This window comes from Pan troglodytes, chromosome X, assembly GCF_028858775.2.
Source record: "Pan troglodytes isolate AG18354 chromosome X, NHGRI_mPanTro3-v2.0_pri, whole genome shotgun sequence".
Taxonomy (NCBI): Eukaryota; Metazoa; Chordata; class Mammalia; order Primates; family Hominidae; genus Pan; species Pan troglodytes.
The window spans coordinates 15,833,155-16,376,431 of NC_072421.2; the positions used below are offsets into that span (position 1 = coordinate 15,833,155).

A 543,277-nucleotide genomic window follows, 5' to 3' on the forward strand; every position below is an offset into this window, starting at 1 on the left:
GGAGGCAGCAAGTTTGGGACCTCCCAGGCTGGTTCATGTGATAAGGGAAAGGGCTGTGTGATGTCCAGGCCTAAACCTGGCACAGCCTCCCGGTATCACACTGGGACCTCTGACCTACAGACTGGGCTCCACCTCCTTTCCCAGACCTACCAGGAAATTAAGCAGGGTGTTTTTAGGACCCAGTGACCAGTACTCTGGGATTCATTGAAGAAAAGAGAAGGTGGAGTGTGTACTGATTAACAGCCCTGGCTTGGCCATTAAACTCCGGCTTCACCACCTACTGACTTTGTTAAGTTCCTTAACCCCTCTGCACCCCCATCCATAAAATCGGGATAAGAACTGTGAGGGTTTGAGGGAAGGTTTATAAATCACTAATGCATCATGCCTAGCTTTCAGCAAGCCATCTAGAATGGGAGCTATTATTCAGTTGGTTTTGATGCTGGCTTGGTCTGAGGCTGAAGCCCTAATGCTGGGCTTTTATCATATTATGAAGGCTGAAACCTCATGCTCCAGAGTAGACAGCTGAGCACATCTTAGACCCTCATTTCTGAGCCCCTAATGTCTGCTTAATGGCTGGCCACTGTGACCTGGTACACGGAGTATCAGCCCATGTCAATTAGCCCCATTATAAACCCTGAAGAAATAAGCCATCCTTTCCTGGTCCCTTCCTCTTGCCTTCCTCTTTCATTGTAACATGAATTGTGCTAGCAATGGGCACCAAGTAGCCAGCATGTGTACTGAATAAAAGCAAGGAATATGTAGTACAATGACAATGAGATTGGTTGACAATAAATATGTGTCGTTTGCAATCTAAAAACAGACAAAATGATCATTTAAAACAGATGGGTTCATGAGTTTATGTCCATCATTCATAAAGGTAAGGTCTATTCAATGCCACTTAACCAGCTTTGATGATAGAATTTATGAGGTTGTACCAGGTTGGAATGATAAAGCACTCAAAGGTATATGCCACTTATAAATATAACCACATCTAGACTCATAACAGATTATTTAAATATAATATTCTTTTTGAGCATGGCTAAGTGAGGTCATTTGAAATTTTCCTAAATTGCTATGAGTGAAGTGGTAACGGTATTTTTCCCATCTGTAGGGATGACCATCTATTATATGGACTTGCAAATTGATTAACTGCCTGGACTATCTAAGAAGAAAAAAATGCTGTTCTAATAATTGTTACAGTTCTGGGTTAAACTCGGTGGATTTGACTGAGGGAAGATTAACATAAGCAAGGGTCTGATACATTTTATATGAGAAACCATGCTATTTTCTAAACTGGTGCTTTCAGAAAGAAAACCATAGCAAAACGTCTACAGCTCCTCACCCCTTAGTGGATGACTCTGACCAGAGCGTAACATCCAAGAAATCAAGTATCTTTACCTGTCACATTCCTTACCACCCTGGTGCCTAGAATAGTGCCTGATAAAGACATGGGAATTCATCACATATTTTCTAAGTAAATGAACTAAATGAATTACCTAGTGGCAGGATGTTGATGTTAATTAACTGCGTAAATCCTAAGCAGTACATGTAAATATGATCAGATCAATTTTTTTAAAAGTAGGAGGTAAAGTTCTGTTAAAAAGAAGTAGGAGAGGTAACGTTCTGTAAAGTCACATTTGAATTATTGTGTACATAGGAAAAGAAGGAAACCCGGTGTCAGTGGAATCTATCACTACAAAGTTTTCATTCTTGAATGGAAATTTCCAGAGCTTATGTTGTAAACCATTTTATGATGGGTCATTTATGAGGAGCAAACCTTTCGCTTAAGTGACTATGTGACAACAGTGCCATCTGCTGGGGAACTAGCTGTGCATTTTAGACTAATATTCTGGAGTCTTTCATATAGCAAATTAAAAATTACAGAAAAATTATATTGGAAATAGATTTAGAGATCATCTAGACCATATGTAATCTTACAGGTAAGGATTTGACTTAAGGAGTTACAATTTTCTTTCGATTGATGCAATGGAGCCCCAAATTCATCTCTCAGAGAGATAACTGAAACTACAGCCATCATTACTAAATTATACCAGTGTTCCTGTAAATCTGAAACTGAAAGGCAGTTAAAAATCCATTCATCGAGCCTCCAAAGAGCACTGTCCAATAGAAATCTGTTCAATGGGGCAATGGAACTTTCTTCTGCAATAATCTGTACCTGCACTGTTCAATACAGTAGCCACTAGCCATTTGTGCATATTTTATACCTGAAATGTGGCTAATGACACTGAGAAACTGGATTTTTAATTTTACCTAATTTTAATTAATTTACACTTCTAAATAGGCACATGGCTACAGCAGGGTTTCTCAACCTGGGCACTACAGTATTAACAGTTTGGACTGGAAAGTTCTTTGCGGTGGGGGTTGTCCTGTACATTGTAAGAGGCTTTGCAGCATTCCAGACCTCTACCCACTACATGGCTGTAGCACCCCTCCTCAGTTGTCACAAACAAAATGTCTCCAGTTATTGTTAAACATCACTGGGTAACAAAATTAACCCCAGTGGAGAACCACTGAACTAGTTGCTACTGTATTAAGCAGCAAGGTTCTAGAATATGCTTAATATGTATAGTGTTTTGGTTGAAGAAAAGAACTGGCGCCCACACTATGCTAGGACAGTAGTGGTTTTGTTGTAACAACAGGGAAGCTTAAAACAAATTAGACAAGCCAAGAAATATGTTTCTTTATTTTCATTCCCATATAGCAGAGATGGAACCAGGACAGTGATGCTGGAAAATCCTGCCTCGATCAAGTCATCACATAAGTTAATGTCAGAAAACCTGTATTTGAATTTGACTCCTCTATCCTTACTCTGGAAAATTGGACATCTTGACCCAGTTGCTGTGAGGGCTAAATTAGATGATGCAGAAAGTGCTTGGCATGCAGTAGATATGCAAAACAATAACTTATGACACTCTCCAAGCAGGGAAAAAAGTCTTCATGCCTTCTAACTAATAATACAAACGTATGCAGTGTCTTTCAACCCTGGCTTGAGTTTAACAAATACAAATTGAATAGAAAAAATTAGTCAAACTCCATAAACAAGTTTATAACAAATACAAATCTAATCGAAAAAACTAGTCAAACTCTATAAATCCAACTTGATTTTAAAATTCTAGTGGCTACAACACTCAATAATGTTTTCACATCGTTTGTGAATCCATTCCCTAGATGCATTTAAAGATGTAGGAGAAACTGTTTCAGATCCTCTGGGAGGACGAGTTTGGTTATCTTATGATGCTGCTGGATTCCAAAACACTTCCGAATTCTAAGGCGGCATAACTGCATCAAAGAAGGGGGCCCTGGAGAAAGATCATAAGACAAGTCATACAATGGTGCTATTGATCTAAGACTCCTTTTTTTTAAAAAAAAAAAAGCATCCAAGATAGAACATTGTTATAAGGAAATAATATTGAACTATTTAAGACCATTTTCTGGGGTTTTTTTGTAGAAGGCATTTTTAGGCTATGTTCTCTCTTTTCCGGTAGCTAATTGAAATAAGCTTGTTGTGTTTTTAATTTAGAACAGAGTGAAAGAAATTTAAAGCTTAGCCTCACTAATGGAGGCTTAAATAAGCTAACTTGGGAATTACACAGCTATACAAAAATTCCAATAATACAAATAAAATTTATGTTTAATGGTGTTCTTTTATCTTTAAAAATAAGGGCATATTTCTAGATGCAAACATTTTTATTTTATAACTTGAGCAAATTAAGGTACTCAAAAATAATGAGCTCACAGTGAATCCTAAGAGTATGTGAAGTCGTGTTTGTTTTTACATCCTGTATTCAGAGCTATTCCAATGCTTCAATTCACAGGTGAAAAGTGAACTAGCTAGCACAAACCTTGCTTAGGGAACACCCAACAGTTTACATTTTAGGACAGTGGTTCACAACTGGGAGGAGGCTCAGGGAAGGAAAGGAGGAGGAGATCATTTTGCTCCTCAGGGGACATTTGGCAGTGTCTGGAGACATTTTTGGTTGCCAAAACTTGAGGAAGGGTGCTACTGGCATCTAATGGGAGAGGCCAAGGATGCTTCTAAACATCCCAGAGTACACAGGACAGCCCCCAACTGATTCAAAATGTCAATAGCGTCAAGGTTGAGAAACTCTGTTATAGGGCAAAAGGATGGGGAATGATTTTCCCTACCCCCCTACCCCTGTTCCTGCATCAAATTGTAATGGGAATCTTCTTTTGGTTATTTTTTAAAAAGCAAAACTATATACCCTCAAGAACTCCATACAGCCGTAGCCCTCAATCCAGGTAGCACTTCAGACTCACCTGGGGTGGGGGTACATTCAACTACATGGACGCTGAGTCCCCCCAACCAGGGATGTTGCTTCAATTATTGTTGGGTGAAGCCCAAGCATCTGGATTTTCTAAAGGCATGTGCCCGAGGTCATCTGAGTGTGCGGTCAGGGTTGTGAATACAGCCAAAAGGATACTGTGGTCTCTATTTTCCTATAGCAATACCACCAACTACAGGATCAACCGAGTTAACTTATCTCTCAAGGTGATGCAGAACAAGGAGAGATGGAACTCGACACATATACAATCAAAAAAATACTTGCAGTATTTTAAACCAGGCCCTAACAGAAGGGCCCTGTTGGAGTAAGGCACCTATGAGATGATGCCCAGTATACTCAAAACATTTAAAAATGAACGGCTTCCCAGTGTTCTCAAGGCACATATTAACGAGCAGCAAAAAGCACACTGTGGGGAAACTGAACCTAATCTAACCTCACTAAGGAATGTTGAAACATGTGACTGATCATCTGTGCTAGAAATGCTGTCAGAGGCAACCGTAGGAGGTACTGATAAAGCATTACAAATAACAAGATCTCAGAGCAGGCCTGATAGAGAATTAAGAAAAGCGGGATGTCACAGGAAACTCAGTGTATTAATAACTACTGATGCCAACTGAATGCTGCTGTTTACTACAAGTAAGACAATGTAAAACAACTGTAGCTTCAAGTCCATAGACACAGAGCTGAAAACCCACTACAGATTTGCAGTCACTTGCTGGCACCTGCAAATATTCAAGGGGTTTGCTTTGCTCGGTAATAAAACCAGCTAATTGTATATTTATGAATTGGCATATTCCTTTGGGCCTTGATTTCTTTTTTCCCCCAACAACAACCATTGATGTTTTGTTTTTTGTTTTTTGAGACTGAGTCTCACTCTGTCGCCCAGGCTGGAGTGCAGTGGTGTGATCTCAGCTCACTGCAAGCTCCACTTCCCAGGTTCACACCATTCTCCTGCCTCAGCCTCCCGAGTACCTGGGACTACAGGTGCCTGCCACCACGCCCGGCTAATTTTTTTTGTATTTTTAGAAGAGACGGGGTTTCACCGTGTTAGCCAGGATGGTCTCTGTCTCCTGAACTCATGATCCGCCCACCTCGGCCTCCCAAAGTGTGGAGATTACAGGCGTGAGCCACCGTGCCCGGCCAGCAACAACCATTGATGTTTTAAAGCCAAAGTGCACTGGGTGAGGGGGGATGGGGGCTGCGGTCGTGCTGGGCTGACAGTCATTTCTAGGTTTTAATTGAGCAAACACTGCTTTAGATGCTTATCAAGGGTGAGGTGGCAATATTCTTAAAATCTTTTCCCTTTTCTCAGAAAACGGGAAAATCTTACCTTTCCTAACACCCACGCAAAGCCCAATTCAGAACATGGTTGGGTTTTACCAACATTCTCCTGTTGCCATACCATTGAAAGAGGACAGTAATTGAATAAATTCCCTTCCCCAGGAAACGGAGAAACAGGTGGACTGAAGCAAATGAATGTAGGGGCACCCAGAGACAGAAACTGCTGTGAGCAATCCACAGGTCTAGTTTTCTGCACTTTCCTGACCCCATTTCTTGTGGGCTCCGAGCCCTCTGAGAGGTGACTACACCAAAACCCCAAAATTGACTCATGGAGGCAAAACAAGTAGTGATTCTCTCCAGCAGCAAATGACACCTCATAAACTAGTGGGACCATAGGCCACACTGTCACCGTGCAAAACATAAATTCAAAATTAAAGTAATTACTGTCTCTAGGAATGGCTTTGGGAAATAAAGCAGAAGGGAAAAGCCAGGAGAGGCAATTTGAGAATGCTATGAGGTTGTTTGATGGAGGAGGGGACATATACATCCTACATTAACGTATGCCCTACGTTATGACTGAGGGGGACCTGAGGCACTTTTGCCTTTGTGAATCCCTTTCTCAGTGAAAACAATTAAAAATTCTATTTCACAACTGTGTTGGTATAAAGATGATTACAATCCATGTTGTTCTATTCATTTTTTATTCTGATTGTTTAAAAATTAAGATATTTTTATGGGCCTCGTAGACATAGAACTTTTTCAAAACAAGTAATTATTAAAATGCAGGTAGAACTGCTCCATGATTATCCCACTGCTTAACTGTAAGGGGCCTCTACTGGACTGTTCCTTGTGCCTGGAGTCAATCTTTTCTGCCTGACCAGCACTGCTCAGGAGCATAGGCCTTGTTTGGCATGCCCCCAGGCAGGGACTTGACTGCAAGTACCCTGGGGCAGTGAGAGTAGGAGGAAGAAGGATTCCTTAGCCCACTTTACAGTTCTGCCCAAAGCCAACCTTACTGCTCATCATGTGGGGAGAAAATAACTAGATTGTATAACATCAGAATCCTTCTGGTAGGAAGGCCTGCTTCAAAGTCCCAGAATCCCTAAGACTTCAGAGTCCACACTCCGGTAAGAAAAGAAGTACTGAGCTGGTTTCTCAACTGCCTCTGAGCCCATGAAGATTGCAAGAGGTGGCTCCCCAACTTGAGGTGTCTTTGTTCCCCAGCCCAGCCCAGGCCTCAAAGCCCTACTTCCATACAGACTGCTCAACCACAATATTTCGTTGTTCGAGTTGGGAGTCTCAGTTCTTACTTATAGAGAAGTGTGGACTTATCATTGGTTAATTTATAATAGTAAATATCTTTGGATTGGTGTGAACCCTAAACTCTTAAACAGCTGCATTTTAAGCCCAGAAACGAAGTGTCCAGTAGTCTGGCCCATCTGTGGTTCAACAAGATATCCTGGGGCCTCTTACAACCCCAAAGAGGACTCTGCTGCCTCATTCTAAAGCATGTTTTAAATAAATGTAATACTAAAATTTTAAAACAGTATCTTAATTTTTAAAAAACTGGCCTACCCCATAATGAATATTAGATCATCCCAAAAACCTGTATCCAATATGCTAAATAGCAGGACAGTTATTTACTGTACTGTGACCAGTACTGTATCTCATTGAATATTGAATTAGCTCAACTTCCCAGATTTGGTGATGTCAGAGAATGATCTTTTTATAGGAATGGGAGCCAGAAATTGCCAACTACCTGCCTTCTACTAGAGCCTCAAGGGATGTCAACAGATTAGGGCTTAGGTTTTGGCAAAGAAGCACCTTCTCTCTCCAAGAAGAGCTGGGCCAAGGGGCTCTCTGGAGGCACCAGCTCCACAGGACGTTTGCCTTCAGCATTCTTGGCCTGGGTGTCTGCTCCAAAATCCATGAGCAGCCAGGCCAGCTCTTCACTGGCTGTCCTGGCCACTGCATGAAGTGGGGAATCCTGACCTTTCCCTTGGTTCACGTCCGCTCCTAAACAGTCACAAGAACAAAAAAGAGTCAGCAAGGAGCAGAATCCAACCATCGGGGCTTTTCAAAGCCCCGAGCCCCAAATTTTCCTAACAAGAGGGGATCCATATTGAGCACAGCAATCCTGGAAAAATGGGAGATGATGTGATTCCATTTAATAATGTGGGGAAAATCCCACCTGATAATGTTATTGAATGTACAGCATGAGGAATATAGCATAGAAAGTTAAAAATTTGCCTTTCAGCACTGTACATAGATAGGCATGATGCATATAAGAAAAATCCTAGTGACATAAAAGCTCCACATTATTATTAATGGAACCTAAGTATTAGCCAGTACAGCCTGACGGAGAGACTAGATGGTGAAATCCAGCCTACACCAAGCAGCCAAACTCACCTGGTGTGCAGCTGCCACAGGGTGTAAAACTGGACACTTGGGACTGGTGATTTGGACTTTGAAAAGCAACCAACCAACTCATGGGGGTATCCCCTGGATTGGACTGGCCAATCCCAAGATCACAGGGAAGGTGGCAAAATTCTCCCTTTCAGGAATAAGGTGGATTTCTAGGACTGTCCCCACCCAATTCCACTCTTACACTCTTAACAAATCCCCACCCCAGCCCAGAGCCTAGCTTTCACTGTGACATGTGGGAACATGTGGCTTTGCCTGAGCTGCCATCCCTCTGGTAAAATGAAAATCTATGTCCACTCAACAAATGTTAACTGATCTGGTCTTGTATTGTTCTTGACTTTGTGAGGGATATCAAACATGGCCCTTTCCAGGCTAGAGGCTTAAAATCTGCCCAGAGTAGCAGAGGTGGGGTGGGCAGTGGGGGAGAGACAGAGATTGCATCTCTTAATTCATAGCAATGCCTGCCAGATGAGTAGGAGGCAATAAGGACTGCAACAACATTCATTGGGAAACAGATTACTGAAGCCTTAAAGAATAAATAGGACTCAGATAATTAAAGAGGTGATGAAATGGTGTTCCAGGTGTTGAGAAGGGGGCTGGACAACAGCAGGGAGGTGAAAAGAAATAAGGGTACATAGGCCTTTTCAAGGAAAATATAATATTTGCAATGGGGCAAGTTCAATATCTAATCAAAGAGAACTGGTTAAGGTCCCAAATAGGAAGATTCAACACTAATCCAACAGCTTTGCAAGTTATGCAGGGCTTAATAATGTGACTGGCCAAATGGAGGGAGACAGAGGAAAGGGAGGAGAAACTAATAATCATTGAGGACCACCCTGAGAAGAGGCATCATCATCATCATCATCATCATCATCATCCTCCTCCTCCTCATCCTCGTTACAAATGAGAGAACTACAGTTCAAACAGTGTGAAATAATTCCCCAAGGGAACACAGTCAATATGAACCCTGACCTTGTCCAACTCCATTGCCCACACTAATTTCTCTCCTACAGCAGTAAGATGTTTAAAATACATTTAATTTACTTTTCGTTTTCTTTTCTTGTTTTGGTTTGCTTTTTGCTTTACCTGACTCCAGAAGCTTCTTGACACAGGCTCTCTGTTGGTTTTCACAAGCCAAATAGAGTGGAGTGCCCAGGTGGCTGATCTTATGGTCAATGTTGCCCCCATAAGCTATAAGAGAGTTGACACACTCCACGTGGCCTGCAGCCCAAAGCAGGAAGAAAAACAGTTACAATAGAAGTTCCCTTAGCTAGAAAGACATTGCCATCCCCATTTTGCATTAAATTTGGCAGCAGCTTATCCAGGGGACCAAAAGCTATTTCCTTCAATTAGAATCAGGAGTGATTTTATTTTATTTCATTTTATTTTATTTTAGAAACGGAGTCTCGCTCTGTCCCCCAGGCTGGAGTGCAGTGGCGCAATATCGGCTTACTGCAAGCTCCGCCTCCTGGGTTCATGCCATTCTCCTGCCTCAGCCTCCGAGTAGCTGGTACTACAGGCGCCCGCCACCACACCCTGCTAACTTTTTTGTATTTTTAGTAGAGATGGGGTTTCACCGTGTTAGCCAGGATGGTCTCAATCTCCTGACCTCGTGGTCCGCCCGCCTCAGCCTCCCAAAGTGCTAGGATTACAGGCGTGAGACCAGGCCCGGCCAAATCAGGAGTGATTTTAACCACTGCTGTCAGTTAATGGTTTGACCATAGGATGCAATCTGCAACTACGGTTGAAACTCCATTTGAGTTTACTAGCCACGGTAACCAACCAGCAACTATCCACCTTTTTCAATTGTCTGTGGCTTTGTAGTTTGTCTAAGTACAGAAATTGAAGTGAGAGCTTGGGAGAGATATGGAGGAACAGGACCTGAAGGTGGAACTGAAGAATAAAGGGCACAGTATGGGCCACGGGACAGGGAAGGAAACTTACAACCTCTCCAAAGGCAGGCCCGGGAGAAACAGGCCACAGCGGGTATAGGCAAGGCTTAGAAGAAACTGCCAAATCCAACATGAGCAGGGCCCAATCTGAAAAACTAGGTGAAAGCTGAATCACACTTCCTTGGTCCAGGATGTCATATTTTTGACATTGCTCCTCTACGTTTCTCTTGCTGTATTTTAGTTCTATGTATGCAGCGAATATGATGAGTTAAGATGTTCTCAATAAATAATATTAATGCTTTGGGAGATCATTATGAGTGGGTTGGTCCAGTCAAATGGGAAGCCATTCTATGAAAGCCACTGGAGAAATAGAAAGCCCTCTGGCAAGGTATGGTCATTACGATGATGATAAATATTGGAGAAAATAAAAACTTGTGATTTTATGAGCTAAGACTATCAGAAAAATTATGGCTTTAATGAAAAGAATTATCCCAAACTGTATGCAACATCAAATACTTTCAAAAATTGAAAGCTTATTTCATTTGGCAAACTTAAGTGTCACTGAGACAATGTTCTTTAAGGCCCTGAAATAGAAGAATATAATTTGTTTTACGAAATAACTTGATTTCTATAAGGTCACGGGTATAACAACGGATTCCACAAATATTGATGGATAGTCTACTATGTGCCAAGCCCTGTTTCAGTAATACAGCAGTGAAAAACATTCAAAATGCTCTAAAAGGGAGGCACTCAAACTTACTGTGTACCAGAAAGCAGTTGGAGGGCTTATTAAACAAAATACAGATGGCTGAGCCCCATCCCCAGTTACTGATTCAATGGGGCTGGAGTGAGGCCGAAGAATCTGCATTTGCAGGCCAGGTCATGCTGATGCTTCCAGTCCTGGGACTCCATTTTGAGAACTACTGCTCTAAAATATATCTCCTTTTCTTTCTTTCTTTCAGCAGTAAGATGTCCCTTGAAGGAGTGGGTAGAAAAAAAAAATTCTCAACAGATTTACCTCTCCTAGCAGCTTCATGGATGGGGGATGCCAGATCACTCTCAGGTTGAACGCTGGCTCCGTGCTGCAGAAGCAAATTCACACAATCCCAGCTGCCGCTGACACAAGCATTAAACAGTGGAGTGTGCCAGTCTGCTGTCACACCATTCACCTGGTAAAAGAAGCTCCAGAATGAAGACAGGAAGGGGGATGTTTTGGGTTCAAATGTGGGGTCCACCACTCTGAAGATGTTATTTAACATCTCTGAGCCTTAAATTCCTCAGCTATAAAATGGAGAAATAACTACCAAATTCCACAGGTTTTTGTGAAAAATGGAATTAGGGAGTGGCTATAAAGCATCGAAAATGTTACTCAATGTTCTATCTCCTCCATGCCCTCCCCAGGAACATGAACTTTGAAACTAGTTAGGATAATTTCAATCGCTTACAAACTAATCCCTATTTTAAACTTCTTTCCTAGACCCATCCCACACCAATTCAATTTCTTAACGGGTGCAAGAAGATTACTCTTGCTGCTGTGAGGAAATTGTTGAAATTATTAGCTGTGTAATTTAGTATATTCTTAAAGTATAATTTAGAAAACTTTAAAAAACTTGACTTTCATACAAATATAGAATTAACACATACCCAAGATTTTATTCAACTCATTCATTAATGAGGGAACCAGTAAGATGGTAAGGCTGGCTCAAAAAAACATTTGGCCAGGCGCAGTGGCTCACGCCTATAATCCCAGCACTTTGGGAGGCCGAGGCAGGCGGATTGCCTGAGCTCAGGAGTTCGAGACCAGCCTGGGCAACATGGTGAAACCCGGTCTCTACTAAGATACAAAAAATTAGCCCGGCATGGCAGCATGCCCCTGTAGTCCCAGCTACTTGGGAGGCTGAGGCAGGAGAATTACTTGAACCCGGGAGGCAGAGGTTGCAGTGAACCGAGATCACGCCACTGCACTCCAGCCTGGGCGACAGAGTGAGACTCTGTCTCAAAAAAAGAAAGAAAAAAGAAAAACGTATATAGTCAATGGACTGCTGAAATATATTTGCTAATAGATACAAAACTCCGCCGGGCACGGTGGCTCACACCTGTAATCCCAGCACTTTGGGAGACCAAGGTGGGCGGGTCACCTGAGGTCGGAAGTTCGAGACCAACCTGGGCAACATGATAACATGATGAAACCCCATCTCTACTAAAAATACAAAAATGAGCCAAGTGTGGTGGTGCGTGCCTATAATCCCAGCTACTCAGGAGGCTGAGGCAGGAGTATCACTCGAACCCAGGAGGCGGAAGTTGCAGGGAGCTGAGTTCGTGCCACTGTACTCCAGCCTGGGCGACAGAGCGAGACTCCATCTCAAAAATTAAAAAAAATAAAAACATAAAAACTGGTTAATGTCCTATAGGGCCATAAAAGTATAATCTTTGAGGCTATCTTTTCTAATGTTGGAAATCAGACAGAAATTTCGAAGTTAATGTCTAACTTCACAGTGTTTGGGCTATAATTAAATAGTGAATAGAAAAGCCAAGTGCGGACACATTCTTGTATATCATTAAATGATTATCTGGTGAATCTTTTAAGCAATGATATTGTGAAGACAACGAATTCATTCTCAAACTCTACTTCCAAGCAGGGCCAGGACCAGAGTGAGGCATAAAAGTTGCCCAGGGTAAAAAATTTAAGGACATATTCATTTTTGGAGTCACACAAATAGTGCAGGACCCTGAGAGTGAGCACTTCTTTCAAGTTTGTACCCTAGGTGTCTCTTGCTTCACCTTGACACGTTCCCTGTTTCCAAGTTTTGAATGTTTTCTTAACCCAAATATAAATCTGGCAGTGCACTCACCTCTGGCTCTTTACTGATCTCAGGACAAAGCCCATTCTTTTTTTGGCATGGACAAGGTTGCTTATGTTCTGAACCCTCTCACCTACTCTACTGTCCTGCCCTAAGGAATGACTTCAAGATATAAAAATTGCTCACTATCATTTCTGGGACTTTGCATTTGCTGTTGCCAAAAGATAGCAAGCCCATAATTTTCCCCAACCCACCATTCAGTTGCCTAACACAAAACAGGTCCATTTTTGCTGCTCTTGCAATCCCTGCTACCATGTGAACAAGTCCAGGTTGCCAGCTAAAGGATGAATGACCATATAGATTTTCTGTCTCCTCAGACATCCTAGCCATCCCAGGCAAATGTGTGCTTTCCACAATATTTCATTACCTTCTGGCCATAACAATGAAGACAGAAGTCTAATAACTATTTATTAGTAGTGTATGATAAAGAAAATGATATAGACTGTAAGCGTGACTAAAAATTTAGTATTTCATCCATCCATCACTAAAGCAAACAAGCCTGATGAACATAATTTTCTTGAAAAACAACTGTCTTCATATTTCAAATCAGTCTAATCAAAAGTGCTGGAAGTTATTCAGAAGGGATATACATAGTCATTTTTCATTCTTGGTTTCTAAGATGTTGTTTCAGCTGCCCTTACCTGAGCTCCATGCTTTAATAAAATCTTCACACAAGAGAGATGACCTCCAAGACAGGCTTCATGGAGTGGGGAAACATGATCTGCCGTGATGATGTTCACAGCCCACCCCTGAAGGAGGGGAAACAGTCAGAGTAAGGGATGCAAAGCAACAGTGCCCTGGGGCTGCTTTTCAGCCACCATTCCAGTACTATGACAAAGCTGACCTGGCTCAAAGTCAGATGTTACACTAAGGTGTTTATATTGACTTTAAAAAAAAAAATGCCACACTACTGGTGGGAGTGTGGTATGGTATAACCACTCAGGAAAACAGTTTGACTGTATCTATTAGAGCTGACAATGCATATGCCTATGACTCAGCAATTTGACTCTTAGGTATATATACATCTAGATAAATATACAAGAATATTCACAACAGCATTGGTCATAATAGTCAAAAACTGCAAACAAACCAAATGTCCATCAACAATGGACTGAATTAATTAACTTTGGTATAATCTTTCAGCAGAAAGATTACACCCAACAAATCACAATGGCAAGCACTACAAGGGTGATGCTTGCAAAAATAATGTTGAGCAAAAGAAGCAAAATCCAAAAGCATACACACTGAATGATTACATCAATTTAAAGTTCAAAATTAGGCAAAACTACCCCATATTGTTTCAGAAGACATAATATATAGAGTAAAACCATAAAGAAAACAAGGAAATCAGGATAATAGTTACTCCTGTGGAAGAGGGACAGGATTGTGTTCTAGAAAGCACAATAAGGGGAGGGATGGGTGAGTCTTTGGAGGAGCCAGCATTGTGCTATTTTTCCATTTCCTGACCTGGGGAGGCAGTCACATGGCAATATTCTCATCATCATCACTTTTTATTCAACTGCACACGTGTTTAAGTTCTTTTATGCTTATGAAATTTCTCAATTTTTTTAAAGTCAGCGTGGCCCAAATTGCTAAGTTTTAACAAGCAATTATTAAGTTTTAACATATTCACAAGTGGCTCTACCTTGTGAGACAATTAAAAGGAAATTTTCAAACTGCAAGGGAAAAGAAATAGACTGCTGCATGTACCTTTTAGGAAGCCTAAATGTACTTTCTTATTTTAGGAAATTAAAATGTACCTATTAACTAATATAATTGCTCTTTAAACATAAGTATTTAGTAACACACAGGATGTAATAATATTTGTAATAAAAATATCAGTTTCACCCAATTTTTTTTCTCAAAAAAACCCTCCTTTTCCTGACATTTAATTGTTTTTCTTAGATTTCCTAGCTCTATCATAGTTTTGACAAGGGGGTCAACAAACAGTAGCCTACAGAGTCAAATCTAGCCTACACCTGCTTCTGTAGCTAGGAATGGTTTCTACATTTTTAATGGTTTAAAAGAAATCAAAGGAATATTTTGTGACACATGAAAATTTTATGAAATTCAAATTTCAGCATCCATAAGCAAAGTTTTATCAGAACACAGCCATGCCCATTCATTTACATATTGTCTACAACTGCTTTTCTGCTAAACAGCAGCAGAGTTAGGTACTTCCAACCTTCCAACAGAGACTGCATGGTTCGCAAGGCCTAAGATTCTTTTTTTTTTTTTTTTTTTGAGACGATGTCTTGCTCTGTCGCCCAGGCTGGAGTGCAGTGGCGCGATCTCGGGTCACTGCAAGCTCCACCTCCTGGGTTCACGCCATTCTCCTGCCTCAGCCTCCCAACCTAAAATATTTACTATCTGGTCCTTTACTGAAAAAAATTTGCCAACTCTTGGCCGGGTGCGGTGGCTCACGCCTGTAATCCCAGCACTTTGGGAGGCCGAGGCGGGCGGATCACGAGGTCAGGAGATTGAGACCATCCTGGCTAACACGGTGAAACCCCGTCTCTACTAAAAATACAAACAAATTAGCCAGGCGAGGTGGTGGGCGCCTGTAGTCCCAGCTACTCAGGAGGCTGAGGCAGGAGAATGGCGTGAACCCCAGGGGGCGGAGCCTGCAGTGAGCCGAGATCGCGCCACTGCACTCCAGCCTGGGCGACAGCAAGACTCCGTCTCAAAAAAAAAAAAAAGAAAAAGAAAAAAATTTGCCAACTTTTGTCGTGATCGAAGAAAAGAATATGTCATTTCTTACTTTACTATTCATACCTAAGACTTAAATGTCCAATTGGCAGGAGAAAATATCTTATTTTCTCACAGTCATCACACTTATAGAAAGTAGCTTTGTCAATGCCACAAGAGGGGTATGATTGTCACATGAAGCAAAAATCATGCAAGTGTATCAGACACAAGTTGGGGGAAGGCAGGCCGAGGTACAGAACTTGGGCAAAAGGCAACCATAAAAACAACCAATAGGAAAATGTGCATACTCCTCCAGGCACAACTGCCATTGTAAAACCGGCATTTAGACCAGGCACGGTGGCTCATGCCTATAATCCCAGCACTTTGGGAGGCTAAGGCTGATGGATTATCTGAGGTCAGCAGTTTGAGACCAGCCTGACCAACATGGTGAAACCTCGTCTCTACTAAAAATATAAAATTAGCAGGGCGTGGTGGCACATGCCTGTAGTCCCAGCTACTCGGGAGGCTGAGGCAGAATTGCTTCAACCCAGGAGGCGGAGGTTGCAGTGAGCCGAGATCGCGCCACTGCACTCCAGATGGCAACAAGAGCGAAACTCCATCTCAAAAAATATATAATAATAATAATAATAATAATAATGATAAAAATAAAACCAGCATTTAGGTGTTTATACATAAATCCACGTAAATGAAATACAACAACACAGCTATTCGTAACACAAACAAAAAGTTTTCACCACATATTCACATTGCAGAGAGGTTCCTTCTGTAAAGTTAGAAACTCATTTATAGTTCATCATCAAGCTACAGTTCTACCTTAAATTAACTGTGATTTGTCTAAATTATTAACAAGTCTGAGTCATATAAAATCATAAGGTAATTAACCCATTACTTCACAGTGTTCAGTCCACAGTCAGTTCTTAGTTTTTAAAAAAAGATTGAATGGCTTAACTTTAATATATCTATTTTCAGTCGTCAACTACTCTTAGTTGACAAAATGTACTTCTCTTGAGCCTTGACTTTGGATGTGGTCATGTGACTTGACCAGTGGGATGTTAGCAGATGTGACATGAACAGATTGGAAGTATTCTTGCATGGTTGGGCTTGTCCTGCTGTGCTCCAGCGTTTTGCCAAGAAAAAATAATTCCTCAGGTAGCCAGTGGTCCAAGCAGGATGAAAGAGATGTGCAGCAGGGCTACACCCAACCCATAGCTGGGAGCCAAGCCCAGCCAAGCCCAGCCTAGATGAACTGACACAAACACACATCAGCAAGAAATAATGGTTACTGTATCATGTCACTGAGTTTTGGGATGGTTTGTTATTGAGTTATGGGGTGGACTGACCTAGGTAGGTATTAGAATACTCATTTTATGAAAGCAGAAACCGGGGCTCTAAAAAGACATCTTACACAAATAATGTGATAGAACTTGGAGATATGGTTCTGGCTGATGTTTCATAAACACAAAAATACTGAATGTAAATGAGTATCTGTCCAATTTAAGAAGTGATATATAAAAGCTGCAGTGATCATTTTTCATGCTATCAAAATAGGGTAAATTTCTAATTTTATCTGAGAAGTAGCCTAACTTCTTTTAGCTAGAATTAGTGTTATAATCTATTTATAATAGACTGCTGCTACCAAAAATGGCTTAAGATAGTGGCTTAGGATAGTATGAAATTTTTCTTTAGAAATTATTTTCTTATAGGAGGACTTCTTACTCTAGATAGGTCTATGAAATTGGATTTTTTAAAGCACATTTATTCTCACTCAGCTCTATCTGAAATTTAGCATATCCTTCAGTTCAGAATGTAGACAACAAACCACAGTAGTAATAGTATTATGTAGGGTTATCTCCAATAGAAATTACAGATATTTTCTATTGTATTACAATTGCTGTAGACATCTAAAATATCTCAAAATCTATACTCATCCTATTTAGACATTATGGTAGTTACTAGAATCACCACTAGGTCTTCTATTTAATGAATTAATTTAAAAGTCCCTATGTTATTATGTCACACATTTGTTTTAATATTTTGATAGGTTTCTTCTGTATTGTATTTTCAAAAAGCTACCTGGCTGATGAGGTTCCTCAGAGACAGCTGATGTCCATGGATTGCAGCTTCATGCATAGGAGACCAATCAGACACAGCATCTGTATGGAAAGAGGGGAATGGGTTATATCCTGCTAATGCACTTAGACCCAGAGGCTTATCCTTGCCCATCAATAAGAGCCTAACAGGCCCTGGATGGAGGGAGACATTAGATTCACTCAACCAAAATTCCCATCAGGAATTCAGCATTTCTCTTCTTTATTAATATTTTTTGTGCACAGTTTGTTTGAAATGTCTGGATAGCTTAGGAAAGAACTACAGCCAGTCCTCAAACTAAGGACAAAAGAGGTGGATTGGGATGACAGATTACTCTATTTCTATTTACACACTGGTTTCAAAGGCAAATGGCCCATTTAGTTAAGCGAGAGCTTCACTAATTACCAACATTAGTGTGTTAAGCTGTAGCTGCCAGTCTAGTTTCCTGCATGAAATACAGACTTTGGCATCTCACCAAACAGTGTTCTGTATTAATAGTAGTAATCATGTAATTACATACACCATTAGGTTTGGAATCAAATCTAAACAGAACCATATCTATTTATAGATTATCTCCTGTCCTAATATTAAGCACAAATCAGTGTTCAGTCTCACCTTGAAACAGGGACATTATTTACCCTCAAAGGCAGCATGCCAAGGTGGTTAAAGAAAGCTCTTAATTCAGACCCGCTTCACCTTTTCTGACCTGTGGGTCCCGGGAAAGGCCCAGTGCCGCAGTTTCCTTCTCTGTAAAGTTACAAGTTGAGCATCCCTAATATATAATATACAGGTTGAGCATCCTTAACCCAAAACTCCTAAATCCAAAATGCTCCAAAATCCAAAGCTTCTTGAGTGCTAACATGATGCCACAAGTGGAAAATTCCACATCTGACATGTGATGGGTTGCAGTCAAAACGTTGTTTCATGCACAAACTTATTTAAAATATTATATAAAATTATCTCAGGTTATGTGTGTAAGGTGTATATAAAACATAAATGCATTTCGTGTTTAGACTTGAGTACCATCCACAAGATAAGTCATTATGTATATGCAAATATTCCAACATCTGAAAAAAACTGGAAACACTTCTGGTCCCAAGGATTTCAGAGACGGGATGCTCAACCTGTACTTACCATGGCTCAACACATACTAGCTACTATTATTATCCTGCCCTAACACTAAATAGAGAGTCTTAATTATACCTCATCATCATTGCTATTTAAAATAGCAAATTTACACCAGGCATGGTGGCTCACACCTGCAATCCCAGCACTTTGAGAGGCTGAGGTGGGCAGATCACCTGAGATCAGGAGTTCGAGACCAGCCTTGCAACATGGTGAAACACCATCTCTAGTAAAAATGTAAAAATTAGTTGGGTGTGGTGGCTCACGCCTATAATCCCAGCTAGTCGGGAGGCTGAGGCGGGAGAATCGGTTGAACCCGGGAGGCGGAGGTTGCAGTGAGCCAAGATCATGCCACTGCACTCCAGCCTGGGCGACACAGTGAGACTCTGTCTCAAAAAAATAAAATAAAATAGCAAATTTATTCTACAGCCACATAGAAGGAAAACAAATTCTTAGGAAAGAAGCCTGAAAACCCAATCCCAACCCATTAAATGCTTTCCTCTCTCTTAATTGAATATAACTGAATGAGGCATAGATCTGATTTTTTTCTCATCTCAAGCTTCATCTGATTTCCAGTAGAAATGTGAGGGAGGCGTGCCTGAACCTGCTTCAGCTCCAGCTCCACCTGCTTCGCCAAACACACTACATACAAACAAGGTAGAAAGGTCTGGTGCCAGTTATGCCTTGCACGGAAGCTAATAGCTCCTAAAAACTGAGAAGACCTGGAGAAGGAGGATACTTAACTATCTATACCTTGCAAACTAAAAGGCTATGAAGTATCCTTTGTACTTAACACATGTTGGCTTAACACTTTGTACTTAACACATGAGGCCCGTCTGTCTGCCACCTGAAGCCATCAGTGCCCTGGAAAATCTGTATTAGTAAGCAAATTACCATTCTTCCAGATGGATTCATTAAGCATTTAGTACATAAAAGGAAGACAAATGAGCCCATCTACATACCGCCCATCCAATGCTTTCCTTCTGGGGTCACTAAAGGTGCTTGAGACAAGGTACATCTTAAGTGAAATGGCTTTTCGTACCGTCAAAACCTCACGCTTAATAGATACTCAATGTCCTCACGGCATTCTCTGAGGCTCCTAATTATTTCTGGAATAATACTGCTGATTCTAGGGCTTGGAAGCTAAAATTCGGACTGCAGACATGGAAAGATTGATCTCCAAATTAGAATTAAAAGGACAGCTAATTCCACCCTGTTGGTGCTGATAATGCCAAATACCATTCACACAAAATCTTGAATGAGAACAAAGAGCCACAAATTGAGAAAGGTTTTGAAAATCAGTTTTCAATAGATTTGCAAATGTATCCTGATGGATCACCATATGTATGATGATTAATCCACTTTTTTTTCCAAGTGCTCAGCTGCTAAGAAATACAGCTGCCACATTCCCCAACCTCTCTTAAAGCTCCCTAAGATTATTATTGTCGACAGCCTAAACAGTCCAGGCAGGTAAATTGGGTCCTAATTTGTAACTGTTCAGATTTCATAAAAATGACGCATTTATCAAGTGTAGCCACAAATGGTCTTACTTTCTGCTCATTCATCATGGGACCATTACTCTTTCTATTTGGGGCAAATAAAGAAGTACGTACTTCTCCAAGAGAATAACAAAGGCTATCTGAATTTGCACCTCTGCAGAATGTAGTGTTTACAGAGCAGAGACAGCTTGTGTCTTTGAGAAGTACAGAGTGTTGTCCTGGTACACGTAGTGAGGGGCTGACAATGTGAATATCTCTAGCTAGCTAGCTAGCAAGCAGCTGTATTGAGATATAATTCACATACCATACAATACACCCATTTAATGTGTACAATTCAGCAGTTTTCAGTATATTCAGAGCTATGCAACCAACACCACAATCAATTTTAGAACATTTTCATCACCCCAAAAAGAAACTCTGTGCCCATTAGCAGTCACTCCACAGTTCTACTTCCCTCAGCCCCTGGCAGCCATGGATCTACTTTCTGTCTCTATGGATTTGCCTATTCTGGACATTTCATATAAATGAAACCATACAGTATGTGGTACTTTGCAACTGGCTTCTTTTATTTAGCATAATGTTTCAAAGTTTCATCCATGTTGTAGCGTGCATCAGTACTTCATTCCTTTTTTTTTTTTTTTTGGCCAAATAATTCCATTGTATGGATAAGCCACATTTTATGTATTCATTCATCAGCTGATAAAAATTTGTGTCATTTCTACTTCTTGGCTATTATTAATAATGCTGCTATAAACATTCATATACAAGTTTTTGAGCAGATATATGTTTTCAATTCTCCTGAATATGCACCTAAAAGAATTGCTGTATGATATGGTAACACAATGTTTATTTTGAGACTATTTTCCAAAGTGGCTGCCCTACTGTATGTTCCCATCAGCAGTATATGAGGCTTCCCCTTCTAACATAAAGTCATTTCAGTTCAGGGTTTGTTAATCCTGTCACAGTATGCCTATGCTCCTGCCCAGAAGAAAAATGTGAGTCCCTGTAAAACTAAAATCCATCTCAAATTTATACAAGGACTTTGACCTCAGCAGGTCTCAGAACAAATGAGTGATTATGTGAAAATTTACAGTAGTGACAATTAATAATTTAACATTTTTCTTTGTGTGTAATGTTCTGTTGGTTTTTTGAGACGGAGTCTCATTCTGTCACCCAGGCTGGAGTACAGTGGGGCAATCTTGGCTCACTGCAACCTCCGCCTCCTGGGTTCAAGTGGTTCTCCTGCCTCAGCCTCTCAAGTAACTGGGACTACAGGTGCACACCATCACACTCAGTTAATTTTTGTAACTTTAGTAGAGACAGGATTTCACCATGTTGGCCAGGCTGGTCTCCAACTCCTGACCTCAAGTGATCCATGCGCCTCAGCCTCCCAAAGTGCTGGGATTATAGGCATGAGCCACTGCGCCTGGCCTAGTTTAACATTTTTCTAACATTCAGAGAGCATAGATTGTGTGTATGTGTGTGTGTATTAGCAATCACCATAATTTGCAACACGGATTAGTCCACACACACTCTCTTTTACTCTAGAAAACACTGAAAAGATAGCTGAGTGAGACATGTCTCTTTAGGGATCCAAATGAGTGTCTGTCTGGTGGGCCTGGGAAATGCTTCTTTCTTCATGGTTTTCCAGAGCCCACACCCCAAGCAGGCAATGAGCTGTAGGCTCAACACATGCCCAGTTAAACCCAAAAGCAGTTGCCCTTGCTTTCCTGCTAACTGGCAGCTGAAAAGGGCAGAAAACAAGCAGGAAAGGGGACCTATTTTCCTGCCAGAACATGGACAATGCTCATAGTAGGAGACTATCTAAAATTCATGAAGGGGAGATTCAAGGTCACGACATACTTTTCCACTGACCCCACCCAAGTCTTTGATACTCAAGGGTCATTAACTGTATGTAACACATTATCCAAGTCCTTGGCATATATTAAGGGCTCTTTCCCAACACTGGTTCAGCCATGGTCTATTGGTTTTACTGCCAAAAAAATACATGCCAAATGAGGTCACTGGCAATGCCATGGATCCGGTACTGTGGCTCATGGGTAAAATGGGGCAGGCAGCTCTTGTAATGAAACCATTCCACAAGTCCTCCAAGTAGTGCCATTAAACTTATCTTTCTTTTAAATTGTACCCTCATCAAACCTGGAGCACATTAGGGAGGCTGCCATTTCATTTTTATTGTAATTTGTGGAACATTTTTTTCATTTCCATTATTTCAAAAGAGATTTAAGATGCACTAATTGGTACATGCTGAAAATAGCTATTACTGATGTTCTGAGAACCCCAGTGAATGCTGGGCAGTAGCATAAATCTACTCATCCTGAGAAACGTTTTGCAAAGTCAAGGAGACAAAAAAGAAGTTGGGTTGCTCTGAGGGGACAGGAGTATTTGCCTTCAGTCTTCAGGACACAATAAGGGTGGATTCAGTGGCATGAACCAACCTGCCAGAACCTGGAAAGGATCTGGGTGCTGTATTCACAATTATTGTGGACCTTGGTTTGATCCCAGGACAAACAGAAAGAGGAGAAAAAGAAACAAGAGGCTTACAGTCAGAAACAAACAGAAAGGCCCACTGAGGCAACTCTTGGGCAAGTCAGGCCTGTCCACTGCAGTTCTTTCTCCAGTTCCATCATCCAGCCTCTCCTCTCCTCTTTCTTCTCTCTCTTCTCTCTCTCCTCTTTCCTGTCTCCCTCTCTCTTCTCTCTCTCTCTCTCTTAATATAAAGCTGCCTTCTCCAACGGGCCCTCACATTATCACCCATTCTGTCTCAACAGGCAGGTTTTCCCCCAGAAAACTCACCCCTCCTGAGGTGCCCCAATATCTAAAAATTCACCATAAGACAATAAAATTGTTTTCTTTCAATACCTGTTCTAGCTTGTCTTCTGTTTAAATGTGAATACTCTCTACAGGGTGGGCTCAATTTTGCAAGGATAGAAATATCTCTACAGTTGTCAGTCTTCAGGCAAAACCCCAAAAGATAGACACTAACACTGGGAACAGTGATTATCTGCTTGGTGGAATTATGGGTGGTTAGTTTATCCTTCAATGTATTTTCCTAAGTTTCTATGAGTAGGTATAAATTAGCCTCCTAGGGATACCATAACAAAACACCACAAACTGGGTGGCTTAAAACAACAGAAATTTGTTGTCGCCGAGTCCTAGAGGCTAGCAGTTGGCTAGAAGTCTGAAATCAAGGTGTGGACAGGGCCATACTCTATCCAAAGGCTCTAGGGAAAAATCCTTCCTTGCCTCTTCTAGCTTCTGGCAGTGGCCATCAGTCCTTGGTGTTCCTTGGTTTCTAGATGCTTCACTCCTATCTCTGCCTCTGTTGTCATATAGCATTCTCCATGTGTCTCCTCCTTTTCTTATAGGGACTCTGGTCATGTTGGATTAAGGTCCATCCTACCCTACTCACGACCTCATCTGAACTAATCTTAACTAATAAGGTCACATTCTGAGGCACGGGGGTTAAGAATTTAACCATATATATTTTCAGGGTACACAATTTAACTCGTAACAAGCTACTTTCAGGAAAAAATTAAGACATTCTTTCCCTGCTCCTTGAACAGGAGAGTCTAACATGAAACAAATCTCTATAAAGAGTTGGTTGCCCATTTTTATAGCCTTTCCTCCCTCCCTACCCCCAGGGAAGTGGGCAGAAAAACGCCTGCAGGTGGAGGTGGGAGCAGCAAGATGATCCACACCTGGGCCCTATTTTCCCCTCTAACTTGGCCTTGTGCAAAGGGACAAGCTTCACCTGAGCTGAGTTTCTTGGCACAGCTATTTGAAAACAGCATTCTGAGTGTTCCGCATTCCACACTTCACCAAGGTTAAGACCTCAGAAGCATAAACAAAAGCAACCAACTACAATTGAGGTTTTACCCAAGGGGCAGGACTGATGCAAAGCAGACGGAGAATGACTCCACTTAAGTAGGGAGAGGTGGAAAGTCTAGGAGAGCTTCATGGGGGCAATGGCTCAGCTGGGTGTAGAAGGTGAGTAGCAATTTGCCAGTCAGATTCACAACAGGAGGTAAGAGACCAGAAGTATCCAGGCACCTACCCTTGTGACTTCTACTTCTTTGAAAACTTCTCTTCCCTTAGCACCTGTGTAATTACAACATCCAGAATCTCTTTCTGCTTCTCTGTCCAACTTACTGGTCCTACTTCATCAACTGGAGGCCTGTCCCAGGGTTCCATCCTTGGTTGACTCTCAGCTCTTAGCCATTGGACAATTTCTCCCTTCCCTAGGTTTCAACCACAGCCCCTCTGTAGGACATTCTGAGGTATCTGGCTTCTAACCTGTGATCGTTCCTAAGTCTCAGTCCCATGTCATCATACTGTGCACTGGGCATCATTGTTAGCACTATCATGTCCAAAACAGAACTCTGTATCCTCCCCTCCTCATCCTGCATCCAAGGCAACTTCCTTTCCAACTTCCCTCTTATCTAGCTTATCTGACATTACTTTGGGCTCGAGAACCTTATAATTTTGCCTGCCTTCTGTTAGTTCCAACATTTAATCAAGCAACATACGCTGATTTATCTTTCCTTTGAAATCATCGCCCTTTCTCTGTCATTTCCAAAGTTCGATCCAAATGTAAGTTTCATGGTTGGATTAGTGCAGTGGCTTTCAAAGTATGGTCCCTGACCAGTACCATCCATTTCACCTGGGAGTTTGTTATGAATGCAGATTCCTAGGCCCCCACCCCAGGCCTACGACTTCATCAAAAGCTGCATCATCTGCATTTTTTTTTTTGAGACAGAGTCTCGCTCTGTTGCCCAGGCTGGAGTACAGTGGCATGATCTCAGCTCACTGCAACCTCCGCCCTCCCAAGTTCAAGCAATTCTCCTGCCTCGGCCTCCTAAGTAGCTGGGACTACAGGCATGTGCCAACACACCCAGCTAATTTTTTTTTTTTTTTTTTTTTGAGACAGAGTTTCACTCTTGTTGCCCAGGTTGGAGTGCAGTGGTGTGATCTCGGCTCACCACAACCTCTGCCTCCCGGGTTCAAGCGACTTTCCTGCCTCAGCCTCCCGGGTAGCTGGGATTACAGGTATGCACCACCATGCCCGGCTAATTTTGTATTTTTAGTAAAGACTGGGTTTCTCCATGTTGGTCAGGCTGGTCTGGAACTCCCAACCTCAGGTGATCCGCCTGCCTCGGCCTCCCAAAGTGCTGGGATTACAGGTGTGAGGCACTGCACCCAGTCAAATTTTTGTATTTTTAGTAGAGATGGGGTTTCACCATGTTGGATAGGCTGGTCTGGAACTCCTGACCTCAAGTGATCCGCCCACCTCAGCCTCCCAAAGTGCTGGGATTACAGGCGTGAGCCACCGTGCCCAGCCAGAAGCTGCATTATCTGTATTTCAATAAGCTCTCCAGGTGATGTAGAGGCACATGAGAATTTGAGAACCACTGGATGAATGCAACCATCTCCCACGATTCCAACACAATCTATCCCAGCTGTGGCTACCATGTTAATTGACCTACAGCCTTATTACCAGGTCTCTGTTCTAGAACCACCAATGGCTCTCAATTCCCTGCCTCATGAAGCCTGACCTCCTCCACTTAGCTCTTCAAGCTTTATCTGCCACTCCATCTCTTCAAACTTGTTCTCACTAGACTCCCTAAGACATTCACATTTTGCACTCTAGCTGTAACAACTTGTTCACTTTACAAGCACCATGCCTTTGCGTATAACACCTGCCCACTCCCACTCACCCACCCTGACCCCACCAGGGTTGTATTAGGAACTTTAGAAACCCTGAACAGTTGGCTCACGCCTGTAATCCCAGCACTTTGGGAGGCCAAGGCGGGTGGATCACGAGGTCAGGAGATTGAGACCATCCTGGCTAACATGGTGAAACCCCGTCTCTACTAAAAATACAAAAAATTAGCCGGGCGTGGTGGCGGGCGCCTGTAGTCCCAGCTACTCAGGAGGCTGAGGCAGGAGAATGGCGTGAACCCAGGAGGCGGAGCTTGCAATGAGCCAAGATCGTGCCACTGCACTCCAGCCTGGGCGACAGAGCGAGACTCCATCTCAAAAAAAAAAAGAAAAAGAAAAAGAAACCCTAACAGTGAAAAGTGGCTGGTGCCTCTCTCCCATGTGGAAACAAAAATAAATACAATACTTAGCTATAAAATAACGGTGCAGAAGTCAACCAAATTACCGATTCTTTCCCATAATGATTGGTTTGCTGTTTTAAAAATATATTTATCGGCCGGGCACGGTGGCTCACACCTGTAATCCTAGCACTTTGGGAGGCCGAGGCGGGCAGACTTCCGGAACTGAGCTCAGGAGTTGGAGACCAGCCTGGGGCAACATGGTGAAACCCCGTCTCTACTAAAATACAAAAAAAAACACCCCAAAAAATTAGCCAGGCGTGTGCCTGTAGTCCCACCTAGTCCCTGCCTCTCCCTCCTGAGGCAGAATTGCTTGAACCCAGGAGGCCGAGGTTGCAGTGAGCCGAGATGGTGCCACTGCACTCCAGCCTGGTAACAGAGCGAGACTCCATCTAAAAAAAAAAAATATATATATATATATATATATATATATAATTACATATATAATTCCTTGTAAAAAGTGGCTGGGCGTGGTGGCTCACGCCTGTAATCCCAGCACTTTGGGAGTCCAAGGCAGGCGGATCACGAGGTCAGGAGATTGAGACCATCCTGGCTAACATGGTGAAACCCCGTCTCTACTAAAAAATACAAAAAAAAAAAATTAGCCGGGCATGGTGGCGGGCGCCTGTAGTCCCAGCTATTCAGGAGGCTGAGGCAGAAGAATGGCGTGAACCCGAGAGGCGGAGCTTGCAGTGAACCGAGATCGTGCCACTGCACTCCAGCCTGGGCGACAGAGCGAGACACTGTCTCAAAAAGAAAAAAGAAAAGAAAAAGAAACCCTGAACAGTGAATACTGGCTGGTGCCTCTCTCCCATGTGGAAACAAAAATAAATACAATACTTAGCTATAAAATAACGGTGCAGAAGTCAACCAAATTACCGATTCTTTCCCATAATGATTGGTTTGCTACTTTAAAAATATATTTATCGGCCGGGCACGGTGGCTCACACCTGTAATCCTAGCACTTTGGGAGGCCGAGGCGGGCAGACTTCCCTGAGCTCAAGAGTTGGAGACCAGCCTGGGCAACATGGTGAAACCCCGTCTCTACTAAAATACAAAAAAAAAAAAAAAAATTAGCCAGGCGTGTGCCTGTAGTCCCACCTAGTCCCTGCCTCTCCCTCCTGAGGCAGAATTGCTTGAACCCAGGAGGCCGAGGTTGCAGTGAGCCGAGATGGTGCCACTGCACTCCAGCCTGGTAACAGAGTGAGACTCCGTTTAAAAGAAAAAGAATATATATAAAAATATATATAAATATATATATATATATATATATATTTAAAATTCCTTGTAAAAAGTGGCTGGGCGTGGTGGCTCACACCTGTAATCCCAGCACTTTGGGAGGCCAAAGGAGGCCAATCACTTGAGGTCAGGAGTTCAAGACCAGCCTGGCCAACATGGTGAAACCCCGTCTCTACTAAAAATACAAAAATCAGCTGGGTGTGGTGGCGGATGCCTGTAATCCCAGCTACTCAGGAGGCTGAGGCAGGAAAGTCGCTTGAACACGGGAAGGTGGAGTTTGCAGTGAGCTGAGATTGCTCCACTGCATTCCAGCCTGGGTGACAGAGTGAAACTCCACTTCAAAAAAAAACAAAAAAAAAGAAATTCTCTGTGAAAAGTGATTTTTGATGCCACTCTTGCTTTCCTAGTTCTCCAAACTCATGCTCAATACATCTGCTGATTAATCCAGTTCTGCCTTTGTGGATCTAAATCCCACTCACCATTGAGTACTCTGCTCATTTTATAAGTGAAATTGGATAAATGAATGAATGAATGAGCAGGCTAGTCTACTCAGTCAAAGGGAAAGCGTTTTGTGTTTTATTTCTTCCATTTTTACCTTTTTGGTACCTGTATATAGTAGATTAATAAACCCTGACTGATGGCCGGGCGTGGTGGCTCACACCTGTAATCCCAGCACTTTGGGAGGCGGGCAGATCACCTGAGGTCAGGAGTTCTAGACCAGCCTGGCCAACGTGGTGAAACCCCGTCTCTACTAAAAATACAAAAATTAGCCGGGTGTGGTGGCGGGCGCTTATAATCCCAGCTACTCGGGAGGCTGAGGCAGGAGAATCTCTTGAACCCGGGAGGCGGAGGTTGCAGTGAGCGGAGATCTCGCCATTGCACTCCAGCCCAGGCGACAGAATGAGACTCCGTCTCAAAAAAACAAAACAAAACAAAACACCCTGACTTCAGGGTCCCTGTTTATTGCCCCTTTGATCAACAGGTGCTGTGGACAGTATACCAGGTATATATTTTTTTCTTTTTTCTTTGGTACGGAGTCTCACTCTGTCGCCAGGCTGGAGTGCTGTGGCAAGATCTACGTGCACTGCAACCTCCGCCTCCCGGGTTCAAGTGATTCTCCTGCCTCGGCCTTCCGAGTAGCTGGGATTACAGGCACGTGCCATCACACCCAGCTAATTTTTGTATTTTAGGTAGCGACGGAGTTTCATCATGTTGGCCAGGATGGTATCCTGACCTCGTGATCTGCCCGCCTCGGCCTCCGAAAGTGCTGGGATTACAGGCATAAACCACCGTTCCCCGCCTATATATACAGGCCTGAACCCAGGAGGCAGAGGTTGCAGTGAGTCGAGATCGCGCCACTGCACTCCAGCCTGGGCCACAGAGCAAGACTCCGTCTCAAAAAGAAAAAAAAAATTAATAAATAATAAATACAGCAATTCAGCAGGGCTGCTGCAACACCAGCTTTCCCAGCTCTGGGTGCTGGGGCTTGTCTCCGTCACAAGCCCCCAAGGATCTCAACAGGGTGAACAACAGTTGCAGAAAGTGAGCTGTTGCCTTCACCCTCACCCTGCTGCTCCCTTTGCTCTCCGAAAGTTACGAACTTTGAGTTTCCTTCCCGATAAACTCCAAGGCTTCCTCACTGATTGGTCTCAGTTTGGGAAAGGACGTGACATCAGCAACTTTGCAGACTTGGGGCTGGAGAGTTAACCAGTATATTACTAACCAATATACTGTTATTTATAAGAACCTGTGTGCAAATGCCTAAACCCATTTTTCAGAATCCTTTCAGCCAGCAGGCACCTGCTGAATGCTCACCAAAGTGTGTATTTGTGGGATTCTGTACATTAGCACAGACACCACTTGACAGATGAGAACAATACCTGTAAGATGATTCTCCAATGTTTTAAGTAAAACAAAGTCTCTTTTGTCTCTTTTGAAAGTGACTCAATCAGTGCTCAGTGTTTGAACATCATTTATAAACCCTGCCCCACCTAAATGCCAAACACCTAAGACTTACAAATTAAAAAGTTTTAGCATTAAAAATTTTCCTATTTATAAGTAACTTTCAAACCTCCAATTTAATAAATAATGCATTTGACCCACAAAGAATGATTCCTGGGAGCTGAAATTTTCACTGGAGAATAATTTGTGACAATTGAATTTGTCTTGTCTGTAGGATTCTGCAGAAAGAAGTATACACATTTTTGAACAGCTGTGTAAAGAATATATACCAGTGAGCTGTGGACATCTGCCCAGTAACAGTCCCATGGACACCTCACACAGAGCCACTGAAACTGCCCAACCCTCCTCTCCTAAGCACATTAGCCAACCTCCCCAGGGCTGATTCCACTGCCCCTATGACTCACCGCCCATCAATGGGTTTGAAAGAAGCCTGATGCCAGGAAAGTCCCTTGGCCCCGCGGGCTTGCTCCCATCCATGCCCCCTTGTTTGCCATCCATGATGCTCTCTCCTAAGCGAGCAAGCTCTGCGCTCCACTTCAGTTGCTCAGCAAAGTCCAAACTCCATGCTCCCCCTGCTCCTGAAAAATTCCAGTTCTGTGGCTGGCTGAGTTGCACACGTTCTGGTCAAATGGTCTGCAGCAAAGCACAGAGCAGGCAGGGTAATCTGAGTGCTACCTGTGATCAGAGAGAGGCACGCGCTCGTGTACACACACACACACACACACACACACACGTTTTACCTAACTGGCTGGAGGCCCGCCAGAGGCCACAAGAACCCTCCAGCCCTAAGTCTGCGAAGTTGCTGATGTCACGTCCTTTCCCAAACTGAGACCAATCAGTGAGGAAGCCTTGGAGTTTATCAGGAAGGAAACTCAGTTTGTAACTTTTGAGAGTGAAGGGAGCAGGGTGGGGGTGAAGTAAACAGCTCACTTTCTGCAACTGTTGTTCACCCTGCTGAGATCCGTTTGTTACATGGTAGCTTGTTATGGAGACAAGCCCGAGCACCCAGAGCTGAGAAAGCTGGTTTTGCAGCAGCCCTGCTGAATTGCTTGCACAGTAACATGCACAGCACGCCCTGGCCATCTGTACATGTGCTTTCAATTGTGCTGGGAGTTTCTTATGGGAAAATGTGTCTATATGTTACAAAAAATGTACCTTTGGAAAGAACCATTTGTTCCTTTCAGCTGCAAGAATTTCACTAAATGTCCTACCTCACCCCTCCTCCACTCATTTTAACTTCTAAATAAATAATGAACGGTTGCAATTGGAAAAATAGATTGCTAGGTGGCCTGAGATGTGGAAGAGACCTGCTATCTTTTCATTGTGAATTACTAAAATTTATTTTGTTAACGTTTTGCTGTTTTTGCTTATACAAAACATTAGGGGCCGGGCGCAGTGGCTCATGCCTGTAATCCCAGCACTTTGGGAGGCCAAGGCGGGCGGATCACGAGGTCAGGAGTTTGAGACCAGCCTGACTAACATAGTGAAACCCCGTCTCTACTAAAAATACAAAAAAATTAGCTGGGCCTGGTGGCAGGCGCCTGTAATCCCAGCTACTCGGGATGCTGAGGCAGGAGAATCGCTTGAACCCCGGAGGCAGAGGTTGCAGTGAGCCGAGATCATGCCACTGCACTCTAGCCCAGGCGACAGTGCGAGACTCCACCTCAAAAAAAAAAAAATTTGGATGTACTGTGTCCATGTCTTTTCAGATAAACCCAGTTGCCTCACACCCCTGGGTGCTACTTCAGGCTGACAGGCACCTCTAGACTCCCACCATTCCTCTCTTCCAGGTAGAAGAGGATTTTTCATCCCCATGGGGGAAGGCTCTGAGTTAAGTCTCAAGCATAGACTGGCTGTGAAGTGATTGCAGATTTGTCTTAATGCCAAAGATGAGGCCTAGATGTTTTAGATTTACGGAGTCTCAGTTAAAACATTTGGTGGCTGTTATTAACAGTTTGAGGGGTGTAATTCACGTTTTTAAAGGCATTTATATGCATACACATGTATGCACATTTATCAATTTACATTTTCCACATAAATGTACCTATATTATTCTTTTTTTTGAGACAGGGTCTCACTTTGTCACCTGGACTCGAGTGCCATGGTGTCATATCGGCTCACTGCAACTTTCACCTTCCCAGCTCAAGCAATTCTCCTGCCTCAGCCTCCTGAGTAGCTGGGATTACAGGAGCGCACCACTGTGCCCAGCTAATTTTAGTATTTTTAGTAGAAACAGGGTTTCACCATGTTGGCCAGGCTGGCCTCAAACTCCTGATCTCACGTGATCCCCCTTCCTTGGCCTCCCAAAGTGCTAGGATTACAGGCGTGAGCCACCGCACCCGGCCCCTATATTATTCTATTATTCTATGCTTTTTACACTTATTTTGTCTGGGAGAGCTTTCCATATCAGCTTTTATAGCTATGCTCCTGTCTTTATTCACTGTTGCATAGCATTCCATATTGTGCCAGAAGTATTTAATTATGCTCCTAATGATGCAAGCAGAATGTCATTATTTCTGTTAGTACTATGAAAGGACTAAAGTTCATATTTTTGTACATGTGGCTTTGTGCACATAGGCAAATATTTCTAGAGGAGAGATTCCTAAGAGTGGAAATGCTAAGTCAAAGGCATACTTATGCACATGTAATAAATTGTATAAAACTGAAGACACACACAGGAATGAGTACAAGTAAAACCAGGGAATTGAATAAGATCAGTAGATTGTATGAATGTTGATTTCCCAGTTACAATATTGTACTATAGTTTTGCAAAAAGTCACCATTGAGGGAAACTGGGCAAAGTGCACTGGAGATCTCTATGTGATTTCTTACAACTGCATGTGAATCTGTAATGATCTCAATACAAATTGCACTTTTTGAAAAGAGGCTGCTCATTTAAAATTTGGATAAACACTACTAAACTTCCCTCTATCTCTATTTGCAGAATTAACTGAGAAGGCCATAAGCATACAAATTCTTTACCACTCCATCAGGAAAGATCTGAAGAATGATACATTTGTTTGGCAGAGAGTGAGGAATTGATTCCCAACACAGACTGGATGAGGAGTTGAACAGAAGGGCACAATGGGGAAACTGGATACTATTTCCTTTCCTTCCCAGTAAAATCTTTGTACTACAGCTTCTTTATTTACTTTTAATTAAATTCCAAGTAGATAAGCCTTTTCCATATTCAAAATTAAGTTCCAAAATGACAATAAAGAAGATTTCCAGGTTGTTTCCCTAGTACCTGGGAGGGAATTAATTCATCAGCCTTTAATCTTCTCATTTTATTTATGATGTTGATCAACACCAGTGAATAGGAGGATTGGAGATGAATTTTTAAACTGTTTAACAACAGTTCTTTACAAGGGGAGTTCATGCATTTGTGGATTTGTATGAGGATAAAGTTGAATCACATGTGTATGAGCTTTGATTATGGAGAAAAGTTGGCTTACCAACAGCCATAAGAGAAAAGCAATCTTACCAACTTCTAGTCAGCCTTGGTGTGTGTCAGTGTGTGTGTCTGGATGTTCAGTGAAATTGGCACAGGTTAGGTTAGAAAACAGAATGATCGTTGCCTGCAGCAGATGATAAGGCCACAGTCATTCCTCACCAGGAGCAGTGTTCACACTAGCCAGGGCCTCTGCCCCACCCCTCACTTAGATGTCCAAGGCACACCTCAGGTATGGTTTAGGAGATTCTTTCCTCCCCAGTGTAGCCGGCTCAAGTCCAGCTGCTAAGAGGCTGAAAACTTAAGAAGCGAGAGGTATGGTGAAAGGAAATCAACTTTATCTAAATGCTGCTGAGAGGTGAAGCCAGCTGGAATTCCTGGGTGGAGTGGGGACTTGGAGAACTTTTGTGTCTAGCTAAAGAATTGTAAAAGGACCAATCAGCACTCCATAAAAACCCACCAATCAGCACTCTGTGTCTAGCTAAAGGATTGTAAACGCACCAATCAGCACTCTGTAAAAACGCACCAATCAGTGCTCTGTGTCTAGCTAAAGGATTGTAAGCGCACCAATCAGTACTCTGTAAAAATGCACCAATCAGCACTCTGTGTCTAGCTAAAGGATTGTAAATGCACCAATCAGCACTTAAAAACACGCCAATCAGCGCTCTGTGTCCAAAGGATTGTAAATGCACCAATTAGCACTCTGTAAAAACGCACCAATCGGTGCTCTGTGTCTAGCTAAAGGATTGTAAATGCACCAATCAGCACTCTGTAAAATGGACCAATCTGCAGGATGTGGGCGGGGACAAATAAGGGAATAAAAGCTGGCCACCTCCCCAGCCAGCAGCAGCAACCCGCTCGGGTCTCCTTCCATGCTGTGGAAGCTTTGTTCTTTCACTCTCCAGAATAAATCTTGCTGCTGCTCACTCTTTGGGTCTGTGCCACCTTTAAGAGCTGTAACACTCACCGCAAAGGTCCATGGTTTCATTCTTGAAGTCAGCAAGACCAAGAACCCACTGGAAGGAACCAACTCCGGACACATTACCAGTTGGAGAATGGCCTGCCTTTGAAAGACCGTTCCAACTTTTTGGGCTGAGTGAAGGGGTTTATGCAGGAAAAAGGTGTGGGAAAATGTGGGAATATCAAGGGAGGGAAGAGCTCCGTGTGCCTCTTTCCCATGGCTATCTTTACTAATCGCCAGCCCGGAAGTCCAGTTTGTGTCATCCTCACTTCTGCCCAGTAGTGGTGGGCTAACTGTTCATAACTCCCCCAAGCAGGAGGATTCTGCTGCTGGGTCTCTGTGCCTTTTTTTTTTTTTTTTTTTTTTTTTTTGCTTAAAAATTGACCCCTGGAATTTCTAAGCAAGCATATAAGTAGATAAGTGAGCACTGTTCACAAAAGTGCCTGGTGGAAAAGAGAGAAACAAAGAGTTTCAAAGTATGTTTCAACGCTGAAAGCAAGAAAGAAAAAAAAAAGTTTTAAAATGCATTTTGAGGCTGGGATGCTCAGTTACACTGAGACCTTGGGGGAGCCTTCAAAGTCACTTCCAATCAGTCAAAGTTGGTCCAGGAGCTGAAGCTTCTTCTTATTTCAGCTGGCAATTTTTCTAGCACAAAACCTTTAACACCTAAAAGGTATACATCTGCTCTGACAACGTGGAATACTCTGCTTCTACTGCTTTAGAGAGAAGTCAGTCAGTCCTACTCCGCCAAGCAGTACAATAAGACTCAAATAAGAATGTGTTTTTTAAAAAATCTGGCATTATGCAGTATTCTTGAGGAAACAATCAGGCGGATCAAAATTGAGAGATAATCACATAACAATGGGACTGGACTCTTCAAAAATGCCAATGGCATGAAAGTCAAAAGCGGGGACGGGAAGCTTTCTAGATTAAAGGAGAATAAAGAGACTTGGTAACTACGTTCGATGCATGATCGATCCTCAAAGAGATCCTGAATGGTGGAACATGACAGAAAAGATATCATTAATGCCACAAGTGTGAGAACTTAAATCTGGATATACAGGATAGTTGTGCATCAGTGTCAAACCTCCTGTGTGTGATCACTACACCACAGTTCCACAGGAGAATCTCTGTGTTCTTAGGAGATGCACACTGAACTGCTCTGTGCTGAACCATATGGGAGCAAGAGGCCAAAAGGGAAATGTATGCCTTTATGCATATTTTGCACCAAGTATAAAAAGTTAATGTAAGCTGCGCAGTCAAAACACGAGTATGTATAAAGCCTGCGTTGCCCAATCTGTTTGCATGGCATTGTCACTCCTCAAAAACCCAGCAGCCACATATCCCAGAACCAGAGGCTGATTGGAAACACTATTCTCATTGCACAATAATGCAGGGACATAAACAACAAGAGCCTGTCTTGCAGGCTATTTTGGCTATCATGGGCTTTTTGCCTTAACATTGACTTTTCAAAACAGTGCACTAAAACATGCACATCAATGACTTTTTTTGCCCTCTTAAATTTTTTGCCTCACTCACCTAATCCTGATTCTAGCCCTGGTGAAGGATCATGATGCCCACAACTTACAAATCGTTCATTTTTTTAATATATGGATATGTGTTAATCATATATGAGTTTACATATATGGGTGTGTGTGCACATGTGCATTTATATATATATATATGTGTATACATTTGTATATGCATATGTATGTGTACACATGCCTGTATATGTATATGTGTGTATATATGCATGTACATGTATATACATACATGTACTTGTATATATGTGTGTGTGCATACACACATACATAGAGAAGCAAATGTAGCAAAATGCTAACAATTGGTGAATTGAGGTGATGGGCATACAGATATTAATTGTTTTATTGAAAATTTTTTGTAAGCTGGAAACTTCAAGATATAACAACGGTGGGAGAAGAAAAATTAATAAATGGAAATTAAGACCTGGTGTACATTTGTTTACAAGCAAATTTGTTAAAATAAGAAGCTACTATTTCAAGTATGATCTGTGTATTTGTCCTGGTACAGGCTCTGCTAAGGGAAGGAGATGATGTATTCCATATGCAAATGGAATATATCCATGCAAGTGCAGCCCCTGGCAGTGATAATGCAATGGGTAAAAACGTGAAGTCCTGCAGTGTGGAGAGCATCCTCCCCGACAAGTTGTGGTTATTCAGCGATTCATCCCTCACCATGGCAGCTTCAGGCGATGTCTCTGAAGTGTCAGCTATTCTCTTTGCGTTCAATTCATAAAATCTTCTCAGCAATGAGCATTGTTACTGAAAAAAGATTCATGTACAAACCTCCTGTTTATTTGACAAAGCAATATTAGAAATAAAAGACAGGAGAATTACTTTGGGAGAAACAGTTCCTTAATCAAATGTGAACCAAAATTAGAGACGTTGGATTACATACCTAAACATTTAAATAATTTAAGGAATTTAGAAGGTGTTGAGACTTAAATCTTCAAGTGACATAGCAAGCTTATTTTTTATTTTTTATTTTTATTTTTTGAGACGTAGTCTTGTTCTGTTGCCCAGGCTGGAGTGCAGTGGTGCGATCTTGGCTCACTGCAAGCTCCGCCTCCCGAGTTCACGCCATTCTCCTGCCTCAGCCTCCCGAGTAGCTGGGACTACAGGTGCCCGCCAACACGCCTGGCTAATTTTTTGTATTTTTTAGTAGAGACGGGGTTTCACCGTGTTAGCCAGGATGGTCTCGATCTCCTGACCTCGTGATCCGCCCGCCGTGGCCTCCCAAAGTGCTGGGATTCCAGGCGTGAGCCACCGCGACCAGCCTATTTTTTTTAAATAAAAGGTAAAGGTAGATGATGGACTGATACAGTCATATAAGTAATAGCTAGCTAAATAGATGGTAAATACATATATGTCTACATAGACATAGTCAGATGGTTTATGGATAGGCAATATTGGGTATTTGGTTATGAAAATATTCATTCCTTAAAATGATTCATTGTGTATATATTTTAAATTATTTTAAACTATTATTTTAAATAGTTTTTATATGTAAACCACACTTCTGGAAATCTAAGAAATACTTCAAACATTTTTGAAGATTTATTTTAAAATGAGGTTGACATCAATGTTATCTATAATAGCAAGAAACTAGAAATAATTTAAGTATCTGACAATATGGAAATACTTAAGGAATATGATATATTTTAAAAGGTTGTCCCAAAGGGTTTGAAACAGAAAATCATTACAATATGGTTTATGGGAAAAGCCGGAATCATAGATACTTTTATAATAGGATATCTATGTTAAATCAGGCAAAGGAATAAAAAATATGATGCACTGAAAATACTGAAAAATCTTAACAGTAAAAGTTAACTAATAAATATTATATACATATGTGAGTAGTTAGTTATTCCAAAATTCAGTCACCCTGCCAGGGACCTTGCCTAATCAGCTTATCTAAAATAGTAAGCCTCTTTCATCACTCTTTAATCTGCTTTACTTTTCTTTTTATCACTTCCTGATATGATATTATATTTGTATTGTTTATTCCCTGTTGTCCTCACTAACACATGAGTTTTTTGGAAGCAAACAGCATGTCTGTCTTTCACAATGTTCTACAGTGTCTGGCACATAGTAGATGCCGAGTAAAAAATGTATTAAAGGAATTAATTGAGAAGCTATCTTAGGGCACTTCAAATATGACTGAAATTGTAAAAATATACTGTTTTGGGAAAAAAACATCCCATATAGTGTAAAAAGTGAAATAATCTGTATTAGTATCTAAGAACCCCAAACCGCAGGCAAAATGGAAACCGAAGGGTTAATTTGATCAGGTCTGTCCGCCCTGCTTGCTTTTGGTGGCTTGCTTTTTGTTATTTCTTTTCTTTTTTCATGAAGCTGAAGGCTACAGTAGTTGAATGCCACCCTGCTGAACTCTGAAACTTAACCTTCACTGGCTACTTTATAAATAACATTCATAGTTCACCACAGTAATGATTGCTTCAGTTGTTTTTCAGGAACTTGGGCCAGCTCCTGTCCAGTTCAAACCAGTTAAGGCCACTGGCTCTTCAACTAGGCCTCCACAAGTGCCTGAGAAATGGCCTTCTGAATGTCAGAAGACCAAAAATGCCACCCTCAGATCATGCTAATGCCACTATTTTGGGTTTATATGTCCTATGTAATGGCATGAACCCTGGCTATGCTTGCACAGAATAAACCTGTTACTTTTATCCCCACTGTCAATTACTTTTCCCCATGCCTTAGACCACCCCACTTCCCTAAGCCGTAAATATAGCTAAGGCTTATCTTTGGGAAGGTGGATTTGAGCGCTGTTCTCCTGCTTTCTTGCTTGGCAGCCTTGTGAATAAATCTTTTCTCTTTTGCAAAACCCGTGTCACAGTGATTGGTTTACTGCATGCAAGCAGAACAAACCTGGATTTAAAGTTGGTAACAAAATAATGTCATAAAAACCAGATGATTAGTCTGATGGTCTAAATATAGCTTAATGGATTAGGCCTTAAAAGGAACTTAAAGATTACCTCTTGTCTAATACATTCATTCATAAATTGTAAGACATCGGCACCACTCTAGGATTCAGGGACCTGGACAATCAGATGGATTCTGGTGAATGGTTGTTAAGGATTTGAGTGCCACCTCCTCCCCCAACAGAAATACAGTCCTACCAGTGTTGGGAGGTCCATATAAATGATTTGTGGCATCCACGGTCTGCAGTTGCAGTGGGCAATGGAACACTTTCCTGGGGTCACAGACTGGTTGAATGTCCTAGAGCCTCCCGGGGCTTAACACAGTACTCAGACATTCAGCAAGATCCCAGATGACCAAAAAAAAAAAAAAAAAAAATGCACTCGCGAGAACACTTTGAAGGAAAGCCTCCAATTCCTAAACGTTCTATGATAGGAACAGACTGTCCGTTCTTTCCTCTTTGATCGTTCCATGGCTAATGATGGCTCAAATGGCTCCTCATCCTGTTTCAAATCCATCCTTTCTTTCAATCAATTTTCCATCTTTAACATTCTTATGACTATTTATTTGTATGTTATTTGATAAGTTTACTATTCATTCCCTTTGCTAATATTTCTGTTCATGAACCTATATTATTCTTATTGATTTGTAAATGAACTCTTTATATGTTGAAATGTAGATATCAGCTGAGATCATTCTGCCCTTCAATATTTGGGGCACATTGAATTGTACCTCCTTTCATGGCCATTGGACTTACGCTGTACCTTCCTCAAGATTTGTGAAAATTGACTTTCCTAAGGTTTGCAAACACTCTTCAGTTTTTCTCGTCACATCTCTCATAGAAGGAGAATTTGATCCCACCTGAAACAGGTAAGTTTACATATTGTTTTGCCACCACGTCATGCAATACATATATTATAGCATGTAGAGCCAGATAAATAATCTAGGTTCTTTCCTTAATATCTTCTAAAAAATGCACAAGGTATCATATACATTTTAGACTTTACTGAAGGTTTGGGTAATATTTACATCCTTGTTCACCAAAATTCTCCACTGGGAAAAGGAGAAAGCTAAGGGTGGGATCTGACAGTCTCCTTTGCCCTAGAATATTGACTTTTGATCTGCTATAAATGTCACATACAGTTTTCCTCTATTTTGGTTTGCCATTTCATTTTATATATGGCATTTTTTGCAACATAATTTTTGATGTATTCCAGTTTATCGGTATTTTCCTTTAACCTTTCTGCCTTTGATATATTTCAAAAATGCTTTCCCTTTCATATATATTCATGTAATTTTCTTATAGTATTTTTATAGCAGTATTTAATTTTTTAAACTTTTTTTTAAAAACAAGATTTGTTTTGGAAATATGATGTAAGATCAAAATGTAACCTTTTCCCCCCAGATAATTAACTAATTAAGATTATTAGATATTCCAAAATTGTAAAAATTAGAAAATGATCTAGAGTACTGTTAATAGAAATGTAATGTGAGCCACACATGTAATGTAAAATGTTATTATAGTCACACTAAAAAAGTAAAAAGAAAGCCAGTGAAATTAATTTTAATAATATATTCTATTTAACCTAATATATTGAAAAGATTATTTCATTGTGTGATCAGCAAAAAAGTTTTTTCGTTTAATTTTATTTGGTATGTAATAACTGTATATATTTATGGGGTACAGAGTGATATTTTAATACCTAGAAGTAATCAAATCAGGGTGATTAGCATATCCATCACCTCAAACATTTATCATTTCTGCTATGAACATTCAAAATCTTCTCTTCTAGCTTTTCGAAAATACATAATAAATTATTGTTAACCACATTTACCCTACAGTGCTATGAAACACTAGAAATTATTTCTTCTATCCAATTATAATTTTGTATCCATTAACCAACATTGCCCTATTGTCCCCTCCCCACTACCCTTCCCAGCCTCTAATAAGCATAATTCTACTCTCTGTTTCTGTGAGCTCAATTTTTTTAGCTTCCACATGTAAGCAAGAACATATGGTGTTTATCTTTCTGTGCGTGACTTACTTAACATAATGTCCTCTAGGCTCATCCATGTTGCTGCAAATGACAGAATTTCCTTCTTTTTTAAGGCTGAATAGTATTTCATTTTGTATATATACCACATTTTCTTTATCCATTGATCTGTTGACAGACATTTAAGTTGATTTCATATCTTGCTCTTCTGAATAGAGCTACAATAAACATGGAGGTGCAACTACCTCTTCCATACATTGATTTCCTTTCTTTCTGATAAATATCCAGTAATGGGATTGCTGAATCATACCTGACAACAACAAAACAAATAATCTGATTTTAAAATGGGCAAAGGATCTGAATAGACATTTCTCCAAAAAAAAGACATACAAATGGCCAACAGGTATATGAAAGAATGCTCGACATCACTAATCATCAGGAAAATGCAAATCAAAACCACAATGAGGTATCATCTTACCCCAGTTAGAATGGCTATCCAAAAAATAGAAAATAACAAATGCTGGTGCAGATGTGGAGAAAAGGGAATTCTTATACACTATTGGTGGGAATGTAAATTACTACAACCACTATGGAAAACAGTATGGAAGTTTTCAAAAAATTAAAAATACAACATCAAAAGCTATTAATATTTCAAAACAAAAAAATAAAAAATAAAACAAAAAAAGAAGAGGCAGGTGGACCAGTTGAGGTCAGGAGTTTGAGACCAGCCTGGCCAACATGGTAAAACCCCGTCTCTACTGAAAATACCAAAAATTAGCCGGGCATAGTGGCAGATGCCTGCAATCCCAGCTACTCCAGAGGCTGAGGCAGGAGAATCGCTTGAACCTGGGAGGCAGAGGTTGCAGTGAGCCGAGATCGTGCCATTGCACTCAAGCCTGGGTGACAAAAGCAAAACTTCGTCTCAAAAAAGAAAAGAAAAGAAAAAAGTTCATGTATTTCATATTCTTTTTTTTACTCAGTCATTAAAATGTAATATGTATTTTACACGTGCAACACATCTTAATTCAGCCTAGCCACAATTCCTGTGCTCATTAGCCATATGTGGCTAGTAGCTACTGTATTGAATAGCACAGGCTTAGAGGTTGCAATGAGCCAAGGTCATACCATTGCACTCGAGCCTGGATGACAAAAGTGAAACTCTGTCTAAAAAAGAAAACAAAACAAAGTTCATAATATTTCATATTCTTTTTTTACTCAATCACTAAAATGTAATATGTATTTTACACTTACAACACATCTTAATTCAGCCTATCCACAATTCCTGTGCTCATTAGCCATATGTAGCTAGCAGCTACTGTATTGAATAGCACAGGCTTAGAGAAGGGTTTCTCACTCTTGGCACTATTGACATTTTGTACCTGATAATTCTTTTTTTTGTTTGTTTTTCTTTCTTTTTTTTTTTTTTTTGTTTTGAGACGGAGTCTCGCTCTGTCACCCAGGCTGGAGTGCAGTGGCGTGATCTTGGCTTACTGCAATCTCCGCCTCCCGGGTTCAAGTGATTCTCCTGCCTCAGCCTCCCAAGTAGCTGGGACTATAGGCACCTGCCACCACACCTGGCTAACTTTTGTATTTTTAGTAGAGACAGGGTTTCACCATATTGGCCAGGTGGTTCTCGAACTCCTGACAGTGCGATCTGCCTGCCTCGGCCTCCCAAAATGCTGGGATTACAGGCGTGAGCCACCATGCCCGGCCAGATCTGATAATTCTTTGTTGCTGGCTCCTGTGCACTGTAGGGTGATTAGCTGCATCCCTGATCTCCACCGTCTAGATGACAGTAGCAATTCTCCCCCAGTTGTTGCAACTAAACATGTCTGCAGACATTGACAAATGTCTCAGTGGGAGTGGGGCAAAATTGTCTCCAGTTGAGAGCCAAAGGTCTAGAAAAATTGGGGGAAAAAAATACATGTGTGAAATGAGTCTTAGGATGATCTGAGAGGGAATTTTCATTTTAGAACTGAATACTGAACCATGACAGTAATACTTACAATAATTAAAAGTCTATCCAGTTCCCATGTTCTAAATTCACAAAAAAGAGAAAGAATAGAGGAAGAGGAGGGGTGACAGAAGGAGAGAGAAATGAGAAGAAGGAGAAGACAGAAAAGGAGAAGTCTCTTTTTATATACCTTTGTGCTTATTTTGGGCCCCTATCCACAGAAAAAAATATTGACCCAGCATTGAGCCCACTTTGGTGGCTGGCATCAGTATGTAATTATTTCAAAAACCCTGAGCATCTTGACTTTGAAAATAAGCCAGTGCTTGGGTTGCAACATGCCTCAGACAATACCTGTGGGTTCAGGTTGTTGGGGACACCCAGTGTTCTCAATCCTAGAACTGCTTACTTCAAATAACAGCATTTAATATCAGAAGCAATAAGCAATAGATGCCAACCTCTGGGTGCACTGATCTCTTCCAAAGTCTCTCTTATCAACCAGGACCGCAGTAACTGGAAGCCTCAGTTAACTACAATGTTTCTGAAGTCCTTAACTTTATATATGTATATATATATATAAAGTCTATATAAATATATATAACTTTATATATAAAGAACTTTGAAAACATATATATATAAGCTTTATACATATATTAAGGACTTTGAAAACATATATATGAACTATATATATTAAGGACTTTGAAAACTTTAAATATATGAGTGCATGTGTGTGTGTGTATATATACACGTATATATATATACGTGTATATATATACAAAAAATCAAAATTATACCAGATTTATTCAAGGAAAGAAAGAAAAAAAGTGGGGAAGGGCTGAAGGAAGGAACTAAATCAAGAACATATCTTGGAATACCTAACATTTGTTATAATCTTATCCACCTGAATTTATATGTGTCTATACAATATTCAGAATGTTGACTTTTAGGTACAAGAAGATCCCGAATCATCAAAAAACAGCCTATTGTTTTCACTCTACTTCACAGTTTTTTTAAGTTTCTTAACAACAAGAGCTAAAAGCTAAATGGTTTCTACTTGCCCCTTGGTTAATGAGAACATTAAACTAACCAGGAGTTTCCACTCCTCAAGTGTTCTAGCTCATGGGGGATTTACTTCGACTGAGCTCATTTAAAGATACTAAGAGTCTAAGCTGTTGAGCTTCTACATTAGGTACTCTAGGTACAGCAGACAACAATCTGTGTCATTCCAAGTATCTTCCCAGGAACACTTAGGACTATTGGTATAGGAGGAATCGTTCGAGTGGCTCTGGCAGATGTAGCTTGTGGATGGCTTGATGACATGCTCGACCGAGACACTTCCGGACACACAGGCGGCAGAGCTGGGAAAGAGCAGGTGGGCCTGAGAGAGAAATAAAAATGGTGTTAACTTCATAGTGGTGGGAGGTGGGGTGGAAGGGGGAAATCAGAGAACTGGAAGAGGCGGAAATTTTCTAAAAGCAGAAGAGAAGCTGGATCTGTATAGGAACTATAGAATGAGGTAGCAGACACTAAATACAGACAGCAGATCCTGATTTGCCCCTCTGGAAGGGATGCATTTCTTTAAGTTAATCTTCCAATGGTACTTGGATTACCAATGTTGAAGAATGAAGCTAACCAGAGGCAAGTTAGGAATGAGGTGTGGGGTCTAAAGGGAATGCATCTCATTCATGTATTGAATGTGCCAATGAAAGTGATACACGGGGCCGGGCACGGTGGCTCACGCCTGTAATCCCAGCACTTTGGGAGGCCAAGGTGGGCGGATCACGAGGTCAGGAGATGGAGACCATCCTGGCTAACATGGTGAAACCCCATCTCTACTAAAAATACAAAAAATTAGCCGGGTGTGGTGGCACGCGCCTATAGTCCCAGCTACTCGGGAGGCTGAGGCAGGAGAATGGCGTGAACCCGGGAGGCGGAGCTTGCAGTGAGCTGAGATCGCACCACTGCACTCCAGCCTGGGAGACAGAGCGAGACTCCGCCTCAAAAAAAAAAAAAGAAAGAAAGAAAGAAAGTAAGTAATACACTGGCCAAGGAGAAAATGCAAATGGAAGGACTGAACACGCAGGACTCCAAGACACAGCCACAGAACAGAGGGACAATACGGAAAGGGTGTCAGCGGGAAGTTCCACCTGTGTGGTGACAGAGGCAGTGTTAGGAGATGTGCCAGGGGCCAGATATTCAGCCCTCAAAGTACTCCTGGACCTACCGGCTCTAGCTGCCCATGAGGTGGTGCTGGCTGGGTCTCAACTTAAATCTGAAGAGGCCCTTTATTCTTGCAAGGATTCCAGCTCAATAGAGATCTGCAAGAAGGACTCAAGTCAGACCCTATTGTTCCCTGAAACTGAGTCTCATGGACTCTCAAGGAGTCTCACAGAATCATCATGCCCATGGCTTTGAATGGCTCTGAATCCTTAAGGAAAATCAGCTGATGAGAGTCCAGAACATGGTTGAATAGGATGAATGAGCTTTTGGCTGCAATACTAGTTGCACAGTCATTATTTCCTAACCTGACTGTATCAGTAAAGATCTCTTCAAGAAAACCTAATTACTGGTCTACACAAAGTTTTCCTTTTCAAAAAAATCCACTGTAACAGCATCTCACACCCCATGAAAAATGATGGACTGCATATGCGAATAGCCAGGTTAACATTTGGCTTCACATTGCCAAGGAGCATCCATGAGATAGAAAGCTACCTGGAGGACCAAACAATCGATCTTAGTTAAAATCTTGGGAAGCAAGAATAGAAAACTTCTTTACCTGTTGTCCTACTTAACCTCCTCTGCAAAATGGTAATGTAGACAAATTGTCCAGTGCCCAGAGACACTGACAGGAGAGTGAACTCTGATGTAGTTGGTATTTAATCTTTCTTTTTTTTTTTTTTTTGACGGAATCTCACTCGGTCGCCCAGGCTGAAATGCAGTGGTTCAATCTCAGCTCACTGCAACCTCTGCCTCCCGGGTTTAGGCAGTTCTCTGCCTCAGCCTCCCGGGTAGGTGGGATTACAGGCGGGTGCCACCAAACCCAGCTAATTTTTGTATTTTTAGTAGAGACAGGGTTTCACCATCTTAGCCAGGCTGGTCTTGAACTCCTGACCTCATGGTCTACCCGCCTGGGCCTCCCAAAGTGCTGGGATTACAGGTGTGAGCCACTGCGCCCAGCCAGTATTAATCTTTCTAGAGCAAGTGGCTATATTTATGAAGACAAAGGACAGAGGAGCTAGGCCCTGTCCAGGATATCCAGGTCTACAAATCCTAGTCCTAGAAACATTTTTGATGGAAGAAAATAGGAAATGTGAAAACTTCTATAAACTATAGTCTCTGCTAACAGTTGGAAAGTACCTGGTATTTCCAAGCTCGGATCTGCTAAGGAAGATCATAATTCTTCTGGTGAAGATTCAAATAAAAGAACAATGATTAATGATCTAGACTATTGAAAATAATCCTGGCCAGGCACGGTGGCTCACGCCTGAAATCCCTGCACTTTGGGAGGCTGAGGCGGGTGGATCACCTGAGGTCAGGAGTTCAAGACCAGCCTAGCCAACATGATGAAACCCCATCTCTACTAAAAATACAAAAAATTAGCTGGGCGTGGTGGCACGCGCCTGTAATCGCAGCTACTCAGGAGGCTGAAGCAGGAGAATTGCTTGAACCCGGGAGGCGGAGGTTGCAGTGAGCCGAGATCACGCCACTGCACTCCAGCCTGGGCAACAAGAGCAAAACTCCGTCTAAAATAATAATAATAATAATAACAATAATAATAATCTAGACCAGTGGTACGCAAAGTGTGGTCCTCAGACCAGCACCATCAACATCACGTGGGAGCCTGCTAGACATGCAGAGTCACAGGTCCCATCCTAGACCTCCTGAATGAGAATCTGTATTTTAAGGAAATCCTCAAGTGAACTGATATGCATGTTAAATCTTAAGAAGCACTGATTTAGAAAAACTATTCCTAAAATGGTTAAAACCAAGCATTCTACTTGGAAGGTATATATGATGGAGTGGTTTCACAAAATGGAACTGGTGAGTGAAATAAGACCCTCCTCACTGAATGTTTCAAAAGATTCAGGGTTGGGGCCTTATGACATTAAGAGTGCACATTCTGATGGCCAGGTGCAGTGGCTCACACCTGTAATCCCAGCACTTTGGAAGGCTGAGGCGGGCGGATCACAGTGTCAAGAGATCGAGACCATCCTGGCTAACATGGTGAAACCCCGTCTCTACTAAAAATACAAAAATTAGCTGGATGTGGTGGTGCACGCCTGTAGTCCCAGCTACTCAAGAGGCTGAGGCAGAAAAATCGCTTGAACCCGGGAGGCAGAGGTTGCAGTGAGCCGAGATCGCACCACTGCACTCCAGCCTGGAGACAGAGTGAGACTCCATCTCAAAAAAAAAAAAAAAAAAAAAAAAGTGCACACTCTGGGGTCGGATGGCTCAGAATCCTACCTAATTCTATTATGTAGCTAGCTGTGTGACCTTGTCAATGCTTTTCTTTTCCCATTTGTACCTGGCATAGCAACCAGCTACTACCATATAAAGTTCCCACTGCTCTAAAGTTTTAAAAATTCAGTGAGATTGATCTATGTTTCAAATTTAGCCCAGTGCCTGGCATACGTAAAGCTGAATAATTATAATGATCTTTAATATTCTTCAAGCACACAAATAATCAATATAGGCTCCGAAAATATTTTCTTACTGTATAGACATAAGAGGTTCTCTTCTGAATTGGTTCTCTTCTGAATTTCAGATGCTCGCCTTACCTCTTCTGGCATCAGTAGTTGCTCTTAATGCTCATGGTGGAAACGGGAATGAAGCAATGAAGAATGCAGACCCACCTACTCCCTGATCTGGAGAACAGGCAAACAACCTCACCATTTAGTCGGGTTTCTGAAATACTCTGTGTCCTCCCCTACAGACTCTGACTCAAGTCTTTTGAATTTGCCATCAGATTGTCTCCCAATATTACAAAGCAGAGTTTTGGTTTGCTCAATCATACGCTTATGCCAGGACAGAAATGGAAATTCAAGATTTTCGGGGTATAAACAAGGTTTTCTGGTTTCTTTTTTTTGAGACGGAGTCTTGCTCTGTCACCCAGGCTGGAATGCAGTGGTGTGATCTCTGCTCATTGCAACCTCCGCCTCCCAGGTTCAAGCGATTCTCCTGCCTCAGCCTCCCAAGTAGCTGGAACTACAGGCGCCAGCCACCACATCCGGCTAATTTCTGTATGTTTAGTAGAGACAGGATTTCACCATGCTGGCGAGGCTGGTCTCAAACTCCTGACCTTGTGATCCACCCGCCTCAGCCTCCCAAAGTGCTGGGATTACAGGCGTGAGCCACCACGCCCAGCCGGTTTTCTGGTTATTTTCTTGTTATGTAAAATACAAAGCAACACTCTGGTTATATGTAAATGCCCTTTGGTTGTTAGTGAATATAGACAGCATATAAAATCCCAGAAGACAGGTCAGTGACGGCAGGGCCTATCACCTCCCACAATGCCACCTTCAATTAAAAAGAGAAAAGAAAAAGGAAAAAATGCTACAGATGAGACAGGAAGGGGAGAGAATGTGCTTATGGAAGAGGAATGGATACCCAGCCCTTGGTTACCTTCACGGAGCAAGAGCGCCTGCTCCACGCTGCTTTTTGGAGCCGCCAGATCAAGCGCACTTTTGCCCTGAGCATTTCTACGCTTCAGGTTAGCTCCATAGTCGGTTAGCAGGTGGATGACCTCCACATTGGACTGCCTCGCTGCAGCATGGAGTGGGGTGTCCAGCCACTGGCCATGGTCGACACTGGCTCCTTAACAAAACAGATGGCCACAATTCAACACTAAATGTAATGTAAAGCACAATGAGCTTCAAATATAGTCATTGCATATAAAGACATTTTAAGTACCATGACATACTTGACAAATGTTTGAAAATATGCAACTCAAGCCTAGAACCTCAGCAATGCCTACTAAGACTACTTGAAATTCTTTGGTGAGAAAAGTGAATTTAGATAGTTTTAGTCATTTTAAATACTTGCTTTCCCATATAAACTGTGTGGCATACAAAATAAAGTATTTGAGGCTCCTGTTACATAGTTATTATGTTTTGGGACAAAAGATAAAGCTAAGTTTATTTAGTATTTATATTATTTGGGGCTCAAAAAATGATTTCTGAACTTACTATAGAGAATAGTAAATGATGGGAAATAAAAAAGACAAAAACTTCCTCAAGATAAAAATTCACAACTAAAGGTTTTTACTAAATCTCCACCTTTATGTCAGGGGCTAAGTTTGTTGAATCTTTAACCAAAGAATAGTTTCAAGATATTTCATTTTTCCGGCCGGGCACAGTGGCTCACACCTGTAATCCCAGCACTTTGGGAGACTGAGGAAGGTGGATCACCTGAGGTCAGGAGTTCGAGACCAGCCTGGCCAACATGGTAAAATCCTGTCTCTACTAAAAATACAATAAATTAGCCGGGTGTAGTGGTGTGCGTCTGTAATCCCAGCTACTCCGGAGGCTAGGGCAGGAGAATCGCTTGAACCCTGGAGGTGGAGGTTGCAGTGAGCTGAGGTCGCGCCATTGCACTCCAACCTGGGCAATAAGAGCGAAGCTTCATCTCAAAAAAAAAAAAAAAAAGATATTTCATTTTTCCACGGACTCTCGGTTTCTGTATATGCCTTTTAGAATTGCTTTTAAAATGACTAGATACTGTAGCAGGATAGATATAAACTAGCCTGTAGCAAATGTCTGTTGTTTTTACTGTCCAGCATCTTCCTGGCAAGCATACCTAGATTTCCCAAAGGGAAACCACCCTCTTGTTAGTTTCAGTTCTCGTGTTTCCAGTGAAGCCTAATAAATGCAGAGTAGGCTGAAATCTAGGCCTAAACTAATCAATATATTGTATTCCCTTGGCCCCCATGAGGGGTTCAAAGATGGGCATGTGACTTAAAAAGAGCCAATGCTCTTTCTTGCTGCGTATGGATAAGGAGGGCTGTAAGCCCAGGTATTGCTGGCAGCTATCTTGTGACAACCAGGGAGAACAGTACCAGGTAAATGGAGTTAACATCAAAGGAAGCAGGACTGAGAAATACAGACACTCATTTCTCTAGAGAAGTTTTGTTTTTAGCATTCAAACATAAAATGCTAACCGAATATTTTTCAACCATGACAAGAACTTCATCTTTGAAGCTGTAGAAAATCAACAAAGTTAACAGGTTTCTTCATGAAAATAATTTTGGAAATTACCTAATTCTAGAAGTTTCTTCACACAGTCTACCCTCTGGTAGGTGCAGGCCACATATAGGGGAGTTCCGAGCTGAGGCACCTCATGGTCAATGTTAACATTATTTGCCAGCAGGATCTCCATGCACTCTCTGTGACCTAGTGGAACACAAGATACCCTCACTCAAGTAAGGGACATATTAAATATTAACAGAATTATAGGATTGCTTATCTGAAATGGGCTTTAGAAATAACCTAGGTTGGCCGGGTGTGGTGGCTCACGCCTGTAATCTCAGCTTTTTGGGAGGCTGAGACTGGCGGATTCCCTGAGGTCAGGAGTTCGAGACCAGCCTGGCCAACATGGTGAAACCCCATCTCTACTAAAAATACAAAAATTAGCTGGGCATGGTGGCACACACCCATAATCCCAGCTACTCGGGAAGCTGAGGCAGGAGAATCGCTTGAACCGGGGAGGAGGAGGTTACAGTGAGCCGAGATAGCGCCACTGCACTCCAGCCTGGCCGACAAAGCGAGACTCTGTCTCAAAATAAATAAATAAATTAATTAATTAAATAACCTAGATCTCTTTTTGTAGCATAAAAACATTTTTGTGTTTGTTTTTGGAAATCTTAGGTAGAAACCACCAAAATAATACCAATAAAAAGAGGAGCATGCCCATGCTTCCCCACTCCAGCTCCTCTTTACAGCCCAAGTTAACTTTAACTAAACTAAAGGCTCCAAGTAGCACAGTTGAAATCACTCTCCAGAATGATGCCACCATTTTACAAATGGAAGTGACAAGACCCAGAGGGACAAACGACTAGGCCTATTATTACTCTGAAAAGCTAGTGCTCAAACCCAAGAGAACCCTGTCGCCTCTCCATTACAAATCTCTCATTCTCTTCTTTATCCATGCATGTGAGATTGGATATATGGCCTGCAACATTACTTTGGTTAGTCTGAAAAATACCTATGAGAAAGAATAAAGAAGTCTTAAGTATAGAATATATTTAAATACACTTTCATATTCAGTGGCTAACAACTATGTAAGCAAGCATTCTCTTTTGAGAGTTTGCCCAATAAATAGATAGACATGATAAATTTGCAACCTGTGAATGCTTTGTTCAGGAGAGAGTGCTTCTGAGGTATTGATGGGAGCTTGCCAAGAGTTAGTTCTCTTTGAAGATTTAAATATCTCCCTAAAAAATCATGTCATTACTAATTAATTTAGCCAACCTATTTTTTGTAGATAACATAAAAGTAAGCTTCATTTTAGACCTACCTGATTTATCACAAATTCTAAATTAAGTATAAATATGCATTAAAATGTAGAAATCAGGACTGTCAATTCAAACTATTTGTTCACATAATTAAATATTATACCTGAATTACAGCATCAATATGTCAAGGTATTGACTCAAACTATGACTCAGCTTGTTCATAGAGGTTTAGAGCTATAAGAATCCAGAAATAATATCTAGTAAGTCCCTAAAACTACTTGGAAAATACAGGGTATTTAATACATATTTTTGAATAATTCTTGTCTTTTTTTTGAAGAACAAGAAACAGCCTAGTTTGAGTTAAATTTAAATATTCTCAGAAAGTTTTAAAAATGAATACAGAAAAGTTAAATAGCTAGCACTAATACAAGTGTATAAAATAATGAATTTGCTAATCATGCTTACATTCTGTGGATATTTATCCTTAACATGCTTTTACAATACAGAAAAATATACAGAGACACACAAATTATGTGTTTATTATAAGCACATATATGTTTTATAGGCACATAGATACCAAAAGCTCCAAATATAATCAGTCAAGCACTGCAGACATACTTAATTAATTCAAACCATTCCCAGTACTTATCAATTTTTAAACATTTGTATGGAAATACAAATAATATTAATTTTTACTTCAAAAATTTACTTCAAATCAATATTAAATTTTTAATAAAGACTTTTTGTAATACCAGCACTTTGGAAGGCTGAGGTGGGTGGATCACCTGAGGTCAGGAGTTTGAGACCAGCCTGGCCAACATGATGAAACCCTGTCTTTACTAAAAAATACAAAAATTAGCTGGGCACTGTGACAGGTGCCTGTAATCTCAGCTACGTGGGAGGCTGAGGCAGGAAAATTGCTTGAACCCAGGAGGTGGAGGTTGCAGTGAGCCGAGATTGTGCCATTGCACTCCAGCCTGTGAGACAGAGCAAGACTCTGTCTCAAAAAATTTAAAAAAATTAAAAAAAATTAAAAAAAAAAAAAAGACTTACATGGCTGAGCACGGTGGCTCATGCCTGTAATACCAGCACTTTGGGAGGCCGAGTCAGGTGGATCACCTGAGGTCGAGTTCGAGACCAGAGTGGCCAACATGGTGAAACCCCATCTCTACTAAAAATACAAAAATTAGCCAACTGTGGTGGCGGGCACCTGTAATCCCAGCTACTTGGGAGGCTGAGGCAGGAGAATCGCTTGAACCCAGGAGCCAGAGGTTGCAATGAGCAGAAATCATGCCACTGCACTCCAGCCTGGGCAACAGCACGAGACCCTGTCGAAAAAAAAAAAAAAAAAAAAGAAAGAAAGACATATCATTTCCAAAGTAGTTCATTACTCTACAACTTAAAGGACTTACATGATGTTTGGGAAATGACTAACATCAGCTATTAATTAATAAATATGTATTAAATACATTTAGAACATAAAATACATAGATAAATTTAGATTTGGGTCTTTGTATTATCATTTAAAGTAATCCACTGGAAAAAATTGGCAAGTGACATGTTTAATAACCTGGAACAAATCTTTCACTTTTGCTTTTTGAAATAAAATATTTCATCTCCAGTTACACCAGCAAAGATCACTATTCTAGAGTGTTTTAACTTCACCATTGTATTTCTGATCTCAGTATAAGAGAACAACTCCCTCACTTGCTATCATCAAAATGTTGCTCTTTGGGTGTGACCTTTGACAAATGGCCTTCTCCTTTCAGTGGCATCTTCTCGGTTCAGGTCTAGTCTGTACATACAGTCTTTAAATTCCTTAAATTTACTATTTTCCTTCACTTGGAAATTAACTGACAACACAAGAGTCTAGAGTCAGCTTCAAGATTACCAATGCTATACTTTGGAAAGTTGCAGCCTTTTCTTTTCAATAACTATGACCTTGAAGTCATCAGCCCATCTAGATTGTGTAACTTATTATGAACAGTTATATTTACTATTCCATTAGAGATAGTATCAGCCTTGGCTTTCAGATACTTTCATAGTTTATTTTAGGTTAGTGGTTGGTATTTTATGGGCTTTAGAGGATAAGCTATTCTTGCCTACTAAGGACAGAGACATAAGCATAGTACAATTCAGGGAAGTCAGAACTACTGCCTTGGCTGTACCAGCTGCCACCAAAACACCAGCAAAGAGGATCTGGAAAGGCCTGCCAATAGACCATCCCCAGGAAATGGGAAATTGGAGTCAGGAAAGCATTCTGAAGTTATAAGTAGGGCTCTTTTGTGCCACACTGGTATTTCCTGAAGATTTAGGCAAATTGAAGTTACTGCTGTGGGATTTCTAGGCCACACATATTCTAATGGTGAGGAAGATCAGGGTCACCCTTGAATGACTAACACTAGACCATTGATTCATACAGATTGGAGTGAGCCCATCAATGTTTCACATGCATTGTGGTGGCTCATTTACCTCTCTTCACTGCCTCATGGATGGGCGAGGCCAGGTGCACCTCGAACTGGGCCTTGGCTCCGAACTCCAGCAGCACATTGACACATGCAGCACTGCCGCTGCAGCAAGCATTGAAGAGGGGTGTGGCTCCGTGAACTGTCACTCCATTGACCTAATGATGGGCAAAGAGAGACCCAGAGGATTTGTTATTTCACTCTCACCATCTCCAAGTATGTCTTCCTATGTATTTGCCTAGAGGAATTCCCCATGCTGGTGAATAAGTGAGGGAACTCCACATCTTTACAGTATTATGAAACCTCATGAAGTTATTGGGTGGATTGAGCGAGTTACTATATGTAAACACTTAAAACATTACATGTCACCCAGTAAGCACTCAATAAGCATTTGCAACAACAATTATTTCCATTTTCCATTTTCCATTAATATGACTCCCCTCTGAATCATGAACAAACATGGCAGGCTGTGGTCCCAAAATCCATGCTTACAAAATCCTTGGCAATTCTCCACAGATCTACTGTCTTTCTTGCCACAACTTCCTCTCTGGTCTACTATAATCCATGCAAATTACACATGCCAGCTGTTACTTCTAGAGATAGCATGACCAAGCCAAAGGGACATAGAAAATAGCCATCAACATTTTCTTAATCCAGTCTATCATTGTTGGACATTTGGGTTGGTTCCACAGGAAGGGGAACATCACACACCGGGGACTGTTGTGGGGTGGGGGGAGGGGGGAGGGATAGCATTAGGATGTAAATGACGAGTTAATGGGTGCAGCACACCAACATGGCACATGTATACATATGTAACAAACCTGCACGTTGTGCACATGTACTCTAAAACTTAATATATATAATAAAAAATATAAAGTATTTTTATTATATATAAATAAAATATAAATAAAAAATATAAATAAAAAAATAAAAAATAAAAAGTATAATAGAAAATAAAAATAAAAATAAATAAATAAAATTAAAAGATTAAATTAAAAAAAAGAAAAGAAAATAGCCATCAACATGGTGTCTGCAACCATCTTTGGTACCTTGTAGGGATGTGGGAAGCACATGAGAACCAGCAGAGCTGGGAGACATCTTTGTGTATCAGCAATAGATTGGAAAGAACATCGGGAACCGCAGGAGTGGTAGGGAGCCTCTGATGCCATTGAAATATAGGACAGTCAAGTTTGTGATGTGAAACAATTTTGCTTCAACAACTAAGAATGCACGCTTGTGATAATCAGGATTCTAAATGTCCTTGCTTTGGACACAAAAAAAGACTTGTTTCCAGAGTTGCAATATAACCCGTGAAACAGGGTCTTGCTCTGCTATCCAGGCTGGAGTGCAGTGTCATGATCATAGCTCACTGCAGCCTCGAATTCCTAGGCTCAAATGATCCTCCTGCCTCAGCCTCCTGAGCAGCTGGGACTACAGGCATGCACCACCATGACCCACAAATTTAGAAAAATTATTTGTAGGCAGGGTCTAGCTATCTTGCCCAGGCTGGTCTCAAACTCCTGGGTTCAAATGATCCTCCTGCCTCAGCCTGCCAAAGGGCAGGGATTACAGGTGTGAGCCACCACACCCAGCCTAACCTCCGTTAAATTGGAAAGTTAAAGATAATATGCTAAGATGGCAGAGACAGACAAGGTCAGGGGAAAATGTGTGTAAATTTATATTGCTAGGGGTTTCTATATTTTTACTAAAAAATATTTGGTAGGACTAGTTTGATTTGTGTTTTACTAAGTTTCATCCTCACCCTCAGTCTAGGAAGTTGTCTTCTTATGCGATTTCCTATAAATTTCTCTCTTAGTTCACGTCAACAAACATTTATTGAGCATCTACTAGGTGCTAATGTTTTGGAAACAATGATAAGACAATTGCCTCTCCTTGAGTGGGCTGAACAATCGCCTCTCCTTGACTAGGCTGAATTCCATTAGGGAAGACAAATACAAAAAGAATTTTTTTTAATTTTTTTATTTTTTAGATGGAGTCTTGCTCTGTTGCCAGGCTGGAGTGCAGTGGTGTGATCTCGGCTCACTGCAACCTCCGCCTCCTGGGTTCAAGAGATTCTGCTGCCTTAGGCTCCCAAGAAGCTGGGACTACAGGCGTGTGCCACCATGCCTAGCTAGTTTTTGTATTTTTAGTAGAGACGGGGTTTCACCATGTTGGCCAGGATGGTCTTGATCTCTTGATCTCATGATCCACCTGCCTCAGCCTCCCAAAGTGCTGGGATTACAGGCGTGAGCCACTCTGCCTGGCCAAAAATAAATCATTTTGAAAATATAATAAATAATTTAGATGACTATGGGAGTAGGACAAAGGAGAGGATAGACTTGGGAAAAACTTAGAAAGTAAAATTAGCAGGAGTTTTTAATTAATTAGATAGGGAGATGAAAGAAATAAGATGACTCTCAGGTTTGCAGCTTGGGAAACCAAGAGGATGTTTCTTTCACCAGGCCTCTGAAACTAGGAACCCAAGATGAGGAGCAGGTCCCAGAGGGAAGAACATGATAAGCTCAGTTACAAATGCACTGAGTTTGAGGTATTCATGGGACTGCCAATTGTGGGGGACTTTCTACTGATGGACCAACTTTCTCTTATTTCATTTCTCATTCTGATTTAAATGTTAAATGGTGTGCTACAGTATTTATTGGCTGTTTCTTTATAAAATTGACAAAGACAAGGAAACATGTCTTATTCTTCTCTTTGTGCCCAACAAAACCTCCTCTCTGACCTGATATTGTCAGCAGTCTGCCTGTGACTCCAGTCATCTAGCTTGAAAGGAAATGGCTCTCACACAGCCTTCCTTCATCATTACCCATGAGCTGACTAAGTGGTAACTTAGAGAAGCACTACCTAATGAAAATGCATGACCACTTGGCAGGGCACGGTGGCTCACGCCTGTAATCCCAGCAGTTTGGGAGGCCAAGGCGGGCGGATCACCTGAGGTCAGGAGTCTGAAACCAGCATCGCTGGTTTCACTAAAAATACAAAAATTACTGCACTAAAAATACAAAAATTAGCTGGACGTGGTGGCGGGCACCTGTAATCCCAGTTACTCAGGAGGCTGAGGCAGGGGAATCGTTCGAATCTGGGAAGTGGAGGTTGCAGTGAGCCGAGATTGTGCCACTGCACTCCAGCTTGGGCAACAGTGTTAGTGAGACTCTGTCTAAAAATAAAAAGATGGAAAAACAAAAACAAAAAAAGAAAATGCACGACCACAATGGCATCAGGAAAATTAGTTTTCACAAGGAAGACTTTTATATTCAGTTCTACATGTAGAAACCCGATTTCCATATAAAATGTTTTAAATTGTCATTAAGCACTAAAAACATTGCAGCTCATAAAGTAAATAATGCAAGGACTGAGTTAAACAACAAAATTAGAAACAAAGAACATCCGGCAACTAAACACAGAAGATTTTTAGAAGTTGTGATTTTATGATTCTATTCTGATATCTGTATTATATATTGCACCTCAGTCACCCTTTGAAAAAAGTTTGGAAATAAATTTAAAATAAGATAAAGTTCAATTCTGTAGGTTTCCCCCAATGTATTATTTATAAAAGCTCGTTCATTTTGATAATTTTGCTCAATAAAAATAGTTGTTCATTTAAGGTGTTGAATTAAGAGTGTTTTCTATTGTTCTTTAAAATCTTGTTATTAAGCCTCATACAGTGTTAGTGGGATTATAAATTAGTACAACCATTATGGGGAACAGTTTGGAGGTTCATCAGAAAACTAAAAACAGAGATACCATATGATCCAACAATCTTACTGCTGGGTATATACCCAGAAGAAAGGAAAACAGTATATCCAAGAGATATCTGCACTCCCATGTCTGATGCAGCACTGTTCACAATTGCAAAGACCTGAAAGCAACCCAAGTGTCCACCAACAGATGAATGCATAAAGAAAACATGGTACAAGGCCGGGCGCGGTGGCTCACGCCTGTAATCCCAGCACTTTGGGAGGCCGAGGCAGGTGGATCACAAGGTCAGGAGATCAAGACCATCCTGGCTAACACAGTGAAACTCTGTCTCTACTAAAAATATAAAAATTAGCCGGGCGTGGCGGCGTGTGCCTGTAGTCCCAGCTGCTGGGGAGGCTGAGGCAGGAGAATGGCGTGAACCCCGGCAGAGCTTGCAGTGAGCGGAGATTGTGCCACTGCACTCCAGCCTGGGCGACAGAGTGAGACTCCGTTTCAAAAACAAAACAAAACAAAACAAAAACATGGTACAATAAAGATTTCTTAAGGTCAGCAACACAGTTTTAAAAGGTTCCTGTGAGTTGCCATGTCTGAATATTTACACACAGGGGGGTAAGCTGAAGAGAGAGGAGTAGCCTAAATGATGGAATACGGACATGGATAGAACCAGCCCAGCCCTTACCCACAGTGGGTAAGCCATCTGGAAGGTAAACTATCATTAAACATTAACAGATGCATCTGGCCAGACAGACCCAAGTGGGCAGGGGCAGTACTCACGTGTGCACCATTTTCCAATAAGGCTTTGGCACAGGCCACGTGACCTCCAAGGCATGCCTCGTGGAGAGAAGACACCCGGTTAATTGTCACAAGGTTCACATTGACACCCTATAATTTAGAAAGAAGAGAGTTTATTTATTTTTTACAGACTGGGGTCTCACTGTGTTGCCCAGGCTGGTCTCAAACTCCTGGCCTCAAGTGATCTTCCTGCCTCAGCATCCTGAGTAGCTGGGATTTCAAGTGCAAGCCACCAAGCCCAGCAGAAGAGAGTGAAATACTGCATTAGTGATAGCAATGAAAGCAATGTTGTTTCACATGTTTCTGACATTTTCACAGTCTGTGGGTGTAATATTAGTACCATAGAGAGAGAAGTAGAAGTTACGATCAGGGGAGCCTAAAGACAGCATGACAGCCTCACATTCATTTATCCAAAAGAATGTTAATTCTGCATTCTGGAGCAGGTAATGTACTAGGACCTGGGTCTTCAAAACTTATGACATGGGTCTCTCTTCTCCCAGAGCCTACTGGGGAGGCAGAAATGAAAGACAAAAGAGCAAGAATATTGCTATACTGGAAGCATGTCCAAAATTAGTTTGGGAGCATAGGATATCCTTGAATCTGGCTTGGGGAGTAAGAAAAACCTTGCAAATGAGGTAGTATTTAGCTAAGACTTGAAGCATAAAATGTTTCAAGCTGTGAAGACCAAGAAAGAGTATGCCATTAGGAGAGAATAGAAACTGCAAATTCAGGAAGCAACAGGAAGTTATTTCCTGTTGCTTCCTGTTGCTTCCTGTGGCAGGGCCACAGTCGGATTTCTGGAACAGAAAGAACCCACAGAAAGTGGAAGCAGGAGATGGGAGGAGACAAAGGAGGACAGTAAGCTGGAGCTAGGTCATGAAAGGCCTTGATTTCCAAACAAGGAGGGCATGTCTCAGAGGAAATGGAGCACCTATGAAGTCTGCTAGGCTGCGGAGGGTCTGGAGCTAATAGATTAGCCTTTTTAGAAGCTTACTGGTAGCAGCATGGAGGGTTGATTGCAGGAGTAGGGATGTAAGACCAAAGCAAGGAGAGCCACAGAGATGTCACTATGAGTCTAGGAACAGGCTGGCATGGGCCTGCTGTGGCTGTGAATAACAGTAGGTATGAGGTATAGATGATGGAGTGCAGACAATTTCAGGAGGTCAAGCTGGATCTGGAACAAAACAGTAACTCCCAGGCTTAAGAGTAAGTAGACTGTGCTCCTAGGATTCATGTGCTGTGGAGTAGCAGCACTGCTTCAGCCATGACTCCACTGTGTGCAGAGGTCTCTGAAGTCCTAGAGTCCGGGGCCAGCGGACTTCTCCTAACTTTCATTTCCTCACCCAGGTGTGAGTGCCTCCACCCTGTCCTAACACATTCTCCCTCCCCATACTACCATGTGTCCCCTTCCTTGTCCTGGACTCCATGTGACAGATGACAAGGTCAGCCTAGCTGCTGGACAACTCTGACTTCATAACCTGATTTTAACAACTTGGCTCTTACCATTTCCCTCCCTCTGATGATCACGTTCTATCTGCAAAAGTGTTGACAAAAACAGTCAAACTCTAAAATATTTGAAGAGATTTATTCTGAGCCAAATATAAGTGACCAATGGCCTGTGACAAGCTCTCAGGAGATCCAGAGAACATGTGCCCAGGGTAGTCAGGGCACAGCCTAGTTTTATACATTTTAGGGAGACATGAGACATCAATCAAATACATGTAAAATGTACATTTGTTTGGCCTGGGAAGGTTGGACAACTCAAAGTGGGGGCCTGGGGCTCCAGATTATAGACAGATTGAAAATTTTTCTGATTGGCAATTGGTTGAAAGAGTTATTATCAATAGAAATGTCTGTCTGGGTTACAATAAGGGGTTGTGGAGACAAAAGTTTTATCATGTGGATGAAGCCTCCAGGTAGCAGGCTTCAGAGAGAATAGATTGTAAATGTTTCTTATCAGACTTAAGGTCTGTGTTGATGTTAAATTCTGGTCATCTTTTCCTGAGTTCCAAAAGGGAGGAGGGTATAATGAGGCATGTTCAACCCCCCTTTCCTGTCATGGCCTGAACCAGTTTTTCAGGTTAGTTTTGGAATGCCCTGGCTGAGAGGAGGGGTACATTTAGATGGTTGGAGAGGGGGTGCTTAGAATTTTATTTTTGATTTATAAAAGGAATTAGGTCCCTGGTCTGTCCTTCCCAGCTGAGTCCTGCTTTTGATCCTATGCCTTGTAACTGACCAACTGAAAGCTTCCAAAACCCAATGCCATGACCCTGAACCCCAAACTCCTACTTACACGGCCACCATCTCCTGCCAGATCTCTGGCTGCATCCTTGCTGTGGCCAGCAGCTGTGATTTCCCAGAATTGTCCCTTCATCATAAGGCCTCTTTTTGACTCCTGAATTCTGTCTATTTTCATGTCCTGAATATGACATCATTACTCTAGATCTGTGCTACATATTTCAAACTGGGCATCTAATAAGAGTTAGAAAAAGTCTTTTCATTTTTCTTTTCCTTTTGAGAAAATAAGAAAAAACAGACTAGTCCACAAGGTGGCAGAAGTGTGCTAGAAAAAACTGTTACGGTGCAAAATCTCAGAATCCCTGAAATTGTAGAAATGTAATGCTGGAAAGGCCTGAAAGATCATCTAGAGTAGATCACCTCAATTGTGCATGAGAAAATGGAGGAGTAGAATGTTCAAATACTTTTTAAGACTGGTTGTCAGTGACAGCCAGCAGTGTAACCAAGAGCTCCTGAATCTTGGTTTAATGTTTTACTCACATTTACTCACATTAGCTTAATGTTTTACTCATATCGGTTTAATGTTTTACTCACATCGATCATATTATCTAAATGTAAAATAAAGTTTATAAAAGTAGACAAATACATTTTTTAACAGTGTATAAGAGTAAAGAAGTAGGGGTGTAAAAGAAAAAGTTGAACTTTTGTATAAAGAATGCCCCCTTACACATTTAATCATATTATTGAAGCTAATATGCTTATTAAGTATAGTTAGTGCAATGTGGGATCCTGGAACAGAAATAGGACATGAGAGGAAAAACTGGTGAAATCACAATAGTGTGCAGTTTAGTCAGTGGTATTGTATCAATGTTAACTTCGTATTTTTGACTAATGTACCATAGCTATGTAAGATATCAATATTAAAGGAAGTTGGGTGAAGGGTACAGTGTATATGGGAACTGTCTGTATCCTTTTCAACTCTTCTTTAAAATTATACAAAAATTTAAAAAGCCTATTAAAAATATACCAATGAAAGTATTGAGGTGGGAGACTGAGAGAGAAGAGGTGGGTGCAAGACGTTTCATTGTGCACCTTTTTAATTTTATTTATTTATTTATTTTATTGAGACAGAGTTTCACTCTTTCGCCCAGGCTGGAGTGAAGTGACGCGATCTCGGTTCACTGCAACCTCCACCCCGCCAGGTTCAAACGATTTTCCTGCCTCAGCCTCCCAAGTAGCTGGGATTATAGGTGCCCACCACCACACCTGGCTAATTTTTGCACTTTTAGTACAGATGGGGTTTCACCATGTTGCCCAGGCTGGTCTCGAACTCCTGACCTCAGGTGATCCACCCACCTCGGCCTCCTAAAGTGCTAGGATTACAGGCGTGAGCCACCACATCCGGCCAGTCCACCTTTTTAAATAATTGTAATTTTTGAACTATGTGAATATATTACATATTAAAAATAATCAAATCACATCCAATTTAAAGTACTTAAAAATAAATAAGCAAGTGATTAAATCAGGTACAAAGTTCATTTGATCATTGCTGGCAGTGCTGATTTCCATTTACCTCTACTTTTTAAGAAGTAACACAACTCATAAAGGAGAAATCAAAAAACAAATAAATGAAAAATACATACACATGCACACACAGACAGAGAGAGAGAGACAGAGAGAGAGAGAAAGAAAGAAAAAGAGAGAGAGAGAGCAGTGCACCCAGTGGTTTAAATTCAAAGTAGCAAGAAAGCCAGATGATTGCCTAGTTGTGGAAGAAAGACATGATGGCTTACCTCCTCTGTATAAATGTAGACCCTAAAACATACAAAGCAAATGGAGCCTGCACACTTTCATTCATTCATTTCACAAATACTTACCAGGCCCCTACTCATTTTTCAAGGTGCTGGGGATGTAGTCATAAATATAAATAAAGTAGCCTTCATAACTAAGACTTCAATAAATGTTCCCTGGGGAGTCAGATTTACCCATTGTCAACCTATTTTAATGCTTGTTCTTAAAATAATGTATCATTGGGATAGGCAGCCTCTAAGATAGCACCCAGTAATCCTGGAATCCAGGTATTGCCTCCCTTGTATAATCCCTGCCCCTTGAGTGTGGGCTGGACTTGTTGACTCATACCTAATGAGTAGAATATGGCAGAAGTGACAGAATGTCACTTCGGAGATGAGGTTATAAAACAACTGTGACTTCCTTCTTAGGTACCTCTTGCACTCTCTCTGAGAGAAGCCAGCTGCCATCTCATGACACAGCCCTGTGGAGAGGCTCATGTGGCAAGGAATTGAGGTTTCCCAACAACCACGTGAGTGAGTTTGAAAGCAGATCCTGCCCGCCTTGAGCCATGAGATGACTGCAGCCCTGGCTGACACGTGGCAGCCTGTGAGAGACCCAGAGCCAGAATCACCTAGCTAAGCTGCTCCCTGGCCCACAGAAACCATGAAAATCCAAGTTTCTGTTGCTTTCAGCCATTATGCTTTGAGGTCATTTTTTAGGCAGCAATAGCTGACTAACTTAGCTTCAGGACTGCTGGTGCTAATGCATGCTGGAAGAGCATGAGGTGAGTTAGTGCAACAAACATTTGAGAGCATTCTCTATCATTCCTCATAGGGAAACTTCTTATGAGGTAAAGGAAGGCCCAGAGGAAAAGGAGGGAACTGGGCTGAAAATGAAGGAGCTCTCCAGGAAAGGAGAGGCAGGAGGAGGAGAGGCAGTGAGGTATGAGAGGACATACGTGCCTCGAATGGCAATGGTGGGACCTGGATAGGGTGAGCCACACCTCTGCTACAGCCAAAGCTAATAAAGAATGATGTGTAATTACAGCATAAGCATGAAGGATCAAGTCTTCAGTTCACTTACTTGTGCAATTAAAGTTTTAAGGGCCAGTAAGCGCCCCTGAGCTGCAGCTTCATGAAGTGGGGATCGATCAGCCCAGCAATCTGAAACACAAATCAAGCTCGAAGTCAAGGCCTGGAGACTTCTTCCTGTAACTTGTCCATGCTGCCCACCCACTGTGAGAGGAGGTTTGGGGGAAGAGGAGGGAAGAGGAGGGAAGCAGGTATCACGCATCAGGCTCTCTCGTCAGCCACTTTCAGCGAGACAAGCTACTGAATGTTAAATTCCTTTACGGTTTGGTGGTGCGTGCCAAGAGAAGGAACAGTCAATCTCTCTGGCTTTTGGGAGGCAATTTTAATAAGCAATAGATTTAGTTCAAAAATATAGTGCCCAGTGCTTGAATCCGATAGCTCTATGTAAGGCAAAATGAAGGGCCAAGAAAGTCAATGAGCTTCCACATTTTTATCCTTCCCCTGCCTTCCACCTTCATCCACACCCTAAAGACTCAACAGCCTGTGTATTATGAAGGAGACTCTAAGGCAGGGGTGTCCAATCTTTTGGTTTCCCTGGGCCACATTGGAAGGAGTATTGTCTTGGGCCACACATGAAATATACTAACACTAACAATATCTGATGAGCTAAAAAATAAAAATCACAAAAAAATCTCGTAAGTTTTACGAAAATTTATGAATTTGTGTTGGGCCACATTCACAGCCATCCTGGGCCACGAGTTGGACAAGCTTGCTCTGAGGGATCAGTGAAAATGTTTTTTTCCCCAAATTCCCTAGGTAATTTTATCTGCTTCATTTGATAATGAAGACATATCTATTATACTGCAGAATGTCATTTTTCAGACAATTTAATCTCCCAAAAGTTTTTCCCTAAAAGCTTTGTTGTGGGCAGCTTAGTGTGATGACTGAGCATGGGCCAGTGGAGCCAGACTGCTAGGGTTCAAGTCCTACCTTGATCACTTTCTCTGCCAAATTCAGCAAGTTACCAAAATTACTTGAACCCCAGTTTCCTTACTGGTAAAATGGAAATATAATAATCTGATATTTGTCAAGTGCATTGGTCTCTAAGTAGGCCAATCAAATACAACCACGATGTTAAGTGCTCCAGACATTGTATGATTAATAAGTAGGCACAGTAGAGCAGTGCCATAAGGAACAGCCTTAGAGCCGCCTTCCAGACATATTTTTCTTATAATTGCTTATCTGCAAACAAGACTAACTAGTTTAAATGAGCATTTGAGAAGTAACCCCCCATTAAACCTGCCAAAGGGCAATCAATTGTTTTGGAAGAAAACCTACTCCAGTTTGCAAAATGTAGGACTTTTTCACATCATGGTTGTGCTTTTCATGCACTGAATAGAATGTAATATAATTTGGATTTAACACAAAGGCTCCTCAACCTCTTGTGGGTGATCCTGATGGTGTTAAAAACTCAGGTTTCCATACCTATAAACTTGGTGAAACGAAAATCCCAGCAAAAATGGAATTGTGTGAATTTGAAATAACTGAAGGCCTTAAGGAAAGAAAGAATTTTTCCAGTGGATGAGAATCAGGGTTAGAAACATTTCAATAAGCCCTCCTCCTACACTGAAACTCAATGTATGAACTTCTCTCACCCTTTGGGTTCTGAAAATGGGGGAAACTTGAATGCACTTTACGAGGTTGGATTGATATTGGAGCAATTAGCATGAAAATGTGATTTTCAATATATCTAGATATAAAAGTAAATTTAAATGTAAAACATAGATGTGCGTATATACGTATTTTTTTTTTAGCATGGTGCACTGAGAAAACCTGAACCTGGACTCCTTAGAGAAATGTTGATCCCAGGTCTGGGCCAGGTAAAATACAAGATGGGCCTTAAACATCTTCCAAGAAAGTAAGAAAGTGCTGGCCAGGCTCACGCCTGTAATCCCAGCACTTTGGGAAGCTGAGGCGGGCAGATCACGAGGTTAGGAGTTCGAGACCAGCCTGGCCAGCATGGTGAAACCCTGTCTCTGATAAAAATACAAAAATTAGGGTGTGGTGGCACACGCCTGTAGTGCCAGCTACTCAGGAGGCTGAGGCAGAAGAATCGCTTAAACCCGGGAGGCAGAGGTTGCAGTGAGCCAAGATTATGCCACTGTACTCTGGCCTGGGTGACAAAAAGACACAGATGCTGGCTTGATGGGGCTTCCATTGGCCAAATATGGGAAAACCTGATTATCAAAATAAACAATAAGAGATTATATCTTATCAAATAAAATGGTAATCTAGAAGTCCTCACTGATATAAATGAATATATAAAGACAGAGAAGAGAAAGTGCTTCCTTATAATAAAATCCCAACTTAGAAATTGAAGAAATAATAGAATCAGCTTCAACTCATCTCCCTGCAAAATAATGACTAACTAGAAAAGGAACAGGGATAATTTTATAGAACAGAATTGTAGACATCACTTTGCCCAAGTGATCAAAGTTAACATCAGCAAAGTTAACACCAGTGATGGAACAGATTGTCATCTGATGGAATGCGATGAGCAACATCATGTGCCATAAGAAGAAACATAATGAGAAGAACACACCACCGCTTCTGTGATATTTCTGCCCAAAATGCATAACCAAAATCTGATAAGGAGGAAACTGTGCACCAACCCAAACTGAGGGGACATTTTACAAAATAATTGGAGAGACTGAGGAACAGTTCCAGATTGAAAGGGATGATGAAACGCGCTATCTAAAGGCAAGACACCTGATCCTTTTGCTATAAAGGACATTATTAGGACCGTTGGCTAAACATGAATGGAGTCTCTGGGTGAAGAGAAGCAGGAATTTTTTGTACTGTTCTTGTAACTTTTCTGTCGGCTGAAATTATTTCCAAACATTTTAACAAGAAAAAAAAAGATTAGATAGATAGATAGAGAGAGAGAGAGAGAGAGAGAGAGAGAGATAGATAGATAGATAGATAGATAGAATGAATCACTGGTGATCCCATACTCCTGATATGAATGTGTATTGCTTTTTATAATAACAAAGAAAAACAGATAAAAAATTTTCCAAAGAAAATAATTATATGCAATAGACATCATCAATTTTATGTTTTTTGACTTTTATCTTAAGTTCAGGGGTACATGTGCAGGATGTGCAGGTTTGTTCCATAGGTAAACTTGTGCCATGGGGGTTTGTTTTACAGAGTATTTCATCGCCCAGGTATTAAGCCTAGTATCCTTTAGTTATTTTTCCTGATCGTCTCCCTTCTCCTACCCTCCACCCTCCAATAGGCCCCAGTGTATGTTGTTCCCCTCTACGTGTCCATGTGTTCTCATCATTTAGCTCCACTTATAAGTGAGAACATGTGGCATTTGGTTTTCTGTTCCTGTTAGTTTTCTAAGGATAGTGGCCTCCAGCTCCATCCATGTCTCTGCAAAGGACATGATCTCATTCTTTTTTATGACTACATAGTATTGCATAATGTATATGTACCACATTTTCTTTACCCAGTCTGTCATTGATGGGCATTTGGGTTGAGTCCATGTCTTTGTTATTGTGATTAGTGCTGTAATGAACATATGCATGTATGTGTCCTTATAACAGAACAATTCATATGCCTTTAGGTATATACCCAGTAATGGGATTGCTGAATCGAATGGTATTTCAAAAACAGATAAAAATTTTTAACATGAGCATATATTGCATTTGTATTTACCCTTGTCTTTAGTTGGTTGAAAGCTGACAAGTAGAATATTTTAAACTCTCTTTGAGGCCGGGTGCAGTGGCTCATGCTGTAATCCCAGCACTTTGGGAGGCTGAGGCAGGAGAATCACTTGAACCCGGGAGGTGGAGGCTGCAGTGAGCCAAGATCGCTCCATTGCACTCCAGCTTGGGTGACACAGTGACACTTTGTCTCAAAAAACAACAACAACAACAACAACAACTCTTTGGATATTTATAATTTGCATAAACTGGAAATAATGAGACAATGTATGCATATAATTACCAATTAGTGAGGCTTTTCCTCTAATACATCTGCATCTCATTCAATATGAAATGTACTTCAGACATGTTACGCTCTTGCCTAGTTGCTCTTGGAAGTGAATGCATGCACTGGGGTTGGTAGGACAGTCTTTACCCATGGCTGCCAGCTCGGCACCCTGACCAATGGAAGAGGCAAACCCATAACTGTGGCTTTGTCATTTCATTGTTCTGACAATAACCAGTCAACCTGAGTCACTCGAAGGTACTGTAAGTATTCCATTTAAAAATAAAAACAGGATTTAAGTGGCAACTTGCAATTAAAAGAGTTAACATGGGTTATCAACATGAATGTTTTCATTATTTCTAAAACTTGTCTCCAAGTGGGCTGTGGTGATCCTCATTTTCTAGTAACTTTCCGTTACTTATCAGTCCCATTAGACTCAACTCATATACACAACATGGATAAATCTCACAAACCTAATGTTGCGTGAAAGAAGCCAGACACAAAAGAACATGTACCGTGTGATTTGGTTTCTATAAAGCAGCAGTCCCCAACCTTTTTGCCACCAAGGACTGGTTTCAGGGAAGACAATTTTTCCACAGATGAGGGTGGGCAGGGGATGGTTTCAGGATGACACTGTACCACCTCAGATCATCAGGCATTAGATTCTCATAAAGACAGTGTAATCTAGGTCCCTTGCATGTGCAGTTCACAATAGGGCTCACACTCCTATGAGAATCTAATGCCACCACTGATCTGACAGAAGGCGGAGCTCAAGCAGTAATGTCCCTCACCTGCCGCTCACCTCCTGCTGTATGGCCCAGTTCCTAACAGGCCATGGACTGGTACTGGTCTGCGGCCTGGGGGTTGGAGACCCCTGCTATAAAGTACACAAGGAAGGGAAACTTGCCTTGGGTGTTAGGAGTCAAAAGCACCCCGAGGAGAGGTGAGGACTGTTTGCAAGAGGGCATGGTGGGGGCCATGCTGATAATATGCAATTTCTTGCTCTTAGGTGCTGGTTCCTGACTGTGTTCACTTTGTGAAAATTCATGTGGTTGTTCACTTACGATTTGTGCATGTCTCTGTATTTACATCATACTTTCATGAAGAGTTTCTAAAGTAACACAGACTAGCCCTCTTTCTAACTGTAATCTCTGATCCTCTTCACAGCTCCTGGCCTTTTCCCACTCCCAGGGCAGGGTATGGCCTTCTCCAGCCCACCCAGCAGCTGGAGACAGAAGGGCAGCATGTTCTTCACATGCTTCCCACCTCCTTCTTCTAGGGTCCAACCCTCTAGTGCCTTGGGAGTGGGGAGAAACAAGAGGGACAGGAAAGGGAAACGGGATGGGAAGTGTTAACTGGAAGAGGAGGCTGGTCCTGCTTGATCAGTCTCAACTTCAGGCCTCACTCCAGGTCTGTGGCATGCCCTTCACACTGGGGCTTACACCCATGCACCTTTTCTACCCATTGGCATTTGGCCACCTCTCCTAGTGTCTGTCATCACTGCAGCATCCTCTGATGTCCCCAACTCCGATCCTGTGCCTCTGAGATCAAGGTTAACAAGCCTGTGGTGCCATCTTTCATTCCACCAAGAAAGAGGGAATGGTGGTTGTCCTGGGCTTCTCCCTCACCACATTGCTGCTTTCCAATTGTCTTCCTCATACTCATCTGGCATGGGGGGTTCAGCAAGTTGTCTCTCTAAGCAGATTTCCAACTTGAGAGTGAAATTCCAGGCTCCCCTCCTTTTGAATGCTCCTTATCTAAACTTGTATTGCTCCCAGAGTACCCATCCCATAGCTTCCAGTGAAGGGGAGAAAAGCCTTGCTTTGCTGAATGGTAACACCCCAAAATGCATGACAACCACTGCTCCACATGAAGCTGTCTCATGGCTAGGAAGTATCAGAAATAGGACTGAAACCCTAGTTATGGGGACTTTAGAACACACCTTGTTCTGGTTTTAAGAACTATTGGTTTTTAATTTCTCCTTATTCTCGTGGTAGATTGACTTGTCTTGGGTTGCTCTGACATCCACCTCCTCTCTATAAATCAGGGGTCCCTAACCCCTGGGCCATTCCGTGGCCTGTTAGGAACCGGGCTGCACAGCAGGAGGTGAGCAGCAGGTGAGCAAGTGAAGCTTCTTCTGTATTTTTCTTTTTTGAGATTGAGTCTCGCTCTGTCCCCTAGGCTGGAGTGCAGTGGTGCAATCTCGGCTTACTGCAACCTCTGCCTCCCAGGTTCAAGAGATTCTCCGGCCTCAGCCTCCCGAGTAGCTGGGACTACAGACACACATCACCACTCCCAGCTAATTTTAGTATTTTTAGTAGAGACGGGATTTCGCCATGTTGCCCAGGCTGGTCTTGAACTCCTGACCTCAAGTGATCCACTTGCCTCGGCCTCCCAAAATGCTGGCATTACAGGCATGAGCCACTGTACCCGGATGCTTCTTCTGTATTTACAGCCACTCCCCATTGCAAGCATTACCTCCTGAGCTCTGCCTCCTGTCAGATCATCAGTGGCACTAGATTCTTATAAGAGTGTGAACCGCACATACAAGGGATCTAGGATGGGTGCTCCTTATGAGTCTAATGCCTGATGATCTGTCACTGTCTCCCATCACCCCTAGATGGGACCATCTAGTTGCAGGAAAACAAGCTCAGGGCTCCCACAGATTCTACATTATGGTGAGTTGTATAATTATTTGATTATATATTACAATGTAATAATAATACAAATAAAGTGCACAATAAATGTAATGCACAAGAATCATCCCAAAACCATCCCCCTACACCCTGGTCCATGGAAAAATTATCTTCCATGAAACCGGTCCCTGGTGCCAAAAAGGTTGGGGACCACTGCTATAAATGGTGTGAAATAAACCAATTGTACCACCCTAAAAGTAGAGATCCAGGGCTGGGTGCGGTGGCTCACGCCTGTAATCCCAGCACTTTGGTAGGCTGAGGCGGTCGGATCACGAGGTCAGGAGATCGAGACCATCCTGGCTAACATGGTGAAACCCCGTCTCTACTAAATGTACAAAAAAATTAGCCAGGCGTGGTGGCGGGCGCCTGTAGTCCCAGCTACTTGGGAGGCTGAGGCAGGAGAATGGTGTGAACCCGAGAGACGGAGCTCGCAGTGAGCCGAGATCACGCCACTGCACTCCAGCCTGGGCGACAGAGCAAGACTCCGTCTCAAAAAAAAAAAAAAAAAAAAAAGTAGAAGTCCTTTTTGTTTCCCAACTGGAAACGAAGTAACTCTCAAGAAAGTAGCCTTTCTAGTTCCATCATTTCCCAGAACTTGCTTCAAAGGACCTTCAAGGGTTTTCACACAGAACCCTTTTCCAAAAACTGCCACAGTGGGGTCTCCTGCTTTTCTATCCTTGTTCCCAACAGAGTCTCTCACTCTTACCATTCTCATTTTGCAAATTGGAGCTAATTGTGAGAAATTGAGGATAAAAGTTACTTGGCAGCTTGGGAGTTTTTCCATTCCCTTCAGGAAGTATGCAACTGAGCTCTCCAAATAAATGAATGCTTAAGTAGGACTCAATCATTCTCTTCTAAGGCAATCTATTTTTAGTTTTTTGGCAGATCGCCCATGTCACAGGGCTGCAAACACATTATGAAGATAGTTTACTCTACAAATATGTTTGCTTATTCCTGATGAGGTGTACGGAAAATGTTCAAGTACTTTTTCATTTCCCCCTTTGAATTTTTCTCAGAATGTGATTTGTATCTCAGACTGTTTGAATGACAACTTCACAACAACTTCTAAAACCGTATATATTTCAATAACATTGGTTCAGATGGAGTACAGCTGTCTAAGTTCCAACCATTTGAGATAAAAAACGATTAAACTGTTTTTGTAATTTTTACTCTAATTTCAACAAGTATTTCAGATTACTGTTTTTTTATTTAAAAAGATGACCCAACAGCCGGGCGCGGTGGCTCATGCCTGTAATCCCAGCACTTTGGGAGGTCGAGGCAGGTGGATCACCTAAGGTCAGGAGTTCGAGACCAGCCTGGCCAACACGGTAAAACCCTGTCTCTACTAAAAATACAAAAATTAGCCAGTGTGGTGGCGGGCGCCTGTAGTCCCAGCTACTCAGGAGGCTGAGGCAGGAGAATCACTTGAACCCAGGAGGCAGAGGTTGCAGTGAGCCGAGATCACATCACTGCACTCCAGCTTGGGCAATAAGAGCGAAACTCCAACTCAAAAAATAAAAAATAAAATCATATGAAACAACATCTTCTGTAGCATTTATTAAGGAAAAGAAAATTCATAAGGAATTTTAATTTTGAACCAAAATACAGGCAAGAGCCTAGCAGAATTAATGGTATTTTATGTGAAACAAAGGTAACTGGGAAAATAGAATATATTTCCTGAGATATCTAAAATATTGTAATAAAACTGAGTTAAAATAAATATTCTCCAGAATGTCCAGTCCTAGAGAGGAGATGAGACACAGTGAGCTGTGTTAGACACAATTAACTATGTTGCAGTGTATTAGAAAGAAGGCTCCTTTGAACTCTGAAGGGTGGGAGAGCTGAGCTAAAGGAGACTGGTGGAAGGTAGAGCCTCTGCCAAGGACTGGTTGTCCCAACCTAGGAAAAGCCAGCAGGCACCTGATATGCAACTTAGAGGATGGTTAGGCCAATGTTTGTGGAGACAACCAGCAAAACTAAATAAGAGCAGAAGGCTAGGTCGAGGTTTGGGCAAGAATGAAACTAAGGCGATCCTATTGGAATGGAAAAGACAGGAAAAAGGATTCAGAATGCTGAGTTACGCAGAGGCATAGCTGTCAAATCATGGTCAGTCCATCAACAAGTGATTTTAAGCATAAAACTTAGAATAGGACTGATCTTTTAGACACAGCTTAAAATAGCACCCCCCTTTTTTTTTTTTTTGAAAGAGGGCACTACAGTTCTACAACGTCTTATCTGCACTTGTAAAGTTCCTCCAATTCTGAAAACCAAGCTTTACCCCAAATTTGATGCAAACTTGTTTAGCAGCAAAGCATGGCCAGGACTTAGGTTAAGCAATTTATTATTTGTTTTATATTTCCATCTAGTGTGAATACCTACATGTTCACTATAGAAAGATCAAAATGTTTGACTGTGGGAGGCAGCTCCAGGCCCCACCAGAAGTGCTGTGCAATAGACAGTATGCACATTGTATGATCTTTCTAACATTCAAAAGCTATTGAATTCTGAAACATGGCTGGCTGAAGGGTTATGAATAACAGATGATCAATCTGTATCTACACTATATTTTCTTTCTTGATGACCAAGTCACAGTACTAAACATAGCTTAATACAAATTAGCAAAGCTTGAAAAATCATACAATACATCTCTCCTGAGAAAGTGCCTGCAGAAATATCTATGGACTGAAGGTGGGATCCAGTGATCCATCTGGTGCTCTAGGCATAACACCAAAGGCCAAGGACAATGTATTAAACTTTAAAAAAGAAAAAATATATACATATAATAGACAAAATAAACAAAGAAGCTTAAAAACCAAAACTAATAACAGTCAACCATGGCTTAATTCAACTATGATGAGTGATCAGCAAATGTAATAGTTTAAGCCACAAAGACATATAAAATAATGTATTCCAGACTATGAAATCCACCCCCACCCGCCCACTGCACAAAAAAAAAAAAAAACTTTCCAAAAGGTTTTACAGCACAAAGAATGATATTTAATGAGGCATGTGGTGTTAAATGCAGCTTCCAAAAAAAAAAGAGTGCTGTGGACCTACAGAAGTCTAACCTGTGTGCTGGCTAGGTTTTTCCTGCCCTTCCTTGCTTTTGACATTGCTGACAATAGTTTACAGAAATAGCATATGCTAGCAGACTCAAGAAACTTAACCTTGGGCTGGGACTTTTGTAAGTCAATTAGCTAATTTACTGATTAAATGTCATATATTTTCCCAACAAACATTTGTCTGACCAGTGCAAAAGTGACCAAAAACAAAGGTGATTTCTGGTTTGAGTTTGATTTCTGGTTTGAGTTTAACACTTTCACAAAATTTTGTTCTTGATTTTTAATACGCCTAACTTTAAATATATTGTTATGGGATAATTTAGGAATTAGAGAGACTGAGGGGTTGAGGAGGATTTATTGTTTAGGTGTATTGGCCTAGTTGCATCAATATTTAAAGGACTGGGTTTTGAATAAAGAGTTGTTATTTTTAAAGTATTTTGTGGGGCGGGGGAAGATTTGTAATAATATAGTATCCAACTGTTAACAGTAGTATCAAAAGAAAAAACACAGAACCATGTGAAAAATACTGGTCCAGGCATGTTATTGCCTACATTCTTATAGAAAGACTTATTTAGCGGCCGGGCACAGGTGCTCACACCTATAATCCCAGCACTTTGGGAGGGCAAGGTGGGCGGATCACTTGAGGTCAGGAGTTCGAGACCAGCCTGGCCAACATAACGAAACCCCATCTCTACTAAAAATACAAAAATTAGCTGGGCGTGGTGGCGTGCGCCTATAATCCCAGCTACTCAGGAGGCTGAGGCACAAGAATTGTTTGAACCCCAGAGGAGGAGGTTGCACTGAGCCAAGATCGTGCCACTGAACTCCAGCCTGGGTGACAGAGCAAGAATCCATCTCAAAACAAACAAAAAAAACCAGAAAGTCTTATTTACCAAATCTTGGTAAATTTGGGGGTGGGGGGATTCGTGTATATGTATACACACACACACACACACATACATATATATATGAAAGAAATAAAACTGGGAAATTAACATGCACCATTCCCTGCCTCTTTAACAATAATTGAAAAATGTTTTTGACCTTAGAATACTATGCTACTTGCAAATTAACCTATTTTAAGAGATTGAACAAGTAAAGATATTTGCACTACAGAATGAATGAACTGTATTTAAGAGATTTGTATTCCAGCTCCAGATTAAATTCAAACCATGCTTACATGGGTTTTGACTATAAGGAGGTTTTATACCTTTTTTAAGAGTGCACTTGAGGCCGGGCGCGGTGGCTCACGCCTGTAATCCCAGCACTTTGCGAGGCCGAGGCGGGCGGATCATGAGTTCAGGAGTTCAAGACCAGCCTGGCCAACATGGTGAAACCCTGTCTCTACTAAAAATACAAAAAAATTAGCTGGGCATGGTGGCGTGTGCCTGTAATCCCAGCTACTCAGGAGGCTAAGACAGGAGAATTGCTTCAACCAGGACCTGGGAGGCGGAGGTTGCAGTGAGCCGAGATGGTGCCACTGCACTCCAGCCTGGGCTACAGAGCGAGACTCCATCTCAAAAAAAAAAAAAAAAAAAAAAAGAGTGCACTTAATTAAAGACCACAAAGACAGAAATAATGTGCAGGTGCAACAGGAGAAAACATTTTTAACATGTTCTTGCCAATATTGACTTTGTTGGACTTCATCTAATTTAGACCAGAAGAATGATTTATCTATGAGAACACCAAAACTATTACTGAAAATTTTAGAAAGCCCTTGCCCAAATTGACAAATTAAATTAGAAGATAACTTTTCAGATCATGCTTAACTTGAAACTTATCAGAAGCATTACTTTTTTTTTTTTTTTGTAACTAGTCAAAGTAACATACCTCCCTGAAATGTGTGACAAATATAATCCCCAAAAGAAATCTCTTTCCATGGTCCGGACCTTCTGATACTTTCTGAAACTTCACAATTCTTCTCATTTTCCCCAGTTAATTGAAGCATTCTGATGCTTCGTCCTTGGAGGTCTTATTTCTTTAGATAAGACTGCTGTTGTCTAGTGTCTTCTGAGTTGTCTAGTGTATTGGAATCACATAAGACTATTTTGAAAGAGAATCCTGGATGCAAATTGAAATGGATACTAGATAAAGAATGATGTAATCCTGGAACCCCTGCAAACACTAAAAATACACGGGGAAATTCTGAACTCTGTTTATGAATAAATACTCCTCTATTAAGTGACAATCCCAGGAGTGACAGGGATATCTGACTCATTTACTTTTGTAGCATCTCACCACAATTAAAGTAAATCATTTCTTGAAAGAAATGGACACTATTCTCTACAAAGCATGAGAATTTAAAATGTTTTGCCCAAATCTTGGCATTTCATGTTAGAATAAACTTTGTTTGGAGTGCTTTGCATGCTACCATATAAAATGGGTTTAGTGAAGAGCTTTTCCTGACAGTGACAAGTGGTTAATCAATTCCAGTTGCAAATGACAGCAAAAAAAATACACATAGCTTGCCACGTTTGCTGCTTTAATTATAATTTATTAGTCATTCTATTTCCTGAGAGAATTTAGTCTGGTTAGAATGCCCTTCATTGTTAAAGTTTGCTTTAAAATATTAAAGAAAATAATTATATACAAGTGATTACTTTGGCTAGTAGAAATGAAGTTTCTCAAAATACTCTTAGTAAGCCACTACCTATTTACTTCTTAAATAACAACTGCTACAAGATCTACGAACTTGCAAAAAATAAAGCTGAAAATCCTCCACAAATTGATGCAGCCAACAGCATTTGCTACTTTAAGTGACAATTTTTCAAACTACCCACTTAAAATCAAAGTATAAATATAATCTGCCTTCCAGAAATACTAGTCATATGAATTATCTAGGAGGGATTTTCTTTAAATATTAGGAACAAATTCATGTACTTTTACCTGAAATTCCACCATAGATCTCTTCTGCTATCCTAGCCGCTTCTTTTCTATTTCCTTTGACGATATAGAAATGGGTTAGGAGAGCCAAAAAAACTTTAATTAAAAGCTTAAAGAAAAAAAAGGTAGCAAACATTGTAATAAAAATGTTTTTAAAGCCATAGAAAACAGGACCATCTTCCATTTTGGCTTATGCTCTGTATAGGGTCCTAGGACTGTAAAATTTCACTGAGTTATAATTGGTATCATATGACATCTATTTTAAACCTTCTAGCACTCAGTGCTCCTGTTACCGAGAACTCTGTAGGTTCTAATCTAACTGATTTGGCGACTGCATGTGCTGACTCCACAGCAGTGTTAAATAAACTAAAGAAACTTCCTTCTAACCAGAAACATCCAATAGTTCTAGAACTACATGACTCAGTACTATCTAACAAATAAGATTCATTTCCAAACATTTTATATTCCTAAACCCCTATTTTTCCTATTTTATGTTAGAAAGCAGGGTTGGAAAGATAGAAACTTCTCGGCTTCCACAGAAACAAAGCAAGTTATTTGACATACAAAAGAAGTGCAAATATGCTGTATGTTCTAAGTGGGAAATACTACTCCCTGGAGCATTTCATTTTCTCTTAATTCTGAAGTTTATAGAGGATTAAATCCAAATCTAAAATAAGACCAGTTAAAAAAGACCATTTACCTGGCCGGGCGCGGTGGTTGACTCCTCTAATCCCAGCACTTTGGGAGGCTGAAGCAGGCGGATCACCTGAGGTCAGGAGTTTGCGACCAGCCTGGCCAACATGGCGAAACCCCCGTCTCTACTAAAAGTACAAAAATTAGCTGGGCGTGGTGGCAGGTGCCTGTAATCCCAGCTACTCAGGAGGCTGAGGCAGGAGAATTGCTTGAACCTGGGAGGCGAAGGTTGCAGTGAGCCGAGATCGCGCCACTGCACTCCAGCCTGGGTGACAAGAGCAAGATTCTGTCTCAAAAAAAAAAAAAAAAAAAAAGACAATTTACCCTAAAGCTGTATGTATGTATGTATGTATGCATGTATGCATGTATGTATGTATTTAGTTTTAAGATGGAGTCTTACTCTGTTGCCCAGGCTGGAGTGCAATGGTGCGATCGCGGCTCACTGCAACCTCTGCCTCCTGGGTTCAAGCAATTCTCCTGCCTCAGCCTCCCAAGAAGCTGGGATTACAGGCATGCGTCACCACGCCTGGATAATTTTCATATTTTTAGTAGAGACGAGGTTTCGCCATGTTGGCCAGGCTGGTCTCGAACCCCTGACCTCAGGTGATCCACCCACCTTGGCCTCCCAAAGTGCTAGGATTACAGGTGTGAGCCACTGCACCCGGCCAAGCCTGTATTTAATAAAAGGCCTATCTTGGATGCCTCTCCAAGTAAGTGTCACACTAGAAGCATCAGACTACTCGCCATGGTAGTTCCATCTGGGACAAGGTCCCATGGCAAGGTTCCCTCCTGATCATTCACTTGCATTTCAAGCATTGGTAAAGGTGGTGCCCATTTCTGAAAAATGTGGGCTATCCTTGATCATGGAAGAGTCATAGTGAAATGGACAAAAGAGATGCCCTAGGTTCTGGATGAAGTACCCAAATATTTCATGAATCAACCTTCTCTAGTTGGGCAATTTTCTCTTATCAGCTGGCCAACACAAGTGAAATGGGTTTATTTTTAGTTTTCCTCATCACTCTAGGTCTCTGCCTTCATTCTTGGCTATGTTCGATTTTGTAAATTTTAAAAATCAATTGAAAAGACAAGCCAAAATATAGTTATACAAGTGGCCTAATAAATCTTAACAAATGATTTATGCAAAAATATGGGAATTTCTCCTAGCATGCAGGCAAATTAGAATGACTGCCTGGTTAAGAACTGTTTCACTACATTAAAAAGCTGACATGTAAGAATACAATCTTGAGTCACAACATACAGCTCATCGATTTCAGTGTATCAGAGCACTATAAAGACCTTGAGTCGTCTTAACTCTCAAGGAACAGACATTAACATAAGATTTACTTTACTGAGCTTATATTACCTGGTAGAATGCCAGTGTATGAAAATACATGAATACAACTCTTTTAGTCCTTTTCATTTATCTTTCTTCAATTATACTCTAAGTAGGCAATCATTTAGTCATGTCAGACCAGTGATGTACGTTGTTCTATAACATTATTCAATCTTGTTTTGGTCTTTTCATTTAAAACATGGCTGTCCTATGTTTTACATGCCAAAAAAGTTGGCCATGAAAAGCTCAACTTTATTAAGGTTCAAATGGGTGTCTATACTATTTCTGAGAGACCATCTTTTTTTTTTTTTTTTTTTTTTTTTGAGACGGAGTCTCGCTCTGACTCCTAGGCTGGAGTGCAGTGGCGCAATCTCGGCTCACTGCAAGCTCCGCCTCCCGGGTTCACGCCATTCTCCTGCCTCAGCCTCCCAAGTAGCTGGGACTACAGGTGCCCGCCACCATGCCCGGCTAATTTTTTGTATTTTTAGTAGACACGGGGTTTCACCGTGTTAGCCAGGATGGTCTCGATCTCCTGACCTCGTGATCCGCCCGCCTCGGCCTCGCAAAGTGCTGGGATTACAGGCGTGAGCCACCATGCCCGGCAAGACCATCTTTACTATATTTGAACATTACATTTGTGATGGGCATAAAAGGCTACTGATATATAAGGACAGTTGATTCATGCTATCTTTCACAGATGAAATCATCAACAGCACCAAGGTTTCTCAGCCTCAGCACTATTGACATTTTGGGACAGATACATCTGTTGTGGGGGATGGCCCAGAGCATCGTGGAATGCTTAGCAGCAACCCTGACCTCTACTCACTTGATGCCAATGCCCCACCCCACCTAGTAGTAACAACCAGACATTGCCAGATGTCCCCTGGGAAACAAAACTGTCCCCCCAAGCCCTAGTTGAGAACCACTGAGCCATACCCAAATAGAAATGATAAAGGATAAAAATCAGTTCCCCCAAGTACTAAAGGCTACAAATCAAATTCTACATAGAACTTTTTCATAATTTTATATTAAAAAATCCAGCCACAGGATGATACAATTTAACATCTAGCCACATCCATTTGGGAATGCAGAGATGGATAAAGAGGCTTTAAAATTACTTCACAAAAGTAAACACAGACCTATACTACCCTGACTTTGCCAAAAATAAGTTTTGGCATAAGATAAATCAAAACATAAACATAGGTGACTGCTTTCCACTGCTTCCCACAAAAGGAGTAGGAGAAACTAAATCAGGGATGTCCAATCTTTTGGCTTCCCTGGGCCACATTGGAAGATTTGTCTTGGGCCACACATAAAATACACTAACAGCAGATCATGAGATCAGGAGTTCGAGATCAGCCCGGCCAAAATGGTGAAACCCCATCTCTACTAAAAAATACTAAAGTTAGCCAGTGTGGTGGTGGGCGCCCGTAATCCCAGCTACTCAGGAGGTTGAGGCGGGAGAATCATTTGAACCCGGGAGGCGGAGGTTGCAGTGAGCCAAGATCGTGCCACTGCACTCCAGCCTGGGCAACAAGAGCAAAACTCCGTCTCAAAAATATATAAATAAATAAATGAAAATACACTAATAGCTGATGAGCTAAAAAAGAAAGAAAGAAAGAAAGAAAGAAAGAAAATCACAAGTCTCATAATGTTTTAAGAAAGTTTATGAATTTGTGTTGGGCAAAGTAGAAAGCATAATTATGTAGCTCACATACACAGTATAGTTTGTAGATATTTTCCTTGTCTCACGTGATAATGCTAGGGCAGTGAAAAACAAGGGCTTATTTGGGTAAGGGAACAAAGGCACAATTGAACTCACTATTCCATGAGTGAGACAGAGAAGATATTCTAGAAACAAAAAATGACAGAGTAATTCATCGCCCAAAGGGTATTTCTTGTTTTACTAATAGACCAAGCAACACATCCAAATTGCACTGAAAAAGAATGTGTCAGGGGCAGGGATAGCCTGTTCCACTAGTAAATAATAGTCTGTTCATAAAATAAGACAAACTCAGAAAATTATCAAAATGTCATTCTGGTCTTTATTTTTGGACATGTAGCATGTTTTAACAAATCAGTTTTTCATAGGCAACCTTTTGAAACATCAAAAGAAATACAATATATTTTTCACAAATTTCTCATCACTGTAAATTCACTTTAAAATCAACGTAAGTAGCAGGGTAGAGCAATGTGTTTCCATATACCGACCAGTGCAAACTGACAGTTACAATTAAGGTATCCAGAAAGGTTGAAAATTAAGATTTACGTGAAACAAATTTACTTCCATTTGTTAAAAAAAGAAGAAAAATAATAATTTGCAAATCACATGTTTTACAGGCAAAGGCAACTAACTTTAGATCTTATTTCCATCTCAAATAAATGACAGTTTAAGAATTAAATGACAATTTAAAAAAAATAAGCAAAAATATAAGGAAAAAATGGTGGCGTGCCTCTAAAACCTGTTGAATAGAATAATGGCCAAATATTACAGTTTCTCACTTTCCTATGAATACTGGCACTGTTTATTTCATGTTTATATGTGAGTTTCTATGCATAAAAATCCCAATAAGACTGAATAGTTTAAAGATCAGTCCATTTTTCTCCAACAAAACCCCTAACTTCTAGATTTTAAAAATTGCACTCTTGCTTTTGCATTTTAGTACAAACAAAACACAAATATATTTCCTTTATATCAGTGCAACCAGTTAATAGGCATGTTATTTTTTAAAAAGTAATAAATTTTGTGAATGTTGTCATTTTTAAAAATCCTATACAGAATCACAACACTGTCAGAATCTATGTAGTGCACCCACAAGTGCCTCATTGTTTTGAATTCACAGTCCTTTTCTCACAAAAACCTTAAGAGTTCAAAGAATTCATAATACACACCATGTGGATAATTTGGGGTTAAAAAACCCATGGCTCTGGGCAACAACAATTACAGTTAATAACATCCACCCACAAAGACTGTTTCTAAAATTTTCAACTTAGTTTGCTATAAATAAACCATTCTGAAGTAAAGCCTTTTCCACACTGACAATACTTATCAGACATCAGCGAGGCCACAGTGAAGGGGAGTGACTTACATTAAAAGGACAGGGTAGCAGCTGGTTTTGGGATGGCACACCTCGTACATTCTGCTCAGAAAACACGAAGGCATTTATAGAAAACTCAATTATGCACTGAAAAATGTGGAGGGTTTCTCTGCACTATCAACAGTGATATCGGTCCCCAGTATTTAAAAAGCAAAAAATACCTTCAAAAACACAACTGAAGATGGAGGCTCTACCTAGGAGAATGCATACAACAGGAACAAAGTACTAGTAGTGTGTCGGTGATATTTTTCCTGGCATTAACTGGCATGAGCATTTTTGGCATGTTGGATATTGATCTCATATCAACCACAATTACGATGAAGTAAGCCATCTGAATGGTAAACAAAGAGTGAATGCACCCCTGGTCCTTAATGGCGGGAAGCATCTAGTTCAACATTCTACACAGAGCAGGGGTTCAAAATGTGCTGGTAACTGATGGACTATCTTACTCAAGGAACCTGTTAATTATATGTAACACCTACTGAGTGAACCTAATAAATGTTCAAAGACATGATTTAGATTCCTAATAAATGTATATGAACATGATATAAAACAGTTCATATAATTGTTGTAGTTCCCCTAAAGAAAACTTGTAAACATCTGGTGAGTGTCTAATGGTGTAACACTAAAAACTGGCCAAAAAATGCCCAGAAAACGTTTGGCCCTTCAGCACCCAAAGCTCTCAAAATATAATGTTAAAACATCTCTGCTACAGGGATTTCAGTAGTCTGAAAAATTTCATACCTGAGTGGCTTAAATGTTCTCTCCTAAATTTTAAATAAGTGCAAGAAGTTTCTACACTCAGGAATTGCATAAATTTTTATCTTTCCTCAACAGAAAATATTGAATGATATAGAGGTAGCATAACTTACTAAATTAACTCTAAAAAAACAAAAACCCCCCAAAAGCAAGGTTATTTTCCATAGTCTTTATAGAACTATTACAAATGTTTAAAATCTTACAATCTAGGCTTCCTTCTACCTGGTTTCGGATATCTCATTGTTCTCACCCCCTCTTTTACTGTGAGAATAGTTATTAGTCCAGGCACCCCGTGGCCCAGTGGCATCTATTGCAACATCAATGATAGAATCTGGAGTCATCCATCTCAAGAAAATGAGGAAGAGGAAGTTGAAAACTGCCAACAAAGCAAAGATGTAGCCTGTTACTGGGCCGCAGTGAGAAATAAGTCTGTCCAGTCGTTTGTCCATTGGCAACACAGCTTCCACTGATACCCGGTCATATACCTGGAGGGAGAGAAGCCAAGTGTGAGCACTTTCACCTATCACCCCATCACCTGTCCCATGATAAACAATGACCCGATCCTGCAGGAACATTTTATAAACAAATACAAACAAAAGTTGCTTGTGTTTTGTTGTTGTTGTCATAGTAATGATATCCTTAATGAACTTAATCACGATAATTATTGCCATTTGATTCAAAACTTATTGGGTACTTATTCTGGGCAAGACACCGGGCTAGAGGCTGTGTGATACAAAGAATAAGCCACAGTTCCTCTCCCCTAGGGAGTCACCATCAATTTTAGCCAACTACTAGAATTCCAAAGTCCCGCAAAGTCTGAACAGCTTTTGGGGTCACCACTGTAGGGTCAATATTTAATTCAGCAGTGACTTCAGCAGTACTGAAGCAGGATTTGCCTTTGAAGATTCCTTGACTAAGCTGAGATGCTCTCACCGGCATCTGGCAGACATCAACCACAAGCAGAGAGCTACAATCTAGCATACTTCTGGGAACACAGAGGCTCCTCTTTCAACAGCCACATGAGGCTGTACATGTTGCTGAGCATGGATGGTGAGGACATGCAGAAGCATTTCATGGATTTCAAATAAAAGAAGATAAAGAGATGGGGGAAATTTCAGTAGATAGTATAGGTCAAATGCTGGCAAATGAAATAACGTTTTTTGCTGAGCAAGTAGGTGGCTTGCTTTTTAAAACACTGCTAAGTACTAAGCTCTAAAATATCAAAAAACGAAGATCTTTAAACATACTTGTTCAGAACACATCAAATGGGCCAACATTCATATTTTGTAATTTGAGTATTACTTGTGCTTAGTCTCATATATTAGACCTTTAAACCGTCTCCTTTTGAACTCAAGAAAGTTATAACATGCAGTGCATGTTGTACAGGTCAACAGCCCTTGAAAGGTACGGCATGTTTTCATCGAGCTCTTTTACCCTAAGGACATTCTGAATACAAACATTTTAATCAGAATTATGTTGAGAATTATGCTGAGACTGGTGAATTGCAATTGAAAAAGTATGTTTACAGCATGAACTCCAAATTAATTTCATGATCGATTTCCTAAATAGCACAGTTAAACTAAGAAGGAGGAGTTGAAATGAATTAAAATGTCATAGGGTTAAAAGAGTAACTACAAACTGACTTTTCTGTCCAGCTTTATTTCAGATCAATTAATCTACTTATAGTTTTAAGTGATAAAATAACAATTTACTATTATGAAGAGAATGTTAGCGATGACAATCCATTATAGGCAAGGATTTACTTTTTTCTAAAAGTGTATTATAAATCACCATAGAATTAAAAAAAATACAGATGCTGTACTATTACTTTAACCAAAAGAAAAATGTGGTTACCAAAAAAATCCCAATTAGCCCCTTTACTATATGCTGACAAACCGTCACCACAGTTCTTTCCCTGTTAACTTATTACCTACAGTGGCTCACGCTTCTGGGGTTTATACGATGTCAATCAAGAAGGTCAAGTCACAACTTAACAGTGCCGTGGTTCTCAAAGGGAGTGGAGATCAGGATGGTATCATCAAAATAACCTGTCTGACCAAATATCCCTGCCAATTATACCCCCAATTCTATCTCTGCTCCTAAAGGATAACATTGGAATCTAGGGAGTGGTTGGGGAGGCAGGGGGACATCAAGATGGAGTAGAGAGAGTCTGAAAAGGCTGCCCGGGGACTCTGACATGTACTCCCAACAGGTAAGCACTAGACTCCAACTTTCCATGTTTCATATGGGGGAGATAGTACAAGACTTGTAGAAGGTCAGAATGTCTCAAAATGCTTCAGTCAAAAATGTTTGACTGTCGCAAACATCTCATGTTTCAATGGAAAATGTATAAGACAATTTTTAGAGATAAGTTTTTAGAACTTCCATTCAAATATGAGTTCATCTTATATACTGGAATTCATCATTCAAACCAAGTAAGAAAGCCTTACAGTAAAGAGCTATTCTCCTCAGCTCCAACTTGCTATCTACTCTAGGCTAAAAACTCATTGCTCCACTGAATATCACGTTGGTAGCATTACTCTAAACTACTACCTTCTCCATGTTCCACCTGGTTATCTTTCTGGTTCACAATTTCTACATACTAAGAAGCTGAGTTGTTTCTGTTCAGCTTGTTACATGGTAATAAGAGGTATGAGGCAGAGAACATCATGAAAAGGACGTAAAGGATGAAACTGAGAATGAAAGCAGTCCCTAATTCAAATTCAGGAAGCATTTCCCACAACTGTAATCTCCTACCTAAGGGTGTTAATCTATTTCCTATACCTGTCCTTTTGGAAATTCTCTGTTGCTGCTTTTTATTTGTGATTTTTCCCACGTTTGTCACGTACATTTTGAATTCTAACTTACTATGTTCTCAATCAGCCCAAAGATGCAAAAATCCTTTTCCTGGAGAAAATCACAGTAGTTAGCAAAACGGCTACAAGAGGTTTAGGAAGTAGCCTGAATTAAATATTCACAAGTTATAAAGTTGCTGCCATCAGCAAAACCATGCATTTCCTAATAGAGATGTTTGCTTTAGAATTATCAACAGCTTCAAGAAAATATCTAAGAGTAGATTTAATACTCGTCTTGTCTCTACTCATTGTGACTTTTAGAAAATTTTGTAACTTCTTTATGCCCAGTTTAATGAGGGGGCTAGACTGTATTACTGCTATTTTCAAATGTCAAACGCAATAATTTGACCAGACACTTAGCCCGGTGTGTGTACCAAAATCTGTTTCTTTTCATCTGGAAGAGATTTCATCAACTTAAGCAATAGAACAAAAATGGTAAACATCTATGTAAGAAAAAGCAAATATGTACGTGAAACATCAAGTAAGAGTTCAGACACAATCTTTTCTCAGCATGTGACATACCTTTTCAGTTCTTTCTGCAACATTCCTCCAGGTGTAGAAAGTCTTTACTATGTTATGGATGTTTTCTGGAGCTGGCAATGTCCCTGACTTCAGTTGGAAAATAGCCTTTTCCAATCCTTCACACAAAGATTTTACTGAAGGCTCACATAAAATAATAAGGTTTTCTGGAAGCACCTCAGGAATTCCACCAACTCTGGTACTTACAACCTTAAAAAGAAAGAAAGAACACATACTCCACCATAATCATACCTCAGGAAGATCAACAAAACCAGTTAAAACATTATTATGGAATGTGTCTCATTATTTTTCAAAATACACAGAAATCCCAACCATGAATGCCCTCAAAGCTTTTTACCTGTAAACCACAACTGGCTGCTTCCACGATCGCCATGCAGAATGCTTCAGTAAGGGAGGTATTCAGAAAAATATGTCCTTGAACTAAGACATTTCTAACATCCTTGTGTTCTAAAGCTCCCAAAAGACGCACCCTGATTTTTTAAATGAGAGGGGAAGAAAGAAGGGAGTGAAAACTCATGCTACAAAAGACATTTAATTTATAAACCAAGTCTGCTATTTATATTACACTTAAATTCTTATTGCTGCTAATGTTCTCCACCTCAAAAGATTAGTATCACCAAACACTGATCTAATAGAAACAGCCTTATAAAGCAGTTGGGTTAAAACTCATACAGCGAACATTATTTCTAACTTTTGTTACACATATCAAACTTTATCTTCTCCAAAACTAGTCTGTATGTAATAATATTAATAAACTTTGATAATTTAATGTTAAAGTGCCATTTGTAAACAGGAAAATGGCCTTTTTATTAAAATTGATGCTTTACACGTACAAGCCTTGTGTTGTGTAAGTTATTGAGGAAGAGACTTGTCCAAATCTGTATGTGCAGAGCAATTTACATGATTTGAGCCCTATTACTTAAATCACTACACAGTATGGCCTGGAAATCTGCAAACGCTTCCAGTTAAAGCAGCTGTTTTTTGTGCCTTTCATGGTGCCTCCAACAATGGCCCCCCAAAGTCAAATAATATTGGGCTAATGGAAAAAATAAAATTGTGAATTAACTAGGTTTCCTATTTATATAAAAATTTTGAAAACAGTCCTTGCATTAGATTTATATCAATTATATGTATATCAATTACATGCAGGAGAAGCAACACATCTAAGGTACGCATGCAGTTAAAACCAAATAGAGATAATTGACATCTTCTCCCTCAAGACAACATGAAATTCATCAATACCTGTCATGCAGCTGGTATCTTTCCCGAACTTCTTCCAAAATGATTCTCTTTGGTCCCTCTCCTCCAATTATGAAATTTAAATCTGGATATTTCTGACAGAGTTCAGGTATTATACCACTAAGCAAATCGATCCCTGAAAATATAAAGTTGAATGTTGGAGATATTAATATTTAAACTTAAAAAAATTCACCAGAACGACTGAGAATCCACTCATTTTGAAAAGTATTAGCTATGCACTCCATAAAGGAGAGAAACTCTCTTAAACCTTTTCCAGGAGTGGAATTGTTTGCAAACTGGCAGTGGTCCCCCAAGAGTTACAATTCTTGAAGACGTAGACCTTGACATGCATTACCTTCCACACACCCAAAATATGGACTATTCTGTTTCATCTCAACAGACTATTCTTTAAGTTATTCACTTGTGTTTATACATTGCGTACTTCTAAAAAAGGTACATTTAAGGTGGCTAAGGTTTGAGTTCGTTTTCTCCAGAGCAGGCAGCTGATTGGAGATCTGGGTCTTTTCCCAGCTTTTTTTACCAGTAAGCCCATTGATCGTGGGGAAGTTTCATGATCTATAAAATAAAGATACCTATGTACCTAAAGTCTCTTTCAGCTATAAAATTCTATCAGTCTGTGATCCCACTTACTGCCACAGGAAAAGGCTAAGCAACGAAATCTAACTGCTGCCTCCACTTTGTTTAAAATGTGGCTGGTACAGAGAATTTTGCAGTGAACGCTACATTATCGCAAAATTTAAGTTCAAACCAGCTATAGCCCACTTTCCTGGAATGAGGGTAAATGAAGGCAGCAGGGCATCAACTGTTAGATCACTACAGTCCATAGAACAAAAGGATGCATCTTGGCTCCTTTTTTCTCCAAAATGATTTTCTTATAATATATAAACACAATCTCAGGTAATAGAAAACAATAAAGTAAATTATGCCCTATTAGTCTGAAAAAGTGAGTGGCTATCCAAAGTCCCAACAATGTCAACACTATTTAAGAATCTAGTTCATTAACAATTACAAAACGTACATATTCAAAAGTAAGAGTAGGCAGGGGGCGGTGGCTCACGCCTGTAATCCCAGCATTTCGGGAGGCCAAGGCAGGCGGATCACAAGGTCAGGAAATTGAGACCATCCTGACTAACATGGTGAAACCCCGTCTCTACTAAAAATACAAAAAATTAGCCGGGCATGGTGGCGGGCGCCTGTAGTCCCAGCTACGCGGGAGGCTGAGGCAGGAGAATGGCGTGAACCCGGGAGGTGGAGTTTGCAGTGAGCCGAGATTGCGCCACTGCACTCCAGCCTGGGAGACAGAGCGAGACTCCGTCTCAAAAAAAAAAAAAAAAAGTAAAAGTAAATATAAAATAATCCACCTAGAGCTAAGTTTATTAATTTTAAAAATGCACACACACATAAGAATTGTATTTCTTAATCTTCCACCCCAAATAGGCAGATCAGTTATAAAATAGATGACAGGAGAAATGACATATATATATAGGGTCATTTTTATTAAATAATACAAAGTAGAATCCATTAAGTAAACTCTGCTAGTACTTTCAAACTATTATTGTATGTATCAAAAATTCCCATGCAGCTTTTCTGAATATGAAGGCTTCTCATTAAAATCATAGCTATCTTTGTTTCATGTCTACTAACAAATCACTCAATTGGATTTCTAGATAAACCAGAAGGTAGTTTAATGACTTTTAACATTTAGTATCCTACAATTCCTTCAATCCATTTTCTTCCTCACCCTTTTCTTTCTCATACAAGGTTAAGAGCCCATTCTTCAAACAAACAAAAAACAACATACAGCAATAGTCATAAATGATAATAGCTAACAGTAACAGAGTGCTTGCTATGACAGGCAATATACTTTAAATTCATTATGTCATTTAATCCTGACAACTATCTCATAAGAAATGGAACTGATTACTATTACCAATGATCTATATTCTTATTCTAAGAATAAGGGCTTTTCCCCACCACTATAAAAAAATTTATTCTGGAGCCTCTAAGAAGGGTATAATGCAATGGAACCTAGAGACTTTCGACTGCCATGTGAACACAAAACAGACAATGAAAATCTCTGATCCAAACTGCTTTTAAAGCTCAGTCTAACAATATTTTTAAGAACCTTCTGATCTACACCTAGGATATGAGTGGCTGGGCATGGGTGGAGGAAGAGGAGAACTTAGCTCCAGAAAAGCTGAACTCGTGTGTCATCTCTGTTACTTACTGTGTAACCTGGGTGAGTTACTTACCCTCTCTGAGACTCAATTTCATGTAGATAACATCTACCCTACAGTTGTTGGGAGGGTCAAATGAGGTATTGTACCACGAACAGGCTTTATCAACTGCAGAATACAAATGTAGGTTGTCATTACCACTACAGAAGGAAGCAGGCGAGCGTGCCTACACATGCAGAGTGCTGGTAAATCCTGACTGAGAGCAAAACAGGCTTGGAAGAGAAGGCTCAGGAAAAAGACATCCAAAAAGCCTGGATAAGGAAAACTTTGATTTATCCTCTCTCTCACTTAAGACATTCCAGTGGGACTTTGATATCTGGTCCAATAAACTCCTGAGGAAATTAATTTGTTAATAAGGAATGGACCATTAATACAACTACTCACTTTTGGGCTACAGGCATGGCTGTTCCTTTTCAGAATGTTACTTTCTGCAGGGTGCCTGGCATCTGGAGAGGGTTCGATAAATAACTGTTCAATTACTGAATTGAGTACAGGAAAGGCCATACCATCACTCCATTGGTGGTTAGCTCAGCTGGTTAAAATACCACATTAGGGAAGTAAAGGTAACAGGTTTAATCTTTGCATGGGTAGTTAGTTTTGCTGATCCTTGATCACACATGTGTCATACTCTTTCTCAGCTAGCCATCTCAAGAAGATACGCTATTTGGTTAAAAAATAAATTAGGTACAATTCCTAAGTTACAAAAAAACACATCACTAATGTCCCAGGAGGAATTCAGAATACAGAATGCCAGTCGGTTCACATGTTCCTGATTAAAGAATGAAAGCATGTCATTGCCTTCAAACCAGAAAATGAAGTTCAGGCCAAGTTTCCTTGCCAACCTCCACTTAAATGGACTGCTGGGTCAATCAAGGTTCTCCATTCCAAACGTAAACTGACCAAGGCCCACATCTAGATTTTAGGCCACTCCCTAGCACACTGGCACACCACTGAATTCAGTGCTTGTCAAGAATCAGTTGTTTGTTCACACATCTGTCTGATGTCAGTTGTACTTGTTATCGTCGTGTTGAGTAATTTAATTATCATATAAACTGACAAAAAGAGTATCCACAAAAACTAAGCTGAACAGTTTGAAAAATCCAATAAAGGAATGTCACAGAAAAAAGTTCTTGGCAAATGAGGGGTGTCCTAAACTACTGTATAAAATTGAAAACAAATTAAAACTCCTGAAGCATATCAGTTCATACGCCTTTAAGTTCTGACCCCACCCAAAAGAAACTCAAAGTAGCAATGGTAGATTATGTTTTATGAAGGAGGGTGTACAAGATGCAGCTGAAACCAGTGGCCCAGCACTCAAAGCCTGCAATCCTACATCAAACTACGGGCAACTCAGTGTGTATTAATATTTTGAGTTTAATTCAAATATTAACTATTTAAGGGGGTATGTATTTATGTATTTTTTTTAATGATTCCCTACTATAAATGACACTTTTGATTAGTGGACAGGTTTTCAAATAGCACTCAGAAGACACTGTTTTTTATAACCAGACTGTGTCAGACTTTTAGTAAACAAGCCTCCACACATTCAACTGCAGTGTCCATTAAGTGCTGTAGAGGTACAAAAAACAGCCTCCTTGGCCAGGTGCAGTGGCTCACGCCTGTTAATCCCAGCATTTTGGGAGGCCGGGGCAGGTGGATCACGAGGTCAGGAGTTTGAGACCAGCCTGGCCAACATAGTGAAACCTTGTCTCTACTAAAAATACAAAAAATTAGCTGGGCTTGGTGGTGGGCGCCTGTAATCCCAGCTACTTGGGAGGCTGAGGCAGGAGAATCGCTTGAACCTGGGAGGCAGAGGTTGCAGTGAGCTGAGATCACGTCACTGCACTCCAGCCCGGGGGGTGACAGTGCGAGACTCCGTCTCAAAAAAAAAACCCAAAAACCTCCTTGATAATAGTGGACAGTTACAAACTAGGCTAATAGTTTATAGGAACTATCACTGAACCCTTGCGAGGTTCCCAATGTTGCTTACATTACACGAATGAAAAAACTGAGACTTAGAGATGTTAAGCTACTTGTCCTCGATCACACAGCAGGACAGACCCATCATCTGATCCCAGGACATCTAATCCCCTTTTCTTCATCACTTACCTGCCAATATGTTACTAATGTCTTATACATGATGAAATGAAACAAGCAAGCTACAATACAGTAACGTGCAGAGCAAGCCCACTGATTTTCAGTATATGTACGTACACATAAAAAAGACAGGAAAGCTATAAATCAAAATACTCATTAGGGTATCTCTGAATAATACAGTTACAGCTGATTTTAGTTTTCATCTTTGTGCTTTTCTTAGTTTCCAAAATATCTGCAATGAAAAGACATTACTTTGGCAATCAGAAGAAAAAAGCCATCTGTGAGCTCTGCCCTTTACTTCTTTTTTTTTTCTTTAGAGACGGAGTCTCGTTCTGTCGCCCAGGCTGGAGTGTAGTGGCACGATCTCTGCTCACTGCAAGCTCCGCCTCCCAAGTTCACGCCATTCTCCTGCCTCAGCCTCCGGAGTAGCTGGGACTACAGGAGCCTGCCACCATGCCCAGCTAATTTTTTGTATTTTTAGTTGAGACAGGGTTTCACCATGTTAGCCAGGATGGTCTCAACCTCCTGACGCCGTGATCTGCCTGCCTCAGCCTCCCAAAGTGCTGAGATTACAGGTGTGAGCCACCGTACATGGCCTGCCCTCTACTTCTTTACCACATGTGCAGGGCTGTTTTAATTTTTAAAAAGACCTGAAATTTAACAGCATCAGGTTATTCTTATTTTTAGTAACCATTAAAACATCAAAGGTTGGGGGACAGCATTCACCACCATCCTGAAAAATCTCTCTTCTTGGATATATAAACCAATATTAGAACTTTCTTTGCTATAATTTATAGCATTATAAAACCATAAAACAAAATGAAAAGCCAAACAATCATTATATACAAGTATTCAACAGCTTTCTATAGGGAAAAAAGTCTACAATGCAATTATAGCTATCATTTCATTACCTTTTCTGTAAACAAGTCTGCTGACAACAACAATAGTTATACTATCATGCCTTCTAAATGGGTCTGGAGTGAAGTCAGTAGGATCTACAGCATTAGGAATGACGGACACTATTTCAGGATTCAGTGCTGCTCTTAGTACAGTATTTTCCTTACTAGTATAAGACACACAAATGATGTGGTTTGTATCACAAAGAGACACGGTTAGAAGCTTGTTTGTAAGCACCGAGCTGACATCAGCAAATCCAAAAAGGGAATGGTCCGTGAAGACTGTCTGAAGCCCCATTGTCTTGGCGTGGAAGAGAGCATCATGGGCCATAGCAGAAAAAGAACTATGTGAATGGATTATCGTGACTCTCTCCCGAACAAATATGTACCTGAGCAATGGCAGACTGTGAAAGAGGGTCGTGGCTGTAGACTGGTTGTACATGACTTTCAGAGGCAAGTAATAGACTTTGAGGCCATTGGTGAGGTAACGGATGCCTTTTCGATTTCCATAAGCATGGGTGACAATTATAACCTTATGCCCTCTTTCAATCAGGCACTGAGAGAGCTGGTAAATGTGGCTTTCCACGCCTCCCATATTTGGGTAGAAAAAGTCAGATACCATGCATATATTATGGGTACGGGTTCTACATGTGTAAAGACTTCCAGGGCTAACCCGAGAGAGTGTAGCTGAGGCACGGTGGCCATTCCCAGCTCCTCCTCTACAGGCCATGCTGAGACGGTTTAGACATCAGTTCTTAGAGCAACCCAGTTAAGAGATGTGTCCTCTATTACCTGAAAAAGAGTAAAACAGGATCTCAGCTCAGAAACAAAACACATTCCATATTACAAATCCAGATATAGATACTGTTTTAATGTTAATGTAAATTTGTTAGCTTTCCCCAGAATTAAAAATAAAGCAAATCATCAATTTACTCATTTGACATTTACTTGCTTGGCATTTACATACAACAAAACTAGGTTCTACCATGTCTTAATTTTGCCCTAAAAATACTGCTACATGTAACTTTAAATAGTAAGTTTGTTACACCACAGCATATCATGGTTTACCATGTTAACAAACCAGTCTCTTCCAATAATTAAGTATATATACACACATACATACACACATTTATATATTTCCCCTTTACTCTTATACTTTACCAGCTTCTATTAATACTTATTAAATGGCCACTATACATCAGCTACTACATGCTAAGACTCTTCTATATCTTATTGCAGCCTCACCAAAACTCCATGAGTTATCAACTCCATCTTATAAATGGAAAGTCTAAAGCTTAAAGGGGTTAAGAAATTTGTTCAGTTATTCAGTGCTTAGAGGTAACACAATGTAGCAGTCTGATTCATTAGCGGTCATGTCTTCCGGTATTTATGCCCTTCTATAGTATAGTCCCTTCCCGTTGCATTTGGACCTGGTTTAGCCCATAGAAGGTAGTGAAAGTGATGTGCAAATTTTTGGCCTCGGCCTAAAAAAGGTGTGGTGGTTTCCAAGGTGTGGTGGTTTTCACTTGTGCACTCTTAGATATCCTAAGCCAAAGTGTAAGGAATCCATCTACTGTGCTAGAGGGGCAAGGGAAGAGATAATATGGAGAAGGAAGAGCTCTGAGACTACATGGAAAGAGCCAGAGGCCCAGCCAACCAGCCAACTTACCAGCTAAATGCAGCCTCCTAGTGACCACTGGCAAGACCAAGAGAACCACCCAGCTGAGCCTAGCTCACTGCAGTATCATGAAACATACCAAAATGGCTATTGTTTTACATCGTCTTGGGGTGGTTTGGTAAAAAATAACAGACAACTAAAACAGGCCAGGATCCAAACTCGGTTATACTGGTCCACTGCCTGTTTTTGTAAAGTTTTATAGGCTCATAGGTGTGCCCATTCATTTATGTGAATGGCTACTTTTGTGCTACAAGAGCAGAGTAGCTACAACAGAGACCATATGACCCACATAGCTGAAAATATTTACCATCTAGTCCTCTACAAAAGTTTGCCAACCCCTGCTCTATAGCTTAGCCACTGATTTAATTACTCTCAAAGTTTTGCTAGCATTACCTTTGTGGTTTACACTAAAACACACCCAGAGCTCGAACTATCTTTTTGAGAGCACCTTTTTCAAATGTCACCAGAGCACATGCTGCACACATGTTCTCCTTCCTTATTCAAAGAGGGTGATTATTTAGGCCGGGTGCGGTGGCTCACGCCTGTAATCCTAGCACTTTGGGAGGCTGAGGTGGGTGGATCACCTGAGGTCAGGAGTTCAAGACCAGCCTGGCCAACATGAAGAAACCTCATCTCTATTAAAAATACAAAAATTAGCTGGGCGTGGTGGTGCCTGCCTGTGGTCCTAGCTACTCGGGAGGCTGAGGCAGGAGAATCGCTTGAACCCGGGAGTCCGAAGTTGCAGTGAGCCGAGATCGCGCCGCTGCACTCCAGCCAGGGTGACACAGCGAGACTCCATCTCAAAAAAACAAAACAAAACAAAAACAAAAAACAGAAACACAAAAACCAAAGAGGGTGATTATGTAACTGCTCCCTTCACTTTTTAAACTTTTCTATCAGTTATGCAGGCCTTTCAAACTCAATGAGTGTCCCTCCCTTCAGTGCGGTGTCTAAAGATAAAGGCTAAACTAGAGATGGGCTGTATCTGGGACCATTTTCTCAATTTAAAGTGCGAAATGTTTATCTCAGGGGTCCCCTAAAGCTTTATTAATGTGAAATGCCCACTCAATATTTAGTACTACTGTACATTCTTAGACACCTAAAGCTAAAAAGAATCTTGGATATCTAGTCAAAATCTTCCTCAGCTTTACAAATGAGATTTCCAAGGCTCCAAAAAACAAACAACTATACAATGAGAAGCCATCCTAAAGCTCTGAGTTTCCGGTTTCACCTGCAAACTCAGAAAATGCCAATTAACTGTATGTGCAAAGGCTTAACTGTCTAGTCTCTCCAACAAATTCATCTACTTTTTTTTTTTTTTTTGAGACGGAGTCTCACTCTGTTGCCCAGGCTAGTGTGCAGTGGAGCGATCTCGTCTCACTGCAGCCTCTGCCTCCCGAGTTCAAGCGATTCTCCCACTTCAGCCTCCTGAATAGCTGGAATTACAGGCGCACACCACGACGCCCAGCTAATTTTTGTATTTTTAGTAGAGACGGGGTTTCATCATGTTGGCCAGGCTGGTCTCGAACCCCTGACCTCAGGTGATCCGCCAGCCTCGGCCTCCCAAAGTGCTGGGATTACAGGTGTGAGCCACCGTACCCGGCCTCATCTACATTTTAAATATACTCTCAGAAAGACCCCAGAAGTGTTTGTTGACCTGAGTTTACTAATTAAGATTCAATATTACCAAATATTGAAATTCCCCAAGTTTGTACTTTTAGGTGGTTTAACTAACATTTTCTTACTGTGGTCACCTAAACCCGAACTTCCAGTTCTACCAGTTTTAAAAGATGAACGATAGCAAAAACAGTGAGTAATGAACCAAATGATATCATTTAAAATGTTGTCATTAGCCTGCAACGTTCTGTGAGGAGTCTGCCCACTTCCGCCAGGTTTTCAGTCCAAACATCTTTGACATAAAAGTTCATTATGCTGCACAATCGCAGAATCTTAGCTCTTAAAGCCGAAATAAGGCTTGGAGCTCTAGTGAATACCTCTCTCGTTTTACAAATGAGAACCCAGACAAGTTGAGTGATTTGTCCAAGGTTCCCACCCAGCCACTTAAAGTGGCAAAGACATTACCGTAAAATTCTCGACCACGACCAACGAGCCCTGGGCAATCATTAGCAGTAGAGGTTCCTGAAGAACCTTAGGGAGACCTGGCAGGAGTTGTGGGTCAAGAGAATGGTACTTCCACCGACAATTCCTGGGCACTGTCTGAGCTTCATTCCCTGATTCCCTGAGAGGTCGCTGGGGAAACGCTCGGGCCAAGGAGGGGATACCCCTGCTCAGACAGCGACCCCGCTGGGTTCATGGCGGGGATGGCCAGGCCCAAAGAGAGAAAGAAAACAACCAAAGAGTGGACGTTGGTCTCAGGCCCGGGGTTCCGGAGACCCCAGTCCCTCGACCCACCCGCCTGAGCCAAGGAACCCAGCGCGTCCGCCCTAAACGCACCCTCAGCCCCAACCTACTCTGGAGACCCTCCGACCCAACTTCCGGGCTTCGAACCGGGTCGGTTTCACCCCCTCCACCACCCGCCACGATCCCACGCGCGCAGAACAGCCCCATCCGAAAGCGGCCCAGAGCGCTGGAGAGGGGCGGCGCGACGCGCACTCACCGGTGAGTTCCATGGCCGCCAGTGTCCGGACCTCCCGCGGCTGCAGCCGGAGTCCCTCCCTGCTGTCCCGCAGCACCAATCTAGGGCGTCCGCGCCCAAGGGCCGCGCCCCCGAGGCAGCCAATCACAAAGAGGCGCTGAGGTCACGTCCGAGAGAGACGCTCTGTCGTCCCCACCCTTAAGCGCGAGATGTAACGTCAGCGCGCGCCTGCGCCCGTCTCCTAGAAGCGGCCGACGGTAGGGTGGGTGCTCACCCTGGTTTCTTGGTTACAGCGTCTCTATTCCGGACGCCTGCGCGCTTGCTTCTGATTGGAGAGACTTTTTGTTTGTAATCAGCTGTGCCACGGCAAAACCGTGCCGGTTCTTACCGCTTTGGGACGTTTGCCAGATAAATAAATAAAAATACACAAAAAGTCAAAACAGATGAAACTATGAAGTTTTAATTTCAGATAAAGCACAAATGATGTTTAATACAAGCATGTACCAAATATTGGGGACTTCACTACACATTCGTTTTTTATCTGACATGTAAATTTAACTGGACATCTTGTTATTTACATGGCAACTCTACACTCTGAGGGAAACATACGAGGTCTGATCTGAAATATCAACTCCCACTCGACTGGTTCAACTAGTTACGATGGTGCTTGACTAGGAAGCTAAAGAATCAGTGAGAGTGGTGTGACGGTCATCCATGCGTCACAGCTGGTACTTGGAATCCCCCATCCCTGCCATACGTGCGTTTTCGAGAAGAAATTCCTTTCTGAGTACCATCACCGCCACCATTACTGGCACCCATTTTATTAAGCCTAGTGTAAGCCTATTCATCCCTGAAAATGTCTGCTCCTTTCTGATGCTTTCCCCAAGCCTCCAGAGAATGAAATACTCTCACTTTTTAATTTTAATAGTACTTTGGCCACATGCTGGCCAAAGTATAACATTTATCAGGTGATATTCAAGTTGTTTGCCTGATTGCATTCTCCCTCCTCACCCTGATCCTTGATTACTTGTCTCTTGAGATCTCACATGGACTTCTTTCTGAAAACGGAAATTGTATTTGCTTGTTAAATGTCTGCCTTCCCTGCCAGATAGTAAACTGAGGCAGGATCTGTTCTTGGTAATGGATGTTGAGGAAGTTTTAGTTTAATACATGAATTTCTTTACCCAATGTCAGCACACTCCCTGACACATATTAGATGCTCACAATAAAATGTATTGAAAGTATTTCATGGAGTGTACCTTATACAAATTACAGTGCAATAACATCATTGAAAGAGCATTTTAGTTGTGAGATTTGAAGCGAATTAATGAGTTGATGAGTAAGACTAGAGTAGCAATCGATACTTTGCCCTGTGTTAATATTGATGAAGCATCGGAGAATTACAGTGATGAAGACTCAAGGACACTTAATTAAGCTTTATAATTTGTAGTTGGTTTCACAGATAACAGCGACATTACCAGGTAGGTACAGCATTTGGCCTCCTTTTCATTTTTGTAATAGGTTTTAAGACAAAGAGTGGGGGTAGAAATCCTGGAAGGTATAAATGAGGGTTAAGCCTCACTTATTGAGCCCCTGGTTTGCCCCTGCCATAGTTCTGATCACAGTACACGTTTGAAATTCCACCATGAATCTTTTTTCAAAATATAACAAATATTTCTTATTTTTATCATCAAACATTTACTGGATGTCTGCTCTGTAAAAGGCCTTGTGGGGAATACAAGAAATATTAAGCATAGTCCCTGTGTTTCAACAGCTTTTTATTTTTTCTAGCTTTTCCTATACATGTTATCAATAGTCAAAAGAAATCCACCTTTCTTAAAAGGTTCTTTGTGTTTCAAATATAGAATAGGCTGACCTTTATAAATAGATATTAATAGAGGCACACTGTTGCTGAGTCTCTGTGGGGGAGGGCGTTGAGGAGCCTGCAGGCTGTTCCAACAAAGTCTGAAAACATTGAACATTTATTTAAAGCTCCAGCTTCTGTCCTAGGCACTGAGCATTAAAAGATAAATAAATCATGATTCCGACTCCCAAGGGTTCATAATCTCACCTGGGTACATGACTTCATTTATAGTCAGTTAAGTAAAGGTCTCCATTTAAGGCTATATTCTAAAAAGTCAAAAGAAATTTGTAGTAGCAAGATTAAGATATAAATCTGGAGATGATTCTAATTATGGTGTCCTGCCTTAATGTATGGTCTCAAGGTATGTCTTGAGAGAATTTTCTCCGGAACCACTAAAATTAGACTAAGATACTTACATGCATTGTATTCTGATTGCACTTAATAAAATATGAGGGCAATTGGTACCAGTTTTAGTATTAAACGACCTGAGATGATGAAGATGTAAAATAAATGTAGATATCATCTTCCCTTGAAATTCAGTTTTTGCAACTTCATATGTAAATTAGCTCTTTGGGATAATCTTGGAGTGGGAAGGCAACAAATATGTCTTGAGAACCTACTATCTGTGTACAAAGCACGATGCAGAGAAAACCTGGCATGAGCTTTACTTGCAAGGAAACAATACAGAGTTAAGGCATATGTAAATATCTACGATAAAAAGCAGGAAGTGATAAATGCCATAAGAGAAATATAAGAAAAATATTGGGAGTTCAAAGGGAAAGAGTATTTCTAGCTGCCAGCATTTAGCTAGAAGAATAAGTAGATGGTGTCATGCAACTCTTGGGAACAGGATAATTCCAAGAACAACATGAATGAGGTACAGACAGGTGCTGTCCAGCAAACACTGCTTTGTAATCACAAAGGAAAAGAGAAGGGAAAGTGGGCAGACAGAAGAAGAGTGGCATTATCAATGAAGGTTAGAGCAAACTGGTAGAAGATATTACTAAGGAAAATGGGCTTGATGTTGAGGCGGACTTCCAGCCAAGATCACATTTTCAATTAGTATTTTGAGACTCCTAACTCCTGATTCTGCTTCAAATATAACAATAAGTGATACAATATAAATGAGAAAATTTAATGTTTTACCTGTGATTTAAACAAGAAGATAAACATTTCTGTGTATCAGAAACAGAACCAATATGCAAAATGGTGATCAGGAACAAAGCCACATAGGTCCTGGATTCTGTATGTGGCAGCAGGAAGATGTGAACCAGGGTTCAGCCCCTGTAGAATAATAGACTAACAGGGTTCCATGTGTGGCTTGATACAGGACCCAGTTTTGTGAGAGACTGTTACAACGGTGACCTTCAATAAACCAGTATTCCATATTGGCAGCCTTGTCTAATCCTCTCCCACATTGGCTCTGGGTTTGGGCATGTGACTGGAATGGCCAAATGAGATGCCACAGATGCTTAATAAGTGTTTATTTACTGGGATGCATCTTGTTGGAACCTTTCCTCTTGAAAGCCAATGACCATGCTGTGAAGCTCAGACAAGATATTGGATAATGGCAAGCCACATGGAGAGAAGCCCTGAAGAATGAGAGGTCATCTTGGGCATTCCAGCAGTAAGTGAGTTCCCAATTTAATATAACCACTGGAGTGACTTCAGCCTATACTATGTGGAAAGAACCACTTAGCTGATCCTAACTAACCCACAGAATTATGAGAAATAATAAATTGTTATTGTCTCAAAACATTAAGTTTTTGGGTGATTTGTTACATAGCAATAGATAACCAAGCCTTGTTGCTTAACCATCTCCCCTACTTGTGAATAGACATTGAAAGAAATTTTTGCCAACAGTCTGAGGATATAACTTTGCTAACAGAACTGAGCCAAGCAACATAATTTGCAATTTTCCACTATCACTGCTAGTCTGGGGGATATAAGCACACACACACACACACACACACACACACACACACACACACACACACACACGGGGAGAGGAGAGAGTGAGAGCGAGAGAGAGAGAGAGAGCTCTCAAGATTGGTTTATAAACCAAAATTCAAAAACAATGGAAGATATATAATATTAAGAAAGACAACACACAAATGTAACAATGGAAGAAGAATTCACTCTAGACGCAATTCAAATAATTTTTGAAATGACATTTTTAAAGGAATAAGAATTTGGAAATAAAAACATGCAGAAATTAAACAAACACCAGTGGATATAAAAGAATCAATTAGATACCTTGAACATGAAGATGTTACTAGCATTTTTAAAACTCATATTGATAAGCTTTAGGCTACACACTGTTGAAACAAAGGTTAGTGTGGTGGAAAAGAGTAACTAAGGCAGTTACTTCTTTTTGATGCAGAATATGAGATGAAATGTCAAACCACAATCAAAGCTTTGACCTAGGAAGATTGTTCCAAGAACTGGAGAAAGGGAAGGTGAAAGAGTGGCACAGCTGGAGAAGAGACCAGTTAGGCTGTTCCAGTAGTCCAGAAGCCTCCTTGCAATTTAAAGTAGGGGCTGCAGATCAGCAACAGCAACTGGGAGCTGGTCAGAAATGCAGACTCTCAGATTCTCCAGACCTGCTAAATCAGAATCTGCAATTTAACAAGATCTGGAATGATAGTATGCACATTATAGCTTAAGAAACTAGCTCTAGACTAGAGGCAATGAGGACCTGATGTTTTCTCGTGGCAATAAAAAAAAAAAAGAGAGAGACAAGGAAAATCACAGGATATTGGGATTTGTTTGAGTGATGTCTTCCTTTTCGTTTTAGCACCCTTTTTTGAAGACCGTCCTCCAGTAGCCTCCTAAAGAAGACTGCATGGGAGATCAGGGGATTTTCTAAGAACTTTAATGTCTGAAAATTTATTTTTCAGCCCTCCAATTTTATTGATAGTTTGGGTGCCAAATAGTAGGCCAGAAATTATTTTCCTTCAGAAGTTTAGCAGCATTGCTCTAGCCTGCTAGCTTTTGGTGTTGCTATTGAGAAAACTAATTTCATTCGGATTCCTGGCCCCTTGTTTGAAGTTATCATAATTTTTCTTTACTCTGGAAACTTATACATTATCTCTTAGTCTCCCGTGTCCTGAAATTTCATCATTTTGTGCCTTGGTATAGGCATAGTTTCACCTTTTGGACTAGGGACTCAGAGAGCCTTTTCACTTGCCAACTCATGTGCTTCGAAATTCTCTTGAATTTTTAAATTGTTGATTACATCTCCTATTGTGTCTCTTCTCATTTCCTGTAACTTCAGTTATTCTGATGTTAGACCTTCTTATCTTTTCACTTTTAATTTCTTATTTATTCTACTTCATAGGAAATTTCTTCAACTCTGTCTTCCTTTTTTGTTCTATTGAATTTTCAATTTATTATAATAGTTTTAGTTTCCTAGGGCTCAATTATGTCCTCTGACATTTTCTTTTTTAATAACACCTTCATTTTATTTATTAGTTGCACTGTCTCACCTTCTTCCCTCATCCCCTGGCTATTAATGATTTGAAGTTTTCTTCTGTTTCCTCCAAATTGCCTTTTTCTGTGTGTTTTACTCTCTGTCTTTCATGTTAGAAATTTTCCCTGGAGGTCTGGGAATTCATGCTTGCTTGCTCATACTTAAAAGAAAGGGACAAAGGAGCTGATCTGAGGTCTGAGCCCAGGAATGGGGCTTGTTGACCTCTTTGGGCTGTTCCACTTGATAGTCCCTCCCCCAGCTAATTTCAGTCCTTTTTAGGTCTTTTCTCTTAGGCTGGTAAGATTCCCCCTAGAGAAATACTTTTCCAGTACAGATCCAACTGCCTGAATTGTGGTTGCACCTAGTATGTACGCGTTCACTTAATCCTCTTGTTAGTTCAGCACCCTGCCCTCATGGATGTCAGGCATCCCCCATTCAGGATGCTCTCTCTTTTACCTTAGCCAAATGACTAATAACCCATCTTTTGCCTGGGCTTGGAAGGAGCAGTCACTCCACCACAGGGAATGTGGGAGAAGATTTGGGATCAAACTGTTTCTTATACAGATTTTTGGAATGAACCTCATTTTAGCACCCCTCTCATCCCTCCCACTTCTAGAGGTGCTTGGGACACCCACTTCTGAGCCTTTTGGGAATTCATCTTTCCAGACTGTTGGCTTAAATTATTTTTTTTTTCAGGTCGGCCACATCATTTACAACTTATCTACGTGCTTTTCAGCTTTCAGAACATTGTTGTTTCTGTTGACTTTATCATTTACCCTGTCCTTGCGGGCTTATGCTTTAAAAAAAAAAAAAAAAATCCTGGTCCGGGTGCGGTGGCTCACGCCTGTAATCCCAGCACTTTGGGAGGCCGAGGCGGGTGGATCACAAGGTCAGGAGATCGAGACCATCCTGGCTAACATAGTGAAACTCCGTCTCTACTAAAAAATACAAAAATTAGCTAGGCATGGTGGCGGGCGCCTGTAGCCTGTAATCTCAGCTACTCAGGAGGCTGAGGCAGCAGAATCACTTGAACTTGGGAGGCAGAGGTTGCAGTGAGCCGAGGTTGTGCCACTGCACTCCAGCCTGGGTGACAGAGTGAGACTCTGTCTCAAAAAAAAAAAAAAAAAAAATCCCCTTACTCTTTAGGAGTATTTACTTTACCCAGGGCATTGGAAAAAAGAGAAAAAACAAACAAACAAACAAAAACTAATATGTTTATGCACTATCTCTATTTAGAGTCCACGCCATCAACACTAACATTTTAGAGCTATACCACAAACATAACTAGAACCCATCAATAAATGTATCCATGACTTTATTTGAATTGTGGAAACCTGAAATTTAAATCATTGTAACTTTTTAGCTTCATTGGGTTGCACACTACACAATGACTCAAATAAGGTGAGGCCAGTTGATTCCAACAATCGATCAAGGCCAGGTAAAAGTGCCATTTCTTATAGGGGTTCAAGAAGCAGTCTAATTCATTATATTTAATGTTCATTGATGACGTGATAAAATAAGAAATATTTTTACACAAGCGGTTGGCTAACTTTTTCTGTAATGGACCAAAGAGTAAATATTTTAGGCATTGCAAGCCATACAGTCTCTGTCCCCAACTACTCAACTCTGCTGTTGTAGAATAAAAGTAGCCATAGACAACACATCAGCAAATGAGCATAACTGTGTTCCAATAAAGCAGTATTTACCAAAACAACAGGCAGTGAGCTGAAAGTGGCCTATGGGCCATAGCTTACTGACCACTGTTTCAGAACAATATCAGTGATAAAATTACCAAAGGCAGACTTTCTTTCATTAAGCCATTAATAAGGGTCAAATAACAGAATTTTTTTGCTCCTTTTCATTTCATAAATATTTTGAGAATAGATTAAATTCCTTTCTAGAGTTGCAACATCTGAATAATTCAGACATGCATATAATTTAGCTGAGTTTGAAAAACATGAGCTATGTAAAATTACTCTTCACTTTTTAAAGAGATAATTTCATTGGCTGGCCACAAAATCAATGTAATAATTTATTATTTATTAAATATTTATTGAGTACCTAATATATGCAAGACATTGTTCTCACACTGAGGATTAAGACTAAATTAGGCAAAGTCCAGCTCTTGCTGACCAAATCTATTAAGCTCACAATTTTCACTGAACTATGGCTTTTCTTAAGGGCATTAAAACGTAATGTTTGTATAATTTCCTTTATCAAGTCTCTCAGACAGTATTTTAATCTTCATTCAACTCTGATCATCATGCTGCCTAATCTGTTTCCATCTCTAAAGGGCCTCCTGCCACACTGTTTTAGTCATAGATTTGTGACGTGTGCTGTCACATTAATAATTCTCTGGCCCTGTGGCGTAATCAGGGACATCATGCATTGCTGGCATTTATTGTGTTTGCTTAAAGCTCTTGGAGTTTCTCACATACTTTTATTTTGCAACAAGTTGAGGATTTTCAACTCACGTTCCAGGGCTGTTAGTATGACAAATATTCCTGTGCAATGTCTAGTGAACTCTAAGAAAGCAACAGGCCAGTTACCCCACCTCCGCCCTCAAGGACCAGACCCATCCTGACCCAGCGTCAGGGATCCAAGTGCAGATCTTGATGGTAATTGGGAATTAAGGAGGAAGAAGAGGGAGGGGTTTTAGAAGCACAAAGCCAGATCACATTGAGTTTTGGCTTAGCTTAGAATTCCCTATGATAATCTCCATCTAAATGGCAATTATGAAGCCAGAGGCATTTCGAGCCAAAACATGGTTTGAGTTGGTTTTAGGACAGATCCAAGGATCCAGTATAAGCCAAGAACATCTCAGAGGTCCCAAGCTTCTGAGATTTGCTCAGTCTTGCTTTTTTCCTTCAGAATAATTCCTTTGAGCTATAAGGTACATTGTATTGTTCAATTTCTTTTTTCACTAATCGTAACTCTAATGAAATTATCAATTCTGAGATTTAGGGAAATGAGATTATCATTTACATTTGACAGATGAGAAAACTGAGGCTCGATGACATTGTTCAGGCTTACAATGTGTTTAGGTGGCAGAGTCTGTCCTTAAATTCAGGTCTTTTCTCCTTAGTGATACATCCCCTCTTTTTACCAGTCGAGGATAAGCAAAGTAACTCCTTTAATTGTGTGGTATCCTTGAATTGTCTTCTGCCCCAGATCTCAAAGGAATTTAAGCAAATATCATGGAGAAGTTGGGAGTGGTAGAAACTGAACGAAAAGGCAAAGCAAAGAGTCGAATGCCAAGTATGTTTTAAAAAACTAAGTTATGTGCAAGCATTTTCAGAAGCCTGATTAAAAATACAGTAAAATGAGAAGGAAGAAGCCTGTTGACATCAAGGTCATAAAGTGAGGGCAAAAAGAACAGTGGCAAAAGAGGAGTGACTGGGTTGGCACCAGTAAATGACAAGAGCAATGACAATGGCAGCACAGTGGGGAGTGGTTCCAAGGCCAGGTGAAGGTTAGCTCATGTCCCCAGGGCAGGGACTGAGAGTTAAAGCCAGGGAAGCATCAAAGGACCTGGAGCCCCAGGCTTCAGAGAATTTCAGTGAATGAAGGGAGAATTCAGGAACTGCTTAGAAACCCTGGCAGAGGAAGGGTAGGGATTTGGGCCAGGATCAAACAATGCCACTACCATGGGGCTACATTTGTTTACTATTCCATTGTTTATCATTGTCTTTCTCCTTTTGATTGTACTGTTCCAGGGTGTTCTGGCCTGAGAAAGTTGGGTTACACAAATTTGATCAGGACACCGTTTCCAATCATAATGAGGTCACAGTATGGTGGGGAGATAAACAGGAACACTACTATTTACACAAATGTGTTGTAAGTACCATAATGAGTTGTGTGTGTCTATGTACATATCTATCTATGCAAGATACTATGCAGGGATTAATTTTAAGTTATTTAATACATAACTTAAATCTGCTAATGCTGCTAAATTCTGTTATGGCAAAATTTCAATAAAGTCTACATCATTAACAAATTAGATGTAGGAGTACTTTGAGGAAAAAGGCTTTATGTGGCTGGGCGCGCTGGCTCATGCCTGTAATCCTAGCACTTTGGGAGGCTGAGGAGGGTGGATCACAAGGTCAAGAGCTTGAGACCATCCTGGCCAACACGGTGAAACCCCGTCTCTACTAAAAATACAAAAATTAGCTGGGCGTGGTGGTGTGCATCTGTAGACCCAGCTACTCGGGAGGCTGAGGCAGGAGAATCACTTGAACCTGGGAGGCAGAGGTTGCAGTGAGCCAAGATCGCACCACTGCACTCCAGCCTGGCGACAGAGTGAGACTCCGTCTAAAAAAAAAAAACAAAACAAAAAACAAAACAAAACAAAACAAAAAGTGATAGCTGTAGAACAGAGAGAAGAACTGTGTTGCCATGAGAGTTGGGGTGTCCATGACACTGAGATTTGAGTAAGTGCAGAAACTTGGAGCCAGAAGTGGCTAGAAGAAATGCAAACTCTCAAAGAGGTCAAGGGCATGGATGGGTTCCCCTCTGCCATGGGATGGGGATCAGGTCAAGTTCAATTTAACCTCAAAGCACAGAGTGATTCGCAGTGGATTCTTGGGTCACATTTGCTTAGCCTCATTTAGGATCTTAACCTTTCTGAGAGCTATTCCCTTGGTTTCCCAAAACTGAGGTCCAGTGTTTGTGTCTCTTCCTGCACCTTCCACTTCGAAATTCCTTTCTTTCTTTAAAACACTTTTTCTTTAGCATAAATATAGAGTGGAAACATATTAAATAACATAAAATTATATGGCTTGAATAATGGTGTTTATTTTCTTTAAATACACTTAAATATGAAACATCAGATGGTAGTTCCTTAAACTGGAAAACTATAAGCTGGACAGTAATCAGAAAATCAGTACTGATCATACGAATCAAATTCTGCATAAAAAAGAATCAGAATAATTCACAAGAGTTGCGATTAGCAAAGGACTCAGAGACTACAGTTTTCCTCATCTGCTCTGAGTAATCAGTCATATGACACCTGCCATTCCATGACCAGCACACCTTTCTCATTCACCAAAAAACAAAAACAAAACTAAACAAAAGGATTACATGGGTCCCCTCCTCTCCATTCCTTGGTGTGCAGAGGCATCTGCAGCTAGAAGACATCCATCAATGAACCAGGGACTCCTTAGCTGGTGTGAATGGAAGGTTGGTCTGGATTCACTGTGGTGCTGTGTAAAATGGATTTTTTTTTTAACACCTGGGAAAAAAACAGTGACAGCAACTTGGCAAAGCAGCATGCTGTTAAAAATGACAGGGATGGGGAACTTGGAACTCTGAATCAAGGATTCTTTCGGCTGTGGGGCCCCTGGGCAGCCCTTTTCTCCTTTGGAAACCGGCAATGCTTTGCACATGCTGTTTTGCCACTTGCACATGGTCTGGTATGAAAGGGGCATCTGTCCTCACAGCTGTTGCAAAAGAAAATAAAGATGAGAATTCAGAATCAATGACTGGATTCAAAAGAATAACTCTGCTCTGATTTGATTAAGTTTTCCAGACATGTATTTAAAATGTCAGTATAAAATCCTGCATGGTTATCCCACATGGATTCAAAATCTACTAAAGTGAATCAGTAACCTCCAAGTGTTCTATTCATGAATAAATTACTTGCTATATAAATCCAATGATATTCCCTCCATTAAAGAAAAAAAACAAACATATATAGACATATACAATGAGAGATTGAAATAAACAGGTTGATGATCTGAAACCTCCCCTTCCTAAAATATTACTATTAAGCAATATCCTAATAACTGCTTAAATTTTACCAATTTCATTGTTGTTTAAGAGCTCTAAACCCCGGGTGGGCGCGGTGGCTCATGCCTGTAATCCCAGCACTTTGGGAGGCCGAGACGGGTGGATCATGAGGTCAGGAGATCAAGACTATCCTGGCCAACATGGTGAAACCCCGTCTCTACTGAAATACAAAAATTAGCTGGGTGTGGTGGCACGTGCCTGTAATCCCAGCTACTTGGGAGGCTGAGGCAGGAGACTCCCTTGAACCAGAGTCGGAGGTTGCAGTGAGCCCAGATCGCGCCACTGCACTCCAGCCTGGAGACAGAGCGAGACTCCGTCTAAAAAAAAAAAAGCTCTACACACATAATAACAGGCAGGATTGATTTTCTTAATTTCATGATTAATCATGACTCGGTATACTCTTGCTTATTCCTTAGCTGCTAAACCTCTGTTCTATTATCCAAAAGGGACTCAGGCACCAAGGGGAAAAATTAGCTTACTAAGGAATCCCACCAAATTAAAATGGCATTTACGTTAAATGTCATGAGTAAAGGCAAGACAACTCAAGGCATTTACCTGCAGGTGTCTGGGTGAAATAGCTTGTGCTTCTGGCAGCAGGTCTCCAGACTTTCTTTGCACTCAAAGCAACTGCAGTTTTTGGGGTGCTGGATTAGATCTTTGGGACATGGTGTTTTACAGACACACTCGCAACGATCTTCGTCAAACATCATGTGTGGCCCACAGAGAGCTGGTTCCTGGAGATAAGAGTGGTCTAAAGAGAAACAGAAACGTGTTGGTCAGATAGTTGTAGTGTGGCAATTGGATCACCAAAGTTGATTGTATCTTTTATGTCATCCGTAAGTAAATTGGATTCACCCAATCTCCTTCCTATAGATTTATGCCCCTAATTTTTTCACAGGGTGAGGAAGATTAACCTCTGATTTCACAATACAAACACAGGTTTGTGTGTTTTCTTAGGTTTGTGATTTTTAAAATATCATAAGCTGAATATTTTTCATAAAATATTTTTAGAGATTTTTATGTTGATGACTTGTTTAAAATGCAAACTTCCACAACCAAGTATTAGTAATAAAATATAGGATGTCTAAGGGTTATGAGTCTAGCTGTCTCCATTTTTTGGTGGAGATTAAAAGGAGAGACACACAAAATAATTGGTGTTGTAGAAATACACCTCAGACATTCCAGGCCAGGCGTAGCAATAGCAATGCATGTCCTCACTGCAGATCATAACACTAGTATAAAAGATATAGGAGCAATAATGAACTTTGATTCCACCAACATCTGCTGGAAGATACATTCAAGTAAAGGGGAGGGTCTGAGAAGTTTTTGACATACTCATCTGACAAATATTTCTTCTAGAAGGTGTATAAAACAATTGAATAGCTACTACTCCAAATCCATTTCTGACTAACAAGTTGAAATTCATTGCAAAATAAATGGAAGAGACAGAAACTTTGGAAGAACTTGACTCTGTCCCTTTAGCATTCTTGAAGGTTTTGGAGGGACGTACATGTTTAGTAGTTTTCTCCCCAAATCTGCTTCTCTCCCAGTTTGCCTCATTTAGGGAATGGTGACATCATTCTTGACTCACCGGCTCTGGTAAGTCTGAGCATCACGTCCGCTCAGTTCTGCCTCTCTAAATTTGTTCTTTATTTTCCATCCCCACTACCACTGCCACAATTCAGTCTGTACCTTGTGTTTCTTGTGTAGATGGCTGTCGCTCTGTCACTCATCTCACCGCCACAAGTTTTATCCCTCCAACCTATTCTTCTTCACATGATTAACAAATGCAAACCAAATCACTTCATTCCACTGCTTTGAATGTATTAAAAGGTTCCCTTCCCACAATAAAAACCAATTTTCCCACCAGGACATACAAGGCCCTCCATGAACTGGATCGTAATAACCTCACAGACTCATCTTCTGTTTCTTGCTTTCATATATCCTGTGTGTTCCATTTATACCAAATGACAGCACTTTCTGTTGCCCTGATATTCCAGTGCCTCCCAGTCCCATGCCTTTGGCCTTGTCTTTCCTTCTGCCATCCCTTTTCCCTGACATCTTTCCCAATGTCTGCAGGTTTAGCTAAGTGTCCTTATCCTGTGCATATTTCCGTCCGATTCTTTCTTGCACTGATTACATTTGTCTGTTTACTTGTATGTTTCCCCCATTAAGTAAAATGTCCTGAAGGAGAAGGAGCAGGTCTCATTGTTCTGATATAAAATAGGCACTCGATGGATGTTTGTTGGGTTTATTTGGTGTAATAAAAGGGTCCTGAAGCAGGCCGATGTATGGAGCTTCTGGGAATCCCATCCAGCATTCCAAGCCATTGGGTTAAACCATATGTTCTTGCCAATATCTGACTTTAATGACATATCAAAATGAGAATCTCGTGCGGTTCAACTTTATAGTTTAAACTGTTCTGTAATGGACGACGTTTGAGAATGGGTGCTGGAAGGCTAAATCTGAGAAGTCTCCATTTTGAACTTTGTGAAGAGGGAAAATGTGAGCTCTGTAAGTCATATGCCAGTGAGGCAGATGCCGCTTTGGGGTAAGACAAGAGTAACTTGTTAAAGGATAAAAAGGCTTTTTAAAAATTCGCAATGATCACTAGGTGGCAGCAGAAGTTCACTAAGAATACTTCAGACAGGCCCAAGGCCATTGTTGGACAGGGTTGTTTAGGGAAACACAATCCACAAGGTGTTTGCAGAACTTCAGCGGGCTGTTTGGCAGAGTCTGTGCTCACATCCTTATAGCCAAGTTAAAAGAAACAAAAACTGGATGCAAGAGAACTGGTGGTGGAACAGCAAGTAGCTGAGGGTGATATCTTGAAGTATTATGTATTGATTTCCGTCCCTAGAGAGTCTGATGATATGTTCTGTTCTCAGCTTTGTTCCTTTTACCATTTTTATCAATAAACTGATAGAATTTTTTCAAAATAAATTCTTGAAATTGTAGCTCTCTTCAAGAAGGAAGGGATATATTAAGTATTTTAAAATACAGAATTGGGACCTCCTCAATTTATTCTTTTGTGTGTGTGTGTGTTTGTGTATATCGTTTGTTTTAACAATTTAGAGCAATGACCTGACTCTAACAAGACTCAATTAAATTAGACTTGGATTCACTAACCTAAATGTGCTCATCTGGGCAAGAGAAGTCACTGTAGAAAAGGCAGTTGGCTTAACAGTCACATGTGCGGAAAAAAAGTATAGTGAGCAGTAAGCTCAGTAAATCCCATCAATTTGATGGGGCCACTGGAGAAATGAATGTGAACTTGATCCACATTGGGGACTTATAGGAGATGAGAATGAGAAACAATTGTGATCCAGTCCACCCTGCGCCTCTCACTTACATCATTGCTACAACTTCCCAAAAGGTTTCCTGCCTCCTTCCCTGCCCCGAGTCAACGCATCCTCTTCTACACTGTTGCTGATATGATTTTGTTAAAATTCTAATGGGTACTGTCACTCTCCTGCTTGAGCCAGTTGTGTGGTTTCCCTTTGTCCTTAGTATCACATCCAAGCTCCCACGCAAGAATTACAAGGTCCTTCTGCTTTGCCCCTGTGAGCCTGTCCAGCGTCTTCTCTCACATCTAACCAGCCCCTTCCCCATTATGTCCCCACCCATTATATCCCCACCATGCTGAACTTCTTCCAGTATGTTCTCTCACCTCCAGCCCTGAGTGCTCATATACCCCCTGCTTAGAACAGCACTTCTCTTCTTCCCTATTCTTCTTACCACCCTCTACACACGTGTACTGGCTGAGTGCCTTCCCAAGAATTATCTCCAGCAGAAATAAGCTGCCTCACCTAAGGCTACATCCCCTCTCCAAGGCAGCCAATGAACGGTCTACAGGGCTCAGCCTCTTCACCTCGATTTAAGACTTACCCCCGCAGGGGTTCCCAGCTTCAACTTCCCATTGGCTTAGGCTGATGCCTCTTAGCAACTGCGCTGTGGTCTGCTGCCTCTCTCTTTACCCTTTAATGCCTTGTGCCTGCCTACAAACCTCCTCCGTACAAAACTGTCTCAGAGGCTTTGTGCCAGGAAATCCTCAGCTAGAGCCTTTAAGCTCTAAGTATATTGCCCTTCCCACAGTAACTTACTTTCTTTCTCTTTCTTTCTTTCTATCCTTCCTTCCTTCCTTTCTTTTTCTTTCTTTTCTTTCTTTCTTTCTCTTTCTTTCTTTTCTTTTCTTTCTTTCTTTCTCTCTCTTTTCTTTTCCTCTTTCTCTCTTTCTTTCTTTCTTTCTTTTTTTGGAGGCAGAGTCTCACTCTGTCATCCAGGCCCGAGTGCGGTGGCATGACCTCGGCTCACTGCAACCTCTGCCTCCCAGGTTCAAGAGATTCTCATGCCTCAGCCTCCTGAGTAGCTGGGACTACAGGCGCACATCACCATGCCCAGCTTTTTTTTTTTTTTTTTTTTTTTTTTTTTTTTAGTAGTAGTAGAGATGGGATTTCGCCATGCTGGCCCGGCTGGTTTTCAAACTCCCAACCTCAAGTGATCCTCCCATCTCGGCCTCCCAAAGTGCTAGGATTACAGGCATGAGCCACCATTCCCGGCCAACCCCACAAAAATTTTCTAACACTTTTAGAACATGAGTCACGTGGAGAAAGAATTAGATTTGTTTTACATGGTTCTATAGGGTAAAACCTGAACTAATGAGTTGATGCTCTTGAGCTGGGCTGTCCAACAAGGTAGCTATGGGCCATATGTGACTATTGGGCATGAAATAGAGAGTCTAAATTGAGATGTGCTGTAAGTGTACAACACACACTGGATTTCAAAGACTTAGCACAAAGAATGTAGGCTAGCTCATAAATTTTTTATATTGATTGCATGTTGAAATGATAGTACATTGGATAGATTGGATTAAATAAAATATATTAAGATAAATTTCACTTGTTTCTTTTTATCTTTTTAATGTAAAATGTGAGTTACATATATGACTCTTATTGTATTCCATTGGGCAGTCTGGTCTGTTCTGGAGAGAGATTTCATTTCAGTATAACAACAGGAGTGTGCCCACCCCTTGGTGCTGCCTCACTGGATGGCGAATCTCCAAATAACTGATGTATGTTCTGGTAGAGGATGGCTGAACACTTGGTGGGAAGGGTGTAAAGAACATTCAAGATCGGCATGGGCATTTAAACCACATAAATATTAAATTTCCCCACATGCTCTGGGCTGAGCTTTCGTGAAAACATTTAGAAGGAAGCTGAGAGGCAGAAGAATGGAGAGTAGGTTGCTATTTACAGTTTATAGGACAGATTTCTTAGAGTTTAGCCCTTACTGTTCTTGCTTATAGATTATAGTTTAAAACAAGCAAGGTTAAAACTGCATGACTACTTGTGACTTTTTTTTTCTTTCTTTTTTTTTTTTTTTTTTGGTGGAACCATGTAAAGCTCTCTGGAAAATACATTAAAATGCATTCATTTTCAAGCAAATGTTCATCACCCAAAGTTACAGAATTACGGATTATGAGCAATGACAATTTGACTATATCTCATTTTGCTCCCAGCTCCCCTTAGACCAATAGCCATATTTTGCTTTTGCTTTGCCCTAATTCCAGAAAAATTTTCTCTTATTCCCCATTTCTTTTTTCAAATTACTGGCATGTTTTCATATGATGCAGCTGACAGAAACCAAGTCCAAAATTACTTTATGTTCCTGTGAGACTTTTATACAAATAAATTAGTAAACTGCAGTTGACTAGTATTTAGCTCTGAAGCAGCTTTCATTCAAGTTTAACATCCCCTTTCAATTTCAGTGTTTCAGGATGCTCCAACCACTCTGGGCTTTTCTTTGAGATTAAAAAGCAGAGTGATGCATTGATGGACTTACTATATGATTATGGTACAGAGGGTTCTGGAATCTGACCACTTCTATCACTCTCAGCTGTGTGACCTTGAGGAAATTACTCGATATCTTGGTGTGTCCATTTTGTAATTGTAAAAAAAGAAATAACAATAGTACATTACAGGGTTGTTGTGAGAATTAAATGAGTTAAAACATATAAAAGATTTACAACATTGTCTGGTCATACTAAGTACTCAATAACGGTTGCTGCTATTGTTGCTACTTTTATTATTACTGTTATTATTTTACTACTACCATCATTACCTTCTGTTCCAGCAAGTGGATTTTCCTCCTGTAAAACACATTTACATTTGTTGCTATCCCATAGCATGTCAATAGGACAGAGTTTCTTGGAATGGGAACAACTAGGAAAAGAAAACAATGAACCAGATTTAAAAGCTTTCAAGGATAATCAAAACTTTGGAACATTAAATAAATTCCTGAGTAGATAATAGTTAAGATTTTTTAAATTTATTTTTTGCTTTTTATACTCAGTTTGGAGAAATAAGGTTTTGAGATCTATTGCACAGCATGGTAACTATAGTCAATAATAATAATGTATTTTATATTTCCAAATTGCTAAGAGAGTAAATTTCAAATGTTCTCACCACAAAATGATAAGGATGTGAGAAGACTTAAGATTTTAAAGGAGCGGGCCAGGTGCGGTGGCTTACGCCTGTAATCCCAGCACTTTGGGAGTCCGAGGCGGGCAGATCACCTGAGGTCGGGAGTTCGAGACCAGCCTGACTAATATGGAGAAACCCCATCTCTACTAAAAAATACAAAATTAGCCGGCCGTGGCGGAACATGCCTGTAATCCCAGCTACTTGGAAGGCTGAGGCAGGAGAATCACTTGAACCTGGGAGGCGGAGGTTGCAGTGAGCCGAGATCTCGCCATTGCACTCCAGCCGGGGCAACAAGAGCGAAACTCCGTCTCAAAAAAAAAAAAAAGATTTTAAAGGAGCTTAATTTGTATTTATGAACTGCATCTTACTAGATAGTGATTCTGTAATTATAAATATTCTATGTGGAAATGTTTAGAAACTAAACTGTAATTTTGGAAATTGTAATCTTCTTAAGAAGGTATATGTTAAAACTATGCAAATTATAGCTGTCAACAGTTTATTTACGAAAATTAAATATGTTCTAACATACCTCCTAAGATTATTTTCTTTTCTTTTTTTTTTGACGGAGTCTCCCTCTGTTGCCCAGGCTGGAGTGCAGTGGCGCGATCTTGGCTCACTGCAAGCTCCACCTCCCAGGTTCATGCCATTCTCCTGCCTCAGCCTCCCAAGTAACTGGGACTACAGGCACCCACCACCACACCCGGCTAATTTTTTAAATATTTTTAGTAGAGACGGAGTTGCACCGTGTTAGCCAGGATGGTCTCAATCTCCTGACCTCGTGATCTGCCCGCCTCAGCCTCCCATACTGCTGGGATTACAGGTGTGAGCCACCGTGCCCAGCCTCTAAGATTATTTTCTTTAAAATAAAGATAAAAGCATTGGCCAGAACAACAGGAACATCTTGAGAATAAATGTTGCTTTTCTACAAGTTTTCTTTTCTGCTGGAGAGAGGCGGAGGTGTCTTCTTGGTTCAATGTTAACTAATCACCAGCTTACTCTTTTACTTGCCACTCACACAATATATTTATTGCTTTACTTTTGCAAAGTCTAAGTATCTAACTAATGATCTTTTCATTCAGTTACCCTTTACTTGTTTCTTTATATTAAATCCTTTTTTTTCTTCAAATAAGTGATCCTTACCTTTGGTTTTGTCGTTTGTCTTATAAATAATCACAAAATTAATCTCAAGAGAATTTCAAAGCCAAATTAATTTTAAGTCATTTTAATTTAAAATAAGGGTTTTCCATTTGGTAATCTTAAGGGGGAAAGATTAGAAAGTTGCAAAACTCACGTGCTGCTAGTTTTGTCACTCCCCAATGACCCCAGGAATCTTCTTTGTTTTCTCTCATTTCAGGATGTAAATATACAAACAGCCTGAAATAAGTTTTATTTAATGCTTGTTCTGGAACATGTGCTAAATTTGAGGTTAGAGCGGTTTTACACCTGCAGTAGACTATGCATATTAAGAACAAACGTGTCTACAAGTAGACATGACAAGCTCATACCACTGAGCGTTTTGGTCCTACCACAATATATATCTAACATCTAATAAAAATATGTATTTGCCAGTTATTACCAGTAGGTTCAGGTTAGAAGCTAAAATATGAATAATTTGAAGATAAATTGATAACTCTACATTAATGAAAAATCCTCTACACACAGTTTTGGCAAGGCAAAAATAAGCATAATCCAGTATAAAAAAAAAAAACAAAAGTGCTTACCGATCTTCTTCAGGGATCTGGATGGATCTTCTGATAATTGAGTATGGATGGCGGGGGGCTGTTGGCAAGCACTTACAACCTGTATGATTGGCAACTTTAACAGGCACTAATTCAGGTACTGATGTCAAAGGCACTGATATCTCAAAGAGCTACAGCAGAGAAAGATAACCACAATATTTTTTTTAATTTTATATATTATTTTTAAAGTTGTTCTAGTCTGAATTTTTGCCTTTGTCATTTATGGCAATGACTTTAGCCAAGTTGTCCATTAAGAATGGAACTAAACAGTCTCATCTAACTTTATGAAGTGTTTAAGTTTGGTCAAATCTTTTAACTTTTTGATCATTGATACTCTTGTAAAATGGTACTGTTAATCCCTGCTCCTCCTGCTTTAAATTTGAGTGTAAATCGTAAGGTTAAATGAGATTAAAGCTATGCAGTTTCTTTAGGATTTTATTAGAATAGATTATTATTCAAACTATTTATTCATCCCTTCTCACACCATCTCTATTGAAGAAATATAGTTTCCTGTCTCTTGACTTTTTATTTGGCCATGTCACTTTCTTTGGCTAGTGGGATGTTAGCAGACATGACAGAAGTACAAATTTGAACTGTGCATGTTTTATGGGGCTTGTTTTCTCAAACTTATGCTGTAGCCATGAAAAGAACATAATCCGGCAGGCTTGCTGGTCCAAGCGATGGGAAACATAGAAGTTGACTTGGACTCACACTGCAGCTTAGAGTCAAGCCCAGCTGAATCCACCCTAAACTAACTGAACCTCAGATACATAAGTGAGAGTAAATCATTGTTGTTTGGAACCACTGAGTTTTAGTGTGTTTGTTACGTAGCACTGTGTATTAATAGCTGACTGATACAAGATCATCATGCCCAAACAAATAATTATAGCTAACATGTATATCATTCTTTCTACGCTTTCCATAGGCCAGGCCCTGTTGTAAGTGCTTTCATGTTAACTCATTTACCCCTTATAACAACATTATGGGGTGGGTTTTTATTATCCCCATCTTACAGGTGAAGAAACAGATGTACAGAGAGATTATACAACTTTCTTGAGTGGTTCTATGATGTGTGGATGAGTTTGAAGTTGATTTTAATGCATTGTCCATTCAATCACCATTCCACGTAGTCCTTACTACATAGAGTATTCATTTGTTCACTTTGTTTCTAAGAGGTGGTTTGCCAAATAGTCCATAACTTTGGGGCGAGAGATAGTTTTTTAAAAACTACTATTAAAATGTTCAAAAATGCATATTTGGAAGAAAAACTGCTGTACACTTACACTTAAGTACATTGTATGAAATTAATCATTTGTTGAGTACAGCAGTCAAAATAAAGTACTCAACTATTAAGTGGAAGCAATCCATTAAGGTTGTGTTTATTCTGACATCTCAATATGTAATGGAACTTCCATGAGTCTCAGTGAGAGTGTTTTTGTAGTGTTTACTTTGCATAAACTTCATCTTCTTGCACAATTTTTTGGCTATGCTCTAGGGAATCACATGATCATGAACTAAACCCTCTTACGTTATGCAAGCTTTTTTTCTACTAAGAATTGATGCTTAGCCCTACTTGGGTCATTTTTTTTTCCTAATTGTCAAATAGTAGAGGTTAAAATACACACAAGCTCCAAGATTCTCTAAAAGAATTTAGAAAAAGAAACTCTGCAGTTTAAAGGATATTTTAGAGGGTGGAGGAACAAAATTAAGGATAAGTAAATCTATTAACAAAACAAATCAGCATTAAGAAAATTACCTAACATGGATATATTCAGTGCATGTAATTTTCTTGTACTACCTCTTTTTGCAGTTAAAAGGAGAATAAACCATATAGGCAAACTGACAAATAAGTATATCAACATTCAAAGAATTTGCAACAGATACCAAAAATAATGTAGTTTGATGTACAGTTTTTTAGTATTGCTTTCCCAAGTTTGTTACTGCTGCTCTCATATGCGACATTTATTAAAAACATGGTAACCAGAGAAAGGAAAACTTACCTACTAAGCAAAGGGAGTTTTATAAGATGAAGAGGGCTGAATTATTTCTTTCATGGGGACTGCAGAATTATTTCCAAATGTCTTTTGTGCTAGATATTCTCTCTTTGCCCCTCCAGAGACACCATCCTCTCTCCTTCCTTCCCCATCAGGCTCTGTGCCCCAGGACGCTGCTCTCCATGGGCTACATCTATAAACCCTCTTGCCTCTCCCAGCCCCTGCCCCTACTCCCTGCCAGGCTAAGAGTTGACAGTGGCCAGTCCAGAAACCCTCTTCTCCGCTTTCCCTCTGGGTTCCCATAACTGCTCCCTCCCCTTGTCTCCTCAGTCGAAGGGTGGGGAAATCTCACCCTTTTTGCTAGCTTCAGGTGCTTCACTGTCCCATCCCTCTTTCCCCAATTCTGCCCACAACCTTCATTAAATTTTTCTCAATCACTCCATTTGAGCAACACAGAAACTGCCATCAGCTATCTTCATTCCTTTTAACATCCTGTCCTAGTAACTTCCATATGGTTTTCTGAGTCTTGACATCATAGCATCAGAGAGACAATAACTGATAAGAGTTCAGGCTCTGGCCTCCCACAGACCTGGGTTTGAATCCCAGCTCTGCTATTTATCAGCCGTGTAAACTTGGATAAGTAAGTTACCTCTCTGAGCCTCAGTTTCCTCATCTATAAAGGAGCATAAAATACCCTCTTGATTTGTTTCAAAGATTAAATGCGATTATGCACATAAAGCATTTAGTACAGTGTTTGGCAACAAGGTTGTTGTAGCTATCAACACTATTATCATCAGGGCTTTAGGGACGGCAGGCTTGCTGATGTCCTCATACCTGTTTGGAAATGTACGAGGTGCTGGTGTTCATACAGATAAGGCTCTCTTCATTGCAACAGCCACCACATCGGAACACGTTCACACAAGGGGGCTTGAAGAATGTGTTGGTACTCTTCCCCAGCTCACTGGCCACCTCCACGCACGTTTCTCTAGGGCTGCACTGAGTTCTTTGCCATTCTTCATCTATAACTGCAGAGAGAAAGAAAGCTCACTGGGGCTAGCAGGTGGAATGGCCCTGGTGTGCCAACATGTGCCAGGGTTATGCTGAACACAGTCATTTTCACATTTCTACTGCTTGTTTCTTTTACTAGATGGATATTTTTTGTCAGTCCTTTAACCAAAGATTGTTTGCAGAGAAGTTACAACCAATCTCTGTGCTCTTTCCCATTTATACCATACCTTGTAGAATATAAGTATTTTATTTCCCTTTGAGGTAGAACACCATGTCCTGTACATAATTACATTGAATACATCTGGAGAAGCTGGCTAATAGGGAAGTAAATAGAAGCGTGTAAAGAAATAACATGTAAATATTATTTATCAAGCAATTTACAGGATACAGCTGGATAGCATTTCTTCTGCTTTAAAGCCAGGTGTAGGTAGGTTTTAGCATCATCAAGAAATATGTTTCTGTTGGTTGCTTAAGTAACTACAGTAGGATTTAAACTTGGCAAACGCATAAATGGAAATTGAAGTGAAACTAATCCTTACTCAAATCAGAGTTTTCTCATTTGCAAGTGCCCGATACTGATATTTATGGAAATGATAAAATAAGCCTGTTCTTATTACTGGAATGAGCAATCCTTTGACCATAGTTAATTTGAAGGTAACAAAAAAAGAAGCCTATGGGAATAAAAAAATTATATACTTTCTTGTAAAACAGTACTTGCTTTTCTCTCATATTTTTTAAATTAGATTTTGACCCTTTGATACTTAATGCTGCATAGCCTTTCTACAGGTGTTTTGGGGGAAAGATTCAATTTTATGATAAAGACAACACAAAGACTTCCTTGTAGCTTGCCATGGAACTGTAGAGTTTATTTATTATGTGTGGGGTTGTGGTGCTGGTGAAAATCTCTTGTGGTACGCAGCTTTGAAACTAACCCCCAGTGGTCCCCATCTCCTGATAGTCATGCCCTTGTGTAAATGCCTTCCCCTTGTGTGTGAGCTGAACCTAGTAACTTGCTTCTTATGAAGAGAATACAGCAAAAGTGATGGGATACCACTTCCATGATGAAGTTAAAAAAGATTGCAGTCTTGTTTCTACTTATTGCAAGCTCCCTTCTTTCTTACTCTGTCTCACTTTCTCACACACACACACTCTCTCTCCTTCTCCTTCTCCACTTGCAGGCTTTTTTTTTTTTTTTTTTTAGCTTATTTTACTTTAAGTTCTGGGATACATGTGCAGAACGTGCAGGTTTGTCACACAGGTATGCATGTGCCACGGTGGTTTGCTGCACCCGTCAACCCGTCATCTAGGTTTCAAGCCCCGCATGCATTAGGTATTTGTCCTAATGCTCTCCCTCCCTTTGCCCCCCACCCACCAACAGGCCCTGGTTTGTGATGTTCCCCTCCTTGTGTATATGTGTTCTCATTGTTCAACTCCCACTTATGAGTGAGAACATGCGGTGTTTGGTTTTCTGTTCTTGTGTTAGTTTGCCGCCATGTTAGAAAGGTCCACACGACAAGGAACTTGAGGCAGCCTCTGGCCAATAGCCAGCGAGGAACTAAGACCCTCAGTCCAACAGCCTGTGAGGAATTGAGTCCTGCAAACAACAGCTGACTGAACTTGAAAGCACACCCTGCTTCAGCTGTGCCCTAAGATGCCTGCAGCCCAAGCCAACATCTTAACTGCAGCCTCCAGAGACATCTGAAGCAGAAAAACTGATCTAGGCCATGTCAGCATTTCTGGCCCACAGAAACTGAGATAAATATTGTTTTAAGTAGCTAAGTTTTGTGGTAATGTGTTATGCAACAATAGGCAAACTCTCCTTTATATTTACTGCATTTTCAAGAACTCTCCTGAGATTATTCTGAATTCCCATATAGGGGAATAGAAGGAATAGAGAAAACCTCTGTTTGAAGTATACTGATACAATATTACCATTTGAGATGTGACCCTAGTCCCTAAATTATTCCCTTATAACATCTTCTCCATTCCTTTCTCCTTTTTCATCCCTTAATACCAATTTTTTTCATATGTTGCTTCTTCAATCACTGAAAACATAATATGAGTTGTCTGGAGCACTGCATTATACTACACAGTCTACCTAAACTTTGTTTTTTTTTTTAATTTTTTTCCTCATAATAAAACATTCTATCCTGAGAAACTTTTTGTTTTTTTTTGAGACAGGGTCTCACTCTGTTGCCAGGCTGGAGTGCAGCGGCGCGATCTCGGCTCACTGCAACCTCCACCTCCTGGGTTCAAGCGATTCTCCTGCCTCAGCCTCCCAAGTAGCTGGGATTACAGGTATGCGCCACCATGCCCAGCTAATTTTTGTATTTTTAGTAGAGACGGAGTTTCACCATGTTGGCCAGGCTGGTCTTGATCTCTTAACCTTGTGATCCGCCCACCTCAGCCTCCCAAAGTGCTGGGATTAAAGGCGTGAGCCACTGTGCCCAGCCCCCAAGAAACCTTTTTAAAAATTTCTGATTATTAATATTTATATAAAAAGCCTGAAGGCTGAACACATGAGAGATAAATTACTCAGTTAAGTATTATTATGGTTATTATTTAATTCACTATAATTAATCATGAATCCTTGAAAAAACAAGAAACCAACCTATGAAAATATTCCCAATTTAAAATTCTACTTAAAGGTTGCTTTCCATTTGCTTTTTCTCTTTTTATAAAACTAAGTTTTGAAATTGGAGTGGTAAGCTTTTAATCAAAATCATATGCAATTATGACCAACATCACTGATTAAAGGCTTCATAACTCTACTATTCTTTACTGCTTCCCAGCAGGACTGCTCTGCCTCAGGAAATTACCTTGAAATCCACAAGGGAGAGTTGATAACAAATTCTAATTGGTGTAACATGCTGATTTCATTATTGACTGCTTCTAACTTAGTAAATAACTTTAGATGATCCCCTAGAAATTACGAGATAAATTCATAGGGTTTGCAAATTCCGTGATATTTTAATGGTTTTCTCCTTAGAAAATGTCAATGTCATTGACTTTTTTAAGATCACCTAGTCTTGGTTTTATGGTAACGTTCATCTTCATGAAATAGCTCCAGGTTCACCTCAGGCCTTCAGTCAGGTAATCTGGTTAAGGTCTTTGACCTCTAGATGAGGTGCCAACCCTTTGTTCTCATGAAGGCTATATTAATTCACCACATAGAAACATCTAGAGCTTCAAATTTCTGTCTGAAGTGAGCTCGAGGCTATGGTTCCTACCACATCAACTCACTTAGACACACAGTCATACACATGAACACAAAGAATCCTCTTCACACTCATGCCCAAGGTGCTACCAAAGAATATGTCCCCATCTATGCACAGCTCTCCCCACAGCCAACAACAGAGGTCTGTGCAACCCCAACATCTTTTTACAAATGGGAAAAAACAAATACAATTTTAGGTAGAAAGAAAAAAATAGTTTTGGCCTAGTGGTTAATTTGAATTATGCTATATATATAGTCAGTTACCAGGTAATCATGTTAATCAAATCTAGAATGCTAGATCAGCAATGCTGTAGCAGCTTCTTGTGTTGTTTTGACATGACATCAAAAAATTAAGTGCCTAATCAGAAACCACAGAACTTTACTTGACAAGCATTTTATTCATTATGACAGTACCTACTCACACTGGTTTTCTTTCTTTCTTTCTTTGTTTTTTTTTGTTTTTTGTTTTTTTGTTTTTTAAGATGGAGTTTCACTCTTGTTGCCCAGGTTGGAGTGCAATGGTGCAATCTTGGCTCACTGCAACCTCCGCCTCCTGGGTTCAAGCGATTCTCCTGCCTCAGCCTCCCAAGTAGTTGGGATTACAGGCATGCACCGCCATGCCTGGCTAATTTTGTATTTTTAGTAGAGATGGGTTTTCACCATGTTGGTCAGGCTGGTCTCGAACTCCTGACCTAAGGTGATCCACCTGCCTCGACCTCCCAAAATGCTGGGATTACAGGTGTCATCCACCACACCTGGCCTGATTTTCTTTTAAAGAATCTTCATACGTTACTAGGGAACGATCATTACCCTTATTTCAAATTATGTTATTTTCTAGTCTGGAGTTTTGATCATTTTGTCTTGAGAATTTTCTCCCTTCATTATTCTCCTAGCAATACCAGTACCCAATATTACAACTCAGTGTCTAACTTTTACTTTTCACTTTTACTAAAAAATCACACAACTTTGCAGAAATAAAAAAAAAGCTATACCTAATCTATTGGTTCGGGGAGGGGGTGGTTTTTTTGAGACAGGATCTTGCTCTGTTGCCCAGGCTGGAGTGCAGTAGCATGATCATGGCTCACTGCAGCCTCGACCTCCTGGGCTCAGCCGATCCTCCCACCTCAGCCTCCCAAGTAGCTGGGAATACAGGCACGTACCACAATGTTCAGCTATTTTTTTCTATTTTTTTGTAGAGATGGGGTCTCGTCATGTTGCCCAGGCTGGTTTCAAACTCCTGGGCTCAAGCGATCTGCCGTCCTTGGCCTCCCAAAGTGCTGGGATTACAGGCATGAGCCACCATGCCTGGCCATCTTTGGTTTTTGTCTATGTATGTATGGCAGTAGAATACTCCTTGTGGATGAATCCCCAGGTTTTATTTTCTAAGTAAACCTGATGATTGTTTTTCTATTGAGAACAATAGTCTTCCTGGGTTTTCTTTGCCCCCACATCCTTGAGTTAAATTTATTTCTATATTTTGAGATGTTCTTTTGTGTTTTTTATCTCAAAATCATATTGAATATATTTCTCTGTGAAGTAAACATTAAAAAATCAAGATTCTGCACTAATACTGGAAATCAAAGACCGACTTTCATTCTCCCTCTGACACGTGTCTGCCCTACGCAGACTTTTGGAGAAAGTAAGTGTGTTTGTCACTATCTGATAAAGAGAAAGAATTTGTCTCCACATCCACACACCTACCTTTTAGTGTTTCAATGTCATAGAAAGTTGCCGCAAACCTAGTGGACCGATGGGATGCTGAGCGAGAGTCCATACTGGTAAAACTTTTGAGCCTCAGCCTGCATCTCCACAGCTTCCAGTCCTCAGAGTGAGTAATTCGAAGTAGTTCCTCCAAACTAGAAGCAGCCCTGATCTGCTGTTCAGATCGTTCTAATGTGGACTGAGATGATCGCTTAAAAAAACAAAAATACCAGTTTAAAAACAAGTTACTAAATTTTAAATTTGTCATAATAATCTTCATTTCTGACACTTAGAAGTGTAAATACATCTGTAATTAGAGATACTATTGAAATGTATGCCAGTGCCTAGGAAAAAGGATATCTTCTAGTATTTTTGGTTTACATTCTGCTCATTTTTGATTGAATCAGAGGATTTACTTATTCTTCCTGGGTTCTCAGAACACTTACAAAGAAAATTGTAGTGCATTGAATGGTGGGCCTCAAAATGATATGTCCACATCCTAACCCACAGAACCTGTGAACATTACCTTAATTTGGACAAAGGATCTGTACAGATGTAATGAAGTTAAGGATCTTAAAATGAGATCCTCCTGGATTATCTATGTGGACCCTAAATACTGTACAATGACAAGTGTCCTTATAAGAGACAGAAGAGAAGACAGGGACACAGAGGAAGGCCATTTGAAGATGGGGGCAGAGACCGGAGTGATGCAGTCACAAGCGGGGGATTGCCTAGAGCCATCAGAAGCTGGATGAAGCAAGAAAAGATTCTCTCCAAGAGTGTTTGGAGGGCGTGCAGCCTTGCTGACCCTTCCATTTTGGAATTCTGGACTCTGGAGCTGTAAGAAAATACATTTCTGTTATTTTAAGCCACCAAGTTTGTGATAATTAGTTATGGCGGCCATAGGAAACGAATAGATGTTTATCATATTATTTTTGTGACAGTAGCTACTGACAGTTGTTTTCATCTCTGTTATTTGTTTGAGAAATTGATCCACAAAGGCCTGGGTAACCTGACTACAGTCACAAAAAAAAGATATCAAGCCCCTGATAACCTGAATTTTCTTACTTCTAACTCTCTTTGTTTTCTTTTAAAACCTACTATTTCAAAAACATGATTTTCTTCTGACAAAATACTTTTCTGGGGTTTTACGCTCTAGAAGTATAAGAGTTTAATATTCTTATAGAGTTATCAAATACTCTTCTAGAGTTTGCTTTCCATACAGTTGCATGAACTGTATTGGCGGATACAGTGCAACTGTATTGGATGGGTTTGTAAGAAAAAAAAGACTTGGTAGATAAAAGATTTTCAGTATGTAGCCTCTTGTTCAAAATTGGGGGCTTAGTTATATAAATAATGATATATGCATACAATGAATTCTATGTGACCATCAAAACAAAGGATGTAGAGGTATATTGGGACAGAACGAATTGAGATCCTTCCTGGAATGTGCTGGAGAAATGATAAGGTGATCTATCTATGGCTAGGGCCTCCGATTTTCTCTTGCTGACCCGGTAGTTACTAGATGTTTGTTTTGCTGGATGGTTGGAATATGCAGGCTGAGGCCATTTGTAGAGCTGGGATGAGGGAGGAGGCAAAGGACCAGTGCTGAGAGAGGAGGGTGGAAGGGAAAAGTGAATGTCAGCTGCCTGCTGCAGGGCGAGGAACAGTGAAGGAAAACAAAGATGAGCAAAAGGGGCTGTTAAAAGGCTTTGCATTGGGTAGTGTGATGTACACTCTCCTCCACTGAGCCTCAAAAGCTGTAGTTAAAATCTACATCATGCATTAGCATTTTAGGAGGAGAAATTTTTTTTAGACATGCTAGTGGACACTGAGAGTTGTCCAAAAATGGGTACTCAGAAGAGCAAGTGTGGTCTAAGTCATGTGTGATTCAGCTATGATATAACCTCTTTTAAAATTACTTATGTATTTTTACTTATGCACTTATGTACATCATATATACATACTTATATGGATATATGAGGAACATCTGGAGACATATACATGAAAATGTAAACAAAGGTTATTCTTTATTTATTTATTTTCGAGACCGAGTCTGGCTCTGTCATCCAGGCTGGAGTGCAGTGGCACCATCTCCGCTCACTGCAACCTCAGCCTCCCAGGTTCAAGCGATTCTCCTGCCTCAACCTCCTAAGTAGCTGGGACTACAGGAGCCTGCCACCATGCCCGGCTAATTTTTGTACTTTTAGTAGAGATGGGGTTTCGCCATGTTGCGCAGGCTGGTCTTGAACTCCTGGGCTCAAGTGATCTGCCCGCCTTGGCCGCCCAAAGTGTTGTGATTACAGACATGAGCCGCTGCGCCTGGCCAACAATGGTTATTCTTTAGATCAAGAGCTGTCAAACTATGACCTCCCAGCCTAATTTAGCCTGCTGCCTGCCTGTTTTTGTAAATCAAGTTGTATTGACACACAGCCATGTCCATTCATTTACTTATTGTCTATGGCTGCTTTCATACTACAAAAGCAGAGTTGAGAATTTGAGACAGAGACCTTCATGGCAGTTTCAATCTGAGGCCACTTGTCTTTTTTATTCTCAATTCTTTAATATTCTCAGCCATTATCATTTTCATTATTCCACCTATAATATTGCCTCTACTCTCTTTTTTGAAAAATGTTGGAGGCTTTTAATCATCTTACATGTCTCTTAAATGTGCTTTTATATTTAGCTATTTTTTCCTCTTCACCTCTCTCTAATGTGTTATGGGTAAATTAATTGGTTCATCTTTCCAATCACCAACTCTCCAATTGTTGTGAGTGTAGAGTTTACTTTGTTAAGGTTTTAATTTCAATCACCGTATTTCTAATTTCAAGCATTTCTACTTCATTCTTCTTCCTATCTACTTTCTGTTACATTTCTGTATATTCTTCCTAGTTTGTTTTTTTTTTTTTTTTTTTTTTTTTTTTTTTTTTTTTTGAGACCGAGTCTCATTCTGTTGCCCAGGCTAGAGTGCAGTGGCGCGATCTCGGCTCACTGCAAGCTCCACCTCCCGGGTTCACGCCATTCTCCCTCCTCAGCCTCCTGAGTAGCTGGGACTACAGGCGCCCACCACCACGCCCGGCTTATTTTGTTTTTGTATTTTTATTAGAGACAGGGTTTCACCGTGTTAGCCAGGATGGTCTCGATCTCCTGACTTTGTGATCCACCCACCTCGGCCTCCCACAGTGCTGGGATTACAGGCGTGAGCCACTGCGCCCTGCCCCTAGTTTGTCATTTTAATTTTATGAATATTATTTCTTTATCTCTTTGAGGGTTGCAAATATATTTAAGTATTTCTTCAAATTATTTTAGATTTTAACTTTATAGGTATGACATATCCTGATTATTCATTTTGTTGCTGTCATTCTTAGTAATAATTATATTAACGTGATTTGGAATTTTGGTTAGTAGTTCCATTTTCATTCAGAGATTCATTTTTCTTTCTCATTATTCTTTCTCCAACATTTAGAAGTTTTATGGTTGTACCCCATAATTCCCTGGGTCCTGAATCCGAATCTTGTTGAGTATTTATGATTCAGGGATCAGCTCAGCTCACGTCCTAGTTGCAAGGAAGTATCTGCTTCCTCCTTTGCCCCGTTAAGTAATTTCATAGAAGTCACAGCTCCAGGCAGCAATGAGCAGTAACTCTTCCTTCCTCTTTCATGGATCTGATGTAGTGCACTAAAAGAGCCGATTTCCAACTGAAGCTAAATTTTTGATGGCCCCTGTCTTCTAGCCCAGATCCATAAGTCCTGCAGCTTCAGCTTCATGGCTTCAGTGCCATTTCTGTAAATGATTGTCATCTGCAGATGTTTGCCATCATTCAATCAATTTTATATTCTACGGACTAAGAACGATCTGAAAATATGAATCTACAAGGTTATCGCACTTGGGAATCCAGATGTGAGTGTGTGTCTGTGGGTGCATGTTTTTAATAAAAGCGGGAGAATTATAAGCTGGGGGAAAGAGGCAACAGACAGGAAGAAAGAAAAAGCACATGCAGGAGAGCTAAGGCAGGACCTAGAGGGGTTGTTTTGACATAAGTGCCAGAGATAAGTGGATGTAGTGTGACTAGATGAGAGGATCACTGTCAGAAACAAGAGGAAAATACAGAATGACATGGGTTTGTAGATGGCAAGACTGCCTGGGAAGCTCAGTGAGCTCATACCTGTGGTTTCTCACTTTTCTATAAAGTTTGAATCAAGGCAAAATTGTGGGAGTGAGAGGAGTGGGGAGCATGAGGATCATAGATCGGGTTTGTGAAATTGGCTTGCCACAGCTTCCTCATCTAAGAAATCTGGAGATGAAACTGAACAATTGCTAATGTCTCTGGCAGCTTTGAAATTCAATGCTTCTCCATTAAGTCTTATTTGTCAATAGTCTCTCTTTTCCTGATTATTCATTCTCTTCTAGTTGGACAGTACTCCATATACAATTCAGTCTTCAAAATAAAACTTTGTGACAATGCTGCTTCCACGTGAAAATAATGAAACCAAGCAGCTTTTTAAAGATTTTAGAGTTGAAGCATATTGAAAGGATTTTTATGTATTGAGGCAAATTTCACTCAATACTATCCAAAAATACAAGGCCAGGCATGGTGGCTTACACTTGTAATCCCAGCACTTTGGGAAGCCGAGGTGGGAGGATTGCCTGAGCGCAAGAGTTCAAGATCAGACTGGAAACATGGTGAGACCCTGTCTCTACTAAAAATACAAAAATTAGCCAGACATGCTGGTGCATGCCTGTACTCCCAGCTACTCAGGAGACTGAGGTGGGAGAATCACCTGAGCCTGGGGAGGTCAAGGTTGCAGTGAGCCATGATCTCGCCACTTGCACTCCAGCCTGGGCAATGGAGCAAGATCTTGAAAAAGAAAGAAAGAAAGAAACAAAGAACGAAAGAAAGAAAGAAAGAAAGAAAGAAAGAAAGAAAGAAAGAAAGAAAGGAAGGAAGGAAAGAAAACAAAGAAAGAAAAGAAGGAAAGAAAGAAAGGAGAGAAAGAAAGAGAAAGAAAGAGGAGAGAAAGAGAAAGAAAGAAAGAAAAGAAAGGAGAGAAAGAGAAAGAAAGAAAACAGGCAGATGTATGGTTTTATTATAGTTCTTACAGGATTCAATTCAATCTTAGAAATATTTTTAAACTATCCAACTGTGAGAACTCAGGAGAAAATATCAAATCTCTGGATTGAATTAAAGTAATTAAATGGCTCATACAACTTGCCTCATCATAAAAAATGCAGTGTTTACTCAAGTACTCAGAGTTATTTAAGCTTACTTTCAACCCCAGAATTTAAAACCTAGTTTGAAATAACAGAAATTGCAGACAGTCATTTTGCTATTTTAAGTGGAAGTACTAACAATTAAACTTAAGTAGAAACCTGACAACTAATTCATCAAGGGCATACATTTTCAAAGGGTTCAAGAATGGTTGTTTGTTTCCAATCGGCTTTCTGCACTGGTTGATTTTTGTATAATGAACTTTATGTTATCCACTTGGGTAAGACAAAAATAACAATTAAAAATGTGTTTATCCCAAATACATACTTAAACCATTGATTTCAGTGGTTTTAATTACTAAACCTTTGCCAAGTAAATTGCTCCTAATTTCTTCCTATTTTCTGATGGAAGTGCTAATCAAAATCAAAATAATTAAAAGGTTTTCATCTAGAGGAAGAAAGTGAATGAAGCAGGGTTACCAGATCTCTGCTTTTTATTACAGCGGCAGCTTTTTTATGGTAATTAATTCAAGACTACTAGCAATTTCACTCTTAAATAACAAATCATTCTCTAATTTCTTGGCTACCACAAGCCAGCTTCTAAATTGGGAGGCTTAAAGTCTTTTTAATAAGACTTCACCATCATTTGAATGTATGCTCCTTTCTGTGGTACAATTTCAAGGGTAGTCATTTCTCCTTTTGCTAATTTCTAAGTTCACACAGCATTCTCCCCTGAGGAAGCATGAGCATCTCCATAGCTTCCTAAGTATTAATTTAGGTCATGGGTGACCAAGATGGCAGGCAAGATATTTGGAAAGGTATAGTGGTGGGGTTTGTAGGAGAAACTTAGAAGTGTCCCATGTTGTGAGGAAGTCAACGGCCTTCTGTACTCCTACCAATTTCATCTCTCAATTTCCAGCCCCTCTCCTTCACCAAAAATACATATCCAGTCAAGTAACACATTCAAAGAATGAAGAAAGGCATAATTTGGGGATATCAACGAGCCTCAGTGGAAAAAAAAAACAGCAAGGGGTTCACTTTGGTTGGGCATAGAGCAAGTTTAGAAGTGGGGAATCTGGCAAATAAGTTAGGAAGAGGGGCTGGTGAAATGAGATACCACTTCACACCCAGTAGAATGGCTATAAACAAAAGGACTGACAATACCAAGTGTTGTAATGGATATGGAGCAACAGGAACCCTCACACATGGCTGATGAAACTGTAAAATTGTATTGTTGCTTTGGAAAAGAGTTCAGCAGTTCTCTAATAAGCTAAATTTATTATACAACCAACTAATTCCAATCCTAAGTTTCCAGCCCCTAGAGACAGAAAATAGATTATTGGCTGCTTGAGGCTGGGAGTGAGAATGGAGGGTTCATTGCAAAGGGACATAACGGACCTTATATGGATGATAGCTATACAACTCAGTAAATTTCCTAATATACTTGAATGAAATTTTATAGTATGTAAATTCTATATTAATATAGTTGTATAAAATTTTTAAAAAGAGGAAGGACTGGAGGCATGAAGACCAGGCTACTTTGACCCAATTTGGGAGGCAATGAAAAATGTTGCATAGTTGAACAATGGAATATTATTGGACATCCATTTTATCAACTTGCTCTTTCGTTCATTTCTTCTTGTTTTGACCTTAGTCCATGCTGTTTCCTTTGCCTGGAATGCCATTCACTCTTTGTCTAACTAAATCTTTCTCAGCTTAGATGTTACCTACTCAGGGAAACCTCCTCCATAACTCCCACCCCTGCCTAGGTCTGGTCCGTCACATGGATTTCTAGCACCCCATCCTTGTCCTTCACAGCGCTACCAGTAACACTAATGAATTGTGTCATTTCTTGTTATCTGCTTGTCTTCCCCACTAGGTTGTAAAAACCACCTGAGCAGTAATGGTATCTGTCTTATAGCAATAGTAAGAGCTGAATAAATATTTATTAAATGTATGAATAAACAACTTGATTCACCAAAAGCTATAGAAAAAGTAACCCTGAGATTATTCATGTATTCAAAACTACATCACTACATCACTTGTCTTTTGAATATCTTCTTTCAGTTCTCATTCCAGGTCCAAAATAAATGCCACTTCTTCCATCAAGCATTTTATGAAGTCCCTAACTTAGACTATATTATTTATGAACACATTGTATTTCCCTTACTAGACTGAGATCTCTTTGAGGGTAGGATATGTGTCTGATTCATCTTTTTAAAGTAATAAGCACGTAATACATATCTGATGAAGGAATTTATAAGTAATAAATACATACATGTATCTGACAAATAGCAATTGGGCCCAGGTTTGTGTGGTCTGTTGCATATTTTATATGTAGTACTGCCTCTCAAAACTTAATGTGCATACCTGGGGATCTTGTTAAAATGCAGATTCTGACGCAGTGGGTTTGGGGCAAGACAGGATGCTGCATTTCTTTTTCTTTTTTCTTTCTTTTTTTTTTTTTTTTTTGGCTGAGTACAGGGAACTTTATTGGTGGTACATGACAAAGTGGGGCTCCCTAAGCCCTTCCCTCTTCAGGGGGTCTGCATGGAAATTGTGAGGAGAGGAGATCCTCAGTGTGGTGGGGACTGAGCGTGGCAGGGATTCCCAAGCAGCTGAGGGCCTCTCTCTTTCTCTCACGCTCTCACTGGGGCTGATGGTCCTGGGGTGTTACTCCTTGGAGGCCATGTGGACCATGAGGTCCACCACCCTGTTGCTGTAGCCAGATTCATTGTCATACCAGGAAATGAGTTTGACAAAGTGGGGTCTAACAAGTTCCCAGGTGATGGCAATACTGTTGATTGGCTGACTGCACTTTGAGAAGGGTTTAAAGCAGGGGTTCACATTGTTAATTTTAAAGCTAGCAATCTATAAAGTGCACCAGGTTAACTTGAATAAAAACACTATCACAGCCAGGTTTGCCAGTTTGCAGAAACTATCTAACTCTTCTCTCTCACATCAACATTTGTAAAATTAATGTTATAGTGGAAAATAACATGCAGGTTAAACAAGAAAATTTTTATCTTTTTTTCAAGAATATAGCTGGCAATCTTTAAGAAAGATGATATATCCTAAATAGCTTTGCAAGTAATTTTCTTTTTTCTTTCTAGCATTTGATGTCTAGATAATTTTGGACATCTTTTTATTAGACCATGTTTCTGTCTTAATCTTAAACCTGATAACACTTGATTTGCCTTCTATAACCTATTTATTTCAAGCGTTCATATTTGAATTTCTTTGGGAAGAAAGTAAATCTGATGGCTCACTGATTTTTGAAAAGCCTGAATAAAATTGGAAAGGACAGAAAGTTAGGAGAACTGACTAGATAAACTGCTACAGTATGAAATTGGTATTACAGGAGGGAAAAGTAAAATTATTCATTACCCAAAACTGACTTCTTACAGCTAGTGCATTGTGCTCATTCCAAATTCAGCAGCAGTTCTATCAGTAGCGCCATTGAACCTGGGTATACTTATGATTTCTTTCAACGTTAAAAAGAAACATAGTGTTGCTCTTTTTCTTAAAGCATCAGTGAAATTATGGAAAATTACTTAAAAAATGAATACATCATAACAGTAAAATTTATTATGAGAGCACGTAGTATGTATCTGTAGCCCTAACACACGGGATGAACATTTTACTACTACCCAGATTTGTGTTGAACGAAAACATCGTGTATTGGAAAGGAGAATTCAACAATTAACTGTTGAAATTGTGAGATTGATGCTTAAAAAGATTTACACCTATTTACAATTTGGGGACAAAAAGGCAGGCTTCATTTTTCATATGTTTGATGAAAACTGGCTTAAGATATTTGTAAATAGAATCAAGAGCAAAACTGCAGAAACTTGCACATTGGAAAGCGCAACAAGTTCCTGTGATTGCAGTAAAAATATTTACTATTCTAAAAAAATGAGAATTGAAGACTTAGCCAGTCAGATGAGGTTTTTCATGAACCCATTGTGGAAATTATTGGATTAACTGAGCCAAAGTGGTTATGCGTTCTCCATCTATTTAGTTAGCACTTTGTATCGTTATATACAATTTACAATACATGTATAACTTGTAGCTATAAACATTTTGTGCCATTAAAGCTCTCACAAAAAAAAATAATAAAGCAGGGGTTCAAAATCTTGGCTTCTTCTTGAATCTACCTGGGAATAAGCTTCAAAGAAATACTGATGCTCGAATCTTAAATCTCACAGATTCTCATTTTTTGGGTCTGGGATGCAGCTTTGCCATCAGGATTTTTTTTAAAAAAACTTCCCAGGTGTTAGCCTTAGAGGAAGATAGGTGAGGGCTATATAGGAACTCTCTATATTGTCTCTCTACTACTAATTTAGGGCATGAGAAATGCTGTTTTTAAGTTACAAGACCCAGGTTAACTCCTGAACTTCATACAAGTCCACTAGTCTTCAAACGGTCGATGCATGCTCAGAAATAGTCTTAGTCTTTAAATCTATTTGATGTATACCTTGGGTTCAAAATATTTGTATGAGTATCTTGCTGACCTGGATTTGTAAATCCTTTTCCTATCTCAAGATACCTGACCATTTGCAGGTCAGCTCCCAACCTGTACGACTTTTTCAAGGTTGAAGATCAACAATATCGCTTTTCAGGCTAAATAGCATGATGAAGTTGGCTGCCTTATATGATGCCATCCTAAATGACAGACTAAATTGCCTCTCAAATTCCCCAAAAGCCAAACCAACCAATTTTTCAAAATAAAATTAAAGATAATAGGTACTGCTTTAACCTACTGAATTCAACAAAAAAGTACAAATTATAATCCTTTCAAAAGGCAACCCTAAAAGGTATTTGAAAGAAGATATGAGAATATAAATATACATGCCAAGTGGAAGAGGCTTTGGTTTGGGAGTACCTAGCCGGTTCCAATGCTGGTTTTGAGCTGTAAGGCGATCAGCAAAGAAGGTTTAAGGGGGGACCCTGGCTACTTTTCTCAAAGAGCTTCAAAAAGCTTTTCTTGAGCCATTCCAATCCCATGCTATTAACAATCCTCCTGTTCTATATATATGGAAAAGGAGGCCAGCTTTGCTAGATTCATCCCTGGACCTCTAGAGAGCCATGGGTCTGAGACTATCCTTCCAAGGCTTTAAAAAGCTGTTGGTGCTATTTTCTTTGTCAAATTGTGTTGGCAATATGCCTTCAGGAAGCTTGGTGATAAAACGGTGTGATGAATAGAATTTGTATATTTAGAATACCCAGAAGCTTTAGGGTGAGTTATGGAAGGGACACATTTTACACAACTTTCCCTAGATTTGCTTAAAAATTTACAAGTGTTCCCTGGGGGGCGTGGTTCTCTTCTTACTCACCCTGGAGTTCAGGGACATTGCAGTCAGCAATTTCCCTTTGCAGTGAGTTTGGGGAGGTGGATTCGGTTGCAATACAAATAGTTCCATGTTCCCTCTACCTCTTAGCAGCTTCTTCTGTTTCACTGGAAGAGCATTTTGCATTTCCTGTTTAACCTGATGGTTCAAGCTCAACCAAAACCACCAAATTTTTCCTGGTTTTGGGGTCCAAGTAGCAATGTCTCACTCCACTCCCGGCCTTCCTCAGCAGATGTTCTCCCTCCCCCACCTGTCGAGGTATCTTCCCAGATCAAGTTAGATTTGTGAGTCTGAGCTAAAGGTTTGTGACTTTGCCTCCCATAGCTCTCAGTTGGAAATAACATTCCCCAAGATGAAGCTTTGCCTAATATAGTAAACCACTCTGTCATCTGGAGAAACAGCTTACTGGAAAGAAAAAGCATAGATTTGAATTGTTCAAAACTGGCTTTGAATGGTATAACACTCTGGAAAATGTGTTTGCAGTTTCTTATAAACATATGCTCACCATATGACCCAACAGTCCTACTTCTGGGGATTTTACCCTTGATAAATGAAGCCTTATGTTCACATAAATACATGTACATGAATGTTTGTAGTAGCTTTATTCACAATAGCCAAAAAACTAGAAACAACTTATGTGTCATTCAATGGGTGAATGGTTCAGCAATCGATGGAATACTACTCAGCAATAAAAAGGAATGAACTACTGGGACACTGGTAGAATCTCAAAGGCAGTATGAGTGAAAGAAGCCAATCTCAAACTGCTACATACTGTATGATTCCATTTATATGACATTCCCAAAAAACCAAAATGACAGTGAACCAAAAATACAAAACGACAGTGAAGGAGAACAGATCAGTGATTGCCAGAGGTTGGGAGGCTGGGAGGAGGGTCTGACTATAAAAGGATAACGTAAGTGAATTTTTGGGGGGTGATGGAATAGTTCTGTATCCTAATTATGGTTGTGGTTATATAAATCTATACATGTGTTAGAATTCATAGAACTACACACCAAAAGGGAAAAAATCCATTTTACTCTATAAGTTAAAAAAATAAGCTGTCTTTGAATCCAGGCACTACCTTTTCTTTTTCTTTTCTTTTTTTTTTTTTTTAGCTATTTGACTGAGGATATGATATTTGACTTCCTTAAGGCTTGGTTTCCTCATTTATAAAGCAGCATTGTTAATAATAGGTCACCTCATAAAGCTCATGAAGAGATTATATGTGGTCATATGTAGGAAAGGGTCAGGTATATGGTAGGCACACAATAAATGTTGCATTCCTTTCTTTCCTTCCTCTTTCCTTTCTTTCCTTCCTCTTTCCTTTCTTTCCACACTTAGGTGTGTCCTGTGTGTTGGGGTTTAGAAGTCTGTGTTTTAGGGTCCCTGATATTCCTTAGAAGCCGGACAGGTGAGCTTGAAAAGAGCAAGACACGGCAACTCCATAGTAAATAAACATTAAAAAATTTTTTAAAAGACAACTTTCCCAGTGTCAACCAAAGACAAACTTTTTCTCTCCACCTTGCCTCCATCTCCTTTTTAAAATGGTTCTAGGAGGTATTTTCAGATAGAAGATGAATTTTAAGGTATCTGCTCAGGCTTTAAATGTCTTTAGAAGTGTGTAAAGAAAAAAACAACCCACATTTTACATTTTGATGTTTTGTTATTAGGGTCTGACTTTACCTAGAACAGATGACACCTGATGGTATAGGGTGTACTAACTAGGGCAGGGAGAACGCACACTTGCTAATAATTATTACTGTAGCTATGGCTGCTGTGGCTGCTCAGATGGAACCTGCCAAGGGTCTGATCTTGCTTCTCTGAAATCCAGAAACCTGGCCATTTAAGGTTGGGGTGGGCTCGTCTTTCATTTCAGAGGCCTCATGCTACCATTGGTGGTTCTGGTGGCTCTTTTCTTTATGCAATTCTATATTTAAATGAATATATATGAAATCCAAGTTGTTTAATTAAACTTAGACTGAGGAAAGGAACTACAAATGCAGGAAAAGAGTGTGTGTGTGAATGTATGTGTGTGTGCGTGTGCATTTGTGTGAGTGTGTGTGCATGGCTGTCTGGGTTTTTTAAGGACATACTAGGGGACTAAATGCCTGGGACCTCCACATCCTCCAATTTGATGAAGACTGCTTGTGGTTTTCTCCCAGCCAGATCATCTAGCACTGGGGGAGATGGCCATGCCCTGCCTTTATGTGTTTGAAATCTGTGCTCCACTCAAATGCCTCTGTTCTCACTTGACATAACTGTGCTTAGGATATGTGGGGGCAGATGGGTGTGGGATGGGCTTGAATGGCAAGACAACCCCAGACCCTCTAGAAGTATGCTCTGAATAACTCCAAGGGGTTTCTGAGGTCTGTTACAGTCTATCACTGATCTCCAAGATCAAGGGCCCAGTGTGCCACCCAAAGCCTTTATGGTGATTAGGCTATTGTTAAAAACAATTTCATTTCCACTCCTGACTCTCTGAGGGAGGGATATATTTCCCAGCCCTACTGACCAATGAGACATTACAAGACATGATGCAAGGAGAGGCTTGAAACTCACCTATGATTGCACGTTTTTCTATTTCCACCATCATTGCAAGCACATGCTCCTGCTAGCCCACTGATCAAAGGAGGATGAGAGACACCTGGGGCTGACCTGCACCAAACCTAAGCCTTGAGCCTTAATCCTCTGACTCCCAGCTGACTTGGAGACATAAGTGAGAATAAGGTAGTGATGTTTTAAGCCACTGAAATTTGGACTGCTTTGTTACACAGCATTATTGTGGCAATAGCTAACTGCTACAGCCCTATTCCAGCTAAAGTATAGCATAATCCATTGGATGGGAAAAAGGATCCTTATGCAAAACTTTATTGTCCCTTCTACAAAGCAGCCTTGCTATGCCAGCGGCAGTCAGCCCAGAATACCCTCTTTCACATTTCTTCCCTAAGGATCTAGTGTCCCATATCAAAATCCACTGATCTCCTCTTCCTCTTCCTTATCAACATCCTCTGCACTCTCTAAGATGCCCAATCATCCCTAGTCTTGCTGTGACAATGTACTTATAAATGAAGCACACCATTGCAAAGTTGTTTTCACTTTTTCATTCCACTCTGTTCTTTTTGTGCAGTTTCTTATTTAGGGTGTTTTTTTTAGCATATTCATTCAATCAAAATTACACTCTTTCTAACACTCTCCATAATGGAACAGTAAGTAACAGCAAGAATTTGCCATAGGGACATTCAACACATGTTATTTTCTCTTTCCAGAAGCAATGTTAGCCAAACCTAGATTTCAGGAAACCAATACTCATCTCCAATATGTGAGTGTTATAGTTACTTAGGAATACTCAGTGAATGACAAAAAGAGAATCAGCATAAAAATTTACATTACTAAAGTTTCAGGCATAAAATTATCCTTCCCACTGGCCAAATTGAACTCCCTGACTGTTAGTAAGACATGCAAATACTTAAGACATCTTTATTTTATAAAAACATCATTTCCACTCATATGTCTGGCACATGGTAGACATTCCACAAATATTTACTGAGATGAATATGTGTCTTTCCTTTTCCCAGGGAGAAGATGCCTCCTGAGAAATAAACCTGTCTTCCTTCAGCACACTTTACCCCATTGACCAGCCATGGTTGTTTCCCATCTTCACTAAAGTTGTTCTGAATGTGGTAATGTGATTTCCTAAGCAAAGTATACGTTCTTCCGTGCATTAAAGGAGGCATGACACATGACAGAAATCAGTGAATTTTTTTTATTCCATCTCCTTCTACTCCTCCCAAGTTGTCTCAATACAATTCATTTTCCAGCACTGCTGTAAAATTGAGAATGTTTTTGACATTCTACAGTCAAAGGTGTGTTCAGAAGCACTTAGAAGTCACCAATGTGAAGAACTCACCATGTGTCACAGTCATTAATACGGTTTGTCAAATATTTCTATCTCTCTGCCTTCTGAGCGCATGGTGGGATTGCACTTCCTGGCCCTTTGTGGCTAGATGGGGCAGTGGGTCAAGGGGCTGCAACTAGAAGTAATATGTGTCACTTCTGGGCCAGAGAATTTAAGTGCCAGGGTGAGGCGCTCTCAGGCTCTCCCTCCCTCTGTCATAGTGATTCCTAACATTCAAGATCGGATACTCAGCCAGCTTCATCCCCATGTGGATTTGACCCCAGATGAACCAGGCTGGTCATGTGGTATAAGCAATAAATAAGTCTCTGTTGTTTATGAACCACCAAGATTTTGGGGGTGTTTGTTTTCACAGCATATCCTGGCCTAACCTGATAAAGTATCTGACCAGAGTATTTTGCCATAATTTACCATGATTTTACAAACAACCTAGCATAAAATGAAAGCATAGGTAGCATTTCTAAGGATCTCAGGGATGAAGGAAAACATCAAGATGTTGAAGTTTTGTCCAGACCCCTGTGCAGCCAAATGCTACTTTGCTCATCTCTCTTTCTGTTACCAACAGGCTGGAATAATGGGCTCAGATGACTTCCTTCTATACCTCTGGCTCCTAAAAGGGAACGCCTTATAGGATGGCTTGTGCCTGGAAGGACAGTGGAGAAGTCTTTGATACATCCACACAAACCCTATCCTACGCCCACAGGAAAATAGCACAGGGTGAATATACTGCCTTAAAAATGCTTTAGAATTTTTTTTAAATCATGAAGTCAGACAAGCCATCATGAGAGTAGATGTTGGAGATGATTTAATGCAGTAGTTCATATCCTGATCCTGGATATCTAAAAATCCTGAGGTCTAGTTCATCAATCAGTCAACAAATACTGTTTTTAGTATCTACTCTATTACAGGCTTTTCACTGGTGATTGGGATGCTGCAGTAAACAAGACAATTAAGAGCTCCTTTTCTCAAAAACTTGTATTCTAGTAGATGGCGACAAAGCAATAAATGTATACACAGGCAAATAAAACATGTCAGGTATGGATGTGTACCATGATGAAGATAAAATAGTGTAATAATTTATATATAACACAATTGCCAAACCATGACCCATGGGCCAAATCTAACCTGCAGCCTGTTTTTGTATGGCCTGTTAGCTAAAACAATTTTTTACATTTTCCAATGGTTGAAACAATTTTTTTTTTAATTTCATGATGCAGGAAAATTACATAAAATTCCATTTTTAGTGTCCATAAAGTTTTATGGGAGCACAGTCACACCTTACATGATCTTCTCTGGCTACTTCTCCAACCTCAACAACTGCACTTCTGGCCTCCACTCACCCCACCTCCAGCTGCACCGGCTCCCTGGCTAATACCCAGACATCGAAGCCAACTTGCTGCGCCCACCATGGCCACTGCACTGATGGTTGCCTCTGTCTCTCTTATTACCTTCAGGACTCTGTAGAGACATAACTGAATCAGAAAGGTCTCCTCTGATTTATTCAGTACTGTATCCGCTCCCCCTACTTGACTTTCTTCATAGCATTTATCACACCTGACATGTTACAGATTTGCATATTGTCTGCCTCTACCCATCACACTCGGAATGCAAATTCCAAGAGAATTGAAACATTGTCTTATTTCCTGCTGCATTCCCAGCCCCTAGACTTATTTCCTGCTTCATTCCCAGCCCCTAGATCAATGCCTAGATATATAGGTGCCCAATAAATACCTGTTGAAAAAAATAAATGAATGAATTGTCAAATATTGGAAAGCTCTAATGAGAGACAAGGCAGATTCTTTATGAACTAGGACATCACAACCAGCTAAGGCTTTCATGATGCAGTAGCAGGGGGCCTCAGGGTGTGTTTGCTGTATAATGCCCTAGTGTCTTGGTAGGGACTGCAAGAACTAGTGGCAAGGAAGACAGAAGAGTGAACTTACCACCAGAAAAGCAAGGGAAGAAGAAATGCTTCCATGTCATCTTTGTCTCATCTCAGTCACATTCCCAATTATATACAGTTTCCACTCTCTCTGTTCATCCTAAGCTGTAGAAAAAAGTTGAGCCTAGAAATGTTCTCAGAAACAATTTTACTGTCATTTGTGTGCCTATTTCTGTAGCACCTCTATCCAATTGTGGTAATAATAAATGTATCTGGGAGTCCCAGATCTTATTACCTCAAGTTCTACATGGAATCATGTGTGTGGGCAAATACTATATTCTCATTCCAGAAATTGTCTCTGGGATTTATAGTAAAGGTTTATCCACAGGTCTAAAACAGGATTTTTATGTTAAGAAATAAGTCATACAAGGAAGTACTATATTGAAGATGTAAGATATTGAGGATTCTATTGTATCCTGGGTACCAATAATACGCTATAGTGATATAAAAGTTTCAGCCACCAGTTATAAGTGAGTAACTGGATTAAAACAGATGTGTATAGAAGCATATAATTCAACACACTTAACTACAAGGTCATAAATAAAGAAGAAATTAATGGGAAGTATTTCAGATGTCTTTTGTGCCAAGGACTGTGTCTGACAGAAAAGTGGACAAAAGCTTGCTGGGCCATTTGACCAACATCAAAGTCAATGGACTTCCCTGTACATGACTTTGGAACTGGAAATCGGGCAGGGAGAAGGAGTGGGACTGCTTCCTGGAATTAAATATGGAAAATACACCTCAGTCCTTGTTATTTGATTCACTGTAGAGACAATTTCAGGAGAAGGCAAGTAACACAAATGTAAAGAAGTCTTGTGAGCCATGTGGCTTCTCATGAAAGAAGTATCCCACATTCCTGTGGATCTTGGACTGATTCTAGTCTTACACAGAATGTGAAAGACTCCATCACCCACCAATATTCTTCTACCAGTGTAATTAAGAAAGAGGGTGGATAAAAAAAGATAGTACACAGGGAAGATAAAGCAGAAAGAAACAAATTCTGTCAGAAAAAAGTTGTGAAAGCCTACTATGGCCTGGTATTCCTTTGTTGCAATAGTGACATGTCTTCATTAGTGACATTGAAAAGATTTATGAAGGCTGGCTTTCCCCAGCATCTTCAGAAGACTCACAGAATTTCTGGGGACAAGAATTGTTTATTAAATAAACCAGAAATAGTGCTGGCCAGAAGGCCAAATTATTTACCAAATGTCCAGAGTGTCTACCACATTGTACTTAGGGCTGTCACATACAGATATGTCTATATGCATGGAGCACCCTAGAGTTGTGCAGTGCACATCGTGTACAACTGTATATGACTGTCTGAGCTGTATTAAAAAGCTGGAGAAAATAGAAACAGAAATAAATTCCACATCTAGGCCGTAATCTGATTATATTAATGAATGATGCATAGGTACTGGGTTAAGCTTATTTCTAGAGGAAAACGTGTTCTTCTTAGACTGAGAAACTTAACAGCTAAATAGTATACACAGTGGATTTGAAATCTTAAGTTGAGATTTTCAAACAGATTTGTCTCAGTTCACATGTTCCATGCACTGCTGACTCCAAACAGCTATCCTTGCAAGCACAAGTGGTAAGACTAATGAAATTAGGAGGCCTTACACCCAAATGGCATTAAGCACAATCGTCCAGAGCACTAGTAGCTATTTCATGATTGCTACAGGAAAAAAAAAAATCTTCACAGATACCTAGAACTATCGTAGAGGCAATGCTAGTCTAAGCTGGAAAACTGGACAATCTTCAAAGCCAGAAAGTGAAAACTGGGCTGGGGGTGGCTGGAGGACAACCTAGGAGCAAAATTGGCATCACCATCCATTCTGGAAAAGAGGTGGTTAGAAGAGGGGAGGGTGAGGAGAAAGAAATACATATGGACCAAGTACCGAGGAAGACCATGAATTTCTTATAATAAATAAAACATTTTATTTCAAAAAGTAAAAAAAAAAAAAAAACAAAAAATTCAAATACCACCACCCTAAACCATTACCACCATGAATACGTTTTCACACTACATTTTAATTTTAACAAGAATAACTTTAACATTTAGAAACATTATTTCCTCTTAGATTTTCTTTTCTTAAAAGTTGGGGAAAAAAGAAAACTATAACCAATATTATATATCTCATTATCCCTTACCACTCAGTCATATCTATGCCAAAACTTCTGTTTAGCTATAGGCAATCCTTTCCTTCATATCAGAAATAATTTTTTTTTTTTTTTGAGATGGAGTCTCGCTCTGTCGCCCAGGCTGTAGCGCAGTGGCGCGATCTCTGCTCACTGCAAGCTCTGCCTCCCAGGTTCATGCCATTCTCCTGCCTCAGCCTCCCGAGCAGCTGGGACTACAGGCGCCCGCCACCGCGCCCAGCTAATTTTTTGTATTTTTAGTAGAGACGGGTTTTCACCGTGTTAGCCAGGATGGTCTCGATCTCCTGACCTCGTGATCCACCCGCCTCGGCCTCCCAAAGTGCTGGGATTACAGGCGTGAGCCACTGCGCCCGGCCCATATCAGAAATAATTTAATTGAGCGAGGGGTAGGGTGGATATAAGTTCAGTATATGTAGCTTCACTTTTTAAAGGAAATTCTGATATATTCTGAAAAAAAAATTGCTAATCGTATTAGTAAGCATAGAATGAAAAAATTGCTAAGCATATTAGTAAGTATATAGTGCTGCATCCTCCACGTGTAACAACTTGTTTTCTGTCACATGCAAATTCAGCTGCTTTCCTTCGTTACTCCATTCAACAAATTTATATATTAACAGTACATTCAAAGCTTTTAAAACTTCACAGTACCAGCCGGGCGCGGTGGCTCACGCCTGTAATCCCAGAACTTTGGGAGGCCAAGGCGGGCAGATCATCAGGTCAGGAGATCGAGACCATCCTGGCTAACACAGTGAAACCCTGTCTCTACTAAAAATACAAAAAATTAGCCCGGCATGGTGGCACGTGCCTATAATTCCAGCTACTCGAGAGGCTGAGGCAGGAGAATCGCTTGAACCCGGGAGGCAGAGGTTGCAGCGAGCTGAGATTGCATCACTACACTCCAGCCTGGGTGACAGAGCGAGACTCCGTCTCAAATAAATAAATAAATAAATAAAACTTCACAGTGCCCAGGACACCTGAGACATTCTTGGTGCTTGTGCTCTTTGAAAGAGCTGAGCAACCTAAAGAATAAGACTTATGTCCAACAATTCAGTCTCCTTTATTATACCATCAGATAAAGTGATGTTTTACAAGGAAAATGGAAATATTTTAAAACTCGAGGAGCCCAGCACATCTAAAGGATTTCCGTTTTATGAACTTACGAAAAAGCTGGACAGTCGGAAAAGTCTTACTTGCTTCAAACAAGTCAGACTGTTTTCTCCTGTTACCTATGCTTACAGTCAGATTCCCATTTACCTACAATCTGGCCTTGAGATCCAATATCAAGGCTGGTGGCAGTAAAATGGAGCCAAACACTGTGATTTCTCCCATGTAAATTCGGAATTTGAAAAGTTAGAAAAGTGCTGGCTGCCAGACAAGGTGACTTCCCACTCACCTCCAGCTCAGTGTTCAACATTTTTAAATATCAGCCCCCACCCTTGCCAGGCCACCAACGCCAGCCAGGAGCCTTTGAAGACACTTTCCCCGTATGCAATTTGAATGTATAACGTATTTTAAACTACATACCATATGTACTGTATGTACGTCTGTGCGTGATGTATCAAAAGGGTAAAACTTTTTCATCCCTCCACGAACCAATTTTCTCCTGCTGAGGGCGATATCACCCCTGTTGAAAATGCATGTCCTAAACAACAGCTACAAAAACTCAAACTCACATTTAATTGTCTTTTCAAGGCCAGAAGTTCCTAAATCAATAATGATTTAGCACCACTTCAGTCAAAACAATTACATCCGAATCATTTTCAAAATAGAAGCTTAAAATATACATAATCCATGAAATGCATAAAATTGGGCTAAGTATTGTTCCAGCAGTCAGCAACATTCTGGTTAATTTTTTGCATTACTCTCTGTTCGTTAAGCTCTATTTGATGCTTGCTCATAGAACCAAAGATTTGATTAGTGTTGAATTTTACACCTTTCAAGAAGCGAAAAAACCAAACACTCTCTGAGAAAACATTTTTCTGGATGGCAGCAATTGGTAATTTGCAAAAGCAGATAGAAAATGTTCATAGAAAGCACTGCAATTTTCAATTTACCAAACGAATAAACTAACCTCTGCTGCTCACAAAGACCTGAAAATAAATGGCCCACAAAGTTATCAGTCATAAAAACAAATCGGTGTTTCATTAAAAAACCACTGTGCCATCTGCATATGCAACCGAGGAGAAACTTCTCCATCCAAAAAGATTCCAGACTGCTCATGTTCTACCATAACTTCAAAAAACAACCAACCCCCACCCCAGCATTTTCAAATACTCATGGCCAGAAGTTTAATAAGACTAAGAAACAGAACGGTCACCAAGAAATGCAGGATATATCCTGTCCAGTCCACTACTAGGATGGTTCTGCATTTTTATATTGTTTCAAAAATAGTGAGGGCAAAGAAAGTCCTCTGTATGAGCCAATAAAAAGAACTTCATCACATTACAAATTGAGCTCACCTACCTTCACTGGTCCATGTTCATTACTGGAGCCCTGCACCAGCTGGACGTACAACATCATGAAAATATTCACCACTACCCACTCTCTGTACATTTTGAATATTTCAATATCCACTGATTACTAAGCAGTTGACATCAGGCAGCTAGAGAAAATTGTTTCAAAAGGCATTCTCCAGAAGGAAAGTTTGAAACCTCAAAACTTCACACAGAAAACCAAATAATCAGTTCTGATCAAAATCCAATGAAATTATTTCAATTAGGCAAGGTACGCTTTTTTTGCACAATCTTAGGGGTGGGGAGAGAGAGATGAAAAAAATCAAAATGTTCTCATGCTCCAAAAATAATCAGAAGGTGGACATGTCTTCCACCTGAAATTAGAAAGCACTCTAAATTTACTTCATGTCCAGAAAATTAAAAAAATCTCTCCAACATATGCCGCAGGTTCTAGTTGCTTTGTAAGGAGGTGGTGTGGCCACCAATGCTTACAGCTACAGAAAGCTGGAACCCAACTCTGGATTGAAACTTTTTTGCACAACCTTCATGGAAGCTTGCAGAAGCATGTGTCTTAAATCTGACACAGATTTTGGCAGAAAATGCAGAGAAGTCTTGGCTGTAATCCTGTTGCGTCCCTACCAATAGCAGGGCAGTTTTAAGAACTGACTCAAATGTTCAGGGCTGCCGTTATTTTAAAGCAGATAACCTGTAACATGAAACCCCAGCACATAGCTTTGACCTTTCTATCTCAGTGGGATTGCTTAAGAAGGGACCTCAGATGCTCATGCATCTGCTGCCAATGACACACAGAAAGCAATCAAATATGATTTTTAAAACCTGCACATGCACAAAAATAATAAAAACATCCATCCATACATGCAAAAAAAGGCAAACATACATACACAAAACGACTTTTTAAACAGAAGCTTAGTAACTTAGGTATCTCAAATGAAAAACACTGATTTTTAAAGAAACAATGATTAGGTTTATTTGCATGTGCCAGGAAATATCCTACATTTATTGTTACAAAAACCATGTTATCACGTTAGTGTGGAATTCTTTAGAAGCACCGGCTAAATAAGCTTTATAAATGGAATGCCTTCAATGGCTCAATCTCAGAAATGGCAAAATTCTAGGACACATCGAGACCTGCTCTTCTGCTTTCCACTAGTTCCCAATCTTTGATTTCCAGGTTTTGGCCCTTTCAAACCCATTTTTTGCGTTTCTGAAATCAAGAATAGCTTGAGAAATCTCTTCATTGGTGTTCATCACAAATGGACCTAAGGCAGAAAGAGACATTCAGAAAGTTCTGGGTGGCAATATTTTCCTCTACCACTAGAAATGATATATATTTCTGTAGTTCTTAATTTAAAACAAAATCCAAGCACAACCGAAGAGTAAAAGTTTATTTTCACAGTGTTCAATCCCCAAGGACTGTAAGATGAGTTTCTTGACTAGGATTCTATATGATTATTGATTATAAAGATGAAACTTCAGATAAATGCAATGGCATCTCACCCATTCAGTATAGGTTTCTCACCAGCAACGGTGATCTTTTTTATTAAAAAGAGTCTTAGATTTGGTTCTATTACAACCATTTTTGTAGTTATTTTTATAACATTAGCTGATGTCAAGAATTGAACCCATCTGATACAAAGAACTGACAAATCTTATCATAGCTTTGGTGTCTAAGCAGCATATAAGGCTGTATACTTATTTGAGGATTCTAAGTCATTTTTTGAAAATCAGCAGCATCTATTGACAATAAACAGAAGATTATAAAAATTTCAAGTCGAAGAGCATCATTTTTTAAAAGTTTTCTAGGGGTTGGCAAATGTTTGCTAGGAAGGGCTAGATAGTATGTATTTTAGATTTTGTGGGTCAAACAGTGTCTGTCTCAACTACTCAACTCTTTCATCAAAGTGCAAAAGCAGCCATAGATAATGCAAAAGTGAATAGGTATGGCTGTGTCCCAATAAAACTTCATTTACAAAAACATGCAGTGGGCAGATGTAGCCCATCGACCATAGTTTGCTGACCCTTTTGTCTAATTGCTGGGTCTGAACTCGGATTTTGCTAAAAATGTACAAGAAGTCCTCCCCTAATCTACCAGGAGGCAATGTGTGTTTCTTCCCCTTTCTTCATATATTGTAGGGGCAGAGAGGCACTGGGCTGTCTCACCCCCATGATCTGCTAGATGAACAAGGCCAGCTTTTATATGGCATTGACAGTGTCTTTAGAGCAGTTGACAGACTTGTTCACTCAGTGTATGTCCTCATCCAGCCTGCAGAAGTTCCTGACATTCCTTTTATGGAACTGCCTGCTCTAAGGGGCTTTCTCTGGGAGATTCTGATTAATATATAACTGTATTGCTTAGAGAAAATAACATATTCAAACTTCTTAACCATTGTTATCATATCAACATGGATTTGGTGATCACTATAATTTAAATCTTCAGAAGGAAGACACAGGATAATATGTCTTGATGATGCTGAAATCTTTGGAGAGGATGTGGGGAATAGAATACAAGTAGAAAGAAAACACCCAGGCATCTAAATCCATTCATTCAATTACCTATCTATTACGTACTGAATGCCCATTAAATGACAGACATTGTGCTAGAAGCTAGAGACATAAAGATGAAAGACAAATAAATGGCAGACTCCCTCTCCTCAAGGATTCAAATCTATCACACAGATATGAAAAGAAATCATTACAAAACTGTTTGAAATATGGAAGGATAAAAGTGTAAAAACTATAAAATCAACACAGAAAGGGGGAGGAGGAGAAATCCAGGAAAGGATTCACAGAGGGAGTGATGTTTGAGCAGTCACACACGGAGGAAAGGCATGTCCAGGCTTAGTATGCTGGAGGAATACTGGAGGGGATAGTGGTACAGTGGTGGAAGGAGGGATCAAAGGGGGAAAGAATGGCGATCTGAAATATAGGAAGAAACCAGACCCTTCTGGGCTTTGGATGCAATCTACAGGAAGAAGTTTGGACCTACTTTTGCAGGTGATTATGAATCACTGTAAGGTTAAGTAGGGAGTAATATAATATGATTTATAATTTTTAAAGAAGACTTTGGCATCGAGGTAGAAGAGCAGGTATCTAATTTGGGAGGCTGAGTCAATGGTGGAATTGTTAAGGGTATTTGAGATACAGGACGTGGGAGGCTTTGGATGGAGCAAGGTGTTCGGTTCTGGATATTTTTTGTTTTGTTTTTCTTTTCTTTTCTTTTCTTTTTTTTTTTTTTTTTTTTGAGACCGAGTCTTGCTCTGTCGCCCAGGCTGGAGTGCAGTGGTGAGTGGTGCGATCTTGGCTCACTGCAACCTCCGCCTCCCGGGTTCAAGTAATTCTCACACCTCAGCCTCCCCAGTAGCTGGGATTACAGGCACGTGCCACCATGCCCGGCTAAATTTTTGTATTTTTAGTAGAGATGGGGTTTCACCATGTTGGCCAGGCTGGTCTCAAACTCCTGACCTCAAGTGATCTGCCAGCCTCGACCTCCCATAGTGCTGGGATTACAGGCGTGAGCCACCGCGCCCGGCCCAGTTCTGAGTATTTTAACATAGAAGTACTAGAGACAATAAAGTGGTTTCCCAAGCAGAGGTTTTTGGTACATTGTTGAAACTATGGATCTGGAGCTCATGAGAGAAATTTCATCTGGAAATGGAAGTTTCGACTATATCAGGTAGGAAAGAAAAAGAGAGTTAACATATGCAGAATAAACAATAAACCCAAGAGGTACCCTGGGGAAGACAACTTTTTAAAGGACACGCAGGGGAAAGGGAAATGCAACTTGGAAGATGGGAGCAGGTACTGAGTCAAGGACCAAATTCTTGTGCCTCATAATTTTGCTATGGTTGGGACTTGTGGAGCAGTACTCCCATCCCCCAACTATTTTCTGTAAGAATGGTGTGCTTCTAGGCTTCCATTTTGACACTTTCTGGGGTAGTCTGCCATGTTTCTCAATTTATAACGTGCACATGAATCAGCTGGGAATCTTATTAAAATGCAGATTCTGATTCAGGAGGTCTGGAGTGAGGCCTGAGATTCTGCATTTCTAACTATCTCCCAAGTGATGCTGATACTGCTGGTCCATGGACCACACTTTAGGAAACAAGTATAACCTCTGTTATACAGGGAAGCATTGGAAGCTTAGAGTCCCCTAAAGCTAACTGATGAAGCTTATCTCCTCAAATCTTCAAGGAGAAAACTGAATCCAGAAAGCATGTTTTTAAATTGATCAACTACAAGGGTTGTGAACAAGAAAATTATTTGATAGTTATCTATAATTCTCTTTCAAATTATAGCTTTCATCACTTCTCTAATTAAGCCTCTGAAGCCCCCCTCTTGTATAAAATGGTGTGTCTAACCTCTTGTTATGTAGAACTTTGGTAGAGTGGAGCGAACATAAGACATGGGGTCAGGAGACTACGGTTCGAGTCCCAGCTCCACTGCTGACAATCACTTTCCATTAGAGAAGCTACAGGGCAGAGCAATGGACGACCAGCATGGTAAGAGGCAGAAGGGCAGGGTGTTTGGAAAACAGACAGCCTGAGTGTGAATCCAGCTATGTAACCTTGAGTAAGCCAATGAACCTTTGACCTTCTGCTTCTTCATCTGTAAAATGGGCATGAGAATACCAACCTCATAGGGTTGTTTTGAAGGTTAAACGGATTAACATTAGGAAAGTGCTTTAACCAATGTCTAGGAAATAGTAAATTCTATGCAAGTATCTGTTAAGTAAATAAATAAAATATCTGGATTTTATTTTCCTCATCTATAAAAGAGGCATGACTACATCATGGCTAAGGTTATTTTCTATCCTAACATTCTATGATTTCCTGTGCTTAATCTGTGGATGAATAATTAAGGACACACGATGATAAGAGGAGAAAGGGTCTTAGGTAATTCATGAGATCTGTGCAAGTTCCCAATCAAGAGATGGTTGTGGCTGTCTTTAAACACACATAAGTAAAAGAAAAACTTAAATGTCTGAGTTTTTAAAAGTTAAAAAATAAAAACAAAATGCTTTGCTTCTCAGTAACTGAACTTTCAAGGGACATATTTATTTTGTCTGATTACTCTGAGTTTGTATGTGCAGGCATACCTAGTGTCCCTGTGTTCCAAGCCACTGGGAGAGGATCCACACGACCCCAGTGTAGGGTGGCTTTGAGCAGTCCCACTCCTTTGATCTGTCACCTAATTCAGTTAGACTCTTGCTTTTCATTATTGGTACAGAGGAGATTGCCTAAAATAAGACTTCCATCTCACACGTTTTTCCCACCTAAATGTTAGTTACTAGGAATAAAGATTATGACCCTACTCAGTTTGTCTGAAGGCTTTTTCCAGAAAAACAAACTATAATATTGCAGTGCTTTTCAGTTGAGAGAAAAGGAAACAAGAACCACAAACCTTTGGAATGGAAATCGGATGTGTACAAAATGGCTGTCAAATGCTACAGGCAAGGCAGGGTACAATTTAATGTTCCCCCTGAAGTAGTTAGTAGAACAAAAAAGACTATTTTTAAAGCAATCCGTGTTCTTTAAATTCATGAGCAGCTGGGGTTTATCTGCAATCATTGTGTGTACCTGGGAATTCATGCAAGGCAGGGAAATGCAATGGGATTTTAATGCATGTTGAATTTAATAATTGGTGAAGTGGACATATGTTTTGTAAGCATTTATCTAAATAATAAAATGGGTTTTAATTGCTTTTAGATGTTCCTCATTTAATCAAACAACAATGATATGAAGAAGTCAAAACCCAAAGAGTTGAAGTAATCGTTATGGGTACTTAAGCCAGGATTTTCTGCCTCTAAGTATAGTACTATTTCGGCTATATCAGTTACCTCTACTCATTTTTTTAAATAAACAAAAAATAACAACTATTTTCTTAAAAATACTATTCCTAAGAGTTTCATATTTTTTACTAAAAATGCAATAGACTACAGGACAGTATTGAAATCACCTTTATTTTTGATAAAGATAAAAAGGATGTTAAAGTTCCCAATAGACTGTAGACTCTTTTTTCAAGTTAAAATTCCCTATGACATAATACAAAAATACTATTTTTGTTCTTCCCACAGTTCCAAACTCAATATCCTATACATAATAGGTATCTAAGAAATGTTTCTTTAAAAAAAAAGGGATGAATAAACGTCACATATATATTTCCCTCTGATGTCAGAAAAATTAAACAATCCTCAGATTTATAGATGGAGAGACAGGACAAAAAAAACCAGCTATTCTTCCCAACAATAGTATACATGTATACTGTTTTCAAAGAAAAGGAAAATCAGCCAAGAAAATCATTGTCATTTTGGTCTTACCATGTTGGACAACTGGTTCTCTTAATGGCTCCCCAGCAATTAAGACAAAGTGGCTTCTCTTGGGATCCTAAAGTTAACAAAGAAAAAATCAAACAATAAACAGGCTTATTTTCGAAGATCAAATTGTGAACAATTTGAAATTGACATGCTAGCCAAATAGGCGATGTTCCTAATTCTGAATATAATTTTCAAAAATATTTTCTGTGCAACACTCAATATAGGCATGTTTATTTCTTATGTTGTTTAGTAGCAAGTAGAACTCAAGAATAAGTCCAGGCCACCAAAATATTAACATTCTCAAATTTAAGAAGGAGAACTTAAATTAAGATTTCTTTAACTGGAAATATCTTCATGACAAACCATGTGATTAAATGGCTTATCATGGGATTTATGATTTCTCAGTTACCATATAATTTTTAAAAGGGAAGATTAGTTATGCAAATCCAAAATAAGATTTTATTACTTTTGAAAATTATTACTAATAATGTAAAATATGCCCCGGAAATATTGCACTAAATGGAACCTTATAAAAACAGAGCATCCAAGGGACATCTGCCCAAGCAAATTTCCCTCCAAAAGGGTCCTATTACGTTAAAGTCTCTAAAAGTTTTTGCTTAGAATTAAGGATTCAATTTTTTTCCTGAAACTGGAAAAAATATTAACCATAATATCCAGTGCTAGTATGGATACAGGGAAAAATACACTTTCATATATCGTTTGGGAGATTTTCAATTGGTGCAGTAATCCTTCCAGAGAGCAATTTGACAATATGACTCAAAACCCCCAATATTGCTAATGTCCTCCGATCCAGTAATGACAGTTTTAGCAATATAGTGTAAGGGAATTTCACTGTCGTAGCACTATTTATCACAGCAGAAATTGAAAACATTTCTCCAAAAGTGAGGGGTTGGTTAAATAATTATATGTTTATAAGAAAAACTATCAAGTGGCTATTAAAATTCATTTTCTCAACAAATATTTAAGTGTGTAATAAAATGTTCATAATGTCTTGTAAGTTTTGTAAATATCACAAAATGGTATGTATATACTATGGATTAAAAATACCAAAATATTAGCATTTATTATTTCTGAATAATGAGAATTAAAGCAAATTTTATTTTCTTCTTTATGCTTTTCTGTATTATTTTCAAATTGCTACAAAAATTCGCTAATTTTAAAAGTTAAAAGGAAACATAAAATATATATTTTCTAAAGTTTGTGTTTGGGGAATTGTTTTGTAATCAAATGCATTTCTGGTTTAACAATCATTAGATCATTTCATTATATAAAACTAAGTATTTTAAGCAATTCACATGTTATAATTGTAAGAGTCCTATCTATCAAAATCATATGTATATCATACATATATACACTTTTCAGTAATTTTATTTGTTAGAAATGGGTGTTTGATTTGAAATTAAGGAGAACTGTAGTTCCATCAGAAGTGAATTACATATGTACTTAGATACACTTCTATGTGGTGTTTTGTGCCCTGGTAACTTAGTTAAGTTGAGACAATGTGGCAGTTAGTTGTAACAGGTAGTCAGAGGTGCTGCTAGACTTTAGCTTGTCCTCATCCTCCTGCATGCCATGTCCAGCTCTTCTTCCTGACTGCTAATTCTGCTAAGAACGGCCGCAGCTCCATCCCTAGACACTAAGCTGCAGAACTACAGACTTCTCCACTAGACTTCTTTTGTGGCCTCATTTTAGTGCCTGAATATGCTTGGCATTCCAGATTAACTGGTTGGTGACTTCTCTGATTCCCCAGCTTCTGCTTTCCTATCTTCATTTCCACAGCTCCTCCCATAAGCAAATGCTCCCTCTCTGGGAAGCTGTCTTGTGACTGCCCTCTCGCGAGGAATCCCAAACTAGCCAAATGGAGGGGCCACCTAGAGCAGAACTGAGGCATCTCTAAACAACAGCCCCAGCAGAGCCCAGCTCCCAGCCTGCCAGCCACATGAGTGACCCCAGAGAAACCGGCATTAGAACTCCCCACCACATGGAGAAATAATAAATGATTGTTATTTTAAGCCACTAAATTTTAGCGTGGTTACTCACTAATAGATAACTGAACATTATATATCTCTTTTCAGGCTACTTTTAGGTATATCTTATTTAGAATAAAACAATAAACAAAGCCAAAATGATTACGCACTTTAAAATGAAGCCTTCAAAATTTTTGAAACTTCACCCCAATTCTAATAATATAGCATATTTCTAAATATGTAAGTCAATATTATACTATATCATACTTCTATTAATGCAAAGCTCTTTAATTAGAAATTATTGTAATGTTACTAGTTCCAGAAGATTTATTACTGGATTCAATAAAATTAATAATTAATTCCTTAATCTTCCATGTATTTAATAAAAACTACCGTATTTCACATGACTGAAATTTGTTTCCCTTTCCTGCCTTCAACTTAAAAAATAAATGGGACTGTAGGGTAGAATGGTTTCTTCAAAAGTCTTGATTTACTCCCTACAATCTCAGGGCTGGGGTCATTTAATACATCCACTCAATTATGATGTTTTGATCACTTCTTTACATTTTAAAAAGTCTCTGTTTAACCATTGCAAGGCCTATATTTATTTATGTACCATCACTTTACTTATCCATAACCCAACTAGCTGTCAAAATATGCAAACATGAACCTAGATGACATTTTCTTTCCTTAACTTGCCTTCTTTGGTGAAATCTAATAATCTTTCCAGATATTCCAGAAAATACAGTGATGATGTAGCTGAAAGTCTCAGTTGCTGTTATCTTGAAAAGTCCTTGTCTATGATGACTTTGTCTATGGTGTCAAATGATGAAAATCATGCAAAAGCCAAGAGAATTAAATACCCATTTAAAACCCAAGTCCTTGCATGGTTCTAAATGCCTTTATGGGATTTGATTTTAAAAACCCATACAAAAGTAGCAGAGGTCCACTTACTACTTCACCCCAACTAACGTTCACCATCTTTTGGCACCATGTCTTTTGCTTTGGTGCACCTTTTCAGAGTTTCTGGTACAGAGTTAAGCTCTTCTGGGTTTACTTAATAATTTACTTTCTTAAGTTGCTCTTGTTATTCCATAAGTATTTTTGCCAAGATATGTCTCGAGTTCTGCTGATACCAACAATAAATGATCAAAGCCCAGATGAAAGTTTTATGGTTCACTTAATATGTTGATAACTTCTAAACTATGAGTAGCTACTCAGTTTGATCAACTATAAATATAAAACTCAAGATGGCAGTAGGACTCTGAGTATGAATCTAAGGCATGGGTCCCCAACCCCCAGGCCATGGACCAGTACCAATTGGTGGTCTGTTAGGAACTGGGCTGCACAACAGGTGAGTGGCAGGTGAGGTAGTGAAGCTTCATCTGTATGTACAGCCACTCCCCATTGCTCGAATTACCACCCCAGCTCTGCCTCCTGTCAGATCAGCGGTGGTGCTGGATTCTCATAGGAGCACAAATCCTGTTGTGAACTGCACATGTGAAGGACCTAGTTTGCAAACTCCTTATGATAATCTAATGCCTAATGATCTGTCACTGTCTCCCATCAACCCCGGATGGGACCATCTAGTTGCAGGAAAACAAATTCAGGGCTCCTACTGATTCTACATTATGGTGAGTTATAGAATTATTTCATTATATATTACAATGTAATAATAATAGAAATAAAGTACACAATAAAGGTAATGCGCTTGAAGCATCCCCAAACCATTCCCAGCCACCCCCATCTGAGGAAAAATTGTCTTCCAGGAAATTGGTCCCTGATGCCAAAAAGGTTGGGGACTGCTGATCGAAGGGCATGTTTTTGCATCAATAACATTGATTATAGTGATATATTACCTGAAAAAAATTACCAGAAAGAAACTGTGCTTTAGCATGACTTATTGCATGCATTTGTTCCTACCAGACTTCATTGTTTATACTTCTTGGGCCAATTAAAAGATCAAACAAGTAACTGTTATCAGCTTAAAAATGTAGTAGTTTATTTCATCATGAACTTTTACACTAAACAAGCAAAAAAGTTTTCTCTAGTTTTAACAGGATGTTTTGTTTTATTTCTGTCTTTCAATGTTTATTTTAATCAAATGCTATATATAGTCAAATGTTAATCTTTATTATATTAATGAGTTTTCCATGAATAGTGCCAGTTAAAAAGCACTGTTACAGTGAAGTATGGCTTTGATGACAGCCAGTGAGGTATTGATTGTCTTCCTTGGTCCACTACGGGTGAGTTTGCTAATCCATGAGGCTTAAGACCTTCTCAATAGTATACCACTATAAACATAAGCCTAAGGGTGAGATGGAGCCTTTCATATCAAACTCTAGTACTCCTGATCGTGGAGCCATCAGGGAAACCATCATCTTAAGAGAAAGTCCAGAGTACCATCAGTAGGTCAAAGCAGCACAGGAAGCCTTAGCCCTTGAAACAGAAGCTATTCTGGGATGACTGGTACCAGTCCAGGATTAAATGTCCAGAGTAGTCTGGAGTTGATTCCAATCTCTAAGAACTCTGAAAAAGTTCTAAGATGGAACAGGGAAACCTGGGGCAGAAAGAAGCTGTAGTCTTTTGCATCATCCCTTCCTTGTCCTCCTCTCCTGTCCTGGAGATTGGCCACTATAGGAGATACTGCCCATACTACTGGTCAACCAGTAGTCAAATGGGTGTGATAGTGGAGAACACAGAAAGGAAGAGTAGTAAAAGTGCAGGAAGAACAGAGCCAGAAAAAAAGCCAGGCAAAAAATCAGCTTCTCATTCTTGACCACAGTTTAGTGGAAATGGGATTGGCGTGGCACTGGGCAGTCACATCTTCCTTCTTTATCAAATCCTCAGGCTAATGCTAGGTTCAAGTGAGGATAACACTAGCTTGGAGCGTGAGTGAGTCAGGGTCTCTTGGAGCCTTCTTCTACCTGTAGAAACTGTTATGTGCCCTAAGCCTTCAGGTCTACTGTATAAATCCTTATTAGGTAACATGTATGTGGTATGACTATCAAATTAGATATTTGGATTCATAAACTTTCCAGTTACCATTATTGAGCATCTACAACGTAGTAAACCAAACCTTTTCTGTACAGGGCCAGAGAGTTTTAGGCTTTATTTGTCACAACTACTCAATTCCACTGTTATTGGATAAAAGAACCTATTGACAATATGGAAACGAATGGGTGTGGCTGTGGTCCAATAAAACTTTATGAAAAAGGTTTGGATTTGGCCTATTGGACATAATTTACTGACCCCTATGCTCAATCTGGACTAGACTTGTAATATATGTAATCTCAAATATTCTTTCTAACAATCACTTGCAGTTGGCAGTATTATTTTAATTTTGCAGACAAAGAAACTGAAGCTCAGAGGGCTTTACAAACGTGTCCAAAGTCACAACAGCTAACAAGCAGTAAAGCCAAGATTCAAACCTTCAGAATTTCTTTTCTGCTGTAATCTAAAGGGGACTTTCTACTATTGTGTGGATATAAGTGACACATGCTGCCTTTAAATGCTGATTTTTTAATATCAATTTTTTCATAGAAATCTTTCTAAGGTTTTGATGGCTCAGGCTATGCTTATACACAGCAACAATTACAGAATTGCACATAACAGAACGATGCCACTGGAGCCAGGAGTGCTGCTTGCCAGTGAATTGATGGTTTCAGCTGACTCTTTTCTATGTTGGCTGCACCTGTTCTTCTGACTCCCTTCATCACTTCTTTCTGGTGTTCTGTTTTAGCTTCCAACTCCTTATCTGCAATGTGCTCTCTGTGTGTTATAGGAAGAACTGAGGTTGCCAAGTTAAACCAGATAATGTTACAAACCATTCTGATATTAGTAGGTTCTGGCCTATGTGTAGCTTTCATGCCTCTTTCCTGTATTGGATTGAAAGATATAAAATAGACATTTTTGTCGGTCAAAAGTCGCAGTTTCATGTGGCTCAGTCTAATATTAAAGGGCACTGACCCTGACATATGCATTTTTCTAGTGCTCATGAGGTTTTTCTTCCGTTTACCTCACAGTTCATGGTGGTGCTGCAGATGATTAAAGCAGCAGTAGATTGCTGCCAGAAAAGTGGGCTAAGATCTAATAACTCCTCAAATCCACTGTGTTCTATAACAACAGGCAGGGTCAGAAGGCCAGAAGTCAGTCCGACTGCCTCGGCACTAGTCATCCACACACTAAAATAGTTCTCAAAGTTTGTTTTTTTCAGGAGCTTTTGCACAATTTTCTCCTCAATCCTCTTTATAAGAATGACATAAAGCAGTCAGATTGACTAAACAGACTCACAACATGGTGACTGAATTACTCAAGGGAATGAAATAGACATGAGAAAGAAACTTGGAAACTTGGGAATAAAAACCTCCCAAGACTCCTAAAATATCAGAAACTTTACTTAAAGAGCAGGGATTCATCACAAAAAGACTATGAAATGCATCCTATCTTCCTCTCAGTTCAAAGTGGGGATTCTTTTTTTTTTTTTTTTTTTTTTTGAGACGGAGTCTCACTGTGTTGCCCAGGCTGGAGTGCAGTGGCACAATCTCGGCTCACTGCAAGCTCCGCCTCCCGGGTTCACGCCATTCTTCTGCCTCAGCCTCCCGAGTAGCTGGGACCACAGGCGCCTGCCACCATGTCCGGCTAATTTTTTGTATTTTTAGTGGACACGGGGTTTCACCATGTTAGCCAGGATGGTCTCGATTTCCTGACATCGTGATCCGCCCGCCTCGGCCTCCCAAAGTGCTGCGATTACAGGCGTGAGCCACCACGCCCGGCCAAGGTGGGGATTCTTTTCAAAGGGCTCTATGTGAGTATGCATGTAGATTTATATTTCTACTTCTATAGGGCTGATCTATTTTCACTTATGCTAAAAACAAAATAAATCAATTGTATAAAGAAAGAAAATTAAGAGACAACAAAGATGTGTTGCTTCCAGATTCAAATTTCCAGGGGTAAACAATAGGGACTTTATATGATTTCTGAAGATAAAGAATCAATAAAGATAAAACTTTAAAATAAACCCATAGAAATAGCAGAAATTAATGAAAAGACATGATAAACTTCTGGTATAATTTCTTCTCCAAGGAAGAGAGAAAAACTTTCAGTTATCCACAACATTTAGGCATTTTCTTGGAAACCAGTAGAAAGTACATGTTAAGAAAGTTAAAGGAAAATAACATACTTACCTTGTTCTCCACCTGGACACTGTCACCTTCTCCAAGCACTGCTGTGTGATGAGGTTCTATTTTTTGTTGTGCATCATCGGGCCCTACAAAACCAATGACACACTAATTTAATACCCATTATAGTACATTTGTTATATGGTTACTTATTTGGTTAACTATATAGCACCACAACATTTATTTTAATTTGAGAAATAATGGACTTAGTAATTTCCTTGAATCTCTTGGTTAATTATATTTGCTATTATTAAAGCCTGAAACTAGTTTGTTTTCAATTTTGAAAAAGGACAAGGAGATGAATCCTGCGTTGTGTTTCCATTTACACTTTAATTGATAAGCAAAGTCCTTGGCATTATGTGCTCATGTTTCCTTAGGTAAATTATAAACTTTATAAGAATTAAAAATAGTTAGAAAAATTATCAAATGCCATAATTAATTCATTTCCACAAGTATTAATTGAGTACCTACAATTGCCTAGCACTATGGGACAATACAGAGACATGCAAAGTAGATTCCTTTCATAGAAATAATTCAAAATCCTGCTGGAGCAAACTAAATCTATACACACAAAATAATCAGAGAATAATTCAACTGAAAAATAAGTAAGTTGGACAGCTATTGAATAATAGCTATTGAACTCTGAATAAGACCCTTGGGTGGGGGTAGGGGGGAGGGATAGCATTAGGAGATATACCTAATGTAAATGATGAGTTAATCGGTGCAGCACACCAACATGGCACATGTATACCTATGTAACAAACCTGCATGTTGTGCACATGTACCCTAGAACTTGAAGTATTAAAAAAAGACCCTGTTCTAAATGTTGTGGGAATATTCAGGACAGATACATTTCCATCTCTTCTATACTGAGGTTTACAAATAAAATAATACAAATGAAAGTGTCTCTTAAAGGCAACGATAAATTCATAAGCAAAGTTCAATAAGAGAACAGGGGTGATGGGGGCTTGTGCAGGTCTAGGGACCACAGATATTTGTTGTGGAGGAGGTAAGACTTGAACAGAGCTCTGTAGGATTAGATAAACCACAAGAGGGAAATCTGGGGAAAAGGGCATTCTAGACAAGAGAAAAGATTGCAGTGAAAATTCTACCATTCTTGGAACAGTCTTTTGGGAAGAACGATGGAAATGTAAGCTGTCTTCAGATCAGGGAAAGCCTTTAAACCCATGTTTATCTGTATAAAATTGACAGCCCTTGAGGAGGGTGTGTGTGTGTGTGTGTGTGTGTGTATGTGTGTGTGTGTGTGAAATTACCAGATCTGTGTCTTGGAGAAATGACTCTGATGGCAGAATGTGGAGTGAATTGGAGGGGACAACACTGAAGTTAGGATGACCTGTTAGGAGTTTGCTGTAACAGTCTAAGTGAAAATGAATTACACTCTGAATTGAGAAAGTGGCAACAGAAAGATAGGGATGGATTTGACAGGTGGAGTTGAAAAAGAAATCTAAAGGATTTGGCAACAGTTGGAGAGAGAAAATTCTAACATGATTCTCACTAGGAGCAGAAGAATGTAGTGACTTGAAGATTGCAAGAGTGGTTCTGCAAGAGAAGGCTACAGACTGGAGAGGCCAAAGTGCACCACAGAAGGCTGTAGAGAGGGGGTGAGATTTGGATTAGGTCTTGCAGTTGGGAAAAACCCTGATATGTTAATGGGCAGGAGAGAGAAGGTTTCAAATTGAATGAGCAGCCCATAAAATGTCTTGGGAGATACACCTGCATGCCCTTTTGGGATGTAAATAAGGGCATTCATGTGACAAGTTGGAGCTGAATAATCAATAAGGAAATGCTTATTTAAATGAAAACAATAGCTTGAGCAATTATTATGTAAACAGAAACATAATTTGTGGATTTTGGACATATTGGTTGGAGTCCAAACAACTATATTTTCTAGAGAAGACCTTCTCACCTCCACTTTGGAAATAACCAATATGAGGCAGCAGGGTTCATTCTGATGCTTGCAAACATGAAATAGGATTCTAACAGAGCAGGAGTTCTTAACGTGGAGTTAATGTCCTCCCAAGGGGGGTCTATGGATACAATTCAGGGCATGGGTGGACTTTGATAGGAGATAAATTACATGTTTACTTTCACTAACACCTAAATTGAAACGTATCTTCTCCTTCAATCATGAATGTAGCCAACAAGCCACAGTAGTATTAGCTGGGCTGATGACTTTGTCTCCAGCAGAAATCATAGATATTTTCATATCACATTATGGTTTTGTAGATATCTCAAAATATAGTTTATGTTAATTATTACTTAAAATTTAGAGCAGGCCTGCTACTAGATCATGTTATGTCAAATGTCATTAAAGAAGCACACATATAGCTATATCCGAAACCTGTTCTTTTAACATTTTCATAACTGTACTGACTTTAAAAACATTATTTGAGGAGGCAGGAGGCTTCGCAGATGTCAGAAAGGTCCATGGCAGTAAAAAGATTAACAACTTCTGTCCCAGAGGAAGTAGTGTGATGGATAATGTTTAACAGTTGGCTTTCAGGAGTAAAGGGGAGAACTAACCTGATTCCCGTAGTGTGTGCCAATATCTGTGGTGTAAATACTCCCACTGTGGCCAATTTCAACCTACTAATGTGAGGCCAGGGAAGGCACACAATCAGCTCCTGCAAGCTAGCAAGAGCCAGCCCCAGCATAATACTAAAGGTTTCTCCTCCATCAAAGATTTAGGTCAACAAACGTCATGGAAACAAATGATAGAACTCCATTGATTTTCCACTTATGCAGGGATTTGGCAATAAAAGAGAGGTCTGGGAGTTTAAAAAAAATCTCATTTAGAGTTGAGTAATATTTTTAACTGTGATACAGAGCAGCATTTCATTAAGTGTGCTTTACTGAGATCCCCTGGGAGCAATGAAACATGTCTTTATCTTCAACTAATTCATGTATAACACCCATTACCCACGTGGTCCACTCCTGGCCCATAATTTTGTCATGTAGGATGTTTCGTGATACATATACCAAAACAGTTTATAAACCCCTTCGCTATGTTTTAATGGAGTGAGCTGGCAAAAGAGTGCTCAAAAATAATGCTGAATTGGTATTTCTCTGCACCCCCTATCAGGGGAGCTTGCTTGACTATGGTGTTCATTGGTCTGTGAGGAAATCTTAATTCAGCAACAAAAAGTTTAGCTTGTCTAAGGGGCTCTAACTCTAATTGTATGTGGGATGCAATTTCTGCCCATTCTCTTTGCAATCTCAGTGTTGATACTAAAGAGGTCATTTGAAATGCTCCACTCTAAGGTAAATATTTATTTATTTATTTATTTATTTATTTATTTATTTATTTATTTATTTATTTTTGAGACGGAGTCTCTCTGTGTTGCCCAGACTGGAGCGCAGTGGCTCAATCTCAGCTCACTGCAACCTCTGCCTCCCGCGATTATTCTGCCTCAGCCTCCTGAGTAGCTGGGACTACAGGCATGTGCCACCAAGCCCGGCTAATTTTTTGTATTTTTAATAGAGATGGGGTTTCACCATGTTAGCCAGGATGGTCTTGATCTCCTGACCTCGTGATCTGCCCCCCTCGATCTCCCAAAGTGCTGGGATTACAGGTGTGAGCCACCGCGCCCTGCTGTAAATCTTTATTTTTATTTATTTATTTTCTTTTGAGACAGAGTCTTACTCTGTTGCCAAGTGTGAAGTGCAGTGGTGTAATCACAGCTCACTGCAGCCTCAACCTCTGGGGCTTAAGTGATCCTCCCACCTCAACCTCCCAAGTAGCTGGGACCACAGGCATGCACTACCATGCCTAGCTAATTAAAAAAATTTTTTTTGGTAGAGGCAGGATCTTATCATGTTGCCCAGGCTGGTCTCAAACTCCTAGGCTCAAGCAATCCTCCCATCTCAGTCTCCCCAAGTGCTGGGATTACAGGCATGAGCCACTGCGCCTAACCAAGGTAAACCTTTCTTATAGACACTGGAGTCAGGGTTCCAGGTTAATAATAACTGCAAGTGTACTTTTAGCTTCTGTATTATTACATGAAATGTTTAAAACAGGGTCACGGTCACAGAAAGCAAAGATTGATTCTATCTTTATTTCCAGATCATTTTTATGTTATTCGCCCATCTGGTTATCTCCTGAACCTAAAATAAGTCTCAAAATATATATCTTATTGTTTCTGACTACTTTCAATGATAAATAGAGCCAAGTCAGATAACAAATAGTTTCCACTGGGAATCACTGCCAAGAATGTTAAATCTAATAGCACAGTTAAGGAAAAAATTAACTGAAAACAATTTAATTGCAATTTTTTTGCCTAAATAGTCATAAAAGGGCGAAATACTTCAAAACCTATTGTAAAGTTAGTGCTGCATCTTCAGTGTCTGATTAATTGCTGTACAACTTTTCTGCAAATGCCAATTTTTCTTTTCCTTTTTTTCTATTTATAAGAATTGCTGTCCTATTTATTCTCTGTTCCATACACTCTAGTACTTCTATCATAGGTTTGATATTATCAATTTTATATGTATAGTTGAAGCCTTCTTATCTGATGCAATTGAGATTGTTAATTGAAAAAGACAGTCAAACTGCTTCAAACATTTTATTTTAAATGAAAGCATAAATGTGCATTTGTTTGTAAATGTTTAGAAATACTCCTGTAGCAATTTGGGAGGCCAAGGCAGGAGGATTGCTTGAGCCCAGGAGTTCAAGACCAGCCTGGGCAACATAGGGAGACCCTGTCTGTACAAAACATTTTTAGGTGTGGTGGTGCACACCTGTCATCCCAGCTACTCAGGAGACAGGTGGGAGGAGTGCTTGAATGCAAAAAAAGAAAGAAAGAAATACAGTTAAGGTGGGTTTACTGACTTGATTGAAGCATTTTCTTTTAAAAGCATACCCATAATGCACCACCCATTAGATTATTAGAGTTTCCCCAAATCTTTCACAAATTCAAAGGCATTTTCTTATTATTAAATTTTTAATTTTTGTGGGTACATAGTAGGTGTATATATTTATGGGGTATATGAGATGTTTTGATTCAGGCATGCAATGCAGAATAATCACATCATGGAGCATGGGGAGTATCCATCCCCTCAAGCATTTATACTTTGTGTTACAAACAATCCAATTACACTCTTGTAGTTATTTTAAAATTTGCAATTAAGTTATTATTCACTATAGTCACCCTGTTGTAAAATAGTAGATCTTATTCATTCTTTCTATTTTTTTGTACCCATTAACCATCCCAACCTCCCCCGCCCAGCCCCCAACTACCATTCCCAGCCTCATGAACTCATGGTAACCTTCTTTCTACTCTCTATGTTCATGAGTTCATATTGTTTTGATCTTTAGATCCCACAAAGAACTGAGAACATGTGATGTTTGTCTTTCCGTGTCAAAGGCATTTCCTTTAGCAATTCACTTTTACAAAGCATCTGCCTTAGTTGTTCTGGAAATACCAACTCTCTTTTCACATTTATTTAATTAATTTACAACTGTTTAATTAAATTACATAATTTCAATTATTGGTGCAACTAGCATAAATGGACTGAGAACAAACATAGGTGCCTTTAAGTCCACTACAACTCAGCTGATGGGAGCAGCTATGAGCAGGCAGACCAGGGAGGAGCGGATCATCCTGGGTGTTCAAGCACCTTCCTCAAAGTATTCACCATAGAATGAAGAGCACTGGGCAATTCAGTTAGTTGGATAAGTGGAGGTCAATTATGAGGCCTGCTGGTGCACATTTGCGTTTCCCCGCCTTTACTGCAAGATCCAGAGCCCGTTTCAAACTGCTTAATATCACCCAAAACCAGAGCACAGAAGTTTGTGCTCAAAACGTTAGCACAAACTAAGCGTGAATCATTAGTTATTTAAATGAATTCAAAACATTTTACTGCCTTTGTAAGCCAGTTCATTTCACTAAACACAGACAAATGTTTTTAGATTTCTAAATATTTTCTAAGCACCAACAGTATACTTGATATCAGGCCTTCTAGGGGACTAGAATTCAAGCTGATAAACTGTACCAAGCTACAAGGATACAGGATGTAAACTTTTCTATCCTTTTGATCTCTGCGTTAATGTGTAAAGTAATTTTCAGCACAGCTGCAGGGAAGAGATTTGGTACTAGTATCTGTGGGATCTACTGGTTTTCTGACAATGTATTTTTTATTTTCTTTTGACTTTTTTTTTTTATCATATGATACACAGATTCCAGCTGTGGGCTGGTCAGAGAACTTTTTGCCTTAGCAAAAGATTGTTGTCAAAGGTCTCTCCCTCTATTGCACACTTTTTAAAATTACTATTCAATAGTCAGTTTAGAAGGCTCTTCATTGTTGGAAAAAGCAAATATATTAAAAATTAAGAAGATCCTTGAAAAGCATAAAGTGAGTACTTTCAGATGAGTCTCAAATGAATACTTTCTTTGAATAAGAAAATGAGAATTCTACTAGTCTTATTTTAGCTCTGTTAACTCTTTTTCTTCAGGGTGTCATTAGAGGACAATTACATAGCCTCACAATACTTACCTTTACCTTTAAAATGACTGACTTACTTTGACAACTAGTTAAACATCCAGAATTTTCTTTTTTTTTTTTCTTTTTTTTAGACAAGAGTCCCGCTCTGTTGCCTAGGCTGGAATGCAGTGGCACAGTCTCGGATCACTGAAACTCTGCTCTCCGGGTTCAAGTGATTCTCCTGCCTCAGCCTCCCGTGTAGCTGGAATTACAGGCGTGCATCACCACACCCGGCTAATTTTTGTATTTTTACTGGAGACAGGGGTTTCACCATGTTGGCCAGGCTGGTCTCAAACTCCCAGCCTCAAGTGATCTGCCTGCCTCAGCCTCCCAAAGTGCTGGGATTACAGGCGTGAACCACCATGCCCGGCTGTGGAGCATTTTCTAATGTTCAAAACTCCACCTGTTTGTAGTCAAACTAAATTTATCAATGTCTTTTAAGCACTTCCTGTAATCAGTTAATATTTTAATAGCCCTCCTAAATTTCCATTTTATGCAGTCTCCTCAGATTATTTCCTCAACCCAAGTTGCAGCCCATTTATTCCAGCCCGATACACCAAGTATATATATATTCATTACATCTACTTCAACTGAACATGTTTGACATTTCGAAAAAGACAATTCCTTGCTTATCACTTCCTGCCATCTGTGGTTCGTTGGTGCCAACCTAGTTTTATAAGCAAGACAAAATTGAGGCAGTGAAGTCAGAAAACATTTTCTGGATTTTCTCTATTGATTTTATAAGTCAGTACATATTCAAGAGCTATTTCTGTTTCGTCATTTCTTTTTCCCTGATGATTTGTTCTTGCCCTTTTGTTTTTCTCATTAACCGCCCCCCCAATTAGGGTGTTGGTAGGAGGAAGGGAAGGAGATAAAATTCAAATGAGGTCATTTAGCCAGCCACTCACTGGTTAAAGCACAGTCCCAAGAGGCCAGTTGTGTGAGCTGGATTCTCTTCACAGTCCAGTTTATTCTAGACAGATGCAACTTTGCTCCAAGGCTACAGACCCATCCCCTGCCAGATGTTTTGCACTGTGGCCCATGGTCACGAGGGGGGACCAGGTCAGTAAATAGAAATGACTCAGGAAAATCCTGCCTCATCTCAAGAAAAACAAGTGGATGTGTGGGTCATTCTTACCCCGAGAACTGCAGAGCATTTCACTTGTTAACTCCTCAGGCTAAAGGTCTGTCAGGAAACAAGGCTCTAACTACTGCTTAAAACAGGTTTTGGCAATTACTCGTTAATTTCTTTCCCCTTCATTCCCTGCAATTCATTTAAACCAAAATCAACTGTCACCTTTGGTAGAGCCCACAGGCTAAGAAAAATTTTCACTATTATAAATGGTTGAAACAAACTTAAAAAAAGCCTTTCATGACACATGAAAAAACATGAAATTCACATTTCAGTGACCATAAATGAAGTTTTATTGGAATAGCCACCCAATTTGTTTATGTATCATCTGTGGCCGCTTCTGTGAGACACGGGCAGGGCTAAGTAGTTGCAACTGAGACTATATGCCTTGCAAAGATGAAAATATTTGTGATCTGTCCTTTTACAGAAAGTTTGCTTCTCCCTGCTTTTTCTCATTCTGCACAAACATTTCTGTTATCCTTACCACCTTAAAATTCATGTGCTTTCTTCATTTCCATTTGTGTAGATTATTTTGTTGCTCTTGAAATCATAAATCGGGAGCACTACATCCATAAAAATGTTTTTTTCTATTTTTATAAAGCACTATGTTTTTCTCAGGATTTTCAGAAGATCATAAAAACAAATGATATATCATCTCTTCCAGATGGTTAATATAGTTTAAGCTGTGTACATATAAACTTATGATACTACTACAAGACTTTTTTTCACACTTTCTCCAGTGCTAAACTAAATGAATTTTGCTCCTGACCCCTAATTGAAATGCTATTCACTGAAAAGGGAACTAAGCCCATTTGTACTTTATTAGGAATAAATTCAAAATGCATGAGTTTGCATTACAATTATTTTCCAGAAGAATAATTTCAGGCAATTGAACATCCTTTTTGGAGAATAAAAGGAATGGTTTAAATAGCTCTGGGTGTGGCCTTCTATCCCTGAGCAGATGTTATCTGTCAGCCAGCTGCCTGGAGCTGGGAGTGTATTGCCCAAGGAGGTGGCCATGTTAGGGCCCCAGAAAGTGCAGTGCTGGCATCCCTGCAGGAGCGGGTGGAGAGCACCCAGCTGCAGAGGGTCTCAGAAATGGGGATTCTTGGCCTGTACCTTGAGATGCCCCACCCCATCCACACCACCCATAACCGTCTGTGGGGATGAGGAGGAGAAAACGAGGGGCTGGTTCTCTGGGCTGTCTCAGAAGTATAACTGGAGATGCATATATTCTGGTATAAGGAATTTATCTGGGAGATGATCTCAGGAAACAACAGTCCAGAGTCAGGAGAGTTAGACAGAAAAGGGAAGACAGACAACGAAGGGTATGTCATCAAGCACACTCAGGTGGCTTGGCTGTAATCCCACTGGGAAACTAGTAAATGGCTTTTCACACAGGCTTCAGAGTTATCCTGCCTGATGGGTGAGGTAGCTTCTGGGAATGTTAATTCTCCAGTACTTTCATGCTGCCCTGATTGGTTTCAGAGAAAAGCCTTCAAGCAAAGTGACACAGATACTGGCTATTATTAGTTGGTCAGTGGGCACTCAGGAAGTAAGGGCCCAGAGGTGTGGGTGGGGTACCAACATCATCTGCTATAGCTGTTTTCTCCCAGTGCTACCAAGAGCCTTTTACGGGAACCCATGGCTGCTTTTAGGAGGATGGGAAGGGGAGGAGGAGACCCAGGCAGGAACCAGGCTGCTCTGCAAGCCCCTCTCTCCCACCCGCTCTGTCCCTTCTGCTGCTGGGTTCGCTAAGGGATTTAGACTTGAAAAGACAAGTTAGATGGTGCTATCTCTGCATTGTCATTGGACAAAAGGTATGGGGTGAAGCGTGGAGAGCAGGATTGAGGAGACCTTGATTCTGGTCCCACATCTACCAATGCGTAACCCTGGTAAGTTAAACAACTTTCTTAGATTTCACGTTCCTCATCTATAAAATGAGCATTGGTTAGGTCTCAAACATCTTTTCTTGATTAGACTCAACAAGCAACATATATACAACCCTCAGAAGAAGAGAAAAAAGCCACTTTTGAGTTTTCTCAGAGGAAACTAGCATTGCAAATTCACCTCCTTCCATTTCCTTCTCCCAGGAGATAGGCAGATTCCTGCTCCCCTTGGAGTCCACTGTAGCTCCATCCCTTTATCAGTATGGAGGTTGCCAACGTCTTAGCGAGGTATCAAAACACATAATGGTGCCTGGACTTTCATCTGTGCACAGGATGTGTCATGACTGGTGTTCATATTCTCTTCCCTCACTGAATGTTCTGTAAGCTGAAAGGCACCCTGCCCTGGGCATACCTGTGCTGGGATATAGAGAGGGCTAGTGCGGGAGAGAAGGTGGCATAGTATTCAATTACATAAAATGGTGTCATCCTACCTTTTCTCCCTTCAGTAGTTTAAATTAAATTGCAATTGAGCCCTAAGTGACACAGCCATAACTTACCAATATACACATCTCCAGATATCGTGTAAATGAAGCTTGTCCACCCTGGAAAGGACCAGCAACATTAACATGTTAGTGTCCATAATGCCAAAAGGAACAAAGACATATACGTATTACAAACACAAAGATAAATTTGGAGACGAAATCCTTTTTTTCCCTTTAGATAGACATTTTAAGATTTAAGTTCTGTGAACTGTTTAAAATATACACTGACACTCATTCTCTTTCTCACACACAAACACAGACATACCCCTAAACCTAAATGACTTGGTCCCAAATATTTAAGAAGCACCCAAAGTACAGTGTACAATTCACTTGGCTGTGTATCTATAGGCTACAAGCTGTATTACCAAACAAACTATTCCTTCCAGTTGTAATGTTATGATAGTAACTGCAACACTCCAGTCTGGCTTTATCTTCCATTTGTTGTGCCTCCAGTGTGTCTGAAGTGTGAAGCTGATGCTAGAAATATGCTTTTTTTTTGAGCTGGAGAGCAGTGGTGCCATCTCAGCTCACTGCAATCTCTGCCTCCCAGATTCAAGCGATTCTCCTGCCTCAGCCTTCCTAGTAGCTGGGATTACAGGCACACGCCACCACATCTGGCTAATTTTTGTATTTATAAAATTATTTAGTAGAGATGGGGTTTCACTATGTTGGCCAGGCTGGTCTCAAACTCCTGACCTCAGGTGATCCGCCCGCCTTGACCTCCCAAAGTGCTGGGATTACAGGTGTGAGCCACCGTACCCGGCCTGCTTTTTTGTACTTAGTTGCATTCTAGTTCCAGTGCATTCTAGTTGCATTCTGGTTCCAGTGAACTCCTTCTTTTATTCTATCCTAACATAGAATATGCATCAGTTCCAGGGATGCAGGAATACATAATCTTAGGGATATAAATGGGCTCCAGGATGGCCTGTGAACTCCCTGGAATTGTTCACAGTTTTTCAAGTGTGTACACTTTTCTGGGAAGAGAGTACATAGAATTCACCAGATTCCTACCATGACCCATGGGGCCAAGAAATCAAAATCACTCACAATAGGCTATTTGCACTCTCAGCACCAACACTTGATTTTCATGGATGTTTATATATTGTACCCATGGCTCAGAAGAGATGCTGTGTTTCCACTGAGAGATATGAACCTAGAAAAGGCACAGTCGAAATGGAATCATGATATCCCTCCATGTGCCTTCAGTGGAAAAGGAGATCTGGAAAGAGAATGCAGGGCACAGTTCAATGCTGGAAGGACAGAGCCCACACTGGAGTCTCTGGAGGAGTCAGCGTGATGACAGGGTAAACAAAGGCGAGTGCAGAAGGAGCAAGGAGGCCAAAATATGTTCCAAAGATATGACTGTCATGGCAGATGGCTTGAAACATTCAACTGGATACAAAAGAAAAGCTATAACTGAGAAAACATAAATTAAGTCTCACTAAGAAAATCTGAAGGATGGCAAAACAAACACACATGAGCAAGTGCCAGAGAATATTTTCCCATCCCCCTATTTCACAGTTTTTCCTCTCTGAGATTTTACTAGAATGAGTTTAAGCTCTCTGAAAGTAATGTTACTTATTCATAGCTTACTCGTTTTTCTCCCTTTTTTTTTTTTTTTTTTTTTTTGAGACGGAGTCTCACTCTGTTGCCGAGGCTGGAGTGCAGTGGTGCGATCTCCGCTCACTGCAAGCTCCGCCTCCCGGGTTCACACCATTCTCCTGCCTCAGCCTCCCGAGTAGCTGGGACTACAGGCGCCCGCCACCAAGCCCTGTTTTTTTTTTTTTTTTTTTTTTTTGTATTTTTTAGTAGAGACGGGGTTTCACCATGTTAGCCAGGATGGTCTCGATCTCCTGACCTCGTGATCCACCTGCCTCGGCCTCCCAAAGTGCTGGGATTACAGGCGTTTTTCTCCCATCTTAACCCACTCATATTTAGTCTTCCGAGCTTTGTCTACCATCATTTACTGAACATCTACCATGGGCATGTACTTTAGAGGAAGATACAAAAATGAATAAGGCATAGCCGGGGTGTGCAAATTGTGCACCTTTGGCAGGGGGAGGTCCATGGTAGATCCTGAAAACACACACTAATAATTTACAGCCAGATCCCATGTCTTATCTGGATGGGCTGGCTCTGCTGGAGCACTTCTTTCTTTCTTTTCTAATGAATGCTGAGCTTTTCTACTTCTATTTAGCCTGACTTGTAATCATACTCTACAACCAAACCCCTTTCTTCTCTGCTTTTTCAAAAGTTTCGCCACAATTGTTTTTCTTTTTCAGAGCACCAATAGCTTCATTTTTTCTGATTATAAAAAAACACATTAATTTAAAAATATTTTAAGAATATGAAAGTGTGGGACATCTAAACTGAAAATCTTTCTGCAATCTTCATTCCTACCCTGACATAAATATTGTTAGCAATTTGGTATTTGTGCTCTCAGTTTTTTTTTTCTTTTATGCACTATAAGTTATTTCCTTAAAAACTAGAACTAACTCAGGTTGGGCGCGGTCACTCACGCCTGTAATCCCAGCACTTTGGAGGGCCAAGGCGAGCAGATCACGAGGTCAAGAGTTCGAGACCAGCCTGGCCAACATGGTGAAACCCCATCTCTACTAAGAATACAAAAATTAGCCAGGCGTGGTGGCACGTGCCTGTAATCCCAGCTACTTGGGAGGCTGAAGCAGGAAAATTGCTTGAACCTGGGAGGCAGAGGTTGCAGTGAGCCGAGATCTCGCCACAGCACTCCAGCCTGGGCGACAGAGCAAGACTCTGTCTCGGAAAAAACAAAACAAAACAAAACAAAAAAACTAGAACTAACTCAATATTCTATTTTGGATACCTTTCCATGTCAAAACATAGAGAAGTAACTCATCCTTGGGAAAAACTGCATGCATTCCATTGTAAGGACATGTCATAATTTATACAACGAATCCTCTATTCACAGTTTAAAGGTATTAAAAAGTGGTTACCACATTTGACAAAACCTCAAAACTCTCAATAGTTCAACCAGGCTTTTATTTGAGTTCATTTTGATTGTTCTAATCTCATTTCTCCTCCACCTGCTTTGCTTCCTGTTCACCCTCCAAGCAGAAATCTAGTCCACAAATAATTGCCTAGATCTGTTTTTTTTTCCTTTTTTATCTTTTTACATGATCTGGAAGGACCAAACATTTGCTTAAAGGAATGGCCTAAGTCAATTTACTAAGTGCGTTCATATATTTTTACTCCTTGTAAAAGTCTTCTGCTAGGATATAGTGTCCATCTTTGCCAGTAATAACACAATTCATGTTGCTGATTGGAAAGCACAGAGTGTTAGAGGGCATGGAATAGAAATGAAGGCAATTTACTTTTTTCTTTCTTTTTAGCATGATGCCCATCTGCACTTGCTTCTGTTAATTTGTTTAATTTCCACTAAGCTTTGTTTCTTCAGCTTGCTGCAAAAGAAAACAAATGCCAAATTTCATGAATGCTTACTATATGTTTAACAACAGCCACAGAAGAGATCTCTTGTCAGATTTTCAGGTCCTTCTCATCTTTCTTTCTTCCCTCACCTCTCTCCTCCCACTTTTATGTCCTGCACCAAGAATTGATGTCATCCCCCAATTTTTATTGCTTTGTCAGAGTTCACACCCTGCTACATTTTCCTTTCTCCTACAAATATGGTCTGCAAGCTACTGTCTCTTTGCAGCTGAAAAGCTCTTCCCTTCCCTTGGGCAGTGATGAATAAAATGAGTTGGGAGGGAGGTCACATTTTCGTTCTGGCCTCCTAGGACAGTTAAGTCAGCAACGCATTTTAAGTCAGACCTCCTTTAGCCAAACATTAAAAACCCAAAACTTTAAAAAAATATGTAAATCATTTTCTGTGGCAGTTGCTCTCATTTCCAGGGAGGCTCCTAATTCTTGCAAACGTCCCCAGTGAGAGCTTTCCTCAGCCTACATTCCTTGCCTTAACCCGGGTCATTTTCCTTCTGCCTCAGTCTTGGAGTTCATTATTCCAATGAACTTACAAGTATTCCTTACACCTGTATGTGCAGAAAAAATAGAAAAACACGGCCTGGTGACACACCAACACCATTAACAGAGATAAGGGCAACTGGGCTAAGGAGAGATTGCAACCCTTCACAAACTCTGGATCACATAATTGCCAGACCGCAAAGCAACCCTGGTCCCTAAGATCCTCCTCCCATACCCGCAACCTCCCCCCCGCCACCGGAAGTCCCCACATCAGCTTTGGCAGGTAACTCCTTCATCTAGGACCTCAACCCTGGCCTCCTAGGACAAGAGGCAGACCTGCCTGGTTCTTCCCTCCCGCTCCTCCTTCCACCAAATTCTTTTTAATTTTTATTTTAAAATAATTTCAGACATATCAAAAAGTTGCAAAAATACTACAGAGAATTATTGTACACCATTCACCTAGATTCCCCCAAAGCTAACATGTTAACATATATGCTTTATCATTCTTCTTGCTATAAATATATGTCATTCTTTTTTTTTCTGAACTATTTGAGAGTAATTTGCAGACATGTAGCCCCTTTACCTTGAAATAATTTTCAGTATGTATTTCCTAAAAACAAAGATATTTTCTTACAAAAGTATAGTGCACTTATGGAAATTATGAAATTAACATTGATACAATGCTACTATCTATGTACGGATATTCAAATTGTGTCAGTCATCTGAGTAATGCTTTTTATGGAAAAGGAGAAATAAATTTCTAGGCCAGGACCCAACCTGCGATCACACGCTGCACTTAGTTGTCATGTCTAATCTTCTTTCATTTGAAACAGTTCCTCAGTCTTTTTCTTTCATTAAAAGTACAGACCAGTTATTTTATAGAATGCCTCTCAGTTTGGGTTTATTTGATGTTTCTTCGTTAGACTGAATTGTTTGCTAATCCCTGTCCCTCCCAGATTTAGAGAATTTTCATTTATCTTCAATACTTTAATTTTTAATTCAGAAGAGCACAAAGGATGAAATAATGAACATATATGTTTGCCATACTTATTTCATAACTATCTTTTCTTTAAGATAAAAACCATACAGGTGAAAAAAAGTCCCCTAACTGGTTGCTGCCAATCCATTTTCTACACGCGTAAATTGCACCTTTTTAGAATCTCCACTTAAAATCCTTCAATGGCTCCCTGTTCTCCCAGGACAAGCCCAAACTTCTGACAGACAAACTCTTCTCAATATGGTCCTACATTTCTCCAGTATCATGGCCTCTCTGCCTGCCCCGCCTCCATATTTAATTCTATCCATGCAACTCTCTCTTGGGGAGTGGGGAAACAAAGCGCAGCAGCAAACCTTAAAGGAGGCTTTGTGGAGAACCACGGAAAACAAACCAACTAAGCAACCATGAAACAGCAACAAAAATGAGCACACACCATTACAGGCAGAAAGTTCCTGTTTCAACATCAGTGCATCACCCTCAGGGAGATCTAGGACCAGACTCTTCATCTCTTCAAGCCTGTTTGCTGGTTTGTAAAATAAGGAATGAATACGTATAACACAGAGCTGTTGTGATGAACACAGTCTAATGAGGAAACATCAAACATACTGTTTCTATTGTATGTCTGTATAAACATATATAAATGTCCTTATACATCTGTACATACATATGTGTGTTATATGTTTTTAATCTTCTCTACACAATGCCAGGCACTTAGGAGGTATTTAACAAATATCAGTTCATTTTCCTGCCCCTTTCTTCTTTTTCCACTTTCCTTCAAATCTGTGCATGTGGAGACATTACACAATTCTGATGAGGCTGTGACCCAGGCCAGAGAAGGGTCGTTGCTATGGAGATGGCCCTAAGCTCCCTGCTGCACCCCCCTCACACCAAGCCAATTAGTCTCTTCGACTGCGGAGCAAAGCTCAGCAGGGTCATCATTTCCCAAAAGAAGTCTACATTTTTGCGACGTCTCCCAAAACGTCCTCATCAAGAACCTCATGGCATTAAGGATGCTGTCTGTGTCCCACCAAACACTGCAGACTAGAATTGGTGACATAAGTTGGGTTGTCTGATCATACAGCAAGTGACAGCTCACCGTAAGATCTACTAGCTTGCCAAGAATAGGCATTTAACCCCCATCTTATAACTGAATATAAACAGCAAGATAAAGAAATGTCAACTTTGTAACTCCACAATCTGAGAAAGAGATAGGTTATTACCTGAACTTGTGAGAATTCCATTGGAAAAAAATGAGAATGCCCGTTTTACCAAATTTGATGAGTGACACCAATAATAAAATGCCAAACTATATAACAAAATGGTATACACATCAAAACACTTGAGACAATTAGTTTTCCAGAATAAAATAGACTCAGAATGCACTTTATACATTATAGAACGATCATACTACAGGCTGTTTATAAGCCATGGGCATATAACATTAAGAGCCATCCCTCAGGATCCCGTATTTTAAGTAAGCACAATTGTAGCCTATAGGAGAACCCTGTCTTATGGTTTGGTCCACATTCATAATACTGAACACTCATTGCATCAGAAGCTAACAGGAAAGCTAAGAAATAAATGAAATTTAACATTTTGAATGAGAAATATATAAGCAATATAAGCTCTTTAGAATGTAAACTCAGAATACAGCCTTCTGCATGCCCAGAATGAAGCCTAGCCCGCTGGAGGGCAAACCCTGCTGATTATTTTCTTGCTAATACAATAGTACTACAAATGTATTAGAATGCCCTAGAAGTTTATCCTGTTCTTTAAAAAAAGTTTAAAATCGACACATAATAATTGTATCCTGCTCTTTAGAGACTAAGTGCACAATGATGCATTGAGGTTTTCTCATCAAGACATTTAATAAAGTTTTTAACTAAAGTAATATATGCTACTACTATTTCTTGGTTTTATTTGAACAGAACTTGTCTCCTCTTCAGACACACAGTATTCACAACTGATTTTTAATTGCTCAGAAAAAAAATCAGAAAATAATTCAAATAATGTAGACATAATCATAAAATTCTATTTTAGCACTCTAAAACAGAAACTAGTTTAGGCATTCGAACTTAGATTGAAGCCACGTTTATAGACTATTAAGATCTGAAATATACAGAACTTTAAGGATTAAATACATGTTCAAAAAATAATAGAAACCTGAAATTAGCAGGGAATGTCATAAATAACCCTAAGATTACTTCAGGATGTATTTGGACACCTAACTGTTTTTAAGAGAAAGAGGCCTTTTTTTAAAATTACAGACAGAGTCTCACTTTGTTGCCTAGGCTTGTCTCGAACTCCTGGCCTCAGTCACCCAAAGTGCGTGGATTACAAGTGTGAGCCACCATGCCCAGCCTGAGAAAAATATTTTTTAAAAGCCCCTGTAAAATATGAAAAAAATACACCCCTGCCAAAATTGAAACATATTTAAATTCTTAGAATAGGTTTTTAGTTTACATTGATCATCAATTTAATCTGTTTTCTCCTAAAGGTGACATAACAGAAAAACACAACACAATGAGATGATATTACTCATTTAAAATTTTCAAGAATAGTCGTTTTTCTAACCTATGTGCAAAATCTTGGATTTATTTACCAATATGCCCAAGACACTACTAATAGAGTACTGTTCACTAAAGGTCCATGTTTTTGTTTGGTGCAGGACAAGATGGCAGTTAAGAGTCCTAGCAGAAACTCAGTCCCATTACTCACTAACTAATTGATATTGAGTAAGTTACTTAATCTCTTTGTACCTCAGTTTCCTCATCTGAAAAATGAGGTAATCATAATCCTTACCTCACAGGGTCGTGAGGATTACAGGTGTTAATTCTTAGGATAGGGAAGGTTCTTAGAGCAGTTTCTGGCAAAGAGTAGGCATTTAATAAATGTTAGCTATAATGATTGTTATTACTATATGATGATTCAGTGAACTGTGAACCCCTTAAAATGTTCATGGCATTCTCCATCATGGATTTTTGCCATTTTTTCCTCTGTTTCAAACCATGTTTTAAAAAATGTAATTGTATCTTACCATACATGAAAACCAATTTCATCAAAGGATACAAAATTTCAGTTAAATAGTAGAAATAAGTTCAAGAGATCTATTGTATAACATGGTGACTACAGTTAATAACAATGTATTGTATTCTTGAAAAATGCTAAGAGAGGGAATATAAAGTGTTCTTATCACAAAAATGATAACTATGTGAGGTAATGTATGTTAATTAGTTAAATTCAGTCATTCCACAGTGTATAAATACTTCAAAACATCAAGTTGTACAAGATAAATACATACAATTTTATCAGTCAATTTAAAAAATAATTAAAAAAACCATTCCAGGTGAAATAAATGTATCAATATGAAAGGCAAAACAACAAAGCACTTATAGTAGAGAGTACATTTTTATGATCTTGAGTTAGGGAAAGATGATTAAAGAAGCCACAGAAAGCACTAATCATTAAGGAGCCAATTGATACATTTAAGGCATTTTTACTTATTAAAATAGAGAAACATAGTATAGAAAGGTTAAAAAAAAAGGCAGGAAAGACATTTGCAATACAAATAACTGACAATGACTAGTATTCAGAATATATAAAGAGCTCTTACAAATCAATATGAAAAAGACAATCCAGTCAAAGGAAAATGATGTTAAACTTCTTCCTGAATAATTTGATATTTCAGGCTCTGATTCACGTTAATCACTGTTCTGAAGACCTATAGATTTACATCCATAACTGTTACGTATATATTCTAAGTATGAAGGGAACTGTGATTGAATAGTCTAATATACTGCTGGGAAGTAGAGAGCTCTGCAAAAAAATTACTCATGAATTAAATCGGCTTTTGTGTTCTATGAAAAGACTCAAAATGTAAAATTCTACATGAATCATTCATGTTTGGGGCATTCTCCTTAAAAGTAGGGAAAGACTATGAAAAAACAGGCAAGAAGCCTGTGGAAAAAATCACTATGCATTTTTCGAGGTTTACTCCAGTCATTTTTAAAAGTCACAAATGAGAGAGAGAAAAAAAATCACTACTTGTTTTCGAGTCATTGACCATATGGAAAAATGTGTGGTACTTCCAACTAAGATCATAAGTGTGGAGGTCGACTCTAAGACGTCTGCCTGATCCTGCCTCCCGTATTGCCCTATGTAATTCCCTCTCTCTGAGTATGGGCTGTGGCTAGAGTCTTGCGTCTAACCAGTAGAATATAGCAAAACTGATGCAATGTCACTTCTGAGATTAGGTTACATAAAGTCTCTGGCTTCCATCTTGCTCATCTTTGTGCCTTCTGATGAACTCAGAGGCCATGTTGTGAGTTGCCCTATATAGAGCCCCATGTGGCCAAAAATAGAGAGCAGACTCTAGCCAGCAACCCTTGAGGAACTGAATGCTGCCAGCAACCACATGAGTGTGAGCTTGGAAGCACATCCTTCCCAGTCAAGCCTTGAGATGACCACAGTCCCAGATGACACTTTATTTATTTATTTTTTTCTGAGACAGAGTCTAGCTCTGCCACCCAGGCTGGAGTGAAGTGGGTGATCTTGGCTCACTGCAACCTCCACCTCCCAGGTTCAAGCAATTCTCATGCCTCAGCCAACCCCCGCCCCCCTCCACCCCCAGTAGCTGGGACTATAGGCCCGCACGACCATGCCTGGCTAATTTTTGTATTTTTAGTAGAGATGGGGTTTTGCCATGTTGGCCAGACTGGTCACAAACTTTTGGCCTTGAGTGATCTGCCCACCTCAGCCTACCAAAGTATTAAGATTACAGGTGTGAGCCGCAGCACCCAGCCCCCAGCTGACACTTTGATCGTGGCCTTGTAACAGTACACAGCTAAGTTGAGAGACATTGCAAGACAATACATGTTGTTCTAAGGCACAAAGTTTTGGGGGTAATTTGTTATGCAGCATATAGATAATTAATACAATAAGATTTATTTAAATGTATACTAATGTGACTTACCAAGTAGCTACTGTATGTATGGCATTAAAATCTACTTTTTAATCAAGGAAGATGTAGCTCCTTTCCTTTTTTTTCCCCGTAAACACAGAAGCAAAAATATATTGGTGTATCAGTTTCCTATTGCTGCTATAACAAATTACTCTAAAACTTAGTGCTTTAAAGTAACAAAAATTTTTATCTTACAGTTCTTGAGGTCAGAAGCCCCAAAATGAGCCTCATAGGTCTAAAATCAAGCAGGACTCTATTCTTCCTGGAGGCTGTAGGGGGACATTTGTTTTCTTGCCTTTTTCAACTTCTAGAGGTTGCCACTAATCCTTGGCTTGTGGGCCCTTCCATTTTCAAAACCAGTAATCACATCACTCTGACCTCTGCTTCTATTGTCATATGTCCTTCTCTAACTCTGACTCCCTGTCTCCCTGTTTCTCTTATTTAGATTCTCATTTATGACACGGGGTCCACCTGCATCATCCAGGCTAATCTCCCCATCTCAGCAGCATTAACTTAGTCACATCTGCAAAGTCGTTTTTGCCATGGAACATAACATATACACAGATTCTGGAAACTGGGACGTGGACATCTTTGGGGGGACGTTATTTTGCCTACCACAGAGGGGTAGACTATATGGTTTCTAAATAAATTTTGTTTATTGATCTACATATACTGTAAAGGAAAAGTTATAAGGTGAGGAAAAGCAAAAAGGTTCATAAAATCAAGTTTTTTCCATAACAGCTCTCCATTTTTAACATTCCAGATCCTGCCTTTAAGTATCTAGAGGCAAAGGTGCTGTAAAAGGAAATGAGGAAAATAAACAGAGTGGCTGTTGAGGGCCAAACTGTGATACAGTCAGTCAGAAGACAAGGGGGACATGAGGACAAGAAGGCACATGTTTCTTGGAAAAGACTGATATTTTCCTAGAAATATAGATTTATGTCCTTCATAATTAATGGTAACAAACAGTGTTATGTGTAAATCAGTTTACAGCAAAAGGAAAGTCAGATTGCCTTGTGCCTTGCAAGAAATGGTAAAAGTCACCATTAAAAAACTACTTACTCGTATTTTAGCCAAGATCTAATATGAAAAACGTGTGGCCAATGTGAAAGGAATCTGGTACTGTCAGAAACTCGACAAATTAGATTCTTTGTAAGTGATGCACCGTCCAGCTCAATTCCTGATATCAACTGCCTTCCAAATCATCACTGCATGAAACATCTGTTTTCTGCAAGATTAGCACAACCCAAGAGAAACGTGCCTAGCCTGAAGGAAATAAAGAGATGGTAAAAATCGATTCAAATAGTATTTATGGGAAGGAACTCAGATAAAACCTAGTCTGATTCATGAGAAACGTTTTCAGTCTCCCTTAACTGGATTTCCCTTGGAATATATGCATTTTCCCAGTATCAGGGAGAGGATGGTAGCAGTGTATGCTTCTATTGCTATCCAATTAGTCTGTTAATGATAAAACCAAGTCAACATTAAATTAGTTAGACTGCAAAGCTTATGCCAAAAGCCAAACATAATCCAGACATCCATGTCAAATCCCTTTACCATGAGTAACAAAACAATCAAAACATTATAAACAAAACATGTCCAGGACCCAGCCAATGGCCTACACATTTCACGAAATATTTGATACAACAAAGCACCCAAATAAAAAGAATTTAGACAGTCCTTGGAGTTTATGATGGAATTTGACCTGGAAAGGTGGAAAAAAAAAAAGACAAATGGTGACCTTGATTTGAATTACTTCATAATAAAATTTATACAGCATAATTTTACCATCCAGTATGTCTGATGACAGGCAGCCAGGACTATCAAAGCTGCAAATAATGAGTGCTTTATAATACTCGAATTAATTGTTAGGCACTAAACAGAGAAGCCTCAAACTTTGTATTTGTCACCTAATGCAGTGGAAGCATGGATAAGTCTGTGTGTGTGTGTGTGTGTGTGTGTGTGTGTGTGTGTGTGTGTGTGTAAGACAGAGAGAGAGATAGGGGAGGGAGGGAGAGAGAGAGATACAGACAGACAGACTGAGAAAGAGAGAACACTATAACTAAAAGTGATGTATTGGAAAAGAAAGGATCTTTTGCTTCATAGCTGGGTTCATAACGCACTTGTTTAAAGTGGGTTTACAGACGCTCAATGCTAAATGTGCAATTCTAAGCTATTTCCTGTTGTATCCCTATAAAAATGTTTTTGAGGCCGGGTGTGGTAGTTCATGCCTGTAATCCCAGCACTTTGGGAGGCCGAGGTGGATGGATTACCTGAGGTCAGGAGTTTGAGACCAGCCTGGCCAACATGGTGAAACCCCATCTCAACTAAAAATACAAAAAATAGTTGGGCGTGGTGGTGGGTGCCTGTAATCCCAGCTACTCAGGAGACTGAGGCAGGAGAATCGCTTGAACCCGGGAGGCAGAGGTTGCAGTGAGCCGAGATCATGCCATTGCACTCCAGCCGGGGCGACAAGAGCTAAACTCCGTGTCAAAAAAAAAAAAGTGTTTGAGGCTGGGCGCAGTGGCTCACACCTGTAATCCCAAATTTGGGAGGCCGAGGTGGGCGGATCACCTGAGGTCAGGAGTTCAAGACCAGCCTGGGCAACATGGTCAAGCCCCGTCGCTACTAAAAATAGAAAAATTAGCCAGGCATGGTGGCATGCACCTGTAGTCTCAGGTACTCGGGAGGCTGAGGCAGGAGAATCACTTGAACCTGGGAGGCAGAGGTTGCAGTGAGCCGCGATCACACCACTGCACTTCAGCCTGGGCGACAGAGCAAGACATCATCTCAAAACAACAACAACGACAACAACAACAACAACAAAACATGATTGAAAACAAATCTCAGGTTTAAAATTCATGATGACAAAATAAAATGCAAATACAGCTTTGGAAACTGACAGATATACATTCTCTCAGGAGGCAATATAAGGTGATGTCTGAGAGCAGAGCAAAAATGAACATGAACCATACACTTCCTGCTAGTGGGATTGTGGAGAAACTGGTATTCTATATGCTGCTAATAGAAAGTGTGACCGCCTCTTTGGATTGCAACCTGACAATGTCTTTTAAAACTAAGCATGCATAGATCTGGTGACCATCCCTGGAAACCTGTCTCATCAAAATAAATTTCCACATGGGAAGGCAGATACACAAGGTATTCATTGCAGACCAGTTTGCTGTAGCCAAGCACTAGGAACAAAGTGAATTCCCATTGATAGAAAATAGCTAAATACATCATAGTATGTATTTAGATGATGTAGAATATCACTGTTAAAAGGAGCCACCATTAATGATGAGTGCCTGTAGTCCTAGCTACTTGGGAGGCTGGGGTGGGAAGATCTCTTGGGCACAGGAGTTCGAGGTTGCAGTGAGCTATAATTGTGCCACTTTACTCCAGCCTGGGTGACACAGAGAAACCCTGTCTCTTAAACAAAACAAAACAAAAGGAGCTATCTAAGTAAACTTGGAAGGATTTCCATGGGTATTTTTCAGTCAAATAAATAGGACGTAAAACAGTAGTTATGATTCCATTTTATTAAAATGACAAAATAACCTGATATTTGCATATATGTGAATGCACATATATGTCAGTGTATAAAAATAAGTGTGGAGAAAAATACAGCAAGATATAATTCAAGGATATATCTGTGATCTATATAGTGAGGGTACTGGACATAGATAACGGAGGACAAGGGATTGGAGGAAAGCAACTCAAAAGTAAAAAGATAAAAGCACTGCACTAAAAGGTTAAAGCACACATACACTTAATGTTATAAAAATCACGGATAGTGAAGGCTTATGTTTAAGCAAATTAATCTAAAATTTTTCTGTACTTAAATAGCCAGAATGGAATCCAAAATTAGTAGAAGGAAAGAAATAATCAAGATCAGAGTAGAAGTAAATGAAATTGAGACAAAAAAATACAGAAGATCAATGAAGTGACAAGTTGGTTTTTTGAAAAGATAAATAAAATTGACAAACCTTTAGCTGGACTAAGAATAAATGAGAGAAGACCCAAATAAATAAAATCAGAAATGAAAAAGAAGACACAATAACTGAGACCATAGAAATACAAAGAATCATTAGAGACTATTATGAACAACTATACGCCAAGAAATTGGAAAACCCAGAAAAAATTGATAAATTCCTGGATACATACAACCTACCAAGATTGAACCATGAAGAAATAGAAAACTTCAACAAAGCAATAACTAGTAATGAGATAGAAGCCATAATAAGTCTCCCATAAAAAAAAAAGCCCAAGATCTGATGGCCTCACTGCTGAATTCTACCAAACATTTAAAGACAAATTAATACCAATCCTACTGAAACTCTTCAAAGAGACTGAAGAGGAGGGAGTACTTCCAAATTTATCCTATGAGGCCAGCATTACCCTGATACCAAAACCAGACAAGAACGCAACAAAAAAAGAAAACCACAAGTCAATATTGCTGATGAACATAGATGCAAAAACTCTCAACAAAATACTAGCAAACTGAATTCAACAGCACCTTAAAATGATTGTTCACCATGATCAAGTGTGATTCATCCCAAGGATGCAAAGATGTTTCAACATTCAACATACACAAATCAATAAATGTGACACATCACATTAACAGAATCAAGAAGAAAAAACATCATTATTTCAATAGATGCTGAAAAAGCATTCAATAAAATTCAACATCTCTTTATGACAAAAACCTTTAACAAACTGGGTATAGAATGAACGTACCTCAAAATAATAAAGGCCTTATTATGACAAACTCACAGCTATCACCATATTGAATGGGAAAAAATTGAAAGAATTCAGTTGAAAAACTGAATTCTTCTGAGATCTGGAACAAGAAAAAGATGCCCATTTTAACCACTTTTATTCAACATAATACTGGAAGTCTTGGCCAGAGCAACTAGGCAAGAGAAAAAAAAAAAACAAAGGGCATTCAAATAAGAAAGGAAGAAGTCAAACTAGTCTAGTTCACAGATTACATCAAATTACACTAAGAAAAACTTAAAGACTCCACCAAAAAAAACCTATTAAGACTAATAAACAAATTTGGTAAAGTTGCAGGATACAAAATCAACATACAAAAATTAGTAGCATTTATATACACCAAGAGTGAACAATCTGAAAAAAATATCAAGAAAGCAATCCTATTTACAATGGTTACAAAAAAAGATTATAAAATACCTGGGAATCAACTTAACCAAAGAATTGAAAAATCTATACAAGGAAAACTATAAAACACTGAAGATAGAAATTGAAAAGGACACAAAAAAATTGAAAGCTATTCTGTGCTCATGGATTGGAAGAATTAATATCATTAAAATGACAATACTACCCAAAGCAATGTACAGATTCAATGCAATCCCTACCAAAATGCCAATCTCATTCACAGAAATGAATCCTAAAACTTATATGGAACCATGAAAGACCCCAAATAGCCAAAGCAATCCTGAGCAAAATGAACAAAGCTGGAGGCATCACACTGCCTGACTTCAAATTATACTACAGAGCTATAGTAATCAAATCAGCATGGTATTGGCATAAAAACAGACACATAGATCAATGGAACTCATTTTTGACAAAGGTGCTAAGAACATACACTGAGGAATAGACAGTCTTTTCAATAAATGGTGCTGGGAAAACTGGATATTCATATGCTGAAGAATGAAATTAGACCCCTATCTCTTGCCATAAACAAAAATCAAATCAAAATGAATTAAAGACTTAAATTTAAGACCTCAAAATATGAAACTACTACAAGTAAACATTGGGGAAAATCTCCAGGACATTGGACTGGACAAAGATATTTTGTGTAAGACCTCAAAAGCACAAGCAACCAAAGCAAAAATAGACAAATGATATTATATCAAGCTCAAAAGTTTCTGCACAGCAAAGGAAACAATCAATAACATGAGGCTGGGTGCGGTGGCTCACGCCTGTAATCCCAGCACTTTGGGAGGCCGAGGCAGGCAGATCACTTGAGGCCAGGAGTTCAAGACCAGCCTGGCCAACATGGTTAAACCACATCTCTACTAAAAATACAAAAATTAGCCAGGCGTGGTGGCACACACCTGTAATCCCAGGTACTTGGAAAGCTGAGGCAGGAGAATTGCTTCAGCCCAGGAGGTGGAGGTTGCAGTGAGCAGAGGTCACACCACTGTACTCCAGCCTGGGTGACAGAGCAAGACTCTGTCTTAAAAAAAAAAAAATAGTGAAGAGACAACCCACAGAATGGGAGAAAATATCTGCAAACTACCTATCTGACAAGGGATGAATAACCAGAATATATAAGGAGCTCAACAATTCAATAGCAAAAAGAAATCCAATTTAAAAATGGGCAAAAGCTCGGAATAGACATTTCTCAAAAGAAGACATACAAATGGGCAATAGGTGTATGAACAAAATGCTCAACATTACTAATCATCAGAGAAATGCAAATCAAAACCACAACGAGACATCATCTCACCCCAGTTAAAATGGCTGTTATCAAAAAGGGTGGTGAGGATGTGGAGAAAGGGGAACCCTTGTATACAGTCAGTGAGAATGTAAATTAGTACAACCATTATGGAAAGCAGTATGAAGGTTCCTCAAAAAACTAAACATAGAACTACCATATAATCCAGCAATTCAACTACTGGGTACTTATTTAAAAGAAAGAAATCAATATATCAAAGAAATATCTACACTCCCATGTTTATTGCAGCATTATTCACAATGTACAAAACGTAGAATCAACCTAAGTGCCCAGTAATAGATGAATGGATAAAGAAAATGTGATATAAATATACAATGAAATATTATTCAGCCATAAAAAGAATGAAATCCTGTCATCTGCAGCAACCTGGAGAGGACATTCAGTTAAATAAGCCAGGCACAGAAAGACAAATATTGCACGTTCTCACTCTTACATGGGAGTAAAAAAGTGGATCTCATAAAGATCTCATGAAGACTGGTGGTTACCAGAAGACATGAAGGGTAGGGGTCTGGGAGGGATAAAGAGAGATTGATTAATGAGTACAAATATACAATTTGATAGAAGAAATAAGATCTGGTGTTTGATAGATCAGTAGGATGACTATTGTTTACAACAATCTTTGTATATTTCCAAACAGCTAGAAAAGAATAATTCAAATGTTTCTAGCATAAAGAAAAGACAAATATTTAAGGTGATGAATATCCTAATTATACTGACTTGATCTTTACAAATTATATGAACGTATTAAATTGTCACATGTACCCTGAAAATATGTACATCTATTGTGTTAATTAAAAAAATTATTTAAAAATAGACCAGACACAATGGCTCATGCCTGAAATCCCAGTGCTTTGGGAGGCCAAGGCAGGAGGATCAACTTAAGGCCAGGAATCTGAGACCAGCCTGGGCAACGTGGTGAAACCTCCATCTCTACAAAAGAATTAAAAAATTAGCTGGGCATAGTGGCACACATCTGTAGGCTCAGTTACTTGGGAGGCTGAGGCAAGAGGATCACTTAAGTCCAGGAGTTCAAGGCTGCAGTGAGCTATGATCATGCCACTGCACTTTAGCCTGGGTAACAGAGTGAGACCCCACGTCTACAGAAAAAAACAATTATAAAAATTAGCCAGAATTAAAAAAAAAAAAAGAACAAAATAGGCCTTAAATACTTGGGAATTTTTAATTATTCTTTGGATTCAAATGTCAATCTAAAGGTAACCTTTACATAACAACACCTATATCAAGCAAAACCTGTATCTCAATCAAGTATGCACTTGTGTATAAGTAACACAGGTCCGAATTTGCCTTCAGGAACACTGTGAGTCAATAGGAGCTGGAAAGTCAGGAGACAGGGATATTTTCCTTGCCCTACCTCATCCAGTAAGTGTTTGGGTGGCCTTGAGCAAGTGACCCATCTTTTAGGCCTTCCACACCTGTAAATTGAGTGGTATGGCCCACAAGGTCTGGCCCTAACATTCTGTGAGTTCTTTCTGATTTTCTTTTCTTTCTTTCTTTTCTTTTTTTTTTTTTTTTTTGAGATGGAGTCTCGCTGTGTCTCCCAGGTTGGAGTGCAGTGGTGCGATCTCGGCTCACTGCAACCTCCGCCTCCCGGGTTCAAGTGATTCTCCTGCCTCAGCCTCCCAAGTAGCTGGGACTACAGGCGTGCGCCACCACGCCCAGCTAGTTTTTATATTTTTAGTAGAGACGGGGTTTCACAATGTTGGCCAGGATGGTCTTGATCTCCTGACCTCGTGATCCACCCGCCTCGACTTCCCAAAGTGGTGGGATTACTGGTATGAGCCACCGTGCCCGGCCTCTTCCTGATTTTCTTAACTTGGAAGGTCCCAGCAGTATTTGTCAATTTAAACACAATTAAACATAAACAAGAGTTCATAGAACTTTGTGCTGAGTTTCAGAAACAAGCACATTCCAGAGAAAACAGCCTCTTGTTGGTTTTTTCTTTTCTTTTTTTTTTTCTGACATGGCTACTAAACCCCAGAACCCATCATACCTTTAGGGATAGGTTGGGAATGTTTGGCTCCTGGGTCCAATTTGAAGTCCAAATATAAGGTTGGTGTGCGAGTGTAAACCTTGGACTGAAAAGGAAAAGGAAACCATCAGTGTTTTTTTCTAAGAATAAGGTTCTTCTTTCCTTCAGCTGGCCCTTCTGTAATAGGCCTGGGCCTGGATCCATTATATTTATAGTTCCTCCTAGGGAAGTGTTAAAGCCGAGGTGGGCTGCTAAAACAGCCCCTCTTAAAGGTCTTGGTCTGGAAGTTAGCCCTCCTAGCTTTACAATGTGGTTGACAAGCTAATTTCAGGATGACAGCTGTCTCCCTACAGCCAGTTCTCAAATATAGTCCAATAGTAACATTTTACTGGCCAATAGTTGCTCCAACTTTCCCACCTCCAGTCTTCCACTTGATATGGCAGGTTATCTCACAACCAAATGTATGTTTCTTCCCCATGTCTCAAGAAAGCCATTTCCATTTTGAAATTTAAAAATGCGGCCTGCACATATTTTTTATTTTTTCTTACTTGGCCCTCTGGCTAACAAAAATGGTCCGACACTGCTCGCTTGAAAAAGCCACAACTCCAAATGTAAGAAAGGCAAACTTTTGCAGGATTTTCCATTATAAACAGTAACTTTTATTCCATCAAGAGTTAAGCAGAGTTTCTAATTTAATATAATACCATCCTGAATCATTGGCATAGACTAAAATTCAAGGGATTGGAACTGTTGCTACAAACTTTATGATGTCTCATTGTTTATCACAAAGCTCCAGTGGTTCTAGTCTACTTTATAAACTTAAAATGCATATGAAAATGAAAAAGCACATAACCTTAAGCTTGGCATGGATGTGTAGTAACTGTAATTTTCATACACTGCTGGTGGGACTATAACTTGGTATAAACACTTTGGGAAGCTGCTTGGCTGTGTGTAGCACAGACGAATATATGCATAATCTATGACCCAATATTCCAACTCATAGGTGTATACCTAACAGTCACCTAAAGACAGGCACAAGTACCTTAATAGTGACAGAACTGATAATAGCCCCAAACTGGAAATAGTCCAAATGTCTTTAATAATAGAATGGATAAATGAAATGTAATATACAGTGGAATACTATACACCAAGGAGAATGAATGAACTCAACTACATGCAACAACTCAGGTGAATTTCACAGGCATAATATTGAGCAAATGAAGACAGACACAGAAGATCATACACCGTATGATTCCATTTCTACAAAGTTCAAAACAAGCCAAAATTAATTTATGATGTCAGAAGTCACAAAATTAGTTATCTTGGGAAGGTTAGCAACTAGAAAAGGATTTTAAAGGGGCTTCTGGGGGCTGGTAATGTTCTGTTTCTTAACCTGGCTGCTGCTTTTATGAGTGTGTTTACTTGGTAAACATTCTTTGAGCTGTATACTTGATCTGTGTACTTCTCTGTGTATACGTTATATGTTAATTAAAAGATTACATTCATTAAATACATGCATTTTTAGACAAAAAGAGAGAATCTGGAGCCCAGAATTATTTACTCTCCTTGATAAAGGCATAATTTTGTGGAGAATAATGATGCAAGCTCCATGAGGACATGAACATTTCTGCCTTTGTTACCACTGAATTCTCAGGGCCAACCCACTATGTCTGTCAAATGCTAGGTGTTCAATAAATATTTATTGAATGATGTTTCATAATGGAAAACTCCATGTATAGTAATACAGTTATTGACAGTAGATATATGTATATATGAAGATATATATGAATATATGTACTGACAGTACATATACACACACACACACACACACACACACACATATATATACTGTCAATAACTGTATTACTATTCCATATACTGTCAATAACCGTATTACTATACATGGGATTTTACATACATATATACATACATATATACACACACAAGTGTGTGTGTGTGCATATGTGTGTGTATGTATACATATATATATATGGGGTATTCATCAACATCTTCACCTACATGTAGCAAAATGCTTCTCTTCAGGACAGGTGAATTTGGTATGGTCAAAATATATGTCTGTACATTAAATTTTGAAATAAAGAATCGTGAGTAATCTTGACTATCAAAAGATTTTTTTCCTTTCCTCTGAATGTCTCCAATTGAAGCTTTGGGGTTTAAAATGCTCTGGTAGACTTTTGCATGGCTTAGAAGGTCAAGCTGCATTAATACAGCTTCAAAGACTAGAAAAGCAAATTCCCCCGTGTATACATAAATGAAACCAGAAAGACCTGTGACATCAAGTGCAACCTGAGGCCAAAGATTCACAATCAATCAGAGAGCTTGAAACACACATAAAAGAAGGGCAGCACACAAGGGGCACAGGATCTGATTCTCTAGGATCATTAGGTGTATAAGGCACCATCTGGAAAGGGGCTGGTTTTGTCTGATGAGGACTTCTAAAATTACCTCTAAAAAGATTAAGGGTAAACTTCATATAATATCGAATGACTCCTCTGTTCAGGCAATATTTCGCTGTCCTTCAGATAAAGATCCCTGTTTGGTTTAAGCATCTTTTTCAATCTCTGCCTCAGTGGCAGATGCAGTATCCCTTCCAACAGAGAAGAAATGCATCACAAAGAGGTTCTTGCTTTAATTTTTGCTAGCACTCTCCCAGAATGTGGCCATAAAAATAATCTTGAACTGGAAGTCAGGAGTCTTTCATGCTGTATTGCTTTTTCTTTTCTTCTTTCTTTACCTTTCTTTCTTTCTCTCTGTCTCTCTCTCTCTTTCTTTTTTAAATTTTCTTGTAAAGATGGGATTTCGCCATGTTGCCCAGGCTGGTTTCGGACTCCTGGGCTCAAGCCATCTGCCCGCCTCGGCTTCCCAAAGTGCTGGGATTATAGGTGTGAGCCACCGTGCCCAGCCAGAGGTATTGCTTTTTCTGCTGACCAATGAAACACTTATCTTCTGGGTTAATTCGCTCATCTGAAAATTTTGTGAGGGTACTTGCTGTTGTTTAAGTCTATTTCTGGTTCTGAAATTCTGATTCAGAAAAGTAATGTTTTCCTCCACCCTCTAATTTTTAAAATTCTCTTCCAATTTCTCAGACTAGAGCTAAAGAGAAGTGAGAATGTGGCTGGGGTGAGGGAGGGCAACTAGAGCTGTGGAGAGTTGGTGGGAAAGCTCTGGTTAACTCGCTGTATTCTTGCCCTCAACTTCAGTCATCAGTCTGCCCTCCTGGCTGGCTCTTTTTCCTTCTTCCTTCCTGTCTCTTGCTTCTCAACCTAATCCATATTGTTCAAAAAATAGTAGCTACCTCTCTAAGATTGCAACTACACAGGCAGAAGCACACATGCAGGTGTATTCACACTCACACAGAACGTTCTATATTCATTTATGTATTCATCTTAAAAATTTTAAACAGAAACCAATGAGAGACTTTAATAAAGCCACAAAATATATTCTATCGTCTCACAGTGTGAAAAAGTCTAAGAGGAAATTTTTAATTCATTTTGCAGATGTTTTTCACAACATCTTTAACCTAAAACAGGATTCCAATTCTAGTATTCTTTTCATATTGGGAACTGGATCATTGAGGGTGTCAATATAACATATGTCTTGAATAATAAACTATCCCAAAGCCTTCAAAACTGAATGTATATTATTCTATTTAAAATAATCTATAATGAGGCCGGGCGCGGTGGCTCACGCCTGTAATCCCAGCACTTTGAGAGGCCAAGGTGGGTGGATCACGAGGTCAGATGATAGAGATCATCCTGGCTAACACGGTGAAACCCCGTCTCTATTAAAAATACAAAAAATTAGCCGGGCGTGGCGGTGGTCGTCTGTAGTCCCAGCTACTCGGGAGGCTGAGGCGGTAGAAGGGCGTGAACCCGGGAGGCAGAGCTTGCAGTGAGCCGAGATCCTGCCACTGCACTCCAGCCTGGGCGGAAGAGCGAGACTCCGTCTCAAGGGAAAAAAAAAAAAAGGTGACGATGTCAGCCTCAAATGTACCTTGAGCAAACCTGGATTCCATCTTTCCATTACATACACTGCTGATTTTCAACCATAAAGAAATCTTCCTATTAGGCACATTGTTTCCTGTGTTGTTTTGTTTATTTTTATGTATAGTATTAAACTATTAATAGAACCTCAAAATAGAATGATAATTTAATTAAATCATTCTTTTTTGGTTAAAACTTAGCTATCAATGAATCTATTTCCACAAGAGTCAAACAAATTGGTCCATAAGAAACTAAAAGAAAATATTCCCCTATAAATCTGTTGCAGCATGCACAGAGCTAATGCACTCAAATTCTATTAGTGAATTTGTTTTTTTTTTCTGTTTCAGTTCTGATTAATAATGCCTGCAGAGGTACTAATATCCAAAGCTCTTCCCCTTTCGTCTTTCTTTCCATTTCACAATCCTGTGTTGAAAGTATTTAGGAAACTTTCCTTTAAAGTTTTAGCCTATATTTCAAAAGCCTAATGGCTTAAAATATTATGGTTCAAATATTATGCAGGGAATATTTCTAGAAGGTAAGTAATTCAATTCTTCATAAGAGATTAAGGGTAAATTTTGGCTAACCTACAACAGGGCTGCTACCAAATCCAGGAAAACCTTGTCTCTCCTTCCCTATAAATATGTCAGAACCAAACCCATAATGAGTCTCAGACACCACTCCAATAATGACCACAAAACAACCAAGACAAAACAAGGTCTATAAAACCACTTCCTTCCAAACTCCAACTACCTTCATCTTATGTCCTTCAAAGACTTCCCATTTACCCTGGCTTTTGGTAGGATACCCTTGTCAAGCTGGCTTCCTTCCTCTGCTTTTATTCATAAATGTGATCTTAATTAGGAGATGAAATCACTTCCACATGGAAGCTATGTGGCTTAAAAACATCTCCCCAAGAAAAAGAATGCAGCATGCTACGTTGCTATGTATGAGTGTGGCAAAGGAAGTATCTTGAATTTTGCCATTGCTCCTTTGACAGATAACTGCTGCCCATTGATTCCCAAATGCTGCTGTTTTTACCACCATCTTTGACTCTCCCTAAAAGCAAGTGGCAGCAATGTAGTGTCATAATGCTTTGTGAATGTAATAAATTGTGAATGTAATAAATGCATTCACAGTTCTTTGGGGGAACTATTTCAAAAGCTCTTTATGATTTAGTTATTTTTCAGGAAATGCACTCAAATTGTCAATCTTACTATAATATGTTGCTTAAGGAAATTACTCTAAGTAACCATATTAATGAGTGCCAATCCCCAATATCCTATAAGAGAAAGAAACAGTGTTTCTACTTGTTCCTAGACACGCACCCCCCATTTTGGACAACTCCCCTAATATTGGACATTGTGTTTTATGGGGTTTTTGTGTGTCATTGTTAACTTTTGACGAATCTCTTTGCACATAAATCTTTGATTACATTTCTATTTTTTTCCTTCACAGTGAAATTATAGATGTAAAGGTTAAGACATTGTGGCCAAAAGCAAATTGTTCAACATAATCATCTGGTTAAACAGCAATTTTGCTGAAAATCTCTACTGCTAGTCACTGCTTTTCCTAGTCTTGGTAATTTTGCTACACCACAGGGCAGCCTTTCAACTCTTTATGTGCTCTAAATTGTTTTTTCCCCATCCAGTCTCCTATTGTTAGAAAGTTAACATATTCCAACAGATCTCCTATTGTTGCACATTTTTTTCCTTGTCACAAACATAGAATGGAAAAATTAATTGCTGAAAAAAGGTAAAAGTTAAAAAATAACCACCCCCCCCGAAAACCTTTGGAAAATGGACAAAAAGTAAGGAAACAAGCTTAATCTGAAGAAAAAAGTTTAAAGGCACCACCTCCACAGTATAAATACCATTATCTCAACAACCCACATCTAGCAGTATCTGTTCTTGAACAAATCATCATCTGATCACTTGTTATACTAACTAACTTGCTTTCATCCAAATTGGTTTTGTCAAATCACTTGGTAACTACCTTTAAAAAGTGCCCATCTCATCAAAATGTTGATCATCTTATTTTTTTTCATTGTAGTTCATTTAAAAAGCAGAAATTGGTATCTCCTTACTCTTTAAATTTGACTATTAGTTTGGGTGATATTATTATTATTAATTTTAAAATAATAGTAACTATTATTAATATAAAAATAGCAATAACTAAATATGTTGAGGGCTTAGTATGTACAAGGCACTATTTTAGGGGCATCGTATGTATTAATTAAGGCCACTTGCATTTCTCTTTCAGTAAACTATCTGCTCATTAACCTATTTAACTTTTCATTCATTTATCAATTAATTTCCTCATTCAAAAAATATTGGTTGAGAATCTATAATGTGCTAGTCATTGGATATATATTGCTGAATAACAGTTCTGCTCAACCCTTGTGAAGTATTACTTTCTAGTGAAGAAGATAATTTAGAAAATTAAATATAAAACTTTAAAATGTGGTACTTGCTAGAAAAGAAATAAATAGGATGCAGAGAGAGAAAATAAAATGAGGAGAGTAAGGGAAGTCCTCACTAGGGAGATTACATTAAAGTGAAGACTTGAATAAGAAGAGTTGAGGGTAAGAGATTTCTGGGCAGAAAAAAGAGAATAGCATGTGTGAAGGCCATGAAGCCATAAAGAGCTTGAAGTATTCAGAAACTGAGAGGAGAGCAACATGGCAGACATAAAGTGGTTGCTGGAGCGAATGACATAAGTTTAGAAAGTTAGGAAAGATTCAATCAGATATAGGCCATAGTATGGCATTTGGGATTTCTTTAAAATACAATGAGAACACATTGAAGAAGAACCAGATCCAATTTTCATCTTAAAGAGATGTCTTAAGCTACTATATAAAGAACTGGAAGGGAGTAAGAATAGAGGAGAGGAGACTCCTGAAGAGGATGCTGGAGTAGGCCAGAGAGGGATGGGAGAGAAATAGGTAGATTTGAAATAATATATTTGGAGATAGAAAGGTTTTTGCTGAGGGACTAGATGCAGTGCGTATAAGGATGGCCATCATGTTTCTACTTTGAGCAGTGAGTGATAATGCCATTTATTAAGATGGAGAAGACTGGAAGAGAAACAAGTTGTTTGCTGTCAAGACAGGTGAGGGTGGGGAGAACAAGACTTCAACTTTTGCTATTTTAAATTTGACGTGCCTGGGCACCATGCAAATGGAGATGTCAAGTTGGCAGTGGCAGATATGAATCTACATAGAGCTCAAAGGGGAGGCTTGTACTGTGAATATCAATCTGGGAGTTGTCAGACTATACATGGTATCTAAATCCATGAAACAAATAAGCTCACTTAGGCAGATGCTCAATGAAAGAGAAGACTCAGGACTGAGATCCAGGGAACTAAAGTGTTTAAGGGTCTGGCCAAGAAAACGGTGTCACCTGGAGAAAGGAAACTGAGAAGGAGCAAAGAGCAACCAGAGACACAAGAATGTATTATCTCAGAAACCAAAGAAAGAGAGGCTGTGGAGAAGGACAAAGCAATCAAGCCATGGAGAGGAAGAGCTGACATGAAGAAGGAACCAAAGAAAGAAGGAGAAGGAGAAGAAGAAGAGGAAGAGGAAGAAGGAGGAGGAGGAGGAAAGAAAGAAAGAAAGAGAAAGAAAGAAAGAAAGAAAGAAAGAAAGAAAGAAAGAAAGAAATGAGGAAGGAGAAAGAAGGAGGAGGAAGGAGAAAGAAGGAGGAGAAAGGAGAAAGAAGGAGGAGGAGGAGGAAGGAGAAAGGAGGAGGAGGAGGAGGAAGGAGAAAGAAGGAGGAGGAGGAAGGAGAAAGAAGGAGGAGGAAGGAGAAAGAAGGAGGAGGAGGAAGGAGAAAGAAGGAGGAGGAAGGAGAAAGAAGGAGGAGGAAGGAGAAAGAAGGAGGAGGAAGAAGGAGAAAGAAGGAGGAGGAGGAAGGAGAAAGAAGGAGGAGGAGGAGGAAGGAGAAAGAAGGAGGAGGAAGGAGAAAGAAGGAGGAGGAGGAAGGAGAAAGAAGGAGAAGGAGGGAGGAGAAAGAAGGAGGAGGAGGGAGGAGAAAGGAGGAGGAAGGAGAAAGAAGGAGGAGGAGGAGGAAGGAGAAAGAAGGAGGAGGAAGGAGAAAGACGGAGGAGGAGGAAGGAGAAAGAAGGAGGAGGAGGAAGGAGAAAGAAGGAGGAGGAGGGAGGAGAAAGAAGGAGGAGGAGGGAGGAGAAAGGAGGAGGAAGGAGAAAGAAGGAGGAGGAGGAGGAAGGAGAAAGAAGGAGGAGGAAGGAGAAAGACGGAGGAGGAGGAAGGAGAAAGAAGGAGGAGGAAGGAGAAAGAAGGAGGAGGAGGGAGGAGAAAGAAGGAGGAGGAGGGAGGAGAAAGAAGGAGGAGGAGGGAGGAGAAAGAAGGAGGAGGAGGGAGGAGAAAGAAGGAGGAGGAAGGAGAAAGGAGGAGGAGGAAGGAGAAAGAAGGAGGAGGAGGAGGAAGGAGAAAGGAGACGGAGGAGGAGGAAGGAGAAAGAAGGAGGAGGAGGAAGGAGAAAGAAGGAGGAGGAAGGAGAAAGACGGAGGAGGAGGAAGGAGAAAGAAGGAGGAGGAGGAAGGAGAAAGAAGGAGGAGGAAGGAGAAAGACGGAGGAGGAGGAAGGAGAAAGAAGGAGGAGGAGGAAGGAGAAAGAAGGAGGAGGAAGGAGAAAGAAGGAGGAGGAGGGAGGAGAAAGAAGGAGGAGGAGGGAGGAGAAAGAAGGAGGAGGAAGGAGAAAGAAGGAGGAGGAAGGAGAAAGAAGGAGAAGGAGGGAGGAGAAAGAAGAAGGAGGAGAAAGAAGAAGGAGGAGAAGGAAGGAGAAAGAAGAAGGAGGAGGAGATAGAAGAAGAAGGAGATAGAAGAAGGAGGAGGAAGGAGAAAGAAGAAGGAGGAGGAGAAAGAAGAAAGAGGAGAAAGAAGAAGGAGATAGAAGGAGAAGGAAGGAGAAAGAAGAAGGAGGAACGAGAAAAAGGAGGAGGAAGGAGAAAGAAGGAGGAGGAGAAAAAAGGAGGAGAAAGGAGGAGTAGGAACGAAAAAGGAGGAGGAAGGAGGAGGAGGAAGAAGGAGAAGGAGAAGAAAGACAGGGAGAGGGAGAGGAAGGAGGAGAGGGAGAGGGAGAAGGAGAAGGAGAAGGAGATTACCACCTCTGGTTTGGCCACATGGAAGTCAGTGGTGACTGGTTTCAATGGACCAGTGTGGGTGGATGTCAAGTTGAGAACATCAAGGAGGTAGGACAGTGGAGATGAAATGTGCAGACACATCTTCAGTGATGTGTGACTGTGAGAGGGAATGGAAAATTGGCGGCTATGAAGTCAAGGACGTTTGGTGCTTCTCATCAATTTACATGAGAGATTTGTTTTTGTTTTTTTTTTTTCAATAAAGTAAGGTTATTATCTCCCAGTTTGTTTTTGGCCTTTAATTTCATTTACAAGGTTTCTGACATGGGTCTAATCTATTCATCTTTTCCTTCCAATGCTTTTAAACCTGGAAAGTCTTTCCCCATCCAAAGATCATATAAATGTTTGTGTATATTTTTCTAGTTCAAAATGTTTAACATTAAATTATTTAATCTATGGCCGGGTACAGTGGCTCAGGCCTGTAATCCCAGCATTTGGGGAGGCTGAAGCAGGCAGATCTCTTGAGGTCAGGAGTTCGAGACCAGCCTGGCCAACATGATGAAACCCCGTCTCTACTAAAAACACAAAAATTAGCCAAGTGTAGTGGCGGGTGCCTGTAATCCCAGCTACTTGGGAGGCTGAGGCAGGAGAATCATTTGAACCTGGGAGGTGGAGATTGCAGTGGACTGACATTGCATCACTGCATTCCAGTGAGACTCTGTCAAAAAAAAAAGAGAGAAAGAAAAGAAAAGAAAAAAAGAAAAGAAGAAAGAAAGAAAGAAAAGAGAAAGAAAGAAAGAAAATTATTTAATCTATGTGGAATTATTTTGACAATTAACTGTGAGATCATGAGCTCTAATCTGGTTTCTTTTTATTAAATGGTTAACCAATTGTCCCAGTTGACTTATTCTTCTTTTCCTCAATTGATGATAATCTTCTTTATCCCTGTTAAGTTTGCATATATATTTGGGTCTAGTTCTGGTAGGTTCTCCTTCTACCACTTACAAGGAAGAGCCTCAATGGAGAAAACCAAGTGTTCACTTAATTTACTAGCTCAGGAGTCCCAACTAATAGAGTAAGATCTACTCCATGAGGAGCTCATGTCATCATCTAGTACAGTTCTTATGGCTTCCCAATGTCCTCATCTTCCTTCTACCACCTTCCCACTCTCGTGATCTGTTGGGCTTTGCACTGGGGATAAAAATGCATCAGCACAGACCTAGTCTCTGCACTACCATACACACTCAGGAGACTCACTGCCAGATCCCATTGCCCCTGCATGGGGAGCCATACTTTCTCATTTCTCCTGGAGATGGTAAGGCTTTGAGGAAGTGAAAAGTAGATTTACCATACTGTTTAAAGCAAACTTCTAACTCATTTTTAGAATAGGCTGATGCTCTTCAACAAAATGATGTCTTCTGTATCCAATCCAAAGCACTTTGAATTCTGAATTCTTGATTATTTTAAACAATTCTGATAAGCAATGGGAAAGATTAGTTTCCATCCCCAGTGCCAAAGGTATCGTGGGAAGGATTAAAACTCTGTAATCATATTTTGACATATACATGAAGTGTTACACAAAGAGAAGACAAGGAACTCTTAGGCAAAATGCCAATGACTCTTTGTAGGGTGGGAGTTAGAGACGGCCAAAAAACATTTTTAACTTCTATCAACCATAAAAGACTGTGGACAGTCTTGAACATCAAGCTGTCTAGCTGACCAAGAATTTTAAACATAGCCAAATTCAGTCTATAGTATTCTTTTTCAAGTAGCCCTTTAATCAGTAGTAATACTCTTGTCCTTCTCTTTCTCACCTTTTATTTATGGGAAGAGTAGTGAGGGAAGAAGGACTAAAGGGGAAGAGAATAAGGATGATGACGGGGACTCACAGTACTGAAATTTAACCAGAGACATGTTAATTGTGAAACTGGACTTTGATTTCTTCACCCTTTGAGTCAGCATCCTTGCCTGAATTTGGGTTACAGATGTTCTAATTTCTTGGAAAATTAAAACCAGAAAAAGAACAAATTCCCATGTCTTGTATAAATAATCCATCTACAACCCTATAAAGGCAACAGTATAATAAAACCACAAATGGCCCCCAAATAGGCTAACACAGAGCCTTCCTATTTGTTAACTCCAATCCATGGGTAATGTGTTCCAAGACTGAGTCACAAATCTATTAACCAATGCTAGAATATTCCTCACAAGGCTTCTAATATTTATTAGTTACATTTGCTATTTACTAAAATATTTTTAAGAGTTCTTGTAGGAAAGTGCATCAAGATGTAACACGGGAAACTCATTGGCAAAGATTTCATAGAGCTCTGGGTATGGATACTTTCATATAGATATGTTTCTTCAATTTTATGATTAAAATTAATGAAGGGGGAATTTATTATGGTCTAGGGCTTCTTCTACGTGATCATTTGCAGGATGTTCTGACACAGACAGGCAGGGGTGTCTGCTTGTACAGGCATGTGCCTGAAGGTACCCTTTTGGTGTAGAAAGAGACATGGTCATTTTGAAGCTTCCTTCCATGAAAATGAGCTAAGGCATTCCCTAACTGGAGAGAGATACACTCAGCAAACTTATGCATCAGGGCTGAATGGTGTGATAAGGCAGGGGAAATGTTCAAATAAAATGGGACAAAATTCAGGAAACCTGAGTTTGGGTCTGGTCTTCTTTCACAATGAGCTGTGTGACCTTGGGAAAGACTTTTTGCCTAGTTGGGTTTCAGCTTTCTCATTTACAAAGTGGTGGAGTTGGAGAGCTTATCTTTGGGGTCCATTGCTGCCTGACATTCTGATTCAAATGAAAGTACCAGAAGAAAATGGAACAGTAAGTGGTGGTTGGCTTTGAAAAGCATCTCATTCTATCAGGAATTCTAGATTCGTGTTGCCCTAAGAACTTTGTTCATATATTAACACACCATTATGGCAATGGAAGAGCTGAATGAATGAATTGAAAGTTTTCTGTACAACTATTATATAAATGGGCCAGTGAGAGCCCCTGTATACTAGGTGAAAATGGCCCCCATGTTGGTTACTTCCTTACACTAGGATAGGACCATTAGCCCAAAGAACACTGATGCCAAACTCCAATTTTCGCACATCAAATTGCTTTAAATATATTCCAAAATGAACAAAATTTTAGCCATTTAGAGCCTACCTACTTCATATAGACTGTGAAACTATTCCCAACATCTGCTAGCCAGAAATAAGATAAACTATTACCAGCATCTGCTAGCCAGCTATAAGACCTCAAACTGCTAATGTCCTTCAGAACTCTCTAATCCAGAGAAACCTCACCTTGCTGTTGAGTGATATCACCTGGACATGTAAGCCTCCTCTCTGATTTCCCCTACTCCTTCAGGTCTCTTGCCCTATTTCCTTTCTGAGGGGTGGCCTTGTGCCACTGTCTCTGGAAAATCTCCAGCTATGAAGAACTTTCCCTCTTACGCAACCTTGTCTGAGCACTGCCCAAATAAAGTTTGTATGTTACTGCTTCTCATGAAACTGTCTCTTCCTTGATCAACTCCCCAATCCCCAAATTTACCACATCAACCCATCTAAATACAGTATTCAAATAGGTCCTAAAAGTATTGAATATGGCCTCCTGTGTATCCACAAACAAGAGGAGAAGTAGTTCCCTGCTATTCAGCACCAGCTCAGAAAAATTGAAGAATTGACCAGATCTGCTGAAAGGCTGGAGCACTATGCAAGGGATCAGTATATATCCCCAATTCAGGTCAGGGATCATTCATGAATTCCTGTGCAAATAGGGAGTGGTCAGATCCTTGGCAAAATGACAGATGGGCCAAGGTTTTCCTTTTGAACGCTTCAACATGTATCTCTCCTCTTAAGCCTTTTCAGTCTTTAAAAGTTTCCAAGACAAAACCTTCTCTCAACAAAAAATCTGATTTCTATTGGGCTGTGCCAAACTGGTGAAGGACCTATGTGAGCATGTGATTAAGAGCACAGACCCTGGAGCCAGACCATCCAGTTAGAATCCCAGTTCTGTCACTTACTATATGTGTAACCCTAGGCAAGTTGCTAACCTCACTATGTTTCAGTTCCCTATCTCATTGTGAGAATTCAATTGCACACATTTTACATGCCTCCTCAGAGTCGCTCAGCCTCATTATAGCTCCTCAGCCCTTGGCCTCTTATGGAGACCTGTAGGTGCCATCATTGTTGCAACTGTTGACATCGCCAGATGCCTTGGCCTGTCCTAGCCGACTGTCAAGTTCTGACATCGTCTTGATTGTCCTCTCAGTGGTGGGAGTTCCAGAAGCTCCAGAGTCTGGGCTTGACCTAAGTGACCTACGGAGGCTCTGGATCCTCTCTTCATGCCCACACTTGGATACAGATCCAAGCCATAGAATGGGACATGTGGCCTATTCAGAGGCTGTCTGCAGGGGCCGGGTGACACAAACCGGAAGGGCAGGGAATTAGCTCCCCATGGGCAAACTTTGACCAAATAGGAATGGAAGATGTGGGGCAACAGACAAATTCTTGCTCCCTTAGAAAGTTCTGAGGTACAGCTTTCTGAACAGGCATCCTACATGGCCAAGAATCTGTCTCACTTCCCTTCTCCTTCACTCCCACTGCCCTGGGATTGCAAATAATACTTGCCTTGGGCTTTGTTTTCCAGAGAACCCAAGTTAAATCAGAATTAAAAGAATTGACACATATAAAGAACTCAGAACTTCACTGTCCAATACAGTTGCCACTCACTGCATGTGGCTATTGGGTATGTGAAATGTGGCCAGTCTGCACAGATGTGCTGCAAGTGTAAAATACACACTGGATTTCAAAGACTCGGTAACAAAAAGTGTGAACTATCTCATTACAATTTTATATTGGTTACATGTTGCAATGATAATATTTTGGATATATTGGATTAAATATGCTATTAAAATTAATCTTACCTGTTTTATTTTACTTTTTAAATGTTTACTATGAAATTTGAAGTTACATGTTGCTTCCATTATATTTTTATTAGACAACTCTGACTTAGAACTTAGCACCTCATAAGCCCATAAAAGATGTTGGCCATTTTCATTTCCCATCCCAAGAATTTCTAGAGATTTGCTGTCAGTAAAGACTAATGATAAAAGGGAATGTGGGAAAAGAAAAGATAGATAAGGGAAAAGGAAATAAATATTTATTAAGTACCCTCTATGTTGCTAGGCACATTAAATACCCTACAAAAACCTCAAGGACTGTGTATTATCATCCCCACTTGGCAGATGAGGAAATAAAAGCTCAAAATAAATTTCCCAAGGTCACAGATATATTAAACAACAGAGCTGAGATTTGAACCCAGGTGTGCTTGACTCCACAGCCTATGCTCCTTTCAGTCCCTCATACTGTTGAAGGATGGACTCTAATGGTACAGTTTTAATAACATGACAGTGAGATTTTCTGTCATATGTTGGGCTTTTTAGAATCCCTTAAATCAGCCACACAGGAGGTCACCTACACCAACCAAGTTAAAAGCTGGTGTTAGACACAAATTTCTCTCTCTCTCTCTCTCTCTCTGGCCCTGGGTTCATGGAATTGAATTGGCTGTACACTATATTCCATGGCACAGGGTCATCATACATCCATGGGCACCCCTCTTGCTTTGTGTTATTTTCCTCCATCATCCCCCATCTCAAGACCATTCCCCATTGGCTCTCAGTTGAGCATATGTAATGGACATCCTTCCAATCTACCCACAGTGTATTTATTTAGATATATGGGTGTCCTTGAAAAATGAGTAGTATTGTGTGCTAAACTGCTTTCTTTTCTGATTTATTCCTCATTTTTTTCCTGAGAGCTAATAACTACAAGTGAATACAGCCCACTGCTTCTGGCGGCTACACCATATTCCATCATATGTAACCACCATATTTCACTTATTCATTCTCTCAGTGGTGAACACCTATATCAACTCTGACTCCTTTCTATTACTCACGATGCTGGGATGACCACTGTCATATGTCTGCTTGGTGAAGTTTTGATGGAATAAATACTAGGAATGAAGTTTCTGGGGCATACCCTATATTCAGTGTTAGCTTCATTGAATAATGTCAACTTGCTCTCCACAATGAACACAGTTACACCCACTTGCCAAACATGAAGTTTCCATTTCTTCCCATCCTTGCCAGCACTTCACAGTACCCAACTTTGTATTTTTTCTTAATTTGAAGGGTGTCAAGTGGCAGCATATTATTCAAATTTCTATTTTTCTGCATATTGGTGAGAGGAACATTTCTTCATATTCTCATCAGCTTTCCATAGTTGAGTACAGGATTTTCTTAAGATCTGGTGCCTGGAGTTACCACCAACACAAGCATACAACTTTACACAAAGGAGAAATGTCTCCCCCCAAGAGAGTGGAGACGGTATGGATACACGGTTTCGTTCTCCCAACTATGTTAATGCTCTGAACTGACCAAGTACATCAATTTTCTACAGATATGACTGCTCTAGGGCTTGGAGATTTGCTTGTGCAATAAAATTTCATGGAACCAAAACCGGTATTGTGATAAATGTGTCTTTTATTACCTTTTGGGACTATTTTTAAAGTGAAATGAATGAGAATTGAGGTTGAATGGATTCAAGTTTGGCAGACCTAATGGAGCCACATCCAGTCCAGGGGAGGCAACTCAGGCTACGATGCTCAGAAAGAAAAAAGAAAATCCTTATTCTACCCAAGCAAAGCAGGGTTAAAATTGGATAAAGATGCTTTGGCATCTTATTTAGAATGCAATTTTAATTCCAGTTTATTTTAATGTGATTTATAAGGGCAAGGGGTTTTAGATCAGAACTTTACTTTTGTCTTAGAAGTTTGATGATAGGAGAGGTTTATGTTCAAATTTGTGATATTTTAATATTTAGATAAAATGAAATGTGCAGTCTAGAAGACAGATATGCCTTGGTGTGAATTTAACAAAAAACTCTCCATATACATTTCACATCATTCTGGGGGTAAAATTGATCCTAGAGAACAGAAGTTAGTTTTTATGTGAGGGGGTCCACACTGATAAATTTCTCATCTCTTTCCTTGAGGAGGCAGTCATGGCTAAGCGTCCGACTCTAATATGTTAATAGAAAAAAAATCAGGGAATGTTCAAAGGAGCCTCCAGACCCCTCCCTAATATCCCCATGAGGCAATACTGCCAGCTGCTCTCTGCCTTTCTCACTAATCCCTGAGGATGAGGGGGAGGCAGGAGGTGGGATCCAGCTGGTAAGAGTAATTCAAGGGACTGAGTATGCTCAGCTCAGGCCCTTCTGAGCTCTTTTTCTTTCTCTTTCTCTCTTCTTCTGTCAAGAGGTAAGCCTGCCTCTGAAGAAGATGCCTGTGACTGTATGTACACCTCTGCCTGGACGTGGTTAATGAAGCCGGGGAAGTATTAAGAAGCCCAACACGTCTCAGATATAAGTCGTGTGCTTTTATCTAGATTTTACTGGTAAGAAAGATGATATTTGGATCCCTATCTGGCCAACTCCTCAGTCTCCCTCTCGATTCGTTCGGAACTTGGGAAGGAAAGAAAGACGTACAGGCATACCTTGTTTTATCACACTTCCTTTATTGTGCTTTGTAAATATATGTATTTTTTTTTTTTTTTTTTTACAAATTGAAGGTTTGTGGTAACCCTATGTTGAGCAAATCTATGGGTGTCATTTTTCCAACAGCATGTGCTCACCTCACATCTCAATGTCACATTTTGGTAATTCTTGCCATATTTCATTATCACTTTTTCATTATCACTATATCTATTATCTGTGATCTTTGATGTTACTATTGAAATTGTTTTGATGCACCACAAAACTGTGCTGACATAAGACACATCGAACTTAACTGATAAATGTGTGTTCTGACTGCTCCCCCAACTGGCCGTTCTCCATCTCTCTCCCTCTCCTTGGGTCTCCCTGTTCTGAGACACAATATTGAAATGAGACCAATTAACAACCCCACAATGGCCTCGATGTGTTCAGGAGAAAGAAAGAGTCATATGTCTCTCACTTTAAACAAAAAGCTAGAAATGATTAAGCTTAGTGAGGAAGGCATGTCAAAAGCCGAGATAGGCCAAGAGCTAGGCCTCTTGCACCAGTTAGCCAAGTTGGGAATGCAAGGGAAAAGTTTCTGAAGGAAATTAAAAGTGCTACTCCAGCGAACACACAGATGATAAGAAAGCAAAACAGCCTAATTGCTGATATGGAGAAAGTTTGAGTGGTCTGGATGGAAGATCAAACTACCCACAACATTCCCTTAAGCCAAAGTCCAATCCAGAGCAAGACCTTAACTCTCTTCACTTCTGTGAAGGCTGAGAGAGGTGAGGAAACTGCAGAAGAAAAGTTGGAAGCTAGCAGAGGTTGGTTATTGAGGTTTAAGGAAAGAAGACATCTCCATAACATAAAAGTAGAAGGTAAAGTAGCAAGTGCTGATGGAGAAGCTGCAGTAAGTTATCCAGAAGATCCAGCTAAGATCACTGATGAAGGTGGCTACACTAAACAACAGATTTTCAATGTAGATGAAACAGCCTTATATTGAAAAAAGATTCCATCTATGACTTTCATAGCTAGAGAGAAGTCGATGCTTGTCTTCAAAGCTTCAAAGAACAGGCTGACTCTCTCTCGTTAGGGGTTAATGCAGCTGGTGACTTTAAGTTGAAGCCAGTGTTCATTTCCCATTGTAAAAATCCTAGGGCCCTTAAGAATTATGCTAAATCTACACTACTTGTGTTCTAGAAATGGAAGAACAAAACCTGAATGAAAGCTATTCTGTGTACAGCATGGTTTGCTGAATATTTAAGTCTATTATTGAGCCCTACTATTCAGAAAAAAAAATATTCCTTTAAAAATATTACTGCTCATTGACAATGCATTTGGTCAACCAAGAGCTCTGATGGAGATGTGCAAGATTAATGTGGCTGCTAACACAACATCCACTTAGCAGCCCATGAATCAAGGAGTAATTTCAACTTTCAAGTCTTATTATTTCAGACTTGAAAGTCAAAATTACTCTTTATTATAATTCATATTAACAATTAATATTCAATAATTTAATTGATATTAATCATTATCAATTAATTATTTTATTAATTACAAGCATAATAATTATAATTATAAATTTCATAAGGCTATAGCTGCCATAGATGGTGATTCCTCTAATGGATCTGGGCAAAGTAAGCTGAAAACCTTCTGGAAAGGATTCACTGCTCTAGATGCCATTGAGAACATTTGTGATTCCTGGGAGGGGATCAAAATATCAACATTAATAGGAGTTTGGTAGAAGTTGATTCCAACACTAATGGGTGACTTTAAAGGGGTTCAAGACTTCAGCGGAGGAAGTCACTGCAAATATGGTGGGAATAGCAAGAGAACTAGAATTAGAAGTGGAGCCTGAAGATGTGACTGAATTGCTACAAGCTCATGACAAAACTTCAGCAGATGAGGAGATGATTCTTATCAAAGAGCAAAGAAAGTAGTTTCTTGAGAGGGAGTCTCCTGGTGAAGATGCTGTAAACATTGTGGAAATGACAATAAAATTTTTAAAATATCACATAAACTCAGTTGATAAAGCAGTGGCAGGGTTGGAGAGTACTGACTCCAATTTTGAAAGAAGTTCCACTGTGGGTAAAATATAATCGAACAGCATTACACGCTACAGAGAAATATTTTGTGAAAGGAAGAGTCAATCAGTGCAGCAAACAACATCGTTGTCTGATTTTAAGAAATTGCCACAGCCACCCCAACCTTCAGCAACCACCACTCTAATCAGTCAGCACCCATCAACACTGAGACAAGACTCTCCATCAGCAGAAACATTAGGACGCGCTGGAGGTTCAGATGATCATTAGCATTTTTCAACAAAAGTATTTTTAAATTAAGGTATGTACTTTTTTAGATATAATGCTATTGCATACTTAACAGACTACAAAATAGTGTAAACATAACTTTTATATGCACTGGGAAGCAAAAAAATGTGTGATTCACTTTATTGCAATATTCCCTTTATTACAGTGATCTGGAACTGAACCCACAATATCTCTGGGGTATGCCTGTGTTATTTTTTGGTCTTCTCAACCTCAACTCCCTACATTTGACTTCCACTGAATTTTAGGCCCTCTTCAATAAACGGGTCTGCTTTTGTTTGGCTGACAGACTTTGTCAGTTAAAACCTACGAAAACACTTAATGACAGTCACCAGAACTCTTGCTCAAAACTTCTTTTGGACTGACATGTAACAGATGGCCTCAAATCCATATCTGATGCTGGGAAAATCCACCAGCCAAGTCTTGGTAGTTACCTAGAGACACTCAAAGTCTCCCAAGGCAGACAAAAACAGGTGGGTACTGACTCCTGACAAGCAGAGCTGCCACAGCCAGGAGTGGAGGCTGCTGAGGAAAAGAATCTGGCTGGGGGACTCAATTGGCAGAAAACCTAATGAAACAGAGGCAGGGAGCAGTTTACAAGAAATCTGTTTGGTGGAGACAGGGTGGAAAGGCCCAAAAATCAAATGTTAAAGGAACCAAGATGGTGCAGAAACAGTGCCGGGTTTTCTCCTTCCTTTTCACTGCCCAGCTCTCCCTCTGTCCTGTGTATCGCTTCTTTGTAACTAGAGAATAACACGTGGGGGTGGGAGGTTGGGTGGGGAAGCCAGTATTGTTCTTAGAGCCCAGAGATGAGAAGAAAATTAATCAGAGGCAGGTGACTGAAGGCAGTGGGACAGAAGAGCCTTGTTCTGGACATCAAAATGGCTTCCTTTAAAAAAGAGGCATTTAAATTTCTCTAATTGCTATTTATAGTTGATCTAGGGTAGAAAAATTATGACCATCATGGTTTCCTTCCATAAGGTTAAAAACGATCATCTTGAACAATGAGAACACTTGGACACAGGGCGGGGAACATCACACACCCGGGCCGGTCGGGGGGTGGGGTTCTGGGGGAGGGATAGCATTAGGAGAAATACCCAATGTAAATGACGAGTTGATGGGTGCAGCAAACCAACATGGCACATGTATGCCTATGTAACAAACCTGCACGTTGTGCACATGTACCCCAGAACTTAAAGTATAATAATAATTAAAAAATAAAACAAAGAGAGCAAGGGGGCTTTAAGGTTTTACGAAAAAGAGGTAAATTGTCATTGTTTTATTTCTCAACAAACCTGGAGGAGCCAGATCTTAATCAGTCCATATTGTATTCCAAACATAACAGCCATATTAACACAAAAGACTCCATTAGATGGCATCGTGAGAGCATTGTGCTTGAGTTTTGTTGGCTCAGGGAGGGAGGTAAAAGGTAAAGAATACAGATGAGAAACTAGCCCAGGTGAAACGTCATCTGTATATTCAAGATATTTCTTTTTTTTTTTTTTTTTTTTGAGACGGAGTCTCGCTCTGTCGCCCAGGCTGGAGTGCAGTGGCACGATCTCGGCTCACTGCAAGCTCCACCTCCCGGGTTCACGCCATTCTCCTGCCTCAGCCTCCCGAGTAGCTGGGACTACAGGCACCCGCCACCACGCCCAGCTAATTTTTTGCATTTTTAGTAGAGACGGGGTTTCACCATGTTAGCCAGGACGGTCTCTATCTCTTGACCTCGTGATCCACCCACCTCGGCCTCCCAAAATGCTAGGATTACAGGCGTGAGCCACCACACCCGGCCTATTCAAGATATTTCTAAAAACAAAAGAGAATAAATTTGAAAAGTTTAAAAAAACTAAGAGAGAGAAACACACAAATTACCAAATTTTACATAGGAAAGATAAGAACTTTTCCAATTTTCATACTTTAGAAAATGAATGTGTGTTTTGAAGGCCTTCTTAAAGCATTGGTTTATACCACTGAACACTGTTTCTCTGTGCAGAAACACCTCTACTCATGCTGTCTCTTTCTGCACCATCTAGACCAGGGGTGGCCAAAATGGATTCCCTGGGCCACACTGGAAGAAGAATTGTCTTGGGCCACACATAAAATACACTAACATTAATGATAGCTGATGAGCTAAAAGAAAAAAAAATCACAAACAAAAATCTCACAATGTTTTAAGAAAGTATACAAATTTGTGTTGGGCCATATTCAAAGTTGTCCTGGGCCGCGAGTTGAATAAGCTTGATCTAGACATTCCACCCTTCTTCACCAGGTCAGTTTTCTCCTTTAGACTTAGGCCTGTTTTGTTGGACCTCCAGATTGGACTGAGCCTCCTCCTCTGCTTTCCCATTAGCCTGCCATGATTTCTAGTGTGCTGACTCACCACAGTATACTCATGCTATCAGTTGATATGTCTTTCCCTTCAACTGCATCCATCCAGCCCCCTGATTTTTTCACCTTTTCCCCTCATACCTCTATAGGGTCTTGCATGCAGCTGGCCCTCAGTAAATGTTTGCTGAACTCATCTCATTTTACTAAGCCAAAGGAATACTGAACAGCCCCTGGATCTGCAATGGATGGCAAAAAATGATTCCCTGTGATTTTTATGACAGAACATGCTGTTCCTTTAATCGTTACTATCAATGATTTAGAGCTCATTTGAGTTGAAATGTGTAAATACTTGGCTATCTTGGAGTACATAAACCTGTCCACAGGAGTAGAATTCCTTTTCAAAACAGATTTATTGAGATATAATTTACATACTATAAACTTCTAATGCTTCCAGTAATCAGAATTTTATCTGAACCCGAATTTGCTCAACACATTTGAGTGTGAGTTTGATCAAATTATTCAAAAGCTACATGATCCCAAGGATTTCTGCTTTGGTCAAAATAAAGTACTGTGTTTGCAGCTATCAACAGCATAGCTTTATATATGCTGATACCAGTTGTTGTTTTTTTTGTTGTTTTTTTTGTTTTTTTGTGAGATGGAGTCTCACTCTGTCGCCCAGGGCCCAGGCTGGAGTGCAGTGGCATGATCTCGGCTCACTGCAAGCTCCGCCTCACGGGTTCACACCATTCTCCTGCCTCAGCCTCCTGAGTAGCTGGGACTACAGGCGCCCACCACCACTCCTGGCTAATTTTGTTTTTGTATTTTTAGTAGAGACGGGGTTTCACCATGTTAGCCAGGATGGTCTCGATCTCCTGACCTCGTGATCCGGCCGCCTCGGCCTCCCAAAGTGCTGGGATTACAGGCGTGAGCCACCACGCCTGGCTGCTGATACCAGTTTTTAAAATACTGACATCCACTTTATTTATATCCATAAGAGCTCAGCTTTTAATGCAACATGCAAGAGTCTCAAGACAGCTCTCTGAAGCTGTCCTGCATTTTTTTTCTGTGGTTAGAAAAAATATGTAATGTGTTCCTGGGAAAAGACATACTATATCCTAAAAGGACAAGTCTTGATGGCCATAGAAGTGATTACAATAATATGCTAAAGTGACCACTAACCTTTATTGAAGTTGACACCTTGGGTTTTTTTAATAGCTTTTATTATGCTCTTAGTCTAAATTTCCCTGCTAAGTTACAATCCTGATCACTAGGGCCAACAAAGTATGAATGGCACAGGGTGTTACTTCTGGTTTAAAAGTGCACCTATCCATTCTTCATTCACTGGAAGGAGAGGGCTTGTCGCCACGACTGGAATGTACTTCTTAGGGATTAGGTCAGCAGGGACATCTTGAATGAATAAGAACATCTGGCACCCTTTGTGCACACCAAGAATGGTATTTCTGGGGTGAGTGGGCTGCCCTGGGCAAGAGGAAGCTTTTGTCCAGCTGATTTGAGCAGATCCTGACCACTGTTTATTTGCACATTCCTAACTGCAAATGAAGTGCCAACTATGGCTGCCTACCACAAGACAAGTTCTTTGAAGTTGCTGGGTACATTTCTTTGGTGTCTTCCTATTTACTAAACAAGACTAGCAGACCTAATTGTGCCTATTCTCAACAGTGAATCCAAGCCAAGTTTTGCACTTGTCTGTGGAATGTTGCTGATCATCTGCTCAGGCTACATGGCCTGTAGCAGGCACGTCCCGTAGAATGAACTGCTTCATGAAACCTGAGATGAGATGGACTGCATATAGCATGCTGGGGAGGCCACTGCACCTTAACCTCATGCCCTACTATTTAAAACCTTGTGAGAGAAGGATGCAAGAATATGCATACAACAAACGTTGGCCTTAGGCAAAATCCAGAGGTAGACAAACTTGGGTTTTTCTCCATCCCCATATTTTGCATCATTTCCTTCCTCTTGCCCTGCCATAACTCCACAAGTATCTGGTTGCCTATGCAGCCTGCATCAGGATGCCTAAATAGTTACTGCACTCTTACTATCCAAGTCTTTATACAAGCCATTACAAGACGTGATCCCTGCCCAATCTTTCTTTCCCTTGCTCCATCCACACAAGCAGAATTGATTCTCCCTATTCTGGAGTATCATGAGATTTTCACATACTGCTGTTTTCGTATTTCCTGTGTCACATTATACTTCTGCTGTTTGCCGGTTTCTCTCCCAAGCTAGACTGTGAGCATTTTTGAGGACAGTGGTTGTATCTTATTCACATTGTATCTCCAGGGAACTGCATGATGTACACACAGCAGGTGCCTAATAGGAATTAAGGGGAAATGGGACATGTAAATTAAATGCCGTCAGCCCAAAAATCTCATGAGTTATGAAGACAGAATGGCTGTGTGAATCTGGGCAGAAGTTGAGATGCTTGTCGGCCAGGACAGCTGAGAAGGCTGCACCAAAGAGAGGGGACCTGGGTTGGACCTTGGTGCATAGAAGCAAGGAGATGAAGATGGGGAAATCCTCAACTCCTTTTTTTCTACAGTATTTTGCAGAATTCTTTCTCCCCAAAATGCTCTGCTTCCTCCCTTGCCCGGTGTCAAAAAGAGACCAGGAAGCTCTCTGATTCATGCGGATATTTCCTTTACTTTCTCCCCCTATCTATCCATTAAAATACAGTTATAGAATGTCTTAAAAGGGGAATTTCACCAGAATTCATTAGGGTGATTGTGAATTTCTTAGGTGGAACTTTTTAAAGCACTTCTCATAGCATTGAATTAAACATGAACCATAAAAAAATCAATGGAAATAATCAGTGGAGAATGGAGTTGTTATCAGAAAGAAACATAAGTTGCATCATCAAAAATCTTGGACTCCTAAAATGATAAAATCATATTGTTTCCAGAAACTGCCTCAAAGAAATAATGGCCATCCACTGTTTTAAAATGTCTATTTAATGTTGAATTTAACATTGAATATTACAGTATTTTTCTTAGCTCTTTTATATTTGTATCCATTTTTCTTATACTGAAAATCTTGATTTCTATAAACATTAACAAATTTACTAATTTGTTTTATTTCATAATACACATTAACTTGTTATGAAATTATAAAACCAACACTAACAACAAAGACTATGGAGTAAAGTTTAAAATATTTTTTGCTGTTCTTTTTGTCTTTAGAATATATCCCACTAAAATGTACAGCCAGGACATCATGTTTAAAAGCCCTTCAAATAAATGTTTTCTCTGTGTGGTTATGTTGCCAATATCTTTATACCAATTTTAGATTCTTCACTTGTTTCTATTCGTTTTTGATTTTAAGACTTGTTTCTTTTTTCTTTTCTGGTTTAACTTGATATTTTAAATATGTAAGCATTTCTATCTTTCAAAAGTAAAAATTAAAAGACATACTGAGGGAAGTTTCAGGTCCATCCTTATCCCTGCTACCCTCACCCCAAAGGGAACATTTGTTAAATATCCAGTTTTTAAATCTATCACAGAGCGCTCTGATTTATAAATACAATAAATTAAAAGAGAGGTCTTTGGAAGGGAGAATTCCTTCCCAAGCAAGTGTTGTTTTTCCTTTGCTTGCTCTCTGGGACAGCTGGAGCCTGTTTACTAAAGCTCCCTATGTCAGAAACCCAGTGCCCCTCTCACACTCTCTGCCATTAGGAGAGTATCTGTTATTTTTCTTTTTTTTAGCTAGATCCATGAACTTGCTGGAATATTTCAAAGGCAAAAAAAGTGTGCGTGTATATGTTACCTGTTTCCATGATTTAATAGTTTTTTTTTAATGCTGCTTCAAAATATTGTTCTCCTGAGCTTGAGAAGAAAAGAGCAGCCTCCTGTGGGAAGAGTCCAGCTCTCTCCACATCACACAGTGGACGGAAGCAAATGCAGGAAGGCAAGTGAGGGAGGAGCTCCTTAAATGTGCCCAATATAATCAAAGAAGTCAAATTTCCCCTGAAAATGTTCTGAGTTTACTAAGATGCAAAAATGTTTTAAGTTTACCTTCCAGTATTCTGATTGCCCAAAACCCACTGCCGTTTGCATGTGCTATAAAAGAATTCCCCTAAAAGCCACATAAAATATATTTTTAATCAAGTTAAGGTAGAAGGAATACTGACAAAATTGCATTTTGGTGATAAAGTGTTTCAAATAACATCCAGCCCCTAAAAGTCTCTTGGATGAAAGCAAAACCTGGAAAATGTGGGCAGCTATTTCTCTCTAGTTCTGGTACAGGAAAAATCGTGTGTGTGCACCAGTGGCTTGCACACACAGTGGCTTGCACAGTGGCCAGGAGACTCCATCAGCTCTCCAAATCACAGGGGATTATTACAGGCTTGATTATAAATTACTTGTCAACCCACAACCAACACAGGCCAATTAGTGGGCAGGTTGCTCGTTGACTAGGAAAGAATTGCCCGAGGGACATGGGGTCTTCCAATGCTTGTACAGCTAAACCGGCAAGGGAGGGGAGATATCCACAAGAAATGCCTAGAAAGCCGATAAGTATATCCACTATTCTGGAGCTCAAGCCATGCCCTGAAAAGCCACATGGAAGAAGCTAAAGCAGATAAGAAGACACCTGCCTGTGGACTTCCAAGGGGAACCACAAGCCTCTGAACCTTTGTTTACCATTATTGTCACTGCTTGAAGAAACCTGCAAGAACAATTTGGGTCCTGCAAAAGAGTTCACATTTAAAGAAAAAAAAAATATCAATCTGGCTTTTATTTCCTTACTTCCTAGTCCCTTAAATAGTTTATTTTAACATATAATTTAGCTAATTTTATTGTTCTCTTAACTTTTTAGTAAGCTCATTTTAAGCTTATTTCACTCATTCTTAATCCCTATATTGTCTATCTTCTTACTACTTTACCTTCATTTCTCTTATTCCAGAATCCATGTATATTTTAATGATTTCATTTACTCATTTGAAAATATTTATTGATCATCTGTTATGTCTCAGGCATTGTTTCCGGTGCTAAGTGCACAGTGGTATGATCTGAGTGAATTACATGAGATGTTTAGCAGGCATTTTTGAAAATTAAATTTTTTAAAGTTTGGTTATCATCCAACACATGAATATACAGACTGTCCATCAGAAGAAAGATTCTTTTGGTTACATTTGTAGGCCACATGAAAACTGCCCAAAGATTTTGTATGGAAGTGAAAATAGCAACCACTTGTAGAGGGCTTACTCTGCACCTGTTCTAAGTACTTTACAAGTAATAGCCAACCTAATCCTCCCAGCAACCCTCTGAGCTGGGTCATTATAATCTTCTCCATTTTACAGATGAGAACACTGAGGCACAGCAATCTTAAGTGACTTCTTCAGAGTGAGTCAGTGGTGAGCTGGCCTTGAACCAAGGCCATCTGGCTCCAGATTGCCTTTCTCTAACCCCAGTGGGGCTGAGGCCTCCTCAAGGTTTGCTTCTGACAACAGAATTTAGAGCAGCAGGAGGCAAGTAGAGGCGTGTTTTTGGAAAAAGAATTGTGTTCCAAAGAGAGCTGGCAATAATATTGCTGATTAGTTGTCTGATAAGGATGGAATGGGGTTTGGAGAATTTCATACTTTCATGAAATAAACATGTGATTTTGACCTTCCAAAAGTGACAGGAACTATTCAAACTATCCCATTTTAACCTTTTCTCCCTGTTCAGCCTGCACTTTAGACCATGCTGTCCTGGCAGAATCTTGTTCTGTCTTGGCTTTCCAAGGGTTGAATAAATGCTCAGACACATACAACCTGGGAAACAGGCATACAGCTACCCTTGGTAGTATCAAAAAGGCAGTTTTGTTGCTCATAAAAGCGACAGTATCTTATTCAAAACCCCCCTCACCTTTTTTGTGGATGTCGGGACTGAGGTCCAGAAAAGCTAAATAAGATTTGCCAAAATTCACAGTACTAGATCATTTGACATCTTCTATAGGAGCTTAATCAAATGATTTCTCAAGATGGGTAAACTCCTGTGTCTTGGATCCCATGCCCATTATGCATGTTCCAAAGAGTGGTCCCCAGACCACAGTATTGGCATCACCTGGGAGCCTGTTAGAAATGTAGACTCTTAGACCCCATCTCAGATGTGCTGAATCAGAGTCTGCATTTTATCAAGACCCTCAGGTAATTCACATGAATATTAAAGTTGAAGAAGTGCTGGAATTATTGCTAATTCCATTTTCTAGATATTTTAGTTGCAGAGATGGAAGTTGTTGTTGACTCTGTATTGGTTATAAATACACTAATCTCTTGAAATATATATTCTCAGCCTCACCTTGTAATTTAACCTAAAATTGTCTTCCTGATGCGAAACAATCTTCAGTTTCTTTTTATGGTAGGTCTAGACCTTTTAAGACCCAGTCATTCCTTGTTAATCAGATATTAAGGCTTCAGATGTGCAAAACTATGTTTCTTATGAGACCCACAAAGAAATCGCCAGTTGCTCCCTATCTTTAAAATGACTCTTACTGGTGTCCTTTCTTGAGTGCAGGTTAATAACCCTTCCCAAATCACAGCAAATCCCTTTAGCTTAGATGGCAGACATAAATCTCAGCCCAGCTCCTGTTCAAGTTACCGTAAATTAATCAAAATAATAACTGCCACTTATGTGATGCTTACAATGTGTCTGGCACTATTCTGAGAGTTTAATGTATAAAAAGTCACTTAATCTTCACAAAAAATCCTATTTAATAGATGAGACACTGAGGTCCAGAGAAAGTAACTGGCTTGCCCAAGGCCACACAGCTATTTCATGGTAAGGATTCTAACCCAGGCATTCTATCTCCAGAGTCCACGCAGGTAACCACTGCACCACGCTGCCTCTTGAAATCTAAATTAATGCTGCCCATGGTTCCAAGAAGCGTTATTATTAAAATTCACTCGTAAGAAAGACTGATCATTTACTTAGGAGAATATAATTCACTTCAGAGATTTTATTCAACAAAAATAAATAATAGAAGCTGGCAGGTACTAAGACATTATTTTACAAAGTTAAAACATTACCTGTGGTCTCTTATCCTTGGCTGTGATTACAAGACCACATGGTCTGCTGCTTGAAAGTGCTTTACTGGCTCCAACTTTAAATTGCCTTATGATTTCTACAAATGAGAAGTAGTTGTAAACTCTAAGGATTCGTGATATCACTGGCTTTGCTAATCAACTAAGTCACTGGTCTGATTTCTCTTTTGAACTGCCGACAGTTCAACTCTTTTTCTAAATCAAATCTTATGGACAATCACAATATATGAAATCGGGCAAAGTCTTCTGCTTTGGTTGAAGCAGAAGGGGGCTTCTTGCCCTCTACTATCCATCTCACTATCCCCTAAAGGCATGTCCCTAAAACCTCAGAGTCCTGGAAACAGGGAAGGAAAATACCATGTGAGATGGAGTGAGCAGCTTCATATCTGTATTAATTCAGCTCCCTTTAGACCGCTCTGCCTGATACTATACTGAACAATATCTTTTGCTGCGACACCAGGAAGTCCTCACAGGATCTGAACCCTCTTCTGCAGAGCTCAAGGGAAAGAAACTCTTCACAAACAGCTGAAAAGGGCACTCACTGACCAATGCTTGGCAAAACAGAAACGAGTCACAGAAACACAACAAAGGGTCTTTTCCAATGGCAAAGTAAGCAATAGGTCTGCCAGGGGTGTGGACAGCAGTCAGGTATGCTTAACTTTGTGAACTTTGATTTTTTTGTCGTTGTTGTTCAATTACTTTTGTTTGCACTAGAAACACAAAACAAAATCATATACCTAGGCAGGGTACAGGTAAAAAAAAAACAAAAAAACAAAAATAAAAACAGTAAAACTTTGGTTATAGTTCAGGAAATACAAAAACTGGTAAGTCCCAACCAATAACCATGACCAATCTGTTAACCATCCCATGCATCCCATTGAGTGGTTGGTTAGTAGCCACTGCCAAGCCATTATCCCTGATGGTACACATCAAAAAATTAAAATTTACAGAAGTTAGTTTTAGATAGTTTTAAGTGCTGGTTGTGCACTGGGAGAATGGCAGAGTAACTCCCATTATCTTGATGCACTCAATGCCAGGTTCCATGTGTAGTACCCGATGTCAAGGCTTCTCCCAGATCCCCTCAGATCCCTTTTAACCATTTCTGTGCCTCCACTTCAAAGTTAATGGCCATAACCAATGACCATTGGGTAAGGGAGCATGAAAGCCCGGCTCCCTTGCCAGGGATGGGCTCGGACATCTCTGAGGCACGTTGATCTTTCAAAGTCCCTTGCAGGATCAAGGTAAAGCCACCCTCTTTAGGACTCTGCCTGAGATGGCATCCTTGCTTCACTTCCTCCCCTGATTTGTCCTGATTCCTTTTACTGTTCTCCTAGGAACGCTTACTTAAAAATCTCTTGGATGGGAATCTTCATCTCAGGGTCTGCTTCTGGGAAACCCCACCTAAGAAAACACACTACCTCAGATTGGTTGGTGTGAGGAATCTTATTCTCCCCAGGAGCAGTTCTGGTGTGCAATTAACATGGCATTTGCCGCACCCCTTTCCTCCCACAAATATGTCCATAATCTTTAGCCTAAATTGACTTATTTAATCAAAAAGGTGAGACTATAAACCCAAATAGTATAAAGTCCCAGTTGAAAAGAATGTACAGGGCATGTCATGTATGGGTTGGACAAATTGTCAAGTTAAAATTTAAAAATAAACTTTCTGCAATGTAGTAGTGTGCTTTCCTTACATTACTAAGTTGGACATAAGTAATTTACATAAATCTTTGTGAAGTGGAGTTTAGTCTTGCTTTTTGGTTGTTTGTTTCTTAAAGGTAGCAATCCTGCTGTACTAAGGAGCTATAATTTAAAGCATAAAATTGCACTATAAGTGAAAGGAATTAGGCTAAATCAGCACACATATTAAGACATACTTTGAAAATTGCTCCTCGACCAAACTTTATATGAGCTTGCTTTCTTGTAATTTTCCTAACTCTATGGGTTTGTAGGCAGGAAAAATTTCTGAGTTTTCTTAGGTTGCACTTATTCTGACAACTATGAATCAAGTCCATCCCATGGGACATGAATTTTGGTAAACCTAGTGAGAGCTAACAATCCAGAAGGGGCCAGCCTTATGTCACTGCATGCCTCAGGTTAAACAGACACAATAGCCTGGCTTACCTTTATTCCCAGGGCTTCTCCAGAAATGACAGCAACTGTCACACCATCCTTACTGGGTTTAGGGATTTCTTCACTTTTCAGTTCCTGGTACTGAGGCTCCACCATCTTCTCTGAGCTCCTCAAATTAACCCACAGTTGTAGGCCATGGGCTGGCTCCTCTGAGCAAGGCATCTCAGCGTGCAGAATGCCCCGGCCCGCAGTCATCCACTGCAAACACAAAACCAACAAGAGGGAAATGTAACCAAGCTCCTAATAAGTCTATAGGTGGAACAATTACAACACCATCACTAAGTGAGACATCTTACCAGTGCTGCTATCAGAGCCCCTGGGCATCGAGGGGAATAATAAACATCAGTGACAATTGCTGGGGCCCTTTCCAGTTTTGCAAATGCTTCCTGTGCTTCCTCACTTGAAATCAACACATCGGAACTGGAATTCCCACAAATGGAAGAATGCTCTCTTTGACTTCCCTGAGTCTTAGATTAAGCTCTAAGATGGGGAGTTGCAGGAAGATAGTATACTGGGCTGTGTTCTCAGGAGATACAACTTAAGTAGTGAAAAAAGCAGGATTGGGCAGGGGGAGAAGCTCCCCAGCAATGCAGTTACTACAGAGGCTTTAGCCAATCCAACAGGGAGCTCTGGAGTTGAGATGAACCTTCAGAATTGTCCCGACTTGAGACAATGTGGCCAAGTTTTTATATCCCCACATCAGCAAACCATTGACTGTGGGCCATCCCCAAGTGGAAAGCACAACTTTGGGTGAGGCAATTCCCTGCTGCAGAGGGCAGTTCCTAGGAAGGGAAGCCGTTGTGAGCCATCAGCAGCCAGTGTTCCCAGACATTGGAGGATAAATATGTGGGCCTACAAATACATTTGGAGGTCCCCAGTATCCACTATACTGTGGATGGTTAACTTGTATCTGTACTTGCTCAGTTCCAGTAATGGAACCCTCGCTACTTGGAGAAACAATTATTGCCTCCACTGTTGTGCAGATTCTTCAAGTGTTTGTTCATGTCTGTATTAAAAGCAGATTAAGGACCAGCCCCAAAGACTAAATCTTGGAATCTGGAGATGAAGGTATGAACATCATAGATGCATTTCCTACCTGTCTTAGTTTGAGTTCTCCCACAGAAGTTGTGAGACAAAGACATGTGCAGGTTGTTTATTTGGAAAGTGATGCAGAAAGCACAAGTGAGAGAGTAGGGAAGAGTGAGGCAAGGGAGAAAGCCAAAAAGAGTTGTTAATGAGAAGGTTATATCTGTGGACATCTGGAATTCAATCCCAGATGAATTCCATATATGGTTCCACTGGGAACCATATATGTACTTTGAAATTGTTGCATGGAGAAGAGGGGAAGCTAGGGTATTTAGACTCTAATTCCCACCCTTCACTGACCAAGAGTTCCCATGGGAGTGTTAAATCACTGACACATATGGTCTGCCCACATATGGTCAGTGAGGGCTGGAGAAAGCCCTCAGACAGAGTAACAGCACTTGAGATGGTACTGTACACATATGGGGACCATCACCACCTGAACTCACAGTTGGCCAAGGGGCTATGAGGCAGGCCATCAACAGCATCTTCCACACAGCCCTCATCAGGAGAAAAATCCTTAAACAAACAATGTCATGCATATCATTATTGCCATTATAATTGTGCTTGCGCTTCGAAGAATGACAGGGTTCTGTGAGCACGTGAAGTGCCCTGCTCAGTTCAAGGCAGCTTATCTGAGGGTGCAATCTTCAGGCTGAGATCCAAACAAGGAGTAAGAATTAGCCAGGGGAAGGGGAAGAGGAAGAGGATTCCACAGAGAAACAACAGCATGTGAAAAAGAATCTGAGACAAGAATGAGCATTATTAGTTGAAGGATCTGAAAGGAGGCCAGTGCATACTTTAAAGATTTTTTTCTTCCATGAAGTCTAGATTTCCCTCTACTCCCATTTGAAAAGGCTTGTTAAACCTTCTAATGTAGGAGTTGGCAAACTACAGCCTGGGGGCCCAATCTAACCTGCAACCTGTTTTTGTAAAAGTTTATTGGCACACGGCCATGCCCATTCATTGACATACTGTCTATGTCTGCTTTCATGCTGCAATGACAGAGTCTGGTAGTGGCAACAGAGGCCATATGGTCCCCAAAGCCCATTTGCCCTTTATAGAAAAAATTTGTTGACGCTGCTCTAATGCAGTATAAGGTATACCTAAACACCCTCTTATGCTGCATTTCTTCTGTCTAATGATAGTTTTTGGTGTCCCTCAAAGACATCCTCCCATTTTTAAGCATTTTCCTTTTCCCTTTAAAGTTCATTTCTTCATATTTTCAATACCTTGGTTATCCTTTTTAGATATGAGCTAGTTTGGCAATACTTTACCTAAAATGGCCTATATATTGGATCTGGAAGGGGAGAATGGGGTTCTCTTTCCATCCTCATCATTTACTAGCTCTGAGGCTATGGGCATCTGTTTTTAAAAACATCTTTAAATCCCCATTTCCTCATTTTTAAAAATGAGATGAGAATAATATTATGGTTCTTTTTGCTGGGCACAGTGGCTCATGCTTGTAACCCAAGCACTTTGGGAGGCCAAGGCGGGTGGATCGCTTGAGCCTAGGAGTTTGAGATCAGCCTGGACAACATAACGAGACCCCATCTCTACAAAAAAATAAAATTAGCCAGGTGTGGTGTTGTGCACCTGTGGTCCCACCTACTAGGGAAGCTAAGGTGGAGGATCGCTTGAGCTGGGGAGGTCGAGGCTGCAGTGAATAGTGAATGCACCATTGCACTACAGCCTGAGCAAGAGAGTGAGGCCCTGTCTCAAAAAGATAATAATAATACTACTTATCGCGAAGAGATCATGCATACAAAAACTCTGAATAAACTGAAAGACACTATGCAATCATCATCCTAATCAATGTGAAGTTATAGTGGTAGAAGAAGTGTTGACCACTGTCTCACACGTATGGCTGCTAGGCAGCTCCATGGTGCAGATGGCAGAAGTCACCACTTCCACGATCAGGACATTTCCAGTCATCATATGTATCTTTGCAAGCAGCCTTCATTTCATGTTCTGCTCCAGTGAGAGGTTACTATTGACTTTTCGCCATGACTTTTTTCTTTTGCTTTTTTGTCTTTAAATTTCACTTTCATTGAAATATTATGATTCAAATATGTGAATTTATCATTCCTCAAAACATATACATATAAAATCCCAGACAGTACCTGGTATAGAGTTTTGACTTACAAAACTGGCAAATATGACCCAAGTATTTTGGGGGATTTTAATTGTAACATATCTCAGACAAGACTAGGATGATGGAGGGCTCGAGGTCATTGTCTTAAGTGATAACACCTAACCCTGCAAATGAGTTGGAAGATAAATAATACATTGTCTCAAACGCAGCAGAGAGGTCTAGAAAGATGAGGACTGAAACAATCACTGAATTTGGCAACTGGGACATCACAAGTGACCATTACCTGAATAGCTTCAGTAAAGATTTGGAAGGGGCTACTGAGAGGCCAAATCTGATCTCAGTAAGTACAAAACGAATGAAAGATAAGGAAGTTGGGATATCATTCCTGATTACTCTTTTGAGAAATGTAAGAAAAAGACTAGGTGGGAGCTAAAAAGTGATTGAGGGGTCAAGGAAAGTGTGAAAGAAGAATATAAGAGACCTGTGTGGTTTCCAGGCCGAGTAAAAGAATCTGTAGAAAGGGAAAAGTCAAGAATATAATAGAGAGAGTGTGGAAAGGGTGAATGTACTGGAAGTGGGCAGGATCAAGCATGTGCACCCAAAAACTACTAAACCACCAGCAATTCCTTGTCCTTGGCCATACCTGCAAATCTCCTGGGTTCATTTTACCAGTGTGTCCACAGAAGTCTTCATGGGCCATGCTGCCCCCTTCCAGGAGGTAGGATACCTTTGAAAAACAAACAGGAAAAAAAGTAGATCCTTTGCCTATTTTTAAATTGGGTTATTATTTAATTATCCCTACTGACTTGTATGAGTTCCTTGTATATTTTGGAACTTAATCCCTTATTGGATAATATGGTTTGCAAACATTTTCTCCCATTCCGTGAGTTGCCTTTTCATTAAAAAAAAAAAAAATAGGCAAAGGACTTGAATAGACACTTTCCCAAGGAAGACATACAAATGGCCAACAGGTATATGAAAAGGTAGTCAACATCGTCAGAAAAATGCAAATGAAAGCTACAATGAGATATCATCTCACATCTGTTAGGACAGCTACTAGCAAAAAGTCAAAAGATAACAAGCGTTGGTGAGGGTGTGGAGAAAAGGGAATCCTTATACATTGCTGGTGGAACGGTAAATTAGTATAGGCATTATGGAAAAGAATATGGAGGTTCTTCAAAAGATGAAAAATAGAACTCCTATACAACACAGCAATCTCATCCTGGGTATATATCCAAACAAAATAAAATCACTATCTCAAAGAGTTATTTTACACTCCCATGTTCATTGCAGCATTATTCATAATAGCCAAGATATAGAAATAACTAGAGTATCTGTTGACCAATAAATAGATAATGTGGTATATATACACAATGGAGTACTATTAAGCCTTAAAAAATAAGTAAATCTTGCCATTTTCAGCAACACGGATGAACCTGGAGGATATTATGCTAAGTGAAATAAGCCAGACACAGAGGGACAAATACTGCATGATCTCACATAAACAGAGTAGAAGGGTAGCTACCAGGGGTCAGGAGGTAGGGAACATGGGAAGATGTTGATTAAAGGGTACAAACTTGCAGTGACAAGATGAATATGTTCTGAAGACCTAAAGCACAGCATAGTGACTAGAATTAATAGTAAGTATTGTACACTTAAAATTTCCTAAGAGAGTAATCTTCTGTGCTCTCACCACAAAAATAGGTAACTATGTGAGGTAATGGATACGTTAGCTTGATTGTGGTAATCATTCCACAATGTATACATACATCAAATCATCACGTTGTACACCTTGAATATAAACAATTTTTATTTGTCAACTGTACCTCAATAAAGCTTGAAAAAAATGAAAAAGAAAAAGTGTTATTGGGTAGCTGTGAAGACGTGTTTGCTTTTTCCACAGAAAATTTGTTGAGGAAAGTGTCAGGAGCAACTAAGAGGAGTAAACTGAGATAAAGAATCTCTGTGACTGGGCCACATTAGCCATACAATGTCTTTGACAGAATTTCACCTAGGTGCCCCTTCCTCCTAGCAGATGCATCCCCGAGCCTGCCAGAGCTCACAGCTGAGTGAAAAGAGCCACCACTCACCCCTTCAGCCCAGCAGATGATGGTCCTGGCATGGTGGGCCCTGGAGATTGGGGTGAAAGAGAGACAGCTCCTGTTGAACCAGCAGGGTCCCTGTTACCAAGGCTTGTTCACACAGGTGTGTGGGATGGCATATGTGAGGTCTCCACACCACCAAAAAGCTGCCTCAGGAAATCCAAAGGAAACATATTTCTGACACCAAGCACACAAACTCACTAGGTGCTCAATAAATGTTTATAAAATATGTTAAATGAATTCATAGAAAATAAGTCAACTTTTCCAGGGACATGTCCATACTAAATCTAAAAATGGAAAGAAATTCTATGCTGCCCAATAGAGTAGCCACTAGCGACATGCAGCTATTTAAGTTTAAATTAATTAAAATTAAATAAAATTGGCTGAGTGCGGTGGCTCACACCTGTAATCCCAGCACTTTGGGAGGCCAAGGTGGGCAGATCGCCTGAGGTCAGGAGTTCAAGACCAGCCTGGCCAACATGGTGAAACCCTGTCTCTACTAAAACTACAAAAAAATTAGCCGGGCGTGGTGGCAGGCGCCTGTAATCCCAGCTACTGGGGAGGCTGAAGTAGGAGAATCACTTCAACTTGGGAGGCAGAGGTTGCAGTGAGCCGAGATCGCACTATTGCACTCCAGCCTGGGCAACAAGAGTGAGACTTCATCTCAAAAAAATAAATAAATAAATAAAACAAAAACAAAAAAATTAAATAAAATTTAAAATTCAGCACCTCAGGTGCACCTGCCACATTTTGGGTGCTCAAAAGCCCCATCCGGCTAATGGCTATCATATTGGGTAGTGCAGATTATAGAACATTTCCATCTTTACAGAAAATTCCCTTTGATAGCACAGGTTTAGATAGAATGAATTTGAAAATCAGTAGTCAACTATGGTAGGCATTTTGTGTAGATAGAAAAACCTTCCCAGGACTTTCTGCAATCACAGTACCTTTTGGTAGAACAAGACTTGCATCAACTCTAAAAAGCAGAAGAAAAGTAAACCCTTCTTATTTCATTATTCTACTAAAGGGAAAAATCAAGCAACTCTAAACTTCTCATTTTAAGGCTATAGTGATTAGCAAATAAAGATTAAAAGATACCAAATAATTAGTAAGAATTTAAAATTACCTCAGGAACATGGCAACATTGTTATTTGAAATATATAATTTAGCACTTAAAGCGTAAAATGTTGTGTGTCAGGACATGGGCTCTTTTTGTGTAATCTATTTGGATTCGACATCCATTTTGTATGCATTTGGGAAATTTATCTGTTAACTCCTTCAAGAAATACCTAAATCCACAATAAAAAACAGAGTGGAAATATTGTAAGATATAAAGAAGAAAGAAAAACAAAAAATGCCCAGGAGGCAAGAGAAGAGAAAATATTTATGAAGTTCTCAGCATATACATCAGATATTGCTGTTTTACACAAACAAAATTGTTCTTTCCTCCTCTATACAAGCACTCATCGAATATGTCAAAGCCAGATTGTTTTTGTCGTCTATGTTTTTGCTTTATCCTAAGGCATAAAAAGTAGACCTAAATAGTCTTTTTTCACATGAAAATTCAAAAATTTGTTTTAAAAATCATAAACAGCAATGGTTATTATTTTGCCCTACATATTTGTATATTTAGGACATAATCATAAGATATCAATTCAAATATATAAAACCTATGATACAATAATTTTAAAATAATATATTGAGAAGGTAAGTGCACCAACAACATTCATTGAACAAATACTCACTGAAGTCCTATAATGTCCTAGGTACTGTGTTGGGAGATAAAAAATTGGAGAAGACAGATACAGTAATTGTCTTCATTAAGCTTATATTCTCATGAGGAAGACATATAGTAAGTAGGACTGGTAGAGTTGAAAGTAGAAATTGAGTTTGCAGAGCCAAGCCCCCTCCTCTCTCCCTCCTCTTGAGAGTCAGCCTATCCACAGAAAGCAAGTGTCCTCTTTCTCTTTGTCTCCGTGAGAGGGACTAGCACCCGTGGTGGTAGCCTACAGGGGTCTAGCACAGCTGGTGAGATCTGAGTAAGTCTGCCTTATTTTCAGGTGCAGTATTCAGAAGCCCACCTGCCCGCAGATATAAGCCACCTTCTCCAGTATCAGCTTTATCAGAAATAAAGGTATTTTTGTCTGCCATCTTTCTTACTCCTTTATCTTCTCAATTGGTTGAGAATTCAGGCTGGGAGAACAAGTTATTATTTATTATGCCTCCTAATACCTAAACTAAAAGCAATAAAAGCCTTGCTACTGTCATGTTGTTGACGTTTTTATATTGCAGATTTATAATAAACTCTCCTCTTCCTGAGCTAACTTTATTGGATGCCAGTTCTTGAATCAAAATATTTATAGAGCACATAATACAGTGCAAATCAGGGCTGGCTGACACAAGGACTCTCCACGTTTCATCCTGCAGAATAATATCATTGAGGTATACTGTGAACAGAATAGCCTAGGCAGGGCCTTTACCCCAGCAGGTCACAGGTAGATGGCTACAAAAATTAGAGGTTCTAGGTTTGAAGTCTAAAACCCCCATCTGGGAACTCGCTATGGTAATGGCAACAATGCAACACTGGCACAGGGATAGAAGAGACCCATTTGTATGGGAAATTAATATATGAAAGTAGCAATTTCAAATCAGTGGGGCAAGGATGTATTTCCCAGTGAATGATGTTGGAACAAATGACCATATGAGAAAAGACAGTAATCCCCCACTACATACAAAAACATGTTCCAAATGGATGAAGGATTTAAATGCAAATAGTATACTTCTGAGATTTAAATCTAAGGAAACAAAAAAAATACAAGATTTTCTGCACAATTCCATTCTCTGCAATATTTACTGCAATAGCAAAAGACAGGGACATTCTGGATGATAGGTTAATAAGTAACGCAACTAAATTACAGTGTAGCCATATAAGAGAATACTGTGCAACCGTTAAAAAGTGATATAGATCTTTATTTATTGACACAGAAAAAAATGAAATATTATTTAATTGGAAAAGCAGGTTACAGAACAGCAATTCTATTTAAAGGGGACAAATAAAACAATGTATTTAAATGGACTCATTTAAATAAAATTATCAAGTTGTGTTAGTATGCATGGAGGTGCCCGGATGAACATACATCACAATGTGAACAGTGGTCACCTCCAGATAGTAGAATTTCAGATATGTTTCTTTCCATTTTTCTGACAGTTTGAATTTTCTGTAATAATTAATTGACTTTTATACAATGGAAACAACTTTTTTGTTTTGGAAAAAAGAAAGATGCTGCCGCTAATCAGTGGATGAAAGTAAGTGATATAGTTTATTTTACATAGACGCTGATGAATATCTTGTTCCCTGCTTAGGTGAACTGGGGCTGGATAGAAAGGCAGTGAGACACAAGGAGAAACACTAAGAATCAGAAGAGTAGCTCCATATTACATGTAGGACAATGCAGCTCCGACTTTAACATGTGTTACTGTGTGGAAAAGACCTGCATTTTTTATAGAGAGCGCTTATGTCAGAATAGGAACAAAGCATTTAGGATCTAATACAAAGCTTAAAAATTTAAGAGGACAAACAAAAGTTTCCAGATTTCAAACAATCAGCCAAACTATAAGGAGTGGTGTCTAGAATTGCTTTTCTTTTCCTGCTGCACATGCATTTTTAATTAAAATAATTGCATGAGAAAGGCAATCTCCATTCTGTTTGGGCTGAAGCTCCCTTTTGGGCTCTCAAAGGAGTCCCTTTCAAATCATATTCTTTTCCATCCCCAAATATTTTTCAATTATCCAAGCCTAAGGGCTTTCAGGTTGCTAACCATCTAAAAATATGTCAAGCAACTTTAAAAAGTAAATTGTGGTGAGTATGACTCATTTAAGGATGAAAAATCTAAGTGGACATCAAGATTTTTTTTTCCAAATTTGATTTTAGGAAGCAATTTCAACACTTTTTTTAAAAGATTCAGGAAACAGTTATCCCCCCTTTCCTCTACTTTTGCAGTGTGGATGCTCCTTTCCCTGGTTATACAATTAAACCTCGTTGCTCCTATCCTAAATATCATAAAATCGGAATTAGAGAAGTCTGGTCAATGAAGTTTTATTGAATTCAAAATGCCTATCTTTTACTACTTAAAGCAAAAAACATACTTTCAGCCTTTGGGGAAAAAAAAATCAGAAACCAAGGAAACCACTGACCTTTTACTTATTATAACCTTTTATTTGTTTTTTTGCTAAGTAGTGTAAATGCTAGACTGAGACTTTACATATAAATTAATGTCTGTAGAGGATTTTTTAAAAAACTGAAGCAGTACTTCTGAGAGTTGACACAATCCAGATGATTTTTTAGGGCATTACATAATCACAAACACCTGGAGAATTGCCGTGGGTGGCTGACGAATTGTGAGTGTTATGTTTAAACTCAAGAGTTGCATGTGTCTAATTAAGTAAGAAATTTGTAATCTGAAACAGGTGTTTTCTTAAAGCACTTGACGTGCTTCTTGGTCCTGCTTCCTCTTTTCCTCCTTCTAATTCTTTCCGTGGGTCTTTACTAAATATTTTTGCTTCCTTGTCAGTTCTTATTTCCTTGTGTGTTTGTGTTTGGGGGCAGAAAGACAAAACACCCAATAGTGATGAAAGAAAAGTGTCACTTGCCATGTGAAGTTTAGGAAAGGTGTACCTCAAGGAGCTATAAATTAATTCTGAAGAATTACAACGCAAGAGATAATATAGTTTGTTGTTTCTTTCTGGCTGGTATTTAGAAGGCAGAGTCTGAGTACCTCATTCACTGTTTGGGAATAAGATGCAAGACCTGTTCTTTAAAGCAAAATGTTTATATTACAGGGAAAACTATGTTTTCCTTTAATTTCCATTTGCTTTAAAATGGTGGCTGTTTTTTTTGTTTTGTTTTGTTTTGTTTTGTTTTTGTTTTTGTTTTTGTTTTTTGTCTACTAGTGGCTTGGTAGGAAAAAGAGAAAAACAAAACAAAACACGAGTTGAGGTCATGGCTGATGAGAGATGCCAGCAAGGAACATATTGCATAATAGAAGCTGCTAACTGGTCTTCAAGGATGTCTGAATCCATACAATTAAGGACTCAAGTTATTTTACAAAAATGTTTTCATGACTTGAGTAGAAACCGGGAAAATCACCCAATTGACTAAATTGACTCACCCAATCCCAACCCCACATACGCACCTTCACAAGTTCCAAAAGGTGGTTTTAACAAAAAGGAAAAGATAACCAACACGGTTCAGGTATTCGGCCAATGGATAAATCCGAGTATTTTAAAGCTCTACCAGGTCCTGCCTTACATTTCCCTGCCACCACCCTGCAGAAGCACCAGTGCTTCAGAGACTCCCGCCACTCTGCCCCCTGCAGGTGTGGCCCTGTCTCCAAAAACTACTCCGGCTTTGGGGCTCTGGTGCAAACCTCGGGTTTGCCATTTACCAGGTTTGGTATGCAGGGTGAAGTCCCTTCACTTCTTGGAGGCTCAGTCTCCTCATGTACAGCATAGACCTGGGAGGTGAGCTCTCCGAGAGTGGTAAGGACTAAGTGAGTAATGTGTGCAAAGCACCTGGCCCATAACAGGTGATGGGTAAGTCCTAGAGTTGGCACAGCCACCACAGCTCCGTGGGCAGAGATCCCATTCGTGGATCTTCATTCACGCTTCCTGGAATAGTTCCCCCTACCCCCTCCAACAGTCTCATAGTTCACCTCCTCGCTTCACTCTGGCCTCTGTTCAAATGTTACTGCCTAAGAAAGGCCACCTCCAACCAGCCCATCTGGTCTAATTTATCAATCAATTATGTATCCTCCAACCATGGTTTGTTTCTTCTTCCTAGCTTTTTCACCATGGGACACTATATTATGTAATTATTTGTTATTCATTTATTGTCTGTCTTCATTAAGAGAATGTAAGCCCCATGAAGGCAGGGACTTTTTTAACTTCCTTTTTTAACTTAGCTACTATGGTGCCTAGCATACAGCTGGCACTGAAGATTTGTTCAATGAATGAATGAATTGATCAATCAATCAATGGATGGATGGATGAATAGCATCTTATATTTGCATAGCATTTCAGCATTTACAAAGCATCTGATCCTGGAAATATGTGATCACCTATATATTACTGATGAAAACATCGTGGCTTAGTGAGATTAAGGTTACAGTTAACAATAGCAGAACAAAGATCTAAAACAACATTATCTGTCCCTGAGAATAAAACTACTTTCACTCCCCCACCCCCATGCTGCCTCACAAATGCTGACAGCATATTGCCAGTAACGTATGTGCTGGGAGCACAGGGCTTGTCTCAGAGGAGAAATCCCATGACAATTGCAATAGGAGCCAGAACTGCAGGGATTTCACACAGGTAACAAGGGGACTTTGCCAACTTCAATGGCTTCAGGCAAACTGGCTATTTCAGGCAAAGAAAGGGTCCTACTGCTAATATACACAAAGCTGAAAATAGGCCTCATGATTTCTGAGTGAAGGGAGTAGGTTTATGGAAGATCCCAAAGCTACAGGATCCTGAGATGAGGTGATCATGAAATCCTTCTTTGATGTGGGTATCAAAGAGTTCTACCTACCATCTAACTACAAAGAAAAGAACAACTGACTTATTTGTCTCTTATTTTTTTACGTTGTTCCCATTCTCAAGTCTCCCAAACCTATTTTTTTCTTTCACTCTGATTAAAATTTCTGACATGGACATCAAGGTTCTATGATAATCATATTCCCAAACCTAACTACTCAAAAGAGCTGAATTACAAACTCCCTCAGAAACTTCCAGCTGCTTCTAGAACCCCAGGACCAGGCATGCCCCTTCTCCTTCAAACCCAGATCAGGAATAAATGTTTTGGGGAATCTCTTCAGACAAGCTACGCCTGGGTCGCCATGTAATCAGCAGCCCAACTTCTTAACTGGCACCACCTACATCTGGCAAAACTGTGCTCAAGATGTTCATTTCCATTGTTTTAATTTCCATGTTATACTGAAGGGGCCTGAAGGGAATGGTTTGCTAACTTCTATGACTACCCAAATTTCCACATAAACGGGTAGTCGGAACTATTGTTGCTTAAGAGAGCCCTCTGCTGACACAAATTATGTGTGCTCATTCTTTTCCTAAAATCAAACCTCACCAAACCAGACCTATGTCTTGCCAACAGATCCACTGATTACTAAATATGTCTTGTAGCACATGCATGGCGTCTCTGCTTAAAGACTGTGTGTCACTGTGGCAGGCTGCCATCTAGTCATTAAGGGATCAGCTATGTTGTGGCATAGAGGGAAGTTCTTCTGCTTAGTACAGTCTCCAGTTAAAAGTTGTTAAGGCAGACGCCTAAGAATGAAGTGCCTGAAAACACTTGTTTGCACATATGGTCTTGGGCAGGTTTGGGACTCACAGGGGTCTTACAGAGGAAGAGGTTTCAGAGACTCATGTCGATTTTCCTTTTAATATTTTGTTAAAATTTCATTATAACAATATTTAATTAAGCAGCTGACACCTTTTTATGGGTACATTATTATTATGATTCCCTGATTCAATTCACTGTAGATTTAATTTCTCAAACTTTGAGTGAGTGTGATCATTGAACTTGATGTTATTGGGCCCCAGGCCCCAGGATTTTGGACATCAAGAAGCAATAAAACATTTTAAAATAAAGGGGTCTGAGAGAGGGATGCCAATTTTTTGCCTTCCTTAGTCTTTTAAAAATAAAAGTTAAATTTTGGAATAATTTTTAAGTTTACATAACAATTGTAAAGATAGTATGGAGAGTCCACCCAGCTTCTTCTGCCATTAACATATTATATAACCTCAGAACATTTGCCAAGACTAAGAAACCAATGTTGATACACTGCCATTAACTAAAGTATATCACTTATGTGGCTTTCACAAGTTTTTCTATGAATATCCATTTTTGGTTCAGGATCCATGTCATCATGTCCCCTTGGTTTCTTCCATCTGTGACAGTTTCTCACTCTTTCCTTGTTTTTCATGAGCTTGATAATTTTGAAGAGTACTGGTGAAGTATTTTATAGAATACTCCTCAATGGTGGGTGGTGGTGCCAACTTTTAAATTCAGATTGTGAAAGGTAAAAATTATCTACTATGGTCATCATTTCATAAAAGAAAGGCCATTCTAACAACCAAAAAAAGGAAGAATAGCAATATCTGAATAAAGAACAGTCTTTTAAATAAAATAAATTTATCTCTAGGAAAAGGCCCACTACTTTGCTAATCATTCCTCCCTCCCCTTTCTTTTTCTTTCTTTTGTTCTGGCCCACCCAAGATAAAATGTCATTACAAACTCACAAACAGGAAGTCAGGAATCACCTAGAAGGAACACAGTGGTCATTGCTTCCATACCTTCAGGGAGCTACCACTCTAGCAGAAGATAAACCACTAAAATATGCAGACAAGAGAAATGAAAGCTAAAGAGAAGTACAAGCAAATCTAGAAGAAAGATTGATTGTGACAAAGATTCCAGAGGAATGAGGGAGTAATTCGTGGAGGTGGAATCCTCCCAGGTGGGTCTTAAAAAGAAGAAATTTGGGGGAAAAAATTAAGGTAGGGTGGGGAGAAAAGGTATACAGAAAGAGGGAAAAATTAGGTTGTAGTAAGTTATAAGCAACTGAAACATGAATTTATTATCATGTTACTACTAGATCATGAACAGTGTTGCAGCTATAAGAAGTAAGGTAAATGATTGTCCTTAAATAGCCAGGTACAATCAACCTAACCCATTTCCTCATTATACTGGAAGTTCAGAGGACAAGTGAGAGCACTATTTTGGACTTACAGATAGGAAAATTCAGATCCCTGGACCATGAAAGCATAGGTCCCACAGTAAGTGAGTGGCAGAAGGAGTATGGGGTGTTTATTCATAGTTTTATGGTCTATGTCACCTGAACAATCTCATTTCTAATGGTATTAAAAATCTTTTAATCATCTGAATGTGTCAAAGTATTGAGAAAATATCAGATATATAGAAAGGGAACTTTGTTCCAGAAGGAGTGGTAGCAAAAAAGAGTCGACAAATGTGGGCCTGGGATCATATGGGCCCACCAAATCTTGCTCTGTATGGCCTGTGTGAACTTCGCAAGTCACCGCCTCCCTGAACCTTAGTTTCCTCATGTGTAAAATGGGGGAGATAACAATTTTTACTTTTCAAGATTGTTTTGAGGCTTACAGGTAATGTATCAACATATGAAGCTTCTCATATATCAGTAGTTAATACTGTTGCATGGCAAATTTCCTTCAAGTTTAATCCCGTGTAGTCAGGCCTGTGATTCTAAGAGTCTGTTGATTGGATGACTCTGAAGCAGCTTTGTTAATAGTGTGGACAATTTGCATGAAGCTTTTTATCATATAATGATCTATGTTAATTTACTTTGGACTTATTTCTCGTTTCACTTGAAAAGCTTTATTTTATATTTGGTGATATAAAATAATGTTTTAATGATTGGCTTATAGTCTTTATTACATTTCCCCCCACTCAATTTTTCTTTCTTTCTTTCTTTCTTTTTTTTTTTTTTTTTTTTTTTTGAGACAGAGTTTCACTCTTGTTGCCCAGGCTGGAGTGCAATGGTGTGATCTCAGCTCACTGCAACCTCCACCTCCTGAGTTCAAGCGAATCTCCTGCCTCAGCCTCCCGAGTAGCTGGGATTACAGGTGCCCACCACCACGCCCAGCTAATTTTTTGTATTTTTAGTAGAGACGGGGTTTCACCATGTTGTCCAGGCTGGTCTTGAACTCCTGACCTCAAGTGATCCACCTGCCTTAGCCTCCAAAAGTGCTGGGATTACAGGCGTGAGCCACCGCGCCCAGCGCACCCCGGCCCCCCACCCCCCCAACACTCAATTTTTCTACTTAAAAACTCTTGGAATGTAGCCTTTAAGACATGAATGGTTTTTGTTTGTAATTGCAATGTGGTGTGGGTAGGATGTATAGGGAAATTTGTTGGGAATTTATTTGGACTACTTTCAAAGAATATTTCAGTTAAATTTCTACTCTCCCTCATGTGACCTACGCTTGTTAACACAGACGAGGCTTTAATTCTTTGCTGTGGGAAGTGGCCTGTGCACTGTAGGAGGTTTGGCAGCATCCCTGGCCTCTACCCACTAGATGGCAGTAGCACTCCCCAGTTGTGACACTCAGAAATGACTACAGAAATTGCAAATGAGTCGCTTCTCGGGCTTTTGGCTAAGATCAAATGTAGAAATTGCCATATGACCCAGATGGACAAATCACCTCCAGTTGAGAACCACTGACATAGACAGCACTCCACAAAAAGCAGAACTTTTAGGCTAAAGATGGTTTTATTTTAACGTGATTGTGTTAAGTTGACAGTTTCAGGATGTGAAATATTGTTCATTCATCTATAGCTAGAGATCAAGCTTGGGCTTCGAAGCTTGGGCCTTCCCCAATAATGGCCCAACCTAAAATTTTAGACCCTATAATACTCCTCCACCTCCCATCCTTCCACATCCCATTTGTAAGCCCGATTAGACGACTCACTGTTTCTACTATATCCCCATACCGCGACTTTCACCTTTACCTCCACTATCCAGAGAGTCAAATCTTACTTATTGGTTAAGGCCTTACTAAATGGGCAAATTTTCCCTGAAGCCCTCCCAGATCCTTCTGTTAGAAGGGATAGCTTCTGCCTCAAAACATGAAACTTCTTCAACTATACCCATCTTGTTCCTCCTTAATTATTTTCTAACTTTCATGCAATTTGAAAGTCCTCTGCCTCCACTTCTAAACTCATGAGTGCACTCACTATTTTAATATCCTTTCAGCTAGGCAACGTGTTGTGGAGGAGAAAGTTATCCTTTTGATTTAAGGCACTCCTAAATCTCAGGCGCCCCTCTAATGGTGCACAGATGTTTTCTAGAGAAAGTCCTCATCCCCATTACACAATGGCATATATTATTAGCTTATCTGGTTGACAGGAATAGAACACAGGTAAGGTTCACTTTATCTGGAGAGGGCAAACCCAAGTAGGAGGCCTCAGCAAGAGTTCCTGGAGAACAAGTGATCATCAGGACCTTCACTAACCATGAGGGCACAGTTCATCTTTAAATATCTGAATGGCTGGTATGCGAAGAAGGAATTTTGAAAACATGAATTTCTTAAATAATTAACAAATACAACTAAACATTCTAAAGGTACAAAGAGAAAAAAAGGGTTCAGCGAAAACCAATAATCTTGTCCACAACTTTCCCTTGTCACCCACTAACCTTCCCTAGAGGTCACATTACGAGTTTCTTGGGGGTCCTTTCAGAGATAATCCAGGCAAGTCTATGAATAAAGGTGTAAATGGAAACAACCCAAGTGTCCACCAATGGATGACCGGATAACAAAATGTGGTCTATCCATACAATAGAATATCCATACAATACAATAGAATGTTAGTCAGGCATATAAAGAAATATACATGCTACAAACTGAATGAACCTTGAAAACATTATGCTAATGTTGAAAGAGACCAACCACAAAAGGCCACATACCATATGATTCCTTTTATATAAAATAGTCAGAATAGACAAATAAATAGAGACAGAAAGTGTGGTTCCTAGAAGCTGGAGGAAGGAAGAATGAGAAAAGACTGATAATGAGTTCAGGTTTACTTTCTGGGCTGATGAAAGTGTTCTGGAATCAGCAGTGATGGTTGTGCAATCCTATAAATATATAAACCACTACTTTTTAAAAAGCTTTGTAAATACATATTTGTACCTGTTATGATGTGTTCATTTTCTCTTTAAACACCATCTTCTTTGGATACTATAACATGTATTTTGTAATTTTATTTTATTTGCATCAGGATAGTCTGTAGAAATAATCATTCATTATAATAATCCATCTTCCCCACAATAAACTTGGCAATAAGCCATTTAAAAAAGAAAAAAGGCATAGTTTTTGCTTTTTATATAAATGCTACACTATGCCACAAGAATTGTGCACCTTGCCTCTGTCACTTTCCAAATATCATCAAGATTGTTCTATATTAGGACCTATCAAGCCATGTCATTCTCCTTAATGACTGCATGGTAAGCCATGCTATTGGGCACATATATTTAAAGTACTGGTTCTCAGCCAGGGGTGATTTTGCCCTCTCTCACACCCCCAGAGGACAGTTGACAATGTCTGGAGACTTTTTTTTATTGTCACAACTGGGTGTAGGCAGATGCAATTGGCACCGAGTGGGTAGAGGCCAAGGACGTTGCTAAACATCCTGCAATGCGTGGAACAGCCCCCCCATAGCAAAGAATTATGCATCCAAAAAGTCACTACTTGTGGAGGTTAAAAAAAACAATCTAAACAGTTTATGATTGACGAATATTTAAATTGGCTACAATATTTGTCTTTATAGATAATGCTGCATAACATTCCATCTTTCAAATATATAATAATTTTCTTATAGATAATTTCTAGATATATAATTATTCCTCTACTATTTTGAATACTTTTTTATTTTTATTTATTTATTTATTTATCTATTTTTGAGACAGAGTCTTGCTCGTTGCCCAGGGTGGAGTGCAATGGCGCAACCTTGGCTCACTGCAACCTCCGCCTCCCAGGTTCAAACGATTCTCCTGCCTCAGCTTCCCAAGTAACTGGGATTACAGGCGCCTGCCATCACACCCAGCTAATTTTTGTATTTTTAGTGGAGACAAGGTTTCACCATGTTGGCCAGGCTGGTCTCGAACTCCTGACCTCATGATCCGCCCACCTCGGCCTCCCAGAGTGCTGGGATTACAGGCGTGAGCCACCGCGCCCAGCCTCTGTTTTTTATTTTTTAAAAACTGTACCAGAATAAACATTTGTTAATAAGCCTTTCTTCTTTGGATTTTTCCCAGAAATACAGTCATAGAAGTAGGGTTACTGGGTTAAAGGAGAATAACTTTTTTCTAGGGAATTATATCGGGTTCTTACTGCCATTATGAGTACGATGCTTTCCCCTGTTAAAAGAAAACTTCGGACAAATTAAATTTAACAGAGTTTAACGGACCAAGAAAAAAAAATGATTAGCAGATCTGGCAGTCTCCAGAATCACAGCAGATTCAGAGAGACTCCAGGGATGCCACGTGGTCAGAACAAATTTATAGACAACAAAAGGAAAGTGACGTACAGAAATCAGAAGTGAGGTACAGAAACAGCTGGATTGGTTCAAACAAGTGTTTGCCTTGTTTGAACACTCAGCAGTGTATGAGTGGTTGAAGTATGGCTGCTGGGATTAGCCAAGACCCAGCTATTGTTACTGGCACATACTTCTAAGTTAGGTTTTCAATATTGTCTATCTATTAATTTAGGTTATGGTGCGTCCACAAGGACTCAAATATAGAAATACAGAGTCCTTCTCAAGCCATATTTAGTTTGCTTTAACACCACCATTACATCTGATTATTGCTTTTAAGCAGGAGAATTATTGATTTTTCATAGTTATTTTATATCCAGCCATTTACTAATAGGTTTTGGTTGACATTCTTAGTACAGTGGTGCCAAGGGGTGTCTTGAGAGTAGAGGTGGCTTTAGCTTCCTTCTTATATCTGTTACCTTCACTCTCAAATCATGCCAAATGAATATATATGCTAAGATTTGTGTGCTTCACTGTAATCACAACTTCAGGACAAATCCTGAGCCTTCCTCCCTCCTCCAGTCATATCACCAACCAAAGCCACATTAAGCCACTGTGAGTTTCATTCTTATTTTATTACCTACAAATAATTTTTCTCCTCCTTTCCAACACTGTAACTCTTACTTATTAATAGCTTCAAAGTTTCCAGAACCATATTAAACTGTGATGGTACTGGTAGACAGTCTTGTCTTCTTTCTCATATTAATAGGGAATATAGCTAATATCTCAGTGTTAAATATAACAAAAGATGCTCCCTGAACAATAGAGAGTCTTTATGATATTGAAAAAGTATCCTTTCCCGGTTTTCCAAAATGGATGTTGAATTTAATCAAGTCTTTTTTTTTTCAGCCTTGATGGTACGGTTTGCTTTTGAAAGTGGTGCACAGCAAGCTAGAAAAAAAAAAAAACAGGCTATGTGGGAGGTGGGAGGTTTGAATCAGGTCATAAGTTTTAGGTGTGAATCACCAGGACCTTTCCCTTCCTCTCCTGGGTATTGTTCAGGCATTGCATGCAAACACTGTCAGCTACCAACAAGTAATTATGAGCGTGGCTTTTCTGATGGGCACACCCTTGGAAACAGGGTGGTTTTGTTCTCGTGAACAAAATCAAAGAACTTGCTGAGGCTTGTAGTGAAAAAATTTTAAAAACAGTTCTCAGCCTAACTGAGAACACAGTAGACAAGGCCATCCTAAAATGTCCCTGAAAAGCAGGCAGGATGGTTTTCTCCTAATAGTTCCTAAGTTTAATTAAACAGGAGTGACCAATCATCTCAGTTTGCTAAGGACTGAGAGGTTCCTGGGGACAGGAGCCTTTCAGTGCTAAAACCTGAAAAGTCCAGAGGCTATCATTTAAGGATGATTTCAAAAGGCACAACACATGTTTCTTCCTAAGCTAGGTGAGAGGTTCATCAACGGAGTCTGATCTATAAGTACCTCCTTTTTCGAGCTAAACTTTAGCAGGACTTTCCCATGTCTCTGATTGTTCTTTGTTTCTGATAACTGAAGTTGCCCTAAACAAATCACAATATCAGGCCTGACCAGAAACAGGGTAAATGCAAAAGTATTTCACCTTTTACCACTCAGGCCTTTTGAAAAACAATCCTCCCCAGAAAACAAACTCCTGGTAGGAAAAACTGAATGCATTTCTCCTTTTGTGTTGTGACAACCAGCTGTGCCTGTTCCCTAGAGTACGCCTTCTCAATTTTCAGGCAAATTTTTAATAGAAAATATATAGCTATTCAAACCTAAGAGTTAAGTTTAAAAATGGCTTAGCCATTAACCCAGTAAAATTGGGTTTTCTCTCTTACTTATCTCATAGAATCGTATTTCTGATTTGGAAGATCTAGACCAGCATTTCTCAAATTTTAATGTGTATATCAATCATTTGATGATGTAGAAATGTAGATTCTGATCCAGAGCTCTGAAGTGGAGACTGAGGCTACAAATGATAACACTGCTGGTTCATGGGTCACATCTGAGATAATGAGAATTTTATAGAATAATATTTTCCACATTTCTTTGATCATGTATCACTACCAGTTAAAATAAATGTGAGTGTGCACTCAAAATATGTATATTAGTTACATTTTATACTTATGTGTTAGTAAAATTTCATTTTTATTAAAAAATAAATAAATGGGAGCTCCAGCACATCACTATTTTGAGGACCTTGATCCTGATAACACATCAAGTATGTGACCATTCAGTACATGCTTATGTTGTTCCAGTGCATGCTTATATTAGTTATTCTACCTTTGCATAACTAATTGTTACAAAGTTCTTCCTTCTATTTTGTATCTATGCTTTGTATTCAAAAGTTTACCTCTGAAGGCATACAAAACAAGCCCAATCCCTCTTAACACTATTGCAATTCCTATCACTGAAAATGATCTGACTTCCTTAATATATGAAGACCTTCTATAAAATAATAAAAAGAATACCAGCAACCCAGCAGGAAAAAAAAGCCAAGAATATTAAATATGTATGGTGAATGAATGTTTTAAAATGAAAAGAAAATCAATCTCGCTCAAATAAGAGAAATATAAATTAAAACTATCATAAAGCATTATTTTTCACTTGTAAAAATGGCAAAGGTAAGAAAAGTCGAATAAATACATTTATGTTGCTGATGTTGAGGGAAAACAGGAACCTTCAGAACACATCACTGTGGTGATATCAGTTGGTACAACCATCGTGGCAGATGCTTAATGAGGCCATTAAAATTAGTTTTTTAAATAATATTTTTTAAATGCTTATAGTATAATACTAAGCTAACAAAAAGATGCAAAACATAATGTGGTACCAGAAAAAAGTACTGAATGAAAATATATCAAAATAAAAACAATAGCTATTTCTGGATGGTGAGCTAACATCACAGGTGATTCTAAATTTGTTCTTTATCCTAGTCAGCATTTTCAAAATTTACAAGCCTGTATAATTTAGAAAATGCTCCAGGGAGGTGATGAGAGAGTACAAGTGGGGCTGGCTTTAAATTTCAGCCTTTTAAAGCTCACATTAAGAGATAATGGCTTACCACTTGAGTCTCTGGCTTACCTACACTCCTGAGGAAAACTGATACAGTTGATTCTCATCATTTTTATAGAAAAAATGTTCTATATAGTTGCCATGATCACTGAATTAGAGAATACTAGACCATTGCTCCTAGGATAAATACAGGATTGTGTTCCTGCAAGCCTCTGGTCACAATATTTTGCTCAGTTGATCAATACATGACTTTGTTTTATGTATGTAAATAAAGACACCTTATTTAACAAATATTGTTGATTAACATTGAACTCTAGGCCAAGAGTGTTACAACTCATACCTGAATAAAGTTTATCTAAGACACATATTTTCTCCTTAAGGCACATTTCAGCCTTCTTACACTTAGGAACACTAGACAGCATTAGTGTATTGTGTGTGGGAGCCATTTTAAACAGTGAAATTACCCACACAAAGCACAAAAGTGTGGACAAAGTGGCACTAAATACACTGTGAAAGGTCACTTTCTTGTGAAACAAGAAAAAAAGAGCATCGCTTCATTCAACCTCAGCTGGGAATGTGTGCATTGGGCAGCTCAAATTTTTTGCCACTCTACACATGCCCACAAATTACCACAAAAGCACCACAGGTACTGATTTGGGGGTTACAAATGAATTTTAGCAAGTAAATGAACTGACAAATAATTACAGTTACAGTTTTAAAGAAAATTCTTAAAAGAGCCAAACACTAATATTCTACAGCTGCACTCCTTGAGGGAGTTGCTTAAAGCTGAGTACCTTATAATTTATAAAGCATTCCCCCCCCAAAAAGCATTTTCCATAATGGAAATGAAAGTAATATATTTAATCATTCATTTTATTTAATATATTCATTGTCTTCAACTTTTTATTATCCAGTTAAATTCAGCCAGTAGTTACTGAGTATCTCCACATAGAGAACACAGAGAATGATCTCAGCTGAAGCAATTTATGATCCTCTTGGGTATGTGAGGGGAGGTTGAGGCAATCCCCAATTCTAATGCAAGACAGATAGAATACAATCAAGGTCATCAAAAAGGCATAATGTGCATGAGACTGGTAAAAATATAATGCGATGAGGACCAAATGAAGGAGAAAGTGCATCCTCTTGGGATTGTCTGCAAAATTTGATGGAGCTGGTGATATCCGAAAAGACCTTGAAGGATTAGTAAGGTGGTAAGTGGAGCTATGGGATGGAGCACAGAAGAAGTAGCTCGAGCAGGAGCACAGAGTGGAGACATCTTCCAGGAACAGGGTCAGAATCCAGTATGAGTGTAGGGTAGGTGAAAGGAATGGCTTCCATTATTGCTGCAAAGCAAGCCACAGCGCCTTCAACATGTTAGCAGAGAAGGGAACTGGAAGGCGAATGGCTAAATGAGGAAGGGAAAAGAGTCCAACTACCCTGATCCTACCTCCAGAAACTTCTTGGTTCATTATCCTTTTACACTGTGGTGGTGCCCTTTCCCAAACATCTTGAACCTCCTTAACTAGACTGCATATGAGGCAAGCAGGGATCATGCCTCACCCTTCTTTAGCCTCCCTCCCTCTGCTTTCTGCTCACACTTCCCAACACACAACACACCCTAACATACAAAAGATCACCCTACACCAACGCCTGCATATCGCCAGCCTTCAATAAATATTTACTCATTCACTAATTGGGTTTACAAACACACTGAGCCTTTAACAAGCCCTGGTCTCTTCTCTACTAATGCAGGTTGTTCTGGTGAGTAGATGGTTAAACATTGTAACTAGGAAGTAACGATCCCTGAGCTTCCACAGAATATATGTGTGTGGACAATGAGAATCTTTGAAAGTGCCACAATATTATGTTACACATTTTATTTCTGTATCTAACTAAAGCTGAATATTAAGTGTTCAGTAGAATCTCTAAATTTTGCAATTAAACTAGTAAATGTATATGTATGTCCTTAAAATCCTAATTTTTAGGCTATGTTATATTTGGGCCCCTTGATTCTATAATTCCTTAGAAGTTAGTATAAATACTCATGTAGTTCTTAGATTGTTTTTTGGAGTTTATAATATTACAGGAGGTTACACACATCTGAACATTCTTGGGTAGAAACAAGATAGAAACAGGTTTTTTTCTTTCTTTTTTTTTTTTCTAAGACAAGGTCTCACTCTGTTGCCCAGACTGGAGGGTAGTGACATGATTAGAAACAGGTTTTCTATATAAAAAAGTATTTTAATCACAAATAGTTTATTCTATCCCCAATGAATTATTTTAATTACAAAAATATTTTAATAAGCCAACTTATTAACTGCACAAATAGGAATGTTTTTGGTGGCATAAATTCAAAGAATACTAAAAACAGTAAATATTTAAATTTGAGTATATCTTATGTAAAATAGCCTGCAACTTATAAATGAATTTTTAGCCTATTATTTATTGCTTTTAAAATTGAATTTTCTATTAGAAGAAAGAGGTATGTTTCAAAATACACACTTCTGCAGTCAAATTATTGTACTTACTGTTTCAAAACCTCGATGTGGATGATCAGGAAATCCTCCTGGTCTACCTCCTTTAAATTCATCAAACAGTAAAAACGGATCCAGATTTTTTAACTGAAATAAAAATAAAATTTGCAGATTAGTTATGTCTTTTAAGCCATACTACCAGGGGCTACATTTATTAACAGATCTAGCAAGCCTCATTGAAAACTACATAGCCAATGGGCAACTTTTTACAATGAAAATTGCTTTCAGGAACAACTTCTTATACACACTGATATGGTTTGGCTCTGTGTCCCCACCCAAATCTCATCTTGTAGCTCCCATAATTCCCATGTGTTGTCGGAGCAACTCAGTGGGAGATGACTGAATCATGGGGACAGGTCTTTCCTGTGCTGTTCTTGTGATAGTGAATGGGTCTCACGAGATCTGATGGTTTTAAAAATGGGAGTTGCTCGGCACAAACTCTCTTTTTTTTTTGCCTGCTGCCATCCATGTAAGATGTGACTTGTTCCTCCTTGCCTTCCACCATGAATGTGAGGCCTCCCCAGCCACATGGAGCTGTTTGAGTCCAGTTAAACCTCTTTCTTTTGTAAATTGCCCAGTTTCAGGTATGTCCTTATCAGCAGCATGAAAATGGACTAATACACACACACACACACAAGGATTTACGGATTGTGTTAGAGAGTTGTCATTTTATGAGAAGCGCAAAGAGTGGACAAACATTTCATAATCATCTAAGATATAAATAGTCAAGTACAAACAAGATGTATTCTGTATCCTAAACAGATTCATAATCTTACAGGGGAACAGACTAGAAAATCAATTATTGCAACAAGATGATAAATGCTTTGGAGGAAGACAATTTTACACATATGAGAGTGGGAAGGGATCAAAGAAGGTCAGAAAACTCAGGAATATGGCACTTAATCTCTGTCTTGAAGTACATGGTTGAGTTAATCAAGTAGATGGGAGAAAAAGAGAAGGAAAGATATTCCAGGTAGAAAAGCAGAAAAACAGCTTGGCATGCTTGAAGAACTAAGGGAAACTAATCTGTTGGGGCAAAAGATGCATATGGAATTATGAGATACATGGGCAGACGATGGAGGACAAGTCCTAAATGAGTTTGGATTTTATCCTGAAGGTGATGGGAGTTTTCATCAGAGTTTGATATGATCAGATTTAGAAGGATCACTCTGTGGTAAAGGAAGACAGGAAACAAAGAATATCTAGAAGGTTATCTCAAATAGTCTGAGCAAAGGCAAAGGCCAGAACTAAGGCAATGGCAGTAGTGATGGAGAGTGGTTGAGTGACTGGGTAGATATTTATGAGACAAAAAGGAAGAGCATTAACTGACTCCCAAATTTTTAACTATGGTATCTGGGAAGATGGTAGGGCCATTCAGCACTTAAAGAACATAATAGAAGAAGCTGCCTTGAAATAGCTATGATGACTTCATTTTAGGTCATACTGAATTTGATATATCCATATAAATGTTATCTGTATAAATAGAACTATTAAGTGCACATTATATTATGCAAAGGCTAGCAGACAACTAAAGATCAATCTCAAGCTCAAATGAGAGGTAGAAACATATCTGGTTGTCATCAACATATGTTTGTGATTGTCTTGCTTATTCTTGACCATGTTATTTTATATAAATTTTAGGAAATTTATCAAATTCTATGAAGAAAAATTTTGAACATTTGATTGGAATTAGTTTTAATCTATGGATCAAATTGTGAAGAACTGACATTTATATAATATTTAGTTTTCCTCAATGTTTCCTCAATAGAACCATGGTTATCCCCATTTATTTAGGTCTTTAAACATATTTCAATAAGGATTTGCAATTCTCTCCATAAAGGTCTTACATATTTTTTAAAATTATTTTTCTAGCTAACTTGTATTTTTAATGGAATTCTACTGCAAACAGCATTTACACATTATATTTTGAACAGTTTGCTGCTGGAAATTAGACATGCGCTAGGCAATTTTTGAACCCTGCTAAGCTCTTATTAATTTTAATGATTCATCTGTAGCTTCTTTTGGGTTTTCTTTGTAGATGTTCATATCACCAGTGTATTTATCAATAAACTTTTGCTTAATAGTTCACACACAAAAAAATTGTCTTGCATTGGATTAAAGCCGTGGCAGACTGCAATTTCTCTGGGTTTTTATGGGCCTGGCTGGCCTTGACATGTCTTCTCACTCTGGGATTCAAGCTGAAACAGCGGCCACTATGGAGGGCATTATGTTCTCATAGCCAAGGTCGGGAGCAAAAAGCAAGTCAAGTCAACCATTCACAATCACATTAACACATCCCATTGGTCAAAGCGTGTGACATGGCCAAGCCCAAAGTCAGGGAGGAGGGCACTTAATCGCTCCCTATGTGTCTCATGGGTAATGTACCTAAAAATGGATGCGGATGTAAAATCCTATTATAGAGAAGGAATGAATATTTGGTAGTAACATTTCGACCAACACCCATTAGCAAATAAGAAGGGACTTTTTTTTCATTTTCAATCGTTATATTTTCTATTTCTTTTTCTTGTATTTTTACAAGCGAGCATCTCTACAACAGTCTTGAGTAGAAATGGTGGTGGTAGACATCCTTGTCTTCTACCTGATTTTACATAGATTGCTTTATAAAGTTTTATTGGTAATCTGGTTGTTTAATGCAGGTGTTTTATAGATTCCCTTCATAAGGTTAAAGAGTTTCCCTTCTACTTCTAGTTTACAAAGTTGTTTTTTAAACATGAATGGATGTTGAATTCTGTCGAATGTCTTGTCCACACCATTGAGACACTTATATGATTTTTTCTCCTTTAACCTCTTAATGTTAATAAAATACACAAATAGATTTTCTAACATTAAACCAAATTTGCTCTCCTCAGATAATCCAAACTTGGTCATGATATATTATCTTTTAATACATTGTTGTATTTGGTTGGTTAATTTTCTATGATTCTTGCAAACATTCTCATAAATGTGATGTAATTATTCTTTCACTGGCTGTCCTCGTCTGGTCCTGATAGCAAGGTAATGTCAGCTTCATGAAGTGATTTGAGGAGCGCTTCCTTGGATTTTATCCCCTGGAGAGTTTGTGCATTATTAGAATTACTTACACCTTGAATATTTTGTAAAATTTGTCTATAAAATCTTCTGGTCCTGCTGTCTTTGTTATAAACTTTTAAAGTATTCATTCAATTACCATTATGGCTATGAAACTATTCAGATTTTCCATTTTTTCTTTCTTTCTTATTGTTTTATACTCTAAGAGTTTCAGCAACCTCTTGGCAGCTCAGCTAATTAAGTTATTTATTTCAGGATTTCTACTCTGTCATATTACTAGAAATTAAAGTATGCAACTTTCTCAGTCTCCGGTTTTATCTTTCTTATTTTAACTTTCTATGAAAAAAACACGCACACACATATACATAACATATACATTATACATATACATATATATATATATATATATATATAAATTCAACAAGCTACTGCAAGTTTTTTAACCTAACCAATTCTCAATTTCTTCATTTGAAAATGTGGACTGCAACCCATATAAAGCTGGGGCACTTTGTAGCCTATCTCAACCTGGTGTTTCATCCAGTCCAATATTTAAAAGTAATTGAAAATAAATTCAAATTATTTATTGAATCCTCTCAAAAACACCAAAAGAGGCTTCAATTTAAAGATATGCTTAAAATCCCTCTTACCCCTCTCCATGTATATATCTGTCTCCCATGATTCCATTTTCTCTCACTCTAACTCTTCAAATCACTTCAAACCATCTGAAGACACCTCTTTCCTTTTCTCCTCTCCTCTCACCTTCTGTATTTACTCTTTTCTCTTCCACTAGTAAGTCTCTGCCCTTTCCAGTGAAAATCAACCAAGCAAATTTGTTTCCTTTCAGTCTTGTCATTCATTTTTCCACATCGGCTTATTAAAAGTCCAGGAACAGAACTGGGATTGGTAGGAGGAGAGGTTGAGAATTCTCATACCTTATTATACATTGCTTTCTCCTCACATGATAATATATACCTTGGAAGATTATAAGGATTGAAAACAATGAATGTAGCACACCTGGTCCAGTGCCCAAAGCACTGTAGGTTCTACATAGATGGGTGGTATCTATTATACTGCACCAGTCCTATAAATATCACAGCCATCACTTCCCTAGGTACAAAACAAAGTGTTTGAAGCTCTAAGATAACTTTTAAATTCTGTGTTGTTGTGGTTCTATTAAAATATGGGTAAAGACAAGATAAAGAAATACTTATTGTTTCTTTGTATCGAAGAGTTTTATATGAGCAAATATGCCCTGCTGTCAAACTGTGAAAACCAAGAGGTTCTCTCTTTTTAGTCCTACCCTTATCACCATCCACCACCCTCAGAACAGTAGTTATTCATTATTATCAAGAACTTGGAGCACTGATGTAATGAATACCTAAAACTGGAAGTAGCCTTGGAACTGCTTAAACTTAAAGAGTAGAGGCTGGAAGTCTTGAAGTCATGCTAGCAAAAGCCTACATTGCTGTGAATGAACCATTAAAAGCAACTCTGGTGAGGGCCCAGAAAGAAAAGAGGAGAGCTGTAGATACAGTCTCAATTTTCTTTTCTTTTCTTTTTTTTTTTTTTTTTTTTTTGAGACAGGGTCTCATTCTGTTGCCCGTGTTGGAGTGCAATGGCATGATCTCAACTCACTGCAACCTCTGCTTCCTGGGCTCAAGCAATGCGCCCGCCTCAGTGCCCCAAGTAGCTGGGACTACAGGTGCCAGCCACCATGCCCAGCTAATTTTTGTATTTTTTGTAAAGACGAGGTTTCACCATGTTGCTCAGGTTAGTGTCAAACTCCTGAGCTCAAGTGATCCACCCACCTTAGCCTCCCAAAGTGGTAGGATTACAGGCACGAGCCACTGTGCCCGGCCTCAATCTTCTTAAAGAATACCTAAGTAATCCTGAACAGATCGTTGTAGAAATATGGACAGTAAAGGCCATTCTGATGAAGTCTTAGACAGAAACATGTTATTGAAAACTGAAGGAAAGATTACCCTTGTTATAAAGTGGCAAATAACTTGGTTGAACTGTGTTCATATCCTAGTGTTTTGTGGAAGGTAGAACCTGTAAGCAATGAAATTGGATGTTTAGCTGATGCTATTTGTACACAAAGCGTTGAGAGACTGGGTTCCTCTTGATGGCATATAGTAAAATGCAAGAAGAGAAAAATAATTTAAAGGCAGAATTGTTAATCAAAAGAGAAGCAGAACTTAAAGATTTGGAAAATTTTCAGCCTACCCATATTATAAAAAATGAGAAACATGTTCAGGAGAAAACACCAAGGGTGTGGCCAAATGACCATTTCACCATTTAATAAGGAGCTTTGTCAGCCATCAAAACAGAAACCAGGACCTATTGTTCAAGACAATGGAAGAATGATCCCAATTTCAGTGCCAATTTTCTGTCTTAGTCTGTTTGAGTTGCTATAACATAATACTATAAACTGGCTGGATTATAAACAACTGAAATCTATTTCCCACAGTTCTGGAGACTAAGAAGTCCACGATTAAGGCACCAACAAATTTAGTGTCTGGTGAGGGTCCAACTTTCTGGTTCAGACACAGTGCCTTCTAGCTGTGTCCCACATGGTGGAAGGAGCCAGCTAGCTCTCCAGGGTCTCATTTGTAAGGGCATTAATCCCATTCCTGAGGGTTCTGCCCTCATGACCTAACACCTCCCAGAGGCCTCCCCTCCTAATACCATCATATTGAGTGTTAGGTTTCATGATAGGAATTTGGAGTAGGGAAGACACATAGATTCAGACCAAATCAGTACTATTTGTCATATTTATTGCCCATTTGATCCTTCTGGTCACCAATCCATGAAATATGAACACACATAGGAAGAAAGTCAGCACAAGAAAGAGACTGAAGAAGCTAGGGGGCTGATTGAGGTAAGAGTCAGAAGGATGAATTGATTATCTTGCCAGAAAATTGGTGATATGTGTAAGACACACTTTCCCTCCAAAAAGTAAGAATATCTTGCATTAGACTGTTGTACTAAAGTGTTATTTGCAGTACTGGGTATTAGTCCTCGTCAAACTTCCTAACATTCTCTAAACATTTAGCAGGAATTCAATAGCATGTAAAATAAACATGTGTTATCTGTAGACAAGATCTAATTTACAAAACTCTGATTTTTCTAAAATGTTTTCACTAAGTCCCCAATTCATTCACATCTTTCTCTCTCTACATATCAAATTGACAATCTTTTAACGTTTTTGAGCCACATGAGAATTTCTTTTCATTCAAATAGTTCTAAATCCTTTAGCTGCTGAATTCAAGTGGCAGCTTCCAGTCTACTTCTTTTAGTCTCTTAAGGCCAATCAGGCCGGGCGCGGTGGCTCATGCCTATAATCCCAGCACTTTGGGAGGCCGAGGCAGATGGATCCCTTGAGGCTGTGAGTTAGAGACCAGCCTGGCCAACATAGTGAAACCCTGTCTCTACTAAAAATACAAAAATTAGCTAGGCGTGGTGGCTGAGGCACGAGAATTGCTTGAACCCAGGAGGCAGAGGTTGCAGTGAGCCGAGGGAGACAGAGTGAGACTCTGTCTCAAAAAAAAAAAAAAAAAAAGGTCAATCAAAACTTGTGGCCACCACCCCTCAGGCATGTGGTACTCCCATAATAAAGCCTGGAATTTTATTTACAACAGGAAGCACTGGAAGTAGCTACCAAGAATAATAGTTCCTTGAGGATGGGGCCGATGCTATGCTTTTTTATGATGCTCCACTGAACTTACAATAATTCTGTGTACATAAAAGGTACTCCATAATATACTGAGTGGTACTTGTTTTAGGTCCATGGCATCTCTTGTAGCTAGTTGTGTTCATATGATTGAATCTAGCTACAATGTAGAAGTTGCAGGGTGGAACTTTTAGGAAAATTCCTTATAAGAGGAGGATGGACAGCAGATGAGTATCATTTTGCCCTTCCCCTCTTCCTCCGTTCTTTGCCAGAGGGTAAATGGTTGCCATTTCCCTAACAGCTGTCTTGGACTATAAGGCGATGCACTAAGAATGTACTAAGAATTATGACCTAAGATAGAATGAACACAGGTTCCTGATAAGAGTGGAAGGCCACCCTGGAGTGCCTATTTTGGCACTTTACAAAAGAGAAACAAACACTTACTTATGTATATCATTGGTTTTGGATGATGCTTTCTGTTACACACAGTTGAACCTAATCCTAACTGATATAAGGGAAATAATTCCTATGGTAGTAGCCAAGAATCAGGTGATTCTAGGTCAGCCTACATCAAGACAATACGGGAGCAGCTGAAGGAACAGGCTCCTCAAGATAGACTCCAACACCTCAGGCTACCTTCTGGGTTTACTCGGCCTCTAGACTGGAACCTGGGGATAACAATGAGAAGGCAGAAGGAAACTGCAGCACATATCCTAGACTGAGGTCTAGATACAGCCTTGAATGGACTTGAGCTGTGACTATATGGCCCACTTCCTTGACTCAATATCTAGAGACCTTGATAATGAAAAGCATCATCTACACAGGCTAAATCAGTGAAGAACAAGATTAGTCAAGGCTATTTGATGATATTAAGGGATTTTTAAAATTTTTGTAAGTATGATAATGAGATTGTAGTGTTTTTTTTCAAGTTATCTTTTAGAGACACAAATTGAAATATTTATAAGTGAAATAAAATAATGGCTGGAATTCTCTTCAAAATACTTTGAGGGGAGAAATGGATGATAATATGGATGAAATAAAACTGCCATGAGTTGATCATTGTGGATGCAAGGAACATGGAGATTCGTCATACTATTTCTCTACTTTTCTATGATGATTGAAATTCTTCATTAACAAAATAAAAATAAGAGTGACCCATGGAGAATCACATTACACCGAGGAGTGTCTGGTAGCAGGAGTGGGCATAGAAGCAAGTGCAGATTAGTAGTGGATTTCCCTCCTGCTGGGAGCACAGAGGAACCACTCCCTAGCACCTATGCTACTCAGCCATTCAAATTCCAGTCTGGCTAGGCTGGCCCATGTATAACTGTGATGAAGGGTGTGGGCCAGCCCCACTCCATCTCTTCCTTGTTATTAAATCACAGAAAGGCTCAGTGACAGCATTGTATATTCCTCTTCTATCTCCACATTTGCAGTCAAAGGAGTCAAAACACTTGCGGCTGTGAATATTGAGTGCTGTTGTAGACACTATGCTAAAATAGCTCTGGGTCCAAAGTTTATGAGATATTTCTTTAGAGACAGAAGCTTTGGTGCAGAGTTTGAAAAATAACCTCTTGGTCAGGCGCAGTGGCTCAGCCTGTAATCCCAGCACTTTGGGAGGCCGAGGTGGGCGGATCACCTGAGGTTGGGAGTTTGAGACCAGCCTGACCAACATGGAGAAACCCCGTCTCTCCTAAAAATACAAAATTAGCCAAGCGTGGTGGCGCATGCCTGTAATCCCAGCGACTTGGGAGGCTGAGGCAGGAGAATCACTTGAACCAGGGAGGTGGAGGTTGCGGTGAGCCGAGATCGTGCCATTGCACTCCAGCCTGGGCAACAAGAGCGAAACTCCGTCTCAAAAAAAAAAAAAAGAAAAAGAAAAAGAAAGAAGTAATCTCTTGATGTTAGACAGATGCTTTCATTCTCTGCTGATGGGAGGGTTAGGGAGTCTACCTTTCTGGCAAGTTGGTAGTATGTAGAGTGCAAAAATAATATGGCAACAATCTAAATGGTCAAAAATTCACGAGTAAGAGAATAATGCAATGCTTATACATGGGATATGGCATAACTATTAAAATGATGTTTATGAAGAATTTATAATAACATGGGAAGTCCTTATGCTACCATTGTTAAATGAAAAAAAATTGGAACACAAAATTGTTTGTTCTATATAATCCCATGATGTAAAATATACAATTATATGGAAACAAACAAACAAAAAGACCCTTTGTCTCAACAGTAATTAAACCAGGCTGATGGGATTAGGAATGATTCCTATCCATTTATTTTTCCTTAGGGTAGAGTCATACCTGGGGTACAGGAGATCTGAATCAGTAAAATATGGGGATCTGTAAAGCATAAGTTATCAGCCATGGACTTTTACCTGGCACCACTGATAGAACTCAGAGGGGTTGTAAACTTGGACTGCTAAAAAGTTATATCTCTATTGTCACTAACCTCTACTAATTTTTTTGTTTTTTTTATTGTGGTAAAATATACATAACATAAAATTTAGCATTTTAACCATTTCAAGAGTACAGTTTTGTGGCATTAAATATATTTACATTGTGCAACCATTACTGTCATCTCCAGACTGAAATTTAACTTCTTCAATTATGAATGTAGTCAATGTACCACAGTAAATTACCAGTACCTGTGACTTTGTCACCAATTGAAATCAAAGTTATTTTCATATCACATTACAGTTGTTAGTAGATATATCGAAATATTGTTCGTGTTCTTCACAGCTTTGAAATTCAGCAGTTACTAGAACTGCCACCAAATCGTGTTATTTAATGTAAAATTACCAGATTATGAAATAGTTTTTAAAATTGTTCTTAACCATGTTTCAGTATAAAAGTTTTCCTTGGTAATCCTATATATTTTATTTTAGTAATCCTATGTATTTTATTTTATGTATTTTAAAACATTGCTTTCAGAAGAAATTGATAGGTTTCATCAAACTGCCAAAGGGATTCACAGGACAAAAACAATAAAGAAATTCTCAGCAGATGTGTTCCTGACAGATTGGCTAATTAAAGTGTTAGTTACCCTCAATATATAATAGTGGCTTAGTAACAGGTGTGTTTGGGGCCCCAAAATTCTTTCCAATTGTTCTATTGGTGATATAGCCTAGTAGAATATGATACCACCTCCATCTGCATCTCCCCAACACTCCCTGTGCATTTAGCCGTTAGAATAATCTTGTTTGCAGGTATCCTTCAGAAAACACTGTTTGATGGACCTCAAAAGACATTCAGGTGCAAACAGGAAGCTAATTGGAAAGAGAAATGGCCTGATGGGGCTGATGGAGAGTTGTGTTGACAGTTTTTCCTCTGCCTCAGTGGCCAATCAACATTACGCTAGGTGAAATAAGCCAGGCACAGAAAGACAATTACTGCATGATCTCACTCATAGGCGAAATCTAAAAAAATCAAACTCACAGAAGCAAAGAGTAGAATGGTGGTTACCCCGGCTAGGGGATGGGAAGATATGGAAGGAGAGATGTTGGTCAAAGGATGCAAAATTTCAGTCAGGAGGAATGAGTTCAAGAGATTCATTGCACAAAATGGTGACTATAGTTAATAACAATGTATACTCGAAATTGGCTAAGAGAGACTTTAAGTGTTCTCATCACAAAAAAATAAGTATGTGAGGTAATGAATATGTTAATTAGCTTGATTTAGCCATCCCACAATATAGACACCTATCAAAACATCATTTTGTACATCATAAATATATACAATTTTTATTTGTCAATTTAAAACATAACTAAAAAAAATTGAACCCATCAAAAATGTAGATCAGCACTCATTGAGGAAGGCCAGGAGTTTTTTAAAACCCTATAAATACATTTCAAAGATTAAAAAGTTGAGAAAGTAACCCTTTTAAAGCTTAAGTTGAGCAACAAAGTAGCATGAAAATTATCAGAGTAGAGTTTAAGAGGGACAAACCAGTCTCACTTTTCAAAATGGAATCCATCTCTGTAATGTATTTCTTCTATTAGAAAATGTTTTGGGGATCTGATATGGTGCTAGGGGCTGTATTCCCTGGGCTATGACCACCATCTGATACCTTTCTGTGCATATAAGACTTATTTCCCCCACAAATCCCAAATTTCCCATATTCAAATGAAAACATCCTCTAAAGTTGAAACACATCTACCTAATCTATAATCACCTTCTCTGAGAGCTAGACCCATCTACACGTGTCCCTCACCAGACGTCTACAGAGTTGGGTCCCAGCAGTCTCTCAGTGAATCTAAATCCTTGGCAACGGCAGATTGGCCAGCAGTGGAGGCCTGATCTATGCTGAACCAATCAGATTCTCTCTCCTGGGAATTTGGAATTGAGAATCAGAGTTACTCCCTGGTGCTTTGAAGTGTGGGCAAATAAACTTAGGGGCTGTGTGGTGGGCATGTTTGGCGATATGCATGCTGAGGCAGATAGCATGTCAGCCCAGGGTGGCACGCCAGTGTGCAGAGAGAAGCAGAGACATTTCCGGAAGCTCAGCTGCACTTTCTGCCCAAGACCTCTGTATTCACATTACAGAAACCCACTTTGGGCTGGGGCTGGTTTGCCCCCAATTGCAAACTTTAAAGTTTGCACTTATGCACTCCACAGGCCAGCTCACGACTATCTTGGCCCCCTCTTCCCAAATCACCATCAACATCCCACCAGTCCCTTCTGAAAAGAAAACAAGGAGCGGCCACCCAACTAGCATACCTCGGGTCGGCCAATGCTTCTCCGGACCCTCGCTCCAACCCCTTCCGACTGCTCCCGGCTGAGCACTGAGAGAGTAACTTTCTTGGAGGACCCCATATTGGAGTCTAAAAAGAGAGTGTTCTGATGCTGAGCTGTAGAGGATGGAGGGCTAAAGGAAGGACAACAAAAAAAAGAAGTCATAAAGGAGGGAACATCCAAGGACTACAAAATAAATGATATTAAGATTAGATGCGCAAAATAGTAGCAGCTACAATTTGTTGATGTCTTACTATGTGCAGGGCCTGGGTTAGGTGATTTAAAACAACCATAATGATGGTGAACATGTATGCATACCTACTAGGTGCCCAGAACCCCACCAATTATTTACAACTATCTCATGTAATCCTACAGTCATCTTGTGCGAAGGTTAGCGATACAGTCATGTGCCTGCCACATAATGACATTCAGGTCAACATTACACAGTCAACAATATATGGACTGTATGTATGACAGTAGTCCCATAAGACTATAATGCCATATTTTTACCGTATCTTTTCTATGTTTAGGTATGTTTAGATACACAAATACTCACCATGGTGTTGCAGTTGCCTCAGTATTCAGTACAGGAACATGCTGTATGGGTTTGTAGCCTAGGAACAATAGGCTATACCATATATCCTACTACACACCTAGGTTATACCAGCTAGGTTTGTCTAAGTGTACTCTAAGATGTTTGCACAACGACAAAATCACCTAACAATGCATTTCTCCGAACATATCCCCATCGTTAAGTGAAGCATGACTTTAGCAGCTCTGTTGGCCACTTACTAAAAATCTCCAATGAACACTTTGTCTTTCTTACTTCACTGAATTCTCTTGATCTTCCACCCCTTCCCCAGTGCCACTCATCTGTCAGCCTCACTGGTAGCACCCATGAGGTAGTTGCTACCAATGAGGCTGACAGATGGGGGCAGGTTTGTGTGGCGCCTTAGAGAAAATGGAGAAAAACAAAGAGGTCCCTAACTCTTACCAGAACATGCTGAAGATCTTGGCATTAAAAGAGATCTTCGAGGGTCATTGAATTCAAAGACCCATCGATTCCTGAAGTTCAGGGCCAACATTTTGGGCAAGAAATCTTTCAGCTTACTCATGAAGTCTCCTAGAGCATAGGCAAGTCACGGACCAGCTGTTCTTGGCAATGTATCTCATATTTCAGGACTTACCTATAGCCAGAGTTTGTTATTCGAAAGTTTTTTCCTCTTTGGGAGGTCTAGGTTCTAATGGACTATCCCAGAAGGAATATAATCTATCCCTATTCCACTTCAAGTGTTTGCAGACAGTACCCCCAATCCCTTAAATCTTTTCTTCAAGTGAAATATACCCAATTCCTTCAAAGATTCCTACTGAAACGAAGAGAGGTGCTTTGGCAAAAAGCAGACTCTGGAACCAGACAGCCTAGGTTTGCATCTCAGCTTCACCACATATCAGCTGTGTGACCTGAGGTTTTCTGTGGCTCAGTTTTATCTGTAAAATGGAATGATAAGACCGCCTACCTCAAAGGGGTGCAGTTAGTGCTATGAGAATGTTAGCTGCTGTTATTCAGAAGGGCTCTACTCCACAATACCCTCCACTTAGTCAAGGCCTACCCTAAAATGTATCCTCCCTGAATAGTAATCAATAAATATTTATTGGGTGATGGGTTGCAAGGCGCAGAAACGAGCTTAATACTCAAAGCAGTACAGGCCGGTCATCACCTACATCGAAGCAACCAGAAAGTATCTTTATCCCCATCTAGATTATGTCTGGGTCCTTCCAGACTCCTACGATTAAATTGTATGCATGTGAACAACTGATGAGGTACTTAGATCTCAGTGCTTTGCAGAAAGAAAAGCCGTCTACCATTTTCACCAAATTTCGTAGTACAATTTAAGTATCTCTTGTTATCTCCCCTAGGAGTCTAAAGTGAGTTGGGGAAGGCAGGATTTTGCAAACTGACCGCCAGCATTCCCTCACCTAGTGGACCCCTGCAGGAGCCCCAGGTACTCACGCTGCGGTAGCGGCACCTGGAGCCTTAGCGGCGGGGGTGACGCGAAGAGCCGCCGGGAGCGAGTGCAGGGAGGGCAGGTTAAGAGAGTGTGGGTCCAGTCGCCTCACCGTGACTCAGCGCTTCGCGGCCGGCGGCCTAGAGGAGGCGGGAGGCGGGAGTCTACGGGTCTCGGAGGCCCTGGGGCTCCGCCCTCGGGAATGTCGCTCCGCCCTACGCCTCTCCCAGGCCAGCTTGGCGGCCCTTTGGCCTCCCTGCCTCTCGTGCCGGGAAGAGATGCTCACTCGGGTAATTTAGGCGGCACTTGCTGTGCTCCAGGAGGAAATGTGTGGCCCGGGCAGGTGCTCTGATCGGCGCTCCGGTCGGTCTTGTGGGAAATCTGTTTTTAACTGTAGTCTCCCTGTCACCCAGCCGGCGGAGCTTGGCGGCACGGATTCCAGTGCTGCCTCCACCGCTGGGAGGCACCACTTGACATGACCTGGGGCAGGTGGCTCAGTCTCTCTGTGCCTCTGGTTCCTCCTCTATAAAATGAGGATGGTGATGATAATAGTGCCAGCCTTATCGGGCTGAAATGAGAATTAAATGAGCCTGTCACATTCTAAGCACTACAGAATCGTTTGTTCCATAGATAAGTTGCCTGCTGTTTGTCAGTTAGAATTGCGAGAAAAGGAGTGCGGGAGTGGGGACGGGCAGCCATACGTCTTTATTCCTGCCTGAAGAGAAGGCACACTCTAGTGGGGAGATAATTGGTTAAGAGTTTGTATGATGTTGGAACACAGTGGGCAGGCGTTGGAGAGTTTTCCCAGAAGAATGAGGAGCTGGTACAAGCCAGTGAGGGGATCTAGTTGATTACTAGGATTATTAACTAGTGGTACAGGCATAGCTGCAGTTTCTATTCTCTAAACACCAGAAGGCTCATTGCCTGGTTTTGAGAAAGGAAAGACAGTGGTGTCTCTAAAATAAGGTTGGAAAACTTTGTCTGTGAAGACCAGATAGTAAATACTTTGACTTTGCAGGCCATGCACATTCTCCAGTTTGCCTTTGTAGCAAGAAAGCAGCCATAGATAACATGTAAATAAATGAATGTGGCTGTAGTTCAATAAAACTTTAATTATGAATACTGAAATATAAATTCATAAAATTCATACAATTTTGAATTCATATAATTTTTACTTGTCATGAAATGTTATCCTTCTTTTGATCTTAAATGTAAAACCACTTAAAATGTAAAAACCATTCTTAGCCCTCTGGCTATACAAAAATAGGTAGTGGGCTACCTACTTATTTTGGCTGCAGGCCTAGTATGCAGATCCCTGCTCTATAAGAACAGGTTAGTAGAGGAACGAACACTTTTCTCTGGGCTTTTAAAATATCAGTGGGGCTTAAACCCGTCCTCATCACCTTACTTAGGCGGTTCAAGGCTAGCTGAGATAATACACATGAACATTAAAAGTGCTATGGAATAACAAAGTATTGTTTCTTATCGTCATTGTAACTAGTTCTGCAACTGTCTCCTCTACCTCTGCAGCTGTAATAGGTGTACTAGGAGTGAAGGTTTCTCCTCTTTGTCTCTCAGAAGCCAGTTACAGGTAAAAGCTAAGTCCAAGGGTGTACATGGTTAGAGCAATGCAGGAATTCCATTTACAGGCCCCTGCAGAAAAAAGAAAAGAAAAGAAAAAAGAACAAGTCTGAAAAGGTAGAAGACTTAAAATGAGGAGAAACAAAGGTGAGAGAGGGAAGAATTCTTACAAATGAACAAAGGGTGTGTAATGTTTCACTGTAACAGGGTCCTGTTTTGAGATGAGAAATGTGACCCTGTATATTAAGCTTTGAGCACTTTTCACACTGTCATTGACATCCAGATCAAGATGTGGAGTAGGCGGCTAAATATATGAGTGTGTAGATGGACTGTTGATCACCTTTGGAATCTTGGGAAGCATAAAGAAAACTCATGCTGATATGACAATGAACAAAGCCTTCCCTAAATGATTCCAAATAACACCATTATAATCTTTAAAGACAACCACATTATTTAGGTACCTTGACTCTTTTCTTTTTTATTCACGAATTCCATTTTCCTCCTCTGTAAAACTTATTGAATTTCTTTTCAAATATACATATTATAGAAGTACATGGGGCCAGGCGCGGTGGCTCACGCCTGTAATCCCAGCACTTTGGGAGGCCCAGGCAGGCAGATCACCTGAGGTCGGGAGTTCAAGACCAGCCTGACCAAAATGGAGAAACCCTGTCTCTACTAAAAGTACAAAATTAGCCAGGCGTGGGGGCGCATGCCTCTAACCCCAGCTACTCGGGAGACTGAGGCAGGAGAATTGCTTGAACCCAGGAGACGGAGGTTGCCGTGAGCCGAGGTCGTGCCATTGCACTCCAGCCTGGGCAACAAGAGTGAAACTCAGTCTCAAAAATTAAAAAAAAAAAAAAAGTACATGGACATCTTAAACACTTCATTATTTTTGTTTCTTTCTTCTTCAAGCCATCAACTCAAAAATTCTTTCTTGTAGATTTTGTTAATTTGCCCTTCAGGGCAGTGTAGCTGCTATTCATTAGATGACAAATGTCTCTGAAATATTCCATATTATAAAGACTCAGACTCACTGAACCCAGGAAATCAGTTGGCTCCAAGTCAAGGACTGATTATTTTATAAATGCTAGTTTACGAAGGCCATAAATACACTGGGTGGTTAAAGACATCCAAAGATATCCAGAAAAGATGAGCACATGTGACTCCCATATCCAACCTCATGAGAGCATTCTGCACAGACACGGTCTGTTGCATCGACCAGTGCTCTGACCAAGAAGCTACATGTGATCAGCTGTTGCATGAAACTCATAATTGTGTTTTTCTCTATCTTTCCCTTGGGTTTTTGGCAGTGTCTCCGAAAAAAAAAAAAAATAGCTTATGACCCTTTCCTTTGAGCCACAGAACTTTCTAGAATCCATCACAAGCAAAATACTCTCAGGCCTGAAAGGCCAATTCATCTCTGAACCAGGAAACTGGAGAAATTTAGATGAATGATTCCCCTGATACTTACCTCAATTACCCTGATAACCTTTCTCAGTTTTCAGCTTTCGTAAAGTTTTGTCTTCTGGCTGAATGGAGGCCGCTTTCTAGATCACAGTATTGGAGTAAAAATTAAAAAATAATTTGAATAACTAACAACCTCTAGTTAATGTTATGTACATTAACTAGTGTTTATGGATTAAGTGTACTGATGTCCGCAACTTACTTTGAATGCGCCAAAAAATAACAATAGCAGCAATAATAATAGGAATGACAACAAAGTGAATTAATGGATGAATAGAGAGATGGATAAACAGATTGATATATGACAAAGCAAATACAGCAAAATGTCAATTGTAGAATCCAGATGGTGGTGTATTGGTGCTTTGACTTTTTTTAACTTTTCTATATTTTGAAATGTTTCATGATACAGTCTTAGGAAAAAAATAATTTGAGTCACAGTGGGAATCAGAACTAGAAGGATTCCAAAACGTTATACCCCTTTGTCTACTTTCTTTGCTTCCAACTCTAGCACCTTGTACACAGTAAATGAAGTGACTCTCCTTTGAATGGAGCTGTTAAACTAAATTCCAAGCTACAAGATCACTTCCAAAGCTGGCAGGATGCTTCCAGAGTATGAGTTGGTGATTTATTTTTGTGAAGGCCAGATAGTAAGTATTTGAGACTTTGTGAGCATACAATCTCTGTCTCAACTATTCAACTCTGCCGTTGTAGACTGAAAGCAGACATAGACAACACTTGACAGTTTGCCAAGTAGAGGATACCATCAATGCAAAGGCCGTGGGGCAGGAATAGTGGCTGTGTTCCAATAAATTTTATTCACAAAAACTCATGGGGCTCATAGTTCACCAACTCCATGTAGACCACAAATACTTACCTCCGACTAGAAAAACAGGAGTAAGATTGACAAAATGCCAACAGTCTATGTAAAGGTTTCATGGGTGACAGGACAGGACATGGGTGATAACAAAAGGAAACAACAAACATTTTTGTGTCTACCTCCACCTCCTACTCGCCCATTTCCTTTCATTAAAAACAGGGCAGTTTTTCCGGCACTGAGCCTGAGGTTTGATATGCAAGCACCCTTAGGAGAGGTGACATGTTAATCTTCAATTCTAGTAAGTGTGAATAATTCACATCTGATCCCAACTTACAAGCAAATTATTTTAGCACCAGAAGGAATACATGCAGGAGGTAATGGAGTGATGTCCCCAAAGAAGAGATACCCATGAGCAAAGTTCAAACTGCAGAGATAAGCTGTTGGAGCCCTTGTGGTCTCACTCTTTAGTGAGGAGAGACAAATAATAAAGGTAATAAATAATTAAATTATGTATTATGCTATAAGGTGATGAGTCCTGTAGAAGAAAGAAAACACAGAGCAGAGTAAGGGAGATTGGAGTGCTGGGTGGAGGGTACGGCTGTGATATTAAACAGGGTGGTCTGCGTAGGGCTATTAGGAAGATGCCATTAGAAGCAGAACCTGGAAATGAGGACACGAGCCAGTCAGATATCTGGGACAGTTTGCCAAGCAGAGGATACTGCCAATGCAATGGTCCTGGATCAGATGTTGCTCAGAATATTGGAGGAGTAGAAAAGATGCCAGTTTTAGGAGTGGTAAGATGAAGTAGAATAATCATGTGATGATGTTAGAGACAGTCCTAGGGGACCAGAACAGGGGGACAAGCGAAGAGTTCAGACTGGAGAAGTGCTAAGATGTGACTTACATTTAAAGAATCACTCTGGCCACTCAGTGGAGAATAGACTGCAGGGGCAAGAGTGGAAGAAGAACAGTCAGGAGACTAGTACAATATTCCCCCTGGGGGTGGTGGCAACTCAGACCAGTAGGTGGCAGTAGAGGTATTGAAAAGTGGCCAAACGGGGTACATTTGAGGCTAGTGCTAACCTTATTTCATGAAGGATTGAACGTTTGGTGCAAGAGAAGGGTAAAAATTAAGGATGACTCCATATTCTTTAGCCAGAGCAACTGGAGGGGGAGAGTTCCTATTAGCTGAGAAGAAGAAGACTGTAGGAAAAACTAGTTTTGGGGGTGGGGGGGTGGGTGTGAATCAGGAGGTCAGCTTTGGACAAGTTTTGACATATATATCAGATATCCCAAGTACAGATGGACAAGTTGACAGTCAAACATAAGTTTGGAATTCAGGGAAGAGGTCCTGGCTGTCATAAGCATATAGATGGTGTTTAAAGCCATGAGTCAAGTGAATTTTCTAAAGTGAGAGAAAAATACAGGTCAGCCACAAGCCAGAAGGACTCTGATTATCTCATTTTCTTTCTTCCTCTCTCTCTCTCTCTCTCTCTCTCCCCCCTTCCCCCTTTCTCTCTCTCTCTCTGACAATGGATTCTACCAGGTTCTTTTTTATTTTAAAAATGTAAGCACAAGTAAACAGGCTTGTTCACATCATGAAGTCAAATTATCCCATGCCATGTCCCTTTAGCTGTGGCCGGCTAAAGGCTTGCATGAACAAGCTTAGGAGAAAATTCCTAAAATTCTAACTGAGTAAAGATGACAATGCAGAGTATAATTTGAGTAAATGAAGTCATATTATCGTAATAGCAGGTTGCCAAAAGTTAGGATGTAACTAAACTCATGGAAAATACAGAGCCAAAGAAACAGGAGAAGTGGCAGAGGAAGTGAATGAATAGAATAAAGTAAATAAATCTGTGACATTTTGCCTTAGAGGAAACCACTCCTCCCAGCTGCCCTTGGGTGTTTTATGCCCCAAGAAAGGATGGAAATCCCAAGAGATTGTGCCCAGGTGTTTCCACAGTTATACCAACTGTATTAGTCCATTTTCATACTGCTATGAAGAAATACTCAAGACTGGGTAATTTATAAAGGAAAAGAGGTTTAATGGACTCAGAGTTCCATATGACTGGGGAGGCCTCACAATCATGGTGGAGGGTGAAAGAGGAACAAAGACATGCCTTACCTGGTGGCAAGCAAGAGTGCGTGTGCAGGGGAACTGCCCTTTATAAAACCATCAGATCTGGTGAGACTTATTCACTGTCATGAGGACAGCACGGTAAAAACATCCACTCCCGTGATTCAATTACCTCCCACTAGGTCCCTCCCACAACATGTGGGGATTATGGGAACTACAATTCAAGATGAGATTTGGGTGAGGACACAGCCAAACCATATCACCAACTCCTCCTTCCCCTACCCTAAGTTTACTTTTTATTCTAGAATCGAACTTTTGCCATATTACCGTATATAAGTTGTGAAGTAAATACAAATCGCCATGTGGAAAAGGAAATTAACTAGCAGAGTGTAGAATTAATTTATTTGGCCAGGTTGTTGTGCCACTCTTGCCCTGCTTCACCCTTAATTTTTTGAATGACTACCTACTATATTCCTAAAGAATGGAGAGCTACTTGGAATCCATCAGTGACTTTAATTTGCTATTAGAATGTAAGTTACAATCTTTTGAATTCTTCTGAAGGACTCCTTTCCCTTCCCAAAATTCTAGTTTCCAAACTGAAATATTAAAAAATATTTCTGCAAGTTATTTTTCCCATACTCTACTGTAATTAAACCACTATTTGTGGTTCCCCACACACACACACACATAAGCCCCTTGAAGATGTGGGCTGCCTCTCTTCTGTTTGCTCTTGTGTCTCCAACCCCTAACGGAATGCTCAGCGCATGGCAGGTTCTCAAATAAGACTTGACTGAACGAATTAATAGAAATGATGCTAATTCCATGTACACTCAAAAGAATACCTCTTTGAAAGCCAGTAGCTTCACTCTCCTCTGCCAACCCAAGACTTCTTCACATCATAGATACTTACAAATCAGTTACAGTAAGCAACAATTTATAAGTAAACACAGTGTGTCAATGCATGCCAAAAGGATGATTACTTTTCTTGGCTATCCATAGCAGGACATAAAATATGTCCTTAGATTTGTTACAGATGGCCAGCCAGTATGCACCAGAGAAAATAGTGGAACGGGGGAAGCCAAAAGTTGTGAGTCTGTCATAATGATGTCAAGTGACACACTTTTTCATTGCGATCTAAGTGTACCATACCTTAGCAAAAACAATCTATTTTCCATTTCTGGATTTCTTAATAACTTAAACTATATAAGTAAGCTCCTTTTCCATCATATGAACTGTTCTTACATATTCTCTGGCCTTCCTTTGTCCAAATGTTGAGCTGAAGTTTTCATTGCATATTCTCTGTGCACTTTGCATTACCTAATGGTTTCCTGGCTCATGTGAGAGAAGTCAGCGTCAGCAGTCGGGTTTTGCCGAGATATTTTCTTGTCCTTTCCAGCATAGAGCTCTACAAACAAAGGCAGGGTTATCACATGTACCCGAGAGCTGCCTGGGAAAAGTGGGAGCTATAGTTATCAAAATTGGAAACTTTATGAAGTATGCTTTTGTCTCCGTTTTTGTTGCGTTCAATCAGATCAACAAGTGTTGGCTAAGTGTTGAGCGTGGTTTCCTGTGGGATTGTGTAAGGCTCTGTAGGACAATAAACGTGTTGGGGGCACTGAGTAATGTAGCCATTTCTGACCCGGCAGCCAGGAAAATGTGAAACAATTTGCTTCTGGAAACAGGACAGCCGGGGCTGTGTTCCTGCAAGAGCAGACCAACCACCGCGGCGGACCCAGGCAAGCACGGAACAAGCTGAGATGGTGCGTTTAAGCGGCAGGTGGCTACTCAGTGTCGTATACTATGGGGAAAATAGGTTTGGTTCCCGGTGTTGTGGGGCCTGAAGTTACAAACTTTGGGAAGCTCACTTTAAGAAAAATAGTACAACATTTTTAATATGAAATTGCCAGGGCTTTCTCTGGGACTTTAGATGGGACCAGGTAATTTGGAGGCCAACGGCTGAAACTGCTATAATTTCACTGTAAATTCACTCCTCGCTCAAAATCTCAGTTAGGGAAGCTCTCAGGTTGTTTATGTATCACCACCAGTTCTATCTAGCTTTGTGTGTATTCTCTGCTAATTTTCTCCATCCGCTTCTTTAGGTATTGCCTTTCCATAGCCTTTCATATTGGCCTCATAACTGCTTCCAAAGAGACATAGAAATGTTCCTTATACTTTCTTTAACTGTGTTTTTATGATGTTACTTTAGCTACAAATATTTGCTCTTAGGTTCCTGAGGTCTCCCTAAATCAAGTGCTTTGTGTATTTTAGATGGAGATAGACAGGTGGGAGGGAGGTGAACCATGCAGTTGTACTCATATCCATATAATTTTGAAAGATTTTGTGGGCCACAATGATTTCATTGGATTTGAAAAGGAGTACAACTTTGTGGTCCATGTAAGTGCTTCTCAAGCTTTCCTGTGCACGTGGATCACCTGGGGATCTTGCTAAAATGAAGATTTGGCTGCGCGAGGTCTCGGGTGGGAACTGAGAGTCTGCATGTCTAATGATCGCCCGGATGATGCAAGTGCACGGACCACACTTTGAGTCACATCCAAGTATTTATTTGTAGGAAATATGGTGGCACAAATACACAGTCAATAAGGGGATGGTTTAACCTCATTTTATGGCAACTCGTCTCAGGATGGAAAGTCTGCGACAAACCTACTATGTATGGACTGGTGTTTGTTGACATGGCAATACATGAGGAGGTCTTCCTGCCTCCCATTTTCTCCTATACCCAGGAGCTGGGGACAGAGGGATGAGAAGTAAAATTTTATCATTAAGGATCATTATTATTTCATTGTCTTTAGTTTTTTAACTTTTTATGGTCCTTTTTAAAACTTTGCCTATGGAGTGATCAGAAGGGACATAAGTTTTTAGAATATCTACTAGGGTGTTGGGCATTAGGCTACCATTTTCTCTTGACTACTTATAACCCTTCGAAGTGGTTATTGTTTCACTGCCTTTACAGATGGGGAAGCTGAGGTTTAGCTGGGTTAAGTAACATGACAGATTCCATAGAGACAGAGCAGGGATTCGAACCCAGCTCGGTGCTTTCACTTGCACTAACCGGCATCATGAAAGCAGTGTTACATGTTTAATTCAGCATGAGATGCTAGCTCATGGATTTATTACTTTTTGCTTTTCTCCTAAGGAAGGTGCCCAGAGAGAGTGCCCTAAGCAGAGGAGAGGGAGCAGAAAGAAAGAGGTTACTGAAAAGAAGAAAAGACTTAGAAAAGCTCTATGGGGCACTGAAGATTAATCTCACACCTAAAGCAAAACTTAGCTCCAAAAAGACTAGCATTAAGATTCTTGCCTTCTTTGTGAGAAAATGATCTTCCCAAAGTGTCTGGTTTTTATACACTCATTTTGGACCAATTAAGGTATGATGCTCCAAGATGCTGAGAATTTGACTGTCAATGTTAAAAGATTTCTGTCCATATCATGCCAAGATCAACTTTAACTTTCCCTCTCCTGCATAACATCATGTGAAATAAGGATCTGTCAGGTTCTGTGAAGCCAGTATTTGTCTTTGGCCAGCATCCTAAGACTTTTTGAACCACTTTACTTGATTCTCAGTCAAACTTTTTGTTCTTGTTTAAACCTACCATCACATTTTGTTCAGTTATTTAGCACGAAGATAAGCGGGCCTGGCATTTGGACAAATATTTGAAGATCAAGTTTGTCACAGGGCCCTCCAGTTTCCCTTCCAGATCCCACCCCACTTGGAGCGTCTTCCCTTTCTTTCCCACCCTTCCTGCTCTACTGCCCTCCCACCACATGTATTATTTTAACATCTTGACACCTACCAAAATCTTTAGCTATATGGCATGTAAAGTAAGAGAGGATAACTAAACCAAGTCAAAGGGTAAGGAATTGCTATCCTTATCTCTGAATTTTAAAAGATAAATCTTTAAAGACACCACCCTGAGCCAGTCAGGGAATACACTTCCTGGTTGAGGGAACTATCCAATGGCCACTTAACTAGATAACCCTGTCTCCCTTGGTATCCTGTTTCCTGCTCCCCTTCTGTACCACTGAGAATTTATTCCAACTTTTGAGGTTGTATGTTCTTACCTATTTTCAGAATGTGGTTTCAAATTTTGCTATTTAACACTGCCTTTCAGCAGGAGATTCCTATTGAAAGATTATAGGTAACATCTTTCTGATATTTCCAATAAAATGTCTCTTGCACTGGTCTGTTAAGACTCAGATTTATGGGTAGTTTCACCAAACTATGTCCCTTAGCAAAGCTGTAGTATGTTTGGCTGAACACACAGATATCTCCTACTCTGTTTACTGCCATCATGGAGTGGATGGTGTACAGGTATGACACCTGAAGCTGGCTCCCAGGGCCATGCCTCTTAGGTCACTGGTTAACAGTACTGGCTAAGTCACTTAGGCTGCTGGGGCTCAGTGTTACATCTGTAAAATGACTTCTAGGTTTCCTATAAGATTTGACATCCTATGACTGCCTTCCTGTATTTAGGTTAGAGCAGTCTCTGGTTTAGGAGGGTCACACAGCAGGCATGTCCTTCTCTAGCATTAGTAGCGTGATCACAAATATGGGATGTGGAGTTAGACTGCCGGGATTCAAATCTAGCTCCACCCACTAGCAGTGTGACCTGGGCAATTTATTTATCTATTGCAGCTCCATAAGCTATAAGCAGGGAATGATGTTACAACTTACTCTATAGGGTGAATGTGTCACAACCTATCCCATGGGCTGGGAGTATCACAAAATATCCCATAGGGTGGGGGTGTTCTGGCCTACCCCATAAGGTGGAGGTGTCATGACCTACCCCATAGAGCAGTTGTGACCAGTAAACTCTAAACAGCCTGGCACATAGTGAGCCCTCCTTAAGCATTGGCTAGGATCATTATCATAAAATCACTCTCATCCTTCAAAGTCTAATTTCAATGTGCTCCCTTCTAAAATACCTTACTTGGCTACCTTAAGAAAAAAACAACTTTTCCTTCCTTGGACCTTTCATAGCAAAGCGAATAGCCTCTACTCTAGCACCTACATTTTTTTCCCCATCTTTTCTTTTTTAAAACATAGTTGGTACCCACAATGTGCCAAATACTTTCACCATAAGGTTTCTCATTTAAGTCCCGTAAAGTAAGAGAGTTGTTACCTATCTCATTTTACAGATCAGAAAACTGAAGGTTAGTGCAGGGAAGGGGCTTGGCCAGGGTGACACAGTTTACAAATGACAGTTCTGTAACCTCCTCCATGCGTTCCGAGTCTGCCACCCCACAGCAATCTTTCATATTAATTAGTTATGCAGCCCATCTCTCAAACTTGTTCATCGTCACTCAGGGCCACGGACAGCTGATCTTTATTTCTGGAACCAGTCACTCAATGTTGGACACACTGTAGGCTCAAAATCAAGCATGCCAAATAGAACTGCCGACTTGAACTTCTTACTCTCATGACATCATTTCCTTATAAATCCTAAAAAACGATAGTGATTACAAGTCATGTTAATTCAACACACAGCTTTTATGTATGTAAGAGGTTAACGAATGGCTGCTGGCTTCCTTATAAGAAATACTATATTGATTTCTGCCAGGTTTTTGTGTCTCCTCTGTGCCTTAATCACTTTCTAGTTTCATCTGTTTATGGAAATAGGCAGCCTGGGCTATTTGGTAAGCAAATTGATAGGTCTATTCTATGTGGGTGGTAATATGAGAGTCCACCCAGATCCCACTAGCTCTTCTATGGAAATAGATTTCTTGTTAAGACTGACTGGGTTTAGGATCTCATTTTACTATAAAAGGTTTTTTGTTTCACCTTCCCAACTGAATTTTCCCTAAATAAGCATAAGAAGAGCAGGGTTTGCTAGTTGTTGGACAGGCATTTGACTTAACAGTAAGCCCTGTTTATTTATTGTCAAAATACGAGGGGAGAAGATATTGCATTTCTAAAAATTAATCATCAGCAACTATCCAACTATCTTTCTATATCAAGAGAGACCACAGAAATGTTTTCAAATTAGAATTTAGGCCATGTAGAGGAGAAAGGAGAAGTATAAGGAAGGGACAGAAGTAAATAGAAGGAGAAAGGCAAGTCCAAGCCTGAGCAGAAACCAAATGGTTTATCTTAGAAGAAACTGATCTGGAAATGAAAAAAGCTTGAGTCATCAAGGTGGGGTCCTTCAAGACTGTTAGGAAGGCTCAGTAGCCCAGCTTAGGGAGTGGAGCTTTGAAGGACTGTTCCTCTTGGATGGGTACCTCAAAAACGTGTGGCTTCAGGTGTTTGTTACACGAGAACAACATATTACAGACTCAAGTGCACAGTATGTGAACCCATCTTTGAGAAAATAAGCATATGTACATAAATATTTGAAAAGAAAAACATCTAGAGATGAGCTGTGTTTTTCTTTTCCCTGTCTGTATCTCTTGGCTTTATAGAATAAACATATATTGCATATGAATCTTAAAATGAAAGCAAAAAATGTATAAAGGGCAGGATTTTGAAATGAACAATTATGTTGAAATTTCACAAGTTATATTTCATCAGATGCAACAACGCTTGTAAACCCTTGGAGGTTTACTGGAGAAGGTGCTTGAGGGCTCAATACCTTCCTTTTTACTCAATGTTCTTCCTTTCAATACACAGAGGCAACTTTGTGAATTTGTCAGTGGTCTCTGTGACTCATCTTATTAATTTTTTATATAAAATTCCAAAAATTCTCACCTTTAGTGTGATGCACATAAAAGTTTTATTTTTCTTTTCTTTTTCTTTCTTTATTATTATTAATTTTTTTTGGAAGACAGGGTCTCACTCTATCGCCCAGGCTGGAGTGCAGTGGCGTGATCCTCCTGCCTCAGCCTCCCTAGTAGCTGGGACTACAGGTGCATGCCACCATGTCTGCTAATTTGTCAAAAACATTTTCTAGAGACAGGATCTCACTATGTTTCCCAGGCTGGTCTCAAACTTCTGACCTCAAGCGATTCTCCCTCTTCAGCCTCCTAATGTGCAATATGCTGGGATTACAGGCATGAGACACTGTGCCCTGCCTAGGTGTGAAAGTTCTATAGACAGAAAAATATGTATACCAGCACATAGTACTGGGAAAGACTGAATAGCACCTTGGACATTGGGATTTTTACATTTTTAATACAGTGTTGTTAATGTCACAAATCGATTCAGCATCTAAAAAAATTAAAAAGTAAATTTTCTATTCAACTAATCGGATCTATTTAATTAGCACTCTGCTTTGAGGAATGATGTTTCAGCTGTGGATATAAAAAATTGACAAGAGTTTTCACAGTTTTCTCCTTCTGCTTCATTAGTAAAATACAGAAATATAAAAGGCAAAAGTACCCTACAACTATGTCCAGTGTGATATTGCCTCCCCAAAGGAGGCTTTCACTCAAAAAAAGTAGACCCTCATTGTTTCCATAAGTCTCCGAGCAAATTCTCTTCCGGCCACAGACTTTGGATGTAGAAAATAAGCTTATCTGGGCAGGTGGATATGTAGAGTTTGCAATGGAAGCAAAGATAAAAGGAAGGCATGCTACTCTTACCTCCATAGGCTCTACTCTACCCTGATCTCTGCCCTGTCTTTGATCACTGGGCAAAGAAACCAGTGACCATGGCAAATAGCACCCATTGTACTCAGAAGAAACCCATTATACTTTTGTGAAAGAATTATCCTTTTTAAATAGCTAAAACAATATCCCAGGGAAAAAGTAACTAAGACTTTATTATATTGAATGGATAAGATTTCCACTACTTCTGTCTAAAAATCAAATAATGCCCTTGGAGGACATTTTAGGAATTAATAAATAATCTTTTGTTCTACGTAGTAAATAATAAAAGCTGGTTTTCTTAATTCCACTTTGAGAGTTGTGTGGTCTATGTTAGGAGGAAAGCTGGCTGGAGCCAACCATGGTTAATTCAATGCCAGGCTGTATTTCTTAGTCTCCCTTTCATTTCACTCTTCTGCCATAGTGGGTCCATCATACTCCCAGGCCAGTGAGAAGTGCCCTCTAGTGATTGGATGGGTTCGCTTGGCGCCCGCCTCCATGCAGACAGAGCAATGCCTGTGTGGGTGCTTCCTGATCAAGACTGATGAGTGGGATGCAAATATCTTCTTTTTAATGCATGACCCTGGCATAGCCAGAGGGAATATGAGTGATGGTGCCTCAAAGCAGTAACTTTTTGCTTAGAGCTTGAGAGTCAAAGTTAAGGACCCACACGTATACTTCGGCTCTAGCGAGTCTAAGGTGAGTAAAGCCTTCAGATTATCAATAAAGAAAGATTTTAACTATTGGGCATGTGAATTCAAATAACGATGCAATTTCACAAAGCAAAGAAGAACATAAGAAAGTTTGTTTCTCTGGCCTACTGCTCAACATTGCTACTTTTCATGATCAGACCTGATATTAGACTGAGGGTTGAAGTAACTGTCTTAGTAGAATTAGAAAATTAATGCATTTATTTTTCAGAAATACCTTAAGTTTTAATGTTTTACATGATTTTGGGATAAAAAGGAAGAGTCTTTTTACTTTGTAAATGTACTCATTTTTTCAGTTCTTTTAAATCTCTTTTGATAGCATCTGTTAGTGCACCCTCATACATTTTCCTCATTTTATCTTATCTTAGGCATTTACTTTGATTTTAAATTCTCATAGATATTGAAAATTATACCTGTGTAATTTATGTTAAAGATCTGGCCATGATCAGGGGCTGCAGGTGTTATTTACAATAATGTCAGTGTCTCATAGTGGTTTGGGTAATTTGGTCAAATTACAGGCCGTTACTTCATAAATTGTGAGCTGTCTGGAGTTAAATTTTCTGAAGTTTTATTATATCCAATTCAATTCAACCAACACATATAGAATGTTTAAAAAGTAAGGAGCATTTTGATAAGGTGGTCTGGAGAATGGGGCAAAGATGATGAATTTAATATCCACAGTGGGAGGAGTCAAAAGTATAAAGTGCTTTTTAAAAATCAACATATTTATAAAACCCAAAGCAAAGGCAGCAGAAAAACTGTAGCTATTGTGTAATTTATTCTATAATCCTACATCAGTCTCATTTATTAAAATCAGCATTTATATTATCCCTTAATAGGAAATCGTTGAGGAAAAGATATGAAGGTTAAAGAGAACTTACCTAGATGCTGCAAATACTCATTTTAATTATTTATTTTGTTTAGGATGATAATATGGATACAAAATCTATTCTAGAAGAACTTCTTCTCAAAAGATCACAGCAAAAGAAGAAAATGTCACCAAATAATTACAAAGAACGGCTTTTTGTTTTGACCAAAACAAACCTTTCCTACTATGAATATGACAAAATGGTGAGACATCATGTGTTCCATTATTTTTATACTATTTATTATTTTTCCTAAGTCTCCACAAAGTACTTGATCATAATGAAAGAATATCAGGTTTCTTAACTTACACAGTGAAGATCCTCTTCTATCCACTTATCACATGACCTTTTCTTAATGAAAGTATAATGAATTCAAGATAAAGGATTTTAAAACATTAGTTAACTTTACTAAGGCAAATTATAACTTTAGAACAGTGGTTCTCAACTGAGGGCATTTTTGCTCCCCAGGTGACATTGGGAAAAGACTGGAGATAGTTTGGGTTGTTCCAACTGGGGGATAGGAACAGTAAGTGTTAAAGGCATCTAGTGAGTAGAGGCCAAGAATGCAGCTAACCATCCCGCAGTGCACAGGACAGTCCTCACAACAAAGAATTACCCAGCCTTAAATGGCAATAGTGCCTTAAAACAATGCTAGAAATAAGACTATTCCTGTACAGTTGAGAATTCTACTATAGTAAAAACACTGAAATACTGTCATAAGACTGAGCCAAAATGAAGATGCTTTGCAGAAGTTAAATCTTGATTTTCCTGAGTATATTAACCACATGGTAGGTGATTTGAAACACATTTCAAGATAATCAAACAAGATTATTAACCACTGGAATATATGTGTTTGTGTCCAGACTCAAGGAATAGATTATGTTGTCATTGGATTTTGACTATTACAGGGTAATAGGAAGTGACTCTCCATTGCCCACCCCCCACCCCAATCTCCCTCTCAGGCATAACTTGAGCTTTATGCCTTTCCTTGTGCACCATGATGTATTGCAGGAAGTATCTTACATTTTGTTTTTTAATTCAGAAAAGGGGCAGCAGAAAAGGATCCATTGAAATTAAGAAAATCAGATGTGTGGAGAAAGTAAATCTCGAGGAGCAGACGCCTGTAGAGAGACAGTACCCATTTCAGGTAAAGGGAAGAACGACATTGCATTGGGTGGATAGTTCTTCCTTCAATTTTTCTATTGTGAACTCAGTATATCTAGGAAAAATAATGATATTTCAAAATAATCTAAACAAGGCTTGGAATATTCCCACATGGGAGTTGGGCATTTTGCTAAAATTCTGTCCACCAATCTGCCTTCCCTGGAGGGAAGGGAAGGGAAGCAAGACAGGAGCGTAAGTCACAGTGACCTGACCTGCCTCAGGTCTGATCATCTCTTTTAACAAACATTGCTGAGTATCTCCGATGTGGTACACAGTAGTAGGCATACTATGGGGAACAAAACACTGCCCCTACCCCAAGGCATTTACAGGGAAGTGGCAAAATAGACTAATACACAGACCATTACAAAGCAGTGAGGGTGAGAGTTAAGGTGGAGGTCAGCAGAATGCATCCATGGAGTCCCAGGATGTGGAAGCTTCATTCCTCACTCCAAGAGGCTAGAGAGATATTCTATTGGAGGTGACACTCAAGTTGAGAAGGACAAGTAAAATTTAACCCAGCAAATATGAGAAGGACAGTGGGACAAAGGAAGCAGCAGGTGTCAAGGCACTGATGAGTGAAACAGTATGACACATTTAGAGAGCACTAAGTAGTCCCTATGAATAAAGAAGCCCATGTGACAGTGAAAGAGATAGCCTGGAGAGGTGACCATGCTAAGGAGTTTTCATTTTACCCTGAAGTATTTTAAACAATGGTATGGTATGTAGTGTATGCTGGTAGTACCTTTTGGAAGTGGCCTAATCTAAGTCATGCCCTACTTTTCTTATAGCATAAAAACTTACATTTCTGATCCAAAGGTAGATGGATTGTCTTTCAGATGGCCTGACTACCCACTGCTAGTATTAGGAACCTGTGGCCAAAAATGAAATACAATAATCCAGTTGATTAACAACCCATACTTCCCATTTGGAAAAAATATTACCAGGCCAGGCACAGTGGTTCATGACTGTAATCCCAGCACTTTGGGAGGCCAAGGAGGGAGGATCACTTAAGGCTGGGAGTTCAAGACTAGCCTGGGCAACGTAGTGAGACCTCATCTCTACATAAACATTGTTTTCATTAAAAAAATTACCCAATTGGGGGAAACCAGGGGAGGGCATGCTCATGGAAGATGCTGCAAACTCACCTCATAGAGGCATAGTGCTCAAAAGATCACAGGCTTTGGAGCCCCCACAGAGTTCCTAGTTCCACCACTTATACTTGTGCAACTGTAAACACGTACTCAACTTCTATTTCTCACAGAGTTGAAATAAGATTAAAATACTGAAGTAGCTAGGAAAGAGCCCAGCAACTAGTAAGTGTTTAACAAATGCTGTGTATATTTACCAACAAGAGTTGAATAAACTAGAGAAGGATCTGGAGAAGATATTGTAATCTTCAAACGTTTAAACATTTGTCTTAAGAAACAGAAAACTATATATTCTGCAGATTCCTGGGGTGCCACATGATGAAACAGATGAAAGTAACAGGGAAACATATTTTTACTCAATGTAAGTATGAACTGTATAATGATCAGAATATATGGATATTGGCAGAGATGACATAGCAGAGTAAAGAACATTCCATCCCTGAAGGTATTTTTAAAGATAGAGCAGTTAAACATTTTCCAGTGGGCTGTAAGGAAATCATGCACTGGGTAGGCAAATGGACCAGAACAATACTAAGACACGTGTAATGTCTAACAAATTAATGTCCATAGTCCAGGGTGTCCCTGATGAGAACTCAGTGTTCACCACTACTATGAGGTACATCATCGCTGTAATTTTCCAAAGTATAGGAGTGTCTGGGATAAAACAAATTGATAACTGGAGGATTTTTTAAGAAAATTTTTTTCATCTAATTCCAGAGCTGATGTATACTGTATAAGCAAACTCAAGGTTTCTTTTGGATGACAAAAAATTTGCAGGTGCACCAAAGTGAAGTATGGTGCAATTATATATAAACACACCAAATATTTTCCTTTCCAGATTGTCTATAAAGATGGGCTTCTCTATGTCTATGCATCAAATGAAGAGAGCCGAAGTCAGTGGTTGAAAGCATTACAAAAAGGTAATTCAAAAAAAGAAATGTTGAAAGAGAAAGGTCAAAAAAAGTCATAACAGAGAGTCGTTTTTTGAGGCTTGGTGGAGGAAAGACATGGCAGTAAAAAGACTCAATGCCAAGAGACAATCTACTGATTTTCCTACCAACCTCAGGGAATGTGTCAGACTCATCCTCATTTTTGCTTTCTCATTGTTACATACAGGAAGCCTGTGGATTGGATTCCCTGGCCCGCACAGAGCCAGTATTGTGCCTTCCCAGCAGCTTAGGGGAAGCCAGGCCACCTGCTCTCCACTCAGTTTGCTTGCCTTTACCATGGGGAAAGTCTAGGTCATCATGGGGCTATGTCAAGTCCTGTAGCTACCACACTTTTGATGTTTATAGAAAGTTACATCTAATACTTATACTGAGCATTTACCATTTGCCAGCTACTTTATCAAATGCTTATAAAACATTTTTTTAGGTAACCCTCTTGACAACTCTATTGAAAGGGGTAATATTATTCTCCATTTTTCAGACAAGTAAAGTTTTTAAAACATGGCCACTGTCATAGATACAGTAACGAGGGACTCAGAACTCAATTACCTAAACCTGATTTTTTAACCAATACATTGTAAATGCTAGGCGAAACTGAAGATTTAATGAAGCTTTTATTCAGTGATGTTTAGGCCGCCCTGGTAACAACTTTTAGTAGAAGGGAGAGAATCATTGTTAATGATTTGGCACTATAGTATTTCCCTCTGATATTTTCAAGATGGGTAATGGTGTGAAGACAATATTTAACTCAAATGAATGGCTCCATTTGTGAAATTTCAGGTATTATGCTCCTAGATGGAGGAAGATTTTATTTTATTTTATTTTACTTAAGTTTTAGGTTATGGTTCTTTCTTGGTACACCCCAAATTACACACAGTTACTCCACTTTGATGCAAATACACCCTTCTCACACATAGGGCTTAATTTTTCCTTTGCATAAAAAGGTTTAGCAACCCATTCTGCGGGTAGCAAGTGGTCCATTGGGGGACAGAAGCTTCCCTCTACCCACCACCAGCTAGCTCATTGAAATGAGAAAGGCAACCCCTCTAGAGTTAGACACACCTGCAGCAAAGTCCTGCTTTGCTGTGTCACCTAATAAAATCATCTACCATCTCTGGGTTTAAGTTAATCCTGACCTGTCAAATAGGAGATCACATTTCTTTTCTCCTAGAGCAGTCACGAGCCACAGATGAGACACTCATAAATATATTAAAATATCTTATGCACAAACATGAGTCACTGTGGTTACTGTAGGGCTTCTAGGAGGAGCTCTAAGATTCGGCTTCCCATTTAGTCTCCTTTGGTGGAATTTCCTGAGCGGTAGGTGCTATGTCCTATGTACAGCTCTTGGTCATGCCCTGCTAGATCTCATGTGTCTGAGCAGCTCATGTGAAGACATATGAAATGTAAAGGAAGAGCAGAGGAAGAAGCAAAAACACATCTCCTAGCCCCTCATAAAACTGCAGAGTCCCCATCACTACAGCTGCCATATGCACAATAAGTGGTTTGTCTCTATGCACAGTAAGTGGTTTGTATCAGTTAGTGATGTTTTGGGCTGCAGGTAAAAAGACATCAAACAGTTGCTGAAACAAATCCACTTTTGTTCTTCTCTCACAGTAACAAATGCAAAGATAGGCAGTCAGTCAAGGGCTAGTGCAGCAACTCAGTGAAGTCAGTAGGGATGCAGGCTCCTCCTAGCTTTCTGCTCTGTTATCCTTAGAAGCTGCAGGAGAGATTCCAAGCCTTCCCAGAAGCCTCCCTGCAAACTTGTGCTTATGTCACATCATCCAGAACTATATCTGATGGCCATTGATGTGTACAAAGGAGGCAAGAAGACAGTATCTTTTTTTTCCAGTCTCTGTGCTGGAAGATAGTGAGAAAGAAGGTGCGTGGGATTTGCTGTCAAGTTGGCCAACCAACCTGCTGCAGGAAAACAAAGAGGTTCTCCTGCTCAAATATTCTCCCCTACAAAGTTTCATTGTGCTATAATGGCTCCTCCTGCCTTTTGTGTCTATTATTTGGCTCAAGCATTATAAACTGAGGTAGACATTTAAGACAGAATTTTCCAGATATTAACCTACACTTGGAAGGTTTGGGCTGATTCAGTGGTAGCATAGGAGTGTGTGTCAATTATCATGGTTCTGAATTCAGCTAACCAGATGTGGAAAAAATGTGCTCTTCCTTCCAAAAATTAAAACAGAAGGGGGTTTTGCAGAGGAGTTGGCACCTGTACATCGTAATGTAGTAGAAAAAGCCTGAGGCTGAGTCTCAGGTCTGCTATTTATTAAGCTTGTGAACTTGAGCAATTGTACTACCTCTCTGCACTTCAGTTTACCTAACTCTGTGAGAGATGTAATAACAATAGCTACCCCTCAGGTTCTTGAATCGATTAAATTAGAGGACATATGTAAAGGAAAATACATAAATGTAAAGTCCTATGGATATATGAATATATGAGTTCCTCTTATTGTCGTTATTAGGTGGTGAGACTGTTGCAATGTAGACTTTTGGATTTGGTTGGAAAAAGAATTAGTTACCCAGGAAACCAAATCCATGTAGTAAGGAAATAATAGGAATCCCAACACGTGGAGGCCAGAAGCTTAGAGAGCAGGAAGGCAAGTAATGTGCCCAAGAGATTGCAATGGCCATTTGGAACCAAAATCAGAAACTTACGTTTTATAATTTTAACTCTTTTTGCCTTTTGTGATTTCTGTCATAATTTCCCTTTAATTCTCATTAGTAAAGTTTTTTAATGCCAGCATTTTCAGCTAAACTGAGCTAAGTTAAATTAAGGGAATGATATCACTAAAGCCTACTGTTTATTGAACACCTACTTACTCTGGGCCAAACACTGCTGGGTGCTTTACATACATTATCTAACAGCCTCCCAATGACCCAGCAAAGTAATTATTATCTCCATACGCTTCCTTGAGTCAGGACTGTAAGGATAAGCATAACTCTCCTGGGATCAACATAAGGAAATCTCAAGATGAACATAAGGTCAAGAGAGAAAGAGTTAAAGGCACATATAGAACCAGCCCTTCTCACCTAGATACTCTTCTTAAAATATACTAAGATCTTGTAGGTTTCTCTGTTGTATTTCAAAAGAGGCTAATTTGTTATAGATTACAGTTTCATTTATTTGAATTATACATTGCCCTATTCCCGTGGCTTTTTAAAATATGCACATATTCCTAGGAAAGTAGCCCCATAAACCATTCATTCCTTAGTATAAACATGTCAAAGTCACAGAAGTCAAGGAAGGGATGAGAAGCAGTTCTAAATTAAGGGAAACTAAGTGCCATGTTTGATTTTGAATTGGATCCTTGATCAGAAAAAAAGTGAGTGATTATAAAGGCCATTATTGGAATAATTAGAAAAATTTTAAAGATGAAATATATTTTAAATAATAAATGCAGCCATAAAAAAGAATGAGTTCATGTCCTTTGCAGGGACATGGATGAAGCTGGAAGCCATCATTCTCAGCAAACTAACACAGGAACAGAAAACCAATCACCGCATGTTCTCACTGATAAGTGACAGTTGAACAATGAGAACACATGGACACAGGGAGGGGAACATCACACACCAGGGCCTGTTGGGGGATGAGGGGCAAGGGGTGGGAGAGCATTAGGACAGATACCTAATGCATGGGGGGCTTAAAACCTAGATGATGGGTTGATGGGTGCAGCAAACCACCATGGCACATGTATCCCTATGTAACAAACCTGCACGTTCTGCACATGTATCCCAGAACTTAAAGTAAAATAAAAATTAAAAAATTTAAAAAATTAATAATAATAATAATATTGTATCAGTGTTAAATTTCTTGAGTTTGATAATCGTATTACAGTTATATAAGGGAACATCCTTGTTAATATAAGTTATGTGCTGAAGCATTTATGGATGACATTATTTAGGTCATACCATCTACTACTTCCTCATAAATTATTAAGCACAATATAATAATGATTTTAAAATTTAAAGAATAATACATATGTACAGAGAGAAAGAGATACAGCAGATGTGGAAATCAGTTAATAATTGGTGAATCTAGGTAAAAGGCATATGGATGCTCATTGTATTAATCTTATTCTTGCAACTTTTCTGTACATTTGAAAATTTTCACAATAAAAAGTAGATGGAAGTGTATGTTTATCCAGGCCTTTTTCTTTAGAACCTTTTGCTAAAATTTAGCCCCACCCTTCCCCTTCTGCCACAAGAAAACACCATGTGTTGTAACCCACTCACTTTCTTTACAGATATATCTCTAAAATCCTAACATCAAGCTGATCTGTATATGCATTTTACTAGTTATTTTTTCTTCAAAAATGATATGTAATTGTGTTGTTCTCAACATACTCATGGTTAGACTTTTCTTTTTTCTTTTTGGCTTATTAACTGTTGAGTGAAAGACCTATATCCTTCCGGAACCATTTGCTCTTACCTTGGTTGCTGGCCAAATGGGGTTGTTATTGTTCTGTGATAACAGCACTTACTGAATGTTTCTCCTCTTGGATCAACGTTTGCTAACGTCTTGTTTTCTTCCTGTCTGCTCCTCAGAGATAAGGGGTAACCCCCACCTGCTGGTCAAGTACCATAGTGGGTTCTTCGTGGACGGGAAGTTCCTGTGTTGCCAGCAGAGTTGTAAAGCAGCCCCAGGATGTACCCTCTGGGAAGCATGTAATGTGTGATTCCTCTGTTGGACTGGACGTTGGGTGGATAGTGCTCCATTAGGCTAAACCTGCCAGAGGCCAGAAGAGCTTGCCAGAAAACAAGATGTGCCAGATTGGTTGGCATCATGAAAATTCAGCCTTGCAGATGCTATGTGACAAATGAAATCTCATTCTAGGGTCAATTGAGTCATGGCCATTAAGATAATAACAATATTAACATCTGCCATTCTTTCATTTCATGAGAAACATTTTAAAAATTTGAATCATTAATCAAGCAATGAGCGGTTATTTCCTCCCATAATTTTTCTTGGTTCAAGATAAACTCCAAAAAGGTAGAATATGTTAGATATGTCATCATAGTTTAAACAGCTAGGTTTCCAGTTTGGTAAGAAAACCAGCTCGCTCTTCGTATAAATAACGAAAATCACAAACTGAAAAAACAACATTATTTAAAAAAAAAAAGATATAATTTAAGTAACACTTTTCATCACCATATATACTAAAATGATGGTCAAATTTTAAAATATATATTTAAAGCAGTTTGCCATTCTCTATATGTGTGTTAATTTCTTAATGACATGAGAGAAGGGGCTGCTTTACGTGAAATCAGATTCTATCCAGAGTTGTACTCCCAGGGAAACAAGAGGGACTTATATGTATTTAAAGTTTATAATTATTTAACATAAAGTTGTTGATAAATACAAAATAGGATAACTTATTTTGGTAACAGTTTTACCAGCCTGGACAAAATATGCCTGGATTACAATGGCTTTAAAGAATTGAATGAGATCAGCTACAAAATAGAACTTCATGAACTAGAAAAGATACAGGCACATAAAATATTTTTTAAATTCACTTCATAACAGTATTGATACCCAACAATCATGTTAATGTTAATACTGGTCATTTTACCCCCAAAAAATCAATTAATAAATATTCATTGTGTTTTCCATCTTAATTAGACTATACAGTGAATATTTATTAATCTCAACTACATCACATTGCTCTATATACTCATGAATTATAGTTATTTAATGAACTATACAGATTGGTTGCACATGGGTCTTCGCTCCACTGTAAGGGACTGAGGAGTAATGTCTCCTTATGGTATTAATCATTTTCCCCAGTGGTTTTGTCTATGGTCTATTTGGTCTATTATCATTACCTAGCAGGTCAGATTCCAGCTTTGACAATGCCCTAACTTTCTGGAAGGAGCAGGAAAAAGGCCAGAGAGAGCACTGCCTTGGGATTGCCTTCCTAGGCTCTGTCTGGATGACACTCACCATGTGTTCTGGGTGCCACAGGTGCTGTGCCTCTGAGGAAAACTACAGAGTGTAGAGGTGTTGCAGCTCCTGAGCAGCTGTAATACTGTCTATCTGTCCAAGTATAATTTATTCCCTTGGCTTCTTCTGCTGAGCTACTGGGAAGTCCATGGGCATAACAACTAAAAGAGAAAAAGTTAGGTGTCTTTATTTCTTTTTGTCCAAGATGCCTTGATCCATCCTCTTTCCAGGATACATGGCCTACATAGGAGTTGGGCCTTATATAGGAAAGCTACAGAATCACTCCAGATGTTGTGTCTGGATTCACTTAATCTGGAGTATTGCTCACACAAGCTGGTTCATTCTTTTAATTCATAACATTGAGTGTTTCTCTTTGTTTTGTTTAAAGTTCCTTCTGATATTACTTTGTTTTAATGTTCAGATGCTAATCTGCATACTGCAGTCAATGAAGAGAAACACAGAGTTCCCACCTTCCCAGACAGAGTGGTAAGTCAACATTTTAAAAATGTTTTTCATGGTCAGGCTATATTAAATAAACCAAGAGTTGCCAGATTCAAGACTAGAAAATGTGGAATTCATTTAGACTTCTCAGCAAAGAGAGAAAAACCATGAGCTCTAGATAATAGCTATGGGTGGTATTGAATAGTGGATTCAAATATGGAACCATTGTAATATCTCATATTTTTGCATTTCATTGTTGTGTCTTTTCCTAGCCAGTAAGCCCATAAATAGTCACCAAAAAAAAAAAAAAGAAAAAATGGGTGCATGCGGGAGATGTCCTTAAGATGGCATCACACATAACAGGCAGCTGTTATTAGCTGTCATTCTTTCCTTACCATCAACATGGCCAAGACTGCTTTGTGGAAGTATCCTGGTGTTGAAATGAAACTCAATAGGACAAAAGCAGAAAACAACATAATTCTTTCCCTCCATTATCCCTTCAAAGCTATTCAATGGGCTTTCTTCCCTGCTTCCAAATAAAGTCTTTGCCAGATTCCATAGTTTTGCAGTCACTCTCAAATGATAAAAATGTCCCCATTACTTGTAATCATGAGAACAGCCTCTGAATTGTTCCATCCAGTGTTATTATCACATGACTGCAAACATCATTCTAAGTTAAACATCCGTCACCTGGCTTGGGCCTGCATCACCTGGCAGCATGCTTTTGGGGAGGGATTTTGGGGGGGCTGAGATTCATGGCCCTTTCAGAGTTAGTTCCAAGGAAGATGAGGTCTAATTAAAAAAAGACACACATAGCTGTTTCTATCATGATTTGGTGGTGGTGGTATCGGAGTGAGTTTTCCAGCACTGATTCTTTATCTCATGGGAGACTTTTAGGAATTTCCTACTGAAGGGCAGATCCATATGTAGTTTTATGACAGGGGAGAGATCTTGATCCTCAGCTCTTGGATTTTCAGCCCTCAATCTTTCAAGATGGCTGTCAGCCAACTTTTTCCCAAGAGTGGAGTTGGCCTATAAGAAAACAAACAAAACCTTGATTGCTCTGGTTAATTAAGCTGTATGTAGCTCTCTCTCGAAGTACAGGCTACTGCTGTCTTTTTGCTCTACTCTCTTGGGTTCATAGCCACAGCCTTCTGTTTTTAGGGTTCCCAGGCAGGTGTGAGCCTCCTCAAATGCCACGATACACAAAAAATGGCTTCCCATTGGTTCTCTGGAAGTTCACCTGAAAGCAAGGGGACATCTCCACCCATCTATTGGATCTATGGTGTCTTGGGTACTTATTTTCAGCTACACACATTCGCACACACTTCTCTCTTTCTAAGTAAAAGCCACATAATTTTCGTGAATCAACATGAAAGACAAAAATAATCCATTATTGTAGTAGACTGAATAATGTCCCCCAAATTTCATATCCATGCAGAACCTCAGAATGTGACCTTATTGGAACTAGGATCTTTGCAGACGTAATTAGTTAAAGATCAAGATGAAATCACGTGAAAGATGAGAGTGGGCCATAAATCCAATGACTAGTAAGATGAGAGGACACAGAGACATACACAGAGGAGAAGGCCATGTGAAGACCTAGGAAGAGATTGAAGTTATGTTACCACAGGCCAAGGAACACCTGTTTCTTAGTCCATTTGTGTTCTACTAAGGAATACCTGAGGCTGGGTAATTGATAAAGAAAAGAGGTTTATTTAGCTCACCGTTCCGCAGGCTGTACAAGTAGCATAGCACTGGCATCTGCATCTGATGAGGGCCTTAGGCTGCTTCCACTCATGGCAGAAGGGAAGGGGAGCTAGTGTGTGCAGAAATTGTATGGTGAGAGAGAAGAAACAAGAGAGAGGGAAGGGAGATAGCAGGCTCTTTTCAACAACCAGCTCTCATGGGAAATCATAGAGTGAGAACTCATTCACTACCATGAGAATGGCACTAGGCCATTAATGAGGGATTCGCCCCTATGATCCAAATACCTTCCATTAAGCTCTACCTCCAACACTGGAGATCACACGTCAACATAAAATTTGGAGGGGTCGAATATCCAAACCATAGCAACTTGGAACCACCAGAAGCTGGAAGAGGTAAGGAAAGATTTTATCCTAGAGGCTTCAGAATAAGTATGGCAATGCTGAAATGTTGATTTTGACTTCTAGCCTCTAGAACTGTGAAATAATAAATTTTTGTGGTTCTAATCCACCAAACTTGTAGCAATTTGTCATGGTAGCCCTAGGAAACAATTATAATGGTTAGGAGTTTTTACTTTGTTATTAGCAACATTGCTGTTTGGGTTTGAAAATATGTTTCAGTCCTGAAGCTTGAAAAGTATGGCCCTCTAAAACACCTAGGAGAAACGCCCAGATTAGGCAAATCTATAGAAACAAAGGGTGATCAGTGGTTGCCTGGGACCAGAGTAGGGATGAGAATTGACTGCAAATAGGTATGAAGGATCTTATTGGAGTGATGGAAAGACTGGGCTGTGGTGATGGTTATACAAGTTGATAAATTTACAAAAGTCACTGAATTCTGCACTTTAAAAAGGATGAATTACCAATAAAGTTTGTTTTTGACAACTCTAAGAGCAGAAGATAATTAAGAGCCAGAAACCATTGCATCTAGTCTCCAGCAGGGAACTTTTTGGCCAATATATTGAAAATTATCAGCTAGGCAAATCAGTGGCTAAGGGTTCATAAGCCTGTTTTGATTATAAGCTTCCCAAATGAACCAGGGATCAGAGGGTATCATGTAAAGTATGTTTCTCTTTGTTTTGTTTTTTACCAGAGTATTCAGTAGAGGGCTTATTTTCTGAATGGAGGAAATAAAAATCAGCTCTGTAGTTGTTCTGTTCAAAGAGATTTCCTTAAATGATTTCCATTTAAGGAACTTCCCAGTGCATTTTTCTTTGGACATAGCCCACTTCACAGCTCATAAATAACACTGTCCTGCATAATTAAAATTTCCAGAATGTCAAAGCCTTAACTCCAAGTAAATGAAATTTCTGAAAAACTAAAATATAGCATGAAAAAATATTAAATGCATCTCTTTCTGTCACACACGCACACACAGACACACACACACATATTGTGAATTTTTAACTGAAATATAACATTAACATAGAAGAGCACACAAATCCTAAGTGTTCAGCTTGATGAATTTTCACAAACTGAACAATTCTGTATAATCCACCCTCAGATAAAGAAACACAACATCACAGAACCCCAGGGACACCCTGATGTTCCCTTTCAGTCACTACTACCCTCCAAAAGTAGTTGCTAACCTGATTTATAACATCATAGATTGTTTGCCTGATTTTGACTTTTATATGACTGGAATTATAAAGTGTATAGTCATTTATTGTGTGTCTTCTTTTCTTCAATTTGTGAGATTCGCTTATTTTTTTAGTATGTGATTATATTTACCGTCATCATTGTATAGAATTCAGTTGTGTGAATATACAACTGTTTTGGTTTCTTATTACTGTTCTAACAAATTACTACACAAATTTAGTGGCTTAAAGCAACATACATTTATTCTCTTATAGTTTGGAAGATCATATGTCTAAAATGGGTCTGCACAGCTGTGTTTCCTCTGGAAGCTTTAGGGAAGATTCTGTTTCCTTGCATTTTCCAGTTCCTAAGGGGTACTTACATTTATTGGTTCCTGGTTCCTTCCCCTGTCTGCAGAACCAGAAGGCTGCAGCACCTCTGCTCTCTAACCTCTGCTTCCATCCTCACAGCTCTCTAATCTCTGACCACCTTATCTCCCTTTTATAAAGGCCATTTTGATTACATCAGGCCCACCCCCACAAAATCCAGAATAGTTGCCCCATCTCGAAATCCTTAATTACAATCTGCAAAGTCTCTTTTACCACGTAAGGTATTCACAGGTTCTGGGAATTAGGACATGAACATATTCGGGAGACCATTTTTCAGCCTTCAACAACCACAACATGTTTATTATTTTATCCTCTTGATGGGCATGTCGGCAGTTTCTAGTTTTTATCTAATTAAAATAATTCTGCTATGAACATTCTTTTACAGGTCTTTTGGTTTCCCTGTTGTGTATATATACGTAAAATTTATGAGTCGTAGGGTATGACCAGATGCACATCCAGATTTACTAGATTCTGCAAACAAATTTCCAATGTTGTTGTACCACTTCATACTCCAACCAGCAAAAGTATGAGTTCCAGTTGCTCCATATCCTTGCTCATACCTTTCTTCTTTCCTTGCCTCTTTCCTTCCTCCCTTCCTCCCTCCCTTCTCTCCTTCCTTTCTCTCTCTTTCAAGAACTGATATACTTAATTGTCAGTTCCCGGTACCTGAATCTGTGCCTCACTGTGATGTATTAAAATCTCTTCCCCTCCAAAGCTGAAGATACCTCGGGCAGTTCCTGTTCTCAAAATGGATGCACCATCTTCAAGTACCACTCTAGCCCAATATGACAACGAATCAAAGAAAAACTATGGCTCCCAGCCACCATCTTCAAGTACCAGTCTAGCCCAATATGACAGCAACTCAAAGAAAATCTATGGCTCCCAGCCAAACTTCAACATGCAGTATATTCCAAGGGAAGACTTCCCTGACTGGTGGCAAGTAAGAAAACTGAAAAGGTAATCCCCAGCTTTCAGATGGGCTGCCCAGCATGTAGAGTAAACACTACCCCGCTGCCGTGGACCTCAGCCTCAAAGCTGTTGATCCAGGTCTTAGGCTGTCCTCTCAGAAAATGTTCAGTGCTTGAGCCAGAAGCCTGGGGAAGCAGTGGCCCCACTGGGGCTGAGAAGCATAGATTTTCCATTTAGATTATCCAATCTAATGATCTCAGTAATGCCTGATCATTGTATTCCCTTCCCTTTCTCCTCCTTCTCCCCCCAAATATCTCCACATTCCAGAATACAGAATCTTTAAAAATCTATCCTTTATATGAAAGAGCTTAGGATGGGCTTACTTTTGTAATGTGCTCCAGTATCACTAGCCAAATGGCAAATAGCATTTCAAGCAAGGCCATGGCCTGTCTTCTTGGAATGTACAACCTCACCTCTCCTGACCTGATTAGTCTTCTCACAGTTTTTAGCCTAAAGATTCTATCTAAAGCCAGAATTGAAAATTCCTTGAAGGCAACATGTAAATTGTGTATGTATGTATCTCTTGGTATGGCACTGAATTTGCCCTACACTTGATGCCCAATAAATGTTTAATTGAATTGCAAGATGACCATATGGAAAGGGTCAAGTGACTCCGCTTCCTTATTTCCTGTCTCAGACCTCCTTCCTATCATGTTGTCTACTCTCTGCCATCTTCTCACTCATTTATCAGCATCCCTGCAGGGAAGTTATGTCTGCCTTTCCCCACAATGGATACAGAGCATCTCTCTGACTCACCATGTATCTCTTTTCTTAGTTATTTTTCCCATGTCCTTTTATTCCTTTGTTCTTTCCATCCTCATCGTTTTTGTCTAAAGCCAATTACTCAAAGTTTCAATAATACAGAGCCATACGGAATTTGAAATAATGTAAGTGTGTTCTTCTTGATTTTTTTTTCAATATACTAAGCCATGGTCCCTTTCATTCCAAAGTGGAGCTAGAATCCTAGTGTATTAATCTATACCTGGTGCCCAAGGCATGGGGTTACATTTGTGTGCCTGCAGCCCACCATTCTTGTGGAAGGAGAGGATCAGTAAACCCAGTTGCAAGGAGAGTGAAAGTCATGTTAATTGTGTTCCAGGTCCCCTTCCTGACAGAAACTCCAGTGATTCATCGAGAGAGGTGTGAGGTGAAACTGACTGCCCTGTTTTCAAATAACCAGGAAGAACTGTCGATTCACATGGGGTTGCTGCCATTATAGAGTTTTTGACACTCCTTTAGATTTGCACCTCCTTAGGTTTAGTCCCAACTGTGGATTTTCCCTAGAACTTCAGGAAGCTAGTTATTTTAACAAAGGATTGATTGATCACCTCTTAGCATGAGCAGCATTGCATCTGCAAGTGAATTATAATAATTGCTAAAAGGTCTTCATGGAGCTTGACTTTTTAAAGTGCAGCCATGATTCTTATCTCATATATGGGATAATACTTTTTATCAACTTTCTGTCATTCTTACAATCTTCCCTGAGCTTCTTTTTAATCTACTTTCTGTTTAGTAAGATAATCTATGCCCCCATTAAATCATTCAAATATTACAGAATATTCCATTTACATTCCCCTAAAATGTTTTCTATGCACATGTGGCCATGTGCATACAAAAGCAAGTAAGTTCTCATGATACAGTCTTTGTCATTTGTTCTTTTCACTTGACATCTTCAGCATTTTTCCTATTTGAATACATGAGGATACACCTGACTTTTAAAATTTCATTTTCATTTAATTTTGGTGAAATATACATAACATAAAGTTTACCATCTTAATTATTTTTGAGCATACAGTTCAGTAGTGTTAAGTACATTTACATTGTTGTGCAAATTGCCTGATTATTTTTAATGTCTGTAAGTACCAGTTGTATAGATACTAGGTAAACCTAAGTGATGCACTATTGATGGACATTCTCTAAGTGTTTTTAGAAACAACAAGGCTAAATAAAAGCTATTCTAGTGGGCAAGGCTCTTTGGGAAGGTGGAGAGAGAGGCATTTTAGAGTTTAAGGGCTTTATCTAGGCATTCCTTGAAATAGAGCCAGGGGAGCATTTCCTTGCTAAGGAAGCTTGTTTCTATGAACTGTGGTTTTGAAAAAAGTCTGGACTATGAAGGCAAACAGGAAATAGGTTCCACATTCCAGATAAAACAGCCTTTAGACTTTGAGAGGTAGGCACTTCTTCATGCTCTGCTTAATACCCCAAATAAAAGAGATAAAATGATCTATGGCAGAGGATGATGAAAATCCTCCTGATCCATCTGTGTCCAGAAGGAGTAAAAAGATCAGCATTTTCAAGAATTTTAATTGTAGTCACAATAGCTAAGAGGAAAATAAGTTATTTTAAAATATATAAGTGACAGAATGCTTGCATATATATAAGAAAATCAGGGCAAATCCAGTCAAGATGATTTATTAATCTAGATTTTCCATTGTTTGGGGTAATTATGAGCCATTATTAACAATTTTCTTTTGTTTAGAAATGTTGCCAGACTACTGCTTTTATTGGAATGCCTGAAAGAACCAAAATGTGAAAGTAACTCATTAGCTTAAATTTCCCAAACAAGTGAAATGTGTGGGTCAAAATGTCAAATAAAGATAAAACATATCTGAACAAAATTACTTTTGTCATTTAAAATTTATAAGTAGACATATGTTTATAAACTTATAAAATGTCTCTTTTTTGCAGTAGCAGCAGCAGTGAAGATGCTGCAAGCAGTAACCAAAAAGAAAGAAATGTAAATCACACCACCTCAAAGATTTCATGGTAAATCAAATTCAGATATTCTTCTACATCCAGAATATGCTTCCATTTTCAGGAAAACTAACCAAACTTGCAATAATTTTGCAGCTAGGCTTTCTACTTAAGGTAAATATAAACCAAAAAAGTCTATGTAGTTTGCCTCTCTGAACCCTGAATGGATGGCTTTTGGGTTCTAGTTTTTCTTGCACTGACTATTCCTAGCCAGCATCCAGTAGTAGCACAAACATTAGTATACCTGACCCAGGCATCTCTAGCAGGGAAGAAAAGCAACCTAGAGTTGAATAACTCTTCCATAAGAATAGCTATATACACAACCCAATTTTTTTTTAACTTTATACTACAGCCATCTCTGAAGGAGTCTTCATCTATTTCATGAGCCCACTCTTTGGAAAAAGTCAAAGAAATATAAGTTCTTCTGGGGGCCTCCTGGGGATCTCCTGTATCAAAGAACCATTCTTTCATTAAAACTTGGCATAAGCCCAACTTTTGAATGACTCTCTCTTTACTGTTGCTGTGTTGATACCTTGCCAGGTGCAGAAGGAGAAACCTAACAATCTAAATGTTATTTAGGTGGATAAAATCAGGGTGGGATTTGATATTGCATGGCTATGCACTTGGATTATTTCTTGGTGCTTTTTTGCACTCACGTTTTTCTCAACTCTTCTTAAGGGAATTCCCTGAGTCAAGTTCATCTGAAGAAGAGGAAAACCTGGATGATTATGAGTGAGTATTGAAAGTCTTCTGGGTTCTTCTAAAATTAGACATAGATACTTCTACTCTCTTCCTCAAAGACATTAAAACAGATGGCTGAGACCGTCTCAGGAGGCTGTATTTACATGGGTAAACTCACGTAATGTTCTGGGTCATTTATCTAGATGACAGGTGACAATGAGCTGGGTTGTTACCAATGAAAATATTTTCCCCAAAACTGGATTATCTAAATTGGATGCAAATACTCATTGGATTTATCATATGTCCAGCGTCACCTTCATTTCACTTTATCTTTGTAGATGTAACATATAATGTTTCTGCTCATTATTTCTTTCCTGGAGACCTCTAATTAAGGTGATGTTTGAAAGCTCTTATTAACATTGAGTAATATTTTTGGAGAAGTTGTTAATGATGCAGTAATTTTACAGGGTAGCACAAATGAGACCTTGAACATGGCAATATTTATGTCGACAGATCTCTATTCTTAGGATGACCTTGTCATTTTTTTTTTTTTTTGGAGACAGAGTTTTGCTCTTGTTGCCCAGGCTGGAGTGCAATGGCATGATCTCGGCTCGTTGCAACCTCCACCTCCTAGGTTCAAGCAATTCTCCTGCCTCAGCCTCCCGAGTAGCTAAGATTACAGGCGCCTGCCACCACGCCCAGCTAATTTTTGTATTTTTAGTAGAGACAGGGTTTCGCCATGTTTGCCAGGCTGGTCTTGAACTCCTGACCTCAGGTGATCCATCTGCCTCGGCCACCCAAAGTGCTGGGATTACAGGCGTCAGCCACCTCACCCAGCCAACCTTTTCATTTAACATCAAAATTGGGATACTTTTGAAAGAGAAAAAGTGCACTATTAAAAATTATACCCGTTAATAATAACTTAATTATACATTTTAAAATAACTTAAAGAGTATAATTAATTGTTTGTAACTCAAAGGATAAATGCTTGACGGGATGGATACCCCATAATCCATGATGTGATTATTATGCATTGCATGTCTGTATCAAAATATCTCATGTACCCCATAAATATATATACCTGCTATGGTGAGCCGAGATGGCGCCACTGCACTCCAGCCTGGGCGACAGAGCAAGACTCTGTCTCAAAAAAAAAAAAAAAAACAAACACAAACACACACACACACACAAATATATATATATATATATATATATATACCTGCTATGTGCTCACAAAAATTAAAATAAAAATTACACCTGGACATTTGACATAAACTGGACTTCTGGGCAAATAAGAACGTGTGGTCACCCCAAATATACTGAGAAGGTTGGCCTAAGTGGCTATTAAGGTTCTTTCCAAAATCTAAGGGTCTATCATTCTACAAATAGGGACAAATAATTGTCTCCTAGATGTAAAGATTAGTGTTAAGAAGAGGTGGGAATAATTGAGCATATTGCATTTCTCAGACACTTGATACCAAATGGCACAGAATTCACTTGGACACTAGGATTATGCATATTTCCAGTTCTGTTTTTGTACAAGTGTTGTATTATTGATTTATTGGTTACATGTGAAACAAGAGCTTTTACAAAGTACATGCTACTGTTTTCACTCCTCCTCTCATCTCTAACCCAGCCTGGTCCTAGCCATACCTGTTGCATTGGGGAAGATGTGCTGTACCCTCCACATCTTTGGGCATGGTCTCTTTATCACCTTCTAGCTCTCTTTCGGCTTTACTTTCTTCCCTAACATCTATTCTCAGGAAAGCATTGATGGAATAATTCATACTAAGACATAAAAGACTGAGAATGACCAACGCATGGCCATTTCCAAAGATAATTGCCCTTTAATGAAACACAAAGACTTAAACCAATGGGAGTGAACCTCTAATTTTGGATTGTACTCTTTAGCATTTAAATAAATTAGAAGTCTTTCTCTGATTGGGTAAGCCCAGATATGACCATTTAAACAGTCTCTATTCCCATCTTTTCTGAATGCAAGTGGTGTGTGAGAGACAGACATTGAGGAAGTTCTCAGGGAAGACTTGTCCTCTTCAAAATCAAAAAGATACCAAAAGGAGCTCGGGATTATAGGGCTATAGGATCTGGGACTCAGTCACCTCACGTTGTGCTTAATGCTCCCAGCTTCCTATTCTATCAGTGTCATGGGAGTTTTTGTTTTATGGCCATAACTTCATGAGCAATTCCAGTCAATTCCATTAAAGACAGAAGCACTAAGCCCTGAGATTTAGATAGAAAATCGTGTGTTAAGACTAGGCCTGGCCAGGTACGGTGGCACATGCCTATAATCCCAGCACTTTGAGAGGCTGAGCTAGGCAGATCGCTTGAGCTCAGAAGTTTGAGACCAGCCGGGGCAACATGACAAAACCTCATCTCTACGAAAATACAAAAATTAGCCAGGTGTGGTTGCCCATTCCTGTAGTCCCAACTACTTGGGAGGCTGAGGTGGGAGGATCACTTGAGCCCGGGAGGTCGAGGCTGTAGTGAGCCGAGATCATACCACTGCACTCCAGCCTATGTGACAGAGTGAGACCCTGTCAAAAAAAAAAACAAAAAAAAAAACAAAAAAAAAAACAAAAAAAAACAACCTTAGGCCTAGGACTCTGCTGCTCTGTCATTGAATACTGAAATATTATTTAAAACAATAAGAGGCAGGCCTCAGCAAAATTATGACACAGGCAACGTTTGTATGTGTGTGGGAGGTATAATGTATAGGGTACATAGGTTATATCACCTTGCCTCTCCAGGCCTCTCTCCTGATTCTTGATTTTCTTCCGCCTATTCCCCTGTAGGTATATATCCTGTATCACAGCCCCTGAAGGGCCTTTTGATTAGCTAGTATTACCTTAAAATGTTGACTAATAAGAAAAACGATCAGTTAAAATTTCAAGTGTTAGTTATACAGTATCCATAATGGTAGAGTTAAAAGAGACTTTCAAACTTATCAAGATCAACCCTCTCCCTAGTTTTATAGGTAGGGAAGTCCAAGGTCAAACAAGGCCAAATGGCTTGTTCAAAGTCATACAATTACACATAGGGAAGTTATGCCTAGAACCCAGACCTCCAAGCTGGGTGACCTAAGGCTCTTTCTATTTTATTGAGCTGTCCACCAGCTGACATCCCTTCCCAAAACTCATACAGAGATCATACAAAGAACCACTTCCCATCCATTCCTGCCAAGTTCTGAGCTACCTTCTACATTGAATTTCTCCTGTAACTCCTCCCTTCTACCCTCACCCCCCTCTTGTACTTCTTTCCTCTGCAGATGTTATCTTCTAGCCAGTGGGGCCTCCCACTCACCCAAACCCATGCTACATCCCACCTCATGCCCTACTTTTACTCATTTCCTAAGTAGGACATTCTGTCTAAAGCCCAAAGGCCACAGACATTATTGCCCTCACATGAGAAACAGCTCTTGGCCTGTTGAGCTCCACATATAAAGTAAAAGCATTTGATGTGAAAATAGATGTTATAATCAGATTATTACAAGGAAATTATATGATTGGAAGACAAGGGCTTTCATCCTTGGCAGCCCTGACTTTCCTCTTGGAATATTCTTCATAGGTCTAATCTCTAGCCCTTACTCAAAATGGTAAAATGTAGGAAAACTTAGAAGTCACCTAGAAGAAAACCAAAGATTCCTAAATGCCAGCCCATTTAAAAATTAGATGTGCAGACTCCACCCCAACATCAGAATTTGGTAGTGGGGACTTAAGCATTTGTATTTCTGAAAAGCTCCTCAAATCATTCTCTGGAGCAGTTAGGCTTGGAAACCCCTGAGGTAAGCCAATGCCTCATTTCACAGATTAGAAAGTTGAGTGTCAAGCTATACAATCTAAAACTTATTGATTCTCACATATAATTTTTTTTCCTTTTGCAGCTGGTTTGCTGGTAACATCTCCAGATCACAATCTGAACAGTTACTCAGACAAAAGGTAAATAGTCTTGTCTTTAAAACAGCCTCACAGAATCTCTTTGCATTTTGGGGTCCAGAGGTTGATGCATTTCTCATAGAAACCTTCCTGCTAATTATATAGTCAAGTCATTGTAGTGTTGCTTGTCCAGTCTGTGGGTTGCCTGACTCTTCATGTCTAGCCACTACTTCTGTGTCCATTATCTATTGCTGCATAATAAACCACTCCTAAATTTGGTGGCTTGAAACAGTGGGATTTATGATATCTCATGATTCTGTGAGTCAGCTGGGCCAGCAGTTCTTAGGCAGGTTTTGCTTAGGGGCACTCCTGTGGCTGCATTTGGGTCGTGGATTGACTGGGGGCTTGGGTTTAGCTGAGGCAGTCAACTGGAGTTCCACAGTTCTTCCCCAAGCAGTCTCTCCATGTGCCTTACTTGGGCCTCCTCACAGCATGGTGATCTCAAGGCAGTAGTTGAAGAGGACGAGCCCCACAGTGCAAGCACTTTTCAAGTCTCTGCTTTTGTTGTGTTTGCTAAGGTCCCATTGGTCATAGCAAGTCACATGGCTCAGCCTAGAGTCAGTATGGGAGGGGACTGCTCACAGCATGAATAAGAGAGATGATTTATCGGAGGCCGTCAATGTAGCCATTAACCTCAGCTCTGTCACTGCTCGTTAGCACCTAGACCAGAGTATAGCAGATGTGATACAGAACATGTTTATCTGACTTTATTACTAATTGATATGGAATGCCAGTAGCAAACTCTTTTGATTTCTAAAAATGACACTTTGATATAGCTTAACCTGATAAAAACACTAAACATTACACTTATTTCTTTGAGGGGTGCTAGTGAGAATGTAGTGACTTCATTTGGTGTTTTGTCACATTCATAGTTTATAATCTGCTCTTTCTGAACTTTGATCTGCTTAGAATTAGCACAAATCATTAAGAAAGACAACTTGAGTATAGAACTTTATCAACTGATTTATTCTTGATCTTTGGTTTTCTAAAACCTTCCAAAGGCATGATACGGTGATACACGGTTCTAAATTGTATTTCTTAAAGATGAAAACATTAGGCTTGCATAAGCACAACACCGAGAAAAGTAAGTGATAGGGTTAAATATTAATTGGAGAGGAAGAGTTCATACACATACACATACACATAGAGCAGATCTATAAAGAGACTGAGTGAGAAACCTGTGCCCTTTGTGATATATAAAGTCAATCTAAAAGATTTGTTTTCCAACTACCTACCATGCAAAATCATTTTCAAGAATGATGAAAATATTTTCTATTCCTTCTATATTTTCCTTCCTTTTCAGGGAAAAGAAGGAGCATTTATGGTTAGAAATTCGAGCCAAGTGGGAATGTACACAGTGTCCTTATTTAGTAAGGCTGTGAAGTAAGTATGATAAGGATTAATTTCTTTTCTCTTTCTGCATATATTCTTTGAATATGCTGGTCACAATCACATTTTGGGATAAGACTGATGGAATTTTAAATCAAAGTATTTCTATTGAATGTGACCATTTGTAGTTGCCTCCACCACTCTCACCCCACTGCCCCACCATCCTTGCCCCACTACTTTCAAGAGGCCATTCTCTGGCTAATCCTCTCCTGCCCCCCTCCAGGCAGTAACAGAGTGCCCAGAGCACAGCATGCCTCAGTAAATGTTTATTAAGAGACTCTCGGGTGATTCCCTTTCATTCAGGTCTAAGCCTGGAAAGAAAAAAAAAATAGCAATGGAGCGTCTATACTCTCAGCCCTAGCCACCTGCTGAGCAAAGATGCCTACTCCAGTGTCCAGTTCTTAGTAAGCCCTTCCACTGGGTGCAGAGTTAGCAGAAGGTTGACTCAGTGCTGCTGTGTTCTCTACACAGCTTCCTTCCAGGGCTCTGTCCTCTTTGTGTGACTAAAAGTTCTTGTTTGAAGCCAAACTTCTAGATCCAAATCCTGGCTCTACTATTTCAATAGGGCTTTGTGACATTGAGCAAGTTTCTCAGCCTCTGTGCCTCAACTTCTTCATTTGAAAGGGGAACATAATGATTGTTATGTTCTATGAGTGGAGTGAGTTAATTAATCTATTATATCCAGAACAGTGCCTGACACATAGTAAGCACTTAATAAACTAATAGTACTTACTATTATTGTTGTTGTTGTTGCTGGGGAAGAGTAGTTCTACCTGCTCCACTCCCTGTATCCTAACACTTGGGCATAAAAGACACCCCACAGTCATCTCATGCAAATCATCATCAAAATCCTCCTCCAGAGTTTTACAAGCCACTTTCTTATTGGTAGTTAGCTCTTTTTTTTTCCTTCTAATCATCCTCCAAAGCAAATGGGAAAGCTGTTTTAATTTATACCATATTGCAGATGAGAGGATTGAGGTTCAAAAAGAGCTTATAAAGACCTACCTGGAGCTACTAAGTGACTAATTTGAAGCTGGGCTTCCAATAGCCAAGTCATGTTTCTTTATCTACACCTCTGTGTTTACACTGAACCCCCAATGTTTTGAAATGAGAATCTGGTCAAATATTGATTTGGATCTTCTTTTAAATTTCTATGTGTGCAACTCTTTTTTAGCAGCTAGATTGAATGATCGTCTGCCTTGGTGCCTTCCCCATGTGCCCTACCCCACAGTGCATATATGTATATTTATAATAATTAAGTAATAAAAACGTTATTTTATTTTGAAATTTTTTACAGAGTGCCTACCTACACTTGAGATAATAGGATGTACCTGAATTGTCCCACAGCACTTTCCAATGCCAGAATCCATGTCCCCAGTGTATCTCATATATTATTTTGCACATGGTAACACCTGGATGCTGGCTAAAGCCAACCCAATAAGAATCAGGAGAATACTTTGTTGACTGAGTATCAAAAGTTTTGTGGCCTTCTGGCCCTGCAGTTTCAGCCAAACCTGGTATCAGATGTCCTCGTAGTTGAGTTTCTTGACTACAGATTCATTTTTTAAGGTAGCCAAGTAGATAAATCAGCAAATAGATAAAGAATCAAATGAATACAGAAGCCCTCTTTTATGAAACTTCATCAATGGCCTTGAGTGAATTGTATGCTGACACCAAAAGCTGATTAAACATTTGCAGCAAAGAGAAGAACCATTTCTCCTTTTGTACTTGCAATTTTTACTCGGTTGATGCTACAGCAACAATTTTTTAATTTTTTTAGCTTTTATTTTAAGTTGATGGGTACATGTGACAGGTTTGTTATATAGGTAAACTCTTGTCATGCGGCTTTCTTGTAGAGATTATTTCATCACCCAACTACTAAGCCTAGTATTCAATAGTTATTTTTTCTGCTCTTCTCCCTCCTCCCACCCTCCACCCTCAAGTAAGCCTCAGTGTCTACTATTTTCCTCTATGTGTCCATGTGTTGTCATCATTTATCTCCCACTTACAAGTAAAAATATGTGGTATTTGGTTTTCTGTTCCTGTGTTAGTTTGCTATACAGCAACAATTTATTAACTGTTTCTTATATGCCAGGCATAACCATATAGGGTAGCTAGCAAGTGATAGAACTAAACTCAAAGCCTGGTTCTGGACCACTATGTCATTGTCTACAATCTAAGACAGGTGTATTATTCCCGATTAGCTTAAATCAACGTGCATCAATTCAGCATTATTGTATAAAAGCAGAGGAAAAGAAAAAAGTGTTTTATGTGGAGAAGGTACAAGTTCACATGAGGAATTAAAGGACATCCTCACCTACTTCATTCTGCATGCCCCAAAAGAGCCTCCTCCCATGTTTTGGGGTGAGGATACCCAACAGCCTAATCACCTTTATCTCTCTCATTTCCACCTCCATTATTATCCTATAAGATAATTTATGTTCAGAATAATGATCCTGAAGAACTACAAGCCTCTCTCGATCATCAAAGGAAGATTCCAGTTTTATACACTTACTAAGGGAGGAGAAGCCTGGAAAGTTGGAATTTTACTGTACATGAAATCTATATGTGCACCAAAAGATACATTGAGTTCAGAGAAGAACTCTCTTCCATAATTACTTTTATAGTTACAGCAGATGTCAAGACTGAGAAAAACACCAGATGCCAAGCCTGAGAAAACCTCCCTGACTTCCCTCTCCAAAATTTGCAAATGCATCTAAAATAATTATTTAACCCTTGCTTAATCAAGCTTTAATTGTTTATTTTAAATGTTCTAACATTCTTTCTGTTACTAGTGATAAAAAAGGAACTGTCAAACATTACCACGTGCATACAAATGCTGAGAACAAATTATACCTGGCAGAAAACTACTGTTTTGATTCCATTCCAAAGCTTATTCATTATCATCAACACAATTCAGCAGGTAACTTATTTTAGTTTTTCTTTTATGGGCCCTTGTTGTAAAATAGCAATTTTCCTGGATACTACTGATCCTCCTAATATTCTTAATTATATAGGGAACCATGAAAGTAGGAAAAAATCCTCTCAAGTCTTTTGCCTATCATAATTTTTAGCTTACATTCCCAGGAATATAACATGATTCTCTCCTTAATGCCAGAAAGAATGAAATTGAGTAAACTGGGTGACTTAGAAAGAGAAATTCTCTTTATAAAAATATTTGTAGGGTTTTTCTGTGTATAGAAGCAAGAGGATTATAAATTTAAAATATTATAGAAATATATACATATCGTTGGATCATGGACCAGTTGTCTATTATGACAGGGTTTTTTGCATGCTGACACTAGCACTTACTAATCATTACATATATAAATAGAAATTATATATTATGTATATACATTACATTTTTACAGAGATGAGATCATTCTACACATATTGCTCAGCTTGCTTTCTTTACTCAACATGTCTTAGAAGTCTTTCCACGCAAACACAAAGAGCTTACTTTGGTCTATTTAACAGCTGTGTAGAATTCTATCATAGTTACCCCATAATTTATTCACCTAGCCCTCTGTTGATTAGCAGTTGGATCATGTCCAGTATTTTCACATTATAATGGATGTTTCAGTGCACAATTCTGCATGCATAGCTCTGTCCATCTATATGAGGGGTTCTATAGCCAAATCCCTAGAAATGGAATTTCTGAGACAAAGGCTAAGAATACTTAAAATGTACAGATTGCCAACTGCTTTTCAGAAATGTACAATCCTACTAACAACATTTTCTTTCATCCTCACCAACACTGGGTGCTATTAGTCTTCTAAATTTTTGCCTAATCAACTGGTGGAAATACATCTAGAAATACCCTCTGTTTTCTAGAATAGTGCCACTTAAGAGCAGTGACTGGATGAATTTCCAACAGTGAGTAAAAATAAGCCATAAGCTCAGCACTTAATTTGTGCTACTTTATATGACTTGATTGCATGCATGTAGGTGAATTGGCCTCACTTCTGGCTTTCATTTTGGCTCTTACTGATGTTTTTCCTTTGCCCCAATTTCCTCAATTGTTTATTTTAACCTGTAGTACCTCAGAAGTACCTTTTATAAAAGGTATTGCACAAAGAGATGCACAGGAAACTTCACAGGATATCAGAAGGAAATATTAAGATGTTTGTTTATATTTGGATTTTTATCTCATTCTCTTACATTTTCTGTTTGTGAGTTTATTTTTATAATTCACACCAAATATATATTTTATAGAAATGTACTAATTTTTACATTTTAATTAATTAATTTAGTTGATTAAAGGTAAAAGATTTTAAAAGTTTGGAGACCACTCATATAAAAACCAGACAAATATATAGAAAAAGGAAGGAGGGGAAAAGTACATGTGTGATAGGTCCCTTGACTTGGAGAGCATTCCACATTTAAAGCAAAAAACATATATACGTATATTTTAATGGGTTCTTTCAAGCCACTATTAAATTTTATAATTACTTTAACCCAGTTTTACCATAACTAAATATAAACAATTAAAATGGCTTGACTACTTAATGAAACTTAGTAATAGGTTCAGTTTTTAAAAATTCAGATGGCTTATTATTTTTACCCTTCTGTATTGTTTGAATTTTTTGTCAAATGTATGTGCTGTGAGTATACATATTTTAAGCATAAGATTGTAAAGAGATAGCAAAAAAGAAGGGGGAGAATTTTAAAAGATTACATCATGCAATTAATTTCTATGGGATTTTCAAAAATCACATACAGTGTTTTATTCATTTAATTTTCGCTTTACATTAAGCTAATTAGTCAAGTTAAGCACAACTACAACTGAATGGATTCTCTCTCTGCATTACAACATTCTGAACTCTTTGCTTTTTCAGCCACTTTGGAGAGAGACTAGTTGTGAACCAATGTTACATAATGTGATGGGATATGATATAATGATGTGATGATATGATCCTGATTCCATTGCAGGCATGATCACACGGCTCCGCCACCCTGTGTCAACAAAGGCCAACAAGGTCCCCGACTCTGTGTCCCTGGGAAATGGTATGGATACATACTTGGGTTCTTAAACTCCATTTTCCATCATTTTTTATTGAAATATATGGTTAATTTACTGCCAAAAAAAAAAAAAAAAAAAAAGGAGGAAAGACAGGAAGGAGGCCTCTGTTCAGATTGTATCAGGAAGGATTTTCTTTAAAAAAAAAAAAAAGTCTGTCCTCTCAACCTAAATCTGTAAGCTTCTAGAATCACCAAGAAGAGCATCAATTTGTTTTCTTATCAGACCCCATTATTAGCCTCCAGCACACCATTGTCTGTCCTATCTTTTTCCTGGATTTTGTGCCCACTGAGCAGAGCCAGTATTCAACTTTGTGTGTTAGGACGATCACATCCACTGTGATCACAGTTTAATTTTTTTATTAAAAAAAATCTGACAATGTTTCACCAATCTAAGGACATCGAGTACATTTTGATGCTGAGCCTCTCCAAGATGCCTCTGATTGGCAAATTGTTTTTACTCTGAGCCTTCTTGTTAAATAACTGTAGCTACTTCAAGAATAGTGTTGCCCTGGTGCCATTATCACGTAGCCACAAGACCACATCACTAAGGGTTTTTTTTTTTAATTTATCAACTTAAAATAAAAAATCTTGTTTATATTGTCACTGTGAAACTCCCATTGGAGAAGAAATCACTTGGGAAGCTGTTAGCCCCAAAGCTTTCTATGCTCGTCCTAAAGAATGTCCGTCTTGCCTTGTTAGGAATCTGGGAACTGAAAAGAGAAGAGATTACCTTGTTGAAGGAGCTGGGAAGTGGCCAGTTTGGAGTGGTCCAGCTGGGCAAGTGGAAGGGGCAGTATGATGTTGCTGTTAAGATGATCAAGGAGGGCTCCATGTCAGAAGATGAATTCTTTCAGGAGGCCCAGACTATGATGTAAGTTTTTCCCAAGGAATGGCTGTTTAGCCCTCATCATGGGAGGGCATTAGCACTAATAGGCCTGCTGTTAACTTTGCAAGGCCTAGAGCAAAAGTCCACATACTGTATCATAGACATAAATATTTAGAAGTTATAAATTGAACTAACAGACTATTAAATCAAATCAGTCTTATGCTCCTACTTTGACAAATATACCTTCATAACAACCTGAAAGGCCATATTCAAATTGAGAATTCCCAAGACTCTACAAAGAAACCAGCCTCTGGCCTGTGGTCTTCCAAACTCCACCCCTCCTGCTTCTCCCCTCACACCCAACTCCGTCCTGCAGTATAAGGGGCCTCAGTAGTTATGTACAGACACAGCATTCAGTACACACAAGCTCCCTCTTTGTCTCCCGCAAACAATTATCTAGTGGCTAATGATCTTGGCTAGGGGTAGTGTGCTTTACCCTTAAGCGGACAGACCCCTTAAGGAAGAGTCAGCACAGGTCCTGAAAGAGGCCTCAGGACTATATGGTCGGGTGATTTCAGAGTCCTGGTGCTCTAAGGGTGGCAGAGAAAGGGACATATAGGGTCGGAGTAGGCATGTCTCCTTGGCCCTGTGGCCTCCTTGCCCTGTGGGGAGGTGCATGGTGGGATGAAGAACAGAGTGGGGCTACCACCCAGAACTAATGCAGTACTGAAAACTAATGCTCTACCAACAATATCCTTTTCCTTCTTGGTACCTTCAATACAGTCTAACACTCTTCCTAATGTGTCTCAGCTCCCAGCACAACAGCCTTCAATTATTGGCAATACATATGTATTCTCTTTCCCTCTGTGTCTTCTCTCTCTCTCTCTCTTCCCCCTCTCTCTCTTTCTCTCTCCCTCTCTCTCCCTCTTCCTCTCTCTCCTTCTCTCTCCCTCCCTCTCTCTCTCTCTCCCTCTCTCTCCCTCTCTCAGTTGTATATAATTCTCCCTCTTCTTGTCAACATAGTAAATCAGACTTTGTAGAGTGACCACCATTCAGGTTTGCTGAGGTCTGGGAGGTTTTAGCACTGAAAGTCCTGTGTCCTAGGAAACCTCCCAGCCCCAGGCAAACCAGGACAGTTGGTCACTCTACTTTTAGAGAATCAATCAGTATGGTATGAAAAATGATGTTATAGTAGGTCTCTGGTCAAAAATAGTTGAAATAAAAAAAATTCCTAGCCTGCTAGAGATTGAGAGCACTTTTTAAATTTTTACTTAAACAGTTATACTGTACAGTGTTTACAGGCATTTCTCTAAGCACTTTACAAATATTAACTCACTTAATCCCCATAAGAAACCTATGAGGGTTGTACCATCGTTATCTTAGATTTACAGGAAACCGAAGCACAGAAATGTTGAATAACTTGTCCAGAGTCGGCAAGCTAGTAAAAGTCGAAAAGCAGAGATACAAACTCAGGCAGACATTCTAGGGTCCATTTCTTTAGTTATTCTTTTATGAAGACCAAAGGAATTAGGAAAGTCAGAACAATCACTTTTACCATAATTGCAAAATTATTTGGAAGCAGAGATGCTATGTGAATATAGGCCTTTGGCCCTAGCTGGCTTCATGGGCATATGAGATCTGCACAGTTGCAAGGGCCTAGAAATACCTAGTACCTAGAAGGTACCTAGAAGGGCACAGTACCTAGAAGGGCCCTGTGCTTGGTTTAATGCTCTGCTGTTGCCATCTTGAAGTAATACTTCATGATTTTTAAACAAGGATTCCTGCATTTTCATTTTGCATTGGTGCCTGCAATTATGTAACTGGTTCTGCCTTCAGCGATTGGACTGTCATAAAACTGGGAAGGGGGCCCCTGATATTCTCCTCTTGTAAGACAGGAAAATCTGGCAGAAACTTTCTGCCAGATTTTTCTCATGGTTACAGGCTCATGATGTAACCTCTGTGTCTTGGTGTAACTTTAAAACATATTTTTGCCATTACCAAGCTGGTATCCATAAAAAAATCACAAGAAGTCATTTAAAAACATCACCTAATCATAAAGAAAAATGTCAAACTGTGCCACAATGGGAAAAAGTCTAATCCCAAATGTAGGGGTCAAGCTGAAGCCTATCATGTGGGGAATATCAGTTAATATGGCGCCCTCACCTTGAGCCACCTGGGCAGTGACTGAATTTGTTCAAAGAATATTTCTTTATTGGGTGATGGACCTTTGTGCCATCACAAGCTTTCCCTTTGAAGGGAGCAGGGTTGAGTACCATGCAGGTCTCCAAAACTGCTAAAAGATGAATACTCCCAAGCTCATCAACTTAAGTGACATGATAAGCATTGTCCCTATAGTTAAACTAAGAAGGAAGAAAATAACTAAAAATTTAATAAATTCTTATTAAAATATTTAAAACTTCACATGTTAAATTTAGATTTCTTTACACATTTGAACATTACAGAATAATCCTGTAAATTGTTAAAATTGGATTAATCATATAAGAACAAGTTAATGAGCTTGTAAAAACTGAGTGTCCCTTCTCAAAAGAAGACATTTATGCGGACAACAAACATATGAAAAAAAGCTCATCATCACTTGTCATTAGAAAAATGCAAATCAAAACGACAGTGAGATACCATTTCATGCCATTTAGAATGGCAATCATTAAAAAGCCAGGAAACAACAGATGCTGGAGAGGATGTGGAGAGAAATAGGAACGCTTTTACACTGTTGGTGGGAGTGTAAATTAGTTCAACCACTGTGGAAGACAGTGTGGTGATTCCTCAAGGATCTAGAACCAGAAATATCATTTGACCCAGCAATCCCAGTACTGAGTATATATTCAAAGGATTATAAATCATTCTACTATAAAGACACATGCACACATATGTGTATTGCAGCACTATTCACAATAGCAAAGCCTTGGAACCAACTCAAATGCCCATCAATGTTAGACTGGATAAAGAAAATGTGGCACATATACACCATGGAATACTATGCAGCCATAAAAAAGAATGAGTTCATGTCCTTTGCAAGGACATGGATGAAGCTGGAAACCATCATTCTCAGCAAACTAACACAGGAACAGAAAACCGAACACCGCATGTTCTCACTCATAAGTGGAAGTTGAACAATGAGAACACATGGACACAGGGAGGGGAACATCACACACTGGGGCTTGTTGGGGGGTGGGGGATAGGGGAAAGATAGCATTAGGAGAAATACCTAATGAAGATGACGGGTTGATGGGTGCAGCAAACCACCATGGCACATGTATATATATGTAACAAACCTGCACGTTCTGCACATGTATCCCAGAACTCAAAGTATAATAAAAAAAAAATAAAATTTAAAAATCAACTTCTGCGTGGCAACAAAACAAAATAAAAACCCTATGCAAACTAAAAGACAAATGACAAACTGGGCAAAATTATTTGTAATTCATATTATGGACAAAAGACTAATCTCCCCAAAAAGGCTAATACCTCCAAACTCATTAACAACTACACTAATGCACTGTTTGTTTGTACAATGGATCACTCAGAGTCAGCTCAGAATCTAAGAGTAAAGTACATGTCAATCCAAAAATGTGTCCAAATTCACTGAAATACAATGTAGAACAGAAAAGAAAGAGTAATTGGAGTTGCTAAGTACTTTCAAAAGGCTTTATGCTTAACCGTGAAGACAGTAAAGAGAGTAAAGCAGCAGTTCGGGAGCCTGTCTGGAGAAGTAAAGGTGATATGGCAGCACACTGCTAGAGACTCCGCTAGACATTTAGCTTAACCTATGCATCTCACAAATGGAAAAAAAAAAAAAGATAGGTGAGAAAAGATATCATGAGAAAGGTAATTAAGGTAGAAGAATCACACTTTACAAGAAGGTTTGCTTGATTTCTTTTAAGCTCTAGGCTAGTACAAAATTTAAGATTGGTATTACTTAAATTAGTAAGAAACACTAAAGGACTCTTCAATTCGCAAGATTAAACACTTCCATCTGGAACATCTGATTACTAAATAAATAGCCCATAGCTACATTACGCTCCATTTTCTTCTACTTAACTTTATCATTTTAAAAAGGGTGCTGGGAAGAGGTACGGTAAAACCATCTGCCATAATAAAATGAAAATTATCTCATTAAAAAAAAATCTGAGTGTCCATGCCATCATGACCTACCAGAAGTGCTACCTCATATGGTTAGTATTTTATAAATTTGTTATTCAAAAATAATGAAAACAATAATGTAAAATAATTTTTTTAAAAAAGAAAAAAATCAAACCTCATCTAACTTCATTTAGCCTACATTCTTCGTATTCTAATATACTTTTTTAGAATGAAATATTTAGATGTGAAAGTTAATAAAAGAGAAATGATTGTTCTTAGGGTGTGGCTTCCTCTAAATAAGTCATGGACGTTCCCAGGATGCCATGAGACTAAACAGGGTTTCCAGTGCAACAGACCATTGCTACCCTGATTCTCTGTAGGAAAGTTGAATACAGCATTCACAAACTGCTAAATTGCTGCTGAAGTCACCAATGTCTGATATGAGATAGAAATTTTTTTTGCCTCCAAAGATAATTGTGCTTGAAATATAAGATCCTAAACTTTTCCCTCTCTTTCTCTGTTCAAGTGAAAGAGGGTAGGGGTGGGAATTAAAACAAACAGAAATCTGAGAGCAACTCTTTTTCAGTACATGTAGAAAATGGAGTGTGGAGCATTGAACTTTGAAAATCGGTTATTTCCAGGAAACTCAGCCATCCCAAGCTGGTTAAATTCTATGGAGTGTGTTCAAAGGAATACCCCATATACATAGTGACTGAATATATAAGCAATGGCTGCTTGCTGAATTACCTGAGGAGTCACGGAAAAGGACTTGAACCTTCCCAGCTCTTAGAAATGTGCTACGATGTCTGTGAAGGCATGGCCTTCTTGGAGAGTCACCAATTCATACACCGGGACTTGGTAAGCAAAGCCATTGGAATTTCAAAGAAAAGAAAGCAGTCCATGGCTCCCACTTCTGGAGATGGGGTCACTGGTAGGGAAGGCAAGAAGGGCACCATCACTTCTACTTTGCTCACTTGTGACTTCTTTAAGCAAATGACATTTTTACAAAAATCAATGTAAAAATATTTGAAGTATGGAAAGAACAATGAGAATAAAATAAGCTGTTAAGGTCTACATAGCTGTGTTGTCGTACGAAGGAGAACAGATGGAAAGGAAAGACTTTTGCCAATTTAGTGTCTCTCAAAACCATTAAACCCAAATTGACCTTTATTTCAGGAAGGGCTTAGTGTTAAAGCAGCCATTTGATACAATAACTGAAAATGAAAAAAAAAAGGAAATAGAATTTATGTGTCTTTGGATCAGAATGAGAGTGGGGAATGCTGTGTTTGGTATTCACTGGGATTTATCTTTAGAGATTTTCTTGGGCTCAACAGTAGACCTGCATTCACACTAGGCCAGCACGTTCCCTAAGTCACAGGTGCAGCGTTTATGCCTTCAAAGTATCTGTGAATGCACGGTATCTGGTGGTGGAAAGGGAGATTCTAGAAATTTCTCATCTTTCCTTGATAAGCTAAGGTTCTGTGTTTAAAGTGTAATATCTTTTCATGTTGTTTGACAAGGATGGATGCTTGGTTGAAAGTACTCATGGGAGAACATTTTTATTTTGAAAAACTGAAAATTGCAAAGGAAAGAAAAGACAACTTTAGAGCACTTGGGGGTTGTGCTAGGTAATCTTAGATTTTGCTGAGAATTCTACTGAAAAGGAGGAAAATGTCAGGAGATTCTTGGTCACTTTCACTACTTGGTGATTTTGTTTTTCCTTTAAAGGCTGCTCGTAACTGCTTGGTGGACAGAGATCTCTGTGTGAAAGTATCTGACTTTGGAATGACAAGGTAAGCCAATTCCAAAAGGGCAACCAGTGAAAGGGGGATTTCCATTCACATTTGAACACCATCATAATTGAAGGCTTTGTGGGGATATAGAAGGTGCTCTGAATTGGGGGCTTAGAAACCTAAGTCCCTCCCATATTGCCTCTAACTACCTGTGAAACATGTTTCACCTCATTCCTTTACTTATAAGATGGGATTGTTCTTCAGAAATTATCTGACATCACTTTTAGTTCTTTCAACAATCTGATACCTAAACTTCTAAATAAATTCCATGAAAGATCCTAAATTTAAATACAATATGTTACAGCCACATTATTGGATTTTTTTACTTTCTTTTAAATTTTTTTATTTTTAATTTTTGTGGGTACATAGTAGGTATACATATTTATGGGGTACATGTGATGTTTTGATACAGGCGTGCAATGTGAAATAATCGCATCATGGAGAATGGGGTATCCATCCCCTCAAGCATTTTGGAGTACTACTCAGCCATTAAAAAAGAATGGATAAATATTTATAATTTTTTAACTCAATCAAGGATCTGCTAGCTGTTTTTGTCTGTCATTAAAAAAAAAACCTGATGTTCAAATGGGTAGAGCACTCACACTAGGAAAATTTTTGTTGTCACATCATTAGATTTTCTGCATCACAAAGTAAGGCATAAAACTAGACTCTGAGATTCTCTTGATGGGCATTCTACCACCATTTAATGATGTGGAACAATTATTTTGATTACGATCGTTTTTTTAAAGTCTTCTTTTACCTTAATCCTGTATCCTAATACTATTTAAGCCTCAGAGCAAATTTTCATAGTTTTGCAAAGAAAACGAAGACATACACATTAACCTTTCTATTCAACATTTATTGAGTGCCTACTGAATACCTCAGTCCTGCAGGAGATACTGAAATGAATAGGATAGTCCCTGCTCTCAAAATGACCACAGTTTAGTCTAGAGAGTAAGTAGATATCCCTGACATTGAGACAAAATATAACTATAAAGTTGTGCTGACTCAATATGTAATTCTGAAGGTGAATAATGCAGTTTAAAAGAGATCTGAAGAGTTGACAAAGGCCAGGTTAATATTTAGCAAACATTGCCCTAAAATGCCATAGGAGGATCTGTTTTTTTAATGTCTTCTCCAAAATTCAGTGTTAGGGGATGCTTTTTGACCCTTGTGGCACATACCGTGGAAGCTATGGTAATTCCTCTGGGAGCCCTAAATATTGGCAAGATGTCCTTTTAGCTGTGTACTAGCTACCGTCACTCCAACCACCATACACTGAGTCCCCTACACTGACCCTCCAAACATGTAGCTTTCTCAAGAGCAAGAAAAAAAAAATCTGCTGACAGGTTCTTAAAGCAGGGAGAAGCTCCCAGGTCAAGGGAACTGATCCCCACCTTTACTCTAAAAGCAAGAATATTGGCTGTTATGCCAGCATCCAGGGAACATGCTTTCACGTTCTCTGTAGCTTTGGAAAAGGGAGACTTTTCCAAAAAAAGATCCAAAGAAAAAAGAGATCTTGCTCTGAGTAAGAGATCCTGGAAGCCATGTACCAGCCCTGTTGGTTATGAAGCTCTGTGGCCACATCAATTAGATGCCTGTGACTTCATTTGCTCCTACTAGCTTGAAGGAAGGTTTAAGCCACGAGCATCCCCAAACCAGGAGTGCCAGGGTAGTGTCTGGGTATCTGGTAGTGTCTGGGGAGCTGAGGGGTTCTGGGGAGAAAAGTATGGAATGTACTGTATGTAATCCTATGAAAGTGTAGTTTATTAATATTATTGTTAATATTTAGAAGGATGATCTTCCCAGCCAGCTATTTTAAATTACAGTGAGATCTCTAAAACATTTGGTGTGTAAATTATATCCAAAATTCCAATTGCCATAACTCCTGTTGTTCTATTTTCTCTAATTAAGAGTCATTATGTGTTTGTTTTTGTTGTGGTTTTTGTGGGCAAATATATGATGTTCTCTTTTATTAATACTATAAATAATATGTACTTATTATAAGAAAAATAGCATTAGCGTAGAAAGTAAAAAGTAGAATTGTTAGCAGCAGTGAATCCGTAAAGGTCTGCAGCAACTCAATTCTTGCCTCCTCAAAGGAAAGGATTCATCTGAGGGGCATAAGGCAGAGAGAGAGACTGAGGCAAGTTTTTGAGCAGGAGTGAGAGTTTATTAAAAAATTTTAGAGCAGGAAGGAAAGGAAGTAAAGCACACTTGGAAGAGGGCCAAGAGGGCAACTTGAGAGATCCAAGTGCCCTACTTGGCCCTTGACTTAGGGTTTCATACATTGGCATAATTCCAAAGTTTGCATCTTTTCTCCCCTGATTCTTCCCTTGGGGTGGGCTGTCTGCATGAGCAGTAGCCTGCCAGCACTTGGGAGGGGCCGCACGCAGTGTGTTTACTTAGGTTGTGCGCATGCTCATTTGAGGCATTTTTCTTTTACCAGTCGAGTATTCTTAGAGGAAGGTCATATACCAGTTAAACTCCATTATTTTGCCTCTTATTGCGCATGTTTGACCCCAGTTGCCCAACTCCTGAGATCATATCAGGAAGCTGTTGATCATCAGCTTCAAGTATTTTCTATCTATTGGGAGACTGCCGTTCCCTGGCACCAGCTGCGACCAATTATTATTTTAGAGAGACGGTTAACAACTGCCTGACTATTACCTGACGGTCACCTAATATTCCTGGGTTGGGGGTGGGGGATCTCTCCTGCCCTGCTCATGTCTGCCTAGCTACCTATTCTGACAGAATCTGTCCCTCATTTTCAGTGCTAGGAGTAACCACTGCTCAGATGTTTGGTGGGTATCCTTTCAGACCTCATTCTTAAGTGTATCCAATCATATACACAAATATGCACATTTACTACTTGTTCCCACACACAAAAAATGGAATCACATTATACACACTTTCTTTTGCACATAACCATATACCATGAGCACCTTTTTATTTTGGTGAAGAGTTATCTCATTTTTGAAGGGCTATGTGCTATTCTATTGTATGAGTGTGCCATAATATATTTAATTACTCCTCAACATTGGGAACATTGAGGTTGCTTTCATTTTATCATTATTACAAACAAAGAGTTTAGTGAACATTCTTCAACATGTATTTTGGTCTTGATATCTCCATAGGATATTTTTGTTCATCATTATTCATAACAGCAGAAGATTAGTAGCAATTTACCTGGTTAAATAAATTATGTTTAATTCCTTCCATAAGAAGAAATAATAAGAGGGAATGGTATTCAGCCATTAAACATGATGCTGCAGTAGAAATGTAACCGTATGGGGAAATGCTCATGATATACCATTAAAGGAAAAATAAAAGCAAATCTCAATATAACAGAAACCCTATTTTGTTCAACTTATATATGTGGGAAATAAGATCAGAAAGTACAAAGAAAAATGTATTTTGAGTGATAGAATTACAGGTTATCTTTAGGGTGGGTTTCTGAGTAATTTTATCTTTACTTTTTTGTGTTTTTCTATATTTACCAAACATTTTGCATTGAGGTTTTGCTATATTCAGTTAGATATTATTTTTTAAATGCTTACAAACCATAAGCAGCCTCCAGCTAAGCCCACACATTGAAAGGAAGCAAAAGTTCCAGAAAACTGAGGCAATCGACTGAGACTCTGGGTGGCTTCCGTGTCCTTCATCAGCCTGTACCACCACGGCTTAAGGTCTGTGTTGATGTGTTTTCCCTGGCAGGTATGTTCTTGATGACCAGTATGTCAGTTCAGTCGGAACAAAGTTTCCAGTCAAGTGGTCAGCTCCAGAGGTGTTTCATTACTTCAAATACAGCAGCAAGTCAGACGTATGGGCATTTGGTAAGGATGTGGCCACATACGACCTGGCCCTGTTTCATAAGCTTACTTCCACAACAGGAAACCACAAGAGTAGCAACGTCCATTTTTAAAGGGCCCTTGAACACTTACGAAGTTACACATATAGCCTGAGAGAAGCAAGCTGTTGAAGAAGGTGATTTATGTTCTTGGGTTTGGTATTAGGATGTCTTCTACACATCTTGTAATTTACATCCTGCTAGCACTTTCTCATAAAATCAAAAGGGATAAATCTACTCAGAGGTTGAGGTGGAAGGATTGTTTGAGCCCAGGAGTTCAAGTCCAGCTGGGGCAACACAGTTAAGACCCTGTCTTTAGAAACATCAAAGGCGATGAAAGTTTTTCCAGTGAAGATTTCAAATAGTTTTTTAAAAGGAGTCATTGAAAGCTAAATCTGAGTTTTTGCTGAGCCCCAAACGTTGAAAAGACATCAATTTTCTGCATGAAAATAATGGGATAGCCATTCCCTTCTGCGCTGACCAATTCTTAGTGTAAACACCACACATGACTTGGTACTTTCTTTGACTCGTGCCTAGTTTCAAGTAGTCTCCTCTCTGTTAAAATTTATATTTTAGATTGGGATTGGCAAACCACAGCCCAGGACCAGGTCAGTTGGTTTTTGTAAATAAAGTTTTATTGGAACACAGTCATGCCCATTCATTTATGTATTATCTATGGCTCATTTTGTGCTACAACAGCAGAGTAGAGTAGTTGCCACAGATACTGCATGTCCCAAAAAGTCTAAAATGCTATGTGGCCCTTTATAGGATAAGTTTGCTGACTCTTATTTTACTAAAATATCTATATTAAAATTTAGTAAAGGTCATTAGAAAAGGGAAACAATTCTTAAATTGTGACTACATTTTCTGATATTTTTTCTATGTTGTGAGAATATCAAGGCTATTTTCAATCACTGTCGGATGGACCCAGGATAAGTAATCCAAATGTGACTGAGACCTATTTCATGCCTTAGTTCATAAGTGTAATTTGATTTACTGCTTGTCACCTACAAGACTGCCTTTGAAAAGGGGAAAATTTAGTTATTTATTTCTCTATGTGACACAATTTTTAAAACTAACTATTCCCTTTGTAAAAGTGGCATTGTTCGTTGTTTTAAAAAAAAGATAATCAAATACACACAGAAAAAGAAAAAAAAAAACACAAAGATAGCATTTTGGTGAATACTTGATGCCATGTTGTACTGATTAACTTTTGTACCTTGTTGTCAAAATTAGTTTTGAGGCTGAGTGCGGTGGCTCATGCCTGTAATCCCAGCACTTCGAGAGGCCGAGGCGGGCAGATCACTTGAGGCCAGGAGTTCAAGACCAGCCCAGCCAACATGGCAAAAACTCGTCTCTACTAAAAACACAAAAATTAGCCAGGCATGGTGGTGCACGCCTGTAACCCCAGCTACTCGAGAGGCTGAGGCACGAGAATCGCTTAAACCTGGGAGGCAGAGTTTACAGTGAGCTGAGATTGTGCCACTGCACTCCAGCCTTGGCGACACAGCAAGAGGCTGTCTTAAAAAAAAAAAAATTAGTTTTGATAATCATGCATCAATTATAAGTGATAGCAAAAAATCAATGCCCTAATTTAATAATTACAGCTTGTTTTTGACCAAAAAATAGTATTACCCAGCTTGATTATTTACCGTAAGCCATAGAAGTTGGCCCCAGATATTTTCCAGCTGTTTATAAACACTAAATTCATTCTTAAACAATACATCCCAGTGAGGATACCCAAAATGAATCAGGGCCTCTGATAGCAATTCCCAAAAAAGAACCCCACAGACATTTTGAAATAAGTGTGTAGCCTTCCAAAGAGAAAGTTATGAGGAAACTGCATTCTTTTGGATTGTTGTTTTAGACTGTGTGATTTAAAAGAAAAAAGCAGCCATAAAATTTATAAGGTTGCTTTATTATAAATATTTGAAACTGGCTGACTGTTGAAATTTTCTGACCTTGGCCAGCACAGCACAACCGCCACCATTTAGAGAGCACTTGAAACATCTCAGTGCTCTTTTAAGTGCTTTACGTGTTTTATCCTATTTAATCCTCACAGCAAGTCCATGAGGTGCAAATACCCCATTTTATAGACGGAGAACCTGAGGCTGAGAGGGGTTGAGAAACTTATCCCACCTGTAAGTGACAGAAGTCAACTTCAAAGGCCATGTCTAACTGATCCCAAATGCCATCCTCCTGACCACCATGACCAGAACCGAGATTTCTTAACCTGGGGACTGCAATTTCCTGGATGAGTTTTGGGGGACTGTGAACATCCTGAAACTGAACACAAAAATGCTGTGTATTCACTTTCCCAAAGGCGGCCAGTGGCTTTCATCAGATTCCCAAAAGGGTGCCTGGCCCATATGAGATTAGGAACCACTGCAGCAATAGAAAGGAGAATGTTGTCAATGATTTTATCTCGAAATTTCCACTGAAGTGTAATCTGATTGTGCAATAAATTGTTGCACGCAGCTGCCAAAGCCGAGAGACGGAATGGGTGAGGACATCAACCACTCATTCATAAGGGTTGGGGCAGGGGCTCGCTACACAGGTAGTTGTCACTGTGAGGCTGACAACTCACACTTCACAGGACTAGCGCAAGAATTGTGTCTTGGCCCCAAGAGGTTCCTCCGTGGCTGCCCTTGCCATTCACCCACTTTCCAGCAAGCACAGATGTACAGGTATCAGGGAACATGGGGAAGAAACCCCAGGCTCCAGAAGCAATGGCACAGGCTCACCTTCCAAGCTCTGCTCATTTCGCTGGGACTCATTTCCCAGGGATCCCTCACTCTGACCCATAGCCTTCCTGACCTGTTGTGTGAAACTCACTCCACAAACCCTGTACTTTCTGATAACAGCTCTCTTCCTTTTTTATCTGGGCCACCTCTTGGTGTGGTGCAGGGATCCTGATGTGGGAGGTGTTCAGCCTGGGGAAGCAGCCCTATGACTTGTATGACAACTCCCAGGTGGTTCTGAAGGTCTCCCAGGGCCACAGGCTTTACCGGCCCCACCTGGCATCGGACACCATCTACCAGATCATGTACAGCTGCTGGCACGAGGCAAGTGTATTCTCTGGGTGGGCTGGAAGGGGTCTCAGGCACATCCGGGGTGATTACTGCATCACCACTGGGACAAAGCTTTTTTGAGGGAAAGCAACTGGTACAGAGCAGGAGAGAATGGTCCTCAGCCCCTGCCCTAAAATGTTTGTAATCTAAAACATGCGGGTGCCAAACAATTTACTGAACAACTTACATACAGCAGTGTTCTAAGAACACTACAAATATTAACTTACTTATGCATCAGGAAACACACTGAGGTAAGTACTATCATTGCTGAAACTAACAGAAGAGTAAACAAGGACTCAGAAAGGTTAAGTGACTTGTCCAAGGTCACATAGCTAGTAAGAAGTAGACTAGCTAGTGCCAGCGTCCCTGTTCTTAACTGCAACACTATGGAGCTCCTCAAGTAGAAAATAAGTAGCAGAAAACATCTAACCACACGTAGAGAACACATAATGGACACTATCCCGTCTTCTCTCCCCCTGCCTCCCAAACACTGAATAAAAGCATTCCATGCAGGTAGAAGATAAGGGTATCTTATGGGGAAGACATGGAGCTGAAGCTTCAGGGGATTAATTTGCAAAGCATCCACTAAGTTCATAGAACTAATGGAGGTTGTTAAGGAAGTATGAGGCTCCATTTGTGCCCTCACTGAACTCAAAGTCTTAACACACACACACACACACACACACACACACACACACACACACACACACACAAATAGGACTGAAAACACCAAGCAGTTTATAATTATGTGCCCAAATTAGAAAGACAAGGTTTTTGCCATAACTTTCAATGGCAAAAAACGTGATTACTTTTGCACCAACCTAATACAAGAAGCGCTCAGAGGAAAGAGAAACCAGCTTCCTGAGAGAAAGCAGCTTCTTGAATGCATTGGTACCTGAGCTGAAGCAGGAAATCTCTACAAAATTTCCTAAGTATGTGAGTGGAGACATTGTAAAAGGGTGTCCAGGTGAGAACAGCACAAGCAAAGGTGTGGAGGCAGGAACGAACATGGCACGCTAGGCTGGTGCTATCGTTGGAAGGGCTGGAGATAAGTTTGGAAGAGTAGGTCTGGTTCAGGTTCTGCAAGGTGAATAACAAGGAGACAAGTGAGAGTTTTGGTTTTTGTAGGCGATGAGGAGCCACTGAAGACTTTTGAGCAGTAACATGATAAAAGGAGGCTTTTGAGAACATTATTCTAAGAGCCCATGTTCATAATCATTATATGGTACTTCCTCAATGGCAAAGGGCCTAATGCTGCATTCATTTATTCACTAGTAAAAGGCAAATTGGTGTAATGGTTAAGCCTGTGGGTTCTGGCATCAGAATACCTGGGTTGAATCCTGTCGTGATCACTTACTTGTTATATGACCTTGTACAAACCTCCTATTATTATCTCTGTGCTTCACTGTAATGTAATGCTTACCTCATAGAATTTTTGGGTGGACTGAATGAATTAACATTATAAAGGCCTTAGGACAATGCCTGGTACACAGTGCTGTTTTTCTGTTATTAATATTGTGTGTGTGTGTATATATATATATATATATATATATATTTTTTTTACAAAGCACCTATGCACCAGGCAGTACGCTTGGTGCTAAGAATAAATTGACACACACAACTTAAATAGTTTCTAAACTCTTGTACCGGAGCCTAGAGTCCCACTTTGGAAGAGTTGCTCATTGCATCACATAACAATATTTTTCGTTTAGCCTTAAATTATCACCTGGAATATGAGCACTCTGTAATTTCCCACCCTATGGCATTTGGAACAGTATATAAGGTTTCCACACCTTTTTCTACCCCAAATGTTGACTATGGGAACTATGGATATGGACAGAGATATGCAGACTACAGTGGCCAACAGAGCACTTATGGCAAGGCATCTCGAGGGGGTGGCAATCACCAAAACAATTACCAGCCATACTAAAGGAGAACATTGGAGAAAACAGGATGAGATGTTAAAGTAACCCATCTTGCAGGATGACATAGAAGATTGGTCTTCTGTTGATCTAAGATGATTATTTTGTAAAAGACTTTCTAGTGTACAAGACACAGTTGTGTCCAACTGTATATGGCTGCCAATTAGTTTTCTTTGTTTTTACTTTGTCCTTTGCTATCTGTGTTATGACTCAATATGGATTTGTTTATACACATTTTATTTGTATGATTTCATGTTAAACTTCAAATAAATGCTTCCTTATGTGATTGCTTTTCTGTATCAGGTACTACATAGCTCTGTAAAAATTTAAAGTAAGCAATAATTAAGGCACAGTTGATTTTGTAGAGAGTATTGGTCCATAGGGAGAAACTGTGGTCCTTTATAAATAGCCAGCCAGGGTCACCCTCTTCCCCAATTTGTAGATGTATTCTATGCTCTTAAGGTTTCATCTTCTCCCTGTTAACTGAGGTTTCTACCACATTTTTGAATAATGTTCTTTCCCCTCTGGTTATCTGAAGACTGTCCTGAGAGGAAGACATAAGTGTTGTGATTAGTAGAAACTTTCTAGTAGACCATGTTTCTTCTGGATTGTAATAAAATTGTTAGTAGCTCCTTTTGCTTTGTTCCTGTCTCTAGAAAGCCATCTTTGAATCATTAATTACTTTGGCTTTAATCAGTGGTCACCTAGAAAAAGCTTTGTAATCATAACACCATGACTTTAATTCTTGATAAAAATTCAGATGCACACAGGAAGTCTTAGCACTGTAAAACTGGTAGGAGCTATGGTTTAAGAGCATTGAAAGTAGTTATAACTCAAGGATTTTGGCAGAAAGGTATGAGTTTGGTCAAAAGTTAGATTAAAATTTGAAATAGCAGCAAAATAAGATTTAGTTGTATTTTGTTTTCTCACAGCCACCACAAGACTGAACAAAATATTTTCTGTTTGGGCATTCTGAGGAAGCTGTATTACAGTTAACTGTTAATGCTGTGTGAGTTTAGAAAAAGTCTTGATAGTAAATCTAATTTTTAACACAGTTAGTGCATGAACTGAGTAGTTAAACATTTCCATATTCAGAGAGGAATAGTGGAAAAGGTATCTTAGGTGCGTTACTCAATCCAAATGTGACTGAATCATTACAGTGGACCCTCATGGTGCATTGAAAAGAAACCGTTTTATATCCAGGTTTCAGAGGACCTGGATAAATAAAAGCTTTGGATTTTGCATTCAGTGTAGTTAGTTGGATTTTGGGACCTTTGCCTCAATGTTAGCTACTGGGATTGGCATATGTGTTCACAGGCAGAGTAGTTGATCTCACACAACGGGTGCTCTCACAAAACTGGTGTAAGTTTCTTATGCTGATGAGCCCCCGCTTTTTTTAAATTTGGTGCCTACAACTTTGTTACAATGATTGTACTTGCTGGGCTATCAAGTTAACAATGCTGTTGGTCTTTTTTGCTGCTGTTTCGCTATTTGTCCTTACACCTAGGCCAAGTACCAATGTTAGCTGTTGGAAGGGATTCTGTTTATTCATTCAACATGCAACTATCTAACTTTAGGGAATGGAAGGAAGTTCATTTTTAAGTTGTGTTGTCAGTAGGTGCAGTGTCTAGGATAGCGAATCCTGTAAGTTCAAATTTATGATTAGGTGACAAATTGACATTGAGATTGTCCTTTTCCCTGATTAAAAAATGAATAAAGGCTTATTAAAGAAACAAACAAACAAAAATATTGTGTCTAAGATTATCAGGCAGCACTAGAGGGTCAGACTAGGTCTGGGTAGAGTTGGTCACAACCAGGCTGACTTAATGCTGTCACCTGTCAGATGAAGAAGAGCAGACAAGGGTTTTTCAGTTGAAGCCCAGAACCTCCCTGGCCCTCCCTACTCTAGCTCCTGGGAATATGACTGCACCATAGGATGGACAGGGGCCCTGAGTCGGGAGGAACTGCCTTCTTCTCATGGTTGGTTCATAAAAGCATGTGAATTGTGGCAGAATCTGTGAAGAGGGGTTTGCACTGAGACGACAATATCCAGTTAAAACATTGCACCTAATGAGCAGAGCTTATAGATTTGGGTTTTCCCTCCTTTTTTAGATTTCATTTTGTGACTTTCTCAATTCATAAAGAGATTGAAAGAACATTCACAATTTTCATTAGATTTTGATTCATCCTTCTGGTATTTCTGTATGCAAAAACAAGCATATGTATAGATGTGTGTTTTCTTGCTTCCCTTTCTCTCTTACAAAGAAAAAGTAGCAGATGAACTTCTCCTCTCCATAGGCGTTGCCTCACTAGCAATGTAAGAGGGTACCTATTTTCTTACAACCTCACCAATGGAGTGCATTGTCAAGCTTTTTGAAGAATTCTTGCCAATCTGATAAGTGAAAGCTTGATGGCATCTTAGTGCAGCTTTAATATATATATCTTTCATTATGAGGTTGAGCCTCTTTTCATGTTTTTAAGGGTCATTTTGTATCTTTCTGAACTATCTGTCATGTCTTTTTTCTTTTTTCTATCAGGTTTTAAAGATCTCTTTACAAATTAGGGAGAGTAATACTTTAAGTTATCAGCATTATTTGATTGAGGGTGGGTGGGGTTTCTTTTCTTTTTTTGACCATGCAGAAGTTTTTCTTAATATAGCTGAATATATCAATATTTGTTTTCACTGCTTCTGGAAATTGTCATAGATAGGCTTTCTCATGCCCAAATTATAATGACTTTTGCCCGGATTTTCCTCTAGTACTTTTATGATTGCATTATTTTCCATTTATGTTTCTGATATAGTTTGTGTTTGTTATGGTATATGGTATTAAATATGGCTCCAAATATATAATTTTATGTGACTATTCTGTTGTTGGCAGCCCTATTTATTAAAAGACCATCTTATCATCAGGAATGAGATACCACCTTAATGGTGGTGAAATGCCACCCTAATATTATACTAAATTTCCATATGTACTTGAATCTATTTGGAGACTTCCTCTTCTGTTCTTTGGTCTCTTTGTTAATGTGCTAGCACCACACTGCTCTGATTCTGTAGAGACTTTATGATATGTTTGAATACTAGGTAGGCTAGCACCCCTCATTGCTCACCTTACTGTATAATTTCTTAGCCATTTTTACATATTTTTTAATTCTATAAACCAAAGAATCAATTTATTTAGCTTGAAACAAACTCATTCATATTTTTGAGGAGATTGTATCTAGTTTGTATTTTAAGTTGGGAAATTTGACATCTTTATGATACTGACTTGTCCTAGTCTAGAACGAGGGAAGCTTTTTTTTTTTTTTTTTTAAGACAGAATCTTGCTCTATCACTCAGGCTGGAATGCAGTGGTATGATCTAGGCCTACTGCAACCTCCACCTTCCAGGCTTAAGTGATTTTCATGTCCCACCCTCCCGAGTAGCTTGGACTACACTTGTGCACAACCACAGCTGGCTAATTTTTGTATTTTTAGTAGAGACAGGGTTTCGCCATGTTGTTCAGGATGGTCTCGAACTCCTGGCCTCAAGTGATCCACCCACCTCAGCCTCCCAGAGTGCTGGGATTACAGGCGTGAGCCACTGCGCCTGGCCAGGGATGCTTTTTTATATAGTCAAGTCTACATTTGCATTTTTCAGCAGTGTTTTAAAGTCGTCCCCATTTTAGAGGGGCAGACTTTTTTAGTGTTTTATTTTGGTGGTGTTGCTATTATAAATGGGGTTTTCTCTTCCATGATAACTTCTAAGTGGTTACTGTAGGTATATGTGAAGGCTATTGATTTTGTATGTTAATTTTATATCCTGCTCTCCTAGTGAATTCCTTTATTCTTTAAGTCTGTTCTAACATTGATACTCTCAGATTTTCCAGGTATACACTAAAATGTTTGCAAATAAAGAGACTTTTTCTTTTCCAATTATTGGGGCTCTAATTGTTCTTGCTTTCCAATTGCATTGGTTAACACCTTCAACATAATGTTAAGAGTGATTATTATAGTGAGCGTCCTTGCCTTATTTCTGACCTCAATTGAAATGTCTGTTGTGTTTCCACATTTTAAAAGTTGCTAGCTTTAGGACTTAGATGTAAATATTTTATATATTTTATCATTGATCATAACTCTCATCATCTAAAACATTGGGTTTCTTGTTGTTTTTGTTTAGCTTCCAGAAAAGCGTCCCACATTTCAGCAACTCCTGTCTTCCATTGAACCACTTCGGGAAAAAGACAAGCATTGAAGAAGAAATTAGGAGTGCTGATAAGAATGAATATAGATGCTGACCAGCATTTTCATTCATTTTAAGGAAAGTAGCAAGGCATAATGTAATTTAGCTAGTTTTTAATAGTGTTCTCTGTATTGTCTATTATTTAGAAATGAACAAGGCAGGAAACAAAAGATTCCCTTGAAATTTAGATCAAATTAGTAATTTTGTTTATGCTGCTCCTGATATAACACTTTCCAGCCTATAGCAGAAGCACATTTTCAGACTGCAATATAGAGACTGTGTTCATGTGTAAAGACTGAGCAGAACTGAAAAATTACTTATTGGATATTCATTCTTTTCTTTATATTGTCATTGTCACAACAATTAAATATACTACCAAGTACAGAAATGTGGACATTTGTCTTAATATTTCAATGTTTTCAAACTTCAGTAGGCATGATAATCAAATGCAGAGTTTATGAAAAGATTCCTAGAAACTACCTCCATAAAACCTGGCGGAGGAGGTCTGAGTGCAGCCTGTGAATTTGTATTTTTAGCAAACTCCCAGATGTTACTGAAGCAGTTGTTCTGAACTGCCCTAGGGGACCTCATTATATGGTGGGGTATCATTAGGTGGTCCATTACCCAATCCAAATGGCACAATTCTCGTCTAATATCCAGATTAGTACAATGACTCTTTATGTCATGTATAAAACTAAAGTTAAATAATATTAAACAATACATTAAATATGTTCACATAAAGCAAATTTTTTAAGATGCTAAGGTACAATTTCTAGAATTAATTACATTGTTGCTTTCTAATCATCTTTTTTATTTTATAAGTAGACAGTTTATTTGGGTCAAGTTTAAGGATTATAACCTGGGAGCAAAGACTCAAGTTGCCTGGAATCTACACTTTGATTAGCAGCAGTTGCAAGAGGAGTTGTAAAGACAAAAACAAAGGGACAGAGAGTGGGCTGATACAGAGTTGTTTGTCAGAAATTTTTATTTATTTAAAGAAATAACATTGGTTATTGATTAGATATATATCATTATGGTTTAGGGTATGAGATATAGTGTCCAATGTGGTATTATTAGTTTAATATATATCTACTTGTGGCAATAGTGAACAGTTTCAAGAGATGAATACATAATTTAAAGGGGGAGAATGACATAACTGCACGTTCATTTCAATGTCTGAGTTTGATAACCAAAAGTACTTTCATTTTTTAGATAAAAATTTTCTATTTCCCAAGTCTCAAGACCTGGATACAAAATGTAGAGCTGCAGATTTAAGGCCTGAATGGCTGGAGTAGCAGGTGTTACCTGCACATTTGTGAACATTTTACCAAGAGAAAAAAGGGGAAAGTGGAGATTCTCATGTCTACATGTGTACTCAATGAACACATGTTACTCTGATTAGGTTTGTGGGCCCCATGGTCTCCGAATCAGTTTCAGGTCTGAAGATAACAAGAGTCATTGAGGGAGATAAAACGATTGATTGTTGCCCAGTGAAGTTGGTAGAAATTAGGATGAACTATGTATGACATGGTGCTGTAAATTCTTCTACTTGTGGACTAATTTTGGTGACCATCTGTCTAATCATCTTAAATCCTTGAGTTTGGGGATCTGGGGCTTCTGGCTAGTTTGATAACTGAAGTTTCTATTTCAGTCTGCTATCTTAACACAAAAATACAGAAGTACTATTTTAGCTTCTCATGCCTATTACTAAATAGTATTTCACCTTTAAAACAGTACCTGCGGATGCCCTTCTTCACGGCCTGCTACTGAACCCACAGGTTTTAACCTCTTTCTGAGTATTCCATTGTCTTTTCTATAATGTCAAGAAGGGAGAGACAGATTCTGTAGAGGGCACCATTACAATGAAGAGACACCCCAATTAAACCCTGCTGCTATTTTCCAGAGATCAGTCAATAATCTCTCAGAGACACTTATATCCTCTCTCATCCCACTCTGTCCTTCAGCCACCAGCTAGTTTCAATGCTCCCTCTTGCTTGTTTCTTGACATTTCATTAATAATTCCTTCATTTCAACACAGAATTGACACTCGTTAACAGTCTTCTATTTTTTACAGAGGTACACAAATCTCAATTTATAATTAAATGTAACTCAAAATAATCACCAGGGCATTTGTATATTTTATTTTTGTGGGGTTTTTTTTTTGTAGTGTTGACTGTATGCTAGGTTCTTTCCTACCCAAGAGAAAAGAAAGAATAGGTGACCCAAACCCTCTTTCTCAATGGACCCACAGTCCGATGGGGGTGCCAGCCTTTCCTGCACCAAAGACTGTTTCCCCACTCAGAGGATGAGCTCATGCACAAGCTGCATCTTTCTGGTCTCCCTCTTGAAGATTTTTTTTCCTTTCTTCTTCTTATTTTTGTATATTTACCTTTTAAAAATAATCCTCTTTATAATAAAATACACGCTTGTTGCAAAAATTGTTTACTATGAAAAGAGGCCAAAGCCCTGCTTAGAAGCCTAGCTGCAAAAATCAAGTCAGGCAGCAATTTAAGGTACCACTAGAGGTTTATCAGAAAACAAGTCCAGTGATGCTAGGAGGAGCCAAGTAAAAGAACACTATTCATAGTATTTCAAACGTGCACAATGATTTTTTAATGCTGTATAACTGTGTTTAGCGGTGATATGCAGAATTTATTGTTGTTATCTTAAACCAAGTGTCTGCCTACACTCTTTTGGCAGTGAAGAAAAAGGAAGACTATGTGGTAAGAAACTTTCCCAAAGGGCAGGCTGCAGAGCAAGTTCAGATAAATCACTTGCTAGGTAAAATCCAACAGATGCTCCCTCGTCTTGCTGAGCATTTTCTGACCTACCAGAAGTCAAACACAAAGTCAAGAGGGTCTGGCAAAACTCACCTCATATCTACTTGAGTTCATTAAGATTCCAACACAGTAGATTTAGCAAGTTGAGTTTCTCAGTTTTTATTCTATCTTGAGAGTGGGTTTATGAGGAGGAGAGATTGGACCTAAGGCCCCATCTTTACCTAAATGTGGAGGGAGGAGGGTCTCAAATTAGGAAGAATAGTTCATTGAGAGACACCAGAGAAGAGGAAGCTAGCACCTGCCCTTTCTGGCCTGATCACTATGTTTCTCTGGTCTGTGAGCTCCACAATGGCCCTTTTGCATTTGCAGTTTCATTTAATCCTTGCTTCCGTATAGCTGAGGGTTTGGCAAAGTTTGTCTGTAAATGGCTTTGTGGGCCATGCCGTGTCTACTTCAACTACTCAGCTCTGCTCTGTAGCATGAAAGCAGCCCTAGACAATATGAAAATGAATGGGTGTGGCTGGGTTCCAATAAAACTTTATTTATGGACACTGAAATTTGAATTTCATATCATTTTCATTTATCATGAAATCTTATTCTAATTTTTTTCAACCACTTAAAAATGTAAAAATCACTCTTAGTTCACAGGCCAGACAAAAACAGGTGGTGGGGTGGCCGGGCGCAATGACTCAGGCCTGTAATCCCAGCACTTTGGGAGGCCAAGTCAGGCAGATCACCTGAGGTCAGGAGTTTGAGACCAGCCTGGCCAAATGGTGAAACTGCATCTCTACTAAAAAATACAAAAAATTAGCTGGGTGTGGTGGCTCACACTTGTAGTCCCAGCTATTCGGGAGGCTGAGGCAGGAGAATCACTTGAACCCAGGGGGCAGAGGTTGCAGTGAGCCAAGATCGCGCCACTGCACTCCAGCCTGGGCGACCGAGCAAGACTCCGTCTCAAAACAGAACAGAATAAAACAAAACAAAAAAATGTGGTGGGCAGGATTTGGCCCATGGGCCATTGTTTGCCAGCTTCCGTCCTAGGCCCAGGCACCGGTCCCTCTTTGTAGAGTCTCCATCCTTTCAGAGGATGCTGCTACACAGGAGAAGGACCACAAGCGTTACCTGGTGGGCACAGTGAGGACTGTTCTGGAGAAAACCCCAAAATTAAGTTACGGAAATAAGCAGGTTTTTCTTTCTGTGTTACAGTTGGACACTATGTCACATGCACATGGGTCCTTTGCCATGTCTGGGGAGGCTCTTTTGAAGGTGTTAGATGATGAAATTGGTTCCTGCAGAAATTATTCTTGCACTGTGTTGAACCACTTCATAAAGATCTTGTGGCAACTACAAAGGATGTTTAGATAGCAGTAGCTTGACAGAAGATTTTCATGATGTATTAGAGAAGATGGGACATATGCAAGATAAAAGAAAAAACTGTCTATGAAATGGTTGCTTAGCCAAGGAGTAAATTATATTGTATGTTGCCCCAAGCTGTGGGCCCAGTGAATGGCAGGATGATGCAGATGGTGATGTGAAATGTTGATTGTATCTCGTAAAATAACAAAGAACTCTATCTCTGCTACCTGGGTATCAGATAATTAAGACATCAAAGAGCCTCAAATGACCCTTATTTTGAGGTTATTTTATAGATTATGAAAGTCATCTTCCCTTCACTTGGCTAATTGATCCACCATTACCATAGAGAATTTATGAAGTACAAAGTCATTGTAACATTATGCTGGTCACCACATAGAATGAGTTAATGCGTAGAGTTTAGATATGTTAATCTATTTAATCTAGTTTTAACCAATCTTCACGTATCTAAGAAATGCTGTGCTCACACTGGGGTAGTGACTGAGAAATATAAAAGCAGCATCAGGTTTGGTTCCTAACCTGATGGTGTATACACTCTGTACACAACTTTTTTGGGACTAGTTTTACAATTGCTTTGTACAATAAAGCAATCTGAGGATTTGCAATATATCACGAGACATTTGGAAGGCCAGGAGCCCCAGACACTCAGATGATAACTTTGTTCATAGAACTGAAAAGCAGACAAAACGTAAAGAAGCCCCAGCACATAAGTAAGCATAAGGAGTGTGTAAATCTAGCATTTATTGAGTGTCTGCTTTGTGCTCAGCACTACTCAAACACTGTGAGCAAATACAAAAGATTTAAGAGACTGGGTACCCACTTCAGAGGGTGAACATACAGTTGGAATTTCCATTCACTCCACAGTTAGAGAACAGTAGAAATGAGTTTCTATCAGGCATGCTCTGGGAGTTCACGGAGGCCCCTGGCTCTAGTTTTGTGTTGTCAGGGAGATGTTGATCAAGCAGCTTGGAAGTGAAAAAGCAATGTCCTCTACCTGTTCCCTGGATTCTTCTCTCTTTAGACCTGTCACCTTGAAGAAAGCATGATCGATTCCAAACATAACTGTAGGCAAATCACCATAGTACTTGAACTGAGTTACTGTGAAGAAAGCATGTCATCCTTGACAATGGATTAAATGAAAGTGAGCTAATGCATGCCATTCTCAATCCTTGCAGCTACACCAGTTCCCAGGCACTGTCCTTACAAGTGATCCATCCATATTCCATACAAGGTCCAACACTTGCTCCAATATTGAAAACAATATCCTTGTTTTCAACTTCAGAAATTCAACGACATTTACATTTAGATTATCCCTGAACAGCCTGTGAGACCAAATACACACTTTCCCTAATATACTCTAATACAAAATCCTTATTAAGAAACAGAACAGAAGTCAAATCCAGAGACAGAAATAAATACTGAAAGCAATGTCAATGAAGATGCTCTCTCCTTGGCCATGTTGTCTTTGGACAATTTTTTTTCTGAACAGAGTCATAGTTTTGACATTTAATGATATCTTTATCATCTTATATTTTCTATACCATGAAATTAACATTTACATACAACAAAATCACCTCAAGAGGAAAAACATAGATTTTTCTAAAAGGAAGTCTGAACATCATCAGTGTTTTGGAATCCTGGATTATTTTCTCCTTTGCTAGTATCGACGGAGGCATAAGGATTTTCTTCACTTCTTGCTTTATTTTTCCTGTTAAATAGAGCAAGGTTGCCTTAATATACTTATGTTAAAATCAATCGGACTGATGAAAATCAAAAAGTTTCAGGGCAATCTGTGTTAAGGAGGCTGGGAGGGAGGAACAGGAAGTTTCATAAACTGTTGATGTGAGTATAAATTGGTACAGCCGCTATTGAGGGCAATTTGGCAATATTTATCAAAATTAGCAATTGCACGTATGCTTTCACCCAGCTTTCCCACTGCTAGGATTCATCTTAAGGGTATATTGGCATACTCAGGAAATTACCTATATTAAGCCATCACTTTTTTTAAGTAAACACAAATATTTGGAAACAACATAAAAGTTCATCAATAGATGACTGTTTATCAAAATTACAATCCATTCGTGAAATGGGAAATTATACTGCCAGAAAAAAGGAGAAGTTTTTTGTGCAACTAATGTGTAATGATCTCTAAAACACATTAAGTGGTCTGGGTGTGGTGGATCACACCTATATAAATAAAAATTTTAAAAAAACATCAAGTGGAAAACAAAATATGCAGAACATTGTTTATAGCCTGCTAACATTTGTATACTGAAAAATGAGATATACATATGCACATACACACATATATACACACTAAAAAAGTATATATTTGTATACGAAAAAGGAGATATATATATGTCCGAGAAAAAAGAAAAAAAGACTATATATATGTGTGGTGTGTGTGTGTGTGTGTGTGTGTGTGTGTGTATCTCCAAGGAAGTGATAATTTTGTTTGGCTTTGGGAAGAGAACTTGGAGGCAAAAAGTGATAAGGAAGACTCTTCATGTTCACCTTTGTATTTTTTAATTTTAACCATATGAATGTATTACATATTGAATGCCTAATATTTTAGATGGAGCTATTTTGGAGAAACGAAAAATCTCTATAGTGAAGAAAATTGAGCAAAATAGACTAGCAAATATAGAGATTCAATCAAGAATATGTTTAAACAACCTGAGGTGTGCATAGAGTTTTGTTAGGTGCTATAAAATATTAACCTTCATTCCATAAGCCCAGCAAGAGTCAATTTCTTAAGGACAGAAGAAAAACATCTAGTAGCAAAGCAAGACTAGAAATCAGGTCTCTAGTAATTTAAATCCTCAATGAACTTTGATCTTCAGTTCAGGAACAAATTAGAACGTGCCTAACCATGAACTAAGAGAATGACATAGAGTCTGAGCTACCCCATGAGAAATAAAGCTGAGTAAAGAGTAGCAGTTTGGGCAGGGCACGGTGGCTCACGCCTGTAATCCCAGCACTGGAGGGCGAGGCAGGCAGATTGCTTGAACTCAGGAGTTCAAGAAAAGCTTGGGCAACAATGACAAAACCCTGTCTCCACAAAAAATACAAAAATTAGCTGGGTGTGGTGGCACACCCCTGTAGTCCCAGCTACTCAGGAAGCTGAGGTGGGACGATCACTTGAGCCTGGGAGATCGAGGTTGCAGTGAACTATGATTGCACCACTGCACTCCAGCCTGGGTGACAGAGCAAGACTCTGTCTCAAAAAAACAAACAAACAAACAAACAAAAAAACCAAGAGTAGCAGTTTCAAAGAAATCTCACAGCCCATTCTTGAACAATTTCACGGTTCAAACCCATCAGCAATCCAGTCTCCAGCAATCCAGTCCCCACTTTTAGACTGAAAAGGATTCAGCAGTGAGAGCAGTGAAAACCATTCCCTGAGCCCACCCATACCTGCTGAGTTTGCAGTGCCTCTTTGTAGGAGGGAAATGACACTGTGGCTGGGATGGAGTTTACTAGGGCATGCTAATAAATCCCAGGCCAGATACTTACTGTGTGGGCTTACTAGGAAGATGAACTGCTGATGACATCTAGTAAATTTCTAGGGAATGCATCAGAGTATTTAGTTGCAAAATTGTCCAACTAAGTAATTGGTCTATACAATCTACCACTTACTGAAAATTTTCCAGTTACTGTTCTCTAAATCTTTCTATTTTTGGATAGTTAAGTCTAGGAAAGGCCACTTACTTCTTTCGATCTCTGATCCCAGTGAAGATCAGGATGACAATGCCAACCACTATCACTCCCATCACAACTCCAAAAACAATCAGCCATATGGAAACAGGGGGCTGGTTAGGAGGTCCAAGTGTTGGCTGTATCCCCAGGAACTCCAGGCTGTTGTCATTCAGACGGAAAGCATCATTGATACGGCTCCGGGACTTCCTATTTGCAAAAGCAAAAAACAGCAAAGGGGACACTTAGACAAAATAAAATTGCATGTAGTTATTTGCTGTTTATATCATTGTTCCTGAAAGGATATAATAGAGCTTATCATAAGAATATACACCTAGCCAGGCATGGTGGCGCATGTCTGTAGTCCCAGCTACTTGGGAGGCTGAGGCAGGAGAATCGCTTGAACCTGGGAGGCAGAGGTTGCAGTGAGCCGAGATTGTGCCACTGCCCTCTAGCCTGGGTGACAGAGCAAGACTTCATTTCAAAAAAAAAAAAAAGGAATATACACCTAAAATCATAATAAGAGCAAAGTAAATAGGTCTAATTAAAGATATAAGTCTTTGACAATTATGCATCTTTCATGCCTTGCAACCTAGATTAGGTTCATCAACAGCTCCACTGGAAAATTGAGTTGCAAGTGTGGAAATGTATAAATGGTTGGCATTTATTCATTTGTGACTGCTGTGTTTAAGGGCAAAGTTAACATATTTGGCAAGAATTTCCCTTCTGTCAGAGTACATCTACAATGACTTTATATCAAATAATGGAAACGGATAATTGGATACACCTCTTCTATTATACAAATGAATCAGGTCCTATGACCAAGTCTCTATAGTAATATTTTCCAAATAAAAGGTATTGGCATTTGGAGGTAGCACTGGGGAGGCACATAAGAAAGGGACCTTTGCCAGTTTCTTCAGCACTGGGATGGGAAATGGCTTACTTTTATGGAGGCAAAAGGATAAAGATTGTTTAAAGAAAAAAAAAAACCAATGATATGGAGAACATTCTGGATCAAAGACCAAAGTGTCTGGCATCTCATCTTCCTACCCTTGGGTATAGCCCAGGTCAGGAGGTCAGAGTCCACCAGAGAGAGAGAGAGATCAACGCAGAATTAGTCAGGTAACCCCTGGCAACCTCAGCCAGAAAAGATCTGAAAAGAGTCATCCTGGAAGCAGAGAGTCTGAGGTCCCCTGTAGCTTGCAGCTGAGTATCCAGGAAGGCTGAGCTTTTTCATAAAGATCTCAGCCAGAAGTTTTTCCCAAGACAGACACAAGTCTTCTGGAGGAAGTGAGTGAGTCTCTGGGCACAGTTGGGTCATACACTCCAACCAAGCCAGATTTTCTAGGCACACCCTGCCCAGCAGGTCTTAGATCTGCTTCCGAAGTTAAACAGGACTCTGATGCAGCTCGAGAGGGCCACCTAGTGAGCTGCCCAGAAGCAGTAGGTATATTAAGCCTTTTTATAATGACAGGAAACCATCTGCAAGGTCAATCCATTCTTCACTCCTGCTGTCTGTTGTGGGAAACAATTGAGGCAAATTGGACAAACTGTTTCTTCTAAACATTCATTGCAAGTCCCTCACCTAGCGTAGAGGCCAAGCAATATGTAAGGAATCCTGTACTTGCCTACGTTGTTTCAGGATTTGGGCAGTTAAATGAATCCTACATCAAAGTCCTGAGAGCAAATGATGGCAATACCTGTCCATGTCCCTTCTGCACTTACTATTTTCCATGCGTTCTAGCCAGACTTTCTTCAACCAGCACCTGCTCCCCTTTACCAGAGAGCATTCTCAGACCACAAGATCTGCCCTGCCTACAGGGCTGAAATGCTGGGGAATTAATGCCACCTGGAAGCAGTTCTCAGCCAATAACTGATGGGAGGTGGTAAATAAATACCCCAGCTTCCTCAGCCCTCTGATGGGACGATTCAGGTGCACATTCTACACAGTCTCTCCACATTTCCCAGCAGGACTGAGCTCTAGTTGCCCATAGTGGTAACTTGCTTGATAACATGTAATCTATAGTTTTCCTTCCCTTTTGTAAGGGCCTACATCTGGCGGAACTCAAATCAAGATTATTCCCTTGCTGTGGGATCCTTCTGGAATTACGTGGAGTTTGTAGCATGAGGTAACACATGTAAATGACTCAGAATAATGCTTGGCACACAGGAAGAACACACAAAATACTGGTTATTGTTGTTGTATTTGGTAACCCCCTCACCCTTAGATGAAAGTAAAATGTCACCTGATGGCCTTTTCAACTTCAGTTCTAGGAATGATGTCAGACACATTTTTAGGTGCAGTGACAAAGAAATTAAAGGAGATTCTTGGTTTCAAATTAGCCACTCGCACATCCTCCTCCCTGTTGAGAAACAAAACAAACATCTTCACTTGTGGCACAGAGGACACAATAAAGAGAATGAAGACTTCCCCTGCTGGTGAAAAGGAGATTAGAGAGAGGATCACAGGAAAGAGAGACATGGGGGAGGGCAAACTATGAGAGGATGTAACTGTCAAAAAAAACATTAATGCTGCCCAAAGCACATGAAATCAACTACATAAAAATTGTGATATCAAGTTTTGGCACTATTTGTTCTGCCTTTATATAAAACCCACATCTTTTTCAATGATAGAAAATTTCCAAACTGAAAACAGCAGGAGAATCAACAAGGAATAATCGGTGGCCCAGGACTGTGGCAAACAATGTGGTGGGCAGAGATGGCTGAGTACCACACACAGATTTACACCCACAACCTGGTCCTACCCAGCAGAAAACGTCGTGTTGCACCCATGGATGAAGGTAATGAGTGGGGTCTACCATATGATGTGACAGGACTGTGCTCTCACAGCTGCCAAGCGATCCTAGCACAAAATAAGGTAGATCATGTGGCTCATAGCCCTTGAGTGACTACCCATCTAACTCAGAATAAAAGCCAAAGTCCTTAGAATGGCCTTCAAGGCCCACATGACCTTTTGTCTCTCCCTCCTTCCTCTATGCCCTAACATCGTCCTGGCCATGTCTCCACTTGTCTTCTAATCTGTTCCAGCCACACTGGCCTCCTTGCTGTTCCTTTAACAGGCTGAGGATATTCCTTCCTCAGGGTCTGCACCTGCTGTTTCCCCCAGCTGAGACACTTTCCCCATTGTCTGCATTGCTGGCTCTCGCTCTCGCTCTCTCTCTCGCTCTCTCGCTCTCTCGCTCTCTCTCTCCTGCTTCATATACTTGTTCAAATATTAGTGACATCTTTTCTGACCATTTTGGTTAAAATTGACCTACCCCCTGCCCAACACACACACACACACACACACACACACACACACACACACCAGCCCTCCCCAGACCCTTTTATATTTTTCTCCTAGCACTTAGTACCTTGTAACTCTATATTTCACTTACATATTACACACATAGACACATACACAACATAAATACTAGAATATAGGTCAATGAAGGCAGGAAGTTCTGCCTTTTTTTTCTTTCAGTGCTGAGGGTGTATGAGAGCATTCTGAGAAGAGAGTGACAGCTGTTTAGTAAGAACAATACTCTTGCAATTTACCAGTCAAATAAGGCACGATCAGCCCTCTATGGAGTCACCCAAATTCCACAATACCAAAGAAGTATAAGTTACTAGGAGATTTTTATCAATTTCACTTGAAGAAAAGTTTAGGCACAGTATCTCCTCAGACTCAAGAGTAAGAGAAATCCTAGTTGGAGTAATTTGAGAACCCAGCAAATCAACTCACCCAAAAAGAATCATCTGATTTTTTACTTTTAAAAAGTACTGCCTCATAGCATATGCAACAGATGATCGGAACAGGTACATTTCATTGTCGTTCCATTCATACTGCAAATTCAGAAGAAAGACACTGCTCAGAGGGACTCGTAAGACACATTTATAATCTGATACTCCTCAAGAATTATTCTTAATATTCCAGAGATTCTTGCTATTCATTAAGCCAGTGACCTTCAATGTAAGTGTGCATCCATATCACCTGAAGGGTTAGTTAAAACACTGTGTGCTGGGTCCACCCCTAGAGCGTCTGATTCAGGAAGCCTGAGATGAAACCCAATAATTTACATCTCTAACAAACTCCCAGGTGGTGGTAATGCTGCTGGTCAGGCAACCATGCTTTAGGAACCATTGGGTTCACGGGTCCTTTTACTTTAGTTTGATATAAACTGAAATTAACACCTTGAGTGTAGGTTTACCGATGGGAGTCAAACAAAAGTTGTGGGTTTTGTAGCAAAATGTCTGTACCTTGTGGACAAAATCAGTTTTTACTATTTTTATGGTACGTTCTCAGAAATGTACTTATCTATAAGTGTAAAAGAAAAACTTGACGTTCAAATGAAAAATAACACTTTGTAAACAGCAAGCTAATCTGTTTGTTCTTGATTTCCAGTGCTAAACAAATAGCTTATGTTTGCATAGCTTTTAAAGACTTAAAAGAAAGCATTCACTCTTTCCTCCAGTAGCTGGCAGTAGGAATCAATGAATGGCACTAGTTGTATGTTTCTCCTTTCCCTTTAAAAAATTATAATATTTCACAAAAGAATTGTTACATTCACTTCAGCTTGGTTTCACTGAGGTTTAGAGGAGTTCCTTTAATAGTAATAATATTATTAATATTGTTACTAATAACAGTCTGGCTACTATCTCTATAAATATAAAATATAAAAGATTTTAAAGGCTGAGTTCTCAAAATAATGCCATAGATCCATTGGAATTCACCATGAAATAGTTTGAACTGAGCAGATATTCTGACCCTGTTGTGTAGATGCACTAAATATATGATCTCATTTCATCAAAACAGATTGTTGCTCAGTGAATTGGCCTCAGAACATTACAGAATCAAACCCCCTGAACACTATTTACCAACCCTCACTGCATGGAAAGAGGATGAGTATAAATGTCAAGAAAAAAGATAATTGAAAATATCCTGATCTGCCGAGACTAATTAAAATGTATTAAGCCAAGGAAGAGCTAATAAAAATATGACAGAGAAATAGTCCCACAATCACCCAATGATTATTATGAAATAGGAACTTGAACTCTTAATGATTGGAAAGAAATGCACTTCCATTTTCATTTTTTCTTTCTTGAATGTTAATCTTTTTACTCCTGAGTTATTTATGTTTTGATGTCTTAACTATGAAAATTATACTAAAAGTGTTATTGAATCTTGGACAATGTTTAACTTTTCAGGAAAGGTAAGGGGGTAGAAACACAATCTTTGGATCTATCCAATGCAGACAACAATTTGCTGTAGCATCTTGGACCATTTTATCCAATAGTCCCAGATTGACTTCTAACCCGGCAAAGCCTTCAGGGTGTCATACCCACTGTCAGGCTTTTGAGCCCCATCTACCCGAGACTACTCTTTCCTCTCCTCTTTCCCAATCAAAGCTACCACTTCCTCAGACTGGATCATCTGAGACAGGTGTTAACGACAGAGCAATAGCTAAGTAAATAATTCACATTAAGGTGTAAATAACATAATTTCCTGTAAAATATTTTGTTACCCCCAAAATGCATTTCCCTAAATAAGTGGTTCTCAAACTTTGCTGTGACTAGAATCACCTGGGGAGCTTTAAACACTCTTGATGCCCAACTCTTGACTCCATACCCCAGAACAATTAAATCAGAATCTCTGGAGGTGTATAACCTAGGCATTAATATTTTTTAAACTTCCCATGTGATTCCACTGTGCAGCCAAGTTTGAGAAGCAGTGTTCTAAATTAGAGCTTCCCAGTCTTGATTGTACGTACAAATCACCTGGAGGCTTGCTAAAATGCAGATTCTGATTAAGTGGTCCAGGGCTAGGCTTGAAATTACGCATTTTTAACAAGCTTCCAGGTGATTCAAATGCTGCTGGTCCATGGGCCACACTCTGAGTGAAGCCAGGATACAGGTGATTGACTAAAACAAAACAAACTAAAAAAACCTAACTGTACTGCTTCTAAAAACAAACTACCTTTCAAAATATAACCATATTCTCTTTCTAGAATAAAAGTAATGGTGACAAGAGTCAATTGAAAGGATTGGTATCTGATATTTAAGGATTGATACAGATATTTTCTCATTGAAGTTCATAACACCTTCAAGGCAATAAGAAGTAGGAATAGCTTATCCAATAAGGAATAGGTTACTTTAAAAACCCAAAGCCAAAGGCCAGAATCTGGAACTTATAGTTTTGAAAAGAACCACATGGCCTCTCTTCTTTCAGTTCACACTGAAATGGGTTTATTGTGTCCTATTTAAGTGAAGACTGTGCACTCAAAAATAACCAATTCACTGTCCAGAATACTCACTGCTTTATCTCCAAGAGCTGATTTTAGGCTTATCCTCACTTTGATGCTTTGGTCTGCATCTGATTAAAGAGAAATAGCAGACTGCTGGTTACAGACGACAGATTGCCCACATGTGCTTATTTCCTTTTCCTCCAAAGATCCCACTAAAGTGATAGTAAAGGGATCTTTTAAAGGTATCAACAGGCTTTTGGAAAACGAGAAATGATGAGACAGGGGTAACTGCTTTCTCAGGGACAGGAAGCCATGACCTAATTTGTACACAGAGGAGGCACAGACCCACAAAGAGCCAAAAAATCCAAAAGAGGTTTGGAATTCAAGCACAGGTGAGGGTGGGAAAATAATACTGGGCTGAAAAGAAGAGGAATGGAAGTCAGGGTGTGGTTAAAACCACTTTGGAGAACAGTTGATCCTCCTACCCCTTGTGCCCCTGCTTGGACAGTCTGTTGGAGGCTATGCTCCAGAAAAACAAGAGGTAATCCAAGAAAGAAGACATGGAATCTAGGAAGCAGGGATTCAACCCAGGAGAACAACAAATGTTGGGAAAGGAGAATATAAGACTCCAAGAGGGAAGTCTCTAGGGAAAAAAAATGAGACTGAAAAGAATAGATATGTTGAAATATTTGGGAGAAAAACAAATACAACGTAGATAGCAAATTAGGTAAGCCGAAAAATTCAGGCAAGTAGAAACTTTGAGACAAACAACAAGCCACATAAGAAAGGACCCAAAATAATACATTACTTGGCTCTTCAGGCATAGTGATGTAAACATGGATAACTGTTTTACTAAAAATCATTATAAGGCCTTATTGGAAGAGCAAGAAATGGAAGTGGAAGAGTAGACCAAAACGAAGGTTTAAAACTGAGCAATAACAAAATAGCAATATAAAAAAATTATTTAGAAATATGAAAGTGACTGCCAGAAAGAAGAGATAATAGCATTAAAATTGTTTTAAAAAAAAGTATTTGTCTTTGGAAAGCAGGATTCGAGTACAGTTGGTTGGAGACAGTTATAATATGTATTTTAAAGATGAGACTAATAAAACAGACTTGAAAGAGTACACACTCTTGTATGTGTATGCACACATGTGCATGCATCTGTGTGTGTTTGTCTGTACAGTTGCTTTCACTATGTCTCATACATAGGTGCTCAACAGTTGTGATTTTTCTCCCATAAAATGGCAGCTGTCACCATAGCAGAGAAAGAAGCAGGTACTATAGAGAAAGAAACATTCTCAGCTGTGTCACAAGTCCTCATGAGACTGGGGCCAAAGGAGACTAGACGAAGTAGACAAGGAATGGGTGTGAAACTTGTCAACTGGGTGTACTCACATGGACTCCAGTCGGTACTCCATCCCACAAAAGAATTCTTGTTCTGGTCTTTCAGCCAGGTAAATAAGGGCTCAAAGTAGTTGAGCAGTGGCCTTACATTCATGTTCTTTGCTCCTACAACATTTTCCAATGCTAGGGTCCAGGGTTCTGATTTTCCAAGCCTCAGCATATTGCTACACAAAAAAAGGGGGTTCAGGGCCTTTTGAGGGGTTCCAGATGTACATATATTTACATCTATGATCTATGGTTTCTTCTCTTTGACTTGGCTAAATTTGCTTCTGGCAGATAAGAAAAGAATGCATATTAACAGATATATTCCTCCCTAAACCGCTCTTTCCTTCCAATTACCAGGAAGAGAGGGCTGTAGTTATGATAGGGAGAAAAGAGGTGGCCCACCCAATTGTTGTATGGTCTAGGTTCCTGTCTGACCACAGATTAAATGTTTGGTTTGTAAATGAGGACATTTTGAGGCCATAAAATTTTCTTTTTAGAACAAAGAAATCAAATTCAAACCTAGGCATGGAAATGAGTAATACTGAATACTAGGAGAGGTTCAACATTTTGAGGTATTTCTTACAACAGTTTCTGTCCAGCTTCTGTAGAGTTTGAGATGTCACATTTGTGCAGAGGGCCTTCATGTTTAGCTGCTTGACAAAGTGCTTCTTGAAACTGGAATTGGTAAAGGGTCCTTGTGTAATATCTGCACAGGAGACAAAGAAACAAAAAAGCAGTCCCGTGTTTACTTACTGTCTTAGAGTTATAGATTAGGGCATATATTTAAATCTGGAGCCCAAGTAACCAAAGAGATACTGATCAAATCTCTGAAATCTCTTTCTCCAGACATGAACTCTACACTCATCATAACCTATTTGCGTTTTATGTATCTGTTGATAAACATGGCAATATTACTCTGTTAAATGTTAGCTAACATTTGTTTTGTGTTTTACAGATTAATAGCCCTTTCACATAAATGATGCAAATCCATCCTTATAACAGGTCAATAATATTATTTTCATTTTACAAATAAACTGAGCTCCAGCAAATTCAAGGACTGGGGTTACTAGGTGAAGAACATATGTTTTTGGACTTCAAGTTAAAAATTCTCTATCACAATGTACAATAAACTGCCAGTAACAAGAAGACAAAACTACTTTTTATTTCTCCCAATGATACTATTGATTGCTGATGACGGGGACAAGATCTTACACAAGTTTAATTTAACCCAATAAATTGTGTTAGTTTAAATTGAATTGAAATTGATCATCTATACAGACAGTTCCCAACTTACAACGGTTGGACTTTTGATTTTTCGACTTTACAATAGCGCTTTCAGCTGTATATGTTAATGGTAAGTACCCAAAGTTTTTCACTTTCAGCACAGTATTAAATAATTACATGAGATATTGAACACTTTATTATAAAATAAGGTTTGTGTTAGATGATTTTGCCCAACAGTAGGCTAATGTGAGTGTTCTGAGCATGTTTAAGGTAGACTAGGCTATGCTTTGGTGTACCATAGGTTAGGTGTATTCAGCGCATTCTTAAGGTATTTTCAACTTATGATGAGTTTATTGGGATGTAACCCCATTGTAAAGCAAGGAGCATCTGTATTGAGCTTGGTAGTTATGGGTGGAAATAGAAAAATTATAATTATCACTTCATTTATCCCTACTTTTTGTCGTTATTAGCACAGCTGTCCACAAACCCTAGAAGTTAAACAGAAACAAGAAAACTGTAATTTACCGAATGAATGAGTAATCATTAGAAACATGGAACAGAGATGCGGGGTCACAGTATGTTTCATCATGGGGCACAGGTTCCACCACCCCAACTATCTCTCGCCTTTGGGGAGAAAAGAAAACAATACATTAGCTATGGATCACCCATCACAAGCATCACAAACAGGTGGGCATAACTAGTGCAGTTTCATCAATCAAAATTTTTTTTTTTTTTTGAGACAGGGTCTCACTCCGTCACCCAGGCTGTAGTGCAGTGGCATGATCTTGGCTCACTGCAACCTCCGCCTCCCAGGTTCAAGCGATTCTCCCATCTCAGCCTCCCAAGTAGCTTGGTTTATAGGTGTGCACCACCACATCTAACTAATTTGTGTATTTTTAATAGAGACAGGGTTTCACCATGTTGGCCAGGCTGGTCTCGAACTCCTGGCCTCAAGTGATCTGCCCACCTCGGCCTCCCAAAATGCTGGAATTACAGGTGCCACCATGTCCAGCCAATCAATGGTATTTATATTAGAAATGGTTGTTGGGTGAAATAGAAACAATGTAAAAAAAAATCACCTACAAAAATAAAAAATAAATAAAATTTTTTTAAAAATCAGACAGTAAAGCTCATTATGTAGTTATCTCTTAGTTTTAATTAATTCAGCCAGAATATACCCTTGGAAAATAGCTATGTCTTCAAAAGGCTAATTTAATAACATTCATAAAGTGCATTGCATGGCCAAAAATGTACAGTGAAAGCCCTAATAATTCCTCTCAGGCACCACACTTCATGTACTCCTGGCAGAGAGAATTTAATAAAATTGAAATCTTACTTATTCTCCACGCCTACCTAGCTCAAGTGTTCCCTCCTCTGTGAAGCCTGGCCCTGATCCCATCCACCTTCTGGCAGAATTAACCCCTCAATCTCCTTTGCCATTTATCTCCCCGTTTTGTAGTTATTCAACTATAGTAACTTCCTGCCCTAGAGACTTGAGCTCCTAGAGGGTGGGGCTGTGTCTTGGTCTTCTCTCTAATTCCAGTGTCAAAGATGGTGCCTGACACTACGGAAAGAATTAATTTATATTTATTGAACAAAGGAACAATTGATGCATTAACGAATCACTCTAAGGATCTGATTCCATGTGCCTTTAAAATAAGCTAAGAGGGATCAAAAGATTAATCCAACCAGAAAAAAAGGTATCAAAATCATGTATTTGGCTTTGATTAAATGGAATACATTTTTCCTTTAAAATTGCAGGATCATTGTAGACATAACTTCAGTAATATTTAAACACTGGCAACAGTTCTTATAGGTGCTGCGTCTTTCCTCCCAAGTACGATTTATGTTAACAGAGAGAATCTTGACAGAAGAAGTGTACTGTTTTAAACCTGTGCATGTGGAACTGCTTGTTACACATGAGTTCTTCACTTCAAAAAGAAAATATAAGAAAAATAAAGAAAGAAATAATTGACCAGGGTCTATGATGGTAAAAAGAAGATAGATTTCTTTCTTTTTTCCATTCTCTCCCTCCCTCTCTCCTTTCTTTTTTTCCTTCTTTTTCTTTTTCTCTTATAATTCCTTCATCCAAAAACCTATTTATTTCATACTTGCATGTGACAGGCACAGTGTGAGGCACTTGTGACACAGCAATGAGTAACGTAGTGCTGCAACCATGGAAATGGTCACTGTTGCCCAAATGTGTCAGGTTCTCTCTAGCTTGGAATTCTCTGTGTTCCCCTCTACACCCACACCTTTCTCAGGGCTTAAATGCCTCTCCTCATCTGACACCCCCAGTTGGGCTTTGGATCTCCCCTGGACACTAACGGACCCTGTACCCTCCCATCACAACACTACAAATTGCAGTGGTTTAATTTTCCACATCCTGCCATAAACTAAACGTTTTTTGGGGTTGAGGACCATACCTGAAATTATTAACATTGGATCCCCAGTGCTTTGCCTAAAATGTGGGGTCACCGTTTTGTTTAAAAGGCTGGATAAAAGAATATGTAAAATGAATAAATTGATCACTTTCAACATAATATCATAGTTTAATGAGTAAGCCAATACTTAAGAATATAGAGTATGAAGTAGTGTCACCTGACCCAAGGAAATTTTATCTGAGGAGATGGTATCCAAATGGAGACTAAACTATAAAATATAACAAACTAAAAATACAAAAAGTAGTTAGTTAATGTGTGCCTCTGTGTGTGTGTGTGTACACACCAGTCAAATGCTTTTAAATACACAGCAAACTCATTAGAAAACATTTTACTGATTGCATATTCATTGACTTACTTCATCTCCCACCACTTTTTCATCCACTGGTCTTCGGGAATTTCCCCTTTAAAGACCATCCACCTCCACTTCTCTAACATGTAAGTAAATGGCAGAGTCCCAACAATCGTGAGTGCTTGTTTGAGCAGGAAGTTTATTTCTGTTTCTGAAAGTAAAATAGAAAAGGATAAATATTACGATGAAGATGACAGTGGATGTTTTGTGTTAAAGAGAATTTTCCTAACCTCAAAATATTATTCCTCAAGATGTACTTACTATAAGGATACATGAGAAAAATTGACAGTATTCATAATGATATGTATATATTTATTTTCTCAGCTAAGGGATTTGGAGTAGGTTGAAGCCCTGGAACAGAACAGGTAAATAAAACCCAAAGTTACTTCTAATCCTCATTTTCTTCATTAGTTTCGGTTTCCTCCCTTAAATACCTCTGATCAGAGTCCATTAGAGCTATTTCATCCACTTTCCCAGTCACACTGTTTATTCTGGAAAGCTCCATGAAGTCAGTGACTGTTAATGTCTCATTTAAGACTGTATAACTTAGTCCCATGTCTGCTACGTGATGCCTTCTGTGAGTCTTTGTTAAATAAGCAAATACTAAACAGATTCAGTGAAAAGCCTGTAAACCAGGGAGGGGAAACAAAACAAAAGAGCCCTCCTGGAGGGCACTATCCACTGGATGGTGAAAAGTACAATGTACTTTAAATGTAAGGATATCTTCCTTACCAAGAATTTAAAATGCTTTAACAAATCATGTTATTTCATTTTATCCTTTATTAGTGACATAAAGAGGCAGTGGAGTTCATCTCTAGTGTACGAAGGAAATGCATTGAAATGTAAGCAGGGGATGTTATCTACTTTTCACATCACTGTGTCTCCAGTGTCTAGAAAAATGTCTTGCACACAGTATGTGCTCAACAAATATGTTTGGAAGAAGAAAGAAAGAGAAAGAGGGAGGGAGGAATGGAAGGAATAAAGGAATTTATTTAATATTATTCACAAATCGGGCAGAGTCAAGAAAAAAAGCAGGAGTTTTCCAAACCGGTGGTTTAACCATGTCTAATACCATCTTTAAAAAAAAAAAAAAAAACTTTTATTTTAGGTTTAGGGGTATGTGTCCAGGTTTATTATATAGGTAAACTCGTGTCATGGGGTTTGTTGTACAGATTATTTCATCACTGATCTAATACCATCTTAAGAAACATAGTCATCAACCATTTTTACCTGCTGTCAGGGAATATTTAAAAATAACAAAATATCTGTTCATTGACTTGAATTAATGATATTTTAAAATTAGGAAGCAGGTATGGTTACTGTTAACTACCTTTGTTTGTTACTGTCTTCATGGGAGGATGCTGCTACTGGTCTGTAATCCACTAGGACTGTGCTTACAGTAACTATTTCAAACATGATGATAGGCTTTACGCTGGCTCACTCCCAGGCCCTTGTGGGATCACCAAGTATCTGGAACCAGAGATCAAGGCAAAGTGAATTGTCTACTCAAGGATGGAGCTCATGACCTTGACCTCATCGACCAAATGCTCCAGACAGAGGAGCTGATCTTTATGTCACAAATAACTAAAAATAGGGGAGAGAATATACGGAAGAGAAGAAGGTATTAGGCTCTATTTGTCCTCCATTTATGAGGAAGAATCAAAAGCCATGGCATCCTCACTGAAGAAATTGGATCTCCTGAACATTTGTCATGTTCCATCAAGTCCAAGGCATCTAAAAGGAAATGGGCTGCCTCAGGCAGAAATGTTGAAGGATAGCACAGATCTAAGGGGATGTTACAGGGGAAATTCACGCTTCAGCAGGATGAACAAAATGTTTCAATCCCTTCTAATCTTGATATTAAATACCTGTTCTTTAAGAATTCCAAAATTTAAAGCTACACTTTGCTTTGCATAATATTATGGAAAAGACTTTAGATTAGGGCTCTTGTTCTGGTTCCGCCACTACATTGCGTTTTGACTTCAGGCTACTTTCCCTCTCTTGTCTTCAGTTTACTCCTCTATAAAATGGTTTTTAGAATCTATTCCAACTCTAAAGTTTTGGGAAGTTTTTACCTAGAACCAGAGGGGTCTAGTTAGAATGCTGACACTAATTGGACAAGCCATTTCAGTTCTGTGAGACTGTTTCATCATCTTTAAGAAAAAAACTTCTGTTAGATATTTCACAGGATCCCAAGTCCATTCATTCAGTTACCTCTCTTATTCCCTTTTCAATAATACAAAACCAAAAGTTGACATGTTCTGATATATACTTAAATTTTTTCACCAGTAGTAATTTCCAGTTACCCATAAATACCTCATACCTTATGTGGCAAAAAGTAAATATTTCCTACATAAGATAATAAATACCTTTTCCCATATCAGGTTAAAGAACCTCCAAAACAAGCCATGAGAAAATGTCCATACCATTGTCTTCTTGAAAATCGGGTGACAGAAGACCAATGGATTTTAAATGCTTAGGTGTGGCTGCAGAAAGTGACATGATTTCCCCAACAGCTTCATGGAATCCTTCATTAGCTCCATTTCTTAGCAGAAAAGGTTGTGCAGCATATGCCATATCATACTGGATATGCCCCATCTCATGATGAGCTGTCAGGAAGTCGTCCATTGTCACCTTTGTGCACATAAGGATCCTGCATGAAAATGGACAAGATGAAAATGAATCTCACTGACTTTCATTTAACCATTACAGTGGAGTTGTATGGGGTTTTGGTAGCATGAATCATCTTTCCAAGATTTATTCACCAGTGAATCTTGAGTACCCACCTCTTATGTCCTAGAGACAGTACTAGTTGCTCGGTATAAAGCAATGGGCACGGCTGAATCCTGTTCTCTTGCTCATAGACTAACAGGAAGACAGATAAGCAGAGTTCTCCGCTACAAGAACTCTGAGGCAAGTACTCTATAAGTGATCAGTACACACAGCCTTGAGCATAAAAATGAGTGAATGTAGGCACAGTTCCCTAGAAGCACCAAGAAGGGCATGACTGAGGATACAATGAGCAATTTGGACCTTAATCAATGTGCAGGAGTTTGCCTGGTAGATGACATGGAAGTTGACGTTCTAGTGCTCAATGAGAAAGGCTTAGGGGCAGGGGGGTGGAAATGTGGCATTCAGGACACTGCACGCTGTTTGGTATTGTCAGGATAGAGAAATAGTAGAAGGGGCTGCAAATTGAAACTTGGGAATCATTAGCATGTAAGTTGGGAAATAGATATGATGGGCCATGGAACAGGAATAGAATGCAAGAAAAGAGCACCAAAGATAAACCTTTAGAAGGTTCAAGTCCTAAGGAGTGGGGAGAGGAATATTATTCAGGGGAGACGGAGAAAGTACAATCAGAGAGGTCAAGGAAATCTGGAAAAGAATGACAATGTGGAAGTCGGTTAAAAAAAAAAAGCATTTGAAAGACAACTTGTAAATCTTGTCTAATGCTGCTATAGCCCAGTGGGATAAGAACTGCATTTGGCAATGAGATGGTGGTCCTTTTTAACTTAGCAAGAGCATTTTCATTCAGGTGGGTGTAGGGGTCATACATCAGTAGATTCCTAAATGCATTTCATACCACTTGGATCATGTCACCACCCCCTCCAATATCCTGCGAGGCCTCCTCATTGCTCAAGAATAAACTCAGCCACCTTTTATACACCAATATGACCCTGTAAACCAAAAACTATTTGAGATAGGTCTCAATCAATTCACAAGTTTATTTTGCCAAGGTTAAGAACATGCCCAGAAGAAAAGAACACAGAATTCATAGAAACAGTCTGTGGTTTGTGCCTTTCTCCAAAAATAATTTTGAGGGCTTCAACATTTATAGGAGAAAAGTGAGCTGGAGGGGATAATGGGAGGGCATGGTAATCCACACATTGCAAGAGAAAGGGGGAAGGTAAGGAAATATTCAGTTATGTATTCATCTCATGCTCAGTAAATCTATTTTCCTTTCACAACCCCAACCTACTTTTCTAATTTGGTTTCTCTCTATTCTCTTTTGAAATAATTATAAAAATAACTACTATATATTTACTGCCTACTGTATGTAAGATTCTGTGCTTGAAAACTTACTTATACTTTCTCATTTTTAAGCCTCATTCTAGTACTGGCATCAGTAAACTATGGCCTGCTGGCCAGCCATTGTTTATATAAATAAATTTTTATTGGCACACAGCCACATCCATTTGTTTGTGTATTGTCTATGGCTCTTTTCATGTCACAAGGGCAGAGCTGAGTAGTTGTAACAGAGATCTGCAAAGCTTAAACTATTTACTATCTGGCCCTTTACAGAAAAGGACTGTAGATCCAATCCCTACCCTAGTCAATGCTGGCGCGGGCCTGCCAAGACTTTATCCACCATCCCCTAGCTGCCTGAGTCACAGCTGATAAGGGCCTACAGCTGCTCCCTTCACTGCCTTTGGCTAAATGGGGGTTATGCTCTCCCATACTCTGGGGCAGTCCACAGCCAAAGACTGCCTAATATAAAAGGCTAGCCCCCTTGTCTTGAGGTGTGGCCTAGTCTGTGGCTCAAGTTATGCTCCAGAGAGCTTCATGGGATAAGGCTGAGGCCAAGTTTCCAGTAAAGATCACATCCTTACTTACCTCCCTCCTTTGTCCCAGCCTGCTTCCCTCATTCCCCTCTGCCTCAGAGCTCTCCTCAATGAAGCACTTGTAAAACGATCTCCTTTTCAAGCTAGGGAATCCAACCTAAGGCTCTCACAAGCCTGCAACCTGGGAATTACTATTCTACTTTATAAAATAAGGAAACTGAAACCAAAGAAAGTTAAATACCGTGTCCAAGGTTGCATAGTCATTAAGTGACACACCTAGGATTCTGAAGCCTGCGCTCATTCTGCCACATTACACAAACTCTCCTTCACTTATTTCTCATTCTAGCCTAACTTGCCGACTTCAGTATGCAGGTCAGGTCCTGCCTCTCTGTATTTGATCCTGCTGTTCTCACAGCTTGGGTCCTCCTCCCGACTCTGTGTATCTGAATCCTTCTTGTCTTTCCAAACCTAATTCAAATCCCACTTGTAAAGCACGGTCTGATCCTATCTCCTATTGCAAATGTGGTCAGTTTTCTTCCAGTTCTCCATAGAGCATGCCCTGTGTCTCTCTTACGACATGTACCACTTTCTCCCTTCGATCCAAGCTTATTTATTCACCTATTCTGTCTCATTCACAAGAGTGAAACATGGAGGGGAAGATCAATGTGTGATTCATATGTCCATCTTCCAAAAATCTTAGCACCAAATCTTTCCTGATATGGGTGCAACCATCCCCACTACCATACAACGCCAATGGATGCATGATATTTCAAAGAAAGCAGATTGTCCACAGGTTCAAGATAGAGCCTACTGGCAATCCTCTTTTCCTGGGAAAACCCAAATGTGCTCTCCTGGACTCCCAGCCTTAGTTCAAGGAGAATTAACTTATCTTTTCTGTGCTCAGAAAAGCAGAGAAAGAATTCAAGTTAAACTTCAGCCTGCCTCTGTTGTCTCCCATTTAGTATTAGTTGTGTAAGTATCAGCCCCACTACCTGAAGTCGCCCTTCCCCAGGTCCCAAGCTGTGGGATGGCAGACTGCTTTCTGAACATTTCCTGGGTCCGTTAGCATGGAATTTTCCCAGAATCCTTGAGTCATATTAGGAAGACCAACAGATACAAAGAACTTCTCGGCCTCCTTGAATATTCTCTGTGCATCCCAGGCCTGGGAAAAGAGAACAGTATTAATTCCAGCATCAAAACAACAGCATTCTTAAATTAAATAAGCCAGGCACCGAAAAACAAATACCACATGTTCTCACTTATGTGTGGAATCTAAAACAATGGAACTGGTAGAAGCAGAGAGTAGAATGGTGGTTACAGAGGCTATGGGGTGGGGGCAACGGGGAGATGATGGTCAAAGCGTACAAAGTCTCAAACAGGATGAATAAGTTGGTTTTATTTTTTTGAGATCTACTGCACAGCATAGTAAATATAGTTAATAATAGAACATTGTACATTTTGAAATTGCTAAGAGAGTAAATTTCAAATGTTCTCACTGCAAAAAAAGTATGTGAAGTAATTGATATGTTAATTAGCTTTATTTAATTATTTTTCATTGTATTCATAAATCATGAAATCACCGTGTACCCCATAAATATATACAATAATAAATGTCAATTTACAATAAAATTTTAAAATGGAAAAAAGTGCTAATGTCATTTTTAAAATAGCAGCATTATTTCTGTTGGATATATACATTGGCATAACCTTTCCAAAAGGTAATTTGATAACACACACGGATAGCATTTGAAATTCTTCTCTTTGTCTCAGTAATGCTGTCTCTAAGGAACTAACCTAAAAAATTATCAGAAATTAGATTCAACAATTACATTGAGAATTATTTTTAATAGAGAAAAAAGTTGAAACGACCATCAGAATGGTTAAATAAATAATGATACCTTTGAAAAATAGAATAATGTGCAGCCACCCAAATTATATTTATGAAAAATTTTTTGGTTTATATCCAAAAGACAGGCAATAACAAATGCTGATGAGGGTGTGGAGAAAAGGGAACCCTCCTACACTGTTGGAAGGAATGTAAGTTAGTACAACCACTATGGAAAACAGTTTGGAGGTTCCTCAAAAAAGTAAAAATAGAGCTACCATATGATCCAACAATTCCACTGCTGGGTATATACCCAAAAGTAAGGAAATCAGTATTTTGAAGAGATATCTGCACTCCCATGTTTGTTGCAGCACTATTCACAATAACCAAGATTTGGAAACAACCTAAGTGTCCATCAGTAGATGAATGGATAAAGAAAATGTGGTACACATACAAATTGGAATACTATTCAGCCATAAAAAAAATGAAATCCTGCCATTTGCAACAACACAGATGGAACTGAAGGTCATTATATTAAGTGAAATAAGCCAGGCACAGAAAGGCAAACATTACATGTTCTCACTTATTTATGGCATCTAAAAATCAAAAGAGTTGAACTCATGGACATACAGAGTGGAAGGATGGTTACCAGAGGCTGGAAAGAGTAGTGGGAAGGTGGCAGGGGCAGGTGAGGATGGTTAATTGGTACAAAAAAAAAAAAAAACAGAAAGAATGAGGCTGTGTGATTTGTGACTTTGGGCAAATCATTTACCTGAGCCTCAGTTTCCTCACCTATAGCATGGAGCTGTCACAATACCTATCTTGAGTCAGAGATGACAATAGAAGAGACGGGTGTAAAAACCCTTTAGAAAGACTAAAAATCTACATCAAGATGGCCCTATACTGCTGCTCAACTTCAAAGTGGAGCTAGAACAGCTACAAGAGTTTAGAGGCCCTTGCAGTTTCACTTTTTATTCTGCAGTGGACTTTTCCCAGGAGTATGTTATGTATGTGAAGATGTTCATTGCATTGCTTCTTACAGATGTAAAACTATTAACAAGCAAAGGTTCAACAACGCACAAATAGTAAATTATGGTGCAATTATCTGAAGAAATTTTATAAGGCAAATAGAAATATGATTAGATATTCTACTCAGAAACGCAGAATTTTAGTTGAATGAACAAATATACATAATTATACCTATAATACCATTTCATCAACAGAAGGGAACACAGAGAATTTTTTTTTTTTTTGAGACAGAGTCTCACTTTGTCACCCAGGCTGGAGTGCAGTGGCATGATCTCGGCTCACTGCAACCTCTGCCTCCCGAGTTTAAGTGATTCTCCTGCCTCAGCCTCCTAAATAGCTGAGACTACAGGCGCACACCACTATGCCCAGCTAATTTTTTTTTTTTTTTTTGTATTTTTAGTAGAGACGGGGTTTCACCATGTTGGCCAGGCTGGTCTCGATCTCCTGACCTCGTGATCCACCCACCTCGGCCTCCCAAAGTGCTGGGATTACAGTTGTGAGCCACCGTGCCCGGCCTGATAATTTTTTAATTTTAATTTTAAATTCAGGGAGTACATGTGCAGGTTTGTTACAAGGGTATATTGTGTGATACTGATGTTGGGTTTCTATTGGTCCTATCAACCAGATATGAACATAGTACTCAATAGGAAGGTTTGTATTTCTGTGGGATCAGTTGCAATGTCACCTTTGTCATTTCTGATTGTGCTTATTTGGATCTTCTCTCTTTCTCTGTTAATCTAGCTAGAGGTCTTTCCATCTTGTTTATCCTTTTAAAAAACTGACTTTTCATTTTGTTGATCCTTTGTATGATTTTTTAGGTCTCAATTTCATTAATTCTGCCCTGATTTTAGTTATCTCTTTTTTTCTAGCTTTGGAACTAGTTTGTTCTTGTTTTTCTAGTTCCTTTAAGTGTGGTGTTAGATTATTAATTTGATATCTTTCTAGGTTCTTGATGTAGGCATTTAGCACTATAAACATTCCTCTTAACATTGCTTTTGCCACATCCCAGATATGTTGTTGGTATGCTGTGTCTCTGTTTTCATTTGTTTCAAAGAATTTTTTGATATCTGCCTTAATTTCATTGTTTACTCAAAAGTCATTCTGAAATAAGTTGTTCAGTTCCAGGTTATTTCATGGTTTTGAGAGTTCCTCCTGGTATTGATTTCTATTTTTATTCTACTGTGGTCTGAGAATATGTTTGGTATAATTTTAATTTTTTGAATTTATTAAGACTTGCTTTATGACTGAGCATGTTGCCAGTCTTAGAGTATGTTTCGTATACAGATGAGAAGAATGTATATTCCATAGCTGTTAGGTGGAATATTCTATAGATGTCTCTTAGGTTCAATTGGTCAAGTGTCAAGTTTAAGTCCAGAATTTCCAGAATTTCTTTGTTAGTTTTCTGCCTCAATGATCTGTATAACACTGTCAGTGGGGTGATGAAGTACCCCACTATTATTTTCTGGATGTCTAAGTCTTTTCCTAGGTCTAAAAGTGCTATGTTTATGAATCTGGATACTCCGATGTTGGGTGCATATATATTTAGGATAATTAAGTCTTCTTGTTAAATTGAACACTTTATCATTATGTAATGACCCTCTTTGTCCTTTTTTACTGTTGTTGGTTTAAAGTCTGTTTTATCTGATACAAGAATAGCAGCCCCTGCTCTTTTTTGTTTTCTATTTGCATGATAGATCTTTCTGCATCACTTTACTTTGAACCCATGGGTGTCATTACACGTGAGATGAATCTCGAAGACAGTAGAAGGTTAGGTTTTGTTTTTCTCTCCAATTTGCCACTCTCTGTCTGTTAGGTGAAGCGTTGCTGTCATGCTGTTGTTAGCTGGTTGCTTTGTAGTCTCGATTGTGTAGTTGCTTTATGGGATCTACGGGCTATGTACTTACTTGTGTTTTGAGGAACCTAGCACATTTAAATAATTAAACCAAAGTAGTAATAAAGATGTTACTTAAAATTGTTTTAAAGATTCTTGTAATATTTTTAACACTAATAATTTTTTAAATATGCAAAAATCCCCTCATAATATTCTTGTTTTTACTATCCATAGAGATTACTGGCTGGTTACTTAGCAATGACAAACTTTGGAACGAGTGATACCAACCAGTTGACAATTCTACATCTTACCGCTTAATGGAAAACTCAGGTAATCTCCATTTCAAATACCTTTCAATGAGATCAATACTACACCTGCAATTCAAGGTATCTGAGGCCATTGTAAACTGCTTTTCCATGAAAATATAGCTACATAAGAAATAAATTTCAATTAGCTTAAATTTTTTATTTACATGGCTTCACATAAAAATAAAAATAGAAGGATGACATAAAAATAAATAAAGTTGAGAATTTAGATTTAGTTTTTAAGGGCTCTTTTTCCTACCTGGTCCACCATTGCATCAGTAACATCTATGTTTGGTTTCTGTCCAAAGGGAACTGTCAAAGAGTACAGATTTGTCCAAAATCTACCCCACATATCACCTATTTTTAAAAAAGAATCTGTTAGTATATGACAACACAGCAGAAATGTAGACATAATTTATTAAATATATGGACCATCATTGACACTGTAAATTAGAAAGAGATTTCTATAATCTACCATCCATGGTACAAAATATTACAAATTAAGCTGTTAGTAATTCCTAGTGTTGGCTTCAAAAGAGATCATATAAGATCATCATTCAGGAACTTCTACTAACTGGTAACTAAATTCCACTTTTATTCCTATATTCGTGTACTTAACTTGGTGACTTTGTAAACATCTCAAACAAATGTTAAGTTGTATTCCAAGGCCAGGGACCATAAAAAAGAAGATGTATCTAGAAAAAGTCAATCTAAGAGCAGGACCAGAATCCTGGTGCCAAAAAAATGGGGCAACAAACTTCATGAAGAGTACTCCTGTAATCCCAGCACTTTGCAGAGCTGAAGCAGGCAGATCACTTGAGATCAGGAGTTCGAAACCAGCCTGGCCAACATGGTGAAGCCCTGTCTCTACTAAAAATACAAAAATTAGCTGGGCATGGCAGCTTGAGCCTGTAATCCCAGCTACTCAGGAGGCTGAAGCAGGAGAATCGCTTGAACCCAGGAGGCAGAGGTTGCGGTGAGCTGAGATCAGCCACTGCACTCCAGCCTAGGCGACAGAGCGAGACTCTGAAAAAAAAAAAAAAAGTACTCCCTAAACTTATATTTTAAAACATAAAATTTAGTAGTGATACATGTGAAGTCCTATGCTTAAATTTTAAAGAAAAACCTATCCATCATAAAAACATATATGTGACATCAGGCTAAAGCACAGTCCACATGTAAAAGACCAAAAATGAGCCAACAAACAGTATGACCTGGCTTCTAAAGCATAAATGTGAACCTGAGCGAAATCAATAGAAGTATAGTGTCTAGAACAAAGGTAGTCATGGTACCATGTCTTTCTTTATGCTGGTCAAACCTCATCTGGAGTAACTGTTCATCTCTGAGCATGATAATTGAGGAAGGACATTGACAAAGTATAGCTCATCGAAGGGAGAACAATTATAGAAAAGTGAGGTTTTAAGGAATGGTTGATAATGTATAAGATATTTAACTTGACAAAAGAAAATAGGGTAAACATGACAATAACAATAATAGTCACTAAAATGTATTGCACCAGGTACTATGCTGTATCTTATATGATGGTTCTTTATGAATATCTGGAAGGTCATCTTGTAGAACAGGAATTGACATTCTGGGTAACCTCATAGCATGGAAATAGGACTAATGAATGGAAGGCATCAGAGGGGTGTTGCTTAAGTTCCACATAAGGTAGAATTGTATTACATTGGTTCCATGTAGCAGTAAATTAGTCTATATTGGAATGAAGAAATTATCCCATCACACCAGACAGGTTTAAGCAGAAACTGAATTACTAAATAATGCTTGCCATTGACATTGTAGGAAGGATTTCCATATTACTTTAGAGTTAAAAGCCTCCACAGGTCCTTTCTCCACATTCTCTCCTGCTGACAGACACGAGGTTTGGCTGTGGAGATTAGCTTCCAGCAACTTAGTTTGACTACAGTAGAAATGCTATGTATGCATGGCATGAAATTTTCAAATATTTATATTTTATTTGGCCTCAGCTGCTGCGGTGGGAGAGGTGAAGATGGTCACTTTCATTCATTCTTCACTTATACGATTCCAAGCCAAGCACTTTTCAGCAAGAGTAATTGGTGAAGTCTAGAATGAACTTAGGAAGCTTTCGCCCAAGCTATAACCTTCTGTTACCCCTGACCACCCCCAGCCAACCAAGCTCTGACAATATGATACTAAAATCTCAAATTCCACCTTAAGAGCTTAGCCAACCAACTTGAATACTAAAAATTATTTTCCCCATTTCCACTCTCATTTGAGCCTGTAATTCTTTCTCTAGTTATCTTAAATAACCCCTTTATCATTTGAATTGCAGCCAAAATAATAACTCTTTATGTACAAAAAAAGTAATACAATAGAGAATTGTTTAAAATAGACTTTTGGTTGAAGAAAATGCTTTCAAAATGCGATTTCTACAATGTTACTAACCACTTACAGATTTTTTCAAAAATTTTATGTTAAGGCTCACTCAAAAAGGCAATTTTATTGTTAGAAATAACAAAGAGCCAAGTACACGAAGAATTCATGGGGCTTCTTACCAAGCAAATGAGCAGGGAGGCATCCAATTGGACTGATATAGGATGGATAGGCATTCATCAACTTTGCCCTCACATAGGCATGAAGATGTTCATATAATGGTTTAATCTGAAAAGCCCAGGAAGAAAGTTTAAGACAAAGAGTAACCAATTCTAATTTCCATTCCACAACACTAGAAATAGGAGATTCTTTAAACAAGTAGAATTTCCCCAAATTATAATTCTTCTTCTCTCAAATTTCTGGAAAATTTAAAAGTATTCCTTCTTCCTAGAACTTGATGATAACTCCACTGCATAAACCAATAAACATACTTGGGAGAACACAGGTCCCAAAATAAAAGCAGATGCAAAAAATATATATTCATTTTTAAGATTGTTACCTACTTCCTTTGTTTTTACATTGAGGTATAATTTACATACTATAAAAGTCACCCATTTTCAAGTGTGTAGTTCCATGACTTTCAATAAATTAAAACTACCGGGAAACCATCACCACTATCTAGTTTTTTAATATTTCTATAACCACAAAAGGTTTCTTGTAGTCAGTTCCACTCCTATCTCTGGCTACTCTGAGTATATCAGAGTCTGTTTATTCATTCACTAGTTGAAGGACAGCTGGGTTTTCCAGTTTGGGGCTATTATGAATATTGCTGCTATGAACATTTGTGTATGTCTTTCTATGGATAAGGACGTATGTTTTCATTTATTTCATATAGAAACCTAAGAGTCATGGTAAGTGTGTGTTTAACTTTTTAAGAAATCGCCAAACTGCTTTCCAAAGTGACTGCCCCATTTTACATTTCTTCCTGCACTGTAAGAGGGCTCCAGCGTCTCCACATTCTCCCCAATACTTGGTATTGTCTATCTTTTTAATCATAGCTATCCTGGTGGGTGTGGAGTGGATTTTCATCATAGCTTTAATTTTCATTTCCCTAATAACTTTTTATTTGCCATTTGTGTAATTTCTTTGATGATGTACTTATTCAAGTCTTCTCCCCATTTCCTTTTTGGGGAGTTGTTTGTCTTACTTCCATTTTTGATAGCTCTGCCAAACTATGGCTGTGACAAGGTAACTCACATCAGAAGTTTGAAGGTTCAGGTAAAGGGGAGGCATGGCGCCAAAATGAAGGAAAAACATCCATGGGACATTTCTGTTCACAAAACTCTCTCTTCCCTATGAAGACTAGCTTACTCAAAGTAATAGTATCAATTGTCCTGAGGAAGAAAGCAAAGTCTATAGCTCTGCTAACACAGGAAGACAGTGCCAGCCCCAGGTAGCTCAAGAAGATCATTCCTACTTATAATCTAAAGGACCATTTCTTCTTATAATACTTCATTCTTATAGTCTTTCTATTGGTAATTAATGGTCAGTGACTGAAAGAAGGAGGAAAGCAGCGCAATTCTGATCATCTGTAGGGGCTGTCTTATTATTCTCTAAAATCTTTCAAACTCTAATATTCCATAACTTTATGAGGCCTGGGAATGGCTGACCAATGTGTTAAGAATGAGCCAGAATGCCTTTAGTCACTGTCCCTCTTTCCCATACACTGCGCCACAACTGTTTCTGTGTACAGTTCCTTGCTTACCTCTTCAAAGGTATGTTCCACATCTTCAATCAACTGGCCGCGGCTGTAGTCATAGCCATCTACCCCATTTACTTCATAGTCTCCTCTCCAATAATCTCCATAGTCCTCATAATCTGTTTGTTTTTTTTTTTTTTAAAGAGAAAGGGAAGAACATAAGGGAAAGAAAGAGAGAAAGCACAATATACATAGATTAGCCTTGCTGGGAGGTTAAAAGAAATTTAAAGGCTTATCACATTTTTATTGTGATAAACATCAACTCAAAGGGATGCAAATGAATAATAACAGTAAGTAATCTCTGTTTAAGCACTTGCTCTGTGCCAGGAGTTTAAATGTATTATTTTATTTAATAAGCACAAGAACCATACAAGATTGTCATTATTATAATTCCCACTGTGCAGAGTAACAGCCTATGTTTATTTTTAAATAAATTTTATTGTGTATATTTAAGGTGTACAACATGATGTTATGAGATACTTATATAATAAAATGGTTACTATAGTAAAACAAATTAACATATCCATCATCTCACATAGTTAAGCATTATCACCCCCATGGAAGAGCAGCTAAAATCTACTCATTTTGCAAAAATCCTGAATACAAAACATTATTACTAACTACAGTCCTTATGTTGTACATTAGATCTTTAGACTTGTTCATCCTGCATATCTGCTACTTTGTATCCTTTAACCCACTTCTCCCCATATCCCACCCCGCTCCACCTCACGCCTGGTAATTACTATTACTCTACCTCTGTATATTTGATTTTTTTGTAGAATCCACTTTTGAGTGGGATGATGCCATATTTTTCTTTTTATGTCTGGATTATTTCACTTAGCATAATGTCCTCCAGGTCTATCTATGTTGAGGCAAATGACAGGATCTCCTCTTTTTTAAGGCTGAATAATATCCCATTCCATATACCTAACACAGTTTCTTTATTCATTCATCCCTTGACAAACACTTAGGTTGTTTCCCTATCTTGGCTATTGCGAATAATGCTGCAGTGAACATGGCAGTGTAGATATCTTTATGAAGTGGTAATTTCATCTAATTTAGGTATATACCCAGAAGAGGGATTGCTGGATCATATGGTAATTCTATTTTTAATTTATTTAGGAATCCTCATACTATTTTTCCATAACAGCTTCACCAGTTTATATTCCCACCAACAACCTGTGCTTAGAGTGGTTAAATCACTTGTCCAAGATCACACAGCTGGTAAGCGAAAGAAGCACACTCCTAGTCTCTTAACCCTGGGTGTGTACTCTCTTGATACATCAGTTTGTATCTTTAGCTTTAAAATATGTGACTGGATCTCTAAGTTTTTAAATTCTTCTTTTGTTCAGGGCCTTTTATTTTTAGATCAGACCCGACTCATCTTAGACTTTGCCACAGTGAACCTGTGTTTGTTTGCAAATTATATGTATCAATAGCATGTTTCTATGTGCTTCCTTTAGTATCTCACCATCAGAAAACACAAGCTTGTGTTAGGATATTAGCTAATAAAGTTTGTAAACATAATTTAATAATTTTTATTTTTATATTCACATTGGCAATTAATGATCAGGAAGATGAGGAGAGAAATAAATATTTGGATGAAAGGACATGCAGGATATTGTTTTAAAAATGGTGATAAGCTATTGTCTCCAGCTTGCCTAAGGCTTAAGAATACTGAATTTAAGTGGCAGTGAAAGAAATGTTAAAACAACAAATGCGGGAAAAAAATTCTTCCTTACTCAACCTCAGTGGGCAGTAAATCATCAAAGCAAAATGTGAATCATGATTCCATGACTTCAGCTCACTATTCAGGGAAGAGAATAAGTTAAGAGATATGGAAATTCCTTCCTATGTTAAGATTTTTTATGACCGCATAATTTCAGATATAATTACAACTGCAGAAAATAATACATTTCCAGCCTAAACTAATCTGATATTTTTTCTTTCTGGGGTATCACCCTAAGGTAGACACACAAATGACCTTTGAAAGTGAACTGTGGGGGCTTTAGACAAAAGACAGTGACTCTGTCTTTCATCCTGAGAAATGGGATCCCCCCCTTAATCCCCAGACTCCCTCAGGAACTTTTAGGGGCCTGAGATCTTCCTAGATTACTTATAATTCATAATTCCTGGATAATTTATTTTAGGCCTTGTAGTTGAGTCTCATTCTTGAGCTTCTTGAATTGTAGAATGCCAGTGCACCTTTTCTTTTTCCCCAGTAATTTCTTTTGAAAACAGGTAATCTGAATTGTTGAGGACATGATTGTTAATTGAGGGGTATCCCTGATATCAAAGGGCAGGCTTGGTAATGCAGAAGAAATAGCCCTGCGGCCACACAGAGAGCTTCAGGACCTCTACAGATCAGCAAACTTACGATTTGCTCTTGCCATCTCATTTTTCAAGACCACATACTCTTCATATAATGGCCTCAGCTGCTTGCCGACCTCAGATCTCCAGCTTTCCCAAGCCCAGAGCCTCTCATTGTAGTCTAAACTGTTTGCCATTATTTCATTCAAACCTGTTATCCCAAAGCACACAAAGACAAGAAAAGATGCCTTTGTAAAAATTTTATTTGTAAAGAACTACATGAACTTTAAAGAATTAAAAGTAAGGTTGGAAGACATCAGGTCATAAAGTGGTTAAATAAAATCTCATGATTCATTCATGCCCTTGCCCTTATAGTTCCAAAATATGTCTGCAGAGAAAATAAACCACTGAAATGACTTACTTATTGACTTGATCAAATTAAGTAAATGTGATACAATTTACAAGAAAGTTTTACTAAAAGTTAAAAGAGCATCTATGTGTTGAAACACACATATCTGCAATCATTTTTAAAATTTGAGAGAAAAGTAAATTTCATAATCACTACTCAAAATTAGTAGCCTACCTGGTTCAAGTAATAAGCATTCTTGTGGATTATTTGGGTTACAAACTTTTCCAGTACTGTAGATGGCGCTCATTGTATTTAGAATTGTGTTCAACTGCAAATTTAAGATAATAAACAATGTTAACAATGGAAATTTTGCTGAAGAGAATGCTAATATAAAGATATCCTTTTGACCACATGATTTTTTGATTACTCAAAATACAGTAATTTACTTCTTTGCCGTGTATCTTTCTGTATGTGGAGAAGGAATAGCCCAGTTAAGTTTCCCCACTGTCAACTAGCACAAAGTGCTATAAGCACATAATAAATATATATGGAGTAATTGAAATAACCAGATCTACCAAAACCCAAAGAAGTTTTCTTATCTACACATACACAGAGAAGTGCATTTTTTGTTTCATTCAGCATTTATTGAACCTGTAATATGTCCTACACTCTGACAATTCTGAAGTGAACAAGTCAAAGACCATAAAGTCATAGGACAGTGAGGCAGCCATGAAATCAATAACTATTAATACATAACAGAATGACAAGTGCTATAACTGTCACCAAAAAGTGATGCGGTAGTATAGGAGCAGGGAGAAATTAATAACTAATAACCTGGAGATTCAAGAATGGGTCCAAAGAGAAGGGAAGATAAGAGCTGTGTCTTGGAGAAGAAGTAGGCACTGGTCATGTAGAGAAGGGAGGTAGAGGGAAGAGTCTAAAAGATGGAAGGAGGTTGGAAAAGACAAGGCATTCCCAGGGGACAGTGAGATGTTGAATGAAACTGGAGCAATGGTGTTCATTAGGGGAAATGAAAGACATGAGAATGGAGAGACGAGCAGGGGCCAGATCACGAGGGACCGTCTATGCCATACCAAAGTTTTTAAACTTTACCCTGCAGATAAAGTGAAGGTGATAAAGTGAAGCAGTGCTACTCCAGGTGTAATCCGTGGACCAGTGCAAGTGACAAATAGTTTGTTTCCATTCTGTGATAAGTACAGGAATTAAGAGAATAAAAGTTTACAAACTTTGGAGAACAATTTGATATTTCCATGACATCTAAGCATGTAATCAATGAACTTAAGCAAGTATTGATCTGCAATGTATTGGAAATAAAGGAATAAAGGAGGGAGAAAGGAAAGACGGGAGGGAGGAGAGAAGGAGGGAAGGAAGAAGAGAAAGAAGGAAGGAAGGAAGGAAGGAAGGAAATGGTTCTCTCCCTCAGATTGATTTAAGAAGCACTGGATTAAAGGATCTGTTTCTCCTTCTCCTATTTCCCTTTGGTTCTGCCTTGAGAGTCATCCTAAAACATGAAATAGATCCTATGTTTAAAACTTCCACACGATCCCATAGTCCAAAGGAACAAACCTAAATTCCTTACCATGGCACAAAACCCCTCATGGTCTCTCTCTACCTCTTCTTCAATCTCCACTGCTTCCTCTCCATCGAATCTAAGCAACCTCGAGTCCCTCCTCTTCCCAAACACTTTAAGCTCTTACATGCACTTCAGTGGTTTTCGGTCCTGGCTACACATTAGAATTATCTGGGGATTTTTTAAAAAATAGAATTTCTAGGTTCCACCTAGGCTAGACCAGACTGTCTATATGCGAATGGGCAAGGTTTCCTATAGTGTCCTTGTTGGGGGAAAAAATGGAGAAACATAGAATGGATAAAGTAAAGTGCATTGATAATTAGTTGGATAATTGGACCCAAAGAATGCAGAAAAATAAATGTTAACTTGTAGAAAGATACATTTCACATGGTTTTATCTTTGCCTTTTTGATGCACTTTTATTTTTATATTCACAGATTAGAACATACAAAGTTCCAGAGGACAAGCAACTGAGAAAGAAGACTTTCTTTTTAAATAGCTAAATATTTTAGGTTAAAAACATTTCAATAGGCTATATCAGAGGTCTGCAAACTGTGTTCTGCAGACCAAATCCTGTCTGCTGCCTGTTTTTGTAAAGTTTTATTTGAACACAGCCATACTTGTTCATTTATATATTAGCTACAGCTGATTTCCTGATACAACAGCACAGTTGACTAGTTGCAACACAGACAATACCTAAATACACAAAACCTAAAATATTTACTGTCATCTGTTCCTTTACAGAAAAAAAAGTTTGCTGTTGACATTGTGGACAAGATCATTCTTTGTTGTTGGGGGCCATCCCATGCATTGTGAAATGTTCTGCAGCATCCCTACCCACTAGATGTCAACAGTATCCCCATTTGTGGCAACCAAAAACATCTCCAGACATTGTCAAATATCCCCGGAGGGCTAAATCACCCCCAGTTGAGAACCACTGACATAAACTAACTGTATTCTTCAGGCTGCCTGATCCTTCAGGAAGGTGACCTAACACTAGGGGGTGTCCATACACACCACAGTGCCAGGGACAATCTCAGTTTAACTCTGTGTTTGAATACAATTATTACCAGTGTCTTTCACTCTCAAAGATTCCAGTTTGAATAATAAATTATATGGGCACCTTACCTAGGCATAGAGAGAGATTTTTCTAACATCAGCATTACTATTTTTTCAAATAAAGGCAGCTGCGGGTGATATTAATGTTTAATATTTCCCAAATATTTCAACTCTTGGGATCAATGCTAAAATGTTCACAAACGTACCCGTTTGCTCTTGTCTTCTGAGAGCACTGAAGACCCATTTTGCTGAAGAGCCTGCAGCTGAAGCTTGACTGTGAGATTCTGAATTTCTTGTAGTGGATACATTTGGGCAAGTGTGGACTGTTCCTTTAAAAAGGCAGACCATTTGTCCCCAGCATTATTCTGAAATGACAGAAAAGAAAATTGAAGTTGGAATGGCATTGCTTGAAGAGATAGAACAGAAGATATAGTCCAAATAATATCTGGTGAAACATTTAATATTTCCTGAGTGATTTAGTCCTCTACTCCGCTGAAGGTCAAGGTTTAGGTTAAGAGTGACCAGGCCACTTTTGACCACTCTCTCTCTCTCTCTCTCTCTGGCCTATTGCCTGGTTTTCCCAAGGGTCTTGTCCCCAGAACTGGAAATGAATTCTCACAGATAATCCACATTGTGGGGCCCTGGAATTTATAGCCTTAGTGCTGTGACATAGATGAGTTGGCCAAGAATTCAAAGACGAGTGCTCTAAAAAGAGAATCCAGTAGAGCTCAGAGTGGACTTAATGAGAATACAGCCCCCTAATAACAATGGAAACCATAAGAAATGAGAACCGGTTCACAGTAACCTCCTAGCTGCCATGACTTAGCCCAGGGATTTTGATCTTAAGTTAGGATTCCCAAAAAAGGCTTCCCAGAAAATGGCCATTGGTAGCCATGGTGATTTTCTACCAGCAAAAGAAATCATCAAGCAAGTGATGATGCCAGGACACATTTCCCCCCCTCCTGAATCTTGAACATCAGTTGGAAAGTGGACTTCTCCAAACTACTGTAGTGTAGTCTTTTCTCAACGTACAAATTCATTTCCATTTACCAAAGATCAAAATGAGCAACTACTTGGTATATTGTACTGCCCTAGACCACACAAAAGAGATAACATTTGAGGAAAGTAAGAATTCTGCTCCTGGACTCAAGTACCTTAGCCTCTCTGAGCCACAGTTGTCTTATCTGCAAAATGAAAGTAATAATAGGACTTACCTCCAAGGACTGTTGTAAGGATTCGAAGAAGTAACAAAAAAATGAAATGCTTACAAGAGTGCCTAACACATCCTAATCATTCAACAAATGTTAGTTATTTTATTATTTATTTATTATTATGTTATGATTTATTTTATATTTTGTTATGTATAGGGGAAAAGTCGTTGTCCTTAGATTGCTTTCCATTTTATCAGACAGATAAGATATGCATTATAAATGTTTCATTAATGAAACATAAGAGTATATAATAATGTATAAATTATGAGTGGGCCAAGCAGTTTCTGTTACAAGAAAGAGGAAATTCATGCAGGTGACCATACTTGGCCAAGCCCTCATGCAGAAGTTGCAACTTAAGACAGACCTGAAAGTAGGTAGCAGTCAGATGAGTAGAGAATACTTTGCAAAATAATTTACCTCATTTGATTTTCTTAACAACACTATGAGGTAGAAAATCACTCTCTCTCCTTTTTTGTACACACAGAAAGCGGCTGAGAGAAATAAACAGTGGAGCTGGCAATCAGCCACCAGCATTTGATCCTGGCCCTGTGGCAGACAGACTCTAAGAATGCTCCCATGATCTCTGCCTTTGGTGGTCACACCCTTGTGTGATCCCCTCCCCATAAGTATGAGCAGACCTGTGATTTACTTTCAACCAATAGCATACAACACAGGTGACAGGATGTTCATGTTTACATTACATAAGATTTTAACTTTAATCTTGATAGAAGACTCTCTCCTTTGCTGACTTGTTGCAGCAAGATGCCACGTTGTGAGCTACCCTATGGAAAAGGCCACATGGCAAATAATTAAAGACGGCCTCTGAGTAATTGCATTGGCTTGGAAGTATATCCATCCCCAGCCAAGCCTCAGAAGAGACCATAGCTCTAGCCAGCACCTTGAATGCAACCATATGAGACTTAGAAGCAGAAGAGCCAGCTGAACTGTGCCTGGACTCCTAGCCCACAGATACGGTGGGATATTAAATATGTGTTGTTTTAATCTGCTAAGCTTGTGGTAACTTTTTACACAATAGATAACTAGTACAGCTCCCACAGGTAGAACTTCAGGCATGATTGCACTTTCCAGGCCAAGGAATTTCACTTTTACCCTCTGAGAATTAGGCAGTCACTGAGGGTTTTGACTACGCATGTGACATGATGGAAATGGTGCACGGAAGTGGCAGTAATGAGCCACACAAGAGACAGAGAAAATAATGGCAGTGAAAATGGAAAATAGGCTGTGTGTAGTGGTTCATGCCTGTAATCCCAGCACTTTGGGAGGTTGAGGTGGGAAGATCGCTTGAGCCCAGAAGTTTGAGACAAGCCTGGGCAACAAGGCGAGACCCCATCTCTGCAAATAATACAAAAACTAGCCAGGTGTGGTGGCTCGCACCTGTAGTCCCAGCTACTCAGGAGGCTGAGGTGGGAAGATTGCCTGAGCTTGGGGAAGTCGAGGCGCAGTGAGCCATGATCGCGCCACTGCACTCCAGCCTGAATGACAGAATGAGAATCTGTCTCAAAAAAAAAAAAAAAAAAAAAAGGAAAGCAATTTCTTTCTTTACTGAACACTCACAATCTCTCAGAAACTGCTTTTTGATTAATCTTCACAACAACCTTGTGAGGGAGTTGTTATTGTCTCAACTTTACAAATAAGGGAAATGAGGCACACAGCAGGTAACTTTCCCTAGGTCACACAGCTAGAAATTAGAAGAACCAGGGCATCAACCCAGTGTTTACTTCCGAAGCTAATGCTCTGAACTATTATCCTACAGGTTGTATTTGACACATTCTAGTCTTCTCTCTAACATGCAGGAGTGGGAAGAAGTGAGCTATGGGAAGAGGAGTTTGGTCTGCAGCACAAACTCATCTATGCAACCCACCTGACTCACTTCTCAATCCCTACCTGGCTTCACCCAATCCAGATGATTTACTGTGAAGCAAAATTTCTGGTAAAACTTTCATACCAAATTATAGGAATAATTTTACTCTCTATCTATGGGAAATAACTCACTACCTCCCAAAGGCCTCAGTCTTAGAACATTGTTTATCATACTACATGTAGGAATTTTGAGGCTATCCAATTTTATTTTAGTTATCATTACCATCCTACATGTGTTATAATTATATCACCAAAAAAAATCACTTTGTGTTGCCTTGCATTTTGGCCCCTGAGGAGGTATTATTCCTTGCCAAGCTATTCGTTTAATATCATTTACAATTTATTCTGTATCCTTACCCTAGGGCTCCCAAGCCTAAATAAAACAGATAGCTTAGTAGTTATGCAAAGAATCAGTCAGTTCATGCATACCTATCAGATAATTTAGTGGTTGATAGCTATATTTAGACTGAATGATGAATGGAATGAAGCATATATAGCAGCTTACATAGCCCCAGGCTTGAAAGGAACCATTACAGATAAAATTGGTGGCATTCCACACTACCTCTGGGCAAAGGCAGGAGAGAAGCAACTAAAACTGCAACAGTTTCTGTAGCCATACAAGGGAGTTTTGGGAGTAAGGAACACGTTGTTTGAGATAATCACAAGAAATTAAAACAGTCTCTAAATCCCATCCGTAACTGCAATGGATAGCATATTCCCAACTTGAGAGAGATCCTTTGTAATTTCAAGGACTGTAGGCGTAAAATCCTAGATTATATTTTAAAACATTCAAAAAGATACTCTGCTCTTTTTGGCCCTAACTATATGCATAAATTAAATACATGATTTATCAGGCCATAGGTCTGGTGGTCTTTACCCAACTTGTGATAATTGTATTTAAACTATTAAAATCCTTTTGTAAGAAGTTGTTTGAGATTTAAAGTATTGACAACTTATTTTCTCTTTTTCTATAGCTCACTATCACCTAAACCAGGCTATATACTTTTAGTAACCTCTAAACCATTTCTTCCCCTGTAGGTGTGAGAGTTCCATGAAGACAGAAAATGAAAAACTGAATGGAATCTTTAGCATCTATCCAGTACCTTGGAGCCCAAATCTCCCAGGAAAACTTTCACCCTTGGCTCCCATATGCTGGCTCAATTTCCAGATAGAGCTGTCAAAACCGCATCAGGTTCAAAGACAAAAGCTGCCTTGGTTACTTTCTAAATATGCCCAGGTACTTGCATATTAAAAAAAAAAAAGTCTTCCATTTAACAAAATAGGTAATGTAAATTATAAGAATGTGAATTCCATAACTCAAGCTTAGGATTTAAGAAATTATTTTTTCTTTATTTTAGATTGGGGGTTTAATATTTTAACATTTAAAATTTTTAATCTGTATGAACATTTTTATTTTTTCCTAACTTTATCTCATGGGAAAAAAAAGTGCTCGCCCCTGAATTTTATTTTATGTGCTGCACAGTGATCTTCCCCGACTTGTACCTGTGTGTAGGTGTTCATGTGTATTAAGGGGCATGGGACAGACTCATTAGAGACAGGGATGAAATTTCCTTGGGTATATACAGAATAGCAGTTTAGAATTACCCTGGTCTGAGTTCACTGTGACTCTATCCCTGGAGACAGGAATAGGTTCAGAAATGGGGCATGCCCAAGACCCTAGGGACCCTGGCAGCAGGGGGGCTGAAGAAGCTCTAGAGACCACGCAAAGAGTAAGTGTGGTAGGCTAGGTGCAGTGGCTCATGCCTGTCATCCCAGCACTTTGGGAGCCTGAGGCAAGAGGATCGCTTGAGCCCAGGAGTTCAAGACCAGCCTGGGAGACAAAGTGAGATCTCATCTCTACAAAAAAAAATGTTAAATGATGCGAGAGGATCATTTGAGCCCAGGAGGTCAAGCTGCAATGAATCATGATCATGCCACTCCATTCCAGCCTGGGCAACAGAGCGAGACCCTTTAAAAAAAACAAAAGTATAGGCCTCATGCTCTCTCTTCACAGCTTCTGGTAACTCACCAAGAAATAGCTACAACGTGTCCTTGCTTTTGTTTTTTGGCCAGGAATTGCTTGATCCTGAAAGTCTTGTAAGAAAACATGATGAGAAATGGTCAACCACACATACCACAATGGCAGAGAAAGGGAGAGAGCTTTGGAAACCTGTTTTAACCAAGCTTTTTTTTCCATATCTCTATCTGATGGACCTCTCCACACTTCTACATCAGCAGCTTTATGACACTATACTGATCAAGTTTGGATGCCTTCTATTATTTTGAGGTATATTCTCACAGCTTGACATAAGGATCACCACTTAAGGATACTGTTTTGGGATCTGTGAGAGAAGAAATTCCTAAATCCTTGCACTTGTTAAAGCATCTGGCTTTCCCAGAGCATTCTGATATTTGTCAGAACTGGTTTAATCATAGTTTTTTTGTTGTTTGTTTTTGCTTTTGTTTTGGAGGGCTCTGCCTGGATTCTGTGACCTTTTGGAGTCCCTTGGAGGTCTGTGACAAAGAGGAAAGGAATTCCCAAGTCCAGCCTCACCCAAGCCCTGATTAGCTTAATTACTAGTTCTTTCACTAAGCCTCCAGTTGCATTTTTCAGTTAATATATCATTTGTAGAGAATCTTTAGATATTCCTATTGATATTGTAGGCTAAAGGAAATTATTAACTCAATAACTTATGGCATTTCCATGAAATGCTTTGAAATCCTAACTGTGATGAGAATTATGGTGGTAACTTTATAAAGAATATTCTCTTGTTTCCAAGCATCTGGATTGAGACCAGTGAATTATTTTGTAATGATTTTCTGAATGAACCCCAGGGTCAATTAAGTTTAGTTATCTGGGACTCCAAAATCCGGGATATGGAGGCAAACATCCAATCTCACAACTCAGAGCATTTTTTTTTATTTCCCTTTTCAGTTTCATGGGCAGTAATCTAATCTTTAAGAGGCAACAAATAGCCCAATAGAGCCATGAGAACTCACCATGTTTTGGACATTCTCTTCAGTAATATTGGTGTTATAATTCCAAGAAGCAAGTGAACTTTGATAGAACAGGTCTTCGGCTTCGTGGTTAAACTTGTCCAAAAATGTCTTGGCCTGTTCCTCAATGGTGGACTGAGCAGCAGTTACAGCAACAAGGCTGAGAAGGAGCCAGGAAGAGCCTGACATCGTCCCCTGTGAGCCAAGATCACATCCACTGAATGACTTTCCCTAGACTAAAACCTCCTCATGAGATTTTCTCTCTTATCAGCCTTTGAACTTGGGTTGGGCGCTGAGCAGGAAAGACCAAAAAAAGAAAAAGAAGAAGAACACAGTAAACAATCTGCTGAGCCAATATAAAGTTCATCCTGGAGAGGACAGATATGTAACAGATTTTAGAATAATTTTTTAAAGTGAATCAAATAAGAATACGTTATTCTTTAATCCTAGAGAACCTTACCTCTCCTGTCACTTTATGGCCAAATCAAAACCGGTACTTTTGGTTAATATTTTCCTAGAAAGCTGTTAAAGATACACGGAAAATGTTATAATTTTACAGTGACCAAAGAGGTCTAGAACTAGGGATCATGAAGATAATGTTGGTGTTTGTATGGTTTTCAGACAATTTCATTAATAGGTTATCTCACATTTATTTTTATTTCAAGATCATATTCCCAGAAACTCTCTACTTGGGCAACATTTTCCCTTCCAAATACATGACTTTGCCCTTGTCTTTATGGAATTCATATTTCTGATCAGTTTTTGTTTTTTTTGTTTTTTGTTTTTTTTTTGAGACTGAGTCTCGGTCTGTCGCCCAGGCTGGAGCACAGTGGCGCGATCTCGGCTCACTGCAAGCTCTGCCTCCCAGGTTCACGCCATTCTCCTGCCTCAGCCTCCCGAGTAGCTGGGACTACAGGTGCCCACCACCACGCCCAGCTAAGTTTTTGTATTTTTAATAGAGACGGGGTTTCACCGTGTTAGCCAGGACGGTCTCTATCTCCTGACCTTGTGATCTGCCCAACTCGGCCTCCCAAAGTGCTAGGATTACAGGCGTGAGCCACTGTGCCCAGCCATTTCTGATCAGTTTTAATTTCCATGGCCATTTTTTAAAATTATGACTACTCTCCACTCCACAGGTCAACTCTCCTGATCTGCCTTTGCAAAACTTAAAAAAGCTCATTTCCTATTTCTCACACTGGTTCTGTGGCTGACTTATTTGAGTGCCTCCTTCTCCTTCACTTACCTATTCAAAACTCAGTCAAGGTCACGTGGAAGTAAGAAAGCCTCCACATGGTATGAAATCCAAAGAGTATCTATGTCAACTCCTGATCCTCTGTAGCCATGGGATCACAACAACATAAAATTCAAAGAGATTTTAGTGGTTATCTTGTCAAATTTCAGAAGCGAGCTCAGTGTCCTCATTGCCAGAGTGTATGTATGAGTGCCACAGATCAAAGAGAGGAGCACTTTAAATGGCAGGGTTCAAGGGCCTACTTGACGATGATTGTGAAACTCTGACACAGAGAAAATATTTCTTCACCCAGAAAAGCAAGTCTTCCAGGTTCAGGTGACATTGCAATAATCAAGCCTTTAAAAAAATGTCCGCTGCTTTTCCTTATTCCAAAGTTGTGTATATTATTGTAGAATAGGAAAAAAACAATTATAAGTAACTATTCAAAGTGCTTTGTGTTATAATATCTCATTTGAGCATCACAAGAAACCTATAGGCAAATATTTTATCACCATTTTATGAATTATGAAACTAAGCTTAAGTAAATTGCTATATCTCACTCAGCTAACAAATGATGGAATCAGAACATGGATCTATGTATTCTGATTCTAGAGTATAGGCTCTTAACTAACTTGTAGTCAACAGTCTAAAAGCAATAGTGGAGGCATAGATAAAATGTGACAGAGGGCCTTGTGCCTCAGTGAAGATGACAGATTTAGTTACACTGCATCAAAAAGAGGTGGACTCTTACTTCCCTTGATGTGAATCAAAATATACTCTCCTTTTAAAAAATAAAGCAGCTCACAAATATAAGTAATAATAATGAAGAATTTTAAATGAAAGTGAGATGAGGGTAAAAAAAAAAATCAGTGCAGAAATTTCAGAAAAGCTCCTCCCACATTCCAGGAAACCTAGATCCACTCACTCCTTGCACACAATAGGAGAAAAAACAGGCAAGAAAGAGGACAGCACACGAGTATCTGAAGAAAAGGTTGAAATGTTACTGTAATAAAAGCGGAAATAAATTTCTACACAGGTAAGTTCCTAAATGAAACACGTGGGTTTAGTGGAAAAAATGGGAGTAGTCCAAATTCAATTCGCTGAGGCAGAAAATACGATTAACTTGATCAAACTGAAATGGAGAAAGCAAGATATAAAATCTGAAAGCTAAGAATAAATGAACAAGGAGCCTGGGACAGCAGTGAGGCAGGCAGGAAAATGCTAGAAGCCAAGAAACTTTGAGAAGCAAGGGAAAAGGGAGAATAGTCTACAGTGATTCTGTAGAAAAACTAGCCCAGAATGGCCAACTGCAAGCACTGACTGAATTATTGGAATTTTTGTTCACACTTTTTTGAGAAGATATCAATGTTCTGATAGTTCCCCAGAAGCGTTCTCTCTGAGCCCATTCCGAGAATGGAAAGAATTCACTGAAGACTCAGGAGATGAGACCCAGAAAAACAATTGGTCTAAAGGAATGTATTGTCTTTGAGAAAAATTGGAGAATCAGAAAAAATTAGAAGACCAAAGATGCAGGAAAGATGTTCTATGTTTCAAAAAGATTGGGGGAGGGGGTGGATTTCATAATGGTAAAGGGAAGTTTGACCTTAACACCTAGTAAAGCTATAAAGTAAATTTTTTTTTTTTTTGAGACGGAGTCTCGCTTTGTCACCCAGGCTGGAGTGCAGTGGCGCGATCTCCGCTCACTGCAACCTCCGCCTCCCAGGTTCACGCCATTCTCCTGCCTCGGCCTCCCGAGTAGCTGGGACTACAGGCGCCCGCCACCATGTGCAGCTAATATTTTTGTATTTTTAGTAGAGACGGGGTTTCACTGTGTTAGCCAGGATGGTCTCGATCTTCTGACCTCGTGATCTGCCCGCCTCGGCCTCCCAAAGTGCTGGGATTACAGGCATGAGCCACCGCACCCGGCCTAAAGTAAAATTTTTAGAATGTGATTTGCACTTGGAAAAATATATCTCTGGTCCATTAGGAATCCACTAGGAATAAGTCAGATGCTGCCTGCCCTATCTCCTCTCTGATAGAATACAATAGTAAAAAAATATATCCAAAGATGTAGTGTATCTTCCTTTTCAATAAGGGATTTAACAAAATGTAAAATGCTATGACTAGACCCAAATGTCCCCTGAAACAATTACACAGTACAGGATTAGGCAGTCCTCTGGTAAACAACAATTCATGTCCAAAACAACAAGAATCTTGCTTCAATCATTGTTTATTGAATACCTACTATATGCCAAACACTATTCTAGATATTGAATGTAAGCTAATAAATATTGCATTATATGAGGTGAGAATAGAGGGAAGACAAAAATAGTGATAAATGTCATGACTTATAATAAGCAAGAAATGGAGGATAGAGAATTATGGGGTGGGGAGAGGGATTTTCTATAAGGAGGGCCTCTCTGAGAAGGTGACGTTTGAGCAAAGACCGGAAAGAAGTGATGAAAGTTGTGCGGATCTCTGGGTGAAGAAGTTTTCCTAGGGAGAGGGAGCAGCAAGTGTAAAGGATGTAGGCAGATTTCAAGAACATCAGAGGTCTTTGTGACTGGAGCTCAGTGTGCAGGGGAAAGTGGCGGGAGGTGAAGTCAAGGAAGAAGCTAGGGTCACACCAGGGGGGTCTTAAAGACAATTAACTGTGAGACTTCAGCTTTACTCTCAGCAACATGGGAAGACACTGGAAGGCTTCAAGCAGAGAAGTGATCTAGTAGAAGCTTTAGCAGGGTCACTTTGGCTGCTGCTTAGAGAATGGACACTAAAGGGGTAAGGATGGAAGCAGGGAGGCTAGTTAATGAGCTACTGCAGCAGCCCAGTCAAGCTGGTTGAATAAAAGCTTAGTATGAGCTTCAAGATCCAACTAGGAGGCCCAGTAAAAATTACTGGGCCTATAATTACATCTTATACTATATTAGACTTTGCTAATATAAGCATTAGATACAAAATAATCTAGACTATAACATTCATTTCTGTGAACCACAATTTTAGAGACACACAAGAGAGCATCCAGAGGAAAATAAATAGGAGAGCAGATGGATCTAAAATAATATAATTTGGAGAATGGTTTAGATATAGAAGAGAAGACAGGGTGGACAGCTTTCTTCCATCATGGTACTGCCATTTAGAAGAAGACTTAGCATAGTGGATTTACTCTGCCACTTGTTAGCTGTGTGACCTTAGGCAGGTAATATCCTCCCTGCACCTAATTTATTTCAAAGCCAATGATAGTTTTATATCCATTTCATAGGGATGTCATATTACTTGAATTAATACATAAGAACACACAGAGTAATGCTGTAAGCCTAGTAATAAAAGCCACAGAAAATGAAAGGAGCTGTGTAATAATTAGAGAACTTCCACACTGGAATGTTTAATCAAACCATCTGCAAGGTCATCTTTCAAAGACACTGCAGCAGACAGAGACTGGCTGGGAGTTTGACTCAAAGGTCTGTTTGGACTATAGGATCCTGCATTGTAGGAGAAGTCTGCTAGTTTGTGCTGAAACAGCAGGATGGAGGAGCTCACCAATGGAATGAGTAGAGTCATATATGAAAGGAAAGGGGAGTCAGCCAGTAGTCTACATGAGCCCAGCCATAGAGAACCTCTCAGCGTGCTTTCATCACCCAGTCATGGTCAGGTCCTGGTATAAAACTTCCTACATACAGAGAAGAGAAAACTTGAGTCTGTCACGCTATCTTGAGGAAGAAGGGGAAAGTCATAAATGTAAATGACTCCCTCTCAATATTTACAGATGTTGTATTTGTTGGTTGCATATGCTTTGTACCTGGTCCTGTATATAAACTCTTCACAACAACTTTACAGGTAGAAATAGTGAGATCCATTTTATAATTAAGGAAACCAAATGTTCCCATGATTAATTCAAACTTCCACAACTGATAGGCAATGGGGCTACATTTTGATCCCAGATTGCTTAAGAGACCTTTTCTCTCCACAGAGTCATGGGTTCAGTTATCTGCTAACTTCATGCATGTCTAATAAGTCCTCATCAATCTGTCATATTCTGAGAATAAGCAGGTCCCCATAAGCAAAATTAAAATGTACTGCTTTGATTACACCAGTTATACATTTTTAAACCGTTTTAGTTAGAAATTTTTCTTCAATATATTCCATCCCGATCGCGATGCTGCCTGGACATTAGTTTAGGGTTATATTTCAGATGACTCAGTGTCATCATCTTAAATAATATTTACTGGCTAAGCTATAATGTGACAATGTCTTCAAGGCTTTACATTAAATGACTCAACAGCTTTATTGCTATTAATTCTGCTGTTTCTGCACATTCTGAGTTCACAGTCACAGTATCAACTTTCAGTAGCCCTGCTCTCCACAAGTCCCCTCCCTGTTTCTGATCTGCTATCTGCTAAAACCTAAATGGAAACTAGATAACCATGGAGTTCAACTAGAAACCTCCCTTTTCATAGGCTGAAATCTGAGGGTGGGTCTTTATTCTGCTAGAGCAAAGTACATAGACTTTGAAATCCATATTTCCCTTACTGTTCAACTTTTTATATCCTTCCAACTGAGTCACAAATGCTGAGGTTGCCAAATAGCTATAGGAGAAACCTCTTCCAGTTCCCCAAGTTGGGTGGATAACTTTGGTAAACATCAGAAAAGAAAGGATGTTTTGTTCAATTTCTTATTGATTAATACTGCTGACAGAACAAGGAAGGGTATCAGGAACACAATGCATAGAGAAATTCAAAACTTTGCATGGTCAAGAACTATTTGCATTCAGTACAATTGATTTTGACCACATGTTTATCACACAAAGTGAATTTATAAGTGCTTTATAGAAAATAAATAACTAGTTGGGCTTTCAGCCCAAAGGAAAAGCTAAAGCTCTTTCCTGTTTACATTTTTAGTTGCATAGCAGTCCCTTTTTTCCTAAGTGTAAAAAGTAAAGTAGAGGTTCCTCTTCAAAGACTTTCCTCCCTGTCTAATTACGAATAAATAATAGCTTCTCTTAGAAGCAAAATTCATTCAAAAACCTGTGCTAACATTCTTAAATATCTGCTAGCCATAATAAAAAAAAATCAATGTACTTTATGTTCTTAGCTCCCACAATTTAACCTAAATATTTGCCCTGGCATCCTTAATACTGGCCCAAGCAAGCATTAGGTCATAGCCTGTTCCTCTTCCTTATTTGAAGGGGTTTTTACCTTTCTCAACATTCCACAAGTTACTTCCTCCTTCCTTTGTTCTCCTCTGCCTTTCCCTCTTTTAGAAAGTTCTAAGTTGCTAGCCAGTCAAGACAAATACAAAATGTGAGGTCCCGTTCCAGCCAATAAGAACCAGACACAACAGTAGGGTAGACGCGTCAAGTTATAAATAACCATATCTCCTTTGTTCGGTATATTCTCGTAACAAAACTACTGGCAAGTGGACCCTTTCTACAGAAAGTATAAAAATAGCCTTACTAAAAAAAATAAATCTATGTTCAAATACTATTTATTTATGGCACCAGAAAACAAACATTTCAAACACTAAAGATACAGCAAAGATAATCTTCATTAACCAAACTGATAAACAGTTTCAATAGACAGAGTTCAAATTTGTGAGAATAAACATTGGATTCCAAGAAGGTTATACTGATTGTTACTGGCCTGAATTTATGATAGTACAGTGCTTGCCACAGTAACCGTAATTTATTTTGATACCTATACTGTACAAAATATCAGATAGCACTAGAGCAAGGAACTCACTAGTATAAATTTACATCTAAGACTTTAGAAGCAAAACATGAGCATTTATCCTAAGTGAGATGGGATGCATGGTAGAATTTGAACAGAAGAGTTACACGATATCACTTACATTTAAAAGAAATCCTGGGCCTGGCACAGTGGCTCACACCTGTAATCCCAACACTTTGGGAGGCCACGGCGGGAGGAGCTCTTGAACCCGAGAGTTCAAGACCAGCCTGGGCAACATGGCGAAACACTGTCTCTACTAAAACTACAAAAAATTAGCCAGGTGTGGTGGTGTGTGCCTGTAGCCCCAGCTACTTGGGAGGCTGAGGTGGTAGCATCATGTGAAACCAGGAAGTTGAGGCTGCAGTGAGCCGTGATCGCACCATGGCACTGCAGCCTGGGCGACAGGAGTGAGACCCTGCCTCAAAAAAAAAAAAAAAAAAAAAAAAGGAATCCCTCTGGCCACTACATGAAGAACAAACCACATATGGGGCAAGACTACAGTCAGAGAGACCACTGAGGAAGCTGTTGCAATAATCCAGATGAAATATAATGGTGGCTTGGTGGTAACAGTAGAGTTGATGAGACGTGATTGGATTTTTAATACATTTTAAAAGTAAAGCAAACAAGCTTTGCTGGTGAATTGGATGTAGGCTATGAAAGAAAGAGTCAAAGATCACTCCGGGTTTTTGGATTAAACAGCTAGAAGGATGAAATTAACATCAATTTAGATGAGAAAGATTGCTGGTAAAATAGGCTTAAAGGGAAGACTGAAAGTTTAGTTAAGTTTATGATATCTATTAGCAACCCAAGTGTAGATGTTGAGAAGGCAATTGGATATACAAATCTGGAGTTTGGCAGAGAGGTCAAGGATGGAGATACAAATTTGAGAATTGTCAGCTAGAGATGGTTAGTCAAATATTGTCTTTCAGCTAAAACTAAAAAGAAAACATCTTACCTCTTCAAAATCCCAGTGTACTGAAAAGTATTAAAGTCTAGACCTCAGGAGGGAAATTGGAAGGATAAATAGTGGGGGACAGTTACTTGAAACAACTCTCCTTAAAAGAGACATCTGTGAACAGAGACCTCAGAAATAAAACCACACATCTACAACCATCTGATCTTTGACAAATCTGACAAAAACAAGCAATGGGGAAAGGATTCCCTATTTAATAAATGGTGCTGGGAAAACTGACTAGCCATATGCAGAAAACAGAAAGCCGACCCCTTCCTTACACCTTATACAAAAATTAACTCATGATGGATTAAAGACTTAAATGTAAAACCCAAAACCATAAAAACCCTAGAAGAAAAACTAGGCAATACAATTCAGGACTTAGGCATGGCAAAATATTTCATGACTAAAACACCAAAAGCAATTGCAACAAAAGCCAAAATTAACAAATGGGATCTTTTTTTTTTTTTTTTTTTTTTTTTTGAGATGGAGTTTCACTCTTGTTGCCCAGGCTGGAGTCCAATGACTCGATCTCGACTCACTGCAACCTCCGCCTCCCAGGTTCAAGCGATTCTTCTGCCTCAGCCTCCCTAGTAGCTGGGATTACAGGTGCCCACCACCATGCCCAGCTAACTTTTTGTATGTTTTTAGTAGAGACGGGGTTTCACTATGTTGGCCAGGCTGGTCTCAAACTCCTAATCTCAGGTGATCCACCCACCTCAGCCTACCAAAGTGCTGGGATTACAAGCGTGAGCCACCATGCCCAGCTCAACAAATGGGAACTAATTAAACTAAAGAGCTTCTGCACAGCAAAAGAAACCATCATCAGAGTGAACAGGCAATCTACAGAATGGGAGAAAATTTTTGCAATCTATTCATCTGACAAAGGTCTAATATCCAGAATCTACAAGGAACTTAAATTTACAAGAAAAAAACAAACAACCCCATCAAAAAGTAGGTGAAGGATATGAACAGACAATTCTCGAAAGAAGACATTTATGTGGCCAACAAACATGAAAAAATGCTCATTATCACTGGTCATTAGAGAAATGCGAATCAAAACCACAATACGATACCATTTCACACCAGATAGAATGGCAGTTATTAAAAAGTCAGGAAATAATAGATGCTAACTAAGCTGTGGAGAAATAGGAACGCTTTTACACGCTGGTGGGAGTGTAAATTAGTTCAACCATTGTGGAAGACAGTGTGGCGATTCCTCAAGGATCTAGAACCAGAAATACCATTTGACCCAGCAATCCCATTACTGGGTATATACCCAGAGGATTATAAATCATTCTACTATAAAGACACATGCACACGTATGTTTATTGCAGCACTATTCACAATAGCAAAGACTTGGAACCAACCCAAATTCCCAACAATGATAGAATAGATAAAGAAAATGTGGCACATATACACCATGGAATACTATGCAGCTATAAAAAAGAATGAGTTCATGTCCTTTGCAGGGACATGGATGAAGCTGGAAGCCATCATTCTCAGAAAACTAACACAGGAACAAAAAAACAAACACCACATGTTCTCACTCATAAGTGGGAGTTGAACAATGAGAACACATGGACACAGGGAGGGGAGCATCACACATTGGGGTCTGTCGGGAGGTGGGGGGTAAGGGGAGGGAGAGCATTAAGACAAATACCTAATGCATGCAGGCCTTAAAAACTAGATAATGGGTCGATAGGTGCAGCAAACCACCATGGAATATGTACACCTATGTAACAAACCTGCACGTTCTGCACATGTATCCCAGGACAAAAAAAAAAAAAAAAGCCATCTGTGGAATGAACAGGAAGGAGAAACGGGAGTTTCAGGATCTTGGCCAGAGCATTGTAGTCCTCACTGGTTTATGGCAAAGTAGAAACATCTCAGAAGAACAGGGTGGTTAAGTTGAGGCAAGGTGCCAGTTCTGGAAAGTCAGCTGACATGACAGATAGTCAAAGTCAAGGGCTTAGACGCAATCCAGGTCAAGGCTGCAACACTGGTGGGCATTTAAAGCATAGAAGACTTATTGTGGAACCAGCTCTGGCATCTCAGCTAGAGTCTGAGGGTGACCGAAGAATTTTATACTTTGGTCAATGCTTCCTAATTGACTCTAAATATCTTAGAAAACCCCTTTATTTTATTGGCCTCCACCTCAGTCTATGGATTGTGTATAAGAGTCATGTTTTCTGATCCAACTGGAAATGTTCAACAGTAGTTGTCTTCTTGAGGTCTAGCAGGCTCATCTTGGACACCTCATTGTATTCCTCCCTCCTCGTCTTCTAAGGGATTTGTCTGGTCTGAGCCATCAGTGGAGCTTGGTCAAGGTTAGTTACAGACTCCAACCTCAACCTTCCTATTCACTCGTAGAGTCCCTTCTATCAAGTTGGAAGAAGAGACCTCACAGAGAACTAACAGAACAATAACTCAATAGAGCCAGTTTTACTAAGTCCAGCATTGGTCCCAGGAATGCTGGTCAAGGCTATAAAGTCCCAATTTTACTAAACACTGTTTTTGCCTCCTGTCAATCTGACGACTTGAATTTTTTTAAATATTATGATTCTCTTTTTTAATGAGTCAAGAGTAAAGTTCAAGCTACCCAATCAACTAATTAAAATTTATCCTCCCTATCACCACTACATACACATATAGTGGCACTATTTATACAACTTCCATCCTTTATTTTTTTTCATGACACTTACCACCATCTGCTACACGGTACTCATAATTACATGTTTTACTAATGTATTCCTTTATTATCTGTCTCTCCCCACTAAAATATAAGCTCCAAGAGGGCAGAAACTTTTCTCTATTTTGTTCACTGCTATATCTTCAGCTGCTTAGAAAAGTGGCTGGTGCATTATAGGTACACACAATAAATATTTATTGAATACAGACATTGTTCAGCAACTCAGTAGTAAGGAGGAAGAAGAGGGAAAGCTCAGTTGTCTACCCTGTGTGTAGCATAATTCATTTTCATATGGCATATTTCATCTGTTTCTTTGCCCATCCACAGAATGTGATGGATAGAGATTAGTATCAACTGAAAAAAAGGTGGAAAAATTTTCTGGAACAAAATGAGATTTGGAAGCTATGATTCAAGTTACTATGGTAAAAGACGTGAGAGAAAAACAGCATGATTACTGTAAGTCAGGCATTGGGCTAAATGCCTTACATGTGTTGTCACTGAATCCACCAAATGACCCTGTAAAAATGGTATTGTTACTACCTTCTTATAGATGAAGAAAATGAAAGGCCCAGGCGCGGTGGCTCAGGCCTGTAATCCCAGCACTTTGGGAGGCTGAGGAGGGTGGATCACCTGAGGTCAGGAGTTTGAGACCAGCCTGGACAATGTGGTGAAACCCTGTCTCTACTAAACATACAAAAATTAGCCGGACATGGTGGTGTGTGCCCGTAGTTCCAGCTACTCAGGAGGATGAGGCAGAAGAATCGCTTGTACCCAGGAGGTGGAGGTTACAGTGAGCCAAGATAGTGCCACTGGACTCCAGCCTGGGTGGCAGAGCGAGACTCCATCTCAAAAAAAAAGCGGGGGTGGTGAGAGCATAAATGAAGTTTACCTCAATCAAGCTGCTGCTTCTCCCAAGGTCATACTATTATTTACTAAGTAGCCAAGCCAAGTGTTGAACACTGGTTAGTCTTTTCCCTGAGCCAGATATCTCAGCCCACAATTAATGTTTTAGGCAACAAGAGAAATGAGGACACTCCAGCATTGTATGAAAAGAACCATATTTATGTTGCAACTACCATGATGCCAAAGCTCACTGATGACTGAAAGTGGGTGTCAAGGAATGAGGTAACAGCAATGGAAATCCCTCCAGTTGGTTTCATTAATAATTTTTATTTTATAAAAATGTATTCTGAAATTTATTCACCTACTTTTTATTTAATATGACATTAATTCTTCACTCCTACCCAATGCTGGCCCATCTGTGGCCATAAACTAGAACTGATTTTCCCATAGTTGTGGTTATCAGAATCCCTAGATGGTGAGATGTGGGATATTGTTCTAATTGGGATATCAAAGTGGAATATTCCATAAAATAATAGTATTGTAGGATATAAATATAAAATGGCCTATAAAAATAAGCATTGTAGATCAAGATTCAGGACATGTAAACACTCTTTAAAGTGGGTCAGCAAAACATAGGGCTGGTAATTCTAGCACTGCTAATTTATTCCACAATCTGGAGGGCTCTGAACTCAAGAGGTTAGAATGCTATCAAGAGTCCATGCCATTCCTTGAGGAGCTGCTATTTATTAAGTGTGGTCCTAATAACCAGCCATTAACTTCAGCAAAGATGAGATAGTCAAGTAGTCACAGACACATGCAAAGAGGCCAGAATACTGGCTAAACCGAGAAGCTGTTTTGGCAGCCATGGTGGATGCATTTTTTTCCCAAACAATGTATCAAGAGAATTAGGATAAGATGATTATGACTTGGAGTTCTCAGACATGCCACTCCTGTTAACAAATTGTTATATTAGTACATCACAAAAATAATATGCCAAAAGTCCTGAGAGAGAGAAAAAAATAATGATTGCAAAGACAGAATGGCATGGCAGAATATATGATAATTATTCTACAAAGTATAAAATTCTCTTTCCATTTGTGCCCCTCTATGACACACAATGTCCCAGATAAGAACTTATTAACACCAGTGGTGCATGAGAAATTGTAAGCTTCAAGGCTGGGAACTACTTTGGAGACATCAGATCTCTGGAAAGGTAGAAGGACCCGGGTGAGGCTCAGAGGGAAGCTTGCTGGTCTGGTCTATAGTAAGAGAAGGGATCTTAATTGGGGCTTTGAAGTTTTGCTCTAGATTATTCTATAAGACGGGTCCCCTGCCCAAGGATGCTATTGTTTATTTGATTGAAGGACTCCTTTGTTTTCCCTGTATATAGAACCTAAGCAAGTGGTTAGTGAGGGAGATGTGGGGGAAGATATCAGAGGTCATAGAACCATCTCATTTCCAAAAATTACAGACATAGGGAATGCGTAAGTTACTTTGTAAATTTTCAGGTGCTTAATATCTGAACTTCAAAGAGGACCAATCTGAAAGTCAAAAGTCAAAGGGTAAGGGCTTTAATTTTATGCCACATGAATACATGCACTTGAAATTATAAGAACTTTTCTGAGGTCTTATCGTGTATCATATTTTAAATAAAAATCCCTTGGTTTTTGATGATGCCAGAGATGTAATGTCACAATGATAATGTCACAATGAATATATAAAAACTAGAAGCTAAGTTGTGTAAGAGCTTTACTCCTACTTCATTCTTTGCCACCAAAGACCCTCCTAAGATTTACCAACTTGTCTTCAATCCCATCAGGAGTGTTCTTTGGCTGCAAAATATGTTCAGTGCCTAGAAATTACACAGTGCAAATTCTAGGGAAGCCTTTCATCTTTTCTGGGGACAGTCAAAATGTGGTAGGTCTTAATAATATTAATTTGGATTCAATGCAGAAAGGAATTGGGGCCCTGTTGCCTTGAAATTTGGATATTGCCATCATGCTACAAGATGTTATTTTTAGATCTTGGTGATTACCAGTGTTTTTCAACATTGGTTGAAAGGCAAACAAGGACTGAGCAACCTCTACAAGGATGAAGTAATGAAGCAATTATAAAAATTGGAAATTTGAGAACATACCTGGAGGAACTCTCATGGTGAGTGTCTTTCTGTGCTTAGCCTTTTCACTGGATTTGGTAGTTGGTATTGTGCAAAGCTTTTTTGACCTTCCTAGATCATCTTTATGAATTTTGCCTCAGTCTTCAGGGGAGCTTCCATGTTAGTACCAATATCATGCTGATGTCTCTACCTACTGACTACATATGAAATAACCAGATAAGAGAGGACAAGAGGAGGAGGAAATTCTGATAAGAGAGGAGAGAGTTCCCCAAACCACTATCCAATTTTGTATAGGTATATAGACCCCCCCAAGTGGTGTTAACAACTATTTACCCAATTTATGGGTGGATGAGAAAATGCAAATCATGTAGAACATGTAATTTATGGCTCACACATCCTTGTGCTATTGGGAAATTTTATTCAGATGGCCCAGATAAAAGATAATGTGAATAAGCTTTGATCTATAAAATTATAAGACCTTTTATGATTTCAGAGATAAAAGAGGTCAAAGTGGGCTCAAGGAGTCCGGCAGGCTTTCTGACGGAGATGAGACTCTGAATTATAGAGACTACTACTACCTCTAGCAATAATAATATCCAAACTTTGTTGAGTGATTATTATGTGCCAAACAGAGTTTAACTGCTTTACATGTGCTCCCTTATTAAATCCTCACAAAACCCTATGAGGTGAGTAATAGCATCATTCCCATTTTTTAGACGAGGAAACCGTAGCACAGAATCAAGGTCACACAGCTGGAAATCAACGGAACTGGGATTTGAACCTTAGCAATCTGTCCTCAGGCCCAGAATCTTTGTAGTCAGAAAGGGCTTTTTGAGAGAATTCTTATCAGAGACATGAAGGAGAGGGACAGTTAAAGCATAAGGAAGCATAAAAATCTTTGGTTCCATGATAACATCAAACTTGCATGAATTACAAATATAGTTTGTCCTTGCATTTCTTATACTGCATTTTTTCTTTTTGATTTTCACTGAAAGGAGACAACTGGTGCTCTATTCTATCTTGGTAATAGGCTATGTTTTTCTCAGTAGGGTCAGAATATTCAGGATAGAGAGTAATTAGAGATCACAGACTCACAGATGACAACCTCAGTTGGTATGGCAGTAATTTGTGCTCTTCAAAGCACTATATCAGAGATATAGAACAGGGGTTCTCAACCAGGGTGATTTTGTCTCCCAGGAGACATGTTTGGTTATCACACTGAGGGGAGAGTACTACTGCATCTAGTTGGTAGAGACCAGGGATACTACTTAACATTATACAACATGCACGACAGCCTCTCACAACCAAGAATTATTTGGCCCCAAATGTCAAGTACCAAGATTGAGGAGCTCTGATCTACATAGTGGTAGAAATATAGTGTTCTCAGGAACTAACGTGTGTGCATGATTCCAGCTCCCCACATCTCAGTCAGGGCCAAGGAGAATAGTAAATCACCTATTCCTAGTAGCAAAGCTCCCAAGGCATTCAAGCACGAAATAGCTAATCCTTTTGGACACGTATACATATGTATAAGCTGTGGTCTCCATAACAAGTAGAAGAAATCAGAAATAGGCCAGGCACGGTGGCTCACACCTGTAATCCCAGCACTTTGGGAGGCTGAGGTGGGCAGATCACTTGAGGTCAAGAGTTCGAAACCAGCCTGGCCAATATGGTGAAACCCTGTTTCTACTAAAAATACAAAAATTAGCCGGGCTTGGTGGCACATGCCTGTAATCCCAGCTACTTGGGAGGCTGAGGCACGAGAATCGCTTGAACCTGGGAGGCAGAGGTTGCAGTAAGCTGAGATTGCACCACTGCACTCCAGCCTGGGTGACAGAGTGAGACTCCATCTCAAAAAAAAAAAAAAAAAGAAAGAAAGAAAGAAAGAAAGAAATCAGAAATAACTAAATAAAACATAAAATATCAGTCCAGGTAATTAGCCCTGACTAGAACAAAACAGTGGGGATAACTAAAACTTCAAGTATTTACTACATTCAGGGCACAAATGTACCTTACCTCACTGAGTGTTCACAACCACCTTAGAGGAAGTTGTTAATTTTCAAATCCTCAGCAAGGTTAGTAACTAGCTCTGTGTCATCCAGTAAGAGAACTGGGGTTTAATCTGTCAGTGTGTTTTCAATTGCAACCCCTGCCTCTTTCTATGGGATGTGGTAAAGGTTCCGAAGAGCTAGTAAGGTTATTAAAGAAGAAAATAATTATCATTTTAAAAAATAGATGAAAATGACAGAGTACTTTTGCCTTGAAATTTGTTGACGTCAGTACATAGGAGATATTGCCCAGATAGCTGTTTCTTGCAAGAAAAGAACTGGAGGAAATGTACTGAAAGAACACAGTGAAACCCCATGTTTAGTCTTCAGGGAGAATCACTTCACAGTTTGAAACATTGACGCAGACTATTGAAGGATGTTGTGTAATCTGCGTCTCTGGAGGGTTTATAGAATAGATGCTCTGCTGGGGAGGGTTTGAGTGTGGCCCTGACCAAGGGCAAGGACATGGGCTGCCAGGGCTCCACTCAACTGCTTCTCTGGTAATAATCCCTGACCACAGCCCAGTGTGGCCTCTTCCCCCGCCCCTCCACCATGCCCACTCCCACTTTGTGAGGAACTCAGTTCAATAGGCAGTCTAGCCCACCTTGCATTCCATCTCTAACAGTCTGATCTGGTAGGTCCTCTCTCTTTTCATTCCCAACCCTCCCAGGACTCCATCTCTCCAAGCCCTTTATAATGTTAGTTTTGAAGTGTTAGATCAAATTGGTAGATATATGGGTGTTCATTGTACTGTTCATCCAACTTCTCTTTATGTATGACAACTTTTATAATGAAAAATAGTAGGGGGTTCACAGGGGTTGAGAAAAGATTGTGTGGGGCCTGGTTACCATTTAAAGACTTTGGCTTCTACCCTGGGAGAGATGAGGAGATATGGAGAAGTTTGAGTAAAGGAATGATATGGTCTGGTTTTCTGTTTTAACATATGTCAGGGCTTTCTTTCTCTACTTAAACCTGGCTCAATACCAGGAGGATGAGGAGTGTTGTAGTTCTCGACATAGTCTTGCCAGAGTCTCTGAAATATGTCCTGCATTACTCACAAGAAAAGCATAAACAGCCGGGCACAGTGGCTCACGCCTGTAATCCCAGCACTTTGGCAGGCCGAGGTGGGTGGATCACCTGAGGTCAGGAGTTCAAGACCAGCCCGGCCAACATGGTGAAACCCCATCTCTACTAAAAATACAAAAATTAGCCAGGCATAGTGGCATGTGCCTGTAATCCCAGCTACTCAGGAGGCTGAGGCAGGAGAATCACTTGAACCCGAGAAGCGGAGGTTGCAGTGAGCTGAGATTGCGCCATTGCACTCTAGCCTGGGCAACCAGAGCGAAACTCTGACTCAAATAAAAAATGAAAGAAAAGACAAAAAGAAAAGAAAAGCATAAACAAGAAATGGCTTCAATCAAGGTATAGCACAGGAATAGCCAACAAACAATTGACCAGAGTGCTATGTAAATGCTAAGGCACAACTATAATCTGCATTTTAAAATGTCCAGTTGTGAAATACACCCAAATTGTCTAAGATTCTGATTTCTCTCTATGCCACTGCCCATGGTTCTGTGTTTGGTTTGGATCAATACTCACTCTGGCAACCACACTGCACATTATTCAGTCATGAGTTTGCAGACATTCCAATCCCAGTTCTTATTCTCCATTGAGTATACACCTGGTATGGTGAAGATGATATCTTCAAGTTATTCCAGGAAGAGGAGTTGATGACTGCCTTAGTCCATTTTGTATGTCTATAAAGGAATACCTGAGGCGGGGTAATTTATAAAGAAAAGAGGTTTTGTTGGCTCATGGTTCTGCAGACTATGCAAGCATGGCAACAGCATCTGCTTCTGGCCAGGATCTCAGGAAGTAAAAGCTTTTTGGATCCCGACCCAAATGGTGGAAGGGGAAGGGTGAGCAGGAGTGTCACATGGCAAGAGAGGGAGCAAGAAAGAGGAGGAGGAGAGGTGCCAGGCTCTTTTTAATAACCAGATCTTGCGTGAATTCATTACCATGCGGGAAGGCACCAAGCCATTCATGAGGGATCTGACCCCATGACCCAAACACCTCCTACTAAGCCCCACTTCCAACATTGAGGATCATATTTCAACATGATATTTGGAAGGGACAAGCATCCAAATCATGTCAATGACAAAGTATTTTTTAAATGGGCATAAGGTAAAAATAGAACAATAATAATTTAAAATAGAAACAAAAACAATCAATCACTATGAATCCTATAACACAACCTATGAACATTTTTAAATGCTGTATGATTTCAGGCAACATATTTAAATTCGCTTAGCCTCTGTTTCTTCTTTTGTTGAATGCAATTAGTAATACTTGCCTTATCCCTTTGGATGGAGATCCAAAGAGATATGATATCCATCCAAAGGGATAAGGCAAGTATTACTAATTGTAGTTAGAGTTAAATGAAATAATGAAAAACAGTAAGAATTAATGAATAAAATGAGGCCTGTGAACAATACAAAGTAATATTGAAACTACTCAAGTCCACAAACTAAAGGAAAAAAAAGATTTATTTAGGAAACATATTTTACTTTATATATAAATATTCATATCCTCAATGACTAAACCTTGGAAGTTAGATAACCTATCCATCTGGAAAGACACATAGATCTCGCAGGAAGGTGGTAGAAGGGAATACGTAGATTTATCAGGTATCTATTTGAATTCTTAGCACAAAGATAAAAAGAACTATGAAACTATGAAAAAAACTGCCAAGTACATTGATTTCTAACCCCCCACAATACCCTCAACTTCCCACCTCTCTCCCCACAAAAGGACTCTAGCATAATCCTTGGGGAGGTTTTGTAAATTGTGTTTTGTTTGCTGATCTATTGAAATGTGCTGTGTCAAAGCAATGCGTTCAAAACTGTAACCTGAGGCTTTCTGCAACCATTGCACTACTAAAATGAACCTTGGTATTCCCCCTTTATAGCTGTACAGATGATAATCTAGTAAATAAATATAATATGTGATGGGAATTTAATAAGGGCCTCGATCGCTCTTGCAATGATGGCAGAGACATTAACATTGGGAAACCTCTATCACTTTTGAGCAAGCAGATTTTAGTTCTTACATTCATTGGTTTAAATTTCCTTTAGCTCTAAAAAGAGCACATTATATCACCTGGAATTGTCCCAAATGAAAGCCAAAAGGCTTGTCATAGCAATAAATTGTTCCCCTGCTGGCTTATGGCTCTGTCCTCTCAAGGACCTTTGAGTTCTTGCTTACAGGAGCCCCAAGCAATGAAGAAATAGAACAGGTGAGTCATCCCCCACATACCTGGCAGATAAGTCAGAGGCACCAATCCTCAGTATAAGAGAGTCTAAGTAGCATTAGAATTTGACCAATCCACAAAGTTTTACCATATTGACTAGTTAATTTAACAAAATAGCTTGTCCATCCATCAGATAAACTTTTTTTTAACTGAATTGATTGGGAAGCCAGTTGATTCAATAAATGTCAACTGGTGCAATGATAGTCATGGTCAGAAAAAAAAGTAATCATTTTAAAACATGGTCATCATTACCTGATTGGATGGAAGTTAATACTGGTGTAATTAGCTTTTCAATCTCTCTTGCACGTGCTCTCTCTCTCTCTCTCTGCAGTTTGTTTTTTGCAACTATACTAGTAGAGTTTTGCAGTGTCTTGTTTAATTTCTTTGTGTTGAAAATTCAAATAGATACATTACGCTCCCTAGCAGAGCAGATCAATGTGTGGTTGCATTTTTCCAGATGGATAGGTTATCCTACTTCTAAATATTTAGTCATGATAGGAACAATTATATATTCATATAGCAAAGTATTTCCCTTAAGTAAACCCTTTCCTTACTTCTTTATGGCCTCAGGTTGAATAATTTCAATATCAATTTTAATAAAGAAAAACTTCACTTACAGATCACATTTTCTTTACTAATTTTATGGTTTAATATTATTTCATTCTACTCTCACAATAACTCTTTGGGCATATAGAACAACTATTAGTTCCTTTCTAAAGACAGTCTATTGATATCAAATGGGAACTAGTTCTTTCACTGGATTGCCTTCTCTCCGCTTTTATGAAACCTTGCTCACCTGGGGCCACTCAGTTAGTAAATGGTACTGTTAGGATTAGAATTCAGACAGTGCAAGGTAATGCTGTACATATGCTGTATATTCATCTACTCCAGTGGGATCTGGGATAGCATCCTATCATCAAACACTTGAATATTTCTGCATTCAGTAATATGATGGTATCATTTACTACAATAAATAAAGACCATTACACATAATAAATGAAGATCATAAAGAGCATTATGTCTGCTCAGGTCAAGTGTTGCCACCAAAGAGTTTTTAGAGGTTTTTGGATTTTAGAGTTGCATATAAGGGATTGTGGATATGTTTTCCTCTGGTCCTCATGCTCTTTTTCACTATGTGAAGCAACCAGTCATTTAATATTCAAATAACTACCTACATACTTTTTTTCTCTTACTTCAAAGCTTCTCTGGATAGCAATCAAGCTATTGGTGGTCAGCAGACAGAACCATTAACCCCAAATATTTTTTCCATTGTCTTCATTATGCACAAAATGCAATTCTGTTCTTTCTTTCACTACTGAGAGCTCAACTACACTTCACACAATATTACTCATAATTTTTCACCTGTTTCTTTCTTTCTCTTTCAACTTTTTCCCTAGCTTCTTTAGAAATGGTCCGGGAGAGAGACAGAAGAAGTAAAAGGATGAGGCCATATCCCAGAAGCCAAGAAGGCAGATTCTGTCGAAGAGGGTGACAGGGTGCCCTACACTGTAAAATGCTTCAAACAGATTTAGGAGAGTGAGGACCAAAAAGCTGTGACCTTGACAACCAGAAATTCACAGTGACCTTTGAGGAAACAGTTTTCTCAAGATGTGGAAATGGAAGTCAGAATGCAAAGAGTTGAGGAGCAAGTGCATGGTGGTGAAGCCAACCTATTTTTTAATTAACCAGGGTCAATGTACTTTAAAAGTCTTCAGAATGCCTGTAAGTTTCCTTTACTAGTTCCATGTACTTTCTTGTTTTCCCATAAAAATCTGGATTTGTGGCAGAAGAGAATGAAAAAAATTAAAAATTAAAAGCGCTGCTTTTCCTTAAGCACTGACAAAATACAATAAAAGCTGATTCTTATTAAATTGTGTTCTCTTTTGCTTGTTTTCATTACACTGCTGGCATTATAACAGTTTGTATTCTAATATTTTATGTATAGATGTGCAATATTTCAGATATATTGTGAGATAATATGTTACTGTGATTTGGCCTGATGGCTGTATCAGCATAAACCTATTTATATAGGGAAATATCTTTCCTAAATTCCAAAGGATTGACCAGCAAACTAATAGCTTGAGGCATTGCCATTTTGTGGGTCAAAATGATTATATAGCAGTAATTTTATATAGTTCTACCTCACAAGTTTTCAAATGCAACCTTGAGACAAACTGAATATTGCCAAATACTTCATAAATCATTAAATGTGGCAGGCTATGAGCCAATGGCTTAGGATGACAAATGGAGTCCAGGGGACTCCAAGAACCATTAAGACATGAATCTTAATTAAACTTTTGCTAAATTTTGCAAATAAGGGCCACCTGTTCACTGTAGCAAGGCACTGGACAATGGCACCTTCCAGGCTTGCTTGCCTGTGGTGGCTAGCGCTCACCTCTGCTCTATGCCATGCCCAAGAGTTCTTGTTCCACCCTTTCCAAAGGTCTTGGGTATGCCCTAGCTCTGTTGTTCTGGGATCCTACTGCCAGATTGGGTCACAAGACATCAGAGAGTTGAAAAATGTACCCTCTCTGGATCTGATTAAATGTCTTCTTTCATCCAACACCTCACACGCATATTTATGTATTCACCAGTTTTCAAAAAATATAAGTGATATCAAGGGGTAATTATGGAAAAATTACATCTAGAGACACAATTGTCATTTTTTTATTGGCCAAACTCTCCCCTACTGGCCTGTACCACTATAAAGACTTGCACAAACTACTTGCATCCCCCTACTGCCCCTACTGTGTTATAATAATTTTTTAAAGATGAATGTCGTGTATTATAAATTGGCTCTTATTCTGTGCTCAGAATAAAAGTCCTTTTAGAACAATGTTATGAAAATAAAGAGCAGAATGACTCAGTAAATGACACCTAAAAATTATTCATTCATTCAAGCCAAAATTTTTTTAAAATAATGATATTCTTAGTAATTAACTTAATTTTATCATAATTAATGAATGGGTCCCTTATAGGACATTCTTTCTCTATATTATCTGAATCTAGCATGGTGTCTTCAATAAAGTAGTGGGACATTCAACACATTTTTAAGGAAGAGAAGAAGAAAGGAAAGAAAATGTGCATTTACTCATGTAACTAAACTTGAGAATATTTTATACAGGAAAATAAGATGTAAAATGGGAAACAAAATATTATGCTAAGGGGCCCCATGAATTGAAATAAGGACTGAGAATTTGGGCTCTGGGTTTCTTTTTGCTTTTTGGTTTTTAATCTGTGTCCTCTCCTATTCCCTATTTCTCATCCAGGAATGATGATAAATGTACATAATCTGTGTAGTGATACTCGTATCTGGAGTCTGATCATTATCATTCTATATGCAATAACTTGCTTAATTCTTTTATATTATATTTTCTAATGGTTAGTTCTTGTGAAAAACATAGATGATGAAACTACACCAAAAAAAAAAAGTTATCTGCATTTACATTTCTTCTGTGAAGCAAATCCAGATATCACCATCCCAGTGCATTTTCTTTCTGTAGTGAATTGATTTTCTGTCCTTCCAGTTTCATCAAGCAGTTTTTGCCAGGAACTTGGAAACTGGAATGACAGCTATATTTCCACTTCCTTTACAACATTTTGTTTCCAGTACATATCACCTCACAATATGTTCCCTCATGGCACATTACTGGATCATTAAATTAAAAGTGAGAGGTGTGGTTGATGATTGACTGCTCTCTAATTACCCAGAGTGTTTGTCAAAGGCAGTAGGCAGGAGATATAAGCTCTATTTTGCTGTTACATTGATTGTCAAGGTTACAGAACATCTCTGCTAGCATAGAAAACTTTTCCAATAAGGATATTTAGTGGAACAGACCTTCCCCCAGTGGAATACATTCCCTCCGCAGCAGAATAAATAGTGAAGAAAATGGTCTCGTTATCAAAACAGGTTTGTCTCATGCCTTCAAAATAAGAAACATCTAGAATCAGTGTTTCTCAATCTTCTTTTCATTATTGTGGCCTTTTAGACCTTTTTCTTAATAGTTATCCCATGAAATTTTAATATCTTAGATATAGTTTATCTGCTTACATACTCTGATCATTTGGAGGACTACTGATATCATCTGGACCTGTGTCCTCATCAAATCTCATACTGAATTGTAGTCTCCAATGTTGGAGGTGGAGACTGGTGGGAGGTGGTTGGAACATCAGGGTGGATATCTCATGAATCATTTAGCACCATCCTCTTGGTCCTGTTCTCATGAGAGTGAGTGAGTTATCATGAGATCTGGTTGTTTAAAAGTGTGCAACACCTCCCCGCTTGGTTTCTCTTTCTCCTGCTCCTGCCATGTGAGACACCTGGCTCCCCCTTTCCCTTCCACCATGATTGGAAGCTTCCTGAGGCCTCCCCAAAAGCAGAAGTGGCTATGCTTCCTTTATAGCCTGCACAGCTGTGAGCCAATTAAGCCTCTTTTCTTTATAAATTACCCAGTCTCAGGTATTTCTTTACAGCAGTGAGAGAATGGACTAATACAACTACAAACCACTGTAATATCTCGAATTTTTTCTCCCCGCCAAGAACAATTTACACCCTGTTGAGAATGCGTATCTTGGATTATGCTTCCTAGCACACACTGATTGAATTCAGCTGATGTTTCACCAGTTAAAGACTTCTCTATGCAAAGTCAAACTACTCTCCTGAAGTACACCACTCGAAAGAGCGTAAGATAGAGAATAATTATTTAGTAACTCATGTCTTGTCAACCAACAGGTCAAATCTCATTCCTTTTCTAAAAATAAGGAAGCCTACTAATATTAAATACCATATGGTTCCCAAGTCAAAATGGCGTTCAAGTCAAAAATCTTCTACCCACATATTCAAACTCTTCCACTTACAGAGAGAGGGGCAGGCTTTGCTCCCAGAAGGGATAAAACTATGAGCTTGCAACAGCTACCACTTCATGTGCTTGTTTATTAGCACACATTTATTGAGCTCTGACTACATAGACTTTCAGCTTCACGAGGGCATGGATTGTGTTTGGTTTTGCTCAACATTGTAGGATAAAGGAAAGAAAGAAGGGTCCAACAATGATAGACTGGATTAAGAAAATGTGGCACATATACACCATGGAATACTATGCAGCCATAAAAAATGATGAATTCATGTCCTTTGTAGGGACATGGATGAAGCTGGAAACCATCATTCTCAGCACACTATCGCAAGGATAAAAAACCAAACACCGCATGTTCTCACTCATAGGTGGGAATTGAACAATTAGAACACATGGACACAGGAAGGGGAACATCACACACCGGGGACTGTTGTGGGGTGGGGGAGGGGGGAGGGATAGCATTAGGAGATATACCTAACGCTAAATGACAAGTTAATGGGTGCAGCACACCAACATGGCACATGTATACATATGTAACAAACCTGCACGTTGTGCATATGTACCCTAAAACTTAAAGTATAATAATAATTTTAAAAAAAAGAAAGAAGGAAGGGAGAAAATAAGGAAACGGAGAGAAGGCACTCTACTAAGTGACTTGAACACTACCTCTAAGAGTATTATATTTAGTGTGAAGATACAAACATATAAACAAGTATAAAAAATGAAGCGTTATAGTCATTATAAATAAAAATGTGTAGACATAATCAAATTACAAAGCAATAGTTAATTCTAACTAGTTGGAGGTCAAGGGCAAAGTGAAGTGCGTTACAAAAATGTTATGAAGACAAGACTGCATTAGGACTTTTGTGGGCCCTAAAACACTCTTGCCTTTGTGGTCCCCTTCCTCTATAGAAAATATATTGAAAAATAATAATTACAGTACAATGAGATGAGTATAATTATCTGGCTGTTCTAGCAGCCCATATCCCGGATGTCTGGCAAAGACTTCCTGAGATCAAAATGTTTATGTGAGAAAGACCCTAAGAACAAGGTACAAGAGTGGCTGAGAGGTAGGGTAGAGAAAACAGCCTGTTCAAAAGCTGGGAAGTGAGAGATCTATGTATGACTGGATGGAAAAGAGAGAGAACTTGTGAGAGATGAAGATAGGGAGGGAGGTGGAGATGGAGGGGGTGTCAAACTTTAGCAGGCCCTGTGTTAAGGGGTCTGGCTTTAGCCTAAGGATAATGATAAGCCATTTAAAAGTGTCTGTGTTAGGAACTAACAGGACCAGGTTTACATTTGGGGCATTCATTCAGGCTGTATCACAGACAATGGACCAGTAGATATTCTAAGGGGACTTCTGGGCTCCCTCTTCTAGGCCAATACACCCATCCCTAGCAGCTAAGAATATTGGCTATTGAAGGCTCACAGCTGAGTCCTTCAATGGGAATTGCATCCAGCCACAGTGAACTGCCTTTTTCAAGGATAGACCCTCTCCCAGAAGGCACCCACAGGCATGCCTGGCCAATGTGGAAATACAAAGGCCCTGCTCCCTTAACTCAATCAGGAATAGCCACAGCTCCTGAGCTTCCTGAAAGATTGGCTGAGGCTTCTGTTGTAACCATGTTTCTGGTTGTTTCTCCCTCTGCCTAATCCTACTCTATTTGTTACCTGTTGCTGCCACAAACTTAAGACCTTAAAAAAATACACATTTATCATCTCACAGTGTCCATGGTCAAGAGTCTGCGCACAGCCTAACTGGTTCTTCTGCTCAGGCTGCAAAGTGTAGGTCAGACTGCATTGTCATCTGGAGATTTGAATGGGGAAAAATCTACTTCCAAGCTTCCTCCAGTTGTTGTCAGAATTCATTTCCTTGTAAGACTGAGGATCCCAGCTTCTTGATAGCTGTTGGTTGGAGGCTGTCCTTGGTACCTAGAGGTCACCAGCAATTCCTAGAGCAAGCTTGTCTAACCTGTGGCCTGCGGGCCGCTTGCAGCCCAGGGCAGCTTTGAATGTGGCCCAACACAGATTCGTAAACATTTTTGGCGAATTTTGTTTGGCTCATCAGGTATTGTTAGTGTTACTGTATTTTGTGTGACCCAAGACAATTCTTCTTCTTCAAATTTGGCCCAGAGAAGCCAAAAGATTGGACACCTCTGTCCTAGAAGCTGACCACAGTTTCTTTCACATGGGCTTTCCCAACATGGCCACTTACTGAATCAAGACAGCAAGAAGATCTCAAAAACAAATCTGCTAGCAAGACAGACTCAGATATAATATAAAGTAATTGCAGGAGTGTGACATCTCATCACCTTTATTGTATTCTATTCATTAGAAGCAAGCCACAGGTACCATACTCACTGAAGGGGAGGGGATTCTATGAAGGCATGAACACCAAGAGATGGGAATGATGCGGGCCACCTTAACAGCTGTCCGCCACACTTTGCCTTCCTCACTTCTTAAAGGTGTATCTCCTGAGCGCATGCCCCAATAAACCTGCTGTATGCAGCTACCTATCTTAGAGTTTGTATGCAAGGAGGCACACTGGAGGCAGGGAAGTGAGTTAGAGACTACTGCTGTAACTTTAACTATGGGTGATAGCAGTGGGAAATTGAGTAGCAAATTTTATTTTCATTAATAAATGTATAATCATTGTTCCTAGAATTTAGAATTATTCATGGCCTATCTGGAAATAGAATCAACCTAAAAACTACAAGGTGTCTTCAAACAAGGATACACACAACAAAAATAATTCATTTCTATGGTTGTAGAGCAGATTAAAGATAACTAATAAAAACAAGACTATGTTCCACAGTGTGAAAATAAATTCCAGACCACAATCAGTCACACAATCAAAAAGAGATGATTATTACTTTATTAAGTTAGCACAGATTGGACTTTTACAAATTGTAGAAATGGTCAACAAATAGAATTGTCCTATTAGGGGTTGATATTCAGAAAATATATAATCAACTGTTGGTGTGATAACAGGATAAAATTCCACCCTGTATATCAGTAATTCCATTTTTATCCATCCATTTACAATAATTACTTCTCACTTTTGTTTACTTAGTCATATACAGAGTGATATAAGTGATCGTCAAAAAGGATCCATTTTCAATGATTTCTACACCATATTATATGTATTCTCCACTGGAAAATTTATTTTTCCTTAGGTCTTTGAAGTGTGAAAATATATACATACGCCTGATCTTATTTCTAAAAATGCTTAAATCAATAACTACAAATACCACATGACCACATTTATACACTATATTGTCAGAAAAATATTTTAGAATATTTTGAGTCGTGAATAGCTTATGATTTCAGTGGTGTTGGTGGGTATAATTGATTGCTTTTCACTTTCAAGCACATTCAAAATTTATTACAAAAGAAGAATGGTGAAACAAAATATATGATCTGCTCTTGGTATTTCAGGATGCTCAGCAGTCACACAGAAACAAATGTTTAATTTCTTGAGGAAGCAGAACAACAGCCCTTCAGAGAGGGGTGAGCCTCTCATCCTCTGTCATGAAGGCATCATTAATATGCCCTCCCTTCATGTCCAGGGGATCAGAGGGGATGCCATTTTCAATTGTGATCATGTTTTCACACTTATCTTCAGCGTCATCCACTTCAGATGGTTCTTTGTTCTTTCTAAAAGCACATAAAAAAGAGTGATTGGCATCTAGAAGGACCATAACCATGGTTGCATATGGTCTTCTGTACGAACATGGAGAACAGGAAGGGGAATAGGAACCTTAGAACAATGAAATAATTTAATGATATTGTGTAATTTTCAAACAAATTTCAAAGACCGTAAAGAGTTGGTGAGGTGAAAAGATACTATCAAGATGAGAAGTCTGTATAGATGACATATACATAGTGATCAACACAAGTGGTCTTATTCAGAATACTAAAATCAATATAGATGAATATGTATATGAATGAATATGAGTGTATATGCACATATATACACATAGACACTCACACACACAAATTGCATGAAGTAATGTGAAGAAAATGCATAGTAAATTCGCAAGTTTAAAATCCATCTCTAGGAGAACTTAATAACAATTGAATTGCTAAAAGTAATAAATTCCTCTCATGGGATTTGACAAATTAATGGTCTGAAAATGTTGAGTGAAAATCAAATAGAAATGAGCTATCAGAAAGAAAATTAACATTACTTTGTAGAAATTAAGTGCTATAAACTTCAAATATTGCTGCTTGGCTCTACTCATTACAAAATAATTGTGTTAATTTGCAAGTCACGATTTTGGAACTCAGAATACATTTTCCCTAATTACTTTACAACTTGTAGTTATAATTCCAGGTCACTCCAAAAATTCCATATGACAGGATAAATTCTTGAGTTTCTCATAGTTTCACCCTTTGTAGACCTTGCTGACCCCAACCGAAGTAATATGCAGATCTGTAATATTTCTTTGGAGTGTGGAAAACAGTAGACTCAAATTCAAAGGTTTTTCCTGTCTTTTGTGAAAGACTAAAACAATGAGACAATTATGCTTGATATCATGCAGTAAAAGAAAAAAGAGAGGTGGGTGCCTCTAGGCAACCAGAAGAAGGAGGGGTTTCCCTAAGGCTTATCACAGGTTGGATGTTGGAGCACCACTCCATGGTGACACCACGGAGGCATGATGTTAGGCATGAGGCTCCTGGACTTGCAAAGGATTCTCTTGTCCCACGAATTTGTGGAAATGCCAAATAGCAGAAAAGAAGAGATTATCTGGCTGAGATGTTGGGCACTGCAGTGGTGACCAGGGTAGAGTCCCACCACTATGAGAGTCCCTTAGAACGTTGGTGAGTCTCTGACAGGTGAGGAGATGGTGAAGGTGCCCCAATGATGACCGAGATGGAATTCCTATTAGTCCTGCGTGAGAATGTGCTTTAAAGGATATGGTGCACATGTACCCTAGAACTTAAAGTATAATAAAAAAAATTTTTTTTAAATCATCTTTCCCACCCACATGATTTTCCTGACTCCATTGCTGTCCTCTGTATCATTTTCCCCTATCAGTTTTATTGAGGTATAATTGACAAATAAAAATTGTATATATTTCAAAAAAAGAATATGGTGGAAGAAAGTGGAGAAAAGAGAAAGCTCTTTTTTTATAGAAGAATGCCAACGAATATAGAAAGAGTAATAGGAACAGAAAATCACCATATAATAATAATTGATTCTGATGAGGATTATCAATGGATACTAAACCATTATGTGAGAGATGGTTGGAGAACAGGATATTCACATGGTTTCAAGATATCACCCCCATAAGCAAAATATTAATTATAAAAGGACACTTGTATTTTGCTAAAAGAGAAATCTAGTGAAAATTTCCAACAATGAAAGAAACTGACAAGTCTCTCCTGATGTGATACACTGAGTAGATCACATATATGTTTTTCCTGTGTTCCAGCCCCGCCCCCTCCAATTTGTTTTGACCTGAATCTCATAATAAGGAGCCTAATCAGAAAAGTCCAAATTTAAAAATGTTTTGCAAAACAGCTGACCTGGACTCAGCACAGAGTAGGCATTCAACTCTATGGGTAGATGAATCAATGAATGTAGATTAATGGCTGACTGGCTGGATAATAAATACATGGATGGACAGAAGATGGGTGGGTGGCTGAACAAATGATGAAAGGTGGATGGACAGATGGATAAAATAATCAATGAATGTAGTTCAATTGCTGGTTGGCTAGATGATATATTAATGGCTGGCTGGCTGAATGGATGGATGGATGGATGGATGGATAGATGGACAGAAGATAGATGATAGATTGAACAATTAGATGTATGTATGTATGAACTAATGTTGTAGGTAAAGTTACTCAGGCAGTAGCCCTAGGTAGACCTTGAACGGGCTTTACCACAAGAAAGAAAGAAGGAAGGAAGGAAGGAAGGAAGGAAGGAAGGAAGGAAGGAAGGGAATTTTACACACAAGAAATTTCTTGTATCTCTTGTATTTTAGGCTTTGCTGATGGTTTATTAAATAATTTCAAATAGTTGTTCATTTAAAACAAAGGTAAAGTAGCATTCCAATTCTGTAGATCCCAATGTCATCATTTGAAAGTATTTTACCATTGCATATGCCACCATCAAATATCATAATTAAACACAATAGGCAATCACTGAATTGCAGATGCCACATTTTAAACATTTATTAATAAAACTTCTGGCCCAATGCTGGGTTGAAAGTCAGGAGTTGTGGTCCTAGAGACCTAGGGAAAGATAGGCTGCTATATTTTTCCATCCTTGGAGTGAAGACACCACACTGGTCATGGCAAGCATCAGCAATCAGCAATCAGCATGGGTTGGGGTGGACATAGATTTTAATGTGATGAGAGGATCCTCCCAGGTGAAATTACCCACCAGAGGATTAGAACACTTTGGTTCCTCTTCCTATAGATAGGTGTATTGTTCACTTTCCACGTCCTCCAGAAAGCAAAGGAAATCAACATTCTATAACCATCAATCACATCACTTCCATTCATAGTATCCAACATTCACTAACAGCTACATTTTGAGCGTCTACTATGTGTATGGAAGAGATACAGTCCTTGTCCTAAAATGAACTCAATGAAAGGGAAAAATGCCATACATACTCATCCTCCCTCTCCCCATTTTAATGCTTTATAAGAGAGAGGAATGTTTCTTCTAAAGATGAAGCTGTAAGTAGCAAATGTCTATTTATAAATCATCATTTAAAATGGCTATCTCATGTAAATTCCCCCAAAATCACTCCTCACTGGGCTTGGAGTGAATGATAATTTTCCACAACAATAAATAGATTGTGGACAGCCAAATTTTACCCTGATATTTGTATATGTTAAGTATGAAACCTGTATTACAAACATTTTAGTAAATGAAGCATTCTGAAGTAGGTGGCAATGCAATAGCAGTCTTAGAAATAATAATTGCCAGGGCCTATTTTCCAGTTTCTTCAGTTAATAAAAAAAGTATTTATGGAGTTAGAAGAAAAATAACAAAGAGCTAGACGTATGTGATGATCATTATAAGGAATCTCGCTTCCCCCTTCCCAGCAACAAGGAAAAATGATTCATCAGGTATCACAAAAGAATGGGGAAAAACTAAAAAGGAAGATGTAAACAAATGAGGACAAGTTTTTCTTCTTTAGAATAAGAATAATATCTCAACCAAAAAGATTCCAAGGGGAATTGCTGTAGAAATTTATCAAACTGAGCTGTGTCAGTGGCAAATTAGGTGCATATTGTTCTTTTACAACCATAGATCCAGTTGCAGAGTCCTGGCATTGCTGGGCTTCACCAATTGCAGTGTCAGGAACTTGCTGCTTGGTGGACATGATAAGCAGCTCAAAGGCTATCTAACAGTAATATATCACTTTGTCACATTTCATAGTGTTTGCTGTAATAAACTGATTCACTACCTGTGCATTGCTTTTACTAAGAATAATAAAACTTAACTATCTTTCTGGATCATTCTGATTTGATGTTCTGCTAAAAACATGAGTTCTTTTTCCTGAAAACTAAAATTAAGTGTTAATTACTTCTGCTATTCCTGCAACGTCAGGGGGTTCAGGAAGAGGATGAAAAAACTGATTAAAATTCCTGGAACGAGCTCCTAGGAGCCTTGAGAGTGAATATCTCTCATATACCTCATAAATATAGAGAGAAGAGGGGCAAAAGAGGGGAGAAAAGAAGTATCAGGTGTGGCCCTCAGAGCTAGGGGATGTTGAGGAACAGAGTTTGCTCTGTTCTAAGATAAAGTAATGGTGCCAAAAGCAGGAAGAGCATTTCTGTCCCTCTTCAAACAAAATAGAGCTGACTGCCGAGCGTGGTGGCTCATGCCTGTAATCCCAGCACTTTGGAAGGCTGAGACGGGCGGACCACCTGAGGTCAGGAGTTCGAGGCCAGGCTGGCCAATATGGTGAAACCCCATCTCTACTAAAAATACAAAAATTAGCCGGGCGTGGTGGCGCATGCCTGTAGTCCCAGCTACTCGGGAGGCTGAGGCAACAGAATTGCTTGAACCCGGGAGGTGGAGGTTGCAGTGAGCAGAGTTCGCACCAATGCACTCCAGCCTTGGCAACGGAGTGAGACTCCGTCTCAAAATAAATAAATAAATAGAGCTAAAGAGGCTGGGTGTGGTGGCTCGCGCCTGTAATCCCAGCACTTTGGGAGGCCGAGGTGGGCAGATCACAAGGTCAGGAGATCAAGACCACCCTGGCTGACACGATGAAACTATTAAAAATACAAAAAAATTAGCCGGGTGTGGTGGCGGGCGCCTGTAGTCCCAACTACTCGGGAGGCCGAGGCAGGAGAATGGTGTGAACCCGGGAGGCGGAGCTTGCAGTGAGCCAAGATCTTGCCACTGCACTTCAGCCTGGGCGACAGAGCAAGACTCTGTCTCAAAAAAAAAAAAAAAAAAAAATAGAGCTAAAGAGCCAAGACCCAAAAATAGCCAGAAAGACAATAAAAGACAGACAAATATGATTTTCAAACAGTACAGAATCAATTATCGGGGAATTGAGACCGTCCTCAGAATTGCTCTGGATGATTCTGGGGGTAAATAGGGTTACTGGAATGATTTGAGTGGGCATTGTAGCACAGTGAGATTGATGGACTTTGAAATCAAACCTATCTGGTTTTAAATCCTGTTACTATTACTTTCTAACCATGTGACTGTAGGCAAGTTGCTTTACATGTGCCATATAATAGCAATGATAATGCTAATGATAATATTAAGTATTTATTACATGGTAGAAATCAGACTAGGTGTTTTGTATGCATCATCTCACTTAATTCTTACTGCAATATTATGCATATTTTATTATCACTGTTTTCCAAATCCATCGTTTTAACCACTCAGCCACAACTACGTGCCTCATCTCTGTTTTTCAGATGAAGGAACTGACACTCAAATACGTAGAGTAACTTGTCTTTCAGAATGAAACAATATTGGTGAAAGGAGTTGACCTAGAACTCTATTTACTCTCTCCAGGCTTTACTCAACACACTTACATTAGATTTTTATCAGGTATGTATATTTAAGAACAGCCAAGAAAAACATTTGTTATATTCGCTATGACATTACTCATTTTATTTACACCTGTATTTTTAAGACTATTCATTTAATTAAGACTTTATAAGAATGTGGTTTCAGGATATAAAAGTGTTGACTGAGCCACATGCGCTTGTGTGAAAAACAAGATCTGTGGAAATCCAAATGCATTTTTATTTACTATTGACCTTATGGGAATATAAGTATAACTAGAAACAAACCAAGCAAATTTACTAATGACTCTACTCAGCTGGGAGCATTAGCTAGGGTTCTATGTCCTAAGTCTTTGACCTGGCTTTGCTACTATAAGATTACAATCTCCTTTTAGGCAAGGACCATCCATGTTATTTATGTTTGTCTCATCCACAATACATACTATAGCTCCTATCACAGAATGGATGGTCAATAAACAATAAAATATTCTTACTTATCTGGGCTTTGGTTTCTGGAGGGTTGGATTTGGATCATTGTTAAGGACCCTTCCTAAGACCCAGTTGTGATCTTAGATACAACTAAGGTCTAACATTATAACAGTCTATTTATATACTGGATTCAACATCAATTCTAGTATGTACATGTAAATCTGAAATTGTGCTGTGTCCATGACTGTCCTTGTAAACTACAAAGTTCCAGGTTATATAAAATTAGCACTTTATAACTGCTTTTTATGGTCATGCTAGTAACTTATATTGATATAGCACTTTCTAGCATGTAAACCACTAGGTATATTCTCTGATTTTGTCTTCTCATCATTACACTATTTAAGAAAATATTATCATCATTTTCCTTATGTGACCTGCTCAAGGACACAGCTAACAAATGCCAGAGCCTGAGACTGGAACCCAAAACAAAGAGTCTTAGTTTAGGGCTCTTTCTATTAAAACACACATCACATTACCAACTTCATCACCATCACCATCACCATCATCACCATCACCATCACTATCGCCATCATCATTATCACTACCATCATAAAATTGACCATACAACTAACACACCTACTTCTAGCCTGTGGCTAGACACTAAATCTAGTAGAGACATTATTGTGAAGTATATGCAGTTCATCCTGGTTGCCTTCCCACTTGTTCTGCTCCCTAATTGTTGCCCCAAATTTTCAAAATCATTCTCAGTAAACTATCGCAAGAACAAAAAATCAAACACCGCATATTCTCACTCATAGGTGGGAACTGAACAATGAGATCACATGGACACAGGAAGGGGAATATCACACTCTGGGGACTGTTGTGGGGTGGGGGGAGGGGGGAGGGATAGCATTGGGAGATATACCTAATGCTAGATGACGAGTTAGTGGGTGCAGCGCACCAGCATGGCACATGTATACATATGTAACTAACCTGCACAATGTGCACATGTACCCTAAAACTTAAAGTATAATAATAATAAAAATAAATAAATAAATAAATAAAAGAAAAAAAATCGCTTTTCCAACATCTTTCCTTCAACAAATCTCTCATTTTCACAAACTGCTATTCTCATCTAGAGGGCAATAGAGAAGCAACCTCTTCTAGGTATTTCACAAAGAGGTGGCAGCTGTAATGGTGTGCTAGATCTGGCTGGTACAGGTTTTCAAGGGCTGATTGCTAAATATTCAGAATTTTTCAGCCTTGATGGGAAATTGGCAAATGCTACAAATTAGGGTATTTATTCAGAATTTTTCAGCCTTGATGGGAAACTGGCAAATGCTACAAATCAGGGTATTTATTCAGAATTTTTCAGCCTTGATGGGAAACTGGCAAATGCTACAAATCAGGGTATTTTTTAGAGAGCTGGTTAACCAATTCACCACTATTGTGGTGACTAGTAGACCTCATAGAATTATTTGCATTTTTAAAAAGTGTTTATTCAGCATGGTAGTGGCATCAAAACAGACACATAGACAAATGGAACAGAATAGCAAGGACAGAAATAAATCCATGCACTTATGGTCAACAGATCTTCAACAAAGATTGCAAGAACACACAATGAGGAAAGAACAATCTCTTCAATAAAAGGTGTTAGGAAAACTGGATATCTCGATGCAAAAGAATGAAACTGGATTGTTGTCTCACACCAAATACAAAAATCAACTCAAAATAGATTAAAGACTTAAACCTAAGACCTGAAACTATAAAACTACTAGAAGAAAACATAGGAGAAAAGCTCCATGACATTGGTCTGGGCAATGACCCCAAAAGCACAAAAACAAATTCAAAAATAGACAAATGGGATTTACATCAAAATGAAACGTTTCTGCACAGCAAAGGAGTTAATATCCAAAAATATATAAGAAACCCAAACAACTCAATAACAAGAAAACAAATAACCCAATTTTAAAATGGGGAAAGGATGTCAATAGAAAATTTTCAAAAGAAGACATACAAATGCCCAACGGGTACATGAAAGAATGCTCAACTTCACTAATCATCAGGGAAATGCAAATCAAAACCACAATGAGATACCACCTCATGCCTATTAGAATACCTATTATCAAAAAGACGAAACATAGCAAGTGTTGGTGAGGATGTGGAGAAAAGGGAACCCTGGTACACTACTGCAGGAAATGTAAATTAGTACAGCCATTAAGGAAAACAGTATGGAAGTTCCTCAAAAAATAAAAAATAAACTTCCATATGATCCAGCAATCCCACTCTGGGTATATACCCAAAAGAATTGAAACCATTATGTCAAAGAGATTTCTGCACTTTTATGTTCAACCCAGCACTACTCACAACAGCCAAGGTATGGAATCAACCTAAGTGTCCATCAATGAATGAATGGATAAAGAAAATGTGGTACAATGAAATACTATTCAGCCTTTAAAAAGAAGGAAATCCTGACATTTGTGACAATAAGGATCAACCTGAAGAACAGTATGCTAAATGAAATAAGCCAGGCACAGAAAGACAAATGCCACATAAATAAGTTGAATTTATATGTTAATTATTTGATTTAGCCATTTCATAATATATACATATATCAAAACATCACCTTATATGCCATAAATATATACAACTTTTATTTGTTAACAACACCTTAATAAAATAAAACAAGCATTTAATAAAATCCCAAGCAATGAGTTGGTGAATTGGAGAAGTTTCTACAGTATGATGGAAAATACCAAGATATTGTCCACAATATCTTGGTGGAAAAGAGATCCTTTCCCAGCACCTCTTAGTCATAGCAATGGCTTAAGCCGATCTTGGATAATAATAATTACTGTTTATTTAGTGCACACTATATCCTAGGTACTTTATACACATTTATGTCAGTCAATCCTCATGAAAGCCCTGTGAAACATCATCTCCCTGTTGCAGATGGAGAAACTGAGATCCCTGGAAATCAGGTGACTCAACTAAGATTATACAGGTAAAGGGCACAGCTGGTATTTGAGTTTACCTAGTTTGGGCTCCATTGGTTGCATACTTGCCACTCACTGTCCCTGAATAATTAATATAATGGTGTTATTGGCAAAGATAACAGAATTGTTAAAGCTTTGCTGAGAAATTTCCTCAATAGTAAGTTTAAATATATATATGTGTGTTAGATGACTCTGGCACTCTTCTCCATAGAAGCAGAATGGTGACTTAGATAATCCCATGGTCCCTCCAGGTCTTCTAAGTTTAAGATTCTGTACCACAAAAACTATGTTCATTATTATCTAATGTATGGATTAGATTGTTGAACATTCCTTTGACTGTCTTCCTCGAAACTAAAGGTTTTGGGGGCAACTCCTATCTTTTCCATGATTAGAAAGGGCTTTCATTGCAATTTTCAGGGCTCTCCCCACTTCAAACTGCACCCTCTCCTCACATTTGAAGCAACATTTTGTCCAGGAGAAACCCACCACAAATTGTGTCAAACTTAAAACACAACAAACAATTTATCTTCAAAAGGTTGTCGTAATTTTCCTGACTATATTTGCTAATTATTGATGCTCTCCTGGTTTACACAAGAGATGTGCCCATCTGCTTTCCCAGTTTGAACATGAAATAAATTTGTAAAGGCAAGGTTGTGACAACAGCTTCACTTCTCCCAGGCAACAAATTATGATGCTACACACCCAATTATTATATTACTGCAGAATCTGCTCAGAAGGAAAGAGATAGCTGATCCCAATACAAACTAGCTGAAAGGCCAGCAAATGGCAAGATCATAAAATAATAGTAACAGCTAACACTTATTGAGCACTCACTGTGTGCCAGATACCACTCTAAGCACTCTATGTATTAACTCTTTTTATCCCGCCAAGTTAATTATTTCCAGTACAGCTCACTGTCACTCTAGAAAAGTTATCTATTCACAAACAGTAAAGATAAACTTAACCAGCTTGAGTCTAGCACCACAAATTATATTCTCCTAAGCTCAGTTTCCCTGACTCACTGTGCTTCCTGATATCCATACAGTTAATGGATTATATACAAGGGCAGAATCTAAGAGATAAATACGTTGAGTCTAAGCAATCTATCTCCAGAGTCCATTCTTCTAACTCCTACACTATACTGTACTAGTGAGGAAATTAGAAACCAAGTAGACGGAGTGAATTCACTAATGTTACAGTTGTTAGAACACAGAATCAAAGCATCTCAAGATTAATACAAAACAAAAGTATTAAACACAGGTATTCAAGCATTGCATGAGAATATTTCTCAATATTTTCAAAAGAAAAACCAAAACGGACATCTTGTACCAAGTCTCTTTGCATTACATGCCATGCCAAGATCATCAAAAAAATCAGGTAAGTGTAACTTGATCCTAAATCTTTGAATTTAATTTGAGGACTAGACATAAACCATATTTATTTCATAGAATTTTACTTATCATTTGTGAATAAAATTACAAAGCCCAAGATTTAAAATTATTACCTTCTGTTAGTTACTAGGGTGAAACATATGGAAAGTAGTAAACTTCAAGAGGAGCAATTAGCCAAACACATCCCACATGTCCCATGTAAGAACCAACACTTTTAAAAACCATGTCCCTGTTATTTTCAAATGCATGTCACTGTAACTACCACTTACCAGAATTATTCTTCCTTAGTATCAGAAAGGAAGGTTTACAAGCATTAAAGTCTAGTGAAAAGCTGAGGATTTTTCCATCTTCCCCCCTGGATTAGAGGTACTGGTTAACAAAATCATGCTGAGAAATCCTGTCTCCTCTTCTTCTCCACTACCTCAGTAACTTCCCCACAGGTCTTAAATTCCCTCTTGAAGCAGTATCAATAATTTAGACATCGAAGTTTGCAAATGCCTCCAGAATCTAGGTAAACGAACTCAAGAAGTGAAACTCTACCTATAAATTGTTAAATTGAAAGCTCTCAAACTCAATGAATAAAGATGACCTGAGTATTCATTAAAATGCATCCCTTCAGAGATTCTAATTTAGTGGGTCTGCAATAGGGCCAAAGAACCTACATGTTAAACAAGTGTTCCAGGCGATGTCTGATGCTGAGAGTTGATTTAAAGGCCACAAGCAACACAGCTCTATTCAATATCATAGGCACACAAGGGATGAGTGTCCATCAAAGGGAAGGAAGTATAAAACAGTACAAAGGCATCTGGGACAAGATGGTAGCCTGCATGCACTGGACTAAGAAGAGGTAAGCCAAGGTAGGGAGGCATGCAACTATGAACCTCCTGGCATTTGGATGTGGATGACTACCAAAGATTAACTCTGCCTACCCAAAAAGTCTGTTTAGCTCCTTACATCTAGCTTACAAAATCACAACACAGATATTAAAATCAAGCCTGGATATGAAACATTTATGTGGTACAGAATAGAGGGAAAGGTAGTCGTGGAAGGAGCCTAGTTAAGTAAGGGACACTGGACTCTAAAATATATCTAAAGAAAAGAGCATAAGTGATATTTTTGAAAATCACCAATTTTTTCAAATTTTCAAATTTAAGGCATTATCTTCAGCCAGAGGAAAATCCTCTCCTGATTTTTCCAAGTCATGAGGAAATAAGAAAATGCTCTTTCAATCACTCCTTTTAAATATCTTACCTTCTACGTTGCCAGATCCCTGATAAAATCAGTAGTGCAATTGCAACTATGACGATGCAAAATATCACACCAAATATAATAATCCAGATGGGCACAGATGGGTCCATGGGTGGTGCAAGTGTGGAAGGGATTTTTAAAAATTCCAGAGTTTGGTCATTTAGAAAGAAGGCATTGTTGATCCGGTTCTTGTTCATTCTAAAATGCAATGATAATTAAAAATAAACAAAATAAGACAGAAAAGAAAACTATTAAGACAAAGTACAAACCTGTTTCTCCATGATTATAAATATCTCTATAAACAAAGCATCCTCCTGGCAGGAGACTTCAAGTTGACTAAAAAGTTTGCTGAGGGCAATCATGCCATAGTTTCTCTTAAGTTACAACACTAGCTGCCAGAGGGATACCCATGTATCCACTGCTGCCCCCATTGTTGTGAATGTCCAGAAGTCCTGAGCTTTGAGCTCTGTCCGCCATGTTTTATTTCCTGAGAGGTAGTAAGGTAGACGGAGGGACTCGTCTCTGGAGGCAGGGCTCTAACCCTGGACCAAACTGAGGACTAACTAAAACAGAGCTAGGGGGTGGCGGGGAAGCAGCTTTCCATCAGACATGCCCACCAGTGTGCCATGTCAGTTTACCATTGCCATGGCAACACCTGGGAGTTACCACCCCTTTCCATAGCAATGATGTGATGACCCCAAAGTTATTACCCTTCCCTAGAAATTTCTGCATAAACTGCTCCTTAATCTACATGTAATTAAAAGTGGGTATAAATATGACTGCAAAACTGCCCTGAGCTGCTAGTCTCTGCCTACAGGGTAGTCCTGCTCTGCAGGAGCAGTCACAGAGCAGTAACATCACAGGAGCTATAATACTGCCTCTTCAGTAAAGTTGTTTTCTTCTACTTCTGGCTCTCTCTTTTATTTTTTTCCTGGGCAAAGCCCAGAATCCTCATGGGCTAAGCCTCAATTTGGGTTTCACCTGTCCTGTGTGAGTAGCATCTAGATTAGAATGACAAAGCTCTATTTAAGGTGGCTTACATAAATATCACAGCCCCCAAAAGTAAAATTACATGTAAAATATGGGTGATGAATAGGAGAAGTAAAGAAAACCAGAAGCAAAAATGAAAACATGAACCAGGAGTGGCTTCAAATTCACCAACTTGATCTTGATATTTTTTTCATTAATTCAACAAACATTTGCCAAAAACTTATTAAATATCAAATACTGTGCTAGATGCTGGAGATACAACGTGAAATTAAAGTACCAAGGAGCTTACGGTCTAGAAGGGTGACAGATCAGTAGATCCACAACCACAGTGTGGTACAAAATGTTCTGTGAAAGAGGCAAATATGGGCACAGTGTGAGCAGAGGGAAGGGCCAAGTACACGATTGTGAGAAGTCAGAGCTGCTTTGCTGTGGAGGCCATTTTTGAGCTCTGTTTTGAGGGACAAGTAGGAGTTTTTAGACCAAAGTATGTGGTGAGCACAGGAATGGAAACAAGGTAAAGTAAGACTTGTTCAGCAAATTGCAAGTAGTTCCATAGGACTAAAGACATTAATGATTTAGGAGTTCAAAAGCTTAGAAAAATGTTACTTTTCCTAGGAAATATCTGCATTTTTAGTGGTGGTGGCAGTTAAGGAGAGGTTGGTAGCAAAGACTTATTTAATTGAAACCAAATAAGTGAATTTCTAACTGTAAACTGGAGAGTCCTTGGAGATATTTTATGACCTTTACTGAATTCATATTATGCAAGCTGCCTTTGTCTACCTCTAGAGCAGCCCTGGAAAACAGAAATATAATGTGAGCTTCGTGTGACTTAAAATTTTCTAGTAGCTGCACTGAAATAAACAGATGAAACTAATTTTAATAATGTATTTTTTTGTCCAATATATCCAAGAAAATGTAATTTCAACATGTAAACAGTATCAAGTTCACTTTGCATGTTTGTTTGTTTGTTTGTTTTTTGAGACAGGAACGATCATGGTTCATTGCAGCCTCAAACTCCTGGGCTCAAGCAATCCTCCTGCATCAACCTCCCAAGTAGCTAGGACCACAGGTGTGTGCCACCACACCTGGCTGTGTGTGTGTGTGTGTGTGTGTGTGTAAACAGGGTCTTGCTATATTGCCCAGGCTGGGGCTCCACATTTTATTTTGTACAATGTCTTTGAAATTTGGCTTATGTTTTATACTGTGAGCACACCTGACTTTGAACTAGCCACATTTCAGGTGCTTAATAACCACATTTGGCTGGTGGCTACGGTACCAGACAGCCCAAGTCTACAGCCTGATAGTATGGCTTGAGAATCTCTGCAGGCCAGCACCAGGCTATCAGGAAAGACCCCCTTTAGTAAATAAATAACTATGCTGTGGCATGATTATTCATGGATGTGAAAGTGAACTCTAGCCAGATAATCTACAACAAGGGATTTTTATCCAACAATGGAATATTTTATTTTGTCATAACCTAATATTGAACATCTGAGAGCACAAACTTTTCCACAAAATAATGAAACCCACTGCTAAGATATAACTCAGAGAAAAATGAGAAGTTGCTCTGCATTCTCATTCTATCTTCCTAGTTGGTTAACCCTTTGTTACTTGCTCACTCTAGGCTTGGAATGTATTCTATCATCTCATAGACTGACTGGAAGTTCTAGCTCAGGTACATATTAAATCTGCTCCACCACTGGAATCACCAATTGGCATCAAACATCATGTATATCTTTCAGCCAAGAGTGGTGTTGAATTAGGCCACGCCCTCACAAAAGAACTAAAACAGACATCTTGGAATTAGTTGGTCACTCCTTTACCTCATACTATGTATACTCTGTATTGGTAAAAAGTCCAGTACTCTTTTTTGCCCATTTCAATTATTTTACTTGAAATGAGAATTTTGTAATTCTCATTCTGTTGGCTATCCCCACTTCCTAAACAGTTTATCCTGCTAGGACCTTTGAAATAGACATTTTGTGAACAAATTCACGTGCTTCCTGGACCTTCACCCTAAGCACTTTGTGTAAAGGAATGACCAACCAATTCTAAGATGTCTGTTTCAGTTCTTTGTGTACTCTGGTAAACAGGAAAAATCACTGGATATGGTGGCAGGATGCCTAGGTTCAAGTCCTCACTTTCTCTTTCTAGCATGGTGGCCTTAACAAATCAATTAATCTCCCTGAGCCTCAGTTTCTTCATTTATAAAGGAGAGATAATAGTAATTACTGAAAAATTATTGGTGTTGGCTGGGTGCAATGGCTCATGCCTGTAATCCCAGCACTTTGGGAGTCTGAGGCAGGAGGATCGCCTGAGGCCAGTTCAAGGGCAGCCTGGGCAACATAGTAAGACCCTGTCTCTACAAAAAAAAAAAAAAAAAATTTAAATTAGCCAGGCATAGTGGCACATCCCTGTAGTCCCAGCTACTCAGGAGGCTGAGACAAGAGGATCACTTGAACCCCAGGAGTTCAAGGCTGCAGTGAGCTATTATCATGCTACTGTACTATAGCCTGGGCAACAAAGCCAGACTCTGTCTCTTAAAAAGAAAACAAAAAAAAAACTGTTGGTGTCATTATTAAATGCCACAGATGCATAAGAACATTCCTTGTGAACCAAAAAGTGGTATGCAAATATTAGGTGGAACTAGTATTATTTTGCCCAATCACTTAGATTCTTCAGCCTTGAAATTCCTATTATTTGCTCTCTAAACACCATCTCCTTTTTTTCACTCTATCCTTCCTTTGTTGTATAGTTTCCTTTATTTTCATCCAATCCTGATGTGCCCTACTAATTCCCTGACATAAATTCTCATTCTATTGGCTATCCCCACTTCCTAAATAGATTCTCCTGCTAGGACCCTTGAAAAAGACATTTTGTTGTGAACATATTCATGTATTAATACTTCCCAGACCTTCACCCTAAGCACTCACTCTTCCTCCTCCTATCAACTGAAGGACTGGTTTAACCCAGTGCCTTCATTTTCCTTGTAGCCCTCACAGATCACAAGACATGAATAAAATCTTTTTTCACATGAAATATGATATTTATAATTCTTACTCCCTAAGTGGTGAGAGTCTTAACAGTATTCTTAGTGGCCACAGTGAAGAAGCAATTTAGTTCAAACTTTCTTGTTAGGGCAGATTCAACCATTTCCAATCGGTATAAATCCTCAGTGCCTTTGCTTCAGCAAAAGAAATAGATGATGTTCACAAAAACCTTTGACATTTGATTATATACTCATTATCTTAAGTGTTAACATTTTACAGAGAGCTAATGAGTTATTCCAGTAGGTATTTATCCTTGGTAAAAAGAATAATATGTATTTCAGTAACTTGTAAATCTTGTGTGGGGAGAGCTACTTTGCTTTGTTCTAGTTTATTTCCTGAGCTCATTTTTTGAGTATATCTTTGCCCAACATCAATCACATGTGGTATTTGAAGTTTTGACACATACCAAAGGCACAGTAATTGAAAGAAATACAAGTTGCATCCTCCTAATTCTTGAAAGTCTCGAATTCGTTTCACTTTTGAGTTTCTTACGATCATAAGGAGGGGAGGAGTACAACTGTCGGGAAGTCGGGAAAAATTGTAAAATACTTGAAATGGGCAAAACAGAGTACTGGACTTTTTCCTGATTGTCCTGCTGAGAGCACCTTTCTAGGCAATTTCCATCTCTTACGGTCTTTGAGCTACTTTGCAAATCCCTAAGTTCCTGAAAACTAACATAATGTAAATGATTCTTGTCCATAGAAAATCAAATGAACTGTGTCTAGTGGAACATAATTGGTTACTGCCTGAAAAATAGACTGATGCATCCTTCTGTAAATGCATTTTGCCATTCCTCACTTTCTATATGTGGGTGGTTCCTTGAAGTCTCCTTGAAAAAGAATTTAACATCTTACTAGTGCCCTCATTAACTAATGAGATAAAATTTTTGATAGTAATAATGTTTAGTTTGCATGAGAGTCATGATTTTACCTTTTTTTAAAAAAAATTATATTTTTAAAGTAAAGACTATATATTGACTGAAAAAGGTAAGCTATTGGGTCCCTAACTTCTGCTTACTCAATGCTGGTGGTACCACCACCCCCTCCAGCTGTGACAATAAAAATGTCTCCAGACATTGCGAAATGTCTCCAGATATTGCCAAATGTCTCCTTGAAGGCAAAATTGCCCCTGGATGAGAACTACTGATCTATACTCATCTCTAACAGAAACTAACAAAATGAAATCTTTGTCATTTTAATAAATAATTCATGTGTGAAACAGATAAAACTCTTCAATATCTATTTTTAAAAACAGTTGAATTAATCAGCAAGTTGATTGACTAATAGAAGGCATATTTAAGGGTGATTACCTTATGGCTGATTGCACCTCAACAGCAGGAAGGGTGTGATTTTTTGAAGGGTCTGTAACCACAAACCAGAATGATACCCTCTGGGTTACATTGCAAAGTAGGACATGGGAAATTCTGCAGACAGTGGAAAGAAAAAATACATGAGAAGATTATCATACCAAATGGCATTAAACCGTTCACTCTGATGCCACTACTATCTTAAGAGACATCTTAGCTATGTTTAAAAAGTCATTTCTACCATTATGAAGAATGATCTCAGTAAGAAGAAAATTATATAGGAAATTCCCATTGTTTCAAAATCATATACTTGGGGATCATTCCTTATAGGGAATAATAGGGAATCTGCCAAAAAATAATAATAGTCAGTGGAGAGCATTAGGGATCTCATTCTCCATCACCGGTTGGTGACAGCCCCCGTTTCCCCAATGCTTGGCCCTCTCTGAACCACAGAAACCTTTGGTATTTTCTCATTCAACTCTTTTTAGTGCCCTGCCCATTCAGTCTTCCACCTCTCAGATCCAGAGAGGATCTGCTGCCCCCTCATGATTCAGTACTTGCTCTGTCTGCATCTACTGTCTCTCTTCCACCCCAGCATCAGGGCCAAGACAAAAGGCACCTTCTGTGTGTGCTTTTGAAGAAAAAGTTCTCAAAAACAAGTTTCTTTTACATCGCCTTGAACAAACCTCCAACTTAAACACTATAATCAATTCACCAGCAGTCTTTGAACTCTTTGTTTTGCAGTTACAGACTTTTCAACTGCAAATTGGAAATGTGACTCACTCTCCTCTGTATTACAAGTGAAAGGGGAGAAATGACAGTAGTGTTCAGAGAGAGACAATCTATACATGGATGTACTCAGGCTGGAAATTATAGGAAAGTCCACATAAAATCAACATTGCCAATGCTAAAACAAAACCTGATGGCTTTCCCAGTTTACTTAAGAGCAAAATTGCAAAAAGCAACATTAACATCCATCCTAGAAGAATCTGATATGAGTAAAGGATTTGTTTAGAGCATCCAAGTGTATTGTGATCATTTTCACACTGATCAAAGAGAGCACCCTTCTGTCAACAGGTATCTGCAGTTTTCAGGACCTGGCAGAAATTCTTCTATGTTCTGTTTTTAAAGGTCAGGTACAAAAGTAGAGGCAGCTGCCAGGCCCCTCTGCCCAGAGCTGAGTGTCTGGGACCATGAGTGGGAAGGACTGAGGCTTGAGCCTCCTTGGTCCGCCAGACAGCATGGGGCACCACCCGCCCCTTCTGCAGCTGCGCGCCGCAAAGCTCTGGCCTGGCCGTGGCCTCCTGCCCCATGCAACACTTGGTGGCCAGACTGTACCCGGCACATGGCGCCTCGTGCACTTTCTGACATTTTGATACCAAAGGTCGCTGGTCACTGAGCCCCGACACTATCTCTGGCCCTGACCGCAGATTTCGGAAACTTCTGGCAGCCCAGTGTCTACTGGAAGGCCCAACCCACTGCCCTGCTCTCATGGGCAGCTACCTGAGCGGCTTCCTGGGCTGGCTCTGGGCCAGAAAGCCGCGCACCCACCACCCCCCACGACCCCCGCGCCAGAAGCACTGGGCCCTACTGTCCAGGCCCTTCCTCAGCTCCCAGGTCCAGGAGAACTGCAAGGTCACCTACTTCCACGGGAAGCGCTGGGTCTGCATCCAGCCCCTCCCCACCACTCCTCCCAGCTGGGACTACGCCCGCATCCGCATCCGGAGAGAGATGGTGCCCGCCCGCATCCGCGTCCTGAGAGAGATGGTTCCCGAGGCCTGGAGGTGCTTTCCCAACAGGCTGCCGCTGCTGAGCAACATCAGGCCTGATTTCTCTGAGGCTCGCCTGGCCTACATGAAGCGGTGGCTTTGGACCGCCGCCACCCCCCCCACCAGCCTATCCGCAGCCTGGTAACCATGAAAATCGCCCCGCCCGAGCGCAGAGGGAGCCCGATGCCCAGGCCATCTGCCTTCGGGTCTGTGATGAGAAACGGAGTGGCCCATTCCTTTGTGCCCGGGTCTAGGCCGCTGAGCAGAGCCCCCACTCCCGGGCAGCGTTGTCTCAATCCTTCCTGGCGGCCGCCTGCCCTGCTGAGGATATGTGGCCGCCAGGCGCCCGGTCGCCGCAGGAGCGCTAGGCCTGCGGGTAGCACTGCCCTGACGCCTCAGGCTTGCCTGCACCTGGAAGGAGCTTCGCCAGGTGGGCCATGAGCCTCTGAGCACACCCAGCCTGCTGCCCGGCTCCAAGAGTCAGGCCCCTGCCACCACCTCCTGAGCCTCCAGCCCTCAGCACCTTCACCCTACTGACCACGGTTCTACCCCCACACCAGCCACCGGCCCCACCGAGGCACTTCCCACTGCTCCAGCCGACCACTCAGCGAGCCCCAGGCCCACCTCTCCTCTCCCTTAAAGCCCTTCCCTTGCCCTTGCCCATTCGCTCCTGCCTTCTCCCTGGGGACAGAAGGCATGCTTCTCCCCAGTTTCCGCAATAAAATATTTGTTGTTAATAATAATGGGTGTCTTTATTATCATAGAGTTTGTCATATTCTTTCTTTCAAAGACGACACCATGGTTTCTCCAGCTTGGCACTACTACTTGGGCCAGATGGTTCTTTCCTGTTGGTGGGGGGAGGGGGGAGGGGAAGAGGGAGGGAGGAGCGGGAAGCTGTCTTGTGCATTGCAGGGCCTTAGCAACATCCCTGGCCTCTCACTTCTAGGTGCCAGCAGCACACTCACAGTCCTATCAAAAATGGCTCCAGGCGTTGCCAAATACTCCCTGGGAGGGTAGAGAGGTCAAAAGTCATACTGGTGGAGAACCACTGAGGAACAGTGACCTCTACTGGCAGAAACAGGCAAGCCTAGTCCCCCAAAATGTGCGGTTTTCTAATACATATCAAAGACGTAGGGACAAACCAAATGAAGTGGCGCATGCTGGACAGAAAACATTTTCACCAGTTTTCTAGAATGCTTGGGGTGTGAATGATTCCTGTGGTCTGGTCTTACTAGCAATCAGGAAATGCAAAATTGTTACAAATGAGCTACTATTTTAAACGTTTCAAATTGGCAACAATTTAAAAGTTAAATAATAGCAAGGGCTGGTAAAGACGCATGGAATTGGAATCCCAGGTGACGCTGTGGAAGCAAGGAGTCCAGCCACTCTGGAATGGCACTTGGAAGTGATTCCCAGAACAGAAAACGCAGCTACCAGAAACCCTGTGGCACACATACACAGACACTGGTGAGGATGTTCTTTGCGGCACTCGTCACCATAGCAGAGAATTGGAACAACCCAAATGTCAATCAGTACGGGACTAAAGTAAATATAGTATATGCTGTCGAGGGAATACTGTTCCACAGATTAAAGGAAAGAAATAGCCCAGGGTTTCTCAACATCAGTACGATCAGGCCAGATAATTTTATGTTGTGAGGATACCATGTGCTTTCCAGGTTGTTTAGCAGCAAATCTGAGCTCTATCTACCAGGTATCAGGACTACCTCCAGTTGTGACAATCAAAAATGGCTACAGGTGTTCCCAAATATCCCCTGAAGGACAAAATCACCCCCCTGGTGGCAACCATTGAGCTAGAGCTACATATTTTTTTAAATAAAAGAATAAATCTCAGCCCGGCACGGTAGCTCACGCCTGTAATCCCAGCACTTTGGGAGGCTGAGGGGGGCAGATCACGAGGTCAGGAGTTTGAGACCAGTCTGGCCAGCATGGTGAAACCCCATCGCTACGAAAAATACAAAAATTAGCTAGGCATGGTGACGCACACGTGTAATCCCAGCTACTCAGGAGGCTGAGGCATGAGAATCGCTTGAACCCGGGAGGCGGAGGTTGCAGTGAGCTGAGATCGCGCCACTGCACTGCAGCCTGGGCAACAAACAAGACTCCGTCTCAAAAAAAAAAAAAAAGAATAAATCTCAAAAATACACCACCAAGTGAAAAAGATAAGAGGTAAAATATTATGCGTAGTACATAACATTTATATAAATTAAACAAATACCAAATAGAATTTCAGGCATAAAAGGCCAGAAATCATGTAAAGAGTCATTTAGTTACTTTGCCTGTATTATTTTTTCCATATAAAGCCTCTTTAAATACTGTTCAAACATGAATTTCATGGTATTCCCCATTAGAGAGCCATAGAATACAGCTGTAAACAAAGCAAAATCCTTTATCTCATGGAGCTTGCTAAGGAGGTGGAGACAAAAGATAAACAAGTAAATAAATGCATACACTGTGGAGGTGTGAAGTAAGTACTATAAAGAAAAAAAAATAAAAGGAAGGGCATACAACTCCATCAACACAACTATGGCCCCAAATACTTTCCTCTGTCCCCATCACTATGGAACTATACCATGAATTCAAGTTCTTTAAATTTATTCAAGTTTCCAATGGGTGGCAACTCATACTTTAACACATTACCTCAGCAAATAAAATGAAAATATTTTATCTACTTAGAAATAAAGATTTCCAAAAGATTAAAATTTTTGCTGGAAATAGTAAACCTTACATTTTCAATAGAGACAGTTATTGTTAGATAGAAAAAGTTCCTGGACTGAAACTCTAAAAACAAAGCTTTTATTTTGAAATTTACTACCTGCCAAATGGTGGTCTTGAGACAAGTCATTTCACTGTCTATGAGTTACTAGGAAGGGCTTGAGCTCTTAGTGTGTCAATGGGGGTGTGCTGTTGGCATTTTGGGTGGGAATGTTATGGGTAACTGTCTTGAGCCATTCACCACACTGATTATCTCTCTTCCCCACCCTTTAAATGCCACAGCACTCTGCAGTCATAGATATAACCCCCATACAGATCCCATTTCCTTATACTCCATGGACAGGGGGCGGTCAGTACCAAGTAAGAAACACTTCTAAATCCCTTCAAAAGTTTCAAGGTCATGAAAACAAAGGAAGACAGAGAAAGTGTCACAGAGTGGATCAGACTAAGGAGAAATAGATTCTTAAACAGAAAAAGGACATTAGTAGAAAAAGTGAACCAACGTGAATTTCTTTGTTTGGATAAGTCTACCGTGGTTATTTAACATGATATCATAAGGGAATTGGGGTTAGAGCAGGGTTTCTCAATAGCACTATTAACATTTTAGCCTGGATAATTCTAGGTTTTCGGGGACTGTCTATGTTTTGTATGATATATAGCAGCATCCCTAGCCTCTACATACTAGATGCCAGTAGCACATCCAATTGTGAAAACCAAAACGTCTCCAGAAATTGCCAGATATCCTTGGGAGCAATTGCAGGGAACCCCCCCACCAAGTGTTGAGAACCACTGGTACGTAGGGACTCTATATATTAACTTTGTAACTCTTTTGTAAATCTTTTTAATTAAATACACAGACATATACATACATATAAGAGCAAAGCAGTTATTTAAAAAGTTGCCTGGGCACAGTAAAAGTATCTACACGAAAAATAAAAACTAGGCAACGTTTTAATGCTTTTGACTAGCTTCATTGATAAGGAGATAACAGATTTAAAAAATTTGTTTGAAATTAAGAAAGCTGTATTCAAATGCAAGATACTGGTACCCACCAGCATAAGGATGGTATTAATAGTTACCTGAATTTTTAAAAAATTCTTTGTTATACATTCAGATGTAAAATTATTTATTATGATGACTTCCATCGTACTAGTTTCTTAAGCATCATTTCTCTAAGATTGATATAAAGAGAAGACGTAAATAGTTTTGGCTGTTTGTGGTCTTCTTCAACAGGACAAGGTTGTGTCCTTCCTACATGATGTTTCTGCCCAAATATGTAACTCGTCTCAAGATTCTAAGCAAACAAAAAGGTAACCTAATGTTCAACAAATGTCACCAACAGATATATAACTCTACAGACGTGTTTATATTTTGTTCACATACAGGCAGTTGAACTAAGAATTAATAAGCCCACTTCCCACAGTAGCAATGTTGTGGGAAGGGGGCCAGGGGAAAGCCTAGCCCTGCTCTGAAGGCAGCAAAGGCTGTATATGAAGATGGAGACACACTCTGGGCTGATACTTCCTACTTGCTTGGATGATGCTTTCAGAAACTAACTGATGTCTTGGCCTCCCCAAGAGTAAGAAACCGAGGTCCAACAAGAGCTAACACCGAGGCAACAGGGAGCTGCTTCTACTCTGGCCATTGTGTGCCAAATCCACCATGGGAGCATCCTCCTATGGGACTGAGGCGAAAAAGAGAAAGAAATTGTGGGCGGGGGTGGGGGTGGTTGGGACACTGTTTTCTTGCATCCACTGCACCTCAATAGACAGGCCTCTGGTTTAAGAGTCAGGATGTTAAACATGCTTCATTCACTCACAACTATTTACTAAGAGCTAACCTTGATTAGCCAATATGGTTAGGGATATGGTTAGGAAAAGAGTTCCTACTACAGCGGCCTTCAGATTCCGTGCCCCATCCCATGCAGGAATTTAGTGATGCTAAGACTCTTGAAAACCAAGACCAGAGTCTTGAGCCCACCAGAGCATTAAATACCAAAGTGGAAGCCAGTAACCCCCACGGTGGCAGAATTTGCACATAGTTCCATGCCCTGTGTGAGAATAGACCCAGGACATGAGGAGGACAAAGAGCTTCTAGATTTCACATGGCTTGTCTGCATTCTTTGTCAGGAGGGTCTCTAATCCCTGCCCTGATTTGAACTTCATGATCTCCAAGCAAAGAGCACCTGTTTTAATTTGATCAGTTGCAGGGTCACTAGGGAGATTATCAAATATTTTGTCCATTTGCAGCAGATTTCTCTTGTGCCCTGGGACATGAGGACATGAGTCCCAAGTCTGTCCTGTGCTGTAAGCCCCCATATTCCTGAAGCTTGGCCCACGTGGATTCAGTAAGTGATTGGGGGGAAAAACGGATGGATGAAAGAAGGTTAACATCTCAGTGCTTCTGACATTATTCCCAGAGAGACAAACTGAGGAAGTAAATTGGTCCAGGGCTGTAATAACAGAAAAGAGAGGCAGGGAAGGAAGGAGATTACTTTCCCGAAACTTTGTCTACTCACCTACAAATACTCAGACAACAAAACAAAACACAGAACTCTCTGGCAAAAGAAGAATCCTGAATATACTGTAGATGAAAGTAGCCAAGAAGAACTGTAAATGTGAAGGCAGAAAGTTGGTGCTAAAAAGGAAGTAACATGAAGAATGACTGCACATAGTTCTGTAATTTATGTATTAAGGAACCAAAGGATACAAATTTCTTCCAGTTATAGATTATGTGCAACTAATGTGACTTCTCCATGGCCTTTCTTCCAAATGTGACTACATTGAATGTCCTCCAAGATTTGTACAGAATGAAAAATTGATCAACAAGCATTTCTTGAGCTAAACATGTCTTTTTAAAGCACGTTTTGATGTCATAAAGAAACTGAAATGCCATTAGCACAACTAAATAAAAATCCTACATTTTCAAGATTTTAAATATGAATGAGTCCAATGGAATTATTTTTTGTTGTTGTTAGAGCAACTCAGCGAAACAAAATTCTAATTTATTGTTCATCATATTGTTTCACACATATGTCAAAGAGGCCAAAAAAATAAACAGCAACTTTACAGACAAAAAAAAAAAAAAGGCAGGGAGGGGAGTGAGAAACCTTTTATCTTTGGCCTTTTTAACCATCTCATACAAACTTATAGTACCGCTAAGTTCATATACAAAAAAGACACTGGAACACTCGGAATAAGATTTTGTTGTTGTTGTTGTTGTTTTTGCTTTTCTTCAAGGTTTGTTTTTTCTTTGAACTGTATCATGAACATGGTCACACCACAAGTAAAGTCAGAAGTAAGACAGAGAAAGCTCTGAAGGCTGGTTTGATCATTTGAAAGCATTAAAAATGGCTGACCCCTAACAATATGTACAAAAATATACAATGAAAATAAAAAATATTGCCAGGTACAGTGGCTCACGCCTGTAATCCCAGGACTCTCGAGGCTGAGGCGGGCAGATCACCTGAGGTCAGGAGTTCGAGACAGCCTGGCCAACATGGTGAAACCCCGTCTCTACTAAAAATACAAAAATTAGCCAGGCATTGTGGCAGGCACCTGTAATCCTTGCTACTCGGGAAACTGAGGCAGGAGAATTGCGTTAACTGAGGAGGTGGAAGTTGAAGTGAGCCAAGATGGCGCCACTGCACTCCACCCTGGGTGACAGAGCGAGACTCCATCTCAAAAAAAAATAAATAAATAAACAATGTAAATAAAAAATATGAACAAATTTTTTTCTTGAAGTACTTTTAAGGAAAAAAGCTGAGCTTTGGAAGTTTGGGGTTTTTTTTCCTCCCCTGTTGCAAATTTTTGTGGTTTGGGTTGGGTGGTGAAGAGTGCTTGCCCGGCAGGCCTCTCTACTTCAAGATGACTACACTTAGATTCTGAAACAGGGTGAAGAGTGAATGGATCACGGTGGCCTTTTCTCTTTTTTTCTTTTTTTTAATTTAACTTTTCCTTTTTTGCTGTCTAGTCATCCTCATCAGTCTTCTGCTTCTTGGTATCAACATTGTCATCCTCAGCATCTTCAACTGCCCATTTGCCCATAGCATCCTCAGCTGCCACAGCTTCATCTTCATCCTCTTCCTCACCATCACCTTCTTCCTCCTCCTTTTCCTCCCCATATTCTTCCTATTCTTCTTCTACCTCATTGTCAGCCTCCTGTTTCCCATTTTCCTCATTAGCGTTCCCATTACCAGGACCATCTCTTCCCTTCTCTGCCTCCTCCACAACTTCTTTCTTCTCCTTTAAGACTTTGGTGATGATCTTGGAGCTGGTGTCCACAGTTGCAACTGACATGGTGGGGCACACCAGTGACTAATGCAGTGGACTAAAAAGAAACCGAGAGTTTGGGGACTGGCAATAATGCAGAGTCCGAGAAGGGCAGGTGTAGCTGCAGCAAGCTGGAAGCCAAACCCAAAAACAATGCAAATATGGCTTTTCAGAGCAGCCAGTGGGCTGGTGGAATTATTTGAATTCACTTTAATAATCATTTTGACCAATTGTTTTTACCAAGAAATTATATTAATTCATACATAAGTAACTTCTTTCAGCAAATCATGAAAAAGAGGTAAAAATGTTTACTCCTTTTCCTCAAGTGTGGAAAGCCCTGGTCTGAAGGTTTCTCTAAGAATTGGCTCCACTGCCATTTTTCATCAATGGCGCCAGACAGGGCCAACTGCCTCCAAAGAGTGGTAAGAATCTGGCTCTTGTTTCTGGAAATCAAAAGGACTAAATAGGCGCTGGGCTGCTGTTTTACAAGCACAAGACCGTTAATCCCCTTACCGTGGATACAACAGCACGTTGTTCCTTTTTAGATCACAAGACTTATCCTTGAATAATTAGGCAGAGGGAGAAATCCATTATATATTCTACACCATTTAACTCAGAAAGAGAAAGCCTTGCCTGAGTTAGACTTTATCTTTCTTGCTAAAAATGATAAATTATCTAAAAGTTGATGTTTGAGTAAACTAGGCATATTAAGTTTCCAGTTGACCTGGGAATTAGACTAAACTTTGGATTAGATTATAGCTTCCTTAGAAATTCCTTTCAACATTTTAAAATTCCTGTGAAACTGTTTTAGTAAATCTGGCCTAAATCATATTTTAAACAGTTGAAAACACTTGGTTGCCATCTTCAATCCAAGTTCCAGGAAAACCTCAAGTAACCTCAACTAATGAAACCAGAGCTTTCCCTTAACTTCATTTTTCCATCTATCTCCCATTCTGCTCCTAAAAAAATACAGCAATAGCAAAAAAAGCATTTAATATCAGAAATTGTGAATGATGATTTTGAAAGAGTTGTCTTGTTGCTGTCACATTTGATCTATCTTTCTACAATGTCTACCAGGGCTAGGTTCCTGGGTGTGGACCTGGTGCAGTGTGGGACCTGGTCTTAGTCCTAATTCGAATCTCAGTGCTCAGCACGTAGCAGGCTTTCAGTAGAGGTCACTTAATCCTGTGGCTCCAGCCACAGCAGTGTAGTTCCACGGGCTGGCCTCATGGACAGCAGTGAAGGAAGAGGTTGATGTTGCTCACACTGTTCCCTTTGGGCACTCTGTCAGCTCCTTCTTCCTCGCCTCTTGACAGCATCTGGGGCAGATGGTGTGGCTTTCCTGTCACTTCCGGCTGCTAAGGCATCCAGGCCAGTCTAACCAAAACTGCCTTCCTGCCTCTCACCTACAGCTGCTCTCCTTCCAGCAGTTCTGGCCAGAGCAGGGACCTGAGTGGTGGGCTCCAGCCATTTCCTCTGGGCTCCACTCCCTACTCCCTCCCTGCCTGTGTTCCCCTCCACCATGCTTCATTCTCCTCGCTTAGGGACAGGAAAGCAAGATGATGGGGGCATGAGATAGATAAGGAAAGGCCAAATTCTTCTTCCTGGACCTGGGTCCTTGCGGTTCCCCCGCTTTGAGAGGTCTTCTGTGGTAGTGGGCATCCAGATGCTCTCCACTCAGAATGCTCCTGTGGGGCCTTCAAGGGCCCCTCCAGGGACCTCTGCACTGCATCTTCCCCTGACATGGGTGACACGCTCTGACTGATTTCCTCCACCCCGCCTCGGCTCTGCCTCCGGGGTGTACACCTCCAGCCTCACTCTGCTGCCTTGCCTTGCTCTGTCTCACTTAGGGACATGGGCCCAATAGGCAGTAACTCTATCGTGTTCCCTTCCAAAGCCTCTGCTTGACCCCAGGAATATATTAAAGTGCAGACTGCTCAGAAAACTGCTCTCTCTCTCCCCAGTCACAGGCGCTCAAGCCAGCCTTCCACCATGAGACTTCTCTGGCTAAGAGGTAGCCACCAGTTTCTGTTCCAGATACACTCTCAGTGGCTAGGGACACCATCATATTCTCTAGAACTCCAGCTACTGCTACTCTAGTGGCAACTTGACGGAGTCCTGAAAATGTCTGCAAGTTGGGGAGCATCCCTCCAGAAAATACTATGCCAGTCTCCCTTCTTAAAGACAACTGTATCCTCTATGAGCACTTCTCTACCTGACTTCAGGTAGGTAGGGATGCAAACAAGAATATCACTCCAACACATCATCACTCGTAAGGAATGGGGACCAACTCATCAGCATGAACTCAGTTGTCAACACCCTAGCTGGCCGCACTGGGGAATCTGCACAGGAACCCATTCCCAGCCCTGTTCAAGTCCTAGGGGAGTGGAAATGCCACAGCCCTCTCTGCAAGCCCACACCCTCAGCCTCTCTGATCCCCGTAGGGAATCCCTGGTTTCTCTTCCACTGCCTGCCTGCGGTGATGGTAACTGGACTAGATCAGCTCTCCAACAAGACATCACTTCCTTTTTCATAGCCACGCAAGCTTCTACTGTAAGTATATGCCAATTGTACGTTTCCAAATAGGAAGAGGCATGCTCAGGAGACAATGAGCTCTGTATCATTGGTGGTGACCAAACTTGATATAAGAGATGTTGTAGATATCACCCTGGGTAAAAGGTGGGATGAAAGTGAGACTATTCATTATTCTGTTAATTACTTGAATATCTTTATTTTTAATTCACGTGATTTGGTTTATTTTTGTGCTTTACAGTTTTCTGCAATATTAGTGGATAAACAATGGTGGGTGGGGGGAGACAATAAACAGCCAGTCCCAAAACTTGGATCCTGAAGCTATCCTGGAAAGGAATATTTGCCACACTCCTTCAGTCTGCCCACATTGGCACCAAAAGATTTCTGGAAGGCGGCTACTGGTATCTTCCATCCACCTGCCACACTGGAGAGAAGCAGCCTCTCCGCAAAGCTATTTTCAATCCAATCTTGCATTATGTGGTGCCCTTTCCCATAGCTCTTCATGTAGGGGTGCAGCTTCCAATATGGCAGTGCATGTGGAATCCAGGCCAGCAGCTGAATTGCATCTTAAACACATCTTGCTCGCCAATTCATCCCCTTGATAGCAGTATTACCAGGACTCATACTGCCTGACTCTTTACAGAAAAATGTGTACTGACCCTCAGTCCAGTTTTGCAGTTTTGATTTTTACAACTGACACTGGCAACAAAAGCTTCTACTTTTCTTGAAGGTGCCATTACTTGCAATGGAAAAAACCACAATTACTATTTCACCAACCCGACATATATCCTGTGTACCCAATTTTTTTTTTTTTTTGAGACAGAGTCTCACTCTGTCACCCAGGCTGGAGTGCCAGTGGCACCATCATAGTTCACTGCAGCCTCAAACTCCTGGGCTCAAGTGATCTCAGCCTCCTGAGTAGCTGGGACTATTGGTGTGTGCCACCATGCCCAGCTAATTTTTGCATTTTTTGTAGAAACGAGGTTTTGCCATGTTGCCCATGTTGCCCAGGCTGGTCTCGAACTCCTGGGCTCAAGTGATCTGCCTGCCTCGGCCTCCCAAAGTTTTGGGATTGGAGGCGTGAGCCACCGCACCCAGCCCCAGTGCCCAATTGTAAGTCAAACAACCTTTCAAATAAACCAGATCAGATATTCATAGACTCCTACAATGCTCCAGATTCTGAAGGAAGATATTTTAAAGGTAAACTCCCAAAAATCAATCTGAAATGTTATATACTTAAATTAAAATTTCCTAAGAATGGAAACACTTAATTTAACTTAGTCATGTACTAGGTGAAATGTGATCATTTAAAGGAACTAATAGTGCCATGAACACAGCAATGTATAAAACTTGCTTACAAGAAGGGCTAGAAGAAAATACAAAGAGAATATTTAAGAGGTTACCATTGTGAGATAACCAGTGGCTTTTCTTCTTATTTTTTTTTCCTGTTCAACTTTTTGTAATGTAATCACCTTATTTTTATTGAAAAAAGTTATTATAAATAGTTGTGAAAGAATGCTGCAGTTTAATGGCATGAAATACAATATATATAATTTTAAGATCTATAAAACAGGAGTAGAACTTAGGGCAAAGTTTTGTTTTATTATATACCTTCTTTTCATTTTTTGAATCACGTTAATATACTATTTTAAAACATATATTTAAAATATACATGTGTGTATACACAAATGTATATGTGTTCATTTTGCTCCCTCAAATTCCACTCTTCTGTTTCATTCTTTATATTCATATCCCATGCATCAGATATTGTGGATGTGAGGGAGACCAATTAATAGTAATCATCTATACTGGGCCTTGAATTATTATAGAATTAAGACAAAAAGATTGTACAGATGGGAGACCAAAATAAAAGGTTAGGTTGGAGGATATGACTTTAATCAGCAGGCAAAATTTCTCCCTAATTTAAAAAAAATCCTGAAATGAAATATATTCACCTCCATTGTCTCAAGTAGAGCATAAGTGAGGCAGGTATTGTCCTGTACTGGAGTAATACACAAGATATTTAACCCTTCATATAAAATGGCACCTACTAAATGCTCCTCAGCTGCAAACAGCAAGTACAACCTTAGGGTGTATGCACCTGTGCATGCAGGGCCTGGTTCTGTACTTAGCTAGAGAGTTGCATGAGAGACGTCTGCTATCATCTGGGGACGGCTACCTCACAAGGAGAAAGGAACCCATGCCCAGATTCTCCTTCCAGCTCACCAATCACATAAGTCATTTTACCTCTCAAGGGAGGAGTGAAGAAGGGAATAGAGAAAGACCAGGAATGTTACCCTCATCACAAATAGAGAAAGAAGGAAACATCATAGAGAAGATTCCTCCAGAAGAACAGACAAAAAATATAAAACGATTAAAAGTCATATTAAGTGCTTTTAAGAAAATAAACAAGGTACTATGATAAATACCAAGAGTGGAAAGAACTTATACACACTTAGGTTATTTTCAAAATAAGAGTAAAATTCTTTGGTATGTATCTGCAAGAAAATTATATATATACATATATACATATATATATATATACATATATACATATATATATATATATACACACACACACTAGAAATGTAGAAAGCTTAGGATATATAGCTGCAATTTTGAGGGATATTTATCTTCATATTATCTATTAAACAAAGAGCATTGTTGGAACATGATATAAACTGTAAGATGAGTTAGATTATAAAAGTTATTTTTAAGTTTAATAAAAGTGTGAATCCCTTTGAAAAATTAGCTTAATAAATTATTTTCAAAATCAAGGTTTGAAATAATGCACTATCTCAAATAATACTGTAAATAATCAGTTAAGATTTCTCATTATTTGCTTACTCTGTTGCTTCTCTGTTGGGAACTTTTCTCATGGAGAAAGCTACCATCGCTTTGAAGAGGTATTCTTCATTGGTATCCCAGGCATACTGAAAAAGAAGGAAAACAAAGTGTATGGGGGAAAATATGGCCCATTGGTTCTACTTGTACCCACAGTGGCTCTCCCTCTCTCTCTCTCTCCACACACACACACACACACACGCACACACACACACACACGTTTCTCATATATTAGATACTGGAGACCACGATAAATTATATCCCCATGTTTGGGGTAGGGTTTCTTGGACATTCTAAGTTTGGTGTGTCTCCTGTTGCACTATCTTCCTAAGAACCTGCAGCATCAGTACCCAGTCAACAAATAGGGCATTTGGACATTTCATCCTGGCCATGTATAGTCCATTTTCATTTCCTTCCTCCCTTTCTCTTTTCCCTCATAAACTCCCTCCCAGTTGCCTTTATTAACATCAGTACAATTTTTAAAAAATTTTCTTAGCCAGAAACTTTAGTGTGTGTGCGTGCATATTATGGGCTGAATTTTTGTCCTCACCAGAAAAATTTCATGTTGAAGTCCTAACTTGCAATACCTCAGAATTTAACTCTATTTGGAGACAGGGTCTTTGCAGTGATGATTAAGTCAAAATGAAGTTGTTGGAGTGGGCCCTAATCCACTATGATTGGTGTCCTTAGAAGAGGAAATCTGGACACAGAGGGAAGATGATATGAAGACACAGGGAGAAGACAGCCATCTACATACAGGCCAAAGAGAGAGGCCTGGAACAGATCTTTCCTTCACAGCCCTCAGAAGGAACCAATCCTATGACATCTTGACTTCCAGAACTGAGAGAAAATAAATTTCCGTTGTGTAAGGCACCCAGTCTGTGTTACTCTGTTATGGCAACCCTAGCAAATTAATATAGTATATTTGACTCACTCTGCTCCTTAATGCAGTAAATGCAAAAAGCCTGAGGCAAAAAGAAACTGAGCTGTTTAAGGACCACCAAGGAGGGCAGCAACTAAAGCAGAAGCAGGAAGGGAGAAAGTAGCAAAAGCTGAGGGGAAGAAGTTGGTGAGGGTGGGGGGTTGGTATATCACAAGGACATTGTCAGGATTGGGGTTTCACTCTGGGATGGGGAAACATATTTTATCGTTACTGCCTTTCTCCTCTTTGGTGGCAGGGAGGATAGTAAGTAAAAATAAATGACTCCTAAATAACAACAACAAAAAATGTATTACTCAGTTACCTTCTCTGGGTAAGGTTTATGACTGTGCTGTACTTTTTCCTTTCTCCTAAATATTTTCATAGCATATTCTTTTTTTGGAAGGGAGGAGGGATGGGGTCTTGCTGTGCTGTCCAGGCTGGTCTCAAATGTGTGGCCTTAAGTGATCCTTCTGCCTTGGCCTCTGTAACACAGAACCTTAAACTTTCTTCAGTTGCTTCTTCCACTTCACCATTTTCTCCTTCAGTCCTACCTTATGTAACTCTGCTGTAAGATGTTACCATAAAGAACAGAAAAGGGGGACAGGAGTGATGGCTCAAGCCTGTAACACTTTGGGAGGCCAAGATGGGTGGATCACTTGAGCCCAGGAGCTCAAGACTAGCCTGGGCAACATAGTGAAACCCCATCTCTACCAAAAAAAAAAAAAAAAAAAAATCAGCCGGGCGTGGTGGCATGCACCTGTAGTCCCAGCTACCCAGGAGGCTAAGGCAGGAAGATTGCTTGAACCTGGGAAGTGGAGGTTGCCGTGAGCCAAGATCATGCCACTGCACTCCAGCCTGGATGACAGAGTGAGACCCTGTCTCCAACAACAACAACAACAAAAGAATGGAAATGGAAAAATCACTTTTCTCATATGCAAATGTTAAATACTGCATTTTAATGTCAACTTTAGATCTTATTTGAAGTGCTCCTTCAATGTTTTGATGTGAACTTTTCATTTGATATTATACTATGAAAGTTTAAAAGTAACTGATTGGTGGCATAGCTCTTTGTTTTTGATAATGCATTTTTTTCCAAAATTAATTTTATTCAGAATAAGAGTAGCTATGATCTAACCTAATAATAAATGAATAAAACATGAAGAAGAAATGGGTCTGATTAAAAATAGTGCAGAAACACTATTAAGACAGGGAAGGCTTATTAACAGAATGCAGACACAAGGAATAAGCCTGCTCAAGAACAAATGAGAATAATAAGCTCAGTGCAGAAAATGAAAATAAAGATGTTAGCCAGCTCTCCCTGGGACATGAATTTCAGTTGCTTTTCAGATCTTGGGGACAACTTGACCTGATCTCCTGTCCTTCCATTTGTTCATCTCAAAAACAAGAGCATAAGCTGGCTGGGTAGGAGTCCAATTTTGGTCACAGAACAAAGGTCCAAGCTACTTAGATCAGAACAGAACTGATGCAGTTCTAGATTGGGTTGGGTATCCTGCCAGTGGAACCAACTTATCTTGGGCAAGTGTGAAAAGGATTGAAAGCTTGTGCATTGGACGTAGTGTATTTCTCCCAGGGCATTCAAACACTTCAAAGAGAGAGCCTCCGCTTATAAAAGGAATTGAGCACATATATTAATGAGAAAATGTACAACTTAAGAGAGGATAAGGTAAGAGTTACTAAAGCTAAACATTTGTATACTTTATGATCCATTAATCTACTCCAGGGTAAATACCCCCAAAAAAGAAGGCATATGAAAAATACACATATAAGAATGTCCATAGCAGCTTAACTACCTGTTGTGCGTATACTTGACATATAATAGGTGCTCAATGTGAAATTGAACACATCTTTATATGCCACGTGTGGCTTCACAGACCAAATGGTACAAATTAATTGCATATATTTATCTATCAGTTTAGATTCCTTGGTTCCTCATTTCAATAACATGTGCCAGGACCTTAAATGCCCCAGCTCACCTTGCTTTTTGCACACATCTAAGAACACTCAAACCACGGCTAACCCCACATTTTAGGTAAGTAACTGGTATAACTAGAGAAAATTACAGAACAGGGTTAGTTGGTTTAACTCTAAATTCATGATGACCTACACCCAAATTGCCTGGGAATTCACCATCAGTTCTCTTTCTCATGGGTCACATAACTATTTCAAACCTCTCTCTAGAGAGAGAACTGATGGTCAATGCTTTTTTTTTTTTAACCATTTTTCCCAATGGTTTCCCTCAAACCTCACTCTCACTAAATGGTTTTGCTTCATAATTTATAGATACATCTCATCAATTTCAACTCTCCCAACCTCCTGACATCAAGATACAACACTTCCTCCATAGACACATGTCTTAGCCGCCTCCTCTCCTGAAGTGCCAGACAGAACTATGCCTATCAGAGGCCATTTCCATCACTTATATTAGGAATGCTTCTCCTCTGCCCTTCTCAGATCTAAACAATATCAGTTCCCCTCCATTCTGTGTATTTAGCTCTGACCGGAGTCTGTTCATTGTCTTTTAACCAAGCTCAAGACTTTCTCATTAAAGCCATAGCAAAGAGCTGTTGTTTTGCAACAGCAAAAACAAATCATTTTACTCAGTCTTCCTTTCTTCTACCTACTGCTATCTCTTTCCTGCCCTTCACAGCCAAAATTCTCCCAGGAGTTGTCCACACATCTGTTTCAACATGTTCACCACTCATTTATTTTTTAACTCCCCACTATCTGTCTTCCAGCTCCTCCACCCCACGAAAAGAGCTCTTTCTAAAATCACCATTGACCTCCATATTGTCTAACACAATGAACATTTTTCAGTCGCCTTCTGGCTTGGCCTCTCAACAGCATTTGATGCTCTTGAACACTCCCTACATCTCAAAATGAAACTCCCTAACACAGCCCACATATTCCTTGGCCTGCCTGCTCCTCTCTCTTTAAGCTCATCACCTGCCATGTTCCTCCTCACTGCCCCAATTCCAGATATTTCTGCCCTCTTTCTAACCTTTACTCTCACCAAGATCCTTCCTGTGATAAGCCTTTGCACATGCTGTTCCCTCTGCCTTTCCTTCTTTCATTTCCTGTATCACTTCAACTCATGCTTCAGACGTCACAGTAAGTGCCAGGTATTGTGGGCCTTGACAAAGCTGAAGTGCCCTTGTACTTCTTCCCGTAATACTTGTCAAGATTGCACATTTGCATTTGGTTTACTGAATATTTAATAGATGACCAATTCTACTACTACTATAAGCTCCACAAGGGTAAGGACAAGCCTTAATCACCATTACATCCCAGCATTCAGCATCGTACCTGCTATTAGAGGATACTGGGATGGCCAACCCTGCACACTAGTAGAGACAGTGTATTCTGCACGCAGACTGCCTGGGCTCAAATCTTACTTCTGCCACTTGCTGACTTGAAATATTGAGCATGTTACTTAATTTCTTTGAACCTCAGTTTTCTCATCCATTCAGTGGGAATACTAATACCTGTACTACTACCTTTCTCAAAGCATTGTTGTGAGGGCTAAATGATTTGATACGAGTAAGGTGCTTAGAAGAGCCCCAGCTAGAAAGTAAGATAAGTTCTCAATAAATGCTGGCTGTTATAACAATCATTACTCATTGAGTCAATAATAAAATACCAAATTGATGAACTGGCCTGCAAACAGAATACCTCTAAGTTTCTTTAGCACTCTTTTTTCTGTTTCTAGCCTGAGGCATCTTAACGTCACCTTCTATTGGGGAAAAAATTTTGCAGACCACACTAGGAAACTGAAACTAGAATTAGACAATACTGTCTTTTTAATTCAATGATCTTTACCATTCCTATAGCCACATGGGCCCTATGACTATTTTTTAAACTTCTATTTCATGAGCATATATTTCATATGTTACTTTGATAATTGAGAATAATTGAAGAAACTTCATGTTCAAATTGGAAATTTTTTGTGCTATGAAAGACTTTATGTGGGTAGAACTATCCCTTATTTTCAATGGTAGAAAATCGAGGCTAACAAAATTCAAATGACCACAACGGTGAGGAGTAGACCCAGTCCAGACCTGAACGACTGACTCAGGACACTTGGCTTCACTATCCCGAGTTGAGATGCTGGTTTTTTAAGTTGTTTTGTGTGGCACAAAACTTCACATGTTGCCTAGCATACACTACTGATTAAATACTTTAGGCAAACCTACTTTATTAAAAATTCATATTATTCTATAATCTATCTTTAAGAAATCAGATTTGAGGTCTTTAGAAATAATTTATTCAAGATTAAGGTAACTATGCAGACAGGCCCATTATTAGAGAAAGCACAGTGTTATTAGCAAACAAAATTTAAAAAGAACACTCAGGTGCTCCACTTACTGCTTTATCTCCCAGAGCTGTTCTGATACTAAGTCTCACTTTAAAAGCATTTTCTGCACCTGCCAGAAAAGAAAAAAGAAAGAGCAGTATATGATGATTAGGATCTGCCAAAACAGAGTCTGAAAAATCCTAATATGTAATGCAACTCAAAGTAATGGAACAAAGAACTACAATTAAACAGCCCCAAATACTCCTGGAAGTTTAACCTAAATCATCTTAGATGGTTTAATATTTTCTTTCAAACTCATTAAACACTCACTGCCCCAACTTTCAAGCCACAACATGTCTGCAGATTTAGAAAAATAAAGAGTTCTTTCAGTCAATGACTTGTCAAACATGTAGAAAACTGTTCATCTATTTTTAAATTTCAAGGCTACATACCTGGTTGACAGAGTTCAGCATGAATAGCAGACACCAGAAAAAAGAGCAGCCACAACATTCTTTCAGGGTGGAAAACACAAGGCAAAGTGAGAAAAAAAAAAATCCACGCTGCACTTAAATCTGCCTTAGCCATTCTGTGACCCGGATTAGAATATCAGAGAAACAAGCGAGCCACCACCTAAAAGGTTTAATGATTAACACCCATCATTTGGGTTAATACTTCCATAAAAACAGCCCATCTCTTGTCAGTTATTTATGAAAACCTGTTTGGAAAACAGATTAGTTGTTTTCCCCACTCTGACTCTACCTCAAAAGAATGTCTTCTTTGCTGACTCAAAGTTGGAATCCTCCCCGACCCCTTCTGCGATTCTCTGGTTACGTGTATGATGGGAAGAATTGAGTCCTGTCTAGAGGTTTTCTTGACATGCACTTCCCACCTTTTCGAGGCTGAGATACCTGGTTCATAGATAGGCTATCTTCATTCAGGAAACAAACGTGACTCCCTTCTCTCTGGTAAACAAAGGGTGCCCTCCGTGAAGGGCCTCACCTGACTCTCACCACAGCGGGTGAACATCCCAGGAGAGCTTCGGAGCTTCCTCTTACCTACTTAAGGTTAGAGGGTGGGAGGAGACAGAGGATCGAAAAACTACCTATCGAATACTATGCTTATTATCTGGGTGACAAAATAATCTGTACACCAAACTCCAGTGACACACAATTTACCTATATAACAAAACTGCACAGGTACCTGCACATTCACACATAGGGAATGATTGTGTTCAGCCCTGAGGTCTGGCACTTGAATTAAATCAAAGTTAATGATACAGAGCAGCACTGTCCAAGGGACATTCTGTGTCGATGGGAATGTTCTGTGTCTGTACTATCCAATATGGCAGCTACTACAGGTAGGAGGCCATTGAGCACTGGAAATGGAGCTAGTGTAGCTGAGAAATGGAATTTTTGTTTAATTTAATTTAAGTAGGCACATGTGGCTACTGACTACATTGGTCAGTACAGGAATACAACAGTAATTAAAAGTTACCCACTCTGAAGTACCTTCACTGGGTTATTTCTCTAATCCTCAGACACTTCACAATTGTTATCATCATCTCATACGGGAGGGAACTGAGGCTCCAGCGTTGAAGTCATTGGCAGCAATGGGATGAGTGGGATGGGTGTCACTTTACCAGCTAGGTTGACTTACACTTGAACCCTGTCTCCACCACACCCAACTGCTCTGTGTCTCTGGTCACCATTGGTCAAAACTGGAATTGATCAAATACCACAGTCTCACTGATAAGTGGGAGCTAAACATTGAGTACACATGGACACAAAGAAGGGAACAACAGACACAGGTACCTACTTGAGGATAGAGGGTGGGAGGAAGGAGAGGATCGAAAAACTACCTATCGAATACTATGCTTATTATCTGGGTGACAAAATAATCTGTACACCAAACTCCAGTGACATACAATTTACTTATATAACAAACCTGCACATCCACCCCTAAACCTAAAATAAAAGTTTTAAAAAACCCTGAAGTTGCAACAAAGCCTCAGAGATGCTCTGAGAATTAAGATAATGAGTGTAAAAGAATCTTTCCCCGGTGGGCATTCCACAGATGCCAATCGACGCCCTGCCCAGAGGTTGATGTCAGGGCTTTCCTCTCTACCATGCTGCCTCTTCATAAATTCAGTCCCCAAATTCCACCCCATTCCTCAAAAGTCATGAATGGCAGAATTAGATTGGGTGACTCTGGTGTTAAATAGAAACATTGGATTTTCAAAGCAACAACGAGGAAAATATCAACAATGAGACTTCTGCAGCACTTTGAGAAACACATCATTTCTCCCTCCTTGCGAGGGTGGTATTTTATTGTAAAGGACCCACATCCGTCAGCTAAATCCAACTGAGGAAGCTTTTTCTCATCTCCTTCACCTTGGTTGTAAGGACACGGAGTCAGGAAAAGCTGTACTAAAAGGAGAGGGAGCCACAACTTAGTCCAGCCATCCTAGCAATGTCACTGTATTAGGTGCAGTGGAAATTTCCAGAAGGAAGAGCTCACCTAGCTAACATCTGAAAAAAATAAAGCCAGACTAGATGAAGTCATCTTGGGAAATGTTAAACTAGATAAAGTCATCACGGGAAGGAAAAGTCAATACACATAGAGATTGTAACAAAGCATTTTACTTACATCAAGGAAGAAAGCTATGCTAAGAACATAGAAATCTGCTTCAGCGGCTGGGCACAGTGCCTCACACCTGTAATCCCAGCACTTTCGGAGGCCGAGGCAGGTGGATCATGAGGTCAGGAGTTCAAGACCAGCCTGGCCAAGATGGTGAAACCCCATCTCTACTAAAAGTACAAATAATTAGCCGGGCGTGGTGGCAGGTGCCTGTAGTCCCAGCTACTCGGGAGGCTGAGGCAGGAGAATTGCTTGAACCCGGGAGGCAGAGCTTGCAGTGAGCCGAGATCGTGCCACTGCACTCCAGCCGGGGCAACAGAGCGAGACTCCATCTCAAAAATAAATAAATAAATAAATAAGAAATCTGCTTCAGCTTTCCTTTAGCCTTACACTTCATAAAAGTATCAAGTGGCTTTCTTTGGCTTTTACTTAGTCATTGATGTAACTAGGGTTGAAGACAATAGAACACTGAGTCTTAGTGTAAGTCATTCATTTGAGAAGACAATCTCTTTTGAATGATGGTTTCTCAATGTTTGTTGTATCATCTTTTTAAAAAGAGCAATAGAAATTCTTTTTAGAAAATACAAAGCAGCACAAGGAGAAAAGTAAAAATCACCTGTAATTCCATCAGCGTCAACGAACGACCAATTGTCAATGTTTTCTAAATATTTGGAACATATCTTTCTGCCTTGTGCTTTCTTTTTTGTGTAAATACATGTACATTTCTTCTTAAAAACAAAACTTGGGTCATGCTATTATGCAGCTTTGTCATCTTTGTTGAACTTAACTGTGTTTTGTTGTTGTTTGTTGTTTTTTTTTAATAGAGACAGGATCTTGCTCTGATGCCCAGGCTGGAGTGCAGTGGCACCATGTTAGCTCAGTGCAGCCTCAACCTCCTGGGCTCAAGCAACCCTCCTGCCTCAGCTCCCAGAGTAGAAACACAGAAATCTTCTTCAGGTTCCTTTAGTCTTGCATTTCTTAAAAGTGACAAATTTCTTCATAAGCTTTTAGTCATCTATGTAACTAGAATTGAAGACAGTAAAATATTGAGTTTCAGTCAGTGTAAGCCATTCATCTGAAAAGGGAAGACAATCTCTTATTTCATTATGATTTCTCAATATTTGTGTTCTCATTTTTAAAATGATTGAAAAAAGCAATAGAAATTCTGTATAGACAATATAGAGAAGCAAAAAAAAGTAGAAAACATCCATAATACTACCAGAATGGATGACCAATGCTAATATATTTTCATAGTTAGAATGCGCCTTCCTTAGCCTTGGATCTCTTTATATGTTCTTGTAGGATGTTGTTTTTTCTCACTGCAGTGGCACTATCAGAACAGAGTAATACAATGATGGGAATAAGACGCACCCTTGTCTTCTTCTTTACTCTAATAGGAATGCCACTACTGCACGGAATCTGGCAAGTGGCTTTAAAAATGATGTGTCATGTGATACGAGCATTATATTTGCAATTACAAAAAATTATTTTCCTCAGTAATTGGTGTTGCATTTTATCAACTGCTTTTCACTATTAAAATTTTTACCATTTGGTGTATTACATTAATACATTTTTCACATTGATTCAATTCTTAGATAAAACATTTTTTAAATTTATTTTTAGTATGCTGCTGGAATCAATTCCTGGTTTTTCCCCTATGATTTTTAAACCTATTTTCTTAAAAGAATATCAGGTAGGTTCCTTTTCAAGTGCTGATTCTTGAAGCGTTTTTTTCCTAGCCTTTACCATCTTGAAAATGATACAGAAAGATTTCTAACATTGTCTATGTTTAGAAATACATATAATGTACAAGAAATAAAGAGTTCACAGATGAAGAATCTGGACCATGTGCATTTTAGAGGAAGAGTTCTTCAAAATTTTTCATTCCTTACATTATCATTTATTTCAGGTTTTATACCTCTTTCTGAGTCCATTTTGGCTGTTTACAATTTCCAAGAAAATATTCTGTTAAGATTTTCTAGTATCCTCATGGACTTTATAGAGTATTTCCCATAAAATATCTACTTTTGTCGCTATGTTCTCTTTATATTTTCTAATACGTGTATTAATTTTCTCATTTTGATTATATTATCTACTGTGTTGTTTAATCAAAGAAGAAGATCTTGGACATAATTTGCAATTCTTTCTGTTTTTTGATTCATAAATCTTATTTATATTGGTTACATACTGTAACAAATTCATTGTTAAATAGTTTGATGGAGATCTCAGTAAAATAAATGGAAAACAGAACTAGATACTAGGGTTCTTGCCTCTCAGCATATTATATTTTCCTATACTTTTCAAAGTCTTGCACAAATTTAGTGCTTGTCTTGATGTACAAGTTTTAAGTAGTAAGTTTCCAGAGCCTTCATATCTGTATAAATTGCTTCATAAAATGCTCATTTCAGCAATTTCACATATGGGAGCTTCATAACTTATTAGTAACCATGGTAATGATGACAAATAAAGCAGTTGAATCATTCTGAATATGTTACTATTTACTTCCAAATGTTCAGAGTTTAGAGCATGTAGATTTAAAAGTTCAGATTACTGTTGCCATGAGCCACACAAAAGGGCACTGAGTCTCCTGAGATGGGAAAACGAAATTGATTTCTCCGTGTTTTTTATACTCCACAACACTCTTGAAAAGCACTTTCTGGGCACATAACTATTGATCTACTGCTCTGGGGTAAACAGAATATGAGATCACATGAAAAGAAAACATGTGTCGTTCTTTTGATTCATGCAAGATCCCTTAAGTTCACTAGATTCGTATAAATACGTGGGCGTATGTAGGCTCCATTCACCTCCAATAAAGCAAGAGGTGGAGATGACCAATGTTTCTTTTAAAATTGACCCTGGTTATTTTGTTTCATTATCAAAAACAGAAATTTAGTAAATATATAGCTCCTAAAATTAGTAAACTGTAAAACCATCTCAAATGTGACATTATTCTGTATATTTTTATTGGATTTTCAGAAATGTTATCTGGCTGTGACACATTAAAAGAAATCAATTAAAACTTTTAATAATTGAACATAGAAACTTTGTATAAGATTTTAAAACTTCACACTTTTTGCTGCTGGGCGTGGTGGCTCATGCCTGTAATCCCAGCACTTTGGGAGGGCGAGGCAAGCAGATTGCTTGAGTCCAAGAGTTCAAGACAGGCCTGGACAACATGGCGAAACCCCCTCTCTACAAAAAGTACAAAAATTAGCCAGGCTTGGTGGCATGCACCTGTGGTCCCAGCAACTTGGAAGGCTGAGGCAGGAGGATCACCTGAGCCCAGGGAGGTTGAGGCTGCAGTGAGCCATGATTGTGCCACCACACTCCAGTCTGTGTGACAGAGCGAGACTCTGTCTCAAAAAATAAAAAAAACAAAAACCAAAAACAAAACACACACACACACACACACACACACAAACCCCTTTGGAAGTTTTAATATCTTAATTAAATGGCTCTACTCAATGATTTCCTAAATGTTGTAGAATTTTAATAAATGACATCCTTCCTTGTTTAAATTGTAATGAAATGGATATACTATATATAATAAATAATATCAAGATGTTTGTATTATTAATAATTTATACAATGTTTTCAGTATAATTAGGTAACAAAAATAATTTTATTCTCTTTAAATTGTCAGTGTTAAGATGCATGGAGAGACAAAGTATTTTTGTCTATTGTGTGTAAGTTCTATTTTAACTCAGTGGTTTTCGATTGGGGGTGATTTTGTGCTCCAGAGACACTTGGCAACGTCTGGTGACATTTTTAGTCGTCATGAATGGCAGATGAGAGGATTCTACTGGCATCTAGTGGGTAGAGGCCAGGGATGCTGCAAAACACCCCCACAAACTTTAAAAATGTCATTTAGGTAACTCTTTTCTTCTTGTAGTTGAGTTAATGGAAATAACCCACACAAGGAAGAACAGAAGAAAAAAGGGAGACAAATGTGTGTGTGTGTGTGTGTGTGTGTGTGTGTGTGTGTGTGTGGTTTCTCTAAGGCTAAGAATGTAAAAATATATACATTGCAATGCATTTCATGGTACTTAATTTCCAGTCACAAGCTTATTAGAACTTCAGTTTATGATTCAAATTAGTCAACTCAGTTTTCTTAAACTATCATATTCATGGGCTATGAGAAATGCAAAAATGAACCAAATATAGTCTCTGCCCTTCAGGAACCTACAATTTTGTAGGACACAAAAGTAAATCACGATGGCAATAGATGCACATACAATTGTGAACAAAATGCTATAGGAACACTGGAGAAAGAGAGGATAACAAGTTACTGGATTTGACAAGTCAATTATAAAACTGTTAACAAAAGAAAAATAGAAGAAAGGTTTCTCAATGATAATCAAGATAGACCTGGAACAATGGCAAGATGTTTAAAGATAAAACATGAAAGCCCACAGGATACAAGTTAAGGAAATCTGAAAACAAACACAAAGGACAGATACAGGATATGGCCAACAGCAGGGACTTGCTGGTAGAGTGGTTCAGAGGAAGATGGGGGAGAGAGCATCAGTGTAGATGCATCTGAAAAGCCAAGTTGGGTTCTGATCTTAGAGGTCAGAGAGTTTGGATTCTCCAACAATGGTCCTGAGAGGCTAATGAAGATTTCAATGTGGGAATGGCTTCATTGTAAATGACACAGAGAAGGACAATGGGAGATGGGAAGGACATTCCCTGACAGTGAGTTTCCAATGTGCCCTTTATTTACTAATCACAGGCTGTTGGACTGGCAGCCCACTACGTGCCCATAACTACAAAAAACAGGAAATTATTTTTCATTGGCCATCTTAATAAAAAGATAAATGAGCTTATTTTAATAATAATTTTAGAATATAGAACAGATGATGTTACAATCTTTTGGTATGCTTAATTTTATGCGCGCACACACACACACACACACACACAATTTCCAGTATCCTTGGTAAGCAAGAAACTCTATAATGTGGAATATTTTTGTCTCCATCACATATATCCCCTTTTTAAGATGAGAAATCATATTAAGCAAGGATATTTGAAAAGCTCATCAAATTTTGTAGGTTAATCAGTAGCCATAATCATTATGAACTTTGTCTTATTCTTCACAAGTTAACATTTTTCTACTTCAGAGAAAGTTAATCACTACCGTTTGGAAATAAAAATTAATTCAGATCAACTGAGTGAGTGTAATTCTGCCAACTTTATGCTCCTAAAGTAGCAATTTAAAGGACAGTTTCTTAAATGGGAAAAAAAAGTATGTGTGTCTGTGTGTTTCATCTTGTGCACGGAGACCAATGCTTTATAATGGGTCTCATGTAGTTAAAGCAAGACATTTCTTTTACAGGTTTAGCTGGTTCCACTGTTGCTCAGGTGTAAGAGTTTTCTCATGATTTGGCAAGTCAATTTTCTCTTTTTACTAGGCTAACAGTATTGCAGCCATGGTCTATGAAATAGTATTTTCCATCCTTAATCATCAATTTGCCCACCAGTTGGAGGTCACCTAGTCACATTTAGCCCTGACAACAGGTACTTCTTTTGCCAACCTCTATAAAGGGTGTGGGGGCGGGGGCGGGATCAGACCACATAACTTTTAGGTTATATGCTCTCATTAATATTAAAGACATATGAATTAATCAATATCTCAGAATTTCTGATCCTACGTTTTGGCCAGTGATGACCCTGAACCCTCTACTGTCTGAAATTCATCAAAAGTCTTATGAGAAATGTTTTTGTGGACTGCCTAAAAGATGTGCACAAGAGATCCCTATTACTACAAATCAGAGATGACAGGTTGTTTGCAGCCATTTGCTCATCCCACACCCATGACAAACATTTTTTATCTATTTCAGAACTTTTTCCTTCTGTGCATGGACTCAGCCACCCCAACTGAGCTATTCAGTCAACTAATATGAATAAATGGGAGTTGACATGTGAGTTGAAACTTATGTGCCATTATGGGGAAAGATTATCTAAATGCTACCCTGAATTAAACCAGACCATTGTGGGGCTGTGTACTCAGTCGAACAGGAAATTTTGGATGGTTCATGAAATTGATTCAGTGCCCTGTGCTTTGTGATTATGCCAACAGTTTCCATTGAGGGAATGTGGGTGTAACAACTTATGACACTTATTTCCCACGTAGCTCACAGCGTCATCATGATGAGGAACTGGGATTTGCCTTGGGGCTAAAAATTATTTTTAAAAAAACAAACAGTGCTTCTCAAAAGCAAACAAAATCCTGATTGATTGGTTTTTATGAACACCGTAAAACTTTAAAATACTTGTTATCTCCTGTTTTCTATGGAAGCTTAGAGTGAGATCTCTTGCCCACCTTCAAAAACTGTTGTGGATCTGAAAGTGTGCATACTTGAGTGTTAATCTTACCATTGGCTACATTATTTATTCTCCCTCCATGAATTTCCCCTCTGGTTCCTTAAACTATAATACTTATTTTATACAGTGTTGCCTATATTTTGGTACGCGGCCTCAAATCATCTGGGAGAAAATAATGCTATAAAAATCAATGCAGTAATTTACACAGGCTGCACTTGATCCCATTTCCGGTGTGTTTAATTTTTCATGCAAAAAATGATTAGCATTGGAAACATTTTATATAAATGAGATAGAGTTCTCAGAGCCAGGATGAGCTTAATAAAAAATGTTTTGTTGAAAATTGTCTTTTACTCTGTGCTCCTTGTAGCTCAATATTGTGAAACTTCCCACTGTCTTCAAAGCAGAAATGGATGGAAGGTGGGAAGAGAAAGGAACTTTTACACTTTATATGTGATCATAAAATCTTGATTACTGGCATATGTAGAAGTGTATATAGTAAATCTCACTGCCATGGATGGAAAAATTGTAATCCTCTATACAAGTGAAAAGGGAATACTTTAAATGAAGATTGAGAATTTATTGTGAAGGGAGCTGTACTAACTGCTATGAAAGTGGCTTCCTATGTTTGCTGCCCCAAAATACTCCTGCTAATTAGAACAACAAACCAGCACTTATCAAGTCCTTTTCCACCTATCAACTCCTTTATTACACCATCTTTAATTTTCTCAATTCTTGTGCCATCTAAACTTGAGTTGGGGAAGCTCAGTCTGTAATCTCTTTGACTCTTGTCTTATTTCTTACTGGAACATAGTACTTGATAAATCTGTCTTGAATGAATGAATGAATGGCTAATGGAAAGTGTCCATCCTCTAAGAATGTCCGTTCAGAAATTTCTGGACAGAAAAGCTGGTAATAACCTCCTCACTTTTTTCCTGTGAACCCAGAATTGCGAATGGAGGGAGTAAAAAAGCGTAATCTTGGAGCAGGGGGCTGCAAACAGAGGTCCGAATGTGGTGGTGTCTCGACAGGACCTAGAGAGCATTAGGGCACCAAGTGCCTAGGAAAAGTCATCAGGAGGACACATCAGGAAGTAGAGGAGTGTGCTTACTCCATGTATCTCCCTAGCATTTAAAGTCCGCTGACTTTAAACGGGCTGGAAGGAACACGGTTCCAGTTTATCTCCATATCGGGTTAAAGGACATGAAACCTAGCTAGAAGGAACATTGCTCCACCACTGGCCCATCAGTTCTGTTTCCTACTCGGTTTTTGCTTAACGAGTTGTGGTGTTTAGAGTTGGGAGATACATGGAGAAAGTCACTTTTTAGGAGAGGATCAGAGATCCGCAGGCTCATTTCACTAAATGCCGCGGACATCTGGTTCCAGGACCTGGACAGTCCTCTCCGGAGACTGGTGGGCCCCTCCAACACCTCCGTGGCTTCCCGGGATCAAGTATCGCACCTAAAAGGAGCGCAGAGGGCGTGCAACTGGAGGGAGAGGCGTGACCAGAGTGGAACCAAAAGTGGGTGGCCTGGGAACCTAAGGCGTGACCAGAACTGAAGGTAGGTAAGTGCGCATGCGCCGGATGCGAGTGGCCAATGAGGACCACAAGGTTGTAGCGTGTGGCCTGAGAGGACGGCCAGGACTGGCCAGAAAGGAGAGGTGTGGAATGCAGGAAGAAAAGTGATGCGGACCAGAGGGGTCTTGCCTGTTCCGAGAGAATGGAAGGGGTTAGCCACGGCGGGAACGGCCCCGCCAGTGAGGAGCGCAGGCAGCAAGGCTTAGCGGAAGAGGCGTGACCCAGGCGTACCGCAGGGGCGTGGCCCGAACGAGCTGACTTTAGCCCTTACGTGAAAGGCGTGGCGTAGTCGCAAGGGTGTAAAAAAGAAATTCGAATTCGCGGGACGGTCGGCCTCAGGCGGAGTAGGGACGTGGGCCCAAGGGAGGGAGGTGGGGTAGGCAGACTAGTTGTGACTGGATGATCACTGGGCGAAGTGTGGAAAAGTGGCCACAGATGGAAAGGCGGGCAGCGGAGTAGTGACCGGCAAGGGAGGTGGCGCGAGAAGGGAAGTAGGGACATGACGTAGTTGGAACGCAGAGACGTGCCTCGAACGTGGGGGCGCGGTCCTTACGTGTGGGCGTGCCTTGTTGCTCTGAGGGGCGTAACAAAGATGGTGGAGCAGGCGGAGGGCAGAGGCGTCGGCAAGTTAGCGTGCAGGCGCGTGGCAGCGACAGGAGATGTGTAGCCAGAGCGCAGAGCAGGTGTGGACTCCGGCGCTGGGGAAGCGTGGCCAGGGCGAGATTTGAGCCTGGGTCGGGGACAGAGTGGGGACTGATAGGGGCGTAACCTGGAATGACGAAATGGCGTTTGTTGCGTAGGGACGTGGCTAAACGTGAGGGGGCGTGGCCAAGATGGCCGTGTGCGGGATCCTCGGGTACCGGGAGCGAACGAGGAGGTACTGGCTCAGGTAAGTCGTTCGGGTAAGGGCGGGCGGCAGTAAGGAGCGTGGGCAGCAGCAGGGCGTGGTCTGCCTGAGAGGGCAGAAACTGTGCCACTTGCCGCAAACATGACCGCGTGCCGCTATCGGCCCTGGAGCCAGAGAAGCTTTTGGTGCGGCGAGGTTGGCCGGGGCCCTGGCGGGGCTTCTCTGAGGAATGGGAGTGGGAGGCTGGCGGCGGGGAAATAGCCACTTCCCCACACTAGCTCTCTTTCTCCGCTATGGGGATCACCAGACATCCTTTTAGGATTCTGTCTATTAAAAAGTAGAACAGCTTTCCCAGAGACATTGCGGGATGAGAGGAGTGTCCAGAAACCAAGGAGCAGCAAGCTGGGACTCCCTCGGGTCTGCATTGTTGATATTCCCACCTGACTATGCTAGGGGCTATGGACAGACACAGCCACCCCAGAGTAGATCAAAAGCACAGTTGTGTCCCTTGGACAAATCTGAGTTTTTCTGTTGTGCCTTGCCCCAGAGCCGGAGGAGAGGAACCTCCAAAATGCAGACATTCTTGGTGGCTGGGATTCTGTGTGATATTCAGCGTTAAATGCTGCTGCTCTGAGGCTGCTGGAAACGCGTTAGTATTAATATCTGTGTACTTCTCTCACATTTACTTTTGCTGGAAAAGCTTGGGAAATGACTTAACGAAGATGCGTAAACCTTAATTTGTTTATATGCTCCCTATTAGCCACTGAATACCACATTGCTTTCTGCTTCCCCTTCTTCCTTTACTGATAATCTGACCATTTCCACTATGCACTTTGAAAGTCTTGCTGGAGTATGGAGAATAGTCAGAAATCTCTGGTAAGATGCTGCCCCGCGCATCTCTCAGAGGAGTCACTATTCGTAGCCTGCATCAGAGTTCACAATGAACCAAAGTTCACCCCACCTCCCCTGTCTTCAGGGACTTAGTGAAAAGCTGCACTGTTCTTGAATATTTTGGAAATGAAAAACTTTCTGGGCTATTTTAAATCAGTACCTGGGCTGGAATTAACCGAAAGGCAAAACAGCAAGGGCACCATTCTCTGTGCCTATACGTAGCTGCCCTGTGCTTGGAACCAAGCAAAAAGGCTGCCACTGCTCACAGTTGCAATGGAATAAAGGTTGAGTGCCTTGTGATTGCATATGAATATTAAGGAAATCTGATGGAAAGAGGGAAATTCATCATGTCACTGGCCACACTGGGGCAGTTAGTTGCAACACACAAATCAGGTATAATATATTTTGAAACCTTTGGCAACCTCAGATTGGGATCACACTCTCAAGGAAGAAGTGAGTGAGAGGAGGAAGCTAAGCTTTCTTAAGACATAGCAGCGTAATCTCTAATTTAAGTTTCAGGAAATTGCAAAAGGCAGGCTTCCTTTTGAAATCAGGAGTTGAGAAAATGAAGAGTCAATCTGATGCCAATCAAGGAATTTTTCAATATAATTGTAACCTTTTGTTAGTACTTTTCCTGTCTGTTTCGCATAAGTTGCTTAATCAGGCAGAGTTCAAGCTATGAGGCATTTAATAAATACATTACTTATGAATGACATTTAAAGACTTTTAGAATCTTTTCTTTTTTCACACATTTCTAAGGCTGCAAAACAACAGAAAAAGAACATGTTAGTAATATCCAAGGCATACATGAATAATCAGTGACAGCAAAGGATGTGTAGCACAGAAGGCTTAGCTCTCCTAGGCGGTATCCAGCCACACACTGGTAATTGTTGAAATGGAGTATTGGATATATAGATGATTTATTCTCACCATTTTTTTGTACAAGTTTGAAGTTTGCCCTAATAAGGGGAAAACAGATTCTAAATTCAGTTGACCCATGGACTAATGCTGTTTAAACCTGCTAAGTGAACTCAGATAGTGAAGTTATTTAAAAACCAGATGCTCTTACCTGGCTGCAGGAACTATCAAGATAAGATATTGAAAGCTTATTGGCAGTCTGTCTTTTAAATCCTGAGCCAGACTTTTTTACATGGCTTCAACAAGGTGATTTTTCATCTCCTTAGACATTTTGACATACACACTCCCACTAAAAACTGCATTTACACAAACACAGATAAAACTAAACAAAAGTGATTTTAACTTTGGTTTGAGAATTGTCAGCACCTTTTAGGCAACGCAGACATACTTTAGGTGTCACTGGCTGTTACGAGTTCAATTGCACCCTCCCATCTCAAACTCATATACGTTTAAGTCTTAAGCCCCAGTACCTCAGAATGTGACCTCATATGGAGATTGGGTCTGTATAAAGGTAATTATGGTCATTAGGGTGACCACTAGTCCAATATAACCGGTGTCCTTAATTAAAAGGGAAATTTGGACACAGACAAGATGAGAATGGCTTACGAAAATTGGATTTAATGCTGACACAAGCCAAGGAATTACCAGAAGCAAGGTTTATTAGGTGTTCTCCAGAGAAACAAAACCAATTGTGTGTGTGTATGTGTATATATGTGTGTGTATGTATGTATGTGTGGGTGTGCCTGTGTATGTGCTTGTGCGTGTGTGTGTGTGTGTAGAGAGAGAGAGATTTATTTTTAAAAATTGGCTCATGAATGTAGGCTCGTGAAATTTGCAGTGCAGGCCAGCAGACTGGAGACCAGGGAAGAATTGATATTACAGCCTGTCTTACTCAGTTTTGTGCTGTAACAGAATACCTGACACTGGATAATTTATAATGAACAGAAATTTATGTGGCTCATGATTCTGGAGGCTGGGAAGTCCAAGGGCATGGTGCCAGCATCTGCTCAGCATCTAGTGAGGGCTCTCTCTTGCATCATCCCATAGCACAAGGCAGAAGGGCAAGAACATGTGCATGTGAGGGGTGGGAGTGGTTGGGGGTGAAGAAGGAGGGAGGGAGGGAAGGGAAAGAGGCCAAATTTATCCTTATATCAGGAACCCACTACCTCAGAAACTAACCAGCTCCCCCTAATAATGGCATTAATCCATTCATGAGGGGAGAGCCCTCATGATTTAATCACCTCCCAACACTTTTGCATTGCAGATTAAGTTTCCAAAACGTGAACTTTGGGCACACATTCAGACTGGATTGTGAGCACAAACTGGTGCCATGGCACAGCTCCAGTCCAAAGGCAGTCTGGAGGTAGAATTTCCTCTTCCTCAGGGGACCTGTCTTTTTCAACTTAAGGCTTTCAACGGATTGGGTAGGGCCCACCCACAAGAAGGGTAATAATCTTTATTCCAAGTCTACTGATTTAAATGTTAATCTTATCTAAAAAATACATTCACAGTGACGTTTAAACTGGTATTTGACCAAACATCTGGGTACCATGACCTACCCAAGTTGGCACATAAAATTAACCATCCAAGTAGAAAGGCCTGGAACAGAGCGCTCATTGCCCTCAGAAGGAACCAACCCTGCAGAGAACTTGGACCTCAGATTTCTAACCTCCAGAACCATGAGACAACAAAAATTTTTAAGCCACCCAGTCTATGGTACTTTCTTACGAGCTAATACATTGGCCTAAAGACCTCCGGTAGGGAGTCAAGCCTAGAGGTAAGGAACCTCCACAGGATTCACTAACTTCCTACCAGTCCCCTTTAATGTAATGGCTGCACATCTCTGGCTCCCTGAGTTCAGCGCACATTAGCAAAGTGATGCATATGCAAAGCAAAGCGCATGGCACTGTGCCAAAAGACTGGCTTCTCATCCTGCTGTGCTTTATTTCACAATGCACATTGAGATGATTCTCGCTCCTTTCACGTAGGTGTAGTCTTCTCTCTAGCTTAGATGGAGCAGGATCAGGGACAGCAGTACAGAGGAGAAGAGCTAGTTCACAGCCAATTACTAGCATGAATGTGCACAAAGAGAGGGGAGGATGAAAGCACGTTTGCCTGCTTTCTCAGCATCACTGAGGACCATGATGTGGGTTTTATATCTTACATTCTTCTTGGAAAGATGATGTGAAGAAATAAAGTTCAGATTTGTAAGGGAAATGTGTCTTTAGTGCCCCTCAACTTCTACATTTGTGCCTTTTGCCACCCATTCCCACCTACCCCAACCCCCACCACTACCCCAGCATGGCCATACTGCTGAGAGCCCCTCTTTTGGCAAGAGAAGGCAGAATCTGAGGTGGCAAAAAACACCCTGCTGTAAACTGGTTTGCTCTGTGTTTCTCTTACCCATACTATGTGCATTTCAAGAGGCTCCTAAGGGAGAAATTACATACCTGGAAGGTACAGTTCAAGTCTAGGTCATGTTTGCATCATAGCACCCACCACTGTGCTTGGAGCAAAAGAAATGACAATACATTTTGAAATGAAAGTGCTAACTGGCAGAATCCCAGCCCTGTGAGACTAGATGAGGTTCATACTCAGGGAGGGTCCTCTTTTAGATCAGGCAGGATTTGGGGGGTCCTTTGGATCTTTTAGATAGGGGTATGAGACCCTCCTCTCAAAGGAGAAATATTTAAAAGTGTTTTAAAAGTATAGACATCCCTACAAATGGGTGATGACGTTTGAGAAAAGGAAAGACCCCTAGTACTGTCTCAGAGCATGCTGGCAGTCATGGCACAGTTCTTAGTTCTTGAAATGCGGACCAACATCTTTGTCACCAAGGGAGCCTACTCGGGTCAGTTGGCTAGTACTCCCAGCACCCATTTTGAATGAGGCACTGTGTCCCTAAGAGATGCAGCTCTGACCAAGGCAGACACGGTCCCTACCACCGTGGGGCTTAGATACTGGAGAGGATGCAGTCATAAAGTACATTCCTGGTCAGGTATTAATTCGACTGTGATAAGCACTGTGACCACAAAGCAGTTCTGGGCTGACCTGGTGAGCTTGTGGTCGGGGGAGCTTAGAGGAAGTGACGCTGGTGTCAGTCACCTGAAGTGGGGGTAGGGATTCACCAGTCACAGATGGAGGGAGAGTCCAGGAAAGGAAGGGCATCTGCACAGGCCAGAGGGAAAGGCAGGAGTTGGAAGAACTAAAGTCCATGTGGCTGGTGGGCGGGCAGAAGTGCAAAGTGAATGTGAGGGAAAGCAAGTGGGTCTGTCATCTTGGGGTGACCAATGAGTTTGAGGAACAAGAGTGGATAATTGACTCCCATTTGCCCTCCCCTTCACCTCAGGGTGCGTATTACTAGTCTGAATATTGTCCTACTTAGAGGTTTTCTCATGATCTTAAGTCTCTTGTTTACAGCTTTCACTTCTCTGCCCTCTTCCCTCTAGGTTATTGGGTTCCTGCAAGTTATCTGGGAACTGATCAAAGTTTCAGGGTAAGATGGTGGTGATGAACACCCTGAGGGTCACTCGTCCTGTGTCCCCATGCAAATTGCTGTGGAGAAGCTTCCAGATTCCAAGGCCCAGGCCATTCTGCAGCCTCTGTACTTGTACTTACAAAATCCAGAAATAAGCCTGAGAGTACACCATTTCATTAAAGAGAGGAGAAAAGGCTTGTTGGTTTTATAAAAATCACGTGTGTTAAGCATTTGTAGCTGTGATGTCATGGGCATTCCAGTGTGAGATTATATGCCTTATGGACTGTGAGAATAACTGTTTCTCTATTTGTCCAGTAAAATAAATGTGGAACATTCTTTCTTGACAAATGTTAAAATGTTAAAATGATGTCATGCAGAAACTGGAGAAGATTTCAGATATTCTGGAACCTATTCTTTATTATTTCTGGTTAGCAGTTGTCTTTTTACTAAGGTTGATCCACAAACTGCAGATTATTTCTGTGAATCTTAAATTGCTGGAAGCTGCACATTAATGTTTGCAAGCAGTTCAGTGGCTTCATGCTTCAGAATATTCTGTCCAGGGTTAAGAATTGCAGAATTAATTCTAGCTGACTGATTTGCAAGTGTGTACTCTGCTGTAAACACAGAAGATCATGTGACACAGCAAATGTTCTTCCTCAAGCCTTTCTCATCTCGTTCCCCTCCTGGAAATACAAGGTACTATCTGCAGCTGGATGTTGCAGGGATTCTCCACTGTGGCACGATGGACATTGGGGATGGATCATTCTGTGGTGTGGGGGCTGCCCTTTGCTCACTAGATGTTGAGTGGCATCTCTGATCTCTTGCCAGTAGCACTCCCCAAATGATCACATTCAGATATGTTTCAAGACATTGCTAAATGTCCCCTGGGAGGGAGGGCAAAATAACCCTGGGAGAGAACCGCTGAGATGATAGGAGAGATGTCTGTGATGGTGGAGAGTTGTGTTTAATGAATTGGCTAAATATATCTTTTGGGTTTTTTTAATATATTTTCCACTATTCACAATGAATGTACATAGTTTTCAAATACTGGCTTGTTTCAGGATTTGAGGTTTCTCAGATTGTGCTCTTTGGGTTTACCCTTTTTGAACCTCCACGCACATAAGAAAAGGAATTCCGTTAATAATGTTGATTTAGCTGGATCCATTGCCTTGAAAGTGCTTCAGAAGAATTTTTTATTACAAGTTTATTTTGTTTTATCCCAACATTGACTATGTTCTCATTGAAATGAGTTGGTCGGGGTCATAACAAATTTATGATTGCTGGGTGTGCCCGTATCCTACCCAGACTGGCTTATTCCGAACCCTGGGACTGCATTCTGAGGCTTAACATGGAAAAAATTTAGTCATATTTATCTAGTTACTAACGTTTTGTGTGAGTGTGGGGTTTTTGCCTTGATCTTTAGTTTGTCTTTATTTGCAGAAAGTTGAAAGTTAAATGCCTAAAGTCCAATCAGCCTATGCCATTAGGATAACTTGCTGCTTTTAGTGCCAACAGAAACCAAATAGTGGTCCCCCGAGGAGATGGGGTTCACTTGACTAATAGCTATATTATATGATGTGTTCTTGTTTCTAAGTTACTAGAAAAACACAGGTGGAAGTCAACATTTGATTTTGTTTGTGGTATGTTTCACTGTTCCAACCTGTTTTCCCCAAGGAGAATATTGTGGTCTTTCTTGCCCTGGGCCTTTGAGCAGGTCCTATTCCTATATTCTGGACCCTCATCTGCTCAATTGTAAACACAGTTCTCATTGTTTCTGACAGCTCAGTACCCCAGCAGAAGGCTAGTGTACACTTGTAACCAAGAATAACACCGGATTCTTGAGGGTTAGAAGCTCAGTTATGAGGCCGGGCATGGTGGCTCATCCCAGCACTTTTGGGAGACCGAGGCAGGCGGATCACCTGAGGTCAGGAGTTCAAGACCAGCCTGACCAACATAGTGAAACCTCGTCTCTACTAAAAATACAAAAATTAGCCAGGGGTCGTGGTGCATGCCTGTAGTCTCAGCTACTCAGGAGGCTGAGGCAGGAGAATCACTTGAACCTGGGAGGCGGAGGTTGCAGTGGACCAGGATCTGTACTCTGTCTCAAAAAAAAAAAAAGAAAGAAAGAAAAAAGAAAGTTGTGGCAGCTACTTCTAGTACTTTGTTATCATCATCGTAGGCTCAGTGCCTGCCTCAGATATTTAAGTCTGAACATTTTAAGAGGAGGCAAAGCAGAATAAGGAGTGAATGAAAGTAGGAGGTTGTGGCAAATTCGGTAAGCAGCATTTCAGGTCAGCCCTGTGCTCTGTGCTCATCATATCTTTGCTCCCAAGGCTCTCCACAGATAATCTTTAGCTGTCAAATCAGATTGCTGTTTGCTGTTATCTCAAGTAGCAGACAGTAACTGTTGATAGTCCTAACTTTAGGGACTTGTAATATAACAAGATAAAAATAAAAGCCTACACCTGTTATCCAAGATGAAAATAAAATCAGTTTCACTTAGCGTATCATCTAGTGAAATTTAGCGTGATGATCGCATAAAAAGATTTAGGTGGCCGGGCGTGATGGCTCACGCCTGTAACCCCAGCCCTTTGGGAGGCCATGGGGGGCGGATCACGAGGTCAGGAGAACAAGACCATCCTGGCCAACATGGTGAAACCCCGTCTCTACTAAAATACAAAAAATTAGCCAGGCATGGTGGCACGCACCTGTGGTCCCAGTTACACGAGAGGCTGTGAGGCAGGGGAATCGCTTGAACCCGGGAGTCGGAGGTTGCAGTGACCCGAGATCGTGCCACTGCTCTCCAACCTGGGTGACAGAGCAGGACTCTGTCTCCAAAAAAAAAAGATTTAGGCATGAGATCTTAGGCCATAGGAAAATTAATTTAATAATGTTAATTCTTAATGAAATATAAAGAGTATCAGCTATAATGTAAATAGTACAAATTTAATATTATTCCAGTGATTCTTAATGTTCATGATCTCCCTGCTTTTAGAAAGAAAAGAAACATTTCCTTTTAGGATAACTTGGCCTAGAATGGCGCTGTCTAAAATGTAGCCACAATTAAATGTAGCCACTGTGGGTATTTACCTGTAAATTTAAGCACATTAACATTTTATAGCCTCATGTGCCTACAACTTACCATACTGGACATTTTCATCTTTAGAGAAAGTTGTATTTGACAGCACTGATTTATATTATAACTCAACTGTGTTATAAAGTTCTATTATTTTTCCAATTAATTTTGAAGAACCAAAGCCTGGAGAACAATACTTGTTTTTTTGTTTTTGTTTTTTTTTTAACTTTTATTTTAAGTTCAGGGGTATGTGTGCAGGTTTGTTGTATAGGTAAACTTGTCATGGGGGTTTTGTACAGATGAGGACAAGAGTTTTAACAGGCTTGTTTTGCAATGTCTTCCTAAAGACCTCTGATATAGGCTGGGATGCCTCAGACTGTATTGTCTCCATTAACTTTCAAATAATCTTGAGAAACAGTGGGAGGATTAGGAGTCCCATGGAATTGCACTAATGGCTTCAGGGTTGTCTTCAGCTACCTGGGACTGACGATTAGCCCTGGAACTGACCGCCAAGAAATGTGGGCTTTTAGTCTCCTGTGCTGATAACTGCATGTGTATTCTATGGCTAATGGACTCAGCATCCAAGTGCCTTTTAGAGCCCTGATGCTCTAACAAGGCAATTTGTGATCCTGCGATCATCCTCAGCCAAGTAATACGGAGGGTCCCTGTGTATACACCCATCACTGCACTAAGGCCAAGGCCTACACAGATGGTCTTCAGTAACATGAGGAAATAGCACATCCCTCGTAAAAAGGGCGGTACATAGCAAGGGACCAGATAAAAAGCACATGAGGGTATAGGGCAACATTGTCCTATAGACATATAATTGAGCCACATATGTAATTCTCAGTTTTCTAATAGTCACATTAGAAAAGGGGAAAAGAAAACAGGTGAAATTAATTTTAGTAACATTTTATTTAACCCAGTATATCCAGGATATTATCACTTTAACATGTGATCCATATAACAGTTATTACCGAGTTTACATTGTTTACCTTGCACCAAGTCTTCAAAGCCTGTTGGGTGTTTTACATTTACAGCACCACTCATTTAGGATTGACCACGGGGGCAGCATGGAAACACCAGCGTTTGGAAAGAATGAGGAGAATGGTTAGATAGGTGAGGAGGGTTCTAATAGAAAAACACAGGCACTTGGACACAGAAGTTTCCACTTGATGTACTGTCTTTAGCACAGGAGCACCCTGACAAAGCCGGTAATTTGGGAAAACTGAGTGGCTGAACTCAGGGGGTAAAGGGAAGTGAGAAAAGAGGACAAATGACCAAGAGGTTTTGTGTGAAGTCCGTGGCGTAGAGTTCAGAACTAGGCTAGTGGTCTGGGCAAGGCGAGGAAGAGCTAAACCTGAACGATTGTTAAAGAAAAATAATGTGATCAGTGGGGGTAATGGGAAATAAAGCAAAAAGAAGCAAACTTTTTCGGTGATATACTTCATCTGATTCATTTGATCTACCGTAGTTGTTGAAAGCCAGCTTGCTTGCAGAGCAGTGGGGGAGGCCGATAACTATGTGCGTGTGCATGTAATTATAACTATACCCATGTAATAATGTTGTGAAGGACAAAACCAGAATGCTGTGATTAAAAATTCAAGGGGATCATGTTATAGGAGGGTAGTCAAAGAGGAGAGGAGGTGACAATTAAGGCAATAACAGGAGCCAGTGCCAAGTGGAATGAGGGGAATGATTCCAGCAGAGGAGGAGAATCAGGAACCGAGGGGCTTGAGGCAGAAATGAGCTTTCTACATTTGAAGAGCCCAGGGACATACAAGGAGGCTAGAGAAATAGGTGGTGCAAGCATAAAATAAATCAAACGCAGGACTAGGCATATAAATAAGAATTAAGACCAAGTGCATCCTCACCATGAAATCTAAAGGAGTTTTCTTGCTCATCAGTGACAGATTATTGACACCTTTTTAATGACAGTGTGCCCTTCGCTCATTTAAACTGTGATTGAAGTAGTCACAATCTCTTCACTTTCTACATATAAGAAAAACCTGAAAATGAAGCCTCTCTCAGAATGCTTCGTGGTCACCTTCCTGTTTTGAGGGAAAGTATGAGAACTGCCAAGAAATCATTTCTATTTGTATTTTGTTAAAATGGTAGAAGGGGAGGGAAGAGGAAAAGAAAAGTGTGAATTTATCATTAGCAAAACAAGCCCTTGGCAAAAAGTTGGCTTCAATAGGGGGATAATGACCAAGGACCACCTCTCCCCACAGTGAGTTGGATGGTCTAGCCTAGATGGTCTAGTTTAGTAAAGGAGGAGGTGGGTAGGAGGAAAGAAACCTTCTGGAAGCTGAACTTGTAAACTCAAGGGCATAAACTGATCGTGTCATTATGGTCATTAAACAGCAATTGAAGGAACAGGCTCAGTTTTCTTGGGCTGGTATTTGCATGAGTCTGAGTGTTGATACTTCCCATTTCATGAATGAGGTGGGGAACAATTAAGAATGACCAAGGCATCGTCTTAGGGAGCTGATCGTCACTCCAGTTCTTCCCTAGTCTTCATGGTAGACCCTGATTGAATGGCTTTGAAGAATGTGAATTCTCACATTATCAACCACAGTCTGAGTGTCTGAGGGGAAGGTGCATAGTCTCTTTGTGTCAGGAATCTTTTAAAATATAATCAGGGCCTTTCAAGGGCTTTCTAGAAGGAATCTGCATTCCAATCAGATTTATAGTATTGAAATATTGTGCCAGTTCAAATGCATTTTTAATTTTTGGCTCCTAAATTTAACAGAAAATTATTGTTCTTTTTCTGTTGTATTTTTTCTGTTTTCTGTTGTAAATCTATTGTAAGGAATTCTTTCATACTAAGAAAAATAAAAACATTGGGTTCAACCTGTTGGGTATTATGCTCACTGGCTGGGGTGATAGGACTGTTGGGACCCCAAGCCTCAGTGTCACTCCATATACCAAACCTGCATGTGTACCCTTTATAGTTAAAGTTGAAATTAATTTTTTAAATTAGGTTTAAATCTCTTTAGAGATAAGAGAATACTATGTTATAGGAAGAAATAGGAAAAAAAAAGAAGAATATTCTGAGTTTCTGCAGACTGAGATTCTCACCTGGGCCACTATTGACATTTGGGGCTGCATAACGCTTTGCACTGGTGGCTTCCTCCTGTGCTTCGTAGAATATTTAGCAGCATCCCTGGCATCTATCCACTAGATGGCAGTAGCACCCTCTTCCAGTTGTGACAATGAAAAATGTCTCTAGATATTGCCAAATGTCCTCTGGGGCCGTAGTCACTCTCCTTGTTGAGACCACTGGTCTGGACGTTACCAAGAGAGCTCAGTGTCTATACTGCCAGGACACTTTTGCCTACCACCACACAAAAATAAAGCCAAGGCTAAGATTTTAAACTTCCATCTTTGGGCTACTACTGAAGCAGGAGAACTGTCGCCCCTGTAAGAGTAAACCAGAGGCAAGTTTCTGGTTTTTATGGAAACAAGAGGATGTCCCTGCCATATTCGGGGGATTTGACTGGGTGGGAGCTGCCTAGTTATTTCTCAAATCCTTCGACCCATTCTTAGTGGTGGGGCGAGATGCAGAGGGTCATTGGTAATGATTTCTCTCAATTCATGTTTCTCCTAGTTTTCCTATTGTCCTTGATTCTACCCGTCCATGGTACTTCTAAAGGACAGGGAAATGGACCACCCCAAACTGATATACATTGGTTCTGCTCATCACACATGGGGATCTCAACAGGCCGATCTGTGTTATCAGCAAGTCTACTGATACTTACCAGGGACTTGCTACAGAGACCTGGTGCTTGACTCTGGAAGAAAATCAGCATCAGCAATGTCTTCAGTGCCTATGGAGGATGAATTGTATGTGTACACCTTAATAGATAATCTCCACATCCCTGTGACACACTGCAACCTCCAGGGACCTTAGCAATGCCGATGTTCTACCCAGGTTTTGCAGGATGGCTGCCTGGTCCTCAGAGTTTGCTTACATAGGAGGTAAACTCAACTCAGCACGCACAGTTATGTGGGGCGAGCATCTTATGGGATGCAGGCTACACAAGTCTTTTTTTCTACCAGCCAACCAGTTAAACACTGACAATACTTGATTGAACATTTCCTTTCTCAAAGTTCTTCCATTTCTTTTTTTTTTTTTAAATGAGTCTGTTATTGAAAATCGAATTAGTTTGTCTTTGTATTTAGAGCTAGTTTGGGGGCTTGGGGCTTGGGAAATTCTCAAAGAAGAAAAGAAACTCATTTATGAATACCTATTTCCACATGGCGCTAATCTCCATGCATTTTACTGTTATCACAGCACTGATTGCACTTGGTTTAGGTGAGCTTAGTAGGCAGACTGAGACGAGTTGGGTTTTCAAGATGGCAGAATGCTGTTTTTCTGCACAGTGCTTTCTGACTTGTCTTTAGCCTTTGCTTTAGTCAGCTGCTTAAGGCCCTGAATGGCTAATTGCTAAAGCTCTTAGTTCCCATTAGCCTTGACAGGGTCTCCAGAAGTGGAATTGCCTCATGTGTGATGCTAGATAGTAGACAGTCTTGATAATAGCCTGACCTGCTTTCTCCTAGTGCATCCACTCTGGGAGAGCGTGGACCTGGTTCCTGGGGGCGATCGACAGTCACCCATCAACATTCGGTGGAGGGACAGTGTTTATGATCCCGGCTTAAAACCACTGACCATCTCTTATGACCCAGCCACCTGCCTCCACGTCTGGGATAATGGGTACTCTTTCCTCGTGGAATTTGAAGATTCTACAGATAAATCAGGTGAGGGCAAGATCTGGTGGTCTTGTAAGGAGTTAAAGAAACAGTGTCATGTTAACAGAGGGCACATCAAACTCTCTCCATGATAGTGTTGACCTCTTTGTGAGCAATGGCATGGAACTCATTGGAATTTAAAAAAAAATTGTGAAATACACATAATATGAAATTTATCATCTTAACCATTTTTAAGAATACAGTCAAGTAGTATTATATTAAGTACATTTCCATTAGTGTACAATCATCACCACCATCTATCTCCAGAAATCCTTTCATCTTGCAAAACTGAAACTTTACCCATTAAACAGTAGCACTCCATTCACCCTCCCTCCAGCTTCTCGCAGTCAGTATTTGGCTTGCTTACTTGCTTGCTTTTCTTTTCTTTTCTTTTTTTTGGAAACAGATTCTTGCTCTGTCACCCAGGCTGGAGTACAGTGGGGCAGTCTTGGCTCACTGCAACCTCTGCCTCCCAGGTTCAAGCAATTCTCCTGCCTCAGCCTCCCGAGTACCTGGGATTACAGGTGCCCGTCACCACGCCCAGCTAACTTTTGTATTTTTAGTAGAGAGGGGGTTTTACCATGTTGGCCAGGCTGGTCTCGAACTCCTGACCTCAAGTGATCTGCCCGCCTTGGTCTCCCAAAGTGCTGGGATTACAGGCATGAGCCACCATACCCAGCCAGTATTCTGCTTTCTGTCTCTGTGAATTGGACTACTCTAGGCACCTCATATGAGTGGAATCATACAATATTTGTCTTTTTGTGACTGGCTTATTTCAGTTGGTATAATGTCCTCAGAGTTCATCGATGTTGTAGTATGTGTCAGAATTTCCTTCCCTTTTAAGGCTTAATGATACTCCATTATATGGATAGACCACATTTGTTTATTCCTTACCTTTTGGCTTTTGTGAGTAATGCTGCTATGAACATGAGTGTACAAATATCTCTTTTTGACTCAGTTTTCCGTTCTTTTGGGTATATGCCCTGAATGGGCTTTCTGGATGATCACTGGACTCACTTTTCAGTGTATGGAAAAATTCCCTTCTCTTTTATATGGATGTTTCCTTCTACTAGTATAGGTAATATTTTCTATTAACAAATACATATATCTGTATGTACAGATTTTGTAATTGATATAGAAGAAAGGGCATGAAATGAAATGAAAGATTTACCAGAAATCTATTTTCTGTGTGTGTATGTGTTGAATATGTACTAGTTTTCCTTGGCTGGCTTACTTTGCAGATAAGTTCTATATTAAATAGTAATTATGTTTAATTACATTTTAAAATGTAAGATTGCAATACAGAGCAGAAGGATAATTAGGCAAGAAAAACACATTTTATATTTGGGGTCACCTGATAACGTGTATGTATTTTATCATTTATATATTTATGTTTGTAACATTTTCTGAGTGGCAACTATGTGCAAGGCACTGCACAAAGTACCAGGAGTACTAATTCTCAACCACCCAAAGGGCAAAGTCTAGTGAGGGAAGAATACTCGAAATTAAAATTATAAAGCAAGTGTGATTTGAAAAATGTTTCTGAAAGTGCTATGGGACCACAGAGGAAGGCATGTGATACAGACCACTCAGAGGAGTCTATGATGATTTCACTAAGGAGGAGCCATTTATATTAGGTATTAAAGGATGTATGGAAGTTTGCCAAGAGGATTAGAAGGGCATTCTAGACTGAGGGAAAATCGTGCAAAGGCAGATTTGATAGAATGTTCAGGAAATGACCAAAAAACAAAATGATGTGACCAGAATGTTCAATGTGTGTTGTGGGGAGAGGCAGTGAGAGTGGTGATCATCAAAGCATAATAGGGTAGATGGAGGGCAGGCTCATCAGAAACTAGTTATTTGTAAACAAGAGAGTGGCATAGCTTGATTTCGTTTAATTAGCAGTTTATGTTTTTAGATTAACCCAGGCAACAATGCAGGGCCACAAGTTGCGATTAATCCAAGTGATAGATGGTGAGAGATTAAATGAAGGCAATAGAAATATAGAAAATGAGCAACTTTTAAAAAGCATTTCTGAAATAAAAGCAACAGGACTAGGAGGTGAGATCCTCTTCCAGAGAACAGAAAGCAAAGTTAACCAAGACCTTGAGGTGTCTCACTTAGGAGACTTGGGGGAATGGTGATGCCAGAAAATAAGTTCATGAGTGGTGGACAAGGAATGATTTGTAGAGAAGTTATCTTAATCCATTTGTGTTGCTGCAAAGGAATATCTGAAACTGTAATTTATAAAGAAAAGAGGTTTACTTGGCTCATGGTGCTACAGGCTATGTACAAGAAACATGGTGCTCACATCTGCATCTGGTGAGGGCCTCAAACTGTTTCCCCTCATGTTGGAAGGCCAAGGGGAGCCAACGTGCAGAGATCACATGGTAAGAGGGAGAGGAGGAGGTACCAGGCTCTTTTCAACAATCAGTTCTGTGGCTGAATGTGATGGCTCACACCTGTAATCCCAGCACTTTGGGAGGCCAATGCGGGAGGATGGCTTGAGGTCAGGAATTGGAGACCAGCCTGGGCAATATAGTGAGACCTTGTCTATACAAAAAAAAATTTTAATTAAAAAAGAAAACAATTAGCCAGGCATGGTGGCCCATGCCTGTAGTCCCAGCTACTTGGGAGGCTGAGGTGGGAGTGTCACTTGAGCCTAGCCGGTCAAGGCTGCAGTGAGTCACAGTTGTGCCACCATACTCCAGCCTGGGTGACAGAGTGAGACCCTGTCTCAAAAAAAAAAAACCCAAATCAGTTCTCTTGGGAACTAAGAGTAAGAACTCACTTCCACCCGAATGGCACCAAGCTATTTATAAGGGATCTGCCCGCGTGATCCAAACACCTCCCATGAAGCCCCACCTCCAACATTGGGGAGCAGGTGTCAACATGAGACCTGGCAGGACCAAACAGACCATATCCAAACCATAGCAAAAGTATAGGGAAATCATAAGGAAATACAATTGCTTCTTACAACTTTTTTGTAATTTAGGTTTTGTTTGTTTGGTTTATTGGTTTTGTTTTTTTTTTTAATAGGCTCTCACTTTGTCACCCACGCTGGTGTGCAGTGGTGCAGTCATAGCTCGCTGCAGCCTTGAACTTCTGAGCCCAAGTGATCCTTCCGCCTCAGCTTCCCAAGTAGCAGGGACTACACGATTATGCACCACCACGCCAAACTCATTTTTAAATTTTTTGTAGAGATGAGAGCTCACTGTGTTGCCGAGGCTGGGCTTGAACTCCTGGCTTCAGGTGATGCTCTCGCCCCAGCCTCCCAAAGTGCTGATGTGAGCCAACGCACCTGGCAGCAATTTAGTTTTAAATGTTGTATCAACAATAAAAAGAACATTTTAAATGGTCATCTCTCAAAGAAGAAATGTGTCTTCAACTCTTTTTTTTCTTTTTTTTTTTTCTTTGAGACGGAGTCTTGCTCTGTCACCTAAGTGGCGTACGGTGGCGCGATCTTGGCTCACTTCAACCTCCGCCTCCCGGGTTCAAGCGATCCTTCCACCTCAGCCTCCTGAGAAGCTGGGGTTACAGGCATCCACCACCACACCCGCTAATTTTTGTATTTTTTTTTAGTAGAGACGGGGTTTCACCATGTTGGCCGGGCTGATCTCAATCTCTTGACCTCAAATGATCCACCCACCTTGGCCTCCCAAAGGCTTGGCATTACAGATGTGAGCCACCACACCCGGCCAGTCTTCAACTCTTGTCTAATTCCTATAAGGAGAACTTATTTTTCTCAATATAAACATTTTCTCTCCTTTAAATGTAAATGGATTTTGGATGTTAGTATTTCATGCAAAGCAGAATGGGAACGAGCAAATGTTGATCCCTTACTGAAATGCGACTCAGTTTGCTATATGTATTTTATTTTATTTTTCTCCCTGAGTCCTTTTATTCCAAAGAAATATTAATTGCTGTCCTTGCCTAAATTTCTTCCTGATCTTTGTTTCTATCTCATTTTGGATTGTCATATGGTTTTCTTGGTGGCTTTACTTTGGGTGAGGAAACATGTTTAAATGTCATAGGTTGACTGAGGCTGTGGGTTTATTCTGGAGAGATTCTGTATAGTCACGTGTTAACCCTCTTTTCATGGTGTTTCAGCTGCACTTAGTGCATTGGAATGCAGTCAAATTTGAAAACTTTGAGGATGCAGCACTGGAAGAAAATGGTTTGGCTGTGATAGGAGTATTTTTAAAGGTAAAAAATCTCACCAACTTTAAATGATGTGTTGTATTCTAGGATGAAAAGATAGAACATTATAATATTGTTATTTACTTTAAGAATATTGGGATCCCTACACTGGTAAGATAAATAGTGATTGTTAAGGATATATTTTAAATGGCATGAAACTGTGCCGTCCAATAGAGTGGTCACAAGCCACACGTGACAGTTGGGCACTTGAAATGTGGCTGGTGTAACTTAGGAAATGAAGATTTAATTTACTTCTAATTCACTTAAATTTCAGTTAAAAAACTGATATTCAATTCAGTTATTGAAAAACTTTTGGGTTGGGCGTGGTGGCTCACGCCTGTAATCCCAGCCCTTTGGGAGGCCGAGGCAGGCAGATCACTTAAGGCCAGGAGTTCGAAGCCAGCCTGGCCAACATGGCGAAACCCTGTCTCTACTAAAAATACAAAAATTAGCCGAGCGTGAAGGCAGGCGCCTGTAATCCCAGCTTCTTGGGAAGCTGAGGCACAAGAATTGCTTGAACCCACGAGGCAGAGGTTGTAGTAAGCCAGGATCGTGCCACTGCACTCCAGCCTGGGCGACAGAACGAGACTGTCTCAAAAAAAAAAAAAAAAAAAAAAAAAACTTTTAAGAATGTTTGGAACCATTTGGATATGTATATATATGTTTTCAAGTATAAATTTTTTGAAATCTAAATATAGATCAAGTATTTTTGATGAAAAAGGTAGCATCCAAATTGAGATGTGCTGAAGTGTAAAATACACAACAGATTTTTAAAACTTAGTATGGAAAAAATATAAACCATCTCATTAATAACTTTTCGTATTGATTACATTTTGAAGTGATAATATATTGAATATATTTGGTAAAATAAAATATTAAAAAGGATTTCATCTATTTTTACTTTTTAAATGTGGTCACTAGAAAATTAATTACCTCTGTGGCTTGTATCATACTTCTGTTTTTAAGCATTGGTATAAAAGGATAAAGGCGAATAAATAAATAATAGTTAAAATGTAAGATTAATGTATTTTAGGCCAGGTGCGATGGCTCACACCTGTTGTCCCAGCACTTTGGGGAGGCCGAGGAGGGCGGATTACTTGAGTCCACGAGTTCGAGACCAGCCTGGCCAACATGGCGAAACCCCGTCTCTACTGAAAATATAAAAATTAGCTGGGTATGGTGGCGGGCACCTGTAGCCCCAGCTACTCGGGAGGCTGAGGCAAGAGGATCACTTGAACCCGGGAGGCAGGAGCTGCAGTGAGCTGAGATCGCGCCACTGCACTCCAGCCTGGGTGACAGAGTGAGACTCTGTCTCAAAAAATTTAAAAAAAAAGAATACATTTTAAACGGAAGAATGTATTTTAAGCAGAATAGAAAGATAAAGGCAAATAACTAGGAAATCTTGAAGGGAACTAATATTCATGAGTGCTAAGTGACTCCATATTTGCCAAGTGCTTAGTTTATCTTTCTAAGAACTCGGCAATATTATTGTCTCCATTTTTCAGATGAAGAAAGTGAAGCTCAGCGAGGTTAAGTGCTTTCTTGCTAGGTCACACAGCTAGCTAACAGAGGACTGGGGTTAAAAATCCATAGGCCACACTCTCATGGGGCCCCTGAGCTCTTGCAGGTTCAGCAGCTACAGGCTTCCTGCATGCTTCCAACTTTAGTCTGCACTAGAGGCTGAGCGTTTTAAGGGTACCTGGGATTTGTTTTAGTCGGGTACAGTAAGACATGCAGACATGGGAATGACTGTCATGAAGGAAGAAGTTGATCCTATTTCCAGATCCCTAGAAGCTGGAGGCATGGCACACTGTGCAGAGCCACATGAGGAAGCACCAGGGTTGGTCAAGAGGCAGAGAATGTGAGGGGAAAATGCGGGCAAGAGCTTTTATTGTGGTTTCAGTGGGAAGGAACAGGCGAGGCAGGGTAAGCAGGCTTGGGATTGGCTAGTTTGAATAATTTCAGAGTGTTCTGGGGCCTAGGGGGCTGTCCCCACTTGGCTGATACCTGACCGTGGAGTGATTGGTGCAGGAGAACAGTGGCCCCAGTCTAAGAGCCTGATAAAGGAGATGGTGGGGCTGTAAGCTCTGGATTGCATATGAAAGGTGCTCTTGCAGTTGTCTGTTCTCTCTGGGAATTAGCCAGCCTTGGGAGGGACAGTGCTTGTGGTGTCAACAAGTCCCCAGATATCAAAGCATTAAATACAAAAGCTATTAATAGAAAACGTGCTTTATGTACTGAGTCTCCTGGAACATGCCCTTGAGGACTTAGGGGCCTGCGCCGAAAGCCCGGCCTTCATGTGCTGTAACCTGTTTGAAGAGCTTCAGCCTCCAGGGTCCCTGTGGGCCAAGGCTTAGGAAGGCCCGGGGAGGTGAGTGGAGCAGGAGCACCTTTCCCTGTGGACTGCAGGCACAACGTCAGACAGCCTGCTCATGTGTTCTGTGTCCAGTTTAATTCGGTGATGTTTATAACATTCTAAATTGCCAGTTTAAGTGGTTTCAGACTGTGATTTGCTTTTAGGTAATCACCAGATGGTCATTTTTAATTCATATTTCATTCCAATTCTACAGTGAGATGTCCGTTGTTTTTAATGTTTTCTCATTTGTTGTTCTTTAGCTAGGCAAACATCATAAAGAGCTATAGAAATTGGTGGATTCCATGCCATCAACTAAGTGTGGGGTAGTATTTTTCCTAAATTGCCTGAAATATATTTTGTGTTTCAATCTCAAGAGTGGAGACATTACCAAGGCACTTTGAATTGGGAAGTTTAACTAGGTGAACTGTATTCCGGTTCTCTTTCAACACTGCCTTAGAAGGAGACCTGTAATTTATGAATGACCCTGGCCCTGGGTCACATTGCAGGGGACAGAAGTGATCATGTGGGTAGGCAGTGAGCTTTCTGGTTTTGCTGCAGTGCCGCTGAGGACTTGGGGACTCAGGAACATATTGCTGTCCCCTCCTCTGTTCCTGACACCGGCTCCTTCTAAGTCCTTGTGAACACACCCAGAGCAGCCTTCTGTTCTGTAGCTGCCATCCCACAGGCAGGGAGCAGAGCGCAGTTCTACAGAAACTTGCCTTGTCCAGCTGGAAAGAACATTGACCCACATCCTTCAGGTTGGATGCCTTTGTCCAGCCCCCCAAGATTATTTCTTCTATATTCAGAATCTCAAAGGGCTGTGCTCTGGAGGCCCATATATTGTCTCCTTCTCCCTTTCATCCCCCACTGTATCCTTCTGGTCCCCACCTCTTTCCCCCTGCTTTCCTCTCCATTTCCCTCTTTTTTCCTCTCTCCCCTTTTAATCCAGGTTTCTGGCTCCTCCTGATCTGCATTTCATTTTTTGTTTGTTTCTATCAACTTTTATTTTAGATACAGGGGGTACCATGTGCAAGTTTGTTACATAAGTATGTTGCATGATGCTGAGGTTTGGGGTACAGATTCCATCACTCAGGTAATGAGCACAGTACCAAATGGGTAGTTTTAAAACCCTCTCCCCCCTCCAGTAACCCCCAGTGTCTATTGTTCCCATCTTTATATCTGTGTGCTCAATGTTTAGTTCTCTCAAGAACATGCAGCATTTGGTTTTCTGTTCCTGCATTAATTCGCTTAGGATGATGGCTTCCAGCTGCATCCATGTTGCTGCAAAGGACATTATTTCATTTTTTATGGCTGTGTAGTATTCCATAGTGTATATATTACATTTTCTTTATCCAGTCCGCCGCTGATGGGCACCTAGGTTGATTCTGTGTCTTTGCTATTGTGAATAGTGTGACAGTGAACATATGAGTGCATGTGTCTTTTTGGCAAAACGATTTATTTTCCTTTGGGTTTATACCCAGTAATGGTATTGCTGCATTAAATGTTAGCTCTGTTTTTAGTTATTTGAGAAATCTACAAACTACTTTCCATAGTGGCTGAACTAATTTACATTCCCACCAACAGTGTATATGCATTCCCTTTTTGCCACAGCCTCACCAACATCTGTTGTTTTTTGACTTTTTAATAATAGCCATTCTGACTGTTTTAAGATGGTATCTCGTTGCGGTTTTGATTTGTACTTTTCTGATGATTACTGATGATGAACATTTTTCATGTTTGTTGGTTACTTGTATGTCCTGAGAAATGTGTGTTCATGTCCTTTGTCCCTTTTTTAATGGGGTTGTTTTTCTGCATTGCATTTTAAAAGGAAAATTCTCAGTCTCCCTTGAAGAAGTGAAGCCTCCTTCTTTATGCACTGGCCACTGTCTAATACCTCCCAGCAATACTCAGAGGAGACTACCTGCTGGAACCTCACTAGAATTGACAGATCAAATGGTTTTGGCTGTTTTCCCACTGGAGAATATAAAAAATACACTGTTAATTTTAGAAACAAAGGCTGGGCATGATTCCATCCTAAGCAGCGATTCTTCAGGTAGCTGCCCAGAAGGGCCTGGAGCTCCTCTGGACCACTGCTGATCTCCAGATACTCCCTGAGAACCGTCACCTCAGCGTCCAATTCCTGAGTGGTTTTCACTACTAAATAATGACTCAGTGACCCAGTCTCTTGGCCAGGACGCTCTTATGGAATTTGGGTCGTTTGGCACTTCCTGCCTGGTGCCCACCTGTCTAGATTACTGGACCCAAGTAGGTCCAGTATCTCCCTGGTCCAGCCCTGTCTTGAGTCCATCACCTTTATCATTAAGAAGCAGCCAGTAGAGGTTGATGATGATCAGGTACGTTCTCTCCACAATTTTCATCTAAGGAAATCCTCGTCTCCCCTTTTAAAACAAGGCTGGGCTCAGACTGTGGCATCAGTTTTAACATCTTGTAATGCTTATACATTTTTATTGAAGTGTACCAACGTCTTATCTCAGTTTGGACATGAATTTAGAGATATTTCAAATTAGCTAGAGAGAAGAGTTAAAACATAGAAGAACATAAGCTTTTTACATCTATATTTGACAGTGACATATGTTTTTATTATACATGCATTGTGTAGATTCTCTATGAAAATTAAGACCCTTTTAAATAAAAAAACGAAGGCTGGAAATGGGTGTATTCAAAACCCTTTAAAATCCTTAAGGGAGTTTTGCTATAGAATCTCAGGATAAAGACAGACTCCGACAATATTCATCCAGAAATTTTCATGTAAGTCAGTTGTTTGAAACTTGGGATTTATTTTTCTCTTAGAAACTAAGTCTAAGTGGTGGTTACTACATCAGCACACAAAATCCTGTTTAATTCATAAACTAAACTGTAATAATAACTGCGTTTACTTGTTCATATTGGATTTTTATTGACTAAAAGCTTCCAGCCTCTTTTTCATGCAGCCAGGGTAACAGTGATACCAAAACCTATCAAAGATTAGACCATCCTACCCCCAAAATATAACAATAGGCCAATATCTCTAAAAAATATGTAACAACAGAAAAAAAAGCTAAATAAAATAGTAGAAATAGAATCTAGCAGTGCATTAGAAGAAATATATACTTTGTCCAGGTAGGGTTTATTCCAGTAATCCACAGATGGTTCAGTACTAAGAATGATATACTTACAATTAATGGATTTCATCCCATCAACAAATCTATATGATCATTTCCATGGATTTCCTAAAATACGTTAGACAAAACCCACCATCCCTTTAAAATTTTTTTTAATAACACAGAAATGAAGAATTCCCTAACTGGATGAAGTAGATTTATCTCAGCTCAAAAATAAATAGTATGTTTAACGTAGAAAGGATATCATTAACTCCATGATTATTAGCATACTAAATATTAAATTTAATTGAATTAACCTCTGGCAGGAGCCAATAAAGTTAGGCCAAAAAACATAAAGAACATTAGAGAAACACTAAAAACTCCTACAAAGATAATTCAGCAATTAGTGGAGTACCATGTCAATTTATAGAAATCAATTCCTTTGGCATATATAACTCACAGTTAGTTAAAAGACATAACAGAAGAAGGAAACCTACTTATAATAGAAACTAAAATAATGTTAATAACATAAAATGTTAAGAAAGCTATAAAACATTTCTGAGGGACACAGAAGACTTGACTTTATAAAATTCATACCCTGTTTTTACATAGGAAGATATTATAAAGACACCTTTGATGTCAGTTCTCCTTAAGTTGATTCCATAAATTTAATATGGTTTTAATAAAAATACCAACAGAATTTTAAAACTAGATATAGTACTTCTAGAGTTCATGTGGAAAAGCAAATAAGCATGAATAGCTGGAAAAATTCTAAAGGAGAAAATAAGGAATGATTAGACCCATAAGGCTTTAAAGCCACAATAATTAAATAGTATGATACTAGCACATGAATAGGAAGATAAATCAAGGAAGAAAATAGTTCAGAAATATGTCCAAATACATGAGAATTTACTTTATGGTAAAGATAGGATCTCAGCTCAATGCAGGAAAAGATAAATCCAGTAAATGGCATTGGGGGACAACTGAGCAGGCATTTAGGAGAAAAAGTTGGACCCATCGTTCAATCCTGACAAAAATATATTCTGGATGGAACAAAACTTTAAAGGTAAAAAAATGCCATAAAAGTACGAGGATAAGCATAGGAAAATTCTTTCATACATCCAAGTGGAGGAAGCTTTTCTAACTATAAATCAAAACCCAGAAGTAATCAAGAAAACAACTAGCAATTAGACTACATACAAAAATTTTAAAATCCTTTCTGATGAAAATCACCGTAAACAAAAGATAAATGACAAACAGGGAAAACATTTGCAACTCTGTTCACTCATTCAGCTACTATTTATTGAATGCCTACTATATGCCAGCTACTCTTCTAGGTGTTTGAGACATCATAGTGAACAAAACAGAGAGTTAATTGCCCTAATATACAAAGAGTTTCTAGAAATCAGTTTTTAGATAATCAACAGCAAATGGTATAAACAGACAGCTTACAGTTAAGGAAACAAGAAACCCAATACCATGTGAAAAAATTTTCAGCCTTGCTTATAAAAAGTGATGAAACAAGATGAAACTACACTGAAATATGAATTTTCACATATCAGATTAGCAGAAACCCCAAAATTGTATTGCTCACAGTGCTGGTACAAGTGTGGAGCATGGGCAGCCTCATGTGTTACTGGTAGGTGGTAATGACACATGAATAAAGATATAATAGGCTAAAAAGTATGTTGTTTTACTAATAGTTAATTACAATATCAAAGGAAGATACAATGCTAAGTTGGTACTATTGTAGTAGCTATCAGAGTGCAGTTTACCAAACAGCAATTTATCCTACACATAAACTGCAGACCTAAACAATAATACATATACATAGTTATTCTTTGCACCATTTTTGCAAACAACCTAAATACCAGTCACCTCTATGGCATTCCTCCTCCAAAATTTGTATTCCCTCATCTAAATCATGAGAAAAGACAAAACCAAACTGAAAAAGGACTTCTACAAAATACATCACCAGCCGTCTTCAAAAGCATCAAGGTCATGAAAAACAAGGCAGAAAAACTCCAGAGTGGAGGAGACCAAGGAGGAGTAGGTTCTGGAGAAGACAAAGGACACTTGGGCAATCTAAAGTCTGGAGTTCACTTAACAGTATCAACCCAATGTTAATTTCTTAGTTTGATGAATGCATCGTGATTATATAACATTAGAGGAAGCTGGATGAAAGGTCTCAACCTCAGCACCACTGACATTGAGGACAGATCATTCTTGGTTGTGGGGACTGTCCTGTGCATTGCAGGATGTTTAGTTGCATCCCTGGCCTCGACTCACTGAGTGCCTATAGTACCACCTCCCCAGGTCATGACAACCAAAAATGTCTCCAGACATTCTCCACTGTCAATTGCAAACTCACCCCTTGTTGAACACCACTGATAGACACTAATCCCTAATATCAACTAACCAATGAAATGCTGTACCTCTTGTTGTATGAGAAGAAGAAACAGACATCTTCAATGTCTATGAGAATGGCTTTTAACTAATCAACACCTTGATTAACCAGTAGAAGGCATATTTAGTGATGATTCGCTTATGACTGCCTGTACCTCACCGGGACAAAATTGTGGTTTGTTAGAGAGTCTTTAGCCACAAACAGAATAACAACCACTGGCTTATATTGCAAAAAGGATATGGGAAATTCTATAGATATTGGAAAGAAAAATACATTATAAGAAGTCTAGGCCGGGCGCGGTGGCTCATTCCTGTAACTGCAGCACTTTGGGAGGCTGAGGCAGGTGGATCACCTGATGTCAGGAGTTCAAGACCAGCCTGGCCAACATGGTGAAACCCCGTCTCTACTAAAAATACAAAAAATTAGCTGGGCGTGGTGGCGGGCACCTGTAATCCCAGCTACTTGGGAGGCTGAGGCAGGAGAATTGCTTGAACCCGGGAGGCGGAGGTTGCAGTGGGCCAAGATCACGCCATTGCACTACAGCCTGGGCAACAAGAGCGAAACTCCATCTCAAAAAAAAAAAAAAAAAAAAGTCTATACCTACTCTGATGCCATTATCTTGAGATGTCTTAGATATGAATAAAAAGTCATTCCACTCATTATGAGAACTGTCTTTAGAAGAAAATTATACTGAATTATACCATAGGAATATCTCTAGGTTTTGAAAATCATATACCCAGAGATGATTCCATAAATAAGGAATCAGGCAAAAAACCAAAGGAATTCATTGGTGAGAGGAGAGTGTTAGGGATCTCATTCCCCTGCAACTACTGGCTGACCCCAACCCTGCATTGCAAAACACTTGGCCCCCTCTGACCTCAAAAAGCATTTGGTGCTTCCTCATTAAGCTCTATTTATTGTCTTTACTATTCACCCATCTGCCTCAGTCTGGGCAAAATCTATTGCCCGATCTTCAATTGGTTGCGACTTTTTTGTCTCTTCCCAATTCTGGCATTCCAGAGGGTCAATAGGTTCCTTCTCAACGTGCTTTTGAGGGAAATGCCCCCCCCCAAAAAACTTTTCACACCACCTTGAACAGACTCTAAACTTAAGCACTACAGTTACTAAGCAGCCTTTGGATTCTTTGTTTTTGAAGTTAGATCTTTTCAGCTATTAGTGGAAAATGTGCCTCACTCTACTCCAGGATTACCAATAGAAATGAAAGGACAGAAATGGCATTAGTGTTCAGAGAAGATTATGTATATATGGCTGTGTGAACACTGAAAATTATGAGGGTCAACATAAAATCAGCATTACAGGTACTAAAACATAAATCCTGATGGCTTTCACCGTTTTCTTAAGAGCAAAATTGCAAAAAGTGATATTAACAGTCATCCTAGACGAATATGAGCAAATGATTTGTTTTTCCTTAAAAGAGCCTCCAAGTGTATTGTCATCATTTTCACACTGATCAAAGAGAGCACCCTTCTGTCAACAGGTATCTGCAGTTTTCAGGACCTGGCAGAAATTCTTCTATGTTCTGCCTTTAAAGGTCAGGTACAAAAGCAGAGACAGCTGCCAGGCCCCTCTGCCCAGAGCTAAGTGTCTGGGACAATGAGTAGGAAGGATTGAGGCTTGAGCCTCCTTGGTCCTCCAGACAGCATGGGGCGCCACTTGCCCCTTCTGCAGCTGTGTGCGGCAAAGCTCAGGCCTGGCCGTGGCCTCCTGCCCCATGCAACAGTTGGTGGACAGACCGTACCTGGCACACGGCACCTTGTGCACTTTCCAACATTTTGATGCTAACCGTCGCTAGTCACTGAGCCCTGACATTTGATCTCTGGCCTTGACCGCAGATTTCGGAAACTTCTGGCAGCCCAGTGTCTACTGGAAGGCCCAAGCCGCTTGCCAGAAAGCTGCGCCCTGCCCAAAAGCACTGGGTTCTGCAGTCCAGGCCCTTCTTCAGCTCCCAGGTCCAGGAGAACTGCAAGGTCACCTACTTCCACAGGAAGCACTGGGTCCGCATCCGGCCCCTCCGCACCACTCCTCCCAGCTGGGACTACACCCGCATCTGCATCCAGAGAGAGATGGTCCCCGTCCGCGTCCTGAGAGAGATGGTCCCCGAGGCCTGGAGGTGCTTTCCCAACAGGCTGCCGCTGCTGAGCAACATCAGGCCTGATTTCTCCAAGGCTCCCCTGGCCTACATGAAGCGGTGGCTTTGGACCACCCGCCACCCCCACAGCCTGTCCGCAGCCTGGTGACCGTGAAAATCGCCCCGCCAGAGAGCAGAGGAAGCCCGACGCCCAGGCCATCTGCCTTCAGGTCTGTGATGAGAAACGGAGTGGCCTGTTCCGTTGTGCCCAGGTCTAGGCCGCTGAGCAGAGCCCTCACTCCCAGGCAGAGTTGTCTGAATCCTTGCTGGCGGCCGCCTGCTTCCCTGACGCCTCAGGCTTGCCTGCACCTGGAAGGAGCTTCGCCAGGTGGGCCATGAGCCTCTGAGCACACCCAGCCTGCTGCCCGGCTCCAAGAGTCAGGCCCCTGCCACCACCTCCTGAGCCTCCCTCAGCAACTTCACCCTACTGACCACGGTTCTACCCCCACACCAGCCACCGGCCCCACCGGGGCACTTCCCACTGCTCCAGCCGACCACTCAGCGAGCCCCAGGCCCACCTCTCCTCTCCCTTAAAGCCCTTCCCTTGCCCTTGCCCATTCGCTCCTGCCTTCTCTCTGGAGACAGAAGGCATGCTTCTCCCCAGTTTCTGCAATAAAATATTTGTTGTTAATAATAATAGGTGTCTTTATTATCATAGAGATTGTCATATTCTTTCTTTCAAAGACGACACCATGGTTTCTCCAGCTTGGCACTACTACTTGGGCCAGATGGTTCTTTCTTATTGGTGGGGGGAGGGGGGAGGGGAAGGGGGGGAGGGGGGAGGGGAAGGGGGAGGGAGGAGCGGGAAGCTGTCTTGTGCATTGCAGGGCCTTAGCAACATCCCTGGCCTCTCACTTCTAGGTGCCAGCAGCACACTCACAGTCCTATCAAAAATGGCTCCAGGCGTTGCCAAATACTCCCTGGGAGGGTAGAGAGGTCAAAAGTCATACTGGTGGAGAACCACTGAGGAACAGTGACCTCTACTGGCAGAAACAGGCAAGCCTAGTCCCCCAAAATGTGCGGTTTTCTAATACATATAAGACGTAGGGACAAACCAAATGAAGTGGCGCATGCTGGACAGAAAACATTTTCACCAGTTTTCTAGAATGCTTGGGGTGTGAATGATTCCTGTGGTCTGGTCTTACTAGCAATCAGGAAATGCAAAATTGTTACAAATGAGCTACTATTTTAAACGTTTCAAATTGGCAACAATTTAAAAGTTAAATAATACCAAGGGCTGGTAAAGACGCATGGAATTGGAATCCCAGGTGACGCTGTGGAAGCAAGGAGTCCAGCCACTCTGGAATGGCATTTGGAAGTGATTCCCAGAACAGAAAACGCAGCTACCAGAAACCCTGTGGCACACATACACAGACACTGGTGAGGATGTTCTTTGCGGCACTCGTCACCATAGCAGAGAATTGGAACAACCCAAATGTCAATCAGTACGGGACTAAAGTAAATATAGTATATGCTGTCGAGGGAATACTGTTCCACAGATTAAAGGAAAGAAGCCAGGAGCAGTGGCTCACGACTGTAATCCCAGCCCTTTGGGAAGCTGAGGCGGGCAGGTCACTTTGAGTTTAGAAGTTTGAGACCAGCTTGGACAACATGGCGAAATCCTGTCTCCACAAAAAATACAAAAATTAGCCGGGTCTTGGTGTTGCGCGCCTGTAGTCCCAGCTTCTCAGGAGGCTGAGATAGGAGAATTGCTTGAGTCTCGGCGGCAGAGGTTGCAGTGAGCTGAGATCACGCCACTGTACTCCAGCCTGGGTGGCAGAACAAGACTCAAATAAAAAAAATATAAAATAAAAAAAAAAACAAAAGAAATAGCGCAGTGTTTCTCAACATCAGCAGAATCAGGCTAGATAACTCTGTGTGAGAATACTCTGTGTATTGTAGGATGTTTAAGAGCAAACCTGGCATCTGTCTACCAGATACCCTTAGGACCACCAGCAGTTGTGACAATCAAAAATGGCTCCAGGCCTATAATCCCCGCAATTTGTGAGGCCAAGGCAGGTGGATCACTTGAGGCCAGGACTTTGAGACCAGCCTGGGTAACATGGTGAAACCCTGTCTCTACTAAAAATACAAAAATTAGCCGGGTGTGGTGGCACATGCCTGTAATCCCAGCTACTCAAGAGGCTGAGGCACGAAAATCACTTGAACCCGGGAGGCGGAGGTTGCAGTCAGCTGAAATTGTGCCACTGCACTCCAGCCTGGGTGACAGAGTGAGACTCCGTCTCAAGAAAAAAAACAACAACCAAACAAACAAAAACGGCTCCAGGAGTTGCCAAATATCCCCTGAAGGACAAAGTCACCTGCTGATGGCAACCACTGAGCTAAGAGCTACTTTTTTTTTAAAAAAAGGATAAATCTCAAAAGTACTTTCAAATGAAAAAGATTGGAAGTATTTTGTGTAGCACAATGCCATTTATTCAAATAATATATTTTATTACATAATATAGTGCTTATAATTTAATTCATATTTATATTTTATTTATATACTCATATAGCAATTGTTCATTATATATGAATTAAAATATTCATAAAATTGAGGTATTTTGAAATCTTAATATGTAATATATTCTATATTAAGTTTAATATAAAGATTTCATCATATAAATTATATAAAAAATATAAGATATTATTTCTGGCATGATAGAGGAGGCCAGAAACCAGGTAGGAGGTAATTTGGATACCTTACCCATATTGTTATTTTTATCTAAAGCCTCTTTAAATACTGTTCAAACATGAATCACATGGTATTCCCCTTTAGAGAGTCATAGAATATAGCCATAAACTAAAGCAAATTCCCTTCTCATGGAGCTTGCTGTCTAAGGGGTTGGAGACAGACGATAAACAAGTAAGTAAATGCATACACTGCATGCTGGTGGAGGGCAGGAAGGCAAGTGCTATAAAGAAAAATAGGGAGGGTTGCATTAAACTCTCAACCCAACTGGGGCCCCAAATACTCTCCTTGTCCCAATTACCATGGAATGTCACTCTTACTATGTATGCAAGTTCATCAAATGTTTCAGTGTTTTCTTTGGTGGCAACTCATACTTTAATAGAGTACCACACAAATAAAATGAAGATACTTTATCTACTTAGAAATAAAGATTCCCATAAGATTTAAATTGTTGCTGAAAATATTAAACCTTACATTTTCAATGGAGACAGTTTTGGTTACACATAAAAAGTCCTGGACTGAAGCTCTAAAAATCCAGCTTTTAGTCTGAAATTTTCCACTCCCCCATCTCTGGGATTGACAAGGCATTGCAATGTGAATGAGGTACAAGAAGGGGCTTGGGTTCTGTGTGCATCAATGGTGACACTTTTGGCATTTTGGGTGGGGTACTCCTTGTTATGTAGGACTGTCCTGAGCCTTAGACAACATTAATTATTTGTCTAAGGCTCAGGACAGTCCCACATAATTAATCCCCACCCTCTAAATACCATAGCACTCTCCAGTCATGGATATAGCTCCAAAACAACCCCTCAACATTTCTGGATGCTGAGGCAAGAAAGACTTCTAAATCTTTGACATTTATTTTCACACTCCACTTGCCTGCTTCTTGCCAAAAATTTTCTAACAACCATCTATAGTTATTCAGCAAGGGCTGGTAATTATTCATTCATTTATTTGGGCTTCATATTACTTTCTTATTTTTTTCATATTACTTTCTTCTTGTGAATTATTTCACTTTTAGAAATTTTATTCTTTGTGTAGTTTTAGAGTTTACACAATGATTAGTTCTTTGAAATGCTGTCTTGCTCATTTGACGTAGCTTTTTGTGGACATTAACCCCAAAGCTGCTTTCCACAAGACACATCTGAGCTGTCAGTTGTATTAAAATATAATAGTGAGTGTGTGATAACACAAGTCCGTAAATTGCTTGACACTCCTCCCTCCAGAAGTGAAGCTTAGGTCTCCTCCCCTAAGTATAAGGGTTTAGAGATTCCCTTCTGACAGTTACAGTTTGGAAAGGGAAACTTGACAGACACCACGTGATCCAAGGGATCAAGGTGAACTTAACAGTGATGTCATGTGCATATCAGGGACCCTGACACCATATGCTGAGAAGGGCACTTCACCTCATTTTCTTCTCCAATAATCACTGTGTTCTGGCTAAATTATGAGAAAACAGCAGATAATATCCCGTTGAGAACTTTTACAAAATACCCAGTCAACCCTCTTCAGAAGCACCAAGGTCATGAAAAACAAGGAAAGACTGAGAAACACAGAGTTGGGAAGACTAAGGAGAAGGAGATCTAATCGCCTATTGTAATGGATGCATCCTGGTTAGGTATAATAATAGCATTAGGGGAACTGGGTGAAGGGGCCAGAGCAGGCTTTCACAACCTCAACATTTGGGGCCACCTCATTGCTGAGGGAACCATCCTATGCTTCGTAGGAAGTTTACCAGCATCCCTGGCCTGCACATGCCAGCAGTACATCCCTTTCACCATAGCCCCCTACCTGGCCAAATAGTGAACCCAACAGTAAGTACCTCTGTATAGTTCCAAATGTTCTGGGGTGGGGAAAGGGCACAAATTGCCCCAGGTTCAGAACCGTTGTTACACAGGAACTCTATCTCTGCAACTATTTTTTGAATCTAAAATTATTTTAAATTATGACATATATATGTATATGTATTGATATGGTTTGGCTTTGTGTCCCCACCCAAATCTCATCTCAAATTGTAATCCCCATGTGTCAGGGGAGAGACCTGGTGGGAGGTGATTGGATCAGGGGAGAGTTTCCCCCATGCTGTTCTCATAATAGTGAGTTCTCATGAGATCTGATGGTTTTTTGTTTGTTTGTTTGTTTTTGGTTTTTGGTTTATTTGGCTGGAGTGCCTTGGTGTGATCTTGGCTCACTGCAACTTCCGTCTCCCAGTTTCAAGCAATTCTTCTGCCACAGCCTCCCAAGTATCTGGGACTACAGGTGCATGCCACCATGCGTGGCTAATTTTTGTATTTTTAGTAGAGACAGGGTTTCACCATGTTGGTCAGGCTTGTCTCGAACTCCTGACCTCAGGTGTTCCACCCTCCTCGGCCTCCCAAAGTGCTGGGGTTACAGGTGTGAGCCAAAATGCCCAGCCAGACCGTATGGTTTTAAAAGGGGCTCTTCCCCCTTCCCTCGCCTGCCACCATGTAAAAACGTGGCTTTGCCTCTCTCTCACCTTCCACCACAATTGTAAGTTTCCTGAGGCTTCCCCAGCCATGTGGAACTGTGAGTCAATTAAACCTCCTTCCTTTGTAAAATACCCAGTTTCAGGTAGCTCTTTATAGCAGTGTGAGAACGGACTAATGCATGTGTATATCTATAAATTGATATATAGATGTATTTTAGCAAGAGCTAAGCAGTTACTGAAAAAGTTGCCTAGGCACTATAAATTAAACTACAGATAATGACATAAACCACTGGATAAATTACAAGTTCTGATTGGCATCATTGATAATGACATAACAGCTAGAAATATACTTTGAAAATAGTGAGATATATTCAAATGCAAGATATTGGCACCTGCCAGGTGCAGTGGCTCATGCCTGTAATCCCAACACTTTGGGAGGCTGAGGCAGGAGGATTGCTTGAGCCCAGCAGCTTGAGACGAGCCTGGGCAACACAGTGAGACCCTATCTCTACAAAAAAAAAAAAATTTTAAAACTAGCTGGATGTGATGGCATGCACCCATAGTCCCAGCTACTCGGGAGGCTGAGGCAGGAGGATTGCTCAAATCCAGGAGGTTGAGGCTATAGTGAGCCATGTTTGCACCACTGCACTCCAGCCTGGGTGACAGAATAAGACCCTGTCTCAAAAAAAAATGTTTTAAAGACGTTGGCACCCATATGTTGTAAGAATAGTATTAGTAATTATTCAAAATTTTAAAAACTTGGCTTTTTTCTAGATGTCCAATGCACTGTCCATTGCATGACAGAGCCAAAACTTAGCTTTTTTCTACATTCACATGTTTCATGTGTTTGTTATTATGCCATCCACTATACTAATGCCTTAAGTAGCACCATTTCTGTCATTTCTTACAGGATTGGCATTAGGAAAAAAGGTGAATAGTTTTACTTGCTTAGGGTCTTTAATGGAAGAATACTAAACATCCCTCCTACATTATGGTGCTGCCAAGAGTAGTAAAATCTCAGATTTTAAGAAAACAAAAAAGTTACTTTGGGCTCAATAAATAGCAGTCATAAAAATATACCTTTAGAGATGTGTTTATATTTTGTTCACATACATGCAGTTGAACTAGGAATTAATAAGCCCACTTCCCACAGTAGCAATGTTGTGGGAAGGGGGCCAGAGGAAAGCCTAGCCCTGCTCTGAAAGCAGCAAAGGCTGTATATGAAGATGGAGACACACTCTGGGCTGGTGCTTCCTACTTGCTTGGATGATGCTTTCAGAAACTAACTGATGTCTTGGCCTCCCCAAGAGTAAGAAACCGAGGTCCAACAAGAGCTAACACCGAGGCAACAGGGAGCTGCTTCTACTCTGGCCATTGTGTGCCAAATCCACCATGGGAGCATCCTCCTATGGGACTGAGGCGAAAAAGAGAAAGAAATTGTGGGCGGGGGTGGGGGTGGTTGGGACACTGTTTTCTTGCATCCACTGCACCTCAATAGACAGGCCTCTGGTTTAAGAGTCAGGATGTTAAACATGCTTCATTCACTCACAACTATTTACTAAGAGCTAACCTTGATTAGCCAGTATGGTTAGGAAAAGAGTTCCTACTACAGCGGCCTTTAGATTCCGTGCCCCATCCCATGCAGGAATTTAGTGATGCTAAGACTCTTGAAAACCAAGACCAGAGTCTTGAGCCCACCAGAGCATTAAATACCAAAGTGGAAGCCAGTAACCCCCACGGTGGCAGAATTTGCACATAGTTCCATGCCGTATGGGAGAATAGACCCAGGACATGGGGAGGACAAAGAGCTTCTAGATTTCACATGGCTTGTCTGCATTCTTTGTCAGGAGGGTCTCTAATCCCTGCCCTGATTTGAACTTCATGATCTCCAAGCAAAGAGCACCTGTTTTAATTTGATCAGTTGCAGGGTCACTAGGGAGACTATCAAATACTTTGTCCATCAGCAACAAATAGATTTCTTTGTTCCCTGGGACGTGAGAACATGAGACCCAAGTCTTTCCTGTGCAGTGAGCCCCTGTATTCCTGAAGCTTGGCCCATGTGGGTCACTCAGTAAGTAACTGTGAAATGAGTGGATGGATGACAAAAGGTTAACATCTCGCTGTTTCTGGAATTTTTCCCCAAGAGACCCTGTCAAACATTTAGTTGGGTAGGAGCTGCATTAATAAGAGAGGGAAGAAGGAAGAGAGATTACTTCCTTAAAACTTCCCCTACCCGGATACAAATATTCAGAGACACATCATAACAAAAACTATAGTGAAAGGAGAATCCTGAATATACTGTAGATTGAGGTAGCCAAAAGGAATTGTAAACATAAAGCGAGAAAATTTGTGCTAAAAGAGAAGTCACATGAAGAACACAGCTCAGTAGTTAACTTCTTTAGCTATCAAAGGATAGACATTTCTTCTCATTATAAATTTTGTACAACTAGTGACTTCATGGTCTTTCTTCCAAATGTCACTACATTGAATGTCCTCCAAGATTTTCAGAGAATGAAAAATTAACCAACAAGCATTTGTTCAGCTGGACATGTCTTTAATAAACCAAAGTACCATTAGTGTAACTAAATAGAAATCCTGCATTTTCAAGGTGTTAAATATAGATGGGTCTGATGAATTCACTTCAGTAATCATTTTGACCAGTGTTTTTACCAAGAAATTATATTAACTCAGACACAAATGTCTTCTTTAAGCAAGTCGCGAAAAAGAGGTAAAAGTGTTTACTCTCCTTCCTCAAGTGTGGGAAGCCCTGGTCTGAAGGTTTCTCTAAGAATTGGCTCCACTGCCATTTTTCATCAATGGCGCTAGACAGGGCCAACTGCCTCCAGAGAGTAGTAAGAATTGGGCTCTTGTTTTTGGAAATCAAAAGAACTAAATAGGCACTGGGCTGCTGTTTTACAAGCACAAGACTGTTAATCCCCTTACCTTGGATACAGCAGCACATTGTTCCTTTTTAGATCACAAGATTCATCCTTGAATAATTAGGTAGAGGCAGAAATCCATTATATATCCTACACCATTTAACTCAGAAAAAGAAAGCCATGCCTGAGCTAGACCTCTACCTCTCTTGCTAAAAATGATAAATTATCTAAAAGCCGACATTTGAGTAAACTAAGCAGATGAATTTCCCAGTTGACCTGAGAAATAGTCAGGGGCTGTAGATAAATAAGAGAAGGAAGGAGAGAGAAAATTTCCCAGTTGACCTGGGAAATAGTCAGGGGCTGTAGATAAATAAGGAAGGAGAGAAAAAATTTCCCAGTTGACCTGGGAAATGGAGTAAACGTTATAGCTTCCTTAGAAATTACTTTCAACATTGTAAAATCCTTGTGACATCGTTTTAGTAGATCTGGCCTAAATCTTATAATTAGTTGAAACACCCAGTTTTTCAACCAATAACTGCAGAGTTGACATTTCCTATGTAAGTCCCAAGAAAACCTCAAATAGAATAACCTGTAGATATTAGAGCATTCTTCTATCAACTAAGTTTTTTCATCTACCATTCTACTTTTTTTTTTTTTTTTTTTTGAGACGGAGTCTCACTCTTGTCACCCAGGCTGGAGTGCAGAGGTGTGATCTTGGCTCGCTGGGACCTCAGCCTCCCAGGTTCAGGCGATTCTCCTGCCTCAGCCTCCTGAGTAGCTGAGATTACAGGCACGTGCCACCACGCCCAGCCAATTTATATATTTTTAGTAGCGATGGGGTTTCACTGTGTTGGCCAGGCTGGTCTCAAACTGCTGACCTCAGGTGATCCACCTGCCTTGGCCTCCCAAAGTGCTGGGATTACAGACAGGAGCCACCGCGCCCGGCCTATCTTCCATTCTGCTTTTAAGGAAAACCAGCAAATAACAAGAAAACCATTTAATATAAAGATTTGTAAATAATCACTTCAAAAGAAGTGCCTTGTTGCTGTCACATTTAGTCCATCTTCATATAATTCTTATCTTGGCCAGTTTCTTGGGCATGGGACATGTGCAGTTACACAAGCCTGTGCTCTTAAGAGGGTCTTACCCATAGTTTAATGTTCTGCTGTTGTAGTCTTGAAATTCTTAATGATTTAACAAGGGATCCTCCATTTTCATTTTGCACTGGGCCCTGCAAATTACATAGCCCATCCTGATTTCTACAACTATAGAATAGCACAATGGGAATTCCATACGGATTAATAATATGTGACACTTACGGCTTTTTCTATACGCTTCCAAGTACTTCATATAAATTACTTCATTTCATTCAATGGTAGAATTGGTAGATGCTTAACTTTTAATGAAAGACAAAGTCAGATTCACTCTAAGGACTAAAAAATATATATAACATTACATTTTAAAGATTTTCAAAAACAATTTGTTGTGGAAATGAATTATTGTCATGAGATATTCCCCACTAGACGGACTTCCTGTAGGGTCAGGGGTCCTGGTCTTCTGTAGGGATGAGCAAGCTTTTCTGAAGGGCCAGGTGCTAAGTGTTTCAGGCTTTGTCTGTTAGGACTACCCAACTCTGCAGTTGTAGCAAGAACACAGCCTGTTAGCAATAGATACTCAAATGACCAAGCCTCTATTCCAATGACACTTGGTGTGTGGACACTGAAATTGGAATTGCAGATAATTGTTAGGCATCACAAATCTTTTTCATTTTCCAACTGTTTAAAAATGTAAAAATCATTGTTAGCTTGTGAGCTGTATAAAAGCAGGCAACAGGCTGGATTTGGCCCACAGGCCATGGTTTGCTGACTGCTGATCTTAGCCCTCATTTGACTCTCAGTGCCCAGCACATAGCAGGCTTTCAGTAGAGGTCACTTAATCCTGTGGCTCCAGCCACAGCAGTGTAGTTCCACGGGCTGGCCTCATGGACAGCAGTGAAGGAAGAGGTTGATGTTGCTCACACTGTTCCCTTTGGGCACTCTGTCAGCTCCTTCTTCCTCGCCTCTTGACAGCATCTGGGGCAGATGGTGTGGCTTTCCTGTCACTTCCGGCTACTAAGGCATCCAGGCCAGCCTAACCAAAACTGCCTTCCTGCCTCTCACCTACAGCTGCTCTCCTTCCAGCAGTTCTGGCCAGAGCAGGGACCTGAGTGGCGGGCTCCAGCCATTTCCTCCGGGCTCCACTCCCTACTCCCTCCCTGCCTGTGCTCCCCTCCACCATGCTTCATTCTCCTCACTTAGGGACAGGAAAGCAAAATGATGGGGGTGTGAGATAGACAAGGAAAGGCCAAATTCTTCTTCCTGGACCAGGGCCCTTGTGGTTCTCCCTGCTGTGAGGGGTCCTCTGTGGTGGTGGTCCAGATGCTCTCCACTCAGAATGCTCCTGTGGAGCCTTCAAGGGCCCCTCCAGGGACCTCTGCACTGCATCTTCCCCTGACATGGGTGACATGCTCTGACTGACTTCCTCCACCCCACCTCAGCTCTGCGCCCAGGGGTGTACACCTCCAGCCTCACTCGCTGCCTTGTCCTTGCCCTGTCTCACTTAAGGACATGGGCCTAACAGGCAATGACTCCATCCTGTTCCCTTCCAAAGCCTCTGCTTGGCCCCAGGAATATATCAAGTGCAGACTACTCAGAAAACTGCCCTCTCTCCCCCCAGTCACAGGCGCTCAAGCCAACCTTCCGCCATGAAACTTCTCCAGCTACGAGGCAGCCACTAGCTTCAGAGTATCTTCAAGTTTTCTGAAATATTCATGGAATAAGGAATAAGAAAAAAATAAACAGCCAATGTCCAAGACCCCTGAATCCATCTTTGGAAAGGATAATTCTACTGTGTTAGTTTCCTATGGCTGCCATAACAAATACCACAGACTAGATGGCTTAAACAACAGAAGTTAATTTTCTCATAGTCTAGAAGCTGGAAGTCCAAGGGCAAGGTATCAGCAGAGTTGGTTTCTCCTGAAGCCTCTCTTTTTGCCCTGTAATAGCTGTTCTCTCCCTGTCTTCATGTAATGTTTTTGTGTGCACATCTGTGTCCTAACCTCCTCCTCTTTTAAAAACAAAAGTCAGATTGGATTAAGGCTCACCCTCATGACCTCATTTTCCCTTAATTACCTTTTTGAAGATCCTATCTCCAAATACAGTCACATTTTAAGGTACTGGGGTTTGGAACTTCAACATATGAATTTGGGAGGGTAGAGGACAAGATTCAGCTTATAACAGCTACCCTCCAGAATTTTTAATTCACTCAGTCTCACTTTGGAACCAAAAGACCTCTGGAAGGTAGATTTAAAAGCTAACCCATTTGCCAAGCTACTGGTGTTTTCCATCCACCCACCACACTGGAGAGAGGTAGTCTCTTTGCAAAGTTATTTTCAATGCCATCTTGCATTATGTGGTGCCCTTTCCCATAGGAAAAGGCTGTTCATGTAGGAGTGCAGCTTCCTTTATGTCAGTGCATATGGAATCCAGCCCAGCACCTGAATTGCATGTTAAACACATCCTGCTTCATTAAGCTGCCCTCATCACTCATCGCCTTGACAGCCAGTATTGCTATAACTCATACTGCCTGGCAGCAAGATCAGCATGTCCCTCCATGCAGGGCACCTGGCCAAGAACCAACTCTTCCTGCCTGGAACATTTTTCCCCTGGCAGGCTCCTTTTTGTTAATCCAGTCCCAGCTTAAATGACACTTCCTCACAAAGGCCTCCTCCTGACCACCCAAGATAAAGAAGTCCCTGCCATCCACCCCACCATATCATATCATTATCAAGGTAGTTAGTAGTTCTTTTCCTTTGTAACGTGTTTACCATCAATTTCTCCATTGGTCTACAGATGCCATGAAGAGCATTTCCTAAGGACACTCAAGTTGTCACTTGTGTGTTCCAATTTTGGTTTGGGAAATTTTGTGCACCGTGGGCCTAACAGCCATCATTTATGTCACTGTGACCTATGCAGTTGGCTGCTACTTTTTCATGCAACTACACACAAGTAAAGGTGCAAGTATGTAGACAGTGGTGGCCCCAGGGGATGGTTTGGGGAGAATTTAGCCCATGACAAGTTCCATCAGTACTTCTCTCATAGGCACTCCATATAAATGTGAGATCTCAGTGAAAGGGGAGCTTGCTGCCAAAATGTAGTTTCAACACAAGTCCCGTATAATCTCTCCACCCATCAACAAAGAAAATTTGAAGCCACCACTGTCTGTGAGGGTAGGCTTTCTCATTGACTACTGAAAACTAGAAGGAATGTTTCATATATCATTAATGGCTATTTTGCTCATAGGATGGATTTTTTTTTTTTTTTTGAGACAGGGTTTTTCTATGTCACCCAGGCTGGAGTGCAGCGATATGATCATAGGTCACTGCTGCCTTGAACTCCTGGACTCAAGTGATTCTTCCTACTCAGCCTCCCAAGTAGGTGGGACAACAGGTACACACCACCGTGCCCAATTAATTTTTTAAAAATGTTTTGTAGAGACGGGGTCTCACTTTGTACTCAGACTGGTATTGAATTCTTGATTTCAAGTTATCCTTCCACCTCAGCCTCCCAAAGTGTTAGGATTACAGGTGTGAGCCACTCTGCCCAGCCAGGATGGATTTCAAACTAATTTACATTGCAGTGAAACAACTCCCTTGGGCATGAAGGAAGAACTGGCTTTAGATGTTCCCTTGTACTATCTGTAATATAACTTCAGATAGGAAAAGAATAACTTGCTGAAATACAAATAAAATCCAAATCCTCATTTTGGTGAAGAATAGGATTTTAGGATTCTCTTTCCTCAAAGTTATTTTCATAAATATAAGGAAAAATAAATTTGAGTTTCACTATCCCCTTGGTGCCTTTCCCTGCTTAAGTAGCAGAAGCACACAAAGACCTCTAATCTACAAACTTGAAAATCCAGAAAGACTATTGTTGTTTAAGAGTTGGTACATGCTGTAAAGATAGGGAAGGCTTATTAACACAATGTAGAGATGATGAATGAGCCTGTTCAAGTGTAGATAACAATGATAAGCTCAGAGCAGCAGATAAAAATGAAGATCCTACCTCCCAGGATGGCATCTGGAAGTGGATAGTATTCTGCCAGCTTTGGAAACTGGATGAAAAGCAAATCTGGCAGAGGTACCCATTTCATTCCCAGCTTGCTCAGTAGCTGGTGATTGGAAGAAACTCTGCAACAGTGTTCAATCCCTGGACAGGAAACCCTCCTTCCATGATTCTTCTTTAACATGGGTCTGAGAAAAAGAGAAATACAGTATTTTTTAAAATGAAGATGCTAGCCAACTCTCACCAGAACACATACTTAAATTGTTTTGCAGATCTTGAGGATGATTTAACCTGATCTGTCCTTTCATTGATTCCTCTTAAAACCAAGAGCTTGAGCTGGCTGGGTAGGGGTCCAGATTTGGTCACAAAAGAAAGCCCCAAGCTATTTAGATCAGAACAGGATTGATGTAGTTCTAGATTGGGTTGGGTATCCTGCCAGTGGAACCAACTTATCCTGGGCAAGTGTGAACAGATTGAAAGCTTGTTCATTGAAATACGTAGCGTACTTCTCCTAGGGCATTCAAAACATTTCAAAGAAAGAGCCTCCATGCATAAGTGAAATTGAGCATATATACTAATGAGAAGGTGTACAACTCACAAGAGGATAAGGAAAGAGATAATAGCTCTCAACATATGTATACTCTGTGACCCAAATTTCTATTCCTAAGTAAATACCCAAGAAAAAGCATACAGAAAAAACATGTACAAGAAGGTCCATAGCAGTTTAGCCACCTGTTGTGCATGTATCTGACACATAATAGGTGCTCAATAAATGTATATAATTGAACATATCTTTATATCCCACATATGGTTTCACAGGCCAAGTGACACATACTAGTTGTGTCATCAGTTCATATTTCTAGCATGTACTATAAATACTTTAATAAAAACCATTTTATTAACAATTTCCATTTTAGTCTATTATTGCTTTAATAAAACATTGGAATGAGGTCTTTAGGAATGATTTACTCAAGCTTAAGATAACTATGCAGAAGGGCCCAGCAATAAAGAAAGTGTTATTAGAAAGCAATTTTTTCAAAATGAACACTCAGGTACTTCACTTACCATTTTAGTTGCCAGAGCTGCTCTGTCTCACTCTAAAAGCATTTTCTTGCAAAGGGGTTGGTTTTGATCAACCCAAAAATCTGGCAGCTGTGAAAATCAAAGTTAATGCTATAGAACAGCATTGTCCAATGGGACATTCTGTGATGATGGGAATGTTCTGTGGCTGTATATGGCAGCCACTACACATAGATGGCTATTGAGCACTCGAAAGAGTGGTAATAATGACAAAATGTGTCAAACAGAGCCCAGTGATTCCTAATATTTTATGCAACTGGAATGAACAAAAAACAGATCTACAACTGAATGGCTCCAAATTATTTACTGAAAGTTTACCCTCTGTCATTTTAGGTGGTTTAATATTTTCTGTTGAAACTCGTAAAACAGTCACAGGCTCAAATTTCAAGCCTCAACACATCTGCAAATTTAGAGAAATAACAAGTCCTTTAAATCAAAGATGCACTCAACAGAAAACTGGTTTGTTTTTGTTTATTTTTTTTATTTTTGCTTGGAACAGAACTGGATGCAAAATTAGGTTGTTTATTGCTGTTTTTTAATATTATTTTTATTGCTGTTTTGACAGTGGTTATTGTCCAGCCTTTTCTCTTACTGGCCCATGTTAATGTATTTTTAAGTTTCAAGGCTAACTACCTGGTTGACAGAGTTCCACCTGAATAGCAATTTCTGGCCAGGCACGGTGACTCATGCCTGTAATCCCAACACTTTGGGAGGTGGATCACTTGAGGTCAGGAGTTCGAGACCAGCCTGGCCAACATGGTGAAACCCTGTCTCCACTAAAAACACAAAAATTAGCCGGGCGTGGTGGCGGGCGCCTGTAATCCCAGCTACTTGGGAGTTTGAGGCGGGAGAATTGCTTGAACACGATCTCATCACTGCACTCCAGCCTGGGCCACAGAGTGAAACTTCATCTCAAAAGAAAAGAGAGAGAGAGAGAGAGGGAGGGAGGGAGGGAGGGAGGGAGGGAAGAATAGCAGTTACCAGGAAAAGAGGTCACAACATCCTTTTGGAATAGAAAACAAAAGGCAAACAAAAAAGGAAGAAAAACCCAGTCTGCACTTAAAGCTGCCTGAGCCATTCTGTGACCCAGATTAAAATATCAGAAAAAGAACAAAGACACCACCTAAAAGGTTTAATGATTAACACCCATCATTTGGGTTAATATTTTCATAGAAGTCACCTGTCTCCTGTCAGTTATTTATGGAAATCTACAGATTCGTTGTTTTTTTCCAGACTCTACCTCAAAAGAATGTTTCCTCTGCTGACTCAAAGTTGGAATCCTTCCCTCACCCCTTCTGCGAGTCTCTGGTTACGTGTATGATGGGAAGAATTGAGTCCTATCTAGAGGTTTTTTTGGCATGCACCTTCCACCTTTTCGGGGCTAGGATACCTGGTTCATAGACAGACTATCTTCATTCAGGAAACAAACGTGACTCCCTTCTCTCTGGTAAACAAAGGGTGCCCTTCCATGAAGGGCCTCACCTGACTCTCACCACAGCGAGTGAACATCCCAGGAGAGCTTCAGAGCTTCCTCTTACCTACTTGAGGGTAGAGGGTGGGAGGAGGGAGAGGATCGAAAAACTACCTATCGAATACTGTACTTATTGTCTGGGTGACAAAATAATCTGTACACCAGACTCCCGTGACACACAATTTACCTATATAACACACTTGCACATGTACCCCTGAACCTAAAATAAAAGTTAAAAAAGAACGCTGAAGTTGCAACAAAACCTCAGAGATGCTCTGAGAATTAAGATAATGAGTGTAAAAGAATCTTTCCCCGGTGGGCATTCCACAGATGCCAATTGACGCCCCGCCCAGAGGTTGATGTCAGGGCTTTCCTCTCTACCATGCTGCCTCTTCATAAATTCAGTCCCCAAATTCTACCCCATTCCTTGAAAATCATGAATGGCAGAATTAGATTGGGTGACCTTGGTGTTAAATAGAAATATTGGATTTTCAAAGCAACAACGAGGAAAATATCAACAATGAGACTTCTGCAGCACTTTGAGAAATACATCATTTCTCCCTCCTTGCAAGGGTGGTATTTTATTGTAAAGGACCCATGTCCGTCAGCTAATTCCAGCTGAGGAAGCTTTTTCTCTCTCCTTCATCTTGGTCGCAAGGACACGGAGTCAGGAAAAGCTGTACTAAAAGAAGAGGGAGCCACAACTTAGTCCAGCCATCCTAGCAATGTCACTATATTAAGTGCAATGGAAATTTCCAGAAGGAAGAGCTCACCTAGCTAACCCCTGGAAAAAAAAAAAAAAAAAGCCAGACTAGATGAAGTCATCTTGGGAAATGTTAAACTAAGTAAAGTCATGATGGTAAGGAAAAATCAATATACGTAGAGATAGAGATTATAACAAATCTAGTTGTTGATGATGTTGTTTTGTCTCATTGTAGTGGCACTGTCACAACAGAGTGACATAATGGTGGGATAACATGGACACTTGTCTTCTTCCTTACTGTAATGGGACTATTTCTACTCCACATAATCTGGTGAGTCACTGTTAAATATGATTTGTTTTCTGATAAAAGTATCCTTTTATTTCCAGTTTACTAAAAATTATTTTAATCAGTAATCAATTTTGAAATGTAACTATCTTTTCAGTATGTATTATTATGATCATGGGGTTTTTTAATCATTTAGTACTTTTATACTGATAAATTTCTTTACATTGATCTAACCCTTATATAAGTTAATTTTTATTTCAATTTTTCATTATTTGATTTTGACTATTTTAGTTATTTTCAGCAAGCTACTAGACATATTTTGCTAGGTTTTTCCTAAGATTTTTAGCTCTGTTTTCATGAAGAATAGCATATAGGTTTCTTTTCAGGAGCTAATTCTTGAAGATTTTTCCTTTTTATTGCCACCTTGAATATGGTATAGAAATATTTCTAGCATTTTCTGTGTTTTGAAATACTTTAAAAAGCATATGAAATAAACACTTTATGGATAAATAATCTGAATCATGCATATTTGTGGTGAGAAGTTCTCTGAAAACTTCTCATTTCTTCCTTGGTCATTTGTATCAGATTTCATGAATCTTTCTAAATCCATTTAGACTCTACAATTTCCAAGACAATCCTTTAATTCATTCAGATTTTTCAGTATTCTCATGAGCATTATAGGATATTTTCTATAAAATATCTGTTTTTGTTGCTATGTTCTCTTTATATTTGCTAGTGAATACATTACTTTTTTCTCAGTTTCCCATTGGACATGCCAGAAGTTTTGCTAGTTTTTTGTTGTTATTTTTTCAAAGAACGTGCTCTTGGATTAATTTTCACTTTTATTCTTTCTGTTTCCTGATTCATTCATCTTAGTTCATTGATTAAGTTATAGTTGTTTTGCTGTTTTGTTTATAACTCTTGAGTTGACTAATAAGCTTGTTTACTTTTGGTCTTAGTTAATAATGAAAACATCTGTGGCTATGGATTTTCCTCCGAGTACTACTCTGGCTATATGACATAAGAAATATAGATGTATAGTAATCTCATTATCATTAATTTTCAGAATAGTCTATAATAACAGTTTTCATTTTTTCCTATAACCCAGTTATTACATTTAAAAGTATTTTCTAAATTTCTAAGTTCTTTTCAGATTTAACTCTAAATATATGTATCATATTTTAAATATTGTTCTTATTAATCTCAAGCACATGAATACATATTTAATCTTAGAGTTTATGGGAGGAAATCTGTACAGTTTACTTTTAATATCCAAATATATTTTGTAAATAACTTCAAATAAGCATCTGACAATATTCATTTATTATTGTTATTTGCTCTGGCATTCTCCTTTTTTTTTTTTTCTTTTTTTAAATTTCAACTTTTATCTTAGATTTTCGGGGGCACATGTACAGGCTTGTTTGTTACAAGGGTATATTGTGTGATCCTGAGGTTTGGGGTATGATTGAACTCATCACCCAGTGAGCATAGTACTCAGTAGGTGATTTTTCAACCCTTGTCCCCCACCCTCCTCCTCTTGTCATCCCATTGTCTATTGTTGACAATATTCTTTTTAAAGGAATTGTAAGTGAATATTGCACTGTTACATTTCTGTTTTAAAATAAAAGCATTGTCTTGACTTTCACATTATTTTAAAGCAGATATATCATATTAATATGATTAATACTATTAAAGGGCATGAAGTGGAAACTTTCTTAAGGTAGTAAGATTTTTCTATCAGGATAAAGCTAATTCTTGCCCATGGGCTGATGTACTCATATGTTTAGATTTGTTTGACCACAGCAAAAAAAAATTGCTAAATGTGCGGCCCAAAGTGGCAAGATTTCAGTTAATGACTTGTATGGGTCCTATAAGATAAATAAAAAGACAAAAGCTCAAATGACAAATTTGCGACACTGCCAATAACTTGATTTCAAATATGAAGACACCACAGGTGACATGTCACATAGAAGGTACAAAAAACAAATTCATTGTTAAATAGCTTGATGGAGATCTCAGTAAAATAAATAGAAAATGGAACTAGATACTAGGATTCTTGCCTCTCAAGATATTATCTGTATTTTTTTAAACTTTTCAAAATCTTGCACAAATTTAGTGATTGTCTTGATGTACAAGCTTTTTTTGTTTGTTTGTTTGTTTTTGAGACAGAGTCTTGCTTCGTCACCCAGGCTGGAGTGTAGTGGCACAATCGTGGCTCACTGCAGCCTCCGCCTCCTGGATTCAAGCGATTCTTGTGCTTCAGACTCCCAAGTAGCTGGGACTACAGGTGCACACCACCACGCCCAGCTAATTTTTGTATTTTTTGTAGAGACAGGGTTTCACCATGTTGGCTAGGCTGATCTCGACCTCCTGACCTCAAGTGATCTGCCTGCCTCAGCCTCCCAAAGTGCTAGGATTACAGGCATGAGCCACCATGTACAAGTTTTAAGTAGTAAGTTTTCAGAATCTTTATATCTGTGTAACTTGCTTCATAAACTGCTCATTTCAGCAACTTCACATAAGGGAGCTTAATAACTTATTAGTAACTGTGGTAATGATGACAAATAAAGCAGTTTGAATCATTCTGAATATGTTACTATTTACTTCCAAATGTTCAGAGTTTAGAGCATGTAGATTTAAAAGTTCAGATGACTGTTGCCATGAGCCACACAAAAGGGCACCAAGTCTCCTGAGATGGGAAAAAGAAATTGATTTCTCTGTGTTTTTTATACTCCACAACACTCTTGAAAAGCACTTTCTGGGCACATAACTATTGATCTACTGCTCTGGGGTAAATATGAGATCACATGAAAATGAAACGTGTCATTCTTTTGATTCATGCAAGATGCCTTTTAAAGTTCATCAGAGTCATAAAAGCATGTGGGCATATGTAGGCTCCATTCACCTGCAATAAAACGAGAATTAGGGAGGGCTGATGTTCCTTTTAAATTTGAGTATTCTGTTTCATTATCACAGAAATGTAGTAAACATATAATGCCTAAAACTAGTATTATAAATTGTGAAACCATTTCAAATGTGACATTACTCTGTAAATTTTTATTGGGTTTTGGGAAATTTATCTGGCTGTGACACATTAAAAGAAATCAAATAAAATCTTTAATGGCTGAATATGGAAATGTTTTATAAGATTTTAAAATCATGCATTTTTAAAACCAGCATCTAAATTATTTAGCACCATTCAGAAATTTTCTAGAAGTTGTAGATTTTTAATCACATGTGATCCTTCATAGTTTAATGCAATGAAATTGATATGTCTACATAATAAAGCAATTTCAAGAGGTTTATAATAATTAGCCCAATATTTGCTGAATAATTAAGAGGTAACAAAATGGTTCTATTCTCTTTAAGCTATCATTAGGTTAAGATACATGTGGAGATTAAAGATTTTTGCCTCATGTGCAAAGCCTATTCTATTTTAACCCAGGGGTTCTCAATCAGGTGCAATTTTGCCCCCCAGAGAACATTTGGCAATGTCTGGAGAGACATTTTTGATTGTCACAATTGCAGTGGGCAGGGATGGAGGTGCTACTGACATCTAGTGGGTAGAGACCAGGGACACTGCTGAACATCCCGCATTATGTAGGGTAGCTCCACCACAAAGAATTATCTGGGTCCCCAACGACAATAGTGCTGAGGTGGAGAAACCTTGTTTCAACCTAATGTTGCTACTTTCATTGTATAAATGATTTTGGGGCCAGGTGCGGTGGCTTATGTCTGTAATCCCAGCACTTTGGGATACCAAGGAGGGGAGGATCACTTGAGGTCAGGAGTTCGAGACCAGCCTGACCAACATGGTGAAACCCTTTCTCTATTTTAAAAATACAAAAATTAGCCAGGCATGGTGGCACGTGCCTGTAATCCAAGGTACTTGGGAGGCTGAGGCAGGAGAGTTGCTTGAGCCCAGGAGGCGGAGGTTGCAGTGAGCCGAGATCACACCACTGCACTCCAGCCTGGGCAACAGAGTGAGACTGTCTCAAAAAAAAAAAAAAAGATGATTTTGGATAATAGATCACGTATGCCTTCCTAGTTTCCCAATATTAGAAATAGTAACTTAGGGTCTAGTGTTTTAGAGACAATTTTGGTGCTGACACCTTAATTGGCATCATTACTTTTATTGTTGACATGTATAAATAAATAAGTCCTATACTGAGGAAACCTCCTAGATGTAGGTGTAGTGAATTTTCTCTATACCTGCTTAGGTGACAATGATTGAGTTCAATCTTGAACTCAGTCTTGACTGCTGCCTAGCAACTTCTTGTCTCAGTACTGCACAGTTTACCTTGAAGAGTTCTGAACTTGGACTTGTTCATCTTAAACTGAGAAGAATGCAAAGAGTTTGCTTGTAAACTTTTGCACTGCTTGTACAAAATGAAGTTTTAATTTAACTTCAGTCTTTTCTCTTTTTTTTTTTTTTTTTTTTTTTTTTTGCTGGGATTACAGGCGTGAGCCACTGTGCCCACCCTCTTTTCTCTTTTAAAACTCTGTTTTTCTCTACGGTGAGCACAGCATTTTGATATGTTATTCTTATGAAGGTTCCCCCTATATTATCACTATCAGCCTAACTTATCAATTTGCAAATTTCCTCTGTTTGTCCTTTTATTAACTACCATTTTAAAATTTGAGGTTATTTCCATTAACCCAACTAGTAAGAAGAAAGAAATTAGCAGTTAAAGGCCTAAATAATGTTTCTCTAAAGATTATCATTTAATAAACTTACGGGATACTGCTTAAAATGAAAGATCAGTCAAATATATATACAATATGTGTTATAAGCTTATAATTTATCATTTATTCCATATTCTTTTTTTAAATTTATTACTTTTTTATTTTTTATTATGGGTACATAATAGTTGTATATATAGCATACATGTGATGTTTTGATACAGGCATACAATTTGTAATGATCAAATCAGGGTAATTGGGGCACCCATCACCTCAAGAATTTATCATTTCTTTGTGTTAGGAACAGTCCAATTCCCCTCTTTTATATTAAAATATACAATAAATTAGGCCAGGTGCGGTGGCTCATGCCTGTAATCACAGCACTTTGGGAAGCTGAGGCAGGCAGATGACTTGAGGCCAGGAGTTCAACACCAGCCCGGCCAACATGGCGAAACCCTGTCTTTACTAAAAACACAAAAATTTGCCAGGCATGGTGGCATGCACCTGTAACTCCAGCTTCTTGAGAGGCCAAGGCACGAAAATTGCTTGAACCCAGAAGCTGGAGGTTACAGTGAAGTGAGATCATGCCACTGCACTCCAGCCTCAGCGACAAAGCAAGACTCTTTCCCCCTGCCTCAAAAAAAAAAAAATATATATATATATGTGTGTGTGTGTGTGTGTGTGTGTGTATATATGTATGTACGCACACACAATAAATTATTGTTAACTATAGTCACCCTATTGTTATGTGTACTTTTATTTTAGGAAATACTGCTAAATAGCTTATTGAAATGTTGTAGCAATATATACTTTCATGAGAATGCATGACTTTGCTAATATCCTCACATTCACCAACACTGGATATTATTACTCTTCTTAATCTTAGCCATCTTATAAGTAAAATTAATTTCTTTTTGTTTAAATTTGAATTATTAGTGAGGTTGGGAATAGTTGTGTATTCTTTTGTTTTAACTTTCAGGTTCAGGGGTACATGTGCAGGTTTGCTATATAGGTACATTGCATGTCCTGGGGGTTTGGTGAACAGATTATTTTGTCACCCAGATAATAAGCATTGTACCTGATAGGTAGTTTTCTGATCCACACCCTCCTCCCACCCTCCACCCTCAAGTAGGCCCCAGTGTCTGTTGTTCCCTTCTTTGTGTCCATATGTACTCAAGGTTTAGCTTCTACTTGTAAGTGAGAACATGCAGTATTTGGTTTTCTGTTCCTGTGTTAGTTTGCTTAGGATAATGGCCTCCAGCTTCATCCATGTTGCTGCAAAGGACATGATCTCATTCTTTTTTATAGCTGCATAGTATTTCATTGTATATATGTACCACATTTTTTAAATCCAGTCTACTGTTGATGGTCGTTTAGGTTGATTCCATGTCTTTGCCATTGTGAATAGTGCTGTGATGAACATACATGTACATCTGTCTTTATGGCAGAATGATTTATATTCCTTTGGGCATATACCCAGTAATGGGATTGCTGGGTTGAATCCAGTCCTAGCTGCCAGCATCGCTATACTATTAACTGATTGTAACCTCAATACTACTTTCTTTGACCCTGCCAGTGGAGGTGACTCTATCTTATATCAACATTTATTCTGATTTTTTGGTCACCCCAAAGTCTATATCCTTATCCTACCAGGTTTCGGAATAATCTCCCATATTGTAACATATTATTCCGGGAGAACTCCAAACTGCTTTCCACATTGACTGAACTAATTTCCTACCAGCAGCATATAAGTGTTCCCTTTTCTCCACAACCCCACCAGAATGTTATTTTTTGACTTTTTAATAATAGCAGTGCTGATAGATGTGAGATGTTCTCTCATTGTGGTTTTGATTTGCATTTCTCTAATGATTAGTGATGTCGAGGTTTTTTTCATATGCCTGTTTGACCATGTGTATGTCTTCTTTTGAAAAGTGTTAGCTCATGTCCTTTGCCCACTTTTTAATGGGGGATTGTTTAGTTTTTGCTTGTAAATTTGTTTAAGTTCCTCACAGGTTCTGGATATTAGACCTTTGTCAGATACATAGTTTGCAAATATCTTTTCCCATTCTGTAGGTTGTCTGTTTACTCCGTTGATAGTTTCTTTTGTGTACAGAAGCTCTTTAGTTTAATTAGGTCCCATTTGTCAATTTTTGGTTTTGTTGCAGTTTCTTTTGGAGACTTCATCATGAAATCTCTGTGAGGTCCTATGTCCAGAATGATATTTCCTAGGTTATCTTCCAGATTTTTATAGTTTTAGCTTTACATTTGGGTCTTTAATCCATCTTGAGTTGATTTTTGTATATGGTGTAAGGAAGGGGTCCAGTTTCAGTCTTCTGCATATGGCTAGCCAGTTATCCCATCACCTTTTATTGAATAGGGAATACTTTTGCTTTTCTTTTCTTTTTTTTTTTTTTTTTTGTCAATTTTGTTGAAGATCAGATGGTTTTAAGTGTGCCTTATTTCTGGGCTCTCTATTCTGTTCCATTGGTCTATGTGTCTGTTTTTGTACCAATACCATGCTGTTTTGGTTACTGTAGCCCTGCAGTATAGTTTGAAATCAGATTATATGATACCTCCAGTGATGTTCTTTTTGCTTAGAATTGCCTTGGCTATTTAGCCCCTTTTTTGGTTCCATATGAATTTTAAAATAGTTTTTTCTAGTTCTGTGAAGAGTGTCATTGATAGTTTGATAGGAATAGCATTGAATCTGTAAACAGCTTTGGGCAGTATGGCCATTTTAATGATATTTTAGGTTCAGAGGTATATGAGCAGGTTTGTTATATAGTTACATTGTGTGTCGCAGGGGTTTGGTGTACAGATTATTTTGTCACCCAGGTAATAAGCAAGTCTCTGCGAGTCAGAGTCACCGTGTCCTACTTCTGTCCTTTATGTTTGTTTTCAGGAGATTGCCTTAACTTGAATCTTGTGGGCTTTCGTTTTTTACCTTTAAACTTCCTGCCATTTTTCCAGGTCTATCCTGATTATCACCTCCTTTGAGAAACCTTTCTTTGCTTTTGCTTTAGTTATAGCTTTATAAGTGACTTGTCACATCTAGTAACTTCATCCTTTCCTTGTCCTGTGCTCCCATAGCATTTTGTTCACATTTGTACATGCATCTATTGCCAACATGATTTACTTTTGTGTCCTGCAAATTGTAAGTTCCTGGAGGACAGGGACTATATTTGGTTCATTTTTGCATTTTTCATAGCCCATGATTATTTGATTGTCGAATATAACTGAATTGACTAGTCTTCATCATAAACTGAAGTTCTAAGAAGCCCAAAACTGTTGGAAATGAAGTGTCTTGAGGTATATTTGATTTTTTTTTCTCATTCCTAGCTTAGGATTAACAGCGACAACAACAAAGAAAACCAAACAAAAACCCAACTTCCAGAATCGATCATAAACAAAGAATCCTGGAATGTTTTTGTCTTCATCCTGATATTTTATGTCTTTTTTTTTTTTTTTTTTTTTGAGACAAGGTCCCACTCTATCACCCAGACTGAGTGTAGCGGCGCCATCTTGGGTCACGGAAACCTCTGCCTCCTGGGCTCAAGCGAGCCTCCCACCTCAGCCTCCTGAGTAGCAGGGACTACAGACATGCGCCACCATGCCTGGCCAATTTTTTTATTATTTGTAGAGATGAGGTTTTGCCACATTGCTCAGGCTGGAATGCCCTATTTTAAGATGAGAAAATCTTATGAAACTAGCATATTCAAAAGGCTCACCAAATTTTTAGGTTAATTAACAGCCATAACTGTTATGAACTTTGACTTATTTTTCACAGGCTAATTTTTTTTACTTCAGAGAATATTAATTACTACTGTTTGGAAATAAAAATTAACTCAGAGAAACTGAGTGAGTGTCATTTTGCCAACATATTTATAAAGTGGAAATTTAAAGGACAGTTTCTTAAATGGAATGCATGAGCATCTGTCTTTTTGTGTCTCATTCTGTGAATGATTCCCAATAAGGAATAATGAGTCCTATGTAGTCAAAGCAAGACTGTATTGACTCTTCTGATATTTTCTCCTAGATACTCAATTATTTACACTGCTTCTTGGTGTTATATTGAAAGTTTTCCATGGTCTTGGCACATAATGCTTATTTTTCTGGGCTAAAAACTCATGCAGCCATGCATGGAGTTAGGATTTTCAGTCTTTAATCACTTATTTGGCTGCCTGGTTGGAGTTTACCCTAAAGTGTTCAGCCTTGTCCATCCATACTTTACAAAGAGATAGAGGTAGAGGAGGCTGGGTGCGGCGGCTCACATCTGTAATCCCAGCACTTTGGGAGGCTGAGGCGGGCAGATTACCTGAGGTCAGGAGTTGGAGACCAGCCTGGCTAACATGGTGAAACCCCATCTCTACTAAAAATACAAAAAATTAGCTGGGCGTGGTGACACACGCCTGAAATCCCAGCTACTTGGAAGGCTGAAGCAGAATTGCTTGAACCCGGGAGGCGGAGGTTGCAGTGAGCTGAGATTGCGCCATTGCACTCCAGCCTGAGTGACAGAGCAAGACTTTCTCAAAAAAACAAAGAAAGAAAGAAAGAAAGAACGAGGTAGAGGGGGCATTAGATCACGTGCCACTTTGTTTAGATGCTCTCATTTTCATAACAGAACCTTAAACTAAGTTCCTCCTGGTTGGTATACAAAGCGTATAAATTAATCAACACCTCAACGTTTCTGCCCTTAGGTTTTGGCCCGTGAAAATGACCTTGAATTCTCTACCAAGTGATAGTTATCAAGTGTGCTGTAATGAGAAATGTTGTCTTGGTAGGACTGTAAAAGACCTGCATGCAAGGTCTCCATTCCTACAAATCAAATATGTCACATAGGTTGTTGTAGGTAGCCACTCACCCATCTTGTACCCACGATAAACATTGTTAATCAGTCACAGAACATTTTCCTTCTGAGCATGGACTCAGCCACAGAACTTCACAACACAGTTTATTTAGGCAGCTAATATGAATGGATCAGAGTTGACATGCAAATTGAAACCTACTTGCCATGCTGGGGAATAATAACCTAAATGCTACCATGGATTAATCCAGACCATTCCCTGTTGGGGTGATTGGACCCAACACCAGGTCTTGGGGGAGATGAAGTCCGTCGGACTCAAAGGAATGAGAAAAGACAGTTTGAGAGAGAAAGTGGGACCAGGGGGCCATCAGTAAGTATGGAGGCTGTGAAGGCCCCGAGCTCTGGAAACCCAGACTATTTATTGGTGATCAAACAAAGAAACAGGTGGTGAGAATGTGGGGTTGAAAAGGAGAGTTGCATTAAGCACATGATTTACAGCTGTGATGGTTTAGCATCTGCTCTGCTACTTGAGATAACGGAGAGCAGGTTCTTTTAACTCAAGATACAATCGCTCCTAGGAGAGCAAGGAGCCAGCAAGTCTAGACACATTCCAGGGCCATGAGGGGTTTTATGCCCTGAGCCCTGGATTCTATCCAAGCAGGAGGGGTTTTATGCCCTAGGCTTAGATTATGGTGCAGCAGGGTAGCCTTCCACCCTTTAGCACAGAGCTTGGTGTTCCAAAGGCCACAAGGGGTTTTAGACTGTGGACCCCGGACATGTTCCAAGACTCTTTTACATTATGTCAGACATGCAAGCCCTGCATCAGCTTCTCCCAGCACTCAGCTTTTCTCCCAACAATTCCCAACGTGTGTACAGTCTATGGAGTTGAACAGGAAGGTTTGTATAGTCATAGAATTGACTTAATGGACTGTGCTTTGTGATTGTAACAATAGCTTACATTGAAGGAAACTGTAATTCTTTAGGACACTTATTTCCCACTTAGCTCACAACCTTATCTTTCTGAGGATTCAGGGTTTCTTTTGGCATTGAAAATCAAGAAAAACTGTAGTTCTCAAAATCAATCAAACAAGCAAACAAAACTCTGGCTTTTAGTTTATGAACACTGGGCTGGGTGCAGTGGCTCACACCTTATAATCCTAGCACTTTGGGAGGCTGAGGTGGATGGATTACCTGAGGTCAGGAGTTCAAGAACTAGCCTGGCCAGCATGGTAAAACCCCATCTCTACTAAAAGAAAAAAAAATTAGCCAGGCATGGTGGCGTATGCCTGTAGTCCCAGCTACTCAGGTGGCTGAGGCTCGACAATCTCTCGAACCCAGGAGGAGGAGGTTGCAGTGAGCCAAGATGATGCCACTGCACTCCAGCCTGGGTGACAGAGCGAGACTCTGTCTCAATTATATATATTATTAACACTGGAAAACCTTAAAATGATGGTGATTCTCTCTTGCTATGGGCATTCAGAAGCTTAGAGCCAAATCTCTGGCCCACCTTTAGCAAGGACATTTTCCTCTGTGCTAAGAAGGAAAAAGTTCAGGCTTGGTGATTTGTTTATTTTATCATTGGCTGCATTATTCTCTTTCCTTTAAACTTCCCTTTCCGTGGTTCCTTCAGCTATTTCTTTTATCCAATATTGTCTTTAATTTTGTAAACTGCCTCAAGTCATTTGTGGAAGAAGATGAGCTGTTGCTAACTACATAAAAATGAACACAGTAACTTAATACAAACCATATTTGGTCCCAATTTTTGTTTCTGTTTTCAGGCAAGAAATGTCTTACATTTGAAACATTTTCTATAAATGGGGCAGAATTCTCAGGGTCAGGGTGAACTTAATAAAAATGTTTTGTTGAAAAATTGTTCTTTTCTCTGTGCTCCTTCTAGCTCAACTTTGTGAATGTTCCCACTGTCTTCAAGGCAGAAATAGAACAGAAGGTGGGAAAAGAAGGGAACTAATATGTGATTCTAAAATCTTTACTGTTTAAAAAAAAAAAGTGAAATATTTATTGCTGCTAGATGAAGAATTATGTGTAGCAAATCTTGCTGCTATGAGAGGGAAAAAGTGTAGCTCTATACACAAGTAAAAAGGGCATACAAACAGTGAAGATTTATTGTGTAAAAGACTGTAGTAAGTACTATAAATGTGGCTTCCTGTGTTTGCTGCCCAGAAATATCCTACTAATCAGATCAAGAAAGCCTGGCTATGAAAAAATATGGCATCCTGGCCAGGTGCGGTGGCTCATGTCTGTAATTCCAGCACTTTGGGAGGCCCAGGTGGGTGGATCACCTGAGGTCAGCTGTTCAAGACCAGCCTGACCAACATGGTGAAACCCCGTCTCTACTAAAAATACAAAAAATTAGCTGGGCATGGTGTTGCATGCCTGTAATCCCAGCTACTCAGGAGGCTGAGGCAGGAGAATCACTTGAACCTGGGAGGTGGAGGTTGCAGTGAGCCGAAATCAGCCATTGCATACCAGCCTGGGCAACAAGAGCGAAACTCTGTCTCAAAAAAAAAAAGAAAAAGAAAAAAGAAAAAATATGGCATCCTAAATAACCACTGTGTTTAATGACATATCAGATTTTACATTCTAGTTCAAGCTTATCTCAGCTTGAACCAGAGTACCTAGCAGTTCATAGGCTAGCACTTGAGTAGCACTGCCTTCTATCATTTATAGTTTAGTTCCTGGCATATAACTAAGCAGTCGCTGAACAGATAAAGGAATTAATGAATCATAAAATCATTCATTTAGCAATATTTAAAGGGCATTTGCTGATGCCCCAGGTACTGTGTTAACTGCCAGGAGTACAAAGTTGGGCAAATTGGTCAGAGTCCCTGCTCTTAGGGAATTTACATTATAGTAAACAACCAACCAACAAATAATCAAATAATTTCAAATACTGAGAAACACTATGAAGAAAATAAAATAGGTAATAGAGATGGAGAGGTGAAGCTGTTACTCAAAGTGTCTTTTTGTTTTGTTTTGTTTTGTTTTGTTTTGAGACGAAGTCTCGCTCTGTCGCCCAGGCTGGAGTGCAATGGCGTGATCTCGGCTCACTGCAACCTCCGCCTCCTGGGTTCAAGTGATTCTCCTGCCTCATCTTCCTGAGTAGCTGAGATTACAGGCGCCCACCACCGCGCCTAGCTAATTTTTGTATTTTTAGTAGAGACAGTGTTTCGCCATGTTGGCCAGGCCAGTCTCGAACTCCTGACCTCAGGTGATCTGCCTGCCTCGGTCTCCCAAAGTGCTGGGATTATAGGCATGAGCCACCGTGCCAGCCTCAGAGTGTCTTATAGAACCTCAGGATTGCATCTCCTGGCAGCATGCTTGAAATCTAGAATCTCAAGTCACATCGCCGAACCACTGCATCAGAGTCTGCATTGTAACATGATCTTCGGGTGATCTCTGGGCACAGTGCAGATTGAGGCTCTGGATACAACTTCAGATATGGTTGTCAGGAAAAACATATCTAAAGAGGTGACATTTTAGCTAAGTACTGAATAATGAGAAAACTCCAGCCATGTAAAGATCCGAGTAAAGAGTGGTCCAAACAATGGGAACAACAAAAGAAAATGTTCAGAGACAGGAATGAACATGGGAAGACCAGTATAGGTGGGTCAGAGTGAGAAAGGGACCTGGAACTCTCTACACTCTGGTATTTATCAAAAACCCTGTGGTGAGAAATGATTTATTTATTTATTTATTTTTGAGACGGAGTTTCGCTGTTGTTGCCCAGCCGGGAGTGCAATGGTGCAATCTCGGCTCACTGCAACCTCTGCCTCCCAGGTTCAAGCAATTCTCCTGCCTCAGCCTCCCTAGTAGCTGGGATTACAGGCATGTGCCACCATGCCTGGATAATCTTCTATTTTTCGTAGAGATGGGGTTTCTCCAGGTTGGTCAGGCTGGTCTCAAACTCCTGACCTCAGGTGATCTGCCCGCCTTGGCCTCCCAAAGTGCTGGGATTATAGGCATGAGCTGCTGTGCCTGGCCACGAGAATTGTTGATTTTGAGTGACTGCACAAAGTTCTGCATGCAAGACCTCTATTTCTACAAAGCAGAGGTACCAGGTAGGTTATTGCATGCAGCCACTTACCTATCCTACACCCACAGCATTGTTAACTGAGTACAGAACTTTTTCTTTCTGAGCCTGGACAAAGCCCCCAAACTTCTCAACATAGTTATTCAGGCAGCTACTACAAATAGTTCAGAGTTAACATGTGAGTTGAAACCTATTTGCCATCCTGGGGAAAGATGATCTAAATGCTACCCTGGATTAAGCCAGACCATTGAGGGCTTGTGTATTCAAGTGAACAGAAATATATTGATGGTTCATGGAATTTTTTTTTTTTTTTTGAAACAGGGTCTCAGTCTGTTGCCCAGGCTGTAATGCCGTGGTGTGATCACGGCTCACTGCAGCCTCAGCCTCCCTAGGCTCAGATGATCCTCTCACTTCAGCCTCCTGAGTAGCTGGGACTACAAGCATACATCACCACACTCAACTAATTTTGTAGAGATGGGGCTTCACCATGTTGTCCAGGCCGGTCTCTAACTCCTGGGCTCATGCAATCCTCCTGCCTCAGCCTCCCAAACTACTGGGATTACAGGCCTGAGCCACTATGCCTGGCCAATTCATAGAATTGATTTAATGCACTGTGCTTTGTGATTGTGCCAACAGTTTCCATTGAGGGGATTTGGGTGTCACTCCTTATGACACATAGTTCCCACTAGGCTCACTACATCATCTTTATGAGGAAACTGTATTTCTCTCAGGACTAAAATTCAAGAAAAACTGCTTCTATAAAAGCAAAACAGCCGGGCACGGTGGCTCCCGCCTGTAATCCCAGCACTTTGGGAGGCTGAGGCAGGTGGATCACCTGAGGCCAGGAGTTCGAGACCAGCCAGGCCAGCATGGTGAAACCCCGTCTCTACTAAAAATACAAAAATTAGCTGGGCATGGTGGCGGGCGCCTGTAATCCCAGCTATTTGGGTAGCTGAGGCAGGAGAATCACTTGAACCCGGGAGGCAGAGGTTGCAGTGAGCCGAGATCGTGCCATTGCACTCCAGCCTGGGCAACAAGAGTGAAATTCCATTAAAAAAAAAAAAAAAAAAAGGCTGGGTGCAGTGGCTCACACCTGTAATCCCAGCACTTTGGGAGGCCGAGGCGGGTGGATCACCTGAGGTCGGGAGTTCAAGACCAGCCTGACCAACATGGAGAAACCCCATCTCTACTAAAAATACAAAATTAGCCGGGCGTGATGGTGCATGCCTGTAATTCCAGCTACTCAGGAGGCTGAGGCAGGAGAATCGCTTGAACCTGAGGGCCGAAGGTTGCAGTGAGCTGAGATCGCGCCATTGCACTCCAGCCTGGGCAACAAGTGCAAAACTCTGTCTCAAAAAAAAAAAAAAAAAAAAAGGAAAAGAAAAAAATAAAGCCAGTTTTTATCTTATGAACAGTAAAAACCTAAAAATGATTGCTATTTCCTCTTTTCTATGGCTATTCAACAGCTTAGTTAGGGTCAAATTTCTGGCCTACTTCTGACAACTGTTCTGGATCTGATGGAGTGCAAACTTAAATGTTAATCTTATCATTGGCCACATCATTCTCCTTCCATTAAGCTCTCCTTTCATTGGTTCCTTCCCCTATTTTTAAATCTACTAATGTCTATATTTTAGGACACTGCCTCAAATCATTTGTGGAAGAAGGTGAGGTAGAACTACTTGTACAAAAATCAACTCAGCAATTTATATAGACTGTATTTGGACCAATTTCTGTGAATTCATTTTTCAGGCAAAAAATGACTGACAGTTGAAACATTTTATAAATGAGGCAGAGTTCTCAGGGTCAGGGCGAGCATAATGAGAGTGTTCTGTTGAAAGTTGTTCTTTTCTCTGTGTTCCTTCTAGCCCAACATTTTGAATATTCTCACTGTCTTCAAGCCAGAAATGCAAGGGAGGAGAAGAAAAAAGAACTGTGTGATAGTAAAATCTTTATTGTTGGCATATGAAGCAATATAAGTAGCAAATTTTACTTCTACAAAGGGGGGAAATTATATATTTCTATACATGTGGAAGAGTAGATATTCAGTGAAGATTTATTGATAATTTATTGTGTAAAGAAATGTACTAAATACTATAAAAGTGGCTTCCTATGTTTACTACCCCCAAATATTCCTACTAATGACCTGAGATTACCAACTCCTTTTCCACCTATTAACCTTTTGCCACATCTTCCCCAATTTTCTCATCCAAACCCAAGTTGGGGCAACTTCAGACTGTAAGCTTCTTGAGGCTTGTCTTGTTTGTCAGGGGAGCATGTACTCAATAAATGAAATTTGCATGAATGAGTCAGAGATTTATGTACACAGGGGAAGAAAGCTGGTTATAGCTTCTTCATATTTTTCACGTGGACCCAGAGTTGTAAATTGAGGGAAGAAGGATAGCAGAGTAATCTCAAAGCACAAAGTGGGGGTGATGTCTTCACACGCCCTCAGCAGCAACGGGGCACTGGGTGCCTAGGAAAGGCCATCTGGAGGAGACATCAGGAAGTAGAGGAATTCTGTTTTTTCCACTCATCTGCCTAGTATTTAAGGTCGGCTAAGAGGCTAGAAGGAACACATCCACAGTTCTGCTTTAGAGGATATGAAAATTGGGCTGGAAGGAACACGGGTCCACAGTTCGAGTTCAGAGGACATAAAAACTGGCTCAAAGAAACTCGGGTAAATTGGACATGAAAACTAGCGGGAAAGGACACGTTCAGTGTTTGTTTCCCTACTGAGTCACCTGTTCCCAGCACATAAAGTCGTGGTGTTTGGAGATGGGAGGAACCGAGGGAAAGTCACTTTTTAGATAAGGCTCTGAAGCCCCAGGTCTAGTTTCAATCCACAAATGCGGCCAGCGGCGAGCAGGAGGAGGGAGGATTGGTCCGGCGGGGGCGGGGCCAGAGCAGGGCTCAGAGGCGTGGCCCAGGCTAGAGGGAAGAGCCCAGGGGGAGCGCAGAGGCGGGGCTAGGAGGTAGCAGGGGTGAATGGGGGCGTGGCCCGGGCGAGAGGGGCGTGGCTGTAGCTAAAGGGGTGTGGCCAGGGTGGAGGGCAGAGACTGGCACAGTTTGGTTGGGCGTGACCGGGGCAATAAGTACGGACGTAGTGGGGCGTGGATCTGCCAGGTGGGGGCGTGGCCTCCATTGAGGGGCGTGGCCCTGGTATGTGGGGCGTAACAGGGCACGAGGGGGCGTAGCTTCGATGGCCGGACGTGCAGGCTGCGGATCCCCGTAGGCGAGCGAGCGGCTAGGTTCGTGATCTGGAGAGACGCTCAGGTAAGGACGGGTGGCCGAGAGGAGTGGGGGGCGACCAGGGACAGGCCGATCCAGACAGGGCCGTGATTCTTCCCACGACTCCCCGCTCTGGCGCACCGGGTTCCGGAGCTAGGAGAGCTGTTGATCCTGCGAGTATTGTCTGTGTCCCGGCAGGGCGCCCGGGAGTACTGAGTGGGGCCTAATGGGGTGTCGAACTCCCCCACCCCAGCCCTCTTCCTCCACTATGGGAGTTACCAAACGGCTGTCATCCTTTAAGGTTCTTTGCACAGGACGCGATAACAGCTGTTCCAGAGAAAAGGGGGTGGGGGCGCGGTAGGGCAGTTCCTTGGTAGGTAGGGTTGCCAAGGTTGGTTGAATCCAAATAACTCCAGAAAGTCCAGCCTGCTGTGAAATAGCTAGAGACGGGGGTAAGGGCGACAAATCTGAGGTTGCGGTTCCAGAAACCGAGGCTCAGTAAACTGGAACTCCCTCAGATCTGCATTGTATCCGCACCGCCCACTATGCTAGGGGCTGTGGAGAGACTCACAGCCACTCACCCCCAAGACAGGGTATCAGCATCACAACTGTGCCATGCGAGCAAATCTGAGCCTTCTTCACCCTGCAGTTCTTTATTCTGGCCTTTTTGTTTTGTGCTCAGCCCTAAAGCTGAAGGAGAGGAACCTCCAAATACAAACCTTGTTGGTTTTCGTGATTCTTGTGGCATTCAATGTTAAATGCTTCTGCCCTGAGGCTTGTGGCGATTGGTTAATATTGATGTCAGTGCCTTTCCCTCCTGTGTATTTTCGCTGGGAAAGTTTGAGAGATAAGGGGAGTTGATGTGTACAACTTAGTTTGAAAAGAACTTGTTCTCTCCTAGCCACTGAAAACCGCGTTGCTTTCTGCTTCCCATTCTTCCTTTACTGATAATCTGGCCATCACTCTGCTGTTTAAAAGTCTTGCTAGAGTATGGAGACAAGTAGTGCTATTTCTGTGGTGAGAGAAGCTGCCCCAGAGCATACCCTTGAATTGTCCCTGCACATCTCTCAGGAGTGGCCAGTCTTCTTGGGTATGTTGGAAGTGGAAAACCGTAAAGCTTTCTAGGAATATTTTTTACTCAGGTTTTTTTTTTTTTTTAACCTCAGCATCAGGGTTGGAATTCACTGAAATGCCAAAAGCAGCAAGGGCACCGTTCTCTGTGCCTGTACACACCTGCCCTCTTCTCCCTGGAGCCAGGCAAAAAGCTGCAACCACTCACAGTTGGAACGCAGTAAAGGTTGAGTGAATTGTGAGTGAATGAATGAATATGAATATTTGGGAAATTTGACGGAAAGGGGAAAATGCATTTCATCTGATTGGTGGCGCTGGGCAATTAATTGCAGCACAAAGAGCAGTTATTAGAAACATATTTTGAAACCTTTGGCTACCACACATTGGGATCATGCTCACAGGGAAGAAGTGGGTGAGAGGGGGAAGCTGAGCTTTCTCAGTCAAGATATCGCAGCATAATCTCTAATTTAGATTTCAGGGAATTGCAAAAAGGCTTGTTGCCTTTTGAAATCAGGTGGTGATCAAAGGAAGGGTCCAACTGTTGAAAATGAAGGAATTTTTTTCCAATGTAATTGTAACCTTTAGTCAGAGTACATTCTTTTTTTTCTGTCTGTTTTGCCTACATATGAATGCGTTAATCAGGCAGAGTTCAAGCTGCTTGTCATTTAATAAATACAAGATTTATGAATGATTCATTGAGGGCTTTCAAAATCTTTGTTTCCACACATTTCTAAGTCTGGAAAACAGCTAAGGGGCAGGTTAGCAAAATCCAAGGATATACATAAATCATCAGTGATGGCAAAGAGCATATAACACAGAAAGCTCCCCTGTAGTCCATCGAGCCCAGGGACCCATCTTTATGGACAAACTTATGTACGGACAGATTCTCCCTGAAATACAGTAATGTATGGTATTAGTTGATATGTGCTATGTTTGCTGGTTAAACATTATTTTTGGTTTCACAAACTTGGGTTTTATGAATGCAATGAGTAAGTTTAAATAACCAACTCTTAAAAAACTATAACTTTTAATTTAACAGAGAGGATAGACCTTAGGCCTGAACAAAAATAACCTCATGTATTGTTATAGGTATTGCAATCTAGCATTAGCTAAATTGAATTTCTGTTTACTTGGATTTTCCTGGAACCTCCTTACCTGGATCTTCCAAGCTCTGTGCCTTCCTTGATTGCCTTTGACTGTTTGTTCTCAGTCTCAGAATCCTTCATGGCTCCTTTTTGTGAGTCTCCCTTGATATACCTGTAACTGCTGGGAGGAGGGGATTCTCTTTCTATCTGTAGCTTCCTGACTGCTCCTGAGCACCAGAGCTGTGTTGCCAACTCTCTCCTAGACCTTTCCTCTCAGCTATCCCATTGACACCTTAAATCTAATATGATTAGAGGGCTGGGCGCCATGGCTCACGCCTGTACGCCTGTAATCCCAGCACTTTGGGAGGCTGAGGCGGGTGGATCCTTTGAGGCCAGGAGTTCGAGACCAGCCTGGACAACATGGCGAAACCCCGTCTCTACCAAAAATACAAAAATTAGCTGGACGTGGTGGTACGCCTGTGGTCCCAGCTACTTGGGAGGCTGAGGTGGGATAATCACTTGAGCGTGGGAGGCGGAGGGTACAGTGAGCCAAGATCATGCCACTGCACTCCAGCGTGGATGACAGAGACCCCATCTCGTTCTGTTTTTCTTTTTCTTTTTTTTTTGAGACGGGGTCTCGCCCTGTCACCTAGGCTGGAGTGCAGCGGCACGATCTCGGCTCACTGCAACCTCCGCCTCCTGGGTTCAAGTGATTCTCCTGCCTCAGCCTCCCGAGTAGCTGGGCTTATAGGCTTGCACCACCATGCACGGCTAATTTTTGTATTTTTAGTGGAGATGGGGTTTTGCTATGTTGGCCAGGCTGGTCTGGGACTCCTGCCATCAAGTGATCCACCCTCCTCGGCCTCCTAAAGTGCTGGGATTATAGGCGTGAGCCTCTGCACCTGACCCAGAGACCCTGTCTCAAAAAAAAAAAAAAAAAAATCCCATTTGATTAGAGGTATGACCTGCCATCATCTTTCCCTTCCCTGTTTCTCATGACAGGTTTGTGGGGGGTTTTTTTGTTGTTTTTTTTGTTTTTTTTTTTTTGAGACAGTGTCTCGCTGTGTCGCCCAGGCTGGAGTGCAGTGGCACGATCTCAGCTCACTGCAACCTCTGCCTCCTGGGTTCAAGCAATTCTCTGCCTCAGCCTCCCGAGTACAGGCGCCCGCCACCACGCCTGGCTCATTTTTGTATTTTTAGTAGAGACGAGGTTTCACCATCTTGGCCAGGCTGGTCTGGAACTCCTGACCTCTTGATCCACCCGCCTCGGCCTTCCAAAGTGCTGGGATTACAGATGTGAGCCACTGTGCCCGGCCTAACAAATTCTATTTTTCTGTACAGGGATTCATCCTCGTCTTACTGCCAGCATCACTCCAGCCATTAAATGAGATCTTCCTCCACTTCTTCCTTTTATTCTCCTTTAACTGAGTGACAGACCCTACGTTTTAAAAATCACAATGGCTATCTTTGAATACCAAGTACCCTGTCCAACTATACTGTCACTGCCCAGTTCAGTGCTTCATATTCTCTCACTCGGATTATTGGAGTTTCACTTCAAACTCCACATGCTTAAACCTGAGCTACTTATTTCCCACCCAAAACCTGTTTCTCCCACTGTCTCCCCTATCTCAGTTTATGGTAACTTTATCTTTCCAGTTGTGTAGACCAAGAATCTTCCAGTAATCCTTAACTCCTTTCTTTCACATCTTATGGGCTGTATATTCAAGATATATCAAAATTCAACCACTTCTTACCACCTCCACTGTGACATCTCTGGATTAGTTCAAGCCTTGGATTATCCCTAAAGGGTTTTCCTACTTCTTTCCTACTTCCTGCTTCTTTCCTTTTCATCCCTGTTTCTACTCCCCAAGGCAATTTTCAACAGGACATGCTGTGATGTTTTTCTGTTTTTTTGGGTTTTTTTTGAGACGGAGTCTCGCTCTGTCACTCTGATGCCAGGCTGGAGTGCGGTGGCGCAATCTCAGCTCACTACAACCTCCACCTCCTGGGTTCAAGCGATTCTCCTGCCTCAGCCTCCCGAGTAGCTGGGATTACAGACGTGCATCACCATACCTGGCTAATTTTTGTATTTTTAGTAGAGTCGTGGTTTCACCATGTTGGCCAGACTGGTCACGAACTCCTGACCTCCAGTGATCCTCTCCTCCCGCCTCGGCCTCCCGAAGTGCTGGAATTACACTCATGAGGCAACACGCCCAGCCTGAGTGATCTTTTAAAAATGTAAATTACTGTATGTAAATGTAAAATGTTACTGCTCTGCTCGGAAACCTCCACTGTCTCCCCTTTTTACTTAGAGCAGTGATTTTCAACCTGTGGTAACCCTATTCCCCTCCCGCAGGGGACATCTGGCAATATCTGTAGATATTTTTTGTTGTAACAACTCTGGTATAGGGTGGAACTGGCATCTATTGGATGCTAGCCAGTACCGATGCTCCTAAACACCCTACAATGCACACAGCATTCTCCCACAACCAAGAGTCATCTGATCAAAAATGTCAACAGTGCCAAGACTGAGAAACCCTAACTTAGAGAAAGAACCCTTGTAGTAGCCCAGAAGTCTTGATCTGTCATCCATTACCTGTGAACCTCATCTCCTACTGCCTTCCTCCTGGTTCACTCTACTCCTGCCATATTGGCCTCCTTACTATCCCTTGAATATGCCAGACATACGCCCACTTCAGGATCTTTGCCCAGGCAGTTCCCCACGCCTGAAATGTCCTTCCTTTAGATAGCCATGTAACTAATTCCCTACCTCCTCCAATCCTTTGCTCAAATTTTATCTTCTCAGCGAGGCCTCCTGTGAACAATATATTTAAAAATATAACACCCTCTCTCAAGTGGCACTCCAAATTCATCTTACCCTGCTCCACTTTTTACATATTCAAATTGTCTCTACAACTGACTTGTTTATTACATTTGTTGTTTATTACCTGTATCCCCTACTAAAATGTGAGCTCCATAAGGGTAAGGGCTTTGTTCTGTTCCCCAATGAACCTAGAACCATGTTTCATACTTAATAGATGTTCAATTGATATCTTAATGACAAAAATAATAAAAGAGTGATAGACTGAATGAAGGATGGTTAAAGGAATCACCTCCTCACTGACTTTCCTGGCTCCACTCACTCCCATCCATCCCGTATTCCATTGTCAGAGTCATCAGAAACCATCACTGCTTTCTCCTGTACCCATGGAATAATATCCAAAAGCCTTCCAGTCTCTTGGAAGTTCATATTCCCCAAATTAATCTCAAATCCTCATCTAGCCCCACCTCCTGCTGCATCCCCTGGGCATCTGCTTGGCCAGTGCATTGACAAATATTAATAGCAGACTTGGAATGATGGGAAGTTCAGAAATACTCTTGGCTTTCTTTCAGAAAAACAGGTTTGAGGTTTGTGGGGTTTTGTTTTTGTTTTGTCTAAAGGAGAAAAAGAAAATCTTCAGAGTCAGGGTCCCCTACAGTGAGATCAGCACCATTCTGGGGCACAGATAGAGGTCCAGACTTTTGGACCACTACAAGCAATCTACCACTGAGTGTGGAGGAGAATGACTGAGAGGGTGAAGGTGAGGATGAAGTCAGGCCCTCTGGAGCCCTCCTGCCCCCTAGCCCTAGAGAGTCAGTCTGGATGTACAGGAGAAACTTCCTCTAGGCCAGGCGTCATTGGCCTCCAGCCTTGGTGTCATGCAGACAGTGTGATTGCAGAATGCAGGGCAGTCCTCAAGGCATGACCATGGCCCTGGCCGTCAGCCCCAGCCTGCCATGCCTCAGTGCTTTCTGGATGGCTCTCTGTGGAGCAGAGTCAAGGGTCATTTCCCAGATGTCTCTGAATGCCATGCTAACAGGCCTCAGACCCACCCCCCACCAACAGCCTCTTGTGCAGGGCCCTGTGCCTTGGCCTCATGTGTGTTCACTCATCTGTTCGTACAGCTCTCCTGGCTGGCGGCCATGCCCTTGGCCTTGTCTTATCACAACCTTCCCTTTGAAGGCAGAGCCCACACATCCTTTCTGTTGACTTTGCATTGTACTTGCCATCATCTTCCCAAAAATTACTATGTCTCATTCTAACTCGATTGTGAGCAAGAAAGGAGGCCTTTTCCACTTGTTTGCCCACATCCCCCTGACACTGGAATTGTTTATTGAGTAAACCTAAAGTTCTTCCCATTTTGACTCCAGTTGTTCTCTTCGGCATTGGGGCCTCATCATCCCCTGCCACCTCCTCATCGTCGCGGAAGGTTCCCCTGTCCATCCCTCTGCCTTTGCCTCCCTGTTAAATTGTCTCTCTCCTACGATACATTTTTCAGATGCCACCCTTTCCTGAAACTTAGAGCCCCTGCGCCACATATTCCCATTGCACTAAATCAAGGCTGTCATTGTGTCCAGCTTTGATTAAGAAATTTCTGTTTATGGCCAGGCACGGTGGCTCATGCCTGTAATCCCAGCACTTTGGGGGCCAAGGTGGGCAGATCACCTGAGGTCAGGAGTTCGAGACCAGCCTGGCCAACATGGTGAAACCCCGTCTCTACTAAAAATACAGAAATTAGCCGGGCATGGTGGTGGGCGCCTGTATTCCCAGCTACTCTGGAGGCTGAGGCAGGAGAATTGCTTGAAGCTGGGAGGCAGAGGTTGCAGTGAGCCGAGATCGCACCACTGCACTCCAGCCTGGGTGACAGAGCGTGACTCTCTCTCAAAAAAAAAAAAAAAAAGAAAAGTAAAGAAAAGAAAAATCTGTTTAATTATACTAAGTAAAATAAGCCAGTCACAGAAGGACAAATACCGTACGATCCCACTTACGTGGGGTATCTAGAATAGGCAAATAAATACACAGAGACATAAAGTAAAAGCGAGATTGCCAGGGGCTAAGGGATAGAGGAGGAGCTCTTGTTTAGTGAGTACATAGTTTATGTTGGGGATGATGAAAAAGTTTTGGGTACAGATGGTGGTGATGGTTGCACAACATTATGAATGTATTTAATGCCACTGAATTTGTACATTTACAGCTGGTTAAAATGATAACTATTATATATGTTTTATCACAATTTTTAAAAAGGTAACAAAAAAGAAGTATTTATTTAAATAGTTTTTCTTTGTAGATTGCAAGCTTGTGGGAGTGGGGAAAGCATGATCTTTTCATCTTTACACAGCACAGTGCTCGACATGAGATAATCACTCACTGTTGCTTCAGTTCAGGACTGGAAATCAATGGAAAGGAAGAACAGTTAAGGCAAGCTTTCCCCATATCTTTTAGAAGGTTTTGAAATTTCATTTTAATGTCAAATCAGTTTTATCAGAGGGAATCCTGATTAGTTGCAGTTGTTTGTTTGGGGATATTTATTGACTTTAAAAGAAAACAAAAAAATGATACTAAAAGTCATCCAAAATGACTATTTTCTTAGCTTTTTGCATTTATATGATGGGTAGCATTTTAACAAAATCAATTTGAGTAATAATAACTTGTATTTATATAACACTTAGCAGCTTTTTCAGAGAGCTTTCATAGCTTGCACCATTTGAAGCCACAGAAAGCGTCAACTTCTTTTTTTTTTTTTTTTTTTTTTTTGAGATGGAGTCTCGCTCTGTCACCCAGGCTGGAGTGCAGTGGTGCAGTGGCATGATCTCGGCTCACTGCAACCTACACCTCCCGGGTTCAAGCGATTCTCTTGCCTCAGCCTCCTGAGTAGCTGGGACTACAGGTGCATGCCACCACGCCCGGCTAATTTTTTGTATTTTTAGTAGAGATGGGGTTTCACCATGTTGGCCAGGATGGTCTCGATCTCCTGACCTCATGATCCACCAGCCTCAGCCTCCCAAAGTGCTGGGGTTACAGGCGTGAGCCACTGCACCTGGCCAAACTTCTTGTATAGTGTAACTGAGCAACTATTTTTCCTGCTCCTTGGGTTCTAGATTCTTGCATAAATTTAAGGGTGTACTTTAAGCATTAATCTTAACCATTTCAGTTCATATTATTGTAACCACTCAAGGGATTCTTCCTGCCTGCTGCACAAAGAAAGACCACGGGGCATTGTAACCGCCCAATGAGTTCACATTGCCCGCTGCCTGGACAGAATCGATTTACCAAGACAGGGGAATTGCCATGGAGAAAGAGTAATTCACATAGAGCCAACTGTGTGGGAGACCAGAGTTTTATTATTAACTCAAATCAGTCTCCCCGAGCATCCAGGGATCAGTTTTTAAAGATAATTTCGCGGGTAAGGGCTTGAGAAGTGGGGAGTGCTGATTGCTCAGGTTGGAGATGGAATTGTAGGGGATTGAAGTGAGGTTTTCTTGCTGTCTTTTGTTCCTGGGTAGGATGGCAGAACTGGTTGAGCCAGATTACGGGTCTGGGTGGTGTCAGCTGATCCATCAAGTGCAGGGTCTGCAAAATATCTCAAGCACTGAACTTAGGTTTTACAATAGTGATGTTATCCCAAGGAGCAATTTGGGGAGGTTCAGACTCTGAGCCAGAGGCTGCACAACCCCTAAACTATAATTTCTAACCACTAGCTAAGTTGTTAGTCCTGCAGAGGCAGACTCGTCCCCAGGCAAGAAGGGGGTCTTTTTGGGAAAGGGCTGCTATCAATTTTGTTTCAGAGTCACACCATGAACTGAATTCTTTCCCAAAGTTAGTTCGGCCTATGTCCAGGAATGAACAAGGACAGCCTAAAGGTTAGAAGCAAGATGGAGTTGATTAGGTCTGATTTTATTCACTGTCATAATTTCCTCAGTTATAATTTTGCAAAGGCGGTTTCAGCATTGTAGTAAAGAAAGAGTTTAAGTAGACACGAGGCTGGCCACACCATGTGGGAGATGGAATTAGTACTGAAATAATCTCCTCCAAAGCTCATAGGTTACGGGTTTTTCAAAGGCAGTTTAGGGGAATGGGTGGAGGTGGCTAGGCTTGCTGCTGATTGTTTGAGGAAGAGATGAGATCAAAGTGTCCTTTGATTTCAAAAATACAATGAGGGATAAGTTGATAGGATGTCTGGGAATTTGCTTCAAAATAAGCTGGGGAGGAAAAATGGCAGGAGGGGGGATAGAAGATGTATAAATAAAACTTGATTGGCCATGAACAGACAATTGTTGAAATGGAATATTGGGTACGTGGGTGGTTTTATTATAGTGTTCTCACTATACTTGTATAAAATTTAAGTTTTCCATAATAAAGTTTTTCTTTGTTAAGAAAAACAAAGCAGAGTGAGATTCTAAATTGAAGTTGCCAATGGCCTATTGTTCTTTAAGTCTGCTCAGTTAATTCAGTTAAGGAAGTTATTTGAAAACAGGGTGCTAATGACACGGTTTTGTTTTCTCGGTGTCTCACACGGAGAAGATTAACCACACGGACACACACGTGGAGTTCAGGAGAGGAAAGTTTAATAGGCAGAAGAAAGGAGAGAGGAGAGCAGCTCTCTCTCTTGCGAGAGGAGAGCAGCTCTCTCTCTTGCGAGAGAGGCGTCCAAAAATGGGACAAGTGGCGGACTGCAGCAGATTTTATAGGCAGGCTTGAGGAGGCGGTGTCTGATTTACATAGGGGCCACAGATTGGTTCGACCAGGTGTGACATTTACATAGCACGCAGGAAGGCTGGTCGCCCCACCCTAATCTTATTTTGCAAAGGGGCTTTCTACTTGGCCAGTGCCATCTTGTCTGCTCCTTACTGTACACTTGGCTGGCAAAGGGAAGATGAAGCCGCCATTTTGAACATGCCTAGTCCTATGTAGTATTTTTCTATTGGCACAACTGCCAGCATTCACCTGTGCAAGCTTCCAGCTTGCTTGTCTATGTCTGCAGCTCAATTTTACAGGCTGCTCTTTGTTAGAAAAGAAAATGATTTGGGGGCTGCTTTTTATTAAAAGGAAAACCTTACTGAGGACTCCCATATCCTCACTATCTGCCTAAGTAATTTCTTCTTAACTCCTATATCACTATTATTTAGCTCAAGGCACCATCAAGATAATCCCTTGAAAGTTGATTACCAGTCCATGTTTGATATCCTGAGTCAAACATTTGCATCTCTTAAATAAGGTGCATTTTGACATACATGCTCCGTTCAAAAATGTATATACACAAACACACACATAAAACTATAAGCAGGCCAGATGCAGTGGCTCACACCTGTTATCCCAGCACTTTGCGAGGCCGTTAAGCAGGAGGATTGCTTGAGTCCAGGAGTTCGAGACCAGCCCAGGTAATATAGTGAGAACCCCCCACCCCGCCAACCCCCATCTCTAAAAAAAATAAAGTTAGCCAGGGATGGTCGGGCACAGTGGCTCACACCTGTAATCCCAGCACTTTGGGAGGCTTGAGGTGGGAGGATCACTTGAGATCAGGGATTCAAGAACAGCCTGGCCAACATGGTAAAACCCTATCTCTATGAAAAATACAAAAAAGAGCCTCTGCACAGGTTGGAGGGAAAGAAAGGAGTTGGAAGATCTGAAGCCCACGTAGCTGGTGGGCAGGCAGGAGTGCAAATGGATGTGAGGCCGAGATCTTAGCAGGCCCAGAGCACATGGCCTTGCAGCCACACCACAGTCATGGTTGCACAAAGGATGTCCTGAACATCTGTTTGAATGTGTCTCAAGTACTCAGACTAAACACTTCTAAATCTGTAGTGGAATGAATGTGTAACCAAGAAGAATTGATTTTTTTTTTTTCAAAATTTCAGAATGGAATAGGGATAGTTTTCAGGGAAAATGGATGAAGCAGTATTGTGGTGGGGAAAGTGTTCAAAGTTAATATTACCATAACTTCAGAACACCATAGTGAATACCTTGGAAAGCATCATCTTCATCTTCTGAGACTTTGACTGTGACCATGTGAAAGGTAGAGAGAGAATTCAGGATTAACTTTGTCTGTTTTCCCGTGTTCAAGGGCCATTGTGTTACACCTAAAATTGGCAAAGAGTCATAGATTATATTTAAGCTCAGATTTCAAAACTGTCCATGACTATTTTGGCAGGATGTATCTTGGGTTTTTTGTTTTGTTTTTGTTTTTGTTTTTTTTGTTGTTGTTTTGTATGCAATCTAGATGCAGATGTTTGTTTTTAGTCAGCCTGGAGGGAGCTTTAATGTTGGGGTTCTTCGTACATGTAAATACCATGCTGGATAATTAATTGGGATTTCCTGGAGCAATTTTTTTTTTTTTTTTAAGAAACTGTACTGTAAACAGTTTTTCATTCTTGTGGATAAAGAGAAGCTTTTCTCTGGATTTCTAATATTCGCCAACCCTGAGGGAAAGGCAAAGCATGTGAGTCAGTCCTCAGGACCCTCCCTGCCCTCCACTGAGGGGACCAATGAGTTTGAGGAACAAGAGTGGATAAACCGTTGACTCTCATCTGCCCTCCCTCCCTCCACCTCAGGGTGTGTACTGCTAGTCTGAACATTGTCCTGCTTAGAGGTTTCTCCATCATCTTAAGTTTCTGTTGTTTACAGCTTTCCCTCCTCTGCCCTCATCCCTCTAGATTATTAAGTTCCTGCAACTTAACTGGGAACTGATCAAGATTTCAAGCTAAAGATGGTGGTGATGAACAGCCTGAGGGTCATTCTTCAAGCCTCTCCAGGCAAATTGCTGTGGAGAAAGTTCCAGATTCCGAGATTCATGCCAGCGAGGCCCTGCAGCCTCTATACTTGTACTTACAAAACCCGGAACCGAGCCTGTGAGTACACCACTTCCTTAAAGAGAACAAAAAGGGCTCCAGCCTGAGTGACAGAGTGAAATCTCATCTCTTAGAAAAAAAGAGAAAAGAAAAGAGGGAGCAAGTGTGCAAGAGCAAAAATACTCATCTTTATAATAATCACACATGTTAAACATTTGTAGCTATGCTGTCTTTGGCTTTCCAGCGTAGGATTATATGCCTTATGAACTGTGAAAATAACTGTTTCTCTGTTGATTCATGAAAGTAAATGTAGAATGTTCTTTCTTGACTAATTTTAGCATGTTAAAATGATGTCATGCAGAAACTGGACAAGAGACAGATCCCGGTTTTTAATATTTTGGAACCTGTTGTTTATTATTTCTTGGTAGCAATTGTCTTTTTTTTTTTTTCTTTTAAACAAAGGTTGATCCACGAACCACAAATTATTTCTGGGAACCTTAAGTTTCTGGAAGTTGCATGTAAATGTTTGTAAACAGTTTACTAGCTTCAACGTTCTGGAATATTCTGTCCTGAGTTAGGAATTACTGAGTTAATTCTAGCTGATCAGTTTGCAAGTGTGTGCTCTGCTGTAAGGATGGAAGATTGAGTGAGGCAGGAAATGGTCTTCCTCACACCTCTCTCATCTCGTTCCCCTCCTGGAAATACAAGGCATTGCCCATGTCCGGATGTGGCAGGGATTCTCCACTGCGGCATGATGGACATTGAGGATGGATCATTGTGTGTTGTAGGGGGTTGTCCTGTGCCCTGGAGGGTCTTTAGCAGCATTCCTGGCCTCTGCCTACTAGTTGCTAGTAGCACCCTCATGAAGCTATAACAACCAAAACTTTCTGCAGACATTGCCAAACATGCTCTGCGTGACTGCCCTAGAGAGGGCAGTTGAGAGAATGGGAAAGGATAATGTGTGTATTTGTGGACAGATAACTTTGAGTTAATGAAGAGATGAAATGGCTAAGTATTATCATTAAGGAGGAATTTTTCATGTTTTCCATTATTTAAAAAACATCGGCACAGAGTTTTCAAATGTTGGACTGCATTGAGGTCTAGGTTTCTCCCCTTTAGTGTTTATTTTCTTTGACCCCATATGCACATAATAAAAAGACTGAGTAAGAATGGAATGCTTGTAAATTAGTAATGCTAATCTAGCTACATCCAAGGGCTTGAAACTGCTCTACAAATATATTTTCACTGTAAGTTTATTTTGTTTCCTTCAACATTGACTGTGTTCTTTTTCAAATAAACGGACCAGAGGCATAATAAATTTCTGGTTGCTAGGTGTGGTTTCCTACAAACATGCCACATCCTACTGAGACTGGCTTATTCTGAACACTGGCACTTTGTGGTCTACGGTTTATATTGGAAAGTATTAATAGTTTTGCTTTTTTTTTTTTTTTTTTGACAGTTGAAATTAAACATCCAAATCCGGTATACGTATGTAGTTAGGATAGTTTGCTGCTTTTAGTGCTGACAAAAAAAAACAAACAGTAGTGGCTTCGGGAGGGGCAGTTTTACTTAGTGAATTTCCCACAACAGATGACATGTTCTTGTTTCTAAGTTACTAGGAAAAACAGGGGACAGTCACCATTTGATTTTGTTTGTAGCATATTACACTGTTCCAACCTGTTTGCCCCAGGAATAATATTGTGGTCTTTGCTGCTCTGGGCCTTCGAGCAGGTCCTATTTCTATGTTCTAGACCCTCGTCTGCTCAATTGTAAAGACAATTCTCATTGTTTCTGACAGCTCAATACCCCAACAGAAGGCCAATGTACACTTGTGACCAAGAATGACCCCAGATTCTTGAGGGTTTGAAAAGATAACGTGTTAATGAAAAAAGCCAAATTCTAAAATATTTGAAGAGGTTCATTCTGAGCCAAATATGAGTGACTGTGGCCCATGATACAGCCTCAAGAGGTCCTGAGAACACATGCCCAAGGTGGTTGGGTTACAGCATGGTTTAGGGAGACAGAAGTTACACGCAAGACATAAATCAGTACATGTAAGGTATACATTGTGAGGACGAAACTCTGATTTTTTTTTATCTTGCCCAAATTCCTATCTAAGGGGTCTGGGGAGCCATGCCCCACAAATCATAAATTCTCACCAGATAGGTTTTATTCAACCCTATATATCGTGATTTACTTTCCAAGCTGACTTTGGCATAACATTACAAGACAAAGAAGAAAATCAAAATATTTTACCCCAAAACATGTTTCTTTGCCATGTTTTGAAATAGCCCTGCAAAGCTGTTCTGCGTGGGGGAAAATTTGTATCTGTAAAGAATCTCTGGGCCAGGCGCGGTGGCTTACGCCTGTAATCTCAGCACTTTGCGAGGCCGAGGCGGGCGGATCACAAGGTCAGGAGATCAAGACCATCCTGGCTAACACGGTGAAACCCCGTCTCTACTAAAAATACAGAAAATTAGCCAGGCGTGGTGGTGGGCGCCTGCAGTCCCAGCTACTAAGGATGCTGAGGCATGAGAATGGCGTGAACCCGGGAGGCGGAGCTTGCAGTGAGCCGAGATCGCGCCACTGCACTCCAGCCTGGGCGACAGAGCGAGACTCTGTCTCAAAAAAAAAAAAAATCTCTGTTAACATAGCTAGATCTTTTTTTTCCAGACCCTCCCAATCTAAAGAGATTAATTAAGATCTGAATAGGAAATATTTCTCATCTATTGTCTCTAAGGGCAGCTACTATAAGACTTCAAAGGAACTTTGATCTCCACAATCTTTATCTTAACCTGAACATTCCCTTTCTACCAATCCCAGGTCTTTAGACAAACTCAACCAATTGTCAACCAGAAAATGTTTAAATTTACCTATAGCGTAGAAGCCCCCCCAACCCCCACCCCAGCTTTGAGCTGTCCCGCCTTTCTGGACCAAACCAATGCATTTCTTAAATGTATTTGATTGATGTCTCGTGCCTCTCTAAAATGTATAAAAACAAGCTGTACCCTGAGCACCATGAGCACATGTTCTCAGGTCCTCCTGTGGGCTGTGTCACAGGCCACAGTCACCCATATTTGGCTCAGAATAAATCTCTTCAAATATTTTACAGAGTTCGACTCTTTTCGACAACACTTGGTTTGGCCTAGAAAGGTAGGACATCTCTAAGCAGGGGCTTACAGGTCATAAGTAAGTGGATTCAAAGATTTTCTGTTTGGCAGTTGGTTGAAAAAGTTAAGCTTTGCCTAAAGAGTTGAAGTCAACTGAAAGAAATGCTTGAGTTAAGATAAGGGGGATTGTAGAAGCCAAGGTTCTTGTTATGTAGATGAAGCCTCCCAGTAGCAGGCTTCAGAGAGATTAGATGGTAAACATCTCTTATGGGACCTTAAAAGGTGTCAGATCTCTCCTGGATCAGGAAAAGACCTGGAAAGGGACAGGGGCTCTCTACAGAATGGACATTTCTCCCACAAGGGATGGCTTTGCAGGGCCATTTCAAAATATGTCAAAGAAATATATTTTGGGGTAAGGCTGGGTACAGTGACTCATGCCTGTAATCCCAGCACTTTGGGAGGCCAAGGCAGGTGGATCACCAGAGGTCAGGAGTTTGAGATCAGCCTGGCCAACATGGTGAAACCCCATCTCTACTAAAGATACAAAAATTAGCCAGGTGTGGTGGTATGCACCTGTAATCCCAGCTACTCAGGAGGCTGAGGCAAAAGAATCACTTGAACCCAGGAGGCAGAGGTTCCAGGTGAGCTGAGATCGCGCCATTGCACTCCAGCCTGGGCGACAAGAGCGAAATTCTCTCCCAAAAAATAAATAAATAAATTTTGGGGTAAAATACTTTGATTTCTTTCAGAGCCTGCTGTCTGTCATGTGATGCTCTACCAGGGTCAGGTTGGAGGTAGGTATTGTATTGCTACAAAGATTCTGTTATGTCAGTCTTATGATCTCTATTTGAGTGTTAAAGCTGGTCAGTTGTGCCTAAACTCTAAAGGGAGGGTATATAATGAGGCATGCCCAACCTCTCTTCCCCTCATGGCCTGAACTAGTTCTTCAGGTTTCTTTGGGATCCCCCTGGCCAGGGTAGGGGGGATCCATTCAGTCCATTGGGTAGCTTACAATTTCATTTCTGGTTCACATGTGCAAAGTCCTTAGCTAGTGATGTCACGCAGTGAGGACTCAGTGTTGGCAGCTACTTCTAGTACTACAGTTGTTACCATCATCATAGGCTCAGTGCCTGCCTCAGTTGTTTAAATCTGACCATTTTAAGAGGAGGCAAAGCAAAATAAGGAGTGAATGAAAGTAGGAGGTTGTGGCAAATTCGGAAAGCAGCATTTCAGGTCAGCCCTGTGCTCTGTGCTCATCATATCTTTGAATCTTTGGCTGTCAACTCAGATTGCTGTTTGGTGTTATCTCAGGTAGCAGACAGTAACTGTTGATAGTCCTAACTTTGGAGACTTGTAATATAATAAGATAAAGATAAAAGCCTATACCTATTATCCAATGTGGAAATAAAATCAGTTTCCCTTAGGTATCATCTGGTGAAATTTAGTCTAATGGTCACATAAAAAGATTTAGGCATGAGATCTTAGACCATAGGAAAGTGCATTTAATAATTCTTAATTGAATGAAATATAAAGAATATCAGGTAAAATGGAAATGATACTGATTTGTTATTCCAATGATTCTTAATGTTGATGATCTCCGTACTTGTAGAAGAAAGAGAAACATGTTAGGATAATAGGGACTAAAGAAGCCAGCAGTGTATAAAATGCAGCCACTAACCCCATGTGGGTATTTACATGTAAATTTAAATTCATTAAATTTTTATAGCTACATATGCCTAGATCTTAATATACTGGACATTTCTATCATCAGAGAGGGTTCTATTTGACAGCAGTAACTATATCATAACTGTACTGTGTTTGAAAGTTATTCTATTATTTCTCCAATTAATTTTGAAGAATAAAAATAAAGCCTGGAGAGTAAGAAAAAGCTTGTTTTGCAGTGTTTTCACAAAGAATTCTGAAATATAGACTCAGGATGCCCCTAGATTGTCTTTTATTAACATGCAAATAACCTTGAGAAAAAATGAGCTGATTAAGAGCCACTTAGAATTGCATTAATGGCCTCAGGGTTATCTTCAGCTGCCTGGGACTGACAAATAGCCCTGGAACTGACCATCAGGAAATGTGGGCTGTAGTCTCCTGTGCTGATAACTACACAGGTATCCTGTGGCTAATGGACTCAGCATCCAAGTTCCTTTTATAGCCCTGATGATGCTCTAACAAGGTAATTTGTGATTCTGCGATCATCCTCAACCAAGTCATATGGAGGGTCCCTGTGTATACACCCATCACTGCATTAAGGCCAAGGCCTACACGGATATCTTCAGTAACATGAGGAAGTAGCACATCCCTCATAAAAAGGGCAGTGCATAGCAAGGGACCAGATAAAAAGCACATGAGGGTATAAGGCAATGCTTTCCGGTAGATAAATAACGTAAGCCACAAATATGAGCCGTATGGGTCATTCTGTATTTTCTAATAGGCCAGGTACAGTGGCTCATGCCTGTAAGCCCAGGACTTTGGGAGGCCGAGGTGGGACGATCGCTTGAGGCCAGGAGTTTGAGACCTGCCTGGGCAGCATAGCAACACCCCATCTCTACAATAAAATAAAATAAAAATATGAGTAATTCTATATTTTGTAATAACCGCATCTTAAAAAGTGCAAGTAAACAGGTCAAATTAATTTGACTAATATATCTAAAATATTATCACTTTAACATGAAATGAATATAAGAATTATAAATGAAATTTTAATATTATTTATTTTGTACTGAGCCTTCGAAGTTCCTGGTATTGTACATTTATATAGTACATCTCAATTTAGACTAGCACACAGGGACAGTGCTACCATATTGGGGAGCTCAGGAACAGAGAGAATAGGTGTTGAGGAGTAAGAACAGATGGAAGATGCTTTATTTAAGGTGGGAGTGTCAGAGAAGGGGCTTGAACTGACCTTGAAAGCCTAGTAGAATTTTAAGGAACAAACGAATAACAGATAGATACGATTAGGTGAACCTAAGAAGTGTTCAGGGTAAACCAGCTTGCCTGGTAGAGAGATGGTGGCTGTGAGGTAATGGGTAGAGAGCCTTGGTATCAATTTGTTTGGTTTTCTGTATCAGTAAAATAAGCATTTAGTACCTCTTCTGTGCCTTGTACCAAGTAAAGCCCTGGAGACTATAGAAAAAGTGGAGGACACAGACCTCATGGGCTTGGAGTTGACACAGGCCCTTTGGGCAGATAAAGCAAACACAGATTACCTGAGGAATGGTTGGATGCTAAATGGTATGAAAGCAAATTCAGTGTGTGTTCAGAAAAAGCAAAGCTCAGGATGGTTGGAGAATATGTCATCAGGGAGATAAGACTTGAACTGGAAAAGATTTCTATAAGTGTTAAGGAAAAGGAAGGGCTTCTAAGCACAAGCCAAAGTGGGGCTAAAGGCCAGGTGTGGGGGCTCATGCCTGTAATCCTAGCACTTTGGAAGGCCAAGACAGGAAGATAGCTTGAGCCCAGGAGTTCAAGACCAGCCTGGGCAACATAGTGAGACCCTATCTCTACAAAAAATTTTATTTAAAAAGTTTTTAGCCAGGCGCAGTGGCTCATGCCTGTAATCCCAGCACTTTGGGAGGCCAAGGCGGGTGGATCACAAGGTCAGGAGATCGAGACCATCCTGGCTAACACCGTGAAACCCCGTCTCTACTAAAAATACAAAAATTTAGCCGGGTGTGGTGGTGGGCACCTGTAAGTCCCAGCTACTCGGGAGGCTGAGGCAGTTGAATGGCAGGAACCGGGGAGGCAGAGCTTGCAGTGAGCCGAGATCGCGCCACTGCTCTCCAGCCTGGGCAACAGAGTGAGACTCCGTCTCAAAAAAAAAAAAAAAAAAAGTTTTTAAAAACCAAAGTAGATGGCCGGGTGCAGTGGCTCACACCTGTAATCCCAGCACTTTGGGAGGCCAAGGCAGGTGGATCACGAGGTCAGGAGTTCAAGACCAGCCTGGCCAAGATGGTGAAACCCCATCTCTACTAAAAATACCAAAAATTAGGCCAGGTGCGGTGGCTCACGCCTGTAATTCCAGCACTTTGGGAGGCCAAGGCGGGCAGATCACAAGGTCAAGAGATCGAGACCATCCTGGCTACTGAAGACATGGTGAAATCCCGTCTCTACTAAAAAATAGAAAAATTAGCTGGGCATTATGGTGGGTGCCTGTAGTCCCAGCTACGCGGGAGGCTGAGGCAGGAGAATCGCTTGAACCTGGGAGTCAGAGGTTGCAGTGAGCTGAGATCACGCCACTGCACTCCAGCCTAGCGACAGAGCGAGACTCTGTCTCAAAAACAAACAAGCAACAACAACAACAACAAAAACCCACAAAAATTAGCCGGGCATGGTGACAGGCACCTATAATCCCAGCTACTCGGGAGGCTGACGCAGGAGAATTGCTTGAACCCAGGAGGTGGAGGTTGCAGTGAGCCAAGATCGTGCCACTGCACTCTAGCCTGGGTGACAGAGCGAGACTCCATCTCAAAAAAAAAAAAAAAAAAAAAAAAACCCAAAGTAGACATAAACTTGTGTAGGTAGGCAGTTGTAAGAAGAGTAGCATGCTAAGGGGAATAGCATGACAAGAAAAGTAGCATAGGAACACCAGAGTTTGGGAAGAATGAGGAAAATGAGATTAGATAAGTGAGATGGGTTCTAATAGGAAAACCTGGGCATTGAACATAGAAGTTACAACTTGATATACTGTCTTTAGCGTAGGAGCAATGTGACAAAGGTGGTTATTTAGGAAAATTGCTGAGTGGCAGAACTCAGGAGTAGAGGAGAGTTAGAAAAGAGGAAAAGCAACCAAGAGGCTTTGTATGAAGTCTGGGGGTTAGGGTTCTGAACTAGGCCGCTGTTCTGGGCAAGGTGAAGAAGAGATAAACCTGAATGATTCTTAAAGAAAAATAATGAAATAAAGCAAAAAGGAGAAGCGAACTGTCTTATTCTGTTTGGGCTGCTATAACAAAGTACCTCAGACTAGATAATTTATACACAACAGAAATTTGTTGCTCACAGTTCTGGAGGCCAGGAAGTCCAAAAAACCAAGGTGCCAGTAGATTCAGTGTCTGATGAGGGTTCTCTTTGCTTCAAAGAATTTGCCTTCTTGCTGCATCCTCACGTGGTGGAAGGAGCTCAGAAGCTTTCTCAAGCCTCTTTTATAAGGGTATTAATCCCGTTCATGAGAGCTCTGCCTTCGTGACTATGTCACCTCCCAGTGGCCTCAGCTCTTAATACCATCACCCTGGGGAAAAGGATTTCAGCGTGTACATTTTTGGGTTTTATTTTATTTTTTTTATTTTTTTATTTTTTGAGACAGGGTCTTGCTCTCTTGCCCAGACTGGAGTGCAGTGGCACAATTTCAGCTCACTGCAACCTCCGCCTCCCGGGTTCAAGAGATTCTCCTGCCTCAGCCTCTCAAGTAGCTGGGACTACAGGTATGAGCCACCACACCCAGCTAATGTTTTGTATTTTTACTAGAAATGGTGTCTCCCCATGTTGGCCAGGCTGGTCTCAAACTACTGACCTCAATTGATCTGCCCACCTTGGCCTGCCAAAGTATTGGGATTACAGGTGCAAGCCACTGCTGCCTGGCTAAATTTTGAGGAGACGTATACATTCACACCATAGCACAAATCTTCCCAGTGATGCTCCTCATCTTATTCCATCCACAAGTATTAACCGAAAGCCAGCTGGCTTACAGAGCAGTGAGGAAGGCAGATAATTAGACACATACGCATATAATTATAACTGCACCTATGTAATAAATGTCATGAAAGAAAAATCGGAGTGCTATGATTTAAAAATTATAATATGAAGTGATCATATTATAAGAGAGTAGCCAGAGATCACTTTGTCAAGGAGGTAACAATTAAGCCCAAGACCTAAAGATAATGGGAGCCAGCCCTGAGCCAAATGAGGGGTAGTTGATTTCTGTGGAGGAGGAGCACGAAGAAAGTGACTAAGGCAGGAATGAGCTTCCCATGTTTCAAGGGCTGAAAGAAGGACAGTGCCAAAGCTGGGGAAATAGGTGGTTGCAGCAAACTGAATGTTCATGACCCCCTAACATTTGTGTGTTGAAATCCTAACCACCAAGGTGATGGTATTAAGAGGTGGGGCTTTGGGGAGGTGATTAGATCGTGAGGGCAGAGTTCTCATGAATAGGATTAGTTCCCAATATAAAAGAGACCCCAGAGAGCTCCCTCGTACCTTGTACCATGTGAAGACAGCAAGGAGGCTGTCTGTGAACCAGAAGACAGGACCTTGCCGGACACCCAGTCTGCTGGTGCCTCGATCTTGGACTTCCCAGACTCCAGAACTGTGAGAAATAAATTTCTCTTATTTATAAGCCACCTAGTCTATGACATTCTGTCATAGCAGGCTGAATGGACTAAGACAGTGCTAAAGCACAAAATAAATCAAACCTAGGACTACTCATATAAACAACTAAAATCAAGCACTTCCTCAACATGGAATCCTTTGCAGCGCTTTTGTTGCCCATCAGCTAGAAATTACTGACACCTTTTTTTTTTTTTTTTTTGAGTCAGAGTCTTGCCCTGTCGCCCTGGCTGGAGTGCAATGACACAATCTATCTCAGCTCACTGCAGCCTCCACCTCCTGGTTTCAAGCAATTCTCCTGCCTCAGCCTCCCGAGTAGCTGGGATTATAGGTGCGCACCACCACGCCCAGCTAATTTTTTGTATCTTTAGTAGAGACGGGGTTTCACCATGTTGGCCAGGCTGGTCTTGAACTCCTGACCTCAGGTGATCTGCCTGCCTCGGCCTCCCAAAGTGCTGAGATTACAGGCATGAGCCACCGCACCCGGCTGACACTTTCTTAATGACAGTATGCCTTTGTTAACATAAACCGCGGTTGGTAAAATCACTGTCTGTTTATTTCATTTTCCCTATACAAGAAGAACCTGAAAATGAAGCTTCTGTTAGACCACTTAATCATCTTATTTTTGAGGTAAAATATGAGCAACAACCAGGAAATTGTTTCAATCTGATTTTTGCTTAAATAGAGGAAAAGGAAGGGAGTAGGAGAGAACAAAAGTGTCAGTTTATCTTTAGCAAAACAAACCCTTGGCAAAAAATTGGCTTCAGTAAGGGGGCAGTGACCAAGGACCCCCTCTCCCCACAGTGAGTTGGATGGTCTAGCCTAGATGGTCTAGTTTAGTAAAGGAGGAGGTGGGTAGGAGGAAAGAAACCTTCTGGAAGCTGAACTTGTAAACTCAAGGGCATAAACTGATCTTGTCATTATGGTCATTAAAGAGCAATTGAAGGAACAGGCTCAGTTTTCTTGGGCTGGTATTTGCATGAGTGTGAGTGTTGATACTTCCCATTTCATGCATGAGATGGGGAACAATTAAGGATGACCAAGGCGTCGTCTGAGGGACCTAATCACTCCAGTTCTTCCCTAGTTGTCACAGGAGACCCTCATTGAATGGCTTTGAAGAGTGTGTACTCTCAAATTATCAGCCACAGTCTGAGTGTCTCAGAGGGGAAGGTGCATAGTCTCTTTGTGTCAGGAATCTTTACAAACAGAATCAGGGCCTTTCAAGGGCTTTCTAGAAGTTAAAAAATTAACACAATTTGAATCATTTTTCAGATCATTTGAATCCTTTCAAATCATTTGAATTTGAGCTTTTCCCCCCCCAACAATGGCAGTTGGTTATGTTACAGGGCATATGTTTATTTTATTTTTTATTTTTGCCTTTAAAAGAGATGTTTATTCATGATGAATATGAATCCAAGTGTTTGGGTGGATATAACAGAACCAAATGTAACAAATTTAAGATCATCTTTCCCTCTAAGATGAAAAATATGGTATATTATATGTTATTGGATAAAATTACTAAACATTTTTAGACCCTGAGGTTGTATATTTTATGACGTTGGCTGCTGCGTAGTTGCCATGATTGCTTTTTCAAATTGTTAATTTCTTTCTTTTTTAAAATTTCTATTTTTATTTTACATTCAGGGGTTACATATGCAGATTTGTTACATGGGTATATTGCATGGTGATGAGGTTTGGGCTTCTATTGATCCTGTCATCCAGATAGTGAACATAGTACCTAATAGGATGTTTTCCAGAAGGGCATATGTTTAATAAGATACCACATGGCAACAAAAAAGGAGGAAGATGTGGCTCCTGCCCACAAGGAATTTGCATTCTAATTAGATTATGACAGTATGGCCCAGATTCCATTTCAGATGTGCCTGTTCATGTGCATTTTCCATTTTAGTTTTCTGAAACAAACTTCTTGTTCTTTAAAGTTCTTGTTCTTCACAAGTTGTTTTATACTCAGGAAAGAAAAAAACCCAGAACATTGGGTTCAGACCTCTCCAGAGATGACAGTACTGCATTATATGAAGAAATAGAAAGAAAAGAGTATTATGAGTTTGCATGCACCTTTTATCTTTAGACCAGGGTTTCTCAACTTTGGCACTATTGGCTTTTGGGTCAGGATGCTTCTTTGTCTTGTGGGAGGGAGCCCATCCAGTGCATTATAGGATCTTTAGCAGCATCCCTGGCCTCTAACCACTAGATGTCACTAGCACCCTCTCCCAGTTTTGCCATCTGAAAATGTCTCCAGACATTGCCAAATGTTTTTGGGGGACTGAATTGCTCTCTCTGTTGAAAACCACTGATTTAGGCACTCTCAGGAGAGCTCTTTGTCTGTATTGCTGGAGCACTTTTATAAATAAAACAAAACAAAACACTAAGGTTAAGATACTGACTTACGGTCAGGCGCAGTGGTTTGCGCCTGTAATCCCAGCACTTTGGGAGGCTGAGGTGGGTGGATAACTTGAGGCCAGGAGTTCAAGCCCATCCGGGCCAACACAGCGAAACCCCATCTCTACTAAAAATAGATAAAAGTTAGCCGGGTGTGGTGGCATGCGCCTGTAATCCCAGTTACTCAGGAGGCTGAGGCAGGAGAATTGCTTGAACCCAGGAGGCGGAGGTTGCAGTGAGCCAAGGTCATGCCACTGCACTCCAGCCTGGGAGACAGAGCAAGACTCCATCTAAAAAAAAAAAAAAAGGTATTGACTTCTGGCTTTCAGCAATTACTGAAGGAAGAGGATTATCTGCTCTGTCAGAGTAAACCAGAGGCAGGTTTCTGCTTTTCATGGAAATAGGAGATGATGCTGCCATACGTGAGGGATTTGACAGAGTAACAAAACAACTACCTTAGTCTCATCCTCATTCTTTTTTTTTTTTTTTTTTTTTTTGAGACAGAGTCTTACTCTGTCACCCAGGCTGGAGTGCAGTGGCGCAATCTCGGCTCACTACAATCGCCATCTCCCGGGTTCAAGCGATTTTCCTGCCTCAGCCTCCCAAGTAGCTGGGACTACAGGCGTGTGCCACCACACCCGGCTAATTTTTAATAGAGACAGGGTTTCACTGTGTCTCGATCTCCTGACCTCGTGATCCGCCAAAGTGCTGGGATTACAGGCATGAGCCACCATGCCCAGCCAGTGTCATCCTTATTCTTAGTGGTGGGGCGAGATGCAGAGGGTCGTTGGTAATGATTTCCTTCATGTTTCTCCTAGTTTTCCTGTTGTTCTTGATTCTACCCATCCATGGTACTTCTAAAGGACAGGGAAATGGACCACCCCAAACTGATATACATTGGTTCTGCTCATCACACTTGGGGGTCTCAACAGGCTGATCTGTGTTATCAGCAAGTCTGCTGATACTTATCAGGGACTTGCTACAGAGACCTGGTGCTTGACTCTGGAAGAAAATCAGCATCAGCAATGTCTTCAGTGCCCTGTGGAGGATAAATTATATGTGTACACCTTAATAGATAATCTCCACATCCCTGTGACACACTGCAACCTCCAGGAACCTTAGCAATGCTGATGTTCTACCCAGGTTTTGCAGGGTGGCTGCCTGGTCCTCAGAGTTTGCTTACATAGGAGGTGAACTCAACTCAGCATGCACAGTTATGTGGGGCGAGCATCTTACAGGATGCAGGCTACGCAAGCCTTTTTTTCTACCAGCCAACCAATTAAACGCTGACAATACTGATTCAATTGTTTCCTTTCCCAAAGTTCTCCCATTTCCTTTTGTGAAAATAAATCTGTTATTGAAAATTGAATTAATTTGTCTTTGTATTTGAAGCCACTTTGGGGAGTTGGGGATTGGGAAATTCTCGATGAAGAAAAGAAACTCATTTATGAATACCCTATTTCCACATGGCACCAAACTCCATGCATTATATTGTGATCACAGCACTGATTGCACTTGGTTTAGGTGAGCTTAGTAGGCAGACTGAGATGTGTTGGTTTTGCAAGATGCCAAAATGCTGTTCCTCTGCCAGGTGCTCTCTGACCTATCTTTATCCTCTACTTTTGTGTATCGATTAAACCCCTAAGTGGCTGTATTGGTCAGGGTTCTCCAGAAGCAGAACCAATAAGGTATATAGAGAGATAGATGAGAGGGAATTTATTAGTGGAAATTGCTCACATGATTATAGAGGCTGGGAAGTCCCATGACAGGCCATCTGCAAGCCAGAGACCCTGAGATACTGGTAGTATGGGACAGTCCAAGACACAGGCCTTAGAACCAGGGAAACTGATGGTATAACTCTCAGTCTGAGGCCAAATTCCTGAGAACCCAGAGAGGTGCTGGTGTAAGTTCTGGAGTCCAAAGGCTGGGAAGCCTGTAGCTGTTACCCAAGGACAGGAGCAGAAGAGTGTATCCAAGATCCAGCAGATAGATGGACACATTCAGTTTTTCCATGTTTTTGTTCTCTCTGGCCCCCCAGCAGTTTAGATGATACCTGCCCACATTAAGGGCAGATCTTTCCCACCTAGTCCACTCAGAATTACATGCTAGTCTCCTCCGTAAACACCCCCAGAGAAACACCCCAAAATAATGCTTTACCAGGTTTCTAGGTATCCTTTAATCCAGTCAAGTCAGCAGCTAAAAGTAACCATCATAGTGGCTAATTCCTAAGGCTTTTAGTTTCCATTAGCCCTGACAGGTTCTCCAGAAGTACAGTAGACAGGCTTTTTTTTTTTTTCTTTTGAGACATGGTTTGGGTCTGTTGCCCAGTCTGGAGTGCAGTGGTGCTATCATGGCTCACAACAGCCTCGACCTCCCGGGCTCAATCCTCCCACTTTAGCTTCCCTGGTAGCTAGGACTACAGGTGTGTACCACCACGCCTGGATAATTTTTTGCATATTTTATAGAGACAGGGTTTCGCCATGTTTCCTAGGCTGGTCTCAAACTTCTGGCCTCAAGTGATCCACCCGCCTTGGCCTCCCCAAGTGCTGGGATTATAGGAGTGAGCCACTGCACTCGGTCCAACAGTCTTGATAATAGGCTGACCTGCTTTCTCCTAGTGCATCCACTCTGGGAGAGCGTGGACCTGGTTCCTGGGGGCGATCGACAGTCACCCATCAACATTCGGTGGAGGGACAGTGTTTATGATCCCGGCTTAAAACCACTGACCATCTCTTATGACCCAGCCACCTGCCTCCACGTCTGGAATAATGGGTACTCTTTCCTCGTGGAATTTGAAGATTCTACAGATAAATCAGGTGAGGGCAAGATCTGGTGGTCTTGTAAGGAGTTAAAGAAACAGTGTCATGTTAACAGAGGACACATCAAACTCTCTTCATGATAGTATTGACCTCTTTGTGAGCAATGGCATGGAACTCATTGGAATTTTTAAAAAAATTGTGGTGAAATACACATAATATGAAATTTATCATCTTAACCATTTTTAAGAATACAGTCAAGTAGTATTATATTAAGTACATTTCCATTAGTGTACAATCATCACCACCATCTATCTCCAGAAATCCTTTCATCTTGCAAAACTGAAACTTTACCCATTAAACAGTAGCACCCCATTCACCCTCCCTCCAGCTTCTCGCAGTCAGTATTTGGCTTGCTTGCTTGCTTTCTTTTCTTTTCTTTTTTTTGGAAACAGATTCTTGCTCTGTCACCCAGGCTGGAGTACAGTGGGGCAGTCTTGGCTCACTGCAACCTCTGCCTCCCAGGTTCAAGCAATTCTCCTGCCTCAGCCTCCCGAGTACCTGGGATTACAGGTGCCCGTCACCACGCCCAGCTAACTTTTGTATTTTTAGTAGAGAGGGGGTTTTACCATGTTGGCCAGGCTGGTCTCGAACTCCTGACCTCAGGACCTCAGGTGATACACCTGCCTCGGCCTCCCAAAGTGCTGGGATTACAGGTGTGAGCCACTGCACCTGGCCTTTTTTTTTTTTTTTTTTTTTGAGATGGTGTCTCACTCTGTCGCCCAGGCTGGAGTGCAGTGGCGTGATCTTGGCTCACTGCAACCTTCACCTCCTGGCTTCAGGCAATTATCCCGCCTCAGCCTCCCAAGTAGCTGGGATTACAGGCACATGCCATCACACCTGGCTAATTTTTGTATTTTAGTAGAGACTGGTTTCACCATGTTGGCCAGGCTGGTCTCAAACTCCTGACCTCAAGTGATCTGCCCACCTTGGCCTCCCAAAGTGCTGAGATTATAGGCGTGAGCCACTGCTCCCAGCTCCGGCAAATTTTTGTATTTTTTGTAGAGATGGGGTTCCTGAGATCAAGTGATCCTCCCACCTCGGCCTCCCAAAGTGCTTGGATTATAGGTATGAGCCACCGAGCCAGGCCTCAAGAATTCTTATCTACCCATTTGCATGAGTAATCTTAGATGGAAAACAAGTCATCAACGTTTTTGTCATAATAGCTTCTTTTTAGATACCTACAAACCCAACTGACTAAATCACCCCTTGAACCTGTCTTCCCTAGGAGTGTCAGTCACACACTTACAAAATATGCAAAGAAAACTTGTAGAGAGTTTGCTAATTTTTTTGTTTGGTTAGAAAGAACTAAAACTGATAGCCCTTTTAAATTATGCTTTAATAATTATTTTCTTTAAGATAGCATTAATTTTTAGTAATTACCTAATTTTCTCTCTCTCTCTCTCTCTCTCTTTTTCCACCTTTCAGTGACTGCCTCTTATTTCCTGTTTATTCTTCGCTGCTATTTCTCCATGTTGTTGCAAAACAATCAATAGCATGCAAAGAGGAAAAAAAGAGTGAATGAACATAAAAAATAAAAAGTGAAAGAAAGCAAGACATTTTAGAAACAAAGAAAGGCAAGAAACAATTCTAGAAAAGTAAAAACCTAATAAATATCGATGTCTATAAATTTCAAAGACAAAACCCTAAGAAATGCTGCCACAGTGTGCTTTGTGAGGATTGGAATAAAGTGCAAGGAAAAGGAGCTGGGGAAGGTATGTGACAAAAACATCATACCAGTCCTTTTGGGATGCAGCTAAAGCAGTGCTTAGAGGGAAATTTATAGATGAAAATGCCTATAATAGAGAAGAACTTTCTCAAGTCAGTATCTCAGCTTTCCGCCTTAAGAAACTAGAAAAAGAAGAACAAACTAAACCCAAAAGCAAGTAGAGAGAAGGGCATAATAAAGAACGAGCAGAAATCAATGAAATCAAAAGTTGGTTCTTTGGGAAGATCAACAAAGTTCACAAACTTTTAATTGGGGGAGACCAAGAAAAAAATAAAAGAAGACTCAAATTACTAAACTCTGGAATGAAAGAGAGGACAACATGACCTACCTACCTTGATAGGATTATAAGAGAAGGTATGTGAACATCTCATACCGCAGTCCTCTGCTGGGTGTTGTTTGGTATTTGGTTCCCCTGAGTAGGACACCGTTACTGATTTGAATGAGTGCATATAAGACACTCGAAATACTGTGGGGAAGGGCACTAAATTGTCCCTGGATGATCCCTGTCAATTATCATCTCCTCTGGAATTCCTCTTATTGGCACTGTCAACAGGCATTAAGGAGATGGAGAGGTGAGTGCCTTTGTTCTCCTCCTCAGGGTGCTTCCTGCTCCATCCTGCTTCCCTGACTTTACACTTCTTTGCGGCAGTGCCAGTGAACCTAGTAAGAATGCTTTCACAAACATTTAAGTTCTCCTTCCCTGTTTTAGGTCCTACATTTACTTTAAAACACACACACACACAGTTTAATGATTTTTAAAGGAAATTTACAGAGTTGTGCAACCATCACTATAGTCTAATTTTAAAACATTTCCATCACCCCAGAAGCATTCCTTGTGTCCATTTCCTGCATTTGCTTTTATTTATGTGGGTTCTGTGTATTTCCTTTCTCTTCACCATCCCTTTCTCTGTCAGCTCCTTCTCTTTCACATTGAAAAACAAAAGGAGGGAGTGAATATTACAGATTGCTTACTACCAGCCAGACTCTCTGCTGAATGTTTTATATTTGTTATGTAATTTTTTACAAGTTTAATCCTTTCTCATCTTAGAGCATGGAAAGAATAAAATATCAGGCCAAGCATGATGGCTCATGCCTGTAATCCCAGTGCTTTGGGAGGCCGATGTGGGTGGATCACTTGAGGTCAGGAGTTCGAGACCAGCCTGGCCAACATGGTGAAACCCCTTCTCTACCAAAATACAAAAATTATTTGGGCATGGTGGCACATGCCTGTAATTCCAGCTTCTCGGGGAGGCTGAGACAGGAGAATCACTTGAACCTGGGAGTTGGAGGTTGCAGTGAGGCGAGATCGTGCCACTGCATTCCAGCCTGGGCAACAGAGTGAGACTCTGTCTCAAAAAAAAATTAAAAAATAAAAGAATAAAATATCAACAACCTCAAATATATAAGTATATATTTATTTGATATGTGTTATGACTGCTCTGCTTTCCAATTCACTATCTTCTGTCTACCTGCCCCATTTCTTTGTTTCTTTCTTTTTTTTCTGTAGAGACTGGGTCTCACTATGTTTTTCAGGCTGGTCTCAAACTCCTGGCCTCAAGTGATCCTCCCACCTTGGCCTCCCGGAGTGCTAGGATTACAGGTGTGAGCCACTGCTGGGCCTGCCCCATTTCTTGATGACTATATTTCCTTCTTTCCTGCATTCATCTGCCCCACCCAACCCTACCTTTTTCCTTTAATCTTGCTGAGGTTACCAGTGACATCCCAATTAACTAGCCTGACAGCTGCTTGACAGTCTACTTCTCTCTCTTTCTTTCTTTCCTTTCCTTTTCTTTTCTATGTTTTATTCATTTTTATTTTTTAGAAAGAGTCTTTCTCTGTTGCCCAGGCTGGAGTGCAGTGGCGTGATCTTGGCTCACTGCAAGCTCCATCTCCCAGGTTCACACCATTCTCCTGCGTCAGCCTCCCGAGGAGCTGGGACTACAGGCACCCGCCACCATGCCCAGCTAATTTTTTTTTTATTTTTAGTAGAGACGGGGTTTCACCATGTTAGCCAGGATGGTCTTGATCTCCTGACCTCATGATCCGCCCGCCTCAGCCTCCCAAAGTGCTAGGATTACAGGCATGAGCCACCGCGCCCGGCCAAAAACATCTTATCTGGGCCAGCCGCAGTGGCTCAACTGCCTGTAATCCCAGCACTTTGGGAGGCTGAGATGGGTGAATCTCTTGAGCTCAGGAGTTCAAGACAAGCCTGAGCAACATGGCAAAACCTCATCTCTACAAAAAAAAAAAAAAAAAAAAAAAAAAAGCCTGGCATGGTGGTGCACGTCTGTAGTCCCAGCTACTCAGGAGACTGAGGTAGGAGGATGGCTTGAGCCCAGGAGGCAGAGGTTGCAGTGAGCCGACATTGTGCCACTGCACTCCAGCTTGGGCGACAGAGTAAGACCCTGTTTCAAAAAAAAAAAAAAACACTTGTCAATATTTTGCCTATAATATATTGGTAATAATTTGTGTGTGTGTGTGTGTGTTTGTGACAGAGTCTCGGTCTGTCACTCAGGCTGGAGTGCAGTGGCACGATCTCAGCTCACCGCAACCTCCGCCTCCTGGGTTCAAGTGATTCTTGTGCCTCAGCCACCTGAGTAGCTGGGACTACAGGCATGGGCCACCACGCCCAGCTAATTTTTTTTTTTTTTAAATTTTTAGTAGAGATGGGGTTTCACCATGTTGGCCAGGCTGATCTCAAATTCCTGACCTCAGATGAGCCACCCGCTTCAGCCTCCCAAAGTGTTGGGATTACAGGTGTGAGCCACCAGGCCCGGCCAGTGTGTTTTTTCAATTGACATATTTGTATATATTTACCAGGTACAATGTAATCTTTTGATATATGTATGCATTGTGGAATGATTATATCAAGCAATGAAAATATCCATCACCTCACATGCTTACCATTTTTTTTTTTTGTAGCGAGAAAATCTACTGTTACTCTTTTAGTAATTTTGAAATGTGCAATACATTATTATCAACTATGGTCACCATGCTGTGCAATAAATCTTGAAAACATATTCTTCCTAACTGAAACTTTGTACCTTTTGACCAACATCTCCCAGGTGATCATTTTTGACTTGCAAATGTCCTATTCCATTTCAATGAAAGGGAAAGCAACACTAGTATCTTCAAAACTTGAAAAGCAAAGTGTCTGTGCATAAAAAAAGAAAGATCCTTTTATCCCCATATTTCAGTATTATAAAGTCATGTTGGATAAATGTGCTGAGAGAAATTTGCATTTTATTGCACACAAAAGAAAACTGGACACAATAATATAGGATATAAAATTAAGTCAAGAGTTGGCCTTTAACAATTGTTTGTAGCTTGTTATGTAGTTAAATCTTGATGTTATTTGGTCTTGTCCTTATACGTGCATTGACTTCATGAAAATCAAATTTATAATCACTTGTATATAATTCAGTGTAATCCATTTAAGACAGTTCACATGGAGGGTCCATTGGAGATTTGGCCTTTCACCCACATTCCTCCACTGCACAAATAACTCTTCCCTGAATTGTTGGATGTGCCATTTTAGTGATCAAGGGAGGACCCCTGGAACACAACTACCGATTGAAGCAGTTCCATTTTCACTGGGGGGCCATCGATGCCTGGGGTTCTGAGCACACCGTGGACAGCAAATGCTTCCCAGCAGAGGTATGTTGAGAAGGTCAGGAACAGTGACAACTGTAGAGAAGTGGGGATAATTCTGAACTTTTAGTTGTAAGACATTATCAGAATCAGGTGATTCCTATAAATGCTAAATAGCTTTCTCAGGCAGTTTTGATCATTCTCAGCTAAGACATGTAAAAATGTTAACTTCTCTCATCTCAAATAATATAGTTGAAATGAACCTTAAGATCCTGAAACTGAATTCTTCTGGAATTCGAAGGTGGACTCAAATAGTAGCCCAAAGTAATAACCCAGGGAACATTGTGGAGCCACAGGTTGAATTAATGCAAGTTTGCAGTGGTGGGAGCCTAAATGAAGGTTGTGGCAATAGAAATAGAGAAAAAGGGCAAGATTTATCAAGCATTTCTGAAATTAAAGCAACAGGACTTGAAGGTAGGGTTCTCTTCAGGATAGGAGAAGGCAAAGTTAACCATGACTTTGTGGTGTCTCACTTGGGAGGCTGGGTGATAATGCACTCATAACTGATGAATGAGGAATGATTTATAGGGAAATAAAGGGAGATTTTAAGGAAATAGAATTTCTTCTTACAACTTTTTTCCTAATTCAATTGTAAATGTTATGTAAAAACTAAAAGCCCATTTAAAAATTTATTTTATATTTTTTATATTTGTTTCATTTTATTTTGCTTTGTGAGACAGGGTCTCACTCTGTCACCCAGGCTGGAGTGCAGTGGCACAATCACGGTTCACTGCAGCCTCGACCTTAAGCAATCCTCCCACCTCAGACAACAGGCGCACATCACCATGCCCTGCTAATTTTTTTTTTTTTTTTTTTTGGGACAGAGTTTTGCTCTGTCGCCCAGGCTGGAGTGCAGTGGCGTGATCTTGGCTCACTGCAAGCTCTGCCTCCCGGGTTCACACCATTCTCCTGTCTCAGCCCCCCAAGTAGCTGGGACTACAAGCGCCCACCACTGCGCCCAGCTAATTTTTTGTATTTTTAGTAGAGATGGAGTTTCACCGTGTTAGCCAGGATGGTCTCGATCTCCTGACCTTGTGATCCACCCACCTCGGCCTCCCAAAGTGTTGGGATTACAGGCGTGAGCCACCGCGCCCAGCCTGCCCTGCTAATTTTTAAATTTTTTTGTAGAGACAAAGTTTCACTATGTCGTCCAGGCTGGTCTCATACTCCTGGATTCAAGTGATTCTCCCACCTTGACCTCCCAAAATGCTGAGATTACAGGTGTGAGCCACCACACCCAGCCTAAAAGCACATTTTAAATGGTTATTCCTTGAAGAAGAAATTTGTCTTTAACTCCTGCATAATTTCCATATGGAGGATCTATTTCTCTCAATATAAACATCTTCCCTCCTGTAGATGCAAGTGGATTTCAAATATTGGTATTTCATTCAAATCAAGATGGGACTGGACAAATGTTGATTGCTCACTGAAGTGTCACTTTGTTATATGAATTTTCTATTTTTCTCCCCAAATAAATCCCTTTATTCTAAAATAATATTAATTGCTGCTCTTGCCTAAATTTCTTCCTGATGTTTGTTTCTATCTCATTTTGGATTGTCATATGGTTTTCTTGGTGGCTTTACTTTGGGTGAGGAAACATGTTTAAATGTCATAGGTTGACTGAGGCTGTGGGTTTATTCTGGAGAGATTCTGTATAGTCATGTGTTAACCCTCTTTTCATGGTGTTTCAGCTGCACTTAGTGCATTGGAACGCAGTCAGATTTGAAAACTTTGAGGATGCAGCACTGGAAGAAAATGGTTTGGCTGTGATAGGAGTATTTTTAAAGGTAAAAAATCTCACCAACTTTAAATGATGTGTTGTATTCTAGGATGAAATGATAGAACAGTATAATATTGTTATTTACTTTAAGAATGTTGGGATCCATACATTGGTAAGATAAATAGTGCTTGAAGTACAGGATTGTTAAGAATATATTTTAGGGCCAGGCATGGTGGCTCACGCCTGTAATCCCAGCACTTTGGGAGGCCGAGGCAGGCAGATCACTTGAGGTCAGGAGTTCGAGACCAGCCTGGCTTCCATGGGGAAACCCTGTTTCTACTAAAAATACAAAAATTAGCCAGGCATAGTGGTGCGCACCTGTAATCCTAGCTACTCAGGAGGCTGAGGCAGGAGGATCGCTTGCTTGAGCCTGGGAGGTGGAGGCTGCAGTAAGCCAAGATTGTGCCACTGCACTCCAGCCTGGGCAACAGAGCGAGACTCCATCCCCCCCACCACCAAAAAAAATAATGTATTTTAAATGATATAAAAATGCACAGCCCAATAGAGTGGTCACAAGCCACATGTGGCAATTGAGCACTTGAAATGTGTCTACTGCAGTTCTGGAACCATTTTTCATTTTATTTAATTTTAATTTCAATTTAAGAACTTAAATGAAGCAGGGGGCACCTTTCACTGCAGGCATGCTGACCTTGTCAGCAAACAGCCTGCTGATTTGTTCTCTAATTTAATTCAGTAATGTTTATAAAATTATAAATTACAAGTTTAAGTGTAATTTCAGTCATGCAGTTTGTTTTTATGTAATCACCAGGTAGTTAATTTTAATTCACATTCTGTTACAGTTTCTACAGTGAGATGTCCATTGTTTGTAATATTTTCTTACTTGTTGTTCTTTAGCTAGGCAAACATCATAAGGAGCTACAGAAATTAGTGGATACTTTGCCGTCAATTAAGCATAAGGTACTATTTGTTTTCCTTAATTACTTGAAATATACTTTTATGTTTCAATCTCAGAGCGGAGACATTACCAAGGCACTTTGAATTGGGAAGTTTAATTAGGTGAACTGTATTCAGCCTTAGAAGAAAACTTGCCATTTATGATTCCAGGGTACAGAAGTCATCATTCTGTGGGTAGGCAGTGAGCTTTCTGGTTTTGCTGCAGTGCCGCTGAGGACTTGGGGACTCAGGAACATATTGCTGTCCCCTCCTCTGTTCCTGACACTGGCTCCTTCTAAGTCCTTGTGAACACACCCAGAGCAGCCTTCTGTTCTGTAGCTGCCATCCCACAGGCAGGGAGCAGAGAGCAGTTCTACAGAAACTTGCCTTGTCCAGCTAGAAAGAACATTGACCCACATCCTTCAGGTCGGATGCCTTTGTCCAGTCCCCCAATATTCTTCAATATTCAGAATCTCAAAGGGCTGCTCTCTGGAGGCCCATATATTCTCTTCTTCTCCCTCTCATCCCCCACTGTATCCCTCTGGTCCCCACCTCTTTCCCTCTCCTTTCCTCTCTGGAAGCCCGTATATTATCTCCCCCCATCCCCCACTCTGTCCTTCTGGTCCCTACCTCTTACCCTCTCCTCTCATCTCCATTTTCCTGTTTTTCCCTCTCTTTCCTTTTAGTCCAGGTTTCTGGCTCCTCCTGAGCTGCATTTCTTCTTAAAAGGACAATTCTCAGTTAGCCTCTCGAAAATGCAAAGCCTCCAGCCGGGCGCAGTGGCTCACGCCTGTAATCACAGCACTTTGGGAGGCCGAGGCTGGCGGATCACGAGGTCAGGAGATCGAGACTGTCCTGGCTAACACAGTGAAACCCCATCTCTCCTAAAAAATACAAAAAATTCGCCGGGCATGGTGGCGGGCGCCTGTAGTCCCAGCTACTTGGGGGGCTGAGGCAGGAGAATGGCGTGAACCCGGGAGGCGGAGCTTGCAGTGAGCCGAGATTGCACCACTGCACTCTAGCCTGGGCGACAGAGCGAGACTCTGTCTCAAAAAAAAAAAGAAAAAGAAAAAAGAAAATGCAAAGCCTCTTTCTTTATGCACTGGCCGCTGTCTAAAACCTCTCAACAAAACTCAGAGGAGACTACCTGCTGGAACCTCACTAGAATTGAGAGATCAAATGGTTTTGGCCGTTTTCCCACAGGGGAATATAAAAAATGCACAGTTAATTCCAGAAACAAAGCCAGGCATGATACCATCCTAAGCAGCGATTCTTCAGGTAGCTGCCCGGAAAGGCCTGGAGCTCCTCTGGACCACTGCTGATCTCCAGATACTCCCTGAGAACCATCACCTCGGTGTCCAATTCCTGAGTGGTTTTCACTACTAAATAATGACTCAGTTATCTCTTCTCTTGGCCAGGACGCCCTTGTGGAATTTGGGTCATTTGACCCTTCCTGCCTGATGCCTACCTGCCCAGATTACTGGACCTACTCAGGGTCTCTGACTACCCCACCCCTCTCCGAGTCTGTCACCTGGATCATTAAGAAGCAACCAGTAGAGGTTGATCATGATCAGGTATGTTCTCTCCATAATTTCAATCTAAGGAAATCCTTGTCTGCCCATGTGAAACAAGGCTGGGCTCAGACTGTGGCATCAGTTTTAACATCTTGTAATGCTTATACATTTTTATTGAAGTGTACCAACGTCTTGTCTCAGTTTGGACATGAATTTGGGGATGTTTCAAATTAACTAGAGAGAAGAGTTAAAACACAGAAGAACATAAGTTTTTTACATTTATATTTGACAATTACATATGTCTTCTTATGCCTTGTGTATTTTATATATAAATATTAAACTCTATACAAAATCAAGACCCTTTTAAAGGGAAGAGTGAAGGCTGGAAATGAATGTGTTCAAAACTGTTTAAAATCCTTAAGGGAATTCTGCTATGGAATCTCAGGATAAATACAGAATTCAACAATGTTTGTCCAGAAACTTTAATGTAAGTCCATTTTTTGAATTTGGGATCTATTTTTCCCTTAGAAACTAAGTCTAAGTAGTATTTACTATGCAAACACTCAAAATCCTGTATAATGTATAATATAAACTACAATAATATTTACTCATACTTGTTTTATGGGATTTTTATTGATTATAAAGCATTTTCATAAGAAAAAAAGCTTCCAAATTCTTTTTATGAAGCCAGCATAACTGATACCAACACTCACCAAAGATTGGACCCCCCTCTGAAGAATATAAAAGAAAAAAAAGCTAAAAAGAAAATATTAGAAACAGAATCCAGCAGTACATCAGAAGAAATATACACTTTGTCCAAGTAGCTTTTACTCCAGTAATACAAGTATGGTTCATGTTAAGAATGATATTAATGTAATTCATTCTATCAGTGGATCTAAATAGAAAAATCATATTATCATTTCCAGGGAAGTTAAAAAGACATTTGTAAAAATCACCATTCAGTTTTTGAAAATTTTTAATAAAACAGAGCTGAATAGAGACTTCCCTATCTTGATAAAAGAGATTGATCTCAGTTCAAAAGCAAATAGTAGGTTTTGAATGGAAAGGATTGTTACCATATTAAGTTTTATATTAAATTACATTCTGGAAGTAGCCAGTACAGTTAGACTGGAAAATAAAAAATAAATTAGAGAAACAATAAAAAACGACTACAAAAATCAGAGATAATTTGGTAATCAGTGGAATACAATATTAATTTCTAGAAATCAATACATTTGACATATATAAATCACAATCAGCTAAAAGATATGATATAAAGATATAATGTAAGAAAGGCTCCTATTTATAATGGAAACAAAAATATAAAATACTTCGGAATAATTTTAACAAGGAAAGCTAATAAGAAAACTTAAAATGTTCCTGGAGGATACAAAAGAAGGCTTGAATTAATAAAGTTAACACATTATAGGATCAAAAGACATAAAAATACCTTTTTTTGTCATAAATGACAACCTAAGTTGTCATTCTCCATGAATTATTTATTCACCATAAATTTATGTATTCCCAATAAATATGCCAATAGGATTTTTAAATTGATATGCTATTTCTAAACTCATGAATAAAGACAAACACATAAATAGCCAGGGAAAATTCTAGAAAAATACGGAATAATTAGACTCACAAAGTTATAAAGCCTCAATAATTAAATAGCATGTTCCTGGCACATGGATAAAGAGATCAATCAAGGGAAGTATATTAGCGTTCTCCAGAGAAACAGAACCAATAGGATATATATTATATTAGTCCATTTTCACACTCCTATAAAGAACTACCTGAAACTGGGTAATTTATGAAGAAAGGAGGTTTAATTGACTCATAGTTCCACAGGCTTAACAGGAAGCATGACTGGGAGGCCTCAGGAAACTTAAAATCATGGCAGAAGGCAAAAGGGAAGCAAGGACCTTCTTCACATGGCGGCAGAAGAGAGAGAGAGAGATAGGGGAAGTGCCACACACTTTTAAACTGTCAGATCTCATGAGAACTCTTTCACTATCACGAGAACAGTAAGGAGGAAATCCACCCTCATGATCCCCTCCCCTGACACAGGGGGATTACAATTCGACGTGAGATTTGGGTAGGGACACAGGGCCAAACCATACCAGATATAGATAAAGATAAAAAAAATTAAGAAAGACAAAGTTAGATAAATAACCCTATAAAGGTTAAATAACCTTAACTCTATAACCCTATAAAGATAAATAAAGAAAAAGATAGATAAAGTTGTATCATAAGGTATTGGCTATGTGATTATGGAGACTAAGAAGTCTTACAATCTGCCATCTGCAAGCTGGAGACCCAGGAAAGACAGTGGTGTAGTTCAAAGGCCTGAGAGCTGGAGAGCTGATAATGTAGATTTCTATCTTGGTCTGAAAGCCTGAGAACCAGGAGCTCCAAAGAAAGGAGACGATTGATGTTCCAGCTCAAGCAATCAGAGCAAATTCAGCCTTCCTCTGCCTTTTTGTTCTATTCAGACCCTCAGTTTATTGGATGACTCCCATCTACTTTGGGGAGGGCCATTCACTTTACTCAGTCTACCAATTTAAATCCTAATCTCCTCCAGAAACACCTTCATAGACATACGTAGACATAGTATTTAACCTGTCTGTGCATCCCATGACCCAATCAAGTTGACACATAAAATTAACCATCACAGGAAGAAAATAATAATTTCAGAAATATATCCAAATACATATGAGAATTTATTTTATGATAAATATAGCATCTCAACTCAGTAGGCAGGAAAGATAGAGTATTCAGTATTCGGTAAATGCTGTTGAGGAATAATTGAGCAGGCATTTGGGGGAAAAAAATTGGATCCATCATTCAGACCTTACACAGGAATACATTCCAGATATATTACATGTAAAAACTACCACCATGAAAGTACTAGGATAAGCATAGGAAAATCCTTTTATGCCTGCAAATGTATAGGCTTTGTGGCCTATACATTTTTGTTTCTATTCTTTGGATTAAAAAATTGACACATTTCCTTGACTTATATTCCTTCTAGAAAAACAAATGGACATAACATTGAAAAACAAATAAAGCAAATACATCAGAGGGTCAGTGGCCCATGTGAGGACTTTGTAAATACAATTTCAACAAAATTTTAAAATTTATTTTTCAATTATATAATTTAAAATTGTATTTTCTGGTCTAACTGTACTGGCTACTTCTAGAATGTAATTTAATATAAAACTTACGGTAACACTGAAAATTTAGTAAGGAAAACAGTGCTACCTGTCATCTATAATATTATCCTAGTTGCCTATAATTTTACCACTATCATTGTTTGGGGAAATCCTTCTGGTCTCTTGTCTGTCCAGATGCACATAAGTCCTTATGGTCTTTTATCTATATAAATATACACAATTTTTGTATGAAAATGGAATCATTCTGTACATACCATTTTGCTGCTCTTTTCACTCAGTGATGCCTGGAACATTTTTTTTTTTTTTTTTTAAGATGGTCTCTAGTTGTTGCCTGGGCTGGAGTGCAGTGGCACGATCTCGGCTCACTGCAACCTCTGCCTTGCAGGTTCAAGCAATTCTCCTGTCTCAGCCTCCCAAGTAGCTGGGATTACAGGCGCCCGCCACCACGCCTGGCTAATTTTTTGTATTTTTAGTAGAGATGGGGTTTCACTGTGTTGGCCAGGCTGGTCTCGAACTCCTGACCTCGTGATCCACCCGCCTCGGCCTCCCAAAGTGCTGGGATTACAGGTGTGAGCCACCCCACCCAGCTGCATGGAACATTTTATAGATAATGAACATCTTCAGTATTATTTTTAAGGACTATATACTAGTTCATTTCATAGATCAGATGTCATTTATCTTTGATACTTAGACTATTTCTAATCTTCTGCAATTAGCTGAATAAAAAGAAACATTAACTACTTGTACAGCTTTCTAATTAGTGAGGGCTTTTGTGTAATTTGCATGTACAGCCGCTGTGTGATATGTTCATTGCTTGCTTTCAGTCGTAGTTCTGCCTCTTCAGCTCTATTTGCCCTGAAGTCTTTGTTGCAAATGACTCTTCGCTTGCTTGTCTACTGTGCCCCAGGCTGTCTTCTCAGTTGTTACAATGAGGCAGATTGAATGAGGGGAAATGTGAATGGATTTTCCTGCTGGCCTGAAGTAAAGTATTTTCTTTTTTTTTTTTTTTTTTGACATGGAGTTTCACTCTCGTTGCCCAGGTGAGAGTCCAGTGGCGCGATCTCGGCTCACTGCAACCTCCACCTCCTGGGCTCAGTAGCTGGGATTACAGGCATGCGCCACCATGCCCAGCTAATTTTGTAATTTTAGTAGAGATAGGGTTTCACCATGTTAGTCAGGCTGGTCTCGAACTTCTGACCTCAGGTGAGCCACCCGCCTCGGCCTCCCAAAGTGCTGGGATTACAAGTGTAGGCCACCACGCCCGGCCTAAGTAAAGTATTTCATAACACAATTGGGTCTGAAACCAAGGGGCTACTGGTTGATACTGCAGCCACATCAGAGAACAAGCCGTTGATATTCTGGGTTGCTCCTTTTGCATTGAGTTGTATTGTCTAATATTGTAACCACTGGACACATGTAACCATTTACATTTAAATATAAATACATTAAAAGTAAAATTCAGTTCCTCAGTTACACTGGCCACATTTCAAGTGCCCAGTAGCCACATGTGGCTTGTGACTACCGTAATGGACCGTGCAGAGGACATTTCCGTCATTGCAGAAAGTTCTATTGGACAGCACCAGCATAGAGCATCCTGTCTCCAATTAAGACACCTACATGCAGCCTGGTGTGGTAGCTCACACCTGTAATCCCAGCACTTTGGGAGACCTAGCTGGGAGGATCGCTTGAGGCCAGGAGTTCAAGACCAGCCTGGGCTGAACATAGCAAGACCCTGTCTCTACAAAAAATTAAAAAATTAGCTGGGTGTGGCAGCATGTGCCTATAATCCCAGCTACTTGGGAGGCTGAGGTGGGAGATCACCTGAGTCCCAGAGGTTGAGCCTGCAGTGAATCATGATCACACCACTGCATTCTAGCCTGGGTGGGTGACAGAGTAAGACTTTGTCTTTAAAAAAACCAAAAAAAAAAAGAAAGAAAGAAAAGGAAAAAAAAAAAGACATTTATATTCATTGCTTTGCCCACAATACCCAGGTGCAGTGAGCAATCAATAATACTTATTTTATGTTCATGATTCAGTTAAATTGTTTTATAAACCCACTTTTTTTGGTGTTGTTAGTATATGCATCAGGGCTTTCCTTTCTCATTCTGTAAGCTGGCTGTTTTGCTCATTTAAAGAGGAAGTTCTTGAGAATGAAAGAGATGAATTAACTCATCCTTGGTAAATGGATAATATGTGGGGACAGGGCCTTTGCCCCAAGTCTTTGGATCCCAAGTGCCCTCCTGGTTTCACCACCTCTTGCTGCTCTCCTCCCCACAGGACCACCATCAGGATCACCACCACCACTGGGCATTTTATTCCCTGTCAAGTGGTGAAGGCGTTCTTACCCAGAAATAACTTCTCCTTCTGTATCTAATTTGCAACGAATGCTCAGAATTGTAAAAATGAAAGTAATTTATTCACGAGGTAAAGCGAGTTTTCTATTGAAATTATTTATGCTTTCTGTTTCTATTTCTAGCTTGAGCAATTTCGGACCCTGCTTTTCACTTCCGAAGGGGAGAAAGAGAAAAGAATGGTGGACAACTTCCGCCCCCTTCAGCCACTGATGAATCGCACTGTTCGTTCATCCTTCCGGCATGATTATGTGCTGAATGTACAAGCGAAACCCAAGCCGGCCACCAGCCAAGCAACCCCCTAAAACATTCATATCTAGGCAGTATTTTGCTTTTGCTTTAATATATACTAGCTTACTATAAATTGTTAACTAGACTATTCTAAGTGCCTGCATTTGATAATATTTACAGATGTGCATTTCTTAGCATGAGAGTGCTTCATCAGTCTTTGAGGAAGGCTATTCGGTACCAGCAAGAGACACAAGTTTCTCTTACAGATACCTGTTGGTAATTGTAATGCCTTTTTTTTTTTCTTTAAGAGACTAGGTCTTGCTCTGCTGCCCAGGCTAGAGTGCAGTGGCCAAATGATAGCTCACTGCAGCCTTGAACTCCTAGGCTCAAGCAGTCCTCCTGCCTTAGCCTCTAGAGTAGCTGGGGCTACAGGTGCTGGCCGCCTGGCCCAGCTTGTAATATCTTCTTATGTCTGACATTTTTGAGCTATCTTTTTATGTTTATCCATTAGTGGTTCTATAGCACTATACATAGGGATTATAATCAAAATTTTTAACATGTGGTAAGGCACAGACACTGACCAGAACTCAGGCCTTGCAGAAACAGCCTATGGGCCCAGACTGGTACTTCCTGGCTGAATATTGGCCATGGTTTTAGATGTATTTTATTTTATAACATGAATGTGTATTCTTTCATAAGGGCTTATCAGTCAGTACATTTGCCCCAGTGTTTAGTTGTTACAAGGACATGATACTCTTACTTACTATCAGTTTATGATGTAGAAAATATATTTTGTAATTATAAGAAAACAAGAGTTTTCCTATACCCAGAAATCCCTTTGCATTTCCGAAGATCAGATATTTTGCTTAAAGGTCTGATCATATAGGAAATATATGCAGAACATTTTAAAGAAAATGCCTGGCCGGGCACGGTGGCTCACACCTGTAATCCCAGCACTTTGGGAGGCTGAGGCGAGTAGCTCACTTGAGGTCAGGAGTTTGAGACCAGCCTGGCCAACATGATGAAACCCTGTCACTACTACAAATAAAAAATTAGCCAGGCATGGTGGTGAGCACCTGTAATGCCAGCTACTCGGGAAGCTGAGGCTGGAGAATCGCTTGAACCCAGGAGGTGGTGGTTGTAGTGAACCAAGATCACACCACTGCACTCCAGCCTGGGCAACAGAGTGAGACTCTGTGTCTAATAAAAAAAAAAAAAAAGAAAAGAAAAGAAAAAATGCTTACAGTGCCTAGAACTTAGAATTCTTTCATTGCACATTTCCAGAAATATTTTTCTTTTCTTTTTTTTTTTTTTTTTTTTGAGATGGAGTCTCGCTCTGTCCCCCAGGCTGGAGTGCAGTGGCACTATCTTGGCTCACTGCAACATCCACCTCCCGGGTTTAAGCGATTCTCCTGCCTCAGCCTCCTGAGTAACTGGGACTACAGGCACATGCCACCACGCCCAGCTAATTTTTGTATTTTTAGTAGAGATGGGGTTTCACTATGTTGGCCAGGCTGTTCTTGAACTCCTGACCTCAGGTGATCCACCCGCCTTGGCCTCCGAAAGTGCTGGGATTACAGGCATGAGCCACCGTGCCCGGCCTTCCAGAAATATTTTTCAAAGGACTAGTAATCTAATAGCCTATAGTTTATAATATTATTTTGTATTATTTGCACGCTGTTACATAGTATATAATGATAATGTTTTCTACAGTGAAAGAGCTATCCCGTCTTCCCTTTACAACTGTCTGAACTTTATTTACTCATTAGTCAAGGTTCTTTGCAAGGCAGGTGATTAACTTAAATATCTCAGTTTATACAGTGGTTTAAAAGACTTTTGTTATGGTAATAGGGAGAGAAACTTGTCAGATAGGCTAAAATCTAGATAATTCTACATATTCTGAGGAATTCATGCTCCTGTGGCTCTTGCTTATAAATATCTTGGAATGTTTCTGAATGCCTCTAAGCCTATGTTCAGACTCTGTTGCGTCAATGACTGGTAGTATTTCTTTCATTAATATGTTTGTCATCTGGTCTGCAAGATAGGGTTGGATGAATATACTTAACACCACTGAACTGTACACTTAAAGATGGTTAGGAAGGAAACGGGACTACATCAAACTTAAAAATGTCTGTGTGTCAAAGGAAGCAATCAAGAAAGTGAAAACGCAAGCTCTAGAATGAGAGAAAATAATTGCAAATCATCTATCTTATAAGGAGCCCAAATCCAGAATATATGAGGAACTTCTACAACTCAACAACAAAAAAACCAAATAACTCAATTTTTAAAAATGGGCAAAGGACTTGCACAGACATTTCTCCAAAGAAGTTATACAATTGGCCAATAAGAACATGAAAATATGCTCAACATTGCTAATTATAGGGAAATGCAAATCAAAACCACAATGAGATATCGTCTCACGCCCATCATGATGGCCACTATCAGAAGAACAAAAAAATAACAAGTATTGGGGAGGATGCAGAGAAGTTGAAACCCTTGTGCACTGTTGGTGGTAATGTAAAACGGTGCAGTCATTACGGAAAACAGTACACAGGTTTCCCAAATAACTGAAAACAGAATTACCATAAGAATTACCACCAAAGCGGGATCTCAAAGAGATATTTGTACACCCATGTTCATAGCAGCATTATTCACAATAGCCAAGAGGTTCTGGAAGCATCCCAAATGTCCATCAACAGATGAATAGATAAAGGAAATGTGGTATATACAGTCAATGGAATATTATTCAGCCTTTAAAAAGAAGGAAATCCTGTCAAATGTACAATGTGGATGAACCTTGAAGGCATTATGCCAAGTGAAATAAGCCAGCCAACAAAAGAACAAATGCTATATGATTCCTCCATGTGAAGTATCCAAAGTAGTCAAAATCATACAATAGAAAGTAGAAAGGTGGTTGCCAAGGGTTGGGGGAAGGGGAGAGGGTGAATTTGTATTTAGTGGGTACAGAGCTTGTGTTGCAAGAATTCTAGAGATCTGTTGCAAAACAAGTGTGATTGTACTTAACACTACTGAACTGTATACGTATAAGTTTGAGAAATATCTCTTTTAAAAAGGGGGAAATGTGAAGGCTTTTGCATGTATGCCCTAGGAAATGCATAGAATTCTTAGAAACGTAAACATGGTAAAAAAAGAAGTCTTTGTTAACTTTCTGCAGTTCACCTGTTTCAAAGTATAGTTACCTTTAAAAGGGTAAACACACAAGATATGCATTTTCCAAAGCATACAGGCTTTCCTCCTAGCTGTCTTGTTTTTTTTTTTTTTTTTTTTTGAGACAGAGTCTCGCTGTCACCCGGGCTGGAGTGCAGTGGCGCGATCTCGGCTCACTGCAAGCTCCGCCTCCCAGGTTCACGCCATTCTCCTGCCTCAGCCTCCTGAGTAGCTGGGACTACAGGCGCCCGCCACCACGCCCGGCTATTTTTTGTATTTTAAGTAGAGACAGGGTTTCACCGTGTTAACCAGGATGGTCTCGATCTGACCTCGTGATCCACCCATCTTGGCCTCCCAAAGTGCTGGGATTACAGGCGTGAGCCACTGTGCCTGGCCTTCCTAGCTGTCTTGTGAAACGATAAGTCAAAACCCTACTGCAGTGAGTTTTCCAAACTGAAGGGAGAAGCAATGTACAGAATGCCTGACTTGCCCTTACATCTTATACCTGGTGTTCTGGCATGATTATTAACCACACTCTTTTTCACTTTGAACCATGTCCTGGTTTGCATGGCCAGCTTCCCTGCAGAGGTGATAGAAACTGACTTGAGGCAGTTTCTTTCTCCATGCCTTAGTTAGATGACCCTCAAAGGGGCACAGCAGATTTCCCTGGCTACTGATACACCTTAACAAGAAGCTTGTGTTTTTTATGCCCTCAAAAGTGTTTTACTTATACTTTCCTAGACATAAAGGTGGAAAATGGGCCTAAGGTCTGTCAAAGGTCTTGGAAAAGAAGATTGTATTAAAATTGCTGTCCGTCTTCATTAAATAATACTAGATCGATACAACGCTTTCTTGACAGTATTAGTGGTTGGTGAAAGACTTCCTTCCTATTGTTACAGTATATGTATATGTCTGTAAAATTAATGAGATATCCTTTAACTTGTAGATTAGAAAGCGACTAAAAACTCATAGGGGATTTACTAAAGAAGCAACAATGGGAAGAAGCAGCCGATCCTCCTCAGTGCACCTTTTTCTGTTGCACAGTACAGTGCACAGTCTGCTGGCATCACCATATAGGGCAAGCTGTGACCGCCTTTCTCCTTTCCCAGGGCTACATGGTGCCAAGCAGGTTCAGTGTACACTGGTTACCAACCTGTCTGATTCCATTGTGACAGAACACACTCACACCCAATACATTACATGAAGCAGATTTATTACTTACAGACAGGAAGCAAGGGACAAAAGAGGCCCTGGCTCCATTGTGAGCCAGTCCCCCAGGGCTCAAGAAAGCTGCCCAGGGCGGGGCTGATGGAGTCTTGATTGTACGTGCCCCACTTGCACCACAGCCTGCCTTGGGTTATATACCATAGGAGCCACATAACTCATTGGGCAAAGCTTTAAAGTACATCCTCCTTCCAGGGGAGAGAGGAACACAACCTCGCTGTCTCAAACAGTTCCCTAAATCAAGATGTTACATTCCCTAGGAGGGACA

General features: G+C 40.0%; 9 protein-coding genes, 1 non-coding gene and 1 pseudogene across 33 annotated transcripts; 3 read left to right on the plus strand and 8 right to left on the minus strand.

Moving 5' to 3' along the window:
• Positions 1–2,676: 2,676 nt before the first annotated feature.
• ASB9 (ankyrin repeat and SOCS box containing 9) lies at positions 2,677–30,634 on the minus strand. Of its 5 annotated transcripts, none has more exons than XM_009438795.2 (8): positions 30,286–30,634; positions 29,950–30,178; positions 17,566–17,645; positions 13,425–13,532; positions 10,941–11,091; positions 9,117–9,251; positions 7,431–7,622; positions 2,677–3,320 (listed from the first exon to the last, which is right to left on the minus strand). In XM_009438795.2, the coding sequence occupies exons 2-8, from the start codon at positions 30,041–30,043 to the stop codon at positions 3,196–3,198; spliced, it is 885 nt and encodes a 294-aa protein (XP_009437070.1). In that variant the 5' UTR covers positions 30,044–30,178; positions 30,286–30,634; the 3' UTR covers positions 2,677–3,195. The 5 variants fall into 5 exon arrangements, with proteins under 5 accessions (XP_009437070.1, XP_016799558.1, XP_016799557.1 ...); XM_016944069.3 differs by having other exon boundaries at positions 7,366–7,622; XM_016944068.3 differs by having other exon boundaries at positions 10,941–11,004; positions 30,286–30,371.
• Positions 30,635–35,823: 5,189 nt separating this feature from the next.
• ASB11 (ankyrin repeat and SOCS box containing 11) lies at positions 35,824–75,799 on the minus strand. 2 transcript variants are annotated; one of them, XM_016944125.3, is made up of 7 exons: positions 75,504–75,799; positions 62,916–62,995; positions 57,786–57,893; positions 53,302–53,452; positions 49,634–49,768; positions 48,003–48,194; positions 35,824–43,758 (listed from the first exon to the last, which is right to left on the minus strand). In XM_016944125.3, exons 1-7 carry the CDS (start codon positions 75,682–75,684, stop codon positions 43,634–43,636), a joined length of 972 nt encoding a protein of 323 aa, XP_016799614.1. In that variant the 5' UTR covers positions 75,685–75,799; the 3' UTR covers positions 35,824–43,633. The 2 variants fall into 2 exon arrangements, with proteins under 2 accessions (XP_016799614.1, XP_016799615.1); XM_016944126.3 differs by lacking the exon at positions 75,504–75,799 and adding an exon at positions 74,448–74,740.
• A 3,749-nt stretch (positions 75,800–79,548) lies between these two features.
• On the minus strand, positions 79,549–95,784 carry PIGA (phosphatidylinositol glycan anchor biosynthesis class A). Of its 3 annotated transcripts, XM_063804579.1 has the most exons (7): positions 95,564–95,645; positions 91,284–92,060; positions 88,291–88,383; positions 86,021–86,153; positions 85,116–85,248; positions 84,761–84,967; positions 79,549–81,868 (listed from the first exon to the last, which is right to left on the minus strand). In XM_063804579.1, exons 2-7 carry the CDS (start codon positions 91,996–91,998, stop codon positions 81,602–81,604), a joined length of 1,548 nt encoding a protein of 515 aa, XP_063660649.1. In that variant the 5' UTR covers positions 91,999–92,060; positions 95,564–95,645; the 3' UTR covers positions 79,549–81,601. The 3 variants fall into 3 exon arrangements, with proteins under 3 accessions (XP_063660649.1, XP_520945.2, XP_063660650.1); XM_520945.8 differs by lacking the exon at positions 88,291–88,383 and having other exon boundaries at positions 95,564–95,784; XM_063804580.1 differs by lacking the exons at positions 88,291–88,383; positions 91,284–92,060 and having other exon boundaries at positions 95,564–95,675.
• Positions 95,785–105,647: 9,863 nt separating this feature from the next.
• On the minus strand, positions 105,648–144,406 carry VEGFD (vascular endothelial growth factor D). Its single transcript, XM_520946.6, has 7 exons — positions 143,844–144,406; positions 122,807–123,017; positions 117,715–117,905; positions 114,869–115,017; positions 112,786–112,886; positions 107,221–107,416; positions 105,648–106,316 (listed from the first exon to the last, which is right to left on the minus strand). Exons 1-7 carry the CDS (start codon positions 143,931–143,933, stop codon positions 106,190–106,192), a joined length of 1,065 nt encoding a protein of 354 aa, XP_520946.2. The 5' UTR covers positions 143,934–144,406; the 3' UTR covers positions 105,648–106,189.
• Positions 144,407–144,795: 389 nt separating this feature from the next.
• Positions 144,796–254,088, minus strand: PIR (pirin). Of its 5 annotated transcripts, none has more exons than XM_016943450.3 (10): positions 253,669–254,057; positions 251,643–251,790; positions 240,192–240,284; positions 220,080–220,163; positions 216,250–216,456; positions 185,809–185,893; positions 167,415–167,459; positions 157,342–157,424; positions 150,171–150,237; positions 144,796–145,113 (listed from the first exon to the last, which is right to left on the minus strand). In XM_016943450.3, exons 2-10 carry the CDS (start codon positions 251,736–251,738, stop codon positions 145,001–145,003), a joined length of 873 nt encoding a protein of 290 aa, XP_016798939.2. In that variant the 5' UTR covers positions 251,739–251,790; positions 253,669–254,057; the 3' UTR covers positions 144,796–145,000. The 5 variants fall into 5 exon arrangements, with proteins under 5 accessions (XP_016798939.2, XP_063660560.1, XP_016798940.2 ...); XM_063804490.1 differs by having other exon boundaries at positions 253,776–253,831; XM_016943451.3 differs by having other exon boundaries at positions 253,635–253,823.
• A 7,082-nt stretch (positions 254,089–261,170) lies between these two features.
• On the plus strand, positions 261,171–316,993 carry BMX (BMX non-receptor tyrosine kinase). 2 transcript variants are annotated; one of them, XM_016943454.3, is made up of 19 exons: positions 261,171–261,365; positions 268,779–268,925; positions 269,763–269,867; positions 271,871–271,952; positions 276,543–276,662; positions 278,360–278,424; positions 282,768–283,009; positions 285,710–285,787; positions 286,454–286,507; positions 290,358–290,412; positions 291,713–291,792; positions 294,594–294,721; positions 296,731–296,805; positions 297,520–297,691; positions 302,389–302,605; positions 303,476–303,540; positions 307,258–307,376; positions 310,298–310,455; positions 316,543–316,993. In XM_016943454.3, the coding sequence occupies exons 1-19, from the start codon at positions 261,363–261,365 to the stop codon at positions 316,615–316,617; spliced, it is 2,040 nt and encodes a 679-aa protein (XP_016798943.1). In that variant the 5' UTR covers positions 261,171–261,362; the 3' UTR covers positions 316,618–316,993. The 2 variants fall into 2 exon arrangements, with proteins under 2 accessions (XP_016798943.1, XP_063660899.1); XM_063804829.1 differs by having other exon boundaries at positions 261,232–261,365; positions 285,713–285,787.
• A 4,487-nt stretch (positions 316,994–321,480) lies between these two features.
• Positions 321,481–361,776, minus strand: ACE2 (angiotensin converting enzyme 2). 2 transcript variants are annotated; one of them, XM_016942979.3, is made up of 19 exons: positions 361,636–361,776; positions 361,179–361,467; positions 355,293–355,451; positions 352,672–352,765; positions 352,156–352,299; positions 349,785–349,897; positions 348,202–348,307; positions 345,924–346,021; positions 341,667–341,836; positions 338,536–338,762; positions 336,116–336,260; positions 333,842–333,940; positions 332,676–332,798; positions 332,099–332,271; positions 330,770–330,828; positions 328,201–328,301; positions 326,702–326,818; positions 324,471–324,665; positions 321,481–322,467 (listed from the first exon to the last, which is right to left on the minus strand). In XM_016942979.3, exons 2-19 carry the CDS (start codon positions 361,362–361,364, stop codon positions 322,359–322,361), a joined length of 2,418 nt encoding a protein of 805 aa, XP_016798468.1. In that variant the 5' UTR covers positions 361,365–361,467; positions 361,636–361,776; the 3' UTR covers positions 321,481–322,358. The 2 variants fall into 2 exon arrangements, with proteins under 2 accessions (XP_016798468.1, XP_016798469.1); XM_016942980.3 differs by lacking the exons at positions 328,201–328,301; positions 330,770–330,828; positions 332,099–332,271; positions 361,636–361,776.
• Positions 361,777–387,790: 26,014 nt separating this feature from the next.
• Positions 387,791–425,335, minus strand: CLTRN (collectrin, amino acid transport regulator). The gene is made up of 6 exons (XM_016942985.2): positions 425,186–425,335; positions 424,805–424,863; positions 419,503–419,588; positions 405,354–405,467; positions 400,008–400,202; positions 387,791–388,600 (listed from the first exon to the last, which is right to left on the minus strand). Exons 1-6 carry the CDS (start codon positions 425,316–425,318, stop codon positions 388,444–388,446), a joined length of 744 nt encoding a protein of 247 aa, XP_016798474.1. The 5' UTR covers positions 425,319–425,335; the 3' UTR covers positions 387,791–388,443.
• LOC107971036 (prothymosin alpha-like) lies at positions 413,612–419,094 on the minus strand (annotated as a pseudogene).
• Positions 425,336–435,249: 9,914 nt separating the features above from the next.
• On the plus strand, positions 435,250–542,641 carry CA5B (carbonic anhydrase 5B). Of its 11 annotated transcripts, none has more exons than XM_063804835.1 (12): positions 435,250–435,956; positions 436,074–436,162; positions 441,379–441,425; positions 449,047–449,244; positions 480,060–480,155; positions 508,504–508,698; positions 523,097–523,294; positions 528,562–528,680; positions 530,366–530,461; positions 531,310–531,372; positions 532,767–532,922; positions 538,512–542,641. In XM_063804835.1, the coding sequence occupies exons 6-12, from the start codon at positions 508,557–508,559 to the stop codon at positions 538,689–538,691; spliced, it is 954 nt and encodes a 317-aa protein (XP_063660905.1). In that variant the 5' UTR covers positions 435,250–435,956; positions 436,074–436,162; positions 441,379–441,425; positions 449,047–449,244; positions 480,060–480,155; positions 508,504–508,556; the 3' UTR covers positions 538,692–542,641. The 11 variants fall into 11 exon arrangements, 10 of the variants coding, with proteins under 10 accessions (XP_063660905.1, XP_063660909.1, XP_063660908.1 ...); XM_063804839.1 differs by having other exon boundaries at positions 435,298–435,356; XM_063804838.1 differs by having other exon boundaries at positions 435,329–435,424.
• LOC112207203 (small nucleolar RNA SNORA7) lies at positions 476,568–476,706 on the plus strand. The gene has a single exon (XR_002941658.1). It is a non-coding gene; the product is annotated as a small nucleolar RNA SNORA7 (small nucleolar RNA).
• Positions 542,642–543,277: the final 636 nt, after the last annotated feature.

What these genes read in the sequence shown, in the direction of transcription:
- ASB9 (XM_009438795.2), bottom strand. Translation starts at nt 30,043, where the DNA reads ATGGATGGCAAACAAGGGGGCATGGATGGGAGCAAGCCCGCGGGGCCA. An exon ending in CAAGAAGCTTCTGGAGTCAG is followed by an intron (nt 7,623 to 9,116) that starts GTAAAGCAAAAA and finishes GTGACTGTTTAG; the next exon opens with GAGCGGACGTGAACCAAGGG. An exon ending in GCTCTTCTTGGAGAGAGAAG is followed by an intron (nt 3,321 to 7,430) that starts GTGCTTCTTTGC and finishes ATCTTTCTCCAG; the next exon opens with GGCCCCCTTCTTTGATGCAG.
- ASB11 (XM_016944125.3), bottom strand. Translation starts at nt 75,684, where the DNA reads ATGGAAGATGGTCCTGTTTTCTATGGCTTTAAAAACATTTTTATTACA. An exon ending in TTAAAACTTTAATTGCACAA is followed by an intron (nt 57,894 to 62,915) that starts GTAAGTGAACTG and finishes TCTAAATTATAG; the next exon opens with GGTGTCAATGTGAACCTTGT. An exon ending in GAAGAAACTTCTAGAATTAG is followed by an intron (nt 48,195 to 49,633) that starts GTAATTTCCAAA and finishes TGTTTTGTTAAG; the next exon opens with GAGCCAGTGTCGACCATGGC.
- PIGA (XM_063804579.1), bottom strand. Translation starts at nt 91,998, where the DNA reads ATGGCCTGTAGAGGAGGAGCTGGGAATGGCCACCGTGCCTCAGCTACA. An exon ending in AGATACCAGCTGCATGACAG is followed by an intron (nt 85,249 to 86,020) that starts GTATTGATGAAT and finishes TTAAAAAATCAG; the next exon opens with GGTGCGTCTTTTGGGAGCTT. An exon ending in TTGCAGAAAGAACTGAAAAG is followed by an intron (nt 81,869 to 84,760) that starts GTATGTCACATG and finishes CTCTCCCTCCAG; the next exon opens with GTATATGACCGGGTATCAGT.
- VEGFD (XM_520946.6), bottom strand. Translation starts at nt 143,933, where the DNA reads ATGTACAGAGAGTGGGTAGTGGTGAATATTTTCATGATGTTGTACGTC. An exon ending in ATGAACATGGACCAGTGAAG is followed by an intron (nt 123,018 to 143,843) that starts GTAGGTGAGCTC and finishes TGTTTTTTTAAG; the next exon opens with CGATCATCTCAGTCCACATT. An exon ending in CAGATCCCTGAAGAAGATCG is followed by an intron (nt 112,887 to 114,868) that starts GTAAGCACTTTT and finishes TTCTTTTCCTAG; the next exon opens with TTGTTCCCATTCCAAGAAAC.
- PIR (XM_016943450.3), bottom strand. Translation starts at nt 251,738, where the DNA reads ATGGGGTCCTCCAAGAAAGTTACTCTCTCAGTGCTCAGCCGGGAGCAG. An exon ending in GAGAAGCCCTGGGAATAAAG is followed by an intron (nt 185,894 to 216,249) that starts GTAAGCCAGGCT and finishes TTTCCTTTTCAG; the next exon opens with TCCAAGGTTTACACTCGCAC. An exon ending in AGAACCAGTTGTCCAACATG is followed by an intron (nt 145,114 to 150,170) that starts GTAAGACCAAAA and finishes TTTCTGCCTTAG; the next exon opens with GTCCATTTGTGATGAACACC.
- BMX (XM_016943454.3), top strand. An exon ending in CCACCTTCCCAGACAGAGTG is followed by an intron (nt 278,425 to 282,767) that starts GTAAGTCAACAT and finishes TCCCCTCCAAAG; the next exon opens with CTGAAGATACCTCGGGCAGT. An exon ending in CAAGTAAGAAAACTGAAAAG is followed by an intron (nt 283,010 to 285,709) that starts GTAATCCCCAGC and finishes TCTTTTTTGCAG; the next exon opens with TAGCAGCAGCAGTGAAGATG.
- ACE2 (XM_016942979.3), bottom strand. Translation starts at nt 361,364, where the DNA reads ATGTCAGGCTCTTCCTGGCTCCTTCTCAGCCTTGTTGCTGTAACTGCT. An exon ending in ATGCTTATTACTTGAACCAG is followed by an intron (nt 352,300 to 352,671) that starts GTAGGCTACTAA and finishes TTGGGATAACAG; the next exon opens with GTTTGAATGAAATAATGGCA. An exon ending in CTGGGGAAGGGCGACTTCAG is followed by an intron (nt 338,763 to 341,666) that starts GTAGTGGGGCTG and finishes ATTTTCATGCAG; the next exon opens with GATCCTTATGTGCACAAAGG.
- CLTRN (XM_016942985.2), bottom strand. Translation starts at nt 425,318, where the DNA reads ATGGCTAAGGCAGATTTAAGTGCAGCGTGGATTTTTTTTTTTCTCACT. An exon ending in CAGCTCTGGGAGATAAAGCA is followed by an intron (nt 419,589 to 424,804) that starts GTAAGTGGAGCA and finishes CTTCTTTTTCAG; the next exon opens with TATGCCTGGGATACCAATGA. An exon ending in GAGGTGCAATCAGCCATAAG is followed by an intron (nt 400,203 to 405,353) that starts GTAATCACCCTT and finishes ATTGCATTTTAG; the next exon opens with AATGAACAAGAACCGGATCA.
- CA5B (XM_063804835.1), top strand. Translation starts at nt 508,557, where the DNA reads ATGGTGGTGATGAACAGCCTGAGGGTCATTCTTCAAGCCTCTCCAGGC. An exon ending in TGATAGGAGTATTTTTAAAG is followed by an intron (nt 530,462 to 531,309) that starts GTAAAAAATCTC and finishes GTTGTTCTTTAG; the next exon opens with CTAGGCAAACATCATAAGGA. An exon ending in TGCCGTCAATTAAGCATAAG is followed by an intron (nt 531,373 to 532,766) that starts GTACTATTTGTT and finishes TCTCTTGGCCAG; the next exon opens with GACGCCCTTGTGGAATTTGG.